This window comes from Dipodomys spectabilis, unplaced genomic scaffold, assembly GCF_019054845.1.
Source record: "Dipodomys spectabilis isolate Male_0828 unplaced genomic scaffold, ASM1905484v1 ptg000299l, whole genome shotgun sequence".
Classification (NCBI taxonomy): Eukaryota; Metazoa; Chordata; class Mammalia; order Rodentia; family Heteromyidae; genus Dipodomys; species Dipodomys spectabilis.
Window position 1 is genome coordinate 1,257,247 of NW_024870976.1, and position 505,254 is coordinate 1,762,500.

At 58.4% G+C, this 505,254-nt stretch overlaps 5 protein-coding genes and 1 non-coding gene across 8 annotated transcripts; 3 read left to right on the plus strand and 3 right to left on the minus strand.

The window, feature by feature from the left end:
* The first annotated feature begins 18,466 nt into the window (after positions 1–18,466).
* Positions 18,467–36,883, plus strand: Wrap73 (WD repeat containing, antisense to TP73). Its single transcript, XM_042701985.1, has 12 exons — positions 18,467–18,568; positions 20,467–20,619; positions 30,285–30,401; positions 30,768–30,840; positions 32,528–32,631; positions 33,209–33,295; positions 33,567–33,701; positions 33,788–33,865; positions 34,761–34,866; positions 35,805–35,930; positions 36,212–36,403; positions 36,559–36,883. Exons 1-12 carry the CDS (start codon positions 18,500–18,502, stop codon positions 36,699–36,701), a joined length of 1,383 nt encoding a protein of 460 aa, XP_042557919.1. The 5' UTR covers positions 18,467–18,499; the 3' UTR covers positions 36,702–36,883.
* A 537-nt stretch (positions 36,884–37,420) lies between these two features.
* Tprg1l (tumor protein p63 regulated 1 like) lies at positions 37,421–42,402 on the minus strand. The gene is made up of 5 exons (XM_042702027.1): positions 42,179–42,402; positions 41,614–41,705; positions 41,218–41,394; positions 39,567–39,720; positions 37,421–38,567 (listed from the first exon to the last, which is right to left on the minus strand). The coding sequence occupies exons 1-5, from the start codon at positions 42,368–42,370 to the stop codon at positions 38,373–38,375; spliced, it is 810 nt and encodes a 269-aa protein (XP_042557961.1). The 5' UTR covers positions 42,371–42,402; the 3' UTR covers positions 37,421–38,372.
* Positions 39,890–39,992, plus strand: LOC122127402. The gene has a single exon (XR_006151139.1). It is a non-coding gene; the product is annotated as a U6 spliceosomal RNA (small nuclear RNA).
* Positions 42,403–52,165: 9,763 nt separating the features above from the next.
* On the plus strand, positions 52,166–143,549 carry Megf6 (multiple EGF like domains 6). The gene is made up of 39 exons (XM_042701995.1): positions 52,166–52,284; positions 57,186–57,320; positions 60,933–61,042; positions 74,492–74,596; positions 95,191–95,313; positions 112,966–113,088; positions 120,478–120,603; positions 121,150–121,272; positions 122,906–123,028; positions 123,158–123,295; positions 123,574–123,693; positions 124,050–124,172; positions 124,418–124,585; positions 124,837–124,968; positions 126,180–126,308; positions 127,834–127,962; positions 128,570–128,704; positions 128,798–128,932; positions 134,144–134,269; positions 134,669–134,800; positions 134,891–135,019; positions 135,161–135,292; positions 135,632–135,760; positions 135,847–135,975; positions 136,185–136,313; positions 136,646–136,774; positions 136,914–137,042; positions 137,585–137,713; positions 137,826–137,954; positions 138,066–138,197; positions 138,368–138,496; positions 139,058–139,186; positions 140,133–140,261; positions 140,334–140,462; positions 140,698–140,826; positions 140,926–141,054; positions 141,822–141,950; positions 142,901–142,948; positions 143,183–143,549. The coding sequence occupies exons 1-39, from the start codon at positions 52,166–52,168 to the stop codon at positions 143,269–143,271; spliced, it is 4,890 nt and encodes a 1,629-aa protein (XP_042557929.1). The 3' UTR covers positions 143,272–143,549.
* A 6,186-nt stretch (positions 143,550–149,735) lies between these two features.
* On the minus strand, positions 149,736–170,571 carry Arhgef16 (Rho guanine nucleotide exchange factor 16). Of its 3 annotated transcripts, none has more exons than XM_042702020.1 (16): positions 170,542–170,571; positions 163,843–163,962; positions 161,439–162,041; positions 159,220–159,265; positions 158,284–158,453; positions 157,034–157,090; positions 156,508–156,668; positions 154,193–154,345; positions 153,956–154,085; positions 153,349–153,423; positions 153,055–153,147; positions 152,028–152,179; positions 151,569–151,757; positions 151,100–151,173; positions 150,609–150,710; positions 149,736–150,319 (listed from the first exon to the last, which is right to left on the minus strand). In XM_042702020.1, exons 3-16 carry the CDS (start codon positions 162,021–162,023, stop codon positions 150,180–150,182), a joined length of 2,127 nt encoding a protein of 708 aa, XP_042557954.1. In that variant the 5' UTR covers positions 162,024–162,041; positions 163,843–163,962; positions 170,542–170,571; the 3' UTR covers positions 149,736–150,179. The 3 variants fall into 3 exon arrangements, with proteins under 3 accessions (XP_042557954.1, XP_042557953.1, XP_042557955.1); XM_042702019.1 differs by lacking the exon at positions 170,542–170,571 and adding an exon at positions 169,590–169,666; XM_042702021.1 differs by lacking the exons at positions 163,843–163,962; positions 170,542–170,571 and adding an exon at positions 169,590–169,653.
* An 8,824-nt stretch (positions 170,572–179,395) lies between these two features.
* Prdm16 (PR/SET domain 16) lies at positions 179,396–481,614 on the minus strand. The gene is made up of 17 exons (XM_042701904.1): positions 481,254–481,614; positions 382,570–382,919; positions 330,258–330,305; positions 220,661–220,795; positions 210,780–210,882; positions 205,380–205,599; positions 203,655–203,802; positions 203,116–203,269; positions 199,360–200,776; positions 196,701–196,785; positions 194,215–194,384; positions 193,561–193,638; positions 187,688–187,857; positions 187,289–187,463; positions 184,032–184,268; positions 183,131–183,305; positions 179,396–181,855 (listed from the first exon to the last, which is right to left on the minus strand). The coding sequence occupies exons 1-17, from the start codon at positions 481,288–481,290 to the stop codon at positions 181,721–181,723; spliced, it is 3,837 nt and encodes a 1,278-aa protein (XP_042557838.1). The 5' UTR covers positions 481,291–481,614; the 3' UTR covers positions 179,396–181,720.
* Between the last annotated feature and the right edge of the window lie 23,640 nt (positions 481,615–505,254).

Below are 505,254 nucleotides of genomic sequence, written 5' to 3' on the forward strand. Positions count from 1 at the left end.
AGGGAAAACAGCCCCGTGTCCCCTCACCCTGCCACTCAGACACACCCAGGACAGCACCTGCCTTGGGCTACGCTAATGCATTTTTTTCTTTCTGGCCAGCTGGCTCAGGTCTCATGAAGCACTGCTTTGGCCAAACACATGTGCTCCTTTCACACCCGATGGAGCTTCCTTCAACCCGCCCTGGCCTAGGCTTCCTGAAAGCACGCGAGGGTGGCCCCAGAGAGCAGAGGCTCGGAGCACACAGGAGACCCCTGGCCACATCCCAAGTTCAAGCACAGCCAGCCCTGCTCCTTTGGTCAAGACCCTTCCTTACCCGGCCCTGAATAATCTGCGCAGCAAGGGATGTTTTATCAGCCCTTTTGGGTGGGTTATAAAATACAACTGAATACTGTGTTATTTTCTTATGTTTTATTTTTCAAATGGAATGGTAACCCCTCAGCTGGGCACATGGCTCACACCTGTAATCCTAGCTACTCAGGAGGCTGAGATCTGAGGATCGCAGTTTGAAGCCAGCCTGGAAAGGAAAGTGCATGAGACTCATCTCCAGTTAACCATCAGAAAACCAGAAATGGAGCTGTGGCTCAAAGTGGTAGAGTACTAGCTTTGAGCAAAAGAGCTCAGGGACAGGATCCAGATCCTAAGTTCAAGCCTGATGGCCCCCAAAAAAGGTAACCCTTCTGTATAACAACATCTTAATAATAATTATGAAATTATATTTTTAAAAAGAACCTGAGGGGGCTGGGAAGGTGGCTTGGTGGTAGAGTGCTTGCCTTGCATGCATGAGGCCCTGGGTTCGATTCCTCAGCACCACATAAGCAGAAAAAAAAAGCCGGAAGTGGCACTGTGGCTCAAGTGGTAGAGCGCTAGCCTTGAACTGAAGAGCTGAGGGACAGCGCCCAGGCCCAGAGTTCAGGCCCCACGATTGGACCAAAAATAAAAAAAATAAAAATAAAAAGAACCTGAGGATCAGTGCCTTACATCTATAAACCTAGCTACTCGGGAGGCTGAGATCTGAGGATCACAGTTCCAAGCTAGCCTGGGCTGGAAAGTCCATGAGAATCTCCAATGAACCACCAAAAAGCAGGAAGTAGAGCTGTGGTTCAAAGTGGTAGAGCACTAGAGCCTTGAGCAAAAATCTCAGGGACAGCACCCAAGCCCTGAGTTCAAGACCTAGGACCAGCACATGTACACACACACACACACACACACACACACACACACACACACTCAAGGTTGGATCTTGAGGACTGGAGTTAATATGGACTCTCAGGTAAGGTAGGACCAGGCAGGACACAATGTCTGCGAAGCCTCCTCCAATTCCCTCTGAGCCTTTGAGCCCCACAGAGACGCCAGGCAGAGAGGCAGTGGTGCAGTCCCCAGGACAGACCCATAACCTGGGTGAGGGAGGATGCTTCCCTCTATCTCAGGGAGCAGCAGACCTGGGGTGGGCTGGAGCCCACTTCTGCCGACTCTGAAGTCAGCCACTCACCCCAACTTTTCTCACATTCTGACACTGTGAGTTCCTGGGCACAAGCTTGGCCATTCAAAGAGTACAAAAGCAGCCAAGTGCTCACACCTGCAATCCCAGTTACTACTCAGGAAGCTAAGATGTGGAGAATCATGGTTGGAGGCCAGCCAGGAAAGAAAAGTTCATCAGACTCCATCTCCAAAAGGCAGGGCTGGAGGCACAGCTCAAGAGAGAGAGCACTGCTGGGCGCTGGTGGCTCACGCCTATAATCCGCAACTCAGAAGGCTGAGATCTGAGGATCGCAGTTCAAAGCCAGCCCAGGCAGGAAAGAACGTGAGACTCTTATCTCCAATTAACCACCAGAAAAACAGAAGTGGTGCTGTGGCTCAAGCAGTAGAGCATTCACCTTGAGCTGAAGAGCTGAGGGACAGCGCCCAGGCCAAGAGTTCAAGCCCCACGACCAACAAAAAGTAAAATAAAATAAAAATAAAAATAAGAGGGAGAACACTGTCCTAGTTGAGTGTGTGACACTGAGTTCAAACTCCAGTATGCAAAAACAAACAAACAAACAAACAACAAACAAAGTGAAGGCATCTAGACAGCGTGAAGCAAGTCTCCCACTACAGAGAGCTGGCTGAAATGTAGAACAGGGAATGAGTTCTCATTATGATTTAGGAAAGGAAGACAAGGTTGGTTCAAGTGAGACTTCTGGCATCTCTCAAAAGGACTCAAGGTTAGTGAAGAAACTTAAAGAATGAATTCTGAGAATTCAACCCCCCCCCCCTGCCCCTCAAGAGCATTTATTGGTTCAAAAGCGTTCTGTATGAGTAGCTGCTATTCTGATGTCAAGAGCAGACCCTCTCTGTGGTTCTAGTGCTTTCGAAAATCACACCAACCAGAGGAAGGCTGGAGATGGATAATGTTCTTGGAATTATATTGACCTCAATCTTCCAGTCGTCTGGCTCCCTATCTTTTTTAAAACCAGGATCCATCATTTTCACATTAATCCAATTAGCGTCCTGTTTACCCATGCCTCGTCTTTTTTAATTTGCAGCTTCATTCTGAAAGCTCGGGGACACTTTCTCAACTTTGTCTCTCCTCCCTCATTACTGCCAAATAATTAGTCAAACAGCCATCCCTGATCAAAAATTAAGGACCCAGCAGCAAGCCGGAGCATGCCTGACTCCAAAAGAAAGAAATGACAGGAGGCTGCTCTAATTACCAGGCTTGGTTGACAGTCCTTGTCCAAGGGAGGTGAAGGCTGAGCCAGAGGGAAGGAGGGCCGGGCCTGCAGATAGCAGCTCGCTCTGGAGTTGGCCAGCCTGGTTTCAAGATGCCTGCAGAGTCCTTCTTCTGTGGTCTTAGGAGCAGACTCACCTCAGCATGGCGTCACAGAGCTGGGAGCCTGGGGGAAGTGGGGTGAGCTCACCTTGCCTCTGTGGTCCACTCAGCAGGAACTGCTGAGCCCCCGGCCATGCTGCCACCCTGCAGATGCTACCAGCCCTCCCGTGTCCTCTCACAGAGAAGCAGGATCCACACTGGGCCCTGGGAGGCCCTGGTGAGCTCACTGCAGCCAGGCCCTCACAATGACCAGGCCGGTGGGTCTGCCAGTGTGCCAGACGGGCACCAGGGCTCTGCATAAGTGTAGCCCTCGCTCTGGCTGAGGGCAGGCATGGGGACCGCCAGGAGGCGTCTTCCAAAGCCCAGGAAGCGGCTCAGGAGAGGGAAAGGGACCGCCCTGCCGGCTTGAGGGAGGAGGTAAAAGGCAGAGGTCCCTCCTGGCAGGAGCCACCTGCCCAATTAGCAGGGCTACCCCAGATGCACCCACAGCCCGCTACCCAGAGCAGCAGGTGAGCAATTAGAGCCCAACCTGTCCTCTGGGGAGTGACCTGCCAGCTGCCACAGGCGGGGCCACGGGGCGGTGTCAGGCCCCTCCTAGACGCAGCACCCCAGGCAGGATGACAGCTTCTGCCCGGGCGGGGGCCCTGGCTGACAAGAGGTGGGGGGACACTAACTGCTTGTGCTCAGGTGTGGGAGGGGAGGGTCTGGAACAGCTTTCCTGGGCACCCGGTGCCCTGGGCTGTCCTCAGGGCCTCTCGGGTGGTACCCAGGGTGCTTCAGCATCAGCTCACAGGAGGGACACAGTCACAGCTCCCCAGGGGCCGGGTGCGGAGGCAGGTTGGCCAGCCTCCGGCCGCGGTAGCCCAACACACAGCATGGTGGCATTTGAGAAGGCAGAAGCAAGAAGCTCCCTCTCACCATCCCCTGACCCCTCTTCCTGAGACAAGCTATAAGATAACTATTGGACCAGGTACCAGTGGCTCACGCCTGTCATCCTAGCAGCTCAGGAGGCTGAAATCTGAGGATTGTGGTTTGAAGCCAGCCTGGGAAGACTCTTATCTCCAATTAACCACCAAAAAGCTGGAAGTGGAGCTGTGGCTCAAGTGGTAGAGCAGTAGCCTTGAAAACACACACACACACACAAAACAACAACAACAACAGCAAAACAGAAAATGCTAAGGTCATACAACCTGAGTTCAAGTCCCAGTACTAGAACAACAACACATTGTTAGGTCTACCTCTGAGTAGGGTAAGAGCCTCCTGTGCCCAGGAACAGGGCAGAGCCTGCGTCAGCAGGCTGTTCACGACCTGCAGTTTGTCCCATCCAACCAGACCCTCTGTCCCGCAGTGCGCTTCCGCAGGGAGCAGAGCTGACTCCGTGCGTGCCGCCGCCGGCACTGACCTGGACGAAGCAGCTCTGCCTGGCTGTAGTCCTCATTTCTGGAGGTCATGTAATGCCCACGCTCAGTCGGGCCAGGGCGTTCCCTTACTAGCCTGTCTTTCATCACAATGGCCTCTCTAGGGCTTGGCATGGGCCAGAGGCCCCGCAGCCTGCAGGGCAGACGCAGCTCTGCCTGCCTCTGGCCTCCGCCATTGAGCTCATCTTCTGGGCCTCTGTCTCCCTATCTTGAAATAGGGTGGGTTGTTAAAGAAACCCGCACAGGTGATGACAACACCAATGCCTAAGACACACTCAGAGTGGAGGAGGGTCCAGCGCAAGGATCCTGACCTACTTGTTACTCATTCATGTACCCAGTCCACAGACGGGTACGCAGAGGTAGATTTCCCTTCACACACAAGCATTCTGTCCCCACCCTCAGGTTCAGGCCTGTCCCAGGCCAGCTCTAGCTGTTTCCATCTCATGGGGGCTCTTTGGAGAAACTGAGTCTACCACCAGGGCCTACAGACCTATGTTGGGGTTTGAATCAGCTTACCCCAAAATGTGCCTGTGAGAGGCGGGAGTGGGCACATTGGTGTGGCACACTGAGTGTCTCTGTGTGTGTATGTGCTGGTCCTGAGGCTCGGAGGTAAGAAGCTCAGGGGCTCAGTTGGTGGAGCACCAGCAAATGAGTGAAACCATCAGGTACTGCATTCCAGCCCCGGTCTCAGGCCGGGAAGAGTCTCGTGGATTTTCTTGCCAGGGCTGGCTTTGAGTTGTGATCCCAGGACCTCAGCCTCCAGAGGAGCTAGGATTACAGGTGTGAGCCACAGGCGCCCAGAAACACTTTGGAGTATTTCTCGCTGGTTTGCAAGCCTGAAGACATATGGTGGATCTGAGCCACCCATCTGCGGGGCCAGTGACACTGGCAAAGGTCATGCTCATCTGTGCGGGGTCTACACCAGGAGGAGAGCACCCTGCTTGTGATGTGTCTATCCAGCCAGGCATCTGCTGCTCCCCCTTCGCTCCCCCTCCCCCTTCTACCTTAGTTTCTACCACCCCAGAGGCCCAGGCCCGCTCTGTCCCTCAGGACAGCCCTAGCTGCTGTCATCTGAGCCTCACCCTCCTGTGGGGCTCCTGTGTGTATGGACGCGCTCACCCTGGCAAGTTTAGGGTTCACATCAGCATGGTGACGGACCTTGCTGTGGCCCGGATGATGTTCTTGCCTTGTGTTATGTCCTAACCACCAAGTGCCATTGGATCAGCCATCGCTTTCTTAGGAGTTTATCTAAACACGAAGCCCAGGGCAGACATGGCCTTCTCCTCTTGACCCTGGCTGCCTGCTTGGTGCTGGCCACTCCCGCCCCACAGCACCTGCCTTGTGTCCATCATAGAGCGGCGGGCCCATGACCAACCCCACATCCCTGGTCACACAAGACAGTTTACACACACACACACACACTCAGACCCATCCCCACCAGCCTGGGGCGGGGACGCTGTCTCTCTCAGCCTGTTTCTGGGAGAGAAGTTGGGTGACGGTGGGGAGCTATGAATTCAGCAGCTGCACCCCACTCCTGAAGGTGTCTGTCACTGGTGTTGGTGTTGAGTACTAGCCAGATAGTTTGACAGAGAGGAGGAGAGAGGTCAAGCCATGTTTTCCCATCTCAGATACACTGCCAAACGTCATTTGTGTGAGAGCTCTATTTTTTTTCTTTTTTTAAAAATTATCCCTAGAAAGGTGATGTACAAAGGGATTACGGTTACATAAGTCAGGTAAAGAGTGCGTTTCTTTTTGGACAGTGTGGCCCCTTCCCTTGCTCTCTCCCAGTTTTTCCCTCCCAACCCCCCCACACGTTGTAATGTTCATTTTCAACACAGTGTCCAGTGAGCGCCACTGCTGCAGGTCTACCCTTTGTCCCTCCATTTCTGTGCCCCCCCTTCCCCTCCCAAAGACAAATACACAACAAAAAGGAACGAAACCAAAACAGCACAAAAGAAAAAGAAATTCCTCTTGTTTTCATTTCCTGGAGTTCATTGTGATAAATATTATTTTGTACGATCAGAGATGCACATAGGCACTGCTGAACGAGAAACAGGCACTTGTATAGATTAAACATTCCTAGAACTTCCAGGCAAATAGGAAAAGGACCCAAAATCTAGCCCCAGTTCATGTAAACTGGAATAACCTTTGGCACATAAACACTAGCTTAAGTTTGCTGGATTAATTTCAACCGGCACATCTTCCCAGTTTTCGGCATCCAATATAAACCCAGAAACACACTGGTGCTCTCCCTGAGTCTGCGGGTCCCAGGAGCTGCTGATCTCCTCTGGATGTCTAATACGTACACGGTGGTCCCCTGCCTGTCACCGCACACATAGACACGCAGTAAAGGGAACAGGAAATAAGTAAAAAAAAAACCTGCCAGGTCTCTGCTTTCCTGACCTTGCTGCAAACCGTCCCCCAGGGGAAGTAACTTCAGATCGTAACTAGCTCTGTTTAAAATCACGAAATGTGTATGAAATTTTCCTAAGTCACACACACATGATTGTTAAAAACAGGAGCACTAAACAGATGTTGGTAGAACAAAATTTGGCGAGCAAACTTCTCAACAACTGTGTTTTGCAATGTCTGCTTCAGAAATCATTTCCCATTCTGAATGGAACATAACGTATGCACGTCTAAAATAGCCCGGTGAAACCCCCGGGTACAATGAATACACCTAAAAAATGAATGTAAAACAGGCTCCCTTGGCAAAGGTTGACCAAGAGGATGAATGAGGATAAAGATAGTCCATGCAGTTGCTTTAGCATCTATAAAATTCCAACAATGAAGCCTGCTGAAATTGTTTGAAGAAGGGGTGTAGATTGGGGGGAGAGAGAGGGAAGACATGAGGTTCGTCAGGCTCCATTGTTCACATGTGTAGAACTCTCTCTCTCTCTACACACACACACACACACACACACACACACACACAAAACCTCTCCTATGTAACTGTGCTTGCATAAAATAAGTGTTTGTCACATTTCTTGGGTACTATGCACCTTTAAAGTTATATACTAAGTTAAATATCTATTCATTGCACATCTAGATCACTTGAAACGTTGTAAGTTGAAGTGTATCGAATTCTTTCCCTTTCCTTCCTTTGTTTTTCTTCTTTTCCTTTCCTTTCCCTTTCTCCCTTCCCCCCTCTCCCCTCTCCCTCCCTTTCTCCTCTCTCTTCCTTTCCCCTTTTCTCCTTTCATTTCCCTTTCTACCTTCTCCTCTTTTCCCTCTCTTCCCTTTTCTTCTTGTCCCTCCCCCTCCCTTCTCTTTTCCTCTCCCTTGCCTCCTCCTGTCTCCCTCCTACCCTCCCCAGCCCCCAGCAGAGCCTTTCCCTAAGTGCAGCACAGTTCCTCCCAAGTCTGGATCTTTTTGTCTTTTTGATGGGCTTGTGCAGGCTAAGCGAATCTCCTGTCACTCAGCTATGCTCCCAGTCTGACTTTTGGCTTATTACTAAAGCTAAGGTATTTGGGTTTGTTCATAAACACATCTGTTCCACAGTAAAAAACTGAACTACAGGGAGCCACGTGTTTGTAGGAATGGTGACGAGGCATATTTGAGGATGTGCCCGTCTATAGATAGAATGCTAGCGTCATAGCTTGCTGCTGTTTGCTTCCAAGTTTCCACCTACCTGGATATTAGACTTATGAAGAGTTATAAGTCAATATATGTAATTAAAACAGCCAAAACTATTAAGAATGCAAGAAAAATAAAGCATGGTTTTGGTAAGAAGAGCCACAGGAATGCTTTTTGTTGTTGTTGTTGTTCTGGAAAATGAACAGGTCATGCATATATAAAGGTTGCTTCAGAAATAGGAAGGAAGGGAAAAAGAAAACTAATGGTCATAGAAAGCTGGCAAGAGATGGAAGGGAGAGGAAAACCTTATGTGGTCAAGTTTCCTAAAACAGACTTCTGTTAGCAGGGTACTTGTGGCTCAGGCCTATAACCCTAGCTACTAAGGAGGCTGAGATCTGAGAACCACATATGAAGCCAGCCCAGGCAGGAAAGTCAATGAGACACTTATCTCCAAATTAACCAGTAAAAATCTGGAACTGGAAGCGTGCCTCAAGTGGTAGAGTACTAGCCTTGAGCAGAAAAAGCTGAGTTCAAACTCCAGTGCTAACAAAAATAAAGGGGGGAGGGGGAGACAGAAAAATGAGTATTAATATCACGAGTAAACTGATGTGGTCTGAGCTCAGTGGTAAAATGCCTGCACAGGACCCTGGGTTCCATCCCCAGCTCTGAAACAAATGACGATAAAAAGTAACTGGGGCTGGGAAGGTGGCTTAGTGGTAGAGTGCTCACCTAGCATGCATGAAGCCCTGGGTTCAATTCCTCAGTACCACATAAACAGAAAAGGCCGCAAGTGGTGCTGTGGCTCAAGTGGTAGAGTGCTAGGCTTGAGCAAAAGAAGCTCAGGGGCAGTGCCCAAGCCCTGAGTTCAAGCCCCAGAACTGGCAATAAAAAAAGAAAAAAGTAAATGGATGCAAAGCTAGACTTTCTACTTCTTCTTTTACAGTTTTCCTGCAGGATTGGCTTGATCTTTTTTTTTTTTTTTTTGGTCGGTCATAGGGCCTGAACTCTGGGACCTGGGCACTGTCCCTCTGCTCTTCAGCTCAAGGCTAGTGCTCTACCATTTGAGCCACAGCACCATTTCCGGCTTTTTCTGCTTATGTGGTGCTGCGGAATGGAACCCAGGGCCTCATGCATGCAAGGCAAGCACTCTACCACGGAACCACCTTCCCAGCCCCTTATTATTAATTTTTTAAAATATATTTTTATTATCTTCAAGTAGTTATACAAAGAAATTGCCATTCAACAAAGCAGTTAATGAATATAATGCATCTTGATCAATGTTACCCCTTACATCATTCACACTGGCTTGATCTTGATATGAGATTGTAAGAGAATTTTCTTCAACCTTTAAGACATCTGCCAAAAAAAAAACAAAAACACAACAACCACCAAGATTCTGTGTTATGAAAGTAGTTTCCTGAACTTAGGTTATCCTTAATACTTAAGAGAACTGACTTCTATTTAAAGTTCTATGGCTTTTTGAAAATTGTATAACCTTTCATACTTGTCTTTCAAATACTTAGCTATTGTCCTGATAAAATTACGTATTGTTATTTCAGAATGATCTGTGATCTTCTTTAACCAAGTGTAATACTTTTGCTATTTTGATAACTGTCCAAAAATCAGATTCCAAATTAAACCTTTTCTTGTCTCTAACACTGGAATTTTCAGATGCCCCTCTCCTTTAGAATATTTCAAAAGAACTCACTAATTTTCCCTCTAGAGGATAGTAAACTATTTACTTGCATGAGAAGGGTTATCAAATAAATGGGTAAATGCATTTCAAATCATAAAGCATTCCAAAACTCTATATATCCTGTATTGTTATAATTCAAATTATTTTCTTACAATGTGACAGAAATGACAAGATTTCCTGGCTGGATAATAAGCTCCCCTCTTGATTATCTGAAGTTAGTTGTATTCCGAGGCTTTCCTGAAAGCTCTTTCAAGCAAGTCTAATCCCGAGTGTCCATCTTCAAAGAGAACTGGGAGCAGGGCACTGCCTGGCACAGGTTTCTAATATGATTATGGTGACCGTATCAAACTGGGTATAAATCTCCACAATTCTAACCATAACTGACAGCAATCTGAAAACATTAAAATTTGTAGACAGAGCTGAAATTACTTGATTCTCCCAGAATGGGAAAACAGTTGGTATTCATATTTTCAAATCAATATTTACCTAAATTCAAAAAACATTACTTTAACTCGGTACCTGCCCTATAGGCTGAATAAGGACCCTCACTTTCAGGGAGGGCCAGGAAACCTAAGAATATGTGGGGGGCTGGCACACTGGAAGCTGACACCTATAACCCTCGCTGCTCAGGAGGCTGAGATCTGAAGATCAAAGCCAAATCAGGCAAAAAAAAAAAAATCTGTGAGATTCTTATCTGAAGTTAATAGTAAAAAATTGGAAGTAGAGCTGTGGCTAAAATGGTAGAGTGCCAGCCTTTAGTAGAAAAGAACAGAGTGTAGGTGAAACCCCAGGATGCACGCACGCACGCGCACACACACACACACACACATACACACACACACACACACACACACACACACACACACACACACACACACACACACTTTTTTCTTTGAGTACCTCTGAAAAGAAAGTTCCACTGGGCTACACGGGACTGCAGGTGGATGCTGGTGGGCAGTGGTGTTGGCCCGGCTTCCTGGCTTCCAGAGACTAAAAGTTTAATCTGAGATTCCTTATTAACAATGCCAGCAAAGCAGAGCTAAAGAGAACCTGTACGGTCACTGTCAGGATAACCATTAGAGTAAGTCTGCGTTTCTCTTCTGGAATGGAACCCATCCTGGGACTCTGCCCAGCCCTCCATAAATCAGGCCAAGTTCAAGGACATTTTGAAACTAACATCAGTCTACTGTGATTGATTTGGGTAGAAAGGGAAATGACTCTAGAGGAAAATGACATTTCTATAGAAAACTAGAGTGCACCTGTTATTAGTGTTTTCTTGTTGCGTTTAGGTGTCATTTTCGGTTTCCACAGAGGACTGACCCTGACTGAATTCTTCTAGCTGCCATCTTGGGGATGTCAGATGGGGGTCATAATTCACCCCATACCAGGACTGCAGGAACCTCGAATTCCACACGGGTAATTGCTGATAATGTTGAGTGGACTGCTTTGAGTGGCCCTTTAATAGAGACAGCTGTTCCAACACACACATCGCACCCCCCCCCCCGCCACGGCCCCAGCCTCCATCATCCATCTGACTCCCTATGGCACCTAGCCCTTCCTGCCACTCTGCATCATATACATTATATGCCTTGCTCATCTTGTTAATGTTTTAAGTCTCATATTTGTATCACTAAAATTATTTTTTTGGTTGGTCGTGGGGCTTCAACTCTGGCCTTGCTGTCCCTCAGCTCTTCAGCTCAAGGCGAGCACTCTACCGCTTGAGCCACAGCGCCACTTCCAGTTTTCTAGTGGTTCATTGGAGATAAGAGTCTCATCGACTTTCCTGCCCGGGCTGGCTTTGAACCACGATCCTCAGATCTCAGCCTCCTGAGTAGCTAGTATTACAGGCGTGAGCTAGGGGTGCCTGGCAATTGTTTGTCTTTCTAAGTTCCTTTTAGACAAGGTCTTGCTGTGTAACCCAGACTGGCCATGAACTTATGATGCTTCTGCTTCAGCCTCCAAAGTGATGGGATTATGCCATCATGCTCAGCTCTGAATTTGTTTTTCTCTTGTGGATCTGTGTCGTGCCAATTTATGTCACAGCCTAGCCAACAAACCAAGAAGGAGGGGCAGAAGGAAGCAAGGTGTTCTCCCCTACAGCTCATTCTTTGGAGAGCCCTCCCCTCCACAGGAATGTCTTAGCCAGTAGAAATCTGATCTAATTGCACCTACCCCCCTCCATGCACCCCTGCCCCAAGCTTCTCTACTGCCCCAAGACCTGACTTCAGAATCTTGCTCTGTCTCCAGCAGGGTACCTCCTGCAGCCTGGCCTCTTCAGGACTCAGTAGAGCTGCCCTGGGATCCAGCCTTTCCTTCCTTAAGCTCTTCTCCTGCCCGCTCTGCCTAGGACAGTATGCCCTCATTAACCTTTCCTGAGGGCCCTTAGTACCAACTGGGCTGTTTCTTGCTCCATGTGTGTCTGGAGACTACAGGAACCCTTCCTTGTGGGAGGAAGGTTGCAAATACCTAAAGCAAAACAATTACAATTACTGAACTGCAATCTGAACGGCAGTCTCCCCAAAAGAAACATCCGCCAGAACCTTCAAATGTGATCCTATTCAGAATTGGAGTCTTGGCAGATGTGATTAAGCCAAGGATCTCCTGAAGAGATCTCCTGGGTTCATCTGGTAGGTGTGGAGCTTTGATGACAAGTGGTTCGAGGAAATGTGGAGAAGAAGGGGGGGAGGGGAAGAAGGTGTGTGTGGCAGAGACAGAGGCAGCGGGCACATCAACAAGCCAGCAAACACAAGAATGGCTGGCAGTCCCTGGCGTAGAGAAAGGCTGTGAATGTCCTTTCCCTTTGAGCTCCCCAAAGGAAGCCACCTCTGCCACACCCTGAGCGCAGACTTCTTCTGTCCCACAGATGAACACCAGTGAATTTGTTTGTCCATTTCATATTTGAAGGGCTAATTTGCTGCAATTGTGGGTCAGCAACAGAGCACCTGCTACCAAGGGAAGCCCTTGAGTTCAAACCCCAACATTACCAAAAGAAAAAATTCTAAAGGCAATCATACCCTGTGGCCAGTGGCTCACACCTGTAATCCTAGCTGCGCAGGAGGCGGAGATCTGAGGGTAATGGTTCAAAACCAGCCTGGACAGCTAAAGTCCATGAGGCTTTTATCTCCCATTAGTCACACAAAAAAACTAGAAGTGGAGCTGTGGCCCAAATGATAGAGCACCAACTTTGAGCAAAAAAGCTAAGAGGGAGTGCCCAGGTCTTGAGTTCAAGCTTCAGGATAAGCGAGCGTGCGCGCGCACACACACACACACACACACACACACACGTTTTTGAAGTGCTGGTCCCAGGATGAATGGGCAGGCAGACAGCAAGCTGTGAGCATTTGTCTACATCACCTCCAAACAACCTGACTATGACTGAGGACAAGTAGCCGGCCCATGTGCTATGTATAATCAGCTCTACCAGAGTCAGACAGAAACAAGGCTGGTGTAAACAGGGACCTAGGAGTCACCCTCATGTAATTACTCATCAACGTTTCTTCTTTCTCTTTTACTGTTGAAGTAGAACCATGAGACAATACTGTGTCTTAAAGTAACTAACGGCTTTGTTTCCACCGTATTGTAAATGAGTCCGTTATAAAATGGTGGCCACACACAAAACACAATGATGTTTTAAACGATTTTTTTTGTTTTACTTTTTGCAAACTCAAGTTTCACCGTGTCTACGTTGTCATTTGTGGATATCTGTAGACAAGTCATCCCTGAATTAGGCGACAGAAAATCATCTCCCACTGAAACAAATGTACAAGTTACTTTTATGCACTGGTAAAAATGTGCTGTTTGAGGGGCTCAGGGCTAGTGAGCCCTGTGTGCAGCAGGGCTTCCCTGGCCCCACCCCCTGCAGCCCCCCTCTCCTCTTAACCCTGTCTCCTCTTTTCCTCTCAGAGACTGCCTGTGGTCAGCATTGTAGATCCATTCCTGGGCCTGGGTGGGGCCTGATCTATAAATAAACACAGATGCCACCCAGGTCGTGGGCAGATCTCTGCTGCACTGCCGTCTCCCTGCCCCCAGATCCCAGGCTACCAGAGAGCTGGCCCTCCCTGCGGCCACCCTGGCCCTCCCCACCCAGGAGCAGCACCTAGGACCAAGAGCCATCATGGTAGGGGTCACTTAGCGGGTGCCAGGTCCTTCCAAGCCCTTTGGATATGACAACTTGTTCACTGCTCTCCCAAACCTTTGAGGCAGACACTGTTATCACTCTACTTTGTAGGTGGGTAAACTGAGTCTCTGAGCTGTGAAAGTGGCTTGCCCACAGCCCAAGGGCAGAAAGAAGAACTTGGACTCCTGTGCTGTGACTTTCTGTCCGGAATGGCTTTGCGGTGGGGCTGCCAGCAGACTTAGCAGATGGACACCTGTTCTCCACAGCCTCAACCAGGAAGACCACAGGACAGACGAAGCCCATGGCTGCCCCATGGTCTGTCCAGGAGTGTGTGTGACACTTGCCCTCCCCCCAGGCCCAGCTGTAGCCCCAACTGATCAGTGCGCAACACCTTTGACGCTTTCCGTGCCTTTTAATATTATTTTTAAAATTACATCCATAAAATCTTGCATAGCAAATTTCTAAACACTTTCCTGTTCTTTTCAAAGCAACGCTTTAAAAAACAAAAACGGGACAAATCAAAGGCACAAATTTCGTAACCAGCCAAGGGGTAATTTATTTTGTTTCCATTCACTCAATTTCCTCTAAAGCGAATTACCAAGGTGAAACAAATAAACAACGACGATAGTAATGTTTTAAAAACTCAACAACAAAAAAGTCAGGTATTATGTTAATGAGACGCGGGTCCCAAGGGTCCATGGGGATACAGACTCCAGCCCAGCGGGGAGCCAAGGGGCTGGGTGGGAAGTCCGAGGTGCACTCTTTTCTGACCCCTAGCTGGCGGGCCTCCCGGCCGTCTGTGCCCCTAGACGCCTAGGTGTGTGCAGACTGGCTCCTTCCGAGCCACTGGGTAGGAAGGTAAGAAGACCAGCTTCCCCCATCCTGAGGGCGCTGGCGCTGGAGGAGGGCGAGGGCCGGGAGAGAACGACGAACCCGAGTTCCCTCTTCCGACCTGGAGCAGAGACTGGCAGGCAAAGTCATAGCCCCGGGAACCGCAGGGCACCCAGCCGCACCCGACGCGGGGCAGGGCCTCCCCACGTCCAGAGCCCCCGCGGGTTGCGCCCAGCGCCCCTGCGGGCTGCCTGCGCCCTCCCGTCCGGGCAAGGCCTTCCTGCTGGAGGCCGGGGGGCCGGGAAGCGGATTCCCGGGAACCGGCACTGCCTTCGGGTGCGGAGGAGGCGGGCGCCCCGGAGAGGAGCGTGCGGGATCCCGCACGCCTTCCAACTTCCACCGGCACCCGACCCGGAGACCGGGCCTCCTCCGCCCCTCGTCAACTGGATGGCCAAGGGGCGAGCGGGGGGGGGGGAGGGAATGCACCCCGGAAACCCCCGGGCTCCCCACCGGCAGATCCCGGCCCCCGCAGCTCCTGAACCCCTGGGAACGGCGTGTCCCCCGGTTCTCCCGCCCGCCCAATCTGCCCCTCACCTCTAACCCCCAGCTTCGAAGTGCTCGGCACCCCGGTTCCCCCCCCCCCACCTCGAAAGCAGAGCCCGGCGGGCCCCAAGCCTGCAGCGGGTTCCCGCGCGCTCCTACCTGCTGCGGCCCGAACCCCGGGCGTCGGCGTCCGGGCCCGGGCGGCCCCTCGGTGGGCGCGGGCGGCGGGCGCGCGGGCGGCCGGGCGCGGGCAGGGAGGCGGGGCGGGCGGCCGGGCCCGCGGCGGGTTATATGGGCGCGGGGAGGGGAGGTGCCGCGGGGAAGGGGGGTGGCCGCGGGCGTTAGCGCTCTTCGCGGCCCGGCGGCGGGAAGGCAGCGCGGGCACTGGGCCGTGGCAGGCGGAGAGCCCGGCGACGGGGCCGGGCCCGGCTCTCCTGCCCGCGCCCCGCCTCCCCAGCTGGCCCTCTCCGAGTCGGGGTCCAGGCCCGCTCCGCCCCGCGCGCTTCCCGCCGCCGTTTGGCGCGCGTCTCCCCCGCCGTTTGGGCCGCGTTCGCCGGAGCGAGCGGGGGCTGGACGCGGGCGGGACGCGATCGCAACCTTCCGCAGGTCCGAGGGCGGCAGCCGGGCTGGTCGGAACCCAGGGGGGCGCCCCGGAGCGCGCAGGAGCCCAGGGGGTGACCCCGGGGCCCGAGGGCTGACACCTGTGCGTGCAGAATCCCGGGGGGCGATCCAGATGGGCGCCCGAGCCCAGAGCGGCGACCCCGGGGCCCAAGGCTGACCCCGGTGCGCACAGGAACCCAGGGGGTCGACTCCGGTGTGCACTCCGCGTGCGACGCCCCTGCCCGCCCCGCGCTCTCTCTGGGGGCCCCAGGCGCCCCATCCTCAGGATGCCCAGGTCCTCCCGCGTCCCGCACTGCGGAGCCTTGGAGTCGGGGTCAGAGGGGCCCTCAGCTGGTCGCGTCCACGCTCGCTGTGGCCAACGGAGCGGACCAGGGTGAGGACGGCGGGGCGGGTCAGAGAGGACCAGCCGTTCCCGTGCTACCCACTCCGCTCTCCGCGGCGCCACGGCCCCCAGGAATCTAGGGGAAACCCCTCCCCCCCGCCAAGGTCTCCCTCTAGGCCCGAGAGAGTGAGTCTTGGTGCGGACCCCGCAGGACCGTGGCCCCATCCCGCTTCCTCCCCTGCAGTTTGCTCAAGGCCCCAGGGGTTCGGGTTCTCGGTTGAGGGGCCACACTGCACGCGTGAGCTGCGCACCGAGCAGCTTCGGGGAGGCGGGGACTGTTCTGACCCGACGCCGCTGTCCCCAGGCTCCCTCCAGGCGCCGGAGCTGGGGGCCTCTGGGGCCTCATCCTGGCAGGCCCGGCCTCCGCGGGACTGGGAGACCTGGTACAGCAAAAGCGAGACTTCAACGGGGGTCTTACAAAACCAGGGTCTGGTAGGCAGGTACACCTGGAGCAGTCGAGGCCAACGTCTTATCCTCCCAGCAGGGCTCCTCGGCTGCGCCCTGCGGGGTGTGCGATCCTTCCTCACCCTCGTGGGATAGTATTCCCACTCCCTGCAGGGCTTCGTTTCCCTTTCTTTACAATGATACTTAGTTGCCCGTTGTCCGCTGATCTCCCCCAGCCTTCTCTTTCCTGTGTGCCTGGGGACTTGGCGGGTGTCAGCAGGTCCTGGAGCGCGCAATCTCCTGGGCATTTCTCCTCTATGTCCAACGTTCTGCCTTAAAAACGGACCACAAGCACTTTTATTTCTTACAAGTACCTTGCAAGTAATTACGCAAGGACACGGAATTAATCCTGTTTTATTTTCTTGATTTTCAAAAGAAATGCTTTATAGGCAAACATTGGAGTCCCCGCGCTTCGCCGGGGCCCCTGACGTTCGGGAGACCCGTGGTCTGACTCTGCAGGCGGGGGTGGGGATGGAGGGATGGGGACCCTTGTCCACGGCGACCTGGAGGGGCGGCCACGGTCACATTACTGTGGCTGCCAGACGGCGCTGCGGGCAGGGCCGGCTGGTGAGACCCGCGCGGCGCCCCGCCTCGAACCCACCTCAGCCGGCTACCACCCCGCTCGCCGGCAGTATGTTTCAGAGACGCACACCACGCCGGAGTCTGGAGTGGGCTGGGGACGGAGAAAGGCTCATTGTACTGCCTGCGCGTGGCGCGCACAGACCCCACGTCTTTGGGGGTGTTGGTTACACCCCCGGGGAGCTTGGGGAGGGGGCAGGCGCTGGGAAGCACTCGACTGTCAGAACGCAGTGTCCAGGCTGCAAAGGCGCTGGCAGGGCCCGCGGATTCCACGAAGGGCGTCGTGCGCACACGAGTGGCAAGGCCCATCCCGCGAAGACCTGCTGTCTGGAATGCATTCGACATCCAAGAGGGAACCTGAAGTTCGAAAGCCAAGCCCCGCGCAGGTGCTCGGTCCCAGGTCCCGCAAGCGCCAAGATCCCAAGCGGGAATCCGGCCCCAGGCGCCGACCTGACTCCGTCCTACTTCAAGCACCTTGTAGTCCAGATTTGCTCGAGGAATGAACAGGCGGGAGCGGGTGATGCCCTGGTTCGCGGCGCAGGCTCAGCGTCAAATTCGTTCCATCCCTGTTCTGAGAAACTCTAGAGCAAGAGATTACCCCCCTCCCTCCAGGAATAAACAAAAGCTGAGTGTCCTGGCTCACACCTGTAATCCTAAATACGGAGGAGGCTCGGATCTTAGGGTCGTGGTTTCAAATCAGCCTAGGCAGGAAAGTGTACGAGACTATTATTTCCAAATAACTCCCAAGTAAAGACAGAAGTGGAGCTATGGCTCGAGTAGTAGATCACCAGCTTCGAAGAAAAAGCCAGAGGACAAGCCCAGGCCCTGGGTTCAAGCCCCAGCACACACACACACACACACACACACACACGCACACACACGCACACGCACACGCACGCGCGCACACAGAACCCAAGCAAAGCAAATGTTATGCATCACATATAACATGATACGTGTAGACACTATATTAAATATACGTGATGACATAAACATATACGTGCGCGTAAATATTTACACACGTGTGTGTGTATGCACACATAACCACGTTGATTACGCACACATAACCAAATTTAACCAGTTCCCTGTTTAATTTGAATTTCAGGTAAGCGAGACCTATTTCAGTCTCAGTTACGTCCCAGGTCACTAAAAGTAGTCACTGTTTATCTGAAATTCAAATTTGGCCGTCGCCTCCCGCATCCAGTCTGCCGCCCCAGCTGCGGGGGAGGCTGGGGGGGATTCCTAGGGACCCCACAGCCCCGCGGTCGGCCCGGGGCTCCGCGGGAGGCCGGGAGGCCGGCCCGTCCCGCCCGGGGCGGGGCTCAGGAATGCGACGCGGCCTCCAGCAACGCCCTAAGCGCGGCGCGGACTCCCGGCCCCACAATGCAGCGCGGCCGCCCTGCGCGCCCATTGGCTGCGGCTGGCTTCCGCCGCCTCACTTCCGGGGCCGCGGCCGGCGGCGGTCGGAGCCCGCGCGGCGGCAACCATGAACTTCTCCGAGGTGTTCAAGCTGTCCAGCCTGCTGTGCAGGTTCTCCCCGAACGGCAAGTACCTGGTGAGCGGCGGCGGCGGCCCCCGGCGCGGACCCGCGGCGCCGGGAGCCGGGCGGGCAGCTGAACGGAGGCGCCGGGCTGCAGAGCTCCGCGGAGCTCGGAGGGCGGGGAGGGCGGGCAGCGGGGCCCGGGGCCCGGGGCGGGCGGGCGGGCGGGCCGGCGGGGACCCCGGCGGGCGCGGGTGCCTGAGTCCGGGGCTGAGTCCCGGAGCAGGTGTCGGGGGCCGGAGCGGGACCTGGGCTTGCAGACCTGGGCAGATGCCCTTAGAAGGTGCAGACTCGGCCGGTCCCAGGGCCGGAGGGGGGCCCGAGCGGGACCTGGGCAGGGGTGAGACCCGGGCAAGGGCAGATCGCCTAGGCAGGCGTCAAGGGCCCCGGGGCCGGAGGGGAAGCCAGGCAGCGACCAACTTCCTTGCACAGGCGAGTGAGGTCAGAGCAGTCCAGGGGGATGAGGAGGTGCTGCTTGCTTGTAACTGGACGGTGTGAGCGTGCCAGCCCACTGTTACTTTGTCACAAAGGCACATGTATCATTTCCCTTGCTGCAGACTGATTCCCGGTGGGCTGCTTCCCTACCCTGTGTCCTCAGCACACCGGAATAAAGGATTAAATAACCAGCAAGGCGAAGAAGAGTTTGTCAAGACTATAGTTTTTTTTTTTAAGCTGCTCCTTCCAGGAGTGACAGGAAAGTGTTTAAATCACTGAGCAGTAACTCTTGTTTCAAGAAATACCAATGTGATCAATGGTGTCGTTTGCAGGGGAAGAAGGAAGGGGGTGGGTATGTGACCCTGGAAAGCCATTAATCAGAAGAAAAGCCTCACAAAAAGTATGCTTTGAAGCCAGGCGTTGGGGGGTAAGCCTATCTACTCAGGAGGCTGAGATCTGGGGATATTGGTTCAGAGCCAGCTTGGGTGGACAAATCTAGTTACCCAGCAAAAAGCTCAAAAGAGTTCAAGTCCCAATACCACAGGGGAAACGTGCTTTAGTTTATCTATCCACTGTTTTCTGTTAACCGGCCACAGCTTTTTTTTTTTTTTTCTTTTTTCCAGTTTGAGCTTTTGTTGTCATTCCTGTTACCTTTGCCCAGGTCTTTGAGATCTCAACTCTTAAGTTGCATGTTTACTTTCTTTATAGAAAGTTATTCTAAATGGCATACAATAGCATTCAGCTACAAAAGTAGAAAATTAACTTAAATGGCACCCTCAAGAATTACTATGTTTTTCAAGGTGCCCCTCCACAACTGTTTATAAAAGTTTCAGCAAATAAGAGGGTGTTTTTTTTTGTTTTGTTTTTTAACTTGTGTGTCTAATTTTAGTGCTTTGGGGCTTGTACTTCAACATTTTGGCACGCTGGTTATAATCTCTTACTGGAATTGTATGTGTGTGTCCACACATGCACGCTGGTCCTGAGGTTTAAACTCAGATCCTGGGCACTGTCCCTGAGTTTTTGTGCTCAGGGCTGGTACTCTACCACTGCCACAGCGCCACTTCTGGAATTTTTGGTGGTTAATTGGAGTTAAGAGTCTCTTAGACTTCCCTGCCTGCTGGCTTCAACCCACAATCCTCAGGTCTCAGTCTCCTGAATATCTAGGATTACAGGCATGAGCACCAGTACCAGGCTTATTTATTTTATGATGATTGTTTCACTTGTATAAATTTATAGAGTACATGTGATAATTGAATACATGTATGCGCGGCATGATGATCAAATCGGTGGTAGTCTAAAACCTAGTTTGCACTTTGTGCCACTTATCTTGTTTGGGGGAGTGTGTGGTGGTTGATAAACACAAAGCTAAGTAGACATTAAGTGTCTGAGACAGGGAAGGAGCTGGTCTCTGAGTACAGATCAGTGCTGGCATTCTGGGAGCTCCCCACAGATAGCCTTGCTTTCTTCTCTTCTCCTAGGCTTCCTGTGTCCAATACCGGTTAGTGGTCCGGGAGGTGAGCACTCTTCAGATCCTGCAGCTGTACACCTGCTTGGACCAGGTTCAGCACATAGAGTGGTCAGCAGACTCCCTCTTCATCTTGTGTGCCATGTACAAGCGTGGAGTCGTCCAGGTGCGTGTGCTGTGTGCAAGCAGGGCGTGGTCCAGGGGTGTGCCTTGTACATGTGGGGAATTAGCCACCTGTGTGCCATGTGCAAGTGGAGGGTTGTCCAGGTGTGTGTGTGCGTGTGTGTGTGTGTGTGTGTGTGTGTGTACTATGTACAAGTGAGGAATTATCCAGATGTGTGCTGTGTACAAGTGGGGAGTCATCTAGAAGTGTGCTGTGTACAAGGGGGGGTGTCATCCAGGTGTGCGCAAGTGTGGTGTCATGTACAGTAAGGTTCATGCATTTGTGTGTGCCATGTACAGTGGCCTCTTGCAGGTGTGTGTGCCATGTACAGTGGGCTCTTGCAGGTGTGTGTGCCATGTACAGTGGCCTCTTGCAGGTGTGTGTGTGCTGTGTACAGTGGGCTCTTGCAGGTGTGTGTGCTGTGTACAGTGGGGCTCATGCAGGTGTGTGTGCTGTGTACAGTGGGGCTCATGCAGGTGTGTGTGCCATGTACAGTGGCCTCTTGCAGGTGTGTGTGCCATGTACAGTGGCCTCTTGCAGGTGTGTGTGCCATGTACAGTGGCCTCTTGCAGGTGTGTGTGCTGTGTACAGTGGGCTCTTGCAGGTGTGTGTGCTGTGTACGGTGGGCTCTTGCAGGTGTGTGTGCTGTGCATAACGGGGTTCTTGCAGGTGTGTGTGCCCTGTACACTGGGCTCTTGCAGGTGTGTGTGCTGTGTATAATGGTGCTCATGCAGGTGTGTGTGCTGTGTACAGTGGGGCTCTTGCAGGTGTGTGTGCTGTGTACAGTGGGGCTCTTGCAGGTGTGTGTGTGCTGTGTACAGTGGGCTCATGCAGGTGTGTGTGCTGTGTACAGTGGGGCTCATGCAGGTGTGTGTGCTGTGTACAGTGGGGCTCATGCAGGTGTGTGTGCCATGTACAGTGGCCTCTTGCAGGTGTGTGTGCCATGTACAGTGGCCTCTTGCAGGTGTGTGTGCTGTGTACAGTGGGCTCATGCAGGTGTGTGTGTGCTGTGTACAGTGGGCTCTTGCAGGTGTGTGTGCTGTGTACGGTGGGCTCTTGCAGGTGTGTGTGCTGTGCATAACGGGGTTCTTGCAGGTGTGTGTGCCCTGTACACTGGGCTCTTGCAGGTGTGTGTGTGCTGTGTACAGTGGGCTCATGCAGGTGTGTGTGCTGTGTACAGTGTTGGTCTTGCAGGTGTGTGTGTGCTGTGTACAGTGGGCTCATGCAGGTGTGTGTGCTGTGTACAGTGGGGCTCTTGCAGGTGTGTGTGCTGTGTACAGTGGGGCTCTTGCAGGTGTGTGTGTGCTGTGTACAGTGGGCTCATGCAGGTGTGTGTGCTGTGTACAGTGGGCTCATGCAGGTGTGTGTGCTGTGTACAGTGTTGGTCATGCAGGTGTGTGTGCTGTGTACAGTGGGCTCTTGCAGGTGTGTGTGCTGTGTACAGTGGGCTCATGCAGGTGTGTGTGCTGTGTACAGTGGGCTCATGCAGGTGTGTGTGCTGTGTACAGTGGGCTCATGCAGGTGCGTGTGCTGTGTACAGTGGGCTCATGCAGGTGCGTGTGCTGTGTACAGTGGGCTCATGCAGGTGCGGGTGCTGTGTACAGTGGGCTCTTGCAGGTGTGTGTGCTGTGTACGGTGGGCTCTTGCAGGTGTGTGTGCTGTGCATAACGGGGTTCTTGCAGGTGTGTGTGCCCTGTACACTGGGCTCTTGCAGGTGTGTGTGTGCTGTGTACAGTGGGCTCATGCAGGTGTGTGTGCTGTGTACAGTGGGGCTCTTGCAGGTGTGTGTGCTGTGTACAGTGGGGCTCTTGCAGGTGTGTGTGTGCTGTGTACAGTGGGCTCATGTAGGTGTGTGTGCTGTGTACAGTGGGCTCATGCAGGTGTGTGTGCTGTGTACAGTGTTGGTCATGCAGGTGTGTGTGCTGTGTAAGGTGGGCTCTCGCAGGTGTGTGTGCTGTGTACAGTGGGCTCTTGCAGGTGTGTGTGCTGTGTACAGTGGGCTCATGCAGGTGTGTGTGCTGTGTACAGTGGGCTCTTGCAGGTGTGTGTGCTGTGTACAGTGGGCTCATGCAGGTGTGTGCTGTGTACAGTGAGCTCTTGCAGGTGTGTGTGCTGTGTACAGTGGGCTCATGCAGGTGTGTGTGTACTGTGTACAATGGGCTCTTACAGGTGTGTGTGCTGTGTACAGTGGGCTCTTGCAGGTGTGTGTGCTGTGCACAGTGGGCTCATGCAGGTGTGTGTGCTGTGTATAGTGTTGGTCATGCAGGTGTGTGTGCTGTGTACAGTGTTGGTCATGCAGGTGTGTGTGTGCTGTGTACAGTGGGCTCTTGCAGGTATGTGTGCTGTGTACAGTGGGCTCATGCAGGTGTGTGTGCTGTGTACAGTGTTGGTCATGCAGGTGTGTGTGCCGTGTACAGTGTTGGTCATGCAGGTGTGTGTGCTGTGTACAGTGGGCTCATGCAGGTGTGTGTGCTGTGTACAGTGGGCTCATGCAGGTGTGTGTGCTATGTATAATGGTGCTCATGCAGGTGTGTGTGCTGTGTACAGTGGGCTCATGCAGGTGTGTGTACTGTGTACAGTGGGCTCATGCAGGTGTGTGTGCTGTGTACAGTGTTGGTCATGCAGGTGTGTGTGCCGTGTACAGTGTTGGTCATGCAGGTGTGTGTGCTGTGTACAGTGGGCTCATGCAGGTGTGTGTGCTGTGTACAGTGGGCTCATGCAGGTGTTGTGCTGTGTATAATGGTGCTCATGCAGGTGTGTGTGCTGTGTACAGTGGGCTCTTGCAGGTGTGTGTGCTGTGTACAGTGCGCTCATGCAGGTGTGTGTGCTGTGTACAGTGTTGGTCATGAAGGTGTGTGTGCTATGTACAGTGGGCTCATGCAGGTGTGTGTGCTGTGTACAGTGGGCTCATGCAGGTGTGTGTGCTGTGTACAGTGTTGGTCATGCAGGTGTGTGTGCTGTGTACAGTGGGCTCATGCAGGTGCGTGTGCTGTGTATAGTGGGCTCTTGCAGGTGTGTGTGCTGTGTACAGTGCGCTCATGCAGGTGTGTGTGCTGTGTACGGTGGGCTCTCGCAGGTGTGTGTGCTGTGTACACTGGGCTCTTGCAGGTGTGTGTGCTGTGTACAGTGGGCTCATGCAGGTGTGTGTGCTGTGTACAGTGGGCTCATGCAGGTGTGTGTGCTGTGTACAATGGGCTCATGCAGGTGTGTGTGCCGTGTACAGTGTTGGTCTTGCAGGTGCGTGTGCTGTGTACAGTGGGCTCTTGCAGGTGTGTGTGCTGTGTAGAGTGGGCTCATGCAGGTGTGTGTGCTGTGTACAGTGGGCTCATGCAGGTGTGTGTGCCATGTACAGTGTTGGTCTTGCAGGTGCGTGTGCTGTGTATAGTGGGCTCTTGCAGGTGTGTGTGCTGTGTAGAGTGGGCTCATGCAGGTGTGTGTGCTGTGTACAGTGGGGCTCTTGCAGGTGTGTGTGCTGTGTACAGTGGGCTCTTGCAGGTGTGTGTGCCGTGTACAGTGTTGGTCATGCAGGTGTGTGTGCTGTGTACAGTGGGCTCATGCAGGTGTGTGTGCTGTGTACAGTGGGCTCATGCAGGTGTGTGTGCTGTGTACAGTGGGCTCATGCAGGTGTGTGTGCTGTGTACAGTGGGCTCATGCAGGTGTGTGTGCTGTGTACAGTGGGCTCATGCAGGTGTGTGTGCTGTGTACAGTGTTGGTCATGCAGGTGTGTGTGCTGTGTACAGTGGGCTCATGCAGGTGCGTGTGCTGTGTATAGTGGGCTCTTGCAGGTGTGTGTGCTGTGTACAGTGCGCTCATGCAGGTGTGTGTGCTGTGTACAGTGCGCTCATGCAGGTGTGTGTGCTGTGTAGAGTGGGCTCATGCAGGTGTGTGTGCTGTGTACGGTGGGCTCTCGCAGGTGTGTGTGCTGTGTACACTGGGCTCTTGCAGGTGTGTGTGCTGTGTACAGTGGGCTCATGCAGGTGTGTGTGCTGTGTACAGTGGGCTCATGCAGGTGTGTGTGCTGTGTACAATGGGCTCATGCAGGTGTGTGTGCCGTGTACAGTGTTGGTCTTGCAGGTGCGTGTGCTGTGTACAGTGGGCTCTTGCAGGTGTGTGTGCTGTGTAGAGTGGGCTCATGCAGGTGTGTGTGCTGTGTACAGTGGGCTCATGCAGGTGTGTGTGCCATGTACAGTGTTGGTCTTGCAGGTGCGTGTGCTGTGTATAGTGGGCTCTTGCAGGTGTGTGTGCTGTGTAGAGTGGGCTCATGCAGGTGTGTGTGCTGTGTACAGTGGGGCTCTTGCAGGTGTGTGTGCTGTGTACAGTGGGCTCTTGCAGGTGTGTGTGCTGTGTACAGTGTTGGTCATGAAGGTGTGTGTGCTGTGTACAGTGGGCTCATGCAGGTGTGTGTGCTGTGTACAGTGGGCTCATGCAGGTGTGTGTGCTGTGTACAGTGGGCTCATGCAGGTGTGTGTGCCGTGTACAGTGTTGGTCTTGCAGGTGCGTGTGCTGTGTACAGTGGGCTCTTGCAGGTGTGTGTGCTGTGTACAGTGGGCTCATGCAGGTGTGTGTGCTGTGTACAGTGGGCTCATGCAGGTGTGTGTGCTGTGCACAGTGGGCTCATGCAGGTGTGTGTGCTGTGTACAGTGGGCTCATGCAGGTGTGTGTGCTGTGCACAGTGGGCTCTTGCAGGTGTGTGTGCTGTGCATAACGGGGTTCTTGCAGGTGTGTGTGCCCTGTACACTGGGCTCTTGCAGGTGTGTGTGCTGTGTATAATGGTGCTCATGCAGGTGTGTGTGCTGTGTACAGTGGGCTCATGCAGGTGTGTGTGCTGTGTACAGTGGGCTCATGCAGGTGTGTGTGTGCTGTGTACAGTGGGCTCTTGCAGGTGTGTGTGTACTGTGTACAGTGGGCTCTTGCAGGTGTGTGCCGTGTACAGTGGGGCTCTTGCAGGTGTGTGCGCTGTGTACAGTGGGCTCATGCAGGTGTGTGTGCCGTGTACAGTGTTGGTCATGCAGGTGTGTGTGCTGTGTACAGTGGGCTCATGCAGGTGTGTGTGCTGTGTACAGTGGGCTCTTGCAGGTGTGTGTGCTGTGTACAGTGCGCTCATGCAGGTGTGTGTGCTGTGTACAGTGGGCTCATGCAAGTGTGTGTGCTGTGTACAGTGGGCTCATGCAGGTGTGTGTGCTGTGTACAGTGGGCTCTTGCAGGTGTGTGTACTGTGTACAGTGGGCTCATGCAGGTGTGTGTGCTGTGTACAGTGGGCTCATGCAGGTGTGTGTGCTGTGTACAGTGTTGGTCATGCAGCTGTGTGTGCTGTGTACAGTGGGCTCATGCAGGTGTGTGTGCTGTATACAGTGGGCTCATGCAGGTGTGTGTACTGTGTACAGTGGGCTCTTGCAGGTGCGTGTGCTGTGTACAGTGTTGGTCATGCAGGTGCGTGTGCTGTGTACAGTGGGCTCATGCAGGTGTGTGTGCCGTGTACAGTGGGCTCATGCAGGTGTGTGTGCTGTGTACAGTGGGCTCATGCAGGTGTGTGTGCTGTGTACAGTGGGCTCATGCAGGTGTGTGCCGTGTACAGTGGGTTCATGTAGGTGTTTGTGCCGTGTAGAGTGGGCTCATGCAGGTGTGTGTGCTGTGTACAGTGGGCTCTTGCAGGTGTGTGTGCTGTGTACAGTGTTGGTCTTGCAGGTGTGTGTGCTTTGTACAGTGGGCTCATGCAGGTGTGTGTGCTGTGTACAGTGGGCTCATGCAGGTGTGTGTGCCGTGTACAGTGTTGGTCTTGCAGGTGTGAGTGCTGTGTACAGTGTTGGTCTTGCAGGTGTGTGTGCTGTGTACAGTGGGCTCATGCAGGTGTGTGTGCTGTGTATAATGGTGCTCATGCAAGTGTGTGTGCTGTGTACAGTGGGCTCTTGCAGGTGTGTGTGCTGTGTACAGTGGGCTCTTGCAGGTGTGTGTGCTGTGTACAGTGTTGGTCTTGCAGGTGCGTGTGCTGTGTACAGTGGGCTCATGCAGGTGTGTGTGCTGTGTACAGTGGGCTCTTGCAGGTGTGTGTGCTGTGTACAGTGCGCTCATGCAGGTGTGTGTGCTGTGTACAGTGCGCTCATGCAGGTTTGTGTGCTGTGTACAGTGGGCTCATGCAGGTGTGTGTGCTGTGTACAGTGGGCTCATGCAGGTGTGTGTGTACTGTGTACAGTGGGCTCTTACAGGTGTGTGTGCTGTGTACAGTGGGCTCTTACAGGTGTGTGTGCTGTGTACAGTGGGCTCATGCAGGTGTGTGCCATGTACAGTGGGCTCATGCAGGTGCGTGTGCTGTGTACAGTGGGCTCATGCAGGTGTGTGTGTACTGTGTACAATGGGCTCTTACAGGTGTGTGTGCTATGTACAGTGGGCTCATGCAGGTGCGTGTGCTGTGTACAGTGGGCTCATGCAGGTGTGTGTGCTGTGTACAGTGGGCTCATGCAGGTGTGTGCCGTGTACAGTGGGGCTCTTGCAGGTGTGTGCGCTGTGTACAGTGGGCTCATGCAGGTGTGTGTGCCGTGTACAGTGTTGGTCATGCAGGTGTGTGTGCTGTGTACAGTGGGCTCATGCAGGTGTGTGTGCTGTGTGCAGTGGGCTCATGCAGGTGTGTGTGCTGTGTACAGTGGGCTCATGCAGGTGTGTGTGCTGTGTACAGTGGGCTCATGCAGGTGTGTGTGCTGTGTATAATGGTGCTCATGCAGGTGTGTGTGCTGTGTACAGTGGGCTCTTGCAGGTGTGTGTGCTGTGTACAGTGGGCTCTTGCAGGTGTGTGTGTGCTGTGTACAGTGCGCTCATGCAGGTGTGTGTGTGCTGTGTACAGTGCGCTCATGCAGGTGTGTGTGTGCTGTGTACAGTGGGCTCTTGCAGGTGTGTGTGTGCTGTGTACAGTGCGCTCATGCAGGTGTGTGTGTGCTGTGTACAGTGGGCTCTTGCACGTGTGTGTGCTGTGTACAGTGTTGGTCTTGCAGGTGTGTGTGCTGTGTACAGTGGGCTCATGCAGGTGTGTGTGCTGTGTACAGTGGGCTCTTGCAGGTGTGTGTGCTGTGTACAGTGTTGGTCATGCAGGTGTGTGTGCTGTGTACAGTGGGCTCTTGCAGGTGTGTGTGCTGTGTACAGTGGGCTCTTGCAGGTGTGTGTGCTGTGTACAGTGTTGGTCTTGCAGGTGTGTGTGCTGTGTACAGTGGGCTCATGCAGGTGTGTGTGCTGTGTACAGTGGGCTCTTGCAGGTGTGTGTGCTGTGTACAGTGGGCTCATGCAGGTGTGTGTGCTGTGTACAGTGGGCTCATGCAGGTGTGTGTGCTGTGTACAGTGTTGGTCATGCAGGTGTGTGTGCTGTGTACAGTGGGCTCATGCAGGTGTGTGTGCTGTATACAGTGGGCTCATGCAGGTGTGTGTACTGTGTACAGTGGGCTCTTGCAGGTGCGTGTGCTGTGTACAGTGTTGGTCATGCAGGTGCGTGTGCTGTGTACAGTGGGCTCATGCAGGTGTGTGTGCCGTGTACAGTGGGCTCATGCAGGTGTGTGTGCTGTGTACAGTGGGCTCATGCAGGTGTGTGTGTGCTGTGTACAGTGGGCTCTTGCAGGTGCGTGTGCTGTGTACAGTGTTGGTCATGCAGGTGCGTGTGCTGTGTACAGTGGGCTCATGCAGGTGTGTGTGCCGTGTACAGTGGGCTCATGCAGGTGTGTGTGCCGTGTACAGTGGGCTCATGCAGGTGTGTGTGCTGTGTACAGTGGGCTCATGCAGGTGTGTGCCGTGTACAGTGGGTTCATGCAGGTGTTTGTGCCGTGTAGAGTGGGCTCATGCAGGTGTGTGTGCTGTGTACAGTGGGCTCTTGCAGGTGTGTGTGCTGTGTACAGTGTTGGTCTTGCAGGTGTGTGTGCTTTGTACAGTGGGCTCATGCAGGTGTGTGTGCTGTGTACAGTGGGCTCATGCAGGTGTGTGTGCCGTGTACAGTGTTGGTCTTGCAGGTGTGTGTGCTGTGTACAGTATTGGTCTTGCAGGTGTGTGTGCTGTGTACAGTGGGCTCATGCAGGTGTGTGTGCTGTGTATAATGGTGCTCATGCAGGTGTGTGTGCTGTGTACAGTGGGCTCTTGCAGGTGTGTGTGCTGTGTACAGTGGGCTCTTGCAGGTGTGTGTGCTGTGTACAGTGTTGGTCTTGCAGGTGCGTGTGCTGTGTACAGTGGGCTCATGCAGGTGTGTGTGCTGTGTACAGTGGGCTCTTGCAGGTGTGTGTGCTGTGTACAGTGCGCTCATGCAGGTGTGTGTGCTGTGTACAGTGCGCTCATGCAGGTTTGTGTGCTGTGTACAGTGGGCTCATGCAGGTGTGTGTGCTGTGTACAGTGGGCTCATGCAGGTGTGTGTGTACTGTGTACAGTGGGCTCTTACAGGTGTGTGTGCTGTGTACAGTGGGCTCATGCAGGTGTGTGCCATGTACAGTGGGCTCATGCAGGTGCGTGTGCTGTGTACAGTGGGCTCATGCAGGTGTGTGTGTACTGTGTACAATGGGCTCTTACAGGTGTGTGTGCTGTGTACAGTGGGCTCATGCAGGTGTGTGCCATGTACAGTGGGCTCATGCAGGTGCGTGTGCTGTGTACAGTGGGCTCATGCAGGTGTGTGTGTACTGTGTACAGTGGGCTCATGCAGGTGTGTGTGCTGTGTACAGTGTTGGTCATGGATGTGTGTGTGTGCTGTGTACAATGGTCTCTTGCAGGTGTGTGTGCTGTGTACAGTGGGCTCTTGCAGGTGTGTGTGTGCTGTGTCAGTGGGCTCATGCATGTGTGTGTGCTGTGTACAGTGTTGGTCATGAACGTGTGTGTGTGCTGTGTACAATGGGCTCATGCAGTTGTGGCATGCACAGATAGAGACTCTGCAGGTATGTAATACAGTCCATATTTTCAGAGGCTCATACAGGTACTCTGGTGAGGATAGTGTTCATATTTAAGAAGGACTGATTTTCCTGTGTGCCATTTTGTTTTGGAAAAAATGTACTATTCAGTTCCAATTGGTGTCTTTTAAAGCTATAGTGTTCTAATAGTTGAGTTGAAATACTTGTAAAATGAGAAGTCTTAGTTTGCAAGCAAATGCAAACACAAGTGTTTACGAAACGCAGAGCTGCACCTTGGACTTGTATGTTTTAGGAAGTACTACCAAAGTACACCCAAAGCCTAATTGGCTGTGACCTGGGCTGGAGGCAGTACACTGCTCTGAAGGAAATTTCCACAGAAGGAAGCGGCCAAGCAGTGTTGCTGCTGCAGTGGATCTGGCCCCAGCCTTTCGGCTAGAACTTCACAGTAGTTCTCCTTTTACTGTTTGTTGTTGTTGTTGTTGTTGTTGTTTTGCTTTTGGTGTTTTTGCCTGTCCTGGGGCTTGAACTCAGGGCCTGGGCACTGTCCCTGAGCTGCTTCTACTCAGGGCTAATGCTCTACCACTTGAGCCACAGCGCCACTTCCAGCTTTTTCTGTTTATGTTGTGCTGAGGAATCCAACCCAGGGCTTCATGCATGCTAGGCAAGCACTCTACCACTGAGCCACATTCCCAGCCCCTCATTTGATCCTTTTTGAAGCTACCTTCCCCTTCCCCCCACTCACCCCCACAGAGCTGGGTGGAGTGAGGTGGTCAGTGTTCAACCATGCTTTACCTCTTGTGAATCTAGGTGTGGTCTCTGGAGCAGCCAGAATGGCACTGCAAAATTGATGAGGGCTCCGCAGGACTTGTGGCTTCCTGTTGGAGCCCAGACGGACGCCACATTCTGAATACAACTGAATTCCACGTGAGTGAGTCTCCACCCACCCACCTCACCCCCCACCCCTCCCTTTCCTCCCCCCTGGGTCCTGTTGGCATGCAGCATTTGGTGTGTGGCAGCCCTTTCCCGCCCTCAGCAGTGTTCTGAACCCCCATTCCCCGCAACAGCCCTTGTCCTGTTGGGAGCTGTCCTCAGTGGAGTGTGGCCTGGGGAGCACTGTCCTTCCAGTAGTTCACAGGAACTGATAGAGGTGACCAATATGTGTATTTAGGTTTTGTATATTTAGTTTTATGTATATTTAGCATACATATATTTAGTTTTTGTTTTTTGCCATATTGGATTTTGGCAAGATGCCAAGCGCATGCTCAATTCCTCATCTTCCTTCCCCGGCAGCTGCGGATCACGGTCTGGTCCCTGTGCACCAAGTCTGTGTCGTACATCAAGTACCCCAAAGCTTGTCAGCAGGGTGAGTCGTCCGAGCCCCTCAGATGCCCAGCTTTGCCGTGGTTCTGGGACCTTCCACCCTTTTGACATGGAGAGCTTCAAAGTAGCTCCAACAGCATGCCACACGTGCGTCCACAGCTCCTCAGCCCTGGGGGACCTCTCATGAGACTCCTGGACATGCTAAGTCTGTACCTGGCCTCTGAAAGACAAATCTGCCCCACATTCACCATGGAAGATGCTTGGCTCTTGCAGAGCTGGGGTCAGCTGTCGGATCAAACTCAAGCTCCTCGCAGAGGACTGGGTGATGGGGTCGCTGGGCCTGGGGCCTCTGGGAGGAAGGCTTGGCTGGCCAAACACACCTGGTGATATGCTGGAATGCACACCCCAGCCTAGCTGATGTGCTCAGATCCCAGAGGCTGCGGGGGACAGTGGTTTATTCTTCGGCTGTAGAGTTGGGCTGCTAGCATCTCTCAGAGGGGACAGGCATTTCCTTAGTGGAACTAGTAGTTATTTTTGAAGCATGGAACTTGGCCTGGGGCTTTTTAAGCTAATGCAGAAGTGGAAAAAAAAAATTAATGGTTTGGCCAAAGTTTTTTCTGAGTATTTATCTTTAATTTTTAGTTTTCCTTGGCTAGGTGCCAGTGGCTCAAGCCTATAACCCTAGCTACTCAGGAGGCTGAGATCTGAGGATCATGTTTCAAAGCCAGCCCAGGCAGGAAACTCCATGAGACTCTTATCTCCAGTCAACCACCAAAAAGCCAGAAGTGGCACTGTGGCTCCAGTGGTAGAATGCTAGCCTTGAGCACAAAAACTCAGGGACAGCACCCAGGCCCTGAGATTAAGCACTAGGGGTGGCACACACACACACACACACACACACACACACACACACACAATTAGTTCTCCCAAATAATAAAATGTGAAAGCAAAAATAATACAGTAAAAAGTTGACTTTTGTCTTTGAGACAAGGTCTCACTGGGTTGCCCAGCCTGGCCTTGAACCCAGAGCTCTCCTGCCTCAGGCTCCTGAGTGCCAGGTTTCAGGTGTGCCCACCATGCCCAGCTTACAAGCTGACTTCCTCTATCCGAAGATATCTTTGTGTTTCCTACAATTTTATTTTAAATAGAAGTTGGTAATTCACAAGGCGCTATATTCTTTCTGGAAGATTTCTGAGACTCATGAGGGATCAGCTCATTTGATATGATTCAGAACTCTGTGCGGTGTGTGTGTGTGTGTGTGTGCATGCACGTGTGCGTGCAATATAATTCAGAAACTGCGGTGTGTGTGCATGCACGTGTGCATGCGATATAATTCAGAAACTGCAGTGTGTGTGTGCGTGCACGTGTGTGTGCGATGATTCAGAACTCTGCAGTGTGTGTGTGTGCACGCACGTGTGCGTGCGATATAATTCAAACTGCGGTGTGTGCATGCACGTGCGTGCGATATAATTCAGAAACTGGTGTGTGCATGCACGTGTGCGTGTGATATAATTCAGAAACTGTGTGGTGTGTGTGTGTGCATGCACGTGTGTGTGCGCACCAGTCTCCTGCCCTTAGATGAGCCCTGTGGCCAGACGTTGTACTGCAGGCTGCATTCGTGGGTCTTCCTTTTCTTGACCTCTGCTTTGTTTTTCTCGTCCTTCCTTGGCAGTTACTGCTGTACTTTCTCTTGTTTGACACTTTTTGCTTCCTTTTTTTTTTTTTGGCAGGAATAAGTTTTACCAGGGATGGCCGGTATCTGGCGCTGGCCGAGCGGCGAGACTGCAGGGACTATGTGAGCGTGTTTGTATGCAGTGATTGGCAGCTCCTTCGGGTAAGGCTACAGGGGCGGGAGGCAGGGAGCAGGTGCCTCGGGACTCCCGTGCCCCCCCCCCACACACAGCCATCAGTGCACTGCATTCACAAATAGGCACCGCACCAGGAGGAACACGGTTGAGCTTCACCCCTACCGAAGCTTGGTCTCTACATGTTGGGGGCTGCAGCACAGACTACGCTGCCCTGCAAGTGCGTGTGTCTGCAGATGGCAGAACCTGAGCACGATGCAATAACTAGAGACACGTGGGGAGGGAGGGAGGGAGGGAGGCACCAGTGTCGGAACAGGGTTTAGGCAGCAGTGGTCTCTGAGGAGTGAGGCTCGCTGGGCAGGTGGGGATGCATGGGATGTGCAGGGACACACAGGGCACCTTGTCGGGTGGGCGCCAGGAGGCAGAGCCCAGGCTGGCCTTGCCAGTGATGCCTGCGCAGGGTGCAGGCCTGAGACACAGTTCCCGGGAAGGATGCAGACATTTCTGTGTGCGAAAATTAAATGTAGAACATTAGAAACGTCCGTTGTAACCTAACGCAGGGCAGGGTCGGAGTCCTCAAGGGGTCTCCCTGTCTTCCCTTGGCAGCACTTCGACACCGACACCCAGGATCTCGTGGGGATCGAATGGGCGCCGAACGGCTGTGTGCTGGCGGTGTGGGACTCCTGCCTGGAGGTATGCAGTGGGGTGTTCTCGCCCGAGAGCTTCCATCCGCGTTTACCTGACGCTCTTGACAGCAGCGGGAGGGCAGACACCGCCTCACTTCCGCGGTGACAGGGCGCTGCCTCCCTCCTCCCGGCTCGTTCCAGTCTGCACCTCTCCACACTGGAGGCCCAGCCCTGGTCCTCCACGTCACCCCGGCTGGCAGCGGGGTCTCGCTGCAGCCCTCAGCGGTGCCGTGCTCCAGGCACACGTGACGTGTCTGCATGTCTGCCCTCCCCTGCAGTACAAGATTCTGTTGTACTCCTTGGACGGCCGGCTCCTGTCTTCATACTGTGCCTACGAATGGTCCCTGGGCATCAAGTCTGTGGCCTGGAGCCCCAGCAGCCAATTCCTGGCAGTGGGCAGCTACGATGGGAAGGTGAGAGAGAGTGAGCGCAAGGCACAGACCACCTCGGGGGGGCCGGGTGGTGGCACAGGCAACAACGTCCGCGGTTCCTTCCCCAGGTGCGCCTCCTTAATCATGTCACGTGGAAGGTGCTCACTGAGCTTGCTCATCCTGCTGCCCTCAGCGACCCCAAGATAGTGAGTCTGCCCTGCGGGTCTCTGCTCAGGCGCGAGGGGTTGGGGCAGGCGCTGCCCCTTCATTTCGTGGGTGGCTGCCCCTGACATTTTCTGTCACCAGGCTCCCCGAGCCCCTACAGGCCTGTACTTTCCCTGCCTACCCCAGCCACATGTCTCCTTCTTGGTTTGCCCTGTTGCAGATCCCTGCTTTCTACAGCGGGGACCAGGGCCCTGCCAGAAAATTCTAGATACCTGTTGTGTCAGCCTCTACTCTGGGTCTTAGGCAGAAAAGAACAGACAGACTGCTGCCTCTGCAGAGTGGGGACAGAGGGACAGACAGGGAAGCAGGGCTGGAGGACTGCAGTGGGAGCAGCCTGGGGCCCGTGGCAGAGAGGAAGGCCCACCTGGTGTCTGTCCAGCAGTGTTAGCGCGCCCCACCTGCTGACGCTGGCCGGGTTTCTGGGAGACAAAGACAGATGCTGCCTCCCTCTCTGAGTCCACCTGTCCAGAGGTGCCCCAGACCAGGACGGTGAGCAGCGGGGGCTGCGGGCCAAGGTAGGAGCTGCCAGGACCTCCCCAGAGCTGCCCTTGAGCACCACATGGGAGGAGGAGGAGGCGCAGGGGGTGTGAAGTACCAGGAAGGCGGGTCTGAGGCAGCGTCTGGAGGAGCACAGCATGACTGTCTGAACACAGAGCATCGCCCATCTGTGTGCAGGGGCCCCGCTCGTTAAAGGGCCGACCCGACCTGGGGAGGTGCCGGGCCGAGCAGGGGCCACGTTGCTGCCCCTTCCTCCTAGTGAGGGTAGATCCTGCTGCCATGCCAGGCCTGGGTGCCCGGCACCCTCCGGCCAGCCCCCACATCCTCTGGCTTCTCAGTCCATTACAAACTGGTTGGTGGCCTCCTTGTGTCTCTCAGGTTGTGTATAAGGAAGCCAAGAAGAGCCCACAGCCGGGGCTGGACCACTTGGCCTTCCTGCCGCCCCTCCCAGTGGCCAGTCACCTCTCAGCTGCAGAGAGCAAGTGTGAGCAACCCACCCACGACTCTCCTCTTCCTGGGTGGGAGGAAATTTGCTTGTTTTCTGCATGTATATGTGGCATATATGGTTCCTCTTTCCAGGTGCATTTTAGATCTGTTGTTTTCTGTACTAGAGATTGAGCCCAGGACCTGGTTTGTTCTTGCTGGCAGGCGCTATACCCCTGAGCCGTGCCCAGCTGTTTTGTTTTTGAGGGTCCTGTAGCTTTTTCCAGTGTGGCCTGGCCCTGCTCTCCTCCCTCCGCTCTTGAGCAGCTGGGTGCTGGGTGTCTGGTGTTCAGCCTGTGCCGCCCCCCGCCCCCGTCCCATCTCCAGGGGCTCGAGGGGGATTCGCGCAGAACACCCAGACACTGCTTATTGACTGAAAGCCCTGGAAATCCATTCGGGACAGCTGGTTCTCTGAGGCCAACGTTTATATGGAAATTAACCCCCCGTGTCTGGAGGGTGACTGGGCAGGGGCTGGACACCGGTGCCTCAGCCAGCCTGGGGCCCATGCTTGAGCCCCTCTCTGCCTACACAGAGTGGGGTGGAGGAAGGGCTTTCTCATGGGCCTGTGGTAACCTGACCACCACCTGCCGCCGCCACTAAGCCCTTCCTATAGCTGGAAGCGGGAAAGCCAGGAGGCTGAGTGGGGCCCAGCTAGACCGTGAGCTGAGTGGCTGGGCGGGGTGGGGACATTCCCTCATCTGGGTAGCCAAGACCATGGCTGGGGCGGTGGACAGGGAGCTGCTGGCTGGCCACCGCTGTCCCATCTCTGCTGCAGGCCCTGTGTGTGGTGGCGCCCTTGCACCCCAGGGCACGTGGGCAGGCCTCCTACCAGCTGGGGCGCCTTCTGGTTGAGCCTGTCAGAGTTTGACTCCCTCTGACTAGAAATGGGAGCTGCATCCTCTCCTGCAGCCTCAGTCCTCCCTCCCTCCTGTGTTCCAGATGAGATTGCTTCGATGCCAGTGTCCTTGCAGACCCTTAAGCCCGTGGCCGACAGGGCCAACCCCAGGATGGGCATAGGGATGCTGGCTTTCAGCCCTGACAGCTGCTTCCTGGCGACGAGGAACGGTCAGTGTGTGCTCACAGCCTGTCCGCATCACCATAGAAACAGCCAGCAAGGATGAGGGCGCCGTGTGGGTCTGCTGACACAGCGAATGTCCTGCCTAGCAGCTCTGCTGTCAGTTCAGGGCCCGGCCGCCCTGCTCACTCCCATTGGCTCCTCCGGGAAGAGCCAGGGTCCAGGGTGGGGCTTACCCTGTGGGGCTGGCAGCCTTTGTTTGCTCTGCTCCACCCCATGCCCCAGTGCCTCCCCCACGCGTGACCCCATGCCGTTGCTTGCTCTCTTGCAGACAACATCCCCAACGCCGTCTGGGTGTGGGACATCCGGAAGCTGAGGCTGTTCGTGGTGCTGGAGCAGCTGTCCCCTGTGCGCGCCTTCCGGTGGGACCCGCAGCAGCCACGACTGGCCATCTGCACGGGGGGCAGCAAGGTGTACCTGTGGTCCCCTGCGGGCTGCCTGTCAGTGCAGGTGCCCGGGGAAGGTGAGCGTCTGGGGGTGGGGTGGGGACCGAGCCTCCCGCGCAGTCAGGCAGCAGGGAGCCCAGCTGCAGAAACCTGCTGCTGTGGACAGCTCACCCACAAGCTGCCCTCACCGAGATCCTGGCCTCTTGCTCTTCTAATCTGTGTCTCTCCCCAGGTGACTTTCCAGTGCTCTCCCTGTGCTGGCATTTAAGTGGGGACTCCTTGGCCCTCCTCAGTAAGGACCACTTCTGCCTGTGTTTCCTGGAGACCAAGGAGGGGGTCAGCCCAGCCCTAGGACAAAGGGATGGCCACGCATAGGACCTGGGCAGACCCCAGGCAGAGCCTGCACACAACCTCGCATGAGGGCAGGCTGTGGAGCCCTCCAGCCAGACTCCGGGCTGCTGATGTGATTCTATTTTTCTGTAGCAAGATTTCTGTAAATATGTATAGTATACCGCTGTAATTTTCATTATTTAAAATAAACACTTGTCAGTTCCTAAAACTACTGACCCTTGCTCCCTTCTCAGGCACGCTGTGGCTTAGACTCAGGCAGACCCCGCCTGCTGAGCTCCTCCCAGAGCTGGAGACAGCGCCCCTCTGCTATAGGTCCTCTTCCAGCCACTGAGTGCTCAGGACAGGGTGGCTGCTCCTTGCAGTGCAGTCTGCTCTGGAGTAGGGGCCCAACTCCCTGAGGCACACCCCCGAGGGGCAGCGGGTTGAGGCTGTCCTGGTCTGCAGGTCAGTTATGCAAGGAGTCCTGAGTTCCTGGATCTTGCTCTGCGAGGGACACCCCTGGCCTGTCCAGCCCAGCTCCGGGCAGCTCTATGAGGTGCCCACGAGGCAGCCAGGCCAGAGCTCCACACAGTGAATCAGGACTCACGACTGGACCTGTGCTCCCCACTTGCCTGCCTTTCCACAGAGGAGCGAGCAGGACAGGCTGCATCCCCGCCCCAGAGCAAGCGGACAGGCCTGCAGAGCTGCGTACATGCTGGTGTGCCATTTTAACAACAGCAACTTCAAAAAAGGAGCAACGTCTCTGTGGTTCTAAATGTCTTTACTACACAACCAAAGCACGGGCTGAGCCCATGTGCACCGTCTGCACGCCCCAGCCTGGCAGCCTGAGGCCCACAGCACTGGGAATGAGGACGCAGACAGCAGCAACTGAATTTACTAAGTGCCTCAGGTGATGGGGGACACTGCGGATGCAGCCTTGGACACCACAGGGAACGATGCAGAGGCTGCAGGAACAGGCTGTGTGGGGGGGGACATCCAGGAGGATCTCATGTGGCCTTTTATGAAAGTGCATCTTTAATAAGCAAACCTCCCAGCCCCCTTTAAACACGAATAGAACACAAACTTAGGATACATCTAGCTGTCAAAATTGTGTGCAAATAACGATCAATGGCGACTCCCTCAAGTTATAAGTTGTGTTAAGGACTAACCTTTTATGCCTCGACAAGGTAACAATTATTAACACAATCTGGATTGATTCTAGAAAGAGGATGACTTTAAGCCGAACTTATTTACAAGACCTGCTGTTCACTAGGAGCTAAGCAGGCCTAGGCTGCATCTTGCTCGTGACCAGTCTGCTGACTGCTTTCGTATTGAGCTTAAAAAGTGGACTGGATCTCAGATACAAAACTTGACGCCAAGTGTAAACATGTGCAGTCGTGCAGGCACTGAGACCAGGACCCTGCCACCGCACGGGTGGGGGCGGGGGTGGACGGCTACAAGCCACACTGGGCATGCTGGAGGGGCGGGGCTACCAAGAGCCTGGGGCACGTGGAGTCGGACTCAGGAACACCAGGGGCACGGCAGCTCATCTTTATACTTTTGTAAGCTCACATCAGCCGGCATCCGACATCTGACTAAATACATAGAATCCACTTGGCTATTCTAACTGTGCTCAGACCCCTACACGACACCCCACCCCTGTGGCCCACGCCCCAGCCCACCGCCAGCCTCGGGGTGTGCCCACCATGCTGACACTCAGAAGCCTATTTTGCCTCTGGTCATGGAGTAACCCAGTTTGGCCTCGTTGTTGATGAAGGACATCAGCCCCACATAGGTCTCAATGAAGAGTGGGCACTCCAGGACCAACACGCTGTTACCTTGTCCTGGCAAAGGACTTTCTTTCTGGGCTTTTTTGACAGCCTGGATTAACAAAGCCTTGAAGCTTTCCAGCTTTAAAGAGAGACAGAAAAAAAATTACAATATAGCTTTAACTTTTAGGCAAAACCAGAATCATCCATAACATGGAAAAAGTAGCATTTTGGGAATTTAAGCCCCTCTGAACTCCACAGTCACATGTGACATCATGACGGGGGGGGGGGGGGGGGGGGGGGGGGGGGAGGTCTAAGGAATGCATCACAGACAACCCATCCCCAGCACACACAAAGGATGGGCAGCAGAAGCAAGATGGCACAGGGTAACCACAGGGTGTGAAATCCGGGAGACAGACAGCGCCACCTGCCTAGTACCTCAGCTAGGCACTGAGCTGCTTCTGTTAAAAGGAGTATACTCTAATCTTAGAGTGTATAATAAACACATAAACCAGCATGATCATAGTGTTACCAGTATACCTCCTGTATGTAACCACTGCTATGAGGACCTTTTGTTTTTGTGCAGAGCTGGGGCTTGAACCTGGAGTCTTAACATTGTGCTGTACAAAATTTACAGTGAGGTTTGTTCGGCCAGCATTGTCACCAACAATCAAGGAATGTGTGGCCATGTGACCTGAGACAAGCCTGGCGTCACGAGGCGAGGGCCTCATGGTCTCTGCCCCTCCCTGTCCGCTGTGGCCTCCCTGCTCTGACCGCATTGGTGCTGACTGGAGTGGCCATGGGCATACTGCACTTCCTGAGGGAGCAGCCTCGGCCGCAGCCCAGGGACCCCCCGCTGCTGCAGTCTTCACCGCGGTGCTCAGCAGGATGAGAGCAGCACAAACTTGCAGAGCCCATACTAGCTCCTCATCCCCCACGATCAGAGGGCAGCCGCACCACCCAGGCTGCATACCGCCTGACCTCTTACAGCACAGCCCCTCATCAAAACGCAAGCCATGTTCTCCCTGTTAGCTGCACTTCATGCTCAGCAGCCGTGTGGCACCGCACTGGATGGTGCTGACTGGCAGCGCGGGTCACTGCGGAGGGAGGGGGCTGTGCGGCATCGCTGCCCTCTGCTTACCTGGCACAGAGACGCCGTCTTCTCATCCACCCCTGCCATCGGGTGCTCTATGAAAGTGGCATAGGGCACGCTGGTGGACCAGGGGTTCCACCTGCTCATGAAAGAAGGGCGGCTCTGCTTGTCCCACTGGATGCGGATCCCAAAGCCTTCTCGCCTGAGGGAGCAGAGACGGCCGTCAACAGTGCACACAGCACTGGGGCTGAGCGTGGGACAGCCAGAGCGGCTCCCCACAGAGAGCGGCTGATGTCAGCGGTCACTACATCTCCAGGAACAACTGCTCTAAGAACTCCTTAGGTGTGACTAATTTTGTTCTCTTGGATACACCAAACTTCACTTTTATATGCCTATGAAATTGGAACTATATGGAGATTGGCGTGGCCTCTGTGCAAGGATGACATGCAAATTCGTCAATCATTCCATAGTTTTTTAAAAAAAACTCACAGCCAGGCATGATGGGAAACACCTGTAATCCCACTTGGGAGGCCGAGACAGGAAGGAGGATCATGAGGTCAAGGACAGCCTGGACAGCACGGCAAGGCTTTGTATTCCCTCCTCCCGTAACTCCAAATGAACGGGAATATATTAATCTACCCAAGTGTTTTTGGTTTTTGTTGGTGGTGGTGGTGGTCATGGGGCTTGGGCACAATCCCTGAGCTTTTTTTCTCAAGGCTAACAACTCTACCACTTTGAACCACAGCACCACTGTTGGTTTTCTGTTGGGCAACTGGAGATAAGAATCTGCACTTCCGGGCTGGGAAGGTGGCTCAGTGGTAGAGCGCTTGCCTTGCATGCATGAGGCCCTGGGTTTGATTCCTCAGCACCACATAAGCAAAAAAAAAGCCAGAAATGGCGCTATGACTCAAGTGCTAGAGCACTAGCCTTGAGCTGAAGAGCTGAGGGACAGTGTCCAGGCCCAGAGTTCAGGCCCCATGACCGGCCAAAACAAACAAACAAACAAACAAAAAAAGAATCTGCACTTTCCTCCCCGGCTGGCTTCAAACCACGATCCTTAGTTCTCAGTCTCTGGATTACAGGTGTGAGTAAGCCACTGGTGCCCAGCCATCCCTGTAATGTCCTAATGAGTGTTGGCTAAAACTTTTCTAAAGGTAAAGTCTCCGTCTCCTGAATTCCCTGAATTCCAGATCTCTAAGTTTTATAGTTTGACGATGTGCTGATGTCTACACATTTCTCTTATTTTAGAAAACTCTCTTAAAGCATTGATCAGCTCCTAAAAATAAGTCATGAGATATTTTCAGATGTATCTAACTTTTGGCAATATCTATACATTAAAAAGTATCACCTTACTTTTTTTTTTTCTTTTGAAAAATCTACCAGTAAGGAATACAACATGGCCATGTAATTTTCTCCTGGCTGGAGATAGAATATGCTTATGTGGGAAAGTTCCAAGTTTGCTTTTAACATATCAGCTCTGCTTCCATCTATCAAAGACCACATAAACCAATTTTACTGCAGGCCTAAGAGCTGAGGCTGTTTGCTGCCAGCACCCCTTTCACAGAGGCATCTGCTGCCCTCAAGTCACTAACCTCTATTTTAAGGGCCTTTCCATTACTCCTTGAAGCTGAGGGCAGAGACACAAGAGCATGGAGGAGGCCCTGACACCCGGGGACCTGGGCCCTCTGCATGTACTTACTTGTTGAGCGACTTCGGGGGAAACTGGAATTCCCCGTAGGAGATGGTGTCCACGGCACCCAGCGCCACCCTGACCACCTGCTGGCACTGAAGGCTGATGAAGTCGTATTTACAGATGAGCAGCGACTGGTCGGTGACCAGCACCAGCCTTTCCTTCTCGTTATTCCAGTGGTCCACCCTGGAGGCCAAGACGAGTCAGTTGGGGGCTATCGCAACGGCCCCCACCCTTCAGGACCATGGTCAGGCCGACCGGGGCCCACGATTCAGGGCAGGACGTAGAGGCCTTCCTGGGGGACCCAGGAAGGTGCCCCGGCAGCGCTGCCAGGCCGGCCGCTCTGCCAGGTCGGCCGCTCTGCCAGGCCCGCCCCTCCACCCGAGCTCACGCCATCCCGCTTACTCGGTCAGCAGCCACACCCCCTGGATCTCGCCGTCCTCCACCGGCCGGACCACCGCACGGATCTCCTCCACCGCCTGCTCGATGGTGCCGGGCTGGGCAAGGCCGAGCCAGAAATTACTCCACGCGGCCCGCCCCGGCCTTCCTTCCCCGGGAGCCCCGGCCTCCGCCCCGGCCCGGCCTCCGCCCCGGCCCGGCCTCTGCCCCGGCCCGGCCCAGCTTCTCCCCGGGAGCCCCGGCCTCCGCCCCGGCCCGGCCCAGCTTCTTCCCCGGAGCCCCGGCCTCCGCCCCGGCCCGGCCTCGCCCCGGCCCGGCCTCCGCCCCGGCCCGGCCCAGCTTCTCCCCGCGAGCCCCGGCCTCCGCCCCGGCCCGGCCCAGCTTCTCCCCGGGAGCCCCGGCCTCCGCCCCGGCCCGGCCTCCGCCCCGGCCCGGCCCAGCTTCTCCCCGGGAGCCCCGGCCTCCGCCCCGGCCCGGCCTCCGCCCCGGCCCGGCCTCCGCGCCGGCCCGGCCCAGCTTCTCCCCGGGAGCCCCGGCCTCCGCCCCGGCCCGGCCTCGCCCCGGCGCTCACCCGGAACACGAAGTACTCCTTGACGCGGGCGCGGCGCGTGGGGTCGTGGACGCTGAGCGGCCAGAGCGTCTGGCGCAGAGGCGCGCCCGATCCCGGCCGGGCCCCGCCGCCCGCCGCCACCTCCTCGCCCGCCGCCAGCAGCGCCGTCGGGCTGGTGCCCGCCGAGTCCACCGAGTCCCGCAGCTGCAGCATCGCCGCGCCGGCCCCGCCTGACCCCGTCCTGGCCGCCGTCCGCCGCCGTCAGCCCGGCCGCGCCCCCGGCCACGCCTCGCTCGAGGCCCGCCGCGATTGGCTGCGTCCTGGCGGCCCCGCCCACGGCCGCGCTCCCCCGAGTGCCAGGATTGGCTCTGTCCCAGCCATCTTTCGCCATTGGCTCCGGCCCGCCGCGGTTCAGTCACTCCCCACCTTAGCATCGCCGGAAACGACGGCGCTCAAACTACTTCCTGTTTACGGATCTGGAGGGGGTGGGACCGAGGCCGGTTGCCGGGGAGATGCGGGAGGCAGGGCGGAAGGGGCGGAGCCCCGCGCGGACCCGGTTTCCCGGGGGGGGGGGGGGGGGGGCGGCCGGCCGGCACCGGCAGCGACGCCCCTGGGCCCTCCGCCGTGCAGGCTTGGATGTCTGCTGGGGGCCGGGGCCGTGCGGACGCCGGCGTCCATCGGGGCGCACGGCCGCCTTTGGAGGCAAAGAGAAGGGAGCCCCGGCGCAGGACGGATGCGGGCCGAGGGCGAGCAACGGCCGCTCGCATGCGCGGCCCGGCCTGGGTCCCGGCACAGCTCCTGCCCGGCCCTCGGCCCATCTCGGTGAAAGCAGGCGAGCGGGCCCGCGGTGCAGGCCTGCCAGCGGTTCGGAGCCAGCCCGCAGCCAAGGCCGTGAGACCCCCATCTCCAGAGAACCACAAAAGGCTGGAGCGGAGCCGTGTCCAGTGACCGAGCTAAGGGGACAGCTCGTAGGCACTGAGTTCACACCCCATTACTGAGGGGGGAGGGAGCGGGAGAGACAGAGACAGACAGACAGACAGCACGAAAGCTGCTGGTCCCAGTGCTGCCCTCCTTTGAGCTCTCCCTACTGCCTCCTGGGCCTGCATTGATGACAGTCTACTGTCGCTTCTGACTCCCTCTACCCCATCATGCCCCCTCTTATGCTTCTCCAGGCTTTCTAGAAACTTAGTCTCCCAGGAGACATCTTGCCATTCACCAGGGCTCACTAGATGCTATGTTCTCGGCTTTACCCAGTCGTCCTGTTCTGTTCTGTGTGCGCGCGGGAGTGTGTGCGTATGAAGGCACATGCAGAATATTTGCTGGAGGGCTGGAACTGGAGATCCTGTAGAGGGGAAGAGTGGAGACGTTCCGGGGGGTGGCAAACACGGAGGTGTGAGCCTGGGCCAATTCCAGGACGCTGACCTGAACGTCTGCGAGGCAGATTCCACGCGGGTGCCCGAGCCCTCTGGGCATACGGAATGACCTGAACACCCATAAATCAGAGCAGCAACAAAGCGGGGACAGGTGACTGAGTGGGTGAGACATGAACCCAGCATTCTGTGCGTGTCCTCAGCCACCCAGCAAAGCGCCCCACGCTCTCTGTTTAAAACAGAAACTTTCTCACACTTTCCAAGGCCCAAAGTTCAGAAGCAAGGGGTGGCCAGGGCCTCACAACCTCAGGAACTCTTGGGGATTTCTGGTGCTGGCCTGTGGCTGCCTCTCCTGTCTCCCTTAAGGCCCATCTTCAGGGGATCAGCCTTGAAGACTCTTTTTCCAAATCAAGTCACTGCAGCACTGGGGGAGTCAGAGCTTGAATGTACCGTCTTGGGAGGGGGACGCAACTCAGCCAGAACAAATGGGTCGTTGAAAAGTTTCGGGGACTGCGTCTCCCAGGGAATGAGTGGGGTTCCGGAGCCTCTCGTGGCTCTGTTTAGAGGCGGTTCCCACATTGGCCAGCAGGGGGCAGCATGCCCTCTGGGCCCACAGAGTGGGTTAAACCCTAGATGGATGGAGTGGTTATTTATCTTCCCCCAGAAGCCTGGAAACCTCCGCTGGGAAGAGTGGATTCTTAGTTTCCTGATGTTGTGACTAAGCAGTTCACAAGATCAATGGAAACCATGGGCCTCACCCATACCACGCCAGTACTCTCCCAACTGAGCCACGCTCCCCGCCCGAGTTCTAGCTTTGACGCCTGTCTGAGGGACACAGAGGGACCCAGGGTGCACTTCAGAGCTGCCAGCATCTCCTCTCGGAACCAGGCACCACGCTGCCCGTGCAGGGCTCTGTGACATGCTCCTGGAGGAGGTGCTGCACTTTGGACCTTGCTGTGGAGATGCTGTTTGACCTCTGCCCCCAGTGGGACCAGAGTTCAGCTGTGTGGCAGCCCTGAGCTCCTGATCTCTCGATGATGCAATGTGGATCCATGAGAGAAGCAGAAAAACAAATCTCCACCTGGGATGGAAGGTCTGAGGGCCAGGCAGACCAGTGCTCCCCACTCCCAGAGGCATCTCCTCTCTGGGCTGGACAGGTGCTGCCTGCCGCCTCTGTGGGGTATCAGCTTCCATCCACTGCTGTAACAGAGGCCCTCCATCTGATGACTGAGCCCAGAGGCATGCATCACGTAGGGCCCGCACAGAGCTGGCTCTTCCTCAGGCTGCCAGGCCTGTGGGCTCCAGTCTCTCCAGCTTGTGGCTCTCAGTCCTTCCTGGTGCAGTGGCCCTGGCTTCTCAGCCGCTTTTCCTCAGAGTCTGGCTCCACAGCTGCCTGCCTTCTCCCTTGTCATTGGACTTAGGGCCCACTGGGATGACCTGGCATGGCTTCATCCTGAAGTCCGCACATCCCTGAGACCCTTCTGTGTTTGTGAAAGTGAGGCCCTGGGGCTGTCCCTTCAATCTGGACAGGGCTGTCTCCTCAGTGCCCCGAGTGGGCGTTTTGCCCCCACTGGAGACACTCGCCCCTCCCAGACCCCCCTCCTCCCTCCCGCAGCTCCCAGGGTAAAGGAGGAGAACGGGGAGACGGGGAGGCTGTGTCAGAGCGCAGAGCGCGTCCATATGCTCAGACACCACATGGCCACTGGACGGTAGTGGGGCTCGGAGACGAAGCCCCGCAGGCCAGCTGTTCAAGCACTGAGCAGCGGTCAGCTTCGAGGCGGCCACACTACTTCTGTTTCACAAATGAGGACAGGAAGGACCAGGAATAGAGTGACGGGTCCAGGCGAGGAGTCCCAGGCTGCGCACCAGAATCCTGTGACTTGTCATCATGCTTGCCTGTGTACGTCAACACGTGTGTGTGTGTGTGTGTGTGTGTGTATGTGTGTGTGTGTGCTCCTGGGGCTTGAACTTGGGGCCTGGGCACTGTTCTTGAGTTTCATTTTTTTTATTTTTCTCAAGGCTAGCGCTCTACCACTTGAGCCACAGCTCCAGTTCTGGCTTTGGGGTGGTTGATAGGAGATAAGAGTCTCACAGGGGCTGGGAAGGTGGCTCAGTGGTAGAGCGCTTGCCTTGCATGCGTGAGGTCCTGGGTTCAATTCCTCAGCACCACATAAGCAAAAAGAAAAAAGCCGGAAGTGACGCTGTGGCTCAAGTGGTAGAGCACTAGCCTTGAGCTGAAGAGCTGAGGGACAGCGCCCAGGCCCAGAGTTCAGGCCCCACTACTGGACATCCCCCCCCCCCAAAAAAAAGAGTCTCACAGACTTTTCCCACTTGGACTAGCTTCGAATCACTGTCTTCAGATCTCAGCCTCCCGAGTAGGATTGCAGGTGTGAGCCACTGGCCCATTTTGGTTTTGCATCTGTAGTGGTTCAGAGGTCTAGAAATGAACTTGAAAGGGCAACAAGCATGGCTGACAGCAGAGTGCTTGCCCAGCAAGCGCAGAGGCCCTGAGTTCAAATCTTAGCACCACATCCTGAGGAAAAGAAGGAAAGAAACTCGGAAATCAACCAGCAAGCTTCTAGGGCAGAGCTTCAGACACGTGCCTCTCTAAAGAATATTCCAGATTTGTGTGTGTGCATGCCAATTCTGGAGCTTGAGCTCAGGGTCTGGGTGCTGTCTCTAAGCTTTTCCTGCTCAGGACTGTCACTCTACCTCTGGAGCCGTAGCTTCACTTCTGGCTTTTTGCTGGTTAGGTGGAGGTGAGAGTCTCATGTACTCTCCTGTCCAGGTTGGGTTTGAACCTGGATCCTCAGATGTCAGCCTCCCCCTGGCTCCCAGCTGTCCCCAGTTCTTGCTGGGATGATGTTGGGGTCCCGGTCATCACTGGCATGCGGAAAGTCCAGTGACCTTGAAGGCGCTGTGGACACCTGTGTCTGAGGGCCTGCAGATGCCAGTGGCGTCCATCACACTGTCTCCCAGCCATCAGGAGGAGTGCCTAGAACTGCTCAGACAGTGCAGTGCGCTGCTGGGGCCGGCAGACCCCTGGGACCTGGGCAGCTAGAAAGGAGGCTTCACCTTCCTCCTCGTGGGAGCCTCTCTCCGTTTTGGGCAGGCTTTGGGCAGGCTGCAGGATGGTGGCCCGCGGTGGCCCCTGGAGAGGACAGCAGCCATCTGCTTTGGAAATGAGCTCAGCGTTTGGGTCCCCTGCTCTCCCCTCTCCATGCGTGCTGTTTTTCTTCGGGCCAAAGATTATTTTTGTTATTTCCAACAGAGACTGAGACACAAACATTGCCAAGTGGTGTCTTTCAAAAGTGCTTTTCAGGAAGGCTACAATGATTGTTGGCCGCTTGTAAATATAGGATGCTGTCCACACCTCATGTCTGTCTGAGTCTCCAAACCAAACTGGGGTCCCAGGCCTGGAGAGTGGTGCCATCCACCAGACCTGAGGCGCGGCGGTGGGCCGGGGTGCAGAGGGAAGGCCGAGCCCCCGGTCGGGAGGCGGTATGCGGTCCGTGAGCTGCGGTACTCAGCGCCCACAGTCCTCTTCAGGATGCCACACGCTCAGGGACCAGACACCCCACAAGCACTTAGGAGTACCACAGACAAGTCTGTATCTTGTAAATGAATGGCACAAACAAATCCTAAGGAGGAGTCTGGACATCTGTCTCCAGTTTCAAGGAAGACCTTTGAATGCCAGGTGCCAGTACCTCACGCCTGCAATCCTAGCTACTCAGGAAGCTGAGATCTGAGGATCACGGTTCAAAGCCAGCCCAGGCAGGAAAGTCCATGAGACTCTTATCTCCAATAAACCACCTGAAAACCAGAAGTGGCACTGTAGCTCAAGTGGTAGAGCGCTCGCCTTGAGCTGAAGAGCTGAGACAGAGTTCAAACCCAACTGACAAAAGGAAGGCAGGCCGGCCAGCAGGCAGGCCTTTGTGAAAAGAACTTAGGGCAGAGTCCAGGTTTGAGGTGGCCCTCCCACATTGATCCGGGAGGCCAGCTGAGAACCAGTGGGCTTCAGCACCTCTAACTGCCACAGGGGGGCAGTGTCCTCACAGGGTCTGCACAGGCCTCCCCTTCTAGTTGAGACCTGCCTTCCCATAGTTCTGAAAGAATGTACCTATTTAAGGCGATCCAACTAAATTACAATCAAGCTAAAGAACAACGAACGAGAAACACCAAAATAATTCCGAGGGACTGGCGGGCCTTGTACAGCCAGACGCTGCCCAGGAGAATCCACCCCGGGACACAGGACAAATACGGCAGCGATTTGGGGCTGGGGGTGAGAGTGGGTTGAAACACCCAAAGCCTTTCTGCAGCTTGTCATTGGAGAAGCTGTTTCCTGACCTCGGCGGCCTCGGCACCTGGACCCCGGGTGAGCCGGTCATCTTCTCCCTTGCAGCAGACTCAGGGCAAAGTCTGCATGTGGTCACTGCGTGCCGTGTACTAGCTGGGGGCCTGGCTCGGCTCGGTGGAGCCCTGCCTAGCGAGTGCTGGGCCCTGAGTTCCCACTTCAGCAACGCCGCCCCCTTCCTCCAGAAAGAGATGCAAAGCACATGATCTGGGTCCTGTGCTGATTTTCAAGGCCAAAACTCGGACTTGCAGAGTTGGGTGACACCACTGGCAACTTCAAAGCCATCATTCCACTGGGGAAAACGGCAGTAAGGATTACGCCCCACAAAGTGTTGTTTTCTTATGAAAATGGACCAGTACAGAAAGCATTTCCTGTTCACCTTCATTGCTAGAAAACAAAACCTGTTTATAGCGCATTAAGTGTGTGTGTGTGACAGTGTATTAAACACCTATGGACAGGGTAAATTAGGTACCCTCTGTATTCGGTTGCCCTGTCAGGAAGAGGCAGTTTGATGCTCAGCTATGGCTCAATCCCTGCTGTGCCAGGCTGGGCAGGACTCTGGGGAGAGGGGAGACAGGGAAGGGCAGTCCCTGGGGTCTTCAGGCCCATCACCGCCTATCAGACAGACACCCTGCCAGACAGGGTGTGAGGCTCACCCGCGTTACCTGCGCTGGGGTTGAGAGCGCTGTCTGAGCATGGTGGTGGATTTCTTCTACCTTGAATAATGTGGGGGAAAGACGTGGCCTGAGCCCCGGGAAGGCGGTGTGGCAGGTGTCCTCACCACAGGGACTTCCCAGGACCACACCGGTCTGTGCCCCGACACCTGCCTGGGGCCTGGCGGCGGAACTTGGTGCCTGGTCAGAGGCAGAACCACAAGGAGGCCCAGAGAGCAAAGCTTTGCTCAGAGTCCTGGGAGGCCAGGGCACCCAGAAATGCATACGTGATTTGCTCATTTTTCAGCAAAGTAGCTTCTTTTTGTGTTGCTTTTCTTCAAGAGGACCCTTGAACGTTACGTTTCAGGGCACACCAAACCCGGGTCCTCCCTTGCCCAGAGATTCTATTTTATCTGTCAGCATTCTTTCCTTCATCCTCAGATAAGCTGGAAGAGTTTCTGAGACTGAGTCACCCTCCCATCCTCGCCCCAGAAGGGAACTCAGCCAAGGGGCACCTTCCACGCACTTCCACTAAAGTGCACTTCCACACCACGTACACACTTCCACACCACGTACACACTTCCACACCACGTACACACTTCCACACCATGTACACACTTCCACACCATGTATACACTTCCACACCTTCCACGTACACACTTCACACCATGTACACACTTCCACACCACGTACACACTTCACATCATGTACACACTTCCACACCACGTACACACTTCACACCATGTACACACTTCCACACCTTCCACGTACACACTTCACACCATGTACACACTTCCACACCTTCCACGTACACACTTCACACCATGTACACACTTCCACACCTTCCACGTACTTCCACTACAATGCACATCCACACCATGCACGCACTTCCACTACAGTGCACTTCCACACCATGCACGCACTTCCACACCTTCCACGCACTTCCACTACAGTGCACTTCCACACCATGCACGCACTTCCACACCATCCACGCACTTCCACACCTTCCATGCACTTCCACACCACGTACACACTTCCACACCTTCCACGCACTTCCACTACTGTACACACTTCCACACCTTCCACGCACTTCCACTACAGTGCACTTCCACACCATGTAACACTTCCACTACAATGCACTACCACACCATGTACACACTTCCACACCATGTACACACTTCCACTACAATGCACTTCCACACCATCCACGCGCTTCCACACCATGTACACACTTCCACACCATGTACACACTTCTACAGTGCACTTCCACACCATCCACGCACTTCCACACCTTCCACCCACTCCCACACCATGTACACACTTCCACTACAATGCACTTCCACACCATCCATGCGCTTCCACACTATGTACACACTTCCACACCATGTACACACTTCTACAGTGCACTTCCACACCATGCACGCACTTCCACACCATGCACGCACTTCCACACCTTCCACACACTTCCACACCTTCCACGCACTTCCACACCTTCCACCCACTTCCACACCATGTACACACTTCCACACCATCCACGCACTTCCACACCATGTACACACTTCCACTACAGTGCACTTCCACACCATCCACACACTTCCACAGCATGTACACACTTCTACACCATGTACACACTTCCACACCTTCCACGCACTTCCACACCATGTACACACTTCCACTACAGTGCACTACCACACCATGCACGCACTTCCACACCTTCCACACACTTCCACACCTTCCACACACTTCCACACCTTCCACGCACTTCCACACCATCCACGCACGTCCACACCATGTATGCACTTCCACACCATGTACACACTTCCACACCATCCACACACTTCCACACGATGTACACACTTCCACACCTTCCACGCACTTCCACTACAGTGCACTTCCACACCATGTACACACTTCCACACCATCCACGCACTTCCACACCTTCCACACACTTCTACACCTTCCACGCACTTCCATACCATGTACACACTTCCACACCTTCCACACACTTCCACACCATCCACACACTTCCACACCATCCACGTACTTCCACACCATCCACGCACTTCCACTACAATGCACTTCCACACCATTCACGTACTTCCACACCTTCCACACACTTCCACAGCATCCACACACTTCCACACACACACACGCTGACACACCAGCGGATGGTGCCCAGCTGACTCCAGGAGGAAGTGGTGAGCGGTAGTAGGTTGGGGAGATGCAAACTTGTATCTATACCTTCTGGGCGGGGCCCAGGGCTGAAGCCGGGCACTACGGGTATTTTCTTCAGACCCTCAGACAGACATGGGGGAAAACCAATCTCAAAGCCAGGTTTGGGGCAGCCTTTCTGTAAAGATGCCAGCGAGGAATAAGCAGAAGGTGAGGTTGAGGACAGTGCTGGACAGACTGGGGTCCTGTCCGTTTGGAGTGCTGCCCCGCGTTTGGGGTCGTCCTGAGCAGTGAACTCTCTGGAATAGTTCTGTGCCCTTCACTGTGTTTCTTTGACTTATGGAGCAGGGCAGGGGCTGCCCAAGGCCGGACCCCCGTGTTTAGCTCCTAGGTCTGCAGTCCACTGGCGCTGTTTCCTCTCCTGGCCCAGAGTACCCTGCCTCTATCGCAGAAGTAACAGCACCATGTTCCAGGCAGAGCCTGGTCCCCATGAACAGGACAGTGGGGGAAGGGGGGCACGGTTGTGGCTCCCTCTGCCTCTCAGTCCTCCATGGAGGAGATCAAGGGTTCTGGAGTCTTCAATCGAGATGAGGGAAGGACAGGGGAGATGGCCTGCCATCAAAGAGCACCTGGGGGGGGGGGAGGGAAGGGGGAGGGCTGGCTCAAGCCGGCATCCAGGCTGTACCTCCCAGCGCCTTCAAAAAGCGACCCCGGGGCCCAGTGACAAGACCCAGTGTCCAGCTCCGGGTCTGCCTGGCTCTCACCCCGAGGTGAGGTTTCAGGGGGGGAGGAGGGCTTGACTCCGGCCCCACAGCCACCCCAACACCCAGGCCGCCCTCTCAGAAATGGGGATGGAAAGGCCGGGAGAGGAAGCTGGGGCCAGGGAGGGGGGGAGTGCCAGGCCAGGGTGGGCGGAGTGTCCACGTGGTCCCATTGTCTCCCCACCTGCGACCTGGGAAGGCAGAGAGGCTGAAGTCTATGTTGAGGGTCCCGGGTCTGGAGGAGCGGCGAGGAGAGCCGTCGCCCCCTCCCCGGGCCGGGTCACTCATCGGGCCGGGATCCGGGGCTTGGGGTACGTGCACGCGCGCGGCCGGAGGTGGGGCCTGGAGCATGGAGGAGGGGCAGGTCTGGAATCGGACCCCGGGCTGGGGTGGGGGGTCTGGGCGGGGCCTGGGGCGGGCCGGGGCGGGGCGGGGCGGGCCGGGGGCGGGCCCGGCCTCTCCAGCGCCCTCTCTGCTCCCTGCCCACGGCGCCCGGGGAGTGTGGGGCGGGGAGGCCCAGGCGCGCGGGGCTCGGCGCGGCTCCTCCGGACACGAGCGGGAAGCTGGATCGCCCGCACCTGCAGCCACCCAGGGCGGGGGCCATCCGGGCTCCACCCCGCGCGCCCTCCTGGGCCATGGCACAGGTGGAGACAGCGGCTCGGGGCCGCCGGTGAGGCGCGGAGGGCCCGGCGCGCGCCATGCCGGTCCCGCGCCACGCGAGGTCGGCGGGGCGCGCGGTGGCCCTGGTGCTGCTGCTGCTCCCCGCGGTGCCGGCGGCCGTCCCGCCGCGGCCGCGGGTCCTGCTGCAGCCCAGCATGTGAGTTTCGGGGGCCAGAGGCTCGGCCGCGCTCCCGGGACTCGGGCCGGCGCTCGCGGCTTTGTCCCTGGGGTCCCAGGACCATGGTCTCGGCCTTAACGGGGGCGGGTGGTCACGACCCCAGGGTCTGTCGTGCGTGGGGTTCCCCGGTGCGTCCTCTGCCCCTGGGGTGTGGGGTCGGGCCGCCGCTGAACTTGCGGGACGAGGGCTCCGGGCCCCGCGGCGCAGGGTCAGCCGTGGGCCGGCTCGCCCCGTCGGAGAGGAAGCCGCCCGCTCCCACTTCCTCTCCGAGCGGCGTCCGGGTCTGGGGGCGCGGAGGGGGGGTGCGGTGTGTCTGGGGGCGCGGGGGCGGAGTGTCGGGGTCTAGGGGCGTGGAGTGCGGTGGGTCTAGGGGCACGCGGGGGAGGGGTGTCGTGGGTCTGGGGGCGCGGGGGCGGGGAGTCATGGATCTGAGGGCGCGGGGACGGTGCGTCCTGGGGTACGCGGGGGAGGGGTGCCTGGGTCTGGGGGTGCGCAGGGGCGGGGTGCCGTGGGTCTGGGGGCGTGGGTTTGCGGTGCGGGGGCGGGGACGGTGCGTCCTGGGGCGCGGGGGTGGGGTGCCTGGGTCTGGGGGCGCGCAGTGGCTGGGGGGGCGGGGAGCCATGGATCTGAGGGCGCGGGGATGGTGCGTCCTGGGGTACGCTGGGGTGGGGTGCGGTGGGTCTGGGGCGCGCAGGGGCGGGGTGCAGTGGGCCTGGGCCGCGGGAGCGGGGTGTCGTCGGTATGGGGGCACGGGAGCGGGGTGCGGTGGGTCTGGGGGCGCGGGGGTGGGGTGCGGTGGGTCTGGGGGCGCGGGGGCGGGTGTCTTCGATGTGGGGGCGCGGGGGCGGGATGTCGTCGGTCTGGGGGCGCGTAGGAGCGGGGCGCAGGGCCGGATTTGTGTTCCCCACGTGTGCTCCGGAGAGGAAAGCGCGGAACAAGCAGGGGCGGTGAGGGAGAGGGGAGGGGAGCCGCCGGGGAGGGGAGCCCCCGCGATGGATTCAATTTTGAAAAACGATTCCCCTATAGACCCTCAGCGGTCCTCCCCGACAGCAGAGCGTCCGGGATCGGGGTGGGCCCTCGACGGCGGCAGCGGGAGAGGGGAGCCGGCCGCGCCCGGGGCCTGCAGGCGGCGGGGAGGCGCCCGCCCCGCGGGCACACCAGGCCCCTCTCCGCGGGGCACCGGGCCGGCACGGGGCTGCACGCAGCGGGAGCAGGCGGCTCCGCCCCGGGCCCCTCCCCGAGTCCCCTCCCCGGGTCGCCTCCCTGCGTCTTGGTTTGCAAAGGGCCGGGGGCTTTCCACCCAGAGACCTGGGCCCCGTGCCGCCCCCGTGACTGGAGCGGACATTCCCCCGGGGAGCGGGGAGCGGGGAGCGCACCCGGGCCGGATTAGCGGGGGCTGGCGGCCGCTGTGGGCGCAGCCTCCTGGGGAAGCCAGGGCCAGGAGCCGATGGGTGTCTCTGCCCCATTGTGCTCCCGGTAACTGCGGCTCACCGCCCCTCCCGGCCCCCTCCCCGGCCCCCTCCCGGCCCCCTCCCGGCCCCCTCCCCGGCCCCCTCCCGGGCCCCCTCCCGGCCCCCTCCCCCGCCCCCTCCCCGGCCCCCTCCCCGGCCCCTTCCCCGGCCCCCTCCCCGGCCCCTCCAGCCATGGTCTCAGGTTTGAGTCCTGTGCCCGCCAGCTGACTCGGCCTCTGGGAGTCATCTGTGGGAGAGAGTCCTTCCCTCCCTCCTTCCTTCCCTTCCTCCTTCCTTCCTTCCTTCTCTCCTTCCTTCCTTCCCTCCCTTCCTCCCTCCTTCCTTCTGGTCCTGGAGTTTAAACTCAGGGCATGGTTCCTTAGCTTAGCTTTTTTTCACTCAAGGCTGGCACTCTACCATTTGAGCCGTGGCTCCACTTCCAGCTTTCTGGGGGTTAACTGGAGCTCAAGTATCTCATGGACTTTTCCTGCCCTGGCTGACTTCAAATCTCCAGCCTCAGATCTCCGCCTCCTGAGTAGCTAGGATTACAGGCGTGAGCCACCAGTACAGACTACAGGTTTTGAGAGGTGTCAGTTAGCCTTTGCTTTCCTCATCCCAGAGGAGTAGGGGAGGGGCTGGGGAGCACAAAGGGCTGTGGAGAGTGTTTTGTGCTCACTGCGGCCTCCCCTTCCTTTTGGAGGCAGGGGCTGGCGCGGGCAGCCACACCTCTCAGGCCGTTTTTTCCTGAACTGTTAGTTAGCTTCAGACTCTGGCCCCCAACAGCTACGCCTGGACACCATAGGTACCTGGGGCTCTGAGAGTTGCTGACGGTGCTATTCTAACTCCCACCCTGGACGCCCCGCCCCGTGGGCCCTAGTGAACCTGTTTGAGCCATGTGACGGTTCTCGACATGCTCAGATTCTCCAGCATCCCAGGACAGCGCAAAGTGATCTGCTGGCTTTTGCCTCTCCGTGACTGCTTCTCCCCTGGGGCTGGGAACAGCCACTGGCCAGGCCCGGGGAGGGGGCCGGGGGCTGGTGAAGATCCCTGCAGGCTTCCAGGCACGACATCCTGTGTGCCAAGACAGTTGCCTACACACTGAAGCTAAGGGCCAGGCCTGGCCCGACTAGCCAGGGGCAAGGGTTTTTCACTGAGCAGCAACTGTGCTTAGACTCAGCTCACCTTAACCCCTCCCACCTGGGGCAGGCTGGCCCCTCCAAGCTCAAGCCCTGCCCAGAGGAGGCCCCTACCCCGCCACTTCAGGATCTGCTTTGAGTGGCCAGATGTGCCCACAGGGGGATGCTGTACCTCTGAGAAGGGGGAGAAGGGGCTGGGCACCGTGCCGGGGGCTTGTCTCCTGCCTAGAGGAGGAACTGAGCGTTGTCAGGTCTGGGGGGAACTGGACTCCTCAATCCCAGAGCCTCACACTTCCCTGCATACCAGCTGCTCCCAGGCCGGCCTGGCATTGTCAGAGGTGAAGGAGGTGCTGTTGGGAGAGCCAGCTGCCCTCGGGAGTGGGTGAGGGGCAGCCTGTCTGCCTACCCCGTGCCTCTGACTCTGTGTACAGCTGCCCAGGGCACCTGCCCAGGCTCCCTGGGAGGTGTCCGTGGGTCGTCGAGTGAGTCCTGGAGCCCTCGGGCTGCTGTGGCTCTAAGTTCCTCTGCACGGATGTTCTGGGGTACATCATCTATAGAGGTGGGCTTCTTGGGCTCATAGCAGAGTGGAGGAAGAGAATGGCCTGCGGGTGGGAGGTGAGCCTCTCCAGCATTGGGGAGGTCAGGAGCTGGGCCAGGCCCAGCCCAGGGAAGGCTGAGGGGAAGCTTGCCCTGGTCTAGCCCCAGGCCCCTGGCCTGTCCTCTTAGGCTCAGCCTGGGGTTCTTAGCCTCTGACCGCCTTTGGGAAGCTGGGGGAGGGGAGTGTCCAGAACCCCCTCTTCAGCCATCTGAGGGGACAGAGTTCTAGCAGCTCCCGGGGAAGGCCGTAACTGTGGAGCCTGTTGCCCTGGCTCGATGTCACCTTAGGGACATTTGTTGATGAACTTTCCGGCCTAAGCACAGAGGAAGTGCTCCTGGACAGGTCCTGCATCCCGGGGGCAGGGCGGGGTGTCTGCAAGAAGCCTCACCTGGCCCAGGAAATCCCACAGCTGGTCACCCCCGTAGCCTGTGGGTCCCAGATGTTTACGGTGTCCCGAGGGTCCTCACCCTGTGGTCACCCTGGGCGAACTGGCCAGCCATGGCCCTGCGATGGGAAGTTTGGAGATGGTGGGGGCTAGGGCCCGGTGGGGGTCTGGGCTGGGGTGTGTTTTTGGCAGCCCCTTGGGCCTGGCTGGGCCTGGCTGCACTCGGCTGCGTTGTCCGTTGGTGATTGGCGGCTGGACGGGGTGACGGTGCCGTGGCCAGGCAGACACAGCTGGGTGCTCCTGCCATCTGTGGATGCTTTCATCCCCCAAGGGGTGGGCTTTCCACCCAGCAGAGCAAGAAAAGGAAGAAAAATAAAGTGTCAGGTTGCCAGAGCATCCGGCTGGGGGTGGCTGGCCGGGGGCCAGGGTCTCGGAGGCTGAGGCTGGGGTCCCAGCTCGTCCACTGGGGATGTGGACTGAGTCCAAGGATGCACTCCTGTCCCCGGGAGCCCCTGGGAGCGGGACTGGAGCTGGGGTAGGCAGGAGGGGGAGGGCCCCCCTGCTCTGCTGCCCCAGGGAAGTGGAGGAGACTCTGCACCAGGATTTGCCAGGCTCCCTGTGGTGCCCCATGGACTGGATGCACACTGGTCCCCTGCTGCTGGAGACAGCGCAGAGCCTGGCACTGCAGGCCCAGCCTCGTTCCCATCTCCCGCGGGCTGGTTTCCCTCCGTGGGTCACCTCCTGTGAAGCCTTGTTCTCTCTCCCCAAACTTTACATCTGGGGTCCTTTCCCCTCAGCGGGGCAGCTTGGGCGAGCCTGAGTTCTGGAAGGCCTGGAATGTTCCTCCTGCTGGCCTATCCTCCCAGGGACAGCAGCCTTTCCCCTCTGGGCCTGGGGGGGCTCTGGAAGGTCACTGTAGCCCCTACGGTGCTCTGGGTTCTGTGTCCTGAGCTGGGGGCTTCTTCAAGGAGAATCACACCGAGCTTGGAGCGGGGTGGGCTGCAGTTTCATTTTCCGGTTTCTCAGTCCCCCGTGTGGGCCCCGGGGTGAGAGGGAGAGCCTGAGCCCTGAACCGGTGGACTTGGCACACCCTGGGCATGGAAGGCCTGCAGAGCGCCAGGTTCTGGGTGGTTGGGTGACAGCTCAGGTGGTGTGTCGCCCACACTAACTCAGTTCCCTTGTTCTGGAAGGCAGGGTGGATGCCGGGCGGCACATGCATGGCATGGGTCTGGTCCCCGGGGGGGGGGGGGATGTGGGGGTGACCGGGGCTGTTGGTGGTGAGGTGCTGATGGTTCCTGTCCTCCATGCAGGCCCCACGTGTGTGCTGAGCAGGAGCTGACCCTGGCAGGCCACCGCCAGCCCTGTGTGCGGGCCTTCAGCCGCACGGTGCCCGTGTGGAAGCGGGGCTGTGGGCAGCAGGCGTGGTGCCTGGGCCAGGAGCGCAGGTATGTGGCAGGGACCCAGGACCAGAGGGGGTGGGGTCTGTGCTCGGCGGTGCCCGCCCCCTTCCCAGGGCCCAGGCCGCAGGTGTTGGGGCCCCGTCCTGGGCTCTGGGGGGGACCCAGCCTCTTCCACCCCCAGGAGTGAGCCGGCAGGGAGGCCACCCCACACGAGGCTCTGCTGCTCATCATCAGGCTTTTGTAGGGTGGGCAGGGAGAGGGCCTGGGGTAGGGGTTGTGCGGGGAAGGAGGGGCTTGCTGCCTGACCCTTAGGCCTGGTTCCCAAGCCTGCGTGGAACCTTTTATTGCTCAATATCGAATTTCAACATCAGTCTTGAGGAGTGCCTTTGCATACCTCTTCTCCGTTTATAGACTTGGGGTTGTAGAATCTGTCTGGCTATGGCGGGGGCTGGCTTCGGCCCCAGTTAGGTGGGAGATGTCTGCTCTGGGGGACTGGGGAGGGAAGGCAGGAATGTGTCCCAAGAGGGGTGTGGTGCTCTGCTTCTTTAGCCAGGACTCCAGCCTGTGAGGCTCTGGGGGGGGGGGGGGGGGCGTGTCAGCTCTCCCGCACAGGGCGCTGCAGGGATGGTGGCTGAAGGGCTGCGTCTGCACTGATGTCTGCTGCACAGGTCACCCCTGTTCACCTGGGGACGGTGGTCCCTGCCCCCAGGGTCCTGACCATGTCGGGAGACGTGCACGCAGAGGCGAGCTGTGTGTCTGGCTGATGCTGCTCAAGCCAGCAGCGCACAGCAGAGCCTCCTCCATCCCCAAGGAGCTCCCGGCCTCAGGCTTGGAGGGCCAGAGACAGGCGCTTCACAGTCTCCCAGCCTGCACACATGGGTAGCTGTCATGCATTTACAAAGCCGACCGGTGGTCCTGTATGCCTCGCGGTCCCTGCCATAGCTTGAGCAATGCTGCTGTTTCTGGAAGCATCCAGAAGCCACTGGGATCCATCGCTGGAGGTGTGGTGGGTGGCCGCCTGGGGAAGCCTTTGAGGCTGGCCGGGATGGTTGTGTCCGGCACTGGGTGTGGCAGGACCTCCACCTCCGGGCTGGGTGTCTGGAGACACCTGCTGACCCAGAAGACGCCACTTCCTGGGCTGTGAGCCAGCACCACAGGGTTTCCGACATGGTGTGCCTTTGGTTCTGTGTCAGGATTTCCTGGCTAGTGCGTGCGTGCGTGCGTGCGTGTGTGTGTGTGTGCGTGCGCGCGCGCGTGTGCATGCATGGATACATGCCTGTGCAGTGCACTGCCCGGCTCAAGATGTCTGGGCTCTGTTACCAGTCCTCCCTCCGCAGCCCGTGGTGGTTCAAGCTCAGTTCTGAGGGAACTGGTTGAGTTCCAGGCTCAGGACAATCCACGAACGGGCAGCTGTCTGCCGTCTAGTCTGGAGGGTGGCCAAGACCCACCTGTGCTGTGCACCTGCCCATGCCCTCTCCCCTTCCCCCTCCCCTTCCCCCCCCTCCGTCCTGCCCATGTCCCCTCCCTTCCTCCCCCACCCATCTGCACTCCTGGGTGCAGCTGGGTCTTCTCACTGCACTGGGGCCCTCAGGCTGCAGCCTCCTGCCTGGCTTGCAGGAGCTGGCCCCCAGTGGGCACCCAAGGCTCAGTCTGGCTCCTGGTGATCAGAGTTCCCTGGACGGCTCTGGCTCTTGCGTTCCTCTCCCTCTTGTTTCTTCCGAGTGGCTGAGGGCTGAGCCAGGCCGAGCAAGTGTCTCCCAAGCACTGTAGAGATAGACATCTGTCCAGCGGCTGCCCAGGACCTGGAGTGGTCAGGTGCTGGGACCTTCCGCCCATTCTTCCTGTGAGCCCTCCCCCTCTGCCCAGTCCAGTGGCCAGCCCTCCTGGACATTGCCTCTCTCCCACCAGCTGAATCATGGGCCCCAGGCCCCACCCAGTGTCCTGGGGCCTCATCTGTTTCCCTGACTTGTGAGCAGATGCCCATGTTCACCTCAGTGTGAACTCTTCCAGGAACAGGTTCTGGGCGGCACAGGGAGGTGGGCTCTGGGGAGATGCAGGGAAGGAGGGAGGGGAGGCTCGAAGCAGGGAGTTGTGACTCCTGCGTGATGTGCTGCGCGTCCACTGTGGGCAGCAGGGCTGGGACCTCCTGGTCACCTCCGCTCTCCAGGGTCTTCCTTCAGAGGCCACCGGGGGAGGAGCCAGGAGGAGCCGCGCGTAGCCGGCCCTAGCCACAGCCCAGGCAAGGGGAGAAATATTTATGCTGAACAGGCCCAAACCTGCTGCGGGCCGCAGATTGTTTGTGCCTTGGTCAGTTTCTGTCCAGGCAAGCGGTTTCATGTCCTGCCAAGGGGGGGTCTTGTATTTTGTATAAGGTGCTCCCAGCGTTTCCGTGCGGTGCGCATGCAGGAACACGCATGTCCAGGAAGCTGAGCCTGGTTTGTTTGTCCAGCAGGCCACAAGGCTTCCGGGCACTGGCCCCAACAAGCAGAGGCCAGTTGTTACCTGGAGACAGCTGTGCCACCGGCCACTCCCGGGGCTCTAGGGCCCTTGACCCTGTGGCTGTTGGCTGGGCCCCTGGCCACCTGAGCACAGCAATGGGACTGGAGGGAGGGGGCTGGGGTCACTGTCATCACCCCCCCCAACCCCGTCAGCTTTCTCTGTCTAGCCTCTGTCTCTGTCTCTGAGTCTGTCTCTGTCTCTCTTACCGTCTGCTCCTCTCTGTGTGTAGCTGTCTCTCCCTCCGGTCTTGTCTCTGTGGAGATCAAGGCCTCACAGCTTGGGGCCGGAGGATGCAGGTGTGTGGAGCGCTGAGCTCTGCATTTGTTTGCTGGACCTTGAGGCCAGAGTGCCCAGTCCAGCCTCGGCCAGGGCTGGCTCCTCCAGCTCCAGTGCCACCCACATTCTCCCGCCTTACAATGTGCCACCATCTCTGCCCGCCACCCCCTGCCTCCTGCCTTGTCCTCGTGTTCTTGGGAGGATGCCAGCTTCAGGGTTAGGCCCACCCTGACAAAGCGTGGCCTCAGCTAAGCACTGATTCAGCGGGCCTTAGATTAGTCAGGTGACTGGTGACCTTGGGGGAGAGATGAGCAGCAGAGTGGATGGGCGGATGGCCGTGTGTCTCATGGACTTGCTGGAGAGCAGGGCACAGCTGGGGACAGGAGTCACCCCAGGATGGAGGGCACCTTGGCCAGGCTGTGGGCAGTTGAGATTTGCTCTCTGATGAGGCGTGTGTGTGTGCGCATGCACGCACGCAGGTGCATGTGTGTGCATGCGTGTGCGTGTGTGGGACTCTGCCTTGCCTTCTGGATGGTCCAGAACTCTCATTTCCTTGGGAACCGAGATCCTTCACCAGGTCTGGAGGGCACCGCCCTGGCCCACTGCCCAGTGCTGGACCCCTCAGGCCATGATTCTTGTGAAAGTCCTTCCCTATTCTGGACTGGGCATGTGCACTCTGACCCCTGACCCTCCCGGACTGGCCTGTGCCGAGAGCCAGCTGAGAGCCAGGGTGTCTCCCACCCCAGCGTGGAGCTGAGCCTGCCACAGGGAGGTCAGGGGCCACACTCGGCCTCCTCTCGGGGAATGTGACAGCCCCGCGGTGCCGCGAGAGCCAAGGCTGGCCCTGTGTGGTCAGCATGTTCCTCTCCCTTCTTGTTCCAGAACCATCTACTACATGGGTTACAGGCAGGTGTACACCACAGAGACCCGCACTGTGTTCAGGTGCTGCCCGGGGTGGAGCCAGCAGCCCGGCCAGGAGGGCTGTCTCTCAGGTGAGTGTCCCCCTCCCTCCTTTTCTCCCTCCCTTTTCCACCTTCCTTTCCATGCAGTGGGACACCTCCTGGTCTCAGGCCTCTGGGGTGGCACTCTGCCCACCAGCAGCTGTTGGAGTGGATGGGTAGAAATGGGGCCTTGTGGAGTTCCAGCAGGGCCTGCTGCAGCCCGGGGAGGCAGAGCCTGGTTGTGCCTGCAGGGGTGGGAAGCCTGTGCTACATCACAGACGATCCCTGCTCAGAGAGAGGTGTGCTCACAAGTGTGGAACCTGGCTGCCCGGGCTGCTTAGGAAGGGGCCTGTGGACAGGGGGTGGGGGAAGAGGTGGGCTGACAAGTGTGGGGACGGGTGGGCTGACAGGTGTGAGGACAGGTGGGCTGACAGGTGTGGGGACGGGTGGGCTGACAGGTGTGAAGACAGGTGGGCTGACAGGTGTGAGGACAGGTGGGCTGACAGGTGAGGACAGGTGGGCTGACAGGTGTGAGGACAAGTGGGCTGACAAGTGTGGGGACGGGTGGGCTGACAGGTGTGAGGACAGGTGGGCTGACAGGTGTGAGGACAGGTGGGCTGACAGGTGTAGGTGAGGACAGGTGGGCTGACAGGTGTGGGTGAGGACAGGTGGGCTGACAGGTGAGGACAGGTGGGCTGACAGGTGTAGGTGAGGACAGGTAGGCTGACAGGTGTAGATGAGGACAGGTGGGCTGACAGGTGTAGGTGAGGACAGGTGGGCTGACAGGTGTAGGTGAGGACAGGTGGGCTGACAGGTGTAGGTGACGACAGGTGGGCTGACAGGTGAGGACAGGTGGGCTGACAGGTGTAGGTGAGGACAGGTGGGCTGACAGGTGTGAGGACAGGTAGGCTGACAGGTGTAGGTGAGGACAGGTGGGCTGACAGGTGTAGGTGAGGACAGGTGGGCTGACAGGTGTAGGTGAGGACAGGTGGGCTGACAGGTGAAGACAGGTGGGCTGACAGGTGAGGACAGGTGGGCTGACAGGTGAGGACAGGTGGGCTGACAGGTGTGGGGACAGGTGGGCTGACAGGTGAGGACAGGTGGGCTGACAGGTGTAGGTGAGGACAGGTGGGCTGACAGGTGAGGACAGGTGGGCTGACAGGTGTGGGGACAGGTGGGCTGACAGGTGTAGGTGAGGACAGGTGGGATGACAGGTGTAGGTGAGGACAGGTGGGCTGACAGGTGTGAGGACAGGTGGGCTGACAGGTGTAGGTGAGGACAGGTGGGCTGACAGGTGAGGACAGGTGGGCTGACAGGTGTAGGTGAGGACAGGTGGGCTGACAGGTGAGGACAGGTGGGCTGACAGGTGTAGGTGAGGACAGGTGGGCTGACAGGTGTGGGGACAGGTGGGCTGACAGGTGTAGGTGAGGACAGGTGGGCTGATAGGTGTGAGGACAGGTGGGCTGACAGGTGTAGGTGAGGACAGGTGGGCTGACAGGTGTGGGGACAGGTGGGCTGACAGGTGAGGACAGGTGGGCTGACAGGTGTGGGTGAGGACAGGTGGGCTGACAGGTGTGGGTGAGGACAGGTGGGCTGACAGGTGTAGGTGAGGACAGGTGGGCTGACAGGTGAGGACAGGTGGGCTGACAGGTGTGAGGACAGGTGGGCTGACAGGTGTAGGTGAGGACAGGTGGGCTGACAGGTGTGGGTGAGGACAGGTGGGCTGACAGGTGTGGGTGAGGACAGGTGGGCTGACAGGTGAGGACAGGTGGGCTGACAGGTGTGAGGACAGGTGGGCTGACAGGTGTAGGTGAGGACAGGTGGGCTGACAGGTGAGGACAGGTGGGCTGACAGGTGAGGACAGGTGGGCTGACAGGTGTAGGTGAGGACAGGTGGGCTGACAGGTGTGAGGACAGGTGGGCTGACAGGTGTGGGGACCGGTGGGCTGACAGGTGTAGGTGAGGACAGGGGAGCTGACAGGTGTTGCCTGAGTGAAGTAGGCAGTGCCCTTCCTCTAAGTGTTTAGCTCGGAGGTCACTGGTGGCCAGCAGTCCTGCGTCCCCACACTGAGGGTCCACAGTTCCTTGGTGTCCCTCCCTCTGGGGACAGGCGGTCGTCCTGAGGTGACCTGCAGCGGGAAAGGGAAGCGCGCAGGCCTGGTGGCAATGTTTGTCCAGGAGGGAAGTGAGTCATCTGGGCAGGAAGGGAGCAGAGGAAAGAGGGAGGAGGAGGCCAGGTCGGGGTAACACGGGCGAGGTTCTGGCCGGGCCCCTCCGGTGGGCTGTGCCCGCCCCCTCCGCCCCTGCCATCATACTGCCTCTCTCCCCACGCACCCAGGCGTCCCGAGTCTCAGCTGCTGGCGTCTGAGAGGAACAAAGGCGTCTGTCTGGATGGGGGGAGACATCAAAGCCGAGGTTCCCTGGCTTCCTCTTTGGGCTAGCTCTTACAGGGGACAAGACAAAAAGGGGGCCTGGGGCTGGGAGAGGAAGTGGGGCCGCCAGCCCGTCCCCCAGGACTGCAGGGGGAGGACAGGGTCATATGCAGACTGCAAGGGGAGGGGGCGGCCTGGGCTCCGTCCCAGGCAGAACGGAGAGATGAGCGGGGCTGGAAAGAGACGTGCAGGGCGGATTTAGGGCCTGGGCTGGGCTCTGGCAGCCCTCTCCTTCATCTGTGTCTGGGCGTAGCCATGCCAGGGCCAGGGTGGGCAGGCGGGCAGGGCTGGGACTGGACAGTCTGCAGCAGGCTGGCCCGTCCCCAAGGGAGGCAGGGTGTGAGGATGGGGCCGTGGGAGGCGGGGTGTGGGGATGGAGCCATGGCAGGCGGGGTGTGGGGATGGGACCGTGGCAGACGGGGTGTGGGGATGGGGCCGTGGCAGGCGGGGTGTGGGGATGGAGCCATGGCAGGCGGGGTGTGGGGATGGGACCGTGGCAGACGGGGTGTGGGGATGGGGCCGTGGAAGGCGGGGTGTGGGGATGGGGCCGTGGCAGGCGGGGTGTGGGGATGGGGCTGTGGCAGGCGGGGTGTGGGGATGGGACCGTGGCAGACGGGGTGTGAGGATGGGACCGTGGGAGGCAGGGTGTGGGGATGGAGCCATGGCAGGCGGGGTGTGAGGATGGGACCGTGGGAGGCGGGGTGTGGGGATGGGACCGTGGCAGACGTGTGGGGATGGGGCCGTGGCAGACGGGGTGTGGGGATGGGGCCGTGGCAGGCGGGGTGTGGGGATGGGACCGTGGCAGACGGGGTGTGAGGATGGGACCGTGGGAGGCGGGGTGTGGGGATGGAGCCATGGCAGGCGGGGTGTGGGGATGGGACCGTGGCAGACGGGGTGTGGGGATGGGGCCGTGGCAGACGGGGTGTGGGGATGGGGCCGTGGCAGGCGGGATGTGGGGATGGGGCTGTGGCAGGCGTGGGAATGCCAGTTTCTCTTCTGGCCTCGGCTCACGCCAAGCCTTTCCTGTCTGCACCAAGTTCTAGGCTGTCACCTGCGTGTGGGATCTGTGGATCTTAGGAGAAGCCCGTGACCCAGTGGTGGCCTGACCGACGTAGTAATGAGATGGCGGTGGTGTGGGGTCTTGGTCTGGGCCAGCCCTGGGGATGTCATGTCCCACAGGCTGAGGCTCATCAGGGCCCCCAGCTGCAGCTGGGTGCCCTTAGTTGCTTGCCTCTGGGATTTCATCTTCAGGGCGGGTTCTCTGATTGATGTACCTTGCTCTTGTGTGTTTTAATAATCCCAGCAGAGCGCACTGCTCGATCCTCTCAGTGTTCCTGCTGTTTAACTCAGAGGTGAGCGGCTGGGGCGGGTGGCGGCAGGGCCCCGGCCTTTCCTGGTGGCCTCAGCCTCCTTCCCCTGCCTGTCCACCCCAGCAGCCCCAAGGATGGGATGTGTGGGGACGCGGCAGGGGCAGCACTTGCCCACAGGAAAATGTGGTCTGGCCAGGAGGTGGACTATAAGACTTTGTGGGGTCACATAGCGGGGGAGGAGTGGGGAGGACAGCTGAGGAGGAGGAGGAGGACGTCCTGTGGGAGGACAGCTGAGGAGGAGGAGGGGGACGTCCTGTGGAGGACAGCTGAGGAGGAGGAGGAGGACGTCCTGTGGGAGCACAGCTGAGGAGGAGGAGGACGTCCTGTGGGAGGACAGCTGAGGAGGAGGAGGAGGACGTCCTGTGGAGCACAGCTGAGGAGGAGGAGGACGTCCTGTGGGAGCACAGCTGAGGAGGAGGAGGACGTCCTGTGGAGGACAGCTGAGGAGGAGGAGGACGTCCTGTGGAGGACAGCTGAGGAGGAGGAGGACGTCCTGTGGAGCACAGCTGAGGAGGAGGAGGACGTCCTGTGGAGCACAGCTGAGGAGGAGGAGGAGGAGGACGTCCTGTGGAGGACAGCTGAGGAGGAGGAGGATGTCCTGTGGAGGACAGCTGAGGAGGAGGAGGAGGACGTCCTGTGGAGGACAGCTGAGGAGGAGGAGGACGTCCTGTGGAGGACAGCTGAGGAGGAGGAGGAGGACGTCCTGTGGGAGCACAGCTGAGGAGGAGGAGGACGTCCTGTGGGAGGACAGCTGAGGAGGAGGAGGAGGACGTCCTGTGGAGCACAGCTGAGGAGGAGGAGGACGTCCTGTGGGAGCACAGCTGAGGAGGAGGAGGAGGACGTCCTGTGGAGGACAGCTGAGGAGGAGGAGGACGTCCTGTGGAGGACAGCTGAGGAGGAGGAGGAGGAGGACGTCCTGTGGAGGACAGCTGAGGAGGAGGAGGAGGACGTCCTGTGGGAGCACAGCTGAGGAGGAGGAGGACGTCCTGTGGGAGGACAGCTGAGGAGGAGGAGGACGTCCTGTGGGAGCACAGCTGAGGAGGAGGAGGACGTCCTGTGGGAGGACAGCTGAGGAGGAGGAGGAGGACGTCCTGTGGAGCACAGCTGAGGAGGAGGAGGACGTCCTGTGGAGCACAGCTGAGGAGGAGGAGGAGGACGTCCTGTGGAGGACAGCTGAGGAGGAGGAGGACGTCCTGTGGAGCACAGCTGAGGAGGAGGACGTCCTGTGGGAGGACAGCTGAGGAGGAGGAGGAGGACGTCCTGTGGAGGACAGCTGAGGAGGAGGAGGACGTCCTGTGGAGGACAGCTGAGGAGGAGGAGGACGTCCTGTGGAGGACAGCTGAGGAGGAGGAGGACGTCCTGTGGAGGACAGCTGAGGAGGAGGAGGACGTCCTGTGGAGGACAGCTGAGGAGGAGGAGGAGGACGTCCTGTGGAGGACAGCTGAGGAGGAGGAGGAGGACGTCCTGTGGGAGGACAGCTGAGGAGGAGGAGGAGGACGTCCTGTGGGAGGACAGCTGAGGAGGAGGAGGACGTCCTGTGGGAGGACAGCTGAGGAGGAGGAGGAGGACGTCCTGTGGGAGGACAGCTGAGGAGGAGGAGGAGGACGTCCTGTGGGAGCACAGCTGAGGAGGAGGAGGAGGACGTCCTGTGGAGGACAGCTGAGGAGGAGGAGGACGTCCTGTGGAGGACAGCTGAGGAGGAGGAGGAGGACGTCCTGTGGAGGACAGCTGAGGAGGAGGAGGACGTCCTGTGGGAGGACAGCTGAGGAGGAGGAGGAGGACGTCCTGTGGAGAACAGCTGAGGAGGAGGAGGACGTCCTGTGGAGCACAGCTGAGGAGGAGGAGGAGGACGTCCTGTGGGAGCACAGTTGAGGAGGAGGAGGACGTCCTGTGGAGGACAGCTGAGGAGGAGGAGGAGGACGTCCTGTGGAGGACAGCTGAGGAGGAGGAGGAGGACGTCCTGTGGAGGACAGCTGAGGAGGAGGAGGACGTCCTGTGGGAGGACAGCTGAGGAGGAGGAGGAGGACGTCCTGTGGAGCACAGCTGAGGAGGAGGAGGACGTCCTGTGGAGGACAGCTGAGGAGGAGGAGGACGTCCTGTGGAGGACAGCTGAGGAGGAGGAGGACGTCCTGTGGGAGGACAGCTGAGGAGGAGGAGGAGGACGTCCTGTGGAGGACAGCTGAGGAGGAGGAGGACGTCCTGTGGGAGGACAGCTGAGGAGGAGGAGGAGGACGTCCTGTGGGAGGACAGCTGAGGAGGAGGAGGAGGACGTCCTGTGGAGCACAGCTGAGGAGGAGGAGGACGTCCTGTGGAGCACAGCTGAGGAGGAGGAGGATGTCCTTTGGGGCACAGCTGAGGAGGAGGAGGACGTCCTGTGGAGGACAGCTGAGGAGGAGGAGGACGTCCTGTGGAGGACAGCTGAGGAGGAGGAGGACGTCCTGTGGAGGACAGCTGAGGAGGAGGAGGACGTCCTGTGGAGGACAGCTGAGGAGGAGGAGGACGTCCTGTGGGAGCACAGCTGAGGAGGAGGAGGAGGACGTCCTGTGGGAGCACAGCTGAGGAGGAGGAGGACGTCCTGTGGAGGACAGCTGAGGAGGAGGAGGAGGACGTCCTGTGGGAGCACAGTTGAGGAGGAGGAGGACGTCCTGTGGGAGGACAGCTGAGGAGGAGGAGGAGGACGTCCTGTGGGAGGACAGCTGAGGAGGAGGAGGAGGACATCCTGTGGAGCATAGCTGAGGAGGAGGAGGAGGACGTCCTGTGGAGGACAGCTGAGGAGGAGGAGGACGTCCTGTGGAGGACAGCTGAGGAGGAGGAGGACGTCCTGTGGAGGACAGCTGAGGAGGAGGAGGACGTCCTGTGGAGGACAGCTGAGGAGGAGGACGTCCTGTGGAGGACAGCTGAGGAGGAGGAGGAGGACGTCCTGTGGAGGACAGCTGAGGAGGAGGAGGACGTCCTGTGGAAGACAGCTGAGGAGGAGGAGGAGGACGTCCTGTGGAGGACAGCTGAGGAGGAGGAGGACGTCCTGTGGAGGACAGCTGAGGAGGAGGAGGAGGACGTCCTGTGGGAGCACAGCTGAGGAGGAGGAGGACGTCCTGTGGAGGACAGCTGAGGAGGAGGAGGAGGACGTCCTGTGGAGCACAGCTGAGGAGGAGGAGGAGGACGTCCTGTGGGAGCACAGCTGAGGAGGAGGAGGACGTCCTGTGGAGGACAGCTGAGGAGGAGGAGGAGGACGTCCTGTGGGAGGACAGCTGAGGAGGAGGAGGACGTCCTGTGGAGGACAGCTGAGGAGGAGGAGGACGTCCTGTGGAGGACAGCTGAGGAGGAGGAGGACGTCCTGTGGAGGACAGCTGAGGAGGAGGAGGAGGACGTCCTGTGGAGGACAGCTGAGGAGGAGGAGGAGGACGTCCTGTGGGAGCACAGCTGAGGAGGAGGAGGACGTCCTGTGGGAGCACAGCTGAGGAGGAGGAGGACGTCCTGTGGAGGACAGCTGAGGAGGAGGAGGACGTCCTGTGGGAGGACAGCTGAGGAGGAGGAGGAGGACGTCCTGTGGGAGGACAGCTGAGGAGGAGGACGTCCTGTGGAGGACAGCTGAGGAGGAGGACGTCCTGTGGAGGACGGCTGAGGAGGAGGAGGAGGACGTCCTGTGGAGGACAGCTGAGGAGGAGGAGGAGGACGTCCTGTGGAGCACAGCTGAGGAGGAGGACGTCCTGTGGAGGACGGCTGAGGAGGAGGAGGAGGACGTCCTGTGGAGGACAGCTGAGGAGGAGGAGGAGGACGTCCTGTGGAGGACAGCTGAGGAGGAGGAGGAGGACGTCCTGTGGAGGACAGCTGAGGAGGAGGAGGACGTCCTGTGGGAGGACAGCTGAGGAGGAGGAGGACGTCCTGTGGAGGACAGCTGAGGAGGAGGAGGAGGACGTCCTGTGGGAGGACAGCTGAGGAGGAGGACGTCCTGTGGAGGACAGCTGAGGAGGAGGACGTCCTGTGGAGGACAGCTGAGGAGGAGGAGGAGGACGTCCTGTGGAGGACACCTGAGGACGAGGAGGACGTCCTGTGGGAGGACAGCTGAGGAGGAGGAGGACGTCCTGTGGAGCACAGCTGAGGAGGAGGAGGAGGACGTCCTGTGGGAGGACAGCTGAGGAGGAGGAGGAGGAGGACATCCTGTGGAGCACAGCTGAGGAGGAGGAGGAGGACGTTCTTGGGAGCACAGCTGAGGAGGAGGACGTCCTGTGGAGGCCAGGTGAGGAGGAGGAGGAGGACGTCCTGTGGGAGGACAGCTGAGGAGGAGGAGGACGTCCTGTGGGAGCACAGCTGAGGAGGAGGAGGACGTCCTGTGGGAGCACAGCTGAGGAGGAGGAGGAGGACGTCCTGTGGGAGGACAGCTGAGGAGGAGGAGGACGTCCTGTGGAGGACAGCTGAGGAGGAGGAGGACGTCCTGTGGGAGGACAGCTGAGGAGGAGGAGGACGTCTTGTGGGAGGACAGCTGAGGAGGAGGAGGACGTCCTGTGGGAGGACAGCTGAGGACGAGGAGGAGGACGTCCTGTGGAGGACAGCTGAGGACGAGGAGGACGTCCTGTGGGAGGACAGCTGAGGAGGAGGAGGACGTCCTGTGGAGGACAGCTGAGGAGGAGGAGGACGTCCTGTGGGAGGACAGCTGAGGAGGAGGACGTCCTGTGGGAGCACAGCTGAGGAGGAGGAGGAGGACGTCCTGTGGAGGACAGCTGAGGAGGAGGAGGAGTTCTGTGGGAGGACAGTCAAGGAGGAGGTCCTGAAGGAGGATTGCAGGAGTGGCTGTTACCTGTGGCCTGGGCTTCCCCGGTCACGGGCCTCCTGTCTGACACCGTGATGCCACCGCTCTGCAGAGGATGAGCTCTTGGCCCTATGGCCTCTCAGGATCCTGGGTGAGATCTTGGGGCCAGGCCCGACCAGGGCACGGGTGGCAAGGCAGGCAGCAATGGCGCCGTCCTGACTCCATTTCCGGCTCTGGGGCCTGTGGTTTGTCAGCCCCCCGGGTTTCAGCCTGGGCTCCCTGTGCCCATGTTGAAGCCAGGAGACCTCGCAGAGGCTTTGGTATCTGAGGCGCTCAAGAAGTGCCCGCTGGTCTCCACTGCCCCAGGGACTCCTTCCGACCCAGGGGAGGGCATCACCCCGTCCGTGGGTGGTGACCCAGAGACTCTGGCAGCCGTGTCCCACCTCCTGGGGCCTCCACCACGCGCCCCCTCACAGCTGGGGCTGGTGCCTGGCTGAGGCAGGGGGCCTGGGCCTGGGAGCAGAGGGACAGGATGAGGGGCCTGCACGAGGGAATTGCCTGGTGTTGAGCAGTACCTTCTTCCCCTCCAGCTCCTGGCTCCTCCATCCTGTCTCTTCAGACAGGCCCGCCCCGCCCCAGCCGTTGGAAACCTTTCTAGCTTCCTGTGACCTGGCACCTTGGGAGGGGGTCGGGCACCATGGCAGTGAGGGCGGGCACTGAGCCCCACTGTTTGTGCAGGAATGACAGAGCAGAAAGCAAAGGCTCAGAGAATGGCAGGAAGCCGCTAATCGCATCCTGCTTTCTGTCCAGTTACGGCATTGTGGCTGGGAGGTGAACAGAGAGAAAATGTGCTGGGCGGGGGCCGGGGCTTCCTGAGAGCTGAGAGCTCGCAGGGCTGTGACCTGGAGATTTGGGGTTCATCCGCGCCTGGCTGGGTGCTCTCTGTGTTCTTTGGTGTGCCGGTACTGGTGATGGAACTCAGGCCCTGGACACTGCCCCTTAGCTTTGTCTCTCCAGGCTAGCACTTTACTGCTAGCCTCCCCTCCACTCCCAGCTTCATTTTTGGTAGTTAATTGGAAATAGAAGTCTCATGGACTTTCCTGCCTGGTTGGTTTTGATCGGTGACCTTCAGATCTCAGCCTCCTAAGTAGTTCAGGATTGCAGGTGAGAGCCACCAGCATCCGGCTGGGGTGTTTTCTGAATTCTATCCTCTCCCAGATCTGTCAGACAGCTCTGTATCAGTCATAGTCACCCCGAGTGTCCCCACTTGGACCCTTGTGTCCTGCCTGATGGGATGGACAAGCAGGGATGAGGCACCAGGGAGACTGCCTCTGCCCCCCTTTGTTTCTCCCGCCCCCCGGGCTCTGGGGTCAGCTCTGATGTGCGGGCTCCAGTGTGGGGTCGTGGGTGGAGCGGTGGAGGCTGAGGGGGTGTCAGGAGCACACGGCTTCTGGTCGGCTTTGATCCAGCCAGCGCTTCTCACAGCTGCGGGAAGCAGGTTTTGTTTCTGTAGGACATGGCAAAGCCTTTAACAGGCCAACAGGCCCTGTGGGCCCGGAGGCCGACCGAGCACAGTGTATTCCAAACTGAAAATCCAGGCAGCGCCTTCCCCAAGACAAAGCAGCGGCAGAGTTGAAGCAGTAGAAGCCAGCCCCTAGCACAGGTGCGGAGAAGCACCGATGCCTCCTGGACGGATGCCACAGCACAGGGCTTGGCGCTCTGGCCCAGGGCGAGGCCCAGCCCTGGGCCTGGGCACGGAGGGAGGCCAGAGGAGCTGGCTGAGATGGAGGTCGGGGGAAGGCTGTGGGTTCAGGGCTTTGGGGGCCTGAGGTGAGGGTCGGTAGGTGCCTGCCGGGCAGGGGGTCCTGGCAGGGGACAGAGGGTGCAGCGAGGTCAGCGGCAGAGCCTGGTAAGGGAGGAGGCCGCCGTGATGACCACAGCGGTCCTGCAGATCCACTCTGCCCTAGGCCCGATCCTGGTGCCCAGCAGCCGAGGCACCAGGTCTCGGGAGGACCTTACTGGGGTCTAGGACATCTGGCCTGGTGGCCACTACCTCCTCTGCCCCCAGAGCAGGCTGCCTAAGGCTTGGCGTTGGGGGTGGAGGGCTGCAGGAAAGCCGTGGACCAGGGCGCCCTCCTCCTTTCCTGCCTCTGCTGTCTGCGTTTCCTTTCCGTCTGGCCATATATCAGCCCCACTCCCCAGCGTGGGAATCGGCCAGCCCACATCCCAGGCCCGGAGCCTCCTTCCTCCTGGTGACCCGGGGCACGCAGGGGCCTGTTGTCCCTCTGTGACCCCCTCTCACTGTCACTGTCCCCCGCAGGCCTCCCATCCACGGAGCCAGGCTCAGGTGGGCCCCGGACCCAGGTACAATTTACACACATGCTGCCTTGCACAGATGTGCACACGCCCACGTGCAGCCATCCCCACCCATGCATACAAGCTCACTTAGGATGCTCATGGCCGTACACACCCGCTCAACACATCTGCTGGGCACAAGCTCACACGATGCATGCCTGCACACCCGTGTGCGCTCACACATTCGCCTCAGCCGCAGTGTGCTCACACCCAGAGTGACCCGCGCTCTCTCTCCTCCTCCAGCCTCCTCCTTGAGGGGGGGGTCTTGTGAATTTTCTGCCTAGGCTGGTCTTGAACCCCGATCCCCACAATCTGGGCCTCCCAAGTACCTAGGACATAGGTGTGCACCACTGCAAGCCTGGCCCGGCTTCTTTTATGATAGGACGGCGATGCTCACAGGCTCTGGCCCTCAGTGTTTGGAGATGGCTGTTTTCCATGTCACCCCTCAACCCTGGAGGACTTTCTGTTGCAGATCGGGGTGATGGTGGGTCTCCCTGGGCTCTGCTTTGCCCCTCGTCCCCAGGAGGCCCAACTGGGAGCACCCCCGTGCAGGGATTGGTCTGGAGGTAGAGGCTGAGTTTGCTCCGGGGTGATGGCTGCGGGGTCTGAGGGAGGCCCGTGGCGGTGGATAAGATTCTGGGAGGTCAGGAAGAAGCATCTGCGAAGAACCTGGGTCCCGTGCCCGCCCAGGGTGTCCTCCTGACCTCACACCGAAGTGGGACAGTGTTGGGCACCAGCCCGGGCGCTGGCCACCCTTGCTCTGTGACCCAGCGCTGCACACCCGGCCCAGCGCTCGGGCTGGAGGGCAGCTCCCTGGCTGGCCTGGGCATGGGGGAGTTGTGTACACAGCTGGCCACGTCCTCCTGGCCTCTGCCACTGGCCCCTGGGAACTCAGGGCTCCTTAGCTGACTGCCACGGCCCCCCTCCCACGGAGGCATCCCTCCCTGCTCCTGGCGGGAGTGCCACAGGGGCTGCAGGCTGGCCGAGCCCACAAGCCCCGCAGGCTCCAGGGTGGCCGGGGCAGCGGGGCACTGTTGAGAACCCCACCCAGTGAGTGAGCCCCACAGGATGGGCTGCCCTGCCCTGCCCTGCCCTGCCCTGCCCTACCCCGCCCCGCCCCGCCCCGCCCTCCGCATGTGTATGCTGGTCAGTCACGGGTGCTCCCGTCCCGGCCACCTGGTCTGGACACCCCGGCTTGAGGGGACACTGAGGCAGGGGCTGCCTGCCAGGCCCCAGGAACTGCAGTCTCCACTCTACCTCTGTGGCCTCGCTCATCAGCTCTCGGGAGCCTCAAGGCAGCAGGTGCAAACACAGCCCCAGGCCGGAGCCGTGAGAGAGGGCTGAGGCAGGGGTCAGCCACGGAGGGGGGAGGAAGAGCGCAGCCCTCCCGGCCCCTTCCCTCCACCTCCCTCACTTCACCCCTCCCGTCCAGGTCTGGGGGGAGCTACCTCTCTGGTTGGTTCAGCCATCTGGCTCTTGGGGGGAGCCTTAGCTGTCCCCCACTCCTCCTCCTCCTCCATGGGCTGACCTCTTTCCTTCCTTGCACCCCCACTCCCTGCTCTGCTCCCCCAGGAACTTCCTGGTGCTACACACCTTGTGGAAGTGAATTCAGGTTCTTATCCAGGGATTCCATTTAACCTGCTGGCTGAGGCTGTAGCTGCATCTAGGGCTGGGGGGGGGGGGTGTCTCTCAGACTGGTGTTGGGGACCAGCAGCCTAACTGAGCCCCCCAAACCAGGAGACAAGCCTGTATCTGGACAGGGACTCTGGGAGGGGTCTCCAGGGGCTGTGTCTGGACTGGGGACTCGTGGGAGGGGTCTCCAGGGCTGTGTCTGGACTGGGACTCTGGGAGGGGTCTCCAGGGGCTGTGTCTGGACTAGGACTCTGGGAGGGGTCTCCAGGGGCTGTGTCTGGACTGGGACTCTGGGAGGGGTCTCCAGGGGCTGTGTCTGGACTAGGACTCTGGGAGGGGTCTCCAGGGGCTGTGTCTGGACTGGGGACTCGTGGGAGGGGTCTCCAGGGGCTGTGTCTGGACTGGGGACTCTGGGAGGGGTCTCCAGGGGCTGTGTCTGGACTGGGGACTCTGTGGGAGGGGTCTCCAGGGCTGTGTCTGGACAGGGACTCTGGGAAGGGGTCTCCAGGGGCTGTGTCTGGACTGGGACTCTGGGAGGGGTCTCCAGGGCTGTGTCTGGACTGGGGACTCTGGGAGGGGTCTCCAGGGGCTGTGTCTGGACTGGGGACTCTGTGGGAGGGGTCTCCAGGGCTGTGTCTGGACTGGGACTCTGGGAGGGGTCTCCAGGGCTGTGTCTGGACTGGGACTCTGGGAGGGGTCTCCAGGGGCTGTGTCTGGACTGGGGACTCATAGGAGGGGTCTCCAGGGCTGTGTCTGGACTAGGACTCTGGGAGGGGTCTCCAGGGCTGTGTCTGGACTGGGACTCTGGGAGGGGTCTCCAGGGGCTGTGTCTGGACTGGGGACTCTGTGGAGGGGTCTCCAGGGACTGTGTCTGCACGGACTCTGGGAGGGGTCTCCAGGGGCTGCGTCCTGGAGGTGGTTAGCACTGGCCCATGTCTCCTCATGGTCTCTTCTTCTCTCCACAGCCGAATGCACTGCTGGCTTCTGTTTCAATGGTGGCCGCTGTGCGCCAGGCTCGGCTCAGCTGTGCCACTGTCCCAGAGGCTTCCAGGGGCCCCGCTGTCAGTACGGTGAGTGGAGGCCCTGGCTGGAGGCAGCCTGCCGGTGGAGGCTGGGCACCGGGGAGGCAGGCTTTCCTGTGCACAGCTGTATGATACTTCCCTCTGGATGGCCATCCTCCAGCCCCTCTACCAGCCCTGTGTGGCCCATCGGGGCTTGGTGGGAGGAAAAGGTGATCTCGAGAGGCCCTCTGTGGTGGGTGGCTCTGCACCCCACGGTCTCAGAGCCCACATGGTCCAAACACAACATTTGTGGATGGGGACATGGCGCCCAGAGACAGGGCAGTGAGTGGCGGGGTTCCAGGGGTCCCCAGGCCATACCGCGCCCCTGGCCAGAGCGCTCACTGTCCCTAATGTTGAGAGGTGGGGCTGTCCGAGGGCCTCCCAGGAAGGCCAGCCGCAGACCCGCCCCGCACAGACCTGGAGGTCGAGCTGCAGAGTGAGTGGGGAAATGTAGGCAGGGTGCGTGGAGCGTGCCTGGGGAGGACGGCACCTGCAGACCGAGAGAAAACTCAAAAAGAGCTTCTGACAGACTCCCCCTGCCAGCTGGGCGCCCTGGCTTACACCGGTAATCCTGCCTATTCAGGAGACTGAGGTCAGGGGATCAGGTTCGAAACCAGCCCGGGCAGGAAAGTTTGTGAGACTCTCAGCTGCAGTTAGCCAGCAAAAGGCTGGAAGTGGAGCTGTGGCTCAAGTGGTAGTGCCAGCACCCAGTGAAAAAGCTAAGCGACAGCGCCAGGCCCCGGATTCAAGCTCTAGTACTAGCATAAACAGCTGATGTCACCCTAATTGCTTTGAGGCATGGGAAATGAGGTGCTCCCAGGGTCCTGAGCCCTGGTCCACCACATGCAGTATCTCCCCCTTCCTGCGGGTGGGTGCGCGGGGCCTGTCCTACCCCGGCCTCCGCTGCCCCCTGCTGTCAAGAGACTGGACTCTGGGTTCTCTGAGCACTTGGCTAAGCTCGGTGGGTATTGGGGAGACGCCAGGGTCCCATGGTCGGGGGGCCTTAGGTGGCTGTACGGCAGGCCTGTCTCCACGGAGCCCGCCCAGGCTGCTTCCTGGGTGTGGGAGAGCTCTGCGTGCCGTTCCCGAGTTCCAGGTTCAAGGATGCCAGGCCTAACCGGGCCTCCTCCAAGACCCCCTGTGGCCACTCAGAGGTGGCCCCTCTGCCCCAGCGGAGTGCTGGGGGCCCTGGTCCCCCTCCCACTGCTGCCTGGCAGCTCCTTCTCTGCCGTTTCTCAGCTGCCCTACCCGGGACAGGGGGCCTTTGGCCGCCAGTAAGTACGGCAGGAACAAGCTGGAAGGGTTCACTTGGGGCTAGGCACCTGGAAGAATGGGGTGTTCCCTGGGGCTCGGCATCTAGTCGGGGGTATCCCGAGTCTCTTCACCAGGAAACTCTGTGCCTTTCGGGGGGGGTTCAGCCCCCCATGGGGGCCTGTCTGGGCTGGGCTGAGTGGCGTGGTGGGCTCAGGCTGCTGCTGTGGCTGGGGTGTGCTCACGGCTCCCGCGCCCCAGACTCTTGGCCCTGACTTGTGGGTCACAAACCCCACACCTGTGCCACAGGCTTAGCCCCACAGCAGCAGGCCCATTCTCCACAGGGAGAGGAGCAGAGGACCAGGAGCTGGTGCCTCCTCCACTCTTCACTTTGTCTGCATTGGGAGGAGGAAGGCCCCACGGCCGCTGGCCATGGCTGCGTGGGGCCAGCTGGACGCCAATAAACCCTTGGCACCTCTTGGAGCTGGGCCACGCCTGGCTCAGGGTGGGTCCTGCTGAGATCTGCTCTGGAAGTGGAGGTCCTGAATCAGGGCGGGGCCCCTGACCATGGCCGGTTTCTGATCGGCAAGAGCTGGGTGTGCAGAACTGGCTGAGCAGACAGGGATGTGCACAGGGCTGTGCAGGACTGGGCATTCAGTGCTAATTGTGCAGGGCTGGATGTGCAAACTGAAGTTACAGGGCTACAGGATGCAGAGTGAGGTATTCAGGGCTGGGCTGTTGGGCTGGGCTAGGGCTGGGTGTACAGGGTTGTGAGAATAGGGCTGGATGTGCCGGGCTGTGAGCGTAAGGGCTGGGTGTGCAGGCCTGTGCATGCATGTCTTTGTAGGGCTGAGTGTGCACAAGTAGGTGAATAGAGCTGGGTGTGTAGGGCTGGGTGTTCAGGTCTGTGCATGCATGTCGGTGTGCGTGGCTAGGTGTGCAGGGCTGGGTGTGCAGGTCTGGGTGTGTAGGATTTCATGGTATAGAACTGGGTGTGCAGGTCTGGGTGTGCAGGTTTCCCTGGTATAGAACTGGGTGTGCAGGTCTGGGTGTGCAGGGTTCCCTGGTATAGCACTGGGTGTGCAGGCCTGGGTGTGCAGGGTTCCCAGGTGCAGAGTGGGGAGTACAGGGCTGGGTGTGCAGAGCTGGGTGTGCAGGGGTAGGTGTGCAGGGCTGGGTGTGCAGGGCTGAGTGTGCAGGGGTAGGTGTGCAAGGCTGGGTGTGCAGGGCTGGGTGTGTAGGGCTGGGTGTGCAAGGGTAGGTGTGCAGGGCTGAGTGTGCAGCGGTAGGTGTGCAGGGCTGAGTGTGCAAGGCTGGGTATGTAGGGCTGGGTGTGCAGGGGTAGATGTGTAGGGCTGGGTGTGCAGGGCTGGGTGTGCAGGGCTGAGTGTGCAGGGGTAGGTGTGTAGGGCTGGGTGTGCAGGGCTGAGTGTTCAGGGGTAGGTGTGCTGGGCTGGGTGTGCAGGGCTGAGTGTGCAGGGGTAGGTGTGCAGGGGTAGGTGTGCTGGGCTGGATGTGCAGGGGTAGGTGTGCTGGGCTGGGTGTGCAGGGGTAGGTGTGCTGGGCTGGGTGTGCAGGGCTGAGTGCAGGGGTAGGTGTGCTGGGCTGAGTGTGCAGGGGTAGGTGTGCAGGGCTGTGCCTGCAGGGCTGTGCATGCAGGGGTAGGTGTGCAGGGCTGTGCCTGCAGGGCTGTGTGCGCAGGGCTGTGCATGCAGGGTCAGGTTCAGGCTAGGGCTGTCCTAGTGGAAATGTGCAGGGCCGGTGGCATGAGTCCAGGCTGCAGGCCGCCCGCAGGGACAGCCTGGCTCTGCCCGGCCGGGTGCTCTGTCTGTCCTGCTCACCATTGCCCGCCCTCGGAGCCCGACTTGGTACTGCAGCCCTGGCTCCTTTACTGGACCCCATGATAGTGGATTCCTGTTCTGAAAATAGACGCCCTTAGCCGGGCGCTGGTGGCTCACGCCTGTAATCCTAGCTACTCAGGAGGCTGAGATCTGAAGATCGCGGTTCAAAGCCAGCCCGGGCAGGAGAGACCGTGAGACTCCTATCTCCAATAAACCACCAGAAAACCGGAAGTGGCGCTGTAGCTCAAGTGGTAGAGCGCTCGCCTTGAGCTGAAGAGCTGAGGGACAGCGCCCAGGCCCAGAGTTCAAGCCCCACGACCGACAAAAAAAAAAATAGACGCCCTTGTTTTGGGCCCCCGACTTCTGTGGCTGTCATGTGTGGCGAGGGGCCCCAGGAGCCTGCCCTGCCGGGTCCACGCCTCCTCTCCTCCCTCCCGGCCCCGCCTCTACATCCGCAGTCAGGCTTAGCTGCCCTTCTCTCCCACGCTGCCCAGAAGCCTGTGTGGGGCTGTACAAAGCAGGCCTGTGTGCAGTGTGGGGCCTGGCATGTCCCGGGTGCAGCTGGCGGCCGAGTCCCCACACCCCAGGGGCAGATGGCAGGACAGCCCCGACCCCCCGCGTGCCGGGGGGAAGATGGCTCAGGGTCCTGGGCGGGTCCTGGGGCTGTTTCCCACCAGAGCACTGGTACCCTGGCTCCTTGTGCGGCAGGGACGGTGGTCCTGAGGACTGCCCACAGCAGGCGGCATGTGGGCATGCAGGCATGTGGGTATGCGGGCAGAGGGAAACCCTCCCTTCCAGGTGGGAGGAGCAGGGGTGTGGCGCGAGGAGCTGGGGGGGGGTCCTTGGGGGCTGTCTGGCCTGGCGGGTGCTTCTGCCCCCTCCCCAGTCTACCCAACAGGGCGTCTGCTGCCCTGTGCCCAGGCCCGCGCTGGGCCTTGCTGGGTCCCGGCACTTTAGGTACCCCATTTCCTGAACAGGCAGCTGGTGGAGCCCGGCTATGGTGCCAGGAAACAGCCCGGGGACCAGGCAGACCACTGTGGGAATGTGGGGTGGGGAGGTCAGTGCGGGTGAGGCTGTCCCCAGAGACATTCACCCAGTGTCCGCTCGAGGGCCCCCGGGGGGGCGGAGGGGAGCCAGTGCTGCCCGCTGGCCTCAGGGCTGCCCTGTGCTGCAGGGTGAGTCTGGCCGTCTCCCCAGGTCCAGACACTGCTCAGGGCTGCCGCTGTTGGCCGCCAGCCTCGGCCAGGCCTGGGGACTCTGGCTCTCCCGCAGTGGGAGTGGGGAGGGAGCAAGGGCTGGCCCAGGGAGGCGGGCCGGGCAGGGCTGTGTCTTTTCACTGCCCCTCCATGGCTCAGGCCAGGGGACCCTGCCCTACTGGACCCGAGGCTGCCCACCGCCAGCACCCCTGGATCTGCTGCAGCCACAGGGGCCCAGCCTGGACTGGTTTCTAGTGGCAACTCAGCTCCGTTCTGTGGGCGTGGGCTCGGGCTGACCGGCCAGGTCCTGGCTGGTTCTGTTCTGTGGGCGTGGGCTCAGGCTGACCGGCCAGGTCCTGGCTGGTTCTGTTCTGTGGGCGTGGGCTCGGGCTGACCGGCCTGGTCCTGGCTGGTTCTGTTCTGTGGGCGTGGGCTCGGGCTGACCGGCCTGGTCCCGGTTGGTTCTGTTCTGTGGGCGTGGGCTCGGGCTGACCGGCCTGGTCCTGGCTGGTTCTGTTCTGTGGGCGTGGGCTCGGGCTGACGGCGTGGGCTCGGGCTGACTGGCCTGGTCCTGGTTGGTTCTGGTTCCTCACACGGTTCTCGGGGTTCATCATCTCCAGGCTCTCGTGCAGTCAGATGTCCTGCTTAGGGCTAGAGCAGGCTCAAGGGGAGGCCCACCGGGCAGCTGGGTGTGCGGAAAGGTCCCAGCGCGCCTGGGAGGAGCCAGCATACATGGGGAGGACTGTGGCGTCCCCAGAGGCCTTACTGCTTCAGGGCTGGCTGGATTCAGCCTGCTGAGGATTCAGGCCCCTGAGAGCAGCCCAGGGTCTGTGCTGGCTGCTGGGGAGAGGACAGTGGGCTGGCACCTGCCTTCCTTCCCCAGGGCCCGCGCTCTGCTGTGGGGGCAGAGCTAGGGCACCTGTGGCATCTTTGACCCCTGCGAAGTTCAGGGGCCTCACATGGTGGCAGAGCCCCTGGGGAGCCTGCCAGCCAACACCTGCCGGTCAGGTGGCACCCTGGCTCGGCTGGGCCACGACTGTGGCCGGCAGCTGGAGAGACGGCCGGGGTTGCAACCCCTCACCGAGCCGGCTGTGGGAACGGCACGGTGCCGTGTCCTCCCCTAGAATCGCTTAATTACCGGCTTTGCCCCCCGCCACCCACAAAAGCGCCTCTGTCTCACTCTGGAGAGAGGGGTCCCCCAGCGGGCTCTGCGGTGCGCATGCAGGCGGTGCGGCCTCTCTCAGGGCCAGCTTCAGCGTGGGGTGGCGTTGTAATGACGTAATCACAGCAGAGACGCAGAAGCAGCTGCTCCCAGTGTGGAGGGACGGGGTGCCCGTGCCCTGGCGTCTACAGCACGGGATCTGCCCTCCTCGGGGCTCCAGGGTCCCGAGTAGCCGGCTCTGTTCAGAGCAGCAGGAGGCTTCCCGGCCCGGGGGGCCCTGCACCCACCCTGTTCTCTGGGTGGTCTGTCTAGACAGTTGTCCCCAAGCTGGCTGGTGAGAAGGTGCTGTGTCCTCCCCTGCCCTTCCTGACAGCATGGAGCCCAGAGGATGTCCAGACGCTGTGGACCACAGGGCAGTCCTGCTGCGTGCTGACCTCAGTGTGGACGGGTGCTGAGCCCATTCTACGCGGGGACCCTGAACCTCCACCAGTGCTTGGGATGCTGGGAATCTGTGGTGTCTGTTGTTTACCCCAGAGTGGGGCTGGAGGCCAGGGAGCCTGGACAGCAGAGGGGGGCGTGGGCGGCCAGCTGCGCTGTGTCGGGGCACTGACATTGGCCGTGCAGGCTGCAGGAGCTCCCGCCGGGAGGGTCTGGGGCTGAGGAGCCGCACGGGACCTCTGGCAGACCTTCTCTTGGCAACTGAAGCCAGGCCTCTGCCCATTTGCCAAGAAGCTGTGGTGCCTGGTATACGGCTCTCCTGGCCAGACCGAGGGCCAAGCGCTTTCTATTCTGGGCAGAGGAGCACCTGGGCCAAGCGGGACAGAGAAAATGGGTATGGAGCCCGCGGGCGGCAGCCCAGACATGATTTGAGATGTCCCCCACTCGGGCTGCCCTCCCCTGCCCCTGGCACTCAGGCCCCGTAGCCTCTGGGAGGCATGTGTGTTCACAGCCCCACGTGGTGTCGGGGATCCTGTCAGGAGGAGCTGAAGAACTGGTGGGTGGTGCCCCAGGCCCTTAGCATTTGGGCATCTGGACAGGGCAGGAGAGCAATTGTCTCCCTGGCCCCGCCTCTTGACTCTGAGGCCCTGCCCCTTGGCTCTGTGGCCACACCCTTGGCTCTGAGGCCCCGCCCATTGGCTCTGAGGTCACACCCTTGGCTCTGAGGCCCCGCCCCTTGGCTCTGAGGCTCCACCCCTTGGCCCCTCCTGCAGCTCAGGCCCTGCCAGCCAGGTGCTTCCGAGCCTCCCGAGGGACTCAGCCGGTGTTGCAGTGGAGTGTGGAGGCTGGACAGGACCCAGTTCCTCGGTGGGTCAGCCGGTCAAGGGCTGCCCTGTGAGGGCTGTTTATGATGCTGTCCATAGACAGGGGGGTCTGGCTGACCCTTCTAGCAAGAAGATGCCGGTTTTCTAGAAAATGCTGGGACTTCAGCGCGGCCTGGGAACTGCTCAGTGCCAGCCGAGGCTGAGGGGCTGGCCTGCGTCTCGTGTCCCTTCTGCCCGCATGATGGCCTCCCACAGCTGTAGCTGCACACGGAGGCAACTGCCGCAATCTCCCGACGGCTGGTCCTCAGGATTCCCGGGGTGTGGGCCTGTGCACCCCCTTCCTGACGGATGATTGATGAGCACCCCGCAGGTGCGGCCGCTGCCAGCCGCATCCCCAGCGCGTGCGCTCCCTTGGAATCTCGGCATTCCAGAGCCGGCCTGCCCGCTGCGCCCTGCTGCGGCCCGCTGCGCCGAGCCTGTGTGGCACCACCAGGTACCCAGGCAGCGATAACAGGCCAGGCGTGGGGGAGGAGGCGGCGGCGAGTGTGGGTAGTCTCGTAGAGGGTGCCCATCCAGTCCTGAGGCCTGTAGGGGCTCTCACTGGAAAGGGAATCGCAGGGCCCAGGAACCTCTGAGCGGCCATCCACGCGGTCCTCCAGCAGTCGGTTCCATGGGCGGAGGCTGGACTCTCAGCCAGCCTCACCCCACCGTGCTGGGGTCAGAGTGGACTAGGTGGCGTTTCCTGCATGGAGCAGGACGGGGCCCAGTGTCCTGTGTGCCCGGGCACAGTTCTGTTCTCTCAGTGGAGGTGGTCACCCCACTTGGAGGAGGCTCTGCCCTCCTCAGAAACCACTGTGCCAGACCCTCAAGGCCTGGGGATAGGCCGGTGGCCACTCAGTGTAACTGGGCCCTGCAGAAGGTTCTGGGACATGCGGGGTGGGGGAGCCGAGCCCCACGGTGAAGCTGTCTGGGGTGTGGTGTGCAGTGCTGGTGGTGAGACTTCTGCTGGGGGAAATGGGAGGGCGGCGTTTGGCAGCAAACTGAAGGTGACAGCGGTCCCCTTCCCGCTCAGTGCTCAAGGACACGTCCCATCCACGCTGGATTCTCACAGGCGAGGAGGAGGGGCGTCCCACATCTTGGGGTCCTGGGCTGCTTCCCTGGGCCCCTTGGTGGTGGCTGAGAGGTGCACCTTGGGCAGACAGGCTATTTCCGGTTGTGCCGACGGTTTCAGGAGGAACTGTCGCTGGCCAAGTAAGAGGGCCTGGTTTGGGCCAGTGTTCGGACCGAGCCACCGTCAGCCCTTCCCCCTTCCCCAGGAATCGGGTTCCACTTGGACGTTAGGGTGACTGCTGTACATCTGGTGACGGCTGGGTGTGTCTGGAGGAGAGGCAGGCGCAGGCAGGGGACGCACCAGCAGGGAGCCTGCTCCTTGTCTGCCGTCCATCCGGGCTTCAGATGTCCCTGAGCAGCGGGACATCCGAGAGGAACCTCCTGCAGCCAGGCTCCGGTCAGGGCAGGTCTAGGGGCTCACAGGCCTGGCTCCTGGAGTAGTGGGGCACTGGCACCCCCTGGTGGCAACAAAAGGCCTCTGCAGGTCCCCGGCTGCTTGGCATTTGAGTTTTAACAGATGAACTGCCCGAACCGAGTGGGTTGAGGGTCTGCTCCCTGCCAGCTCTGTTCCTGATTTTGTCAACTCCTGACATCGTATCCGCCAGTCTGATCATCTACTGTGTCCTCACTGCATGCTGGCCCTGCACCGGGACTGGTTGTGCATTCAGGCACAGGCCCTGAGCTCTGGGGCGGGGCCTGCGCCAAGCGGAGCTCAGGGGAGGAAGGCTGTGACCCTGGCGTGGGTGCTGGCAGCACATAAGTCAGGATGGCAGAAGGCACCCAGGGCCGAGGCAGAGGAGGGGTACACTCAGGCAGGTCCCAGGGGACGTGGCTGGGCAGGGTGGCCAGCATGGTGGGAGGGCCGCTTTCCAGTCTGGTGGCTGTGCCAGGGGTGGGGTAGTCCTGGGTCACTGGGAACTTTGGATTTGGGGTCAGGTCTGGGCAGGGTCTCTGCAGCTGCCCAGGGAGTGAGTGGTTAGTTCTGGGGCCGTGGCAGGGTAACGTGGTGGTTGGGGCAGGGAGATGGAGGGAGTCCCAGTCATGGGGGGGGGCATGCAGGTTCCCAGTGCTGCCCGGTCCTGGCCTGGGGGGGCGGGAGGGGCAGCTTTCCCAGGAGGAGGGGGCGGGAGCAGGCTGGTGGGTGTGACAGGGAGGGGCCTTCACAGTGCATGCTGACGGGCACTCACACACACATGCACACGCACACACGCACGCACGCACGCACACACGCACGCACACACGCACGTACATAGCGCAAAGCTATATGCTCTGTTTTCATAGGTGGACAGCACAGGGCCAGCGGCTCTCTAGCCCTGCCCCGTCCCAGGGCTCCTGTCTGCAGAATAGAACAGACGCACAGCCCCTCCAGGCCTCTTTAATTCAGACAGTGCATCAGTGGCCCCCTCTGAGGGGCACTGGGGGAGCTTAGATCTAAATCAAGATCTCACGTAAAGCATTCCCAATATCCTCTTCCCTCAAGTCTTTATTAGCCTTTCCTAACCCCGGCAGGGGGCGGGCAGGCCCTGGGTCCTGGCCCATTCTTCTGGACCTACAGCCACCAGGAAGCAGAGGGACAGGTGGGGGACACGTGCCAATCTGGGGCAGGCCTAGCCAGCAGGCCCGGGCTGGGCAGGTCAGCGGGCGGGGAGGGCTGCCTCAGGTGGGCAGGAGCAGTCTCTCCCCAGAGAGCTCCTCTGGCCTGTTGCCCAGGCCTCCTGACTCCCCCTGACCCGTGGATCCTCAGCTCTTGGGCTGAGCTCACACTTAGAGCCCAGAGGCTCCAACGCGTGTGCAGTCCTTGGTTTAAACCCAGAGACGTGAATGATCCGAGGGCCAAGCCTGGCTGAGGGCTTACACCCAGGGGGCTTCCGGTAAGGCCCAGCCCCGGTGCTGGCAGGACTCTGCGGTGAGCAGTAGGGAAGTGCTGGGTGCCTCTGGCGCTTCTGAATCTTGGCCCAGAAACAGAGACAAAGAGAGTGTGTCACATCCTGCCGTCAAAGTCTGCAGGGCGGGCACCTGGGCCGGGACCCTCCAGGCCTGCGCGAACTCCTGTGGGCTTGGAAATCCGTGTGCTTGGCCGAGAGACGGGAGAGGGAGGGAGTGCGGGGGGGGGGGGGATTGGGGGAGGGGGGCAGGCCCCCAGAGAGCCTGGCTTGGCCCACACCAGCCCCGTTAACTCTTGCTTGGCGCTGGGTTCCCTCTGCAGCCCGGCTGCTCCACCAGAGAACGGAGAGGTCCCAGGGCCTCAGGCGTGGTGGGGGAGTTGAAGACCTGGATATGTGGGGAGCTAAGGAATGTTCTTGGCTCCCTGTGGGTCTTCACATCTTGTCTTGTTTTCTGGGAAACAAATGGAAATACACACATAGCCCATTCCCACAGTTTTGGAGGCAGTCTGGACCTGATAGTGGAGAAGTGTGGCTCGTGTCATGGCTCTGTGGCTCCTCCCCAGGCTGGGGGCCACAGTGGGGGGAGCGGGGCTGTGCCCTGGGTACACGCAGGTGTGGACAGCAACAGGCATTCGGTCTGGTTCTCCCGGCTTGCAGTCCAGACGCAGCCGCAGCCGCCGAGAGCCCGGCCTCTTGTGTCTGGGAGGCTTCCGTCACCTCCTGCCACTGGTGCTGGGCGACTCTGGCTGTGATGGTGACCTCTCATGACAGGTGTGTGGGTGTTGGCGTGTGGGCTGGTGGCAGGAGGTGACAAGCCTCCAGTGCTGCTCGGGGCTTCACGTCTTGGCAGACCCAGCGATGCTCTCGGCCTCTGCGTCTGCATGGACGCCTCCCTTTCCCTCCGGCCGCCAGGCTGCCCACGTGGACAGTTGTCTGTGGTGGCATTTTGGGCCTCACCTCCTGGGCCCCAGTCCTGCTTCAGCCCCTCTTCCCACCCCCAAAGCTTGGCTTAAGGCCTGAACCCCATCTTCTAGCTGGAGCCAGCGGCACTTGGTCACACCAACTTCTAAACCCCATCTCTTTTCAGACACTAGTGGCTCACGCCGCTGCTACTCGGGAGGCTGAGATGTGAGGATCATAAGTCAAAGCTGGCCTCAGCAGGAAAGTCCCTAAGACTTTTCTCTCCAGTTAACCACCCCAAAAGTGGCACTGTGGCTAAAGTGGTAGCGTGTTAGCCTTGAGCACAAAAGCTCAGGGACAGTGAGAGGCCCTGAGTTGAAGGCTGAGTGTCCACACACACACACACACACACACACACACACACATTCTCTCTGTCCTGTTGTGTGGGTGGCCGTGTGCTGCGTGTGTCGTGGCTGTCTGAGTGGCCACGTGGTGAGGTCCGGACGTCATCCACGCACAGCTACGGAGTGCGTGGCATTCGGCTGCTGTTCCTGCGACAGGGCCCGTTATTCCTGTAGCTGGAGAGCCCGCCCGGGGGGAGGCAGTGGCTTCACGGGAGGACCCTGGGCTTCGCCTGGGGACGGGCCTGCCCACCTCCCGCCCTGTGCCCGGCACTGGCCCAGGCCCCTGTGGTCCGCCCTTTTTCAGCCACCCTCCCCAAGCGCTGGCCTAGCACACGAGGTGCCTCTCCCTCCGGAGGGTGGGGCGGCCTGCACTGGACCTGCCACTGGACCTAGATACGTGTGTCCCTCCCACAGGGCCTAGGGCCTAAAGGAAAGCGCCTGCCCTGGCAGCACAGACAGCGGACCTGGTCTCTAGGAGCTGACATAGCCCCTGGGAGCCAGTGCTACAGACAGCCCCCTGCCCCCCCAGGGTAGGCATGGCACCTTTAGACAAGGAAGCCATTGTTGAGGTCCCGCTCCCAACGGGCACCTCTGGGGTGGGTGTGGCCGTTACACCCCTTAGTGTTGGAGCAGCTTCCGACACCCCCCCCCCCCCCCCCCCGCACTTCTCCCAGGAAGCCTCCCTGATTTGTCCTTCTGTGCTCCACTGGAGCACTCACCGCTACACTGCCCTCACTCCGGGCTGGGCATCCAGTTGGCCCCCCGCAATGTGTCTGGGGGACCAGCAGGGTGAGGCACCTCCCCCCGCCCAGCTCTGGTCTGTGCTGGGGTGGGGGCGGGGCCTGACGTGTTCGGGCCGCCCCCGCTGGCAGGTCTTCTGAGCTCTTGGAGAGAGATAACCACCCAGCAAGGTGGGCACGTGGCCGAAGCCGGGCTTGTCTGGACGGCGGCCTCCCCCAGCCCTGCTGGGCACCGTGCCCTCCTGGCAGCCAGGGGCAAGCCAGGAGCGGTAGGGGAGCCCTTGTTTGTTTGCTCTTCCTTTCTCGAGGTGCTCCACGCCTGATGACTCCAGCGTTTCTTCTGCTACCATAACAAACCACCCACTGGATGACTGGCGGGGTGGAAGGAGCCTCTCTGGGTCTCCATCCTTGGCCGACTTCCGCCGAGGCCCCGGGAGAGTCTGTGTCCTTACCTCCTTTTTGTTTCCAGCTTCAAAGGTCTCTCACATGCCTTGGCTCCTGGCCTCTTCCTCAAAGCCACCCTCGCAGCGCCTCTCTGTGCTGCTTCCCCGGCTCCCCTGGCCTCTTCCCGGCTGCGTCTGCCTCCTCTCCTGCCTCCCCTCCTCGCCCCTCACAAGGACCCCCTGGTGGACTCAGGCAACTCCCCCTTGGCTGCTCACAGAGTTAGCACGTTCACGGGCTCGGGGATCGGGGAACGGGGAGCCTGGGGCCGGGCTCTGCCTGCAGCTGTAGCTAGACACTGGACAGCAGAACAAGAAAGAGGGCTAATTGCACCTCCTGTCTGGGTGCGTGTGAGTTCGCAGTGCGGCTTTGACGGGGCCTCCTGTGTGCCTGGTGGCCAGTTTCTGATCACTGCAGTGTCTCCTCCTTTCCTTGCCCTGTAAGGTGCTCTGTGCAGGCTGAAGACTGGCGTGGGGCCGGCAGGATCAGCGTTCGTTGTTCTGAGGTTTCTGTCCCTCACTTGGCCTCCGGCAGTTCCAGGGTGGAGGGGCCGTCCCTGCAGGGCCCCGGCTGCTGGACCGGCAGACAGAGGAGCGGCGCCGTCTGGAGGAGGAGGAGGCAGCGTGGCGTGCAGGAATTGCTCCCACCCTGCGTGTTCAGACTCCGGGAGCTCCAGGAGGCAACTGCGCTTAGTTCTACCCTGCAACACAATTCTGGAGGGGCCGGCCCTCATGTTGGCTTTCATGAAAGGAGGGGGCATTTTGTGCCCCAGAGAGTTGACAGACAGTTCTTGGGCCGAGATCGTGGGTTCTCAGTGACCCCGCGGGCCAGAGAGCTGGCGGGGCAGAAGAAGCGGAGCGGAGGGCTCATCCTTGTGCACACGCACTTGGGCCCAAAGGCTCCGTGCCCAGGTCACGAACCCGTGACGGTCCAGCCAGCCCAGCTCACAGTTGCCCTCCCGTCAGCCGGCTCGGGAGGGCCTCCGTTGGCCAGGGCGCTGTGCCAGCCCGCCCCAGGGCAGCTGGGACCGGCCAGTCCTGGGGAGGGTGGGCGTGGCCCATCCCGAGAGGTGCGTGGAGCACGTGGACCCTTACCCAGCGGGTAGCGGGATTTTACGAGCTGGGTTTGCTTTGGGAAGTTGTGCTCAGACAGATTCGAGCAGGAGCTGCCCGGATCCTCCCTGGTGGCTGTGTGCTCGTCTGGGGGAGAGGAGGGGGGGAGGGGGGAGGAGGGAGGGGGGCACGGGCGGGTTCCGACTTTGGCTCTGGTCCCCATCTCACCTGGCAGCCAGGAAGCTCAGCCTTGGCCTGAGACCCCAGGAAGAGCTCCCCATACGAGCCCAGGCAGGTGTCCGACGGGGACCCGCTGAGCCCTGTGGGGACCCGGCCCTTTCCTAGTGGATCTGGGCCCTGGGAAAGGAGCCCCATGGAGCAATGCACAGTGCCTTGGGCCTAAGTTGTGTATGTGTGTGTCTGTGTGTCTGTGTGTGTGTGTTTACTGGTATTGGGGCCTGAACTCAGGGCCTCATTCTCTCCCTTTGTTTTTTCACTCAAGGCTGGAGCTCTGCCACTTGAGCCACACCTCCACCTCCAGCTTTTTTTTTTGATCCGGTCGTGGGGCCTGAACTCTGGGCCTGGGCACTGTCCCTCAGCTCTTCAGCTCAAGGCTAGTGCTCTACTTGAGCCACAGCGCCACTTCCGGCTTTTTTCTTTTTGCTTATGTGGTGCTGAGGAATCGAACCCAGGGCCTCATGCATGCAAGGCAAGCGCTCTACCACTGAGCCACCTTCCCAGCCCTACTTCCAGCTTTTTGCTAGTTATTTTCGGATAAGAGTCTCTTGGATTTGTCTACCTGGGCTGGCTTCGGATGGCGATCCTCAGCTCTCAGCCTCCTGAGCAGCTAGGATGACAGGTGTGAGCCGCGGGTGCCTGGCTTGACTCGTGCTTGGATCTGATGGGGGAGAGGTTGTCGGGGAGGGAGAGCTGACGTGGAGAAGTGCTGTGGCCAGGGCTGAGGTTGGAGTAGCTACGGCAGTGGCTTGTGAGTGCGGCCTGGAGGACCTGCCCCGGAGTCTCTGTGCAGCCCCAGCCTCACCCCTTCCTGCCCAGGGCTTTGGCTTGGGGGCTCTGTACCCAGAGCCGTGAGAGACTAAGTTCCAGTTAGCAGCACTTTGTGACAACACAGGAACTAGTTACCATCACCCCGTTGCCTCTGGCCCAGCCTGGGTGTGTGTGGGAACCTGACTCCAGGGGAATTAGCGGCCGTGAGGCCTGGGTGGCGGCACCAGACCAGCTTCCAGCTCTGCCCGGCGCCGTTGGCCCTCAGGTCCCCCCTGCCTGGCCCGGGCTGGGTCCCTGCCCCTCCTTTGGGTGCGGCCCATGGCTCTGCCGCTCCACCTTCCCTGCAGGCTGCCTCGAGAGCCCTGCACTGGCTGACCCGCGAGGCTCCGGGCCCAGAGCTGCACAACAACCGTCACCAGCACTTCCTGGGTCCCCACTGCCTGGGCAGAGTCCTCCCGCCCTTGCCTGTTCCCTGGGGAGCAGTGCCTGCCCCCTGAATTTGGTAGGGTGCCCAGGAAGAGGAAATGGTTGTGAGTGCACCACCTGCAGGAGCCCCTGAGCCCATCCAGCCAGGGTGTGAGCTGCAGAGCAAGCCCGCACAGGGAGCCCCGCGTCCCGCAGCCCCTCGGCGCAGGAGGGGCCCACCCGCGCTCTGAGGCAGAACATTCCTGCGGAGGAACATTCCTGCGGAGGTAGGAGGGAGCAGGAAAGGAGGGGGAGGAGGAGGAGGAGGCCCCCCTTCCCACCATGCATCCACCCTCGTGGGAGCCCTGTCCTAGGGGAGCTCCTGGGTCCCCCCACCCAGTCACACTGTCTGCAGTTGGGCACCACAGGGTAGGAACTGCACACTCCTAGAAGAAGCCCTTGCTAGCCCCCTGCCCCCGGCTCAGGGCTCTCGGGAAGCTCCCGTATCTTCAGCCCCTGTCCTCTGCTCTCTGGAGCCCTAGGTGTCTGACTCCGGTCCAGCTGGTTTTCATCAACCCTCTGGCTGAGATTTAGGGAGCAGCCCTGGCCTGTCCAGGTGACACCTGGCAGCAAGAAAGAGGGGGGGGGGGTGGGGTGGGGGATGGCTCTTGGCCCCTCAGGCAGGCAAGGCCTGTACATCTGACAGGCAGCAGCCTGAGGCCTCTGGTGGTGGGGGGGGGGGGGCATGGTTAAGGCACCCACAGACCTCGGCTGAGACCAGGGCCCGGCGGCCCCTGTGGCTGCCCCAGGCTCTGCGGTGAGGACCGGCCTCCCCTCCCAGTCAGCTCTTTCTCAGGGTCGGGCTGTGGAGGGTTCCCCATTCTGCCTCTTCCAGAAGACTCTCAGGCAGTGTCTCCTACACTGAGGGTGCTGGGCTGTCTCAGTGTCACCATGTCACCTCCCGTGTCCTTGGACACCGCCACGTGGCTCCTGGATCTGTCTTGGGGGGGGGGGGCTTGCATGTGGGCCCAGAGGCCCGGCCGGGCACTGGCCCTCGGGCAGGGCCTGGGGTGTGGAGAGGACTTAGGCCTCTGCTCTGTCCACTGACTGGGCCTCAGCCCCTTCGTGGGGACCCTGCTGGGCCTGGTGTGCAAAGCAGCTATGCAGACCGGGCCGGGGGAGCCAGCAGTGGGGCAGGGGGTCACCTGTGTCCTGCGGACCACTCCCCACGCTGAGACCTCCCTGTCCAAGTTGAATGCCTGGGCTTCCTTTCCAGTTCTTCCACCCTTCCTGGGCTCCATCCTGGGCCTGAGCCCCACTGCCCTTCCAGAATGGCCCAACCCCAGGCACTGCGGGGCTTTCCGTGTGACTGCGTGTCTGTGTCCCGCTTGTTCCTAGAGCCTGAGCCGGGGAGGGGGTGGTGCGGGGGCAGGACAGGCACGAGACTGTGTTGCAGCCAGCTCTGTGCTGCGGCTGGGGGGGGGCTGGGAGGCCGTGCCATCGTCCTGTCCAGGGCAGGGGGTGTGCACGGAGACCACTGTGGGGCGACGTCCGCTCAGGGGGACGTCGGAGTGGGTGAAGCACCAGGACCACCACAGGGTGGTGTCCACGCGGGGGCACTGTGGCCACCATGGGATGCGTCCACGTGGGGGCACTGTGGCCACCATGAGATGATGTCCACGCAGGGGCACTGTGGCCACCATGGGATGCGTCCACGCGGGGGCACTGTGGCCACCATGGGATGCTGTCCACTCGGGGGCACTGTGGCCACCATGGGATGATGTCCACTTGGGGGCAAGGGGGCACTGTGGCCACCATGGGATGCTGTCCACTCAGGGGGCAGGGGGGCACTGTGGCCACCATGGGATGATGTCCACTTGGGGGCAAGGGGGCACTGTGGCCACCATGGGATGCTGTCCACTTGGGGGCAAGGGGGCACTGTGGCCACCATGGGATGATGTCCACTCAGGGGCACTGTGGCCACCATGGGATGCGTCCATGCGGGGGCAGGGGGGCACTGTGGCCACCATGGGATGCTGTCCACTCAGGGGGCAGGGGGCACTGTGGCCACCATGGGATGCTGTCCACACGGGGGGCACTGTGGCCACCATGGGATGCTGTCCACTCAGGGGGCAGGGGGGCACTGTGGCCACCATGGGATGCTGTCCACTCAGGGGCACTGTGGCCACCATGGGATGCGTCCATGCGGGGGCAGGGGGGCACTGTGGCCACCATGGGATGCTGTCCACTCAGGGGGCAGGGGGCACTGTGGCCACCATGGGATGCTGTCCACACGGGGGGCACTGTGGCCACCATGGGATGCTGTCCACTCAGGGGGCAGGGGGGCACTGTGGCCACCATGGGATGCTGTCCACTCAGGGGGCAGGGGGGCACTGTGGCCACCATGGGATGCTGTCCACTCAGGGGGCAGGGGGGCACTGTGGCCACCATGGGATGCGTCCACTCAGGGCCACTGTGGCCACCATGGGATGCTGTCCACTCGGGGACAGGGGGGCATTGTGGCCACCATGGGATGCTGTCCACTCGGGGACAGAGGGGCACTGTGGCCACCATGGGATGCTGTCCACTGAGGGGCACTGTGGCCACCATGGGATGCTGTCCACTCGGGGGCAGAGGGGCACTGTGGCCACCATGGGATGCTGTCCACTCAGGGGGCACTGTGGCCACCATGGGATGCTGTCCACTCAGGGGGCACTGTGGCCACCATGGGATGCTGTCCACTCGAGGGGCTGCAGACAGCACTTGGCTCTCCTGGTCCCACCTCCGGTGTGGGGTGGGTGAGGCCTGTTCACTGCCTGTGGCAGGTAGGTCTCCCGTGGCATGGGGTGGGGATGAGCCCCGTGGGCAGGGGCTGCAGCAGGTAGATCTCCCGTGCAGCAGGCTGTTGCTGCTAGGGATCCACGTCCCCTCCCCCAGTTTCTCCACCCCCATCCAGCCCTCTTGAGCAGCTCCGGACTCCTGCAGGATGGTAGGTCTGGAGGGCAGGGGTTCATGAGGAAGTGGGACCAGGTCTCCTGGCCTGGGCAGGCTGTGCTGCCGCCACTGCTGCTGCTGCTGCAGGTCATTTGGGGAGTGACAAGCGGGAACAAGCCTTGGGGACAGCATCAGTGAGGGAAGGTCCCCACGGCTGGCGGAGAGGCCCGTGGGTGACACTGCCACTCTGTTCCTGAGGGACGTGAACAGATGCAGGTGTACACGGGTGGCTGTGCGCCCTCCCTCTCCACACTTGGCTGGAGCTGCTCCTGGTGGAGGTCCGCCCCCCAGCAGCCCCTTTGGGGTCCTGTCACTACCCTCACTTCAGCCCACGTGATTCACGATGCTGAGCAGGCAAAGCATGCAGCCGCCCCGGGGCCCGTGCCGTGCTGGCCCACACTGGCTGCTTAGCCCTGGCTCTGTGCTTCTTGGAACCTGCTCTGTCACCTGCGTGGGCTCCCAGCCTTGTGTAAATGTAGAAGAGTCTGGTAGGCTGGGGTCAGGAGTGCCAGGAGGCTGGCACCGCTGGCTGGAGCTGCCCAGCTGAGTGTTGTGCTTTCCCGCCTGCTGGACCCCTCATGTCCCGGAGTGTTCTCAGCTCTGCCCGGTAGCATCCACGCCCAGCACCGACGGACGCTCACCACCCGCCTTCTCCCTTTCTGCACGCATCACGTGCCTGGAGCACCACCAGGGCTGCCTTCACTGTCCGCCTAATGCTGATCTGGAACCGCGTGTCACCGGGTGGGGGGTGACGGGAGCCGTGTGTCACCGGGTGGGGGGAGGGGGGCGCCAGGACAAAGGCAAAATGAGGAGGGCTGCTCAGGTTGTCTTCTTTTTTTCTTTTCCCCACAGCTGCAGAGAGTTTAGGTAGCAGAGAGGAAGTAGAGGCCCCGGGGGGAGGGGAGCACTGGGGCTGCCCTCCTCACGTTGTCCCAGCACCGTATCCCCCCCCCCCCCAGGCTCCCGGGCCATGCCAGCCGAGGCTGGACGGGCAGCTTCTGGGCCGACCTGCTCACACACATGTTTTCTGTGTGAGGTGGACGGGGTTTGGAGGAATGGGTCGTGACCGTTCTTGTTCCCAGGCAAATGTGCGTGCATGAGACGCGCTCCTTCAAAACCGCTGGCTTCTGTTGATTTCCCGGTTAGGGCTCCACTGGGAGCTGTAGTAGCTGGGTTGAAGACAGAAGCCTGCCCTCTGCAGCCCAGTGCTGTACGGGGGCCAGGCCAGGAGCAGGACGTGCCCCTGTAGGGGGGAGATGGATCTCAGGCGTGTGGGGGGGGGGGCACTTTAAACAGGCCCTTGGGCCCCACCCATCAGATGCCTGAGCTCTGACTGCCTTGCCCTGAAGTCCCAACCTCTTACCAGACAGCCACACACTCCCCTGTCCGGCCAGAGGGGGCCGCTGGCTCTCCCCTGCTCCCTGGTCCGGCCGAAGGCTGCCAGTGTCTGGGAGAGGCTTGGGCGGCAGTCCTGGCTTCTGTCCTAGAGGTGCTTGTGCACTGAGGATTTCCGTGGTCTCCAGACGGCTTCCGTCTAGCTATCTGGATGGTGGACCTTGGCCGGACATGGGCCTGGACCCCCAGTCTTAGTGAGGTGCAGTCCCAGCTCTGAGACACGTTACAAGGCTGAGGTACCCAGCCTGGGAGGGGGGATGTGGGGAGACAGACATAGCATGTAGGAACTAGGCCCAGGAGTAGGGGACTGTCCATATTGAGTGACCACCTGACTACCAGCCCCAGCCCCCAGCCTCCTGTGCCCTGCCAGCTCAGGGGCACACAGAAACCCTGGAGCTCTGGGCTGCAACGGCCTCTCCTGCTTGGTGTCCCCCGAGATGAGGCTCTGTGGGGTGGAGGCCCAGCGCCCATGGGGCGGGCAGGGGTCCGGGGGACCCAGGGCTGCCGGTGCCAGCATGAGAGACGTCTTGGTCTCTGGCACACCTGCATGGCCGCCTGCCTCCCCCACGGTAGTCTGAGCGCCAGAACAGGCCCAGGAGCTGTGCACACATCTCATACGCTGGCCTACCAAGCTGGCCTTGTGCTGTCCCCCCGAAGCCAGCAGACGGGACCCCAGGTCTGACCTCCCTGTGTGCCAGTGCCTGCTTCACCCTGCGTAACTCGCAGCGTTCCTGGAAAATCCCCACTGTTAACCCCTGGGGCTGGGCTGCCAGCTGCAGGCCAGCTGTCTAGAAGCAGCTGGCCTGTAGTTTGGGCCGTGGCTTTTCTTACGGGACAGTGGCCACACCGAAGGCTCTTAGCCAAGCTGATGCGGAGAAGTCCTGGGGCTTTGGGTTGGGGCTGGCCCGCCTTCCGGCGGTGGGAGGTGGGCAGGCACCTGGCCGTGTGTGCCTGTGGCAGGTCAACACCCTCGCTCACCCTGAGCCTGCTCGGTCTCACATTCACAGGGAGAGCCAGAGCTGTGGCTCACACTTCCTGTCCACCCACAAAGAGCCAGAGCTATGGCCTGCGGTCCTGAGAGTTGAGGGCAGGGACGCTTACTTGGCACCCCTTGGACCTCGGGAGGGGTAGTTCGGCAGGTGCGGTAGGTAGAGATGCCAGACCGGGGTGTCTGAGGGCAGCCTGGCCCTCCCTGCTGGAGCCCTCATCCCTCCAGTCCTGACTGGCTGGGTCAGTGCCAGCTGACCCCGGCAGACCAGTGAATAGGAGCTACAGAGTGGAGCGCCGGGCAGATCCCAGGCCGCTGTGAGGGTGATGGTGGTGGTGATGGCGTGGGGTGACCCTGCTCCCACAGTGGAGAGGCCTGGGTCTGTGCCATCCAGTGGACGGGGAACGGGGCTGGCCGGCCTTCCGGTGGGGAGGGGGCCGAGCTGCCCAGACGCTGGCTGGCAGCCCCCTGCAGCATGTCCTCAGGGTGCTCAGGAGGGACTCTGTCCTGCTGGCAGTGTCCCCCGTGGCCCGGGGAGCCGGGTGCTCACCCCCGCTTCTCTCCACAGACGTAGACGAGTGTGCCTTTGACAACGGGGGCTGTGAGGGCGTGTGCTGTAACACGGTGGGGGGTTTCCACTGCCGCTGTCCGCCCGGCGGCCACCTGGGGGGTGACGGCAAGACCTGCCGAGGTACGACTGTCCCGGGGTGCTTGTCCCGGGAGGAGGCAGGCGGGAGGGTGAGCAGCGGAGGCCTAAGCTAGCAGAGGGAGCCAGCCTGCCTCTCAGGGGCCTGAGGCTAGACACGCTCACCAGCCTGGCCCCCACAACTCTGCCCAACAGGGCACACAGCCCGAGGATGCCTGGAGACAGACGGGAACAGATGGGATGGGGGCCGGGAGGAGGCAGGAGGGCATCGGAGCCTGTGCTGCCCACACCTCCCTCGCTCCCTCCTTCGCCTCCTCTGGCCGCCCTGCCCCCTCCCCTCTGCCAGCAGACTGGGGCCTCTGCTCTGCTTCCCCTCAGACGGTCACTGACATCTGGCCGCCTAGGATATCTTTAGCACAGCTCAGCACTGTCTCTAGCCGTGCAGCGTCCAGCTGGGAGCTGTACTACAGGGTGGGAGGCTGGACTAATGGCCTGGGGGTTCAGAGGAGCAAGGGTCTGTCCTGTGGGAAACAGGGATGTCTGTGTGCTTCCTTCTGGCATGTTCTTGTGGCCTAGGAGGCCGGGGCAGAGGAGAAGGAGCTGCTTACACCCCAGGCTCTGGGGACCCCTTGGGTAAGGGGGAAACTCAGGGTTCTGGGCTCGGTGAGGAGCTGGCACCCCCTGTGTAGACTCTGTCAGGTCCTGGACCCCCCAGTTCAGCCTGGTCTTTGCCATGGTTTCTCCTGTGAAGTGGGCTTCACAGGAGTGACAGAGCCCCCCGAGGCCTGAGCCAGGACATGGTAAATGCAGAACGCAGGTGTGCAGGTGGTAGTGGGAAGGGGGTTATGCCCTCGGGTCCAAGTTGAGCGGCCCTTTGCTAGAACGTACCGGGCCATTGTGGCCAGTTGTGGGGCAGTCCCGGGCCAGTGCCCCTCCATGGCCAGTCAGGTCCGAGGAAGCCTCACGCCTCAGGCTGGAGGGTCAGTGCCCAGGGGGCTAGTGGCTGGTGGCTGGCGCAGGTCAGCCCCCTCCAGGGCTTCTTGCCAGCCAAGATTTGGGTCCTGGGTTGGCCAGAATGCCCCGCTGGACCTCCACCATGGAGATGGCTGCTCATTGATTTCACGTCTTCACGGGAGAGCGGCCGATCCTTCCAGCCTGGTGTCACCACGGTGTGTTTGGTCCCAAGAGCCCCAGTGGGCCCAGACTGGCCTGGATTATGACCAGCCATGGGACCCGGCCATGCTCCTTCACCTTCCCTCCTATGAGGAAGAGATTGATGTAAACTGGTGCATGGAATGACTGCGGGGCCCGAGCTCAGGCCTGGCCCTGGGCAGAATCCTCAGGAGCTGGGTCATCTCCTCCATGTTAGCCTGACCCAGCCAAGTACCACCTGCCCGCAGCACACCCTCCTAACTGGTGTGTGTGTGTGTGTGTGTGTGTGTGTGTGTGTGTGTAGCTGGACTTCCTGGCCCCATGCCCCTCCAGGCTGGGGCTGGCCCAGGGGACCTGATCCTGATCTGAAACTGCACTTCCTTGCTGGCACTCCTGCCGGGGCCTGGGGCCGCCTGGATGGAGTGTATGCCCTCTGCTGGTGTCTGCCTGTCCAGCTGCCCTTCTCCTGCTGGTCCACCCTGTATCTCGTGCTGCGGGGAAGCAGCTCTCCCCGCCCCGGAGGGGGGGAGGGGGAGGCCCTGCACTGAGGCCACGCTCGAAGTCACTGGTGCCCTGGAAGGGCGGTGGTGGGGGCAGACAGTGCTCCCTGTGACCCTGAGCCTGCTGCTCTGGGGAGGTGGGCGGGGCCAAGCCCAGGTTCGGCCTCCCCTGCTCTTCCGCCAGCCTGGGATGGGCGGTGTGGGCTCCATAGCGGCAGTCCTGGGCAGGTGGTGTCAGGACTCAGGACCGGGACAGGCTCCCTGCTGCAGGCTAACGGGGCTCCCGAGGGAGCTGCCCTCTTCCCAGCCTGCCTGCATGTCTCTGTCTGGTGTGTGTGCTGGGGGGAGAGGGGGGTCTTGTTTGGCTCCTGGACGCTGGGGAGGAAGGAGTGGGGTCCTGTGTTGGTGCCCCTTCACGCATGGCTGGGGTCTCTGCTGAGCGTCCCTTTGACACCTGGCGGAGTGGCTGGAGGCAGGGCGTGGGCCAGATTACTGGGGACCTGTGCACGGGGCTACACAGTGTCCCCACCAGGGACCAGCCTAGGTCCCCTCCCTGAAGCACAGCCTCCGGCCCCGCTCCCGGCCCAACCCTGGCCTCGGCCTCTGCAAATCCACAGCCCCAGCCCTGCGTGTTGGGGATGACTGGAGCTCTGAATAGTCATGTCAGGGGAGGGGCACTGCTGAGAGCCAGGAGCCTGTGTTTGCTCTGTCTCCGCCAGCCCGGCTGCCCCAGAATCGCGGCTGTGAAGGAGTGAAGGACAGTTGCTCTCGGGGCGTGGCCGAGGGCGCAGGCACGCACAGATCCCGGGGGGAAGGACGGCTTTGCTGGCTCACACGTAGGGTGTTGCGCGCCGGGTTGACGGTGGGGTGAGCCCAGAAACCGCTCCGGGTGATGAATCGGTGCTATAAAACAGCGCTGGCACGCGAGCCTGGCCTGAGCTACCTTGGCCTTGGCCCTGCTCTCAGGACCCTGTCCAGGCCGGCGTGTGTCATGCTCTGGGAGAGAGTCTTACAGCCAGAGCCTAGTCGGCTCCGCTGGGTTGGGCGGCTGTAGCCCCTCATCCCCGTGCTCTCCTGACCCTGGTCAGGTGGGCCCGAAACTTGTGTGTGGGAAGCCCAGTTTGGGACACAAATGCAGGCTTATTTCTGGGTACCATGCCCCAGGACCTCAGACTCGCCTTATTTTCCGTGTAAGTCTCTCTAAAGAGGTCCCTCTCGAGCCAGACTTCTGTGTCCGTGAGAGCCGGCTGGAGGAGCAAGGCTAGAACCCCCTCAGGTCCTGGCCGCGTGGCTTTGAGTGACTAGTCCAGTCTCCTCATCTAGAAAGTGGGACAAATACTGCTTTTGCCTTTCAAGGCCTCCTGGAGGATCCAGGGCCTTGTGGCAGAAATGCTGCAGGTGGCAGCGCCAAGGCTGGCATCAGAGGCGGACGGTGGTGGAGACAAGCAGTGCCACCTCCTTCATGTGGACCTGGGCGGCCTGGCCCGGGTCCCTGCCCCCCCTGGCTTCCCTTCCCCCAGGGTTTGGGGAGCAGAACTCTCCTCCAGGCCTGAGGCACATCTGTGTGAGGCTCCAAGCTTCCCTCACGTTGCTTTCTCCCCCACTGACCCTTGATTTAGAGTTCAGTCCCGAGTGAAAACACTCCCATCTATAGCATAGAGTTCAGAGACAGCCACACACCGGTGGCTCACGCCTGTAAGCCTAGCTGCTCAGGATGCTGAGATCTGAGAGTTGAGGTTCAAAACTAGCACAGGCAGGAAAAACCATGAGACTCTCATCTCCACTTAACCAGCAGCAAGCCAGAAGTGTAGCTGTGGCTCAAGTGGTAGAGCACCAGCCTTAACCAGAAAAAGCACAGCACCCAGGCCCTGAGTTCAAGTCCTAGTGTCAGCCTGAACCTACACAGGTCCTTCTGCCATCAGGAGTGTGCCAAGTGTGGGCATCCAAGGGCTGCCGGCTGCCGGGCCCGGGTGTCATCCAGCCAAATGCCTGGAGTCCTGGGTCGTGGGAGGCGGGAGGGGCTGGTCGGTCTACCTCGTGTCTGTCACTGAAGGCTGTTAGCTTCTCTCATTGGCCTCAAGTTTGACTACACACACATGCATACACACACACACACACGTGCACATACACACATGCATACACACACATGCATACACACATGCATACACACATACATACACACATGCACACACATGCATACACACATGCACACATGCATACACACATGCATACACACACGTGCACATGCACATGTATACACGCGCGTGCGCGCACACACACAGATTCAATGTTCACACTAAGCAAGTGCTGGCTGGGCCTGAAGGATGTAGTGTTGAGGAGAGTCGCTCTGCCCCATTCTGGGAAGTCAGCTGCCAGGCAGAAGAGCCAGGGATCTCCTTGGGAGAAGTATGAGGACCCAGAGGGTCTCAATGGCTGGGCTGGGGCTCCCGAAGGCCGGCTTCCCATGCGGGGGTGCGAGTCTGCCCCGAGACCGTCCTGCAGTTCCTGCTCCAGCTGACCATGCTTATGACGGGAGATAAGGAAGGAGCCTGGGAAAGGGGGAGGCTGGTGGGGACAGCGTGGGGACCAGCAGGGCTTCCTCCAGGGGAGGGGACAGCTGTTCCCTGGGGAGACGTGGCCTTCCGAGACAGGGCCGAGTGTCTGTGAGAGGCCTGTGTGGTCACCCCGGAGACCAGTCCCCCACCGTTCCCAGGAGCCCGGCCCGCCCGCCCTCAGCTGCCACTGTGGCTCCAGTCCCGTCTTTGTCACACTCCCTCATTGGCCTCCATGCTGGGGGAGCCGCCAGGTCCTGCTGTCTGTCCCCAGGGAGGGGAGGAACGTGGGAAGTGACTTACAGCCCTGGTTAGGAAGTCCGGCTTGACAGCTGGCTGACCCAAGCCAGCTGTGCTGGTGCACGGGGAGGGGGAAGTGGCACTCATCAGACCCCTGGCCTGGTGCCCGGGGCAGGTGCCTGGCACCGGAGGTGGCTGGGCGTGTGTGTGTGTGTGTGTGTGTGTGTGTGCGCGCGTGCGTGTGTGTCTGCACCTGAGGAGGGCCTTGGTGGAGCTTTCTCTCACCTTCCCCAGAGAACCCGTCCCCATGGGCTCTCAGGCGACTGGTGGCCTTCCTGGGGTAGCCTGCCCTCCACGGACCAGGGAGCGGTGGGTTGACTGTGATTTGTGTTGAAGGATCTTGTGTGGGGTGGTGCTGTGGCTCCCACTAGAAAGTGAGCTCGGGGCCCAGAGAGGGGCTGCGATGGCTGCAGAGGCCCAGCAGGGGTGGCTGGGGGAGCCCCGTGGCCAAGTCTGGAGGCTTGTGGGCCCCCCTTGCACGGGGCCCCCACCTGGTGTTGTGCCCAGCTGTGGTGTTTGGTCCTGGGCTCTGTCTGGTCCTGGTCCTGTCTCCCCGGGGCTCCTCATTCGCTCTCTTCCTTCTCTGGCCAGCTGTGCGAAGGCCGGTGATGAGGTCCTCTCAGGTCCTAGGTTCGAGTCCCCAGCCTGGTGAAACTGAGAGACAGGGCCTTTTGGGAAGTTGACTTGTCCTTATGCACGAGATGATAAGGACCGTGTTTGCTGCATTCCTGCCCTGCTGAGAACCTGGGCCGTCCAGGGCCAGTGTCCTCTGGATGTGGGCAGGGAAACCTGGCTGTGAACGTCCAGGCATCTGTGGCCAGAGGCCTCCTCCGTCAGAGGTGCTGAGAGTTGAAAGCTCTCGTTTCCCGGTGCTGGCTTGCGTTCTTTCCTCTAGCGAGTGAATTCTGGCAGGTGTAGCCTTGCTTGAGGCCAGGGCAAGAGACCAACAGCTGTCAGGCCAGCTGTCAGAGCCAGCCGAGTGACAGGACAAAAGGCCTGCCCGCCAGCCTGCCCTGTGCCCCGCAGGGGAGGACATGGGGAGATTCCCGGAGGGTGTGCGGGACAGGCTGCCTCTGTGCCTGCAGTTGGGACCCTCCTGACGGCAGAAGGGCCTGTGTAGGTCCTTCAGTGAGAAATAACGTGCAGAGGCTCAAAAGGCCTGGAAGTGACCCTGGGCCCGCCTGGGGCCGAGTGCCCCCACGGACAGGTGAGGCCTCCAGCGTCAGCCTCAGGAATGTGGAGCGGGAGGGAGGGGAGTGAGCACTTGTACAGTGAGCCCCAGGTCACCCTGGCCCCACGGGGCCAGCAGCCCCAAGGAGGACAGCTCTGGACTGTACAGGAAAGGTCTTTCCCTGGTTCTAGATGTTTCTGTGGCAGAACTGGGGCCTCCTGGATGGGGGAGAGGGCAGCCCAGACACCTGTCTTCCTGGGACCTTGGTGGTTCCGGGTCCCTGCGTGGTCCAGAGCTCCTCCTGAGGAGATGGGTGGTTGGTGGGGAGCTGGGGGACAATGGCTGACCACCTAGGGGACCCCTAGTGTGCCTCAAGAGGGCACACTGGTCCAGCACTTGTGTCTGGAGCAACATCTATCCCTAACAGGTCTTCTAGCCAGGGCCAAGGCACAGGGCCTGTCCCTCAGCCAGGTCCTGGACAGGGCAGGGCAGGGAGGCCAGGCAGGGCGGGGAGGCCAGGCAGGGCGGGGAGGCCAGGCAGGGCGGGGAGGCCAGGCAGGGCGGGGAGGCCTCTGCTCAGCCTGCCCCTCCCACCTTTCTCCCCCACTCGTTCTTCTCTGTTTCTGTCCTCTGTCCCCATGCATTTCTGCTTGTCCAGTCTAGCCTCTGTCCTGAGCTCTGGCCTCCTAGCCGGGTCCTCATGTCTGGGACCCATCTTGGCTGGGACTCATCTCTGCTGTGCTGAGAGAGGTGATGGCCGCACTTGCTGCCCACCAGCCCCGTGGCCCCCTCCTGCTGTGCTCTGCCTCTTCCCGAAGCTGGTGAGAAGTGGGCCCAGACCCCGGCCACCCCGCCAGGCTTTGCCGGAGTCTGGAGGAGGGGTGAGTGGGAAGGCCGAGCTTCCTCCTGGGAGGGGGCAGATGAAAGAGTGTGACCGGAAGCAGGGAGGGGGAGGGGGAGGACACAGGGGACCTGAGCATCATCCAGCAAGGAAGGTCTGAGGGCAGGGCGTGGGCACCCAAGGCAGGGGTGGGGTGCAGGGGTCCCCTCAGGCCCCTCGGCAACATGAAGGGTTCCCTTGGAGGCAGAGCGAACGTGGGCTGGAGCTGCCAGCTCATGGCAGGGAGAGGGCAGTGGAACGAGGGACCGGTGAGGCCCCTGGCACCTCTACCCAGCAACCTGCACCTGCCCTGGGCCCTCCCCAAGCCTGTCTCCTCATGGCCCTGAAGACGTCACCTCCAAAGGTGGCTCCGCCAGAAAGCCGCCCCGGCCTCTGCCCGGCCTGTCCTCCGGGTGAGAGCTGGGCCGCCAGGCGTGGCTGGTGCTCTCCGCCTCCTCCTTGGCAGCTCTTGTGTGCCCAGGAGGTGGCTGGCCTCCCGTGGGGTGGGAGGGCTACTTCCCTTGTTGGGGGGGAAAATGCATCTGCATTTGAGGCTCCTGGTCCTGAGCATGAACCGCCACAAGGGAGAGAAAGCAGGCAGCAGCTGCCCCGCAAGGCGGATCGCATGCACACACGTGTGCACACGTGTTCCGTGGCCCCCATGCAGTTCCAGGACTAGCCCACGGTGCCGCCTCCTGGACACAGCCCGGAGGCCGTGCTGGGGTTCAGCGCCCCTAGCGGCCTGGTTTCTGGAGGAGGCTGTGGGTCAGTGCTGGACGTCCAGGCTTGTCTCGTGGCTGCGGCTGAGGCTGTGAGGGGTGGGGGCTCCCTTCTTTCCGCCGGCCCCTGCCAGGAGCAGCTGCAGCTGCTGGAATGGCAGCTGGACCGGTGGGGACAGCCCTGGTTTCCATTTTCCTTCCTCGGCTTGGGTGAGGAGCAGAGACGGTAATGGGTTTACCAGGAGGCGGGCTCGGAGCCGCTCTGGGAGCTGAGCCGGCCCCGTGCACTGTGAGGCCAGGCCCGGGCCAGTGCTCTCCTCTCCCCAAATAAACCGCAGGCCTCCATTCAGCAGAGGTGGTTGGGAGGAAAGTTCGGGAGGCTGGGCTCTGTGGGGAAGTGAGCTGGGCTGTGTTTGACTTCACCCTGCAAACTCATGTCCCGCTCTGGAGGTCAAGGGTCAGAGGAGCCAGGCAGGTTCATGGCAAGCGGTTCATGGGCAGCAGGGCTCTTTGGCATAGAGGTCTTAGCTCCTCCTATTCGGGCAGGTTCCAGCATCTTCCTGGCCTCCTTTCCTGCAGCTGGGGCCCGGGCAGCCCCTCCCCCCTTCAGACCCACACTGCTTTTCTACCTGCAGCCCGACCTGTCAGCCCTCATCTGCCCACATGATTATGCCTGAGACCCACGGTCCAGGCAAAGTCCTGCTGGTATACCCAACTTCATTTTCTGGTACTGGAACTAGGGCTTAAACTCAGGACCTTGCACACTTGCTTGGGTTTTTTTTTTTCTCTCAAGGATGGTGCTCTACCACTTGAGCCACATCTTTACTTTTTTTTAATTGTGAAAATACTGTACAGAGGGGTTACAGTTACATGGGCAAGATAATGAGTACATTTCTTATCAAGCATTGTAACCTCCTCCTTTGTTTCCCCTTCCCATCGCTTCCCATCCTCCCCCCACCCCCACCCAATCCTCCCCACTCCCACCAAAGTTGTAAAGTTTGTTTTCCACATAACGACTTGTACATCTCGTTGTTTACTTTTTGTTGTTGTTGATTGTGGGGCTTGAACTTAGGACCTGGGTGCTGTGCCTGAGCTTTTTTTTGCTCAAGGCTAGCACTCTACTATCTTGAGCCACAGCGCCACTTCTGGTTTTCTGATGGTTCACTGGAGATGAGTCTCCTGGACGTTCCTTCCTCCAGGCTGGCTTTGAACAGCAATCCTCAGATCTCAGCCTCCTGAGTAGCTAGGATTATAGGCGTGAGCCACTGTCGCCTGGCCCACATTTCCACTTTTTCTGGTTAACTGAAAATAAGAATCTCATGGGCTTTCCTGCCCAGGCTGGCTTTGGACCATGATGGTCAGATCTCAGCCTCCTGAGTAGCTAGGGTTACAGGCGTGGGCCACCAGCTCCCAGCCAACCTCAACTTGGTCTAAGGTCACTTAGGCCCAGCCTGGCCCCACATGGCAGGCACCTGGGCACACCTCCCTGTGTGCCCGGGGCATGCACCAGGGGCACGTTAGCCCCTCAGGGATCTTGGCTGTTGCTCGCATACCTCCACCCGACAGTCTTCAGTGGACTTTGTTCTCACCAGGTGCCAGATGAGAGGTTCTGGTCAGGGCCTGGCCCTGTGGGGGCACCGTCAGGTGGGCCGCATGAGTGGTGTGGACAGGAGCCTCCTGGGTCCTCCGGCGGATTCCCCACCAGGCCCCTAGGCGCCTGAGAGGGGAGGTGTGAGACAGAAATGCACACGGGTCTCATGCGCTCCTCTGTAGCCACCCCATGCCCAGTGCTATTGTGTGTTCAGCCTGGGCAGCCTGGCACTGCTGGCCCTTTGAAGAGTCAGCAGCCCGTGTCCCGGTGCCTGTGGGCTGGGCTAGGAGTAGGGCTTCAGAGAGGGCTGCGTGGAGATGTTTGAGGGGGACACTGAGGGGCAGTCCTGCAGAGCAGCGGTCAGCTAGGCCTTGTTCCGCTCTCCCAGCGCCCACTGACTCCAGAAAAGGGCAGTTCCGCTCCGCAGTCCCGAGCCAGGGGCTCCGCAGGGGCGAGGCTAGCTCTGAGCCCCTGTACTAGCCCGCTGGCCGCCCGGGCCGGGTGGGGGGACGGCCCCTTCTGCTGACACAGACATTCCGGCGGGCAGAGGCGCCCAGCTGTGTCTCAGCATCAGGAAGGCATTTCCCCAACGGCGTCCAGACCCCACAGCCATGGGCCTGATGTCCAATAGGAGTGCACCACTAGGGAAAGACAGGACAAAGGGCTGGCCCGGCACGCAGGCCCCAGGAAGGCATGTGTGCACTACAGGGTGCTGCTGGGCCTGGCCGGGCTCTGGAGAGCAGGTGGGCAGGTGGATGATCAGGGCCTGGGTGAGGCTGCCTCTCTCTGCCCAAGTGTCAAGACTACACTGGCCATCAGAGGCGGCCCTCTGCCACATCTCCTGGTGAGCGGGCATCTGGGGGCAGGGTCTCTCTGGAGTTGCTGGAGCTAGGAGTTCTCTTGAGCCGTTGTCTTAAAGATAGTACCTGAAGATGTCTCAGACTCTGCATTCATACCTCCGAGATGGGGTCATGGCAAGAGGCCGGTGTGTCTTAGAGCCTGGCATCAGCATTCACTGGGCACTGGTCAGCTCTGGCTGTGGGTCTCATTCTCCACCATTCACCGGTGCCCGTTGGGTACCGTCCCACACTAGGTGGTATGTGACCTGGCAGCACAGGTCCATCCTCCTGGCCTGTGTGGCCGAAGTGGCCCCCTGTCACGTGCCCTCTGCCCACTGCCCTTCTAGAGTCTTACGAGGGGAGACAGCCTCCACTTTTCAGGGGACAGTGTGTGCTTCTGGGACATTGTTGTTGCTGCTTTTGGGGACACATGGTGGAAACTTCCCAGAACAGTTGTGGGCAGGCATTTGTCCCCTCCATGTCCCCTCCCTCCCAGTGGTCAGCCTAGTGCCCAGGGTGCCTTCAGCCAACACCAGGTTGGTCCCTGAGACAGATCGTTGCTGTGGGTTACCCTGCCCTCCGCCCGGCACCCCAGCTTTCTGGGCACCGCTCTCGTACCTTGTACGGCCTTGGGAAGAGGGAGGGAAGGTGGCGCCCCCCAGTGGAAGTGGAGGAGGGAGTTGAGAGGGGGTGGAGGTCTCAGGGGTCTCCTTCCCAAGCTGGAATCCTGCAAGCCAAGCTGCGATGGCTAAGTGTGGGCTTTCCCAGGGGCACAGCCCCTGCCCCCCCAAAGGCTGCTTTCCCTGTTGCCTGCCGTGAGATTGTATGGATTTGTGTGCTCCTATCTCTTGATCCATTGCTCTCCCCCATCTCTCCCAACACCAACCCTCCCTTCCAGTTCCCTGGTTCCATCTTTACACTTCTGCAGTGAATATCACGACTCCAATCACCTACCCTTCCTGAACTCTCCATTCCTCTGCCCCTCTTGGAACTCCCTCCCTCCCTCCCTCCCTCCCTCCCTCCCTCCCTCCCTCCCTCCCTCCCTCCCTCCCTCTCCAAAACACATTTCACCTTCCTGATATTCCCCTTGGTAAACACAGATTAGTTGTTGTTCAAAGGAATTGGGACTTCACAAACCTCCTCCGCACACACCATACTTTAGGTGTGCATGGAGATGTGTGTGTGACCGTATGCACGGTAGGCTGTGCCCTTGCCAAACCCCTGCAGCCCCGATCCTGCCTTGGCTGACAAGTCCTCCCTGCTCTCCAGCCCTGTCCGGCATGCTCTCAGGCGGCCTCTTGCAGAGGCCAGGTACAGCACAGGGTGGGTAGTGCCGGCAGGGGTGGGGGGGACCCAGGGCCTTCGGGCTTCCCACTCCGTGCTGTGGCCTCTCACATGCCAAGCTGCCCACGTCTTCCCCCAAGCCTCCCCTGCAGGGCCTCCCCGCCTGGCCAGGATAGCGTCTCTGCTTTGGTTTCTCTTCTGTGTTGGCGGGGGAGCTCGTGTTTGTGCATGTGTGTCAGTGCAGATGTTGCACGCGCCAGTGTGTCTGTGCGCGCCTCTGGCTGTGGGAGGCTGTGCATCTGTCTGCGCCCTGAGTGGGTGGTTGCACCCGTGGGTCTGTTTGTGCACACGTGTGTGTGTGTGTGTACGCGGGAGGGTTGCCTGGGCTTTTGAGTGGATCTCAGTCTGTCTGGATGGATCTGGGTCGGTGGTGAGCCTGTGCGCTGGAATGCGCGGGGCGGGGCTTTGGCGGACCAGCTCAGCCCCCTGGGGGCAGCGGGGCGGGGCCAGAGGCGGGGCGTCTGAGGATTTGGCCTTTACCTGCAGGGGGCGGAGGGAAAGCTGAGAACATAAAAGGGGCCCAGCGGCTCCGAGGGAGCTGAGCTGATCTTGTGGCTGGGCTGGGCTGGGAATACCAAGCTGAGCACTGGTGTCTGAGCTCCGTCTGCTGCAGCTGCCCCACGGATCTGCAGACCAGGCATGGAGGTGTCCTGGGGCCGCGGCTGGCTGGCTGCCCTCTGGTGGCTGGGGTTCCTGGGGAACCTGGTGAGCGTCGCGGGCACACACTACCGCTACCTGTGGAGAAACTGCTACCCGTGCCACCTGGGCCAGGCTGGCTACTCCGTGAGCACCGGTGACCAGAGGCCAGGTGGGCTCTGGGTGAGCAGGGGCGGGCGGGCCCCAGGGCGCTCCCTCCCCAACAGATTTCCCTTTGTTTCCTTTTTGCAAAGTTTGTGCCAGGCCGCTTGACAGCCAGGGACTGGAGGGAGCAGACTCTGCACAGCGCCAGGCACGCAGCCCCCAGCTCTGGGACAGAGCAGACATCGTCCCTCCGGGGCTGGCTGCAATGTGTTGATCTTAGGAAGGTTGTGTACGCCTGTGTGCGTGCATGTGCATACATGCATGTATGTATATGTGTGTGCATGTGCCTGTATCTTTCTGCTCCAGTCTCAGGGATGTCCCCTGTCTTCTGTGCCAGCAGCTTGGGGTCAGGTCACGGGTCAGGCTGGAGTTGGCCCAGGGGTTTCTGAAGCTGGAGCCCCTCTCCTGGGTCCCAAGAGGCTTGGCCCTTTGGGATCACGTGTGGGGGTGTGGCTGTCCTTCCTGCCTGCTCACCACCAGCCTCCATGGACCTGGCCACTGGGTTCCTGAGAGGCCCTGGACTCGGGGCTCCTGTAGCTTCGGGGTGCAGGGGCCTCCATTGTGTCCTGGGTCCACCCTGTCCCTCTGCTGCTGGCATCTGGTGCCAGCACTGGGCTAGCCCCCCTCCACGAGGCTGCCTGGAGCTGGGGACCCTCAGGAATGTGAGGAGGGGGTGGTGTCTTTGGTTCCCATTGAGTCACCCCTGAACCCCGGGGGGGGGGTCCCCTGAGCTGTCCCCAGGGGATAATATCCCTCATGCCTGGAGGATAGCTGCCTCTCCTGGTGTGGTCACTGCACCACCTGGACCCAGATCCCCTCCAACCCGGAACAGCCTTCTGCTGACACCAGGCTGGTATGGCACCGCATCAGGGGGGACACTGAAGGCTGTGCGCATGGAGGTCAGTGGGCTGGGCCGCCTTGTCCTGCCCGCCCAAGGCCTTCAGAAGGACCGGGAGGGGCGGGCCCTGGGAGGGAAGGGCCCTGGCGTGGTGTGGGGGCTTCCTGGGGTGGGGGGGGCAGGGCGGAGCCCACTAGGTGCCAGCAGAGCGGAGCTTGCTGGCCAGTGTCCAGGGGTCTCCGGATTTCCAGAACCTGGGCATTCTTCAAGGGGCCTTTGGGGTGGTTTCCGCAGCGGCAGCGTTGGCTGTGGGCCGGGCCCCCTGTCCGTCTGGCTGTACGTGCTGGCAGTGGGTGAGGGTGGAGGCGGCCCCAGCCTCCTGAGTGGCACCCACTTGGGAGATGCAGGGCTCCCGGAAGACCCGGCCAGGGTTGGCACAGGGCTGACAGGGCCAGCGTGTGCCGCTGCTGCTCCCGTCCTCCGCCTGCCGGTGGTCTCCAGGCGCAGCTGAGGGGAGATCGGGAGCCTGGGGCATCCCTGCAAATCCCTGGCCTGGCTGTTCCTTAAGACGGCCCTGCCAGCACTTTGCTCCCAGCCACACAGCCTCTCCCGGGTGCCCCAGGCTGTACCTGAGGGGCTAGGGCTGGAGTGGGTTTGCCCCCTACCAGGTGTTTACCCGGAAATGAAGACCAGCTCTTGGAAAGCAAAGAAGGGGTGGCCCTTATCCCTCACTCAGCCCGCCCTGGGGTGCCCGCTCGGCCTGGGGCTCAGGCCCCCTTGTGGCGGCGGGAGGGCATTGCCGCTGGAGTTGCCCATGCTTAGCCGGGTCAGCTCTGTGTGTGGGGAGGGCTCACTGCAGGTTTGGGGACAGTGGTCCTGGGAACGAACCCAGGGCAGGTGGACCTGGGAACCCAGCTTCCAGACGTGTTGGGAGGGGCGGGCAGCGGCTGTGGGCCTCCTGGTGGGCACAGGGGACTCTAAGCTGGGCCAGGAGCCCGGCTGGGAAGTGGGGGTCTGCTGTCCTATGGCCTGGGCCTTCAGGACTTGTAATTTGCTGAGTCCGGAGAAGACTCCAAGACAAACAGCCCTGTGGGCTGCATTTGTGTCTGGCTGCTGTTGCACACTGCCCTAAAGGCAGACTTATTACCCTGGACAGCCCTGGAGGTCAGGGTCTGCCCTCGGGAGGCTCCGGGGAGAAGCTTCCTGTGCCACTCCAGCATGGGAGGCCGCCTGCATTCCTGGGCTGTCTGCCTCCTCTTCCGTCCAAGCCGGCCTCTCCGCATCTTGCGGCTCCAACCTCTGCTTCATGCTCACGTCCCTGACTCTGACCCTGAGGAGGATCTTCTGTCTCCCCTTGCAAGGCACAGCTGGATAATCCAGGACAGTCCCCCAACTCAATCTTTTTTGTAAGGTCTCCTCTGCTAAGCAACGCTCTGGGAAGACGCACACAGACATCCTTGGGGTGCTTTTTGTCAGCCGCGCTGTCCCACGTCTCCTCGGGTCGCTGTCAAAGCCCTGGTTGCGTGCCCAGCCCTTCCAGGGTCCTTGGCGCTGCCGGGGCTCCCTGTGGGACGGGGCAGCCAGGGCTGCTCAGGTGCTTTCAAACACGTCTACAAAGGCTCTCGGGGCTGGAGGGACCCCAGCGGGAGGGCACCTGGCCAATAGACAGGACTGGGTTCTTGGGGTGAAGGGTTCAGCCTTGAACCCACCCAGTAGGTCTAGACACTTCCTCTGGCACACAGCAAATGGGGGTGGGTACTGAAAACCATGCCAGTGCTTCTGTTACCCCTGTGTGCATCCCATCGCAGATGCTACCATGCTGAGCAGGCACCCAACCTCTATACAGCAGTGTTGGGTGTAAGAAGTTGGGGTCCGCGTGTCAGTCCCCCCTGAGGGGCGACCAGGCCCTGGCTTGCTGGGAGGCGGTCTGCCAGGAGTCAGAGCTGCTGTGGCCCCTTTGCTCAAGGCACCTTGGCAGAGCATTGCGCATCTGCCTTCTGCTGGGTGCAACCCTCGGCTGCCTGCCCCAATCCTCTGGCCTGGGACAGTAGGCCTGGCTGATAAAGGTGGGCCTGCGTGCTGGGTGTGGACTCCGGTGCCCCGACGTGGCCCTCACCTCTGCCTATGCCCAAGTGGTGTCCTCCTCCCTGCCTGTCAGTGGCTCCTGGCCAGTCACTGGAGTTGCTCCACGTGCTCAGGGGCCCCCTGGTACTTCAGTGCCTTTGCCGTGCCTGAGCCCCAGGCCACAGAGGGGGCGGAGCTCTCCTGGGGGACGGGGTTCCCTGCGGTGTCTCACCGCCCTGCGGTGGGTGTCTGGTGCTGATAGAGGCTTCGCCTGGAGCCACACACAGGTGTCCATCCCTGCCCCGCAGCGTGGCAGACGTGGGCCTAGAGAGCAGGGAGAGGCCAAGGCACCCCGAGCCCCTGCACGTCTGACATTCCAGGGTGGGATCTGGGCGCAGGGCCCCGGGCAAGGCTCTTCCCGGGCCTCGGGTTTACACCCTGCCGCTTCCCCTGGGGCCTGGGCCCTGGTGCTGAGGGAAACTCCTGCAAGAGTCATGGCCTGGGGCTCCCCCTGGCCTCTGACTGCCTACCCAGCTGTGGGCAGAGAGTCTGCCCCCCCCCCCCCCCCAGGCCAGGAGGTCAGGGTCAACCCTTCCTCCTGCCCCTCCTTTCCTGCGCTTCCCTGGGTCTACAAGCCGTGTTTCAGACCTGCTTCCCCTCAGGCACTTGGCCAGAGGCAGGGTGGGAAGGCCAAGGGGTGCGAGGTCCAGAGCTCCTGTCCCAGAGAGGTGGCAGTGCCACCCTTCCTGTTTGGCACCCGGAGCCCTGGGAAGGGAGGGTCTCACTTGTCCTGGAGCTGCCCTGAGCAAACCACAGCAGATGGCTTAAACCAGCAGGGAAGTGTCCTCCCTTCCCTTCCCCTCCCTCCTTCCCTCTCTCCCTCTCTCCCTCCCTCCCTTCCTCCCTTCCTCCCTTCCTTTCTTCCTTCCTTTCTTCCCCTTTCTCCTTCCCTCCTGCACTTCCTCTCTTGTGCCCATACTGGGGCTTGAATTCAGGACCTCACACTCTTGCTTCGTTTTTTCACTCAAGGCTGGCAACCTACGACTTGAGCCACACCTCCACTTCTGAACAGGGAAGTTTCTCCCTTCCTCTTGGAGACCAGGATTCTGAGCTCAAGGTGTGCAGGCCTCTTCTCTGGAGCTTGCAGGGGAAGGCCTGTCCAGCGTCTCTCCTGGAGCCTGCCGGGGAAGGCCTGTCCAGCGCCTCTCCTGGAGCCTGCAGGGGAAGGCCTGACAGTGTCTCTCCTGGAGCCTGCAGAGGAAGGCCTGACAGTGTCTCTCCTGGAGCCTGCAGAGGAAGGCCTGTCCAGCGCCTCTCCTGGAGCCTGCCGGGGAAGGCCTGTCCAGCGTCTCTCCTGGAGCCTGCCGGGGAAGGCCTGACCAGCGTCTCTCCTGGAGCCTGCAGGGGAAGGCCTGTCCAGCGTCTCTCCTGGAGCCTGCAGGGGAAGGCCTGACCAGCGCCTCTCCTGGAGCCTGCCGGGGAAGGCCTGACCAGTGTCTCTCCTGGAGCCTGCAGGGGAAGGCCTGTCCAGCGCCTCTCCTGGAGCCTGCAGAGGAAGGCCTGACCAGCGCTCTCCTGGAGCCTGCAGGGGAAGGCCTGTCCAGCGCCTCTCCTGGAGGGAAGGCCTGACCAGTGTCTCTCCTGGAGCCTGCAGGGGAAGGCCTGTCCAGCGCCTCTCCTGGAGCCTGCAGAGGAAGGCCTGACCAGCGCTCTCCTGGAGCCTGCAGGGGAAGGCCTGTCCAGCGTCTCTCCTGGAGGGAAGGCCTGTCCAGCGCCTCTCCTGGAGCCTGCCGGGGAAGGCCTGACAGCGCCTCTCCTGGAGCCTGCAGGGGAAGGCCTGACAGCGCCTCTCCTGGAGCCTGCCGGGGAAGGCCTGTCCAGCGTCTCTCCTGGAGCCTGCCGGGGAAGGCCTGTCCAGCGCCTCTCCTGGAGGGAAGGCCTGACCAGTGTCTCTCCTGGAGCCTGCAGGGGAAGGCCTGTCCAGCGCCTCTCCTGGAGCCTGCAGAGGAAGGCCTGACCAGCGCCTCTCCTGGAGCCTGCCGGGGAAGGCCTGTCCAGCGTCTCTCCTGGAGGGAAGGCTGACAGCGCCTCTCCTGGAGCCTGCCGGGGAAGGCCTGACAGCGCCTCTCCTGGAGCCTGCCGGGGAAGGCCTGTCCAGCGTCTCTCCTGGAGGGAAGGCTGACAGCGCCTCTCCTGGAGCCTGCAGGGGAAGGCTGACAGCGCCTCTCCTGGAGCCTGCCGGGGAAGGCCTGTCCAGCGCCTCTCCTGGAGGGAAGGCTGACAGCCTCCCCTCAGCTGGCCCCCTCCATTCGTAGCTTGGGGACACCGCACTCCACTTTTGTTTCATTGGCACGCAGCCTTCTCCGCATAGGACCCTAGTCCTGGGATTTGGGGCTCACTGCTCACAGAATGATCTCATCTCCATCCTGGTTTACCCACAAAGGCCGTTTGCAGACAAAGTCACGTTCTGAGGTTCCAGTAGACATGAGTCTGAGGGAACACTGTTCAGGCCAGCAACCCCCCCCCCACCTCCCCCCATCTCGTTCTCTCCATTGCCTGGGCGTGTGTCATTTCAAGAGTCCCCATGTTTTCCTTCTGGGCTCAGAACCCCTGGACAGGGCGGCCAGTCCTGCCCCACAATGGCTTCCATAGGTGGCTCTGTTCCATGCTTGGCCTTGAGGTCCTGTGGGGGGGGGCCTCCTCGTGAGCCTGCTCCCACACTCTGACTGACACCTGGGTGGCAGATCTCCCCTGCCCCCCATGCCCTCTTAGGGAAGGCTGGGCCTGGCTGCCTCAGTCTACCCTGGCTCTGGGAGTGTGGGCTGGGGGTGGCAAGAGTTACAGGCCCGAGAAGAAGGAGGTCTTGGGCCTGAGCTCCTTCAGCTCAGTGAGACAGGGTCTGTGTCCGATGGCTGTTCCACTGGTAACCCCGCCCCCTCCCACCAGATGTGGACGAGTGTCGCTCGCACAACGGCGGTTGCCAGCACAGGTGTGTGAACACCCCCGGCTCCTACCTCTGTGAGTGCAAGCCTGGCTTCCGGCTCCACACCGATGGCAGGACCTGTCTGGGTGAGTCTCCTGGGCCCCAGTCCGGGTCTGTGGGCCTCTGCCGTGCCCCACACTCTAGGGCGCTGTGCCCAGTCTTGGCCCTCACGGGTGAGTCCTGACCAGGCTGGCATTGGGGCTGACTCAGGGGCCTCAGTGTTCATCATCAGGGCTCTAGCCTGGGCGTGGGAGGAGGGGGAGGGGAAGGAGGGGGAGGGGCTGCTGAGTCCCGGCTACACCCTGCCTCTGGGCATCCCACAGCCCACAGGTGGAGGCTGAGGCTCGGGCAGATGAGTAAGCAGGTCTCCAGGTGCTGAGTTAGCCGGGTCCCCGTGGTCTAGGTTGCAGCCACATGGAGTCTGGCTGGGCCTGGCCATCTGCAGGGATCATCGGTGTGAATCCCTGGTGGCTGTGCTGCCTCCAAGGCTCAAGGGGGACTCCGGCCACCCTTGGATGACAGGGGGGCCAGGCAGCAGAAGGCCATTCATGGCCCCTGCAGAGCTGGGCCTCGGGAGTCTGAGGATGCAGGCCGGGGCAGGTGGACCCTAGCCCTCAGATCCCCTGCTGGGTCTCTGCTGCGGGGGATGACCTCAGTGGAGACATGAGGACACGGCCTGCTTGGGAGGGTTAACAGGAGGTCCAGAGAGAAAGGCTGCAGCCAACGAGGGGTGAGCAGCTGGCTTCTGCCAGCTCTGGACCAAGACAGACTGACCCTTGCCTCTGGCCTCCGTGTGGTTCTCTTGGATACTGCGAGGATGTCGGCACCCCTTCTTTCCACTGTGGAGATCCAGAGAGAGCCCGAGCTGGCTCTGAGCGGCCTTCCTCCTTGGCTGCCATGTGGGTGGCAGCCTGCCGGCCTGGGCTGGGGGTCGGGGGAGGGAAGGGGGGGAGCACTCTGCACACACATGTCCAGGCCGCTGTTCCCAGGAGCCAGGCAGCTGCCCTGGGTGGGAAAGTCAAAGCAGATGCAGGAATGTGCTGCGTCTCAGGAGAGCTAAGGCCAGGCGGACCCCAGCTGGCTGGCTGCTGGGGCTTTTGGGAGCCTGTGGCCAGTGCCCCGGGAGAAGTGGACAGAGGCACATTCCCCCCCCCCCCCCCACCGCTCTCAGGGAGGGTGCTTTGTGGAGGAGGGTGACTTGGGGCTGGTAGGCAGAAGTCCCATTGCTGCCGGCTGGTTTTCTGCTGTCCCCAGGGCTGGGACACTCACTCCATTTTTGTCTCCACCACCTCTGCTAATGAGGGCCTTCAATGAGATGCCGGCCAAAGGATCAAAGACGAAGATTCAGGCGTGGATGGCTAGGATGTTCTTTAGGGCCAGCAGTACCCCCGTGGCCGGGCCGTCCCAGCCAGTGGTCCTGGGACGTTTGGTCCCTGCCTGGATGGCCAGGCGGTCTTTCTCTGTGCAGCCCATGTGTTAGGGCTGGAGGGACTAGTGGCGGCTGGCCTCAGGATACCCAGGTGGGTGCCCCTCCGCTGGGCCTCTGTTCTCTGCCCCTGCCGGAGCCGGAGATGCTAGGATTCTGTGCTCAGGGCTCAGACGTCTGTATCTGTGGCAGGAGTTCATTGTAAAGGGCATTTGCAGGTCAGGCATCAGGCCCCAGATGTGACCGGCACAGCGTGGCGGGGCCTGCAGGGGTGCCCAGCTCCCCCAGCAGGCCCTTCACACCAGGGACCCGTTTGGGAGGGCATCAGAGCTTCCCTCATGCTTGTGCCGACTTCCCGCCTCTCCTGTCCGAGGGCCCGGCTGGGACTCACTGGACTTTGGCTGGACACTGAGACCTTGGACTGTTTCTCTTGACTGCAACTCCCAGCAAGGAGTTATTATATGGAACCTTCTAGAACACATGACCCCCCACCTCCTCCCTGCCTGCCTCCCCTTCCCCCATGGCCTCTGGCTGAGTCTAGCTGGGAAACACCTTCCTTTCCTGGGAGCTCTGTTCTCCGGTGGGCTGGCCCGGCCTGGGCACCTTCCCAGCCCCCTTCCCACACCTCCCCAGAGGTTTGACCCCTGCAGACACCTCTTGGCTGTGTAGGCATCTGGCTGTCGGCGGTGGATTCTGTGTGTCTGGAATTCCTAGCCATGTCTGGGTGTGGTGTGTCACCTGTCTCCACTGGGTGCTGCTTTCCTGTGGGCCTCAGCAGCTCAGAGTGAGAATTACTGGGGGGATTACCCATACATGGCAGCACTGGCTGGCAGCTCTCGGTCTCTGGGTGCTGCCCCCCTGAGGGTCCTGGGAAGACCCCAGAGGCGGCGGCAGTGCCGGAAGACAGCCTGCAAACACACTTGACTTCACTTCCAAATGGGGGGATAGAGAGGGAGAACAGGAAATGGGCGCGCACCACGCGGCCTCCCTTCCCCACGGTCTTGTGGAAATAAAACCCAGAGCGGTTTCTGTTTCCATTCTTAAAAATGCAAATTCCTAAGAAGGACTTTGCCGTCTGGCCCCTCCCTGGCCGCTGCCCTAAGGGAAGTAGCTCCCCATGTGGGGTTCTCGGAGGAGGCATTGCTGGGGATCCCTGGGGGGAGGGTGCCCCTCCTCTTTCTGGGCTGGGAAGGGGGGCAGGGAGGCCTGACGGCTGGTCTACCTTCCTGCCCACAGGGGCAGGGGCCGGAGCCAGTTCCTTTTCCAACTATGGAAAGTGGGCCTGCTCCGAGCCGCGGTTTGGATGAGCGGCTAGGCATGTCAGTCCTACTTTTCTGTGACATCTTGCAGAGCAGCAGAGAACAAAACAGTCCCTGGGCCCCTTACTGCTTGGTGCATGGAGCCCTCCGTCTGCATGTGGGCACCTGCCTGCCTGGTGGTCCTCAGTCTGACCTGCGGACGCCGCACGCGGACGCGGCTCTTTCCCCAGGTCCCTGAGTAGCACACGTGGGGCCAACCTGAAGGGCCGAGGCCGTCCCTGGCTCGCCCTGCAGAGCCCCTCCAGGTGCAGAGCGCCGAGCAGGCTCTAGAACAGAGGTGGCTTTCTAGTCTCCTGGTCTCATTTCTACTGGCCTTGGGAGGGCTGTGCTCAGGGTGAGCTCTGCTGTCCACACCTGTGCCCTGCTCTCCACCTGGCTCTGCAGGGGTGTGCCTGTGGCAGCGTGTGGCCTTGGGCAGACTCGGGCCTGAATCGACTCATCGGGGCAGTGGGGGGCTGCCCAGGCCCCCGGCTTACCCCCTCGGTTCTTGTCAGAGAGGAGGCTGCTTGGGCCCTGCAGGCCGCTGCTGGCAGTGACTTGAGGCCCGGGCCAAAGCCACAGGCAGCTGAAATGTGCAGACTGCCAGTCTCATCCCTGAGCAGCCACAGATGTGGCTTCCCCAAGCCTCCCAGCCTCCGAACCCCCGTGAAATTGCACACAGGGTTTGCGCGCAGCCCGCAAGGCCCTGTCTGAGCTGAGCGCGGCGGGGAGAGGTGGGAAGAGGAGCGGCCGGCCCCATGGCCGTGAGCAGGCCAAGGCAGAGCGGGGAGGCTCTCACCCCAACCCAGGGAGGCCAAGGGCACAAACCACATACCCTGGGCTGGTAACGAAGCCCAGCCAGGAAGACCAGGGTGGCTGTTAGAGTCTGTTAGACTTTGCCAGAAAACCATGCAGACATCCAGGTACAAAGAACAAAGAAAAGGTTTATTGCCAGTAAAGGGAAGGGCAAGACCCCTTCTCACAAGGGAGAAGTGAGAGGAAGCCCCGGCTATTGTCTGGGGTGACCTATATAGCCTAGGAGGTCTAGGAGGGGCTGGAAGGGGCTAGGAGGCCGAGACCCTGGTGTGGATGTGCGGGTCAGGGGCCTCATCATGGCGGACTAGGATTGATGGCTGCTGTCCAAGTAGTAGATAAGGGGCCCTGCAGCTGCCCAGACCTGAAGGTCACTCTAAGGGGCTCTTGCTGCCTTAGATGGTGGTAGCTGCCCCAGAGGAGTGCCATCCCAAGGTAGAGGGGTTGGAAGTTGATTATTTACTGCCCTTACTACATGGGCCTAGTGTTGCCTAGGCAAGAGGCCTGCTAAGTTATAGAGAGGGAAGGAGCGTGTTAAGCTTTGGGAAGGGAGCTCATGGGACTGACAGTGGCTCTGCCAGGAGTGCAGGGAGATGGTGCGCCACGGGAGTTAGTTGAGGTGAGCTGGGGAAGGGTGTGCGGAGCTGCAGGAGGTTGCCTCACCTTGGGGCTGAAATAGCGTCTCTCACGGATGATGGACGGCACTGCTTAGGTAGTGGTCGTGCGGTCTAGGGGGATGGATTGTTTTCTCCACCCATTAAAGAAGTTAAAGGCGGGAGACGTGTTTAAGGTAAAAGAGTAAGTTTATTTGAAAGGAAAGGAAAGCCATGAAAGAAAGCAGCAAAACTCCCCCGCGAGGGGCCCAAAGAGTCCAGAGGCGTCCGCTCCCAGGGCCTTTCACCGTGGGAAGCTCCCGGCTTTGTGCTGATTGCTTGATGGCGTGTACAAGGGCTGTCCCAGCTCTTTCCATTGGTTGGCGGGCACCCGGAGCATTATGGGAAGAAGAGCATTTGGTCAGGACCCCGGAGCACTATGGGAATAGAAAGCACCATCATGGGCTGCATATTAACTGCTACCTGTTAGGTCTGTCCCCTAACAGTTCCACCGTCTCTCCCTCAGTGGGGGCCTACCACCCAGATGCTGCCTAACCTCTGGAACTCGGCATCTGACGGGCCTGACGGATGAACCATCTAAATGGCAAACCAGGAACACATACGTTCTCTAGAGAAACAAAAGCTAGTGATGCTCGCGTGGCCTCCACGGGCAGGGGCGTGTGAGGCAGGACAGGTTGGAGCTGTGGCTGGGTGAGGAGCGGTGTCCAGGCAGTAAGGGTGTTGGAGGTTGGCCTCATCTGTGCGGCCCCCTCACGGTGACTGGGGGCAGGGCCGCTGCTCTCCAGGCACCTGTGACCCCTTGGAGACTCACTGGGTCCCTCTTCACCACCCCCTCCTTGTCTACCTGTCACCTCGGCCATTCCACTTGAACCCCATCTCGTTGGGGGCTAGGGCTTCCACACACACGTTTTGGCGATATAAGCCTTTACACAGAGTGTCTGGTCGTGGGCAGGGACTGGAGCAGGCCCCTGGCAGAGAAGGCCCCTGGTCTTGGATGGAAGCTAGAGGCTCCAGCAGGATTGTGCTGAGGTTTCCTGCCCCGACCTCGGGCAGGGTTTTTCCTTTACGCGAATTCCATTTCAGTGTAATAGCAGTAAAAGCGGAGCCGGGCTCGTGGAGCCGATTTATGTATTTATTTTTGAGATCCCGTCTAGTCATGTAGCCCAAGCTGGCCTGAAACTCTCAGTCCTCAGCCTCCCCAGTGCCGGGATTACAGGCGTGAACCACCACACCCAACTGTGGAGCCAGCTGTGTGGGTATGTGCCGATTGCCGAGGGGGGCCGAGGGGTCTTCTCCCGCTCGGAGTCTGACCCTCACTTTCTGTCAGGCGCCCGAGCTTAACTCCGAGTTCTGATTTGCAGAACTAGAACCAGGTGTGAGGCTTTGGCTTGTGGCCTGGGCAGGGGTCTGTGGACTGAATCTCAGTGACGAGAGGAAGCGATCATCATCCCTGGGGCCCTGTCACACAGAGCCTGGCCCTTCCCAGAGCCGCACATCCCAGCACCGTGGAAAATCTGCCTCGCTCAGCTTTCCGGGAATCCACGCAGGATGTATGGAGTGGTGCTGGCCCGGCTCCCGGTGGTGCACAGCTTGGGAACATCTGGAGATCACAACTCTGTGGCCTGGAGGACAGGAGGATGGGCTCTGCGGGTGCCAGGCAGAGAGGGATCCTGGGCGCTGCTGTGGACGAGGGGCGCCTGACTCCTTCCTGCCCTGCCACGGTCTCCCGGGCCCTCGTCCTCATGAGGTGCCTGTCCAGCCTGCTTCCCTGCCCGGACTCTGTCCCCCGCGCTGTCTGCCTGGCTCTGCCAGAAAGGGCTTCTGGTTCCTATTACGCGTCCTGAGCAGGGATGCTGTTGGTGTGGTGAACACAAATAAACAGAGCCCCTAGGAACGCGAGGCCGGCGCAGGCTGCGCGCACCCCTTTCTTCTATGGAAGAAAGACCGGGGCCGAACCAGCTCAGGTGAAGCCAGCCGGGCCTGTGGGTAGCACAGCTCCTGCTCTCTGATCTGGGAGAGAATTGGACCCAGGGCGTGGCTCAGGGTGCTGCCGTTCTTCCCCCCACTTCAGTGTGCTGAAGCCCCACTGCCACCCCCAACTTCTGGCTTTGTTCTGAGGATGTGGGGTGGACCCTCGGCCGTGGCCCCCACCGGGACCCCCCTCCCCATGGGGAGAGGGCCGTTTTGTGAGGGCTGTGGTTTTTAAACCAGCTTGCTTTGAAGGAAGCCTTGCCTTTGGCTGACAGTGTGCCTGGCCTCCTCAGAGCTCCAAGGCAGCTCATGTGCCTTGTGCAGCCGCCGGCGCCGTGGCCCCGGAGCGCCTGCCTGTCTGTGGTGCCAGCCCCAAGCCCAACCCATGTGCAGCCCAAGTCCCACACCAAGCCAGTGCTCGGGAAGGTGGCATTGTGGGGAGAGCCCGCAGCCTGCTCCGGTGCCACGACTCAGGTCTGCTCCAGCCCACAATGGCTCAGGCCCGCGGGCCCGCGGCGGTGCTCTGCCCTGCCCGGCAGCAATACATTCTTGCGGCTTCCCTCCTGAGCTTGGAGCCAGCTTCCTCTAACCACAGAAGGGTTGCCAGATACCTGATTGCAACCAAATCCAGGCTGGCTGGAGGAGGAGCTGGCTGTGGCTGGCCTGGAGCCTGCCACCAGCGCCTTGCCCAGTCCCACTTCCAGCCCAGCCTCCCTGGCCAGCGCAGGGCATGGGCACAAGTCCACCCACAGGATATCCAGGCCCTCACCCATTCCCTTGCTCCCGTAGAGTCGTGCCCTGCCTGCAGGGCGCCAAACACTTGGGCTGGGGCGCTGGTTCCTGGCCTGCGGTCTCACGGAGTGCTGTCCTTTGGCCATTGGGAAGAGTGGGCATCCTGGGGTCAGGTGTGAAGCGTGGCGCCGGCCAGGCCACAGACGCCATCCACAGCATCTCCACGCCGTCTGCCTTGAGGACCAACCTGGAGGGAGGTCCCTGCCACCCTCTGCCGTCCTTCCAGGGGGCGGGGGCTTGTTCCTGGGGGGCCGAGGCTTCACCTTGCCTACCCAGTGGCCCTTGATGTGCTGCGGTGTGTGCCGCCTTGGCTCTGTGTCCAGATGTCAGGCGGGCTGGGACAGGAGGATACAGAAGATGGCCGCCATCCTGCAGACCCATCGGTGGCAGAGAGAGCAAAGTCAGGCTGTGGGCCCGACGGGCCACAGAGCAGTGCCTCCCCCTGAAGCCCCGCTCGGGGGCCAGGGGTGGATGGGCGTCTCTGAAGGCCCCTGCGGGCTGGGCCCTGCCTGTCCCCGCCGGCCCTCCCTCCTGGGCTGACCCGGCTCTCTGTGTCCCCAGCCATCAGCTCCTGTACCCTGGGCAATGGGGGCTGCCAGCACCAGTGTGTCCAGCTCACAGCCACGCGGCACCGCTGTCAGTGCCGGCCGGAGTTCCAGCTGCAGGAGGATGGCAGGCGCTGTGTCCGTGAGTGGATGCTGCAGACTCACAGGGCTGGGACCGTGGGCTGGGGGAGGAAGGGGGGACAGGGAGATGTCACAGAATTGGGGCTCATAGGGCTAGAAGTAGGTGCTCACAGAGGTGTGGGGTCACAACACTGCTGTTGGTTCTGGTATCCTGGCCCCCAGGAGAGGACTCTGGGGCGGCAGGCCCGGCCTGGCCGTGTCCCTCTGGAAGCCCTCAGCAGCTGGTCCTGTGGGGTCCTCTGAGCCCCTGACAGCCCTGAGCTGGGAGCAGGGGTAGCTCAGCAGCTGGCAGCTCCTCAGCAGAGCCCTGCTGTGGGGTCTTCCATCCAGAGGGTATCAGAAGCTTCCCACCTATGGGGAGACCAGCCCCTGCCCAGGCTGGAACAGGGGAGCTCAGAGCTGTGGGCATGCTCCCCGCTGCTCACCCCACATGGGGAGATGCATGGGAGACTGGGGGTTAGGCGGGCTCTGGGGACAGGAGTCTCAAGTTACTCGGTCCCCTTCCACCCTGCCCTGATCTCTTCCCATCCCTCTGTGTCTGCTGCAGGGAGAAGCCCGTGTGCAGACGGGAACGGCGGCTGCATGCACACGTGCCAGGCACGCCGGGGCCTTGCCCACTGCGGGTGCCATGCGGGCTACCAGCTCGCCTCAGACCGCAAGGCCTGCGAGGGTAGGATATCCTTCCATTCCTCCCAGCCCCCGGGTCTCCCCCCGCCGCTCTGTGGGTGTGGGGACAGAGGCACCTACCCAGCATGCCTGCGCGAGCTGGGATGGTCCTCAGTCTTCCCCTTCCTCGGGGGTAGTAGGGATCACTCTGTGAGCCACCTCCCCAATCGTGCTTCACCAGGAATAAGGGACACTGCTCAGTGTAGCATTTTATTTTAGTTTTTGGCAGTACTGGGGTTTGAACTCAGAGCTTCAGGCTTGCTAGGCAGGGGCTGCACTACTTGATCATGCCTCTAGCCCTTTTTGCTGCAGTTTTTTTTTTTTTTTTTTGAGGTAGGAACTCACTTTCCCCCATGTCTACTCCCTGGGTACTTGTAGGATGATAGGTGCGCAATGCCCGGCTGCCAGTTGAGATGGGCGTCTGGAGAATGTTTGGCTTGGATTGGCCTTGAACCACGATCCCCACCCCTCTACCTCCCGAGAAACTGGGAGTTATAGGCACTGGTACCCAGCCTATTTAATCTTTGTTTTGGTTTATTTGCTGGATTTGAACTCAGGGACTTGTTTTTTTTTTTTTTTTTTTTGTCAGTTGTAGGGCTTGAACTCTGGGCCTGGGCACTGTCCCTCAGCTCTTCAGCTCAAGGCTAGTGCTCTACCACTCGAGCCACAGTGCCACTTCCAGCATTTTCTGTTTATGTAGCACTGAGGAATCGAACCCAAGGCCTCATGAATGCTAGGCAAACACTCTACCACTAAGCCATATCTCCAGTCCACATGTTTTCTTTTCTTTCTTTTTTTTCTTTTTCTTTTGGTTGGTCGTGGGGCCTGGGCACTGTCCCTCAGCTCTTCAGCTCAAGGCTAGCGCCCTACCACTCGAGCCACAGCGCCACTTCCAGCCTTTTCTGTTTATGTGGTGCTAAGGAATCGAACCCAGGCCTCATGCATGCAAGGCAAGCGCTCTACCACTGACCCACCTTCCCAGCCCCGGGACTTGTGCTCTTGCTCAGTCTTTTTTTGCCCATGTCTGGTGCTCTACCACTTGATCCATGACTCCAGTTCCTTGGGCACAGTTTCCAGATGCCTTTCCATGTCCCGCTGGCTGTCATCATCAGAGTCGGTGACTTAATGTGCTTCGCTTTATGCCTGGGTGTCTGGGTGTCCCGGCTCTTCCTTGTATCTGTGGACCCCAGGATGGGCAGACTTGGGGGCACCTGACCTTGGGTCCAGTGACTTCCGAGGGAGTCTGACATGTTAACTGGCAGCCTGTGCAGCAGTGGTCAGCTCCCAAGGCACCCTGCGGGATGGCCAGCTGTCCACAGGGCAGGGATGGCCCCACACACTGTACCACCAGACCTCGTCTGGGTGTGACAGGCGAGCCTGTCACTCTGGGCACAGCTGGTTGCAGCTGGCTCAACATCACACACACAGGAAGATCCAGCACGCCCAGACGCCCAGGGACCAGTTTTCCCCTGGGGAACCCACGGGGCAGTGGTGGCAGGCAGGATCCGGTCCTGAGAGTGTGCGCCGCACGGCCACAGCCAGGAGGCTGATGCTCACGAGCTGGTGTCAGCAGCAGGTGCCGGTGCCACCGCGCTCCTCTGGGCCCCCTGAGCCTATCCCCTGTTCTCTTCCTTCAGATGTGGACGAATGTGCCACGGGGCTGGCCCAGTGTGCCCACGGCTGCCTCAACACTGAGGGATCCTTTAAGTGTGTGTGCCATGCGGGCTACGAGCTGGGCGCCGATGGACGGCAGTGCTACCGTGAGCAGACCATGGGCAGAGGGCTCCCAGAATGCCCCGGAGTGCCATCTTCACCTTCCTTCCCTGGTGATGGGGCCCCAGCTAACCCTGTGCCCTGTCCCCTGTCCCCGCCGTCTGGCTTTGTTGCAGGGATTGAGATGGAGATCGTGAACAGCTGTGAGGCTGGCAATGGTGGCTGCTCGCACGGCTGCAGCCACACCAGCACGGGGCCACTCTGCACCTGCCCCCGCGGATACGAGTTGGACGAGGACCAGAAGACCTGCATCGGTATGAACCAGTTCCTTCCCAGCTGCCCGCCCCACGCCAGCCCAGGGCTCACCCCGGGTCGGTATGAACCAGCTCCTTCCCGGCTGCCCGCCCCACGCCAGCCCAGGGCTCACCTCAGGTCAGGGACTGGTCTGATGCCACATTTGGAAGCCAATCCCACCCTGGCTGCCTGGGCCTGTTCTGTATAATCCTGGTGTGGTTGTGTGTGAGTGTGTGTGCAGGCTGTGCCCAGGAGATTGTGGATGGGGTGCACAGGTGGGCTCTGTGTGTGCCCGTAGATGTCGACGACTGTATGGATTCCCCGTGCTGCCAGCAGGCGTGTGCCAACACCCCTGGTGGGTATGAGTGCGGCTGCTACGCCGGCTACCGGCTCAGCACCGACGGCTGCAGCTGTGAGGGTGAGTCCCTGCCCTCGGTGGCACCTAGTGCCGGGGAAGGACGTCGGGTCCAGGCTGGCCCCCCAGCCTGCCAGTCCCTGTCCCCAAGCCCCATTGCTTGCTACAGAAGGGCAGTGCCAGCCTTCCTCCCTCTCTCTGGCCTGTGGTCACCGGCCGCTCTCACGGGGTGGGGTCCGCCCTCCTGGCTGCTCTTGAGCGGATCTCCGGTCCGGCCTCCTTCGGCGGGGGCTGGCGCCGCCTGAGACACCGCCGTTCTGTGGGTTGGCATTGCCAGAGTGCCTCAGCTCTGTCCAGGGGGCAGGGCCAGGGCGGGTAGGGCCCCCGTTCCCGACGCCAGGAGCCCTGTTTGCCTGCAGATGTGGACGAATGCGCCTCCAGCCGTGGAGGCTGTGAGCATCACTGCTCCAACCTGGCCGGCTCCTTCCAGTGCTTCTGCGAAGCCGGCTACCGGCTGGACGAGGACCGCCGAGGCTGCACCCGTGAGCATCCCGGCCACCCCTCCCTGCCCCCAGTCCTGCGTGCTGTCCGGCCATGCGCCGCCCCCGCTCCAGGCCAGCTCTTGCTAAGGTGGTAGGGCAGCAGGGCCGATGAGACAGCCCTTCCCAGACAAATGCCGGCCGGGGGTTCTGGGTGGCCCAGCTCCCCTGATCAGATGAGAGATGACCCACTCTCCTTGGGAGAGCGGTGGGTGGCAGGCATAAGGCGCCTGTGTGGTCCTCCCCAGCCCTGGAGGAGCCCACGGTGGACCTGGACGGCCAGCTGCCCTTCGTGCGGCCTCTGCCCCACATCGCGGTGCTGCGAGATGAACTACCTCAGCTCTTCCAGGATGACTACGGGCCGGAGGAGGAGGAGGCGGAGCTCCGGGGAGAGCACAGGCTCCTGGAGAAGTTTGGTGAGGGCTTGGGCCCGTGCTGCCCTCCTGCCCTCAGGGTCAGCAGGCCGCTGACCACGGTGTCCTGCAGTGACCTGCAGAGGGCGCAGGTCCACGTGGGGTTCAGGAGGCCCGCAGCTCCCAGGGAGGCTCTCCCTGGCCTCCACCTCTGGCTCCTTCGGGGGCCTCTGGGCTGGGCTGGCCCTCTAGTCCTCTTTCTTGGTCTGAGGCTGGTGTCCGGCTCTGAGACGCCTCTCCCTGTCTGTCTCCAGTCTGCCTGGGTGACTCCTTCGGCCATGACTGCAGCCTGACCTGCGCTGACTGCAGGAATGGAGGGACCTGCCTCCCGGGCCTGGATGGCTGCGACTGCCCGGACGGCTGGACCGGGCTCATCTGCAATGAGAGTGAGTCCCTGCAGGACAGTGCTGGGCGAGGGGGGGGGGGGGTGAGCCCCAGACAGGGCCAGTGGCACCACGGGCACCACTGGGGGGACAGCGGTGAGCACTGTGGGCATCACCAGGGGACAGTGGTGGGCACCTGTGGGCATCTCCAGGGGACAGTGGTGGGCACCGCGGGCATCACCAGGGGACAGCGGTGGGCATTGTGGGCATCACTGGGGGGACAGCAGTGGGTGCCTGTGGGCATCACCAGGGGACAGCGGTGGGTGTCTGTGGGCATCACCGGGGTGACAGCGGTGGGTGTCTGTGGGCATCACCGGGGTGACAGCGGTGGGTGTCTGTGGGCATCACCGGGGTGACAGCGGTGGGTGTCTGTGGGCATCACCGGGGTGACAGCGGTGGGTGTCTGTGGGCATCACCGGGGTGACAGCGGTGGGTGTCTGTGGGCATCACCGGGGTGACAGCGGTGGGTGTCTGTGGGCATCACCGGGGTGACAGCGGTGGGTGTCTGTGGGCATCACCGGGGTGACAGCGGTGGGTGTCTGTGGGCATCACCGGGGTGACAGCGGTGGGTGTCTGTGGGCATCACTGGGGTGACAGCGGTGGGTGTCTGTGGGCATCACTGGGGTGACAGCGGTGGGTGTCTGTGGGCATCACCGGGGTGACAGCGGTGGGTGTCTGTGGGCATCACCGGGGTGACAGCGGTGGGTGTCTGTGGGCATCACCGGGGTGACAGCGGTGGGTGTCTGTGGGCATCACCGGGGTGACAGTGGTGGGCATCGTGGGCATCACTGGGGGGACAGCAATAGGTGTCTGTGGGCATCACTGGGGGGACAGCAATAGGTGCCTGTGGGCACCACTGGGGACAGCGGTGGGCACCGTGGGCATCACCAGGGGACAGTGGTGGGCACCTGTGGGCATCACCAGGGACAGCGGTGGGCACCGTGGGCATCACCGGGACGGCACTGGGCAGCTGTGGGCATTGCCGGGCTGTGATGGCTGTGAGGTCCGGGGTGCGTGCGTGCGATCAGAGGGAGAGGGTGCGGGGTTGGATGGTGACGTCTCGTCCGCCCTGAGTGTGGCTGGGTCTGGGAGTCACAGTTGTGTGCTCCAGGCGGTGGCGTCTGAACCCGTGTGGGCCTTGGAACGTGTGTGGCGGGGACCCTGCTCAGAGCCCTACTGACCAGTGACCCTGGTGCTTCTCCTCACCCCCGTAGCTTGCCCCCCCGGCACCTTCGGGAAGAACTGCAGCTCGGCCTGCGGCTGTGAGAACGGCGGGACGTGTGGCCCTGTGACAGGGGCCTGCCGCTGCCCCCCGGGAGTCGGCGGAGCCCGCTGTGAGGATGGTGCGTGGGACCCCTCGGGAGCCTCTGCGGCTGCCCCTGGGGGGGGGGGGCCGGTCTCCTGCCCGGCCTCCTTGTGGGGAGGAGGGCCAGTAATGGGGGCTTTGCATGGGCTCCTGCCCACCGGCTTCCAGGGCTTCTGCGGGGCCCGGGACGGAGGAGGCCTTTAGAGGGACAGATGTCGAGTGTTCCTTGTTGCTAATTCCCTGGGGCTCAGCTGCGGCAGGTGGAGACTTGGGGGTCAGTGTGCTTGGACTGGGCTTCCTGGGGAGGAGGGGAGCCCCCTTCCTGTTCCCAGAAACATTCATGTACCACTGCGGGACTCACAGAAGCGAGCCCTGGTGTTGGTGACTGTGCGGGGTGACGCGGATGTCCTGTCTCACTGTAGTTACAACCTTCTGTGGGAGCTAGAGCCAGTGGCGTTTTCCCAGGGGGCATTGCTGCATTTTGAGGTCTGTGCCAAGGGCAGCCGTGCGGGACTTTCTGTCTCCTCTCGGTGGTCCGCTGTTCACATGGCCTGCTGTCCTCTGTCAGTCAGCCTGGCGAGTCTGTGGAGGCCCAGAGCCCCTGCCTGGCAGGGCTGGAGCGCCACAGGCTCTGGGGAGGACCGAGGGCACCTGGCAGACACCGGCCCGCCACTGCTTTGCCACATCCGTGTGGCTCCCTGGAGACTGGTCTGGGGTGTCCTGTGGGAGGGTTCCCAGACTCCCCAAAGGCCCAACAGACCTGGCCAGGCGAGTCCAGGAGGGTCTGGGCCCTGGCGGGACCCTGTGTGGGTTTCTCAGTCTCTGGGCACCTCAGCTCATGACTGCTTCGTTCTGGTCAGTGCCCGGTGACTTCCCCTCCTCTCAGATCCCTCAGCCTGTCCTTCGAGGACATTTGGGCCCACGTGGACAATGCAAAATGGCATCATCCTGGACTGATGATGCCACCCTGAACATGCTGTCATCTTGTTATGATGTGTCATCCTGGGGGGGATGGTGTCATCCTGAGGTGGTAATGTCATCCTGTTATGATGATGTCATACAGTTATGATGATGTCATCTGGGTGTGATGATGTCATCCTGGGGATGGTATCATTCTGGGGTGATAGTGTATCCTATTATGATGATGTCATCCTAGGGGATGATGTCATCCTGGGGTGGGCTGGGTCCACCTCCCATCCACTGCAACCCCTTTGGTAGGAAGAAGGACATGGGGCAGGGGAAGACATTCTGGAAAGCACAAAGCTAGCCTTGGAGCCTCTCGAGCCTGGGGCTGGGACCTGGCCAGTGGGCTCATGCGTCCGTGAGGCGGGGGAGTCAGGCTCAGTCCCACCGAGGAGCAGAGTCCAGGAGGCCGCAGGCTGGGGGGGAGGGACCGCTGGCCCTTAGGCGCACGCTGAGCGGCGTGCTCCGGCCCCCACCCTTGCCGCGGACCGTGGAGAGGCTGGCCAGACGGTCGGGAGGTGCATCGCTCCGCGCAGGGTGGGGCTTCTCCCGTCCCCTGTGCCGGGGGACTCTCCCTGAGGCCACCCCCATCTCCTCAGGCTGCCCCAAGGGCTTCTACGGGAAACATTGTCGCAAGAAGTGCCACTGTGCCAACCGGGGCCGGTGCCACCGCCTCTACGGGGCCTGCCTCTGCGACCCAGGGCTGTACGGCCGCTTCTGCCACCTTGGTAAGTCCTGCTGCCTGAAGTGTGTGAGCTGGCCCGGGGCCAGAGGGTCTGAGACTCTCCGGTGCTGGGAGCCCCGTGCAGTGTTCTGGGTTGGAGTTTGGGATCTGTGCTGCTCCGGGGGCATCCTTCCCACCCCCCGCCAGGGAGCCTCCTGGCCCTGGTCCCTGGAGGGGCTGGGCCGTAGACACCGGCTGGACGAGCCTCCCCAGGGAGCCTGGCAGGGGCCTAGGCACAGCTTGGGGTTTGGAGTGAGGCCTGGCAACGCGGTCTGGTCCTCAGCCCCCCCCAAAGGGTGAGCCCTGGGGTGCACAGGGAAGGAAGAGGCTGGTGGGGCGGCGGAGGGCAGACCTCCTTTGGGCATTTGTCAGAGAAGTGTTTGGAGAGGGGAATGTCAGGACTGAGTGGGAATGGTGTGGTCCAGGGCGAAACCTTAACTTCGCAGACCCTGGTTCTCAGTTATAAAATGGGCACAAGTGTGATGCTGAGACCCTCAGAAAGTTCTGGAAGGGGGCACAGCCTCAGGGGTCCGTCACTGTTGCCGTAGTAACCAGGGCTGGGAGGGGCGGGTGCTGCGGGCCGGCAGGCCCCTCACGGCTCTGTGGTGCAGCCTGTCCGCCCTGGGCCTTCGGGCCGGGCTGCTCGGAGGACTGCAGCTGCGAGCGGGCCCACACCCAGTCCTGTGACCCCAGGGACGGCGGATGCTCCTGCAAGGCCGGTTTCCGGGGCCGGCGGTGCCAGGAGGGTGAGCCAGGGCCGGGAAGGGGTCGCGGAGGGGTGGAGTGGGGCGGGGCGGGCAGTCCTGGGCTCCTCTCACCCTCGCCTTCTCACCCTGCAGAGTGTGAGCCAGGCTTCTTTGGGCCAGGCTGCCGGCAAAGGTGCACCTGCCCACCGGGAGTGGCCTGTGACCCTGTGGGTGGCGAGTGTCGGAGGCAGTGTCCGCCTGGCTACCTGGGGGAGGACTGTGGCCAAGGTGAGTGGCCACCTCTGGCGATCCGGTGTGTGGGTCACGTGGGTCGTGTGTATGTGTGTGGCTCAGACGGCCGCTCGGCTCGAGGCTGCTGACCGCAGTACCCGGGCCCCCGTGGAGCCTTTACCTGCTGTGCGTGGCAGCCGCTTGTGGTGTGCTTTAGAAACTGTCCAGGGCAGGAGCTGCCTCTGCCCGGGCCTGACCCAGAGAAGGGGTCAGTGCCTCTCCAAAACCACTCTCACTCCTTCACCCCACTGGTTGTTCTGAGAGCACTGTGCCTGGAGTCCAGGGGTGGGGGTAAGGTATGGGCTGCAGCTGCACAGGCAGAGATGGGGGCCCCCAGGCAGATCTCAGGACACAGAGCCCAGGTGGACCAGTGAGTTCAGTCCCAGCTGCCCTACGACCGGCCTGGAGCAAGGCATGCTGGGAACCCACACCCTGACGTGTTGGCAGTGGGAGGCAAAGGGAGCTGGACGGGAGGGTGGGGCACTGGGGCTTCCAGCAGCCTGCAGCCAAGCCCCCTGTGCCCCTCAGCCCATTTGGGCTGGGCAGGGATGACAGGCATCACGACCAGGAGCCCTGAGCGGCCGTGGGCCCATGAGGGAGGGAAGGCCTGGGTGTGTGCCCTGGGGCTGCGGCGGTGGCTGCTGTCGGGCCCGGGAAGGTTTCGGCCTCCCTTGGCAAGGTCCTGCTGTCCACTCCTGTTGGCCTGAAGAGCTGGTGGGAGCTGATGGGACCCATACACAGTACTGCCTCGAGGTGGCCGGGCCAGGGAGGGGTGGCAGAGCCGTGGCCGCTTCTCTTCCCTGCCCCCAGCTGGGGGTAAAGCACAGAGAGGCCCTGCCCCACCTAGCCTGCCCAGAGGCCACGGAGGAGCAGCGTTAGGAAGTCAGCACGCTCCGGCCAGCATCTCAGCCCACACTGGCCACGGCGACCAGAGCTGTGAGCACCTGGCCAGGCCCCAGCCTGCTCCCAGTGTCTGCACCCAGTGTCTGAACTCAGTGTCTGTCTGCACGCAGTGTCTGAACCCAGTGTCTGTCTGCACGCAGTGTCTGAACCCAGTGTCTGAACCCAGTGTCTGTCTGCACGCAGTGTCTGAACCCAGTGTCTGAACCCAGTGTCTGAACCCAGTGTCTGTCTGCACGCAGTGTCTGAACCCAGTGTCTGTCTGCACGCAGTGTCTGCACGCAGTGTCTGAACCCAGTGTCTGCACGCAGTGTCTGAACCCAGTGTCTGAACCCAGTGTCTGAACCCAGTGTCTGAACCCAGTGTCTGAACCCAGTGTCTGAACTCAGTGTCTGTCTGCACGCAGTGTCTGAACCCAGTGTCTGAACCCAGTGTCTGTCTGCACGCAGTGTCTGTCTGCACGCAGTGTCTGAACCCAGTGTCTGAACCCAGTGTCTGTCTGCACGCAGTGTCTGAACCCAGTGTCTGAACCCAGTGTCTGAACCCAGTGTCTGAACTCAGTGTCTGTCTGCACGCAGTGTCTGAACCCAGTGTCTGAACTCAGTGTCTGTCTGCACGCAGTGTCTGTCTGCACGCAGTGTCTGAACCCAGTGTCTGAACCCAGTGTCTGTCTGCACGCAGTGTCTGTCTGCACGCAGTGTCTGAACCCAGTGTCTGAACCCAGTGTCTGTCTGCACGCAGTGTCTGAACCCAGTGTCTGAACCCAGTGTCTGTCTGCACGCAGTGTCTGAACCCAGTGTCTGAACTCAGTGTCTGTCTGCACGCAGTGTCTGAACCCAGTGTCTGAACTCAGTGTCTGTCTGCACGCAGTGTCTGAACCCAGTGTCTGAACTCAGTGTCTGTCTGCACGCAGTGTCTGAACCCAGTGTCTGAACTCAGTGTCTGTCTGCACGCAGTGTCTGAATCCAGTGTCTGAACTCAGTGTCTGTCTGCACGCAGTGTCTGAACCCAGTGTCTGAACTCAGTGTCTGTCTGCACGCAGTGTCTGAACCCAGTGTCTGAACTCAGTGTCTGTCTGCACGCAGTGTCTGAACCCAGTGTCTGAACCCAGTGTCTGAACCCAGTGTCTGTCTGCACGCAGTGTCTGAACCCAGTGTCTCTGGCTGCACTTAGTATCTCTATCTGCACCTAGTGTCTGTATCCAGTGTCTCCACCCTGTGTCTATCTGCACCCGGTGTCTGTGTGGGTGCTTCGGCTGGGCCCGCTCTGGGATAATGCCAACTCGCGTTCTCACGTTCTGTTGGTGCAGGAGTGACATGGTATGGGTGGAATCCCACCCTGGACACACGGTATCTGGCCTCAGGTTGAGCTCAGTGGTTCCGAGTGTTTGCTTTCCCACTTGGGCAAGCATTGCGGGGCTTATAGAGATGTAGACAGTGCCCGGCCTTCTGACAGCTCCCACCTGATACACACACACACACACACACACACACACACACACACACACACACACACGTATGCACCCATGCAGACATGCAGTGTGCACAGTCTGCACGTGTGTGCATGGGCACACAGGTGCACACGCGCATACTTGCAGCGCAGCCACCCCCGGGCCTGGGACCTGCCTTCCAGGCCTCATGTGGAGCTCAGGAGGAGGCTTTGCCCAGCAGCCCTGGAGCCAGCCCAGGCGTCAGGAGGTAGAAGCCCCCTCCTCTTTTTGTTTTTCCTTGCCTGCTAGGCTAAGCCTCCCGTGCCTCAAGAATGAGCCACAGGAAATGACACACACACTTTTATAGACATTTCTGGGAACTATTACTGCCCTGCGCATGGGTCTGCAGCTAGTTAGTGGGGAGGCCGCTGCGGCCCAGACCGTGGCCGGTCTCCCTGCCCCGCCCCGCCCTGCGGACTCCTGAGCGTGCGTGGGGGCTGCATGTGCCCCGGCCTGCCCCTGCGTCCCGGGACGGTGGCTCTCACCTGCTGCACACCTGTGGGGCCTGCAGCGTTTCCCTGACATCCGGGCTAGCGGCAGGGCAGCCTCCCCACGCTGCGCTCTGCCAGGCCCAGGGAGTGGTCACTGCAGGTCACAGGGTCCTAGAGCCCGGCGCTTGGCACCGTGAACCTTCTGCGGCCCTGCTGTGGAACCCAGTGCCAGGCCACCACCGCCAAGGTGCTCTGAATCCCGGGCTGTTGGGCCCCTGTTTAGAACATTCTGGCCACCACTCCTTACCACCCCATTCCTGTGAGGACCACGGGGTGGAGGCAGATTCTCCCACAGTCCCTGGGGCTGAGTTGGAGGTGCGGTACGGTGGGGTACCATCTGGGTGGGGAGGAGAGGGGCTGGATGGGTGCACCCTGGTGGGCTGGAGTGGTAGGGGTTCTCTTGGGGACCCCAGTGGGGCTGGAAGGGGGACAAGGTTGCTGCCTGCTCCTGGGAGCTCTCCAGGGTCCTGGTGGCCGTGGCTCCTGCCTGACAGGCCGCTATGCCCTCTGTCTGCCCCTGCCCATCTCCGATGGTGCCCCGAGGCTAACCTTTCTCTGTCCCTGGCCTTCTCTGTGACCCACCCTGGTAGTGCTCCGCTGCTCCTGCTGGGGCTGGAGTTGGTGCCAGCACGGGGCAGTGCAGGGCAGCGCAGGACAGGGCAGCATGGGGCAGCACAGGGCAGCGCGGGGCAGGGCAGCGCGGGGCACGGCAGGGCAGTATGGGGCAGGACAGGGCAGTGAAGGGCAGTGCAATGCGGGGCAGCACGGGGCAGCGCGGGGCAGGGCAGGGCAGTGCGGGGCATGGGCAGGGCAGTGTGGGGCAGCATGGGGCAGGGCAGCGTGGGGCAGCACGGGGCAGGGCAGCACGGGGCAGCGCGGGGCAGGGCAGGGCAGTGCGGGGCATGGGCAGGGCAGTGTGGGGCAGCATGGGCAGGGCAGCGTGGGGCAGCGCGGGGCAGGGCAGGGCAGCGCAGGGCAGTGCAGTGTGGGCAGTGTGGGGCAGCATGGGGCAGGGCAGTGCGGGGCAGCACGGGGCAGGGCAGGGCAGCGCGGGGCAGCGCAGTGCGGGCAGTGCGGGGCAGCACGGGGCAGGGCAGTGCGGGGCAGCGCGGGCAGTGCGGGGCAGCACCGGGCAGGGCAGGCTCCCGGGCTGGGCAGCCCCACAAGGGCAGGGCAGGGCAGCGCGGGGCAGCACGGGGCAGGGCAGGGCAGCGCGGGGCAGCACAGTGCGGGCAGTGCGGGGCAGCACGGGGCAGGGCAGTGCAGGGCAGCGCGGGCAGTGCGGGGCAGCACCAGGCAGGGCAGGCTCCCGGGCTGGGCAGCCCCACAAAGGCAGGGCAGGGCAGTGCGGGGCAGCACGGGGCAGGGCAGGGCAGCGCGGGCAGTGTGGGGCAGCACGGGGCAGGGCAGGCTCCCAGGCTGGGCAGCCCCACAAGGGCAGGGCAGGGTAGGGCAGCACGGGGCAGGGCAGGGCAGCACGGGGCAGTGCGGGACAGCACGGGGCAGGGCAGCACAGTGCGGGCAGTGCAGGGCAGCGCGGGGCAGCACAGTGCGGGCAGTGCGGGGCAGCGTGGGGCAGTGCAGGGCAGCGCAGGGCAGGGCAGGGCAGTGCGGCGCAGTGCAGTGCGGGGCAGCGCGGGGCAGTGCAGGGCAGCGCGGGGCAGTGCAGGGCAGCGCAGGGCAGGGCAGTGCAGTGCGGGGCAGCGCGGGGCAGTGCGGGGCAGCGCGGGGCAGTGCAGGGCAGCGCGGGGCAGGGCAGTGCAGGGCAGTGCAGGGCAGCGCGGGGCAGTGCAGGGCAGCGCAGGGCAGGGCAGTGCAGTGTGGGCAGCGCGGGGCAGCGCGGGGCAGCGCGGGGCAGCGCGGGGCAGCGCGGGGCAGGGCAGTGCGGGGCAGTGTGGGGCAGCGCGGGGCAGCGCGGGGCAGCGCGGGGCAGGGCAGTGCGGGGCAGTGCGGGGCAGCGCGGGGCAGCGCAGGGCAGGGCAGTGCAGTGTGGGCAGTGCGGGGCAGCGCGGGGCAGCGCGGGGCAGCGCGGGGCAGTGCAGGGCAGCGCAGGGCAGGGCAGTGCAGTGTGGGCAGTGCGGGGCAGTGCGGGGCAGCGCGGGGCAGTGCGGGGCAGCGCGGGGCAGTGCGGGGCAGCACAGGGCAGGGCAGGGCAGGGCAGCGCGGGCAGTGCGGGGCAGGGCAGGGCAGGGCAGCGCGGGCAGTGGGGGGCAGCACTGGGCAGGGCAGGCTCCCGGGCTGGGCCCCACAAGGGCAGGGCAGGCAGGGACAGTGTGAAGTGGGCCTCCCATGCCCAGGGCTTAGTCCTCTCCTGCCCCCCTCCTACAGAGTGCCCAGAAGGGACATTCGGCGTGAACTGCTCCGGATCCTGCTCCTGTGTCGCAGCACCCTGTTACCGGGTCACCGGGCAGTGCCTGTGTCCACTGGGGAGGACGGGGGAGGACTGTGGGGCAGGTGAGTGGCCCCTCCTCTCTGGGGTACTGACTTTGGGTGCCTGGTCAGGGCTGGGCCAGAGGATGCAGCCCTGAAGACCCAAAGCCCCTGTGCAGCAGCTTCAAGCACTCACCCTGGACCGAGCCTGGGCATGGGAGGGTGCTGTGGCCCTCCTGGCCTGGGTGGCCGGTTCCCTGCACGGGGTCTCCTAGTCCCTCGCGCAGTTGTCCATGTTGCTTGATGAGCTGTCTGGGTGTGGGTCTGGGGGGGTGTGGGTGAGCATCCTGCAGTCCTGGGACTACCTAGGACTCTAATACTCCAGCCTGCCCCTAGAGGGGAGCAGTGGTTTCCTCCTGGGCCACGGCACAGAGGCCTTCAGTCGGGGCAGAAGGGGAGACTGACTAGTCCTGGGGACACCAGATTGTCCCGAGGGCCGCTGGGGGCTCGGCTGCCAGGAGATATGCCCTGCGTGTGAGCACGGCGCCAGCTGCGACCCCAGGACGGGAGCCTGCCTGTGCCTCCCGGGCTTCGTCGGCAGCCGCTGCCAGGATGGTGAGTGTGGCCCACACTGACCTCAGCCTCAGCCTGCCGCCCCAGCGAGGCTGCGCTGGGTGCCACGTTTGCCCTCTCTGCCGCCCACAGCTTGCCCTGCAGGCTGGTTCGGGCCCAGCTGCCAGAGGAGGTGTTCTTGTGCCAATGATGGGCACTGCCATCCAGTCACAGGGCGCTGCAGCTGTGCCCCCGGGTGGACTGGACTCAGCTGCCAGAGAGGTACCTGCCCCTCCCCCCGGCCTGCCCCTCATGCCGCCGCCTCTCCCTGCCCCGTCCCGGGCTGCTCAGGGCCTTGATCCGGCTGCGGTGGCTGAGAGACCTGGTGGGGTCTGCGCAGGATGACGCTGTACTCTCTTGCAGCCTGTGACAGCGAGCACTGGGGCCCGGACTGCGTCCACCCCTGTAACTGCAGCGCGGCCCATGGCCACTGTGACGCCGCCAGCGGCCTGTGCCTGTGTGAGGCTGGCTACGTGGGTCCCCGGTGTGAGCAGCGTGAGTCCTAGCCGGCCCCCAGCCACACCCCGCCCACCCCCGCTGCCCGGTGCACCGGGCATGCGCGTGCAAACACAAATCACACTGCTTGCACACCTGGGCACGTGCACTTGCACGCTTGTGCACAGAGGCACGTGTGCACCTGTCTTCCTGTCCCCATCTGGAGTTACCCCAGCGGGTAGGGAGAGGGTGGGCTCAGGCCAACTTGTCTTAGAAGTCGGTAAGATCCGAGACCTTCCAGAGCCTGCCTGGGACTCTAACGACCAGGTGCCCCCTCTGGTAGGGGAGGGGCCCTGTTGCTGGCTCTGGCCCCTGGCTGATGGGGCCGGGCTGTCTCAGGGTGCCCCCAGGGCTTCTTTGGGCCTGGCTGTGAGCAGCGGTGCCAGTGTGAGAATGAGGCGGCCTGTGACCATGTCAGTGGGGCGTGCACCTGCCCCCCCGGCTGGCGGGGCAGCTTCTGTGAGCGCAGTAAGTGGGCGCAGGCCAGGGAGGGCCCGGGGGGCTGCTGAGCATAGCAGGGGTCCCCGGTCACCGTTACCTCCGCCCGCCCGCAGCCTGCCCCGCCGGCTTCTTTGGGTTGGACTGCCTCAGCGCCTGCAACTGCTCCGCGGGGGCCGACTGTGACCCCGTGAATGGCTCCTGCATCTGCCCCGCCGGCCGCTGGGGCCCCCGCTGCTCCCAGGGTGCGTGAGGCCCGGCTCGGCCCGGGTACCGCGGGGAGAGGCTCCCGGGCTCTGGGGGAGGGGGCATCCTGGGTGTCCAGGGCTTTGCCCCTGAGAACCCCAGGGCCCGTCCCAGATGTGGCCACTCTGTGGAGGGGCGGCCCAGGCTGGGCTTGGGGGAAGCTGAACAGATGCCCCGCAGGTCCCTGATACCCCTTCTCCCCCTGCAGCCTGCCCAGCCCTCACCTACGGGCTGAACTGTAGCCAGGCCTGCAGCTGCTCCAACGGGGCCTCCTGTGACCCAGTCCACGGGCAGTGCCACTGTGCGCCTGGCTGGACGGGGCCCTCCTGCCTGCAGGGTAAGCCCTGCCAGGGGTCCGGGCTCCAGGCCTCGATTGTGGGCTCTTGCTGGGTCTGCATGGGACACTGGGCAGTGGGTGCTGGGGTGGACACGACTCAGCAGTAGCCAGGGCAGGGCTGGGCGTGGACTCCCTGGGTCCCTGACCCTGGGGAGTGGGGCACCCTTCGGTGCTGCAAAGCCAGGTTGGTGGGCTCCAGCATGGGGCTGGGGTGGGTCATCAGCCGTGGGTGAGCTCCCCACCCCACGCCCTGGGCTGTGGAGGGGTGCTGGGAGCCTGTGTTCCCCGAGGGACCATGCTGGTCAGAGGCTGTAGCTTGCTTTCTCTTCCAGCCTGCCCGGCTGGCCTCTACGGGAAGAACTGCCAACACTCCTGCTTTTGCCAGAACGGAGGGAGCTGCCACCCCGTCCTGGGCCACTGCACCTGCCCCGAGGGCTGGACCGGCCTGGCTTGCGAGCATGGTGGGCTGGGTCAGGCCGCGGACAGAGGGCTGGTGGGCCGAGACAGGCTTCTGGGCCAGAAGACAGGGTTCTGGGTGTGGCTGGGGCCGGGGCCTCCTGGGCTCCACACACGGAGCCTGTCCTCCCCCTCTCCCTGCAGAGTGCCTCCCTGGACACTCCGGAGCCGGCTGTCAGCCCAGCTGCGCCTGTCTCCACGGGGGTCTGTGCGACTGGCTCACCGGCCAGTGCCTCTGCCCGGCTGGCTGGACCGGGGACAAGTGCCAGAGCCGTGAGTGGGGTGAGGGGGGGCGGGAGGCCCAGGGCTGGTCCTCACAGAGCCACCAGCGGAGGGGCGGGGCAGGGGGGGCAGGAGGGGGCGCAGGGCAGGGCAGGGCAGGGTCTGGTGTCGGAGCTGCCCAGCCTGTGGGCCTAGAATGCCAGCCTCAGGGGGCTGGGGAGTGCTTGCCTCTACTGTGCTCTGAGGGGGATTGGTGGGGAGAGAGACTATCCGAACTGTGCGGACTGAAGCCTGCGGTGTGTAGGGCACCGTCTCGGCTGAAGCCCTCTGCTCAGGGAGCCTGGTTATCCATCCAGGCCCTCTGCTCAGGGAGCCTGGTTATCCATCCAGGCCCGGAGCCCCTTCAGAGCCTGGACGGGTGGGCATGGAGGTAGACCCAAGTCTACCCTGAGTATGTGGTGGTGGGCGCTGGGGCGGCCCCAGGCAGGCTGGTCCAGTGCTCTTCACGCTTTACTCCCGTGGCTGGGCCCTGCCTCCTCCGAGTCCCCGGGGTCCTGCGCCGCGGCCCAGCCCCTGCCTCCTTCCTCCTGCAGCGTGTGCGCAGGGCACCTTCGGGGCTCGCTGTGAGGAGCGCTGCGCCTGCCGGCGGGGGGCTACTTGTCACCATGTCACGGGGGCCTGCCTCTGTCCCCCTGGATGGCAGGGCTCACAGTGTGAGCATGGTGAGCTCCCCCCCCCCCCACCGTGCGGCACCTGGGCTGGGTCCTACACAGGCAGGGCCCTGGGCCCTGCCGCCTCCCTGGCCTTCCTGCCCCAGTCACGGCCTTCCTGCAGGCTGCCCGCACGGCTGGTTTGGAGACGCCTGTGCCCAGCATTGTCACTGCCCACCCGGGGCCTCCTGCCACCACATCACCGGAGAGTGCCACTGCCCGCCTGGCCTCACGGGGCCGGGCTGTGAGCAGGGTAGGTGACCCCTGGCTTCTGCTCCACCCACGGCGTCAGCCGGAGGGCCTCCTGGAAAGCTGCCCACTTGGGAGGCTGGGCCGGGCCTGACCCCTCTTTGCCTACATCCAGCCTGCCAGCCTGGCACCTTCGGAGAAGGCTGCGGCCGCCCGTGCCAGTGTCCCGGCGAGACCTGGGCCTGCCACCCCACCACGGGGACCTGCACCTGTGCTCCCGGCTACCACGGCCCTGGCTGTCAGCAGCGTGAGTGCTGCCTGTGCTCTGGGGCCGGGGTTCTTCTGGGCCCCATCCCGAGGGGCTCCGTGGAGAGGGGGAGGCGGGAGGTGGGGCGCAGGAGCTGTGTGCTATGCGATGGGGAGCTGCGGCCGGCCTCTGGCAGCCCAGCCCTGGCAGTCGGACCTCTCCCCTTCCAGGATGCCCTCCTGGGCGCTTTGGGCCAGGCTGTGCACATGCATGTGGCTGTCTCCACGGAGGCCTCTGCGATGCGGCCACCGGGGCCTGCGCCTGCCCCGCCGGCTTCCTGGGAGCCGACTGCAGCCAGGGTGAGCGCGGTCTGCAGGGCTGGGTGTCTCGTCATGCGTCTCCCCAGAGCAGGGTCCGGGCACGGATGGGAGGCGGTGCTGATGCCGCCCCTCCGACCGGGCGTGCGGCACTCCCAGCCTGAGTTGAGCTGGGGTGGTGGAAAGAGGGCATCCACGCCACCGTGGCCTGCTCTCCCCGCTCTCCGGCCAGCCTGACCGGTGTGGGCTGCCCTCCGCCCATTTGCCCCAGCCATGTCTGCCAGGGGCTAGAGCAGGGCTGGGCAGAGGCCAGGCTGGCTGCTAGCGGTGGCGCGGCTAGCTGCAGCGGAGTGTGCTAGCTTCCTGCCAGAGAGCCTTTCTCCTGAGTCATGGGGGACTTCCCTGTCTGGGGCCCAGACAGCTGGGGTGACTGTGAGTCAGGACAGCGCTGGCCCTGAGCGCACCCCCCCCCAGCCTGCGGTTGGATTGAGATGCTGGGGAGGGGGGTGGTTTGTGCAGATGTGGAGCCTTCCCGCCCCGGGCCCATCCTGTCCCGTCTCCCAGGTGTCTGTCAGGACCCACTCACCCGTCCCCTCCCCACAGCCTGTCCTCAGGGCTACTTCGGCCTCAACTGTGCCCAGGTGTGTGCGTGTGGGCAGGGGGCAGCCTGTGACCCCGTGACGGGCACCTGCCAGTGCCCCCCAGGGACTGCAGGAGCCCACTGTGAATCTGGTGAGTGTCTCCTGGGAGGGAGTAGGCACCTCTGAGCCACCGCAGAGGTCCCTGGGGTGGGTTTGTTCCTAGGAGACGGGGTTGGGTGGCGGGTAGGGGTCTCAGAGGTGGCACTGTCACTGTGCAGTCTGAGTAAACCATTCTTCTCCCCTCCCCCAGCCCTGCCTCTCCCAACCCGGCCCCTCACGCACAGGCTGAGCATGGGTTCTGACCAGGGCCCCTCCCGGCAAGGGGGTGGGGTGGCTGGAGCCGGATCATCTCCTCCCCCGGCCCTCTGTGCCGGTCCCAGGCAGAGGGGACACAGGAGCACAGGCGGAAGGGCAGGCTGGGACAGGGACGGCAGCTCCCAGCCAGGACGCCGCCCCTGGCCACACCCTAGTCCGGCAGCCCAGCCTCTCCCTGGTTCCTCATTGAGGGGCTGAATTACCGCCCCAGGTGCTCAGCCTGGGGCTTCCTGGAACCCGCGCGGCCAGGGGGCAGAAGCCCAGGTCCAGCCAGGATAAGGCCCAGCCCTGCCTCGCTTCCAGGCTGGGCTTCACTGTGGATCAGGTTATAAGTGAGGGTCACTGAGGGGCCAGGGGAGTGCCCGGGCAGCTGGTGCCTGTGCCCCTCACGCCCATTCCCAGGCGTCCATGCCCAGACAGCTCCCCAGCCTGTCCTGCTGGCTCCCACGGGTGGTTCTGCCGGAGTGGCAGGTGCTGGCAGCCCCCAGAGGGCCATCGTCCCCTTTGTCTCTGAGTGACCCTCGGCCCCGACCATAGGCGGCTGGAAGCGCCGGGTGAGCCGTGAGACCCGCACAGTGCCCCCTGGCCCGCGGGCCGGGCGGGCGAGGTCAGCACCGGACACTTCAGTGTTTGCTGAAGGAGCGTCAGCCCGTGCCTCGGCCATGCCCCCGGTGCGTGTCCAGCCCGGCCAGAGCTCTGAGCAGCACCGTCCCGCTCCCCAGGGTGTCCCCGGGGCCGGTTTGGCCAGGGCTGTGCACACGAGTGTGACTGCAAGAACGGCGGCTGGTGTCACGCGGGCAGTGGCCACTGCTCCTGCCCCCTGGGCTGGACAGGGCCTCACTGCGAGCAGGGTGAGTGGGGGGGGGGGCGGAAGGGCAGGAGGCCCGAGTCCTGCCAGTGCCTGAGGGACTGTCTGTGTCCAGCCTGCCCCGTGGGGCGCTACGGTGCGGCCTGCGGCCTGGAGTGCTCCTGCCGGAACGGGGCCACCTGCGAGCCCACCACGGGCACGTGTCACTGCAGCCCCGGCTTCTACGGACAGGCCTGCGAGCACCGTGAGTCCACGCCGCCCCTGCGCCGGCCCAGCCTCCGTCTGGCCTCGGCCTCTCAACAGCTACGTCTGTCACACGTTTGAGGCTGGGATGTGAGGGAGCTGGCCGGGGAGGGCGGGGGGGGGGGGACGCAGACACACAGCCCCCCCCCGGCCTGGTCCCGCTCCCCCTGGGAAATTGGGGGCTTCCCGCTGCTTCCTGCTCTTGGCGCCCACTCCCTGACCCACTGTGCCCTCAGCCTGTCCCGCTGGCTTCCACGGAGATGGCTGCCAAGGGGTGTGTGAGTGCCGGCAGGGGGCCCCGTGTGACCCGGTCAGCGGCCGGTGCCTCTGTCCTGCGGGCTTCCAGGGCCGGTTCTGTGAGCGGGGTGAGTCTCTGGTTCCCCCGCGGGCCCCCAGCTGCCCTCGCACCCCGGCTCTCAGCAGCCAGGCAGGGGCCGGGGACGCTGAGCCTGCTGTCCCCGCAGGGTGTGAGCCAGGCTTCTTCGGAGAGGGCTGCGGGCAGCGCTGTGGCTGCGACGGAGGGGGGCCCTGCCACCCCTCCACCGGCCTCTGCCTGTGCCTGCCAGGGCGCACGGGAGCCGCCTGTGAGCTGGGTGAGTGGGGGCTCCGTCCTGGGGCGGGGCCGTGGGGTCGGGAGCCGTCTGACGGGGGGATCTTGCCTGGGATGGGGTGTGGGCATGGGTCCTCTGTCAGCGCACATCCATCCTGTGGGGTACGTGCCCCTGTGGCCTGTGGTTCCCATGCTGGACCCAGGTGTTCCATGGAGAACCCGCTGGGCTTCAGCCCTGGCCGGACCAGGCTCTGCCCGCCAGCCGCCCACGGTCCCACCAGTGTCTGCTGCCACAGTGGTACCTCGGCCGTGGAGGAGACCTGGGTGAGATGGAAAGATGTCCTGGAACCGTCAGCCACTGGTGGGATTCCACATGGAGGAGACCGTGGTCCTTCCAGACCGGGAGGCCCACGGGAGGGGCAGGCCAACCTAAGGGGTGGAGCCACCGGAGGGGTGGGCCAACCTGAGGGGAGGGGCCACTGGAGGGGCGGGACCACTGGAAGGGGCGGGGTATCCTGCTGAGCTTTGCCCTCGGCCTTGTGACCACCTGGCCTCTCCAGCCCTGGGAGCCAGAGCGGCCATTGCCACCAGGCTTCCGTTTGCCCATCGAACCACTGGCAGGGACGCAGGGGACGATTCTGGGCATGCGCCGTTGCCTGTGCCCTCCCGTGCCTGAACGCAAGGACACAGATGTCTTTGAGGGAGGCAGGGCAGAGATGGCGGCAGGCCGCAGGGAGCGGAGGCCCCCGGCCCTCCTCCGCTCTCCGCCGTGGCCCGTCCAGCCCCGTCCCTCTCATCTGTGCCCCGCAGAGTGCAGAGCGGGCCGCTTCGGGCCGGGCTGTGCCCTGCGCTGTGACTGCGGAGGAGGCGCGGACTGCGACCCCATCCACGGGCAGTGCAGCTGTGTGGATGGCTACACGGGGCCCACGTGCCAGGAAGGTGAGCCGGGCCGGGGTGGCATGCGCCTGCCGCCGCCGCCATCCCGACGTTACCACATGACCCAAGCCAGGCCAGGAAAAGAGCCTCAGCCTTCCTGCCGGCCACCCGCGGTGCCCAGAGTCCCTCAACCACCCTAGCGCAGGGCCGGGTGGGCTACGCGGCCGGCCTGAACTGCCCTCAGTGCTGAGGGGGCTCACAGATCACAGATGGCCCCCAGTGCGTGGCCAGAGGCCGGAGGCACCTGCAGGCCTGTGTGTGTGTGTGTGTGTGTGTGTGTGTGTGTGTGTGTGCGCGCGCGCGCACCTTTGCAGGGGTACACCCGTGTAACTGAGGGTACCAGTGGGGATGTGTGCTCAGCTGCAGGCGGAGCCGGGGAGCTGACCCGTGCCAGCTCCCCAGCAGTGTGCTGCGGCGTTGGGGTCTGCAGAGGGAGGAGGTGGGTGGCTCCGTGTGGACCGTGTGAGGTGGGACGTGAGGACAGATGAGGACACAGCTGGGATTCCAGATCTGGGTCCCCGGCTTGGAGGCCGGGTGCTGTGTGTGTCTTTCTGAGTCTCAGGCTGTCCTAGATGCAAAGTCCAAACGCGGAGGGCCCCTTCCTGCGGAAGGGCATAATGCTGCCCACAGCGCCACCCAGTGGTCTGGGGTGGTAGTGCACCACGGGGCACCCCCTGAGCAAAGCCAGGGTTATTTAGTGGGTCTCCGGTGTGCCTGGGTGGGGACTTGCTGGTTGGGGGTCTGGGGCCCACCTCCTACCCTGCGGTGGGCTTGGCTTGGCTTTGAGGATGAGCCCTCCATAGTCAGCTCAGAGATCTGCTTTCACCCCGGGAACTGTCACTCTGGGGAGCCCCCAGGCCCCTTCCGCTTGCATGGAGTAAGGTGGAGGAGATGGACTGTGTGGGCCCTGGCTTCTCTGTGGCCGGGGCCTGAGCTGTGCCCTCCCCTTGCAGGCGGGCCCTCCCGGCTCCCCGAGAGCCCAGCCCCAGCCCGAGGCTCAGGTAAGGGGTGGCAGAGCGCATTGGCGGGCAGAGGCTGGAGGAGCCCCGCGGCAGAGGGCTTTCTCGATGCCCGAGCCCTTCAGAGCCGGGCCTTGGAGGTGGAGCCGGGCAGGGCTGAGCGGATCAGGCAGGCTGGGCAGCCGGGAAAGGAAGAAGAGATACCAGCCTGAAGGTTGGCCATTACAGAGGAACACCCCCCCCAAGCCTGACCCTCTCCTCTCCTCCCGTCCCCAGTGGCCACATGGTCAGCCTCCAACAGGACTGTGAAGCACCAGCCCAGTGGTCCATCTGCCCCAGAGCCACACCGCCCCGCTGCAGCCTGAGCCAGGCCTCTGGTGTCCACCGAGGAGACTCATGGACCCCGCATTCCTGGCCCGGCTCCTCGATGGCTGTGGATTTCTACAGTTGTGGATCTGCCCCAGCCCTGTGGCCTTGAGGAAGGAAGCCACGAGAGACCCCTTCATGTGGCCACGAGGGACTCAGAGGAGTGGATTGGTGCTCGGGCCACCTCATCTTCACCGGGAGCCCCGCAGGCTGTTTTGAGGAAGGCCTGGCCTGCCCTGGCCCTGGCTTGGGACGAGAGACCATTTGGGGCGGGGGGGGGGGGGGCTCCCTCCGAGCCGAGCAGATCCTTTTGGTGCTAGACCCTGGACTGCGGCAGCTGGCCATCTCCAGCCTGTATTTATGTAGATGATGATTTACGGGCAGCCCCACTGGCCACACAGCCCGAGGCCTGCACTCAGGTGGTGGAGCCGGGAGGGCCTCCGGGAGGCGGGCTCGACTCCTGTAAAGCCTGGCCAGTTAAAGGTGTCCTCTTGGCCCGAGTCTTTGTGTCTAGTCTTTCCCAGATCCGCCTGGATAAGAATCTCACCAAAGCCCCCCCACCCCACCCCAAGCATGAAGCTGCTCAGGCCGGTCCAGGCAGAAGCCGGTAGGCCTGCAAAACACCTGGTGCCCGGAGACCTCAGGTGTGGCTGGTGCAGCAGAGGTGGTGCCCCAGGAGAGGAGGGTGAGGCAGAATGGAGGCAGCCAGGGTGGAGGCTCCGGGGTGGAGGCTCTGCACACCTCTCCAGGCTTATTCCAGCCTATGCAGCAGTGCCAGTAGACAACAGGGCCAGAGCCAGAGGCTCCCTGGGTGAGACAGGCCAGCCCCCCACCCTCCATTGTACAAGGCTGGTGCTGGCCAGAGAGCAAGCGGTGCCCAGGGGCATGGAGTGGAGGGGGGGGGGACTACTCAGAAAGGCGGTGGTGAGCGGGCATCGGTGACTTACGGCTATAATCCTAGCTACTCAGGGGGCTGAGATCTGAGAATCGTGGTTCAAAGCCAGCCTAGGCAGGAAAGTCCGTGAGACTCTTATCTCCAATAAACCACCAAAGAACTGGAAGTAGTGCTGTGGCTCAAGTGCTAGAGAGCTCGCCTTGAGCTGAAGAGCATAGGTACAGCGCCCAGGCCTGGAGTTCAAGCCCCACTACTGAAAAAAAAAAAGCAAGCAGCCGGTGCCCAGGGGCATGGGGTGGGGCCGGGTGGGGCCGGCGAGGTAGCTTCTGGGCAGCAGGCTGGGGTGGACAGCGTGGAAGCACAGGGTAGCAGGACACTGCCTGAGGTCCCGCTCCCTGTCCCGCATGGCCAAGGCCCCCACATCTGGGATTCCCTCCCCCCACCCCGTTCATGCCAGCAAAGGCAGCTGGCAGCCCTGTGGCAGAGAAGGCCCCGGGCAAGGACGAGGGCTCCAGGACACTTCAGTAGGGGACACGGGGTCGGCCTGCAGCGCGGGAGCTCACCGGTGGGCTGCTGTGTGATCTCAGGTGACACGGGAGGGGTGGGGGAGGCGCCACCACCGCAGAGAGCGGAGCCAGGGCCTCCAGCACACTTGGAAACCAAGCGCCACTGACTGGGCGTGGCCTCCGGGGCAGCAGGGAAGAGCAAGGAGAGAACACTGCACGGAAAGCGTCCTGGAAGAGGTCGGGGGAAGCTCGAACTGCATCCTCTGCCGAGGTCCCGGAAGTGAAGCAGCAGTGGACAGGAAGTTCCCAGCGCAAAGGCGGACCGTCTCCAAGGACAGAGCAAGACAAGAGCACCATCATCCACGGAACTAAAGACCACGGGGACTGTAATCCCAGCACTCGGGAGGCCAGGGCCAGAGGACTGAGAGTTCAGGCCAGCCCAGGACACACAGCAACCTTCCATAGACTTGCAGATAGACGAGAAGAGGACATCAGGGTGAAGAGAAATTCTTGATGCCCAGGGGAAGGGGCAGGGGAAGTCAGGCAGAGGAGAGGAAACGCTGAAAGCCAGAAAATGGTGATCTGTGCCTTCAGAGGCTGAAGAGAGAATACGAGACCTGTGTTGGCTATTCGGCTGAGCTGGTGAGGCGCTGGCTGAGGCGGGGCAGCATGAAAGCCTGCTGCCCGCGGCCCTAGGAGGGTGGGGAGCCCACGAGGGTGGCAGGGCCTTTCCCGCGTGGGGGACAGCCAGGAGGGAGCAGCCTAACAAGTCCCCAGGCAAACGGCTGCACGGGACACGCCCAGCAGAGCTCCCAACTGCACTAGAACACTGAATGAGCCGTGTGGGACTCACACCTGTGATCCTACATCTCAGGACGCTGAGATCTGGAAGATCACTGTTCGGGGCCAGCCTGTGCAGAAAAGTCCACTAGATTCTGTGTCCAAAATAACCAGCACAAAGCAGGGTTGGAAGCATGGCTCAAGTGGTAGAGCTCCAGCTGAGTGTGCAAGCCAAGGGCCTGAGCTCCAAACCCTGCTATCACTACAAAAACAAAAGAGCCAATTACACCCAACTGAACCTTGACTGTAAGAGACCCAACTAAAGGGTAGAAAAGATAACCACACAATGAAAAGCTGGGAAGGCGTTTTATACTGCAGGGTGAAAAGCATTACCGATGTCTGAATACACACACAATGAGGCTCAACACTTCTTAGAGTAAGGACAGATAGAGAAATGGGTTAATTGGTGACTACAATGTGCTTTACAAAATCCAAGTTAAGCAAACAAAACAGCAATGATAAAATCTGGATAAACTTTAGCACACAGCTACATATTCATTTATAATATTTGCATGTTCTGTATATACACATTTATATTTAAACTTTACACAGCAAATGGAGAACTGTGTGTGTGTGTGTGTGTGTGTGTGTGTGTGTGTGTGTGGATCAACTCTGGGCCCTGGCACACACTAGGCAAATGCTCTACCACCGGGCTACAACACCATTCCTGGAACACTGAAATCCAATAAACATAGGTGATTTACACTTTTTAAGACCTGAAGTGCAGCTGGGTGCTGGTGGCTTACACATATAATCCCAGCTACTTAGAAAGTTGAGTCCTGGAGGATTGTGGTTTGAAGCTAGGCCAGGTGAGATTCCTTTAACCAGCAAACAGCCAACCTGGGGGCGTGGCTCAAGCCTCGAATAAACTAGCTGAACATTCAGGGTAAGCCCTGAGATTAAACATCAGTGGGGGCGGGGGGGGGGGGGGGGAGAGGGGTGGAGGGAAGGGATCTGAAAAGGGGAAAAAAGGGAGAATCAAATAGACAATACAGAGTAAGGTATTTTTAAAGGAGTATTATAAGGAACTTTATACTGATAGCTGACAAGGGAAAAAAACGGATAAATTCTTCCAAAACGCCACAGTTGGTGTAAGCAGAGATGGAGAAAGGGACGGAGCAATAAAGTAAACGCCAAGGCACGCACCCTCCCTCTGCCCAGCCTAGAGACACAGGGTGCAGGCGTGGGCTTTGGGGCCGCCTGACTTCGAGCGTCCGTGAACTTGCCACACTTCATGGGGCCAGTATTTTTTTGTCAGTCGTGGGGCTTGAACTCAGCTTGGGCGCTGTCCCTGTGCTCTTCAGCTCAAGGCAAGCGCTCTACCGCTTGAGCTACAATGCCACTTCTGGTTATCTAGTGATTTATTGGAGATAAGAGTCTCATGGACTTTCCTGCCCAGGCTGGCTTTGAACTGTGATCCTCAGATATCAGCCTCCTGAGTAGCTAGGATGACAGGCGTGAGCCACCGGCACCCAGCTATGGGGCCAGTATTAACTTTGTTCTAAAACCTGGTCTAGGTCAGGCTACGAGAGCTAACTGGAGACATCTCATAAGCATGCAAAAATCCCATACCTCCACCTGAGGCCTTCTGCACCACCCGGTGATGGCCACTAGAGGGCAGTCTCAGCGCCTTCCTTCTTCCAGCGGCAGCATTTGTTCTCAGGGCCTTGCGCCTCTCTGCATGGCGTCCCCCACGGGAGCTCACGGTCCCGCGGCAGAGACTCAGTTCCCAGACTGGACACCCTGGAAGTGGACCTGGGTCGAGATGCCTGCACTGTCCCTCATCTCAGCTCCCCACCCTGGCAGAGCTCCGAGGCCCGGACAAGTCTGCAGTATGAGGCTTACGGACAGGAGGAAGGTCTGCGTGGTTCCAGCAGACACGGATTCAGCGAGGTTGGGAAAGGAATAAAAACACACAAAATCACGTAGAACATACAAAATCTAAAAATGACCACCACCAGCCAAAAGCCAGCGGAAAACAATCTAACCATTCCCGGTGGGAGAAGTGCTGGGAATGCGCCGGGCAGGATTTCCTCTCTTTACGACTGCTTAAAATGGTAAAGACCTAAACAAAAGAAGCCCGAGGAAAACATAAATGGGAGGAGAGAAAGCACCTCCCAGTCCTCACATTTGTCAAGATTCCAGCGTGCCCAATGGAAGGCCAGAGACAGGTGATAGATTAGACTGAGATGCTAGGTTAGACGGGAAGGATGGTCCCGCAATCCGCAGTGTCCAACGCGGACTGGGTAGAGAGGGAAGCGTGGAGACCGAACGCGGCTGGACATGCCAAGGACGCTGGGAGAGGCAGTCTTGCTGCCAAGCCATGTGGAACCGCTGGTCAGTGTCTTTTGGGGGCCAGGAAGGTGCCAAGTGCTGATCTCAGCCCTGCTTGAGGGGCCAAGGTCCTGGCCGGAAGTGCTTCTGTTGGCCACCGGGGGCACTGGCGAGGCATGCCTGCACATGGCTGGCAGCAGAGGGAGCCTGGGGACCTGTGGGACAGTGGATGCGGTGGAAAGTTCCAGTGAAGCTGCACGCAGGTGGCCCTTGTCTGGCGCTGGTCCCCTGCGCTGCCGCACCCCTCCTGCTTCTGCCTCCCTGGGAAAAGTCAGGCCCTTCCCCTCCCCCCAGCCCCCCCAGTGCCCATGTGGAGGCTGGGCACTGAGGTCTGTCAGGATGAAGGCCTTTGTCCACAGCAGTCCCGGGCTGCCTTGGGAAAGCGCTCAGAGCGGCCCTCATTCCCCCCTGCCCTGCAGACCACTGGCTACTGAGCTGCCCCATGGCCAGCCAGGCTTGTGTGTGGGGTCTGGACACCAGGGACACTCCGGGCACAGCACAGGCCTCCGGAGAGTCTCTGGAATCACTGGGAACATCCATGGCCGCTGCCGGCTTCGACGCCAGCAGTGGGGAGAGGGCGTGGGCCTCGGTGTCCCTATCTGTAGGAGGTTCCATCCATGGCCCCGCTGAGGCCACCAGCTGACCAGGAAGAGGGCCGGAGCTAGATAGGTCTGCCCCTGGTGCCTGGCAGGTGACTGGTCCCCTCAGGCCCCTGCTGTGTGGACAGAAAGCCCCCGGGGCTCAACCCGGGCTGTCGGTCACCACTTACAGACTAAACCAAAGCAAGCAGAGCCACCTGCCCCGGGTGACACAAGCAAGGACAGGCTTCCGCCAGTCCCGGCCTGGTGGCATCATCTCAAACACGCGGTTCCAGTTACCATGCACTGGCAGGGGTCCATGGGTGGGCCAGCTGCTCCTCACGGACCCTGGGGGTCAGGAACAGAAAGCTACCTGCTAGCTCTTCTGCCAACTGGGGGGGGGGGGGTGTTATACATGCACACACACACACATCTTGTGCATGCACTTGCATGACCCTATGCATGTGTGCACACACCAGTGCACGTGCACACCCATGCACACAAGCCTATGCATGCACAGCTGTGCATGTGCACACCCATGCATGTGTACTCGCACCTCTGCATGGGCCCTCAGACCCGTGTGCACACATGCCACTTACACCCACCCATGCACACTCACACCTCCTCCTTACTGCCCAGCAGCTCCTGAAAAACCAGGACTTGCTCAGCATGGAGCTGGAGAAATGGAGGCTTGGGCTGCCCAGGGCCCCAGCTCCCAGGTCAACCCCAGGCTGTGGCTTTCCCGAATGCTGGCCCTGCCCTGTCCCACAAGGCAGCCGAGAAGTTAACTTCTGTCCAGGCTGGGCCTGCCCTGGCCCTACCAGCCACTGCCAAGGAGCCGCTGACCTCTGTGGCAGCCCCAGGGCGGGCGGGGGGGGGGGGCGTCTCTGGGAGTCTGTTTCTAGTCTGCACTGCCTGGGGGGGAGTGCACCCCAACTCTCACAGAATCTGGGGTGCGGTGGGATGACAGACTCCCCGGCACGTGCCGGGTGCCCACCCCACTCCAGCAGCAGCTCACCCACAGGCAGGCGCCTCCCACCCCACCGCCTGCTGAACGGAGGGAGGCGAGCTGCTGGGGGCAGGGTGGCCTCCAGCCCCAGGGCCGCCCCAGAGAGGGGCCTGCAGGCCTCCTCGGTCCCCGGCCAGACCTCATGGGCAGGCAACGGCCGGAGCACCCCCAGACGCCACAGCTGTCCCTGGCTGGGGCAGATGGGGCGTTGCCAGGGCCAGTCCCCCCCCCCCCCCACACAGACCCTGAGCTCTCGCTGCGACTCGTGGCTAGACTGCGGCCGCGTTCAGGGTTGCTGTGCACATCTCAATTTTAATGCCATCTGTCGTTTAAACCTCTGAAGCCCCAGCTTGCCTGCGGGCGCCTCCTCCCGCCGTCCGTCAGCACAGGGCGCCCGGCACGCTCTGGGCGCCAATCGGGCAAGAGGCCGTGGTGCCCACCCGAGACTGTGGTCCTCTGTCATGGCCAGCTAGGGCACAGCCGCCCCTCGGTGTCCAGCGAGGAGGGCGCACGGGGACCAGAAAGCTGGGCCCATCTGGAGCCGGCTGGGGCCGGCGCTGCAGGAGCCGTGCCCTGAGAACTGTCCTGGGTGCCCGCGGCCATCTTCCTTCCGCAGAGCGCACACAGCCTGCGCTTGGCCCCATGTCTGGGCGCACGGGGCCAGGGCAGCGCCCTGGGCACAAGGCCGCCGCGTGCGCGGGGCCGGGCGGAGCAGCGTCTCGGTCAAGGCTGGGTCTTGGGCCAGCTACACGTCCGTCTCCACCCGCAAGCGCTCCATCCGGCGGACATTGTCCTCCACGGCCACGCGGCTGGTGATGGTCTGGGCGAAGCCGTCGGGGAACCAACCCGTTTCTCCGTCCCGCAGCCTCTCTCCGTACAGCCACCCTGCAGAGCCGGGGCAGTGAGGGGCAGCGGGGGACGGCAGGCCCACGGGGCTCTCGGACGTGAGGTTTGCGTGTGGAGCTGCCCGCCCCTCCCAGCGTCACCCCAGTCCCGTGGGGGGAACCCTCCCGCTCAGGCAAGGCCCCGAGGAACTTGTTCTCGCTCATTCTGGTCATTTTCAAAGTTCTCGCGGGGTGGGGGACGGAGGAACACGCAGGTCCCCCCTGCTCGGCCACAGCGCTCAGCCTCCCCTCCCCCACCATTATCCCCCTCCCCCCAACCCCCCGCTCACCGTCCTCCTCCTGCAGGACCAGGACCACGTCCGCCTGCTGCAGCGTGATCTCATCCGCCTGCTTGGCGAAGTAGGCCTTGGTGATCTCCACCTGGGGCAGCTCTGGGGGGGGGGGGGGGGGGGGGCGCGGGAAGGCATCGTGACAAGCTTGGAACTGTTTGGGGGGGGGAGTCCTGCAGCCCCGCCCCCTGCAATACCTGCCCCTCCCCTGCCCATTGCAGCCCAGCAACCCCCCCCCCCCCCCCAAGACCCTGCTCTGGAGGCCAAAGGCCCCAGCAGTGGCAGAGTATGGCCGCCCTGAGCCTCCTCTACTCTGTGGCCTCCGCTTCCCCAGCTGTAGGTCCGGTGAATCTGCCCTTAGAGCCCAACAAAAAGGTAGAGTCTGGACCTAGGAGAGCTCTCTGAGGGAGGCCCAGTGCCTGGGGCCGGCAGGGGTGAGGCCCGGGGCTGGAAGCTGCCCCCTCTCTGGCCAGGCCCCGCCCCACACCCACCTCCTTTGCTGTCCAGGCCCTGCCACTGCCTCTCCTTGTGAGTGAGCGCTGTGATCCAACGGGCGCGATCGCTCCTGGGGGCGGACGGGAACGTGAGCCAGGCCCTCCCTCTCCCCCTCCATGCTGGGGCTGCCATTCTAACCTGCCTGCGTTCTGACCCCTGCTCCACCTTGCATTGTGGCTCCTGGGCGAGGTGTCCTACCTCGGGGCCTTTGCATGGCTGTGCCCTGGAGAGCACTGCCTATGTCTGCTGCCTGGCTCTCCCCTCCTCTGAGCTTCCACGTCACCCGATAATGACGAGGTTTCCTTCCCACACTCCATCCTTGCCTCGCCCTCCCGGGGTCTGAACAGCTCCGTGGTTCCTGCCCTGCATGCCCGGGCCCCAGCACACACGTGCCCGGAGGCAGGCTGTGGGCGAGGTGCTTGGAGCAGCGCCCGCCCCCCCACCGGGAGCTGCCACCCGTCTTACGCGGAGTCCGAGGACAGCAGGATCTGCTCCTGGCGACCCTCACTGTTCCGCAGCAGGGTCACCTGGAAGGGGTGGGGCACAGAGGAGCTGCGGCTGCCGCCCGCCGGCAGAGAGGGCTCCGCCGGCTCCAGCTTCCGCACCTGCACGTGCTCCAGCTGGGCGTAGTCCTGGACCAGGTAGCTCTCCTCGCTGTGGGGACGTGGGGAGGGGGTGTCGGTGGAGCCCCCTTCACAGGGACTGCCCAGACAGGCCCCAGGCCCGGGGGCAGAGGCCCGGGGCCCACAGAAGCCCTATGCTGCAGGAGCAACCTGGCCGGCCTGTATGGCACAGGGCTGAGTGCCAAGGTCAGCGGGCCTCGGGACACTTCTCTGCCCCCTGGCCTCTGTCTGCCCCGTCGCTGGGCCCCTGGCCTGGTATGTTCCCCTCCCCCCGTCCCTGGGCCCACGGGCCGGCGCCCACCTTTTCTTCTTGGTGATGATCAATACGTCACTGAACAGGAATAGGTAACACGTCGGCCGGCTGGCGATTTTCCTAAAAAGCCCAGTTTCCTCCACCAGGACCAGCTCCCCCCGCTTCAGCAGCCAGCGGGAGGCGGAGATCAGAGGAAGGGACTGGGAACAGACAAGTCAGGTGGGCAGCTGGCCAGCACCACAACCCCTGGACCCCTAAATGGGGTGCCCGGCTGGCTGCCAGACAGAGGGCCCACGAAGTGTGCAGGGGCTTTACACAAAGCTCGTGCAACTGGCTGACATGCCCTGGATGCCCAGCGGCCTGGACAGCTCTGTCCAGCCTCCAGCCAGGCCACAGGTTTGCTGGGCAGCTGCTCAACATCCCCGCGGGGCTGGGGTGAAGGCCAGGTTCAGAGGCCTGTCCTGAAACCAGCTGCCCCCTTCAAACAGGAGAGGAGCCGAGCACAGGTGCACATGTGCGGGGGGGGGAGGGGGGGGAGAGGGGGGAGGGGCAAATGCTCGACACCCTCACACCCCGTCCACCAAGCCCCCCTGGAGGCTGCCTGCCCTCTCCAGCTCTCACAGGCTCCACCGCAAGGCCGCCCTGGGCGCTGGGACTCAACGCACAATGCAGGACATCTCTGGGTTGACAGAGTGGCCAAGGCCCCAGACAGGAGGCCCGGGCAGGACCACACTGGTGGCTCGTTGAGGGCTCTGTGGCAAATGAGGCCTGAGCCCTTCTGACGGGAGGGGCCGCGGGCTGCCCAGGCCAGGCTAAGTACCTTGGCTCTTCCACAGGACCTGAGCCTCACTAAGCCTGGGCTGGTCCTCAGATCAGCGTCCTTGGGGACGGCCAGAATGCAATCCTGGGTGGGCAACGCCAGGGGCCTGGGCAGGGGGCTGCGGGGAGACGCTCAGGCCAGGCACTCCCCAGAGGCCCCTCTTTGCCCTCAGTGGCCCCTGACCGCAGAGGGAGGACTGCAGGGAGCGGGGGGGGGGGGGGGGGCTGGCAGGGGCCTGGCCCCGAGGACACCCACCTTGACCTTGCCGAAGTCCAGCTGCGTGTGCAGCGTGTACATCTGCTCCGTGCGCTCCATCCTGTGGGCTCCCTCATTGCACTCCTTCACCAGCTGCAGGCGTAGACATGAGTGAGCCGGGCCGGGCCGGCCCTGGCCTCGGCTTCTCCGCCTGCAGCGTGATCCCCGAGCCTCCCCAGCCTCGCACGGTGCTACCAGGCTGGTGGGGGGGAGGAGGACTGGGGGAGCAGAGGTGGCGTGGAAACGGGGGGGTAGTTCAGGCAGGGCGGGGCGCCCCACCACCTGACTCCTCACCTTGCTGATGGCCTTCAGTGCCCGGCTGGCGGCCTTGTACCTTTCAGGATGACCCTGAGTCTTGATGCAGAGTGTCTGGGAAAGACGCAGCAGTGAGAAGGGGCTCCCCACCAATCCCAGACCCTGTTGGACAAGCAGTGGCCCCCAGAAGACTCCTGCTGGGTGTCACCAGAGGCCCGCACGTCAGGCTTCACCATATCAAGCCAGATCGAGGGGAGCAGGCGTGGCACCCCACACCCCTGCTGCCCATCTGGGCCGTCTTCTCCCGCTGGAGGGAAGCGAGGGTGGAGGTGGCGGCCCCACCGCCAGGGCTCTAGGGGCTGAGGTTCCTCGCCAGACTGTGGGCAGCCAGCTGGGCTTGTACCACATGTACGCCTGGGTGTACAGGTACACGCGTGTGGACGCCTGGGTGTGCAGGTACACGCGTGTGGACACGGGCGCACTCGTGCATGTGTGCACTCGGCAGGCCACAGCAATCATTTCCAATCACTCCGACAGAGCCAGGGTGGAGGGGGCAGTGGGAGGGGCAGTGCCTGGCTGGGGGAGGGGGGCCTCCAGGGTGGGCCCCCACCGCGGGGCGTAGACGGGGGTCCATCGGGGGACTCACGTCGGTGAGGAGGGGCAGCCGGGTGACTCTCTGCATGGGGAGAATGAGGAAGGAGATCATGGGGAGGCCTCCGCACGCAGGCCGCTTCTCGATCTCCCTCAGGACCTCGCGGAAGGTGGCGTTGCTGGTCCTGCAACGGAAGGCAGGGCCGTCCCTTCAGCTGGGGGCGGGAGCCCTGGGGGCGGCCCACGCAGAGGTGGGGGGGCGGGGAGGGCCCCACACGAGGGCCGCACTCACGAGAGCTTCTGCAGAGTGCGCTGCTGGTAGACCTCGTTGGCGCAGTAGGCCACGTAGGGGTGGAAGTGCCGCTCGGCGTGCTCCTCCAGGATGTCGCTGATGTCCTCCACGCACACCTGCTGCTTGTGCCGCTGCTCCAGGGCCTCGAAGAACCTGCGGCGTGCAGGGGGGGGGGGGGTGAGGGCCTGTCCTGGAGGCCCGTGCACATGTGTGTGACGCAGACAGGCACGCACAAATGTGCGCCCACACAGGCACGTGAGTGTACACACACACATTCACATGAGAGGATCCACGCTCCTGGAGGCAGCATAAAGCAGGCGTGCGGCGGGCCAGATCTCAAGCTGAACGAGAGCGCGGGGGGCCGGCGCGCCGCAGTCCCACCGTGTGCTGGGAGCCAGGGCCCCTCCAAGACAGCCACCACCCGTGCAGCATCAGACGCACGCGTGGCCTGGACACGAGCTCAAGAGCAGAGGGAAGTTCCCAGCCTCCTAGGCCCCAAGGGGCCTTGCGGGGCTCCGAAGGACGAGGGAGGGGGCCTTCTCCAGGGACACAGGCCTTGCATGCTCTGCCAGGCGAGCTCAGGCCATGCTCCAGGGCGTTCTGAGGGGCGGCCCACGCAGGCCGTGAGGGCCCGGCTGGCAGACCTAAAGGGAAGGAAGCCCTCCGCTCCTCTCTGAGCCAGGCCTTGGACCGGGGTGGCGAGGACAGTGAGCTGATCCCAGCAGAGCTTGGCTCGGGGCTCTGCTAGTCTTGGCTGGACCAACAATGGCTGCCCGGGGGGTGGAGCCTTCTGTCTATCCTGCAGTCACTAGAAGGGCCAGACTCTGAGACCCGACTACCCCTCGAGGCCTGGGTGGGCCTGCCCTGCCCACTGCTGGACTTCTGTCTGTCTGAGAAGCCTCTTCACTGGCTGGGACATGACCGAGTCCCTAGGGGCCCTGCCGTGCCCTCCCTGCAACCAGGGACACTCTGAAGGCCTCTGCCCTTGGGAAGCCCTAGACTACGAGATGCTAGATCAGGACATCCTGTGGACGAGGTCAGAGAAAGCAGAGGCCCAGCTGCCTTCAGGCCGGGCCAGTCAGCTGACACACATGACTCTGGGATTTCCAAGAGTGGACCACCAGCCACTGGCCCAAAATAGCACTGGTCCCCAGGGGAGGCCATTGTAGAAGGCCAGAGGAGGCAGCCAAAGTCCCACCGGACACAGGGATGACTGGCCCGAAGCCTGTGGAGTCCGGAGGCAAACAGCCTGCTCCACAAAGGGGACCCCACCAGGGAGGCCAGATGGGGGCAGCTCCGAGTCAGAGGTGGGGAGCTTCTGACACCACAGCTCTAGAGGAAGCCCCCCCACCCCCCCCCGAGGGAGGACAGTCCCGGCCCCGCAGCTCCCGGCGTTGAGGGTGGACGCGCCCACAGGCAGCAGATGTGGTGGACTTGGGAGAGGCGAGGCTGATTCCAGCCATGTTCCCAGAGCTCAGCCTCGAAGCCTGAGCGCCATGACCCACCCACCTCAGGCCCACCTGGGCTGCGTCCTCAAGGAATTAGATGGACACAAGCACACACACACACACACACACACACACACACACGTGCACACGCGATCAGACATGTTCACACAGACACGTGTGTACGCACACCATGCACTGGCATGAGCACACACACGAGACAGCCACACACACACACATACACGCACGTAAGGCATGTATATAATGCTCTCGTGTAATGAATACACATGCCCATCAGCATAATGCTCATACAAGCCCACACACGTGTATAATACATGGACGCATGGGACACAATGTATACAAACTGCAGAAATGCACATGCGTGCAAGGCACATACGTGGGTACGCATGCATATGCACACGTGCACACACACCCCTCTGCAGGCCTACGGCTGCATATTTGGCCCATCCTCCACCTCTGGGTCCTGCAACCAGAGCACAGCTCAGCCACCAGACACTACTGCGCAGAACATGACCTGGGCTGAAACTTGAGGGTGCTCCTTGGCCTGGGGAGCGCCCTGTAGGCACAGCCTCCTTGTTAGGCGCGCCCATGGCAACGCCTGGCCAGGCGGCCATCCGCAGCCAGCACTGCGGAGCAGGCTGCCCTGTGGAAATCACCCACCTCTCCCGAGTACTCAGCCTGTCACCCAGGCTGGCTCCTGGAGGCTGCTCCTAACAGTCCTGTCCCCAGATGCAGCCCCTCTCCCCAGAGCCGGCTGATGCCTCCATGCTGACTGATGGGGGGGGGTGCTTCCCAGACGTCCTGCCTTTGAGAGGGGGTCTACATGGGGGCTGGGAGAGAGAGACTCACTTCTGGCTGGCGGCCAGCACGTCCAGGATGTTGGAGAAGAGGTGGTGGTACTCCATCTGCGTCATGGCTGCCCGCAGTTCTTGGGACTGCAGGAACTCGGCCACCAGGATGCTCAGGCTGTGCAGGTAGGAGTACTCAGACGTGAGAATCTCAAACATGGCCTGTGGCAAGAGCAGAATGGTGAGCAGCTCTGCCCCCGTGAACGTATGCTCAGGGCAGAGGAGCTGAGGGGGAGGAGGTGCTCTGGGCGGCAGGTGGTGGGGTGGGGGAGGACCAGGGATCCTGGGACAGCCCGCCTAGCTCTCCAGCTGAGCGGACCCTCCCTAGCTCCGCACTCTGGCTCAGCCGAGCCCCCATCCTGGCTGGCTGAGGCTTTGTGAAAAGACTCAGAGAATGGCTGGGCTGAAGCAAAGGCCACAACACTCAGCCAGCATGATGGACTCCAACTGGACGAGGACATCACTCTGCCCCCTAAGCAGGTGCTGTGTGGCTTCCATGGTCAGGACGCCCCCGCCGGCACCCTTACCTCCTGCCTCTTGCGCTCCTCCGGGGACAGCGTGTCTAAGATGCCTGACTCCACCACCTGAGGAGGGCAGAGGGCTGGGAGTTACAGATTGCACATCCTGGAATCGAGCCCAAGCCCCCCTGGGGACCAGAGCTGACGTGAGGCCGGAGCAGCCCGGAGGAGGCCAGGCAAAGCCAGCCCTGCCCAGAACCCCTGCAGCTGCCCGTGATTGGCTCAGAGCTGGCTGGTCCTCTCTCTCGAACCCCCAGGGAGAGCCGGGCCAGCCCAGGAGGAGTGACAGGTGTCTAAGGCAACACTCCAGGTGGGAGGATCTTGTTCCCAAAAATCTGCCCTAGTGGGAAGGCCGGAAGCCCACCCAGGGAGAAGAGTGCCGGGCAGGGACACAGGCAAACAGCACCCAGCAGGTGTGTGCATCAGGGTTCGGGGGCAGGACAGTGACATGGAGCCAGCCTGGTGGCACTGCCAGCGCTCTCCGCCCTTGGGGCCTGTGGCCCACAGGCAGCCTTGGTTAGAGCATAGTTCCTACAAGCTGTGGCATGCCTTGTCCCTGCAGAGCGGGCCTGGCCATGCTGGATCCGGGACCATCATGACTGCTCTTCCCCTCTCGACTAGACAGTTTGGCCACGGTGCCCAGGCTTCTTACCCAGCCAGGGTCTGATATCGAGCACCGTTTTGGGAGCGCAGTGTTCTGGGCCCCGCCCAGGCTGAGGGGCGGGAATGCACACGGATCCACACCCCGCAGACATAACACTCGTGTGCCCATACTCCCCTCTCCACCGGGCTCTGCCCTGCTGCGTGTGCCATAGCAGCGGCCCAGAGCATGGAGACAGCCAGGGAGGGGCGCCACAGTCCTGAGACAGAGGGCAAGCCAGTCAGCCTCCCTGCACAGCCACGGCCCTTCTGCTTTCCATCCACAGCAGTGCCCTGGGCTCCCACAGCCGGACAGGCTCCCTTTCCAGACATGAGAAGGAAAGCGGCTTGCCCTGGCATGTGGCTCACTGTGGAAGCCAAAGCGTGGCACTGGCTCCAAGCCCCGAGTCCCCCTGCTCGGCTAAATACCCCTCCTCCTCCAGATCCTCTGAACCTGTCCTCAGCTGAGGGCCCAAGGGGCCCGCACCACGTACCCTGCACGTCTGTCTGAGCAGGGGTGATGACAGAGGACCAAGCAGGTCCCTGACTGCCCTCCCTTCCAGTGACTGCAGGGGGCTTGTTGTGGCCTCCACCTGGCTGGCCTCTGCCATGGGCCCTACCTCCGGGAGCTGGCTCCAGGTGACCTGAGCGGGCCGGTAGCTCTTGACGACGATGGTGGTGTCCACTCTCCGGGCCCCCTCAGGGCTCGGGGGCTCATCCAGCACATCATCGTCGGACTCGTGGCTGGTGTTCAGGCCCCGCTCCCGGATCTCCTGGTAGAACCGGGGGTCTGAGGGAAGAGCAGAGTCACCGTAGGGGACAGAGCAGAAGGCTTTCTATGCTCCCCACTCCCTGACAGCACGGGACACTGCAGGGGCCCCAGGGTAGCTCCCCGCTGGCTCCTGTGGCCCTGTGGGGTCACCAGGAAGTCAGCTGGTAGCCCAGTGATGAATAGGCTGAGCTGACCAATGGGAGCCATGCAGGGACAGGTTATGCCTGGCCTGGGAGGGGAGGGGCCAAGGGGCCTCTGAAGGCCGGGCTTGGGGGGTGCTGGGTGCCACCTGGTGGCTCCGTCCCTGCAGCAGCCGGGAAGCTGGCCGTGAGCCCTGGAGAACTGCTCGGGCCTTGCTGAGATGGTCGAGGAAGACTTGGTCCTCGCTCCTGGCTGTGGGCATCCTGCCAGGACCACGGCATCATGGCACACCTCTGAGGTTGGGTGGGGGCACCCGAGCCCCCAATCCTTCCCAGGCCTCACGGCCTCCACCTAGCCAAGCGACTGCAGTCTTTAGCAGGTGCACAGTGGCCATCCCTGCTCCCCCGCCCCCCAGCCCCCAGAGTGGGCCTGGAAGATGCGCGCAGAGTGCACCCCACGATCTGGCCTCGGTTCCACTGGGTGCTCACGGGCGACCCTCCTCCCGCGTGGGTTGCACGGGAAGGAGGAGATCTGGTAGTGATAGTCACGTTGCCCCCGGAAGGACTCTCAAGCTCCCCGGCATCATCCAGACCAGCTTCCCCTGACAAAGGGCAAGGCCTCGGCGGCCGCAGGAGCTACCTACCGTCCTTGAAGGAGCCCTTTTGTGCACGCTTCCGCCCCAGGGTCTTCTGCAGACACAGAGACACAGACCATCAGTCGGGGTGGGGGACACGGGGATCCCACGATGGGAAAGAGCTTGGCTGAGCACACAGAGGGGGTCCAGCTTCACCGGGGCCTCTGGACTGCCAGGCAGAGGCCAGGACCAGTGGGAAGGGTGGAAAGGGCTGGAGCAGGCAGAAATGGGGACCGAGGCCGGGCAGATCCAGGCAGGCCTCCTGGTGGAGGGGGGACCCATGAGATTACAGGAAGGCTTGGATGGAAGCCGGGACAGGCAGAGGGCCAAGGTGGGGCCGTGGGGTAGAACCTGGGGTGGTAGTAAGAACAGGCCAGCTGGTTACTGCCTGATCTCTGGCACTGGTCAGGTAGTGCACAAACTAAAGGAGCCCAGCAGAAGGGACCAGGGGGCCCAGCCTCGGGGGCCTCACCCCAAGCTGCCCACCGAAATTGCAGGCCAGCAGAGGGGACAAGGAGGCTGAGCCCCAGGGGTCTCACCCTGAGCTGCCCACTCAGAGCCCACTACTTGGCCAGGACACCAGGCTTCGGAAGGTCCGGTTCCAGGAAGGCAGAGGCCGGTTTCTGGTTTCTCAGAACCAGTTGGGGCCTGAAAACTCCCCTTGCTGGTTGGGGAAGGGAGGCGCTCCCAGCCACACCTGGCCCGGCTCCCTCAGCACCTGGGGCCGCCTGGCCACCTCCTCCCAGCCCTCTCCTGGTCCCCCGGCCTCCCTGCTTCAGCCTCCTGCCCAGCCTGGGCCTGAGCAGTGAGGAGCCGCTTCTTCTGCGCTCCCTGCTGGACCTCGGCACCCCCACTGCGTCCCCTCCGTCCTGGGGCTCCCCAATGATGGGGCCTGTACCCCAGAGCAGGGCATGCCCTGCAGCTCAAGAAATGAGCGAAGGTGGGGTCATCAGGGAGCGAATGATGGAGAGGTTGCAGGCCTGGCCCCGGGAGGCAGACGGTGCTACCCTTGCAGCTGGGACGTAGGGGCCCACTGTGGACATTCCACTAGTGTTGGGGTCTGGTCATCTCAGGTGGGCAGAGAAGGGCGCTGGGGTCACAGGCCCCACCTTGGCCTCCGGCGAAAGCCCAGGGCCTGTCCAGGTGGCCCTGCCTGGCAGCTGCCACCTTCACACACAGTCTCGGCTCCTTCCAGGGTCCAGCCAGGGCCCAGGGCCAGGAGAAGTGGACCCTGGGCCCAAACTCTGTGCCCCCTGCTCCTGGAGTGCACCGCAGGACAGTTGTCAGACAACCCCCTCACCCACGGGAACCGGGGGGGCACCCGGGCGGGCTGAGGGAGGCACTGTGGAGGTGCCCAGGCAGGCTCTCCTGTCCTGTGCTCCATGGGAGCCTGAGCCACCCAGGCCCTGCTGCACCCCGCCCAATAGGACCATGCAGGATAGGCGGGGCCCTAAAACCCTACAGCCCTATTCTGGAGATAAGACACTGTGCCCAGGGGCCAGACAACTCTCTCTCAACACGGCCTTCCTGCTAGGGCCTGGCCCTCAGCTACAGAAAGCAGGTAACTCAAAGGGTTCTTGAGGCATGGGGTAGAGCCCCGAAAGTCCCCTCCTTCCCCCCCCCCCCACACACACCCGGGCTGCAGTAACTACTCCAGGGGGGATGAAGGCAGAGCCTTCCCAGCTTCAGGGCCTGATAGGGAAGTCTGGGAAATGGACAGAATGGTATAGGGGTAGACTCCTCCAAGGCTAGAGATTAGGGCTCTGCCCACCTCCCTTCTCAGTCGGTCAGGAGCCCCCTGGGCAGGGCAGGCCGGGACTGGTCCTGGCATTGGACAGGGTGGGTCCAGCTCAGACTCAGAGAGTCGCCAGGGCCCTGCTGTCCACTCTGGATGTGGGTGGGGATGTGATCTGCAGGCAGCCAGATTCTTGACCCCGCTGAGCCTCTGCAAACCCGTAGGACAGGGTGCTGGCCCTCACTGCTGGCCTCTGGGCTCAGCCAGAACAATCTGGTCAGCAGCCTGAACTCAGTAGGGCTCATTCACAACAGCCACCAAGATGAGGGAGGAGGAGAGCCAGCTGGGCACCACCCTGCCCCTCAAGCCCCCGGGCTGAGCCAGCTGGGCACCACCCTGCCACTCAAGCCCCCGGGCTGAGCCAGCTGGGCACCACCCTGCCCCTCAAGCCCTGGGCACCACCCTGCCCCTCAAGCCCCCGGGCTACCCTTACCTTGTTTTTGGCTGGACAGCGGGCTGACGGCTGGCTGGACTCCTCGGCTAGAGCCTGGAGCTTGGAGCTGAGCTGGACGGCGTCCCCCTTACCGCCTGGTGGCCCCAGGCCCTTCATTGCCGCCCGGTAGGACTGATTCCTCAGGTTGCGCTTCAGCATTCCCCTGGGGCCTGCGTCCATGTCCATGTCATCCAGGGAGAAGCTGGGTGCCGGGAGGAGCTGCGGGTCCCTCCGGGCCGCCTCCTTGCTGAGCATGGCTGCCCCAAAGCTCTGGTGTCGTGCTGGGGTCTTGGCTTTGCTGGCCACGGCCAGGCTCCTGGGGATGAGCTGCTGGGTGCCCATCTTGAGGGCCGCGGGGCTCTGCGTGCTCAAGATAATAGGCCGCGACTCCTTGTCCTCTGTGGACGATGCCGGTGGCACTGAGGCCTCGGGCTCGAAGGCAGCATTGGTCCTTGCCCTAAGGGAGCCCCGGACCATGGGGAGACCAGATGCGGGGTTCCCATTGGCATCGAGCTGCAGCTCGGAGTGGAAACGGTATTCCAGGAGCTTGTCCTCCAAAGAGCTGTCCGAGTGCCGCTGTGACATGCTGGGCGGCTGCGGGGCCTGGGGGACAGAGGTGAGGGGGTGAGGGGGGCCTCCCCCCATGGTTCTCTGGGACGCCCATCCTTAGCACCTGCCCTGTGCACAGCCCCCAGGACACAGCAGGCTGGGGATATAAGCAAGCGTGGAGCTGGCCGTCAGATCAGCCTGTCCCTGGGCGCGTCCCTGGGAGACGCCACAGCCCACCGGAGCTGCACAGGGAGCCAGGGACGGCTCACCCCAGCTCCTGCCCACAGCTCATCAGAGGACGGAGGCCGAGCCCCTCCTGGGGTTGTGGTAGCCACTGGCTCTGTGCTGAGGGGCGGGGGGGAGGGGGTAAGACTGTGGTGGAGCTCAACCTCATTCCATGCCCGTAGCACACATCAAGTCCTGGGCAAGGACAGGAAGAGACAGTTGAGTCCTGCAGACCAGGACTAGAAAGAATTCTGGCCAGTTCCCGATGCCACCTGGTGGGCACAGGTCTTCTAAAACCACTTTATCAGAGCCCAGGTGAAGACGATCCTATTTCCCTGATCAGATGACCGACGGTGACCCCAGCCCTGCCTTCCTGGTGGTCCCCGAGGAAAGCTGGCTGGCTGGCAGCCCCGGGACACAGCAACCTAAGCCTGGCTGCTTCTCCCTTCCATGGCTGGGGCACACCATCCACACCACCACGACTGGCGATCAACCCCCTGCCTCTCCATGGTGGCCACATGCCCGCACTGGAACCCGTGAGCTCGGGGTGGGACTGACAAGCCGTCTCAGGAGCCATGGTGGGCCCGGTGGCGGGGACCGGGGTGGGTGTGGAGCCAGCCGGGGACTGAGGTGTTTACAGGGTTCTGGGACCGGAGCCACAGCCAGCGCGGCTGGGCAGGAGCCTTACAGCCGCCCCTGCAGCATGCAGTGCCCCTGTGGGCCACCAATTCTCACCCATGGACACGCCGGCCAGTCCCACCGGGCAGCTGTGTCCCCGAAGCCCAAGCCCACCCCTTTGTCTTCTCCACTGCCACTGACGGGTCGCTGTGCTCCTGGCCTGCAGGGTGCTTGGCCCCAGCCCTCCCCCAGCCCCCTTTGACACAGAGCAAGGTGGGAGCAGAGCAGGCACAGGACTGGGTTTTGTCAACGAGGAGAAGGTGGTTAAAAGGAACATGTGTCCTGTTTATTTTGGTCGGTCGTGGGGCTTGAACTCTGGGCCTGGGCGCTGTCCCTCAGCCCTTCAGCTCAAGGCGAGCGCTCTACCACTTGAGTCACAGCGCCACTTCTGGTTTTCTGGTGGTTCACTGGAGATAAGAGTCTCATGGACTTTCCTGTCCTGGCTGGCTTTGAACCGAGATTCTCAGATCTCAGCCTCCTGAGTAGCTAGGATGACAGGCAGGATGCGCTGGCACCGGGCCGGAGGCAGAACCTTAAAGCTGGGTGTGAGACTCACCACCATGCCAACCCCTCCATCCTCCCGCATCCGCTCTCCGCAGCACCCCTCCCTTCTGGCTCAGGAACAGAAACCCAACGTCCTCAACGATCAAGGAACACCACCGCTCCACCCAGGCCCTAGTGTGTAACACGGACACACTGAGGACACAGCTACCTCCTGAAGGCGTCCAAAAGGGGCCACACCAGCAAGTATCAGGGCCAGGCTGAATCCAAACTGCCTTCCTCGTCAGACCAACTTCTGGTCCTCAGGCTGCATTGACGGCAGAGATACCTGGGCACTGGGGACCTCGGCAGGATCCAAACCCCCCAAACTCACTGAGGTTACCCCACCCCACCCCGCGCTCCTTTTTAAAAATAGCAACGGGGAGTGTAGATGTTAAGATGTGAGTCTCACCAGGTCTGATGCTGGTGTCCGGTCTCAGATGGGGTGACGGGCAGAGTCGGGGGTCCACATCAGTGGGGAGGCTGTGGGCTGAGTGCCAAGCCACCACAGCCTTGCTATTTCCTGGTGGACCTAGAAAGGAAGGTTCCCCAGGGCTACTGGCACCTCTTCGAGCCCAGGGGTGACCGCGGCTTTCGACCTGCAGTGTCTGGAATTGAGGGCTCAGCAGCTCCCAGCCCTAGCCTACCTTCTCCCCCGCCCCCCTCCCCAGCCTAGGAATCTCTCCCTGCAGGGTGGGGCTGGCCCTACAGCTGAGGCAGCTGTGGGCCACCCAGGAAGCTGGCTGGCGGTCCCTGCCCAGCTCCTAAAGCCACCAAGCTCTCCCACTGCACAGGACATGGTGCCCTGCTAAAGCTAAAAAAATCCGGTCCCAGGAAGGCACACACGCTGGCTGAGGCCGGGCGGGGGAGGGGCTGGAGCCCTGGCTGTCTCTGAGGGCGCATTCCTGAGGACATTCCAAGTCACAGGCTGAGGACAACAGAAGCCACACCAGGCCTTCCTCCCCTGGGAACTCCAGTCTGGGATGAGGTGCTGCCAGCCGCGGGGGCTGGGCTGCACCCTCACAGGGCAAGCGCGACAAACCAGTTGAGTTCCGACTTCTACCATCTGAAGACGCCGAACTGCCGGGCTCAGAGGGCAGCCGTTTAGCGGGGGCACACCAGGTCGTCAGAAAGCACAGGGGCCCAGCTGCTCAGGTACCTCATCTCCTACCAAATAAACATCTATCGGCTTTCTCTGAGCCGGTGCCCAAGGCCCAGTGGGAGGCAGCCCCACCCAGCAGAGGGCAAAGTCTGCTCCGGGGCCCAAAGGTGCCCAGACGGGAACCTGTCAGGTGAGCCAGGGACGAGGCGTGACCTCCAGTCCCCGCAAGGCACCACACCCACGGGCCTGGGGCTCCACCTGCCCATGTCCCCCCTGGGATGTGGGCACCTGCCCCTCCCCCAGGAGCCAGGAGCCCACTGGGTGCTCAGCTGTGAAGCTTTCAACGACATTAACGAACTGCGTGCACAGATTGCTCACAGAGCACAGAAGGTCATTTTACGGGTTGGGTGGTCGGCTGACCTCCCTGCCCCCTCCCAGGGCTGCCCTGTCTGCAGACGCCATCACTGCCGGCTGGCACTCCAGCTCTTCCTGGCTGTCTCTGAACACGGCCTGGGCCACACAGCCCTTGGTGACGGGAGCCTGAGGCCTGGCCTGCCTGTTAATGATTTCCCTCAGTTCCACAGCCCATTCTCCTCTGTTAACTTCCCCCAGTGTTCCGGTTTCTCATGCACACATTCCATGCGCTTAGGAAGCACTTTCTGCTTCCGGGCAATGCCCTGGGCACAGGCCTGGTCCTCGGGCCATCCAGGTCTCCCCCTTTGTGTCTTTCTACGCTGGAGCCTGGGCCTCGGGCCTCATCCCTCTCCATGAGAAGCACTCCTGGGCACTGACCTCAGGAAGGAGGAGGACAGATCTGAGTGTCTGAGAATGTCTTCCTTCTTCGCACCGCCTGGTAACTATGGCGAGTCTAAAGTTCCTGCTGAAGATTACTTTCTTCTAGAATCAGGAAGCATTTTCCATGTCTTCAGTGGTACTAAACAGGCCTCCCGAGTCCTTCCAGGCTCTGGGGAGATTCGGGCCCCTCCGTGTTCTTCACTGGCTCAGCGAGGTGTCACACTCACACACACACACACACACACACACACACACACACACACACACACACACACACACACACACACACACACACACACACACACACACACACACACACACACACACACACCGGCTCTGGGGAGATTCGGGCCCCTCTGTGTTCACTGGCTCAGCGAGGTGTCTGGTGGGATTCTTGATCTGCTGGCTCCGATGGTCTGGGCTGTGCTGTGTGAGGCTTCGTATCATTTCTTGGGTAATTTCTCTCAACTCTGTTTTCTCCTTCCAACCTCTGAATTTTCTCCCAGTTTCTTACCTTGTGGTCTTCATGCTCTACAGAGGCCTCTCACGCCCTCCCGTTGTTTTTCGGTCACTGCATCCTGTTCTTGCCTTATGGATGCACAGCTTCTATTAACCGAGGGGAAAAGAATTGCTCTTTCTTGTGCATGTTTCCTCTGTTGGCTGGCCACGGGGGCTTGGCTCTTTGCATGCATGCGTGTGCATGCACACACGTGTACACACACACTCACTCTCCTGTCAGCCTCTGTCTCAGGCTCAAGGCTCTCCTCAAACACCTGCTGGGGACAGTTAGCAGTCTGCTTCTGTTTTCTGCAAGAGGGAGGATGTGTGCTCAGCCACACACTGGGAGCACAGCTTCTGTCCTGTAGGAGATCTGTCCTGCAGAGTATCCGTCCTTCAGGCCCTCCGGTCTCCCATTCCATCGTGCGTGTCTGGCATCTTTCCTCCAAGCTGACTGGCGTCTGAAGAGCATTCCGTCCGTTCTCACTGGGACACCGGCAGAGCCAGGCCAAGAGCGGTGTCTCCCTCCATTGTCCCCTGCAACAGGACCTACTACAGTGCAGCCGGCGCCCCACGAAGTCCCCAGGCCACAGAAGCAGAGGATACTCTCAGAGGGGGCGGCCCGGGTTCTCCCAGGTGGAAGCTCCTCCAAAGAGACACACAGTCGTGAGGGCTCGGCACGCATCCCTCTCTCCCCACAAGTCTGGGAGCCCTGGGGGGCAGGGCGATTTCCTGTTCATGTCCCCACTAACAGGGGGGCAACTCCTGAGCTGAGGGGCTGATGTGTGACACTGGCGCTGGCTCTGCCCTGGTCTCTGCACCCTGGCTCTGTGTCTCGAGGAAGAAGCCCGGCACTCTGTGAGAACTGACCCGCGTGAAGTCTTGGCGTAACATAAGCAGACGCAGGCCAGGGTGGCTCCACAGAGGCTTACAGGCCCGTGCGGGGGCATCTGGGGGCTGTCTTCCTGCTGCTTCAGTTCAGGGGGTGGGCTGGAAAGTCCCCTTCCCCAGGATGGGTGCCTTGGAACCCACGCTATTGTCCCGTGGGGCAGGGAACAGAAGGTGGGGTCGGGCGGGGTCTGCCTCTGGATGCCTCAAGGCCCCCCCCCCCCCCCCCCCCCCCCCCCGTGAGCCTGCCAGTGTTGAGCGGCCTGTGCCTTGTATGTCTGGCTATATGTTGGATCCGGCCTGAGGTAGGCAGGCTGCTCTGAGCCCAGCTCTCTAGTGATTCTTCCCAGCAGATCAGCTTCCCAAGCCCCGGCGGGTACTCACACCAGCCCTTCCGCTCCCCTAGGAGCCTGATTTCCCTGCCTGAGCTATCACTCCTTAAAGCTGCTCATCTCAACCCAAATTACCCTGAGTGGGGTACATGGGCCCCTCCGGGAGCCTCCCTCTCCAGGTCAGGGCAGCCCCGCCCTGGGCATTTCTGCCCTAGCTACCCTATCTGGGGGAGTTCAGCCTCTCCAGCCCCAACCTACAATGGCGCCCTTGTACTCGGGTAATTCTGCCTGGGCGAACCACATCAACTGGGGGCAGGATTTGGCTTTGTAAAGCACAACACACACCAACCAGCACCACTGGCAAGATGGCCAGGGGCTCAGCCTCAGTGACTCTCACCCTGGATCGGCTTTGCTGGGCAGGGGACAGGGTGACACTGGCGGTGGTCACCAGTCCTGGCATCCTGTGACGTGGCCATCTTAGACATCCACAGTGCACAGGATAGCCCTACAGCAAAAAAGGCAGCCAGAACAAAGGTCTGTGGCCACTAACCTGAGTCTCTTCCAGTGGTGGTGGGGGAACTCAGCGGGCCTACCCAGCCCTGGACACACACACCCAGCCTGTGGCACCACTCACGGCTCCCAGTCCATTCCAGGTCCATCCCACGGACCTGGGCCCCATTGCAGGCCGGGCTGGCATGGCCGTGCCCACACCTGGACAGGAGGCAGGCTCTGCACAGCCGTGTCTGTCCGTGGTAAACCAGTGTCCTTCAGTGCTGTCCCACCCACTGTCTTTGACCCTCTCCAAGCTTCTGGAAACGCTTCCTTCTCTGACAGGTGAGGAAAGTGACCTGCTGGGTCAGAACGCTGGCCAATGAGAACCAGGTAAGGTGCCAGGTCCCGCTCTGACCTAGATGACTGTCCCCAAGCCAGGTACCCCCGGCAAGCAGATTCCAGACCTGTCCACCACGATGGGGACACACAGTCACCTGAGCACTGAAGTGCCCCCGGCCGCACGGAGCCGGACACTGACCAGATCCACTGACCAGATCCAGAAACCGAAACCAACACTGCCGCTCTCCCCCCCCCCCCCCAAACGGGCAGCCCTGCCCCACCCAAATGCCAAAGCCAACTCCCTTCCGCAGGCACAAGCTGTGGGGACCCTGGCCGTTCACCACTGTGCCGTTGGCAGCTGCCCCGTGGGGTGCTCCTGTGGAGCTAACGCCTGAGCACCCCTCTCAGCAAGGGTCCCGCCCTACAGACATGAGGGGGAGGTGTGGAGCGCTGGGAGTGGCTCAGGCCACCCCACGCCCAGCTCCTGTGACTTAGGCGCTGAAGCCACCCAGGACCTCTCCCCTCCCACCACGGCTGGGTCCCCGGCTCTGGGCAGTGCTCCCGAGTAAAACCTCCAGTTCTCTCCTTGGACCCCGAGCAGGGGCAGGGATGGTCTGGCTTGTGTCCCCCGAATGGAAGGTGCTCAGTAGCTGACCCGGCCCCTTCAAGAGGCGCTCGCATTACCTCTATTTACGGATGAGCACACCAAGGCGGGAGGCTTAAGTGACTCCTACTGAGCACCATCCGAACCCCAGGTCACATACGGAGGCCCTTGGCCAGGGTGGCCTCAGGGAAGAGAGCCACCAGCAGCCTCTGAGACCCTCCCACCAGTCCAGCAAATGCTAGGCAGGACCTGGCCCCGATGGCTCCATGAGGACCTCCACACCCCCATTTAGTCGGCAAACAGGCGGAGCAAAGCAAGGAAAGGGACCCTTGTGCCCCTTACTAGGGAGGCTGGCTGGGGCCGTCCCTACCCCCTCCCATTTCACACGGGTGGAAACTAAGGTTCAGAGGCGGGGCCGGTGTCCAGGCTGGTAAGTAAGGGACCCACCCACGGCTGTGGAAGCAAACCCTGCCCCTCCGGGCGCCCGAGGAAGCCGCGCCCCTCCCCCTGCGCCAGGGTCCGGGGAAGGGAGGGCGCGGGGAGCCTCGCGTGCCCCCTTCCCCTCTTCAGCGCTCAGGCGAAGCAAATACCCCGCAAAACGCGGGGGTCGCTCCCGCCTGACCTGGGGATTTCCAAGCGTCCTAGCGCCCGCCGAGGGCCTCGCACCCCGCGCCGGGGGAGATCTCCCTGCGCTGTGAGGCTCCCGCCAAGGGCCCCGCGCCGGGGGAGATCCCCGTGCGCTCCGAGGTTCCCGCGCCCGCCAAGGGCCCCGCGCCGGGGGAGATCCCCGTGCGCTCCGAGATTCCCGCGCCCGCCGAGGGCCCCGCGCCGAGGTTCCCGCGCCCGCCAAGGGCCTCGCGCCGGGGAGATCCCCGTGCGCTCCGAGGTTCCCGCGCCCGCCGAGGGCCCCGCGCCGAGGTTCCTGCGCCCGCCGAGGGCCCCGCGCGCCGCCGCAGTTCCCAGGGCCGGCGAGGGCGGCGCTCTGGGCGCAGGGGCGGCGGCTGGACGCCTGCGGCGGACCCCGGGCCGCGCAGGGTGGTCCTGGGCCCCGGGCGGCGCCGGGGTCCCCGCCGGCCCCCGAGGCGGCCGCCCCCCCGTCCCCGGCTCACCTGTCCTCCAGGTCCGCCGGCGCCGCGGGGCGGAGCAGCAGCAACGCGCCGGGCAGCCAGGCGCGCGGTCCGGCCGGCGGCTCGTGCCCGCCCTCCCCGCCCTCCCCACTTCCTGTGCGGCCCGGGGCGGGGCGGGGCGGGGCGGCCCGGGGCGGGGCGGGCCCAGCCCGGCAGGTGGACTCCCGCGGGGCGGGGCGTCGCCCGGGCACCTGCGGGGCCTCGCCTGCTGGCCACGCCTCCCGCGTCGCCCCTCCCGAGCGGGCCCGCGCCCACGGGGCCGCGCGCCGCGGGGTTGGGGGCCGGACGGCCTCGGCTGCCCCCGGCTGCCCTGCGCCGCGCCGGCCACCCTGCCCCGCTCCCTGCCCTGGGCTCCCCCGCCGGCCTCCTCCTCCAGGAAGCCCGGCCTTCCGCATTCTGTGAAGCGGGGCTGCGGGCTCACCACCGCCCCGAGGGGCCAGGCCGACGCCCCCACACCCCGCTTCACCGAGGAGGGCCTGAGGCCGGGAAAGCAAGACGCTAGCCAGCGGCACAGCCTCCCCGGAGCCCTGCGGGCGCTTGTGCCTGGCCTGGCCTGGCTCTCGGTCCACCGCTCCCGGTGCTGGGGAAGGGACTGGGTGCTGCGCAGGCCTGGGCCACACGCGCACAGCAGTTACCTGGGGCAGAGGGACAGAGACGCTGCTGCCATGCATGGTCGCGGCTCGCACGGGGGTGTGAGCGAGCCTGGCTGGGGCTGTGGAGAGCTGGAAGCCCCCGGGCTGTGCCGCCAGGAGCAGGGGCAGGAGCAGGGCTGAAGGAGCCTCTCAAGGCCGTGGCTGCTCGGATGTGGCCAGTGTGCTCTGATGGGTGCCCCCTGCCCCTAGGAGAGGGGAGGGTGCAGCCAGCGCGGGGCAGGTGCCCGCTCCAGGAAGCTGACGCCATCCTGCCTGGACGGCTTTGAGCTGGGGCTACTCACCTCCCGGGTCGGCGGTTTCCTGTTACAAGTCGCGGTGTACCTGTTCCTCGGCCCTGCTGTGTCATCCTTGGCCATTCTTGATAGGACTCTGAACACAGGTGGTTCATGGACTGCACAATGACGCTCCCAAGAGCGTCAGAGCGGACCCAGCGCGCACCCTCTCCTCTGTCACCACAGCTCCTCCTGCGTGTCCAGCTCACAGCAGGAGCCTGGTGCCTGGGGACTCATGGCTGTGGCCCGGGGTCCCAGAACTCTGCCGGGAGCTGTTGTGCGTGCCAGTCCGCTTTCTGACCTTTCAGGAAGGGGCTGTGGCCAGGTGAGAACAACACCCACAGTGAGCTAGTACCTGGGTCCCTGGCCGACCCTGACCTCGGCACGGTGGTCAGGGCGCTGTCCAACTAGGAAGCAGAGCCTCCCCTTACCAGCACTGGCTCTCTGGGCCCAGAGGATGTTTGGGGATCTTTGCATTTTCTTGGGGGCTGGTGTGTGTGTGTGCGGGAGAGAGAGCATGAGGAGGGGCTGTCGGACACTCTTCTCCTAAGCCCTCCACGTGTTACCTGAAGCCCAGTTGTCTGGAGGTGTGTGGTGCCCACCCCGGGGTGCAGGTGGACACTACCTCATGCCACAGGCTAGCCACCATCTTACTGATAGTTCACCGGGCACCCTCAGTCACCTAGGGTGGCTCTTTTGCTTCCAGCAGCTCCCGAGAAAAAGTGGCTCACTGCTGCCTCTCTGAGGCCATTGCGGGCACTGCACCACCACCGGTGGAGAAACTGGGGTCTGGAGTTAGGGCTCCAGACCTACACTTCCTGCTCTCCTGTCCAGCCCTCGAGTAGAACCTGACCTGGTCACTCAGGCCTGCAGGTACTGCTCTGCCTCCACACTGCGTGCTCGGGGGACTTGTCTCAGAAGCCCGCACCAGGCATGGAGGCTTCGGGCCACTCATCCTGGTGGCCTGGGCCCTGGTGCCAGGCATTGGGCTGGAGCGCACGAGTCACTGTTGCCTTCCGAAGCTAAGCTGCCTGTAGTCTGCGCTGGGGAACTTTCTCCTAGGGCCCCTTGGCACGGAAGTGGAGGTGAGTGCCCGTCACTGGCAGCAGCTGCCCCTGTCTGTCACCTGAGCCCTGTGCAACCATCCATGGAGCTTGCTTGGCATCTTTCCGACTTCTTCTCAGGCTTTGGGGCCTTGAGTAGCAGTGTCCTGGGCCAGGAGCTGAGGACCACAGCCAGAAGGAGTGGGCAGGGGCCCTGCCTGCCTTGCTACCTCCGTCGGTGGTGCAAAGGATGTGTGGCCAGCGGGAGGCGCACAGTGGGCGACTTTCCTTTTCAGGACCTCAGCCTTGGGCCTGCTCATGCATGGCAGGGCTCCCACAGGTGGCCCTGCCCAGCCAGAGGGCAGTGGGCAAAGGCTCCTGCTGGCCTGGGATGACTCAGCGGCCGGGAGAGGCCTGGGCCAGGCTCCCGTGTGTTAGTGGAGGTGGGGCTGTGTGGAACTAGGCTGCTGTGGCCCAGCACAGTGACCTTGCTGAGCGGGAGCTGGGCCTCAGAGAGCCAGTGTCCCTCCTTGCGCTATAAACACAGATAGTCACAGAACAGAGAAGCCAGAAACAACACCAAATGGTCATTTCCTCCTCTCACATGCCTGCCAGTGCCAGGCTTCACAGTAGGAACTTCACGTGCATTATCTGATTCTTTTTTAAAAAAATTTTTAAATTTATTTACTTGTTTATATCTGTTTGTTTACTCAACTTTGTGCTGTTTCTGGGGCTTGAACTCAGGCTTGAACTCCCGTTTTCACTGAAGGCAGTTGGGTGGTTTTGTTTTCCTTGTATGAAACTAAATACTCTCTCAGCGGATCCAGTGATTCCAACGCTTGGCATTTATCCAAAGGAGTTGTCCACACAGAAACCTGCACACAGACGTTCACAGAAGCTTTGTTTATAATTGCCAACACTTAGAAGCTTACCTGGGGGGTTGAGTAGCTGAGATCTCAGGATCGTGGTTCAAAGCCAGCCTGGGCAGGAAAGTCCGTGAGATACTTGTGGCCAATTAACTAGCAAAATGCCAGACATGGAGCTGGGGCTTAACTGGTCCCACACCAGCCTTGAGAGACAGAGCTAAGGGACAGTGAGAGGCCCTGAGTTGAAGCCCCAGGATTGGCACAAGGTAAAAGGAAGAAACAACTTAGAAGCAACAGAGCTGTCCTCTGTCAGATGAGTGAGCAGGTGGACAGTGATATGCCCAGCGCTGGAAATTTACCTAGTGCTAGAAAGCAATGAGCTCCTGAGCCACAGGAAGACAAAGAGACAGCATACTGGGGGAAAGCGGGATTCTTTCACTAAGCGAAAGAAGTCAGCTAAGTTGATTGTGTGCTATAGGATTCTAGCTATAACTGTCTGGAAAAGGTAAACCTGTGGGGATGAGGAAAAGGCCAGGGGTTGCCCAAGGCTATGGGAGGGAGGGAGGGAAGGCAGCACACTGAGGAATCTTAGGGCAGAAGGACTAGTCCGAAGACACTTGGCTGTGTATACAAGGCTTACGTGTGTCAGAATCCACGGCCTGTACGTGGGAACAGAGCTGGCGATGACATACCGCTGCCAGTTCAGCCATAACCAACACGTCACTGGCAGGAGAACCCGGGAAGCATATGGCGGAGCCCTTCAACTTAGGAGCGGTTTTCCTGTGGACCTAAATTAGCTGTAGAAAAGCAGGGACAAAAACTCTCAAGCACTGGCGACCTACAACAGCCAGCCAGGGAACTGAACAAGAGCCCCTGTGGCCCAAACAAGGACCCCAAATGCCCAGAACCCAACTCAATAGTGAGAACGTCCTGATTCCTGCCCTGCTTCCAACTCATGCTTAAGCCAGATACACAACCCATCCACAGGATGCCTGCCTCCACTGATGGGCCTCCTGCTAGCTGCCTCCAGTGCCCCCAGCTGACAGCAGCCCGCCCTACAGCTCCTACAGCCGCCCTTCCCCACCTCTGCATCTCTATCTACCACGCCCCTCTGAGCTCGGCCTCTGAGTGTGCATTCCTACACCGCACGTGCTGTGAGCTCGGCCCTGGGTATTCATTCTTTTCCACACTGTGTGCTCCAAGCTGGGGCTGGGCTCCCAGTTCTTACCAGTTGGGCCATGGTGATTATAGCTATATGCACATTACCGCATCTGACTTTGGTGGAGGCAGATTTGCAGCTTGCTGCAAATTTTTGTACCAAGGGGCTCCCATGGGGTTTGAGAGGTGATCACTGAAGTGTGTGTGTGTGTGTGTGTGTGTGTGTGTGTGTGTGTGTGTGTGTGTGTGTGTGTGTCTATTTATACTGGTACTAGGGCTTGAACTTTAAGGCCTGCGTACTGTCCCTTAAGCTTTTTGACTGAAAGTTGGTTCTCTACCACTTAAACCACAGCTTCATTTCTGGCCTCTTGGTGGTTAGTTGGAGATAAGAATCTCATGGACTTTTGTGCCTGGGCTGGATTCAAACCACAATTCTCAGATCTCATTCTTCTGAGTAGTTAGGTGTGAGTCCCAGGAGTCTGACTCACACTAAATTTTAAAGGCTGCTCTGCCTGGCCTTTCTGGCTTCTAGGCTTCCTGGTTGGTCAAGGATTCTACCTGGGGTAGAAGATGGGCCAGTTCCTCCTCTGGGGTCTTGGTTGGGTCCTAGCCTGTCTGTGGGGCCACTGTCACCCCTCAAAAGCTGTGTGGGCTGGTCCCATCTTGTAACCACAGAGTCCTATTCTGTGACACCCTGGACCGCAGGACGGAGCTCAGTCCAGCTTTTCCTGCCTGAATTAGATGATGGGGTGGGAAGGATGCTCTCTGGCCTTTCTCCCAGCCAGGCTGGTGCTTGGGGGCTGGGGACCCTGTAAATAAACTCCATTGCAAATCCCCTCGCTCTGGGTCTCTCTGACTAGATACACAAGCCTCCCTGGCCACGTAAGGACCCATCTTGGTTTTCAGAAAACTTGCTGCTGTGAGAAATAAGCTTGAAGGGTCTCTAAAGAGACCCAAATACGATTTAAAAAATAACCACTAACTCGCTTGGCCCAGAGCAAAGCTGAAGGGAAATGAAGAATACGTCTTTACTCAGGAAACAGATTCTTCTTTGACACATTTCCCCCCCCCCCCCATTGATTTTTTTTCATCCTGTGTCCAAAATGGGGCCTTTCTCCTCCATCTTTTATGTGGGGCCATAACCACAGAGACAAAGTCCACTTGTCAGCCGGGCTCTGCCAGCCGCTGCTGTCCTTTCCTCCAGGGTCCCCCAACAATAGACCCATTATCGGTACTCTGCGAGCCCACGCATTTCCCTCTCCCTTGTGGGGCTCATGGGCAGTCAGGCTGCCAGGCCAGAGGAAATGGGGACAATTTCCACTTGCTGGAGCCCCAACGTGGCAAACTCCGGGAAGGGCTGTTATGGGGTGTGTTGGACACCGTCCGCTGGGACTTTGGGGAGCACGGGCGTCCACCAGTATTGTCACTCACGCCATCTGTCCTCCAAGAACAGAAACTTATTCCCAAAGAGAGGCCTTTCAAGAGGTCCCGGGCCTTGAGCTCTGCTGAAATTCTCACCTGATATAGTCATCACCAGCCCCCCTCCCACACACACCAGCCCTGCACGGCAGAGAAAATAACAGGGTTCAGCACCCCATGTTGGGTCTGGAGCCTTGAACCAAGAGTAAGGTCTACTCTTCCCCCTTGGTGTAGCTGCCAGGAGCTCACGGTGACCTCCGTCAGAGCCTGTTTGGCCCCTTGGTGAATCCCAGAGGCTCTGGTCATTCCAGAATTCGTGTTGAGTGACTCTCAGGGAAAACCATTCACCAGCACCTGTGCATTCACACATGCCTCCGTCCAGGGGCTCAGCCTGGCCCGGGCTCAGAGAGCAGCATCCAAGCCCATGACACTGTTGTAGTTGGTGAGCAGAGATGGAGTGGGGTGCAGTGTCCCTCCCTATCCCGGGGCCTTGCCACCCCAAACCCTTCTAAACTCAGGAAGAAGTTGGGCTATTTTGCTGCATGTAAATGCGATAACTGTATCATCCTAATACCCAGAAGGACCGGGGGCCCTATGGGGTCGGTGAGGCTCGGGCAGCTGGCTGAGCCCCTGCTGCTGTGAGTCCCGTTGGTGGCTGTCCTGGCTGAGGGTGGGGGCAGGGGCAAGGGGCAGGGGGCAAAGAGCAGGTGAGGCGTTCCGAAGGGTGTGGGCAGGTAGGGCCCATGTGGCTGGAGTGAGCAGGAACCCCCAGAGTCCAGTGTATTGGCCTCAGCCATTTCCAACAGGACTTGGAGACTCTGGGAGTCAGGCCATAGTCTTTGGTTCATTCCTTCACTTCAGCTGGGCTGAGGATGGGAGCCTGGAGTTCTACCCAGAGGAAGGGGAGGAGGAGAGGCGCCATCTCTGTGGGGATGTGGGGACATCTCTGTGGGCACCCACAGGAGGCCCAGCTCAGGACAGCTGGGCTGGCACTCACTGTCTGAGGTTTGCTCGCTGTGGGCCTCTCTGTCAGACCCCAGGAAGGAGTCCCCGGCAGGTCTCCAGGAGAGAGACCCCCCCCCCCAGGGGAAACTCTGTCTGCTCCCCAGCAGCCCCCGGGGCTTTGGCTCATCCCTAATCCACTGTCAGGGAGGATCCAGGCCTAGCTGGGAGAGTGGCAGGTGTGGGAAGTGCTGCCTCCATTGGGAGGCTGGCAGAGGCCCACTCTCCCAGAGGACAGCTCCCGGAATGCTGAGCCCGATGCCACGGGGCTCACGGGTGGACTGCTGGGGTCAGCACTCCTGGAGCGAGGCCGGAACCCTGGAGGTAGCCCAGCGGGAGCACTGCCTGACACACGTAGGAGTGCACACGCTGGTGTCTGTTGCACCCACGTGGAGAGGTTCAGGGCAGGTGGTGGCCTGTGTGAGCGCTGCTTCCCCAGCAAATGGAACAGCTGCCGGGCGCCGGTGGCTCACACCCGTCATCCTAGCTACGCGGGAGGCTGAAATCTGAGGATCACAGTTCAAAGCCAGCCCGGGCAGGAAAGTCCATGAGACTCTTATCTCTAATTAAGCACCAGAAAACTAGAAGTGGCGCTGCGGCTCAAGTGGTAGAGCATTAGCCTTGAGCTGAAGAGCTGAGGGACAGTGCCCAGGCCCAGAGTTCAAGTCCATGACCGACACACGCACAAGTAATAAATAAATAAATATTTTTAAAAAGTAAGAAAATGGAACATCCAGGTGCCTGTATCAGTGGAGATATGGGGGGTGGAGGGGATGTGTGCCCTGAAGCCTCCCTGGGCACCACTGCCAAGGTTAGTGAGTTCGACCTTGACCAAGCCCCCTCCCCCAGCCCTCCCTGCCATCCTCCTCCCAATGACGCTTGAGGGACAGCAGCTTAGAAAAGCACACAGATTTATTGCATATCAATTTCATGTATAAATTCATTGTAACATCAGAAAGATTACATTTGGTGTACGGTCCTATTCTACAATATTACCTCAAAATCAGCACCTCCTAGGCTTTATCCGGAAGAAATTTCTCTACACAAGTACATCTGTCTTGATCACAAGCATCAAAATGAAATTTGCAAAATCGCTCTTTTGATTAAGTTCCTACACGTCCCGTCTCCTTGTCTCTTTATTCTCGCACAGCGATTTCCATATCCAATAGGAGCTGTGCCCCCCGTTTGTAAGAGGAGGGGGTCAGCTCAGGATTCCCGGTCTCCGCCTAGACCCTACTCACATGTCTGTATTCAGGAAGTGCATCTATGGAACCGTCCTTGTAATAAAAACTCACAAACAGACACGGTAATGACCGCTACACACTTGTCATGCATAACTCACTTACAGAAACACAACAGAAGCAATTTACAGGGAAGCTGGGTGAGATCGAGCACCAGCCTCCTTCTCCGTGGTTTTCCTCTTGTGTTTTCAACGTTCTATGAAAACTGGACATTTACATTTAATTTCCTCTTCAACACTATACAGCTCCAAAAAAGAAAACAAACAGAAACAGAAACAGAAACAGAAATGGAACCGAATCTGAATGTAACAATGACAGCGGACACACAGGCTTGGGTCTTGCCTGAAGAAGCAAGGGCATATGTACTTTCACTTACCAAGTATCTATGCATTTATATGCGGACTTTAAATTACACATTGGGACACTCCCCTTAGGTGAAGAGAGCCAAGGGGCATAAGAGGCCCGGAAGGAAACTCCAAGGTCGCCTTGGTTCACAAGTGAATTGCACGTTTGGAAACGCAAGCTGCCTTTATTCATTGTATCTTTTTTTTTTCTTTTCTTTTCCAAAAGTGGTAATAAGAAATCAGTGAGAGAAAGGAATCACACACACACACACACACACACACACACACACACACACACACGGAATGGAAGGAGAAAGGAACTCTTCTGAGAATCACGCAAGAATGTCTTTGTCACAGTATTCAAAGCTGCAGAGACACAGTTTCATGGCTTTTGATACCCGGCTGACCGCCGCTGACCAAGAGCAGCTGTGTCCCATCACCCGCAGCCGGGAAGTAGTGCCATCTTGTCCCGGCTCCCTGTCCCCCGCCCCAGCGCCAGTGCCAGTGCCAGGCCCTCCCCCGGCCCTCAATCCCGGAGACAGCGCGGTGAACACGCTCAGCAGGCTTCAGCCATCGGGGCAGGGGATGGGGGGATGAGACCACAATCCAGTGCTTCGAGGCTTCACGTCTAGACACGTGATATGTATGTAGCAAGTGCTTTCTTTGCGAATGCTCACTGGGGAAGCAGTTGAGGTGAGGAGGCCCCAGGGCCCAGCGCTGGGGAGCCGAGGCGCTGGGCCAGCCAGGGCTGGCTGGACCAGCTGCACGCCTGGCCTTTGAAGAAGGGCCTCTGGGGCTGGGGGGGGGGTGTCTTTCAGACCATGCAGTGCCCACCCTGTCCCCTGGTTTGCATAGGGACACTCTTGCGGGATCTGCCAGGATGGGGGAGCTCCCTGCTTTCCACCTGATGGTCCTGAGGTTACAGCAGCCGTGGTGCTGGCAGAAAATGGCCAGGCGCCAGAGTCTGGGGCCACCAGAGGGAGGGGGCTCAAGGAGCCGTCCTTTCGAATCTCCACGAAATTCAAAGGACAGTAGTCCTGGCCAGACAGAAGGCTCCTGGCCCTGCACAAATCTGGCCCCATAGGACCTCTGGCTGCAAGGCCTGATGGTGGCCATCCAGCCAGCCACCTTGTTCCATCTCTGTTCACGCTACATTGCAAGCCTCAGGGTCCTGCTAGCGCTTGGTGCTGCAGAAGCCTGGATCTCAGCATTCCTAGGCCCAGACCCAGTTCCCTGGTCCCCAGCGGATCTCTGGGCACCAAGGGCACTGGGCCTGAGTGAGCAGAGCATGGAGGGGTCTGGTGCTGCCGAGGAAGAGGGAGGCAGGGAGGATCGGGCTCCCTGGTCTAGGGCTGAGTTGATTCAGTGTATAAGGATGCGCCAGCACAGGGAATAAGTGCTCTTTTCTTTTCTTTCTTTCTTTTTTGGTCAGGGAGTCCAAGGACGGAGTCCCCAAATATCAAGTGCCGGGGCCCGAGGGGCTGAATGTTCCGGATAATCTGGGTTCATTATCATCCTTACTAGGGGGCAAAAATATTCAGCTTAAAATATGCAGCCCAGGCTCTTGGCAGAAGGAGAGGAAAAGAATAAAAGAAGAAAGACTATTCAGGAAGTTTGGCCCCGAATGGCAGAATGGGCCCGAGAGGCCTCTACAGCCAAGCGGGACGCCCCCCCCCTCCTGGCTCCCCCCACTCCCCGTCTGCTCTACCGATGCCAGAAAGATTCGCCAGCCAGCCAAACATGTCCACCTTGGAGAAAGAGAGTCACCGCAAAAAGAAGCACACACCTTACTTGTTCGCAGCAGAAAGTGTATAATTGGGGTTTACAGAAACGGGCATTTGCATCTGAGGTTGACGTTGTACAAGGATCCCGCGTAGATCAGGAGGAAGGAAAAATTCTGTGCGTGGATCTGGCCTGCCTGTGCGGCTGAGGGGCTGCCCGGGCTTGGCAGAGCAAGGTGAATGGTTGGGTTTGCAAAATCTGACAAGGGGGCCAGCACCAGCTCTTCTGCACAGTGCTTCCTCTGCTCTGCCGTGAGCATCCTTCCGGTCTGTGCTCCTGGGGGGCACGGCTTCAGCACCAGCAGGGAGGGTGGGGGGTGCGGGGGGGAACCTTTGTCTTGCCCCAGCTTTGGGATTTCTCTGTGATCTGTGGGTTTGTGGTGTGTGCAGGGACTTCCCTCCTGGCCAGTCCCCAGTGCAAGCCAGGACTGCCGGACACTGCCAGAGACCGCTGGCTCTCGCCGGAAGTGGCCAGGCCGTGTGTGGGACACGCCTACTCGGACACTTCCTGTTGCTTCTGGGGAAAATGGGGGAGGAGATGTCTGTGGGGACAACAACCCAGCGCGGCTTTCGTTTGTTTGTTTTTAAGGGCAACTCAGGCAATTTCTTTTCTCCTTGGGACACTTGCTAGTTGTTTTTTTCTTCCAAACAATAAAAGAAATAAATAGAACACTTGTCTTAAATGCAAATGAAACTCAGATTTAACAAAAACAAATGATTGTCTGGTAAGAGGGCAGCACTGTAGCAGGGTTTGTTGGGGGGATGCAAGGGTTTTTGGCACATTTCAAAGCCTCCCCACTCCTTGGTTACCGGTCAAACAACACACAACCTTATCACATGGTTTTGGTCCTTCACCAGATACTTATATTAACATTATTTCTTCACAATAAGATGTCTAATGCCAAAAATACTGTTAAGGAAGAAATAAAATAAGAAAAGAAACGAATTAGAAAAAAAATTACAAGTTATATACAGATTAAGGTAAATTCCATTAGGGAAAAATATTATCTGAAATTGGCCCCTATGGGAATAATTTAAAGCCCATTCAAATGGAAAAGCGGATACCACCCGAGAGAGTGAGGCATCTGGGCCCTGGGCGGGCCCAGGCTGCGGCCTGCGCTCCTTGAAGTGGGTTTCCTGGGTTCATCTCTCCAGGAACGAAGAGCCCAAGCGGCAGCTGGGTGGTGGATCCGGAGTCTTAGGCACAGGTAGCGCTTGGCGTCCTGAAGTGTGGCCGGTATGCAGAGGTCACGGGAAGGACACTGAGCATCCGGGGGGAAGGGGGGGGTTCGGGGTGGTGTGAGTCTCGAGGCCCAGAGGCCCTGTCTTCAGAAGAACAGCAGCTGGAGCCAGCGTGGGAACAGCAGAGACGTGGACCGAGCGGAGGGGGACCACCAGGTGCTTGGAGGACCCGAGCCACAGGCTCCTGACTTCTCATACAATTGGGGGTGCTTGGGCGGGGTTCAGGGCGGGAGCGGGAGGCTGTGGAATCCTCTGTAGGCCACACGAGTGGACAGAAGCCTGACAGTCCAGCCTTGAGCCAGCCTGAAGCCAGGCCCACTCAGAACTCCACCCCCAACCCCCACAGAGTCCGCGTGGCACTCAAAAGAGTGGTCTGTGCCCCTCAGCCTGTCTTGGGAGCTCTGCGGTCACCTTGGCTGGTACAAATAGGGTCAGAGAGAGAAAACTCTCCAGTTTCTACAGTATAAAGGACGCACCCAAGCACGGGGCCAGGTGCCAGGCAGGCGTGGGTTCGCAAAGAAGCTGAAATCTCAAAGCAATGCAAAATTACTTTTAAAAAACAATTTTTGCAAGTCTCTCTCTCTCTCTCTTTTTTGATTTTTAAAAAATACTATTTTTAAAACCCACATGCTTAAATAGACTCTGTAAGTCATTAAGGGTTAACCAAAAGGGTTACTCTCGTAATTTTCATTATAAAAATTGTCGGCGCGATCTCTCTCCTTGGCGCATACCTGTGTCTTTGCATTTCCCTCCTTGATGCCACGCAGGTGCCCGCGAGCGGTGGGCAGGGTCCACCAGGCTGGAGAGCCCGTGGTGGCCTCGGGCAGCTCCTACGGTGGCAGGCGGACAGCGTGTGCTGGACCGGTGCAGAACAGTGTCCTCAAGACCAGGTCTGACAGTTGGCCAAGACCGATGACCGCTCCTGGGACTTTCAGGTGTGAGTTTTTCATCGGAAAGTGAGACTTGAACTACAGAGGGGCTGGGTGCTGAGTGACCGAACACAGGTGTCAGAGGCTCTCCCTGGCGTCGCCTCCATTCCCCCAAAAGCTGCTGCCCTGGCTTCCAACTCTGGCCCCGGGGCCTCCAGGCCTCTCAGAGGTGATTGATGGAGCTGAAGGCCCCGGACTCCGACGTGGCTCCTGGGATGTTCAACCAAGTGTCCAGCGAGCTCTGGGCGGGGACGTGGGGAGGCGCGTCTTCAGAGAGGGACAGCATCATTGCATATGCCTGGCGGGAGAGGACAGCACATGCACAAGTGAGCCCTGTCCCTGTGGGCAGGGCTGTGCCTCACCCGCTGCCCCAGCCCACTCAGCCTCACCCCATCCAGATGGCCTGGGAAAACACAGGTGCCAGAGAGGCCCTGCTGCCTCCTGGCCTGGGAGAGGGAGATGAGCCTGGCGGGCGCAGGGTCAGGAGAGGGCCACACCTCCTCACCAAAGTGAGTTCAAGACCTCCCTGCCCCGCCCTGTCTGGGACCTCCTTTGGTCTCTGCCATCCTCCAGTGGTCTCTCCATTCTCCCTGTTTTCTCTCCCTGGTGATCAGCAAAACACCCACTGGCAGATGTCTGGTCCGGGCGGGATCTTTGGACTCAGTAGAGGTTATTGCTAAGACCCATACTAAGTAGATTCCTGCCCTGCCTTGTGGGCATTGGACCCGAGGGTGCATGCCTGTGCTTGAGACTGCGGCGACACCACAGAGCCAACCCCAAGGTCAGATGCGCCACATTCGGGAGCTGGCGGAGTTATAATGGGATTGGAGGTGTCTGCTGGCCTTGGCCTGTCACAGGGCATGCTCCTGCTGGGGCCACCGGGTAGGAAGTGAGGTCTGGGGGCTGTGAGGAAGATCTTGAAGGTTGAGTACTGGGGAAGCCCAGTTCCAGTCTCTCCCCCCCCCCCCCGGCCCCCCGCCCTTACCCTAGCAAACACTGTGGACAGAATTAGTAATAGACAAAGACAGACATGCAGACGGCTTTTGCTGAGACTCAAGGGGTGGGGTTGTGCCCTCTGGGAGGCTGCGGGAGGGTGGGGGCAGGGGGAGACCCAGGCCTCTTAGAGGAGCAGAGGCCGGGTTCTGTGGTCCCCGCCTGGAAGGCAAGAACACAATCCTGGCTGACAGGTACCTGTGGGGAACAATGAGCCCTGGATGAGGAGCCTCTTCCAGGAAGAGTCCCGGCTGCCATTTGCCTGGCTCAGATCAGAATAGGGAAGACCCAGAGGCTGGGTGGGCTGGACTCTGCTCATGGATGCTCCCCGCTGGGGGTGGGGGGAGCGGAGGGAGACCCCCAGTCACACCTGTCTGCCTGTGGCAGGGCAGCACCACTGGGACATCTCTCTAGCCGGAGCAGGGGCGTGGGAGGAGGGGCACCCTGAGCTTCTCCCAGGCCTGAGCCAGCCGCAGCAGGAGGCCAGTGCTCGGGCTGTCCCTGGGTGAGCACCATGGTGGCCGCCTGCCCTCGGAGCCACGTGGAGATACACAGGGCGCAGGGCTCTGTGGGTACCTACCTGGTTCTTAGCCTGCCTGTACAGGGTCTGTTTTAAAGTCTCAGAATCTAAGGTGGAATTAAGCACATCTTTAACTTCAAATGCTTCCTCAGCTGCTCTGCGGAGGTCCAGCCCCTTCCCAAAGGTCGCCGTCGGCTCCAAAGCTAACAGACTGCCTCCTCGCTCCTCAACACACCTGCACCAAGGACCGGGAGAAGGGCCTGGGGTCAGCTGACTGGCCACTGGCCGCCTCTCTAGTGCCGCGCGGCCAGCCCTTGGCCCGCACGCACGCCGCAGGTCTCTACCAGCCGCATGCGCAGACAAGGAGACAGACACAGGGACACGCAGACAGACGTCTAGACGTGAAGCCACACGGAGGCGGAGGCAGATGCAGGGGGCGGGGAGGGGACCGAGGGCAGGGGCGAGGAGGGCATGCACCAGGCTCCCAGGCAGCAGGCAGGTGATTCAGTCTTAGGGACCCAGGGTTGGGAGCAGGCCTGGATTCTGAGACTTCAGGCAGTTTGGGAGGGGCTGTCTCCCCTCCCAGGACACAGAGGCCGGGGAGGTCATACGTGAGGTCATGTGTCTCGGGATGACCTCTCCTGGGAGCATCTCAGGCCGGCAGGGGAAGTGCCTCTGTCCTGTACCACCTCTGCCACCCTGGGTCCCCTGCCCTGCACCCACAGCCCTGCCAGAGGCTGAACCCCACTGCCCCGGGTGGAGAGGGCAGGGCATGGCTGTGTCCTGCTCAGCGGAGAAAACGTGTCTTCCCTTCTTCCCTCTGCTTCCAACCTCTAGATGCCCAAGGACGCTGACTCTGTCACCTGGCTCCGGCCTCCGGGCAGCAGTGGCTGCGGGGCCAGGGTGAGGCCAGGCTGGAGGAGGCAGGACACCCTGGTCACATCCCAGTTCCCACGCCCACCTTCGGGTGTGCTGGAAGCCCAGGGCCAGGGAGGCGGGCGGCTCTTCATCCTCCTCATCCTCGTAGACTCCCTGGGGCTCGGGGGTGGGGGACACCATGTCGTCCTGCGACTTCCCGGCCAGACTGTCATCATCCTCTTCCTCCAGCTCCTCCTCTTCCTCCTCTTCCACATCCTCTGGCTTCTCGCTGGCCAAGCCTGGACACTGCGGGTTGTCATCTAGATCCTGGGCCTCGGGCCTGAAATGACAGGGGAGGAGGGACGTGGTCAGGACAGGCTACAGTAGAGAGGCCACAGGTCCAGGCCTGCCCAAGGCCTATCATGAGGACCCCAGGAGAGTCATGGACACAGGGCTCCTGACAGCAAGGGCGGGGCTTGAGCTGCCTATCATCAGGCCTGCACCACCAGGAAGGGGCGGGCTTCCCAAGCCCAGGCCTGCCTACCTCAGGGGCCAGGATTCAGCAGCCTGGATTCAGCTTTTCTGCCTGGTTTGGGTTCCACTTTGTCAGTAAGGAGCAGCTGGGTGAGGGGTGTGGCTCTCATTTCCCTCAGTCATTGGAGGAGAGGGTTGGGGAGGGGGCTTGGAACTGGGCCCTGCACCCCTGCAGCCCCCCGGCGGGCGTCTGCTCAAGCACAGGACATGGAGAAGGGCTCCACGCTCACGGAGCCAGCCCCTGCGCCTCAGCCTTCCTCCGGGCTGACCCTGGTGGCACTGAGGCACTGTGGTCTCGGGGGAGCGGGGCGACATGAAGCCTGGCTCATGGCAGTGAAGAGACTCTGCTGGTGGGCCGTGCATTTGGAGGTTGCCTGTGCCCAAAGGGCTGAGCTGGGCAGAAGCCACTGCGGCACGGCTTGTGGATACCCGGGTGCCACTTGCTTGTCTTTCCACGTGGGAGCACTGGAGATGCAGGCGGCTGACTTGGTAGGCCTCGGGTCGGGGCATGCCCTGGTCCTCGGTCACCTGTGGAGGTGGTGGGCTCACAGCAGGAGCCTCTGGTGTGCATGCCCATCTCCCTGGGCTGGGCGGGGGGCTTGGAGCTGGCTGCGATGGGTCTCTCCCTCCCTGAGCGGGGGTGGGGGGCTTGAGGGCGTAGGAACTCAGCCCTCACAGTCTGCTCCGAAGGCAGGTTGGGACCGGGCGGGTAGACAGCCCGGCCCGGGGCTTGATCACGCCCACCAGCTGCCAGGTGTGGACAAGTCATGCCTGCTGGGCAGTCCTGAGCAGATATAGATAGAGTCTAGTTGGGAGCAGGCCACATTCTGGGCTTTGCTGTCTGGTCCCTCTGCACAGACGTGGTGCCCAGGGTGTGTGGCAGGAATAGTCCCTGTGGGCTGGAGTCCACTTTGCATAGGACAGCCACGCCAGAGGGAACACGCCAGTGTCCAGCTTCTCACAGGACAACTGCCCTGGCGGGAACATGCCAGCCTCCTGCACGGCTTGCAGTGGTAGGAACTGGTGCTCAAGCCAGCGAAGGCAGCCTGAGGTCAGAGGCTGGCAGGCCTGGCTCTGGGTGGCATAGAGGAAGCGTCTCCAGCTCCCGGTGTCCCCCAAAGCCCTCCGGGCTCCTTGCTACATGCACACGTGCCACCTCCGCTTCACCTGTGTGCACACGTGTGCACAGGCTTCTGTCCATCTCCATCTCTCCCATTTTTTTGGATGGCCCCTGATCATGCTAGAACCTTGTCACAACCTGGTGGCCCCTTTGGAGACCCTGTTCTCTAACGGTTGCAATCTGAGGCCTGGGGGGAGGGCTTACCAGGGGGCTTTAGGGTACACTTCATCCGGGGACTTGTGGGTGTGGGGCCAGGAGTCCTGGCAGACCTCACTGCCAAGGAAAGGACCCAGGACTGAAGATCAGATGATGTTGGCACTGCCACCCATGGGCTGCCAGGGTCATCCATGTTCTCGCTTACGACAGTGCCTGGGGCCCTCTGGGGCCATTCCCAGTGTGGGCCAGGGCCGGGAAGGTGGCTTAGTGGTAGAGTGCTCGCCTAGCATGCATGAAGCCTTGGGTTGTAGTCCTCAGTACCACATACACAGAAAAAGCCAGAAGTGGTGCTGGGGCTCAAGTGGTAGAGCGCTAGCCTTGAGCACAGAGAGGCTCAGGGACAGAGCCCAGGCCCTGAGTAGAGTAGCGAGGGGCCGCAGGAGAGAGCACTTAGTCAGGGCCACAGATTGAGGACTAGGAGGCAGAGACAGCGAAATGCTTTGTCATGATTGCTTGCATAGATCTTCCTAGATGCACACTGAACATATGACGTTTATGCACACACAAGCACCCCCACACATCTGCACACTAAGAGCCACGTTGTACACATGTTGTATACATGGATGTGCTTATGCACGCATGTAGGCACACATTACACACACATAGGCACCTGAGTCCACACACATGCTATACAATGCACACATGAAAACACATGAAGTTACACACATGTATGCACATGTGTACACGGATGCACGTGGCTAGGTACACATGTATGTGTGCAAAGGCGGTCTCTGACACAGTAATTCTATTCAGGATTTTCTCGACTTGATGGCGATGTGAAAGCAACACACCTTTGGGAGGAGCTGCACTTGGCTTTTAGATTTTCCTCTTTCCCAGGTACAGGCAGAAGCAGGGAGTCAAAGCTCTTTGCCACCCTTACCCCGTACCCCCAATTCCAAAGAGGAGACAGCCACCCTCCACAGAGGGTGTTGTCAGATTCCTGGAGAATTACAGGAGATAGTCATCACCGTGCTATAAAGCAGGCTTTGTGGAGATGCTGTGTCTGGCTTGGGTGAGGCGTGCTCTGAGCATGTCCAGGGCTAGGTGCTCTGAACATGTCCAGGGCAGCCTCTGCGGTGATGGAGGTGGCTGTGTTAGGTGTGAAGAACGCAGGTTTGGGCAGCATTTTCCCCTGCTGATGAGTTTGTTGGGACCTGCTCCATGTTGGGGTTCAGGGCCAGGCTGGGCTGGTGCAGGAGCCCACAGTTGTCTGTGTCTGTGTGCACGTCTGGAGGTGTGGGCCTGTCCAGCCTAGGCCTCAGTCTATGTGTCACCGAAGTAGGACACCCAAGGCTCCGTGCGTCCCCTGGCTGCAGAGGGCTGGCAAGAACCACCCTCTCTAGCTGGAGAAACTGAGGCGGGCAGGGGGAGCAGGGGGCCTGGTCTGCCATGGGGCCTGGTGTCCGTCAGGGTGCCTGTGTGCCCGTCTGGCCCCGCGGGCGGCCCAGTCGAGCGCTGCCCGCCCAGCCTGCACCGTGGTCTGCTCTCACCTTTTGTCCGTACGCGTCGAGGCCTGGCTCATCTCACTGTTGGCGATAAAGTTCCTGATCTCAGAGAAATAAGAGTCTTCCTTCTCGTCTAAAAGTGCGTGGTTGTCGGACTCAGAGGTGGGGGACGAGGCGCTGGTGCCCAGGTGGTTCGTGAGGACGCCCGCGTGCTGGCTCACTGTGGGCAGGGTGGGGGTCAGGAGAACTCAGGGGAGCCCCGACCCCAGGCCCGGCCTGCACTTGGCCTGCTCTCCGAGAGCCACTTCTTAGGGAGAACCAAGAGTGGTTTGAGGGGCGAATCTGCCCACAGTCCTCTGGCCGCCTAACTCCCTCTCCTCCTCCCAGCCCTGCAGGCTCCCTCCATCCCTCCCCCTGCTCCCCGCCCCTCCCCACCCCACCCACCTGGCGTGCCCTCGTGCTCATGCTTCTTCAGGTGTCTGTCCAGGTTGGTCTGCTGGCCGAAGCAGCGGTTGCACAGGTGGCACTTGAAGGGCTTCTCCTTGTTGTGAATGTTGCGCACGTGCCGCTGCAGGTTGGAGGAGATGCTGAAGGAGCGGTCGCAGTACTTGCACCTGGAACACAGGCATGCCTCACCTCAGAGAAGCCCAGGGTGGGAGGAAGGCCCAGCCTCCATCCCCAGCGGCCTCGGAACCATGACCCGAGGGCCTAGAAGCGTGCTGGGGAAGCCGCCCCCTGGAGATAATCAACCTGAAGAAGCAGGGCCTGGCCACCTGCGCCCCGGATCTGGCGGAGAGACCCCCACCCCCTGGATTCTCACTTTTGTCTGGGCCTGGGCCTGGCTGGTAGGTGCACCGTCCAAGGTGCCATGCTCCTGGCGGCCTCAAGAGGGCGCCATCGCACCATAGAGAGATGCTGAGATGACAGGTCCTTTACTGCGATAGGCCGGTACCGGGAAGCCCTGGCCCGTCCCCAGCCCACAGCATAGTGGGGCTACAGGAAGGCCCTGTCTCACTTGGGAGCCCAACATGACAATCCTGTAACATTCTCCACGGCCCTGCGGGTGAGGTGGAGGCTCCTGAGCCTCACTGCCTCTTTCAGGCACGGTCAGCTCCAGGGAGCCAGGGTTCCAGTCCTGTCGCCTCTGTGTAGACAGGACCTCACCGGCCAGGACAGGATGCCAGTCCTGCGCCTCCCAAACTCGTCAGCAGAAGGCGCTTCACTGCTGGAACTGCAGAGGGCCCAGCCGCGTGAATGGTCTGCCCCATCCATGCACAGACCCTTGCGCCACTTCCGGCTTTTTGCTAGTTCATGGAGATAAGAGTCTCACAGACTTTCCTGCCTGGGCTGCCTTTGAACTGTGATCCTCAGATCTCAGCCTCCTGAGCAGCGAGGATTTCAGGCGTGAGCCACTGGTGCCCGGCTGGACTGCCTGTGTGTTTGTGTTTGGAACATGATCTCTGCTACACCCATAGCTCAACACTTAGGAGACCCAAGGTTCAGGTCACGTCTTTTGAGAACTAGGGTCTATGCTGAGAGCCCCCGTGGGGCAAGGAAGTGTGTGTGTGTGAGTGTGTGTGTGTGCGTGTGTGTGTGTGCGCGTGTGTGTGTGTGTGCGTGTGTGTGCATGTGTGCGTGTGTGCGTGTGTGTGTGTGTGCGCGTGTGTGCGTGCGTGTGTGTGCACGTGTGTGCGTGTGCGTGTATGCGTGTGTGCGCGTGTGTGCGTGTGTGTGTGCACGCGTGTGTGCGCGTGTGTGTGCGTGTGTGTGTGCGTGTGTGTGTGTGTGCGTGTGCGTGTGTGTGCGTGCGTGTGTGTGCGTGCGTGTGTGCGTGTGTGTGTGTGTGCGTGCGTGTGTGTGTGTGTGCGCGTGCGTGTGTGTGCGTGCGTGTGTGTGTGTGTGTGTGTGTGTGTGTGTGTGTGATGGCTCATGCCTACCCCGAGTGGGCGCTGCTGCTCTAAATACAGCAGCCTCACATCCCACAGGGCAAGGCCTCCCCCAACCCTGAATTGGAGCTGGAGATGCCAGCAAGGAGACTGGTCACGAGTGTTTGTCACATGGTGGGGACGGCCCGAGGACACTCGGGGCACAGAGTAGAGGGCGGTGAGGAGTGGCTTTCACAGCTCTGTGTGTCCCAGAAACTGACAGTGGAGGCCAGAGGCCGGCGCAGTCACCGCCCGGGCCGCTGCGGGACATGCCACCCCTCCCCTGCCAGGACCGTGGGGTTCCCAGGCTAAGCCTTGGGCTCTCAGCGCCCGCAAGTCCCCTGTCTGCAAGCTGCGCTGCCTCGCAGCTCCTGCGGCACTTTCCAGGCTCGTTCCGGAAGTCCTGCAGCCTCCAGACAAAGGCCCCTAGGGAGGGAGCTTCCCCTCAAGTCCCAGGCAGTTCTAGGCTCAAGAGTGTCCCCAGAGCATCAGGCTCTGTTACAGCCTTTCCACCGGCAGCCCCGGGATCTTCCTGTCCCCAGGTACCATTGGGAGGCCCTCCCTGGAGGCAGGTGTGTGTGTGTGAGTGTGTGTGTGTGTGTGTGCGCGCGCGTGTGCGCATGTGCATGCTGGTTCTCTCAACCTGAGCCATCGCAGTTAGACACATGCAGGTGGTGGCTTGCGCTGCTCAGCGCTGGCCTGAGATGCTTGGCTCCCAGGGTTTCTACACACCAGCCCCAGAGGAGGAAGGCCACACCCCACAGGGCCCTCTGCCCTCAGTGTCCTCACAGATACAGACACCCCAGCAGTGCCAGGCTCCCTGCATCCTGCTCTTTGGGGGTGATCACTCAGGAAGGAAAAGTTGATTTGCACCCGCAGAGAAAGCCAGGTCTGGACGCTCACTGGACCAGCTCGGGGCTGACCCTGGGCACGGGAGAGCCTCTTGGGACTGCCTGCGGCGGGCTTGGGAGACAGGAAGGAGGAGCCCGGGACGGTGTGGATGCTGGTGTGGGCCATGGGCCTGTGCGCAGCCCTGGGGTGGGGTGCTGGTGTGGGCTGTGTGTCTGTGCGCAGCCCTGGGCGGGAGGGGCTGTGAGTCCTGCCTGGCTGCAGAGTCCGGACTGTGGCCTCTCCTGGTTCTAATCCAAATAACGGCCCAGGCAGACGTCCACTTGAAATATAGGGGAGCAGCGAGCTTAGGGCTGTGAGGGGCCAGAGTTGGCCCAGCAGCTGGGCTCTGCGCCGTGGAGAGGTGGACAGGCAGCTGGGGAAATTTATAGCCACACAGCATAGAGTAACACGCCACAGAGCTCACAGGAGTGGGAAGGAAAGGCCGGGCACACTGGGAGCCAGGACGTACGGGACCGGGGAGGAGGAGCCGGGCACCTGCTGGGGCCCAGAGCGGCACGGCCACCATCAGGGAAGAACTGAAAGTGAAGGAGGAAACAGAGCAAGGAGGCCAGGCGCTGCGGCTCACGCCTGTAATGCTAAGCTACACAGGAGGCGGAGACCCGGAAGGTCACAGTTCCAAAGCCAGCCCAGGCAGAGAAGCCTGCAAGATTCCATCTGCACAATGATTAAAAAGCAAGGTTAGAGGCATGGTTCAAGTCGTAGCATGCCAGTGGAGCAAGTCCTGCTCCACCCCCAGTAAAGCACAAGGCCCAGAGTTCAAATCTTGGTACTAGGGGCAGAGGGGGAAGGGAGAGAGAGAGAGAGAGAGAGAGGGAGAGAGAGAGAGAGAGAGAGAGAGAGAGAGAGAGAGAGAGAGAGAGAGAGGGAGGGAGAGAGAGGAAGAGAGAGGGAGAGAGAGGGAGAGAGAGGGAGAGAGAGAGAGAGAGGGAGAGAGAGGGAGAGAGAGGGAGAGGGAGAGGGAGAGAGAGGGAGAGAGAGAGAGAGAGGGAGGGAAGGAGAGGGAGAGGGACATCCATGGCTCATGCCTTTGTTCCTAGCTATTCAAGAGACTGAGATCTGAGGATCATGGTGTAAAGCCACCCCAGAAAAGGAAAGTAAGTCTGTGAGACTCTTATCCCCAATTAACCAGAAAAAAAAAGAAGAAGAAGCAGCTGGAAGGAGAGAGAGGAGAGAGGGTGGGGAGAGAGAGACTTTTAAAACTTAGCATTGAAAATAAAGACAGAAGACACGTAGGGATGCCTTGTAACCCTACTAAGGGGATAAGGGAAATTGTCTTTCCTGGCAGATTGCAGGACAAGAGTCTGGGAGGAGATGGAGGACACGCTGAGGTGGGCCCCTCAGACGTGGGTGCCCACGAGGTGCCCAGGCCGGCCATAAGGGCTCCCATCCAGGCAAGACACAGGTGCCCCTTGGCCGCAGTCAGGGTGATCTCAGCATGGCCGGGAGGAAGAACGTTGGGACACAGCCCCTGTGCGCCCAACGCCATCTTGACAGCTCTCTGAGCCAAAGCCCAGCAAGCCTACTTGCTGGAGTTTCAGGAAATAAGACGATGACACCATCGACACCTTTGCTCAGACTCCGGGTTGGGGGAAAGCTGGGAGCTATAAGACTGCTTCCTGGCTGGAACAGACGGGAAGGTGGCCTTTCCTCTGGGAATGACGCCCCCATCCCCATGCTGGCACTGTTAGGGTACTGAAACACATTCTGAATGATTTAGATAAGAAGGCAAGGGTTTAAAGGGAAGAACCTTCCAGCGCCCTCAGGTTTGATGAGCTGATGGTTCAAGGATCGTTTTTTTCCTGGGGGCCTGGACTCTACAGGGTGCACACCTACACGGAGGTGCACATGTGCACACACAGAGTGGGCGTCCGTGTGGACGCTGGCACCAGGCAGTGCTCACACTGGGCAGGGTGGGGCCAAGTGTGTCTTGGTGGGCCTGTCTTGTGCGGGGGGTTCCAGGATGGACTTGGTATTTTCTTCTTCCAACTTGAAATCTTCTATGATCAAAGCAAGCCCAGAAACCACCAGCAGTACCAGCGAGAAACAGCATGCTCCCACCCCTCCGCCTTGAGCCAGATAAAGTCAGGATTTGCAACACAAACTTGCAAAGCAATTATTGTTACCAAAGTCGAAACTCACAGATTGGAGAGAGCAAAAGAAATCAATGATAATTAAATTCTTCTATAAACACGGCTGGCCCCTCTGGGGGCTCTTCGCATGCCACACTGTCCGGAAGTCGGCTCTCATTACAGAAAAAACACACGGCTTGTTTTCTGGGAGGGGACCAGACCAAATAAATCTTTGTGTTGCTAGCCTTTGTTAAGTTGTAAGTCACTATTTTTGGAAGGCGGGCAAGGGGGTGGGGGCTGTGTGTGGAACGGGAAGGCTGGGAGCCGGAGGATCTGTCACTGTCGCGGCCCTTTGCGGTGGTGTATGTGCTGTTTACCTGAATGGGGTTTGGGGACCGCCTCCCTCCCCGGGGACGGTCACAGATGGAATTTCCAGGGCCTGTATCCTCATGCGGTCATTCCCTAGCGATGCCAGCTCTGCACGGACACAGTACAGAAATCTAATTTCAACGTGAAATCAAGCCAAACCCTGTCTCCAAAGCCTCGGAAGATCAGGCACACCCCAGAAGGTGTTACTAAACTGGTCCTGGCAGAGACACGGTCGCTCCCTGCTGCATTGGGGCGACAATCGCCTGAGCTATTTGAAAAGCTCACTCCCTGGGTGGGTGCCTGGCAGCCTCGGGAAGTCAGGCCCTCACCGGTGGCCCTCTCCTGTCCCGTAGAGAACCCGGACACAAATCGGACAGGGACCCGGGCTGGGCTGCAGGGGAAGGGGGCAGTGACGCACGGGAATCTCTGAGCTCAGGAGCCTCATCTTTGGGGTGGAGATGTCCAGACTCACTGGAAGGCTACTGGGAACCCCAAGTTCAATGGCACACACATGCTGAGATGCTATGCAGCTCCTCTGAGAAAGGAGTATGGTGGTAACAGATGCTTGGCTCCCCCTGGCGCCCTGAGCAAACTCCCCATGACTTGCTAAGGCAGGGATGGAAACCCACAGCTGCTGATCATTCCTGCGCCCATCCACGGTCCCTGTGAGGAGAGCCACGTCAGGCGGGGGCTGGAGAGGTGGAGGCTCTCCAGAGCGCTCCAGCTCCCTTTGGGGCCTGCCTTCAGGTAGAACCTGCCTCTGATGACACCTGGTGGCAGGGGGAAAGTTGCTCCCCTCCTCTTCTGTGAGCATTTTAGGAGCCTTCTAGAAGCTTCCAAGACAGTGCTTCTACAACATTCCAGAAGGTAGGCAGTGGTGGGATCAGGAGGGAGAGGTCCCGAGTCCCTCCAGGAGAGCACTGACTCCTTTCACTGACCCTCTGGGGGCCACAGTCCGTGGGGTGTCAGAATCAGAGTGTGAAGCTGAATCCCAGCCCCGGCTGAAGCCTGGCAACCCCGCCCCCAGCCAGGCTGGCCGTACCTGTATGGCTGCTCCCCGGTGTGCGTCCGCAGGTGCCTTGTGAGATTTGCTGATCGGGGGAAGATCTTGCCACAGTACCTAGCAAGGAGGGAGTTTTTAGGGTTTAGGTGACCCACAGTCCTCTCCCAGTGTGCTCCCCGGCCAGCACCCCACGCAGAGACTCGTCCTGGGGAAGGACTCACCCCAGCGTGTGGGTTGTCAGTGTGTCAGTGTCTCTTGGCCCTGATCCCAGCCCCAGACTTCGAGAGAGGCTCAGCGGGGGGTGGGGGGGTGGGGGGAGGGGAAGGAACCTTGTAGATGGTCCAGGCCTGCGCTAGGGGCATCAGAGCTGCAGTCCCGGGGCAGGCTGGGACCAGCTCAGACAGGACAGGAAGTGTCCTCTTAGCACCATGGCCAATGGCAGAAGCTATGGGGTTGGGTTCATAGTCTCCTGAAGAAATACGGTAAGCACTGACCCAAAGCCCAGCTGGATTCCGGGCTGGGCTGAGGCTGCGTCTAGGGCTCATTTGAACCCAGCTAGGTGGGGGGTTCAGGGGCATAGCCCGGGGGACCTCAGACCGGTGCTGAGGTCACGGCCAGGAAGCTTTCGGAAGCCTAACTCCGAAGCGCTGCGGGCCCTCCCGGCCAACACCCCAGGGGCGTGCAGGTCCTCACCTGCACGTGTACCGCTCCTTGCCCTTCCTGAGGATGGGGTCTGAGAGCGTCGGGGGTGGGGACCGGAAGTTGAAGGCGTGGTGGGGCAGGGGCTGCAGGGAGCTGCCCGAGTCGGCTTTCATGGCGGCGAAGCTCTCGAGCTTTTCCGTCATGGTTTCGATGGCTGACATCTAGCACGAGAGAGGGCGGGGGTCAAAGGTCAGAGGGCGATTCTGTCTTCAGGGCGTGGACAGCTACCCTCGGGGCCATCTCCATTCTTTACGGCGGAGAGTGTCCACCTGTGGCCCTCTGGTGGCCCTTGGAGCCCAGGGCTCTGGGAGTGATTAGTACCAGCCCTCACACCAGGAGCTTGTTAATTCATGGTGGAACATGGGCTCCGGCTGCCCACAGGTGGAAAAAGCCACAGGGTCCCAGCTAGCCAGCCCTAGCCACGGAGGCCTCGGCCTTTCTCAGAGTGCACAGTACGTCCATCTGGGACTGACTTAGGACATGGCTGTCTAAGGGACGCTGCTGGCAGGGGATGGGGCTTTGCTCTAATGGCAAATATATTTGTTATTTGGAGACAACGGGGTGCAATGAAAACACCTGAAAGCATTTGCTGAGCCCAAGTTGTACTTAGGCACCATGGCAAAGCCCCTCCCCCGGCCCGCCCCAAACCCTGGCTGCTGCCCCTCCCCTGCCCAGCTCAGGCTGGTGGGATCTGGGTTCCACCCCACCAGTGCGGCCCCATGGCACACAGGCGCTAACCATCCCCGCTGGCAGACCAACGGAAGCCACTTGCTCTCTTGGCCACTGTCCAGCCCAGATGGGCTCCCAGTGTGGAACTGGGGCTCCAGGCTCAGAGACTGACTGCGGCTCACCTGCCTGTGGGCCTGTGCACTAGCCTAGAACACGAGATTCCCCTGGCCCCCGGGATTAATGAGGTCTGGGCCCTGGCAGACCTCTGGCCTGCCCCATCCTGCACCCAGAGGACCGCACGCCTGCATGTGAGGCTCAAGGGCCGAAGGGTCAGAGGATGGGCACCCGCTGGCCCAGGCCCAGGCCTCTTCACAGTACAGTAGTGACCTCTGGGCTTTCGAGAGCCCCGTAGTCATCAGGAGCATTCTGCCCGAGTACAAGCCCAACCCTGGACCGTTGAATTTGGTGACCTATTAGTCATGGCTCCCCTGCCCCTTCCTCCTGGCCCTCAGCCACAGGGGCAGCCATAGGGGTGGCAGGACCATGGGAGGAGTAGGCAGGAGAGACAATGGGCAGCCGGCCCCCCACCGGCCAAGCCTCTCTTCCTCGGCCTGGGTGGGTCCGGCCTGGCTGGCCTGCTCTGCCCGATCAGATATTCCTGCGGCCTCCCCACACAAACACAAACACAGGATGCGCCTGGCGGGCCTGGCGGCTTTTTCCAGCCCATCCAAGGAAAATCAGGGGAAGTTATTAACCAAACTTGAGGCCCAGCGGGACAATGGGAGGCACTAAGTTTAGCTGTGAACTCAGCCAGGGCCCAGGTTTCACGGACCAGGGTTCGTGGAGCCGGGAAGCGTCCAGGAGAACAATGGGTGGTGTGGGCTGGTGGGTGGGTGAGGGGGACGCAGGGCCAGAAGCTGGCGGCTCTGTGGAGAGCTGGGCATAGCACACAGGACACCTGTCAGACTGCCCTGCCCTGTGCCCAGCCCCCAGAGCACGCAGCCCGGGCAATAGGCTGGGGTCGCTGTCAGCTGGCCAGGTCTGGAACCCACACCTAGGAGGGGACCTTTCCCGTTCCACCAAGCTCCCTTTGAGTGGCCTAGCCTTCCTTTTTACCCCTGCCTATCCTGCCCCTACCCCTGCCTTCTCCATGTTGGCTCATCCTCTCTCTCTCTCTCTCTCTCTCTCGCTCTCGCTCACTCGCTTTGGTTGGTCATGGGGCTTGAATTCTGGACCTGGGTGCTGTCCCTTAGCTCTTCAGCTCAAGGCGAGTGCTCTACCACTTGAGCCACAGCGCCACTTCTGGTTTTCTGGTGGTTCATTGGTGATAAGAATCTCATGGACTTTGCCGCCTGGGCTGGCTTTGAACCGTGATCCTCAGATCTCAGCCTCCTGAGTAGCTAGGATGACAGGTGTGAGCCACCAGCGCTCAGCATCTTCTTTCTCTTGATTTAAACATTCTCAAGGGCTACACACCCAGGAAGACCAGTTGCGAACTGGTGTTGTCTTGGTTGGGTGGGGTCTGTTCCCAGTGTTCAAGATTCTGGGCTCCACCCCAGCTCTGCCTGCCCGTGGCTGAGTGGAGGCCATTCCCTCTTGGGCCCTAGAGCGCATATACCCCCTTGGGCATGGTGCCCAGCCCAGGAGGCCCCTGGAGGGGAATCCCGCGGGGATTCCTCCTTCCCCGGCCTCTCTGGCCTTGTAGCGAGGTGTGGAGTCCCACCGGGAAGGGTGACAGACGCCGAGGCCGGGAGACGGCCCGGTGGGGCCCCCAGACACAGGCTGCCCGGCGCACGCCTGGTTCTTACCTGCGGGTGGAAAAGAAGCGGCGAGGGCCGCAGGTACTTCTCCTTGAGCACTCCCATGGGGTCCGCCACCTTCCGCTTTTCTACCCTGCTGGACGGCAACACAGAGGGTTACGTACCTGCCGAACCTCCCGGCCACCCGTCCGTCCAGGGCAGGCCCCTGGCCAGCTCAGGGGCGCCCACGGCTGCCCTGCCTCCTGCCGCCCGAGTCCTCGCGGGCCGTGGGGCTGGCCTGGGCTGCCAGCCCCACCCCCGCTCCACTCCCTCACTGCACACATTCAAGGCCCCCCCCCCCCCCCGTGCCCCTGCAACAGTTGTCAGCCCCCATGCCTGTCACAAAATGCTCAGGGCTAGAATCTAGAACATTCTCTGAAGATCCCATGGGCAGCAACTTCGTGGGCTGGTCAGCCTTGGGGGGGCGGGATGAGGTGGGGGGAGAGCCTGTGGGGTCCCTGGCTTATCCACAGGCTCTGTGTGGAACATTCTGGATGCTTAATGACTATATCCCGACTTTCCTGTCTCACCTTGTCCTGGTCTTGGGGATCTCTGCCTGCCTCTGTGTGTGTGTGTGTGTGTGTGTGTGTGTGTGTGTGTGTGTGTGTGTGTGTGTGTGTGTGTTTTCCCGTCAGTCCTGGGGCTTGAACTCTGGGCCTGGGCGCTGTCTCTTGGCACTTCAGCTCAAGGCTGAAGCCACTGCACCACTTCCGGTTTTCTGGTGGTTCCTTGGCGATAAGAGTCCTGCCTGCACTGGCTTTGAACCTCGATCCTCAGATCTCAGCCTCCTGAGTAGCTAGGATGACAGGTGTGAGCCACGGGTGCCTGGCTCGTCTTTGTTGATAAATGTGAATGATTGGTGTGCTTCACGAGGGACCCCCTGTAGCAGTCAGGGGGTCTCTTCCTCCATGCCACCAGAAATTGCACTTCAAGAATCTTCCCGGAGGACCAGGGACAACTTCATGAGATGAACTTTGCCGGTGAGTGGAGGTAGAGGAGAGGCATTGCCCACCGACCCTCCTCTGCTTCACCCTCTGCCTCCGCCTCAGGCCCTGGGGTGGGCGGATGCAGGGGGCGGGGCTGAATCCCTGAGCCCCCGTCCTGCCACCTCCCTGCAGATACTCAGAACAAGCCGCATCTCGAGTGCTCACTGGAGTCCTACGTGTGTCCGCTCACCCACCCCAGCTCGGACGCCGCTTTTCCCAGGCCTCCAGGGCAGAGCAGGCCAGGCCAGGGAGGGGGCAGCAGGGAGACCCAGCAACCCCCACAGGATGACATCCCACCCCAGCTCCAGCTCGGCTTCGCTGCCTGCCTCTCCCTAACCTTGTGCCCCCCCTCCGACCAAGGCCAGTGCCCCCCACTGACTGCAGTGGACGTGCGCTTTGTACCCTGGTTCCTACTTGGTCACCAGAGGCCTGCATCCTGACGGGTGCAGAAGGACCCGCGGGAAAGGGGGGGGGCGCGGGGTCCACGCCATCCAGGGTGTCTTGGCATTGGGCGGCAGCTAGCGGCCTGCCCTGCTCCACCAGCATTTCCTCTCCTCTTTATCTTCTGCCATCCTAAGGCACAGCAGCTGAGTGAGTCCTCTTTGCCCCTCAGAGATGGGGCCCGGCCCCTGGGGGCTTTCCAGAGCCTGCTCCAGGCATAGTGAGGCAGGTACACATAGCTGGGTGCACGCAGGCCCTCACACCCCGAGAAGGGTGGATGCTGAACACAGCCCTCTGTCCTCCCCGGAGAGGCTGCCTCCCACGGACACGGCCCTGCGCGCTCAGCCCCCTGCCTCTCGGGGGGCTCAATGCCTTGCTATAAATCTGGAGCGGGATTCAGTCCATCCACCAAGGTCCTGATGTTTCACACATCCTCCCTACCTCTCACTCCTCCTCCTCCTCCTCCTTCTCTTCTTCCTCTATCCTCCTCTCCAGGGACCCACAACCCCTCTCTGATTTCTCCTAGTCCACCCATGCCAATGTAGCTCCTGGGGTAGGGGTGGGGCCACAGAAAGATGGGAGAAAGCTAGGCCCCGGTGGCTCACTTCTGTAATCCTAGCTATTCAGGAGGCTGAGGTCTGAGGATCGCAGTTCAAGGCCAGACTGGGGAAAAAGGTCTGTAATACTCTTAGCTCCAATAAAAGTATTACAGAAAATGAGAAGTAGCGCTGTGCTCACGTGGTAGAGGGCTCGCCTTGAGCTGAGGAGCTGAGGGACAGCGCCCAGGCCCAGAGTTCAGGCCCCACGACCGACTTAAAAAGAAAAAAAAAGAAAGGTGGAAGAAGGGCTCAGAGGCAGATGAGGACCCTGGCGTTTGTGGGAGGTGGAGATTTGGTCCAGAAAACAGCTAGACACCAGGAGGGGTGTGAAGGGAGGATCTCAGGAGGAGCCGAGGCAGGGTGGAGGGTCTAAGCTGCGGTCTCGGCAGCTCAGCTGTCCAGAAGACCCCCTCCTTCCCTCCGCTGAAACCACCATGCCAGATGTCCCCCACCTTCGGGAATCTAGCAAGGATGGAGGGAAGGGCCTTGACGTTAACAGAGAGACAGACAGACAGATGGACAGATGGATGGACAGACAGATAGGTCCTCCTTTCCACCAGGCCCGCACCGCCCCCGCCCAGCTCACAGCACGGTGGGCCCAGCGGCCGGGCGGGAGCCGGTGAGGGCGGGACATGAGAATACCTGTAGATGGGGTCCATGAAGAAGGGCGAGGGCTTGGCGTAGTGCAGGGAGGGCTGCTGGGGCAGCTGTGCCGGGCACACCTTGGGGAGCCCCTCGCCGGGCCCCAGCTTCCGCTCGCCGTAGATGTGGTTCTTCCGGGGCTCCCGGCTGCCTCCGTTCAGGCTGGCCCGCGCCCGGCTGCCGATGCTCAGGTCCAGCGGCTGCTCCTCCCCGGACGTGGGCACGGAGGGCGCCTTGGGCCCTGGCAGGACGGGCTTCGCCTCTTTTGGTTTGGTGGTGAGGTCGAAAGGGCACTCGGTGCTGGGGCCGCCCAACTTGAGGGCGTCCCGGGGCGACTTTGGCTCGGCCTTGACCAGCAGGCTGTGGGTGAGGGCTCGGTCCGTGAAGGGGTACAGGGAGTGGGGGAAGTTGGGCAGGAACTGGAAGGGGAACACAGAGTGGTAGGGCAGCGAGCCCATCTTCTTCTCCTGCATGCCCATGAAGCCGGGCCCGAAGTACTTCTCGGCGATGGATGCGATGGCTTTGATGGAGTCGCCCGCGGCGCCCGAGGCGGTCAGCAGCTGCTCCTCGGGCGGGGGGAAGAAAGAGTGCTGGGAGTAGAAGACGGGCACCTCTGCCACGCTGTTCACGGCCCCCGGGGGCGCCGAGCCGCCCCCAAACTCAGCCTTGCCCTGGGCCGGCTTGCCCTTGTCTTTGACCTTGTCGCGGTCACTGTCGGCGTCGCTGTCCAGGTCGGAGCCGGTGCCGGTGGTGGTGTCTAGGTCGGTTCCCGTCGTGGTGTTGATGTCCTCGAAGTCGCTGCCGTCGGACATGTCCGGGCTCCTGGCCTTCGCCTTCTCCACGTACCCGTCCTCCAGGCGGCCCTCAAACTTCTCCTCTGAGCCCGCGGTGGCCGCCAGGCCCTGGCTGCCGTTGTTGACGGCCGAGACGAGGGGCAGCACCGGGTTCCCCAGGGGGCTGGGGAGCTTGGCGTCCTGGGTGTGGCTCAGGGGGCTCTTGAGCAGCGGCGTGGGAGGTAGCAGAGGCGGCCGGGGGTACAAGGACGGCGGGAAGATGCCCGGGAAGCCGGGGGTGAGCGTGGGGAAGGCCGGAGGGGCCGCCGAGAAGGGCAGGCTCCCCGGGTGCGGCCTGGACGGGAAGAACTCGGTGAAGCCCAGGCCCCCGTGGTTGAGATTGGGGGAGGGCTTTGCCTTGTCCATCACCGGGCTGGGTGTCAGGGGCAGGCCCGGGGCGAAGATGCCCCCCGGCGTGTAATGGTTTTTACCCTCGCAGAAGCGCCGGTGCTTGTTGAGGGAGGAGGTAGTGCTGAACATCTGCCCGCAGTCCTTGCACTTGATCTGCGTGCGGCAGTCGGCGTGCATCCGCTTGTGCCGGCACAGGTTGGAGAACTGCGTGTAGGACTTGTGGCAGACCTCACCTAAAGCATCAGCAGAAAGCAAAGACAAACACGGTATGAAATTACCGGGAAAGCCTGGGCCTTGAGGGGCCTGGGGTCCAGGTGGGCGCCTGCGTGGGGGGGTGCGCTGCACACGCGTGTGTACACAGCACCCAGCCACCCCTGTGTCCGTGTATGTCTGTGCACTCTGCAGAGTAGATTGGAGGCACACACATGTATGCACATGAGGATGCGTGCATACACAAATGTGTGCTTGTGTGTGTACAGGTACCCCACCAGTGAACGGCCTGAAGTGGCAAAGCCTCCGCCAGGCCCTTTCCCAGGCTCCCCAGGGCAGGAGAATCGTCCATCTGCACCTCAGCACTCTGAAGTGTGAATTGAGGGGAGCAATGCCAGACCCCCACTCTTCAGAAACCACTGGGAATGCGAGCCTGCTCTCCGGGCCGGACCAGGGCTGAGCGAGGATGCACTGTGTCTCTGCCATCCGCTGCTCAGAAGCACTGGGCTCAATACCTCCGCCCAGCCTCCCTCAGCACTGCCGTGGAAGGAAGACGCCGGCTGTGGAATCGGGCCCGGCTTCGGGGCTTGGAGGTGGTTCGGCCTGCTCCTGGGGTTTTAGGAGCTCCAGAGCCGGGTCTAGGTTGGGGAGCATGGCTCCTGGCAGCGTGTGGCCGTTTGGGGTGGCAGAGGCTTGGCTCGGGAGGCGAGTCTGAGACAGTATGGGCGGGGCGGGAGGGCAGTGGCTGCTCTGGCTGGTCAACACCACCACACTGGCTGATGACCCCAAGCGGGTCAGATGCAGACAGAGCCCAGCCTGGCTCCACATGCTCAGGGACCCCAGCTGGCCATTTTCCTGAGGCGGGAGGACTGGAGAGTTTGCCCTCTTTTCTCTTGCTTTTTTTTTCACCAAGAAATGTGTTCAAGCACACCCAGAGTGTGTCTCTCTGCAGGACGAATTGCCCCTACATACAACCCTGGTAGAAACGACAAATAAATGCACGCGAGCGTCTTGCTCTCCACAGATCCTTGGCTGCCTGCTTCTGTGCACCTCTTTTTCTCTGAGACGGCTACATTCTTTGATCGTGGTATCTAGTTAGATTGACTGTGCTGCCTGTCTGGTGGTGTGGCCTGGCAGGGTGTTTTTCTGGCTGAAGGAGATGAACTTTGTCTCATGTAATCAACTCTTCCCTTTGGGGAGACTCCTCAGAGAGAGGAGAGGCCTCACCCCACAGATCCTCTATAAATACGCCCTCACCCAGCCAGCCTGTAGGGTAAGTGGGCTGGCCCGCCCCTGGGGTCACTCAAGCCACACCAGTGATGTTCCTTCCTGCCCTCAGGCCTTAGGAGGAAGCTAGGCCATCGGATCTACTCTTGAAGGTGATCTGGGGGCTCAGGGCTCTTTCCCCCACCCCTCTGCTCCCTGAGCAGCCTCTTCTGCACAAGGCCCTGCCTCATCGCAGGACCACGCGACCACTGACTGAAACTGCGCAGAAACGAACCTTGCCTCTTGCGGGCGTTTATCCCAGGCAGGTGGTGACAGGATGGAGAGTGGACCAGGCTGCTCCGCAGGAGGCCTGTGCCAGACTCCGCACAGGGTGTGCGTGAAGCCATCCTGCAGCACACGCTCAGCACCCGGGAGCCCGCAGGGTCCTCGGAACTCACCAAGACCCAGGTGGCCCACAAGCCCTGCGACCCGTGCCAGGTGACCTGTCCACTTTCCTTTGGTCCCCATCCTGGGCCTCCTCTGTAGGCTCTGTGGGTGCAGCCCAGATGCTCATCACCGGATCAGGAGCGCTACCCACCTGCACTGCTGGCCCTGGGCGGAGGTCCGCCCTCCCCTCCACCCTAAGAAGCTGCTTCCCGCCCGTTCCTGTGTGCACATCACCAGGAGGGGACCGCTTCATCCAGGAGAGCACTGACCACAGACTGGGCTCCCTAGGGGGCCCTGTGGCCAGGCCAGCTGGGATTGCCACAGAGTTCCTGCTAGAGCTCATCCGGGTGGGCATGAGCCCAGGGGATACGAAGGGGACGGAAGGAGGGGGGCACTGTGCTGGCCTTTGCCCACCGCCGTCCTCCAGCCCCTGCGAGGACATGGGAAGTGGGCCAGAACAGGACCGAGGGCAGAGCGGGCAAGGGACAGCGCCACGGGCCCAGAGGACGCCATGGGCGGCGAAGCGACACGGGGGTCTGGAGTGCCGGAGGACCCAGGGTCACATGGCTGTGCCTTCCTAGGAACGGCGGTGAGGGCTTCTGGACGGACAGCGGTCCCCTGCATGCGGGCCTGGCCATCTGGACATCCGGGGCTGCCCCGCGGCCCCCTGGCGCGGTGACGGGTGCGGACGGGCGGGCAGGGAACTCACATATGAAAGGCTTCACCGTGCTGTGGATGTGCTTGTGCTGCTTGAGGCCCGAGGACGTGGCGAAGGTCTTGCCGCAGTCGGGGCAGGCGTGCGCCCGGGCGCCCACGTGCTGGGAGCGGATGTGCCGCTGCAGGTTGCTGGGGTCCGTGAACACCTGGGGAGACGGGCACCGTGGGCGCACGCCCTGCCTGGACTCCCCACCGGCCCCCGGGACACCGTGGCCCGGCCTGGCCCCTCTCCCTCACCGCCCTCCCTGAGCCGGGACAGTGGAGCACCAACCATGGCGGCCGAGCCCCGGGGCTGCGACACTGTTTCTCAAAGGGTTCGGCTCCGGGGTCTTGCCCCTGCCCGCCTCTGCCATCCGTGCCAGAGGGCAGCGACTGCCCTGGGGCGGGCCCAGGTTCTTTCTGAGACTTCCTGTCCTCCCGGTCACTCGGATGGACCGTGGCCACACCCACCTGCATTTGCTCAGTGGGGTGGAGGGACGGAGCGGTCTGCAGGCAGGGATGGGTCTTTGCTCTGCGGCCCGTGCACAGTACCTTCACGCAGTTTTCACATTCAAAGCGCTTGCCGCTGTCGTGGGACATCTGGTGGCGGATGAGGTTGGACTTCCAGTTGAAGGCCTTGGGACACTGGTCACACTTGTACTCTCGCTCTTCTGTGTGGACAATCATGTGCTGCTCCAAGCTGTACGCAGGGGACAGGGGTCACTCAGGGCCTGTCCAACGGGGACGCTGTCCCACCCCACACGACTCTTCTCTTTTTGGGCCCTAGGAGGCCCCCCTTCCTCCAGCACATGGTCTGCGGCTCAGAGCCTGCTCAGGTGGCATCTGGACATCTCCTTTCCGGGTGGGCCACAGAGATAAGGCGCAGGGACAGACTCTCTGTGTCAGATGCAGGGGCTGGTGCCGGACCACGCTCAGTCTTTCACCCAAGACCAGCCAAAGGCAGGGCAGGCCCGTGTCCTGGCTGCCGCCTTATACCATCCCAATTTTGAGGCTAAGCCTGGGCCCAGAAAGAAGGAGTCTAGCAGGATCCACATTGCCATAGATCCAGGAGTTGGGGTGAGGCTAGGAGCCCCAGGAGCCCATTCTCTGGGTGGTCTTTGGGTGCCCTCCAGGCAGCCTGGCACACCCAGGGTGGTGGCCAAGAGTAGAGGCCAGGGTGTCCAGATGGTGGGCAGAGCAGCTGCTTGGAGGGGCCGCTCCTCCTGGCTGGCCAGGCATCCTCTAATCCCTTCCCCTTGGGGACCCCTGCCTCTCCTCCGGTCCCCAGGATGACCGTTAATCTTCATGAGCGAAGCAGTAATATATCACAGCCCGTTAATTACGGGGCCCAGCCATCCATTTAGATCAGAAACGCCTGCTTTTCCAGCGTGGAGAGATTGTATCTTTTCCCTGTTGTTAATTGTGATTTATGTGTTTATGTAAAGAAAACACGGGCGCTCTTTAGCCACACTCAGTTCAATGGGCCCAGTCGGGATTGGGCCACTTACTCCCCCAGTCATCTGTTTAGAGTGGCGGGCCTGCAGTCCCCAGGGAGCCTGGTCTGGATTGCAGTAAATCCCGAGTAATCACATAGTTAGCAAGTGGCCGGATGGGGTCTCTTCTCCGGCTACGCAAGGCAATCCAGGGGAAGCGCACCAGCGCAGGGAGGGCCGCCCAAGCTAGAAGGTTTCCTGGCTCCCAGAGCACTGGGGCTGGAGGTCCTGGCTTTCCTCACACATCCCAGCTTGCCTAGCTTGTCCAGGGGTTGCTGTGGGTCCTCAAGACACCCACCCACCCCTGGGGCCCCGGTCTCTGGGTCCTGGTTCCTGTCTGGCCTTCAGGGAAAGGGAGAGCCAGCTGGGCCTACTTGAGTTGTTACAGTGCCTAGTTGTCACTCTGCCAGCCTGGTGGCCTCTGTGCACATGGTGGGGGCGGGGGGGGGGGCTTCATGGGATGCCCAGAGGAGCTGCACATGCCTCCTGAAGGGGAAGCCACCTGCAAGTCCCCCTGTGGTGGGCGCTGCGGCCCTTGACCTCTTGGCCTGGTAGCAGAGACGCAGGCTCTCAGGGTTTAAGGGCGAGTGGAGCTGGTGGTCTGACCAGGCATGGGCCTGCCTTCCTGGGGATAGGCCATTGAAGGCCTCTGACCCTCTGGCACTGGCCACGCAGCTGCTGGGCCTCCAGGGTTGAGCGAGTGGACTGGGGTGTGTTTCCGCACGGGCCCGCTCACAGTCCAGGCCTGATGGGTGGTGGGCCGGAGCAGGGGCAGGGGCGGCACCTGTACTTGTTGGGGAACATCCGCTCGCAGTCCTTGCATTCATGCACTTGTCCGTCGCCGCCGCCGCCGCCCGCGCCGAGGCCATCCGGCTTGAGCTCCTCCCCCAAGCCCTCGTAGAGCGCGGCCCCCGCTGCCCCGCATGCGTACTTCTTGTGGCGCCGCAGGTCTAGCTTGCACTGGAAGAGCTCATCACACTCCTCGCAGCGGAACGTGGGCTCCTCTGCGGGACAGGAAGAGAGAGGCACATGAACAGGGTACTGCCTGTGTTCCCACGGAGGCCCTGGGAGCACTGCCCATCGGCCCCGCCCCGGGCCCACCTGCCTCCCTCCAGCCTCCATCCTGAACCTAGGGATGCCTGCCCAGAGCCACAAGGGCACAGGCAGGGACTGCAGGCAGTGCCGGGGACTCTGATCGCTGTACCCGAGGAAACACTGGCAGCGCCAGGGCCGCCTTGCATCTTAGGTGGCCAGGGGGGGTGGGGAGCTGAAGGAAGGCCTGCCTCTCCAGTGCAGAAGAAAACCAGGCCAACTGCTTTGTTTATGAATTAGGAAGAAAAAAAAAACCAGGACAGAGCTCCAACCATATAATAAATTATTGTCGTCAAGGTCAAACAAATTAAAAGGGGGGCAAGCTATTATTAAGTTTATGAGGCAGCATCCTGACCACAGTGCCAAGCCAAACAATCAGCCGGGAGCTGTAGCTCTCAGCAGGGGGGTGTGAGGGGTGTGGGAGTATGGGGGTGTATGTGGGTATGTGTGGGGTTTGGCTCATTCCTACCTCCCTTGCTGCAGCTGCCTCAAAAGCAGCCTCCGCCTGCAGGGGGCGCCCTCCACCCCAGGATGACCCATCGCCCCCCACCCCCCCACAGAGAAAAAACACTTGCACATGCGTATAGATGTGAGTGTATGTGTGCATCTAGTGCACAAGTGTCTAGCCACGCATGGTTGTGTGTGCAATGCAGTTGGGTTTGTGTGAGCGTGCATATTCCAGCAACCCGCACCCATGTCTGCAAACCCTTGTGTGGATGTGTGTGCATGCCTGTGCATTTGCACCCAGGTTTGTGCGTACAGATCTACTCACGTGTGCACACGTACAAACGGGCACGTGTGTTATATACATGATTACATGTGATATTTGTACACTTGCACAGATATGTTGTTTGTGTGTGCATTGTGTAAGTGTGTTGGCCTGTGTGAAGGTATATGTATTCATTCCTGTACATCTTTGTGTGTTCATGCCTGTAGTTTTCATGTACTTCCGTGTGCTATGCAGGCATCTGTATATGCTCTTTACGAGTGTTTATGTGCATAGGCAATGCTGATGTGTTTTGAGTGTTGCATGCATGAATGTGGGCACACAGATTTGTGCTGTGTGTGTCCATGTAGGCATCTGTGACATTGCATGTGCACTTGCACATGAGTGGATATGTATGCCCATGTTTGTATGTGTTAAGGAGTTATATTTGCTTGCTAATGTGCCAGCTGTGAATGTGTGTGCATGTGAACATACATGGATGTGTGTGTGTGCATGTGTGTATGCTCATGCATGCACAGGGCTCCATCTGCACTGAGCAGAGCTTTAATAAACTAGGCCTGACCACTGGCTGAGCCTAAGAGGCAGGAGGGTGTGAGGGCGGTGGGGGGAAGAAGGGGCCACTTTCTGCCTTCCACGTGGGGAGATTGAATGACCACGTGCCACTTCAGAGTCCCCGGGAGAGAGCCGCTCTGCAGCCGGACAGCGTGTGGTTACTGGGGGTGCTGCGGGGGCTCTGCCTCTGCGTTTTCACTGGCCAGCTGGGGCTGGGGAACCCCGGTCGCTGGCCTGAGGGAGGGGAGGAGCCCTGGGGCTGGAGCCCTCCCGCTGTGTGGGGAACCCCGCTTCCACAGGGCCCTGTGAGAGTTTGGGGGCACCCACCGCCCCCTCTCTCAACCTTCCCCATCTACAGATTTTCATCAGGGACGGAGCTGTGGGTCTGAATGCCAAGCACATGCCAGCACGGCCCCACCCTGGCCCCAGAGAGCTTCCCCTGTGTGCTGGACGGGGCTGAGGGCCTTAGAACACCACTTCCATGGTGCTAGTCTGGCTCATCAAAGAACAATCCTAGAAGCTGAGATCTGACAACAAATACTGTCTATAAGAAGAAATCTCAACCCTGCTCATCTGTACCACTGACCAAGTAAGGTGGACTTTGGATCTAAAATTAAAATTGGGGGGCTTACGATGAAAATCCAGCCCTCTGAGGGTCCCTGGGCAATGGGACCCACCCTGGTGACAAGTGCTGCCCTCCTCCCCTGCACCCTTCCCTCCTAGCCTCATCTGCCCCTGCGAGGGGCAGAGCTAGGGGCAGGACAGGCCTCAGACTTCCAGGCCCGTGGGAGTCTCATGGATGGACTCCTGGCCCGAGTCCACACCTGGGCCACTGCAGGCCATTTGTTTTTATCCCATCATGCAAAGTTCATTTTAAAGAAGTTTAAAGAATTGCCAGGTGCTGGTGTCTCAGACCTGTAATCCTAGCCACTCAGGAGACTGAGACCTGAGGACTAGGGTTCAAAGGCATCCTGGGGTAGACAAATATAAGACTCTTATCTGCAATAATACAGAGAAAAGCTGGAAGGGGAAGCGTGGCTCAAGTGGTAAAGTGCCAACCCTGAACAAAAAAAAGCCAAGCAAAAGTGCAAGGCCCCAAATTTAAGTCTCAGTACTAGCTTAAGAAAACAAAGGAATTTTAAAGAATTTCTAAAAGGGTAAGTTATACCCTGATATTTTTTTCTATCATACCCCTTCATGTTCTCTCTCTCTCTCTCTCATAAACACTATACAATACATTGTGTCATCTTGACTTCTTTAGAAGGGGAAGTAAATTATTATGAGCTTTTCAGAAAAGCATATTTGAATGCAAATGACTTCTTATTTTCTCCCAAAAGCAATAAATTCTCATGAAAGCGACTTCTCCCCCATCCCCAACACAAGAGTTAAAAGAAAGCAATTCCCTAGTCACCTGAGGAATCTGAGCGTGGCTGGCTACCTGTGTGGGCATTGGGCTGGCATTTCCTCACAGAGCTCAGCTCCAGTGCAGGCCTAAAGCCCCAGAGCCTGCCCAGGGGCAGTGTCACACCCTCCCCCACCTCCCCGTGGCCACGCCCCTCACCACTTGCCACCTGCACATCTGCACAGGGTCCCCAGCCAAACCCCTTACCCTCCATAAACGTACACACCTTCAAAAAGAGCAGCTGGAAATAAAAGTCTTCATCTAAATGAGGAGAGGGCTGTAGACTGGGGTAGAGGTCTGCCCCCCACCCAAACCGCCACGTACCAGCGCAGCGGCAGCCTCTGTGTGGCCTGTCAAAACCCGCACCTCACCCATCTAGCTTAAGTTCTATGAGCAACTTCTACGGCCAGGCAGAAAAATAAATCAGTGCCTAATGGCTTTGAGACCGAGGGGTTCACAATTATGCACCATCCACATGCTAATCTACAACTCGAGCCTCAAAAGCGTTCAAGAGCCTACTTCAAATTCCTGCAGCGATATGGGCCCGCTGCATTTAGCCCGGGCTAGGATAAAAGATTTTTTTTTAAAATGATAATTATCTTAGTGAGGAACTTTTTTCTTTTTTTTTTTGCATTTTCTTTCTGTATGATTCTGAGTTTAACTGGGGGGGGGGGGGGTGGCTGTGAAGGGGGAAAAGAAATGAGTTTGACAGCAGATGCTAGAAAAAGTCAAATATTTGGTGTCAGACTATTATGTGTGGAAAGCAATTAGCCCAGGAACGTGTGATCAATTATTAGGAAAATGTAGACCAGGGTTATTTAATATCAGGGGAGGGAGGTGGATGGAGAACAGGAATCAACTTAAAAAAATTCTTTTGGGAGAAAGAATTCCACTCTACAAGTGGAATTCCAGAGTAGAGTGTTCTCCTTAAGGGAAGGGGATTTATCTTCTGGGCTCTCACGTGTTCTGTGAGATTCACAGGTCTTTCCAACAATTATTTTAAGGAAAGTGAGACCTTCCTTAGAGATGGTGGGGATTTATTTTTCTTCTGGCAATGGCCTAATTTAAACCAAACTTCAGAGGACTAAACAGAAGGGACCTGGCTGGTGAAATTATTCCTTCCTGACAGCTCAGGGACACGAACTGCTGTGGTCTTATTAGGCGAGACTTTGATTGCAGGGCTATTTCTGGGGCTGAAAGGGTAAACCGAGGCAGAGTTCTCTGGGTCTGGTCTTGGAACTTTCACGCCAAATCCAGCGCCCTGCTCTCTGGCTGGAACGGACCACTCCTTCTTGTAGGAATGAAGTGCCCCTCTGAGAAACTTCCGGGTAATCATTAAGCTGTGGGGTGTCTGCAGGGGAAGGGAAACCCAATCCTCTCCCATCCCTGGAGTTTTAGAAACTGCTAGAAGGGAAGAACGCTTTTCTGCTCATGGTGGGGCCGAACCTGGAGCTACGCAGGCAGGAAGGCCATCATAGGCCACCAGACCCATGCTCCACGGTCAACATGGTGCTCTCCAGACCCACTGCTCCGGGGCGGCAGGTGGACAGATGCTGCTTCACCTGGGTGGGAGACGAGTCTGACCTGTGGGCTGTGGGAGGCTGGCTTTCTCTCAAGCATCACCTCTGAGATACTTGGGTGTGGAGGGATATGTGTGGAAACTTCCTGTCCCTCCTGATGGCCGGTGCTCTCCGACAACCCACAGCCCTGTTAGGAAAGGCCTAAGGACTTCCCTCCCGTCCGTGAGGACCTCTCCAAGCCCGGCTCTGCCCTCCCACTGGAAAAGATGCTCTCACATTTCCTTGGGTGTGAAGCCTCTGATGGGCATGGTTCCTAAAGGCAACAATGCCTTCCTCTCTGTCACACGAGACTGAAGCGTCTCATCATGGAGCGGTCCCTGGGGCTGTCCATGTCTCCATGGCACCAAAATGATTTTAGCTTTAAAACTAAAAAAAAAAATATTAAAAATATACTGGGTAGGGCTGGGAAGGTGGCTCAGTGGTACAGCACTCGCCTAGCACACATGAAGCCCTGGGGTCAATTCCTCAGTACCACATGTACAGAAAAAGCTGGAAGTGGTGCTGTGGTTCAAGTGGTAGAGTGCTAGCCTTGAGCAAAAAGAAGCTCAGGGACAGCACGCCAGGCCCTGAGTTCAAGCCCCAGGACTAGCAAAAAAAATTATTGGCTAAAGCTGATAATGAAAATAACAGTACAAAGGTATAATTCAGCACAATACCAACTTGCCCAACTTGTGTGATGCCACTCGTTCACAGGAGAGAGGGGCCTCCAGGCTGGAGAGCTGAGCGGGTGCTGTGTTGGAGGCCTGGGGATTCCTGGCCTGGTCACACGAGATGCCCTGGGCCCCCTCCTCCTGTGGGGTGGGCTCCCGGACGGTCTTAGTGGGGTCTTACCATCCAGGCTGGGTGGCACTGCACCCAGAGAGTAGGCCCCCTCCTTTATGTGGACCAACAGCTCCTCTCCGGGCTCGATGTCCTTAGTGACTTTATAATAAATCTGGAATGGAGAGACCAGAGAGAAGGGGTCAGTGCGGCTGCCGTGTCTTCTGCACAGAGCCACTGTGCGGACACTGCCCGGCACGTGCCCCGCGCGGCTCATCGGGAAGGCCATCCACAGGCCACTTGAGCGGGCTTATAATTGCTGTGAAGAGGGTCCCCTCAGGAGCGTTCACAGCATCTGCTCGGAAGGAATCAAGTCCCTTTTAATTTGTTCCACCCTGTTCTGTATCAGTAGACAGGGCACAAAATTAAAGAGGTGAATGCCAGCGTCCAAGTTCCAGTGACTGGGGAATGTCCTGGGAAATACCCCGGACATGAGTGATTTTCCATCTGGAGTGGGGCTTGAGTCTGTTCTCGAGACTCCTTTGTTAACGTGGGCGTAAGTGAGACACACTGGCGGGGCTGAGGCTTCAAATGCATTGGCTTGTTTATGAAGGTGGTTGTGGCCACAGGCTCACGGGGTCGGGAACAGGGGGCTGTGATCTCCCCAGGGGCCTGGCAGCTGTGGTGCAGGGAGGCTGGGGGCTGGGAGGAGTGCGCGTCCACCGGAGCTTGGCCTCCAGCAAGCGCAGGGTGGGCTCCACAGCCCGGAGGGAGCCTTGGAGCACAGGGGACTCCACTTGGGATGGCCAGAGCAGCAGCGGCACGGGTCTGAATCACATCAGGCTGAGCCTGCCAGCGTCACAGTGATTCGTGAACGGTGGTGTGGAAGTGGGGAGCCAGGTGGAGAAGGAAAGGGGTGCCAGATGGTCAAGGCACTGCAGGCCCAGGCTGACTTTGGCGGGCGCCGGGGAGTTGGGTCTCCTATGACCTCACTGGACCCTGTCTTGCAGAAACACTGGAGACACCTGGAAACACAGGTCCTCCTCCGTGTTGGCTCCCAGAACCCCACAGGCCTCCCCACAAGCACAGCCAACGCAGGAAAGCACACATCGTCAGTCTTCCTACAGCACACGGGTGTTTGGAACTCTAATCTGCCAATAAGGAGCTGTAACCTGGAGAGAGGCCCAGCACCTGGAGGCCCAGGGCTGAGGTGTCTCCTCCTGCTTGAGGCTAGCCCACTGCACTGCTCCCATGGCGGAGAGGAAGCAAAGATGACCGGGGACCAGGAAAGGAAAGAATGCTCTCAGAGGAGACACGGGCAGGAAGGGGTTTCCAGACATGGAGGGGAGGTGGATGTCCAGTGTGGGGACATTTCTGTCTCACTCACAGGTCCCCGACTGGGGTCGCTGGCCCTGCAGAGACTAAGCACAACCAGGCCCCAGCAGACAGCTGGCCTCCCAGGCCGAGCTGGCTCTCCCCGGAGTCCCGGGCAGCTACCTCCAGGAGGATACCATGAGCCCCAAAGGACACAGACGGTGCTGGTCCCCGGGGCCTGGGGCTGTCGTTTCCGGGACAGCAGACACAGGAACTGCACACGGTAGAAAGCCCACAGGTGCACACATATCTTATCGGTGTGTGAAGTTACTTCATGGTGCGGTCATTAGTAGTTATTTTATTTGGCAGTCTTTCCCAGGTAGGTTGATAAAACAATGAGATTTTAAAATGGAGAACAGAAAGCAAACCAAATCAACTTCTCGAAGGAAATCAATTGTCATTGTAATCCCAGTTTTGTATCACTTGATCTAAAGAAAAAAAATCAAAGTGGTTGAATAATTTCTAAAAAGAAAAAAGAAAAAAAGAGAAAAGAACAGCCACCACCAAACCAGACCCGAGCCACTGTTTTGGAGAACTGAGTGTCACAGGGCAGAATTTAAGAAGCAAAGAATGGAGGCACGCTGGGACCCAGGGGCCACAGGGCGGTGTTAGTAAACAGGAGCGATTTTTCTTCCAGCCCACAAGCCCACGCGCGCACAGCAGGGGCCTGCTTAGGGCTGGGTCTCAGTGCTTGGTGTGGCCCAGGTCGATGCAGGGGTGAGGAGAGCCGAGGCTCTGAGCCAGGCAGCCCCTCGCTGCCCTGGTTAAGCGTCAGGGAAGACTGCCACCGCCTTCCTCCGCAGGCCATCGCTGCCCACTTGCCCAGCCTGGCACCAAGCACGGGCTCGGCAGTGGCCTGCTGCACTGCGCTCCCTTCGAGACCCCTGGGACTCCACCCCCAATCAGCTTCCCTGTCCCAGCCTCACCCCACGCCTCCAGGAGCCCACCGGCTGGCCCCTAACCCTGGGAGCTACCTAGCCCGGCCCCTATCCCAGGCCCGCAGGAATCCAGGGGACCCCACCCCAACCTCTGCTCCTCAGCTTGCTGGGCCTGCTGGGACCCCTACTGTGGCTCTGAGGGACACAGGGCCGAGGGGTGACAGGACTTTGAGCCTGGGATGGAATTAATAACTATTAGCACTAATCGCTGGACTCAGGGCGTGGCTTGGGGTGCCCCGGACCTGCCTGCACCTGGGGGGGGCAGGTTCGGAGGGAAATGGGAGAGGGGAAGACCTTGGGGGAGTCTGGGGTACTGCCCTTGCAGAGCGTGGAGGTGGCACCAGCACGCTCCGGGGATCGTAACTACCTGCTCCGAAGGGGGGGTCTGGGGCCCTGGGGGGCCAGTGGCTTCCTGGGACAAACCTGGGACAAAGGCCGGTGTCAGAGGGATCTGGGGGTCTGGCTGCCTCTGTGCTCCTAGGGTGGGTGTTACAAATTACCATTTACGGTCCCGTGCCAGGCCCCTTCCGTGTGGGGCCCGTCATAAATTATAATTGCAACCCCTTAAAAATTCCTGCAGCGGGTTTATTGTGCGGCCCTTGCTAGGTCCGTGGAAGTTAGCAACATGGATAGGTGGTGGCTGGGACTTTTCATGCATGCGAAGAGGGGGAAAAAAAAAAGGGCCCACGGGAGTCTGATACTCATTACCCCTCCCCCCCCCCCCCCCCCAGGTCCCAAGGGCCCAAGGGAGTGGCTACAGGAAAGTCACCAGAAAGTCCTTGTTACATTTTCTAGACCTGCATGGCCCCACAGGCTAAGTCCTTGGGTCCTGGGGCAGCAGGCCTGGCATCTTCTCCCCGTTTAAGGGTTGAGGGTGCGGCCCCTCTTACCAACAGCTGAGATTACGAGCCTAATAAATGTCTGCTCTAAACGGCTCTAAAAAATAATGATGGCTAGCAGACAGGGCCAGGAACTGAGCCTCTGTTTCCTCCCCTTGGCTTCTTTCTGCCGACAACAGTTTTTATTGAACTTGGGTGAACGGCACTGAACACAGGTCCTCAGAATTATAAGTGTACTTAGCATGACCCAAGCTATTTTCTCCCTCTTTTATCACTTTTCAGACACAAAGGGGCAGCTCCTTGTAGGTACACAGAGCTCTGGTAGAAGTCCCTGGCGGCCTTCTCACCCAGAGACAGAGAATTGCCTGTGGAAAGCTGGATTTAGGGCAGGCGAAGTTCATGGCGACAGAGCCTTTTATGAAAATGAGCTTTACTTCCCCTGGGAATGTTCTGGAAGACAAAGAAATATTTTTGTAATGGCTGTGAGCTTTTAGATTCTTTCTCCCCTAGAGTCCCCAAACCATACTGAAGATACTATGTTCAGATAGGAGGGTATAAGAGATACTCTTTTTAATTCCTACTTAATCCTGGAATTTTAGCATTTATATAAACGAAAACCTCGGTCCAGAATGCACAGGATAGAAACAAGCTGACAACAGGTTCTAGGTCAGCGGCTTGAATATGGGCAGCATCTCCTCTCTCCTTCCTGAAATGAATGGCTGCTTGAATCAAGCAAGTGAAAGCCCAAGCCATTCTATTTTCCTTCTTCTCTGGCCAGTATAAGAAATTTTAAAGAAATGTTGGAATAAAGTGGGTGAAAATTTCTTTCCATGTGAATATCTTGGAAAGAAAAAGAGAGAGAGAGAAAGAGAGAAAAGGAGGCACAAGAAAGGAAGGAAAAGAAAGGAAGAAAGGCAGGAAGAGAAAGAATGAATGAAAGTATGAATGGATGAATGGAAGAAAGGAAGAAAGAAAGAATGAGAGAAAGGAAGGAAGGAAGAATGAAAGTAAAAGAAATAATGAGAGAAAGGAAGAAAGGAGGGAAGGACGAAGGAAGGAAGGAAGGAGGGAAGGAGGGAAGGAAGGAGGAAAGGAAGGAAGAAAGGAAAGAAGGAAGGAAGGAAGGAGGGAAGGAAGGAAGGAAGGAAGGAAGGAAGGAAGGAAGGAAGGAAGGCACGCCAATTTCTCACTATCTCAGACTTCCAAATTCCTTGACTTAAGTTGGTAAAGGTCTTGGAGTGGTTCCCTCAGAAAGGCATGTACATTACAAATGGAAATTAAATTGCCTTAAAAATCACTACTAAAGAACAAATTCACTCAGTGACCGGGTTTGTCCACTGAGAGAGAATCTTGGTCCCGAGGCCATCACTGGGCATATGTGTGTGTGTGTGTTTGTGTGTGTGTGCGCGCGTGCGCGCATGTGCACATCGCTCAGAACCTCTGAAGACCTTCGTCAGGTCCCAGCCTTGGCTCTGGGGATTTGGGCAATCTCACTGTGTGTGCTGCATGCTTTCCCCAAACTCTGAGCCACGTTCCTCTGGGGAAGAGCTGCAGTCACCCAGACCCTTGGGCCATCTGAGGGTTGAGCAATTGGTGGTTAAAAACCAAATTTCAAAGATGGTCTGTGACCCAAGAGCTGCTCCTCCACGGCTGCTCACCCTGTGGACATGAAGTTTGATTTCTCCTGTTCCCGGTGGTTTTCCTCTGGCCTGTTTTGGTTGCCTACTCTCTCAAAGCTGTGCAGAAGCTAGGGGCTAGAGCAGGGCTGGGCGCACTGGGCAGACTGCAGGAACATGCAGACAATGCCTTCCTTCCCTTCCTAGAGAGGAAAGGACTCAGTGACATCCCTGTGAGATGCCACGTTCCCTTCTTCCCAGGCACTGCCGAAGCAGTTTTATTTGTGCCTAAATCTTTATTGCTTTGCCATTATATATTCTGCCACTTTCTTCTCAGCTCACACATTGAATAGAAAAACAATGTTATTCCTACGTATACTCCTTTCTTAGTTTACAATGTGGATCAGAATTTTGAACATGGGAGTTCTTCGTTTATTGTTAAACCATCCACATTTTGAAATTGCCTTGGCTAGTAAAATACTGTATTTAATTAAGAGAAGATACATGTAGACAAAGGGTTACTGGGACACAGCACAGATGACCTTCAACCTTGTGGCTCTTCAGAGAGAAAGATAGTCCAGTGGCATGTGACAGCATTTCTGAATCCAAACAGACTTAAAGGTGTTCTGTAAACTGTCTAAGAAATGCTACCGCTTGCCTGCTTGCCTTCCGAGGGAAACTGATGTCTACTATTTGAACCGACTCAGTTAAGATTTTACGATTTTTAATTTAAAAAAATGGTGTAGCGTAAGAGCAAAGGAGTCAAGCAATGTCAGGGGGTCAGCACAAGACGCCCTGTTTAAAATTCCAGCCCCAGCAGATCACACACCCTGGCGAGGGAAAGGGGGGGGGGGTCTAGGTCGGGGCCAAAGAAACGAAGGCAAAAGAGAGCAGCCCTCGGCCACCAGGCTGCACCGGGGTCGAGCCACACCCGGTTTTCATTAAGAGCAAGGATTGGCTGTGCATCCACTGTCAGTCTTCTGCTCAGACGGCTTCATTTAGCAATTCTTGGGGAGGGGGTGCCCCATCTGCCCGACTGTAGGGAAACTGCCGCTGTGCTCAGCATCCTGAGCCCAGGGCAGCACCTGGGCCCTCTGTTCCCAGGTGTCCCCGGGGGCTGTCCAGCCAGGGCAGGCCAGGCTGCTCTCCTACGGTCAGGTGATCACAGAGCAGAGGGGGGCCCTCTGGCCTCTGGCTTCTCTGAGTTGTGTTGGGAAGCGGGGCCTCTGTTGTTTTCCCATCCGCAGCCTGCTGGCTGGTGGAAGTCCCCCCACCAACATCCTTGCCGTATGGAGACGATGTGAGAAAAAGAAAAAGAGCATCTGCCCATCCGTCCGCCCGCCGTGCCCAAGCGACTGCCCGCTCCCTCGGCCACGGCTTCCTCCTGCACACCTGCCCTTCATGTCCAAGTCCTTGCTTTCTTTCTTACCCTTAAAGGAAATCCAGGAACAGACACTGTCTGTGTCTCCTTAACATTTCAAACCAATTCATTTGCTCGGAATCGCAGGAGAAAGAACCACCCACGTGTGACCTGCATGTCTGGCATTTTCTAAACAGAAAGACGGGCCTGGCGATGGAGCTGGGGTGAGACAGGACCTGGGGCTGGGTGAACCGAGATTGCGCCAGGCTGGCGACATCAGCCAGAGCTCGCGGGTGCCTTGCTCACTGACTATCCAGCAAAGCTACCGGGCTGCAACCCAATCAGCCCCTAAATCCTGGAGGAAGCGCTGAACCCCCACTGACTTCTACCAGGTGGGTCACCTGGAAGCCTTTGTTCCGGGGAGTGGGAGAGCCATTGGCCCCAGAAGGCTGTGATGTGCCCTTGGCCGTGGGCCAGGTAGACATCACAAGACACCTTTTGGGGCCCAGGCTCAGGCCCAGGAGGAAGCCGAAGGGACATGGCGGCCTCTGCCGCGGTGTGCTGTAAGGAAAGGGCCGGGGGGCCTGTGGGAGTGGGTGAGCCCCTTCTCATGAGGTCACGTGGCTTCTCAGGAGACACTCGGTCGCAGAGGTTAGGAGGGGACATGGCCCGTTAGGTGGGGATCATGGAGAGTAGTCCCTCTGGGGTAACAAAAGCCCAGGGAGGTGGAGGAACCCAAGCTGCCCCAGGGGCACAGACCCCGGCCAGCCCTGCCTGGGAAGGGGGAGAGGGGACCCAGTGAGCTGCTCTTCCGGGCGGAGGCAGGCCCAGTCCAGGTGAGATCTGGGTGAGCACGTGTGGATCCTGGTTAGTCGGGAGCTGCCCAGAGCCGGGGGGGGGGTGTCAGAGGAGAGTCGCTGTTAGTTCCAGGGCCTGTGTGAATCACAGCACCACGCAGCTAGAACCCTCACCAGGTCAGAGAGACAAGACTCCCTCCCATGGCGTTGATGTTCAGGTCTCTTCCAGGACATCAGCAGGCCTGGCTTTTGAGTTTACCCAAGTCCTGACCATCACCAGGAGCTTCCCAGGGGGACCAGAGCCCAGGTCTCTAGTCCACCTGCTGACCTGAGTCTTCAGTTCAGCCACCACTCTCCTCTGGGGATTGTGGCTTCCAGAAGTTTCTCTTAAGATGCTGAGACCCTCTGCTGCTTTTTTCTTTCCTCTGACAACAGTGACTGAGGTCATGTGTCTGGAACTTTGAAATGAAGTTGATGCCTTTCTGACTTATTCGCTGTGGTAAATACCACTCACAGACCCAACACTGACGATTTTGTGCAGTGCAGACGTGCAGGTACGGATATCTTGCCTTCAGTGTGGAGGAGTGTGTATGTATCTCATGGAGTTTCCTGCCCGGGCTGGCTTTGAACCTTGATCCTCAGATCTCAGCCTCCTGAGTAGCTAGGATGACAGGTGTGAGCCACCAGTGCCCAGCTACAGTTGGCTTTTGCACTCTCAGGTATGTGCGTGTGCGTATGTGTGGATGTGTGTGGTGCTCATAACTTCTCAGACATTCTGGTAAAACCCCCTTGGGATGGTGGAAATCTGAGGAACTCCATTAATACTGTAATGTTTCCTCTTCAAGGAGAAGCCTGTCTTCAAAACCTTTTTTTTTTTTGTTATTACTATTTCTGGCCAGGTTTAATGTCCGCCCCAGAGCAGGGCAAGGCGGGCTGCTGCGAATGACTGGTCAGGACCTGGGTAGCAGGGCTTTCAGTGGGGGCTGCAGCTGTCCAGAGAATCAGCATTTGGCTTTTGAGAATCTATTGAACAACTGGTTTGAAATCTACTATCTCTTCCTCAAAGTCACATCATTTAACCAGGAAATATTTACTGAGACTACACTGGTTTTTCATATAGTGAGTTTAAACGTTATTATCCAAAGACTTTGAATACATCCTCATCAATGGCTCGTTTTCCTCAGATGACCAAAATTCAAAGGCGAGATCTGGGGTTCAGAAGGAAAGGCCTGATGGCTTCTAGCAGTTTCTGACCCATGCCTGATGGCGATCTGCAGCCACGGCCCTGGCACCCAGCTGACCACCACCAGGGGGCACACTGGTGTCCCAAGGACAAGCAGCGCTGGGGGGAATCCTATGTGGCTTGGCCAGAATCTTAAGTGTCCCACAGCGCTGGGGTCCGGGTAAGGGCCTGTCTTCTCTCAGGGGAAGGGAGGGAGGGGACAGGAGGAATTTCTGCCTTTGGCTCTTTAAGGTGGCATGTGGCAAAGCTTCAATTTCCTATTGAATGTGTAAGTGTTATTCTGCCCATGGGCCTGAACTGGGAAGAACTCATCCCACAAGGCCAAGGTAGAGGGAAGCGCAGAGGTGCACAGAGGCTGAAGGCACCCAACATGACACCAGCTCAAGGGAGCTCCCAAGGTGAGCACAGAGCTCAGAGCAGGCCGGGGGTGGGGGGGCAAGTTGGGAATGAACTGGATGGACACAGCAAGGAGCACAGAGCATTCCCACCCTGGTCCAGACGATGGAGCTGGACCCAGACGCTTGCATTTGGCTCACCCATGGAGCTCTAACAAAGCCTCTGAAATGTGCATTTGTAAAACAAAGATCTTTGAAGACAAACTTCTCTTTGAAAAGGTTATTAATCTGCGTGGTTTCCACAAGGCTTGCTGCACAGAGGAGCCTGCTTTCCTGCTTCCGTGTGGGCCGGTTCTGATGAACATTTGTTTTCTAAACCATTAAACGTGCATCCTTCGCTGCTCTCCACGCTTGCATTCGCCGAAGCCCTTCCACTTCCCAGCCCAGGGCCCCGGCTCGCAGTAGACCTGAACACAGGTCTGCTCCACAGGGCAAAATTTTGGAAGTCAGCATGGCCTAAATCTAATTCTTCATACAAATTTCATTTTCATCTGGAGGCAGAAAAAGGTGTTTTTTTTTTGAGTTCTGTTTTAATGTTTAGGGTGCGTCTCTTGCTTTGATTCTGCATTATTATTATTATTTACAATCAGGAAGTTTCTCTTTCTTCCAGTTTTGGGACTCTGAGAGCCACTGAGGTCCTGGCCGCAGAGGCAGATCCACAGCCCTGCCTGGAGACAGACGGGGTCCTGTGTCCAAAGGTGTCACTGCCTGGTCCAGGATGAGCCCCAAAGGGAGGAGACTCAGCCCCTGAGAAGGTAGTACCGGCAGCCCTCGGAGGCCAGAGGGCCTCCCCTCGGGTTAACTCATTGCAATTTTAAATGCAGAGTATTTCTCTAGTCAAGAGCCTGAACCACTTTTAATAGCTTGCCTGGACTATGAGAGAATGTGGCCTTTGTAACGTGGGCTCCATGAATGGTTTGAAAGCACCGGGACTCCCCCCGCCCCCTGCCCCATGAAACTTCACACACAGGCCCAAAGATACAGGCAAGAACAAACTCTGCTGCTGGGGGTTAGGGCCCCCAGCACCCCAGAAGAACCCAGTGCTCTGAGCACACAGCACAGAGAGTCTTCAGCAACCCCTACATGCTTGAAGATAAAGAAAGAGTCAAAGCAGCAGGGTACACTTTGCCTCCTGGGGTTGGTAGAACGCACACCGCTCTCCGGTCAGCTGTGGGTCTGGGGACCTGCCCAGCCGTGTTGGCTGCAAGCCACAGAGCTCCAGGTGCTGACAGGTTTTCATCACAGCCACACAGCCACCCCTGCAGCACGACAGGGCTGGACAGAAGACCCTGGCCAGGGCTCAGGCTGTCTCTCTCCTCAGTGCCCCCATCCACCTTGATGCAGCATCCCCAAGGACAGCCCTGGGGGACAGAATGCCTAACCAGACCTACCTGCTCGTTGACCTGACACATGGTGAGGTTCTGGTCATTACAGGAACATGCCACACGGATGTACTTGAGCCAACTGCCGGTCCCTGCCTGGTGAGTGTCCACACAGAACTTCTCACTGCCCAGGTCTTCAGACATCTGTCAGAGGGGAAATAAAGCAAACCACGGTGAGAGGCAACCCAAATGCTACAGCTGCACGCTGCCCAGGTCCCGAAGACCCAGAGTGAGGTGAGAAGTCACATGTGACTTCACCCCCGCACCCCACGGAGCGTGAGGCCCTCACCACGCAGCCTACCTGTGCCCCGGCGCCTTTGGGAGAGAGGTAGGGGATGGCCCTTTCTGCTCTCACCTAGCAGATCATTATCCTGGTCAGCAATAGCACGAGTCTTTAGCCTTGTGGGAAAACTCCCCAGCAAAAAACGGTCCCAAGTGTGAGAAAGGCAGAGGCTGCTGGGCTGAGAACAAAGCCCTGTGCCAAGGACACAAGCCTGTGCTGGGCTAGAAGAGAGTGCTTCTGAAATGAAAGGTGTTCCTGGGTGTGCAGCTGCATCAGAGCCTGTGCACGCATGTGCGTCAAGGTGTGCACGCTCACCCCTGCAGGTGCAGGCTCACACCAGCTTGCACATCACCCTGCGAGAAAGCAAGCCATTTCGCGTCCTTGAAGCCGGGAAGTTTCTGTTTGACACCTGTGGCCTGCACATGCCTAGCTTTCCTGCGCTTCCCTTCCTCCCCTGGCTCCCCCCCCCCCCCAGCTTGGCTTTGCCTTGCTCTTGTGCGCTGAGCTCTACTTGACAGCAGGGCAGGATGGCTCAGGCTTGCTCTCTGATCTCACCCTGCCACAGAGAGTTTCTGCAGAAGCTGCTGGCCTCACAGGCCTTGCTTCAGAATCTGAAGGTGGCACACAACAGCACCAAGCAGGCAGTCAGGAGGCTGGCCGCCACCTGCTACCATATCCTGTGGTCTGGCAGGCTAGGTTTTCTTGTAGATTGGGAGGGAGGTTGGTGGGCAGGATCTGAGGCCGCTACCACACTGAGTCCTAGAACGTAGAGCGTGTGAGTCCTGCCGTGCAGGTGTGTCCCGGGAACAGCGTGCACGTGTAGCCGGACATTTTCCTGTATATAGGTCCCCAGGTGTAACCCGGTGTGCAGATTAGACAGGCAGGTGCATCCTAGGGCAGATGCGTCTGGTGCACAGGTGTGTGTCTAGGTGCACAGGTGTGTCCTGTGGGTGGGTGCATCCAGGTATGACCACCTGTGTCAAACATGCAGCGGTGGCAGGTGAACAGGTATGCCTCTATGTAAACAGGTATTTCCAGGTGGGCAGGGGTGACTGGAGAATGAGTCCAAAGGACCTGGTGAAGGCTGGGCAAGGAGGCAGGCAGCGCCTCACAGAGTGGGAGACGGCTCTAGGCACTGTGGGCCTCCTGTCCCTCCTGTCCCCTGGGGTCCTTCGGAGTGCTCTGCTGTGAACAGCAGGACCCGGGGGAGGCACTGTCTCCCACCTCCAGGTCTGGGAGTCAGGTGCTCTGGGAAGAAGTCAAGGAACCTCAGACCATCCCTGAGTGGCCAGGGCTCTCCTGGCTTGGGACTCAAGGGCAGTGGCCCTCAGCAGGCCCAGGAGCCGCTGCTGAGCCCGGCTTTGTCTCCACCCAGCTGGAGCCTGTGGGCTCCACGGTGGCAGCTCCTCCTCAGCCACAAGCTTCTGGATGTTCAGGCCCAGCTTTGCGAAGATGCCTGCAGGCTGACCTGGAGCGGGACTGCGGGCCCTCTGTGCTGACAACCCTTGACCTTTCGTAGACTTAAGTGTGGTGCCAGACGGCATGGGGCAAACAAGGAGAACTCGCTCTGTCCCTGCCTGTCAGCCCCGGGAGGCTGCTGAGGAGCGCACCATGGCTGCTGAGCCTGCAGCCCCGTGCGGGCAGGCCCCACTTGGCCACAAGGCCCTCTGCCCTTCTGCTTGGGTTTTCCCGGGTAACAGACCCACTGGGGTCAGTCAGTTCAAAGCAGTGAGGAAGCACCTGGCCTGAATGCCCTGCCTCTGCATCCCTGTCTCTTCCCGAGCCTTGGGCAGAAGGCCAGGCACCTACACCACACAGGTAGCTGAGGGTCTTCGGTCTCTTCCCTGCTGACACTAGCCATGGGCGACTGACTGAATTACTGACAAAGCCTGGGCAGAAAGGGGTGGGCAGGAGGGACTTGGATATAGGAAGACCTTCCAAGGCAGAGGGGCGCCCCTGTGTGCCTGCCACACGCTGCTGGCTTGCTCCCAGGGCCTCTGCAGCTTCTTCTGGGGGCAGCCAGCAGGTTCTCAGCAGCTCCTCTTACTGAGGAAGTGGCAGGGAACGGAGATCATGCAGCCATTTCTGGGCTGGGCAGCTGCTTCTCTGTGACTTGGGTCAAATGACTGAGCCCCTCCAGCCCCTCGTCCCCATCTTCTGCTTTGCCCAGGGTCAGTCCGCAGGCCTGACCGCTCTATGCTGGCTATGGACAGGCCCACAAAGCACCTGCATGTATGTCAGAGGCTGTGTGTGTGCAGTGGGTGGAGAGAGAAGAGGACACAGAGTACTAACAGGCCTGGCCCTGCACAGAACGCCAAGCCCTCCCACTCACGATCCTGACTTCCCCTCAACATGGGACTACCAGCTGTGTTGACACAGTGGGCACATGCTGTCCCTCTCTGAGCCCAGGAACCTGGCAAGGGCTAGGCCACCTTCCCAGGGGTGCCAGGTCGCAGTGGTGCACCTGCCCTTCCCCCGGCCCGCAGCCTCTTCCCAGCCCCTGACCCTGAGTCTGTCACAGAGTGGCGTCACTTCCTGCTGGCCAGGACACCAACGCCCATGAGCACTTGAGCTCTAGCTCCTGGGCAGTGAGGAGGAGCCTTCTGGGGTCCACACGTGTCCTGTGACAGGAACCCGCTGGGCTCTGGGTGCTTCTAGAAAGAAGAACTGGGGATGGCCGAGCCAGGGTGTGCCCTGTGCAGCAGGGCACAGGCTCAGACAGCCAGGGCCGGGGACCTGACGGAGGCCAGGGCAGGGTGTCAGCCCCCTTTCTGATGTGATGAACGCCACATCCAGCCACATCTGGGAGGCGGCCACTGCATGGGCTTGAGCTTTGACATGAAGCCACACAGCTGTGAGCTTCATCTGGGAGCCACACAGGAGGCTGACGGTTAGTTGGGAGACCAGAGACACGCATGGGGAGGAGAGTGGGCCCAGCGAAGGAGGCGGCCCAGCCTGTGACGTCCTCTTGGCCTGTTTTGTCAGGCACGTGGCTCAGAGGGCGTGGTGGCTTTGGGCCTGCACCTCCATCTAGACCCACAGTTCAGCTCCCGGCCTGGTCTCCACCCCAAAGCCTGCTTCTGTTGGGGCCAGGCCTCGGGAAGCCCAGACCCTCTGATGAATCTGCTTACCCCCAACTTGGCCTTTCAGACCCCCCATGTCCCCTGCCAGTGTTCCCAACTCATAAATCAACCCTGGCAGAGGCTGAGCTTCGACGCAAAGGGATGGAGAGACTGTCTGAACCTTGACAATTTTTGTTGCACATCATTTGAGGTTTCCGGCACTTCTACATCATGGCTCTCCGCTGGGCTGGTTCTTTCATGTTTCGCGGGCATGGGCAGTGCCGACCCCGTCCAGGGTGAGCACGCAGGCAGGAATGGCCCTGCATCTGTCATCAGCTCCCCTAATGGGCTCTGAGCAGGCGGGAGGGAGCAGGGCCTGGGAGTGGCCCTCTGGGCCCACATCCTACAACAGCAGCGTGGCTCCCCACACCCCACACGTCTGCACACGGCTCTGGCTGACACCCACAGCTCTCTCCAGTGAGGCGGAGCCTTCTTGCCCGTCCCCTTCTTTAAGGATCCACAATTGATTCCGAGCGACTGGCCTGGCTGCAGAGTCTTGTGGGTCACTTTTTTATGATTAGGTGCACGTGTGTATGCATGCACACACACACACACACACACACACACACACACACACACACAGGGGCACATGTACCCACACTAGCATAGACACACAGGCACATGCAAAATGGCTACACATGCACACACACACACACACACACACATACACACGACAACGGTTAGGATTTACGGCATTCACAAGTAGCTGAACAGAAAGTCCATTCTTGTGACGGGAGAAGGGAAGGCGTTCTGGAAAACTCGCCAGTGCGGGGTGGACATGGAGCCTGGATGAGCTCATAAATCCCCATCCTGACGCTCGTTATAGCCCGGTGCTGACATGGCCAAGCGCTGAGGAGAAACGTGTCAGCGCGATGGAGTTGCACGGCTGCCAGCAGACAGGAGCGGGGCAGTCCGGTGAGCGGGCCTGGGGCCCACCTGCTCAGGCTGCGGCGGGGCGGGGGCTGGAAGGGCAGGTGGGAAGGGGGGAAGGGATCAGGGAGGAAGGAGGGATGGAGGGAGGAAAGGAAGGGGAGAGCCAGCGAGTGAGCGAGCGCTCTTCTTCTGAGGCTGGCTTCTAGAAGAAGCTAGCTGGGTCTCCCTGACTTGCCCTGGGTGGCACTGGGCGGTGGTATGGCTGGAGTCGGGAAGGGTCAGGGTCTCAGAGACCTCGGAGCACGGCCCAGGATCTGGAAGGCTCTGTCGTCTGACCAGATGAGAGGGCCCGATGACAGGGATGGTGCTGTGATACCTGAACTCTACTCCGGGGATACCCGGCTGTGTGTGGGTCTCAGGCAGATTATCTTGGCTCAGGGTCAGGCTGAGCAGCAAGTTAGAGGTCCCCGGATCATGGCGCTCCTGGGGTGCACACACATCTTCTCAGGGTAGAGTTCCTCTCTCATACCAAGGCCACGCATAGGCCTCCGAGATGTTGGGCAAGGACTTCAGGATTCACAGATGGTCTCCCCAAGATACAACCTGGAACCACAGATCTCTTGGGGTGCAGGCCTTGTGTACTCAGCCAGACACCCAGACACCAGGCCCTGCTCAGCATGCAGCTAGTTCTTCTCGGTTCTCTCTCTCTGGCTGCTCCTTTGTGTCCTTGGTCCCTTCCACACTGTTCGATCGACGTCTTCCCTCTCCCTCTCCCTCTCCTCTGTGGGCTGAGACTCCACCTGGGAGGGTGTCTTACACACTTGGGTCTCCGGCAAATATCAGAGGGGGTGGAGAGGAGGGGCCAGGCAGACCTGGGGTGCAAGGGCTGGTTCTCACTGTCTCTGCAGTGGCTGGTCACTGGCCCTTCCTGTGACTTAGATACAAACACACTTCAGGGTGAACTCACCCAGGCCTGCCACTGTCCCCCTGTGGCCTGTTGCTCAGGGGCGGGACTTCCTTTCCAATCATTGACTGGTCCCCCTTGGCATGGGTGGTTTGTCTTGTCAGTTATGGACTAGAGCTCTGACCCATACCTGCTTTCCCTATCTAAAGCGAAATAAGGAATGAAACGCAGACTGGCACATGCAGCGGCCACCTGGCGTGAGCAGCCGGGGTCACAGGCGAGCCATCTGACACTGGCTGCTCATGGGGTGCTGAGGACCCTGGAGGAATAATGAGCCGGCCCTGCGGGCTCACTGTTGTCAACTGCTCCTGCCTCGAGGTCCTGCCTCGGTTTCCCTTTTCCGCACGAGACACAAACTCCAAGTAACAGTTGTCGGTGACTTGCCAACAGGAGCCATCAGCCCGGGCCCGGACCCTGCTCACGTCTACTTGCCACAGATGGTCTCCAGCAAGGCATCGTGGGGTCGGCCTTGTCCCCAAGGGGTCACGAAGACCCTAGTCATGGGCTCCTGGCTCTTTCCTGCTTGAAATCTCCCCTACCTTCCTCTCCGGGGCCCAGGCCTCCATTCCTGGCGTGCTGAACCTTCCTCGCTCCCAGGCCTGCTGAGTGGAGGCTACCTGGGGCGGTGGAGCCCCTTCCACTGCGCCCCCTTGCTGGGCATTGCTGGCCGCTTTGATGACAATGCAAAGCCAGGATGTGGGGGCTGAGGCTGAATCTGCTGGGAAGTGAGCCAGCAAGACCCTATGGAGCCTCTCACGTCGAGAACTCCAGAAACAGTGGGAGTCGCCATGCTCACGGGCCCAGATGTCAGTTCCTGCAGAGGCTCCTGGCCCAAGGCGGTGTGGATCTCTGAGTCACAGTAATCCAGGCACTCTTGGGAGATGCTGGGCAAAAAGGCCCTGCTCACCTGTGTGTACCCCGGCCTTGTGACGGGAGGACCAAGACTGAGGATGGCCTAGGGCTGCTCCCAGCATGCACCAGCCCGGGGTAGCGGGTCTTGCACCTGTGGCTGTCCCTCCAGGCCACACCACTGGCAGAGCTGTGTCGTTAGCAAAGGCTGGCGGTCCAAAGTCCTCCAAGCTCCCCTGGTGCGGGTCCACAGCAGGGCCTCTCCTTCCCCACCTCCCCTGAGGGTCTCAGGCCATCTCCGATCTTGGCTGAGGCCAGAGCCTTGACCCAAGTCTCCGGAGGGAGGAGGAAGGGTCACGGGGCAGTTGCATGGCCACTGTTGCTTCTTCTGTCCATCTGGAACAGTGCTGACCCAGTTCCAATGTGACCAGCTCCAACAGTTTTTCAGACCTAAACTTGCCTGAAGCTGTGCGAGGAAGCAGTAGAATTCTAGAGCCTGGACGCTGCTTGTTGGCAAAGCTTCGCCTGACCTTCTGAAACAAGCTGCCTTTGCTTTGGTCTGGGTTTTGATCATAAAAGAGCTTAAGAAAAACCCTTTACAACCCCAAACCAAATGCCTGTGGCTGCACCCCTACCCGGGTGAGCGGGCCGGGTCTGCCTCAGGAAGCCCCTCCTCCGCATGGAGGCCAGGCCGGGAGGTGTCAGCTACTTTCTCTGGCTCTGAGATGGTGACAAAGTACAGAGCTTGTGGGCGCGGCAGCCCCTGCCAATGCATGCGGGAGAGCTCCCCACAGACAGCAAGCCGTGGCACGGTGGTGTGTGTGTATGTGTGTGTGTGATGGGGGTTCAAAAATAGCAGGCACGTGGTTTCCAAGGCCCTGTGGGAGCAAGACCTTTGGGTGTTTTTTGGGTTTTTTGTTGTTAGACAAAGGCTCCCAGAGTAGACACCCAATGCCCCGCCATGGCAGGCTCTCTTCTTGTTGGGAGATGCTCCTGCCTGATGCCCAGTGAGTCATCTGCACCTTAGCACACAGCTTCAGAACGGGGTTGCTCAGGACCCAGGGCCTCCTAATCCTTAGATCCTCTCCCACGGCATGGCTGTCCACCACAGCCATCATGTGCGGCACCGGGACAACTAGAAGATGGGTCCCAAGAGCACTGATGCCTCCCAGCAGAAAGGGTGATCAAGCCTTCCCACCCCGAGCTCCCAGCACAGGGCTCCCAGCTACGCCCTGAGCTCCTCTGATCTCACCCTTGGCCAGCCCCCCACCCCCACCAAGGCTGTGATCACCTCTGCTTCCGTCAGTGGTGGCTGCTGATCTTGGTGACCCCAGTCATTGGGTCCCACATCTCCCCCAGGGACAGCCACCTTGGAACCACATTTGACGATGGGGAAACCAAGGGACAAAGGAATCCAATAATTGGCTGGAGATGGCAGAGCTGAAAAGGGGCAGATGGACTGGGCAGCGGGCACTGGCTGCTCTTGTCAGTATTTACTGTGCATCTTGTCTCGTCCTGACTCACTTCTCCTTTACTGGGGGATGGAGGCTCAGCACAAAGGGTGCTTCTCCAGAGCCTCCTCCAGAACAGGTGTTCAGTTGGGACTCACTGAATATCTCCAGGAATGGGCAGGCGGGCGGGCGGGTGGGTAGATATGTGAGTTGGTAGACAGGTGATGGGTGGGATGAATAGGTGGACAGATGCGTGTGATAGGTGTGTATTTGGGTGGATGGATTTTGAACAGGTGGGCTGATGGACAAATAGGCGTATGTAGGCTATATGGACGGAGAAATGAACCGATGGGTTGATGAGTGTGGATTTGTGGGTTGTAGCTGGCTGGATAAGGGAATGGATGGCTAGGGGCTAGATGGACATTGGGTGGGTGGGTAGAGAGACGAGGGCACTGGGGAGACAGAGGGTTTGAGGAAGGGGAAGAGTTGTCCCACGACCTGCCCAGCCCACAATGGCTTCCTCAGCTGCCACAATAAAACAGAAGAGCTGTAGTTTGGAAGAACAAAGGGCACCTCTCCTGGGAGGCTTCCTTGGCCCCTCAACCCAGGGTGGGCTCACTCCAAGAGGCCTGCCCAGCCCCCACCCCTCCCGGGGGAGGCCCTGCAGTGACCAATCCTTCTCCACCTCACGTCCTTCTCCTCCCACAATAGCAGCGGCCACAAAGGTTTCCTATGTCTGAGTCCCAGAGCCAGGCAGCCCCGATAGGGTCAGTGCGTGCTTAGGAAATACGAGACTGTGTTGGGGGGCTTCAAGTCAGCTGAGAACGCCCAGGAGTGCCCCCTGTGCTTGCTTTTGCGTGCTGGTCTCTTTTCTCCTCTGCGCTCTCTAATCTGGCCCTTTTCCTTCCCTCTCCACCTTGGGTTCTGTGAAGGCCCTGCCAGTCCTTCCAGTGGCCTTCCCTTTGGTCACCAGAGCCGTAATTTGTCTCAGATCAGTTACAGAATCGTTGTGCTGAGTAATGTTCCTCACAGCACAGTGCAACGGAGACCTAGCTCCCCAGAGCCACGGCTGTGGCTAGTCCGTGGGAGCTGGCACACAGTAGGGGCCTAGCCAGAGTCCGCACACGGCAGAGTTATATCTGGTGCCTTCCACGGCCCTGACGCAGTGCCTGAGAGCCCGTCCCTCTTCCTCCTCCCAGGGGCTCGTGGGTAACAGAGCAGCCAGTGACTCACCGCCTTTCGTGTCAGCCTGATGTTTTGAGGTCAGCTCTGGGAAATAGCTCAAATCTCAACAGGCCAAGTTCAAGCAAACACCTTGCCAACCCCTACAAAAGCACAGTCCTTGCTGCTCTTTGACATACAAAAATGGTCATTGGCAAAGAGCTTGGTGCAGCCCATGTTGTCTTTGGAAGTACTAGAAATAGCCAACTCTAGTCTCTCGCCGGAGTGGGCCCAGGTATCTGTGCAAGGAAAGATGCGGGCCAGGCCCCGGCCTTTGTTTTGGCTTTACTGAGTGACGAGCATGCTTTTCCTCTGGGTGATTTATCGTGGGTCTGCTTCCCACATTGTTTTTCTGCCTGGAACTCAGCCACACCAGCTGGGTGAGCCGAGAGGGGCCCAGGATCCACCGTCTATGATACGCTTAGCCGACCCGCTTCATGTAGCCAACAATCCCAGAGTCCGATGTGGAGCCTCTAAGACACAGGAGATGGTGACGCGGAGTTGGCTGCGAACCAGGGATCCTGGTTAAAGCTATACATGGAGCCCATCCTCGGCCGTGAGCTCAGCCTGAGACATCTCCCTGGGGATCCAAGGTAGCTTCCTTCCCACACCGGGTGGTGGGTCAGATGGGCAAGTCTGGATGACTCCTAGACAGGGGTGTGGTCAAGCAGCCTTGAAAAAACAGATGGAACCAACTGACCCCACAGCGCTCCTCTTTCCCTGTGTTCTAGCCTGCGGAGGTGGATGACAGTTACCAAAGGAATGAAATGTTTTTTAAGTCTTCGCCAGTCACGTCCAATGTCTATTGGAACCCAGGAAATGGGATGGAAGAGGGGTATTACAAGCCTAGTCACAAGAAGCCAAAATGATCTGAGCACATCTTCCAGCCTTGTGGGACGCAATGGACCCAGTTAGTTACCCAGCATGTGAATGGGGGTGTCTGGGAGCCATAGGACATTTCATCCGGGTCTTTCTATGTAGATTCTGCTAGGATATCCCCACCCCACCACACACACCAGAAAAGACAGATGGAGAGGTTACATTGCTTTTTCTCCCTCAAGGAGGCCTGGAGATCAACTTGTTCTGCAGATCTGTGTTTACCAATGGTCTCAGGATGTGAAGGGAAGTCCACAGAAAAAGGAGACAGCACATGGAGCTAGAGCACCCCCTGGCTGGTGGTGAGTGTCCCTCAGTCCTCACTGTCCTGGGCTGGGGCATTCTCCCAGGATGGCCAGACTGATGCTTCTCTGGAGGAGGACCCTCTCCCCTGCCTCTCAGGGTAGGTGCGGGGTGGGGGGGGCAGGGAGGGAGGAGGGAGGCGAGGATGCCGTGCCTGGGGACTCTGGCGGGCTCTGGATCCGGTGGGGGACACCCAGGGTGCCTGTCCTAGTGGACGACACCCCCAGACTTCCCTCCAGAGACCTGCTTTCTTTGGCTGTGGCTCCCGAATGGGAAATTCGATCTCAGAGTCCATGGGTCAGGGCTGACCTAGGCAGTGACCTGTGGTTGGTCCATCTCAGCAGTGGCTTGGGGTAGGCCTGGAAGGACAACAGGTCTTTATTTATTCCTGGCTGGTTAGGAGTGTTCACTAAGCCAGGTTCCACGTTGCACACACCTCCTCCCCTCTGGCGGGCTGTTTCCTAGAAGGTTTTCTGCAGGTATCTGAGAAGGTTCAGCCCTTTGCTGTGCAGAGACCTAAACCACAGAGCAGCCTCTGCTCAACCTCTTTCTCACAACACATGCCACTTTCATTTTAAATCACCTTTGTTGGGTTTTCCTCTCTAGACAGTGAGTACTATTGTGCTTGGGGCTTTGTGCCTGGGAAGCTGGTGGTCTACTGTCGAGCCATGCCTCCAGCCTTGTTTTGAGGCTGGCTATTTTGTAGATCATTTTGGAGTCTCATGAATTTTTCTGCCCAGGCTGGCCTCAAATTTTGATCCTCCACATCTCAGCCTCTCATTCAATGCCTGTGCCGCCAGAACCCAGCATAAAATAATTAAAAAAACAGAAGCAAACACTTTGATTATTATTCTATCACTTCTTCCCCAAGGGTGTGGAGGTGTGGAAGATAAGCTTCTTTTAATATGATATCCTACTTTACTTTCTAAAAGCTTAATGAAAAATGTAGCAGAACCCTCACATTTAAAATAACTGCCTTTCCCACCTACTCTAGCAAGTCACTGAAGTCTCAGAAGCACGCACAATAAACTTGGGAGTATAATTACCTTAAAACACACGACTTCCGCCGGCCATAGTTTACACTTGCATATACAGTCAGCCTTCATTATGCCTCAGCTCCCACGGCTGTGGGTTCAACCGACCATGGGGAAAAATACCCCACTCACCCCAAAGTGTGCCTGTACTGAGCCTGTACCGGTATTTCCCTCGCTCTCATTTCCTAAACAGTACAGCGTCACGGCTGTTGGCATAGCCATGGCTCATCAGGTCCTCTAAGGGTGATTGGTCCATGGAGGGATGTTTCTATGGCAGTTTCTAGAACCAATTCCCCTTATTTGCAGAGAGATGACTCTTTGCTCCAGTGGAAACAGACATTCTCTCAAGAGAACAAGAACCACCTGCCTGCATGCACGTCTCTGAGCAGCAAGTAGAGACCTGGAGGAAGAGTCGGGCAAACCACTCCTCCCCATCCCAGGCTGGCTTAGGTTGTCGGTGTGCTGGGCTTGGGGTCAGTGGAAAGGTCCCTTCTAGGGGGGTCCCAGACCTGCTCAGCCACAGCGCGGGGCTCGTGGTCAACTTTTCTCTTTCCACCCACGCCAGGTCTGGGGGAAGCCACGCCCACACACCCAGCTTCCTCTGCCTCGTGGGCCGTGGGGACCCCTCCCTGCCACACCGGGAGGGCTCAGCGGCGGCGGCCACCTCTGCTGGTCAGAGCACAAACACTGGAAGACGCTCACACCTTCTCCAACCGGCCGCCAACATCTCAAAAACAAAGCCGAGCAAAATAAAGCCCACGTGCAGCCCACTCCCTACGCCTCCCCCTCCCGCCATGCCACAAAGTCTCCTTTGTCCACGGCAGACCCAGGCAGACTGACTGTAGTGTGGCAGACACAGCCACAGCCTGGTCTTATGCAATAGGATGTTAACCACACATTCTAATAAAAAATAAAATAAATAATAATAAACACTGGAGCGAGAGTACAGATCTTTCACGAGACGCCCTAATCATTTTTCTGCTCCAACCTCAGTTTTCTCTGGAGCGGCTCCAGGGAGCCCAGGGTGGTAGGACCGCCGTCCTCTCATGGGGGAACAAAAGGGCTTTTTCAGTCTTCGGGGCTGTCAAGTTTATCCAAATATTCTCAGCTTACTACTAGCCCCTTTCTGAATTGATATTTGCAATAAAAGGACACTTTGTATCTGGAAGTCACACTGGGCCCCGGGCGAGGATGGCAGACCAGGAAACCTGCCGCGCAGCCCCGTCTGCGCTTCCCCGCTCGGGGTGCCCAGCGCGGTCTCCGGCACCAAGAGGCCCAGGGCGGTCAAGGGTGTTCCTGTGGGCAGGAGGAAATGGACGCGGAGGATACCCGCCCTCCCACCGGGCAGCAGCCCTGGCCCCAGTTCTAATTTGGGCCAAGCCTGTGCAGTCTGCCAGCAGCCGCCAAATGTATTAAGTCATGCTCTTGGTCCGGCAGTGGGAGAGAATTCATTCCAGCCGCGCGGAGCTGTGCGAGGCCTGTGTTCTCCGGCTGTCGGCAGGCTGGGCTGGGACAGCCAGCGAGCGGCCTGATTAGAGCCCTCCTGGCCCAGGACAGGGCTATTTTTTATCTGTTCCTCCTCCCTATCAGTCCAGACCCACTCCCGCTGGCAGGCCATTCCTGGGGACGCATGCGAGGTCACGCACATACATGTGTGCTTGTGTGCACAGGCATGTGTGTACACATGTGCAAGGCATGTTGCGTGCATGTGTGCCCCATGCATGCAGACACATGCCACTGGCGCCCTTTAAAGTGATCTCCGTGGCCCCACAAAGGGCATTTCCTTTTACCCCAGCCTCCTCCGAACGGCTCTGATTAGGGCTCATGATAATTCTCATTAATCACCTTGGGCTCCTGCAGAATGGAAAGGAGGCTGCGGTTAAGTGACAGGAGCCACTTAGGCAGTATTTATGTGTGCAGCGGCATCGCGGGCCTGGCCACCCCTGGCCTGTGGCTAACATCTGGCGCTGCCAGCTGCCCAGCATGGATCCCCACGTGTCTCCCCCCCTTATCTGACTTGGGGCATGCCAGGAGCACTTGGGACCCTCACTACCTACGGCTTAGGAGAGGGGTAGCTCTTTAAGGCTTAGGGGCTATGCTATACAGCCCCAAACATGAGGAGGGAGAATGGGGGTTCAGATCTTATGTCAGCCAGGAAGTCTCCCTCCTCATGGCCTCTCCTTCCTTCCCAAACACAGCCTCACACCTCCTCTCCTCTTCCTGACCCTCGGGGCGGGGGGTAGGGGGGGAGAGACCAGCCCTGAGAGGTGGGGTAGCACTTGGCCACCTGTGAGGGCTTGGGAGAGGTCAGGGCCCCACAGCTGAGCATGAAAAACAGAATGTGCCTGCCTGAGTAGCCACCCCAGGTCCCCCCGGGGAAGTGTGGCATTCCAGATGACCATTCCCTGCGGCTCTTATTTTCCTGAATGGAGGCACAGTGAACACACAGCTCTGCCCAGGCCTACTAGCCAAGTGGCTTCTGGCTTGGAGGAATGAATCTAGGTTTTTGTGCTGTGTGTATTTTCTTGGGGGAATCCCTTTCCTTCTTGTGTTTTGCCCGTGTGTGTGTGTGTGTGTGTGTGTGTGTGTGTGTGGAGGGAGAGTGGCAGGATGGAAATTGCAGTGACCCAGCCTGGGATGAGCCTTCTCTGTGCTGGAAGGGGGCAGAGAGGGGCCACACAGGCGTGGGCAGCTGGGCTCACACACAAGCAGCCAGCCCAATGCAGGCTGCTTTCTTGTGCAATAAACATGTCCTGCTCGGGGTTTGGGGACAAGTACCAGGCTTCTGGTCACCTTGGTGGCCATGGTCATTAAAGTTGCGTCTGGCTCTGGCTTCAATAAAACCCACCTGTCCCCTCCCCCGCCCCCCGCAGCTTGAGCGGTGAGGAAGTGGCTGCTAGTCAGCACAAAGTCACACTGCCGTCCAGCCTGCTTTAATTTTGCCCTTACGCCAGGGGTCGCATGCAAGGAGTTCTGGGTCATTTCTAGGCTGTTGCTGGAGTGGGTGAGGGGTGAAAACTGCAGACGTGTGTGCATCCAGGGCCGGCCCTGGACTTGGAGAGTCCTTAGCTCGGTCTCAGACCTTAGGATTCAGGTATCAAGGTCAAAAAGAGGCTGGTGTGTGTGGCGGCAGTTGGAGTCCTCTTCACGGGAACACAAGGAATCCCCCCCCCCCCCCCCCCCCGTCATTAAACCACCCACAGCCCAGGCCTTAGTGAATGTGGCAGCTCTTCTGACCAGCTTTCTGTTTTTTGTTTTTGTTTTGCTGGTGGTGGGGCCTGAACTCTGGGCCTGGGCGCTGCCCCTCAGCTCTTCAGCTCAAGGCTAGCGCTCTAGTGCTTGAGCCACAGCGCCACTTCTGGCTTCTTCTGCTTATGTGGTGCTGAGGAATCGAACCCAGGGCATGCGAGGCAAGTGCTCTACCATGGAGCCACCTTCCCAGCCCCCTGACCAGTTTTCTTTAGCACAGGCTATTAACAAGCTTGCAGCGGCAGTGTGGGAGAAGGTGGCCTGAACTCTTTGCTTCCAGAAATCCATGTGAATCTCAGGGAATGCTGGCTGCCTGCATCTCAGGGTGCATCCATCCCCAGGCCCGAGGCCCGGCAGCAAGGGGGCACTATGGAGGGAGAGCCTACTCGCCCAAGGAAAGATGGAGTTTGCACACGTGTCCAGCGACCCTCGGGGGTGACTTAGTGCAGGGGCTGCTTGTGGCTGTGGACATCTAAGCCAAGTGGGAGATTTGGATCTGTGCTGTTTGAAGTGGTATCTTCCTTTTTCTCTTCTTCCTTCCTCCTCCTTCCTGACCTCTGGGCAGATGTGGCCCTGCCTCAAGGTGGGTTCTGGGCTGTGCACCTGCTCGGGGGCCGCCTGGCACTTGTTTGGAAGGGATGGAGAGATGCATTTCGTGCTGGTGAAATCAAGGCTGGATCTGAGTCTCAGAAATGAAGACATCTATGAGCGAGTGACATCTGGGGGACGTGTGGCCAGGACGGCCAGCCTTCCTGCACTGGACTCGCAGCTCCTCTGGGCTGGCCTTGAACCCGCTGGCCCTGTGCACTCCAGGGACTGTCAGCCGGTGACCCCCTCCACGGGGTGTGTGTGTGCGGAATTCCCCAGAGATGAACACCTTCTTGTGGAATGTTTAATTAAGGCTGATGCAGCAGTCGGTCTCCCAGGGGTGTTGCTGTGTTAAACCAGTTGTCAGTGGGCAATCAAGTCATTCATTAAAGGGACACTTTTCCTGGGGTGCTGGGATAGAAAACTGTGGCCTTGCACCCTGGCCTGAGGTAGAAGTCTCCGGTTTCTGTCTTGGCATTGACCCAGCCAAGGAGCAGTGGCCTCAGGCTGGAGGTCATCTCTGCACAGACTTAGACTTGTCCTCCAACCAGAGAGAGAGCAGGTGAAGCAGCAGCCACCCTCTGGGAACGCTAAGAGCCACGAGGCTGGGGAGCCCCAGCTTTCGTGAAGGGCTTGGTGTGGGCTTCACCCTTAGTGCTGTTCCCTCCTGCAATCTTTGGCACCTACTTGCTTGCCCTTAGAAAGGGATATGTGGGTCAGGTGCTGGTGGCTCAAGCCTGTATTCGGAGCTACTCAGGAGGCTGAGAGCTGAGGATCAAAGCCCGTCTGGGCAGGAAAGTCCATGAGACTCTTATCTCCAATTAACCAACAAGAGGCTGGAAGTGGAGTTGTGGCTAAAGTGGCAGAGTGCCAGCCTTGAGTACAAGAGCAAAGGGACAGCACCCAGATCCTGGGTTCAAGCTCCAGCACTGACACCACATCGATCACAAACTGTGTGTGGCTTCCATAATCCATGATGAAGTTGTTTCTCCCCCTGCTTTTCAGGGAGTGTGGCCGCCACCACATCCACCATTTCTACAAAACCCGCCCCAGCCAGCCATCCTGGAGTCTCTCTGGGCCTGTCTCTACTTGCCTTCCAAGGAGCCTCCTCAGCCTCTCGGTGTGGAAAGGCCTCCATCTTAACTTCTTACCTCTTCTTGCCTTGCATGGCTGAGCCTATAATCTTTTTTAACCTTCTTCTTTAACTTCCCTGAGCCAGGGGCAGAAGCATCTGGGGGCAACGCCTAGGAGCAGGCAGACAGGCCTCATGTCTCCACACCTCTGCCCAGTCCAGGGTCTTCAATCAAGTCTGTTGGTCATACCTTCAAGAACAGGGCTGGGTCCCTAGAGCCAGCATGAGGACCCGGGCCAGGCTGGGATGTCCCTTAGAGGAGTCTGCCCAGGGGACGGGAAACTGCATCTACCTCCAGATGGCTCAGAGACTGGCTGCCACCCATGCCCCTCTGTGGCAGTACCTGTGGTCAGTTATTGCTGCTGCCAGCAGCTGCTGGGCCTCAAATCTGTTCTTTGCTGTCTACTTGGCACCTCTCCCACAGCTGGAGGACGCTCCCTTCGCGTCCCCACACCCCGTTGGGATGGGGAGGGTTTGGTGCTCCCAAATGTGCTCCAGCCTTCATGAATAAGAGCGGACTGCCCTCTAGACACAGAAGATGCCTGTGCTCAACAAATCTTCTTCGCTTTGAGCCCACACGTGCGGGGGGCTTCTCTGCATGGGTGGTGGGTGGGAACAGGGCAGGGCGTCCTGACTGCCAGACAGAGCCCGCCGCCTCCAGCCCCGCTAGAGGAGCAGAGGCGGCACGGGGGCTGGAGCAGGCCCAGGGACCCGGGACAGAGCCCGCGGGCTGCAGGGGGACAGCAGAGGCGTGGTTCAAAGGCGGGCCGGAGCCTCTCCGGGAGCATCTGAGGCTTCTCACAGCGAAACCGTGGGGTGAGGAATGTTGTCTCCTCAAACCGTCCCCCACTTCAAAAAGGCTTTCAAGCCGTTCAATGGCGCACTGTTCGCAGACACTGTGCGATTGTTCCGCGCACGTCTTCACTCAATCACCCACAAGTGGCTCTGTTGAAGAAATGAAAGTGTCCGCAGCCCCCACCCCTGCCTGGAGCCCCCCCCTTCCCGCCATGCAGCGGCACCGCCACAGCTGGCTTGGTGTTGGTGACTTTCCAGGGAGGATCCGCTCTGAGAAAACGAGGTGGCCCAGGCTGCACAGAGCCGGGGAGAGTCGTGCGTGGAGCAGGACAGGCAGCTCCGCGGAGGCTCCCACCCTCACCCTGGGCGCCACGGTGAAGCCCTCTACTCATCCTTTGAGTTCTGCTCAGAAGCCACCTGGCTTTCCTCCCGTCTCCTCCAAGAACCCAGGGGGAGCATCAGAATGGCGGCTGGCTCAGGGCATGGCCTCCTTCTCCTCCGGGAGTGAGGGTCTCTCAGGGTGTAGGACCAGGGCCTCTCTCTGGTCCTTGCGGGCAGGACTGGCAGCCCAAGGTGCAGGTCCAGCCCTGGTCACCCAAGATGGAGACACGCCCAAGCCACCCCTGTGATTTTGGGCTCGGTTTCCGGCTGAGGACCTATGTCTTCACGGAGGGTGAACAGCTCCCAGAGCTGAGGTGGCCTCTGGGGCAGGATCTGGGGGAGTGAAATGTCCGGGGGGACTTGCTCCACTTGGGCCAACGTCTCTTGCATACTGGGCCGCAGAAGAAGAAAAGTCTGCCTGTCCAGAAGTCACTGCACACATATGGCCGGTGTTAAAGCTGCACGTCCAGGAAGGCAAACAAAAGAAGTGCTCGATTCATTCACCCGATCTCATGTGACGATTAGGGACAGGGACTGTGGCCTGCTGATAGCTCGCATGGAGTTTCGATCGTGCCTACCCGTTTGTCCCCAGCCATGCGTGGCCTAGCTGGGGGCAGGGGACACCACCCCAACAGGCAGGCTGCCAGCCTTCTGTGAGGCGCTCGGGTCCTGAGTCAGGCGCCCAGCCCAGACGCAAGTCCACTCAGGAGGCCCCGCTGTCTGAGGGGCCACACGCGGGCCACACGTGGGAAGCCCTTGTCTGATGCCGGCTTCTCCATAAACATCACTTTGGGGCGAGCGCGTTGTGTCTGACGGGCTGGTGCCTGATGCCCCCGTGCCGGGGCTGCTGCCGACAGACAGGCTCCACGTGCTCAGCCCGGCCGCCCGGGGACGGGGCGACCCCACCCCCGCCCTGGGAGGAGAGGAGTGAAGATTGCCAACGGTTTTCTAAAGAACTTCACGAGACGGCCCAAAGAGACGGAGCTGTGACTGCGCATGAGGATAAACAACGGTGACAGGTGGAGGCTGAAACCCGAACTGCAAAGTAACTGCAGACGGAGATTCGTTACAGATGGCGCGGACAGGCCTCTCCTCGGGAGACGGCCCCGCGTGGCTTCTGACTGGGGCCTCAAATCCTGCCGGGGGTGCCTCTTCCTGAAAGCCCGGCTGCAGCCCTGGGCCCAGGGGACACCCTCGCCAGTCTGAAATGGTAGCTTCTGTGAACTCTTGACACTCGGGGCCGAGGGGGGGGGTGACGGGCCTGTGTGGGGAGGCTCGGATTTAATTCGTGTTCCTAGTTCTTTGTACTTGGAAAAACAATTCTGCATTTAAATGAAGCATATCACTACCTACGAACCTTACTTACCTATTATCTATATCTATTTATATCTACCTATCTACCTACAATCTATCACCTATTTACCTATTATCTGTCTCTCTATCTACCTATTTATTTACCTGTAATCTATCACCTTTTTACCTATTATCTGTCTGTCTACTGGCCTAATTACCCATCTGAAGACTCCACTTTGCAACAGAGACTGAAGCCAACCAGCTGCAGAAGGACCCGGGGTGACCGCACGAGAGGTAGCAGTAATAGCATTCTCCCCTGGGTTGTTCACAGGGGAGTCGGCCCTGGGTGCTGTCCATCCCTCAGATCGGGCCTGGAGTAGCCTGCTGTCCTCCCTTGGAGTGACTCGTCCTGCACAGAGACTGTGTAGACGAATAAGAGTGAGCCCGGAATCACAGAGACTGAGAGTGAGCCGGGAATCACAGAGAATCTCACGCCCTTAGAGCACAGCACCACTATACAAAGGCAGCAAACGTCTGTTTGCGGGGAGCCCGCCTGGCTGGCCAGGTCTGTAGATTTTGTTGTTACTCTGTAGAGATGTCCCAGGTTGATGAGCAGGGACTGAGGGAAGGGAGGGGCTGGAAGGGTCCAGGGCTCTGGGAACAGGGAAGGAAAAGGCCAGGCGTCGAGCAAGGCAGGTATCCAACCATCATACCAGTGGACACTGTCTGGGAAATTCTCGATGCCTCCCAGGCCTTTGGTCCTGTCTGGTGGCCATCAGTGCCCGGCTCTCTACCTCCAGACCTTCAGAGGGTCCAGAGAAAGCCCCTGCCAGGGTCTGCTTGGTAGGTAGGATGAGCCTGCAAGGCAGAATTGGGTGTTTTGGGGTGACTTTTGTGTGCACAGGGTGAGGGACAAGTTGCCCTCCAAGGCCAAAAAAAAATAGCCAGTGTCTATGATGTCCTGTGGCTTGGGTGTCACGGCTGTAAGAGTGGCAGTGTGGGATGGGAGCCACACCACAGGCCCATCTGCCCATCTTCCTCAATGGCTCATTCCTATGCTAGCCACAAGCCCCACCAGAAGAGCCTGGCAGGGCTGACCTGCCTCAGGGCCTCCTGGTCCAGTTGTGGGCACACGTCAGAGGTCTTGTGATATTGAGACCATGGTCAGCGCAGGCAGGGCCTCTCCACCTCTCCTGCTGCGAATGTTTGGGATGGAGCGTCTGCGTCACCTGCCATGAGCACTGGGTTCGGGGCCTTGTCTCCTGTGGGTTGCTATGCTGGGAAAAGTAGCATGGCCAGCAGGGGCCGTGGATTCTTACTCCAGACCTTGTGTCCCCCGCCCAGGGAGTGGCCCAGGGAGGCTGGAGCAGCCTCCTGTGTGTGGGCACTGTGCAGGAGGCTTCCCGCCCTCACGCTAGACTTGGGAGTGGACACGAGCAGCTGGCGAGCGTTCCTCCTGCGAGGGGGACTGAGCACCGTCTGTGTACTGACCACAGCCCCCAGGGGAAAATGCTGCTTCCTGGGTCCAGGGAGCTGAGGAGGAGAGGGTGTCCAGGGGCCTGGAAGACTGGCATGGGGCATAGGAGCTATTTCTCAGGCTTTCCCCTGGTCCCTTGGTGGGACGTCCCAGCCCATTTCCTGTGGCCAGGGGGGCACCTGGGATCTCCGATCTGTGATCAGGCAAGGGCTCAGCATGGGTGAGAAGACGGCTTTACTCCAGGTGTGTCCAGCTGCCCCCAGACCTCCTCCTAGAGTGTTCCATGCAGCAGCACAGGGGTGGGTGGCCTGCCTGGGCCTGGGGAGGCATTTCCCTTCACCGTCCAGCTGGGAACACAGGGACCCCGCAGTGTGTAGAGGGACAGCGTCTGCCTGCTAGGTGGCGGGTCACTCGGCGGCCAGGGCCAGCCCCAGACACCAGCCGAGCCAGGCACCTGGCCTTCTTCCTCAGCTTGGCTGCAGAGAGGTTGGCCATCCCATATCTCTCCGAGGACCAGGGCTGAGCGGGTGCTAGGGCTCAGGCTCGGAGACACTGCTGACAGGCCGGCTTTGCATCTAGACAGAGTGTAGGCTGGCGTGTTTGTTCCAAGTCCACTGACTCAAAAGCTAGACTGTGCCAGGCGCCGGTGGTTCACGCCTGCAATCCTAGCTACTCAGGAGGCTGAGATGTGAGGACCATGGTTTGAAGTCATCCTGTGCAGGAGAGCCTGTAGATTCCAGTAAAATGCTGGAAGTGTAGCTGTGGCTCAAGTGCAGGACACCAACCTTGAGCAAGAGAGCTAAGGGAGAGGGCACAGGTCTTGAGTTCAACACCCAGTCCAGCACAGAATAACACACACACACACACACACACACACACACACACACACACACAACCCATAAAAGTAACAAGTAAAAGCGGGCCACTGTGAAAAGACTGTTTTCCGACTCTGTGGGAGCAGGAGGCATCTTGATTCTGAGTGTCTTCTCGGCTTGCTGGTCTAACGTGGGTCTACAACTTACAGCAGTGCCACCTTCGTGGGCCTGCTGAGCCCAGACACAAACCACACTGGTGATCAGAAATGGCAGACACCCAAGGCCCGGAGCGGCAGCTGCTACTCGTACTTTTAAATGCTCTGTGATCAGACTGGAAAATCCAAGACCATGGGGCACTTCCTGTGTTGCTCCCTGGCTGCAGAGGGAGGAGTTCGAATGCTCTCTCCCCCATCCTGTCCTGTGGGTGTCAGGTCTGCCTTGGGCTGATCAGAGGGTAGCCACACATCATGAAGGAGACCGCTGCCGGAGCCAGGGGCTCTCCCAGTGAGCTTGAGGGTTACCGTGAGGAGCAGAGGGGTGGGCCTTGGATCAATTCCACCAATAGCAGACTGGGGCCTTGGGAGCCAGGGCTGTGACTCTCCATGCTACAAACTGGTGTGAGCCAGGACGGTGTTTGCTTAAGATTATGGAGGGTTTGCTAACGCTGTTGAGTGGGTCATGGGAAACGCAAACGGCACTGTTTCTAGAACCTGCAGCAGTGTGGGGCCCTCGGCGGTGCCAGCTCCGGGGTGCCCTGCCGTGGGAGGCACCCACGGAGCCTTTGCCTGGGCGTGGCCAGCAGCGCACCGAGGGGGAGGCGCTGGGATTCCCGGGGCCCTGGACCCCCGGAGGTGCTCCAGTGCCACTCTGCAGGCGCACGGCGGTCAGGCCTCCCCTCGGGGAATGGCTGAGTGTCACTTCACTCCACACTGAGTGCTGGGGGTCCCCCCAGGCGGTGGTCTGAGGCTCACACTGAGGCGGTGTGGGCTCAGCGGGGTGTCAGGTGACAGCTCACGGGCCAGGGTGCTACCTGTAGCCCCAGGGGTCTCCACTCACACAGGGATCACTTTCCCAACTCAGGTCCCCCAGTGGTCCGGAGCCTCTAGCAACCAAGGGAACACAGATCTGACACCCCCTCTCCTGGGTCTGGTTCCGTCTCACCCCTTCTGCATGCCTCACACGGGGTGAGGGAGATACCGTGTGCAGGCTGCCGGCCTGCCCCTCAGAAAGCTCGGCGGGCTGCCAACCCGGGCCTCAACCCCACAGTGGGCCCATCAGTCACTCCCCGAGCCACTGAGGAAAGGGAAGGGAGAAGAGACGCAGGGGTGAGCCGGGGCTGAGCACCTGGGAAGCGCGACAGACGGGAGGACTCTGGGCTCATCTCCTTCTGGCCCCGCCTCAGCCCTGGCCCCGCAGGCATCTCAGAGCGGGAGCTCCGTGTGCCTCTCGCACACTTGCAGGTCTAGGTGTTCAGTGGCCTAGGTTCCGTTCCCCCTTGGCCGGCCTCTCCTGTGAGACTTTTGCTTTTGGTGCCAGTACTCAGGCTTGAACTCGGGGCCCAGGCGCTGTCCCTTAGCTTTTTTTACTCAAGGCTGGCACTCTACCACTTGAGCCACAGTTCTCCTTCTGACATTTTGCTGGCTAATTGGAAATAACTTTCACGCTTTTCCGCTTGGGCTGCCTTTGATTGGCAATCCTCAGATCTCAGCCTCCTGAGTAGTTGGGATTACCGGCGTGAGCCACTGGCCAAAGCCTTGGAAGCCTTTTGTAGGCTGGTCTCAGTATTTGCCTTGCTGGTCGGCCCCAGGATGATGCTCAACCTCAGACCCCGCATGATTTCCCGCTGCAGGTCGCACTCCAGTCTGTCCCGAACTCTGGAACAAGCGTACACAGAGAGGCCAGCCTAGCCCTGGCCATGAAGCCCGGCCAGACCTTCCTCCACCCAGCACAGTCAGCCTTCACACAGCCATGCCTCTTCTCAGATGACAGGAACAGCACCACCGAGCTGTCGGTGGGCTTCGGTGCCACCCTAGCCGCCACGCGCTGGGAGGTGGGCAGCACGGCTACAGATACTGGCCCACAAACTTGGCCCTTCCATGTGGGGTCGGAGAGAGAAGGAAACGGCTCTCTTTGCCCATGCAGGCAACAGCTGCCCTGTGCTCGCACGCCATTACCTCCTTCCCCCAACACTACATTCCCCAGACCTAGGGATCTGGGCCCAGAGGTCCCATTGTCATCGGTGGTCCGGGGACCAGGACAATCTAAAGGACCCAGCAACAGGCAGTGGCTCTTTATTAGCCAGTCCCTGGGAAATGGTGTCATTGGTGGCACCTTGCAGTTAATTTTTAATAGAAATCTTTAGTTTGAAATTCATGGTATTTCTCTTAGAGGTTACAAGAGGAGGAGTTCCCTGACCAGGCCAGTCCCACTGGGTGGGACACAGCTGGGAGGTGGTAAGCGAGGAACGGGCTATATTCTCTGTGCTGTGTTCTCAGGCCTGGGGAGGGGAGAGGCCAGAGGAGGGAGGAGCTTCTGCCACAGGGCTAGCCTATTACCCCTGGGAATTAGGGCCCTGGGCCTGTGATAGCCCAACCTTCACACAGGAGACAGGTGCTTCTGGAAGCCAGCACTCAGATTCCTTAACAAGTACAAACGCCAGCTGCCCTGGACAGCTTCCCGGGTAGGTGTTCAGGGCCAGGTTCACCTGTGAGGTGGGACAAGAAACACTCCCTGCTCTGAGCCGGCAAAGGAGGCTTAGCCAGGCAGGACAGGTTAGGAGCAGGCCTGGCAGGCAGATGCCCTCCTCCCTCCCTCTCCTCTCCCTCCCCCCCCCCCCCCCCCAGGCAGTGGGTATTTCACACCTGGTTAACTTTTATAAGGCGCTGGGCCTGCAGGGAAGCCGTCCAAGGAGGAGCATACAAATCCCAGCTACCAGAGGCCAGCCTGGGCCTGGGGAGCCTGGGCCCCAGCCAGTTTTGTAGCCTTTGGGGCTCGGGCCTCTTATTGGTCTCCTTCCCTGACCCTGCCCAGGCCTGGTGACTCAGTCGCCCCTCCGGCCCCTCTCCTCTCCTTGGGGGCACTGCCTGGAAACTGCCTCAGCCGGCCAAGGAGTCCTCTGCAATCGGTGTGGGCACAAATCCCCTGGGACAGGCACCCCGAGTCCCGCCTTGTGCGGGCACCAGCCGGTCTGCAGAGACGAGCCCCCTGCCCACCTCCCAGTCACCCCTGCACTCCACACGGAACTTCCATGCATACCAAACGCAGTCCGACCTCCACCCCGGGTTATCTATTGTTCATTAAGCTGGGCAGAGGCCTTGTGCTTGGGGGAGGGGGGCAGGCTGGGGGGGGGGGAGGGGGCAGGCTAATGTCTGTTTTCAAGACGTGACCAATCCCAGTCCTTTTTTTTTTTCTGTTTAGTATAATTTTATACTGGGTGGATGTATTTAGGCCTGAATGGCCTAACAGTGGTGATTAATATTGTGCATTAGGAGATTCCAGCGCAAGTAGTCGGGAGCACGCTGTGCAGCTCGGTTCTCATCAGATGGTCAGGCCCGCAGGCCTGTTAGAACCAGCAGGAGACCTCGAGGCTTAATCACAGAGGCTGGGCCCGTGGAGGGAGAAGAAAAGGGAAAAGCGAAAGAGAACAAATAAAATGATAGAGCAGAGAGGCGGAAATGCTACCAGAACCCCTGACCCTCCCCCAGCCCCTGCTACAGCAAGGGGGGACGGGCTGGAGGGGAGCGGCCACGGCATTTATGGGGGGGAGGTGAGAAAACAATTAAAAACGGCAGCAGGCTGCCGGGGACCACAACTCTGTGGTGGGAAGTCTTGCAAAGGTGGGCGTTGCCGGGGTGGGGGGGGCGGGAGAAGCAGAAATAAGTCAGCCGGTGGGCAGGGGCGGAGCGGGGGGGGGGGGGGGCAAAGGGGAGCTGGAGCCCTGGGGCCCAGGCAGAGCTGCGGGAACAAAGAGGAGGTGACCGGAAGGGGGAGCAAGTGCTTTGAAGTGTGGGAGATGGCGGTCAGCCGCCGTGGCATGTGCTGATCCCGAATCCCGGAAGGATGGCCGCAAGTCCGCTTTGCCCAAGGCCCCAGGCCCCTCCTGGGAGTGACCTTCTAGATGAGGAGTAGGTGGCCATTTTGCTCTTGGGACATGCTCAGAGTCCAAGGAAAGGGGATCCACTCAGAGATGACCCCCTGGCCACCTACCACGTTTCACCCTGGCCACCCCATCGTCATCTGCCCTTCCCCGCCTGTAACTGTCCCCAGCTCGGGACCAAGTCCCAGGCACGGGGAGGGGGGAGGGGAAGGGGTGCTCCTGGCTCCAGGGGGAGCGAGTGCGTGTGATCTCACAGGGTGTCTGTCTTAGGAGCCCATCCCATGACTGGAGAGTGAGGAGCAGGAGGGAGCCGAGGCACAGGACGGGTGCTGTTCAAACAGGAGCTTTTGGTATCAAGTAGGCTGCCGGCCCTTGGCCCCCACCGTGCCGGGACGGGCTGGAGGCGGCCCTCCTGGCACCCTGGACTGCCAGCAGCCGCATTCTTTTCCATGGCAGGCCGTCCGTCCGTGCACAGGAACCAATGGCTCCCCCCCCCCCCCGGAGGTTGGAGAGAGGCTTAATTTTGTGGGAAAGTTCTCAGCGACTCTCTGTTCTGGAAGGAGGCAGTGAAGAAGGTTTGGACCCAGACAGGCCTCTGTCACATGCCGTGTGGCTCCGAGCAGACTCCCCTCCTCCTCCTCCTCACTCTGGTGGGGGGGGGGGGCGTAGTGAGAGGACCCAGCCCTCCCAGGCTCAATTACAGCTGTGAGCTTAAGTAGGGAAACACTGATCAAAGCTAAGTTCTTTGCTCTGGGTTTCTGTAGCATGCCTCCCCGGCTGATCTGAACAGACAACAAAGTGTTTGGCCTGTGGCACCTGTGCCAGCCCTGTGGTCACCGCTGGGCTGGGTCTGTGCTACCCAGAAAGGCCAGGATGGTCCTCTGTGCCCAGGCCTGCAGGTCGCTCCGCTCTGACTGGGCAGGCCGCAGGTGTTTCTTCTGGGGCTCAGAGACCTCCCTCTCCCTGAGCTGGAGAATGTGCCCCAGACCCCAGTCCAGCCATTCAACGGCCATTCTCAGGACCCAAGGCGTACATGGCCAGCCCGAGCCTCACCGGGAGGCTGCCAGTCATCCCTGTGACAGACGGCCCCCGCGCTCTGCTGGCTATTTTTGGATATGGCTTTTGGATTTGTTTTTTCTCCCAGGCTCCATTAAAAAAAAAAAAAAAAGGAGCAATAGCAGAGCTGGGTACGGCTTTCGGAAGGTACAAGGCTTGAGGGTCGTGAACCCCCAAAATATCAACATGGCTTGAGCCCTACCCATGCGGGCCCCTAAAAGAGGCTGCACAGGGCCTCCAGTTCTAAGGAGCCTGTGTTGCTGGCTCCCAGGAGACCCGTCAGTCTCAGGGCATTTTATCTTAACACATTGCATCTGGGCCCCGGCATCAGCAGACTGGGCCCTGGCTGAGGTTCCTGGACTCCCAGACAGGAGGACACAGTGCACGGGAAGCAAGGGCAGCTGCTCCCAGGGGAGCTGGTGTGGCATGGCAGAGCCAGGCCCTGCTCCTCCCGCCTTCCGGGCTTTTCTGTCCCCTCCTCTTTCCCCCTCAACAGGCACACTGCTGGGTCAGGCGCAGACCTCTGACAGCGACCCCTCCAGGGCTGAGGGTACAGCGGGGCGAGGAAGCAGTGGTCACGGCAGCTGAGTGTTCAGTAGAGGGAGTAAGCCGGACCAGAGCTGCAAGGCCGCCGGCACCAGTGCCAAGTTCCACACGAGGATCAGCGGAGCCCTGCCTCTGCGCATGCTCAGAAAAGCGAGGGTCCCAAAGACAGCTAATCCTCAGCTTGCTTGCTCGCTCCGTCCACCAACACGTAGCTCCGGGCCCCCCTCAGTGGTCCCAGGACAAGGACCCCCCCCCAGGCCTTAGGGTGGCAGCCCTGATATAAGCTCTGGGCCCAGTCGCAGTGGGTGCTTGTGTAGTGGGGCACGGGCGGGCAGTGGCAGATGGCCCCGCTCCCGCCGCTGCCGCTCTGGGAGCCTGACCCCAGGTTATCGGGGCAGCAGCTTCTGTGACGACCTCATTAAGTACGGTGGCCATGTCAGCACCTTTCCAAAGCCCCTTTTATCACTCACAGCGTGCTGGTGCGGCCCCGTCCACACCTCCTCCCCAACACGGCTCTATCTTATCTCCCTCGGGGTGGGACCCTAGCTGGGAGCCAGAGAACACATCCAGGAATGCTGAATCCAGACAGCCCAACCATCGGCTCCCGCGGGGGCAGGGGGAGGCCGGAGAGCGGCTGTGGTGGTTCCTTGCTGACAAAATTATACAGAAACACATCGACTTCTGGCTCCTGAAATCCAATAATCATTATGGCGATTATGTGTGAGCAGCCCGGGCCTCTCCTGTCCACACTGTGCCCCACCCAGGGTAGGACCAAAGAGCCCCAGTCCATTGGGATCTTCCCAGCCTGCTGGTTCCCAGCCGGCCCCTTGTTCCTTTTGGCTGGCCTGGATGGAAAAGAGCCTGCTGCTTGCTGACAGGGAGCAAGCGCTGAGCTCTGAGCTGTGTGTGTGTGTGTAGTGGGGGGGGGGGGAGGAAAGGAGGGGGAGACACAGCGTCCCAGCGAAGAAAGGGATGCCTGGTGTCAGGATGGGGCTCAGCGGCACCTGACACTCAAGGTCACCTCCCAAGAGCGGCTTCTTGAGTTCAAAGGCCCGGGAAGCCCGTCCCCTCTGCGGTTGGCTGCCGAGGAGGGAGCCTTTGAGTAGCCTGTGCGTGCCTCTCCCCACCGTCTCCGCACACTCAAGCTGCCTTTGTGAGTGGCAGAAACCATGCCACTGCCCACTCCCGGGAATGAAGACGGCTCTTTGTCCCAATGTCCTTGGCTGCAGGTTTGGGGATGGTTCTCAATAGCTGCTCCTGCCCTGCCCCCTCTCTCTCCACTCTGCTCATCCCGAGGGATCACACATGCATACTAAAGAGTGTCCCGTCCGGAGGCCAGGCAGTGGCTGGAGGCTGGAGTGCGGGAGGCAGAAAGCTCAGGGTGCAGGGCCCAGCGCCCAGGGTAGTAAGGACCAGAAATACCACGAGATTTGCTGGATCCGTGCAGCTGAAATGCAAACAGAAGCACCGGGGGCCCCTGAGAACCTGAGGCTCGATCTGGGACCAATGTGACCCAGCCCACACTGTACTCCTGGCGAAGCCTTGCTGCCCGCCCGCCCTGGGTTCCCGCCACCCCTGGGTCTTGTCAGAGGCCGGAACAGCTGACTGGCAGCTGGGTTCTGGCCTTGGCAGGACCTAGTATCTCTGTCTGTCTGTCTGTCTAATCCATCTATAGTCCAGCTTCCAGCCACTCCCAGGGACCCTGATCCTGGTGCTGGCCCGAGAGGCACTCAGCAGCGGTACTGGGTTCTAGTGGTCACTAGGGTGGATCCAGGATGGCCTCCTTGCAAAATGACCAGGAGCTGGCCTGCCCAGCCCAGCCCCTCGGGGAATGGAAGTGGAGATGGGACGGGGCGCATGCTGGGTGCTGAGCTCTGTTTCTTGCCTGGGGCTGCTGTCCACACTGAACATCCCTACAAGTCTCAATTCTACCAGAATGAGATTGGGCTGCACTGGGCCAGCCCACGACTCAGTTTACCTTGCTTGGGGCCAGGGCAGCCCTTCCAGGAGCAGGTGGACCACTCCAGTCCAGTCGCCTGGGTCAGGAGCAAGGGGCCTGCTTGGCGGCTCCCGGGGCCGATCCCAGGGGCACAGAGCCCCCAACACTGCTCTTTCCTTAGGCCAGGCCTCCCCACCGGCAATGTGGGGAGGCCCTATCGGCCTCTGGGTTTTCTCTGGGCTGGGCTGCACCCTCCTGTGTGTGCCCCTCCAACATGGAGCCCAAGGAGAAAGCACAACCCAGGAGCAGAGGTGCAGTCCCCTATCCCTCCGCCAACCCCTGCTCTCAGGGCTGTCCTGACATGTACCTCCCTCCCTCCTTCCCTCCCTCCCCGGGAGCCGGTCTCCTGAGCACTGTCTGAGGAGAAGGCCCCACTGTGAGACGCTTCCCGGTGTCCCTGAGGCCAGTGCAGAGGATCAAGTTGAGAAGAACAGGCTGCAGGGTGAATGCTGGGATTCGGTCTCACCCGAGACAGATAAAACACGGGTGAGGTCCAAACCACCAGTCAACTGGCCAGCCCGCGGGGCCGTGCAGCAGACGCTGGCCGCCTGGGGCGCATGGGGCATGGACCTCCCGGGAGAGGGCCAGTTGCCTGCCCCGCAGAGCCACCACGGTGCCAGAAGCGACCGCGGCCGGGGCGTCGCTGGTGAGAAGAGGCGCCTACTGTGTGTCCAGAGGGGCCGGCTGCCCGCCAGGAGTGGGTAGGAGGGAAAAGTGGGGGCCTGGGGCAGACGCAGGGGCAGAAGAGGACAGAGGGCAACACAGGTGGTTGTCCCAGCCTCTGGCGTTGGCACGGTGTACGTGTGGAGGGGACGCCCCCAGCCCAGAGCTCCAGCTCTCCCCGCAGATCTCGTGGTATTTCTGGCCCTTACTACCCTTGGCACTGGGCCCTGCACCCTAAGCTTTCTACCGCCCGCACTCCATGACAGTTGCGGGCGGCCCTGGGGTCCTCCACCGGAGGCCAAGGCCTCTCTCTGCCCCTTTGAGCAGAGCCGCTTGGCGGTGCCCTGCGGAGGGCGACACCGCGCTCCACGGTGGGGCAAAGCCAGGGGCAGAAGCAGAAAAAGCAAGCTGATAAACAGTTTCCATCTCCAACATTTTCCACATTCAATTATTTTTAAATTAAATAATCTCTCCCTAGGAGAAAAAGGGAGCGTTCCCATTCCGCTCAGCCCTGTCAGGTCTCACAAAGCCCACATTGTGGGGTGTGCTGGAGAACGAGGCTCCTCGGAGCCCGCCCCTCAATGCCCCCTTTTGTACTCGGGTTTGCAGGCAGCCCCTCAGATAGCCCTGTGTGGTGGAGACCCTGGCCCCCAGCCACGTGGCCTCTTTGGGGCTCTTGCTGGCTCCCAAGAGCCTAGGGTGGGGGGACTAAGCAGCTCTGGGTGGAGTGAGAAGGCTGCCAAGGAAAACTCGGGGCTCAGAAGCAGCAAGGTAGGGCCTGGGGGGGTAGCAGGCAGGGAGGGGTATCGCTACGCCCATATTTGGATGTGGCGGCTGGAAGAATGTGTGCTTTACACCAGCACATCAGGACAGAGGCTCATGCCTTGTTACCGGGTGGGTGTCTAGGTGAGGTCCTTGAGCAGCGTGGACCTTTGTCACTGCTGGCTGCCATGTGGGATGCTCCTGTCTTGGACGGTGCCGAGGAGGATGGAAGGAGACCACAGAGCTCACCAGAGGCCTGTGTGCTGCATGGCTCTGAGCGGGCATCCGGGCAGCCCGATGCCCACGGGGGCTCTGGGGTTCCCACCCACTCATGACAGAGGCGCTCGTACTGGGCCTGCCCCCTGCCCTCTGCTTGCAGATCACAGTTACACACTTTGGGGAAAACACATTTTAAAAATAAAAAAAAAAAACTACTCGGAGATACTCGAGAATGACAAAAGCAGAGAGACAGATGGGACTCAGGCCTTAGAGGTGGAACAGCACTGGTGAAGTCAGCATGGACCTGGCTTATCCCTCAAGGCCACTGCCCACTCCTGGCGAGGGGCAGCTGGAGCTGACCAGACGCCTGTGGGGTTGAGAGGTGAGATGTGAGGTGGGTCTCTGGACCATCACAACGCTGAGGATGGGCTGGAAACTCGCAACTTGAGTCCTGTCCACTTACAGCAGCGTGGCGCACAGCTCTGCTTTTCCTTTCAAACACAGAAGGGCAAAGACTCCAGCCTGGGACTAAGGGACAAATGACCACAGACCCATTAGAGCCAAGTGTATTCTCGCACACCTGCAGACTCAAGGCGAATGCCTGCCGGAACAGAAATATCACTCCTTAGGGGAATGCCGCAGAAGCCCGAATCTACAATGTCTCAGCCACAGGATGCAATGAAACAGTGACTAAATGAGTGGAGAAATAGGAAATGCGACCCCCAACCAAGACAAAAGTTAAGTCAATGCAAATCAGCTCTACTTTGACCCAAATGCTGGAATTAGCTCATTTCAAAAACAAAACAAAAAACAGCTCTTATAAATTCATTCAAAGACTTAAAGGAAAAGGTGATCGTAGGTATGAAGAGAGGGGACAAACCAGCAGAGAGCAGACGATGATCAAGAATCAAATACAAATCCTAAGGCTGAAGAGTACATGAAACAAACACATCTCTCAGGCAGGCTCCACACAGCAAGGCAGAGATAGAAGAGGAAATGGCAGGTGAACATGAAAAGGAGTCCAGAGAAGTGGCCCACGTGAAATAACAGGAAAATACTGAAAGCAGACGAACCACGCTTCAGTGTCCTGCAGGACAATATTGGTTGCATGTCCCACTGGAGTCCCCAGAGTAGGAAATGGAGCAGGAAAAAAGCATGGAGAGAAATAATGGCTGAAAATAAAACACTAAAGAAAGAAAAACGAAAAACATCCACTAATGAAGACACAATCAAGAAAATAAAAAGGGAAAACCACGTCCCAGGGAGAAAGTACTTATACTATACATACATGACTAAAGATGTGTATCTATAGCATATAAAGATCAGAAATCAAAAAGCAATCCCTTAACAACACGGACCACAGACTTGAGCAAATACTTCACAAAGGTAATCACCAAAGCTAAAAAAAAGTGTACGAATATGTCACTAGTCACCAGAGAACTGCACCCCAAGCTCACAGTGAGAGACCATTTCATCCTCCCTCCCACAAGTCGCTTTTAAAACATTGAGGACACTTGTAGTCACTCACAGCAGAAGCAACCAGAACGCTCCTGGGGTCAGGAGAGAACACATGTCCCTGGAAGAATGCTCCCCCAGTGTCCTCTAAATTCAGACACGTGAGTGAATTACCCTACAAGCCAACAGCGTTATCCCTTGGTGGTTTGCATAAGGGAAATGAAGGCTTTGGTCCACAAAAGGCGTGAAAGCAAATGATGCTCCCAGCAACTTTATGAGTATTAACCCCAGTCTGGAAACAAGCTGTGATGTATTCACACCTGGATTCTATACTACTCTCGACAGTGAAGAACAAACTACTCCTGAATGAGACATGGCCGGCATTCAACAGCAATACACCCAGCAAAAGCAGCGAGATACTCAACAGAATGGACGAATGAGCTCAGGTGATGTCCACATGCCCATCGGGGGCTATGGACCCGGAGTGGCCGGAGCCTTGCAGCTCTTGTCCATCTAGATTCTGCCAGTAGCTACCTCTGTCAGCAACGTCCACGCGTACACTCAGGGTGTGAGTGTTTTTATCACAGAGCCCATTTCACTCTACCCGCTTGGGGACTCTGAGTCTAGGTGTCCTGGCTCTGTCCCTCACCATTCTTCACAGCCAGTGGCCGGTCCAACACCAGCACTTTGCCCTGTCTGCAGGCAGATAATGATGTGGCAGGAAGCAAAGGTAACAGTGGGGGGCTGGCTGCCCCCCATCTGCCCTGGGGGCTTCCTGAGGTGTCAGGAAGTTCTTCTCACAAAGAACTTGGCACTTCTGGGAGTTCAGGAGATTTGGGTTGGAGCTATTCGTGCTCTTTTTCAAGCCCCCGCTGTGCACGCCCCGTGGATTTTGAGGTGCGCTGGGGGATTCAGTGGTAAGGCCATTAGCGGCCACAGGAGCAAGGACTTCCCCAGCTGCCTCAGCCACACCGAACAAGACGCCGCCGTCATCCTGTGACGCCAGCCACAGTTTCCAATCTTCCATCTGGAAGTTTCCTGCTATATGGCCTCTCCATTTTGCCTGTTCCCCATTGGAAGATCCTTAGAGCAGGCTGGCTCCATCGCGGGTCCTGACTGCTGTTTGGGGCTGTGTCCTGAGCTGTGTAGCTTGCACCTTCCTCTCTGGACTGAGGGTTGAGCTTTGCCACCCAGCCTATGGCCTGGCCCTGCTATCATCTGTGTGTGAGTGTGTGTGCACGCGCACGCACGTGCATACCAGTACTGTACTGGGGCTGGAACACAAGGCCTGGGTATTGTCCATTCACTTTTCTGCTTGAGGCTGGGGCTCCACCGTTTGAGCCACTGCCTACTTTCAGCTTTTTGGTGGATACGAGTCCCATGGACTTTCTGGCCTGGACTGGCTTCAAACCATGGTCCTCAGATCTCAGACTTCTGAGTGGCTAGGACTACAGGTGTGAACTACTGGTGCTTGGCTTATTGCTGCTATTTCCAAGATGCCCTTGGATAACTGGGCCAGAAACCCAGGGCAGAGAGTTGACCTCTGTCACGGTGCCCAGCGCCTAAGCCAATGCGGCTTTTCGGGTCCTTGCTACCTCAAGGTGTGGCTGTGTGTTTACCCCATCTCGGCCAAGGAGGAGGACAGACAGGCAGCTGACAGGAGTGTGTGTCCCGACCCGTCCCACTGACCAGCCGGGAGCCTTTGGCCCCCACGCTGCCCCCAAGGTCCGGACTCACAACAGCCCTCTCCACTCTGTGCAGGGACTGGGCTTTGCTCACCCCCATCTGGGGGCCACAGGGGCCTCCATGGGCCACCCTTGACTTGTGCCTCCCATCCCACCCATCCCTCCAGCCGGTGATCTCATAAAGAGGCTGCTGTTCATCTCCCTGCTCCCCAGTGAGTGGAAACATTTAGTTAATAATTTAACACTGTGCTGTCTTCTGCATTTCCAGGCCCCCAAAGGAGATCAATGGAGGTAACAATCAGCTTATTGAGTTTGCTGGCTGTATTTCCTGAAGATACAGGCAGGCAAGTGCAGAGAGACAGACTTGGAATGGGGGGCTGAGGGGGGAGAGGCCGCGCAGGGCGCTGGAGATGGTATTGATGTGAGTTGTCAAAAATAATTGTTTTATTTTCCCGGTGAGTGTTCAGATAGCCTGGATGCGCTGATCCGTGACTCAGGCCCTCCGGGCTTGGGACGGGACACACAGGGTCTATGCAGAGATTTGGGGGTGCAGCCCGGGCAGGATCCCAGTAATAACCTAGCTGGCGTTGCAGGGACCTGAAGGGCCACACTGAGGGGGGGCACAGGGAGAAAAGGGGGTCATCGTTCTGGCACTGGGACTACTCAACAGCAGATTCCAGTCTCACCCCGGCGTCAAGTCACCCTGGTGAGCAGTGACACACGCCCCAGACACACAGCCTTCACAAGGCCCCAGAGACAGAGGAATGCAGGTGTCCGAGACCCCAACCTGCCTGTCCAATGGCACTCCACCTCAAGCCCTGCACAGGACTGCCGCTCCCTGGGGACTGAGACCAAGTGAGCTGATTCCTTCTTCCCTGGGTCATGAAGAACTTGGGGTGCGGGGGAGAGGCAAAGGGGGCAGGCGAGGGGAGTGAGCCCCCCCCCACAGCTCTGAGGAGGACAGGCAGATCCCACCACCTTCTCCCCTCTGCAGACTGGAGTCATCCAGGGTGATAGTGTCACCTGTCCAGGCAGGGGGTGTGTTAGGTTCCATGAGATCAAGATGGTCTCCACACCACCCACCCCTCCATCTGGCCTCCCTGCCTGAGTCCTGTGGCTGGGACAAAGTTGCCTGCTTTTCTGGTGCTCACTGGAGCGTGCTTCCTCCAGGAAGCCCCCGAGGATTTGCTAGGCAGAGCCCACATCCCTGTCCTTCCCAGCCAGCCTGGAGCACTTCCCAGGGCTTCTGAGCATCAGCACTGTGAGCCAACATGGGTCTATCCGCTCACTGACCATCTGGGCGAGGAGGCCAAGGCCAGTACAGCTCTGTCTTTCCTTGACGGCCAGTTCGGTGGTCAGTTTCCATTGAGGCTGGAAAAGCAGGAGGGAAGGGTGGAGCAGGGTGGGTGACTTGAAACCGCAGGTCTTCCAGAGACAGGCTTCTCTAGCTGGGTGGGGCTGCCTAATCACCCTCAGAATGGGGCCATCCTGTACTCCAGGCTTTGAGGAGCCTGCACAGGGCCACAAGAGGGGAGGAGCACACCTTCTCCTCCACCGCTGCCCAAGGACAGCGCCACGTCACCGGAGCTGTGTGCTCACTGGCCAGAGAGGGCCCTGCTCTGTCCACGCAGAGGCCTCCCGGCTGCTTGCACTGGGCCTGGAGAGTGTGGTGGTCCTCACCCCTGGGCTTCCCTGGTGTCAGCAGAGGCGAGGCCTGAGGCCAGGCTGACTGCAGGCCAAGCCCTGAGGATGCTCACCAACGGCCACCCTGGCACCCAGACAGACCCAAGCCCCCTCCCTCCACTTTGAAAGGGGTCTCTGAAGTCAGAAAGCCAGGCCCTTGATTCTCGGTGGGTGAGTCAATCAGGTAACTGGGGTGAGTGGAGCTCCCTGCTCAACCATGCGTTTGTGACCAGCCTACAGGATGACGCCCAAGCAGTCTTGGCTGGGCCTCTCCTCCCCCCACCCCTGCCCAAGGGAGCCACTGGTTTCTGGTGGGCTCATGTCTGATCTGAGGTGAGGGGCGAGGGGTCCTCTGGGTCTCATGTCTGGGCGAGGGGTCCTCTGGGTCTCATGTCTGGGCGAGGGGTCCTCTGGGTCTCATGTCTGGGGACAGGGGTTTCTCTGGTAGCATATGGGCGCCCTCACATCTGGCTCGGCAGGACGCATTCTCTTTTCCTTCTCTCTGGCAGCTTCCCACCCCTTCTCCAAAGAGCCCCTCACTCAGCCCCAGGGGAAGTCTGGTCTGCTGTTTCCCTGCAAGCATGGGACTGACAGCTGAGGCTCAATCCTCACAAAGTCTATGTTTTGTGCATGCATGTCTCCATGTGCATGTGTGTGCATGCCAATGTATATGTGTGTGTGTGTGTGTCTGTCTGAGTGTGTGCAATCTGTACATACAAGTCTGCATGAACACATGTACATAGGTGTGCATTCCTCTGTGTGTATGCCAGTGTGAGCATGTTGAGTGGTTGTATTACATGGGTTCACATGTGTGTGCAGGTCTGCATGCACATGCACATTGGTGCAAGCATGTACACACACATGCATATCTACATGGATGCAGGTCTCCGTATAGGCACATGCCCCCCAACGTGAGCATGCCCATGTTTGCATGTGCACACCTATATTTATACATGCATATATCTGGGTACATACATGTACACAACTGCATGGGTACCTGTATCTACACGTGTGCCTGGCTGTACACAGAGGACAATGTGTATGCACACATCTGTGTGTAAATGCATGTGCATGTCACTGCATGTCTATATGTGTGTCTGAGTGTGCACACACATATCTCTGGGTACACATATCTCTGTATAGCTATGACTACATACACACATACCTCTGTTCACCCACGTACATGTCTGTATACAAAGATACATTGGTACATATGTGATGCGCATGGCAGCACATACATGTATTCACATTTACTGTGATGTGTGCATGCCTACATGTCTACATGCACATGTGGATGTCTATGCACACATGTGTCCTGCACATGTGACTACATACACACACATCTCTATATGCAAATGGATATCCGTACACATGCATGAGACAATCTGTGTATGGATACGTGTGTGTGTGAACACACATGTACATTCACATGTGCATGCATTCACATGAATGCACACTCATGCCTTCCTGTGCTTTCATTGTATACATCTGTGTCTCTCTGTGTTCATGTGTGTGTGTGTGCATATGGGGCTGGGTTTGTGTTTCTTCTTTTTCTGCCTCTCTTTCCAGCACCGTTCGCAGGTGTTAGGCTCTAGGTGGCCTGTGACATGGGAAAAGCAAATCAGTAAAAAAGGATCTCCATCGCTGAGCTCCTTGGGCATCCCCAAGCAGAGAGAACACAAATGGAAACTGCTGCAGGCATGCAAAGTGAGATCAGCCAGGCGGAGCTGAGGTGTCTGCGTGCTGCCTGCTCAGGCCCCGGCCCAGGGTTGGCTGGTGTGGAGCCCAGCCAAGCAGCCTGGCGGGCCCTGCTGGCACTGCTCCCTCAGCAGGTAGCTCTGCTGTGCAGGCCTCAGGCAAAGAGGCTCCTGAACTCAGAAGCAATGATCCTGAAGTCCTACGTAGGGCCACTGGGAAGAGAAAGAAAGACAGGAAGGAAGAAGGAAGGAAGGAAGGAGGAAGGAAGGAAGGAAGGAAGGGAAGGAAAGGAAGGAAGGCCAACCAGGTTGGAAATGAGAAACTCATTCTATCTCTGTTTGTAGGTGGCATGATCTCATGTGTGGAAAAGATGTCACAAAAATTCAAACCATTAGAAGTGGTAAATTCATTTATGTAAGTTGCATGATACAAAATCAATATATAAAAATCAGTAGTATTCCTAAGAATAATAGTAAACTAGCTGAAAACAAAACCAAGAAAGCAATCCATACATTCCATACAAATAAACCTAACTATCTAGAAACAGATTTAACCAAAGGAAATAAAAGATCCTTACAATGAAAACTATAAAACACTGATGAAGGAGATGAATGACACAGAAAAGTGAAAAGACATTTATGTTCAGTTTGGAATAATTAGTATCATTAAAATGTCCACACTACCCAAAGCAGACTTAGTGAAATTTCTACCCAAGCACCAATGGTATTCTTCACAGAACATTTCCAAGATTCTTTATTTGGAATTATTTTGTGGTGATACCAAGGATGGAACCCACAACTCATGCATGCTGGGCAAATGGTCTATCTCTTGAGTCACATCTCAACCTCTTTGACTACAGTTTGTTTCTGAGTTTGAGTCTCATTAACTTTGCCCACGCTCTCCCCAAGCTTAGAATTCTGTCTCTGTCTGACCAGTTGGGATTACAGGTATAAGTCACCATGCCCAGAATGCTCCTGAAATTCTTATATAACCACAAAAGATCCCCAGATAGCCAAAATAATCCTGAACAAAAGGAACAAAGCTGGAGGCGCTACAAAATGTGGTTGTAAAACACACTTCAAAGCTATAAAACCCACACAGCACAGTATAGCCACTACTATCAACACACAGATCCAAGGACCAAAAGAGGATAGAAAACCCAGAAATAAGCTCCTGTATTTATGGTCAGCCGACTCTTAACAAAGGCAGCAAGAATACACATTGGAGAAAGGAATGTCGTGGAGAAAACCAGGCACTCATATGTCGAAGAAAGACACTAGGTCTCTACCCTTACCAGTTATAAAATCAACTCAAAATGGATCAATGACCTAACGGTAAGACCAGAAGGTACAAAACTACCAGAATAAAAGTCAAGGGGATGGGACATTGGAATGGGCAAGGAATATATATATATATATATATATATATATATATATATATATATATATATTTTGAGATGAGCCCCCAAAACACAGGGGAAATCCCAATAGCTGACATATGGGGTTGCATCAGATTAAAAGCTTCCACCCAGGAACAAAGAGCAGAGAGAAGAGAACTTAGAGCACTAGGGGATTGTGTCTGTGAACGCTTCTTCCAACAAGGGATTCCTAATATCCAGAATACACAAGGAACTGAAAAAAAAATCCAACAGAAAAAAAATACTCAAATCCAATTTATGGGGTTGGAGGTGTGGCTCAGTTGATAGAGCACCAGCCGGTGAGCAATGCATCAAGGTACCAAGTTTGAGTCTCAGTCTCATAACGACAACAAAGAATCCATTATAAAAGGAAGCAAGGGGCTGGGAAGGTGGCTCAGTGGTAGAGTGCTTGCCTTGCATGCATAAGGCCCTGGGTTCGATTCCTCAGCACCACATAAGCAAAAAGAAAAAAGCTGGAAGTGGCGCTGTGGCTCAAGTGGTAGAGCACTAGCCTTGAGCTGAATTGCTGAGGGACAGTGCCCAGGTCCAGAGTTCAGGCCCCACAACCGGACCCCCCCCCCAAAAAAAATAAAAGGAAGCAAATGCAGAAGTGGAGCTGTGGCTCCTGTGGTAGAATGCCAACCTAGAGGGAAAAATCCAAGTTAGAGCGTGAGGCATGAGTTCAAGCTCCAGTATAAACACACACAAAAGGGAAAATATCCTAAACAAACATTTTGCCAAAGAGGATTGACAAATGGCCCAAAGCTCAACATAATTGATCATCAAGGAAATGTAAATCAATCTACCATGAAATATCACCTCAATCCATTTAGAAGAATTACTATTTCTTGTTAAAAAGAAAAAAGAAAAACAATAGGAAATGCTGGTGAGGATGTGGACAAAGGAGAACTCACACATGCTGGTGGGAATGGAATGGCACATACATACAGTCATTATGGAAGAGAGTATGGCTGTTGTAAGGGAACTCAGTCTTGAGAAACGGAGAGGCCACATCTGGAGAGGTCTAATGGGGAGTCTTTATTGGAAAGCCGGTGACTGCAGGAGGACTCCTTTTCTCCAAGACCTGCAGCTCCTAGACTACAATGTCAGAAAACTGAGCCATGAGAGAAAGAGCAGAAAAACAAGACCAACAAACCAACCAACTCCAATGGAGAACTGAAGTGGGACACCATTGTGACCCGAGGAGAACCAGGAGACCAGAGACACAGACACAAGGCATGACATCATGGTGTCTGAGCTGGTCTGGGCCAAAACAGGATCAGGTCAGGGGACAGGGTCACAGAGAGCTTCAGAGTTCCTAACCCAAGATTGGCAGGTCCAGTAACTTATTGTTCAAGTCCCTACCCTTGCCTCGATGAAGTCGGGCATGCCTTCCACAATCAGGACAATATGGAGCCAGTTAAACCCAATTCCCTATTCACCACGTGGTCAAGATGGCACCTGTTAGACCCAGCCTTCCCATTACATGCCTATGTACCAACATACTAAAAACCCAACTATTGTATGAATCAGAGGTCCCGCTGCTGGGTACACACCCTTAGGAATTGAGATCTGTTTGTCAAAGAGTTACTTCAGGGCTGGGAATGTGGCTCAAGTGGTAGATTGCTAGCTTTGAGAAAAGGAAGCTCAGGGACAGTGCCCAGGCCCTGAGTTCAAGCCCCAGGACTGGCAAAAAAAAAGAGAGATATACCTCAACTTCCCTACCTATAGCAATTCTACTCACAAGAGCCAAGTAGAGAATTAACCTAAGATCCCCCGTACTCCTCAACAGATGAGTGGATAAAGAAGGTCAGGTTGGTATCTACAATGGAATGTTACTCATCCTTCAAAAAAGAACAAAATCCTGTTAATTTTCAGCTGCCTGGATGAGCCTAGAGAACATTATATTAAGTAAAGGAAATCATGCACCAAAGACAGACACCACAGTTCTTACCTAAGTGGAGCCTAACAGGCTGTTTCTTTCTATTCACAAAGGTAGAGTAGCCGAGTGGATTCAGACAGGGGTGGGGCATGGGAGAGAGAGGAGGGCGATGGACACGGGTACAGTTGGATGTGAGGCGTTCTTTCTGTGCTCTGTGACAGAGTAGAGTGTGGCTAACCAGTTCATTTTGCATCTCAAAACAGGCAGGAGAGGTGCTGAGAACTCCCGACCCAAGGTGCGGTTGTGCTTGTGGAGACCTTTGAGACAACTGCCAGATCTGATCACTACCTGATCACGTGGCCCGTACACACGCGCACTGAAATGTCACATCGCAGACTATCAACGTGTGCAATTGCTGTGTGTCAATCAACAGAATTCCAAGGTGTGTAGCACAGTCGAAGAGGGCTTGACTGGCACTGGGTCTGACCTCAGTATTGCAAACCCCAAACTAATGAACCAACCAACCAACAGACCAACCACCCAGCAAGCAGAACTGTCCCACGGGAAGCTTTGGTGTCCCATCAACCAGGGCTCCTGCCCCCCTCCAAGACCACAGCTCCAGAACCCAGGTTCCTCCAGGAAGCCACGCGAGGCTGGACCACATGGCCAAGCCGTATGGCCAAGCCGTGTGGATGACCCTCCCCAGGACAGGGCGTCCGCAGCCTGGGAGGTAGCGTGTGGAAGGCCGCTTTCTGTGTGTGAGCCACTGGGAGGCTCCAAGGTGGTGGGGAGAGAGAAGAACACACCACACCAGGGGCTTCCCTCCCCTTACACCTGCGGAGATGTTCACAGGGGCGCACACACGCACACACACCACACACCTGTACACAGTGCGAATGTGTGTGCCCATACATGCCCACATACATGCATGGGCAGCACAAAAATCCCACTCAGGCACACAGATACAACCATACCAACACATTCATCCTGCACTCCACACATGTACAGGCGTCAGGCAGACCCTGGGCACACACACATGCACACTCATGTACACTAACACCTGCTCCGGGATCATGGTATGTCTTGAGCCCATGAAGGAGTGCAGCCTGCAGGTGACCCTTGCTGGGGCTCTGGTTCACCGCCCCAGCACCCCTGCAGCCGGTCCCCCGAGGAGGGGGGGCAGTGACTCCCCCAGGTGTGTGGGGACAAAGAGGCCACAGCCTGTCTAGCAGCTGTCTCGCAGGACCTAGAACTCCGGGCCCCCAACTGACTGACTGTGGGGACGTTGGTTCTAAGAGGGAGGGCTGGACAGGGGGAGCCCTGAGGCCTGGCTCCTGTGGCTTCCACTTCCCCTTGGCTCGTGTGCCCGCTGTGGCCTGTGAACATGGGTGAAGAGTCAGCAGGCGGCCTCTGGCTGGCCTGCCTGCCCGCGCTGGGGGCCTTCTGGGGTACAAGACGGGCTCCCCTCCGGCAGGGGGACCGCACGTGGGCCCGGAGCAGCTCTGAGAGGAGCAGACACTTCCATTCGGAAAGTTTATTTGCAGAATGACGACCAAGGGTGTGTTGTTTTAAACCTCAGCCAAAGGTTAGCTTTCAGATCTCCTCTGCCTGACTCTGCCTGCTTGAAGCCCTGTTTGTTTGTTTGGATTGGCCAGTCAGATGTTAAAGTAAACATGCTCTGCTCCTTTTAGGATCTGGCTCAGCGCGCTTCGGGTGCATGGCCTGCTGACTGCAGTGAACTAAGAAGGAGCCTTTTGTGGGTGCCCCGTGGGGCGGGACAGGCCCTCCCCGTACCCTTCCAGGACTCCGGTCCCGCGGTCTCCACGCTGCCCTGCCCTCTGTCCATCACCTTCCTTCCTTCCCTTTCCACAGGCCAGGGGCCACGAAGGCTCCCAGGGATGTCCTCTCAAGCCAGGCCAGCTGCCCCCGGCCCCCTGAAGCCTGGTCTCTCTCAGGCTGGAGAGGTGAAGGCTTGGGCAAGTGGCTGGACATACACGCTGACTTCGTCCTCTGGGTTGGGCCAGAGGGGCTGCGGCGAGTTTGGGATCACGGTGCCCCGCCCCTCCGGCTGGGCCCTGCCACAGCCCAGAGAATCACGTGTTGTGTCTGCAGGTGCTCTCAGAGAGCCGGCCAGGCAGCCCCCGCAAACCCCAGCTCCATCATCTCTGGGGCTTGAATTCTTTCGGATGGACACCCAGAGCCCCGGGCACAGGTACAGGAAGCTCAGCACTCTATCTCCATAGCCTCCAGAAGGTTCTCTGGTGTCAGAGCAAACCCTCTGTCCTCCGTTGGGGCTGCTTTGGGAACCTGTCTCCCTTTGTCAGGATAAGAAATAGATGCCCGTGGTACTGTGGAGTCTGACTAGGTAGAAATAGATGCCCGGGGTACTGAGGAGCCCAACTAGGCTCTCCCTGCACACACGGCCTATGACTGTGACCACCATGACTTTTAGGCAAAGAGAAGCTTCCAGAAATCTTAAGAGGGAAATGGTCACACCTGGCAGGAGGGTTTCTGTGTGCCCAGCACCACGACTGTGTCTTCTCTGGTCCCGTGGCTCTGGTCCTCCTGGGCCAGGCCCCTGCCCAGCCAAAGGTCCCTGCTGCCCCTTCCACGATGCCCACGACCCCTTGAACAGAGAGGCCCCCCTGGCCCCCCAGCCCTTCTCCCTGCCCCTGTTGCTATACACCGCTCAGGTGGTCACTACAAGCCGACAGACCACGTGACCTGCTATCTCACTCTGAGCTCTGTGCCCCCAAGGGTGTGGACCGCGTGCCCCTGCAGGAACTCAGTGCCGGTGGCCACGGCAGCACAGGTCCCAGTCACTGGGGGGAGGGGGGAAGGGGGGGAAGAGGTGCCCCTTGGAGGTTGGGCAGAGGAACAGCCACCCCATCCAGCCTCAGGGTGCAATGTGAGCGTGGGAGAATCTCCAGACGGGATGCTGAAGTTCTGCTGTCTAGGTGACCACCAGCCTGGAGCTCAAAGGCTAAGGGGCAGCACCCAGGGCCCCAATTCAAGTCCAGGACCAGCGTGTACGCGTGCACACACACATTTATGAATGATCCATGGTAGTTTCATATGCATTTTGTCACAAATTTAAAGAGAAAGCAACAAAAAACACGACACAGAAACAACAAATACTCAACCAGACTCCACAAAAGCTTCAGGACCCACATCTTCGCAGCCTGCTCTCCCCAGCATGTCTTTAGCTGGTCCTCACCTGGCCAGGTTGGCCCAACTGACAAGCTCCCCCCCTCCCCCGCCCCGGCCCCCTCTCCCCCCAGTGCCTGCTTTCCTGGGATAAAGCCTCCCTCTCGGCTGACACAGGAATCCTGCGGGGTAGCACAGGGGCTGGTCCACGTGGGGTGGGGGTGGGGTGGGAGGTTCTGGTCTGGCTTTGCCTCCCCCACCCCAGCCCCCCCCAGCCCCAGCAGTCTGCCCCTCCTCACATCCCCGCCCTTCGATTAGAGGCTTGGGGACGCTGCTCTAATACAGCTCCTGCTGAAACAACAGGGTCTCTAATTGAAACGTATGAGAAACAATTAAGAGTAATTGGAATCAATTAATAGATGATTTTCTCAGAACGCGTACACAATGTGAGCAGGATCTCATTATGGTCCTCCCCACACGGTTTTGCCTTGGGAGAGAGTGCTGGAAGATTCTGGAGAGCATAGGAACGGGGAGGGGCTGGTAGGAGTGAGCCAAGAGGATCAGGGAGATGGGGGGGATGGAGCGGCCCCTCACGCCTGCTACCTGCCCAGCCTGTGCACCTGCTCCCAAGGCCAGCGCTGTTGCCTGTTTGTTACCTGTTGTTGAGGCCTGGGCGTGAACCAGCCCTCCCTGTCCTTTGTCCTTTGAGAGCTGCCCACATCTGCATCCGTCCACAGAGGTGAGCAGGGTTCAGGCTGTGCGCAGAGCCGGCTGTGACCAGACACAAGTGCTCTACCCCAGTCCAGATCAGAGACCGGTGCCCTGGGTGGGGATCCCCGGCTCCCCCTGGAGGGGCAGCGCTCCCCTCTGGCCTCAGCCAGGGGGAAGGTTGTTCTCTGCCCTGTCCCACCAAAGCAGCCCTCCATGGTCCGGAGGAGAGGGTTCTAGGCCGTCCATCGGGGTTTGGACAGGCTTGGTTTTCTCCAGGATTTGCCTGGCTTTCTTGAAAGGCAAGAGGCCACCCCCTCCCCCCCCCCCCCCCAGCCTCCTCTCCCCAACCCTCTGCCTGTTGTATCACTTCTCCACAGTTATCTGTCTAGGGATAAATTCTGGAATGTTCCATTTGTTCTCTCCTGTATTCATTCAACAACTAGGTGGCCATTCCCATGCCAGACCTGGGCCTGGAATCTGGGGGTTTCTGCACCGGCCGCGTCCAGGCCTATCAATCACAGAGGCCTTGGGATGTCAGGGCTGTCAGGCCAGCCCCCCAAGTCTCCTCCTGTGCCCCCAGGAGAAGCAGCAGGGTGCCTGGGGCTCTGTGGTGTGTAGGGAGGGCCTGCCTGGTTCCTCTGAGCCCCTGGAAAGGAAGGGGTTCTCTCCCCAGGGGCCAGACCCTTACCGATGGCCCCAGGCTAGGGGTGAGCAGGCCGAGCAGGCTGGTGGCCCTCCTGTGCGGTGGGCCAGCTCCAGCCTTATCAGATGGAGCTGAAGGGTTTCTCTTCATTCAGCTCACTTCCTGTGAGCTCAGAGCCAGGCTTAAGACACAAAGGGCTGGCCCTTATCTCTTCACCCCTCACCCGCAGTCACACCCCGGAGAGCTCTGATTTCAGCAGGTGAGAGTCGCTGGCTGCAGGGGGAGGAGGGGTCCAAAGGGCTGTGGGGAGAGCAGAAGGGGTGTGTGAGTGAAGACCTCCCAGCCTTCCCACCAGACGCAGCCTGAAGGGCAAGGAAGAGGCTCTCTAAAGGCCTGCCCCCGTGGGCTGTTTGCTTTTGCCAGAGGAAAGCTCCTGCTCCATAGCTAAGACACCTCTACTGCGGAGGCTGGAAAAGGGGGTGCTGACTTTAGAGCTGAAGCAGAGATCAGGGCTTGGTTCAGGGCAGGGAGCAGGGGCAGGGGCAGGGGCCTAGACAGGAAGTTCACAGCAACCAAGAGCACACACTCAGCTAAAAGGGAAGCGGTAGCTGGGCACCGATGGCTCAGGCCTTTAATCCTAGCTACCCAGGAGGCTGAGATCTGAGGATCATGGCTTGAAACCAGCCCAGACAGGAAAGTCTGTAAGACTCTTAACCACCAGAAGGCCAAAAGTAGAGCCATGGCTCAAGTGGTAACTAGCCTTGAGCAAAAGAGGTCAGGGACAGCACCTAGGCCCTGAGTTCAAGCCTCAAGAGGGCATGTGCGCACAAGTGTGCGTGTGCACACAAGTGTGTGTGTGCACACACACACACACACACACACCACTTGGAAAGCTGTATCCCAGGGAGTTGGACCCAGAGAAGAGGCAAAGAAGACCCAGGACACTGCTCTGGGCTCCTGGCCCTTTCACAGATGTCAGGAGTTGTCCTGACCACCTGCAGCGTGGCTGCTCCACTCTGGCCAGGCAAGAGTTAAGGGCCTGTGTTTGACTGGACAAGTCCGGGGTGAAGTGGGTGGTAGAAGTCTCAAAGTCATCCTTAGCCCCTCTTGGCTGAGAAACCACACACACACACACACACACACACACACACACACACACACACACACACACACACACACACACACACACACCCCTCTGGACAGGCTCCACCCACAGCCCCGAGCTCTTAAAGGGTCAGGGCAGGGTGGGGGCACTGGTGGATGTCCGTCCCCCTTTGGCCCTGCCCCAGGAAGCCCTGCTGCCCTCGGTGAAGCCTGGGCTGGGGGCCTGGGTGTGGGCACCTTCCTTGGGCTAGCAGTGCCATCTCCTCAGGAGTCCCGGCCCCTCCCCTGTCTAGGTTTTCCTTTACAGTGAAGCCAGGCTGACATTTGAGCGAGTCCACAGCCTCTGTCCCACTGACCTGCTGAGTGTGGATGGCAGCCTGGACAAGACCATCAGAGCCTGGGATTTGAATTGTGAGGATTTGAATTCCATCCTCACAAAACTGGATCCTAAATCTAGAGAGCAGGGTTCGGTGTGGAGAGCAGGGGCCCGGCCTGGCTGCCGACTTAGCCTGCCTTCTGAGAGCCCACCCTGGGGCCAAGCCCAGGTCACTCTGCCTGCTGTGACCCCGGCCCCCTTCCTTCCTCAGACCCACCCCCACCCAGCTGAGGTCCAGGCCCTTGGCCCGGGGAGCTGCCGGCAATGCCATGAGGCTGTGAGGTACCGAATGCCGGTGTTGCCGAACAGCCAAGGGGGGTCCTCACATGGTCCAGCGTGAGCGCTGAGCGTCCAGGGAGCATGCTCGGGTCCCAGAGGAAAACCCCACATCTGCCTGGGCCCTGCAGGGCTTGGGGTCCCCAAGTCCCTGGCTGGTTTGCTACAGGCCTGCCTTGCACATACCAAGTCTTGGTGCTCAGGCAAGAGTTGGGAGGCCAGAGAGGAGAGGCGGCTGCTGGAGGACCACGGAGGGGCTGCGAGCGCACCTTACTCATATCACACAGGCCCAGGGAGTGTCTCTATCAACCCTGTGGAGGAAAGGTCGTGCCCGCCCCCTCCCGCTAGGTTGGGGTGAGCCCTAAATGCCCCCAGTGCTCCTGTGGAGGAAGTCAAAAGAGGCTGCTCCCCTGGCCTTGGGGATTCTCTCTGATGTCCAAGCCTGGTGCTCAGGGTTGGTGGGATAAATGCCAGGCACAGACGCACGTCTGCGGGACGGGGGAGCAGTGCTGTCACCCTGAAGATCTGGGTCACTGAGTTAGTTCTCGACCGGATCCCAGGCCTGCAGGGACCGGGCCCCGAACCCTTTGAACCAAGAGGGTCTTCGTTGGTCTGTGTGCGGCCCCACGAGGTTCCCCGCAGGTTGGGCTCCTACCTGGTCGTGTAGAGTCTAGCTGCTGGGAGCGCTGAAGAGCTAGACACAGGCTGGACCCCCACACCCCAAAAGGCTGGGCTGCTAACCCAGCCACAGCCCTCATGCAGAAGTGACTGCTTCCCTTGCCCCTGCTGCTACTTAGCCCAGGGACATTTCCCCAAGACGCAATTTGACCCCCAAATAGCAGTGGTTTTGAGAGGCCTGACCAGGAAGCACTTGAGTCTCTGGACCCATGACGGCTGAGGACTAGGGCAGTGTTTGGGAAGTCTCAGACATTGTCCCGTCTGGCCATTTCCCCCTGTGGCCAGGGGACAGCCTTGCTGCTGGACTCGAGCCCAGCAAGCCCAGCTTCCCACATGTGAGACAGGGATCCAGAAGTGGCTTGGAGACCCCCCCCCCCGTGCCCTCTGAACCCCTCAGGCCAGGCAGGCACCGGGAGGGGCAGGTGCCGGGGCCTTCGTGCCACCCAGCAGCGTGTCCACGTTCTGTGTCCCTCCCTGCTACCACCACCCCAACTTCAGAAAGGCTCAGCTTCCTTTCCAGGCGTCTGTGGGAGGCCCAGGTGCACGGCGGTCACCGGCGCTCACCAGATCGGCTGTGGAATCAGGCTAACGTGGCCTCTGTGGGGGTGACCATCTCCACCTGGGACCCTTGGCATTGTTGGTCCTGGTCCCCTAGGGCGGACATGGAAAGATGACGCCACGGAAGGCGGCTGGGGAGATGGGGTGGAGGGGTCAGAAGGGACACTGCGTGGAGAGAGGGGAATGGGGGGGCAGAGGGGCCTCAGCCTCAGTCCGCGCCACGGAACCCCAAGGTTCTTGTGGGGAACAGCCTGCCAGTCAGCCCCTGGCCTCTCCTCCTCTCGGGCGCGCACACGTGGACTTGGACTGTTTTCCCCTGGAGTCTTACAGGGTTATGGGGCCAGGCTTTGAGGGGAATCCTGCAGAGCGACAATTCAGTAAGAAGAAAAAAAATCACAAGGATGTAGGCCCCCCCAAAAATATTTCAAAATTTGGTCCCCACGGGAGTGTAGAGGCCTCCATGCCTGCTGGACTCCGCTAGGGCTTGGGGTCCAAGGTCACGCAGCATCCCCCCAGCCTGTCCACAGGCTCGTCCCCCCCCCCCCCCCCCCGCCGCCCCAGGTCATTGGTGGAGCCCAGCCGGGGGTGAGGGGTGGGGCTGAAAGCTGATTCCTGCCAGGAGCAGAGGATTCTCTGTCCAAGACAGAGGGGTCCTTGTGCAGGGCCAGCGGGCGGGGCATGGTCTGGGGTGGGGGTGGGGAGGAGCTACCTTTCCTGTCCTCACCCCTGACACAGAGCAGCCTCCCTCTGCCACCTGGCCTCCTGGAGAGACGATTGTCAGAGGCCTGGCTGGTGGCCACCACTGCCTCCAGATCTCTTTCACTGGGGCTCTGCTCCCGAGACCAGGCTGCACGCATGCCCAGCGGTCAGCGGCAGAAAGCAGCGCGATGGTGCTCTCCCCCCACATTCACACTCACGGGAGCATCTGACAGGTCCTCATCCAAGAACCAGGCTTTTGTAGATGCAGTGGGTGAAGACCAGAGCACATGAGGTTAGGCCAGGCTCTCATCCAACCACTGGTGTCCTGACCAGAAGATGGACGGGTGGAGATGGTCAGGGAGAGGCCACAGGAAGCTGGAGGAGGAGCTCAGAGAGCAGGTCAAAAAGCCACAAGCACCAACACCGCCAGAGTCGCCCGGGCCAGATCCTCGGCACGGCTCAAGGGAGCCAGCCGGGCCTTCGCTTGGTTTTGGACTTCCAGGGCCCCATCACGTTTTAAGCTCCCGGGATGGGGGGCTTGTTAGGGTGGCTCCAGGACCCTCGCGCCGCCCCTTGGCTGTCCCTGGGGTCCTGTTCCTGGGGTGTGGCCTCTGGCTGGGTGTGCACTTGGGGCATGGAGGGGTTTGGAGGCAGGGCTGGGGTGTTCTTTTCCTCTCTGGGCATGGCTGGGGGCGGGGCTCTACCATCCCTTCAAGACCCCTCCCTACTCCAAGGAAGGATGTCCCCACTTTGTGTCCGAGGGGAGCACGGGGTCCAGCTGCTCATGCTGACGGTGGGCATCCTTCCTCCCTACAAAGGAGAGCACCGCACAGGAAAGACCCCCCCCTTTCTTTGTGCCAGTACTGGGTACTGGGGTTTAAGCTCAGGGCTGGGCTGCTGTCCTTTAGGTTTTTTACTCAAGACTGCCACCCTACCACTTGAGCTACAGTTCCAGGCTCTTCTCATGCCTGGGCTGTCTTTGAACCATGATCCTCAGATCTTGGCCTCTGGAGCAGCTAGGATTACAGGTGTGAGCCACCGGTGCCCTTTTCTATCTCAGAAAGTCACGAGTTGGGCCTGGATGCGAGATCAGGGCTGCCCCACTTCAGAACTGGCCGGGGAGCTCAGGGGCCATGCGGAGCTGGGGCAAGGAGGGGGGGGGGGGAGGGGATTGACTGGTTTACCCAGCGAGGAAGCAAGCATCCAGAAAAGGAGGGGGCTGTGGCCATGGGGAGGCTGTTGGACTTCAGTCCTGAGCACTGCGGCCCAAGAGAGGAGAAGCAAGTGAAGCAAGATGACCCCCCTTCTCCGAGCTGCCCCCAGAGTGCCTGCCTGGGGCCCCGCCAGCCTGCTCCTCTCCTCCCCTCTCCTCCCTGCACCCCTCTGAGCCTCCCGCGAGGTGGGGGGGGTCATGGAACACGGGGCGGGGGGCACAGAGAACTCCCTGAACTGCAAAGGTCCCTTTGACATCATTACACAAGCTATCACGTCGTTACATGCTGCAGCCAGCAGTTGTAAATACCGGGGGGCAGGGGAGCTCGGGTGGATGAGGTTCTGGGATGCGAGGCCTGTAGTTTTTACTGCTTGGGATTAAGGGTAATCAGGCCTGCCGGAAAGTACCACCACTCCTGCCGGCCCTTGATGGAGCTTTTTATGACGAAGCTCATGGCTACCCAGACCCCCATGAAAGCCCAGCGCTGAGAAGATGACAGTAGTATTTTGCTCCCTCATCAAACGAGCAGGAGACTGCGGTAAACGGCACGTGCCAACCTAGATGGTGCCCACAGATGCCAGGATGCTGCCACCACCCAGAGACCAGCCGAACACAGCCAAAGGCAGCGGAAGGTTCTGAGAGCAGGGGCCGGGTGTGGCGGCTCGGGGTGGGAGGGTGTGCCCACAGTGCCACGCCCACCGTCCAAAGCTGCGGAAAGCAAGCACAGGCTGTGTGTGGTAGAAGAGACAGAATTCAGGGAGACCCACCTAGCCACATCCTAGCCACACTCCTAAGGAACAAAGTGCAAATGTCCTTCCTCCTTCCATAGCTGTAGCAAGTGGGAGGTTGGGAGGGATGGCAGGACCAGCAGTCCAGGGACCCGCACTACAGCAGGAAAGGCAGAGGGAAGATGGAGGCCTGGCCGCCACTTCCCCTCCCTGGGCAGCGGGGCTGGGCTCCTGGCGCAGCACAGCCGGCACTCCCAGCACAGCCGGCCTGTGCGCACCTGGAGGACACCGTCCTGTCCCAGGGCCAGCCGTTCCCCGCTACCAGCTTAGAGTGGGGATGCCCAGAGGACTGCGGGGGACCAGCCTCGGAGCACGCGCTGGGCCTGGGCACCCAGGGGCACACACAGGGCAGCCCAGGAGGCTCCACTGTCTTTAAATTCCGTTTTTACAAGGAGTGTGAGATTTATAGACTCTGGAGGAGAAGGAAACGGTGTAACGGAGCCAGCGGGCACCTATGTTTCGGGTTGTTCCTCTCTCGGAGCCTGCTCATGCTCACAGTCTTGCACACCTGCACACCTCTAAATGTACACACTGTACCCAGCACACACACACACACACGACCTCACAAAACACCCAGACACGTGGGTGCCTACACACACACACACACACACATATTCACATACCTACACATCAATTCACATCATGACACATACCAACACACATGCACCCACGTGGAAATGCACACACATGTGCACAGAAATACACACACACACACACAAGTGTGCTTTCATCATCCTCAACCCCAGACACACGCACACGAGTACTCAGACACACGCACACCTGCACCCCAAACCCTCCCCAGGCATGAACACGCTCTTACACGTGTATTCACACTCTCACACCCCTGCACGAGTACTCAGACACACTCACACCTGCACCCCAAACCCTCCCCAGGCATGAACACGCTCTTACACGTGTATTCACACTCTCACACCCCTGCACGAGTACTCAGACACACGCACACCTGCACCCCAAACCCTCCCCAGGCATGAACACGCTCTTACACGTGTATTCACACTCTCACACCCCTGCACCCGTGGCATCAAGCCCACTGGCTGCTATGTGTGGCCACTTCCACAGCCAACCACACTCTACCCTCTCCCCATCCCCTGCTCTCCCTCCTGATAGCCCCATGGATGTACTCATAGTCCTCAGATGCTCATGTGTGTGTGTGTGTGTGTGTGTGTGAGAGAGAGAGAGCGAGAGCGAGAGAGAGAGAGAGATGAGGACAGGCCCTGGTCCAGCCTGGGTCCCTCTTGGGGCTGGGGCTGTGCACAAGAGTCCGAGCAAGGAAGGCATCTTCCTTGGGTCCCCGACTAGACCACACTGCTGGCTGAGGGGTGGCGGGCCGCTGTGGCTTGCTCTCCTGGCATGGGACCCAGGCTCCTCTCCGGGCTGGGCGGGAACTGTGATATGCAGGTGTGGCTTGGCAGGTGTCAGCCACTGGGTGTGGCTGCTGAGCCACCTGGGCCTGGGGATGGATGGCGGCCAAAGGACTTTGTCTTATCTCCAGAGGACCTTCGTGCAGCACCAGAAGCGGCTATGGCAGGAAGGCCCTCCGTGTTCTAACAGTCCTGGAGTTTTCTTTAAACGGGTAGGTCAGCATTATCGATTCTTCCTCTCTTTCCTGATCTGGGCCAGGGGCAAATGAGGTAGACTTTGTGCCCTGAGATAATATAGCTCTGACTTGGCTCACAGGATAAACAAGGCTGCTCCCCAAGGCAGCAAGCCAGACAGCCCATGGGCTCCCGTGCCCCCCCTGCCCCCCCTGCGGTGGCCCATGGCATGGGGCCTTGCAGGGGTCAAGTTCACACTCAGGCTCCCCATTACACTCACCCACACTCTAGGTGCACAGGCATGCACACGCAGAATGCCACCAGTGAGCCTCCGCATAGTCTCCATCCCCAGGGATTCCTAGGGTCCGGTCCTCAAGGGACACAAATTGTGTGTGTGTGTGTGTGTGTGTGTGTGTGTGTGTGTGTGTGTGTGTGTGTGTGTGTGTGTGTGTGTGTGTGTGTGTGTGTGTGTGTGTGTGTGTGTGAATAGGGCTGTATTACTGCCAACTAACAGTAGAGGGTGCTGTGCTGGGAAAGGAAGCAGCAGTCTCAGGAGGCCATACCCAGGAGGTGTAGGTAGCTACCAGCCTCCGCCTCCCCACCCCCACCTTCTTAGGGGATGGCTTTGCTGGCCTCTCTTCTCATAGTCACCAATGTCTTACTCACTGGGGTGCAACTGATGTCCCAGGGAACCTCAGGGGTGCTACCTATGGCTCAAAGGCCATTAATCTAATCTGACTGCTCACAGCTTGTCCTCTGCAAATGTGTGGACATATTTGCAGACAGACAGCTCTGTGGAGACACTGGGGAGAGCCCCGGGAGGAGCAGGAGCTTGCTGTGGACAGTGGCTTCCCAGGCCAGGCAGGTGGGCTGGGGTAATGGAGAAGAAAGACCTCAGACTTGGAGCCAGCAGACCCAGCCTGAGCAGCAGCTCCGTCCCGTGACACGATGAAATGAGAAGCAGCCCTGGGCTTCAGTTTTCCCGCTACCATGAAGTAAGCTGGATGAGGACCTCAGTGCCTCCCCATTCTCTTTCCAACCCTGAACCAGGGGTCAGCCAGTAAGATGCTGGTCCCCTCTCCCTGGGTGGGGGTCTCTCCCCTTTCTACTCCAGAGGCTCCCTCAGGATGGCTGATGACTTCAGCCTTCTCCTTCGGCCTCGGTCCTTGCAAATTAGAGAAGGTCAGACTTCTTGGCACCAATTCCCAAGAATGCCAAAGGAAGACAATGACCCTCCTGCCTTGCAAGCAAGCATCCAACTTCGTTGCCAGTGATCTCTCTCTCCCGTAGGAGTGGGACATGGTGCTCAGGTCCCTGCTCCCGGGACCCCTTCTGCAGGCAGGATACAGCGGCAGTGGTCTTTCCTGACAGCGGGACCCTGGCCGTCAGCGGGGCTCACGGGACAGGAATCCCTGGTGTCTCAGAAGTCACCTGTGCCCTGTCTGGCCATGTCTGTGACCATTTGCAGCACTGAAGATATAAATGAGTGAATCACGGATCTCAGGGTCTTTATTTCTCACCTGGAACTGCATCTTTCCTGAGAAAGTAGAGCAAGGCCGACAGCGAGTTCAACTTCCTTGGCTTTTTTTTTTTTTAAGTAGCTTCTTATTGTTACCTATTTCTCAATAAATTGGTGGGGAGGGACCTTTTCATTTTGGCATACTCTAAATGTCCAGATGATGTTCCACGTTTATAAATACATATTTTTGTCATTTGTAATTTTGGAGATGGGGGCACCTTGTGGGGGAATTCAAACACCATGGGCAGTGGGGGGGGGGGTGATGGGCTTGTGTGGAAAGGATGCTGGCAAGGAATGGCCCCAAACTGGGAAATAAATTTTATGTTTGTGATGTGCCCTATCTTCTTTGCCTACATCTTCTGGTTTAAATTGTGAAAGAATAAGAAGAAAAGGACACGGGGGAACAAAACGAATTTTCTTAAAAACTAGCCAATCAACAAGAGCTCAAGAGCAGAGCAGAGCCAGGGCTAAGAAAGCTGTAGGTTAGCAACCTGATGAGATGGCTCAGGAAACAGCTCCAAGGACACTCTTAATACAGTTATTAAAATCCGGTACGTGTCTTCCCTTATAATTGAGTTTCACCGCATAATTTAAGAAAAGCCACACACACAAAAAAAAAAAACCCTTGCAGTAAAAAAAAAAAAATCTGGGGTATAATTTTCTTCAATCAAGCCTGGCTCATGACTGCAATTACCCCGAACCCTTTGTGAGATGTCTGCGATGCTCCGGCCCGCTCCGGCCGCTGTGGGTGGCGAACTTTCATGTGCCCCTCAAACTGGTCTTTATTGTAAGGTTTCAAATTAGCGCTAGCAGCAATGAGCAAATTTGATAATTCGATCTCAAATTAGTTAATGTAATGTGCCAGTAACCACTAACTAGTGCGTTACAAAGAGGAAAATGTATCTTTTTGGAGTTGGGATATAAAGTTAACCAGCCTGTCATTTTGCCTCTGGAAAGTTTTTTGGGTCTTTATTAAAGGAAATAATCCCATTAGCCATGTCACCCTGGAGGCGCTGTGGTGTCCGGGGGAAGAGAGGAAGAGGAAGAGGGGAAGGAAGAGGAGAGGAGCTGGCATGGCGCTCGTGGGCGGCGGCCAGGGTGACCGACCGTCCTGGCCCAGCCAGCTGTCCTCTGACGGCTTCCCGGAGCAGCTGTGTCTGCGGCTGGGTGGTCAGAGGCTGGGCAGATGGGTCTGGTCCACAGGGACCGGAGGACATCAGGGCCCCAGAGGAAGTTGGCTCCTGATGCAAATGGGAAGCTTCTGGAAGGTCAAGTGACACCCAGACCCAGAGCATTCTAGGGCCTTAGGACTGGATGCTGAGACCCTGGGGGCCATGCCCACCCTTTGCCCAACAACAAACAGATGGACCGAAAGCGGGAGTCCAGGGAGGATGAGCACCCCTTTCGCCCCTCCTTGTCAGCTGGGGTCCCCTGGGGTCCTCATCCCCACCTCCTCCCTGTCTCATCTCCCATGGGAAAGCCAGCCACACCTGTGGGTGACTCATGCGGCTGTCCCTTGAGCGCAGATCACCGAAGGTGCGTACTGGGGACAGAGGCGTGTTGCGGAGGACGTGGGCCCGGCTGGCCCTCACTCACACTCGCTGCCTCCTGGCTCCGCCGTCGGCTCCTGGTCCCACCTTCCTCTCCGCACTAAGCACAGACTGTTGACATTCTTCCCTCAAGTGCACGTGACCCATTCCCTGGCTGGTCCCGCGGCAGCTCTTTCGAGCTAAACCCCACCCTCCAGACAGGCTGGCTGAGCCCCACACTGGCAGTATGGGGTGCACCGGGGCATGGAGGGGGGAGGGCTGGACCACCGGGGAGGCTCCACAGAGGCCCTGGCCTTTCAACTTGAGTCCCAGATGAAAGGCATCTCCGGCCCCGCCCGCCCCATCACCGTTCCCACGCGGTCCTGTGGAGGAGAAGGCCGCTCTGCCTTTACCTGTGTGGCCTGAGCTCTTCCCTCCAGGAGGAAGGCCTGGCCCGTCCCACTGAAGGCGGCCGCTCTTCTCTCATCTGATGGATGAAAGGAATCTGGAAGCCTGATACTGTCCCTTGAGATGTCATTCAAACCCTCAGGTACCTCTGCGGGCCGGGCCACCGCCATGGGCCAGGGCATCCGTGCCCCCACCCCCACCCCATTCATCCCGGACCTCACCTCTGCAGCCCGGCTCTAATCAATAGAAAGCAGAGTGTCCTGGGGGAGTCACAATTGGTAGGCCGGGAGAGTAAGAATGTGATTAGAAATGAAGTCGCTAGGGATGCTATAAATTGGAGCCCTTTGAAAGCAGCCAGGGCAGATCAGCTTTCCCTCATGGAGGGGTGGGCGGGGGGGTGGGGGGATCTTGTCAGTTTTCATGTAAAGCAAAGAGATGAAAAATGCAAAAGACAAAAGCTTCCAGGCCCCTTTTCTCTCCAGGCGCCCAGGGACAGAGACCATGTTCTCTTGGCTCATTAAAAAAAAGTATAACAAAGAATAACAACTTGCTAACTGCTCCCTAGGACAAAGAACAAAGGGGAAGTGTCCCGGGCCATGTCCGCCATGCACCGGATGCCAGTTCCTGGGGTTTGCTCCCCACCTTCCAGCCACCCCCTCCTCCAAATCAAGCAAACTTCAAAACCTATCCGTGTGGCATTCCTGCCATGATGGATCTGCCCCTCTTCCCGAAATCCACGTATAAATCCCAGCCCTGCGCAAAGCGGCCGCCACAGCCTGATTTATTTGGGCAGCTGAGGAATTGTCCTGTGGACTTTCAAAGACTTAGGAAAGAAGGGAATGCAGGGGGAGAGGCGCGGGATAGCCGAGAGAGTACAGGGCTCCCTGGCAAGTGTCCTGGCTCTCGCAGCCGGGGGTCCTGCCCCTCTGGCCTTCCAGGACGGAGGGTGCTGTTCTGAACAGCCACCCCTCAGCCGATCCATCTTCCCCCGGATATGGCTAATCGGCGCACTCCTCTTTTTCTGTGATGTTACCATCGCTCTATCATAAACGGGCTATGAAGACATTTGGAGTTGCTACTGTTGTAATCTATCCAAGATGAATAGGGGCGAAGGCTGAAATAAACTCCGGGCTTCCTGTCCCATCTGTCTGCCAGACTGTGGCTGCAGGTCGGACCATCCTCCCTCCAGGCTGGTAATTGCCAAAAATGAAGCAACTGAACCTGAACCAAAAGATCAAAGAACTCAGGAGGAGAGGGGGAGGGGGAGGAGCCGTTCCGAGAACAAGCTGGCTACGGGCGGGCAATAAAGATGGGGACACAACCCAAGCCCCCATAGGCCTTCAGTAGTGGGGGAAGAGGAGAGAGAAACAGAGAGAGAAGAGAGAAACAGAGAGAGAGAAAGAGAGAGGAGCCATAAGAAAAACAGAGAAACAGTGAGACAAACAGAAACACGCGTGTGTATGTGTGTGTGTGTGTGTGTGTGTGTGTGTGTGTGTGTGTGTGTGTGTACGTGTGTGTGTGTGTGTGTGTGTGTATAGAGAGAAACAGAGACAGAGACACACACAGAGGCAGGGAAGGCAGAGATAGGACAGAGACAGAGACAGATAGGTAACATAAAGGCAGAGAGAAATACAGAGACAGACACAGAGACAGCGAAAAGAGAAATAGAGACAGAAAGAGACAGAGAGACAGGAAGAGGCAGAGACAGAGAGAGACAGAGATAAGAGAAACCGAGACAGAGAGATAGAGACACACAGGCAGAGAAAATGGCAGAGAGACAGCGTATGAGCTGGGGGAAAGAAGTTGGCTCCTAGATGGAGCAGGACCAGAGGGCGAGGCCATGAGTAGGATTGTGGGAGGGGTCCTGGGTTTTCTTGGCCCTAGTCCTGACCATCCTCGAACCTGTGGCTCCCCCATTACCTGCTTGTCTGATCAGTCAGGTGAAGCAGATCTTCCAGCCTGTACTGAGACACAGTCTCTCTTTCTGACTCTCCATGTTTATCCATCTCTGTCTCTCCTTCTGCTTTCAGGGACAATGACATAAATAGTCTTGGGCAGCAGGGTGTTGAGAAAACCTAGTGAAAGTGATCTTGTGAGGGTCCTGCCCCCAGAGGTCTGCATCACTATCCTCGGAGGTTTCCCTGCCCCCCTGCCCCCCCCCCCGGCTGCTCCAGGCCCGGGCTTCTTCCCTCAGGCTTCGGTGACAGGCTGGGGTCTGCTTCACACCCCATGGGGACAGACCGTGGTCCAGGGACCTCACTTCCTGTACTGACAGTGGGTGACTCATTAATTACATTTTATTTTCAGATGGCCGAGCTCTGCAACCGGCCCAGGGTTCCCCCATAATCGGCGATAAATCGTGGCCGAGTGCTAACAGTGTGCACATTTTCCCCCCATTAATACTTCCTGTTTCTGGACGCTGGGCAAGAGCCAGCCGTGCGGAGCTACGCCGCACCGCGCCGGGCTTTCCCGGACGCTGGGCCGCGGGCGGCGTTCCAGGCCTGGCTGGCAGCTAATACCCTCACACATTCACAAATCCCACGCTTGGCTACGGGCAGGAGCGGTGCCGGGCTTACCCCCCCCCCCTCCTGCCAGGTCCTGTCCTGCCACACCGGCCTCCGAGTAGGGACCCCAGGGCATGAGCCACACAGCCTCCCCAGCTGGGCACGGCGGACCCCCACGGGCAATTTCTATCAGCTGGATCTATCTATTGCCTGGATGCCCAGTGGGAGTGGAAGAACACCAGGACATGGCCGTATGGATCTCAGAGCCTTCCCCTCTCCCTCCCCTGCGATACCAGCATCCCCTCACTGGGGTGCGGGGTGAATCTGGCTGGCAGGGCTCTGCGTGGCCTCACGCTGACTTGGTCCATCACAGGCGCATGCAGCTCAGCTCCAGAGGTGAGCAGAGTCCCCAAGGGTGCCTCACCGCCAGCCAGCTGCTCAGTTCCTCCCCGCCATTGCTCCCATTGCTTCACGCTCTGGAGGCAGGACCAGGGATAAGACAGCCAACACCACACCCCTGATCATCAGCTGGCCAGGGTGGGTGTTCACAATAGTGGGCAAGAGCCCCGATGCTTCCTGGCATGCCCTGGCATGGAACGTGGCCCGAGTCCACATGTGTGCTGTCACATGCGTGTGCCATTGCCTGCAAATGTGGCCCCTTGGAGGAAAACCCAGGCCCTTCCGAAGGGTGTGCCCTGGGTACTAATGTCTGAATGTATGTGACGTGCGCAAACATGCACACTCACACATGCACATGCACATGGTGCACCCCGGGGGTGCAGGCGTGTCTCGCAAAACCCCTTTCCCACAGGTTAGGATCACACGTGTTCAAAATCCAGGCACACTTTTCAGAAGTTATTTCTGGAAAAATGTTGAATCTCCTAACAGCAATAAAAGGAAAACACTGGCTCGGCCAACATAAATGCCTCTCTGGAACCTGCCCCAAATGCGGCGGAGTATTTGTGTGAGTTTGAAATTCCAGCCTTCGGAGAGCAGAGCAGCTTGGCCGTGGTGCGGTTTTCGTGGAGCAGGAAGGAGGGTCCCTTCCTGGAGGCCCCTTGCTGTTGCGGCCTCTTTGGTGAGCCTCCACCATGGCCCTGGGCTCCCTCTGGCCTCCCCAGGCCTCCCCAAAGGAACAGATGAAGCCAGACACTGCAGGCCTCCAGGAGGGAGAGGGACCTGAGGGCGCAGCGGGAGGGCAGTCTGCCTGCAACACAGGCCTAGGCAGAGGGGGAGCATGGGCCTCCGGCCCCCAGCTCTTTCTTCCCAGGCCTCAGTCCTGCATCCACCTGCCATCTTGCCCTTGAACCACCCGACTGGCTAAGGGATGCTCCTCTCTCCAGGGCCAGGCCACAGGTTCCTCCTCCTCCCTCCTCCCTGGGTCGCTGAACTGGCCGCAGGCTCTGGCAGGTGCTGGGCATGAGAAGGAGCCCCACAGGGGCCCAGGGGCTGCTGGCATTGCAGACCCGGCTGGAGGCACGGGGTAAGCCGGGCTGTGCTCTCAGATAAGTGCTACCTCGCCGGAGGCGTGTCACACGGCAGGGGCCCACGGGCCTGCCTGTTCACACCCCGCATTCTGCCATTGGGACAGGCCGAGCTCCTGAACCTCATCTTCCTGGACCTTCCTAAGCTGCTTTCTTGGGGCTCCTGAAGCGTGTGGCCGGCCAGTGCCCTGGGGGCTTACCTGTAAGCCCGGCTCAGGGTAGGAGACTGGGGTTGGGGGTGGGAATCCTGCCTTTTGGATCTGGGAGGAATGCGGTGGATCTGCATCTCGGGTCCTGTGTGGCCCCAGAGCAAACCCCCACCGTTCTATGGCACAGAGAGCAGCTGTAGGGACCCGTTCATACCCCAACAGACCCAGAGATGCCACACCTCCCTGGCGATGCCATCCGAGGGCAGCTCGGCCTCCCTGCGCCTCCGTTTCTTCATTGGCTAGCCGGTCAGGGTGGGGGAAATGAATGAAGGCAATGCCGATTGAAGCCTGGCTTCGTCCTGGGCGGGAAATGGAGTCTTGAGCATTGCTTTCCTTTCTGTCTTCCTCTGAGCATCTCCAAGACATTGCCAACGGGCCCCGTGGCTCTGTAGCCAGGAAGCTAACCCAGGAGTCAGGCACAGGCCTGGTGTGGCGACGGCAGGGGAGAGCGAGGCCAGCTTCCGCGGGACAAGCGCTGCAGAGTCAAGTTCTACCCAAGAATCTGTCTCTGTCTGTCTCTGTCCCTCTGTGTCCTTGGCTCCTCTCATGCATCTCCTGAGGTGAAAGAGAGCAAAGGAGTCGTCTAGACATGGAGCACGCACGCGTTCTGGGCACGGCACGGCAGCAAAGCTGGGTCCCTTAGAGCAGGGGTAACACTGCGCAATTGTTGCAGGACGCTCTGGTTCTCATTAGCGGGAAGGGATGTCTCCATCTCAGGACAGGACTCAGCTCTAGCCCTGGGGAGTTAACTCCTTCCCCGCCATCCCCCTCAACACCCACAGCCACAGCCCAAATCTTCAAACAGGGGTGTCTGACTGCCCAACGTTGCTCCACATCTCACACACATGCGTGAACAAAGACACACAGGCTGACACATACATATGCACATGCGTGCATACTCTTACACACGCACTTCTCACACCCACATTTATGCTTATCCCCGTACACACACCTTCCCGTGCATGCATGTGCACATACACACTCAGACATAGTGACAAGAGTGACAGCAGTAGCACTGTGTATAAAGCTTTTGCTTCAGAAAGGTGCCTGTGGTTCATACCCGTAACCCTAGCTCCTCAGGAGATCTGAGGATCCAGGTTCAAAGCCAGTCCGGGTAGGAAAATTTGTGAGACCTTTATCTCCAATTAACCACTAAAAAGCCGGAAGTAGAGCTGTGGCTCAAGTGGTAGAGAGCCAGCCATAAGAGAAAGAGCTAAGGGACAGTGTTCAGGCTCTGAGTTCCAAGCCTCAGTACTGACATGGACAAAAAAAGGGTAAAGGTCACAGCATGTGAATTATGTCTCAATAAAGCCTCTATGTGCATTTTTACATGCATTTCTACTTATAAAACCCATGTTCCTGATTGGCTTATTTTCTAATGCATGCATGTGAATTTAATGACTTGCTAGCCTTTGTAGGTTACCCCCGAACCTACACTCAGTGTGTCCTCAAGGCCAGTCCTGGCCCACAGAGCAGTGACAGTGACAAGCTTGTTCCTGCCTGGTTTAGTACACGTGGCCAAAGGCTTACTCTCTTTCTTCTAAGACGATGTTTTAATACCCCAGACCTGCAGCTGACAACTAGTAGAACAGACAGTACAGTCAGGACAAGTCTGTACAACCTGCACTGTCATTCAATCAATGTGCTCCCCAAATTCAGCCAGCACTGACTCCGTCGGTCTCCAGTGTCCCAGCGTATGCCGAGCACACACCCACCAGAGAAGCACGATGGGAAGAAGCTGGCAGGCATATCTGCAGGCTCTAGCAGCCTGGTGTGTCTCCACTGGGTAGTAGAACACGGCTCAGGTATGAACTGTGCACCTGGGGATGTCTGGGGCATCTCAGCCAGCTTGGAACAGTAGCTTTGCTAAGTAATTACTCAGTAATAGCCCAAACGACAGATAGACCCAGAGCTCAGACACATGGCCAGATTCCCGTGGATCTTTTTGATTGCAAACACGCCTTGTCTGACCACTCTGCCTTTCCAAGCCCTGGATGATGGCCCATAGCTGATGCTTAGAGAGATACTACTGTGAGCTGGACTGAGCTGGGGACAGCCCAGCAGAGGGCCACCAAAACTCCAAAGACACTCCAGGTGCTCGACATGCAGGGAACCACCGAAATATCAAACCCAACCTCTGTCCCCAGCGCTTCGATCTCCAGCTACAAACACCATGATGCTTTTTTTCTTAGCATTTGTGCAGTCTGTGTTTTCTGAGCCTTGCTCTGTGTCGGGTGAGGTCGGAGATGGCCGCGGGAAGCCCCGGGCAAGCTTGCCGGGTGGAAGGGAGTCAAGGAAAATGAGGTTGTGGTTGTGGGTGATAAGTGCTGAAAGTAAACAGATAACGGCAGCCAGCAGAGTTCACCATGCTCCCAGGTGCAAAGTCCACCTCTGTAGCACTGAAGGAATGAGGAAAGTCCAGGCTTTAAGACTGAAACTCTCCATGGATGGATAGAGTCGTTAGTTACCCTGACACACGTAAACAGGGGTGGGCGCAAGCGGGGAAAGGCTGTAGGAAGAGAGGAAGCTAGGGGAGATGGCAATAAACCACGCATGGATGTTGCATGAGACGTGGACAAATTTCATACAATAGAGTTGCCCTTTAAATAAACATAAAGCTAAGTAAAAAGAATTCTCTAGTGTTGAGTTGTACTGGCTCTGCCCACCAAGTGGCCCATGGTTCCTGTAGAAGACAGGGCAGTTCTAGAAGGTTCCCAGCATCACAGACAGTTCTTGCTGTGCAGTTTGTGCCTCTGAGGAGACAGGACCAGGATGCTGATGGCTCAGTGCTGAGTAGGGAGAAAAGAGGGCGCAGGAATCAGACTCAAGGGGGCGGCTCGGGGTCCGAGCGATAGCTGTAGTGTTTGTGTGTGAAGGTTCTTGTGTGTGGAAGGCTCGGTTCTCTGGTGGGTGCTTGGATCACAAGGGCAGGCTGCCATCGGTGAGTTAAGTCACCAATGAGCTCAAACCGAATGGGCTGGTAGGCGGTGGGGCCGGGCCGGCAGCCGCGGAAGGTATGACCTGAAAGGCACATCATTCCTGGCCCTTTCTGGAGTCTGTCCCTGCTTCCTAGCCACTAGGAGTCAAGCAGCCTTGCTCGCCCCCTGCCCCCCTGCATGATGCTGCTTACCTACGAGCCCACATCAATGACATCAATGGAGCTGAAGCCTCTGAGACTGCGAAGCCCTTCCTCTTGAATTTTGTGTGTGCCAGTACTGGACTTGAACTCAGGGCCCGGCCTCTGTCCCTTAGCTTTTTCTCTCCAGGGCTCTGCCACTTGAGTCATATCTCCACGTCTGGCTTTCTGTGCTAGCTAATTAGAGGTAAGAGTCTCGTGGATTTTCCTTTCCCTGGCTGGTTTTGGACCTCGGTCCTCAGGTCTCAGCCTCCTGGGCAGCTAGGGGTGAGACACCAAGGCTGGCTCTCCCTCCCTCTTAGGAGTCAGTGTGTTGGGCGTCTTGTCACAGCAACGTGAGAGGTTCATGCTGGAATCTGCTGATTGAAACCACAGTCACATGCTCCCAGGTCTCTGAGGTGTGGCTCTTTCAAACCACCCCAGATGTCGGACCTGCTCCTGCATCTTCCACCTGCTCACCGTTCCCTAAACCTCTAGCTTTCTCCCTGGGGGTTCGGTGGTCCCTGGAGGCACCTGGGTGGGCAGCTCCCCCGAGGCTTCTTTGCTTTGCTCTCCTGGAGTGCCAGACCCTGGATCCTAGTCCTTCTCTTGCTCCCTCGGCCATGCTTATTCTTTCTTGCCTCTGAGCTGCCCTTCCAGATGGTAGCTGGCTTTGATTGGCTACTGAGGGTTTTGTTGCCTTCTCTGATCCTTTCTGCCACCGGTCTCCCCTGCCAGCTTTTATGCTACCTCTGGTCCTCAAAATCCTCACATCAGATGCAGATGGGGGTCGCTGGGCCCCCGGCACTAAGCCAGGTGCCAGGAGAGAGATAAAGAGCAGAGAACCCAGCACTCACTGACACAGATAAGGCCAGCAGTGCTGTGAGACTGACCGCAGGCCCTGAGAGAGGTGGCCGCTGGGCAGGGAGTGGGTGGAGTGACACACCACGCACACGGCCTGCCCCCTAGTCCCCTCACTGACACGGAGTCACACATCATCTAATGGGGCCGACATGTGCTACAAAGCTCACAGCTGGGTGACCTTGTCAGGGTTCATGAGTCACAGACACCATGGCCTGGATGGTGCAGGTCCATCACTGGATGAGCAGGTCCATCACTGGATGGTGTGGGTCCATCACTGGATGAGCGGGTCCATCACTGGATGGTGTGGGTCCATCACTGGATGAGCGGGTCCATCACTGGATGGTGTGGGTCCATCACTGGATGAACAGGTGCATCACTGAATGGTGTGGGTCCATCATTGGATGAGCGGGTCCATCACTGGATGAGCAGGTCCATCACTGGATGGTGCGGGTCCATCACTGGATGAGCGGGTCCATCACTGGATGGTGTGGGTCCATCGCTGGATGAACAGGTGCATCACTGAATGGTGTGGGTCCATCATTGGATGAGCGGGTCCATCACTGGATGAGCAGGTCCATCACTGGATGAGCAGGTCTATCACTAGATGAGTGGGTCCATCACTGGATGGTGCGGGTCCATCACTGGATGAGCAGGTCCATCACTGGATGAACAGGTGCATCACTGAATGGTATGGGTCCATCACTGGATGAGCAGGTGCATCACTGGATGAGCAGGTGCATCACTGGATGAGCAGGTCCATCACTGGATGAGTGGGTCCATCACTGGATGGTGTGGGTCCATCACTGGATGAGCAGGTCCATCACTGGATGAGTGGGTCCATCACTGGATGAACAGGTCCATTACTGGATGGCATGGGTCCATCACTGGATAAGCAGGTCCATCACTGGATGAGCGGGTCCATCACTGGATAGTGTGGGTTCATCACTGGATGAGCAGGTCCATCACTGGATGAGTGGGTCCATCACTGGATGAACAGGTCCATTACTGGATGGTATGGGTCCATCACTGGATAAGCAGGTCCATCACTGGATGAGCGGGTCCATCACTGGATAGTGTGGGTCCATCACTGGATGAGCAGGTCCATCACTGGATGAGTGGGACCATCACTGGATGAACAGGTCCATTACTGGATGGTATGGGTCCATCACTGGATGAGCAGGTCCATCACTGGATGAGTGGGTCCATCACTGGATGAACAGGTCCATTACTGGATGGTATGGGTCCATCACTGGATGAGCAGGTCCATCACTGGATGAGCGGGTCCATCACTGGATAGTGTGGGTTCATCACTGGATGAGCAGGTCGGTCACTGAATGAGCAGGTCCATCACTGGATGAGCGGGTCCATCACTGGATGGTATAGGTCCATCACCGGATAGTGTGGGTTCATCACTGGATGAGCAGGTCGGTCACTGAATGAGCAGGTCCATCACGGGATGGTGTGGTCCATCACGGGATGGTGTGGTCCATCACTGGATGAGCAGACCAGTAACCAGGAGGCATTTGAGGCTCCCACAGAGTGCTTGATAAGTGGGAGCAGGCTAAGTACTGATGAACAAAGCCCGATGGCTGATTACACACCCCTGTCACGCTCAAGTGTGACACGGCAATATGTCACACTTACTCTCAAAGGCGGCATGTTTAAGGACTGGCAGAGCAGCAGGTTTGCTCATGCCAACACCACCACTGGGTGTGAGGGACAGAGCGCTATGACACTGCGATGCCCACCCCATCACCAAGTGACCCACATTCTCAGCTTTGTTACAACCCAACGGGACCACACCCTCTGTTACAGATGTACTTCAAATGAGGACAGGAGCAATATGCAAAACAACTGCCCTTGGCATTTGCTCTGGGCCCCTGACCCTGCCGCCAAGGTACACACAGCCCTCTGCCAGCCTAGCCACGCTGAGCCTCCCAGCTGCCCCGCTGCAGCCTGGGGCGGGCTGGCCCTGCTCAGAGCCATACCCACTGCCTCACCGGAGGACTGGGTGGCACAGGAGCATGGGGCCAATCACCGCACCTGCTCACATGCTCTCCACTCCTGCAGATACCCCGAAGCAAGGCTGGCGCCTCAACTTCTCTCCAACCCCTGCCCAAGCTCAGGGTTCTGCACAAAGTGAAAGACCAGTGTTTCTTAGTGAACATGAGATGCATCTGTCTCTCCTCTTTCTGGAGCTGTGCTGGGTTGCAGAGCTGACCATCCAGAGCTCCTGCTTCCTGAAGGTTTCTCAGCCACTTCCCAAACTCTTGACTATAAGCGTGTGTGTGTGTGTGTGTGTGTGTGTGTGTGTGTCCAGATTGGAGCTTGAACTCAGGGCCTGGGCTATCCTGGATTTTTCTGCCTGGGCTGGCTTCAAACCAAGATCCTCCTATCTCAGCCTCCTGAGTAGCTAGGATTATAGGTTTGGGCCACCAGTGCCTGGCTCTGAGCACATCTTTTCTACAAGAGAAATAGGGCTCTTTGTCCCTGCAGATGGAAAGGGGCAGAACAGTAATTCCCTGAGGGCCAAAAAGCCACTCAACCAAGCTGAGAGCTGGTCCCCCAGGGACCCTGCCTGGAAGGTCAGCCAGCCAGAGTGCCGGCTGGGGTTTGAGGGGCCGTTCAGTGAAGATGGACGTGGCTCCCTCGGCCCTTCCCGAGAAGACCCAGTGCAACGCCCTCCACCACCAGCATTCCCGGTTCAGTCACAGAGGGCGACCGGTCCCTGCTGCCTTCCTGTAGGGGTGGGGTCTCAGCCCCAGGGAGCCCTGATTCAGCCGGGCAGAGCTCCATCCTTTCTCCACTGAGGGCAGTAATGTGCTCCCTTCCGAAGTGGTGTCCTCAGCCTGCACGAGTCTGGAAGGATTCAGAGAAAATAAAGACCCAGGAGCCCTGTCCACGGAGGTTCTCCCAGACTAAACAAAGCTGGCGGTGGGCGAGCCATGGCGGCCAAGCCTCGGGGCATCTGCCACTGCCTGGGGGAGAGCGGAGGCCGCGCAGGTCCCCGACACCGGCGCCAGGGGAGGTGGCTGTGAGGGCTCTCTGTCCACTGTGCTGCCTGTGTGGCTCCCTGTAATGGGCCGGTGGGCTGCACGCGGGCACTGGAGGGCGTGTCTCCTTGTGTCCAAGTGCTGAGGGTCCCGGGGCTCAGGAGGGAGCAGAGACAGGTTTCACGTCCAGGAGCTCACGTCAACCTTCAGCACTGTCCCACATGGCTCCACCTGACCTCAGATGCATCCCTTTCTCAACTGGAGGGGGGAGCCCCAAGCTCCGAAGCCCATGGCTTGCCCACCTCTGAGGTCTTCCCTGGATGCCATCCTGTCCCTGTCCAGCGGGGGACCTGCTGCTAACTCCATCCGTCAGCTGAAAGACCCGCCCCTGCCTCACAAGCAGAGTCACCTAGCAGGAAGCCCAGGTCTCAGGCAGAAGGGCTGAGCAGGGGCGGGGGTGGAGGAGTGGGGGGGTGAGGCAGCGAGCAGGGGAGGGAGCAAGATGGCTGGGCAGATGGAAATCCTGTGCTTTGCCCATTTTTTGTTTGTTTTGTTGGTCGTGGGGCTTGAACTCTGGGCCTGGGCGCTGTCCCTCAGCTCTTCAACTCAAGGCAAGTGCTCTACCACTTGAGCCACAGTTGCCACTTCTGGTTTTCTAGTGGTTTATTGGAGATAAGAGTCTCACGGACTTTCCTGCCCAGGCTGGCTTTGAACCACGATCCTCAGATCTCAGCCTCCTGAGGAGCTAGGATTACAGATGTGAGCCACCGGTGCCCGGCTGCCCATTCTCAAAGGTGGGACTGGTTCTGGTACTTTCCTCTCCAGATAGACATAGGAAGGTGGGATGCTCTGCCACCAGGTCTGGATCCCCAGCCCTGCTTCCTCCCTGCAGACGCCTTGAGCTCAAGGGCTTCTCTCCAACCTCAGTCTGGAGCTCGTGTGCGGATTAAAGCGGGCGACAAATACTTCCTGACGAAACGAGTGTGACTTCACATTTTTCTTTTAACAGAGGAAAAAAAAAAAAGGAAGCAAAACGCCTGGCCCGGCCTTGGCTTGTGCTGCGCACTGCTAGCCTGGGCTCCGGTTCCTTTGTGGCTACTTTTTTTGAGAAGACCCGTCAATCCCACCCTCCAAAGGGGGGGCTGGGGTCAAGAGCAGCGGCTCAGGTGGTGGGGGGCAGCGGAGACTTCCTTCCCTCCAGACTCGCTGTTGGGGTGAGGTAAGAGGGGAGTACTAGGCCCCTAGGTGTCAGAGAGCTGGGTGCCAGCCACAGCAAAGACTTCAGAATGGTTTGACCACTTGGGTATGATACCTTAGGCTTTTTTTTGGGGGGGGGGTGTCTCCTCCACTCAGATTCCACAGTCAAACTGCAGAATCAATTGGGGTGGGAATGGTGGGAATGCTTCTGAAATCCCGGCCGGTCAGCGGTCAGGAGAAGAGTCCTTATCGTCACCCGCTTCTCCAGCACAGAAGACCCAGAGAAGGACAGGGGACTCAGGGCCCATCATCCCCTACCCCTCCACACACACACACATGCATGGCCATGCGTGTACACATACACGCATGCACATGCACACACACACACATTTTGAGCACTAGCTTGGAAGTTGTACTGGCTCTCTGGGTAGTGCCTTTCAGGTATTCCTCTCCCTGCAGGGGCTGGGCCTGGCCACCATACTCCCAACGGGGCAGACCCAGCCAGGAGAGGCAGAGAAACCCACTGGAGCCGGAGCAGCACCGCCGCTGGCTTCGACCTCCCGGCGACCGCGGCAGCATCGGGTACAAACAGCACACTAGATCCTCCCATAAATCCCGTTCAACAAGCTCTTAACAATGAAATACCCTGCTATTAGCTGAGACAACCACTTACTCAAAACAAATACTATTCACGAGTTGCACCGAGACGCGTTTCCCCTATGAACATCAGTTCCTGGCCAGGGCACCTCAATCTCTCTATTTATGAAACAATAATGGAATTCTATTTAACGGCACAGCACCGACTTCGCCGCCGCTCATAAGTTTGCATGGTAACTTTGCCCCTGGCGATCTGCTCCCTCCTATTACGGCCTTGTCCCGGTTCACGGGCGGATGAATCATGGCCTGGAGAACAACACAACCTTTACCCACACACTATTATCCAAACCAGTGTCCGTGGCAGTTTCAACGCCTTCATCCAACACGGCGGGCAGATGTGTTTTCTCGGGCTGGGATGCAAATATCAGGCCCCATTACCATGATGCTACCCCCAGGAGCCCTGGGGAGGCTCACTGCTTCTCTGGTGAAGAGGGACTTGCCTGGCCATCCCGGGTTTCCTGCCTGGGGAAAGCTCTCTAGCAGCGCCTTGGTCCTGGCAGCTCCCTCTCCCCGGCGGAGCCTTTGAGCTCGGGCTGTGTGATGGACAGGTGGATTTGGGGGGTCCAGTAGGGTTTTCTCCATCCTCACAGATGAATGTTCCTAGCCAGGACTGTGCCTTGATGGGCTGATTGACCTTGGGGTTAGCTATAGAAAGATGGAAGTCCTAGGTCTCAGGCCAGGCTCCTGAGCTTGAGGCCTTTGTGTGTGGCCATCTGACGAAGACGAGGAGGAGCAGGGCAGGGCGGGGCCTCCGCTCCTCGTGCTGGACGGCACCGGGACCGCACCCAGGCTGAGCTGAGGCTGCTGCACGCGCACATTCCCCATGGTTTGATAGTGGGGTCGCATTCCCGGCACCCCAACCCAGGCATTAGTTAAGCCGGGGCTCCCTTCCTGACCTTGGTATTGATTCCACGACCACTCATCTCCCAGGGACAGCCCACGGGACAATCCCCTTCTGTCAGATCCAGGCAGACTGTCTGTCCATCCCTCCTCCCTTCTGGAAGCCCCCAGCCCTTATCTGCCCCACACAGGCAGGTCAAGGTGAAGGTGATTCGTGCTGCCCGCTGAGAGGACGCCTTTCAGCACTCGGGGCTCACCGTGGCCCCAGACAGGCAGCCAGGGGCCAGCGCGGCACTCAAGTGTGTTTATCTCTTGTGCTCTTTGCTTTCCCTGGGCTAGAGACATGGGGGCAGAGGATCAAAGGCTGCCGGACGGAGCCAGCCGGACACTGCTTTGATTCCCAGGGGCTAAAAATGAACGGGTTTGGACAGGCTGCGCACCCTCCCTGCGGCTTTATCGCCTCCGCCGGCCTCACAGCGTAATAACGCGAATGTTGAGTAATGCGAGCGCTGAGGACAGAGGCGGGCCTGGCAGATTCCGTCCAGCCTTGCCATTGGACAGCGCAGCTCGACATGCTTCTCCTCAATAAATCTGTCATGTGCGGAAGGTCGTTAGCACGACCTTGAAAGGAGCACATCCTGCCAAGGCCTCTTCGGTCCACAGAGTTCAGTTTCCAAACCAACCTCTTCTAGAAGTGCTCGAGCACCTTCACGCAAGGCTTCTTCTACCCTGTCCAGCTCAGGCTGGACAGAAAGGCACCTTGAAGAGGCCAGGCACTGGGCAGGCCCCGGGGAGTCTCTCCGGGAGGGGACAGGTCCACAAGGCAACCGGGGGACCCCCAGGATGGTCCCAAACAGTGGGGTGCTCGGTCACTTTTCTTTTTCTTTTTCAGTCACGGGTCTTGAACTATGGGCCTGGGGGCTGTCCCCTCAGCTCAAGGCGAGCGCTCTACCTCAATCTTGGGCCACAGTGCCACTTCCATCAGTCACTTTTCTATAGAGGACTGGAGACAAGACTGGACAGGAGTCTGTCCTTCACACCCTACCCAGTAGGTCTCAGACTGGACCCAGGGCCCCCTGTGGGCATGAACAGAAAGCTCAGGGGCTTTCCTTAGCTGCCAACAACCCACGGTAGCTGTCAGAACTCCTGTGTACAGATGGAGAAACTGAGGCTCAGGGTGGAACCCTCCCCAGGGGTGGACTCCCCAGGGAAGCAGAATCTGCATTTCTATCCACCATTCTCTGATGCAGGCTGCTGCTGTCCCCCAAGAAGGATCTGCGGGTGAACCCTGAATGTGCACTCAGGACAGACCTGCCCTGCCCTGGGACCTGACTGTCACATGCTGCATTCTCTGCTCCAACCCTGCCAAGGCAGGCAGTCCCTGGGCTTCCCCGCACCTCCCCTAGGAGGGAATTCGAGGATGGCCTCTCTCTCCCAGGCCCCTGAAGTCAGGAGGCCAGGTTGCTCCGACTGCATGGAAAGACAGTTAATAAGGCTTCCGATGAATGATGAGTGTGGGTTTCTGCACCATTAATTTCCGTAACTATCACTCTTTGAAAGACAGCTCGGGTCCCGGCTGCTCCCACCCTTCCCAAACAGAGCAGTATTATGTGGCCAAGTTCAGATAGGTGTATCCCATTTCAGGGACCTAATAAGGCCTGCCTCAGGAAATTTTGCGATATTTTGTCATTCACGGACCCATCTTAGATTTCTTTCTCTCTGTGTCTCCCTCTGGAGTCCGGCTCTGTCTGGGCAGTGGGTAGAGTTCCTTGCAGCCAAGCTCACAAGCCCCAGTGAAATCTGGGGAGTGGCTATCTTGAGAAGAGGGGCAGCATGGAAGTCAGGGCCACCATATTTTAGGGTGCTTGATACATGAGACCCTTTCTGGAATGCTGGGCTCTCAGAGCTGTGGAAACCCAGTGGGTCTCTGTGTCCTTATACCTCTGTTTCCTCATCTGCAACCTTGAGCCACTGTGAGGATAAAGGGCTCCAACGGTGCAGGGGACACTCCTGACCCTTTACTCATCCTCTCCATTTCCTACTTCCAAATGCCCCCAGTAGGCCTCAGGCAGGTGCTCTGGGCAGAAGCTGGGAGGCAGGGAGTATCAGCCGCCATGCTGATACACCGAGGCATGACATGGGAGTCATGGGAGAAAATAAAAGGCCTCTGCTAACAAGCAACAAACCTTTTAAAGCCAGAAAGGTTCTGTTGGAGACAAGAGCACCAGGTACAGCACCTGAGTGCATGCACGCACGTGTGCACATGCGCGTGCACACACACACACACACACACACACACACACACACAGAGGGCATCAAGGCCCCAAGGTCCTGCCTGCCCTTCATCCTGGAACTAGATAAATACCTAAACCCGGGGAGCTGCCAGCAGTTCCAGAGCTCTCCGGACCAGTCCCTAGTCTTTGCTGGTACTTCAGCACCCTGCTTCTCTTGCTGGCCTTCAGGCATGGGGGAGCCTAGCCTTGCCTTGGCCCAGGGGACACTGGAGCACTGCTTGTGGAGAGTTCCTCGCCATCAGAGCTGGCCTCAGACTGGGGGGGGGGTGCGCAGGGGCGCAGGGAGTAGAGTTATCTTGCAGGTGCCCTAGCTGGCCCCGCCCAGACCGAGCACCCAGGCTCAGACTGGGTAACGCACACCTCCGGGGCCTGGACAGAGGCCCCGAGGCCCGCTCCTGTGGCCCTGCTTCCCAGCGTCTTCCTGGTGGTTGCCACACCGGTGGTTCCTCCCACCCCAGCTGGGAGCTTTCCCACCCTGGCCTACAGCAAGAGCCAGATGGCCAGCCGCTGAGCAAGAGGGTACTGGCCATAGTGGGTCCCAGAGCAGCACAAACCGCGTCTTGGGGTCTTGTTCCAGGGACCAGCTGAGTTCCAACCTCAGGGACCTGCAGTGAGCCCCGGGGACACTGTGTCCTCTTCTTTAGTGGGATGTCCAGGGCATGGCCCCACAGGGGGACACCCAGAAGGGCCGTCCACCCCCGGGGTCATTCCACAGGGGCAGCCTGGACAGTGACCCTGACCCATCCTAGCTCGGCTCTTCTTTCTCCCCCTTCCCCCCCCCCCCCCCCCCCCCGCAAGGGCCAGCTGCCCTCCTGGCTCCAGGCCTGGCATCTCTCTCCCACAACGGTTTCAGAAACCCCAGTCCCAGCGCTGCGTGGCCATGGCTGCGGTGGTCTTACCACGGCCACTAGAGCAGGGGGCAGTCACAGCACCCTGCCAGGCAGGGCCGCTCCCACCCCTGGCTCCGTGCTTGGGACCTCTCACCCACTTTCTCGTGATGAGCCTGGGCTTGAGGAGCAGCAGGCCAGTGACCCTCACAGTGTGTGGGCTTTCCTGACGCTGGGAGAGCAGACCGCGGGTGATTTCATGCACGGAAGGACAGGGGAGCCCTGCTCAGGAAGGGACCCTGATGCCAGGCCCGCTTCTGAGCCTCCCCCCCCCCCAACATCCAGGGATCTGCTCAGCCCGCCCTGCCCAAGCACTGGGTCTGGGGTCAAAGGTTAGAGGTGGCCTCTCTTGAGGACAAAGACCCCAAGTGCTAGAAGGTTTGCCCAGTTCCCTTTTTCTTGGGACCAGTGCTATCATAGGCTGGTGTGTGACACCCAGGTAGCTGGCTTGGCTTTGTATTTATTTTTCTTTCTTTGTCAGTACCAAGGGTTGAACTCACAAACTCATGCTTGCTCAGCGGATATCCTAACACTTGAGCCTGGCTTTTTGCTGGTTATTTGGAGGTGAAGTCGTATAGACTTGTCTAAAGGCTGGCTTTGAACTGTGATCTTCCAGGACCTCAGTCTTCCGAGTCCCTGGTGCCTGGCCAGCCTGGTATGGAAGGTTTTGTCCCTTGATCAGTCCAGGGACCCAGCACTGGCCTCTGCCAGCCTGAGCCCCTCTCTGGGGAACACGTGTATGTTGACACACCTGTCTCTGTACCTAGCAACATGGGAGGCACCAAGCTTCCTGCAGGGCCAGCTCAGACAGCTAAGCAGTAACTAGCACCACCACAGACCCAGGGGCCAGAAATGCCAGCAGGCCTGGGGAGTGAGCTGTGTCCTGAAGCCCTGGTAAGTTGAGGCATCCTGAAATGGCCATGGCGTCAAAGGTCAGAGGTCCTGACCCCTATCCAGGACGCTGACCCCGTCGTGGCAGTCCTCTTACTGACCCCCAGGCCCCCCAAGACTCCACAGCTCAAGCTGCAGACAGGAAAAGGGGCTCGGGGGTGGGGTCAAGGCCCAGCCGTCAGGGACGGGCACAGGTGCCCCAATCTCACTCGGCCTCTCTGCTCGCCGGTGGGTGAGCCGGGGCCGGGGAGCCCCTCACCCTCGGTGCCTCGGTGTCTCCGAGTCACGAGGACTGCAAGCCTCGCACGAGTTAAGCCCCCAGCACGCGAAAGCACACTGGAACAGAAGGAGTGAGTGGAGTCTCTCCCACAATCCAGTGCGGGACCCAACCCGGAAACACAAACGTGGGGGTGCTGAATGCTCAGTCCCCGGTGGCGCCACTCTGGAGCAGAGCCTTGGGCTGGGCCCAGACCGGGAGCCGGGGGGGGGGGGGACCTCAAAGCCGGAGGGAGAATGACCCTTTGGCTGTTGTCACAACACTCCGGTTCAGAACCTTCTAGAAGGTGCGTTCAGGAGGGGCAGGGCCCCGGCTGAGCCTGGTGGTGCCCTGTGAAGGGTTAACCTCAGCCTTGGCCGCCGCCCACACGCTGCCGGCTTTATCAACATGTGCATGTGCCTCCCATTACCCACACGACGTACAGTATTTTTGGTGTCTCTATCAAGTTGATTCAATTACTGGGACCACTGTGCGAGAATATCCCCTCCAGGCCGGCGAACGCTCCAGTGCCCCGGACAGGGCGGGGCGGGAATGCTGACTCCAGCCTGAGCAAACTCCTGTAATTGACTTTTAAAAACTGGCATTAGCATTTAAATGGCCCCGTCGTTACGGGGTGAGGGTTCAGGAATATGATCAATTTATTGAGCTCTTCAAATGTTCTTTGATATTTATTTTCCTGTGCCTCCCTCCGCTGCTGCAGGGCTTTCTGGTTTTGCTGTCAGCAGCAAGCCGGCCTTTGATTAGGCTCCAGAATGGACACCGAGGCACGGAGTCCACCTGCCTCAGGTGTGGAGACCCAGCTTGCCACAGACCTCGCCAGCCCGTGCGTGGAGGGGTGGCACCCCTTTCCTGATGGGGAGGTGGCTGGGTGTCCGGTGTGCAGAGGTGTGTGAGGGGGGTGGGGGGTGTCCTTTATCCTATGGCCCATGGTCACAAAGGTGGAGGCTACACAGACAGAGCAGACAGTCTGGCCTCAAGCTTGCTGGAGTGCTTGAGTGCTAACCTGCCTTCTCGAGCAGCATGCCGGGCCACGCGTTGGGCACGGTGCTGGTAGAGGCCTTGGCACCCTGTGCCTCCCAAGCCCAGCTCTATGCAGGGGCGCGTCACTGGAGCCTGCAGCTGGCCGGGAAGGGCCTGGTGAGGCGGGTGACACATGCCACCCAGTGTACCAAGCCTGCAAGTTTCCCACGGTGACACCAACCCAGACCCCCTTCCCCAGAGCTCCAGCCGGATGGCCTTCCGTTTGACCTTGTCCTAGGCAGGACACTGCTGCGTGCTGGGCCCCACACATTTACACCGAATCCCCTGCCAGAGACAGGTCTACGGTCCTGTGGTCCCCTCCAGCTGTCAGAAGTACATCAAGAATCCATATGCCCTGCCCGGATAGCCTCAGGCCTGCAGTTCCCAGCTTGGGCTCTTTTGGAACCCAGGCCAGAGGACAGCAGGGTTCCTTCCCAAAGCCATAGACACCCCGTGACAAACCTCAGGTGGAGGTCCAGTCAGGGCAGGGCAAGGAGACAGTATAAAGCTACCTATTCATACGCACTCTGGGAGGTGAAGCGAGGCACACATACTGGGGTGACTTCCGTCCCCCCTAAACAAATCCCTGAGCACAGAACCCACAACACCTGAGCCAGGCCGTGGGTCCCCATGTGATTTGGGGTGACTCCAGCGCTGTCACACACCCTCAGGCTGGGATGTGGAGAGACGCTGTTTTCTTGGCTTTCAGCCTCTTTCGGATGCAGCCAGGCCTTGCTGGGACCTATGTGGCGTGGCTTGGTTTTGTGTGTTGGAGGTGCTGGGGGTCAAACCCAGGGCCTTGTGCATGATAAGTGAGGGCCACAAAGCACTGTGTGGACTCTTGTTTGTTGTTGTTGTTTTGGTTTGGTTTTGGTGCTGGGGTGTGAACTTAGAAGAACCTGGGTGCTGTCCCTTAGCTTTTTGCTCAGTTCTCTACCATTTGAGCCACAGCTTCAGTCCAGCTTTTGGGTGGTTAATTGGAACTAAGAGTCTCACAGATTTTTCCTGCCCTGGCTGGCTTCAAATGGTGATCCTCAGCTGCCAGAGTCGCTGGGATTAGAGGTGTGAACCACCAGTGCCCAATCACTTGATAGGTTTTTAAAATGAGAGTCTGGCCACGCAGAGGCAACTCCAAATGCGAGAAGTGTGGCAGATCTGTGGGACCGGCCCTCCTCAGCCCTGAACACCCGCCTCCCGGTCCCTCTGTCTCCCGGGCGCCCAGCTCAGAGCTTCCAGGAGAGGTCTGCTATTGTCCAAAGTCTCAGGTTGGTTAGTTCAGTTTCCCTGTCCCCGGCCATGTTCACACCAGTCTCTCCCACGCCGCCAGCCGACAGGGCCTCAGGTGCTGCCCACCCCTCAAGCTGAGTCAGCTACAGGGGTGAAGAAGGCCCGTCCTGTACACCCTCGGGGCCCAGTGCCGGCCATGCGGATGTCTGCCTGGTAAGCCTTCCACATTTCCAGTTGGGAAACACAGACCCATGAAAGAGCACGTGATACCAGAGCCTCCCTCAGTGAGCTACTAGAATGACAAACATATTGTCAAGAAAGGAATACAAACACCCAGGTAGAAAACTGACATTTTGGTACCAAGTAACTCTCTCTCTAAGGGCTCTGTGGCAATGCCAGCAGCCATGTTTGCAGCAGCCTGGCCAGCTCTGCTTTTGGGCTCTGAGGAGAGACTCCAGAGGCTCTCAGCAACACAGAGGCAGTGACACCGACAGAAAGGGAAACCAAGTCCAAGTGTCTCAAAGAAGGTCCTGGTCTTCAATGCCCTAGCGATGGATGCTGACGTGTGGCTGAGGGCGTGGGGCGCTGTCATCAGAGCAGCAGCCAAGGCCCCAGGCTCTGCTGCTCCGGCCGCTCACCGCAGTAACCCTGGGTGCCGCGCCCTACCCTAGCGTGGGCTGCTGGAGGGGCTGGCTACGGTGCCCAGGAGCTCCAGGCCCTCCCTCTGCCGGGGAAAAGCCCCTTTTCCGGGCGCCCTCTCCCCTCCCCCGGTTTCCAGCCTGCTTTTGCTCTTGTCGGCACCCTTGCACTTCTGGCCCCGTCTTCGATTTCTTTTCTATGAAACTTGGAGAACGTCGGTTGACTCTGCGCTGCGTAAGCGCTTTAAGAAGTACTTAAACCCCCGCGACCACACGGTTTACATTAGAAGTCAGACAGGAGCTGGAAACGCTCCGCTCTTTAGTTTAAAGGTTCCCAAAAGGCAGATAACGTCTGGGGAAACCCGGACATTTTAATGTTGCTTTGCAAAGTTGGAGGAGAGATGTCCTCGCTCAGGCAACAGAGGGCGCCTGTACCCCAGCTTCTTGGTGCGGTGGGCGGCAGCCCCTGCCCCAGCCAGGCTGGGGAACTCAGTGGCTCCTCCACTCTCTGGGCTGCTGGGACCAACAATCTGACAAAGGTGGCATGGCTTGGCCAGCAGCCCCTGGCCGGACACAGAGAACTTCAGCCCCAGATGTTTCTGCATCTTCCAGACACAGCTGTGGCGTTCCCAGCCCCAGCCTTCACCAAGTGGACTATGGGTGGCTTCCCTCCTCTGCCAGATTTTGGCTCCTGCCGGGGACTGTAGCTCCTAGCTCTGCCGGGGTGGTGCCCGGAGGCCAGAGCAGCTGGTGGCTGGAAGCTAGCTTTGCAACGGCCCCCTCTGAGGTATCTCCCTCCCAGACTCCAGAGCTCCCTGGCATCGGCAGGGAGTGGGGCTGGCTTTGTGTGGGGCAGCACCGGGGCCACCTTGAGCTCTCTTTAGCCAGGGTCTAGTAAAGGAGGGAGGGACAGGGATTAGAAAATGACCTGGAAGGGCCCAGAGAGCACAGGAGTCCTCTTGTCGGCTGAGGCCGCTGGCCAGCACTGCACACCACTAGACGGTGAGGAAGTTGACATCTCTGAGCAATTGTGGTGAGTGGCATCAGAGAAATGACAGGGGCCAGAGCCCCCAGCTCCTACGCACACTCTAGGACCTGGCCAGATACCTCCCAAAATAGGAATGGGAGGGACGGAGACGAAGCCACACCCCCTCCGGCTGGGCTCCCTGCTGTCACTTGCAAATCCACAGGGGACCTTGTGAAGGTTGTCCATGTCCGCTGTGAGAGCGCTTGCCACCAGAGGCTCCGCACAGGGGGCGTCCGGCCTCACGCAGCCGCCCCGGGGGTCCCCGTCTTCTGGGGAAACGCTCACTGCTCCATTGGCCTCGGGAGCTGCCCTGTCAGTGTAGCAGCCTGGCACCTTGGTGCCCTCCCCAGGGGGACGGCCTGTTCCCCAGCACCCTCTGAAGACCTCCTCGTGTGTGCGGAGGAAGGGTGTGTCCTCACGGGGCGGGAGTGGATCTGCTCCACTCAGGATCGCACACCAGCCGCAAGGAACTCACGCCGCTAGGTTCCAATCTTTTAGAAGAGTTCGGGAGACAGGCACAAACCACCATGCTTTTTCCGCAAGACTTTGCAGACAGAGTTCACAGAGCCCCCGACGGCCCCGGAGATGGAGGCTCATTGACACGGGGACACTCCGTCCAGAGACATTTTAAGATGCACGCGTGGACGGTGGTGCCACTCAGAGCAGGGAGCAGCCCCAGGAAGGGACTTCGCACACGGAACCCGGGCGGGGCTGGCGTGGAGTTCAAAGCCCCTGGCCAGTCAAAAGCACGTCTGGAGCTCCAGAGCTAGGGACCAGGTTTCTGTGCCAGGGACATGGGGGCCACGCCAAGAGCCCCACGGCCCCACCCTACACGCAGACGGCCCAACGCTTCCCCGTTGGCAGGGTCAGCCTTCATTTCCAGGGCAGGCGCCAGTACCTGGCACTTCCTGGCCTCTCTGTGGAAATGTTTGCATGCTAACTCTTGGCTACCCCAGCCTACAGCACATTCCTCTTCTAGAACATTCTCAGAACTCGCGGCTCAGGTCTGTTTATAGGTTGGAGAGCAGAGTCAAATTGGATACCGGACCTGCTTTTCATTTGTGAGCCCAAAGGGCTTCCTTGGTGGAGGAGAGATGGCAGCTCCTACCCTCCCAGACACTGGACCAAAACCTGGGCCAAAAGCACCCGGAGAGCCACATGCGTTGTCTGCTAGAAGGTGGACCTCCGTACTTAACAGGGCCCCGGGGTGGTCTCTAGGGAGTGGCCCAGAAGGCCAGGTGTGTGGACCCCAGGCTGACTCGGGTCTGTTTCCAGAGAGCCTTGGGACCTGCAGGGAATACTGCCCCAGCGTCACCTTTCTAGGCATTCGAAACCCCTGATCCCAGCCCCATGCATCCTTTCAGAACTGTAACACTGCCTTGCTGCTCCAGGGACCGAGGCTGGGAAGTCAGCCCCAAGACAGACAGAGCCACGCCCAGGATCATCAGTTCTCAGGGACCCCCACCCCTGTCACACATTCAGCCAAAGTGTTCATGGCTGACTGAGCCCGAGTGAGGCCCTACCCCACCCTTGCCAGGGCTCCTCCCAGGATGCCACCCAGGACCTCGGGGGCCGAAACCCGTTCCACACCAGCCCTGGCAAAGCAGGGTGGAGGGGAGAGTCCTTCCTGCTCTTCCCATCCCTGACTCCTCTTTCTGAAAACACAGCTCATCAACGTGACCAGAGCTCACCAATCAACCCAATCACGGCTCATCAATCCAATCAAGGCTCCTCAATAAATCACAGCTTCCTTTTTAACCCTGGAGCCAGTCTCCCTCAAGAGACGTTTCTCAGCATTCCTTGTGCTCAGAGCTACACGGCATGTGTAGACCGTGGTTCTCAGCCCAAGCCAGGACGAGAGAGGCTGGTCTCTCCCGGCTCCCTGACAGAGGAGATCTGTCTGGATGGCTGGCATTGTTGAAATCGACTCCTCTCTACCCGCCAAGCCTGGCTTCTTCTGAGGAGCCATTCCCCTGCTGTGGGGCTGAGCACGGACAGAGTAGAGGGACTGATGGAAGAGAGGGAACTTCACATCTGCCCAGAACCACCTGCCCCAGAATTATATGACAAGTCTATGGCCACCCCTCACATACTGATATACACACACATATTCTGCGTGTGTACACACCCACACCCACACATGCACACACAACTCTGAAGACCTCTGACACTGCCTGTGGGCACAGAGGGCATCCACGCTGCCCTAGCACCATGTGTCTGCCTCCAATTGTAACTCTACGTGTAGCAGAGGAACCCCGGGTACAGTTGAGTTTCTTATTTAAACATGCTTATTCCCTTCCCCTTCCCCAAGGATTGTTTTACAGAGAATATCTGCCATCATCATGATTGGGAAAAAAGAATGGATATTTCTAAGAAAGGTCTGAGATTCCGTTAAGTTTTGGTCCCTGGGGACAGCTCACAGAGGTGAGGGTCCCCGCGGTGCAGCTGCTGGGGCCGGCGGGAGACAGGACTTCCCGCCTGCCGACCACACGCCACTTCCTTGCCACCTTCCTCCATGGCCTGAGTGAGTCCCCTCTGTGGGGACTGGGCAGCCAGGGCATCTGCGCAGCCCTGACCTGCTTTGCAGCAGACTAACCCTCTCTGGCGGCTGACCAGTCCTGACCTCATGACGCGGCTGCCGAGAGATGGACAGGAGGTCTCCTCGGTGCCTCTTGCTTGTGTCTGCCCCATGCCCAGGGGTCAGAGAGAGCCCCAGCCCAGGGGCAGCAATCAGGGTAGCCCAGCGGGCTGCTGCCCCGGGGTGCAGAATGCAAGGAGAAGCCTCTTCAGAGGTTTCTGGATGGGCCTCGGCTGGCCTGTGTCTAACTTGGTCACTTTCCTCCTCGATAGCCAAGGGTTGTCCAGCTCAGGGGGACTCGAAGGCATTGTGCGGTCTGCTGGTCCTTCCTTCTCTGAGGTCTGGAATGAGTATGTGCACCCCAGGTCCCGCCAGGGCTCGGGCCCGGCCGTGGGCTGCGTGGGCAAGGCCGTGGGCCCCCTCGCACCAGTCCCGCCTGCCTCAGTCCCCCTCCTCCGACGGGCAGACCACAGGTCTCTTTGGGAAAGGGGAGAAGCGCTCCACAGCCCCAGACTCAGGGTCCACGCTGCTCTGGGGGTCACTGGCCGCAGCTTCACGTCGACTTCCTGGACAAAGTGGATGAGAGAAACTGGAGCCGTCCGGGGCCCCGCCCCAAAGGTAGCCAGGCTGATGCTGACAGACAGAAAGCACACGCGAGCTGCAGGCCCCGCAGGATGCGGCCCGGCTCCGCTCCAGGAAATACCAGGGCCTGGGAAGGCAGCGGGGCTGGGGGCCGGGCGTGGGGAGGGCTTTGAATAATCACCTGCCCACTTCTGGGGAGGAAGGGAACGGCTGGACACTCGGACACTGTCCTTGTTAGGGCTCTGCCGTGACTCTCAACTTCCCTGCCTTCCAGTCCAGTCCAGGCTTCTCCAGTTGGACACAAATCCCAGAGATGTGACAACTGTCATTTGGTCAGCACAAACGCACGAGCTCCTGGGTGGTTAGTTTCTGAGGGCTGGTGAGGCAGACCACAACTGTGAGCTTCAGCTTAAATAATGCCCCTGGCAAAGCCCAGCCACAAGCTCTGGCAAGGACAGACGGGTGGCAACGGGGCTCCCAGACGTATAGCACTACAAGGGGAGCCCAGAGATGTCCCCGCCATGCGTCCATCTTCAGAGGGGCTGGGCAAGGGGCTTCCAAACCCCAGCTGGGCCAGTGCTGTCATCAACGCCCTGCTGCGGGAGGTCCTATTTAGAAGTGGAGTCTGCAGGGCCCCCCACGCTGCAGGCTGCGGTGGGGTCCAGCCTGCGGCAGGGGTGGATTCAGCCCATTCTCACTAGTAGAGCCCGAGGCTTCGGGTGCTTCTCAGGCTGCGGTCACCCAGTCCCTGGGACACAGCCTGAGAGACCCAGGGAGGCCTGGGGGGGTTCTCAGCAGCAAGAGGCCCAGTGACAACAGGGTTTCAGGGTCCTGACGGGGGCTGGGGAGTGGACATGGGGAGAAAGGGGAATCCTCACAGAGTCCGCAGACACACGGCCCACCCTCCACACCCCTTCCCTTTTGGATATAAGGATCCAAGGCCTGTGAGTGGTCACTGCTTATCTGTAGCCTCCGGAAATGTACAATGCATACACGTGCTTATGTGTGCCTTATCTGTAGGGGTATGGCACGTGTCTCTGTGCATGGGTGGACACGTGCCTCTGTGCACAGGTGGACACGTGCCTCTGTGCACGGGTGGGCACGCGCCTCTGTGCACGGGTGGACACGCGCATCTGTCCACGGGTGGGCACGCGCCTCTGTGCACGGGTGGGCGCGCGCCTCTGTGCACGGGTGGATGCGCGCCTCTGTGCACGGGTGGACGCGCGCCTCTGTGCACGGGTGGACGCGCGCCTCTGTGCACGGGTGGACGCGTGCATCTGTGCACGGGTGGACACGCGTATCTGTGCACGGGTGGACATAAGCATCTGTGCACGGGTGGACACATGCATCTGTGCATGGGTGGACACGTGCATCTGTGCACGGGTGGACATAAGCATCTGTGCACGGGTGGACATAAGCATCTGTGCACGGGTGGACACGCGCATCTGTGCACGGGTGGACACACGCATCTGTGCACGGGTGGACATGTGCATCTGTTCACGGGTGGACACGTGCATCTGTGCACGGGTGGACATAAGCATCTGTGCACGGGTGGACACATGTATCTGTGCATGGGTGGACACGCGCATCTGTGCATGGGTGGACACGCGTCTCTGTGCACGGGTGGACATGGACACGTGCATCTGTGCACGGGTGGACACGCGCATCTGTGCACGGGTGGACACGCGCATCTGTGCACGGGTGGACACGCGCATCTGTGCACGGGTGGACACGTGCATCTGTGCACGGGTGGACACAAGCATCTGTGCATGGGTGGGCACGTGCATCTGTGCACGGGTGGACACGCGCATCTGTGCACGGGTGGACATGTGTCTCTGTGCACGGGTGGACATGGACACGTGCATCTGTGCACGGGTGGACACGTGCATCTGTGCATGGGTGGACACAAGCATCTGTGCACGGGTGGGCATGTGCATCTGTGCATGGGTGGACACAAGCATCTGTGCACGGGTGGGCACGTGCATCTGTGCACGGGTGGACACGCGCATCTGTGCACGGGTGGACATGTGTATCTGTCCACGGGTGGGCACGCGCATCTGTGCACGGGTGGACACATGCATCTGTGCACGGGTGGACACGCGCATCTGTGCACAGGTGGACACGTGCATCTGTGCACGGGTGGACACGCGCATCTGTGCACGGGTGGACATGTGCATCTGTGCACGGGTGGACACGTGCATCTGTGCATGGGTGGACATGTGCATCTGTGCACGGGTGGACACGTGCATCTGTGCATGGGTGGACATGTGCATCTGTGCACGGGTGGACACGCGCATCTGTGCACGGGTGGACACGCGCATCTGTGCACGGGTGGCAGGACCGTTGTGTGTCCATGTGTGCCCACATGTCTCTGTGCACATCGTTACACACATATGCCTCCATGCATACATGAGCAATCTGAGCATTATGGGCTGTCTCTGTATTTGTGTACATGTGTGTGTTACTTGTGTTTCTGTGCATGAGTATGATGGACATGCTCATGCTGTGTGTGTGTGTGTTCTTATGGGTGCTGTGTCTGTTAAATGAGTGTGTGCCATGTGTTCCTGTCATGTGTGCTGCTTGTCTCTTGGTGTGTGCGTTTGTGATGCTGTGCAGGTCATGCATGTCTCTGTCTCTGTGCGTACATGCAATCTTTTCACGCACCTGTGCTTGCTGTGCCTACCTGTCACAGGCAGCATACATACTATCTCTCTGCATGTGCGTGTACAGTGCTTGGTGTGTGTACCTGTCATGTATGTCCTGTGCATCTCCATGTCCATGTGCAACATGTGAATGTGTGTATCCGTGTCCGTGTGCATGTTGCCTCTGTGTGTGTACGTGTGTGGGCTGTATGTGTGTCTCCAAGTGTGGAGGAATGTGGCAATGGTTGGAGCTCCTTCTTCGGGAGCCCTGTGGTGCCCAGGCAGGCCTGGGGCTCCTGGCCCAGAGGCTGGACCTGTCCAGCCTGACTTCCAGAGGCCTGAGCAGCTTCTCAGATCACCCCTGCCGTGGCCACCCCTCCCGTGCCTCCTCCCAGCCTGGTTCTTGTCTGTCTGCTGGCCATTGTGCACAGTGACCACAGGCAGCAGGTGACGAATGGCTGGTGTCAAGTCCTGTCATACCAATGCAGTCCTGAGGGAAATGCAAGGGGCTCTGAAAACAGCTTTATTACCAACCTGTGGCCACAGAGATGATCAATCAAGCTGATCAGCGATGGCAAAGGCGTGAGAGACAAGAGGCAGATGCTGGCCTCCGTGCAGGGTGGGGAGGTGGCGGGCTCCCTGTGCACTTGACCCAAGCCCAGCCCCCTTTGCACACGCTCCTTCCATGGCTGGGTGGCCGGGACACCGGCTGGGGCAGCCTAGCTGATGTGAAAGGCTGAGCAACAGACAAGGCGACTGTTGGGCCCAACCCAGAGCTGCTGTCCAGAGGGGGAGAGTGAGTCAGAAGACAGGGCCTTTCTTGGCCATGTCTTTGCTCACAGCCCCCTGGACAGGTGCATGCCGGGAACTGCCCACGGTGACGGGGTCTGAGGCCTTCCTGGAACGCAGGCCCTGAGCTCCCATGGGTGGTGAGCTGGTGGCCCCGGGGGGACAGATATAGAAAGAACAGGAGTCTGAGGATCCTTCTACCTAGGCGAATCCACAGCACTGGCTGCACTGTGCTTGGCACCAGCAGCCAGGGGCCAGGTCGGCTCCGGTGGCAGAGGCAGCTCAGGGCCAGGTCGCGTCCACTCTGCAGGGCAGACCCTCGGGCGCTGTCTCCTTCCTGGCTCCCCAGGCTTCCTGTCAAATCACTGATGGAAATCACCGCCTTGGATGCAGGTCTGCCGGTTTGGGCCAGGCTGTAGGAAGACCCTGGCAGGACCCCCGAGCTGGAAGGGGCTGTCCAGGGCAGGATGAATCAGTCCTTTCTTGGGACGTGACCCCGCACAAGGTCGTTTTCGTCAGATGTAATTGCAAGGAAAAATAAACCTGCCTTAACAGAAAACAGCCTTCCCGTTCTGTTCTCTCCACGAAGCTTTTCCAACCCCGGGTTTTGGCAAGTCCTGGCTGTGGGTAATTATCAACACAACGCAGGTCCAGAGACCGATGCCAGCTGAGTGGAAATGGCGCCCGCGGTGTGAGAGGGGCCTGGAGACTCCGGCGGCAGGGGATGGAATGGCCAGGGGGCACCATGGGCTGGCCTGGCCCGTACCCTCTGAGACGGAGGGAAAATGGGTCCTACAGCTCTGGAGGGCGTCTCGGGGCCGACCTCCGTGTGAGGACCGTGTGACTGGCTGCAGCTGTGTGGGCCGTGGCTCTCCCCAAACGTGGGCTCTGCCCCTCCATTCTGTCACCCTTCGCAGTCACCCGAAGTCCCAGCGAAGCCCTGCAGTCTCCTTCCTCGTGGGAGCCGGAAGCCAGCCTTGGCATTCGCTCCATCTGCTGTGCTGAAGGAAGACTGTTCCTGAGGGGTGTGGGCAAGGGTTGGGTGAGCCCAGCCGTGACCCCTGCCCTGCGGACAGACCCCTGGGGATGTTTCTTCCCCTGGCTCTTTGTTTGGGGTGTGAGGAGGATAAGCGGGTGGACAGAGGGGCCCGCGGGTGGACAGAGGGGCCCGTGGGTGGACAGAGGGGCCCGTGGGTGGACAGAGGGGCCCGCGGAGACAGCACAAACAAGGGCCAGGCCTGCCAGTGCCAGACGATGGCGCCCAGCTCTCCCTCCGCCCTGACATCCGCTGTTCGTTTCCAGGACCTGTCCCAAGCTCAGGCCTGACAAGCGGATGCCACTCCACTTGGCTGGATTCTGGAACACTCAGGCTCATTTGCCACGCAAAATTAACGAGAAAAGAAAGGCCTGAACGAGATAGTCATTCATGACTTCTGCCGGGCCAGTCTGCCCGTTCCTGAGCAGAACAGTACAATAAAAAAAAACAAAACCCCAAACCAACAAAACACAAAGCAACCCTCCACCGGGCACAGGTGGGAATGGCGACCTAAAAGCTTAGCGACCTGCGGCCTGTCCAGAGCAGCCTGAGGATGAAGCACGCGAGCTCCTCCCCGGGGGCTAGGTGGGGCCAGCTCTGGACCTCTGTCCAAATCTCAGGTCCCAGGCTGTCCCTTCTCGGCTTCCTCCCCATCGCTGCCCGGCAGCTGGCTGACCCAGGACCCCCACCCCCTGTGCCTGTTCTCTGTGCAGTGCCCTCGCCGCCATCACCGCCCCCTCCCCCAAAATATACAAAGGAGAAGAATGTAATGGAAAAGCTAGTAATGCAGCAGCAGCAGCAACAGCAGCAAAATAACCCTCTGCTAATGGCTACCAAACTTGCTGCGTGTCAGTTCTAGTGACTTTGTGCAGAGAGAGTGTGTAATGATCACGCAGCTCCGAGACAAGGCCTCTCTCCGGCAGGAGCCGACATGACAGGGCCTGGAAGGCAGGTGCTACTGTAATTAGCTATTGTTTGACTATCAAAAGTCAGGGCTGATTAAAGCCACTAAGCACAAGTGCGCTATTTTATTTCAAAGAATATTATGAACTGCACGCTGGGGCCCTTTCAGAATGGACCTTCCTTCGGCAGCTAGCGAAGAGCCCATGCCAGCAGTAATCAAACGCAAAATCTGCATAAACCTTCAGGGTTTAATTCAAGCAGAGACCTCTCATTAGAAATATGTTACTTTATGAAATCTGGTCGCCAGCAAGGGGAGAAAAATGTGACTTCTTAAGAAAAATGAATGGCACCTCTTTAGTGATTAACCCAGGATTAATGGAGGCCCCCACTGCTCGGCCTAAGTCCATTTTATTGCTAATTCATTTAGGTACCATTTCAGATACGCCTGATGAAAGTTACCTGCTAGGGCGCCAGGTTTTGGCAAGCGAGGATAGCCATTATGGTCAAATCCCAAATACACTTTTTATTAGAGAAGCTTTGAAAAGTGTCTTGTGCTAGTCTTTCCCCCTCCTCCCTTCCTTTCTTTTTTTAAGGGACTTTCTATTTAATGTACTCAATTAGTTAAAAACTTGGATCCTGGTTCATTAATCAGAGATGGATGTGACTGTTTGACTTTGAGCTCTTTGCCTGTTTCCCCAGGGTGAGGGAACGCCCCCCCCTCCCCGACACACATACAGGTGCACACGCACACGTAACGTACCCATGCATTTCACAACCCTTTCACATGCCCCCTACCCCTACAAGTATGCTCATATCCCATGATCACATGCCCTCACACACACGTCCATGTCCACACATACACACACTTACGTGTCCACACGTACCCACGTACTCATGTAACCACAAGTGCATCCTGTGCACCCACCCCTCCACACCCACATGCACGCACACCGCCCCTCCCAGCTATGCTCACACATACTGGCACATCCACCCCTACTTGCTTGCACTCCGTATGTACACACGATCAGGCACCAAGGGCACAGGCTCCAGCTCTCCCCCATGCCCGCGTCCCTGACAGCACCCCTAGAAGTAGGCAGTGTTTGTTTTTCTGGATACTGAGGTAATGCCCCGAGGTGGGGGTTCCCTGGGAGGCTGCGCCTATCTGCCACCAGCATTAGGAGTGGGCAGGAGCCAGAGAAGACCCTGCCAGGCCACAGAGTCCAGCCCAATCCACCCTGCTCCCACCTGGCCCCCCAACGCCTCCCTGCTCCTGGGTGCCATCTGCAGATTCCAGCACCTCCCCTCCCGTCAGACCCGGCGGCCCTGGCCACCAACCAGGCTCCGTGGAGGCCCAGCCTCTCCTTTGTCAGAGGGACATTCTGGGCTGAACGGCCAGGTGGGATGGGCAGGGTGGTCTCCCCTCCCGAGTCCCTACCTCAAATCAGCTTGGCATCGCCTTGGTTTACTTCGAAGGATGGAAAAAGCCCGGAAAGGAATGTGAAGCCAAACGACGGAACACGGTGGCGGGCAGTGGTTGACACTGCACACAATGCGCCTCCAGCTTTCTCGGCAAGGAACAGGGCCTCCACGTAGGGCCGGCACTCCCCCTGGGGGCTCTGAGTGGAGGGCCTGAGCTCCTGCCCCTGTCACCTGGCCAGGACTCACAGGAGGGGTGGCGGTCACTGACCTTGGCTGGTGGCCTCAGACTCACTGCCCCAGGGTGGGCCACAGCGGGTCCAGGGGTGCCACCGGCCCCTCTGACCACAGCAACCAAGATCCTCTCTGGGGAAAGACAGAGATGGCTCCCATATATAGAGCACTCGACCCAGACTTGACCTCAGGGCAAGCTCATGACCCTGGCCAGAGTGACCCCTGGAGAGTGAGTGACCCTGGGGCCCAGGCCCACCTACCCTTCTCTACCCTTCTTTGGCGCAAGAGTGGAAGAGGCCAGCCCACCCTGGGGAGGCCCAGGCAGTACCAAGGAGAGCCCAAGGCATTGTCTACTTTGTTCAGGGCCTGGACTGCCTTGCAGCCCCCAGCAGGGAAGGACTGCAGCCCAGCACCTTGTAAAGATGGGGCGTGTCTGGGGAGCCTTCAAACCTTTCTCAAGCCCTGTAGAACTAGGCTAATGTGGCCCCTGTGAATGTGAACTTCACAGGCCACCTCTGCAAGGCCTGGGAATAGAGCCCAGAGGTCAGCGGGTTCTACAGGCCTGGCACAGAGCAGCACAGACCCAGAACAGAGCCCAGCTCCAAAGGCCAGTCTCTGTGCACAGGGAAGGGCCTGGAGCTTGCCTGGACAGTGGGTTTTGAGTGCTCCATGTCCTGAAAGCTACAAAGGAAAAATGCATTCACACGCACCATGTCTCTGGCCTGTGTGGACTGCACACAGGGCACCGTGGGACCTGGCCAGGAACTTACAGGCCCACAAATCTGCTCTGGACAAACCTGAGCCAGGCCTTCCCTGGGTTGGAGTGCTTCCTGGTCACTGGCCACCTCTGGACACCTCTGGAAATGATGGAAACCTCCTGCCAGCCCCAAGGGCTCTGTGCGCCAACCTGTGCGGTCCCCAAACAAATAGCGGGCAGGGGACATGCGGTCAGGGAGAATTTGTCTCTTACACGAGACCCATGCGCCATTGTAAAGGCAACTTGCAGTCAGGTGTAGCCAAGCCCGGCTGGTGAGGTCAGGTCTGCGTGAGCTGGTGAGCTGGTGAGCACCAGTGCTAGCGGGGAGGCCCATGAGGGCTGTGGGCACTGCCAGAAGCCACCTGCCTGGCCGGCCTCTGTCTCCAGCTCATCCATAGGGCTCTGCTTTGTTTTCTGAGCACATCTTCCTATTCTGCTGGGGCTCTGGAGGCAGGGACAGCCTCTGCTGGCCTGAGTCCCGGATAGTGACTGATTGGGGGCAAATGGCCTGGGGGCACCGGGCACTTGTGCGGAAGCACCTGCTCTGAGACAAGAACAAGACCTGGTCCTTCCAAGAAGGACCAGCTGGCCATCTGGGGTCTCCTCAGAGCAACTCCAGGGTCCCTCCAGACCTGCAGCTGGCACTCTGGCTGTGGACTCTGTGCTGTGGACTCTGTGCTGTGGTCTCTGTGCTATGGACTCTGTGCTGTGGACTCTACGCTGTGGTCTCTGTGCTGTGGACTCTACACTGTGGACTCTGTGCTGTGGTCTCTGTGCTGTGGACTCTGTGCTGTGGACTCTGGCTGTGGTCTCTACGCTGTGGTCTCTGTGCTGTGGTCTCTGTGCTGTGGACTCTGTGCTGTGGTCTCTGTGCTGTGGTCTCTGTGCTGTGGACTCTGTGCTGTGGACTCTGTGCTGTGGTCTCTGTGCTGTGGACTCTGTGCTGTGGACTCTGTGCTGTGGTCTCTGTGCTGTGGACTCTGCGCTGTGGACTCTGTGCTGTGGACTCTATGCTGTGGACTCTGTGCTGTGGACTCTGTGCTATGGACTCTGTGCTGTGGTCTCTGTGCTGTGGACTCTGTACTGTGGACTCTGTGCTGTGGACTCTGGCTGTGGTCTCTGTGCTGTGGACTCTGTGCTGTGGACTCTGTGCTGTGGACTCTGTGCTGTGGACTCTGGCTGTGGTCTCTACGCTGTGGTCTCTGTGCTGTGGTCTCTGTGCTGTGGACTCTGTGCTGTGGACTCTGTGCTGTGGTCTCCGTGCTGTGGACTCTGTACTGTGGTCTCTGTGCTGTGGACTCTGTGCTGTGGTCTCTGTGCTGTGGACTCTGTGCTGTGGACTCTGGCTGTGGACTCTGGCTGTGGACTCTGTGCTGTGGACTCTGTGCTGTGGACTCTGGCTGTGGATTCTGTGCTGTGGACTCTGTGCTGTGGGCTCTACACTGTGGACTCTGTGCTATGGACTCTACACTGTGGACTCTGTGCTGTGGACTCTGTGCTGTGGACTCTGTACTGTGGACTCTACACTGTGGACTCTGTGCTGTGGACTTTGTGCTGTGATCTCTGTGTTGTGGACTCTGTGCTGTGGTCTCTGTGCTGTGGACTCTGTGCTGTGGACTCTGTGCTGTGGTCTCTGTGCTGTGGACTCTGTGCTGTGGTCTCTGTGCTGTGGTCTCTGTGCTGTGGACTCTGTGCTGTGGACTCTGGCTGTGGTCTCTACGCTGTGGTCTCTGTGCTGTGGTCTCTGTGCTGTGGATTCTGTGCTGCGGTCTCTGTGCTGCGGTCTCTGTGCTGTGGACTCTGTGCTGTGGACTCTGGCTGTGGTCTCTACGCTGTGGTCTCTGTGCTGTGGACTCTGTGCTGTGGACTCTGTGCTGTGGTCTCTGTGCTGTGATCTCTGTGCTGTGGACTCTGTGCTGTGATCTCTGTGCTGTGGACTCTACGCTGTGGACTCTGTGCTGTGGACTCTGTGCTGTAGTCTCTGTGCTGTGGACTCTGTACTGTGGACTCTGTACTGTGGACTCTGTGCTGTGGACTCTGTGCTGTGGACTCTGTACTGTGGACTCTGTGCTGTGGACTCTACGCTGTGGACTCTGTGCTGTGGTCTCTGTGCTGTGGACTCTGGCTGTGGACTCTGTGCTGTGGACTCTGTGTTGTGGACTCTGTGCTGTGGACTCTGGCTGTGGTCTCTGTGCTGTGGACTCTGTGTTGTGGACTCTGTGCTGTGGACTCTGGCTGTGGTCTCTGTGCTGTGGACTCTGTACTGTGGACTCTGGCTGTGGACTCTGTGCTGTGGACTCTGGCTGTGGACTCTGTGCTGTGGACTCTGTGTTGTGGACTCTGTGCTGTGGACTCTGGCTGTGGTCTCTGTGCTGTGGACTCTACACTGTGGACTCTGTGCTGTGGACTCTGTGCTGTGGACTCTACACTGTGGACTCTGTGCTGTGGTCTCTGTGCTGTGGACTCTGTGCTGTGGTCTCTGTGCTGTGGACTCTGTGCTGTGGACTCTGTGCTGTGGACTCTGTGCTGTGGACTCTGTGCTGCGGTCTCTGTGCTGTGGACTCTGTGCTGTGGACTCTACGCTGTGGACTCTACACTGTGGTCTCTGTGCTGTGGTCTCTGTGCTGTGGACTCTGTGCTGTGGTCTCTGTGCTGTGGACTCTGTGCTGTGGACTCTACGCTGTGGACTCTGTGCTGTGGACTCTGTGCTGTGGACTCTGTGCTGTGGACTCTGTGCTGTGGTCTCTGTGCTGTGGACTCTGTGCTGCGGTCTCTGTGCTGTGGACTCTGTGCTGTGGACTCTGTGCTGTGGACTCTACACTGTGGACTCTGTGCTGTGGACTCTGTGCTGTGGACTCTGTGCTGTGGTCTCTGTGCTGTGGACTCCGTGCTGTGGACTCTGTGCTGTGGTCTCTGTGCTGTGGACTCTGTGCTGTGGACTCTGGCTGTGGACTCTGTGCTGTGGACTCTGGCTGTGGTCTCTGTGCTGTGGACTCTACACTGTGGACTCTGTGCTGTGGACTCTGGCTGCTGTGGACTCTGGCTGTGGACTCTACACTGTGGACTCTACGCTGTGGACTCTGTGCTGTGGACTCTGTGATGTGGTCTCTGTGCTGTGGTCTCTGTGCTGTGGACTCTGTGCTGTGGACTCTACGCTGTGGACTCTGTGCTGTGGACTCTGTGCTGTGGACTCTGTGCTGTGGACTCTACGCTGTGGACTCTGTGCTGTGGACTCTGTGCTGTGGACTCTGTGCTGTGGACTCTACGCTGTGGACTCTGTGCTGTGGTCTCTGTGCTGTGGACTCTGTGCTGTGGACTCTGTGCTGTGGACTCTGTGCTGTGGACTCTACGCTGTGGACTCTGTACTGTGGACTCTGTGCTGTGGACTCTGTGTTGTGGACTCTGTGCTGTGGTCTCTGTACTGTGGTCTCTGTGCTGTGGACTCTACGCTGTGGACTCTGTGCTGTGGACTCTGTGCTGTGGACTCTGTGTTGTGGACTCTGTGCTGTGGACTCTGGCTGTGGACTCTGTGCTGTGGTCTCTGTGCTGTGGACTCTGTGCTGTGGACTCTGTGATGTGGTCTCTGTGCTGTGGACTCTGTGCTGTGGACTCTGTACTGTGGTCTCTATGCTGTGGACCTTGGCTGTGCGATGCAGCCTTTTGGTCTGGGGAAGGTCTGGTGTCTGTGCTGGAGGTATATTTGGCACAAGCGTGTTGGGGTCTATACTCTGACACTGAGAACCAGAGAATCTCCAATAGGCCCAGGAAATGGCTTGTCTCCACCGGTACATTCGCAGCCCTGCCTCCCTGCCGCACTTCCGTGTCCCATCCAGTACTGTCGGGCTGTGCTCAGACACCCTTCGATGCAGCTCCAACTTGAGAATGCAGTTTCTGACTGCAGCCACTCTGTCTGGAACCTTCTTCTGAAGTCAGCCATCGCCTGTGCCTGCCCTGTCTTCCGCGCTACAGAGCAGGAAGCAGGCCCGGGGGGCTGCCTTCACAGTCTCCATACAGCACCTGGGGGTCTGCAAAGGCTGGCCAGGGGTGCAGACGTTTGGAGACACCTCCCCCACTTACAGGGGGCTCTCTGTGTCTTATAGCTGGTGCCCAGCCTCAGGGGCTCCTGTGGAACTGGCCATGAAGCACAGAGTTATCTTTAACTCTGGAGGGAGGAAGCTGGCACGGGTGCCTGGGGCCCATGCTGGGAGGACAGAGGCCCACCGACCACGCAAAGGCTCCTGGCCTTTCACCTCGAAGGGCCTAGAATCTTAGAATGTTCTGGGGACCACTGTAGGCTGGGGCAGGGGGAGGAAGCCGGTCTTGGGGAGGCCTCCATTGAGGACTGAGGCAGATGGCTGGGCAGGCAGGAGGTGCAGGAGCGGTGCGAGGAAGCTGGGGCTCCTGCAATGGGTGATGGGTATTCTACAGCAGACTCTGGAAATGGGGCCAGGGGTGGGTCTGCCATCCCAGGGCTGTGGCCTGGGCCTCTGGAGTCCTCAGTAGGAGTGTGTTCACCCTTCTCAGCCATCCGACCCCCGCCAGGCCGTCCTGTCCTCTCACACCCTCACCCAGCCGTTCTCCTCCACATGCACGTGTTAATTATCTTGCCACTGCTGTAATTTCTCCCCGTAGTCCATTAATTAAGAGGTCACAATCCCAGAGCATGTTTACCCAATAAGCTTTCTTTTTTAATTATCCTAATTGCTTGGAGCCTGACAAAGACCCTGCCCTTCTCGTTCCCAGTAGATTAGCAGATGATAAACGCACTGCCTTGTGCGTGTAGCCTCGCCGCGCACGCGCTCGCTGAGTGCCGGCCTGCATCCCTGCAGGGTGGTGCCTCGTGCCTCGCCCGGGGCCTGCATGCGTGTGCTCACACGCATGTGCAAACACAAGCCACAGGGTAGCTGGCCTGAGGGCTGCCCGGGTCCACATCGATTCTGCTCATGGGCACAGGCACGGACGTACCACAGGCAGAGCCTCACTGCTGGCTGGAGCGGAGGCCCCGGGACGGCCCGCACTTCCTTCTGGATTTGTGCCTCTGCCGAGGTGATGGGAACATGCCACAGTCCCTTGCCCTGCGCGGCATGAGGCTCCTGCCGCCGGGCTGGGCCTGTCTCAGCGGTGGACACTCACTGGTCCTGTGAATGGAGAATCTGCTCACCGAGGGAAGGGCCGGCACCCCACTCTGCCCCAATTTACAGGAAGAGAAAAGGAAGCTCACCAGAGACAAGGCCCCTCCTAGCACCTTCTCATTTTGAGCAACAGAGCTCCAAGAACACAGTCCCTGGGTGTGGTTCCCAAGTCACACAACCCTCACACACCCGGCAGGTACCCACGCATTGTGTCCATTCCAAGAGAGCCACAGGCCTGCTCAGTTTCCGGCACACATGCACTCAAGCAGCACTAATGGCAGCTGAGATGGGAACAGAACCCGTGTCCACCAGTGAATGTACACACAGTGGCCTGGACTGCCACCGACCAAGCAAGGGAAAGGAACGGAGCAGGGGCATGCGTGCGGCAGGAACAGAAGACCCTGAACACACAGAACACCGCGGGAAGATTCTGGCGCAGGCCACACCACACCCTGCACAATTTCTTTTCTCTAAAAGGTAAATCCCAACATAGCCTGCAGACGTGGGGTTGTCGGGGCCAGAGGAATGGGGCCAAGACGGTAACTAGCAGTTCACAGAGGTGCAACCTGACAAGACAGATGGGCTGGAAACTTTCAAATGCCAGGCCAGAGCCAGACACGGGTGGCTCACGCCTGTCATCCCAGCTACTCAAGAGGCTGAGAACTGAGGATTGCAGGTCAAAGCCAAACCAAGCAGGAACGCTTGTGAGACTCTGATCTTCAATTCACTACTCACAAAACCATAAGTGGTGCTGTGGCTCAAGGTGGTCGAGCACCAGCCTGGAGCTAAAAACCATAGAGACAGCGCCCGGGCCCCAAGCTCAAGCTCCATGACCCACCAAAAGAAACAAGAAAAAAAGGAGATGTGCAGCAAATGGTACACCCTGTCGCAGCGGGGGTGGGTATGTGGGGAAGCGTCTAGTGGCCGGGCCAGCCAGCCTGGTGGACCCTCCTTGCCTTGGGGGAAGGCAGCCTGGAGAACCAGGATGTTTCCTGCACTGGGCCTAGCATCCCCTGGCAAAGCCTCGTGGCAGTACCCAACTCAGCTCAGCGATGAACTTCATTCCAGTGTGAGCTGTGCCAGGCTCTGGACTCTTGGGGCAGGCAATCAATCCACGTCTGCAGAGACAAGCACCAGTGATGTCAGGGGAGAGGAGACTCCAGCCCACCCTGCTCTCCAGAGAATTACGGGTACCGCAGCCATCCTTGGCTACCTCAGCCAGCTTGCTGGCGTCTAGCTGTGCCGGGCAGGCCCACGAGTTCCGTGGAAGTTTACGTCTCTTTAATAAAGATTAAGATGTCAGACAGGCAGTGTTGCACAAAATCCTACTTTTATTAAGTTCTCATTACCAGCCGGAGAACAAGGCCAATTGCTGAACTTCTGAAGCGGCACGGTTTCCCGAGAAGAAAATGGTTATTAAATATGCATTTATGATGACGGGGGCTTTGCAGTTCTTGCTGAGTAAGCGAATGGGCATCTTGCCGCCTTGGCTGCACCCAGAACAATGGAGACTTAATGAAAAGTGACCGGCTGCGTGGCCTCTCGCAGGCTGGGGGGGCACCCTCGGGGAGGAGGGGCCTGGCCTGGCCCCCGGGCTTCCCAGAGCCCAGCTGGGGATGGCAAAGGTCTCACAAAGATGCCCCTGAACAAGAGCCGGGGTCTCCACAGGCACTGACCACTTCAACACTGTGCTGACCACACTGTCTGTCCACCTGAGATTCACCCCCTCCTTCCCACGGACCGCCGCAGGCTCCCACCTTCCTGCTGGAGCCCCAGGATCCCGCAGGCCCACACGGGGCCTGTGCACTCAGCGTCTCCCCCTTTCTTAGGTCCCTTGTCCTCTTCCCGGGCACCTGAGGCTGGTCCTCTGAGTCACCTGGCTCCACATGGAGAAAATCACGCAGGTGACCTCCCCTCCCATCACGGGATCCTCCCTCTCTCTAGCCACGCATCCTTCCCCTGGGACCCAGATGGGGACCCCCCCTACCTCGCCCCGGTCCCCTGACATCAGGTCATCCAGTCAGCCACACTCAACAGCAAGTCCCGCGGCCCGCTCTCACCCCCTCCGCGCTCTCCTCCCATCCCCAGGAGAGATGGCCTGGTGAAGACCAGCCACCTCAGTCCAGGAGCTAAGGGACCCCATATTCTGCCGGTGTTGCTCATGTGGAGCCTTGGCCGTCGGCACCTCCCACACACTCCCTGGGGCCACCTCCCTGCCCCCGCCCCCCATGGACCCATCAGCGCACTGCCCTACCTGTGTGCCTTACCCTAGAACTGGGGGGTCTGCCCTGGAGGGGCATCCCGTCCTTCCCAGTAATGCTCACTTCCTACCAGCCTCAGGGGGCTCCTTGGAGGCCCATTCAGAGATACTGCACACCCTCCACCTGTAAGTTGACTGCTTTCTATGTCTCCTTCCAAGGGGTGGGTGGGAGCCCAGGGGAGAGCTCGATGTCTTACTGATGGTGCAGAGCCTCGGCCAGGGCCATGCTCCTGCTCAGTGTGTGTAGAGCACCCTGCATTCCCTCAGGAAAGCCAAGGACGAGGCTGGCTTCTGCTTGTCTATTCTTCTTCCTTTCCTCTTTTCCCTTCCTTTCCTCTTTTCCCTTCCTTCCCTCCCGCCCCCCCCCCTCTTCCTTCCTTCCTTCCTTCCTTTTGAGGTACTTGGTTTGAACTTGGGACCTTGTGCTTTCTACCACCTAAGCCATGCCTCCAGTCCTTTTTGTGCTTTGGGATAGGATCTCCCATTTATGCCCAGGTTGGCGTGGACTGCAATCCTCCTATTTATGTATCCCACAGAGCTGGGATGACAAGTGTAACTCTGCTCTCTGAGGAGCCCCTCTCTCTCGCTCTCTGTCCACAGACACCTGGACAAGAAATGGTGTTTCCTGGACTCTGGTGCAGGTCTTATCTGTTCCTGAGTCCAGGCTGGTTTGTGCAGCGTGCGGCCGGGTGGCCGTGGTGAGCGCGGGGTATCTGCCCGCCGGCCCCCAGGGTTCAGAAGCCTCTGCTCCCAGGCCTGTTTGCCAGAGAGGGTAAAAGGGACTCTCACTGCTGTGTAAACAGACTTTGCAAAGGCTCCTGCGTTCTCACCCCTCTCCCCAGCTCTCCAAACGCGCCCTGAATCGGCCGGCTTATCGGCAGGGCCGTCTGGTGGTTAAAAGATGTTTCCCTGAATTGTGAGGGTGCATAGAAACCGAGGCATGTCAGCCCCAGGACAAAGGAACTCAAGTGTTTGAGATGCAAAAATATTTTGACCTGGCTACATCATTTTTCAAAGGAAAAAAAAAAGTCGTTCGCGGCTCACAATTCATTTGCTATCTCTCAGGAAGTCCTGTATTTCTTATTAACTCCCCCGGGCCTGTTTCTCTGCGTGAGAGGTCGTCTGGGAGGGCCGGGTGTGAGTGTCGTTTATGAGTTCTCCTGCTGCCCCTTCCTGTTATTTTTTTTCTTTTAATACCTCGTCTTAGGGTGCCCTTTCCGTCGCAGTGCTGCTCCGTGCCTCACCTCCAGGATGCTGGAGGTCTCAGAGTTCCAGCGTGCTTGGACACAAAACCCCAAGAAGCCGAGTGGCTGGATCCCCGTCACGCTGTGGTGAGGGGGAGCCGGGGCTGACGCTCCTTGGTCCTCTCCTCCCTCATCTGCCCATGGAACGAGTCCATCTGGATTGGGTCTCCAGGGCTCATGACCACCATGGTCATCATCGACAATAATGTCATCACTACCATCACCACCACCACCACCATCATCACCACCACCTCTCCATTGCTCCAAACTCCACCTCGCTTTACTGCATCTACAGGTGCAGTGCGTGAGATCGTTCATGCACTTACAATCACAACTCCAGGCAGTACCAGTCTTAGCTCAATTTTTACAGATCATGAGGTTACAGGGCAAGTAGTGGAGTTCTCTCAGGGAGCTTTTGGCCCGCTCGACATTCCTCTCGCCACGGAGTCCTGCATGCCCAGAAAGGCCCCTCCCAGTGGGATTTCAGGAGCAGCTCAGTGAGGTTGCTGTGGGGTTGGAGCCGAGCAAGCAAAGCACCTGAACACCTCTGACGCTGTGTTTCAGATCTGGTGTCTACAGCCACAGGAACCAACCTGTCCGTGGGGTGCTGGGCAGGAGCCCCTGCCGGAGTTCCCCCAGACCTTGGCGTGACTTGTGTGAAGAACAGCCCCTTCCTTTTGGAAGGGTTCGTCAGGTGTCAGGAGGGAAGCTGAGCTGATGACATTATCGGGCTTGCAGGACAGGCCCCCAAAGAGGGAAGAGGGCCTTGCGCGGAATTACAGTGCACACCAGGGCCCACGGGGGAGGCAAAATCCTGGGTGCTTTAAGAGGAAGCAGAGTTGGGGAACTGCATTTTTTTAGACCAACCGTGCCAGGAAGACAGGGTCATAGGACAATGATCCCCAAAACCAGTGAGGAAAGGAAAGAGAAGCATCCTGGGGCCTCGGGGCAGAGCTTTCCTAGGGCCCCTTGCTTAGGGGTGGGTCCTGGAATCACACACTTCTACTGAGACGCAGGACTCCGGGGAACCACGGGGGAGAGCTGCCCACTGCTGGGCAGCTGCCAGCTCAGTCCCTCTGGGCACAGTGGGGCCCCGAGGGGGGAAGGAGTGGTTGTCCTGCAGGCCTGCTGCAAGAGCTCAGAGTTCCCCAGTGCGGCCTGGGATTGTCACCCTGCGGCCACGCAGCCCATCTTCCGCACCCCAGCCTGACTTTGGAAGAAGAAAGACACAGCCGTTGTGCACGAGGCTTGGTACGTGTCCGCCCTGTCCCCCTCCGCAGCTCCTGCTTTGGGCCGCCTCCTGGGCTGGTGAGGATGGACAGAGGCCGCCCAGGGGAGAGCCACGAAGTGGAGATGCGCCCCGTCCCCAGCTCTCCTCTAACCCCAGGAAGCCGCCAATTGCAACCGCCCTGAGGTCTAATTTGATGTTTTTCTCCACCTTGCCAGTTCCCTTTCATTGCTGCTTCTGTACTGCTTGTCCAAAACAGAAATACAAAGGGAGGAAATCTATTCAAAATTCCTCCTCCTCATTTTATTTTTGCAGCTCTCTGGGGTACCCACGCTTCAGATTCTCTTCCGATAATTCTCTGCCCTTTCGGGGCCTTGGTAACCCAGAGCCCCAGGCTTGCAGAGCGAGAAGGAAGCCTGGCCTGGCCGAGGCAGGCCGGGTGTTGCCAGCGGACTCACGGACCTGCGAGCTGGCCTCGGTTTTGTAAAGCAGGCTTCCCCCCATTTGATCCACGATGAACGCCCCACCACACTCCTTCTGCGTGATAATTTTCTGTCCCCAACAACACACACATGTCTGAGGCCAATGCTGCAAGCCTCGGCCATTGCTCAGACATAACAGAGGCAAAGCTCCAACATGAAATAATGCATCCTGCTTTTTATTACTTCATTTATCAACGGCCTACTAGAGCAACATCTTGCTAACTGGGTGAGGGAAAAAAAAAACAACCATTCACCAGTACAGCCCAGCTGATGGACGTGGTGTCAGGTGGAAGAATGGACCCTGTTAGCATGCTGAGACAGGGAATCATTCAAAGAAGGAAATATTATTAAATAAGAAAACAGTACACTCATGCTGAATCTGTTAAATTAAGAATCCCACCCTCTCTGGCCAAAATCAATTTGTTATCTTTCACATTTCCCCCTCCCTCTGGGTAATGGGAGGGGGGGAGGGGGAGGAGGAGCTACCCAGGGAAGTGCCTCCTGGCATCTCCCCCACTCAGGCCCAGCTGAGCCCACCTGCCTGATGGGAAATACACGCCCAAATGCAAAGCGAAGAGCTCAGGGGGTTCTTGGAAGGATACCCCTAAGATTGGAGCCTATCTCCAGGAGGAACGGCACATCTCGGGGTCTCCAGGGAATTGAGGATACAAAGAACCAATGCCGGGCCTGGGGCTCAGGCCTCAGGAATTCTAACTCCAGGACTGCAGAGATTTGCACAACCCAACCTTACATCTCCAGCACCTGGGACAGCTCCTAAGCCCACAGTAGGTGCTTAGTAAATATTTGGTCAGCAGGGGAGTGGGAGGGAGAGGGAAGGAAGGGAGGGAGGGAGGGAGGAGGGAAGAATGGGAGGGAAGGAAGTTGGTTTTGAGACAGGTTAGTTTTGAGGATCTGAGGAACTACAAGGAGATACAAAGAATTCTCAGTCAGAATGAGCATGGCCAAGTCACAATAACAAGTAAGACACCAAAAATCCCACAGACCTAACAAAATGCCAGAAAGTTTGATTTTCCTGTCAGCCCAGTGTGACTCTCTGGGGTGCTTCTGCTACCATTTCTGGATCTCTCTAGAACTTTCTGATTGTAGAGTTGGGGGCAGAAAGCCCTGTAGGGTGTCACAATGTGACCAGCAGCTCAGCCTAGGAGCAGTAAGTACAGTATAGCACACATCCCTCTGCTCATGACTGGATGGCTCCACCCAACCTCAGCTGGCCCAAAGCCGGCCCAGGTTCAGGCTAGAGCAGCCAAACGCCCTGCCTGACGGCAAGACCAGAAGCCTAGTCAGCAAGACTTTGAATCCAAAGAAGCTGAAGCTGCTCACCACCAGCACGGAACCCTTTACCACCTGCCCCATTGCTGTGGCCTGAGGCCCAACGCCCCCCACGGAGGCCGGCACACGGAGAACCCCACCCCCCGTGGAGGTGCATGTCAGGCCAACCTTCACCCTTCACCACCAAGAAGTGACCTTTCTAGCTCTATCACACATGCGTGTCTGTGTGTGCGCGTTTTATATGTGCACGTGTGTGGCATATCGCTTCTTGAAGAACTTCTTCTTTGAACCAAGAATATTTTTGGAGCCATTTCAGGTGTGGAGGAAAAGAGAAGAAAAGTACAGCCCCCCCCACTCCTATTCCCCCTCCTCTCCCCTGCCCCAGTCTCCTCTGTAGCTAACATACTGCAGTGTATTCAGGGTCACAATTCTCACACTCGAGTGACACCGAAATGTTCACACAAAGTCCACGGCTGGCGTCGGGGTTCACATTCTGAGTGCTGTGTTCGAGGGCCTTGTACCCATCACCACTGCCCCGAACACGCCCCGAGGCTCTGCTTATTCACACCTGGCCTTTTTAGGTTTTGTCTGTTCGCCATAGTTTTGCTTTTCCAGAACACCACGCCTTCGGAATCCTGCAGTGTGTGTAGTCTTTATGTGGGCTTTTCTCACTTCAGAGTCCTGCATGCTTTCCTTTCTCTTTTCGTGGCCTGGCATGAAGATTCTTTCTGGGCCCCAGGCACCGTGCGGAGTTGGTTTATTCTCTCCTCTGCTAGTTAAGCCCACTACCCATCAGTCACTGCCAACAAGCCAGAGCCTCGGGGCTGTTCTTCCCTTGCTGTCCCGGTATGATTCCTCCCAGAAGAGGCCCTGGGACACCTGAGCCAGCCTGGCATGGACTTTCGCCCCACAGCTCTGAACCCAAGTCCAGGGCCTCTTCCTGAGGAAGGCTGCCATCCTCAGGGCTAGGCCACGCCGGCAGAGGCCAGGGCAGGCTGGACAGCTAGCCTGTCCTTGGGCTTTATTCTTAAACGACACTCCCTAAATCATACTCGGTACTTTGGCTTGTGACCCAAGAGCTGGCCGGATGTCGGGTCAGATGCCATCTTCTCTAGGAAGCCTGCTGTGCCCCACCCAGGTGCTTAGCTTCATGGCCACGGCCTCCCACGAGAGGTGGAGTTCTCTTTCCAGCCTTCCGTGGGCTATGGCTTTGGCTGGGGTGAGCCGAGAGGAGGTCAAGCCCGTGAATCTGCTCCCATCCTGCCCCAGAGATCCCACTGGTCCAAGCCGAACAACAGGACGTCGGGCCTAGCCCAATCCAGCCATTGGTGGAGAATCAAGTCCGGCTGAGCCGGCGAGGCTGGCTGAGTTTGGTGGAGCCGTTTCAAGTTGCCACACCTGCGGATGCTTTGTCATCCAGCCTCGTTGTGGCCACATCTGATGGCCAAGTTACCCCTGGTGGGCCCGTCCCGTCCTGGCTCACGTCTCCTTGTCCTGAACTTGTCCGAGCGTGACTGTTGAAAGCCAGTGTCTGCCCGGCCTGAGGCTGGCAGAGTAAAAGCAGAGCGGCCTCAGGCCCTGACCCACAGCTCTGAGCTCCATTTTCCTCTGCAGTGAAGCAGGAATGATGAGGGGTGCGGGCGGTGATGGGTCAGAGGGGTGTGGCGTGACCATGGCCGCAGCAAGCATGGCTGTGGCCCTCGGGGCCCCCCTGGATCAGAGGAGGCAGCCACCCTCTCTTCCATGACCCACGCGCGTGCCCTCTCTCCTCTCCCTTTCACAGCCCCTTCCTGGCCTGCACTGGGACCCAGGCCCCAGGAGGCAGAGTCTGTAGCTTGCTGTGGCCACCGGGAGCAGCTGCCAGCTACTCAGAACCACTCCTGGGACACCACACGTCTCTGCAGTGTCCACAGTGGACGTGGAAAGTGGGTACATGAGTGGGGACCCCCCGGGGAGGGTCTGCTCCATCCCCCAGGCCCAGGCCGCCTGCACCCGCTGCCCATCCTCCCTGGACCTAGCGCAGACACCCTCTCTAACAGCAGCTGGCTTTTTAGCTGGGGAGCTCGCACACAGCCCCGGCTCCCCACAGCAGGCCGGAGCCCTGCACAGCCCACGGAGGACGGGGCCCTCACTGCCTCCTCCCTGCTCCCTGCAAAGAGAAAGGCCTTCTCTACTCCACTGGTCAATTCGCCCCTCCCCATACCCAGCAGTGGCCCAGGGCCCAGGGCCCAAGCATCTCCAGCTGGTCTCATGGGAAATCACCTCCCCGGTCCTCAGAGCGGTCCCGGCCTGAGGTGCTCAGCCAGCAGGAGGGCCCAGGCTGGCTCCATTTGGAGAAGAGCTTCTAGGGACATGGGGCTGGATGGGTTGGGGGCGCGGCCAGACACTGCTGCAGGCAAGTGACTGGGGATGCGGAAGGCCCCAGGGAGGTGGCACCATGCCCTGATGGGCTGTGGTCTTCACCCTGCCGCTCTGTCCACACCCAGCCAGAGCGGGCCCCGCATCCCCTAGGACAATGACCTTGACGAGGAGAGGTGGCCGGGGCTGGGAAGGGTGAGCCGCCCCCGGCCTCCTTTGAAAGGCACGGCTGTGTTAGAGACCTTCCCTGCTCAGGCCCCGGCTGCTGACTTTGCTGAGGTGTGCGTTTGTGAGCTTCAAGCAGAAGAGGCTCAGCAGAACTCAGAGCTGATATATATTTCTCCCCTAATAGTGCAGGACAATTTAATTAACTCAATATCGCACCCACCTGAAGATTACGGACCGAGTTTATTGACGCCTCCATCTGGCTCCTATAAAACCAGTAATGCAGCCAATAAATCCTGCCCCAGAACAGGGTGCCATCCGCCGCCCTCCTGCCGGGGCTGCTTGGGGGACGGGGCTCGAGAGACCCCATCAGGGCTACCTGGAAACCCCCAGACCGCGGGTCTATGTGACGATGGGCCTGGCTGGTCCCGGGCAGGCACCTGTGAGCCCTGACCCTCTGTGGGGGCAGGCGCCCCGCAAGAGGCCCGCCGCGGACCGCTCACACCTCCGAGGCCCCCGGGCAGGAGGGGTGCCCCATGTTCAGGCCCCGCAGGCCATGGCACAGCACCGCCAGTCCATCCCACGCAGCCCAGGCACGGGGCCAAGCCTGTCGCTCCCTGCGCTGACTTGCTCCTCCCCAGTGTTCAGAGAAGGAAAGCTTAGGCAGAGCTTCAGAGTTCAAAGCCAAGGGCCCCAGAGGGCAGGACTGGGCTCTCGGATGGGTGGGGGCAGGCAGGGAGGGCAGTGCCCCCTCACTGGCTGAGAGGAGCCCCCTCAGCGGGCCTCGGGGTCACGTGCACAGGTGGTCACATGCACAGGTGGTGTGAGCTACACCTGGTGTGAATGGGGAGGTTTGGCTCAGTTCCTGAGGACAGCAGCAGTGTCACTCCCTGCAGGGGCCCTGGGAGAGGGACTGCAGGCCTGGCCCTGGTCTTCCCTCCCCCTCCTCCAGGACCTCGACCTCAGGCTGGCACCCAGGGCCTGTCCAGGTGCACCCCTGGGGATGCTTCAGGGGCACAAATCCAAGCTCATCAATTTTTCACAGAAAGAGAGACATAAACAATGCTACCTCGCCCCATCCCACGCCCCTCCCAGCCCCCCCCCCCCCCCCCCCCCGCCATCCCCGAGCCCCTTACACCTCCAGGCTGGTCCAGCAGAGTCCCCGATTAACTCTTACACACAGGGCCCTGGAGATAAACCAGCTGTAGCAGGTAATAAATTACTGCACAGGAAATTAATTAGCCGCACCTCTCCTGGTCTAATCTGATGGTTAAGCTGATTTAAAGTGGGGGTGGGGGCGGTGGAATCAACTTAATTTAGAAGATGGGAGGCTGTGAGGTTACATTTCTACAGTCTTCATGTAGCCCAAAACTCACCTGCGCCTGGCTAAGGGACCATTAGTCACCCTCCCTTATCAGCAAGTAAAGGGGGCCTGCCCCAGCAGCCCAGTTCAGATGCTGCCGGGAGGTCAGAGTCCGCTGGGGGCCCTGGGCATCTATAGAGCTGACCCCCACCCCGCTTCCCCTGAGACCCTTCAAGGCCCATTTTCTTCCGGCAGGGCGGCCTTTCAAGGCACATGTCAACAGTTGGGAAAACCTGAAGCCCCCATCCTCTGGGGATGGGAAGCAGCTGCAGGGGACGGGGGGGGGGGGGGGATGCACAGGGGAGGGTGGAAGGGGGAAGAGGAGAAGGAGTCAGATACTAGGCTGGTCCCTAAGGGCCGCCGAGGGTCCCCAGGGCCATGGGCCCCGCGTGGTTGCCAGGAGGGGACTCTTGGGGGTGGTGCCTCCCGACTTTCTGCTGTCTTGGCCGATTTACACCTCTCCGCGTTGCAGTCTTTGATTCAGCAAAATCAAGGATGCAAACTTCTTAGGAGTACTTAGTTTCCATGGCAACCGGAGCTGACCTCAACATCATTGTTCTCAAGAGGGGACTGACTTTACTATATGTTCATTCACTGAATTAATGGACTCCCGGTTCTTTTATCAGCAACCCCTGAACAATGGAATGAGAGACATGTCGTCAAAGGGCTTTCAGCCACTGTCCAGCCTTTTGTCCCCGGCTTACGGCAAGCAGGCCAGTCTATTCAGCCCAAGATTATCAAAATCAACTCGGGGCTGTCTCCGGGGCAGCTAAACACACTTTGATTTCATAAAGACATAACTGATCCCACATGCAAATTAATCAGTTTGATCGTGCATTCTTAAAGTTAGGAAGGGGCTCTGCTGTGATTTTTTTTTTCTTTTTTGGTAATAAAGTGTGTCTGTAGGGAAACTAAAATTTTGTTACAATGCTTTGGTGGGTGTGAGTGTGGCTGCTGATAACGGGTAAACAAGGAAAGCATATCTAAAACTTACCTCTATGGTACAATATACCCTCAACCCAGCCACAATCAGCCAAGCTGAGAGCAGTGTAGAGCCTTCCAGGTCTAACAGATACCACAGCCAAGCAAAGGAGGGCAAGTCTTCAGCATCTCCCCATGGCAACCCCATCCCTTGCCCTCTGTCTCCTCTCTCTTCCCTCCTGACTCTCCAGGCACAGGGGAAATGCCTCTGGTTTCCCCGGAGGACGTCATAGAAGCAGTGTAAACCAGAAGATGAAGGATGGAGCACACACCCATGGTCATGTCCAGAGATAAAACAGCCGGGCAACCCCCAGCCCCAGCCACTGCTCGGTCGCGGCCCTGTTTAGACCCCCAGGGTGTGTGGCCTCCAAGTCATTGACACACAAAAGCCACTCGGCAGTGGTCCGTCTCTGCTCCATCCTTCCTGGACGGACTGAGCTCACATCCCTGGCCCCAGTCATCTTTCACGAGCCCAAGGTGTCCACGGATGGGCACAGGAAGCCTCAGGGTTTTTCCACTGCCACAGGCATCTCGCCGGGGCCACGCGATAGGAAATGCCCGTACAACAGCCCAGTGGGACAGATGCCGCTCCTAACATCCAAATAATCATTTCACAAATTATCATAATCATCAATCAATCAAACTGTTTGGACAATGGGAAGGCTGGGCGATCAGATGGCTTTTATGACCTGTAGCGTTTTGTACATAATAATAACAGAGAGATTGATGAACCTATCACGGGTCCCTCTTGCTTCGGTGGGGCTGTCGTTAGCTCAATTTATTTTTGACTTTCTTCCCATATCTCCAGCCATGGCCCCAGAGGACTGGCTATAGAAAAGGCCCCCCAGTCTGAGTCTGGAAGATGTAAACTTCCATTTGTTTATCTGTGGTGTGAGTATATGTGGGGGGGGGAGTAGAAAATAAAAATACAAGAGGAAAAGGTCACTTCCCTTTGTTTGTGGTTTCTCCCCAGCTGTGCAGTATTAACACGTCCTTCCTTTTCAAGATGGTGAAAGAAAACAAGATAAAGTGGACAAAAGGAAAGGCCGTGGGGGCCTGCGTTTCCCCTTTTCCTATCACCGAAGAGATTGAATCAAAATTCTTTCGGCTGATACCATCTCCCTGGGTGGACTACACTCTTGTTAAGGGATAAATTCAAGCCCTCCAGAAAGTCAAAGAATAAATTTAAGCCTTTTGCCAAATGTCTATCCTATTGGATTTTGATAAGACGGCCATTGAGCCTTAATAATGTCTTCCATCCATTTTCCGTGAGCCCTTAACACGGCTCTTTATTCGTCCCCAAAGCCTCTTCGCCCGGCCTTTTTATTACCGGCCCCCGCACGCTCTCCAGGGAGCCGCGCGACCAAGTGATGGATGGACAACTTGCTAGATTATCTCCCGCAGATGTTTGCTCTCCAGGAGCCGCGGGCTTCCCCTCTAAGTAAACAGAGACTAAATAGAGTCACCGGCAGAGGGGCCGTCCCAGAGGTCCGGGCACTGCCGTACTGCACCAGGCAGGCGGCTAGAAGAGGAGACAGGGCCTAAGTGACTTTTCAGAAAGTGCAGGTCACACGCCGTGGGCGCACACCACCATGTGGGGCCGGCAAAGGCATGGAGGCTTGGGAACTGGACGCGGGGCTCAGGACCTTGTACTGGAGCTGAAGCTGGGCTGCGGGCATCATGGTATGGGGTCAGTGATGGGGGGGGTGGAGGGGGACACAAGGGATGAGCCAGAAGGGGACCATACAGGAACACTTAGGACCAGAGGGGACAGAGAACGCAGACCTAGTAGACTAGAGAGAAGGGGGGAGGTGGGGTGGGGAGAGGGGAGGCTAGAGAAGATGTCCAGACACAGGGCACAAAGGGCCTAGAAGTGAAGGGATGGGATTGGTGGGGGGGGGGGGAGGGGGGGGGAGGGGGAGCCCCGCCCCTTTGGGGGCGTGGTTTTACCAAGTGTAGCAGTTCCAGGGCTACAAGCAGCTTCCGCATTGCCACCCTGAGGGACCTAGGCTCCATCACCTTTAAACTTGGAATAGATGATCTTGGCACTTAGACTCTATAGCAGTGACCGCCCTCCCCCGCCCCCGGAAAACGTGGCTTTTCTGCCTGGCAGACCCTAGTAGAATGAATGAAGTCTGTTACATTTCATCCCTAAGAGGGACTAAACCAAGCTCAGAGACTTGCTGAAACAGCCCAGGGGGTTAACCAGCCCCCGGCCCCTGCCCACTCTGCCCATCTCATTTGTATTGCAAGTAGTATGTACGTGTTAGGATGACCCAAACTGTAAAACCAGTGAATTGGGAAGCCACTGAATTCATCTCTTAGATGGCACTCTTGTGCAAGAAGTTACATCAGCTATAAACAATGCGATATTCCCACATGTTCCCATGACCCCAGGCAGCATTTCTGTTTGCCAGGTGGGACCTTCCATCTGGAAAGAACTGGATGAGGCGGTGTCCCCTGCCTTGGGTCCCACTGTGTGACAACCCCTCCCCCACCCGCTCTGGCTTCTCCGATCATCCCAACAGTGTGATGCTGGGCAACCTCGAATCTCCTCAGTGCTACCAACGCCCAGGTTCAGCTGGGGCTGAGAAACTGTGTGCTGCAGTGGGCAGAGAAGCAAAGTCGACGATGCGGACGGCGATGGGGGGTGAGGAAGCCCGCCCCCAGCCCCACAACGACCCCCGTGGGGCAGTGAGCAGCTCACAGCTGGTCGCCTGCCGGCATCCCATCAGTGCCAATATGCTCGGGCTGCTTGGGGGTCCCGGTGACCCTCGGGGGCTTCACAAGGGCATGAAGCTGAGTGAATGCCATCTCCCCGGCCCCACGGCCACCCCACCTCACCCGGGAGTGGTCCTCGGCGGCCCCCCACCTGCTCAGCCACGAGCAGCCTCTAGATAACCCAGGGCCACATCAGACACGGCCACGGCCCCTCAGGCGGAGCTCACGCAGTGCCACCGGAGGAGCCCCACAGGGAGGGCAGCCACGTTGATCCTCATCCAGCCAGAAACATCCAGACCTCACCTCTCCACCATCCCTGAGGTTTAAACTCGACTTCTGACCTCCGGCCTTGACCCTAGTTCTCATGGCCCACGCGGCATGCACTTACGCATCTTCCCCGCCCCTCCCACCCGCTCTCACACCACATCTGAGAGACACATCAAGTAAACAAGGTTGTCTGGCCAAGTGTCCCACAGCCTGGCTCGGGGCGTGTGCGTGTGTGTGTGTGTGTGTCTCTGTGTGTGTGTGTGTGTGTGTGTGAGCACCACTCCAGAGGGGAAGGAGATTGGAGTTGAATACAGGTTGTTTGTTTGTTTGTTTCCAGGAAATGAAAGCAACTGCAGTGATTTGAAACACAGAAGCGCTGCTTCGTGTCTCTTGCTTTCCTATGTCCTTTGAGAAAATATAAACTCATTCAAAGAGGCAGGAAGGGAGAAAGAGGGGAAGAGCCATGATATGATCAGATGAAGGAAGGAAGGAAGGAAAGAAGGAAGGAAGGAAGGAAGGAAGGAAGGAAGGAAGGAAGGAAGGAAGGAAGGAGGGAGGGAGGGAGGGAGGGAAGGAAGGAGGGAGGGAAGGAGGGAGGGAAGGAAGGCCTGCCTCAAGCGTCCCTTGGCAGTGGGGATTGAGAACAGACACCTATCTCCCTACACAAGAATTCTAGAGATTGCACGGGGACAGGGACAGGGACTACGGGTCAGAGGTCCTACAAGAGGCCACTGCAGAGCCAAAACATGCTGCTATCCCCATGTCCTCCCAAACCCACACCCGGGGCTGGACCCGGGAGAAGGGACAGGCCCCACCCCTTTGCAGCAAGCTCGGCCAACACACTGGCCTGGCCTAGAATGTTCGGCACAGATCAGAAGCTCAGGCCACGTCTCACATGAAGTCAGCAGGGTACCTCCACCCACAGGAAGTACCAGGTAAGGGGTAAGAAGAGTCAGGTGGCAGCTGAGCCACCCACTGGGGATCCAGCCTCCCAGCAGCTTGGTTTACACAGTGACTGGGACCTGCTGTCTTTTGATTTGGAGACACACTGCCCAGAAAGAGGACATTACTTATTTGACTGGAAAATCCTAAACACGAGATCAACTGTATTTGTGAGTGTGTGCATCTGTCCCTGTGTATTTGCATGTGTCTGCACACACACAGGAAGCCCAGGGCTCTGCCCGGTGAGCGGGTGCAATGCTTTGGAACTGATTTGGGAGCAAGCCCTTCTCCCTGCTGTCTGGGCTGCAGTGTGTGTGTGTGTGTGTGTGTGTGTGTGTGTGTGTGTGTGTGTGTGTGTGTGTGTGTGTGTGTGTGTGTGTGTGTGTGTGTGTGTGTGTGTGTGTGTGTGTGTGTGTGTGTGTGTGTGTGTGTGTGTGTGTGTGTCTCCGTGGGTATCCTCCTTCAGGGACATGTGTATTTTCTCTTTGCATAGATCTCTCTCAGCGTCTTTGGGGGCTTGTGTTTGTCGACTAGCTATTATCCATCATCAACCAGCAAGCAAAGTAGCAGCTAATGCCCAGCTGACATTCTTTCTTTCACCTAATGGTTTGCTTATTTAAAGCGATGCTTGAACCCTCTTTGCAAGCTCTGAGTACAGCAAAGGCTTTGTTGACTCTCAGACAATTGTGTCCACCCCCATATTCTTTTCACGTGAGTATCTAGAGACGCTAGCTAAATCAACATCACCTGCCTTGATGTAGTTTCTATGTGTCTGCGTGGCCTGAAGCATTCCCACGGGCCCAGAGTTCTCAAGAATTGGGATGGCACCACCTCACCTGCTTCTCAAAATCACAAGCGCCCCGCCCGTCACCCCTGAACCGCAGTCTAGTGCAGCGACCGGCGGGCCCTGCATTGCTCGGGGCCTCGGAGCGCAACAAAATCCACACCTCTGGCAGCCTAGGGGCACCTAGAATCTCACAGGTGCCCCAGCAGGTGTCTGAAAAGGCGCAGGGGAGAAGACAGAGGACCAGCGGGCCTACCTTTTTGATGCAGCCCTCCTGGGACGAGACCTCTGTGTCAGCCAGCATCTGTTGCAAAACAAGTTTGAAAAGGGGCCAGTCAGTAAGGACAACATGCCAGCCCGGAGCGCAGTGGGCTGCCCACCGTAGGGACAGGTCAGAATGTCCTCTGCCAGGAGACCTTGCTGCTCCATGCTACAAAACCAGGAGCTCTGTTGATGAGCAGCTCCTTTATTGTAGCAGAGTGCTCCTGACCCCGCCCCCCGCCCCCCCGCCATTTGCTGAGGACTGGAAGTGTCCTCCAGGGCTGTCTCCTAACACTGCCCCAAGCCCCGTTTCGCAGATGGAGCCACCCTGCCTAGCTCTTCAGAAGCTGTGTGGGGACCCGCATGTGGGTCTCTACAGGCGTGCTGTATGTGTGCTGCCAAATAACTCCACAGCACTCGGGGAGACTCAGAAGCGGGGGACAGACTGGCCAGCAAATGTGCTTGGCCTGTGTTTGTGCAGCCCGGGGCAGGTGGGGGGGAGGCGGGGATGGTTGGGAGTCCGCCCTCCCTCTGGGACTTCCAGTCTGGCTTGGGAGGCAGAGTTCAGGGGAGTCACAGGTGTGTCCCAGGAGAGTGGACCAGGTGGCAGGAGGAAGGCAGGGGGCACCACAGCATTCTGACATTCTGTCTCTGGGAAGAGGTTCTAGAAGGACCGTCTCTCTCCCTGGCACTCAGGTGAAAGCAGAGGCTGTGGTGGGCATCACAGGAGTGCGCTGGCACCGGTGAGCCGTCCACCCAGCTCTGGACAGCACAGGACCCGCTCCTCCTTCTGCAGAGGATGAGGCTGACAGTGAGGAGAGCGTGTGGCGAGCCGGGCCTTCCTCCCTCCCCGGAGCGCCTTCCACGAGCTTTCCTTGGCTCCATTCTGGACGGTTGTGGCATTTCGCCCGGCATCTCCTCTTAAAAACCACCAAGCTCCACTCCAGAGGGTGGCAGGTCAGCGACCAGCCCAGAGTGCTAAAGCTAAGCAAACTGACAAATTAGCTGCAGAAATTGGACTTTTCCCTTCTGGGTTGGAAGTGTGGCACATAGACTCACATACATAAATTGTAATGTCGCTTTCAGAAGAACAGAAACCAAGATTGAAACTAATACTTGAAAAAAAATAAAATGAGAAGTCATGGCGAATCCAAGAGTTTTCCCTTCCCCTTCAAATTATGCCATGATGGACCGCAGTGGCTACAGCAGGTGGACGAGGAGACCTGAATGTGGCCCTCCGGACGTGGCTCCCCAAATGTGGCCCTCCCGACGTGGCTTATTTGCCTAGCTTAGCTGTAATATCAGGAAGTCAGCCCTCCAAATGGTGCGAATACTAACCGACTGGAGAGTTTACATTTCTTTTCATTAATACCAAACCTGTGGTCTGGAAAGGAGCTATAAGCAAAAGAGGAGAAAGAGCCGGGCGCCGGTGGCTCACACCTGTCATCCTAGCTACTCAGAACAAGGTCTGAGGATCACAGTTCAAAGCCATCCTGGGCAGGAAAGTCATGAGACTCTTAACTCCAGTAAACCATCAAAAAGCCAGAAGTAGAGCTGTGGCTCAAGTGGTAGAACACTAACCTTGAGCTAAAAAGCTCAGGGACAGTGCCCTGGCCCTGAGTTCAAGCCCCAGGACTGGCACAGGAAGAGGAGGAGGAGGAAGAGGAGGAGGAGGAGGAGGAGGAAGAAGAAGAAGGTGGAGGAGGAGGAGGAAGAGGAGGAAGAAGAAGAAGGAAGAGGAGGAGGAGGAGGAAAAGGGGGAGGAGGAGGAAAGGAAGGAAGGAAGGTAGGAAGGAAGGAAGGAAGGAAGGAAGGAAGGAAGGAAGGAAGGAAGGAAGGAAGGAAGGAAAAGGAAAGAAAAGGAAAATAAGGAGAGAGAAGAAGATGAGGAGGAGGAGACCGAAGGGGAAGAGGAAGAGGAGAGGGAGGGAAAGGAGGAGGAGGAGCAGGAGGAACAAGAGGAGGAAGTGGACAGAGATGGCTGCGTGGAGATGGAGGCTGAGCCAGGAGCCACACAGTCACAAACCAGAGGCCCTGGCACCAGCACCTAGAGGGGGTAGGACAGGAGGGTTCTTCCCTAGAGCGCTTATGGAGCTGTGCCTGGCTGTACTTGGACTTCAGACGTGTGCTGCTGTGCTGGGTACATCACTGAAGGTGACGAGCCTTGGCTGGAGCCCCAGCCAGGCCTAGGGCTTCGGTGCCTGCACAGGCTCCTTCAGCACACAGACACCTGCTCTTTGGCAGGGCTGCCACGCGCCTGCTGGCACACGTGTACTGTCCTGGATCCCTGCTGGCACACATGTACCGTCCTGGAGCCCCGGGTGCTGGGTGTTGGCCAGGAGAAAGCACTCGGTGGCCTCTGGTTGGATGTTTACAGTGTGGCTCCTTCCAATCAGAGTTGGACAGGTGGGACCCGCAGTGCTGCAGGCCCACAGCCGTAGGGTCCATGGTCAGAACCCTTGGGGTGTCCACGAGGCCACCCGCGGCCTCTGTGCTGGCCTCTGGGCCCTGGCTTCCTTGGGATTGGGTTGCTCAGCTGGGTTTCGGGATGTGGGTTGTCAGGCAGGGGAGTGAACCACAGAGGGACGGGGAGGAGTATGGTCCGGCTTCCTCCATCAAATGACGCTGGGCAGGAGGGGACACGGGGTCCACCGGCCACTCTGGGGAGGCTGAGCCTGGACTGTGCAGAGGGAAGCAGCCTCCGGCAAGGGCAGGTTGCAGCCCTGTTCTGGAGCTGCCCACCCCTGCTTAATGGCTGCCTTGGCAGGTATGAATACCATTAACTCGGCCTCCTCACCGGCGGCTGACCTCGGGTGGAGAAACCGCCGGGCGCTCCCTCGGCCTCTGGGCCTTGGCTTCCTCCCCAGCCCAGCCGCTGCTTTACTGAAAACCCTCTTTCTTCCGCAGCCTGGCCTCGGCACATGCAGCTGGCCCGTTCACTGCTGGCGGCGAGGGCCGCACTTGCGGCTCCGTCTCCGCACCCCGGCAGAAGTATTAGGTGTGTTTTGATTGAGCATTTTAGCCAAAAAAGCGAGGTTGACCTCCAGCATTTAGCTTCTCTGTGGAGTACCAGTGCCAGGGGTTAGCTGAGTGGGGTTGGTCAAAACATCTTTTTCAACTCTTAAAATAAATACGCTGTTCTCCAAGGAGTCAGTGAAGAGCAGACATACACTCTTACACAGAGACACATGCACGTGCAGACACATACACACCATCCACAAACACACCCATGTACACACATGCATGCACGCAAATACACACAAGTGTACACAGACACACGCATAAGAAACACCCATGCATACACATCAGCATACACATGTGCACACACATGCATGTGTGCACACACGGGCTCATATTCTCATAGCTCTGTGACTCTGGCCCCCTCCGCCCCGGGGGCGGGGGCGGGGGGGGGGCTGGATTTCTGTTTCATGTCACGAATAGATTGCAAAAGGATTCCTCTCTTCACAAAAATCTCAGTAAAGATTTGAGAGCAGCCCTACTGGAGGAAACACAGACTAGTTCTGGTCATGAGCCAGGAAAACCAGAGAGATGTGGACAGAGGCCAGTGTGTGTGTCTGCCCAGGATGGCCTGTGGTAGACATGTCTACCATGCTGTCCTGTCCCATGGGGTTCCCAGAGCTCTGATGTATCCACCTTTCGTTCCTGGCCTTTGGGCTTAACTCTGTAACCTATATATCTTCTGTGCCCATTTCTGAAAGTTTCTTTGCATCCAAAGTCACATATGTGAGCTTAGAACCTGTGGGAAGCTGATTCCAAGGCCTTCTCTGTGGGCAGGTGCTGAGGGCCGCTGTAAGAGGCAGGGTTGATGGAGCCCCCTCACCACGCAGCCTGTGCTGGTCTGAGCATCACTTGCTGACCCATGGCAAGCTCAGCAGGAGAAGGCAGCCAACCTAGGGCAGCGCAGGTGACCCGCCCCTGGTCAGTGGGATTGGCTTCCATGTGGTCTGCCCTTCCATGAGGATTTTACACCCAGCGGGCAGAGCCCTGGCTGCAGGATGACTGAACCTCACGTTTCAAATTCAGCCCCCCAGGCTGCCAGTGCCCCTCCTCTTTGGGAAGATGGAATGAGTAAGGAGTAGCTCTCATCCTTAAATGTCCTTATCTGTCGACGTCCTAAATTGTTGCCAATTTGCCTGGGGTCAATATTGCATGAGAATCTTAGCACCGGGGTGAACTGGGGCTTCAGCCAAAGGTCATCTTGGGGTGGGGGCTGGAGGTTCTGTCATGGGCATCTGGGATGCCAGCTCTCATTTCTCATACCAGCCCTGCCTGGGGCAGGGGCCAGCAGCACCCCCTATTCCAGACAGGAAACAGAAGCCAGGGCAGTTGATGGCACAGGGTAAAGGTCAGGCTGCTGCTAAGCACGGGACCACGTTCAAGTCTGGGCCTCCAGCTCTGCACTTGGGCTCTGGAGGGTCACAGGCCGCTGGACGGAGGCATGGACAGAAAGTAGCCTCGTCCCTCTTATCTGAAGGCTGACCATACCTGGCCCTGGCCAGGCCTGCCCCAGGAGAAGGGCGCTGCCCACGGTGGGCAGGAGTGCCGGCTGGAGCTCGGCAGGGCTGGGCTGGGTGGCCGTCCACCCGCAGCCCCAGCAGGAACCTCGCGAGGCACCGAGTCCCCTGACCAGAGCTGGCTCCCGGAGCAAAGGCTCCAGCGGTGTTGACACAAACTCTTGAGCTCTCAACTGGGAGCCGGGTCATATTTATTTATTTTCTGCATTTAAAAAAAAAATCAGCTTGGCTATGTTTGAGCTTCAGAAATGATTTTTTTTTAAAAGAGCGGTGGACACCGTTTTTTAGCTTTTTATACCTAAACAGATACTTCTCAGTTCTTTCAAGTGTGAGCTGCCCAATGAACGGGGCTCTCTGCTCTCCTAAGAAAAATATTTACACAGCAGAGTCGGTGCAGCCAGGGACCAGCTCTGCAGCGGCTCCCAGCTGTTTACACGCTCAGCCCCTCCCCTCCCCCACCCTGCCCACCTCAGACTCCAGAGCCGGGGGTCCTCCACGGAGAACCCCATGAGACGGAGGACCAGCCCCGGGTGAATGCATTCATTCACCCATTTTACCTTCTAAAGCCTCTTTGTTTGGCTGACCAGAGACCCCAGGCAGCGCGGCCTCCAGGACCTGGAGAACAGCTGTAGGTGCGGCCTGCTTTCCCCAGATGCCACCCGTGGCACCAGGCGCCCCATGGAAGTGTGTGGGCGTCACCTCTCCTGGCCAGTCTGAGCTGCGCCAGGGCCTCTGCCCGACTCTCGTGGCAAGGGCTCACTCACGAAAGGCTGGCAGACTTCAGTCCCATGCCCAAAGGCTTCTCCTCAGAACTGGGCTTGCCCTGCCCTGCCTGGCCAGCATGGCCACGCAGACCCAGAGCTGGGCATGGCTTCCCTGACTTCTGTGTTCCAAGAACACCGTGTCCACGGGTGGCTCTCCACCTAGGAGTGCCGTCCTCTGCCAGATCCACTGCCCAGAGCCTGCAGCCACTGCCTGCAGGATGGATGGATGGATGGATGGATGGATGGATGGATGGATGCACACATGCATCTCCAGGCTGCAGTCTCTATTCTGGGTGCACACCCCTTCCCATCCTCGTATCACTGAGCACCTTGCCGTCTACCCTGCCTCATAGACAGCGCCCCGAAGACATTGAAGGAACACCAAGACGGCACACACCAGCCTTTATAGGGTGGGGGCAGAAACAATAGCGTCACATAACATAAAGGGAGGGGAAGTAGTGGGGAGGGAGCAGGACGCCTCCCCCCCCCCCCGCAGGGCTGTATGGGGGTGAGGGGGGTTACAGGGAGCCAACAAGGCTGGAGCAGAGACCAAGTAGCCTCCCCGAAACACAGAGAGTGCTTTTGAACAACACTGAGGTGCAGCCGGGGCCTGACGCTGGGCCTGACGGGTAGATGGCCGAGGCGTGGGGCAGAGAGGACCTGGGAGGACCGGTGGCTTGGAGAACTCTCTGGTCCCTGGGTGGTTCCGGCTGGCAGGTTTGCTAGAGGAGTGGGTGTGTGTGTGGGCCCTGACCAGCCCTGCCAGGGGTCACCGCTCCCTGTATTCAGAACCTGTCTGGCTTTCCCAGCAGCGGAGGGAGAGGCTGCCAGGTGTGCGAGGGGGCCACAGGCAGGGCACGCCGCACACTGGTGAGAACATGGCTCCCGTCTATGTATAAGGCTCAGAACGCGTACCGGAAGGAGAGCTGTGTTAGATCCTCTCTACAGAGAAGGAAGATGCTCAGAGAGGTGAAGACACCTTTACTACATCTGCACAGAAGTCTAGGTGGACCTGGGGCTCAGGCTGAAATGGTGGGTCCTCCAAACAACCAAGGTGGGGAGCAAGCCTGAACAGCCACTTCGTGGGGGGTGAGGCCCAGCCTTGGCCTCTGACCCCAGGCCACCCAGCATCTCCCAGAGCAACCCTGCACCTCTCTGATAAAGGACCCAGACAAAGAAAAAGACTGTGGCTCTAGGTGTACTAGCCTTGCTCCTGACTCAGCACCACCCCATTGGCCAGACACACACCCAGCCTGGGAGGTTGGCACGGTCATCATCCCTGCCCCAGAAGTCAGTGAGACCCCTGGAGAAGGGTACTGCTGTGTGTCTCTGCCGTACTGCTCCCTTCCTGACCACCCAGCCTCTCCTGGGCTTCCCCCTCTGCTCCCAGGGGTGTGGGAAATCTGCGGAGGAGGTAACCTTGTCCTGACCTTGACTGGGCCCTCCAGTGTGGCAGAATGGGGACTGCAGCTAGGCTCACCTGCTCTTAGGATCTGAGAGGGCATTGCAAGGATTCCTGCTGTCTCTAGATGCCCCAACCCCAGGCTGCACCTGAGACAGAGGAGCACCTGCAGGCCTGCTAGCTAGCTCCGCCCAGCTCCGCCCATCCCTCAGCCCTGTGGCCCCGCCCACCCGAGGCAGAATTCAGTTCCAAACCAGAGAGTGTGGCTCAGCCTGGGGGGAAAGGGGGCACCCCATCCTGCCACCCAGTGCATTCTGGGTCTCAACTCCTCCAGTTGCTGGTCAGATCTTGCAAGACAGGAATCTAGTATCAGCTCGGCTCAGGCATTGCTCGGAAGATCAGGCTTCCAGAGCCCCCAGCCCCTGTCATCTTGGCTTCACAGAGCCTTTTTCTCAGAGATGGGGGAGCACCACCGAGTGCCGGCCAGTGCAGTGGCCCTGGAAGGGGCAGCTGGCAGGAGTAAATGCCCTGATAGGGGCTGGGACAGGCGTCAGGGGCCCCGCGGGCTTCTTATTGCAGGCGGGGGTGTCGAGGGTCCCGCTAGGCCCTCAGCAGACCTCCTCCTCCTCCTCCTGAAGACTGATGTCCCCGAGGAAGCGCATGCTAATCATAAGAGCAGATGAACACGTGACCCTCTGGATCAATGGCTCCTGACAGGCCGTCACTCTCAGTATCAGAGGAAGTGCTCATGAGTCTGACAGCCTCCCCCAGACAGTGCTGGGGAGGGGGAGCTCTGCAGAGGGCTTGGCTCTGGGTCAGGATGCAGTGCGTCCTGTGAAGGAACCGGGCTCTGGAGGGAGCTGCCCAGAACGGGGAATAACCAAGGGGCCTCTGCAGGCACCAGGCCCCACCACCTGGCTCAGCGGCCACAGGACAGACGAACCACTCCTGTTATCGAGTGAGAGGCTGAATGAGTGGAAGGCAGCCTTGACCCTTGACCCCACTGACTCCCTACTCCTCCCTCCCCTTCCTGCCTTTCTCTACCTGCTCTTACCAACCCTGACATAGGAGAATCAAGGCAGGAGAGCACAGGAATCCTCTTGGCTGGGTTGCCGTCTGAGGGGAGGGAGGCAGACCCCCAAAGGTAGAGAGGGAGCAGACCCCGGAGGCTCCGTTCCCACAACAGGCACTGCCCTGAGCACCAATCAGATCTCCAGGATGCCAGGATAAATTCGGCTGTAAGCAGTGGAGACAGGTCCAGCCCAGCACCAGCCTTGGCTGGGGGCTGCAGCCGTGCGGGACCTGCGGATGGGTCTGGACTCCGGCGGCCACCCTGCGGGGCCCCGGGCAGCTCTGCAGTGCCATGCCATGTTCCAGCCATGTCACCAAGGGACCACTGATGGCAGAAAGCTCTGGGAACTCCCTGCAGATGAAGTGAGGAATGTGGACACAGTGCACCCAGGGAACCATCCCCACAGATGCTCATAATCTCCAAAGCTTCATCAGCCCGGTTTTGGGCTCAGGACACTTAAAGATGGCCTGTCCTCTCGTGGGGTGTTAGCCATTCCCTACAGAAACCTCGTGAGGGCGAGGTGCGGTGGCCTGACCTGCCCAGGACAAATGCGGTCTTACGCTGTTCACAGCTAGTGTCTAAAACAGTAAGCAGTTCGGGGGTGGTAGAATGTTCTTACCAGTTCTAAGAGGTCAGCATTTATAAAAACGGACACGGATACTTTTTGTGGCCTAGAACAAATAGACAAATATTCCCTTCTTCCCTTCCTATTTTCCTCCTTCCTTCTCTTAAATTTCCTCCCTCCCTCTTTCTCTCTCCTTTTCCCCTTCCTTCCCTCTCTCCCTTCTTTCCTCTTCCTCCTTCCTCTTTTCCCCCTCCGTGCTCTCCCAATGAGGCTGGGCTCAGGCTCTCATCCATGCCGGACACACCACTCAGAACAGAACAAGCCTTCTTTGTGTCAGTCACACACAAGTCCCCCAGTTGCTTGACCCAGCCCCGAGCTCCGTCCATTGCAAACCCAGATTCACATCTGAAATGTGCCCTTGCAGCCCCCGCGTGGCTTCTGAAAGCTCCAGTGTACCTCCCTCTCCCACTCACGGCCACTGAGCAGCCACCTGCCATCCCTGCTCAGGAAGGGGCACCCTGGGCGTCCTCCATGGCAGCCCAGCAGGACCACCACAGCCCCGTGAACCCTGAACCCCACTGCTTCCCAGGGGGGCCTTTCTGTCCGTGTGGGGAAGGTAAATCACTGTGTCGATGATTGGCTCTATAGGAACATTTGTCTTTCATTCCCAACCCTTTTTAGTTATAGAAATAACCTTGCTATCGATAGGATTATATTAATGTGCTTCAGCCTGACCCCGTTTATTGATAACTTGTTTGTTAGGGTGATCTTTAATAAACATAAGTGGATAAAAAGGGGACATAGATCTCCTGGTGACAGCATCTTTGTCACACACAAATTTGACAGCGTCTTTGTCACACACATTTGAGAGTCCTGAGACATGAGGTCTCAACTCCCAGGATTTGGCTCTTCTGGGGTGCTATGAGAGATAAACCCTCTTATTGGGGTTTGGAGCACCTCCTCACATTCCAAACAGGAAGGAGTTTTACACCCCTTAAATACAGCAGGTGGCAGCTTCTGGGGACAAGGAGCCGGCATCTGGATGTGGGCAGCCCGGCTGCACAGTCCCCTCCTGTCCTGCACCACAGGGCCCTTTACCACCGCGCCCCCTCCTCACACAGCAACACTCGGAACCACTTTGCTTTTGCGCGCTGCAACACCGTGAGCGAGCCAAAACGACGAATGTGTCTACTCCTGGATGTAGCAGAGTAACAGTGTAGCCAAGCCGCCATGACGTCACTCTCCTCAACGCCCTCCGCAAACCCACAGCATCCTTCCCCGGCCCCAGACAATGCTGACGCTCAGAGACACGGAGCCATTTGTCCAACACGGCACAGCCCACTCTGCGAGGCATGTGCTGAGCCAATGTATTTGGCCTCTGCAAAACCAGTTAAATCAGAAGAAGCAGGAGGGTGGGTGGGGGGGGGGGGGACAAAAGAAGCTGGGCTTTCTCTCTCACAAATGATCTGCTAGAAGGAGACAAGGCAGCAGAGTAAGCCCCGAAGGGGCTGGGGTTTGGCCACAGCTGTGGTGCTAACTTGAGACTCCTGTGCACGCGGGGGGGGGGGGCGGGGGGGGGGTGGGGGGAGGCAGAGAGCCGACAAACAAGACCGCACACTTTCCTAAAGGGATGGACCCGTAGAACAGCTGTGCCGAGGAATTACACGGTGATCTGAGACTGTTGGAGAATTCCAGAAGGCCCACCCCCAATCCAAGAGGGGGGATGAGAGGGGCGGTGGGCAGCACGACCTCAGGACCACTCTACCTCTGTTTCCTAAGCAGACCCACGCATCCCACTTCTGCCGTTGTAGGTACGAGTTCAGCAGCAGGTGGCAAGTTCAGGGCTCAGCATGCTGGACACGCTGCAGAGCTCCGCAGGGCAGCCTGGCCTGGCCTGGCCTGGCTCCAACTTCATGGCCATCTGCCCTCAAGGATGCTTGGGGTTTCCAGAGCAATGCCATGATCTAGTCAGCCTCTGCTCAGCGGGCCTCTCGGAGCTTGCAGAGGCTGCACGGTAGGGCAAGGAACTCTGGCTGAAGGTCTTCCCACCCCGAAGCTGGACACATCTCCACATCTGGACAGTGCTGGCCAGCCCAGCAGTCGCAAGCTCTTGCCTTGGGATGGGATGAGAAGCGTTGGCACGTGACTATGCTGATGAAGACGATGAAAGTGAAGCAAACGGCAGCCAGGCCCTACCCGTCAGTCCTGTTTTGAAACTTGGAAGAATGTCTCCAAAGATAGGCCTACTGTTCCTGGGACTGCCAGGGCCCGCAGACCAGCAGCCCCTGCGGGCTTTAACCTACACCCCCAGATCCAGCCCAGCAGACAACCTGGTGCCTCAACTCCTGGTAGAGGTCAGGAGCTCTACTGCCCCATGGCCTAACCCATGCCACAGCTGGTTTGGGTATGGGTTGTGGCTTTTACCTTTTTGTTGTTGTTGTAGGGCTTAAACTCAAGGCTGAGGTGCCTATCCCTTCGTTTTGATGCTCCACCGCTTAAACCACCCCTCTACTTTGGGCCTTTTGCTTGTTAGTTGAGGATAAGCATCTCATGGACTTTCCTGTCCAGGCTGACTTCCAGCCACTGCGCACACACTGTTGTCCACGCACCACAGTCCACGTACACCACCATCTACACACCACCATTCACGTACCACGATCCACACACCATCTACACACCTCCATCCACACACCACCATCCACACACCTCCATCCACACACCACCATCCACACACCACCATCCACACACCACCATCTACACACCTCCATCCACACACCATCCACACACCATCTACACACCTCCATCCACACACCACCTCCACACACCACCATCTACACACCATCATCCACACACCTCCATCCACACACCACCATCCACATACCATCCACACACCACCATCCACACACCATCCACACACCACCATCCACATACCATCCACACACCATCCACACACCATCTACACAGCTCCATCCACACACCACCATCCACACACCTCCATCCACACACCACCATCCACACACCACCATCTACACACCACCATTCACGTACCACCATCCACACACCATCTACACACCTCCATCCACACACCACCATCCACACACCTCCATCCACACACCTCCATCCACACACCATCCACACACCATCATCTACACACCATCCACACACCATCCACACACCATATACACACCTCCATCCACACACCACCATCCACACACCACCATTCACGTACCACCATCCACACACCATCTACACACCTCCATCCACACACCACCATCCACACACCTCCATCCACACACCACCATCCAGACACCATCCACACACCACCATCTACACACCATCCACACACCATCCACACGCCTCCATCCACACACCACCATCCACACACCATCCACACACCATCCACACACCACCATCTACACACCACCTCCACACACCTCCATCTACACACCACCATTCACATACCACCATCCACACACCATATACACACCTCCATCCACACACCACCATCCACACACCTCCATCCAAACGACTCCATCCACACGCCACCATCCACACACCATCCACCCACCACCATCCACATACCATCCACACACCACCATCCACACACCACCATCCACACACCATCCACACACCACCATCCACACACCATCCACACACCACCATCTACACACAACCATCTACACACCATCCCCACACCACCATCCACACACCATCCACACACCACCATCCACACACCACCATCCACACACCATCCACACACCACCATCCACACACCATCCCCACACCACCATCCACATACCATCCACACACCACCATCCACACACCATCCACACACCACCATCCACACACCACCATCCAATCACCACCATCCACACACCATCCACATACCACCATCCACACACCACCATCCACACACCTCCATCTACACACCACCATCCACACACCATCCACATACCACCATCTACCACCATCCATCCACCACCATCCACACACCACCATCTACACACCATCCACACACCACCATCCACACACCATCCACATACCACCATCCATCCACCACCATCTATCCACCACCATCCACACACCACCATCCACACACCACCATCCATCTACTACTGTCCAAACACCGCCATCCATACACCGCCATCCACACTCCACCGTTTCAGGCATGCACCACCAGTACCTGGATGGTCTTTACTTTTTTAAAGGTCTTTAAAAAAATAAGCAAAGAAGAGCATGGCCTTTGATAGTGATGTGCGGACAGCAGCTCATGGTGGGCGGTGCATGGACAGCGGTATGTGGGCAGCGGTGCATGGATGGCGGTATGTGAGAGTGGTGCATGGACAGCGGTATGTGGGCAGTGGTGTGTGGACAGCGGTATGTGGGCAGAGGTGTGTGGATGGTGGTATGTGGGCAGCGGTGCATGGATGGTGGTATGTGGGCAGTGGTGTGTGGATGGTGGTGTGTGGATGGTGGTGTGTAGATGGTGGTATGTAGATGGTGGTGCATGGATGGTGGTGCATAGATGGCAGTATGTAGATGGTGGTGTGTGGATGGTGGTATGTGTAGATGGTGGTGTGTGGATGGTGTGTGGACGGTGGTATGTGGATGGTGTGTAGATGGTGGTGTGTGGATGGTGGTGTGTGGATGGTGGTGTGTGGATGGTGTGTCGATGGTGGTGTGTGGATGGTGGTGCATGGATGGTGGTAGATGGTGGTATGTGGATGGTGTGTGGATGGTGGTGTGTAGATGGAGGTGTGTGGATGGTGGTGGATGGATGGTGGTATGTGGATGGTGTGTGGATGGTGGTGTGTGGATGGATGGTGTGTGGATGGTGGTGTGTGGATGATGGTGTGTGGATGGTGTGTGGATGGATGGTGTGTGGAGGTGTGTGAACGGTGGTGTGTGGAGGTGGTTGTGAACAGTAATGTGTGGACAGCAATGTGTGGACAGCTGTGTGTGGACAGGGCCCACAGCAGATGCACCATTACTCAAAGGAGAGAAGAGATGGAATTACTCAGGTCAGTTCAGCTGCGATGTGAAATCAGCCCGGGCTTCCCTGGCTGGTCTACGGGAACGTGGCGGCTCCTCTCCCGGGGCCCATTGTCCACAGTGCTACCAATGCTAAGTGGCAAAGGCAAAACTCCCAGCATGTGTAACACCAAGTGCCGGGGCAGGGGGTAGAGGGAAGCAGGCGGGGCAGTAGCGGCAGGCAGGCAGGGCTGCCGGACACGGGCGGTACCGCTCTGCCCATCTGGAACCTGTGAGGCCCATTCTCAGCCTCGGCCTCCAGCAAGGAGGCAACGGCAGGAAACTGGAAGCAGTTGACACAGCTCTCCGCTTCCTGTAGTTCCTTCCTTTTTTTCCCAACAAGAGGAAGCAAAACACTGGTCCAAGACAAGTGTCTCAGAGCCCTGTGGCTCCTCTGGGAAGGGCAGAGCCCCTCCCTCCCCAGGCAGCTCTGGCGTCTGAGAGGCAGGAGCTCAGTGGGCTTCTGGCCTAGGCGGTCAGATTCAGGAGGCTGCCGTATGCAGGCTGCAGGGAAGACATGGTGGCACTTGAGAATCTGGAACGTTCTTGCCGCTCTCACGTGGAGAACGACGTGGGATGTCAGGGGTAGCAGGTGTTATGGTGTAGATCTGTCCCTTCGAGACCCCAGCTGCAGAGCTCACTGGGGGTCCTGACATGGTCTCCGGGGATTCCAATCATGTGAGGGGTCCAGGGACAGCCGCAGGGGCCACGCATCCTGCCCAGGCCACAGCAAGGGCATCTAGACAAACCAGACGCCACAGCCCTTGCACGGCGTCCTCGCGGATGTGCGGACTGGGGCTTCCTCTCAGTGTCACCTTTCCCTGCTTCCTGATGTGTGGCTCCCTACTCTGAGGAACATTCTGGAAGCCCAGGTGGCTGCACCTCCTCCCTCCAGGCTGTTCACTGCCCACTGCCTCAGGGACACGGACACACACACATGTGCACGCGCGTGTGCACTTATGCTGGCTGACTTCCCTTTTTCTCGTTCTGAGACTCCCCCCACTCCCCGCTTTCCTCTCTCTTCTCCCCTCTCCCCTGCTTTGTCGGCAGCTGCCAGAGTCTTGGGACGAGTGGCTCCATTCCAAGACCTTGATGCGGGCGAGGTGGCTGGGTGGGACTGTGCTCCAGCCTGCGGGGAGAAGCCTGAGAGGAGAGGCAGGGGACCCGACACTCACGTCCTGCAGCTGTTGGCCAACAGGGCAAGATCCCCATCCAGGGGAAGAGACAGAGCATGTGTCCCTGGCCATGGGGGACACCAGCAGTGTGCATGCCCCATGCCCAACTCCCAGGCTCTGAGACTTCATCTGCACTGAACACATCTGCGGGGGGGGGGGGGGGAGGAGGTGGGAGGGGAGGGGAGAGGAAAGGAAGGAAGGAGAGGGGGAGGAGGGGAGGGGAGGGAAAGGGAGAGGAGAGGAGAGGCTCAATCCTGGAGAGCCAGGTTTGGAGTGAAGGTAGAAGAGCAAAGAGAATGCCAGTGGCTAAGACACAGAAGTTGCTTCTAGGCTAGACTGTTGGGTGAGGGTCTGGAGGTTGCCGGGCAATATGGACCCTTGGGGCCTGAGGTGGTCCCCGCTGGCCAGCCTCCCCTCCCGTCCTCAGGATGCAGGACGGGAGTGATCATCGCCTTTGGCTCCCGCTGGGGTCTACCTGGGACTTGTCTCTCAGTCGACGTCCCTCCTCCCAGGGGCTGGCCTAGAGACCCTTTTGGCCCCAGGGTGCTCCTCAGATTGGTACAACACAGCCTGTCCTCCTCACGACCTCCATCTTCTGTCTGCTTGGATTTAATGGTGGCCATTACAGGCACTCCTTGACTGACGCCCCCATCGACCGCGAGCTGACCCACTGTCCACCACAACCCAGCAGCCCAGCGAGCTGCAGGGGTCGGCTGCTTCCCAGTGACCGTGAGACCATGTGGCTTTCTGGGGGCCGTGGTTACCTCACACTGTAAGAGAGGATCACAGTGCAGACCTCCAGCCCAGGGGAAGACCAAGCCCAGATTCCAAGTCCAGCCTCTCCTGAATGCACATTGCTTTTGCATCTGTGTAAAGGCAGAATTTTGAAGCCAAACCGCCACTATGTTGGGCAACTATCTGTGCTTAACAGAGTGGCATCCTTAGGCGCTGCCCGGGGAAGCGGAAGCAGAGCCTGGGGGTGCTCTCCCCTCCCTGCCTCACACCTGAGCATTCTTTGATTAACATTGACCTTCCCTACATCCCTTGCCGCTGCCTGCCAGCTTCTCTCCCCAGAAGACACTCCGTGCTTTCCCAGGGCTTCCCCCTGAGGGACGGAGACTTGTATCTGGCCAGATCTTCCCTGGTGACTGTTGAGACCCTGCAAAGTACGTCTGAGGTTCCCGTTGACCCAAGCAGCCTGGAGACTGACGAGCGATTCTTACCGTCCTGAAGACCTTCCCCACCGAAAAGTGACAATCAGACAAGACAGTGACAGCTGGGCAAGGAGCGCACAGCTGGAAACAGAAACCAAGAGGAGGAACGAACCTGGGGCTCAGGTGCAGCCCCAGCCGGTTCCTGGGGGTCCTAGCTGGTTAGTGACTCTCGGGAGGAGACCAGAGCTGCATGGCTCACACCCACCCCACTGGAACTCTAGCTCAGGAGCAAGTTCTGCCTAGGAAAACCGGGTGCTGAAGACCATTTTTGCAGTGGGGTTTGCCATCATTTAGAATCATGGAAAGTGTTTTGGGGGAGGGTGTAGACCTGGGGAGGGGGGGGGCGGGGGGAGTACAGAAGTGGCTGGAGACTTTGGTTTTTCCCTTTCACCAACCACTGGATCCCAGACCCCCAAGTCCTTTAGGCACTGGGCACTTGAGAGGAAGGCAGAGTCCCCACCCTGGGCACCGCCTGTCCCTGGGGCTGCGCAATTCTGCCGCCACGCAGCATCTCCGGTCAGGGTAGACATCACAATCTTTTTACCCAATTTTCCAGCTGAGTTGGCTGAGGTCTGTGAAGGTCAAGGAACTTGCCCGGGGTCACTGAGTAAAACAGCTAAGCCTGGGGCCTCAGGACAAGGAGGCCGGGCTCTGGTCCCCGTCCCTAATCATCCAGCCAAAGGCTCTTTCATAAATAATAGAAATAACAGGGCTTCATTTTTCCTGGGAGGATCAGCTCCCCGAGCGGCCACCAGGCCGCAGGCCGGCGTGTGCTCCGACGCTCGCAGGCCAGGGCAAGGTGAGACAGAAGTGGTAGGAGACAAGGGGCTTGGCACACCAGTTTTGGCTCCCACGAAGGCATTAATTTGTAACAGACATGCAAAGAGCTGGAAAGAGTGCAGGCGCTCCCCACACAGGACAAGGGCTGATTACTCGTTGCTGACAGTTATTAGCCTGTTATTAAATGTATGAATTGCCCCTTTCATACCACATTGCCGATCCTTAAAGAGCTTTATGAACTAACATTAACCAATCCAATTAGCAAAAGACACTGTATTTGTGTAATTAGTAATTTGAGGCTTTGTTCTGTCTTGGTCTTAAAGAGAACAGGCATTGGATGTTGATTAACGCGTAACACTGTACAATTAGGAGAAGTGGTCGGAGATTAGCCGGAATGTTCTCGCTCCCTAGGGTCTCCCGTGAAGGGACCCGGGTCTTGCTAGGATGTGCAGGGGTTTATGCTTGTGGCATTTAAGCAGATCCGATTGCTTCCTCTTGCCTCTGCAGTTGGCACAGCCTTCCACATCAGAATGGGAAATATTTATTTTCATTATAAATTTAGAGGCTGAGTAGAGTGAGGAACCTTGTTATTAAGTGCTCCAAGCCCAATTCTGCAGAAAATCTCAAAATCCAACTTTGAGTATTGATTGCAAGTTTTTTCTTTCTAATCAGTTGCCAAAAGGAACATGGTGGGGGAAAGACATCTCAGAGTAGCCTTGCCAAACGGCATTTCTGTTTGTCTCTGAGCGAGCAGTTACATCTCAGAGACGCAGAGCCGGCCACGGTGGGCCCAGATGCTGCAGATAAGAGCAGCCCGCGGGCTGCTGCCGGGAACACAGGGATGCCAGGCGTATTTTGTAGCCAGTCCCCAGTGGAGGCCCACACGAAGCACAGTGCTGAAATCTCACCTGCATGATCTGCTCCAGGTGGCATACCCCCATGACAGAGAGGACCCCGCTTTCCCCTTGGGGAAACTGCAGAGCAAGCTCCGTGGGTCTGAATGGCTTCCTTAGCACTTCCAGGCATTTCTGAGTTCCGGGCAGTCCCTGGTCCGTGTTCAAGCCACGGCTCCCAGTCTTACCTTACCTATGGGTACCTGAGCAACTAGCACGATGGGGGGGGGGGTTGGTTTCAGGTACTGGTACTGGTACTGGGGCTTGAACTCGGGGTCTGGGTGCTGTCCCTCAGCCTTTTTGATCAGGGCCAGTAGTCTACATTGGAGCCACACCTCTACTTCTAGGAGCCTTTGGCTGATTCATTAGAGATGAGAATCTTTCAGATGTATCTGCCTGGACTGGCAGATCTTCAGATCTCAGCCCTGTAAGCAGCTGAGATTACAGGCCAGCCACTGGAGCCCTGTAATGATGGGTGTAGAGTGGTTGCCCCCCTCCCCCATGGGCCTGCAGAGACCCAGGTTCTGGGTTCACTTGACCACCTGAAGCGCAGACGCAGGCAAGTCAGTCAGATCTGTTCCCACAGGGGTAGACAAGTTAACAGTTGCACCCTGTGATCAGACACACCTGGGGCAGAGCTCTAGCCCTGCGTGGAGCCCAGATGTTGGGCCATCCAGTCAGGTACCACGGACTTCACCCCAGGGAGCAATGCGGGCAGAGCCCTGTTTTTGTTCCGAGCAGGTTTCCCATGTGTATTTGTGCGTGAGTCTCCGTTCTACACCAAAATTGAAGTTGCGAAGCCTGATTCCTTATCTGCGATGTTTTTCATTTCTCTCTGGGCCCACGCCCACCCACGCGGGCCTGCGTAGGCATCACGTTGGGTTTGTCTGTAGAAACAGGATGCATGCCCGAGAGGCAGTGGGCAGCCCTCCCCGCACCAGCCCTGCCCTCCCGAGGCCGCTAGAGATCCAACCACACAGGCACGCTCCAGAGGCAGGGCCGACAGAGACCCGGCCGGGTGCAAAGAGCTCAGAAACCTCTCCAAAATATTTGGGTTTGTCAAAATCCCAAACCACCCCTCGCCAGGCAGTTTTCCTGCTAGTGTTTGAGCCCGCGGATATTTTAAAGGAAATGAAATCCGTGTGTTTCTGATTTATTTATACTTAACTCATCAAAATGCTGTTTTAAAGAGCTATTTTGTATCCAAAATGCCCTTTCTGCTTTTTTTTTCCCCCTTTCCAAACTAAAAGCCCTATTCTGCCAAGCAAACATGACCTTAAACTCCAATGTTCTCAAGGTTCTTTTGAAAATCAAGTTCATGATGTCCAAACGGACTTGAACTGAGACCAGAGGTGCCGCTTAGCCGCCACCCCTGGAGAGACACAATGACTGGGGTGACACACGTGACCTCTTTGTCTCTGTCCCAAGTGTGTGTGTGTGGGGGGGGAGGGGGGTACTGCCACCCATCAGAGTCCCCGGATATTGTATCCAAATGACAACAACTTCTGAAGAATCCCAGAGACAAGACCTTCCAGGATCTCCCTGTGCTCCTGCCCGAACCAAGTTCAGGGTCACCTGGAGACCAGACAGAGATCAGACAGGGGCCTGTGAGCATTCCCTTTCTGGTCCCGTGAGGCCCACAGCATCTGATTTATACCTGGACCATGTCCCGATTCTTTTACGTCACTCTCCTCCCTCAAGATGTCCCAACATGGGCGTCCAGGTGTATACACACAATTCTAGTAAAAAGCCAATTCAGGATAGACACAGGAAGCTTCTGCCACCACCCAGAGTATGTATGAGAGAAGGAATCGGCTCGGCTGAAAGCTGGGGCACAGCAGGCCGCCAGAGGCAAAACAAATGGGTACTGGCAACACTGTCATCTGACCTATAACACCAGGGCTCACGTTATATTCTTTTGGGTGTGATATTTATTTCTGGCTGATTTCATGCCATGGAGTTCAATTATGAACTTGATTGCTTTTTTTTTGGTGCACGATATAAAATCCTTTATTCTTGCAGCATTTAATTGTGTTCCTTGGCAGATTTGGTATTCATCACAGCCCCGCTGTCCTCAGCCACAGAGATAAACCATCCAACGGGCAATAAATGTCCACTCTGATTATAGATGCTTTCAGGGAAATTGATTATCTATTTGAGGGGCGGAGCAGACTGATATATTGCGGCCTCTTTACCTGACACAATAGCTTCTCTGGAAGAGAAATTTCTCAATCGCGGCGATGGATTTTCTATTATCCTTAACATCCTCAAAAGTGACACCCGTTTATCTTCATATTTGAAAATAGAGAAAAAGACTGAGACGGAGTGAGGAAACTGGCCTGCTCTCTCACCCATTCACAGTATTTCAAGTTAGAAAAAAAATAAAGCAGGAGCTAGGTGCCAGTGGCTCACGCCTGTAATCCTACCTATTCAGGAGGCTGAGATCGGAGGAGGATCGAGGTTCAAAGCCAGCCTGGGCAGGAAAGTTTGTGAGACTTCCCCTCCTCCCCAAAGAGCTAGAAGTGGAGCTATGGTTCAAGTGATAGGGAGCTACCAGTTGGTACAAAAAAAAGCTCAGGGACAGTGTCCAGACCCTGAGTTCAAACCTCAGGAGTGGCACAAAAATAAATAAAATACAGCAAGGAGAAAAAACACTGAAAGCCAGGAAGTAGTATGCTTCCCTGCCCAAGCTTTTCTTTACTCTGCCTTTACATTGCTCAGCTGGGCTCCCAGCCCTGCTCCCAGCTCCGGTACCGCTGTGGCATCTTGTACCAGGTCTGTGATCCACTAATAGATTTGTTCCTAAGGTTGTGATATTCATATGCCAGCCAAATACTCAAACACATGACACATTTCCTGCAGCCCATGGCAGGAAAACCAATCTTTTAGATAGGTCTAATTTGACCCAATGGGGGAAAAAATCCAGGCAAGTTTCTTTTAAATCTTTGGCTCTAGTTGGATGGCCCAAAATACCCTTCTTCCTTTTGTCACAGGGGTGAGAACAATGTGTGTTTGCACCAGGGCACCTGGGCAGGGTGCACTGGGCTCCACCAGCCCAGGAACTTCCAGGACAGAAGGTGAACTTCGGCTCACCAGAGCCGCTTCTATTAGTCAAGAGATAACAGGCATTATAAACTAAATAAAATAAAATAAAATAGGAGTTTGCTCACCGCAAAAATCGATAGCAACTGTAATCAACACCGCGATTAGCTGTGCCCTCGCTGTGTAGGTCCAGGCTGTGTTCACTTGATAATTCCTAACAGTGGAAGAAGGCCTTTCTTCTGGCTCTGGCCGAGGCAGGGCCACCCACAGGTGCACCGGTGGGCAGGTGGTTCCCTCATCTAATGCAGCCTGGCATCCGTACCCTCCAGAGCTGCAAACTGGTCTCTGCCTCCGCCAAGAGCCAAGGGAACTGTGCCCTAATGAGCTCCTTTAGGTCAAAGTGCTCAAGCTTTGGGGTTTGAAGACCATGAGCCGGGCAATTACAGGCACAGGAAGGAAGGGCTCAGAATCAGGTTCAGTGTCAGCCAAAGCACCGGGGCCAGCAGCCCTGGTACACTAGGGCACTGCCAGAGCTCCGCCAAGTAGCGTGGCCTGGCCGATCCCTAGACTCCATGCCCTCGGTGTCAGCCAAGCCCAGGCACCGGCAGTTCTGGAGTGCAGCCAGGACACAACACAGACCTTGCCCTGCATGGTAGCTGGTGAGCCAGGCCTGGAGGTGAGCTCTGCCGCCTGAAGAGGTCACAGGTGACACTTCCTCCCGGGGGCCAGGGTGGGATGGCTGGGGATGGTTGTGGAGCCTCCCCCCGCAGAAGGGAAGGAGAGGCCTTCCCTGAGGAAGAGAGGCTGCCCGTGACACTCTGCTGTAACCGGCCCTTCCCCTGGGAAGGCCAGGCCTGGGTGTCTTCTGCTCTCAGGTTAGTTATTTGCTTTGGGTGAGTGATGGGCGGGAGGGAACCTGCGCTCAAGGTCGCAGCACCTGCTCTGAAGGCAGGCCCCTCCTTCCCTGCCTTCTGAGTCTCACGTCAGGAACAGGAACACGGTGGGGATCCTCAGAGGCCCCGAGATCTCGGGAGCGGCTGAGTGACAGACGACCTCATGAGCTCTTCCACCCCATGTGCGATCCCCCGCAGCTTTGCTCTGCACAGGGTCCTCTGTGCCAGCAGCTCCCAGATGACTTCCAGGCTCTAGGGTTCCAGGTGAGGGCAAATTCTCCACATCCAGGGAGGTGTGGGTGGGAATGTGCCCACGCGGCGTCTGCTTGCCCGGGAGCACATGTGTTTAGTGTGCACACGTTTGCACGCATGTACATCCATACTGACATGCCTGTCTGTGCGTCCCACGCCCCCAGCCTCCAGACAGCTCAGGGCCAGGCAGGAAGAGGCTGAAGAAAATACCATGTACTGAAGACCATTTCCATAGACTGAGTCCACTCCGGACAAGGGGTTCCCCAACAGTGTGGGCTGCTGACTTTCTCCCCTTCGTTGCACTAAGACAACATACCCAGGCCACTCTTCGCATGTTTGGGGAAGGAAAAGCCCTACACACCTTGTCGGATTCGATTGTCTCTGTTACTCTGTAAACCAGAAGCTGGCAGAGGTTAAGTAACAGCGGGACGCTGTGCCCTGGTGAAGCCATGCCCGGCTGATGGGGACTCCAGCCCTCGGCTCTCTTGGTAGAGTTGCTGTTACACCAGAGACCAGAGCCAGGTAGAGGCAGTGGGCCCTGCCGGGACCTTCGCCCAGCATTAGAGTGTTCTCCAAGGTCACATTCGATTCCAGAGTTGCACGTGGCTGGTCTAAACCAGATCTTCACAGTGGCCTAGGCACCAGATCCATAACTGTCCCCACTTCTGGCCTCCCCCTGGACTGTGGGAGTGACTCATGCTCCTTAGACAGGGTCTCCTGGGCGTGGGCCGGACCCTGCTTCAGTCCCTGTGCACTGAGCGGATGGCAGACGCTTGCTTGGCTGCTCCCTGCACTAGGCGGGGCTGGTGTCCTTTCCTCCCTGAGGACAAGACAGTGGGACAGGGTGGAGCACCATCCTCCGAGGAGGTGAGCAGGCTGCCCGAAGCCGCACCCTTAGCTGGCTGCCATGTTTGGGCTACTCTTTACTGCGTGACCCTCAACCACCAATGGCATCTGAGACCATCCACCCTGCCCTGGTCCCCGACACGGAGAGGAGGTTGAGGGGTCTTGACCTGCCCAGGCACCTCTAGGCGATCCCAAAGGCTCACTTTGCTTTTTGCAGAGGAGAATGCAAGTGGCCCAGGTGGGCAGCAGGATGTAAGGAGGTGATTTTCTGGCTTTGTTTAGTACCTGTGAGCCCAGTGCTGCTCCCTGTCCTGTTCTGAAGCCTTCCTGATCTGGTCAGAGGCCCACCAAGCTGATGGGATGGGGAAGAGCCTGGTCAGTGGGGGGCGGGGGGGAAGGGGTCAGGCATCTCCCGCTGTGCCCTGGGGTCACTCTGGGAGGTCTGACACCAGCTCCTGGTCACCCCACCGGTGACAATGCTGGGAAGCCACAGCCCAGGGCAGCTCTGTGGGAAGGGCTGTCTGGAGGAAGCGGCTTCAGGTCCACGGAGGCGCGTGGAGGGGCAGACAGCGTGGGCTCCGTGGGGGGAGAGAACGGGGTGCTTTTATCCCCGCCCGTGTGGGCGCATAATGGATGTCTGCTCCAACGAGGGTCTGTCTGGAGAGGTGGGCAAAGCCGCCTGGGTCTCGCGGGAGTCCCCCGGAGGCTCCGCCGTCTGAGGTTGCGTGGTCAATGGTTTTCAGGGGAGGCTCATTATTATCGAGCACGAGACATCTGTGGCCCGCACAGTGGTGTCACATTTCCCCTGGGAGACCCCGGCAGTTCCAGGTCCCTCTCCCTCTCTAGCTCAGTGGATCTCGATGGCTTCGCGCCCACAGGAATCTGCTATGTTGAGAAACCCACTGGAGGCTCCTCCAGGCAGAGAGCCCTGCCCTGGACCCCTAAAGGGGTGAAGCGGGGAGCCATTTGCTGGGGCTTGAAATGCCCGTTGGAAATGCAGCCAACTCGTGATTTAACCATTAAGTCCAGGAGAACATTATCTGCACCAAATCTCCTGGGTGCAGAGCCACACCAGGCTGGGGAGAGGAGCTCATCGCCCTGCAGACAGGCCAAGAGAATCATTAACCCAGCTTCCGCTTGGCTCCTTCCTGAAGATGCTTCCCAACCCCCCCCCCCACACACACACACACAGGCCCACCAGCCCCGGCCCTCCCCTCCCACGCCGGACGCTCCCCCCGCCCAGCCCGGCACAGCTTCTCGGAGAGGGGAAAGAATGAGAAGGCAGGTCCTCGGGGAGCTGGCACTGCAGACAATGTGTGTCTTGTGTGAGTGATTCAGCGCTGTGGCCAGTCAATCTGGTTTCTGGGCCTGCTGCCCTGACCCTCTTTAGAGCTGCTGGCTCTCGTCGGCACAGTGTGAAGCATTTTCTTTCACGGCACTGACACTCCGCAGATTGAGACGTCAGCCTGGTCCAACTGCAGCAAATTAGCAATTTTTCTTTTGCTAATTGGAAATAAAAATGTTTGCTGAGGGAGCCGTTTGTCGGCATGCGGTTTTCGGTTTCTGTGCACCGGGAGGCTGCGTTAAGAACGCATCCCGAGGGGCTGCCGGGGGGGGGGGGGGAAGGGGGCTCACCGTAAATGCTAAGGGGTCTCCTGGAGGTAGCGCGAGGCACCACCCTGACAGCGCCTGCTCCGAGGGCCCTGGCCGCCCCCATGTCCCCACATCCCCTCCTCTGGGGAGCAGGCCAAGGGCCATTGTGTACTTTCATGCAGCCATTAGCTGGGGCAGGTGGCAAAGCCGTGAGTTTGTGAGGAAGCCCGTTAGGGAAGAGCAGAGACAGACCCAGGAGGGCTCCCACACAAGTTTCCACCTTCTCAGCTCAGAACGTACTCCCCACCCCCACCCCCACCCCAAAAAAAAAGCCCAGTGGAAGAATAAGACTTTCAAAGCCACACGCTTGGGATCCAGCAGCTACTCCACCCCACTCCATTCTACAGTGGGGAAGACCTAGCATCTGGGCAAGGAAAGGGGAGGCGCATGCCAGGCGAGGCTCACACCCCCCGGGCTCTGAGCGCAACCCCATAAACCAGACGCAAGGCTGTCTGAACGCAAGGCAGCACAGTGGTGATCTACCAGTACACTGGCCCAGCCACGCCCACCTGGGAGTGCGCACACACGTGTGCATGGCTGAGCGGTAGCCTGTCCCCTCGATGGCCTCAGCCCTCAGCCAGCATGTTGAAGGGTACTCAGGAATCCAGGGCTTCAGGCCAGCACACAAAGGGTTATGGAACCCCCCTCCTGCTCTCTGATAAAGCATTTGACAGCCATGCCTAACAATTCTTTCTGCTAGGATCTTTTCTTGATGTCTTTATGTGAATATGAAGCTGGAATGAAAGGCCGTGGGGGACCCCCACGAGAGAGGAAAAGTATGAACCAAGGGCGAGGAAGGAAGAGGGCTGGGGGTTCCCCTGTGGAGGGCCAGGGCCTCCCCTGGCACCCGCACTGGGCTCCAGGAGCCCTTTGTGAGTGGGACGGAGTCCTCTTCCTCGCTGTGACAGCAGCGTTTTGTTGGCGAGGGACGAAGCAGGGGAGTGGGCAGTGAGGGCGCGGCCCTGGGCTGTACATTTGGGCCAGGGGTGATTAATGGCTCCGTACCCCACTGCACTTGGCCGTCTTCCCAGACCCCAACGCCAGGGACAGAGGAGCGAAAACTACTGGGAGCGACCTCCAAAGGATCTCCTTTGCAGGAGACCAGTGAGGAGCAGGCTAGCACCCCGAGGACTTCCAGGCCGAGGGCAAAAGGCCCGGCCAGTCCAGAGGGAAACCTGCAGAGAACTGGAGCCCGCCACCACACTTCTGAAGGGCTCCCCCACACGTAGGGGGACCTGCTAGACCCCGAGATGTGGGGGTCACCCTCCCGGCCAAGGAGGAGCCCCTCGAACCCACAACCCGAGCCTGTCGACGGCAACCAGGTCCTTGCCAAGTTCTGAACACGCTGATGTGCCTCCTGGCACTCCCAAGGTTCATGGCATCCAGAACGGGGAGTGGAAAGGAACGCTTTTCCTCCCTGGGCCTGACCTGGCCAGAGCCAGGAGGGGCCATAAATCCAGCAGGAGAGTGGTTCCCACGGGATCCCGTTCCCATTCCAGACCAAATAAGTCTGAAGAGGCCGAGGCAGGGGCCCAAAACCTCCATGCAGTCTCCTGAACTGAGAGCGACTCTCTGAGCCGCCTGCTGCAGCACCCCACATCACGAGCGCAAACCCTCTGTGGCCAGCGGCCAGCAGCTCTGCAGCTGAGATGATCCTAGGTTGATTCCTGCACAGAGCCATCGCTGCCGAAAAACTCACTCAGAGCCAGCTTTCCCGGAAAATGGGAGGAGTGTGTGTGTGTTTCATGGATGCAGCATGTGCAGATGTATGTGCATGCGCACATGTACACATGTGTGCATGTGTGCATGTCTGTGTGCGTTCATGTGCATGTGTGTAGATGTTACGTGCATGTGCGTGTATATACATGTGTGCATGTGTGAGCATGTCTGTGTGTGTTCAGGTGCATATGTGTGTAGATATTACGTGCATGTGCGTGTATCTACATGTGTCATGTGTGAATGCATGTGTGTGCATGTCTCTGTGTGTTCAGGTGCATATGTGTGTAGATATTACGTGCATGTGCGTGTATCTACATGTGTCATGTGTGAATGCATGTGTGTGCATGTCTCTGTGTGTTCGTGTGCATGCGTGTGCAGATATTGCGTGCATGTGTGTATCTACATGTGTGCATGTGTGTGAATGCATGTATGTGTGCATGCGTGTATGAACAAGTAGGAGGGCATGACACATGCTTTCTTAGTCCCCGTTTGGAACAAGCTTCAAAATGACCATCTGTCTGACCGACCCAAGCTTCCAGGAGGGAAGACGTGGGGAAATGATACCTCTGGCCGGGCGCAGCGCCTCCCCTCTGCCCTTCAGCATTCCAACAAGGGACGGAGCTAGACACTGCGATCCATCAGACCCTTGCAGGAACCTGGCCAGCCCGTGGCTTCCTCAGAGGCCGAGGGGAAGGGCCGGGCCCAGTGTCCTGGAGGAATCTGCCCATCCTGGTTCTCTGCTGCCGGCCAAGAGTCACAGCCCCACTCTGTAACCTCAGGAGGCGCTTAACCGTCTGTGGCCTCCGGTTTAGGCTTGACTTCAGGTCGTTTCGTGAGGCCACACAGAGCAAAAGGTCAGGGTGTCTCATAGCTCTTCCTCCGCTGGGTTGGGGAGGTTTGGAGCCGACGGTCAGAACCTCCTAGGTCACCTGCCCCGGGGTGCAGTACCTACAGCACCGTGCCAACCAGCCTGGCTCAGGCTCACAACCACTCACATCCTCCCAGTAGCCCCAGTCCAGGGTCGGAGGCTGGACGGATGAATAGAGAGCGCCCCTGCCAGGCGGGCCGTCGGGGGAGGGCCTTGGGGCGCGCATGCTCCCTGGGCCTGCTCTGCAGCCGCTCCTCCCGCTCCCCAGCCCTGAGGCGTGGATGTCACCAGCGTGACAACAACGTGAGAACCGGTCTGCGCTTTTTGTTGATCGGACACTATTTGGACATGGCTCGTCCAGCGTCTCGAAGGCTTGGCAACGGCCACATCAGCGCGAATTTCTCCCCCAACTCTTCACGGGGATATGTGGACACATTTTTCCCATGGAAAGAGAGCGTGGCCTTTGTGAGGGGGGGCACGGCCAGCCCAAGTTACAGTAAAGATTAATCCCAAACAAGAGACAAGAGACAGACAAAGAGCATCATACACTTCGGCTTTCAATGGATGTTTTCATAAATGTATGAATAATTTAAATTATCATTGCCGAGTATTTATTCGAGTGTTTCAGGGGGAAAAATGCCTCCTCTTTTTTCTGCCTCGATTCTTTTCATTTTTGTCTCATCTCTTTTATGTGCTGCACAGGCTGTTTTCTTGCCATCTGAATCGGCCGGAACAATGGGATGTAAGAGACTGCGGGGCCGACGAAGAAAGCCGCCCTTGTTGCCGACGCCGCGCTTGACGTTGATTAATGAGGGTGCGGACACGGGCAGAATTTGTGAGAGCCGAGGGGAATCGGGACCTGAGGGCACCCGAGGAGGAGGGCAGGGGCTGGCAGGGAGAGAGCCAGCGCCGTTCCTCCATGCCCAGTGGGAAAGGGCAGAGGGGATGCACGACCCCCCCCCCCCCCCCCCCAGCACCCAGCACAGAGCAGGTGACTTGACAGGGCCTGAGGGAACGGGGCCTGGGCCGGGGGCTCTGGCCTGATGCCTGTCTCCCCGTGGGCCGGGGGCTCTGGCCTGATGCCTGTCTCCCCGTCAGGTGTCCGCTCAGCAGGGAGGCTGCAGGCCCTACACTGGGATGCTGAGTGGAGGAACCCTTGGCCGTTGGCCATACTGACCCCTTCGTACCTTCTCAGATGTGTTCCTTCCGGCCTGCGGGGCTGAGCCCAGTGGGCCTGGTCCTGTGCCTGGGCCCTGGCCAGATCTGCATTTGGCAGACTCGCCTTCCTGCCCCAAAGCCACCTGCCCACCTAGAAGAGTTTGGGTTGGGTTGGGGTTTCTTTATCCTGCCCTCTCTCATCCATCCCATCCTATTTATCGTTGGGTTCCTCTCTGACACTCCTGGAACTCAGGACTGACAGCTGGAGTAATGGCAGGGACGGGTCAGCAAATGAGCAACACAGGCCAGCCAAGCAGCCATACCATGATTGGCGGCTGTGCCCCTTCCCCCCCCTCCACAGCCCATCTCAGGGCTCCACGCCGAGTGGAAGCCTGGGGGCCGTGCCACCACATGCCACCAGGATCTCAAGACCTGCCCTGTCTAAAGGCCTGCGGCCACCAGAAAAGCCCCTCCCCACCCCCCATGACCAGGGTCAAGGCCATCCCACACGTCTCCGGTCTGGGTGGGAAGCGCTAGCTCGGAGTTTGCCATGCTGCATGGGATGAGGGAGGAGAGTCGCAGCCGTGGCTCATTCGTCGGCAAAGCCATGCCGGCCTCTGCTGAGTGCTGTTAAGACAGCTCCCGGAGGGCTGAGGAGTCGCACGAGGGCTGCCAACTCTGAACATCAGCTCCGGGTCCCTCAGTATGGCCCAGACAGAGAGGGCACTTCGCTCAGAAGGAGAGAGGTGGTGCTAACACACTTATCTTGGTCTAGAAGTTTCTGGGCTGTGTCCAGCAGGAGAATGAAATGCAAAGATGGTGGTAGGGATAGAAAGCTTTCCTTTTTGGTATCATGGTTCTCCCTTGGTAAACATGTCTCAGGGAAATAAAGTTTTTCTGGTCCAGTCCTGCCTCCTCTTGGCAGGATGGGGGCTTGGACGGGGGTTGGAGCTGTGAGCTCTGGACTCGTTTGACCGAGGGACCAGGAAAGATTCAGACTCATGTCTGGTGCGGCTCAATGGGCCCAGCCGCTGGTTTGCACCGCACCCTCGCTGCGTGCTTGAGTTAATGTCCCAGGCCACGCAGACTGGATAAGATCTGGAGCTGCAGGATTAATGGGGGATGGCCAGGCCTCCCAGGAGGGGACCAGCTTGGCCTCCAGAGTCCCCGTAGGCAGCCTGTCTGTGAGCTGTTTGTGGCTGAACCCTACTCTCTCGCTGCACAACACAGTCCTTGGGGGGCTGTCTCCCGACAAGGCACTTAGGGCGTTCCTCAGGAGCATCCATCCAGATGCTCAGATTTTGGCTACACAGGTCACTCCTCGGGGAAAGGGTGACTTCAAGACTCCGGAACCCCAGGGGATCCCCAGGGACTCTCCGGTGAAACCAAACAGCAGCACTCTCAAACCCCCAGTGTTGAGATAAGCTCACCCCCCCTCCCTTTACAGCACGTGGGACTTCCCAGCAGTGACAAGGCTGAGTGGCAAATTACAGTCATCGCAACTTTATAATTACAACAGCTGAGCAAAGACAACTGGGGACCCGTCACCCCTCCCCCGTAACACCCCGCCCCCCAACAAAATGGCTAGAGTTGTGTCAGCAAATCAAGCAAAAATGGTGTATCTATGACTTGACGGGCTTGCCATGTGTAATCATCAAGATCTGGGAAGGTGGTTTGTTTTTCCCTCCCTCCTTATCGATGAATGGGCGGTGTTGATTGGCTAATTTGGGGATCTGAAATTACGGTTGCTGCTGGGGGTGACGGTTCCTTTCTGGCAAACGGGGTCTGCTGGGGGCCCCTGCCATGGGCACGGCCCTCAAGGAAGTGGGCGTCACGCGGGCCTGGGGACGCCCCATGTGCTCCCCACATGACGTGGCTGGAAAGGAAAGTGCTGGGGGCGAGGGGGGGGGGCAGGAGGGAATGGCTCAGCACTCAGTTCCAGGAAAGGGCGGAAGGTCCCTTAACAGGAGGGACGGACACTTGACAACTCGGATCTCCAGAGGCCAAACTTGAAGACCTAGGCGGGAAAACCGGGCTGGGAGAGAGGGATGGGGGGCTGTGCTGGAAAGCGGGCACTGGGTAGGAGCCATTAGGACCCCATCTCACCACTTGTAATGCGTGCTAAGCCCATACACGGTGGCAGGTAAGACAGTGCAGGGTGGGGCATGGCAGGTGGCGGGCAGCGGGGGACAACAGAACACTCCTGCGCGTCAGGCCCCGTCCCCTCCAGTGGGGACCTTGGGGACCTGGGCAGGATACACACAAGCTTGTGAGGAGAGGGGCTTCAGTGGCCTCACTTGGTTGGGACACCCGGGATTCTTGGGGTGCGGCTCTCTGATGCCCTGCTTCTCCCCATCAGGCTGGGCTGGGGCATCAGCATCACCTGAAAAGGTGACCAGAGAGTGACCCAAGTCCTGATGCCAACAGGCAGGATGTGAGGAGCTTAGCTAGCTCCAGGCTGCCCGAAAGGAGAAGGGCAGGAAGGGACCAGAGCTCGTCCAACGTGCTCCTCTGGGCACTGCCCACCCGGGCCCCTCCTGAGGCCTATTGCTGTCCCGGTGAAGGGGGTCAAGCACCGCCCAGCCACCCAGCCCTGATGGGTCTTCTCCAGTGGTGAACGGAGTGTGGATCAGCAAGAGTTCTCAGGAGGCTTGTTACTCCCACCAAAGGCAACGACATGACGCTCCATCAATTCAAAGAGGGCATCCATTATCAAAGCAAGGGAGGGGACGCATCGTCCCCTCTTCCCTGTTCCTCCATTTTGCCTGCTGTCACAAGGCGGATGGGCAGAAGGGAGCAGTGGGGCCGGCTCTCTGCTGTCCACAGGCACAGGCCCACACGCACGCCTGCATGCACGCACGCTCCGAGCACCATCGGCTTCCTGGATTTACTGCTTACAGAGAGCTGAGGTCCATCCCTGGAGTGCCAAGACAGAGGCAGTGTGGGGCACTGCCCAGCTACAACGCCAGGGCCTGAGGACCAAGTTCTAGTCACCAAGCCCAAACTGCCAGCACCGATTTGTTTCCAACACACAAATCCTCCAGGGCCCCAGTGACACCCAAAAGACTCCATTCTAGCCAAGCCAGTGGTCAGGACCTCACCAACAGCTCCATTTCTGACTAATCAAGTCCATGGCTTTTACACCAAAAAGCTTAGTACTTTATAGAGACGCTCGGATGATACATTGTGGGTCTCACGGTACTTCCAGAAAGATAAGCCTACTTCAAAATGGAAAAGTAGCTTTGACAGTTGGACTCAGACACAGATCTGTGACCATCAGAGCAGATGGCTGGCTCTAAACAAGTGTATATTTGACACAGACACAAGAATGTGACTGGTGAACAAATAGATGTGAGTAATCACCAAATACATACCTAATGAGGGGCTTGGTAAACAAATCTCTAACGAGCACATAAATTAATGAATGAATGAAGAAACGTCTAATGAGCCAAGCAATATAGCTAATTAATACATAAATGTCCAGTGAATGAATAAACATATATCTAACACAAGTAAATATGTAGCAAACTGATAAATGAATGTCTAAAGAGTGTCATTCAATGTACATTAACAAACACATACCTAATAAGTGAATACATAAATGTCTATGTATATGAAAATATTTAAAGAGTAAATGAATAAACAAATAATAAATAAGACAGTGTCTGTGGCTCATGGCTGTAATCCTAGCTACTTAGGAGGCTGAGATCTAAGAATCAAGGTACAAAGCCAGCCTGGGCAGAAAAAGCACATGAGGCTCCAATCTCTAATTAACCAGCAAAAAGCCAGGAGTGGAGTTGTAGCTCTAGTAGTAGAGTGCCAGCTTTGAGTGAAAAAGTTAAGGGATAACACCTAGGCCCTGAGTTCAAGCCCTAGTACACACACACACACACACACACACACACACACACACACACAAATTAATGAATACACAAACAAGTATCTAAAGGGTGAATGAACAAATAAATAACGACAGATGAACAAATCAATATCTAATAAATGAATAATGCATAACAAATAAATATCTTATGAATTAGTGGATATGTATCTAATGAATGCTAGGTGCATATATGTCTAAGGAATCAATAGATAAATGTGCAGTGGGTGAATACACAAATAAACAATAAGCATAAGTATCTAGAGAGTGGGACAGTACCCAAGCGCCCATCTGCAGGGGCCCAGCCCTGGGACCCACAGTGTGCATCCAAAGGCAAAGCCTCCTGAATCCCGGTCCCTCAACGTGCAGCAGGGTCTGCTCTTGGGGGCTTGGCTTGAACACATCTTATTAGGCTTTGTGTGCAGCTTACAGAGCTCAAACTGGAACTGAAAGTCAGACACCTTCCCTTCTCCGATGCCCACGCTCCGCGGCCATGTTGTGACTGTGGCCTCGGTCTGACCGGGCAGCCTGGATGTAAGCCTGCCATGGCCTTCACCAAGCCATAATGGGCTCAGCCTTCCTGGACCACCGTTTTCCCACCTGCCGCGCTGATGTTCCTCGTCTTGTCAGCTCAACGCAGGACGGATCGAGTGGGAGATGGCCCTGGACAAGCTGTGCAAACCTCTCAGAGCTACAGAAAATTCAGCCATCCAAGAGTGCCGTCCACACTCCCCACGCACCCACAACGATCAAACTGAACTACGAGAATCAACGCAGCTCAGAGAGAACTATGTTCTGGCAGTATAATTTTAAATACAGGTATTTATTCAAAATGTTCATGTTCTAGGAACATTCGCACACCTAGCAGATCGTGAAAGGAAGATTATATTAATAATCACGATTGTCAAGGTGTCTTTCTGCCATAGGCTCTGGAAGGGTAGTGTGGTATTTTCTAGGTTCAATGAGAAATCTTCCAAAGAGCTGACATGAAAGTACAGATTGGAGCTCTCCATTTAGCTTGGGAGGTTAATGGAGCCAGACATATTTCTAGATGCTTCCCCTCTATGCATTCTCTTATCCTGCTGGTTTGGGAATGCGAGTGAACTGTAGTGAGCTGTAGTGTTGCTCCCCCTCAAACCATGGGGCAGAAGGCCCCTGGGCTCCTCTGCTGACTCAGCTCTCCAAAATAGCAGGGAGCCTTTGCTAGAGGGTTCTAGAACAGTCCACAGAGATGTTCTGTTTCTATATGCACCTGCACCTACAGAAATGTGTGACAAGGGAATCCAGGCTGTCTGGGAGGCCTGGCCCACGCCTTCTTTTTGCCTCTTGTCTGGCAGTTCTAGGGAGCACACGAGAGGGCATGACCTTTAGAAAGTCCCCAGGAAAAAAGGGAGAGCAGCTGGGCCTGTTCTGCCCAAGGTGACCTTGAGGCCTTGTGAGGACGGCTCTCTGGTGTCAAAGCAGGGCCATTTCTGTACTCGGGCTGTTTCAAGCTCCACTGTGCTTAGCAAATCCCAATCTAAGGTGTAGTTCATGGCCTTATCTTCCAGTTCCCTTTCCACCCAAGCGTGAGATCCTGCCAGATAAATGATTGATTTTTTCCCCTCTTTTTCTCATACTTTCTGACTCCATATGAGAGGAGGCCTGAGGTCTGCCTGCCAGACAGGACAGCACACACCGTTCTCTGCCGAGTCCTTTGGAATTCCCACTGGCTGGCTCTCTGAGATGTCCTTCTTGCTACAGACACCTGGGGGGGGGGGCGCTATGGTCCCGCCCCTCCCTCCACAGGACAGTCGGAACATGCCACGCCTGGCCGGGAGAAGTCTCACCCTGAATCCCAGCAGAGTAGTCAGACCAGAGGTCTGAAGACGTGGGGCTGGCAGGTTCCCTGCGGGGAAATGGAGGCTGGCTCCTACCCCGGGCCCAGCAGGTCTCCATCAGGGTGGTCTGCTGCCCAGAAAGACGGCTGACAACGTCTGACAGGCCGTGGCCACGGCGGGGGTGGGCAGGGAGCGTGGTGCAAGGCCACCGAGCACCTGCCGTAGCAGGAATGGAGAATTACCGGGGCACGTCGGCACATCGGCGGAGCTGGGTGAAAACCTCTTTGAGCCAGGGAAGGAAGATTCCAGAATGAGAGAGGTCTGGGTGAGGATGGCTGCACCCGTCTCTGAGGCTTGGGGGAGGTGCCCTGCTGGACCAGCAGAAGCCCTGGGCTGGAGCTGGGCAAGGCAATCTCCTACAGGTTCTAAGGTTCTCACTGTGGCCCAGGAGGCCAGGGCCACCCTGCAGAGGGGCACACAGAGGGATGAGGCGGTCACCATGGCAACAGATGACAGCACTACCAAGCAAATCCAGGGCTGTCCTGCCCCCGTGTACCCCTAGGACGCTTGATAAAGAGCCAGAGGGTGGGTTTTGTCCCAGGACTAGGGGCTTCCTACATTTCCACTTGCCCAGAATTGGGGTCTCACACAGAATTGGAGGCCGCACACCAGTCCACCAGGGAAGCCTGCAGGCACAGCCTCAGCCACACATAACACAACTACCTGGAAGCCTCTGCCCCACGGCCGCTCCTACCAGTCCCCGACGGAGGCCACGGCCAGCCCTCCCCACACAGCGCTGGACCGTCCAAAGGGGCTCATCTGAGGAGCACCGTCCACCAGGAATCTCTCAAGTGACTGACAGGCGTCCGAGGGAGTGAGGGAAGGGGCAGGAGGCCGGGGAACTGGGCCAAGGGTCTGCTGTTGCTCCCTGCCGTGCAGACGGTAAATGACTCGATCCAGTGGCTCCGTCCTGGGGCAGTGTCCTCTCTTTCAGCAGAGCTAGACCGGATGACCCTAATTAAAGCCCTTTCTGCCCCTTTACAATGATCACGCAAGCACCCTGGGCTCTGGAGGAGCAGCCCTTCTGTCCCAGACTTCACGGGCACCGGCACTGCCACGCCTGGGAAGCTGTCCTCGGGAGGAAGGCGGGGTGGGACACAGCAGGTCTGGTTCTGCAGGGTGGTGGGAGTCACGGGGCCACGCGTGTTGGGTAGTCAGGAATTTCTTTCCAAGTCATAACTGGCGTGAGCGGCTGGCGCAAAGCTCCTGCATGCGCTTCCTTTGGAGGCTGAAGGCAGGAGGGCTGGCACCCTGTGCCCTTGGTGCGTCCTCTAGGGTCTCCTCCACACAGCCTCCATCCTATCCAGCTCTAGCCTCAACCCACTTCCTGACTCCTGTATTCTTCCTTCTTGAAGTGCCCTTCCTCCAGAGCACTTGTTTGCAGGCTGCATGCTTGGGCTCTGTACCCCATTCGGGGCTGGGCCCGACTTCCCAGCCTCTGAGGCTCCTATGGTTCTTGTCTGTGATCCCTGTTCCAGAAGCGTCCTCAGACAATCCAGTCCTCCTGGGTGCGTGGGCTGCCCACCCACCTTACGTCCCCAGCATTGGCCTCCATTCCCCAACACCCACATCCCAGCCCTGGGGTCAGGTATTGCCACAAAACAGCTCTCAATCCCGGCCGATAGCAGACTGCTGGATCCTAGTAGAGCCCCAGCCAGACGCCCGGTCAAGAAGTGTGTGTGTGTGTGTGTGTGTGTGTGTGTGTGTGTGTGGATGTATGCGTGCAATTGCGTATTTGTGAGAGGCTGTGTGTGTGTTGCAATGGGTAGTGACATATGAGATGCGATGTCTGGGCTGTGTGGCTGGGTATATGTGTCAAACTGTGTATGACTGACGGTATGAGTGTGCATGAGGCTGTGTGTAGGTGTGAGTGTGATGTATGTGGGCATGAGGCTGTGTGGAGATATGATTGGGTGCTTGTAGGAGTGTTGTGTGAGTGTGCTGTAAGGTTGTGCAAGGCTGTGTGCATGCTTGTGTGGTCATGTACGTGTGTGAGGCTGTGGTTACGTGTGTGGTGTGGAAATGGGCTTGGTTGAATGTGAGGGTGTGTTATAAGGCTGTGTGTGTGATTACACAAGAATGTGCACAGTTGTGTGTGTGTGTGTGTGTGTGTGTGTGTGTGTGTGTGTGTGTCTTGGGATCTTGGTGCATCTCAGGCCCCAGAACCTCGCCCTCCCTGAAATCATGTCCTCCTCACTTCTCAGGGAGGTGAACGGCCCGCCTGCTATCTGGCCACCCAGCTGCTGGGTCTCCAGGTATGGGAAGGGCTTCAGAGACTCCGCCCTCTGGGATGGCCCCGGTCCTCTGTGCCAGCCATGATATCTGGGTGCTCTGCAAACGCACATGCTCACGCACCTCCGGGACACAGGTCCAGCCCTGCTGAGCAGCCCTGCAGGCCACGCTCAGGCCCACAGGTTGTCCACAGAGGTTTGGGGCCATCATCCCCAGGCTGGTGTGGGGCACGGATCCACGTTTAGTAGGCACTTAACCCCCGCCATGCTCAGGGCTCCGGAGGGTAGCAGGAGGGTAGAGGAGGGCTCCTCCCGGGGCTGGAACTCAAATAGCAAATGAGCCAGCTCCTCGGGCAATTATGACGGACTGCGGGGGGGGGGGGGGACGGGGAGGGGAGCATGGCCTCATCTCCCCCCAGGAGCGTCCAGCCCCAAACATTCATATCCACCAAGACGCCCTAATCACCGATTCCCATTCTAGCCTAATCCTTATTTTCTTTAAAAAATGGATTAGGCAAATCTCATCTGGAAAATTAATTAATGTATGAATTCAACAAATATTTACTGAGCATAGCACTTTGTAAAGTGCTTATTTTTTCATGTAATCTCCTCTCTGCCTCCCCCTTCCCTCCCTCAGGCCCTCTCCCCCCAGTTGCCCATTTTTCTCTCTTTCCCCCCCTTTTTTTAGGCTTGGGGCTGGTCTACTTCTGTATTTTAGGGTTTTGTAGCTGCTTCTAATGGCACGTTTTTCTAACACAACTTTCGAGATCGGTTGCTTTCCAACGCATGGTCTCACGAGTCCATGTTAAATGTCAAGATTTTGTGTGATATAGACAGACTGGGGGGGGGGGGGTAGGGGAAGCAGGTCTCCTGGGCCTGCAAGCTCCTGTCACCCCTGGGGGACGCAGGGAGCTCAGGGGAGTTGGTTCCCACTGCTGTCCCTGGGATTATTTTTCCGGGTAGGTAAATTTGTCCTCCAAGGCGCCCCGCCCCCAGCCAAACAAAAGTGAGCTCGCTTGTCGCTTCCCCCAGGAGAAAGGGAGCGCGGGGCCTTTTCATGAGGAGTGAATGGGGACCCTCATTTAGGCAGCATTATACCCGGACCTTCATTTCCCCTTCCCCTCTCTACCTCATTCAGGGGGCTTCTGACTTCAACTAATTCAATCACAATCCCACCGGGCCTTCCCAGCCCCCGTTCCGGAGCACATTGTCCCGGCAAGGCCGCCCCCACACACAGGGGTTCCACTCTCCAATTAGCCAACCGCTGGGGCCCTGTCCCTCTCCACTCCTTTCCTGCCTGCCCGCCCATTTTTTTTTAAACCATTTCCTTTTTGAATGAGACGCCCAAGGGCCTTCAAGGACCAGTGTCTCAGGCTGTGGGTCGCGGCCTGGAGCCCAGCAGGACCTAGGTGACCATGTTCAAGCTGGTGGGCTCAGATGCAAGTCCGCACCCGGGTCAAAGGCGACTTTAAGGATTTCAACAAGTGTCAGGTGCCCGTGGCTCATGCCTATAATCCCAGCCACTCAGGAGGCTGAGATCTAAAGACCACAGTTCAAAGCCAACCCATGTAGGAAAGTCTGTAAAAGGCTTTTATCTCCAATTACCTAGCAAAAAGCCAGAAGTGGAGCTGTGGCTCAAGTGGTCAAGTTTCAAGTGGTGGATAAGAGCTAAGGGTCCATAACCCTGAGTTCAAGCCCTAGTACTAGCATCAAAAAGAAAAAGGAACTCTCTCAAGCAAATAGACACACACACACACACACACACACACACACACACGCACGCACGCACCTCTGATGGGTCCTAGGCCTTACCATGGGCAGTGTGAGCCCACCTGGCCGACTCCACCTGGGTCTGGGCTGGGCTCTGACGGCCAGGAGGTCTTACAGGGCACGCATTCCTACCGAGCCGCTGCCTCCAAACCAGAGGACTGCGGCCAGGCTCTTTATCTGATCTATGTCAAGTCTTCCTGTTGCACCACTGAACACCTACACTAACCTTTCCTGCCTAAGTGAGAGGATTTCAAAGCCACGCAGTGGGGTTCCGCGGGAAGCCCCGTCGCGCTCGGACGTTGCCCCTGCCAGACTTCCCCTGCCACGCGGCCCAGGGGACACGGATGGCCGGGTGTGTCTGAGAAGAACCACGCCGATGCCCGTGGCCTTTGCACTGTGGTTGTCACCAATGTCTCAAAATGCTAACCTTGAAAAAAATATCTCTTACTGTCAGTAAGAGACAGTGGGCGGCACCATGGCCAGTGTGTTATTTGTTCACGGTTCACACGCTCCTGCGCATCGCTGTGCATCCTAACCAGGCCTGGTGGCCCTCACGTCCATTCCATCCCAGCCTGGTGCCGGATCCTAGGAATCAACATCGATACGTGCATTGTCTTGGACACCTATAATACTTGGGGATGAATCAGCCCAGATTCTTGATCTCTTAGGGGTCTATTACAGGCTGAGTTCTGTCCTCCTGTTCCCCTCCCCACACCTCAAGTTGTATGTTGAAGCCCTGCATCCGGCATGTGGAATGTGGGAAAGTCTTTGCCGAGCACATTCATTTGAGTGGAGAAAAGTAGAGTGGCCTTAATTCAAGGAGTGTCCTTTTAAGAATGGGTCATTTGGGGACAGGCGCACACAGGAGAGAGGTCACATGAGCATGAAGCCCAAAGATGTTCCCCCAAACCGCCAAAAGTCTACTGAGAGAGGCCTGGAAGGGAGCAGAGCTCCCTGAGCTGGGAGGAGCCTCCCTGAGCTGGGAGGAGCCTCCCTGAGCTGGGAGGAGCCGCAGCACCGCCAAGCCAGAGCCACGCAAGGGTAAGTGGTAAGCCCAGCACCTGGCACTTGGTGACAGCAGCCCAGGGGCTGCCAGGTCAAGTGGCAGCAGTGGCCATCTGCCTTAGCCACATGCGTTGGCTTCACTATCCAGTCAGCTGATTTCCCCTCGAGTGCGTCTACTGGAAGCCAGCATAGCCAGAATAGGAACGAACGCACAAACAGCATTGGCAGTAACGTAATTCTTCTTCCAAACGCATCCTTCACCAAATCTCTCTGATGCATCAGAGAGACCACTGGAGAGGTCCCTGGTGAGCTTTCCAGGCTGCAGACTCCTGGAGACACTCAGCTGGTCCATGGGGGGGGGGGGGTTCCTTTAAGAAGTAGGCAAGGGTCACGGTCCTCCAGCTCCTCCCCTCCCCCTTCCCTTCCTCCCCTTCTTCCTTCTCCTCCCTCCCTCTTTCTCTTCTTTCTCCTCTTCCACCCCTTCATCCTCTTCTTTCTCCTTCCTCCTCTTCCATTTCTTCTTCCTTTGCTTTCTCTTCTCTGCCTTCTATAGCTTCTCTTTTCCTCTTCTTCTTCATATTCTTCCTCTTCCTTTTCTCCCCTCCTCTTCCTCTTTTCCATCTCTTAATGCCCTTTCCTTTCCTCTTCTTTCTCTTCATCCTCTTCTTCTTTTCTTCTTGTCTTCCTCCTTCCTCTTATTTCTTCTGTTTCCTCCTCCTTCTCTTCTTGTTCTTCTTATTCCTCCTCTTCCTTCTTCTCCCCTCTTCTTCCTTTTCCCAATATCTTCATGCTCTTTTCCTTCTTCCTCCTCAGTTTCTTCCTCTTCATCCTCTTTGTCCTCCTTTCTTTCTTCCTTCTCTTCCTTTTTCTGCCCCTCCTATTTTTCTTCCTCTTTTCTTTCTTCTCTTCCTCCTCCTCTTCTTTCCTCTCTTCCTTCCCCTCTTCTCTTTTTCATTCCTTCCACCTCCTCCTCCTTTTCTTCTTCCTCTCATTCCTTCCCTAATTCACCATCCATGCTTTCCCTCCACACTCTTGGCTAGGGTGGAAGATCTGGCCCAAGTCTGCAGGTGGCTTTTCCTGGGAGGATATCTGGGTCAAGGAAAAGCATGAAGACCTGAGGTGCTCAGACGTTTCTCCTCAGGTTCCCCCCGCCACCCCCACCCCCAGCCAGGCTGCTGAGAGTTAAACAAGGTTTCAACTCCTGATGCATGTTCTGGAGAGCCATGTACTGTTAGGGACACCCGAGTTATTCTTTAATCCCACGAAGACTCTGAAATCTTTGAAAACGTGCACCTTTTATATGGTGACTGAGGGCCTTGGAGCCAGTGCCTTTCTCGGTATGCAGGCTGGTCAAGAAGCCATGGCTGCTCCCATCTTCTTCCCTCTGACCTCCACTTCTTCTCCCTAGGCCTTGGCCATTGGCATGGTGAGGCCTCAACTTGAAGGACAGATGGAGACCTCTGCCTCCACAGGGAGTGAGAAACGGAGCCCATGAAATGGAGCCCGTGTGCCCCTCCATCCCCAGCGTCTCCCCTAGTCAGACCGGGGAGGGGAGGGGATTGCTGGCTGTCTTAGGTGTGGACAGAGGGGCTCTGCTTGGCTGTCCTTTAGAGGGACGTGCGTGGCGTCACCCCTGAAGGTCAGACACGGCCTCTGCAGCAGTGCGGGAGCACACAGGAGGAGCAGAGCTGCTGCGGATGCTCAGGCCAGGCTCTGTGGATTCAGGGTGGCGGCGGCGTGGAGGGCACTGGGGTTTGAGTCCAGCCAATATCTCTGCCCATGGGGCTCAGGAGTTTCTCAGACACGTTGATAGTTCTTCGTGCTCATGAAGCTCGTGGCATGTCGGCTCCAGACAGCAGGAACTCTCGAGGAGGCCCGGGCTCTCTGGGGTGCAACAAGCCATCCTAACCAGGGCAGTCGGAACTTTCTAGAAATGTGAACATGGCTAGTCTGGGAGCCTGAGCAGCTTCTCCCCACTTCTTTCTGTGGAGGGACTCTGTGCATTGGACAAGAAGGACAGAGCTGGCCAGTCTCCTCCAGAAGCTGGATACCCGAGCCATGATCACCAAGCTCTGTAGAGACCCGGTGGTAAGGGGACCGCAGGAGCCGGCTCAGCACTGCTGGGTGCTCACTGCATTCTCCTTCGGGTGTAACTCAGTACTGAAGCAGGAGCCAGGGGAGGGCCGGGCCACCTCTCCCCCCTCTCTGCCACGCACCTGGCTCCCTGCGCCTGCCCGCGGGAACTCTTCTCCCGCGCTCTTGGCAGGCTGATGGCTCTGGAGGTGCCTGTTGAGAACCAGGAGCCAGCCAAGCATCCTAATCCCCCGAGCCCCCACCCCACTCTGTGCAGCGCTCGCTCGGGCCTCTGCTGAGAGCCGGGCTGAAACGAAGGCTGATAAATTAGTCTAGAGGGAAACAAGGCGGCTTCTACTTGTAAAAGGTCATTTCGACTTTGTTCTGGGTGAGGGTTTATCTCAGCTGCCGCAGGGACAGACAATGCCCGGGGCCTAAATGGCAGAAATCTTAGCTCTGCTCGTGAAATTACGGTGCTGATAAGCCCGAATGGACTTTAGAGAGATCTAAATGGGAAAGGAGTGGATGCAGGTATTTTTGAACGTGATTGAACAGGGATACACAATGGGATGTACAATTAAACTGGGCATTAACCCAGAAGGAGAAACTCGGCCTGAAAGCCAGGCAAAGCGTGGTTCCCAAGGCCCTGCTTGGGACTGGGAATCCCTGCCTCTGCCCTGCGCTGGCTGGACAAGGGACACAGCTGGGGAGAGAGGATGAGGACCCGCCAGCACTCCCCGTGGGCAGCACGAGGCCGCGGGCCTGGCCCCCTTCAGGCAGCGGGAGTGGCACCGCCAGCAGCTGACAAGCGCGGGACGCTGCACGGATGGCCCCTGGCTGCTGCCATCCTAGCCCTGCAAGGAAGTGAACCAGGACCGGCCGGGGAATCGCGGCAAGGCATCCTGGGGGCACTCCAAACTGCCAGCCCATTCTCGTATTGATAGAAGATGCTGCTGCTGTTGTTTTATGCCAGTACTTGGGCTTGAACTTTTTGCTTAAAGCTGGTGCTCTACCACTCGAGCCACACCTCCACTTCCCACACCATGACTGAGCTGAGTCTCGTGGACTTTTCTGTCCTGACTGGCTTCAGACCCGAGTCTCCTGGGGAGCTGGGATAACAGGCCCACGCCACGGATGCCTGTGGGAGAAGCGCCGCGCATTACGCCAGGGGACCAGGCTCCTGGCCTTTCCCTGAGGAGCCCTGCACAGTGGCTGCCTTTGTCAAGGGCAAGCCTACGGGCAGCTCAGCACAGATAGCTCCCACGGGGCCCTCCAACCCAGCCCTGAGCAAGCTCTTCCCACGTGCAGAGAGAGGCGGCCCAGGTGGACAGTCCGGTCCGCGGTGGCCTGTGAATAGTAGCAGCAACCCTATCTCTGGCTGAGCCCGAGACACACAAGATGCATTCCTACCCAGGAGATGGCAGCTGCAGGAATCCCTGCTATGGAGAAAGCTCTGCTACGCAGGCCAACCCCGGAGGGTCTGGTGAGAGGCCAGTTCCCCACCAGAGAGGGACCCCGGGGCTGCGGCTGCAGCCCTGCCCAAGACCTTTTATGGCCTGGAAAGCCCGGGGCTCTTGTCTGACCTGACCAGGGGGTGGGGAGCGCTGAGAGGGGTTCCCTGGGGAGCTGCCTGGGCAGCAACGGCTCCACCCCCTGGAGCGAGCGTGGAGCATGTGCCATCCGAGGCCTCGTGAAACCTGCCACCAGGAAATGACTCAAGATTGGAGTCTTTCAAGTGCCCGGGGCTGGCACCGCTGGGTCTCTGCTCGGCAACTCTGTGTGCCTTCCGGCGTAAGCCCAGTGTGTGTGGCAGCACAAGGCCATCTCGGGCCCAGCCCGGGGTGTGCGTGGATGAGACTCGCGTCGGGGCGTGTCACTCCCTGCCTGCCCCCCAGGCCCCGTGGCCACGCCCACCACCCACCACACACAGGGGACCTTCTCTGCTCACATCCAGTGCTCGTGACACAGAAAGGACACAACAGGAAAGCACACTGGCGAGGAAGGACCCCGGGCTGGGCAGGCCCGTCTCCGCCATGCCTGTGGGGTGGCCGCCTCCATGTGGCCACGTCTCCATGGCTGTCGGTTTGCCATTTTCCACACCCCAGCCCGGGAATCTAGCGTGGTAGGTGGAAAGGAGACCAGGCTCGGCATTTGGGCCCTGACCTGGCGGATCCCAGCGTAATCCTTCCACACTGCTGCCCTGGGACCTGGAGGTCTGGACGCCGTTCCTTACAGACTGACCGCCGGAGCCAGGGACTTACTGTCCCTGTGAGACACTGCCCCTGGGTGTCCCTGATTTCCATCGTGGGGACATCTGCTGGCATTCCCTGGGGGTCTGAAGAATTGCTCCCACATCATCATCATCATCCCCACGGTGAGCGCCAACTGGCTGCCCTGGGCACCGCAGCGGGCCAGGGAACAGAGCTCAGGACCCTCTGTAGAGCCACCACCGCATTCACTTGCCTTTGCCTGCCACTGGCTCCCCCCAACCCCTGCTCCCCCTACCAGGGCTCAGGGAGGAGGGCAAAGGCTGGAGAGAAGGGGGGAGAGCCATCCCTGTCTTGTGTCCCTCCTGTGACTCCTACCTACCTGAGCTTCTCCCTCCATAGACTCAGAGGTGGGGCTTCTGCTTCTGCAGCCTCAGTTTCCCCTTGATCGAGTGAGGATGGCTGGATGTTAATCTTACCACTGCTAAGGAGGAAGAGTCTCATGTGGACCTTGGCAGGTGTCCAGCAGGTGCCCGAGCAGGGCTGAGCCTTTTCTGTTGCCTGGTGGTCCTTGGCAAAGCTCAGTCCCTTTCGGAGAATACCCTGGTGTCTAGTCTTATTCTCCTTAAGGAAACAAGAAGGGAGGGAGAAAAGAGGGAAAAGGAAAAGGGCCGAGGGAGACCCCACTCCACAGACAGCCAGACTGGGGGCAGGCCGAGCAATCCCTAGGGTAAGGCTGGGCAGAGGCCAAGCTCCCTCCCTCCTTCCTCACAGACAGCCTAGACACTAGTTCACATCTGGGTTCATGAGCCCCCTTCTGAGTAGGGATGGGCTCTGGCTATCACTGAGGTGTGTGTGTGTGTGTGTGTGTGTGTGTGTGTGTGTGTGTGTGTGTGATGAGAGAGAGAGAAAGAGAGAGAGACGGATGGCAAAATACCACTTAAGAAGTTGGCATTCGTGGATGTCTCTCCAATATGAAAAGAAAACATTTATTTCCTTTTTTCGCCTGTGAATCAGAACACTCTATTTAAAGCAAGTGCCCTCTGCCGGGTTGTGGCTGAGCTATTACCCCTTAAGGAAGTAACGGAGAACCACCGGGAGGTATTCTTAGTCATTCTCTCTCCTTTTTTCTAAAATTCCTTATATACCCGGGCCTCCAAGCTGGGCCTAAGATAGTGCAGGATTCTGTGGCATTCTTGGGCTAAAAATGTCTGGGCTGATGTCAGGGTGCTTGGGAGAAATGGGACAGGGTTTGCGATCAGGCGCTCCTTGAGAACCAGGCCGTGTGCACCGTCTCCCCTCGGGGGTCTTAAACTCAGCCCCATTCCCACACTGCTGGGTTCTCCCAAGCCCACGTCTCTAGCTGATGGCCGGGAAGGGGGCTTGGCTTAGTACATCCAGGCATTGTCTGGTATTGATTCCAGAATCAATCTCCCCTCAAAGCCTGGGAGAGATAGGCTCCCTGGTTTGGGATACTCTGTCCGGAACATTCTGCCTTCACAAACACATTCGGATGTCGCCGGGGGAGAAACACCCACCAGGCTTCTTTGCCTAAACAACACTTCTCTGGGACCCGACAGAGACCTGGCCACCAATGTCAAGGCCACCGAGCTGCTCAGGGAGAGGCGGGCAATACGTCTCAGAGCCTGGCCGCAGCCACGCTGCTGCCCAGGACAGCTTTCCAGGGTGGCGCAGTGAACGGCCAAGGCCACGGGGAACACGTGGGAGCAGCAAACAAGGCGGAGGGATACGAGGTACCTGGTGGGCACGCGTGGCGACCCGGGGGCGGATCGGCATTGGCCGGCCCCTCTCCCAGATCGGACAGGACAAAGCCCGAGACGCGGTCTGTACCCACGCACCCCCGCAGCGCAGCGTGAGGGACGGCTGCAAGAGCCTCTCCTCCCGGCACAGGCCCCAGCTGTGCCGGCGGGTGTGAAAGGAGGCCCTGGTCTGGGCCGGAGCGTACTCCAGGACCCAGAGGGGATGTGTGCATCTGTGAGTGTGAGCCTGTGTGGATGCCCGGGGTGTGATGAAGCAGAATGCTGGTATGAAGACCCCTGGCCGCCCCTGAGACCAGCCTCCTCTGCAGATCCTCCTCTCCTCCACTGCCTCCCAGAGCCCAGCCGGACCAGCCTCCCAAAGCCCAGCCAGACCAGCCTCCACTGCAGATCCTCCTCTCCTCCACTGCCTCCCAGAGCAGAGCCGGATCAGCCTCCACTGCAGATCCTCCACTCCTCACAACACCTCCCAGAGCCCAGACAGATCAGCCTCCTCTGCAGATCCTCCTCTCCTCCACTACCTCCAAGAGCAGAGCTGGACCAGGCTCCCAGAGCCCAGCCAGACCAGCCTCCTCTGCAGATCCTCCGCTCCTCACACCACCTCCCAGAGCCTGGCCAGACAGAACTGCCAGACTTGGGTTTCCTTTGAATACCCTTGACCTCACCCTCACCACACGACCTTCTGAAACCTGGCTCTCTGCTGTGAGGCAGGAAACATGGACAGCTCTTCCTCTCTTCCCAGGAGGATTGCTCTAGACCCTGACCATTGGCCAGAATCTCCTGGGAGCTGTCACAGACCCCAGCAGGAATTACCTGGATCCTAAATCTAGAGGCTCCTGGTAAACAAAGGTCTCCGGCCCGGCCTGGGCTCTGGTGTTAGTGCTGTCCGGGTGACACCAGTGTCCCTACTCCTCGGCCCTCCGTCAGACACTCGGGTCTGGAAAACACCCCTGACCCTCAACCACACGCAGACACACAGACATGCAATGTTCACACCTTCCTTTGCAAACTCAGCAGGCACTGGGCTGGGAGCTCACGGTGCCCAGTCACCTGCCCTCGTACCGGGGACCACCGGGTCCAGTTGCCCTGCCCGCACAGCGCAGGGCCTTGGGCAGGTCCTCCAGTGGGGGATGACCCTGAGAGCCCAGACTCTGGGCAGCCCCAGCCTGCTGACCAGCTGGCCCTAGACACACAGGCTCTGCTTCCATATGGGGCAGCCTGGAGAGTCCTGGGAATGGCTGGCTCTGCTGAGATGCGCACGGCCCCTCCTCTTGGGGGCCACACGGGATTCCAGAGCCTTGGGAGGTCAGCACTGGAGGCCCAGGGCCAGGAGGGTCCACTGCTGCTCCAGAGCAGCCGCGTGCCCCAGCTAACTCTTCCCTGCCTCTTCCCCACTGTCCACTGGGCATTTCCATCCAGCCTGTCCACCCTAGGTTACTGGATCACAAAAATCTTCTCTACACACATGGTGACTCAGTGGAACCATGAGGGCCAACTCCAGACTTGTTTTCCTTTTTGTCAGCCGAGGGGCTTGAACTCTGGGCCTGGGCGCTGTCCCTCAGCTCTTCAGCTCAAGGCAAGCGCTCTACTACTTGAGCCACAGTGCCACTTCCGGTTTTCTGGGGGTTTACTGAAGAGTCTCATGGACTTTCCTGCCAGGGCTGGCTTTGAGCCGCAATCCTCAGATCTCAGCCTCCTGAGTAGCTAGGATGACAGGCGTGAGCCACGGGCGCCCGGCTAACTCCAGACTTCTAACAAGCCGGCAGGGAGGCAAGGCCCCAGGCGGATGGGCAGAACGTGACCACCGGGGCGTGGAAGCGCGGCGCGCGCCAAACTCCAGTCTCTGGATGGTATTTTGGACTAGAAAGAGGTGGAATTGCAGACACGGAGCGAAGGCTGCTGGTGACATGGGCCTCTCGCACCTCTGCCCAAGCTGAGACCTACGGCCAAGCCCTCGGCCCTGCCCGTACCCAGGGGTCTGCTCCAGCCCCTGCCCCCACACCAACGCACACCTGAGAGGACTGAGGAGGGGGCCCAGGGGGCCTCGCGATCACCCCTCCCACACCCCTCCCACCCACAGGACCAGGCCCTTCTTGTGGAGAAGCCTCCTCTCTGAAGGGGAGGCCACCCTAGTAACTGGACAGGGAGACACAGGTCTGGAGCTGGGGGGGAGGGCTGGCTCTTTGGGGTCCTCCTAACTCCTCAAGCTCAGGGGTTAATCTAGGGCTGGGAAGGGTCTCTTGGGGATCCTGTAGCTCTGGATTCTGGGCAGAATTCACTAGAGAATGGCTCCTGCCGCCACCCTGGGACCCACAATGCACCCAGCCCGCGCCCCAAAGCCACCAAGGCCAGGTAAGGTAGAGACACAGCTGTCCCCTGTCCTGGTAGCAGATGTGGCCACGCCAGGGGCGCAGCCTCATCTGTGCTTGTGGACCTGAGTCCTCTGGAAGAACGTGCAAAGGATCCAAAGGATCCAGGTGCTGGGGATACTACGTAAGGGTCAGAGTAAGGAGAGAGGGAGGAGGCCTACTGACCCCGGACACCACCACTGACACCGAGACCCCCAACGGGAGCCCCTGAGTGCAGCCTCCCTCCCCGGCCCCCCCCCCCGCCCCCCCCCCCGCCCCGGCAGGTCTGACCACGCCCAGGGAACTGGCAGGGAATCCACCCATCCATCTCCCCTGCCACCGGCCTCAGCCTTTCACCAGAGACGCCTTCCCGCGGCCTTCCTGACATCGGGGCTCTTCTCTTCCCAGGAAGAGCGAAACCTGGCGTTTCCGGAACACGCGTAGGTGGCGGCTGTGTGCACACACGTTATGTTCTCTATAGCTCCAGCCTTCCTTCCAGGTTTGTGTTTTGGATAATGAGCTCCTATTAAAGTTGCAGAATTTTTCTCCAAATCTGAACCGGCGGAGCTGGAGTCGCTTTTGCTCACCTGTCCCCCAGTCCTGACTTATCTGGCCATCAGGGAGTCCTGAGTCCCCAGGGGTGGACAAGGGGGCTTGACCCTCTCCCAAACCCCGTGGGCCCCAGGGCCGCTTGGAGGAGGCAGCGTGGGGACTCACAGCACAGAAGAATCCAGGCAGCCTCAAGATTCCAGGTTGCTTACTCTCACAACTCCAGAGCTTCCCACAGGCTCTGGCCCAGGCCTGGCCCGTTTGTTGATTGAATAAATGAACAGATCCATCAACATTCACTCACTCGGGCCAGGGGGTGAGGCTGTCCACTTGAGCAAAGTTCTTCAGCTGATTGAAACCCTATCGGCGCACGGTAACGTTTTCCTCCGGCTTCTTAAACACAAGCATATGCATTTATTCAGCAGATGATGGCTGAGTGCCGATTACAGGCTGGGCACCACCAAGCTGCTGAGAGCGGCTTTCTGGGGGACAGCCTCAACAAGAGTCCACCAGACCGGGGAGGACACCGTGCGAGTGTGAAGCCTGCTCCCGTCGCCTGCCTTCCTTGGGGTCCGGCCCTGCCTGCCCACAACCCCCCGCAGGCTGTGGGGCCCACCGCTGCAGACCCCGCCCAGGGCAGGTGGCTTTCTGAGCAGCCCATCCACAGCCGGCTCCCTCTGGGCTGTCACTGCAGCCATCTCTTAATTAGCAAAATAAACAGCATGATGACAAATGTCATGATTTACTCAACAAATGATCAAAATCATTGTCTTCACAGCCCCCAGGGCAATGAAATGCAATCACAGGGTGATTTATCCCAGGCAGGGTGAGCGGAGGGCTGCCGTCTCTGAGCAAGGCGTGGGGGGGGGGGGTTATATCTACTGCTGCAGCAGATGCAGAGGGGGAGGTTGGGGATTGAAGTACCCTCTAAACGAGCCAGTCTCCTGAGCCTAACGGGTCATGTCCAGCTGTCCAGCGCCGAGCCTACAGCGCTCACAGACATGCCAGTCAGGCCCTGAGTGGACGAGGCACCAGACATGGACGTATTTTCTTCCAACATGACAAGGAGGTGAGTCCTGATGGGGTCCCAAAGTGCGTGGGAGAGGGGGACTTGGGGTCACTGACCGTTCCCGGTTCACACAGGAGCGGGGGAAGGGGAGAGCCTCTGAAGGGCTCTGGATGTGGGGGAGGGCTTAGGAGCTCAAGCAAACATCAGGAGGTGCGGGCTTGGCTCCCCCCTCCGCACCCCTCCCGGCTTTGCTCAAGGAGTGTCCACACCGAGTGAGAATGAGCACGGACAGTCCACGCGTCTCCTTAGCCCCTCTTGGGGGACAGAAGAGCTGTAGCCTGGGCCTCCCAACCCAAAACCTAGTGTTGACTGAGAAAAGGAAATCATCCTTCCCTGTTACTTCAGCAGAATGATCCAGAACAAGAACTGTTCTCAGAGTGGACAGAAAAGTGGTTTCCGTGGTGTCCCCCAGCGGGGCACCTGCCACAGGGACAGCTTTGGTGTGACCCCTAGCCCCTCAGGAGAAGCTGAGCCCCTGAGCTTTGAACTGGCCAGAGCTGAGCTCCCAGCCACCCCTGCTGAGGGCGAACAACATGGTCCTCCCTGGACGCCATTTGTCATCTTTGCTAAAACGTCAATTACTTGCTCTTTTTCAGTGAACGAAGGCTGTGTTCATGATAGTGAAATTCAATTATTCCAATCCATAAAACATAATTACTAGGCCGAGAGTGGGAATCGGGCATCACATTTGGGATCATCTTGAACTGATAACCGTGCATGCCCGGGACTTCCACTCGGCCTGGCCAGGGACATCCTTACACACAGATGCCTTCTAGTAGCTTCTCCCACCCCAGACCTGCAGACGCACAGCCTGGAGCAGGGGCAGATCAGGGCTGCCTGGGGTGAGTGGCTGGAGATGGTTAACAAGAGGCCTGGAACCACGGAGAGGCCTCCAGACCTGGTCCCAGCTTTCACCCACTCTCCACCCATTTATGTGATCAGGAGATAAGGCACACAGGCTGCAAGTCAAGGAAAGCTAGGAAGGGCGTGGACACCTGCCAGTCCCTCCTGAGCTGCCTTCAGACCTCCAGGGAGCAAAGAAATAAAGGGATAGTCAACTACTTTTCAGGATACCAATGGAAAATTCCACCACGGCTGCTTAGCAGAAGAGAGGTCTAAAGCCTTTTCCTACTCCGGCGGCCCCAGCTCAGGTCTGTGGAGGTAGAAAGAGATCACTTCCACCTGAGTCATGGGCTTCCAGCAAAGGTGGATTGAATCAGTGTCTTCAGAAGCCTCTACCTCCTCCCCCCCCTTCCTCTCCCTCCTCCTCCCAGCTTCCCTGGGGAACATGGTGGCTTCCAGTCCAATTCCACCACTGTCTCTAATCACCAACAACACAGACCACTGTGCAGCTGAGCTATGTGGTAAAAGGGTAGAGAGCCAGAGACAGATGACAAAGCCAGGTAATCGGTGCTTGAACTTGCAAATAAAACAAGGTCAGAGGAGATAATGTGCGTCTGGAGTAGTATTTGACGACGTTGGGGAGAGGGCGAATATTTCTAAGCCCTGGCATGAAAGGAAACTGTCGGGTCAGGACCTCGGGACAAAGCGCTCGGCGGAGAGAAGGGGAAGGCGGTGGCGGGAGGCGGCTGCCTCACGTCCTAGGAGAATAAATACCATCGCAAAGTCAACAAGCGCAGGCTGGTGATAGTGACAGGCTCTACCAGGCCCGGCACTATAGGAACCATGATATGGGGCATTGCTTTAACAGAAAAAGAAAAAGAAAAAAGCAAACAGAAACTTACATTACAGCAGACAAGAAGAAAAATCACCTCAAGGTCATACAAATCTACCTGTAGAATTTGCTTTCCAACATCTACAAGGCACCTACTAATTAAATTATCTAGACCTTTGTAAAGTACATCAAACACTCTAAATCCTCTCTCGGGCACACCTGGCCGGGAGGGACAGGAAAGGATCCCCCGTGGAGGTCAGAGCCAAGTCACACCCCCCAATCACCCACCGGGCATGCTGTTTACACAATGCTTTTGCTGGACCCGGGAGGGCATCTTTCCCGCCACAACTGAGCCATGTATGTGTCCACTGGAGGGCTGTGATTCGAACTTCCCCCGTCCTGCCTGACCTTGCTCTCTGGGTCCTGGCCAGTGAGTCCTGAAGGTGACTTCCACCTTCAGGCCCACAAGCTGTGCCCCGCTGCGGCCTCTAGACAGCCCCCGGACGCAGGGCTGAGCTGCGATTCCACCCCGTTCCACTTTGTTGGATTCCTGGGAAGCTCAATCTGCCTTTTCCTTAGACTGCCTGGTTCCTCTGAAGAATGAGGGGCCCAGGCCCACACTCAAAGCCCCATGTCCATGACAGAGGCCCTGCGCCCCGGAACCTGCCTGCTTCGGTGTCGTCTGTGTGACCTGGAGCCTCCACAGACAGGTGCCTTCACACCCCAGGCTTCCTGGACATCCTGACGGGAAGGGCCTGGGAGAGAAGCAGGGCTGGGGGCCTCTCATGAGCCCCCTAATGGGGAGAAGGGCCCCATGCATGAGGGGACTCTGTGGAGCCGTGCAGAGTCACAAACCAGAATCCTTCCCTCATTCAATTACAGAAAATGAAGATGTAGATCATTCTGGAAAAGTCTCCAAGGCCCCTGAGGCTAGGGAATGTACTAAGATGGAACAGGAGGCCTGGGTCCCACCTGGTGTGCTCCCCAGCCCGGCTGTTGTAGGACCATGGCCATTCCGTTCCCAGCATTCCCCCCTCCCCGCCCCCGCCCCGCCCCGTGGTTATCTTCCTTCCCGACTCCGGGCACTGACCAAGGAGCAGGTGCTACGGGAGGCCATGAAGTGTCGGGGAAAATCTGGACCTGCGTTCCCATTTCCCACCAAGCAGGGCCCCAGATCTAGCCACGGGGGCATGGTTGAAGGCATGAGTGCCATTGTGGCATGCATGGCTCCCCAGAGGCCACGTGGAGATCCCCCCTCCCCCAAAACCAGGGCCAGGCACCCTCCAACACCTGCTCAGAACACTTCTGGACACCTCTGGACACTTCTGAGCCTGCGGGGACATCGGCACCTCATGTGATACGACCTTCTCCGTCCTTGCTGATCTGCCCATGCAGGCCAAGCTCACACAAGCACCAGTGCCACTGAGGCTGGCAGAGACATAGGCGGAAAGGTTCATCAGCAAGACAGCCATCTGGCAGGATGAGGCGTGTACCCGCACAGCTGAGAAGTGGGGCCCCTGAGGGGTTGGGCAGGAGCCCTGACAGTGCGTCCCCAGGGTGTCTGAGGGCAGCAGACTCGGTGGCATTTAGAGCTGCCGCAGCCCCCTGGGGTTAGAACGCAGCCCCGGCTAGAGGACCGCCATCTCTTCTGGGACTTCCCCCTGGCTCCTCGGCCAGGGCAGGCTACACCTATCATCCCTCGGGAGGCGTGGCGTGCTTCAAGACATGAGCTCATGAAAGACACATTTCCGGGAAGAGCGCGCCGCGGCCGTGGGGGCCGGCAGCGGCCACAGGACCCCAATGTTTTCTGAGTCACGTCATGCAAGCTTCAGGATAAAATAACCCTGGGAAATGTGACATTCGAACGCTCTCTCCGACCCACCGAGCCTCCCGCCTCGGGCCGTGGCTGCTCACCCGGCTTTATAAATAGATTGAACACAAGACAAATGACCGCGATCAATCATGCTCAGACTCAGTGCTCACCTCCCATGCAAAGTCCGCCTCCTTCAGCGCGGCCCGGGGCGCCACCATGCAGGGCCCAAACCGCTCCCCGACTTCCATCTTCCTCTTGGCCCAGATCCCCAGGCCGGCTCCAGGGATGGAGGACTCTCTCAGCTCGAAGTCGGGTGGGATGGGAATGTCTTCGGGAATGTAGACCGGAGCCTCGTAGGGCGAGCCCTCCTTGGGAGTGAAGTCCTCGCTGGTGGGGAAGGGGGACGGTGGTCCCATGGGGATGGGGGACAGGATGCTGTCTTCTGTCTCTTCTTCGGCACTCTGGCCGGCCAGCAGGTCCGGGTCGGGCTCATACATATTATTTACAATGTCACCGTCACCTAAAGGAAATCACACAGTCAACCTCTGTGGTAAAGGGACTCCCCAGGGACATGACCCTTCTAGGACCCAAGGGTCAGAGAAGTCCGGCCACCCTGGCCACTGCCCTCTGAGCGCCAGGCACCATCTCTGTACCATCCTGAACCAAGCAGGCGGTGTGCAACGCCAGAGACTCTCCGAAGATTTTTTTTCCACCCGGCTCCTTCAGGGACCAACCTGCGAAGTGCAGGCAGCCCTGTCCCGCCAGCCGCTCCAGGACACGCGGTCCAGCCCTGACGCAGGGGGAACAGGCCAGGCCGCACTGGGCCTCTCGGGACTGAGGACACATAAAGCCATCACTGATGGGGAAAATCTGGCCCCAGAACCATGCTGGCTCTCCTCTGTGGCCTTGGAGATTGAGGGCAGAGATGAGTCTTGGAAGGATTCAGGACCCCAGTGCATTGCCAGGCCCTGGTGACGCCAGGGCAGGAGGGGGCTAGGCGTGCCAAGGTCACGGGCACAAGGCTTGCAGGGTGGCAGATCACAGGACACGTTGACACTGGGGAGGGAAGGACCAGGAGGGGAGGAGTTGAAAATAACTCCAGTCCTGGCATTTAGCATTTGCCCTGCCTCCCCCCCGCCCCCCCCCCCCCCCGCTCCCGCCACACACACCCAGCCCAGGTGAGTATTCACAGTAGCCAGAGGTAGGAACAGCCCAAAAGTCGGTTTGAGATGGAATGGCCGGATGAAGCTGCGGCGGTGCACTGACCAGCCCATCTGCCCTTAGGAAAGCACAAAGCACTAACTTGCTGCTGTAAGGCACGAACACTAGGCAGCCATTCTGGAACATCCTCACTCCCCCCCCCCCCCCCCCGTCCTCCTGCTACACTGCACGCAGAACCCGAACTCGCGCCTGCCATCTCACAAAGACTTTGGCCCATGGACCAACCACCCCGACTCTCCATCACGAGGCCACCTGCTGAGCACCCTGACCGGACCCTGCCCCCCAAGGCACGGCCCTGAGCATACAGCCAGACATCACCTTCTAGCCTATAAATCCATACACTCATTATCTGCCCATTAAACATGTTCAAAATGCATCATGCAACAAGAAAGAAGCCAGACACAAAAGGTCAAACACCGTATGATCGATCCCATTTCTATGCAGAATCCAGACCAGGCAAACTGGCTGAGGTTGTCTGGCACTGGGCTGTGGCTGCTAATGGGTCCCAGGACTCCTCTGGGTGGAGAGAATGTTCCAGAACTAGATAGAGGTGAAGTTGATTTGTACAATGTGGTAAGTGTTCAATTCACCAGGGGAACTGCTTGCTTCAGAATGGTTCCCTTTCCTGTTACCCCAGTGGACCGTCGGGAAAGTGAAGAGAAGGAACGGGGAGGGGAGCACCAGCCTCAGCACCTGCTGGCCAGATCCAGAACTTTCCACCAGGCCCTCTCCAGGTGCTGGAACCTGTGGAAATGACTGGGCCTTGTCCCTGGACCCCTCCCCGGCCCCTCCTTGCTCCCTGACGCCGGAAGTCTCCAGAGAGATAAGAACTTTGAAGCACCAGAAAAATAATTTCAGATTCCTCATGCTGGTTACAAACAAATCTGCTCAGAAGTAACAAAATGTTTTCTTTCAAAAGAAACCAAAGTCTTAGGGGGAAAAAAATCATGCGGATAACACTTATTTAATTTAGCAGCATTCACAGAAGTAATGATTATGTTTCAAGTGGCCAACGGTTCCTTTTTAATTGGCTGGTAGGATCCTTCCAGAAAGGGAGCAGCAGAGCCGCTGAGGCTACCCCGAAGCTGATGCGTTGTTTAGTTTGAAAGCACACCCCCGTACGCCTCCCGTCGACCGTGTGCAGCATAAAGGTAAATTAGAAGGGGGGGTAATTAACATGCCACCTTATTATTTGGAACTGGTAACCACACACAGCTCCCAAACACGATGGCACTGGAAACCCACGTCCTCTACCACAGGCTCCTTGACTCCCTGGGGGTGAGCGTGCCGGGGTACACGTCTCTACCTACCTCCCAGCTCAGCCAGGGAGCCAAGCTGGTTCCTCTGGGAGTTCTGGGGGGGGGTGGCCCAAAGTAGAAAACATGTCATCGGGCACAGCTACTGCCAGACTCTTTTACACACACACACATACACACACACACTTCCCTCACCTACGAGAAGAAAATCAATGCTTCAAGAGCATGCTCAGTTCACTGGCCAAGCCAACAGCATGGGGAAGGAGGGTTGAGTTTCCTGCTGATTAAAGGCAGGCCTGAGCTTTCGCACGGGCCTCGGGGCTCCAGTGGTCACAGGGGTTAAGTGACAGACTCCAGCCTCCAGGAGAAACCCAAGTGTTCATTCCTCCACTCCAGAGGAAGCAGAAAGCCAGCACCGAGCCTCCAGAGCCCTCCAAGAGCCTGGCAGAAATCACTCCTCTCTTGGGGGTGAGGGGGAGTGGGAGGCGGTGTCCCTGGGACTCAAAGATCACAAGCTCCAGTCAGGACACCCACTGAGGCAGCCAGGCCAGGCCAGGCCAGGAGCCAGCTGGTCCTTCTGCTCCTGGACAGGCTTGTTCCCAGAGCAGCCATCTTTGTACCGCTGCCTCAGCCCCACCCCCACCCCAGGCCCTCCTGCCCCAGCCCCCCACCCTGCCCCAGGCCCCCCACCGCAGGACCCTCTGCCCCAGACCCCCTGGCCTGCCCCAGGTCCCCCCACCCCTGCCCCAATCCTTGGCGATGACGGTGTCATCCTCTTCAGCCGGCTCTGTCCCAGGTGAGCAAGTAGAGGCAAGATGCTGAGCTCTTTGAGGCTCTGTGTGCTTATCAACTTGTTAGGAGCTGAGCTCTTTATTTGGGGTTACAGCAGTCTTGCACTAGGGCCTCATTCCTAAACTTTCCTTTGGGAAATGAGGAAGGTTGCTGAGGGAGGGGCGTCAGCCCAGCCTGGGCCATCTTGGGAAAGTTCCTGCCCAGAGCCCTGTTCTCGGCCCAGTCTGCTTCAGTGGACCCCGAGCCGAGACCCCAGATGTCATTTGTAAAATGGTCCAAGAAGTCTCGAAACTTAAATGTTCTCCAGGGCCACAGGGCTTCCAGCCCACTGTGTGCTGGGCTGCCTCCCGCCTCATTTCACTCCCAGCCCAGGGATCAAGGCTTCAATCCACCTTTCCGGGAACAGAGCCACCGCCACCGCCACCGCCGCCGCCGCCGCCGCCGCCGCCGGGAGCAGGGGAAGGGGCTGTGGGGAAGTGCGTGGGCTCCACACTGCTGGCACTGGCCCTCCGTGGCTCCCGGGCTGACCCGGCCTCCGGTGCGGCGGGGTTCCTCTGCTGGCTGGCTGGTTCCGGTCACTGCTGGATTAGCACAGTGATCCTAAGTTGATCCTAAGCTTATGGCCATTGTAGGTCTGCTTTTGCAGTTGGGGTCTCTGGGGATACGGTGATGGATTCAGGAAGCATTTGCCACCACCTTGCTGAGAGGGAACAGGAAACTCCCAGCATGTGGTTTCTTTAGGGGTGAGAAAGGCAGGGCCCTGCTGAGTGCCCAGCGGAGACGTGAGGGGTCAAAGGGAGCCAGGTTTGTGCTCCGGGCTGAACTGCGGTGAGGCCTGGCCCGGGCCAGCGTGCTCAGGAGTCAATAGCACACCCAAAATGCCATTAGAACAAAACACCAGACTGGGCGGCACGGGCTATGGGACAAGCCGTGTGCCCAGGGGCCCACAACAGGGGTAGAGGAGCCCCCGACCCAGAGAAGGACCTGTGGAGCCCACACCCATGGGCCACAGAGCTCCACACGGAACAAGACGTCTGTTCTGACTGGCCGGGCTGTCACTAGGATGAGAGCACAGGTCACCTCTGTGAGAATCCTGCAGGTCCGTGGGAAGAGCGAGGGATGGGGTCAAAACCCGGAGGGATACAACGGTGCTAGCGTGGCCGGGGCTGCTCTAGATGTGCCTTTCGGGGGCAGCATGGGTCCATGGTTGGGGCTGGCTCCTGGGAGGTGCAGCAGGTGACCCGAGGCCGCCCAGACGTGAGAGCTGGGAAGGTGAGACAAGCCATGGGGGGTGAGGCGTTGCCGGCAAGGTGTCCCAGCTGTGTCCGGAATTCTATGGACTGTTTATTCCCCCGTCAGGCAAGAGTCTCAGAGCCGGGTCTCAGGACCAGCATCACCACACCCCTAAGGGCCATGGGCTTCACTCTGAACCTGCTGACCTTGACTTGCAGGGGTCGGGGGGCACCTGCATCATAGGTCCCTTGAGTTGGGAACCACTGCTGTGGCTGAGGTCATGGGGGTGGGGTGGAGGGAGAGAAGGGGAGAAGGCAGGAAGTGTATATCCAGGGATCCTAGAAGACCTAAAACACCTCCAAATCACCCTGAAAACACGGGCTGACACCGGCTAGAGGCCTAGGCATTTCAAGTAAGTAAACAAACCTGCCGTTCAGCTGGGGAACTGATCGCTAAGGGAAAACACGAACGGGGCCCCCAGCTGAGTTTCCCCCTTAGGACATGTGCCTGAGTCGGAGAGACATCACGGTCCCCTCTCCGCAGAGCTCAGAGCTCACCCTGGCCCAGTCTCCATTGCAAACCAGCTGAGGCGGGCTGGGACAAGGGTGCCCTGGGCCACAGGAGAAACACGCAGGGGCATGTCCACTCTCCCTTCTCTGGCTGCGTAGACGGGGCCCCCACAGGCTCTGTGTCTAAACTGCATAAGCTGCTCTCTGCCATTAAGCGCTTTGCGGGGTGAGAGGTACCCCTTGGGTGAGCGCCGGTCCCTAACATGGCTGGCAGGCCTACATACCCCCTCCACAAAATGGGGGAGGGTTCTAGGAAAACCCAGGCCTGGCTGAATCTCTTGAGATGATGTTTAAGTTAGGGAAGCTTCCTGTACAGAGACAGTCTGATGCCATGAATAGTCTAGAAGAATCCCTGCCTTGGCAGTCTGCAATGGTCTATATCGTCCATCACGGCAACCCCAGGACAAGGTCTATCCTGCGGAGCAGTGTGACCGGTGAGCAGGGGCCCCCTTCCTACCCCAAAAGCAACCCAAGGTGGCCTTCAAACTCATCCACCTGTTCTATGCAATGTTTAAAACCCACTGGCCAATTCAGGCAAAGGCATGGGACAGAGCTTGAACATCCCGGTAACGGTGAGATTGTAGGGAATGGGGAGGGGGGGGGGGAAGGGATGTCCTGGTCCCTGACTGGCCGTGGGACGTTCAGTTCTAGGACTCTGGAAGTGACCTATAAAAGAAGAGTCTGATCAAGACACGGCTTATCCTTGGCTCTGAGTCTGCACATGATGTGAACACGGCCTGTTAGCCGTGGTTTGAGCTCACTCTTTAGGGGACTTGCTATTTCCAGTGCACTGATTGGGCCTCCGGAGCACACAGCCCACTGCACTTGATTTGGTTCTCCCATAAGGCAGGGCTGTGACTTCACCCTCTTCGTAAATCAAGGGCATGAAGCCTAGAGACTGAACAACTTGCCCCATAGCTAGTTGGGCCTAGCTAGAGAGTGCCTAGACAGACTTCATTCTCAAACAGCATCCTGACAGCCCCCCGCAGAAAACATCTGCAAGGGTGACCTGATACTAAATGGATCGAAGATCTTAATGTAAGACTGGGAACTCTGAAGGTGCTAAAGGAAAACCCTCAAAAACAGAGACATAGGGAATGAGTTTCTAAATAGAAAACAAACATACGTGAAAAATGGGATTGCATCAAATTAAAAAACTTCTGCACAGCAAATGAAAAAAAAACACACTCCAGATTCAAATGAAAACTTATAGGGTAGGAAAAAATCTTTGCCAGTTACCCAACAGATAAAATATTAAGCTCCAAAAAGTATACAACAAAGCATAAGTGATCTAATTAATTAATGGGCAAACAAACTGCATAGATACATCTCAAAAGAAATACAAATGGCCAATAAATACATGAAAAAGTGTTCCAGAGTCTTAGCCATAAAAAGGAAATGCAAATCAAATGATCATTGAGGTTCCATCTCACCCCACATAGAATGCCATCATCAAGAAAACAAACAACAAATGCTGATGAAGATATGGGAGGAAATGGCTTAACACTGGGGGTGGGAATGTAAGTCCATGTAGCCACTAGAGAAGGCAGTATGGAGTTCCTTTAAGAAAGTAAAGGTAGAACTACCATACCCTACTTTACCACTTCTGTGCATGCAAGATCAGAAGGAATAAGTCAACATTCAGGTTTATAGCAGTGCTGCTCTCAAGAGCCAAAATATGGAATCAGGCTAGGTGCCTTCTCTCTGATGAATGGACAAACAAAGGTGGTAAATGTACACAAAGGAAAACACAATTCTGGCATTTGCAGAGAAATGGATGGAACTAGAAATTGTGTCAAGTAGAATAAGACTGAGAGAATCAAATAGCTCATGTCACTTCTCATATGCAGAATCTAGACGTAAAAATTAATGGCAAAAGTATAAAACAGGTTCTGTATACAATATATAGGAATGGGGAAGGAGAGAGTATGGGGAAAGTGCGAATATACTTGAAATGGTCTATAAACAAGTATGAAAACAGAACAACAAAACCTGTTGAAATTGTTCAAAGATGTGGAGAGAGGGAGTGAAAAAGAAAGGCTTAGCATGTACTGATACCTTGCTTGTGTCCAGCAGAAGAGATACGGAATGTAGATGGATAAATAAATGTGTGAATAAATAGATGGATAGGTGGGTGGGAGCATGGATGGATGACAGAGTGGATGGATAGATGAATGGATGGATGGATGAGTGGGTGGATGGATGGATGGGTAGATGGATGGGTGGATGGATGGATGAGTGTGTGGATGGATGGATGAGTGGATGGATGGATGAGTGGGTGGATGGATGAGTGGGTGGATGGATGGATGAGTGGATTGGTGGGTGTTTGGTGAATGGATGAGTGGGTGAGTGATGGATGGATGAGTGAGTAGATGGATAGGTGTATGGATGAATAGGTGAAGAGATGGAAGAATGGATGGGTGGAAGAATAGGTGGAGAGATAGATGTGCAGACAAATGAACATGTGGATAGATGGACAGATGAATGAGGACGGATAGACAGGTATATGGATGGATGAATGAATTGGTGGATGGGTGGATGGATGGCGAATAAATCTATGGGTAGATGGCTGGACAAATAGGTGGATGGATGAATAGTTGAATACATGGATGAGTAGACAGATATGTTATGGAGGAAATTTCTCTTATTTTTATTTGTCTAGGTGGTACTGGTTTTTTTTTTTTAACTCAGGGCCTTAGGATCCCTTGATTTTCTTGTTCTATTGGTGTTCTAATACTTGAGCCATGACTCCAGCCTTGCTTTTATCTGATTACCTTGGAGATGGAGATTCACAGACCTTTCTGCCCAGGTTGGCTTTGAATCATGATCCTTCTGGTCTCAGCCTCTTGAGTAGCTGGATTAAAAGGTGTGACCCATGGGCACTTGGAAGATTTTTTCCAGTATACTATGTGGTCCAGACTGACCTCTAACTCACAATTCTCCTCCTGCCTCTGGCTCTCGGGCGCTAAGATTGTCTGTGTGTGTCACCAACATCTGATTGCTGATAGCAATTCTTATGTATTTCTTGTGCTAGTACTAGGACTTGAACTCAGGGCCTGGGCACTGTCCCTTAGCTTTCTCATCTAAGCTGTACTTCTAGCTTTTGGTGGTTAGTTGGAGATAAGAGTTTCACAGACTTTCCTACCTAAGCTGGATTCAAACCACAATCCTTAGATCTTAGCTTCCTGAGTAGCTAGAATTACAGGTGCCAGGCTTCTTTTTTTTTATTGTGAAAATACCATAGAGAGGGGTTACAATTACATGGGCAAGATAATGAGTACATTTCTTATCAAGCACTGTTGCCTCGTTTGCTTCCCCTTCCCATCCCTTCCCTTCCCCCCCACCCCCGTCCCTCCATCCGATCCTCTCCCCCCCCCCCACCAAAGTTGTAAAGTCCGTTTGTCCATATAACTTGTTGCAATGGGTCCACCTCTATCCCTATTTAAACAATTTGTTTTTCCCTTCCCCTCCACAAATTATACCAACATCAAATACAGTGAAAGCAGGAGTTATACCATGGGGGAGGGACATACAAAGCAACAAAGAAATCATCTTATAAATATGTTAGAAACAATCGCATGAAAGAAAAAAAAATTTGAATACTTATCTTGGGGTTCATTTCCCTAACATCAACTTATCTGACCTTTTCTACTTGACTCAGACATATACTAGTTATTGCAAATAAAGGAAACCATGGGACCTATGTTTCTTTGGGCCTGGCTTACTTCACTTATATGGAACCAACCCAGATGCCCCTCAGTAGATGAATGGATCAAGAACATGTGGTATATATACACAATGAAATTCTATGTCTCCATCAGAAAGAATGACATTGCCCCATTTGTTAGGAAATGGAAAGACTTGGAAAAAATTATATTAAGTGGCTTCTTTCTTAATGGAAAAGCTGGAAGTCAAGACGTGCATCCCTCCCTAACTCTTTCCCTAAAGATAGAGCCTGTTAAGATGACTCTGGCTCGCCTCCCCTCTTGACTCCGAATGGTTACATTAGAAAGGATATTGGGCGTTCTCTCTCTCTCTGAAGCAGGGAAGGTTTCTCCCCTCCCCTTGAGAGCCAGCTCTTTTCCACCCTCCTTCCCAGTGGGTGGGGCAGCGGGTTGGCACTCCGGGCATGTGACCGCCATGTCTGTGACTTTTGGGGTCCAGCCAAAGGCCTGCCTGGGTCTCTGGGTCTCAAGGGAGCTCATCTCACTTGAGCTTTTTTTGGACACACACACACACACAAGATCCTAGTTTTCTATCTTCTGGGCTCTTCTTTTCCTTTTCAGACCCAAGTAGGGAAGAAGATGATATACAGATTATCTCCCTCAGAGACACCCAACGAAGTTCCCCTACCCAAGTGCCTATAAATTCACGTGAGCTGAGAATGTCCCTTCACCCTGGGATGGGGAAAGGGGGAGGGGGAGGAGTGGAGGGGGGGCAGTTGGGGGAGATCCAGGCCACTGGGCCTACAGAGCTGTTTGGAGGGAGCAGGTGCAGAGGCGATTCCTAGAGAAAAACAAGCCGTTCTTGTTTCCAGCAGGGGAAACTACAATTCTGTAGAGGGACAGCACCCCGGTGCAGCTACCTCAGAGGAAGGGTTCGGACGAGCTGCCTAGAGCTCACGGACCAAACCCATAGGCTAGCTTGGGGAGTGACTGACTCCATCTTGCTTCTGTCCTTCTGCCTTTGAAACGTCCCTGTATCCACAGTGATTCTCCCCAGCCCTGAGTCTGGGCCTTGACAGGAACCACGCCGCCCTGGTTTCAGTAGATATTGGTGGGAGGGACGGCCAGCCCTACCCCCGTCCTGCCGGGCAGCCCGGGACTCTGACTGCCCTCAGCCCCCAGGCTCCCTGGAACTCACCTCACCCAGTCCCAGACCCAGAGCCCCGAACGCATTGTGCCTGTTACTAACACAGCAGATGAACAGCACCGAAAGGAAAGTTCTGCAAACATGCCAAATATTAATAGTAGTTGATCACCTGTATATTCCCAAACCCCCACCAGGGACCTCATCCAGAATAATGGGCCCCAGCGACTGGCAGAACTGGACTTCCATGAGAGCCGGGGGACGCCTGAGAGGGTGGGGGAGTCTGGGTGCAAGCCTCTCTGAGACGCCCCAAACTTGCCTGATGTGTGGAAGCATCCCCATTCACCCCTTGACTGGGCCCCTTCCCATGGGCACCCATACTCCTCACAAACACTTCCCCCAGCGTGGCCCTTCTTGGCCAATGAAGGGTTGGGGTCAGAGGAAAACAACAGGGCCTCCAGCTCTGGCAAAATCTCCTTGCAGTCTCTTGCTTCCTGTGTTAATGCCTGGAACAGCCCGCGTTCTGACTCAGTACCTGAGAGGGATGTTGTGCGTGTATCGAGTTGTAAGAGACGCGTCGAGGAGGGTGGCCGTCTGAAGACCGAAGCCAAGATGCAAGTGAGATGGCCTCAAATCAGGGAATCTGTGGGGCTCCCTGGGAGCTAGGAGAAGCAGGAAGGGTTCACCCCAGAGCCTTCCTGAGGGAACACAGCCCTGCTGGCATCTCCACCATAGAGGTCTGGCTTCCAGAAGTGTCAGAGAGTATGTTTCTATCATTTTAGGCCACCCAGCAGCCCCAGATCACTGTGAGAAAAATCCACAGCTGGTGGGGCTGACAGGAGGGGCAAACACCTAACCCCCCGCCACGACTGTCCACAGCACTCCAAAGCAAGTGACAGCCAACCCATTTTGCAGCTGAAGAAGCTGATACTTCAAGGAGATGAAGAATCAAAGGAGCCCCTGGTTAAGGGGAGCCCCTGGGAACCCGGGGCATCCTGCGGCCGTCTGTCCCTGGTCTCCTCAAGCTCCTCACTGCCTGTGGCCACGCTTTGGTCTACCTCAAGGCCAGTTCGCCTTCCCGGGCACCAGCCTTGGGCTCAGAGAGAACAGTGTCTATCCAGATGTGAGAGCAAGGCTGCCCTCCTAGCTCCTTCCACTTGTGGGCAGCCCAAGCCACAGGGCATCCCGGGTCATCCAGGAGCCCACAGCCAGCAAAGCCCCTCCTCATCCCACAGGTACACCTCACCAGCAACCTGAAGGGGGCCCTTCACCAGAGCTATGAGGGACTCTGTCCAGCTCAGGCCACCTGGCCCTACTTAAAGCTGATGCATTATTCTAAGGCGATTATTTGTCCTGCAAGGCTCTAGGGACAGCGAGCCCTTCTGCTGCCTGCATCTTCCATTTCCTGGCCGCCTCCACCGCCCCGGGCAGGCACTGAATGACTTGCAATGCCTCCGTAATTTTTATCAAGCCTTGTTCCTGGTAAAAAGCCTCTTTGTTTCAGAGAGATGTGATTTGGCCTTTTTCTTCCTCTCTTTTATTCCTTGGTTAATATACCACTTCCCCGAGCCCCGGGGGCAGCGAGGTAGCCTCGGATTGCTCAAATCTCACTGTTTTTCTTCTAAATCACAGCAAGGCTCCCCGGACCTGCTAAGCACTATCTGAGCTGGCAGGCTGAGTGGGGTGCCCTCCTGAACCCTCTGCCTCCCGAAACTGTCCACGCTCAGCCCCTCCAATTTCAGGAGGGAGGGTGGCTCCCGCACCAGCTCCCTGAGCCACCACGCATCAACAACGCAACAAACAAGGACAAGCAAAAGGAAAGAAAGTGAGCCTGGTGCGTCTCTCATAGCAGAGTGCTGGCCCAGGCCTGTGCCATGCCCGGAGTCCACACCGAGCAGAGAAAAATAAAAGTGTGGCAAATTGCATGTAACGTGGAATCTCTACCATCTCAACCTGTGTGTGTGTGCACGCATGCGCGTGTGCACGTGTGTGCCCAAAATGGGGCTTGAACTCAGAACATGGGTGATGTCCCTTCGCTTTCTCACTCCAGGCTAGCACTCTACCCATTGAGCCGCAGCTCCACGTCTGCCTTTTTGGAGTCTCATGGACTTTCCTGTCCAGTCTGACTTCCAATCCTGATCCTAGCTAGGATTACAGGTATGCGCCACCTGCTCTGTCATCTTCACCATTTTTATTTTTTTTTTGTCGGTCGTGGGGCTGGGCACGGTCCCTCAGCTCTTCAGCTCAAGGCTAGCGTGCTACCACTTGAGCCACAGCGCTACTTCTGGCTTTTTTTTTTGCTTATGTTATGCTGAGGAATCGAACCCAGGGCCTCATGCATGCAAGGCAAGTATTCTACCATTAAGCCACCTTCCCAGCCCCTAGTCACCATTTTTAACCGGACAATTCAGTAGCATTAAGCACATTTAAATTACAGTGCACCTCACCCTGTCCCGAACGCCTCCATCTCTATTACTCTGTCCGAGTTGAACGTTCATCTTCATTCCCTGCCTCCCCTACCATTCCAGTCTCTGTCCTTACCACGTTGACGGCTCTAGGGACCTGATAGGAGGGGCATCATGGGACTTGTCCCGTGACTGCTTTATCTCACAGCACGTCTGGTTCTCGAGGAGCCCACGCGCAGTAGCGTGTGTCAGAACCGCCCTCCTTTTCAAGGCCCAGTGATATTCCATGGCACAGACGGACCACCGCTTTCTCTACCACAGCCGCTTCCAGCTTTAAAATACTGTGAACAGCGCCGCAAGGGTCAGGGTGCGCCCACATTTCTCTGAACTCATGGGGTGCTGTAATACCTACAAACCCGTGGGGATGAGGGCTCTGGTAGGCTCACTCACCAAAGTACCTCATCCTGCCAGCAGCCCGAGGTTGGTGCCCTACCGCTTGAGTCACAGCTCTACCTCTGGCTTTTTTGGTTAATTGGAGGTAAGAATTTGATAGACTATCCTGCCCTGGGTGCGAAATCCTCAGATCTCAGCCTGCTGAGGAGCGAGGTGACAGGTGTGAGCCCCCAGCGCCCTGCTTCTCGCTCCTGGAACCCCTTCTGGACATTCATCCAGGTTTGCTTTGGGCTTCAAGTCCTAGAGTCCTTCTGGTAATGGGAGGCAGGGCCCATGGAGTCCACCAGAGCCAGAAGGGACCTGAGAAGGTAGGACAGAAGGTGGGACGGAGCTGGGGGCGGGGACCCTCTCCAGCACACACACCGCTTTCTGAAAATTCAGGTTTGGTGGGATACAGGTGAGAAAGTTCCCCGAGCTCCTGCCAGAGGCCACATCTGCCCACTGCGGGGCCCACGGGAGACCCGGCTGCCCTGGGAGGCGGTACCCTACAGGGTGCGTTCAGAAGAGAGGCGAGGCGCCGTGAGGGTGGGCGGCACCACGCCCCACAACCTGCCTCCGCCCGGGTGGGCGGCGCGGTGGAGGAGCAAGGGGTTAAACGCTGAGCAAACGTGGTGACGAATGCCACCAAACTATTTATAGACACGTTTATCTCCGAAGTCCCCACCAGCCCGGCCCAGGCCGGAGCGAGCCAGGCTGAGGGTAAACAAACGCTGCCTGACATAAAGATGGCTGCAGAAGGACGTGGAGTCCCTACCCTCTGCCTGGAGCCCACTTTCCCAGGGAGGGGCCCGAGGGGCTCCAGGGCCTGGGGGGAAGAGGCGGGGATCCTGCTGGGGCTAGGGGGGGGGGGTGAGGAGTGGTAGGGCTTGATTGACACAGCGAGACCAAGCACAGAGAGGCAACCATGGCCTCTGGCCTCTGAGCTTCTTCCTCTGCTACAGACAGATGTTCACTACAGACAGTGCTAGGCCTTGCGCTCCCAACAGCCCTGGCTGCTTGGAGAGTGCGGGGAGGGCAGGGGGAAGGGAGGGGGGAGGCACCTAAGGGGGCAGAAGAGGGGGTGGCCAGCCTGGCGGGAAGGAGCAGCTGTGCTGCTGGTGGTGGGCTGGGGCCTTCACCTCCTCCTGCCCCTCCCAGGCACAGCCTCTTCCAGGCTCACCACTGGCCGCCCTGCCCGAGTGGGGCAGGGGACTGCAGAAGCTGAGCCCCCTTGAGATACAACACCCACGCCCCTCTGCAGCCAGAGCGGAGGGTGGGGAGCACCAAGATGTCCCCCTGGGGCCTGGTGCTGCCCGGTGGGGGGGTGCCCAGGGGCACCTCCTTCCAATAGGCTCTGTTCTCCTGCCCAATGCTGCCCAGGGGTGGAGGGGGGCCCCAGGAGATGAGAGGTCATCTGGGAGCAGCCCACAAGCCAGGGATGCTCCCCGGGATCTGCGTGCATTCAGGACAGGGTGCACCCTCTGCCCAGCACCCCAGAGCAGCCTCGGGAGCTCGGCCACTCCGCCCGAAAGGGCTGCAGGTGATCGGCCACCCCCAGACCTCTGGCCAATTCGGCCCTAATAAAGACGTTTACAGTCTTAACCATCAAATAAAGTGCTTCACTCCATGGAGCTCCTCTGCCCTGCTCAGCCGCTCCGCAGCTTCATTTAGCAAGCCAGTGGTGAGGGGTAAAAAAAAGAAAGAAAGAAAGAAAAAAATTCATTAATTTTTATTAACAGGGAGAGCCATTTGTTCCCTGTGACAATATTTGACTTGTCGAAATGATTTTCACCTCTGCCACGAGGTGGGCGCTGGTCCCATACATCACCCGATTACTCGGAGCACGCCGGCCGCAGTCATTAGGCAGTGAATTAACGACAGTCCCCACCACTATTAATCACCCTGACAAAGGCGTTAGCTCGCCGCTGACCCGAGCACGGTCCACGGACACAGCAGCCAGGGGAGAGGGCTTCCCACCGGGGGAGGCACCCGGGGCCTGCTGGGCACCTGGTCCGTGCCAGCCTGCCTGTCTCCCCTCCACGATCTTGACAGGATGAGCAGAGCCCAGAGGCGGCAGCACGGAGCCCAGGCCCTGCTCGGCCAGGGTCATGGGAGCTCTGATTTTCTTCGTTGATCGACCATTTGTTTTTCCCCCATGGCCACAACTATCTCTAATATACACAATCCTCCCTCCCCCTCCCCCCCGCCCCCCCCCCCCCACCGTCCTTACTGCCCAGCCCAGGAGCCAGGCCTGTTATGATTCTATTTTATAGGTCAGGAAACTGAGGCACGGAGAAGTCAGAACCTTCCCAAAATCCTAAACAGGTCTGGGGTGCTACTGGGGTTCAAATCCTGGCCTGGTGAGCCCCATGGCCCCCCGGCTCGGCACTTACGTCTCCTGTGCGGGGCCCAAAAGCCTGGCACAGGAGTGGGAGCTGGGCCCACTAAGTAAACCCGAGGTTCCCGGAACGTTCGATGGCGCTGAGTTGTCTGAATGGCAGGACCTTAGGGATCAAATCTTCATGAAGTTCGGTTCCTCCTGAGGCCCCCCCAGATCATGGGTTTTGATAAAAAGGAAGAGCTTCCTCACACAACAGCCCCGGGCTTCCCCATCCAGCGCTGGTGCCAAGGCTCAGAGAGCACAGTGACAGGGAGAGCGTTCTGGGCGGGCCCGTCACTCACCAAAGAAAGCTCCGAGCACCATGAACCCCCGGGGCAGGCCTCACAGCGATGAGAAGTCACCCTCTCCAGGGTCACAGCTGCATGGCTGCGGCCAGAGCCCCCCTCGCTGGCCAGGCACCGTGCCCCTGGCGTGGCCAGGTGCCCTCTGCCGATGGGAGGACATGGCAGAACCGCCCGGCTCTGGGATTCAGCTGGGAAGGACAGTGCCAGCCAGGTCCGATTGTCAGGGGACTTGTCACAGGACATGAGCAGAGCACTTCCCACGCGAGGACACTTCCCAGGCACACTTGCCGTAGGAGAGCAGAGGCAGGCGACCCCACCCCCCTCATTCCCTGACAGAGTTCCACCATTCTTTCAGTGTGACTCCCATTAATCACCTCTACCTTTTAAACCAGTGTCTTTGACTTAACCCAGTCCTCAGATCCGGTCTCCCTGAGTTGACGGGGTGAGGCTGGTGGAGGTTTGGAGGTGGGGGGGGGGAGGGGGCGGAGTCGAGGAGGACCCTCCCCGTCCATTTGCCTTCTTTCTCTGGATTCTCATTTTCTATGCTTCAGCAAATTTCCTAATTTTCCTCATTAGCAACTAATTTACAAGTCTCAGCCATCTTTCCACCTGTTCCTTTCACCGAGGATGTCGTAAGACAGGAAATAACCACTTGCTCACTTGTGTGAGGGATACCTTACCCAGCTTCCCAGAAAGCAGGGGCCCGGCTGGTCCCGGGAGAGGGGGGAAGAAGGCGGTGAGAAAGGGGGTTCTCCATGGGAGACCACTTGCCGAACCACCTCGGTGCATTTAAATGACCCCTGTGAGCAGCACCCCAACTTCCGCTTTGGGGCCTGGGCCACACATTCACATTCCAGAATGGCCAGAGAACTGAGGGCAGCTCCAGCTCCCCCTCCCCCGGCCAATTCCAAGGTTGGCCTTAGGTGGGGTGTTTTTTGAGAAATTCCTCTCACAGATGGGCAACCGTGGGCCTGGTGCATAGGCTGAGGTCACCCCAGAAATCCCTTTCCCCTTGTTTTTCTCTCCACAGCACTGCTGGGAATGTCTCTTTGTCAAAAGAGCTCACTGACAGTGGTGTCAGTAAAGAAGAGAAGATATAGGCCCAGTCGAGTCTGTCCTGGGCTGGCTGACTCTGTCTCCTTAGGGTTCATTCTGGGGAGGGTGGGGCAGAACTGGGGGGGCAATTTAAGGCATGCCTCCCCCCACCCCAGCACCTGATGCGGTAAGCTGGGATGTGGGTCTGGAGGTCTCTGGGTGTTGCATCCATCAGTAAACAGCAATGGCTTCTGACTGTGCTGGGCACAGAGCCAGCAGCACCTAGGGCTGGTTGTTCACTTTGGATGGGCAGAAAAGTCTCAGGGCCTCGTGCTTGGTAAGTAGGTGCTATACCACTTAAACCATGCTCCCAGACTGGGCTTTAATGGTGAAGACCTTGGGCTCACTCAAAACAGCAACAGCCACCTACCCTTCTTCCATGCAGCTGGCACATGCCAGGCGACCCCACCCTGTGGTGTGGGAAGGCTGGGCCAGGGCTGGCCAGAACTAGCCCATGAAATGGAGGTGTTCAGGGAATGTCCACCTCATGATCCCTTTCCTTTCTTTTTTCCTTTCTTTTATTTGTGTATTTGTTTTGTCAATCATAGGGCTTGAACTCAGGGCCTGGGTGCTGTCCCTGAGCTCTTTTGCTCAAGGCTAGTGCTCTACCACTTTGAGCCACAGCACCACTTCCGGTTTTCTGGTGGTTCCTTGGAGATAAGAGTCTCACAGACTTTCCTGCCCGGGCTGGCTTTGAACTGTGATCCTCAGATCCCAGCCTCCTGAATAGCTAGTATTACAGGCTTGGCCACAGATGCCAGCTTTGATTCCCTTCTTTTGAGACCATCAATGAAGCCTTGTCCCGGGGAACAGGGCACCTCAAGAAGGTGCCCGAAGAAAGCAAGGGTCTACAACAGCAGCTCTTCTCCAGAAAGACATCTAAGCCCCCAGGGGACGTGGGGCTCATTCCCTTTCTAGAATTGTCCACACGTACTCTACAGGACCTCCAAGCAGTGCTCCACAGCCAGACGCCTGGCTCCCTACGGCTGGCAGGGCCTCACGGTGTCTGTTGCGTGGCATGGTGAAGGCCACATCCAGGTGAGGACCCCGGAACAGTGAGGCTCTCCGCATGGTGAGGACCAGAGCCTGTTCCCAAGTGGCCCTCTTCCGGGCTGGTCTCGTTACCGCCTGCATCCCTGGCTTGGTTTTCTCTGCTAAGTGGAGGCTCTGGGAAAAGCTATGTTTGGAGACCTGGGATTTCCTGGCCACAGATGAACTTCAGCCAAGTGGAGGCTGGGGCCTAGAAGGGACCAGAGGCTTGGAAGGGCTCCGCTGCCGCCGTCCGCCTCTCTGCGCCAGCAGGGCCCTCTCTGGGGCACTGCTCAGCTTGCATTTCGCTGAGAGTTCCACCGCACAAGCAGTGTGGTGGTGTGGAAAGGATGTGGAGCACCAACCCAGAGGCCGCCCAATGCTCATGCTGGAGAAGTGGCCCTGCGAAGCTCTGCTCCGAGGACCCTGGCCCTCCCGTCGCAGCCACAGAGCCATGTCCACGTGTCCTCAGTGCTGGGCCTCCGGGCACAGATGGGGGAGGATGGAAACACGGGCGTTGGCAGCAGGCAGGGCAGCGGAGACCAAGCCTTGTCCTCTGGGAACAGACACATGGCCCGGCATGGGGGGCGGGGAGGGGGGAGGGCGTGGCCCATTGGCTCCCAGAAAAGACCACTGACTAGGAGTTAGGGTCAGCGCATGCCTGCATCCTCATACCCCACCGGGGCCAGGTACTTTTCTGAGAGAGGCATATGTGGGCTCAGTAAGCAGAACCCCACAGCCGCCTCATTTCCCAGTCACCTACCCACGGCAGCCCCCTGCCCCGGAGCTGCTCCCGCAAGCACGGCAGCACCGCGACCTCATTCCCTCACGGGTCACCTCACTTGACCGTGCCTCCTGTGAGCCACTCGCCTGCCGCCGGCACTTAGCTAGCAATCTCTCACGCAGCCAAGCCGCCCTCCGAACCCGCATCCACCCCAGAGCTTTCTGTCCGGTCAGCAGTGCCTTCCCATTGCAACGCAACTGAGCCTAACTGGAGGTCGGAGGCACAGCTTTCCAGCCCGGGCCTTCTCACTCAGCCAAGCACCAGCTCTCGGTGCCCAGCCAGCCACTGCCAACCCTGAGAAACGCGTTCTGGAGGCGTCAGTCCAGCCTTGCAGGCTGCCGTCAACTATGCTTTCAAAAAGTGGGGATTCGGATGTGAAAAGCTTTCCGTCGACAGAACTGTGTCTTCTCAAATAGCCCATTACGCCACTGGCCAACTGCAGACAACCTAACATTATTTTAAAATCATTTTTTGAACCTTAGAAAACCACAAGAGCAGAACAGCACCTCTGTTTATCATGTTTTGCCTGCGCTGCTGGCCGGACATCTGAGTTGTACAAAAGCCACACGGCAGAGGCTCTGGAAGCCTGGCAGCCACAGGCCCTGCTCAGGGCTGAACTGTGGTGCCTTGGAGTCCTAGGGTGGGGTTTTGACCCCCAGCACTTCAGACTGTGACCACCTTCCTAGGATCAGGGTCCTGGAGACGGTGGGAGTCGGCATCCTATGAGGTCATCTTATGATTGTAGTACGGGCCCTACACTCGCATGGCTGTCTGCATGAGAAAAGACAAATTCAGACCCAGCCCCACACCGAGGCACAACCCAAGACCCTGATAGAGTAGTGGGGGGGGGGTGCTTCCATAAGACAAGGATTGCCAGAGACTGCCAGCAAACCGCCACACCCCCAGGCAGGAAACTGAGTCACACTGAGCAACACATCAGAGGACACAGCAAGGTTTTCCATTCGTGTCCCATTTCCCCAAGCCTTCTAGAAATGCTGGGGCCCCCAAACACTCCTGACACAGCTCTGCTTCAACCCTTGACCCTTGAACATCCAGCTTCTGGCATTTCTTTTACGGTAAAACAGGGATGGCCGGGTCCCAGCTGTGCAAGAAAACTCAGGCGAAGACACGGACTGGAGCCGCAAGCCCCACGCTCCGCCCGCGCGGGTCCTCCTGGGTAGTTGGCTCGCTGCTGTCAATCCTAAATTATTCACTTCCCGGGAGCAGGGTCATTTTCCGAACCAAATCTCTTACAAAGCTGAAGAAAGGGACGTTTAATAAACGCATAATGATGGTGATGCGGGGTCCGTGACCTTGACCAGGGGGAAGAGACGTGAGCGGGCCGGCCGCTGGGAGGCTGCTAGCCACAGACTCTCGGAGGAGCTTCGAGGGGGCTTGCTTCCCCACGCTAAGCTTACATCTTAACACACAAGCCCCCAGATCCATCAGGACCGGAAGCAGGAAGGAGGCTGCTGGCCAGGCAGGTCGGGGTTCCTGTCTGCAGGGTACCGAAGCATTTCCGGGGGGGGGGGGTGAAGAGGTTCTGGGGGTACAGAATACCAGGCAACCTCAGAGCCGCCAGGCTGCACGGGACCGACTCCGGCGTACATATTCTACCGCAATTCAAACCAGAACAAGCCCTTCTTGGGGCTGGGATTTCGCACCCAGCCCTTCTTTTAAAATCACCCCCCTTCCCCTCCCCACCTGGGTCAGATGGCTCCCCAGCCTCTCTTCCCCAAGGCCCCGTCCTGGGCAGGGCACTCCCTGCGTGGGCTGGGGTCCCCAGGCCTTGGGGGCACAGGAAGGGAGCGGCTGGCAGAGATCCCACGTGCTCCAGCAGCTCGTGACAAAGTACCTCCCGAGAGGGGCCCGGTCATGTCACTGGAACACAAAGGGCACTGCCAAGGAAGCGATTTTCAACCTAATTGTTCCCGTTCCTTTTGTTAACCGTCTTCAGGGGCGCCGGGGAGATCTGCTCGGCTCACAGAGCGAAAATCCACTCTAAGATGATGCACGGCCCAAGACGGGGCCACTGGCACCTCACCTAAACAGGAGCCCTCGTGGGCGGCGTGCACGTCTTTGTAAGTTAAGTTAAAAACAAATCCCTGCACAGTCTGATATTTCCAGAGAAAACATGGCATGCTCCTTCCCCGCCCGGGGCGTGCTGGGGTTGGGGCCATCTTTGCTGACCGGCTTCTCGAACAGCCAGGCGGGTATGGGGACACTTAATTGTGGAGCCCGTTTGCTGGCAGGAAGCCCTACCTCGTCCAGCGGGCAGCCAGCATGATAATGAGACAGTTTCTATGGAAATGAGCTTATAACTATTCATTTTCTCCCCATTGCCGACCCATCCACAAAGAGGTTTTTCCAAAATGACCCCCGTTTTCCTGCCCCCCAGCATCTCCTCACGCCACTGCCCGGCCCGCTAATCAGCTCGAGGAGAAAAGGAAAGAGGAAATGCCGTCCTTTGACGAGATGTGGGAAACCACCTCGAGTTGTGCTCCGTGTGGTTGTGACCAGAAAACAAAGAACCCGGGCCTGCTCTGGGGCCAAGCTCCGAGGAAACTTTTCCCGAGCACTTGCGAGCGTGGCCTTGGGTTTTCTGGTAAGATCGAGCGCCGCTTTGCTAGCTTGGGTGAGACTCTGAATGTGATCTGTTCTGCTGACACCTACCCCGCTGGCCTCCCTCCTGCTGCCCGCCCTCACCCGTCAGCTGCTCCCTCGAACTCCTGTGTCCTGGAAACAGCAAAGAACCAGGGCAGGGCTCAGTTTCGGTCACCCCCAAGTCCACTCCTGGCCCTACTTCCAGGCTTGTGAATGTTGGAGAAAGACACGCGTAACCGTGGCGTTGCCACTTTCTCTGCGTTCTCTGTACCTTCACGCTCTCCGAACGGCTCGGCAGTGTAGTCATGGATAGAGGAACCTAGGAGGAAATCCTCAGGCCAGTGGGCACGCTTCCTCGCGCTCACCCCCCCCCCCCCCGCTCCATCTTTCACTGGCTGTGTGGCCTTGGACAAGGTGGCTAACATCTCTGAGCCTCAGCAACACCTGCTGGGAGAGGCAGGAAAGGGCGCCCTGCCAATTGCAGAGGGCAGAGGTGGCACCCGGTGGTGGCTGCAGAGGGTACATGGAGCAAAGGCCTCTGGGGTGGGGTCACTACCACAACCCGGGGACTGTGGCTGTCAGCCAGGGTGCAGCTCTGGGAGGCCACAGGACCCCCGATCCAGGCCCTGTCCAGCTGGAGCCCAGAGGCACTAAGCCCTGTCCATTCTTCAGTCCTGGGGCTCTCTGTCCTCATCCCCAAGGTCATTGCCCCCCAATAGTGTGATGCAGCTGCTGGGCATGAGGGAGGCACTCCGGGGACGCTTTGTGAGTCTGTGAGGGGCAGGTGACAGAACGCGGCGTCTTGGGCCGATGCCATCAGAGCGGCTGTGCCCTGGGACCGAGAGCGCCGCTGCGTGAGGTCTGCGGTGGCTGGCGGCTGGGCGAAGGCTCTAGCTCTGGCCGTCCTGCCTCCTCGCCCAGATGGTACAAGGACAAGGACCCCCGTCTCAAAAGGAGGTCCCCGGGGGCCGCTCCCTGAGGGTCACGGGCCAGCCTTTTGGAGCAGAGCTGGGGGCTGGGTACCCCCAGCACCGGCTTGGGGCCGGGTCAGGCAAAGAAGAGGCAGGGGACGCATGGTTAGCTCTGAGCCCCTGATATACAGCAGGTGGTCGCTCGGAGTACATGTGTTCAAGTGGGCCTGGGGCCCGACACACCCCAGGACTCCCTGTTTCATCCGGCAGCGTGAGTTTGGATGGCCACCTCTGACTCTGACCGGGAGCCCTCGGGCACCCTGGCCAGCATCTGACCTTGGCAAAACTGCTCCCTGGACGGCGATCAGGTAGAGGCCCTGGATGTCCAGTGAGGTTCCTCCTTCCAGGCCGACAGGCCTGTCCAGGTTCCTATGTTGAACCCTGACCCCAGCTCCTCACAAGTCTTTAAAGAGGTCGTCGTGGGAGAACGAAGTCATAGATGGGCCCAATGGGTCTTGTATCCTTGTGAGGGGAGGGATGGCCATGGGACAACCACCTACAAGCCTCAGAGCAGGGCCTCAGGAGGAGCTGGTGCCGTGAGGCTTTGGTCTTGGGCCCCTGGCCTCCGGAACTTGTGGAAAAGAGACTCACATTGCTTACGATGCTCAGTTTGTGGCACTTGGTCACGGTAGGCTGAGCAGATGACACGGCGCGCCTCCCAGGAGCAGCCTGGCCCAGAATGAATGCACAGCCAGAGACAACAGGAACTGGAGGTTGGGGCTGTGGCTCTCAGCTCCTTTGGGTCCAGCCTCCTGTCTGCCGTAGGTACCCCAGTCCACAATCTCTGGTCATGCCTAGGGGATACTTCAGGCGCTCTATCCAGTTTAAAGAAGTCAACAAAGGCTTAGCTCAGTCTTCATAAAGCCGGCTCACCTTGGTATGATCAAATTGTAAAACCATCACTTGCGCTAGTCCTGAGAGCCAGAGGTACCTGCTCAGCACTTATTGAAAATAGCACTTTTAAAATTCCAACAATTCATCAAAAATAGAGAAATAACCATGATTTAGGTATAGGTGGGGGAAAGACACTATTTTGAATAAAATTTAATTGTCTCTTTAAATAATCACAACATAAATGAAGAGAGGAAGGGAGAAGGATACAGTCATAATATCTCATGCATATCCTACAAAACTAGGAAAATTGAGGTGAGGGATTGGGTTGGGAGGGATAAGAAAGAATGATCAAGACGTATTTTATTTATAAGCTGATTTGTAATCCCATTATACTACTATTTTTAAAGATAATAAAAGCTAGTTAAAAATAATAATTATCACACACATTCAGCTGAAGACAAGTTCTAAAATTCAAATTAGATCTGAGTCTCCCTGAGGAAAAAAAATCACTTCTTATGAAAAGTCTGCCCAGTGTTCTCTCTAAGACGGTGGGATGTGAGATCTTCATTTTCAGAGCCTGTGTCTGTATTCTTTACGATAGGCATCCATCCACTGTCTCTCTTATGCACACCTTTAAACATTTTGCAATGTGTAGGTTGCAGAAGTAAAGCCTTGGGCTGGGGCAAAAGAAGAGCTCGCTATCTCTCCAGAAATGAGCAGGGCTGCTGTTCCCAGAGCCGGGCAGGTCAGGTTCCTCCCACCCTGGTGTCTCTGAGGCCAGCTGAGTGGCCAACTGGCTCTAGACCCAGCAGCTCAACCTTCTGGAGTGTCCCCTCACAGATGACCCTGCCCAACAGGGTTCTTCAGGAGTCAGGTCACAAGCCATGATATTCCAGCCACAAGTAACCTGTACTCCCACACTTTTCTAGAATATACCACCATGTCGTCTGCAAATGGATCCTTTCTCATCTGTAATCCCTTTCCTGCCCAGGACCTTATCCTACAAATAACTGGGTCCAGCCAGCCTCAGTCTGCTTCCAAGGAGAAATCAACCCTGGGAGAGGTTGGAGGGTTCGACTGCCAGATAAAATGCCATAAATGTAATGCATACAATTGAATAAGTGCAATAAATACAGTAACATGCAGGCCGTGTTTGCGACATACTTATACTAAAAGATGATGGGCTGTTTATCTGAAATTCAAATTTGACTGGTTGCCCGGGTTTTCATCTGCTGAGCCGGGTCTCCTTCCCTGAGGGTTTGAGCCTTTGCCTCCGTGTACTCGTGGCTGGGTGGGATTCCTTCTCTCTCCATGCCAGGCTCTGTGAACAGGCTCAGCCAGACAGGGGCCCAGGCCCCAATTCTGGGGGACCGAGTCATTATAGCAGGCTCCAGGCTCCCTGCTCACCCCAACCCCAGGCTCTGTCTACTCATGGAGCCTCACCAGGGGGTCGTGTGCAAACCCCACACTCAGCACTTCCAGTGTCCTTGGGTCCCTGCTGCTAACACTGTGGGAACCCAGAGTGGCGTGGGACACCACCCCGGCTACACAGCTGGTGAAGAGACCCAGACAGAAGCTGACCACTGCTTCCCTCCCAGCTAAAAGCAAGCCTGAGGCGTGACCATGGTGGTGCCAGAAGCAAGTCCCTGAACAGGCTGTGAGGTGCTGTCCTGCCAATCAGGAGCCTCATGGGGAGCCCTGCCCAGAGCTGAGAGGGCAAGCTGCCTTCCAACAGGCCATGAGAAAAAGGTGTCTTTCCAGAGGGAGAGAGAGAGGGAGGGAGGGAGGGAGGGAGGGAGAGAGACAGACAGAGACAGAGAGACAGGAGGGAGGGAGGGAGGGAGGGAGGGAGGGAGGGAAAGAGAGTTTGAAAAGCACAACCGTTGCCTTCAGGAGAGGTACAAAACCCTTCTAACCTAGAAAAAGCATTTGCTCCTCCTTTGGGGGGCTATTGGCGTGGGTTCGGTCTGTGTGTCTTTTGGATGCTAGCTACGGACTGCTATAAAATCCAGCCAGGAAAGCAGAAAACAGAGGGGTTGTGATAGAAAAATAGCTTTGATCACCCTCTCACAGAACCATCTTCCTAAAAGTCAAAGCGATCACAATGAAAATTCAAGAGTCCATAGCCCAAACATATACTCAGCCCCGCCGCCTGGGAGCTTACAGCCAGCTCCATCTGTTGCTCGGGGCAGCCCGGACCCTCATTCTATCACAGCTCAAAGTAGGTTATCTGAATAAATGGAGAGGAAATCAACGAGATATATTAGCACAGTGGGATATTTGTCATCCTCTCTGTCCTTCCTCTCCCAAGAATATCGGTGATGAATTTGCAAATGGTCCTGGATTATGACAGAGCTGTTTTCTTTCTTCATTATTTATCCCTTCTCTGCCCACCTCGATTAGAGGCCACAGTGACAAATGCACAAATAAAAGGCAAAGACAATATTTTAGCAATGTGTTGTAAATCTCCTTCTACGCATTATTAATTTAAAAAAAAAAGTCCATTACATCCAACAGCTTCTGAAGAGGAAGACAAGGGTAAGCGTAAGAATGGCTTCTGCCCATGAGGGTCAGAGAAAGGAAAAACAAAATCAGTTCCGTCCCTGAGCGGAGGTCGGCTGGTCTTTTCAACCAAATCCTGAAGCCTTTCAGCCACCTCGCTTTCATTTAAATAAAAGACCAACACTTGCTTCCCCCAAACGCAAGCCGGGTTTCTGCAAAGTAGAAGACGGCGCCGTTTGAAATTATCTCATTTTTCAGGAACTGCAAAGGCAGGTGAGGCCCGGATGGCGCTGGGGCGCTGGGTCCCTCCTTCACCCTCCCGGGGGCTCCTGTCAGGAAGAAGGGGAGAGGAAGACGGGCGGAAGGTGCTGGCCCCGCAGCCGTGGTGCAAAGGGCCAGGCCCCTTTCTTCTCCCAAAGAGATCTCGGAAACACAGGCTGGGCTGCATCAGCTCAGACGGAGGGCGTTCAATGGGGGTCCCGGGGCAGACGATGCAGAGCAGAGCTGGTACATGCAGCCTGGGCTTTCTTTCCCTCTGTTTTCTTTTCTTTCGAAACCTCCAATAAAGGAGGGCAGACTCCTAAGTTCCAACAGCAGCCTTAGCTGGCCCTGGAGCTGTCAGCCAGGATCCTACCAGCTCTGGGCACCTCTGGGGAGGAATTCCTTCCAGAAGCTTCCTTGGGAGCTCAGGAGGGGCAGGTAGTAGCTGCCAATCTAACCCTAGGGAAGAGCTAGAGCCCCTGGTGGGTGGGGGGCGGCAGGTCCACTCCAGCCCCAGGCCAGCCGGGAGCCCACCTGCCCGCAGCGTTTAGCATGGGACTCCTGGAGATCTGGGTTTGCTTCTCCCAGGGCTGAGGGAATGCGCGCACGAGAAGCCTCTGGAAGACCTGGTTTTGGGGTTTTGCTTAGGTTTTTATCGCTGTTTGGATTTTGTTGTTGCTGTTTTTTTTTTTTTTAAGACAAATTTTGAGTTTCTTTTCCTGTTGCCGAAACTGAGGTCTTCTCTGTGTGAGCAAAGCAGTTTTACTGGCAGCTTCTGGAAATGCGGCCCCTGCCCTGCTGGGCACCCCAGACCCACGCATGCCCCGAGAACCCCTCCTCACCTGGCCTCCCCTGAGTACCAAGGTCTTCTTGACCAGGTGAGGGACAACCAGTAGCCTAGCAGAGACTGGAATGGGGCCCGTGCTGGTGGGGGGTGGGGGGTCAAGAACACTGGGGAGCCCACAGGGGGCCTTGGGTACAGAGGTGGGGAAGGCAGGAGGAAGAGCAAGCTCCTTCAAGCCAGACTCAGCCATGGCCATGAGACCACGGGACACGGGAAGACAGGACCCGGAGCCCCACTCCTGCAGCCCTCAGGGCTGCCCTCAGCCCCCACCTCCAGTCTGGACAAAGCTCCCACCAGCATCCTTCACCCTCAGGTTCCAGGCCATTCCCATAGCGTGCCAGAGACCACCACGCATCAGATGGCTCTGTCCCTCCTGGAACCACTCACTCTGTTGGTATGAGCGCTGCCCCCTCCCACCCCGCCCCAAAGTGTCCATCTCCCCGCCCCCCCCCTCCCGGGAGAGTGTGCCAGCCTGCAGTGACAGCCCTGTCAGTCCATTTAGTGACTCAGTGGTGGATTGCTCGGCAGATCCTAATGACTCACCACGGACCTGGGCCTGGCAGGTCCCGGTGACAGCCCAGCAGCACACACAGACAAACTGGCAGAGCCCAGTGGGACCGTGGCTTTAAAATCAGCAACTCACAGACAAAGGGCTGGAGGCCGGATGGGAACGGGAGTGAAATCCCTGCCTGGGTGGATTCGACTGTACTTTCTGTTCATCAGCCTAATTGCTTCGGGAGTTGTGGCTTTTTTTTTAAAAGCCGGGCATGCAAAGGAAGCCCTTCTTCCCCCCCCCCCCCCCGCTCCCCCAATCTCCCAAGAACGTGTTAAGTCGAAAGTGGCCGAGTCTGGATCCCAACGTCAATATGCACATATTCATTTGAATTTTGTAAGACAAGTACTGTGTCTTATTAATATAATTGCCAGCTACTGAAACAGTGTATTGACTGTATTTTCTGTGCCACTTTGGGCTTCTCAATGGTGCGGCAGTGGTGTTCAGCTGGTGTTTCCCGGGCGCAGGACCGTGAGGCAGTGTAGATTAAATGTGTACTTGAAACCCCCACTTAAAGCCCTGCTAATTATTTTTTGATCCAAACAGAACTGCCTTTTCCGGAAGGGTAGATTGGGGTTCTTTGAGACCAAATGGTAGCTCACAAACTGTTGGCAGTGTCGAGAATCAACCTCCAAAAAGGTTCTCGGCAATCTTCCTTGTTTTGTTTTCCACGTAGTGAGCAATGGGCCATGCCACATGAGTCCTGCTCCTGTCCAGCCCGGGGTCACCCCTATAATGAGGCCCTGCCAAGGGTATGTGCAGCTTTTTTCTTTTTTTTTCTTTTTGGCGGGTCATAGGGCTTGGACTCTGGGCCTGGGCGCTGTTCCTCAGCTCTTCAGCTCAAGGCGAGCGCTCTACCACTTGAGCCACAGCGCCACTTCTGTTTTTTTTTGATGCCTCATTGGAGATGTCTCTCACAGACTTTCCTGCCCGGGCTGGCTTTGAACTGTGATCCTCAGATCTCAACCCTCTGAGTTGCTAGGGTTACAGGCGTGAGCCGCCAGCACCCAACCCTATGTACAGCTTTTACGCCAGGCCCATCAACTCCCCACCCCACAAGGTGTGGCGGGGCCAAGGGTCCCCTCCCAATGTCTGCTCCTAGTATCTGGACTGAGCACAACACAGACTCCACACGCAGGCATTCCACGTGCTCTCGTGCTCAAGCACAGACAAGCACACATGAACACACTCGAACACACCTAGATGAAGACTAGGGGCCAACCAGGTCTCCTCACAGACAACCCTTGTAGACCCCCTCTTGCCCCAGCCCACCTGGTGTTCCGTGGGCTGGGACAGAGTGAAGCAGAGGGGAGGAGAAAGCCTGCAGATCCTGCCCCTTCTCCCACTCAAAGGGGAAGAGGAGGCCGCTTGAACACGCCTGGGAGGCTGGCTCTGGCCTGCTGGCCATTGACCTCAGACCTGCTGTTAGCTTCCTGGACACCGCACTGATCGGGGTCCTTGAGGAATGGCCTCTCCTGGTGGTGCCCGGAGCCTGTCTTCCAGTCTGGGAGGGCAGGGGGGGCCCGGAAGAGCAGTGGCTGGGCAGGGCCGAGCCTCCGGGACCCCTCCCTGCAGCCCGATGACCAAGACCACTCGGGATTCAGGGCATGACCCCTGCATCTCAGATGCCGCTTCTGAGTCAGGCAGGGCTGCAGGGTCCCAGCCCCACCACGGGGCAGGCACGAGGTAGACAGCCTCATAGCACTGTCCTCCAGCACCAGTGACCTCTGCTCTTAGAGAGCCCTGGGGAAGTGTAACTCCTGAGAGAAATCTACTTGGGGCTGGAAGGGGCAGCACAGCAGCTGAGAGGCCATTACTCTTCTAAGCTTCTCTTTTTCCTGAGATGAGGATCTAGCAAACAGCACCTGCTCCGAGGATGAGGAAGCCAGAGAATAGATGGTAAGTAAGCAGGCTAAGGTACTCAGCACGTCTCTGTGGATGGGTGAGTGGTAGGTGGGTGAGTAGATGGATAGATGAACTGATTATAAAGAAAGGCAGACAGACAGATTTATTGATTGATTGATAGGTTGGTTGGTTGGTAGGTAGATGGGAGGATGGATGGGTGGATGGGTTGGTGGGTGGAAGGATAGATGGATAAAGATAGACTGATTGATTGATAGGTGGGTTGATAGGTGGATGGATGGATGATGGATGGATATAAGGATGGATGGATGGATGGATCAATGAATAGATGGATGGGTGGATGAGTGGATGGATAGATGATAGATGGATGCATGATGGAAAGATGGATGATGAATGAATGATGGATGGATGGATGAGTGGATGGAAGGATGGATGGATGGATGGATGGTTAAATAAGCTCTGCCTCCCAGATCAATAGCTTTGCTTGCTGGGTTCCAAATAAACCAACAGAACATTGCCCCAGGTCTGCAAGGATCCGTCGCCCACCCCCTCCCATACCAGTACAGGAAGCTCCAAGCCAGAAAGAGGACTCAACACAAAATCCATGCACAGCCAAGGTATGATTCTTGGATGGATCTCACTGAGCATGAAGCCATTAGAAGAGCTGGGGTCAGAAGGCAATCAGTGCAGAAAACAGGAGAGGAGCCCCACCTACCTAGACCCTCTCTGGGGTGGCTTACATTTCCATGTCTAAGATTTAAAACCCACTACTCCATGTGGAAGGTTCTCCAGAGACTGTGGAAGAGGGCGGGCCTGACGTGACACTGGCTCTGCCGGACGGGGATGGAAGGTGAGAGGAGGGTTTCTGTCCTAGACACATTTGCCTGGATGGAGTCCACCAGCCAGCACAGCTGGGCTGTGTCTTCTGCAGGAATGAAGACTGCGAGTGACCTCTGGAGAAACACTGCTGGTCTAATGCATTCCTGGTGGCTCAAACAAGCTGGCCGGAGCACGGGCTGTGGTCACCCCAGGACAGGGGCTGCGGGGCAGTTAGCCAGCCTCATCAGCACTGGTCTCTGCTAGGTCCTGGCTGAGCAGCCTCCAGGCTGCACTGGACACAGAACTGTTTCCTCCAGCCTCTGTGGACCCCTTCAGCAGCAGAAGAAGAAACAGGCGCATGCAAGGGGTTAGAATGTTAAAGCTTGGCTCTGTAGCTAGCCAAGGGCTGTGCCCAGATCCCTAGCCTTTATTTACAGTGGAGTAAATAAATCCTGGTGGTTTCTGTGCCTCTCCCAAAGCTACTCCCCTAGCGAACAGCTGCTACGGGCTTGCAGGGATTCGTATCGGCACTGGTTCTCACAGGTTCAGGAGGGTTCCCCTGCCCCGTCCTTCATGGCTGGCAGAGTTCACTGGCCTCATCTGCCTTCCTGAGGAAGAAGATGTGGGTTCGAGGCTTTGGCTCTCACCTAAGTTCTGTGTCCCGGGCAAAGCTGCCCCCTGTGGCTGGACCACAGGCGGAGGCTGGCAGCATCTGTCCACCTTGCCCACGGCTGCCCTCCCCCTCCATACACCCCATCCCATCTTCTGAGGCTCTCTCAATGAGGAACCACAGACTAGAGGATTTGAGTCTCTCTCTCTGTTTCTCTCTCTCTGTTTCTCTTTCTCTCTCTGTTTCTCTCACTCTCTCTCTCTCTCTCTCTCTCTCTCTCTCTCTCTCTCTCTCTCACACACACACACACACACACACACACCAATATAAGAAGAGCTCCAGGAAAGTCCTGGCCCTTCATCCAACACGTTTCCTACACTAGTGAGCCACTTTGCCAGAATTATGACTTCCACTGTCCAAAGAAATACAGTAACGGATGCCTTGACCCCGTGCAAGGATTTTAGTAAGGCTGAGTGAGTGAGAGGACTTGAGGGGGCCTGTGGACCCTGTCACCCAGGGACACAGTGGGGAGTGAGGGTCTCCCCGCACATGTGCTCATGACAGGATGGGCCCCAGCAGGACCGCCATTTCTGCTGTGTGCTGGAAAGAAGCTGACAGTACCGTCTCTCCACCCCAGGTACTGGGGTGTACTGACATGCAGGGCACCAGGTTAGCCCACACTTCAGCCCTCAGGATCAATGCCAGACAATGCTCTGCCCCTTGCAGGCCGGCTCAGCTCCTGGGGGGAAAGACCCTGATTGGCCGCTGGCCTGTCCAGGTGTATGTCCACAAGTCCTCAGATGAACCAGCTCTAGCCAGTGTCTCCTCTATGGCTCCCAAATCCAAGGAATGAATTGGGCACCCCCCCTCCCCTCTTCCCCCCCCCCCCCGCTCAAGCCAGGCTAGCAGCCTCCCTCCTTGCTCAGCCACAAACAGAATCAGCAAGGCTGTGAAGAAGAAATAAAGGAGCTTTAAACACCTCTTGGTGGTTCAGCCCCACTGAACATGTACCCCTGGGAGGGGCTAGAATGGAGAAAGCCGGGGAGCCTTGTCCACCCTCAGCAGGGCTGGATGCTTTCGGGCAGGGGCGTGGCGGGCACCTTCCGGGGAGCAGGACAGGTGGCTGTGGACTCACAGGTAGATAGAATGCTCTGGTAAATCTGGGGAGCATGCTTTCCCCGCCGCCGCACACATGCCATTTTAGAGAACTATTGAGGGGGTGAGTGAGACTAAAACCGTCCCTGAAGAAGACGCCTATTCCCATCTCCCTGGTTCGTGGTGCTGCGGAAGGCACCATTCGATCTGTCACAGATCTGAACGCTGACCTCTGGCACAGAGGTCAGGTCTGAGAAACCCAGGCCCAGCGCATACGTGGGGTAGCCCCGTGCAGGTGCAGCCGCGGAGCCAGGCCCTGCCAGGAGCTGGCACCAGCCGGGACGGCCATCCGCACCCTCCCGGTGGACACGCGTTGGCACTGGTCACCCCGTGGGAACACCCGGGCGGAACTTCCTCCTCTCCCGAATACACCCAGCAAGCAAGACAGGCACACAGGCCATACCACAACGAAACCACCTCCGTTGCACCTCTGCGCCTCACCAACAGCCAAATCCAACACGTGGCACAGGTACACCAGCCCTGCCCCGTCCATCTTTCAAACGGCCCTGTCCAGAGACAGAAACTGACCCTGATGGGCTCTTCAGACCAAGGCCCGGGGCTCCCCATACATGACCCTGAACACAGGGGCCACAGGACTGAGTGACAGCCATGGCGGGGGTCACACAGGAGACCCTAGAGGTGTCAAAGGACAAGCCCCAAGTGCACCTCGAGATCCCTCACACAGGTCCTGGGTCCACCCCATCCACAACATCCTGGCACACAGCAGCTTGTGCCCCAGCCTCTCTTGCCTGACTCTTTGACCAGCTCCCTGGTGACCGGCTCCCTGGGCAGCCCTGGCTGTGGTAGCCCTGAGCTGGGCCTGGAAAGGTAGAGCTGGTCTTCCCTAGTGTCCTTGCGCTGGCCTGACCCATCAGCTTTTGCATCCAACCACCTTCCACGCGGGCCAGTGGCTCTGCTACACATCAGACTTCCACAGGGACTGTGTGGTAAGAGCCCCGGGGCTGGGCCAGCAGATCACAGCAGGGCTGCCCTGATCCTCAAGGCTCAGGAAGGAGCCTGCTGCTTTGACTGGAGCAGGTAGGGCACGGCCAACCACTCGGCCTCCCGGGTGAATTCACCCACACAGACCATCAACAGCTCTTGTTCCTGACCTAGGGCCTAGGTCGCAGGTATAAACCATGGAGCCTGGGCAGGGGAGTTGACAGCCCTGGGCCTCAGAGGACACTGATGGCCTGCAGGATGAGGAGCCCAGCAGAGTCTCTCCCTTTACAAGACAACACAGGGCAACGAGGACCCCTTCCAGGCACTGAGACCCCACCCCCCAAACAGGAGACAGACTGCTAACCTCGTAGAGGTGTAGCAGGCACACAGGTGCATGGCCGCACGTGTGCACCGGAGCCAGGGTCGTCTGGCCCAGGGCCTCCGGTGCACGGCCTGGTTCTGTCTGGGAACAATCTGCCGAAGAACTGGGTCATAGCAGGAATCAGAATACTCACACTACACACAAGAAGCAGGACCCAAACCCTCAGCCCCTCGTGCTGCACACACGCATGCACTCACGTGTCCGTGTGCACCATCCCAGACCACAGACTGCAGCATGGTGCACCACGCAGCACAGTGCACACAGGTCGGGTCGTGGATCTCTTCTAGTGGACAGTTGGGTAGTGCATTCAATTATCCTCCAGACAGTAGCAAGAGGCCCTTGAACTCCATGTGAAGGCATACTCACGGGTTAGCAGAACTTCCACCCCAGCCTCACCAGAGGAGTGAGTGAGAACAGGAGAACTTCAAGCCTAACATTTTCATGTCAGTGCTATGTTGGGTGAGATCTAAGTATCTCCCGGCTGAGCTCACTCTCGTGTAGAAAGCCGTGTGCTGCTGCACTGGGGCTCAGGAGGCTCAGGCCTGGGGGAGGGGGAGGCCTGTGAGCCCCCCCCCCCACGCAGGTGCTTTCACACCTTGATGATTTGTGGGGGGGGGGGGGTGCCTGGGGACCACCTGACCCCTGGGTGATGAGCTGCCCACGCACCGAGGAGATAGGGAGCCGGGGTTCGCTCAGACAAATTAGATAATTAAATGGAACTCAGTTAGATAAATTGCACTTTGTTAATGAGGTCCTCGGGAGCCTCGGTGGGCAGCAATGACCTCACTGTCTGCAGAGCTGCAGCCGACCCTGCCAGGGTCAGTCCTCATTGTGGAGATGGCCTGGAGACCCGGGACGTGCCACACGCTCCCACTGATAAGATCGGGATTTCTGCACGTGGAGGCGGGAGATAGGGAGAGGGGAGGGACACCCCGGGGCCAGGGGTCCTGACTCTGTCCTGATCAAGGACACTCAGCCAGGAGAGGCCACAGGCCCCGCTTGACTGAGAGGAAAGCCTAAGGATTTTTCTGCAGATCCCAGGCCAGGACACTGCCCCAGAGCCCTGTTCCAACGTCCAGGGCCCTGGAGGTCAGGCCAGACAGAGGTATCCACAGACTGCAGTGCGTCCACCCTGCCTGGGATGGTCAGGGGCCACCGGCTGGTGGGTTATGGCTACAACTCACTTCTGTACCTCTTAAATGACCTTCCGTAGAAACGAGCTGGCTCCATCTTTGCTTGGAGGATCTGCGGGCACAGGTACGCAGGGAGTCTCCACGGGGGCTCCCCGCAAAGTGGCCGCAGGTCCAGCCCCAACCTGGCAGAAGGGCTCCCTCCTTCCCAGTCCAAGGGTCTGAAGGCAGAGGCTCCGACCCTGCGCCCTCCGCGATGGAGCGGGGCGTGCCCCACAGCTCCTCGTCCCTCACACAAGGATTCGCATTTCTCCAGGTGGGACCCTGATAGCACATGGTGGGAGAGAGAGGGGTTTATCTGTCACCAGCCCTGCCTTCACTTGTCCAGAGCGGAAGGGACCCTGGCTGCAAGGTGACACAGACACATCCTTGGCCCTCATCCCAGGTAGTTCTTGAGGCCTAGAGAGTTGGGGCACAGAAAGTCATCTCCATCCACTCGGTCACAGTCCCTCGCAGTGTGGGGCTTGCGTGTACCACTCTGCCCACAGCCCAGCCAGGCCGGGATGGGACCGAACATTTTAGGTGATCACCTGAGATGCACGAAGCAGGGCTAGAGGTGCCACTCTAGGGGCAAGGAAGCTCGGGCCTGGGCGGCGTTTCCCCTAGCGCCCTCGGGGCAGGGTCGGGGCTGTGTGTCCAAGCCAGAGGCTGTCTAAGTCTGCCTCCCAGAGGACCAGGGCCTGTCTCCCTGGGGGGACTCAGGCCAACCTCCGTCTTGAGCTGGGTCGCTGAGAGGTGATGAGTCCTGGGAGGGAGCCACAGATCCAAGGAGGACAGAAGAAGACATGAACTGAAGGGGAGAGGGTGGGTGAGCTGCTGTCTTCAAATTCGGCAGTGGGGGGGAGAGGGAGCCTCGTGAGCCCAGGGACGTGCAGACCCTCCAGCCCCATTAGAGAATCCTCCTGGGAGGCCTCCTCCTCCTCGTCCTCCTCCCCCTCCTCCTCCACTTCTTCCCCCTCCTTCTCCTCCTCCTCCTCCACTTCTTCCCCCTCCTCCTTCTCCTCCTCCTCCTCCTTCTCCTCCTCCTCCTCCTCCTCTTCTCCCTCCTCCTCCTCCTCCTCTTCCCCCTCCTCCTCCTCCTCCTCACGCATCCAGACATTCTGCTGCATGTTGGCCCAGACACACATGACACAGCCCTTTTCCTGAACCTCCTGGTTCAAAAGAGAATATGAAAGTGTGTCAAGCTTGGTTACCTTTCTCTTTTCCTCTGGTAAAATGGAAAGAAGCAAAGAGAGTGGTTACAGAAAAGTCCAGTAACGTCTACAGCCCTGGCTCCTTGGGTCAGCACCTGGGCCCCTCCCCACACACCCAGGGGGTACAGTGCTGGTGCCGCTGAGTCAGGGTGCCCTGACAGACCAACGGGGCAGTTCCTTTGTCCTGAGCCCAGACCCTCATCCACAGCCCATGTGCTCAAGAGGCCAACCGGAGAGGACAGGTGCCTGGGCCGGACAGCTGGTACCGACCAGAGCCCACAACGTCCGGGCCTCTTCGGCAGTGCCGCTTAGATCCATCCAAAAAGAGGCCGCGCACCAGCGCCAGCTCCCCGGCAAACGCGCTCTCCCCGCTTGTTTTTATTTGAAATGACAGGCCACCGAAAAGACAGAATTCAAGCTTCCGTGCGCACGCACGCTCTCACTCAGCAGCAGCCCCGGCGATTTAATGAGAAACACAGCCTGTATCTGGGAAAATATTTAGGATTCTCTGAAGGAAAAGTCCCTGAGGAGGATCTGCAGTCGGCCTTGGGTGCGGCTGAGGGGGCCCCGCTGGGGGAGCACGGGGCAGCATGCGCGATCCACCCCGGGTCCCTGGGCCCTGAGCTACCCTTCTCCCAACATGTAATATCTAGGACCTGGCCCAGCCGGTAAAGCAATTTCTTCTGCTCAGAGCCCTTTGCCCCTTCGGAAGCTGCCTGCGTGCCTGTGTGCGCGGCTCACTGGTAGGTATGATCGTATGAACTTCCCGGGCTGCCGGGTGGATACGATGCACATGCTGGGGTGCATGTGCATGTGCTCATGTCAGAGATGCCCCCAATAGAAGCTGCACATCCTTGAAATTTTACCCTTGGGTGTCTGCCTCGGATAAGAAGCACCCCATTACTAAGTACACCCCCCAAACCAGCATCCATCCTGAGTTCTGGAGCCGGTTTTCAAGTGGGGATAGAGACTCTGCTGGGGCAGGATGACACAGGCTAGGAGGCCACCCTGCCAGGCTCTGAGGGCCTGAGGAGCCAGGAAGGCCAAGCTGTCGCCCCAGTCCCCAGACACAGCTCCCCACATCCAGCATGGAGAAGGCAATCGTCTACCGCCCAGATGTTTCCACTCGATTTCTGCAAATCTGCTCCAGGCCTAATACATCGCTGTTTGTTCTAGAAATCAAAAGGTCTTGCCTGGCTGTGAAAGATGCTTGACCGCCACCCGCCCTGAGCACCCCCCCCCACTCCCCGCTTCCTGCAGGACCAGCCCCCTCCCCCCTCCACGAAGGACGGGAGGAGGGAGGGTTGCGTGCTGAGGTGGCTTTCCGTTTCCCAGGCACTCAGCTCAGCTTTGCAGGGCGCATAAGCAGCCCGGAGGTTAGTGCTCACTCAGGCTGCAGTGTGTGCACCACGGGGAGTGGTTCACAGTGGGACCCCAAGTTTAAAAAAACACTGGCATAATGCATACTCTTATCACTGGACCTAAAGACTACTGATTCCCAAGAGCCAGAAAAAAATTATATACATAAATACACACATACAATCATATAAGTGTGTGTGTGCATATATATACATTGATAGATAGATAGATACACATATCTATACATACACATACAAACATATAAGTGTGTATGTACATATATATATACATAGATAGATAGATACACATACCTATATATACATATATATACACATATACAAACATATAAGTGTGTATGTGCATATACATATACATCAATAGATACACATATCTATATATACATATATATATACACATATACAAACATATAAGTATGTATGTGCATATATATACATCGATAGATAGATACATATATCTATATAGATATTATCTTCCCCATGGGGGTACACTTCTGTGCATGGGGCAACTGAAGGACTATGGTCAACCCCAAGCTAAGAGGACAGGGATGATCCCAGTGTTTATGCATTTGTCCCACCTTCCCTCTCTTTCCATCTACTTCTTGCCACTATTTTCTTTCTCTCTCTCTCTCTCTCAAAAAAAAAAAAAACAAACCAAGCCTGGCAAAGCACACGGAATAAGGCCATCTATTTCCACAAAATTTATCATCTCCTTAACGGGTCACTTTGGCCGGGGTGTTATTTACACAGCATCTGGACCGCCAGATTCGGCTGCTCCTGGCTCTCGTTCCCGCAGCCCCGAGGCTGAGGAGGGTCTAGGCAGAGGCCAGGCCGCCTTTGATATCTTACTGATAACGTATTGTACAATTAGATCAATTTGACAATTTCCATTATGGCTGATAAAATATTTATCGAGCCTTGGAGATGATGTCTGATCTCTGTGCCATTTGTTCTGCTAATGGGGGGAGACTGACGAGGCTGCAGACAGCGCTCCGAGCCTGCTCCTCTAGCCTCCTCCCCATTAGGTTTGCAAATTGCCGGCACCAGTCATAAATTACCGCCCAGCCCAGCGAGATTGATGCCGAGCTGACAGGGCAGGTGGGTGAGTTGTGATGACATTGTTTCATGGAAGCATTAATCACTGCAGAAAGAGAAAATACCCTCAAATTGGCCCATAAGTCTAAATATTAAGGAATGAGAAGCAGGCAGCCAGAGGATGGTTTTAGCAAGAGCTGGGAATTGGGAAATGAAAAACATTTTCTATTATTTAACAAATCATCTTAATAATTTCCAGTGTTTTTCCTCGGAGTTCCGGGGAGCCCAGACAGCCAGGGCCGATCTTACTGCCCCTCTGCCATCACAGGTGTTTAATAAAACATGCCCGTGACAGCCGCCCAGGCTGCCCGGTCGCCGGCTGGGAAAAGGAAGAAATGCGGAGGGCAAAGCTGGTCTGTGTTCCTGCCCGGAAGTTTCCTTCCGGCAGGGATGGGAGTGGAGCTGGGTTTTGCCGAGGAGGAGGAAAGCCCCCTGGCCACGGGATGTGCATGCTAGAAACTGAGGCGAAGACCCGATGGCACGTGGGTTCCGCCGGTCCCAGTCACACACCAGGGCTGTGCCGGCACCAGACCTGCCTCCCACATGCCGCGTGGGAGCTGCCGCACATCCGCACTGCCCCTTTCCTCCGAGCCCTGCGCTGGGCTGTGGATAAAATGGTGCTGCGAAAGATAAACGGCCTTAATGAATTGCCCCGAGTTACACAGCCAACGCCGTTTTAATGGCGAATGAAAAATAAACACATCAATACACAAGTAGAAACTGCGGTCCAGAGATGGGCTCTCGGCAGAGAGCAGTGGGGGTCAGGGAGGTCGGGGTTCTGATCCCAGGCCCCTCGCCTGCCTCTGCCTTCCCCCTCGAGGGCTCACGCCTCTCCTCAGCCCCGGGGAGGCCTCTGGGTCCATCCTGGATTTGGGGCCCTGTGTGAGACCCCAGTAGCCACATCTCAGCTCAGAAGGCTGCAGTGCAGAGTAATTAAATTAAATTCATGCTGTCCTTGTTTGGAGGCCACCCTTGATTTAAGGCCAGAAAAGGAAGCAATTAAATTTAATAAAAACCAGGTTCCTAAACAAAGATACATGGCAAATGTGGCCATCCGGAGACTGCATCCGCTGGGGAGAGAGGGAAAGGGAGAGGGGAGAAGGAGAGGGGGAGGGGGGAATGGGGGGAGACAGAGGGGACTTCGGGTGCTGCTGATGTCCGGTTTGAAAGAAAAGAACTAATCCTCTCCCAGAACATCCCCACCACGCCGCTGGAAAACGCCTGCGTCACGGAGGACTTTGTCTAGCCGGAGTCCACGGGCCCGCTCTCAGAGAGAGATTCATGGCCGGGGCCACGCCCACAGCAGTAACCTGAAGCTGACCTGTCTGACCAGATGTGATTAGAAGGGCTCAAGGTCAGGGTGCACAGACATATGACTGGGCAGGGAGTAGGGGCAGCTTTGAGAGCGGGGATGAGGAATGAGAGGGAGTTTTGAGCCATCCTCCATCTCTCCCGCCCAGCCAGGAGCTCTGCTGTCGGGGTGGGAGGGGCTCCCAGACGTGGGACAGTGACACACACCCACAATGGCCAGCAGAATCCAGCTCCGTAGAAGTTATTCTACACACGGCCACAAGGACAAACCACCCAGCCCGGCCAACACACGCTATCCTCCAGGAAACCCCGGGTAACAGCACTGGCTACCAGTCGCCGTGGAGTCCATAACAACATCAAGCCAGTGACACACAAGTGCTCCCTCCCGCCCAAGACGCGGCCCTGCCGACTGAGCCCTGGAGGGCTACAGGGGTCTGGAGCCCCAGCTGGCCCCAAGCCCTCCTGGCTGGACCATGCAGCTGGCTCTCCTGGCTGGGTGATCAGCATTCACAAAAGCAAGACGCTGCCATCAATCTACTGCCCGCTTTGGGCAAAGTGGCATGTGATTCATTATTTAAACATGGGTCTCGCACCCAGGTCACAGTGAGTGGCCTTGCTCCCTGCACTGGCCATCACGCAAGTGCTGAGCAATCCCGGAGGGGGGCGGGGGATTAGGCCCAGCTCTGCAGCGGGCTGGAAGCCTGCTGTCGCTGCAGCTCTGACATGCTCAGTCTCAGGGCAAGACAGCACGCTGGGAAGCAGTAACCACCATTGGGCCAGGACATCAATCCATGGCCTACGCAGCCATCTCCCTATCCCCCAAAATGAGAACACAAAAATCTGCAATGGCTTCTGCACTTGAGTTTATCTATGAGAAAAAGTCTCAGAGAACAAAACTCTAAAGCCAGCTCCTAAGCCTCAACTCCACCAACAGAAGCCCCATTATCTGATCCCAAAGGGCGAAGTTGAACACCCACAGCCTAGAAGAAAACTGCCCGAGAGGGAGGTTGAGAGAGCAGTGCAAGGAATGGTCCCCATTTTTCCCTCTCCTCCTCCTCCCTTTTCCCTCCTCCTCCTCCTTTTCCTCCTCCTCCTCCTCCTTTTCCTCCATCATCCCTGAAAACCAGCAGCAGAGATATATTGTAAATCTGCCAACCCAAGCCCAGCCAGAGACGATGTACCCTTCCTGATCTGTGCAGCCACCTCCTAGCAACCACAAGGCCGGGTGCCCCATCCCCCATTACTGTTGGCAGCCGACCTGGGCCTTGGCATCCACTGGGCAGGGACAGAAAGGCCTTCTAGAACTTTCCAGAACCGTATCTCTCCTATTCCCTACAATGCTTGAGCTTTACTCTGAAAGGACAGGCAAGTTCAGCTCCGACGATGGTGTTCCCCAGGCAGCGTCTCTAAGTACTAGAGACGAGTATGGGTGTGCTAGCCTGCAGGGCGAGGAGAGGTGGGAATGCCAAAAGCTTCATTCATTAACACAGGGGGTAAAACGTCAGGAAGTAGGCACTGATCCCCCTCCCCACCCCGCTGTCTCTGGGAGCCTCATAGGCCTGAGTGCCCCAGAGCTGGCAGTACCCTGGGATGGTCCCAGACACACCTTAACATCTGCACACCCCGCACACCTGCCCCTTTAAGACCAGGACCCAGCTTTGTATCTCATTGGTGGGTTTGCTTTCAACTCACTCAGAGATGGATGCAAAAAAAAAAAAAGCCTGAGCCTCAGGACTTGGACTTGGAGCCAGTCCTTTCATTTCCATACAGACCGATGGCCTGTGGTTCCATTGGGTTGGATGTGGCCTTGCATTTTCTCCCACCCCAAGATTGCAGAGGATGGGGGGGCAGCAGCGAGAAATGACAAGAGGGGCAGAACGTTATTGGACAAGAGGGCTGGGCTCTGGCTAACCCCTAGAACAACACATTGTTATTGTGAACAACGGAGAGAAAGCCAATCCGCCAGGCAGCGGCCCTTCTCCCAGAGCCCCGCGTCTGGGCATGCTCCTGCTGCCCCAGCCAGATCTGTAGATCTCTGTCCCACCCCTCCCCACCCCCAACACACACACACTTGGGCTGAAGGAGTCCTGAGACACTCAGCCCAGGCCAGACAGGCCTGGAAGCACAGGGCTCTGAGGAAGGGCGGGGCTTCTCACTCTCAGCTCCAGGGGTAACACTGAAACATCGCAACTGGAGCGTTACTCACAGGAAGACAGGGAGAGGGGAGCTCCGAGAAGCAGAGTTCTGTGCAGGGGTATTCCCGTGAGCCTGTGGGGTGGGTGGGACTCTGTCCCCTGGGACATCTGGGCGGGGAAAAGGCAGCTTGGGGACAGTCAGAGTCACCCTGCCCCTGCACACGAGCGCAGCCTGGGGGCTGGACTTCTGCATCCCATACTGGGACTCTCTGGCTCAGTTTCCCCATCTGTACAAGGGGATGAGACTCCTTCCACCAGCCCTCCTTGTCCACTCCCTCTGTCTGAGGAACAGCTGGGGTGAGCTCCACAGGGCTCTGCTGTCCATATGCACCACCCCCAAGCAGGAGTGCCCGAGGACAGGGCAGAGTTCAGGCTTACAGAGTCTAGAACTCCTGAAGGCACTTGGGCTGCTGGTAGCCATGGCCAGGTTGGCTCCCAGCACCCTGGACCAGACTGCCCAGGCCCGGGGTGAGAGATGGACACCCTGCTGTGCTGTCAGGGTGGAAAGGAGGTCTTGGCCATCTGCAGAGAGAGGCTGGACTTGCTGGGAGCCTGGACCGTGCAGGGCAGGGCTGCAAACCCCTCCTTGGTCCGTACCGGCAGCCAGCACCAAGGACAGGAAAAGCTGCTTTTTGTGACTCTGGAGATAAAGGGGAGTCCTGAGAGCTGCTCACTCACACGGACGCTGGGACCGGCAGGGACGTCATCACACCCCTGATCGAAGGCTACTCTCGCCCTGCAATCAGAGAAACTGAAACTCCAGAGTGGCACAGTGACCAGCCAGGTCTCCGGAGGTGACCAGGCCTGGGTTCAAACCCCAGCTTAGTGACTTCCAAGACAATGTGGCCCCCTCCGTGGGCCTTTACTTTCTGTAAAATGGATGGAAGTACAGAGCTGCCCGTAGGCCGGTCACCGTGGCCCTGGATGCTGCAAGAAGGCCTGAAGTGGGTGGTCCATAGCCAAGGGTCCCTTTCCTTAGCGGGGTGGCAGCTCCCAGGCCCTGCCGTCCTGCCCGGTGTCCCGTGGCTCTGGGACAATGCCCGCAAACAACATCCTGCACCTGGACTGTCTATTTCAGCTGCTGGAAAGAAACAGGAGTCAGCCCAGCAGTCCAGCCGCCCGGGGGTACTCAGCCTGCTCCCAAGGGCCCCTGCTGTGGGACAGGGCCACAGGGGGAGACTAAGGTGGGGGTCTCAGGGTGAGCATGGGGAGACCCAGCCCAGAGACCACAGGGCTAAGAGAAGGGAGGGTTCAGTGGAAGTTTGGTGTGAACAATACAAATACCTGTTTCTGGGGGTAACTCGACCCTATAATTATGCCTAAGCCCCAGAGGGTGTGCTGGGCCCACAATGCCCGCGCTCCGGAGGAGGCCCGGCAAGGAGACCCTCTAATTGTCATCTCCACGCCAGGGCGCATTGAGTCAGGCAGGCTCGGGTTACCCAGGCTCACAGCTGGTGTGTCACCTGCCCTAGTTGCAGGGGGGGGGGGAGGACTATGCTGCAGCCCCCAGACACCCCAAACCAAACGCACAGTCAGGCAGGATCAGGGCTGACCTTGGCAGCAGCTTGGGGAGCCCCCGGCACGTTGGATCTGCTCTGAAACCCTGCCCCAGAACAGCACAGTCTCATTGTTAGCCCTAGGATAAGAAATGTGGCCTCATGTGTTTTCTTTCCTTGAGAAAATGTCGGGCCAGTGGGTGAGGTCTGCCAGGCAGAAAGAGGGGGTAGGAGAGATGGCCTTCCTCCACCTGCCCTTCCCACCCACCCTAAAGCTTCAGGGCTCTCCTGGTCCCACAGGATCCACTGCACATTCCCCAGAGAGGACTGGAGCAGACCCCTTGGGCCTTGCTCCCTGGAGTCGAGTGTGGGGTTTCCATAGCCCCCCCCAAATAGGTGAGGCCCGAAGGGGCATAAGGAAGGTCTCCTCCTAGCCACCCCTGACCCCACTGTTGGCCAGTGGGCTGGCGCCGGGCTCCTAGGCCCCAGCCTGTGGGTGGCCAGAGGCTCCGGGCTGCGCCAGCAGCTTGGCCATCTAATCCTCAGCTAAGTCCCAGTGATTCCCTCTCCTGGCTCTTGGGGAGGTGGGTCCCCAGTCCCCCACGCAGGCTGGGGTGGTCAGGCCCCTTGGTCAAACAAAAGGCAGCCTGTTCCCGCCTCTGCCTCATCTCGGCTTAAGGACATTTTTGTCATTTTTGACCAGCTAATGTCTTGAAAAAGAAAAGTAAGTTGTCTAATCGCGTTAAATTTAATCTTCACTTCTTCAGCCACTCTAGGTGCCGAGGCTGACTTTGCTGGACCAATTAGGTCAAGTTCTTTCAGGGCCTCACAGCAACTCGAGGGGGGTTGGGGGGAGGCATGTTTCACGGTTCTTTTTCCTGTTTCCTGGCCCAGGGAGGCCAGCCCCACAGGCCTTTGGAGTTGGTCCCAGTGGATCTGACTTCCCCAGTTCAGATGGGGAAGTGGCTGGGGAAGTGGGAAGTAGCTCTGTCCCTCTGTCCTCCCTTGGGCAGTCTGCCCAGCCTGGTGCTCCCCTGGCCTCTGAGCCCATGCTCCCGTGGGACCCGCTACCTGGCATCCCCGCTGGCATCTGGGCAACCCTTCATCTTCTAAGACCAAGATGGCGCCTTATCCCTTGACCCTTCAGGACTCCCCATCTCTTCCCTGGCCCTGCGCCCCTCTGGCCTCTCCCCCGGATTCTTGTCTCCTGGGAATGTTCTGAGTGCAGCTTCCTTCCCACACAACCTCAGCTGGAGGGAGCCAGGGTGGGTGCCTTGACCTCTGTGACTGCAGACCTCGGACTCCCAGTGGAACATAATGCGCGGCCCCCGCCCTCCACCGAGAGCTTGGCAGGGGGGAGGGACGCCAACAGACAATCTGGTGTTTGTTTTCAATAAGGGAAGGCCCAGTTTCCAGGGGGAAGAGAGGACCCCCTCCCCCAGGAGACAGCCCCAAAGAAGATGTCCCTCACTGCCCTTGAGGGTACCGGGGAGGCCCGTGGGGCTGGGCTGGTTGGCTTTGCCACACCAGGCCACGTCACTTAGGAAGGAAGGCACTGGTTCCCTGGAGGGCTGAGGGAATACCGAATCTCCAGGGAAGTACTCTGCAGAGTGGGATGGGACCTCACAGCCGAACCACCCAGGGCTTGTTGCTGGCAGGTACTGCGGGACTCCATACCTCTCCCCGTACCACTCTGGCAATGGGAGAAGCAAGCCCAGTCTCCTGCGATCAGAACCTCAGAAGAAGCCCCTGGCTGAGCCTCCAGCGCCCTGCACCAGGACCCAGGCCAGGGCTCCTGCAAGTGACCCCTCCGGAGAGCGCCGCCATGACTGGGTGCGTCTGGAGGGGTCAGGCCGGAGTGACCAGTGTACTGGGCTGGTGTGTGCCCCTGGCTAGGCACCCCGGTGTGCTCTGCAGACCATCCGGAACCTGAGGAGAGCTTACCAACTCAGCCCCCAGAGCTGACCTTGTCAGCACCTGCTGCAGAGTTGCAGGCTTACTCCAAACCAGCTGCGGTGTAGAGTTAGCACAGCGTGGTTTCACCCACAGGCCCATTTCCCACACGTTTCGGAACCGTCAGTGATTGCAAGGGGCTGCCGTCCAGGGTATTATGGCCCTGGACCTGGCCAGAGTACACCGCCACGCCGAACGCCGCTCCAGAACGCCTAACAGGATGTGCTCAAGGCAGGCCAGACCAAAGAAGGGTCCCTTTGCCTCAAACATGACTTGTTTTAAGCAAATCATCTTAGGAACTACAGAGCACAGTGTGGACAGAATGGCTCTAGAAGATTCTGGGCCTCACAGAGCTACTGAAGAAATAGGGAAAAAAGAAATAAGGATAGAGGGGTGGTGAAGATGTTTGAAGCAGCTCAAACAGCTCCGGCCATGTTTGCCAAATCTCCAGGGTCAGTGGTGGCGAACTACCTGTGGTGATACTGTTCCCAGAAGCTCAACCACCTGCTGGGACATACATAGCCCTGTGAAAGGTTCTAGAATGTTCCAGAAAAGTCGGGAAAGTTCTGTAAGTCTCTGTGGCTGGCTACTAAAGGGGGCAGAGGAAGGTATTGCTTGAATCTGACTCTCATCTCTTTCTACCTCCATCCAGCTGCCTCCTCTCCTCTGCCCCAGACATCGTGGAAATCAGACCCTGTAATGACCACATTTTCTGCTTTGCTGTGCAGCCACATTACCCTTCATCCTGGTTCCAAATTCCGCCCTCCACGTCCTGACATCCTGGCTGCCCACACTGCAGAGACCAGAACACAGACTCCAGACCCCAAACCCAGATAAATAAGTTTAAACCTTTAAAAAGTACCCTTAATGCCCCATTGTGCCCTTGATTGCTCATTTCCCAACTATATAATTAGCACATAAAGAACTCTCTCCTCCAAATTAAATGGCAGTAATTGGGTTTTTAAAAAACTAATTTAAATCCTAAACGCTTTGAAAAAAATTGTCATTGTTTATATATTAAACGGACTAACATTTTAAGTATTATGGGGCTAATTTAACAGCTTTTCTAGGACATAGGCTAGGAGGGAGGGAGGGAAGGAGGGAAGGGAAAGGAGAGCAGAGGCGCTCGGAAGAGGAAGGGTCTCCGGAAAGCACCCGGGGGGCCCAGCTGGCCACTCACTCGGGACAAAGCCCGCTGCGGTCTCGCAAGTGAGTGTGGCAGAGTCGGGAGACCAGGTTGAGCCCCAGGCCCCCGGTGAGCCCGGGGCCTTCGGAAGAGGCCTGAGCGGATAATAAAAGCAGAGCAGATCAGGGCAGGCAGGGACCTCACGGTGCCAGTGAGGCGGAAATATTTGCTTGTTGTTTCGAGATTTGTCTCATTAAAAATGTCCCCGTACATTGAACGCATTCAGATGGAAGGCTATCAGTCTGAATTATTTCTACTTAAACATTTTGTTATTTTACTTTCCTAAAATAATAATAATAATAATCCTTCAGAGTAAAATTCATTGAGAAATGTGTTGAGCCTAGGGATGAAGCTACCAATTTTTAGTTAAAAAGTGTTTCTTTTAAACTATGTGTGTGTGTGTATATATACATATATATACACACATACACACATACATCTTGAATGACTAGAAAAACAAATCCCATTCCTCCATAGTAAGAACTGAAAATTGTAAGGCTTCCGATTTCTTTATTATTAATGTAGAAATGGAAGAATATTACAAAATAAACCTTCCCCTGGCCTTAAACTTTAAAAAAAAAAGTTTTGGTCAAATGAGAGGAAAATATAAAGCTGGACAATGGCAAGAAATATTTAAAATGCAAAAGGGTTAACTTCCTTTTCAGGAAGTTAAATGTCTGACACAGAGTACAACCAATGTTAGCAAGAATGTGTGTGTGCACATGCACACAGGCGCGCACACACACACATACACACACACACTCACACTCAGACTAAATTGTGAGGGGCGGTATGGTCACGAGCAGCCCAGTCACACAGGGTCACATGTCCAGAAGGTGAGGGAAGTGAGGCCTGGTTGGTCTCCATCACCACAGGTGCCCGGCAGGCTCTGAACAGCCGCTGTCTCCCTCCGGTCACAAACCCTTCCCACGCCATGACGCATGGATGCAGGCCCAGGAAGGGCCTGAGTGAGCCTCATACAAATGCCTTGCGGAGTCTACAGAGAAAGGGCCAGGGTCTGCCCATCCCCAAATCAGAAGCAGGACACAGCCGCCTAGCAATCTAGTTGTCCCACGGGGTAGAAAGGCAAATGGAGGAACCAAGGTGAAATCTGTCTCTAATGAGCTCTTGAAAAATTAAGCAACTAAAGACAAAGGCCTCCCACGCCACGGCTGGGCACCTCGGCCAGGCAGAGAGGTGGAGGGTAAAGGGAGTCCCCCTCCTCCTAAGAATCCCCGAAGGTCCCCAGACCTTGAGGACGGCAGCCCTATGCTGCGGGCTTAGCGTGGCTGTCAGGGTCAGTTCAGCCCCTGACTTTGCCTTCCCACAGGTGAGCCATGGTCCTGTCCTGGCAGCAATGCTGGGGACACTCAGGTGGGAGACACCCTCGTGACTTGGGACTGGCCCTTGCTAGCCTCCAAGTAGAGCCTCCTATTGTCTCTGGACTGACAACGCCCCACTGAGTGTTGAGACCCCAGGGCCCAGGTGTCATATCACTACCCCTGAGGACAGCCTGGCGTAGGAAGGGACAGGGGAGTCTGACAGAGACCCACCGCCCAAGACATGGCCGCTGGCACAGGCCAGGATAAGCAGCAGCCCCTCAGGGCCTCGTGCGGTAATCTTCCTCCAGACAATTGCACAGAAACTTCCGGGCCACACCAGTGCTTTCCTCTCCCTCCTGGATGCTCAGGAGGCTGCTCGCTCTCACAACCAAGAGCCCCAGCCCTGCCGGCTGAGACCAGCCACGGTCCGGGGAACTGGTGGCCTGGCAGACACAATGGGCATGACCCTCCCATCCCTGGACTAAGTCCCTGTGCGACAAGGTGGGGACTTCCTTCCCCCCAGAATTTATTTCCACGGAGAATAGGAATCCATCATCTCATAAAGATAAAGCCACCAACTATAACAAAACCCCGTGCCAAGAGACACTGTCACCACCCAGAAAATACCGACTATAAGGCATGGCGTCCAGTAGCAAGGTGGGGAAACAGGACGGTCCATGAGGCCAGCATGGCCATGGGGACCCTCACGCCCAGGACTGGCCAGCATAGGCTGCCCGCCAGCCACCAGCCCAGCCTCAACCCTGCACTCAGGCTGCCAGCCCACCGCCATGCCACGTGAGTCTGGTGGTGGGAGGGACCCCCCGGGTCCCTGAGCTGAGCAGAGGTGGTCGGGAGGAGCAGCAGGGGCTGGGGGCCGGCTGGGAACACCAGCTCCCTGTGTCGAAGCCAGGCATGAAGCGGGCCGGCCACACAGAGGTGGGGTTACAGGCATGACTGAATGCTAGGCCTTCTGGCACTCTGAGATGCCCACCGTGCCCCACCCACACGTCTGCTGGGGCACCGGCCCACACCCCCGCAGGACACACAAAATGGCAGCCTGACCACTCCTGAGATTTAATCCTCCCTCTCACCGACACTGCAGTGACCTGCCGGCTCCCCCAACCTTTCGGTTTCGGAGCTAGAGTCCCTCCAGCCTCACTCTGGGCTGGCCAGCCCCGGCAGTGACAAGGGCATGCCACCAAGACGGAGGTCCCCAGAGACCTGGGTCTGGATTCCGTGAATGCTCTCCCACGGCGGCTTTGCAAGGAGCCCCAAGGTCAGAACACAGGTGCGGAAGTAACATTTCAAATTTACACGGGACACGGTGAGAAATCAGAGCCCCTTTCCCCTGCCCGAACCTCCAGGACAGGCGCTCAGTGTTGCAAACTGGTCCTTCGCTGGCCCAGCCAAATTCCTGCTCTTTTGTTTTCCTGTCCCCGAAGTGCATGTTGTCCACTGCAACGTGACATGTGTGTGCAGACGACCCGGCCTTCCTTCCAGCTTCCTTCAAGGGCCCTGAAAGCACAGGATGGTATAGGAGGCGGCCCCTTTCTCAGGAATTAGCCATTCGGGAGTGGACTCCAGAAAATGTCCTCAGACACCAGAAGTACCCAGACAAGGGCCAATCCTGGGGCCTGACCAGAGCTCAGAAGCCCCCCTCCCCCCCCGTGTGGGGTCACACCACCCAGCTTTCTGTTCAAGCCAAACGGGGCCCTCAACGGGCAGCCAAGGCCCCAGGGCTCCCTGGCCAGACACCATAGCTAATCCCGGACCTTCTGTTCTCCGCCCCTAGGAGATGCTCGGTCTCCACAGGAACCTTCCATTTTCCTACCCATAAAGGCACCCTGGCCTTCCACTAGAGATGCGGCCGTGACCTCTGCACGGGCCACGGGCACAGCCAAGACCAGCCTGACGACCCCCGGCCTACTGTCCCAGCACCGAGGGAGCTGGGGGGCCGGGAGCATCTGGAGGCTTTCACGGGCCGAAGGGATCTGCTCAGCAGCCACTCGTCCAAAATGAAACCAGAAACCAGGTTTAATCACTTGAACTCGATAAAGATTCCCCAAGTGCCCGGGGAAGCTGGGCCGGGCCGCGCGGGGAACCGGTTTCCTTTCTCCCCAGACACACGACTCATGCAAGCAACAAAATGAAATACGCTGGCTGCACCCATGGAGTTGAGGGGTGGGGGCCCTATCTCACAGGGGCATCGTCTGGGTAAGATGATATCAGATGTAGCAAACAAGAAACGCAAAGTTCAAGAACCAACATATATCAGCTTTTGGCAAAGTGCACGCACCCCTGTTATGCATTTGAAATAACTCCATGCCAAGTCGTAGCAGGCTGGGCCTGCCAGGAGCCGTGAGGTCAAGCGAGGATTGCAGAAAGTGCAAAGATTTGTCTTTAAAAAGCACAGTGCTGAAATCTATTTTGAGTTTTGCAAAACAAGAGACCGTCTGGGGTGCTCTCTCTCTCTCTCTCTCTCTCTGGCCTTTCCCTTTTCATTTTAAAACTAGTGTCTAAACCAAGTTCCCACCACTGGCACCCCACGTCTACGCCGAGCCTGGTGCCACCCGCCCTGCTTCCGGTCACACGACTTCTCCAGGCAGCCCCCGGGGCTGGGGACTTGGGGCTAAGTCTGGTAAGGCAGGACCCTAAACCCACAGAGTTTTTAGGACACACAAGAAGGCAGCCAGTACTGACACGCACAGAACACATGTGCCCACCTCACCCCAGACGTACTCCCAAGGCCCAGCCTTTCTGGAATGGTCCTTGCATCCCCTGTCTCTATGCCCTGGCACAGATACTTTGCCCACCGAAGAACCCCCTGGGCTACAACCCTGGGCTCCGTCTGTCATTCTAGGCCTGGCCCCTGCCTCCTGTCCATCTTCCCACAAGGAAGTCCTCATGAGCACCCATCAACACCTCTGTCCCCCACCCTCGACCCCGGCACAGGCCTGGGAGAATGGTCCATACTCAGTGGCTTCCCACGCCCACCCAGGGCCATGACAGCCACACCGGGCGCTGTGCCAACTCGTTTCTGAAGGAGGCACGGATAGACTCCAGGACGCCCTTCTCAAGGTCACAGGCACCTCAATATCACCCACACGTGGCCTGGGCAGCCACTGGTCACGCAGCTCCCGTGGACCCTCCCCACACCCATTTGTGCAGTGGGTCTGCCCCAGCTGGCCCCCGGGGCCCAGGTTGGACTGAGCCACTGAGGCAGGGATGAGGCCTGGGGAGGAGGGCGCCACTGGCCGGCAGACATTTTCCCAGGCGCGTCGGGTTGGATGGGCGGCGTGGGGACCCGCTGTGCTTCTGCAAGCCAGAGGACCCGGTCCGGGAAGGGAGGCTGGGCCCACAATGGCTCCTTTCTCCCCTCGTTTATTGAGACAGTTCAGTTTGGAATATTTAAACAGTTGTATATTCACAGATTGCAAGACGAGAGACGATTACCTAAGGACGAGGTTAGCCCTGTGATCAATGCATAATCAGATAACTGCCCGCGCTCTGCCAGCCCTTGCGGGAAGATCAGCCACTCACACTCTAATTCCTCCTGCTAATTAAGCAGCCTGTTAATTGCTCCCGGGCCTCTAATGCCCCCGTCATTATGCCTGTAACAGCCGCCTGACAGCAATGGGGCCGGACGGGGCCCACAAAGGAACTCAGCCCTTAATGAATCGGGCAGCGTGGGGACCTGGTCTCATTGGCCCCACGCCTGGCCTGCGCTGCGCTCCGCTCCAAGGAGCCAGGCTCAGCGGGGTCAGCGCCCCTTGAGAGCGGACGCAGCAAGTTACAAATGCCCAACCTGCCAGGATGGACAGCAAGCAGCCCAGCTGGGGTGGGCGGGGGGGGGGGGGGGAGGGCCTGTCTTTCATCCCCGAGGGACCATGAATGTGCCCTAAATTCACAGCTCCTCTGGATCCTCAGCCAGCAGCAGCTACGGGCAATGTGGCCCGAACTTGCCCGCATTTTCAGAGCGTTCATCTGGCTGATCAGCGATGATGTCCTTGCGAGGCTCGGAGCAGCAGCTGAACAGCTTGCAGCGAGTTTCCCTGTGGTGTGCCTCAGTTTCCCTGTGTGATTGATGACAACGTGTCCTCTTCCTCCATCCACAGCCGTGGTTACCAGGCCTGCCCATTCCAGCTCCAGACTCAGGGCTAAGCTGTGCAGGAAGGGAATGAACTAGGCAGTGACTTGAGGACAGCGGAGGGGGCCGGCCAGGGGAGGTCCAGCTCCCTCGTGAGCGCAGCTGCCCACCACACGCATCCCTGGAGGGTGTTACTCTTGGCGCTGACCAGCCCGAGCAAGGCAGAAATGTCAAAGCATTAAGGCAAAGAGAGGCTCGGCAGAGGTATATTTGGTTTGGTGGGTCTGGTGGGTTTTTCCAGAACATAAGAGCCAGAGAATACAAGGGCCCAGGGCCAGGGAGGTCCATGCCCGCGTGAGCCAAGCGCCGGGAGCCACCTACCCCTGGCCATCCAAGAAAACCACAGCTGCCTCTTGCCAGCACTGGAAGTCAGAGCTCTTCCCCGTCCTTCCTCCCGATGGGTCTGTCCCGCTGGGGAGGACCAGCCTTGATGGCACTTCTGGGTATTGCGTTGAACCTGTCCTTCACTGACGCCTCACACCGGCCTCAGGGACAGTAAGCTCATCCCCAACTGTCAGCACCCCAATCTAGAGGGGCGACTCTGGGCTAGCCTGTGGGTGGACAAGACACATGGACCTAGGTCTGCCAGCCTTAAGCCCTCACTCTTCTTGCCCTGTCCCCTAGGGCCTGACAAGATGGCCAGAGTGGCCTAAAATATGGTGGTCAGCTGTTGTACTGTCAGTTATTAGACAGTGGGTCACATCTAGAAGTCACAAGGGCAAGAGTGGAAGTCACTGACCATGATAATGGGTGCAGGGCAAGGCTGGTGGGGCAGGGCTCAGAAGGAATCCCACTTTGTCCAGGGCCACGGCACCCAGCCCTGCTCAGGTTGGCTGTTCCCTCCCGAGCCTCCACATTCAGGAGCATTGTGGAGAGCTAGGGGCCAGAGGCACTTCACACTGGGGATTTCTCCCTGGTCCTGATGCCACGGGCATCTCGTAGACAAAGGGGCCTAATGGGCAGCCTGGGGAAGGGTCAGTGATCAGAACTGCCGCTGGCACCCAGGAGAGGAGGTGCCTTGAGGTATGAAGAGCCCACAGACCCCGCCTGTTAATCCCATCTCGCCCCCAGATGAAGAGAAGCTGAGGTCCCACAGCTTGCACCTTCAGAGCTGGGATGTAAAACCCAGGATCTAGCCACCACCTGCGTGCATGCCCAACCCCATCACGCACCACATGAGAGGCAACCAGGAAGTGGGAAATCAGGAGCCTCGGCCTTCCCGCCTCACCCCACATGGGCTACAGTAGAGCCCCTGAGAACAGGCACAGAATAAGCCAGCTCCCCACACCTGTCTCTCCTGAGAGCAGAGGGCTGAAATCTGCCCTGGAAGGGCCTATAGGACCCAGGAGGAACATGCAGGTTATAGACGGCGGAGGCTGTGACAGGCAGCCGTACTCCACGGGGCAGCCATGCTCTGCCCTACGCTCCCCCCCCCCGCCAGGCCCCTGCCCCCCCATGCCCACACACACAGGAACCGCATCAGGAAGTCAGAAATCGGCAGGCGCCCACGGGGGCGCTGCTCTCCTCTCTCCACTGGGACAGCCTCCTATTGGCACCAGTTCCAAGGGGCCTCTGAAGAGGAGATGCCTGTTGCTGGGAACCCAGTCTGGAACACACACCAGCAGCCTCTGGTTACCTGCGCAAAGGGCCCCAGAAGCCCTCCGACAGCCAGGCCCAAAGGGGAGGGAAGCCGACGGCGGGTGGCAGAGAAGATGGGACGTGCAGTGGGCCTCAGCTGTGCATGCGGCCTCCACACACAACCTCCGTGTCCCCAAACGCCCATGCCCGCTTCCACTCCAAACAGCCTGCTTGGAGAAGGGCTGCCGACAGAGGAGCGGTCTCTCCTCCCTCCTGTCCCCATCCTCTGGGCCCCACTGCCCGGAGCAGCAGGTCCACCACCCCTCTGTCCTCCTCCAGACCTTGGGCTCCCTATCTCGGGCTGGAGTCCTGGTTTGAATTTGCACGAGGCCAGGGCTGGTTTTCATTCCCTGGCAGCTGCCTTCCTAGGGCCCTACAGGAAGATTCAACCTGTTCAAAGTAGAAATAAAATAAAATAAAATACAACGGCATCTCTCTGCCCCTTATTAAATTAAAAATTCTGGCCAGTAAGGGAAACCCTAAATTTGATTTCCTTTCCTGGGCTGTTTTCACTGCGAGGTGGGGTGAGGGCACTGGGCTTAGAGGAAGGGCAGTGCCCTGGTATTTGTTGAGTCAAGACAGCTCACTTTTTTTCACTTATATAATGGTCCTTTCTTTCCCTGCAGGCACTTGAGTTCTGTTTATTCTGCCCAAACCCTAAACTCCTCCACGAGGCTGCTCAGAACTGCCAAAGGAGCCCCTCGGCTGGGCCTGACACCCTCAAGTGCCCATGGGCCTCTTGGCCAGAGCTTAATGAAAAGACATCAAAACGGGCTTGGAAAAATCTTGAAGGCCTAAGAGAGGATGGCTCCTCAGACTGACAGCTGACCGGCTGGGAAAACCGACAGAGCCTGGGCTGGGGTGGAATGTCCCCCAAGCCCAGGGACTGTGCTGGATTGCTTGAGGGTGGAGGTGGGGGGCAGGCCCCTGAAGAAAGTGGGCAAAAAGGATGATTTGCACAGAGAGAGAGAGAGAGAGAGAGAGCCAGAGCCAGAGCCAGAGCCAGAGCCAGAGCCAAGGTATCTTGGGAAGGGACTAGAAACCATTAGAGGATGTGTTTTGTTTTTCCCAAAACTGAATGGAGAGGCTGAGTGGGGACAGGCAGGTAGCAGGCAGAAGCTTCCATCAGGCACTGGGGTGGCGTACTGGGGGGCAGCCTGGGCCTGGGCCGCGGTGGGGATGCAGCCCTTCCCCGCCTGACCTCCCCAGTCACCGCGTTCAGGAAAGGGGCTGATGGTGCCGCATGGTCCCCTAATAAGATCCATACACCGCCGGGTGTGCGTTTAATATAAAAGATCTGGTGATACCCAGTGCCCTCGCAGGAGCCCCTCCCGTCCCACTGAAAGGCCTTTGTGTGGGGAGATTAGATGGGATGATGCTCACTCACTCTATCACGGGGGCACTGACAGGGCCGCAGCCCTCTCCCTCCCCCACATTCCAGGGGCTCAGCCTCCTCCAGAGGGGGTGCCAGCCAAGGATGGACAGTGGAGCTGGGAGCAGAGCTGGCCAGGGCCATGGCCCTCGAGGCTGTGACGCCGCAGCCCCCAGGGTCCCCGAGCTGGCTCCCTGGCCTGCCCCGCTCAGATCCACCTCTGTTTCTGTGCCTTTGGAAACCTGTGTTGCCCCTTGTCCCAGGCTTCCCGGTTCGGACCTCGTGCTGGGACACCAGGCGCTTCCTCCTGGAGTCCTCTGCTCACTTAATCTTCTTCAGGAATCGATCTGTTCTCTGCCTTGCCTGAACACAGAAGTCCAGGGCCTTCCTCCAGGGCAGACAGCTCTTAAAAGAAAAGCTGGCCCTGCCCACGGGCGGATGTCTGGAGCTACTGAGTCCTGGCCTCACACAGGTGGGATCCTGGGCAGTGGTCCCACTCAGGCGGGATACGGGGGCATCTACTCCGTCCTGGCTAGCTGACCCCATGGGGCTGGACATCCCAGATACTCTGGGGCCAGTGGGCTTCATGGGGGCCAGGCTGTCCTTGGCTTCCAGCCTCCCCTGCCCCCCCCCAGCCCTGCCTCAAGAGCTGGGCACTAATTGCAGCATTTTCCTGCACAACAAAAAGAAAAGAGGAGAAACACCCACTTATGTTGTCCCAACACAAGATTCTGACATGTTAACAAGTTTATTATATCCTGTTTCTAATCTAAACACAGAAGGAGTTCTGTGCAGAAGTGGGAAGTCAGCCTCTAACGGCTCTCCAGGCCCACAGCCTCCCTCCTTCTGGCCGCCCGTGGCCAGAGCCCCGCCTGGCCAGGGTTACTCCTGAGGTCCCGGCTGCCCTCCCCAGGACACAACGCCTTTCGACACAATCCTCGTGACACTTGAGAGCCCGCGAGGCCCGCAGGAGCCAGGCCAGAGCTGAGGTCTGGCGAGGGGGCTTCCCTTCCTCAGGCCTCGAGGGAGTGGTGGCACACCCTCTGGGTCTATGTTCACACACACACACACACACACACACACACACACACACACACACACAGTGGTCTTTTCCACGAGGGACAATCCCCCAGGTTCATGAGAGAAAACCCTTCCTCTCTTCCCTGCTACCCTGTAGCTCCATTTTGTACCCGGTCTTACAAACAAACCCCTGATGGGCAGTGGGGTGCTCTTCACGCACAGGGGTTTGACATCTTGATGGAGTGTCCACTTTGTGGCCACTGTAGGCCATTGTGAGCCAGACGGCAGAAGGTCACCAGCCCATCTCTGGAGCACTCCGGTGCGTGAGGCGGGGTGGCTGTCAGATCAGGGCGGCAGACATCTTGCAGAGTCGATTCATCCCCTTTAATCACTTGGATTCCATGCTGTGGACCGACAGCAGCCTGGGGGCCGGGCCATCGTCCCTCTCCTGTCCCCTGGAGCCAGGGGACTGGCTTCTCCCACCTGTCCCTGGGCTGGGAGGCCCAGAGCCCTGGGCTCGCCTGAGTCTCACTGGCTTGTGGAGGGACCTGTCAACACTTGCTGTCCCAGACTCCTGGCCAGAGGGCAGAGCTGCCCCGCCTGAGAAGGTGCCCTGTGCCTTGACCTTCCCTAGAAATGGCCTCTGAGTGGGGCCTGAGCAGAAAGCTGAAGGGCCTCGCTTCCTCTCCCTCCCCATACTCCACAGATGGACTGTGTCAGCCGCTGAGCCGGGCAATCCCGCACGGCTGGGGCAGGCCCTTCTCTGCTTCTGCTGCAGCTCCCAGGCTCTACTCCTGGCTTACATAAAAGGAGAAGATCAGTCATAGAAATCTCATTCTGCAGAAACACCGCCTCCCAAAGTTCCTCAGACCTCGGGCCTTGGTTTCCTATCGGCCTGAGACAGGAATCTAGATCTCTTTCCCTGCATGGCTGCTCAGCCCAGTGCCTCCCACCCGACCCCAGGGTCAGTGAGAAAGCACGTGGCACTATCACCCCTTCCCTGGATGCCTGCCCACCCCAAAGACAGCGTTCCAAAGTCCCTCACCTCCCGGGCCACGCTGTGGGCTGAGGAGACTGTGTGGGGAACTCTCAGCTCCTACGCCCTGCTGGGGCAAGCTGCTGGGGAGGCCTGGGTTGTGAAAACCCACGCTCCCGCCCCCGCCATAGCCTTTCAGGGAAATGACTTTCCGAGCTGGGGCCTGGAGATTGGTAATTAACGGACCCCAGAGGCCCAGGCCTGCGGGTGGGTCACCTGCCTGGCCATACAAAGAGCCTCCATTGTGCTGGGCCAGGCCACAGCGCTCAGACACAACCCTCGAGCTGGTAACCCTCTCCTCTCCACCAGTGTCCAGCAAGGAAACCCTATGGTGGCTAAGAGGTGGTGAAAGGTGGGCTGCTCCTAAAAGCAAACAAGGAGGCCGGCCAGGCAGGGGGTTCTCCACACAGCCCTGGGGTCGATAAGATGTCCAGGCAGAAGTCGAAAGGCTGGTGAGCTCAGCCACAAAGACCCACTGCATGGAGGCCACCAGAGACAGCCATGCTGCCCTCACTCTCCCGGGCCTCCTCCCATGGCCACACAGTCCCCCACTGGCCACCTTAAGGTCAAGCAAGTAACTGAGATGTACCCCATCCCCTCAGCCAGTGCCCATCCTGGCAAAGGTGGGGTAGGGACTGCAGTTCTTTCTGTCCCAGGCAACTCTGGTGCCTCAGACACCCACCTGTTAATACATACATGTGCACATAGTTACACACATACATATGTGTTTGCATGCATGTACATGTGTTTACCCCTGCCCAGCACACTGTCAAAGTCCTTGTGGGATCCATGATATCCCCAGACTGAGATCCAGCCAGCCTGGGTCCCTGACCTTACTCCTCCATCAGCCCCAGCCTCATGTTCACAAGGAAGATACCTCTCAGGTGGCCCTGAGCCAGAACTGTGCCACGCCTCCACCCAGCCCTCCATCTTGGCAGGTGCCCGTGTCACGTGACGTGGTGCAGGCGCTGTCTCCCTGTGAAAGGCTCCTGGCCACACAACCTTGCATCTGACCTCCTCCGGTTTCCCAATCGGAGCCAGCTCAGCCTGAGCAGGAGGCCCGGCCACATCCACCGAGCCCTGGCCAGGCCACTTGCTGCTCTCAGGGGACTGGACAGGGGCGGAAGCGTGACTTGGCATTGGGACCACCAAGATTTTCACTTTCCTTCTGGACAACTCTTGGTTTTCTGTACTTTGAACAGGCCTGACCCATTCTTCCAGGATTGCTTCTTTTCCTGGGGTTTGGGAGATGGCTGGGTATGTGCATGTACACATACATGTGCACATGTACGCGCGCGTGAGCACACACATGCACGCACACACACACAGCTTTTCAAAATGAGACTTGGGAGGGTCTGAGGGTCTCTGTGGGACAGGCTGGACCCCTTTGCATTTGTAGGAAGCTGTATAGATGTTCTCATGAATGGGGTCTGTGGAACCCAGGACAATGTGACCCCATGGTGAGGCTCACCTCTGCTGATTGGCATTGGTGAACCTCAGCTCATCCCTGGACTTCATTGGGAACTCTGCTCCTGTCACTGGGGATGGACAAGGGTCATTCTCTGGTCTGAATGACTCCAAGAATCATGCAAAAATAGAAGCCTTGAAGGCAGGCCAGCGGGTGGCTAGACCATGTGGGCACCTGCCCACCTAGGACTCGGACCCCTTCCACACTCATCAGCAATCTGAGGGTGAGGGAAACACAGAGCAGGAAGCAGGGGTTACCCCTGCCTGTCCCAGTAGCCGCCTCCCGGCCTCCTCCACACAGACCCTGGAACCCTGGTTTCAATTGGCCCATGCATGCATGGTCTAATCCGATTTCCTACTGCTAAAGAGGACTGCAGCCATGACCACCGGAATGCTGGCCTGATATTCCTGGCCCCTGCTTGCCATATTTGTATTTAAAGTGCCCTTGAACCTGGGCCAGCCTGGGGCAACTCTCAAAGGCGGGTGGAGACAAAAAAAATCAGGAATGAATTATTCCAGAAGATGTTAGCCTAAAAAGCCATAGCTAAAAAACTTAGAGCAGAGAAGCATAAAGAGGGGACTCACCCCCTAGCTCCTGATAGGAGCCCCAAAACTAGTCCTTCCTAAGAGTGCCCAACTGTCATATCACACACACACACACACACACACACACACACACACACACACACACACACACTGGGACAGGTGTTTGCTGGTGCCTGAGTCCTTGTCTGGCAGTCCACACATTCAGGATGAACTTGGACCTGAGACTCCTAATTTCCCTAGGGGTGTGAGTGTCATGCTTTCCTAAAGGGGGTGTCAGGCCTGGGGGACCTTTTCCCAGACTCCAACGCAGGATTCCTGAGGGCCACAGCCTTCTATAAGCAGTCACCAAGGTAGATCACAGGACAGAAGCGGACCTGGGTGGAGAGGTCAATGGTTAAGCAGCCTCACGGCCAGAGAGCCCCTGGCCATTGTCTGCCCAGAGCCTGGACACAGGCATGAGGTGGACAGGCCATGCTGTCTGCATTTAGAGCCAGGGTGAGGACATGGCAAGGCTATATCTGTCAGAAACAGAGTCCTTGCTCTGAGTAAGCATGCTCAGGGCTCAAGTTTCCATGCCAAGGGACCAGGGCAATGGAGTCCTTGGAGTGTTTTCTGAAACACCTGAGTGTGTGTGTATGTGAGTGTGCATGTGCGCACGCACGCATGCACATGCACTTGCACCTGCACCCATACTGGCGCTTGAACTTAGGGCCTAGCACTGTTCCTGAGCTTTTTCTGTTCCACGTCTGGTTTCTTGTTGGACAATTGAATATAAGACTCTTGTGGATTTATCTGCCTGGGTTGAATTTGAACCTTGATCCTCAGATCTCAGCCTTCTGAGTAGCTGGGATTACAGGTGTGAGCCACCAGCGCCCAGCTGGTTTTGAGGTTTTATACATCAAGAAGTTGGCACTCAAGAAGGATAGATGCTCAGAGCACGTGGCCAGCAGATGGGTGGATTCAGGCTGACGTTTACCTCATCCCCGCGGCGCACCCCCCAAAGGCCTGGGTTCCCTGGGGCCTGGGGCTGTTCCCTCCCTGCCTGCTGTGCCCACGGAGGCAGGGCTCAGCCATCATCCACCACTCTCCTGGATGAGCCCTTCCTGCTGGCAATCAGCGAGGCCAGATCTGGCCCCAATCTCCCTGACCCCCAAGGGCTTTGCCAGGTAAAGGGCCACACATCTGTCTGGCTTTAGTGCCTACGTGAACCCCTGAGTTTAGGGGTGTGGAGGGGCAGTGCCGGAACCTTCCAGGAGGGCTGTGCCAGGCTACACAGCCATTACAGGTGTCAGGTGCAGACAGGAGGCCACAGTGCCACAGCACCTCATGATGTGCAAGAACCGGTAGCCCACGCTTCTAAGAAGACGGGAGAAGCGGGAAGAGGCAGGTGGACAGCTAGCGCAGAGTAGGGCACAACCTGGAACCTTCTCAGCTCCCCCTCCACGTCTCCCTCCACAAGAGGACGTGCAGCCGTGTGAGAAGAGCATCCGTGGGCAGATCTCGGGACAAGGGCTGAGCGCCACCACCGGGCGCGACCCGGTCCCCATCACCTAGGGAATGCTGGGCCCCACACCCTGCAGCCCCAACCCCACCACGCAGCTCCACCGAACTCACAGGAAAAGCCGGCGCCGTGGGCAGAGTGTACACAGCCTATCGCCGGATCTCCCCTTTGTCCATCTAAACGCCATTCACAAGGCCCGGCGCTCTCTGCCTGATGGAATATTGATCCTCGGAGTGCAAAGTCCGGCGTGCCGTTAGTCCAATCTGCTCAGAGCTGACACAATCCCGTCATCTGTCATCCTCCCTGTCCTGCTGGGTTTGCTCAGGAGCTGGGCTGTTTGCTTTACCTGCCACTTGCTAAGCCTCCCACATTCCTCCCTGATGGGCATCCGTGGGGCCGCCGGGTTCTCACAGTCCTCTGCGCCCCAGCCCACTGGGCCCCAAGGCCTTGCAGGAGGGTCTGGGCAGCATCTGCCTGTTGGGGCCCGGAGCGGCTGCGTGTTGGCTAAGCAGCAACCCCGCGAGCACCCAACCAAGTGCTCACCTGTGGCTTGCACCAGGAGCAGGAAGTTGTGTCAACCTGCCTGGGGTCACACGGCTATGTCAAAGCCAAGGGTAAACAGCTCGGAAGCAAGTTCAGGCTGAAAAGGAAATGTATCCAACCACAAGGGCCGTATCCTGAGATGCCAGGATGCCTCCATGCCAGGCTGGGGTGAGCACAGGCCTGAGCAGGTCAACACAGGGATGAGGCTGGATGTAAAGGAGGAAGGTCCCAGTCCAGTCCTGCCTCTCAGCAGCCACTATTGTGTGTGCACCTCTGTGTACATGCATGCACCTGCGTGTACATGTGTACCCCTGAGTGTATAGCCATCCACCTGTGTGTACATCATGTGTGTACACGTGTGTGCCTGGGTGCATCTGTGTGTCCGTGTGTACATCCATGCACATGTGTGCATGTATGTACAACCTTGTGCCTGTGTGTACATCCATGTGTGCACACATGTGTTCTCTGTGTGCACATGTGTCCGTGTATAGATGTGTGCACACATGTGTGCGTGCATGTCTATATGTGGAACATGTGCTTTGTGTAGTACACTGCGTGCTTTGTATGTACATGTGCGTGCCTGTGTGTACATGTGTGCATACTTCTGTGTACGTGTGTACAAAAATGCTGACCTCCTAATGCAGCAGCACAGTATTAAAAATGAACATCTAAATGCAAACCTGAATTTTAAAACTCAGCCCCTCTAGCTCTGGAACACACACACACACACACACACACACACACACACACACACACACACACACACGAAGTGGTCCACCTCCCCGGCAGCCACACACCTACTCTAGCCTCTGCATCTGCCCCCAGCAGAACCATGAGGCCCACTGCCTGTGCCAACGGAGGACACTGAGGCACAGAGCATCCTCCCCGGCCGCCTCCTGGGGGTGTCCTGCCTCTTCTGACATCTCAAACCCGGGGGAGTCACGGGTCTGGGTCACATGCCCCCCTCATGGCCAGCTCCCTCACAGCGAGCACACCCCTTCCCCACGTCAGTGGGCACACAGGATGCCAAGCGACCAAGGCTGGCACTTTGGAGACTTAAAGATACCCTGATGTTCGTACCCATTTGCAGGACCCTTTTCCCGCGTGACTCAGGAAGGCTGAGCTTCTGAGCCCATTCCACAGGAGAGTGCTGCAGGCTGGGACCCGTGGGTCTGCTCCACCGCCCATCCCTGGCCTCCCTGGCCTCCCTGGTCTAGCAACTCCAGCTAGACCTGCAGCTCTGAAAGTGTCATTCTTTCCCACGTTGGCTAGTAGAGGCCTGGCCAGAGAGCAGCTGGCCGGATGCAGGGGGTCTCCTTCCTCTAGGAACATGTGTGGGGGGTACAGCCCGTGGCTGTTGGGAGCCAGAACCACAGACAGACACACACCATCTAGGAATGACTTCCCTCCAAGCTGTCAGTAGCGAAATAGACAAATAAATGCATGCCCGGGGCCAGGCTGCTGGGCCGGGCTTGTAACTGGAAGTAGCCAGTTTGTGTCTCAGAAGCGTGGCTTGCCTGCCCTCCTGCATTTATGGGAAAGTTGCAAACACCTCCATGCACGGGTGGGAGGGATGTTGGCCACACTGTATTTGAGGGAAACTTTTAAAGCTACAGCGAAGTCACATTGGTGAGCAGAGGCAAAGGCAGAGGCAGGCTGCCCCGCGCCGCGTGGATGCCCGCTCAGGGTTTTCAACGTGTCTTACGCCAGAGAACTCGGACAAAGACAAACGGTGCCTGATTCGGTTCCTCTGCCCTTTGTCACCAGGGGAAGAGACACAGCCGCCCCCAGCCTGCCTAATCCTTTTCTGGTGGTAGCAATCCAGCTTCTCCTTTAACTACGACATTTTTGGTATTCCCTTCCAAATTCAACCCTCCCCGCCAACCCAAAAAAAAAAAAATACAGGGGAAATGAGTTGGTAAGCCTGGATAGGGCAGGAGTTTTATTCAAGTCTTTCTACTTACTTCCCACCTAGATAAGATCTTAATCACAGCCCCCAAATTATCCGCGCTGACATTTATCAACGCCCGTCATCCACGCCGCCCTCACCGGGCCATCAGCCTTTCTTCCTGTCCTCCTCTCAATGGAAGTTAATTTCGAGTACATGATTTATCTTGCCGGGGAGCAGCTCCGAGGCGGCCCACCTTTTCAAAGGGCGGGCTGGGAGTGAATTATAGCCGGGCTGTCCAGTGATTGGGTTCCGTGGGGAGGCAGAATAGGCAGCAGTATGTTGCCTGACGTGATGCTGGGCCTTTTCAGCCCGCGAAGAAAAAAGATTAGGCCTCTGACGGCGGGGCTGACAGGCGAGCTCTGGGCAGCAGACAAAAGGCCGCACCTGAAAGCCGGACAGAGCTCCTGCCCGAAGGGGGTGTCGGAGCCGCCCTGCCCCCCCAGCTGTGGCCGCGTGTACCCCACCCAGGGGCACCCCACCTTGCCTGCCCCACCTTGCTCCGTCCGCCAGCCCACTGACTCCCTCTCCCCTCCTCTCTTCTCCCCCACCTCTCTTCCTCCTCCCCGTTCCGTTCCTCCTCCTCCATCTTTCTCTTACTCCTCCTCCTCCTTTTCATCCTCTCCTCCTCCTGCCTTCCCTCTCCTCCTCTTCTTCCCTCCTCTCTCCTTCCTTCCCCTCCCTCTACTTCCATCTTCTCTCCTCTCCCTCCTCCTCTTCTCTTCCTTTTCCTCCTATCTGTATTCCTCCTCTCTCTTCCTCCCCTCCCCTCGTCCCCTCTTCCCATCCTCCTCCCCTTCCTCCTCCTTCTTTCCTCCTCCCCTTCCTCCTCTCTCTCTAGCCTTTCTTCCTAAACTCCTCCCCTGCTCCCCCTCTCCCCCCCACCTCCCTGCACAGCAGTTCTTGCTCCTAATTCTCTCCCAAGTGCTGGCCTGGCTCTCAGCCCTTCTACAAGAATCCCTCCTCTGTGTGTGGATCCCTTCCCTCAGAGGGCGAATCTCATCGGTCTCCCCCACATCAACTCCAAGGGAACACACAGAGGCCTGTGCGCATCTGCCCCCACCCGGGGGCGGGGGGGAGGCAAAGGGCAAAGCCTTTCCCTCCTCCCTGCCTCTCTTTCCCCGTCATGGGGGACTTGGCAGGATGAGGAGGAGCGTGGGCTGAGGGTCCGGCTGAGGCCACCCAGGACCCGGACACAGGACCAGGTGCTTTCCCTGGAATGTCCAGACCCCTGAAAGTTCCCTACTGCCCATGCACAGCCCAGGCCAGGGACCTCCCACACCAGCCCAGCGCTGCCCCAGCCCTGCTCAGACGTGGTCAGTCTCCTGCTCCGTGTGCCCCAGGCTCAGGATAGCTGCCCTCAAGCCCACGCGCTGCTTCCACGGCCCCTCTGTGCCCCATCTCAGTGCCCCAAGGCTCTGGGGCTGCCCTGTCCGGGACCACAGGGAAGCTCTGACCCGGAGACACAGACCGAGAAGGAATGTCACACCCAGCCAGTCTTGACCCCCCCTAGAAATGTTGATCTCGGTGTTGACTTGCACCCATTTCTGAGAAAAGATATACTTTGACTTCAATGACTAAACTGTGCTCAATTAATATCTTTCCACATCTGGGACGAGGAAGTGGCATGCAGAGCCAGGAGCAGGAGGAGGCCAGGGACTGGGCACTAGCACGTGAAGGTTCCCTGCACAGCCCAGATGTGTGCTGCAGCTGCCATCCCTGCACGGCCTCCCCGTGCCCGCACCCCTCCCTGCCCCTCCCCAGCCTGTGGAGGACCTGGCGCTCAGCATTCTCAAAAAGCAGGAGTTCTGAAGATCACAGCCCACTGAGCCAGCCGTCCTTGTCACCTGATGCAAGAGCCAGACACCAAGGAAATAGATCATGCTCCCCAAGGCAGAATGAAGCCCTCTGGAGGTACATGCAGGATGCAGATATCTGCAGACCACAGCTCACTCACTGCCCCCTCCCAGAGGCTCTTAGTGCATGGGGAGAGAGTCTGATGGCTGGAAGAGTGGGGCCCTTGAATGCCAGGGGCATGTCTGCAGATGCCAGCCTGCCCTGCGTGGCCATGCACACTCTGTGGTCACAGAGATGTCCTCTGCACCTGAAAACAGGGGTGTGCGTGTGTGTGTGTGTGTGTGTGTGTGTGTGTGTGTGTGTGTGTGTGTGTGTGATGAGTAAATAAATAAAACACTACAGGACAGGCCCCTAGCACAAGATACAAGATCACGCATTGTGACTATGTGGTTCTGACTGCTTCATAAAGGATGAAGGAGGCTCCCAGGGCAGCCTCAGAGCGCACGCTGACTCTAGCAATCTGGGTTTCATCCTTGATCACACTCAGACAGCAATGGAAATTCTCCCCCCACTCCACTATTCACTGACAACCATCGTGTCTTGCCCAAATGTGAGGCTGTTCCCTGAGGGCTGCTCAATTAATTCTTGGCTTCCGCCCCTGGTCTAATGGCTCCTGATGCTTCACTAAGGCCTCCTGGGAACACTAAGTATTAGACAGTTATTAAAAGACAGTTGACTTCTGGGAGCAACGTGGAGAGGAATCATTTAGCATCTGTTAGGGAATCGCATTGAACTGCACACTGAGGAGAGCCACCGCCCGCCGCCCACCGCCCACAGCCCTGGGGGCTTGTCAGCGCGTCTCTCTAGAGCAGACACCATCCATCCCTTGGCCAACGGTAAAACAACACCAGATACCAGTATGCATCCACAGCATCTGGGCCAGTTGGAGTAGCTACCTGCAAAGCACCAAGGAGGAAATATAATCCTAAGAACAATCCTAAAACAAGCAAAATCTGCAGCACTAGAATCAAGGCAAAAATCCACGCCCCACCCCACCGTGGCCACAGTCATTTTGGAGATCATGGAGCACATTCCTATTATTGGATCTAATTTTGTTTTGTTACATTTTTTTTTTTTTGCCAACACCTTTTGGAAGGATGCATCTTGGAGCAGCAAAGGATCTTTAATTCCTCAAGCTATGATGTTTAAGCAGAAAACTGGCCTCTTGTACCCTCTCCCCAACCCCATGAGAACTGTGGCCTTCTCTGAAGGGTCTTGGCCTATATAGCTCCCTGAGAGACTTGCTGGCTGTAGATCGATGGGCACAGGGTGAAGCTGTGTGTTTTGCAGTGGGTTCAAGTTTTGAGCTATATCACAGCATCTCCATACCTTGGTCCCCTCTACCCAGTTCCAACATGGGTATTGGAACTTGGCACAGTGGGGATATTTACGACAGGCCTGCCGCTAATGTGGTGATGACTGTACCCGTTGTGGCAGACCCTGCACTGGCCCTGGCATGCATGACCAGCAGGAAGGCACAGGAAACCCACAGGGACACGCCCACAAGGACACACCCACAGGCACTTTGACAGCCCAGAGGCTGGTGACATTTCAACTCAAAAGGGAGAGCCCTTCCTCCTGGTAAATCAGGCTGGGGACACAGCTGCCTATACCATGCAGGAGGTAAAGCGAGATCCTCCCTCGTACCAAATGCACGGATTCACAATAGAAGGATTAAGGTTTTAAGTGTGGACCTCTAAACCTCAGAACTTGTACTGAGGCTATGCTTTGGGGGGCAGAGCACCCAAGGTATAGGTATAAGGCTCCAGGTTCAATCGCCAGCATTGCAAAGTAATCATTGTAGCTACTCAGGAAGATGAGACCTGGAGGACGTAATTCCAAGCCAGCTTGAGTAGAAATGCCATGAGATATTAACTCCAAAATAGCCAGCAACGGCCAGGGCTTGAGGCATTGTGGCTGGAGTGGTAGAGTGCCAGCTGAACAAGCATGCTGAGTGAAGTACGAGGCGCTGAGTTCAAACCTCAGTGCTGCCAGAGAGGAAGGAAGAGAAGATGAGAAGGGGGGATGGGGAGGAGGAAAAGGAAGAGAAGAGGAGGAGGAGGGAAGGAGAAGGAAGAAAGGCTGAAGAGGATGGGGAGGAAGAGGGGAAAAGGAAAAGAGGAGGAGGAAAAGAGGAAGAGGGGAAGGAAGAGAAGAAGAAAAGGAAGAGGAGGTAGAAAAGGAGAAGGTAGAAGAAGAGGAGGAGGGGCAGAAGAGAAGGAGAAAAAAGCGGAGGAATGGAAGGGGAAGAATGAAGAGTTAGAAGAGAAATATGGGATAATGCGATAAAATAAGATATAAAAACACTAAGAACATGTGAAGAGACAGACCGCTTCTGGCTGTATAAAATCACTTTTGAGAGCCCCCGACACACACACACACAGGTGCACACACGTGTTGTGTGTGTGTGTGTGTGTATAGCAAGGAACAAGTATGTGTCTCATCCTTCACACCAGCAACACTGCAACAGCTCCCTGACAACCTGACATCGCCCCCCCCCTCCCTGGAGAGGCCAGTCCCAGGCTGGACATAAGGTGACCATTGGTACAGGAGCTTGGCAGATGACCGACTGAGCAAGGTCAAGGCCTGGGCTCAAGGACAGACGTTTTGAGGAGGGGAGGAGGAGGAGGCCAGCTTAGCCAAAGGAGTTCTCAGGGATCGAGTGTCTCTTTAACAAGGGAAGGTGGTTCCAAGGTGTTAGTCCAGCCGGGAGGACAAAAGGGGACAAGAACCTACCCAGGACGCTTTCCATAATTACTGAGATATCCTCGCCAGGCTGGCCACAGACACCGGCCACGGGGAAGTGGGCTGAGGCCAGGAGAGGTAAGCAGCAGGTGTGCGGAGAAGAGGCTGCTGTTCCGGGAGATCTATGGGCTCCCTGTCGCGCATTAAATGATATATACTTAAGGGATTGCTCTGTTTACATTAGAATTAGCTGTGTAGACTGACACCAAGGAACTGCTGGCTTCCAAATCCTGAGCCGTGTAATCCATCCCTAAGCCCCACACACCGAGCCACCTGGGCGCAGGACTGAACGTCCAAGTTCCTGGGGCCCAGCCATGGCGCCTGGACCGGCAGCCCCCACAGCGTGGATGCTGGCAAAGCTCTCAGGAACCCCCCAGATTGGTCCCTAAGACCAGCAGCATAGAGACATGGGCAGGGGCGAGGTGGACGGAGAATTCTGTGGCCCCTCCTGAGGCCACCTCCTCTGTGATCCAGACAAACCGGCAGCCCTGTGTCCCTATGACCTGGTCCTTACAAGGCGTCAGCGCTGCAGAACAGACCAAACTGGTGTGGCATCAGTGTGCCAACTTTGTTGGTGTGTGAGCAGGCCTTGGAGGGTACTGGGAAAAGCAGTCATGGAACCAAAGCTGCCCAGAGCTGTGCCCCCTGCCCAGCCTGTCTGGTCATAGCTAACCGAACCGGTCACGTCCTGTTCCCTCAGTGCTGGCCTAGCTCTGGCAGGGCTACCTCCCTGGTGCCCTCTGGACCCTATGGCAGTCCAGCTGAGCATCTGCTCCCCCCCCCCCCCGTGTTGGTGTAAGACAGTGACCTGGGTGTTCCTCACTGCCTCCTCCTCATGCACTCTATCAACCTCACCTCCCAAATGTGCCCATCCTGCCATCTTCCAGCCCCTGCCTCCCCCCCCCACGACCCAGGCCCTGGCAGGAGCCCCTGCTTGCCTCCTCTTGGGCATCTCCAGAGGGTCTTCTCTGTCCTACAGCCCAGTAAGCTGGCAGGTAGGGCCAGCTCACACTACGACCTCTCCGAAGGCCCCCAGGGTCCCCCTCACACCTGGAGCCCAGCCCAACCACCTTGCTCAGGTGACAGTTCTCATGCAACCCTTGCCCTCTGCCCCCTCCTCCCAGATACACGCTCTCAGCAGCCTTGGAGCCAAGCTTCCAGGCCCTCTGCCTGGCCAGCACCTGCCTCTCCTAGGCCTCTGCCCCTACTGCAGGTTCCCCACAAGACATCTCCCCCACCTGTCCCAAGGGCCTAGCTGTCTTCTAAATGGACTATGTCCCCCCTCTGGCATGGAAACACCCACCTGCTGACCTGACCCCCTGGCCCCCTCTCCTAGCACCCTCATCCACGCCGCAGGCTGCGATGAGGGGCACTGGTGGGTGGTGAGATCTCTCTCAGCCCTTTCTTGGCCCCAGGTGCCATACCCAGGGTCCTCATCGTCCTCAGGAAACCAGGACAGCGACTCCTAGAGGCAGCAGCTGGGCACACCGAGGGAACCTGCCCCGCCCTCGCCCACCGAAAGCAGGGCCAAGGTGCACTCTGGGGCCCGTGGGGATGACCCCTCGGCTGTCGCCCAGAAGCCGCCCTGCGATGTGCCGGGCCCTCCTGCCTGGGCAGGCCCTGGTGTCCTGTCCCATCCTGTCTGAGGAAGAGGAGGGAGGGGCTGTAAACAGAAGTGGCCTCCTCTGGCCCCTTTCTCAGGGAGGGACCAAAGCCAGGCTCCTGAGCGGCTAATTAGCATGCTGTTTGGGGCCGCGTTAGGAATGTAATTACTGCTGGAGGCAGAGCCCGCCCAAGGAATGCATTCTGAAGGTTACCATAGGAATCCCGAGGCCTATTCATCCCGGCAATACTAATCACAGTCATAAGGAAGGGATTGGGGACAGGCTGTGGGTTAACATCTGATGAGCTGCCCGCGAACAAAGCCCCCCCCCCCCACTTGCTCCTTAACCCTTTGGCGCCCAGAATGGCAACTGTCTAAGAAGCCCATTCCTCCCAGTCAGGTTCACCACTGTGCTTCCGGAAGAGCCTACTGACCAGCCTGGGGGGGGGGGGGGGTGGAGGGTGGTGGTCCTGACCCTTGATGATGGGGTCTGCACAAGAAAAAGGAGACACTGTGCAGCTGAGAGGTGAACAGGCAAACCCATGCTTAGGGACAGGGCCTAGGGGACACGGTCCAGCTGCCATGACCCAACCAGGCAAACAGACCAGACCCAGCCCTTGACCTTGAGGCCCAGGGAAACTGACAGGTGGGAAGGAAGCTGGGAAGGGCAGCAAAGGCCCCGGCTCCGCTCAGCCCTCACTCTGCTGGGAGAGCTGGTCCTCCGGAGAGGCCTTGCCTACCCAGACACACTTGAGCCAACCTCTCTGGGCACCATGCCCTGGGACAGCCTATCCTGACTGAAGGACACAAGCACAAGGGACCTGGCCTTCCGTCCTGGTGGTCTCTCATCTCTCATCCCAATGCTGCTGCGAGCTGGGAGGACAGGAAACCCATCCTGACCCCAAGGGTCACGGTCCCAAGGTGGAGTGACCATGACCTGGGAATGGCCTGCAACAGGCAGGGTGGGAAAGAGGCCTGTGGGCCCCTCAGGAAGGCTCCACCGTGGGGGGGGGCTCAGGAAGGCTCCACCGTGGGGGGGGGGGGGCTCAGGAAGGCTCCACCGTGGGGGGGGGGGGCTCAGGAAGGCTCCACCGTGGGGGGGGGCTCAGGAAGGCTCCACCGTGGGGGGGGGCTCAGGAAGGCTCCACCGTGGGGGGGGGGAGCCCCAAGAGGCCTCTGCCAGGAAGAGAAAGAGCCACAGCCCAGAATGGGAGAATCAGGGAGGAGTCTGAGGAGAGAGCCACCCCTGGAAGAGCCCCAAATAGCAAAAGGGCTCAAGTGCAGCGACCTGGGACCTTGGGGGTGGTCCCTCGGCCCCTCTCACCAGGCTGGGGGTTGCTGGTTTCTCTTCCCAGATGTGCTGAGCATTTTGTAAGGACCCGCTCGGGCGTCCACCCTCCAGGATGCTATGCCTGCTGGAGATGCCCCAAGTATCCCAGCATCCTAGTCCTTCCGGACTGTCTGCCCAGAGAAGGCACACACCTGAGCAAACAGAGCACAAGTGTCTCCACACATCACCACCCCCCCCCCGCCCCAGCCACAGATAGGCCTGCCCTCCAGCCGTGTCCAGCAGGGACAGCAGCTCCTCGGTGGCCTCCGCACAGCCCCTTCCCTCTGGGGCTGCCTCCTGGGTCCCACAATGCCACTTGTTAGCAGAAGTTCTGAAGGGCGGAAGGGGTGAGCGGAGAGCGTGCACTTATGTCCTGAGCCACGCTGTTCTCCACAGACCTGGGGGACCCCGTCTCGGTGGGAATCGCCATTCAGTGGTGGCCCAAGTCACTGTGTGCTATCAACACGCCTTTACCCAAGCCCAGGAGCCAGGACTTCAGGGAGGAAAGCAATTTGTTTGTGAATTTTACCCTTTGTTATGGAAAGCTGTTGGGTTTTAAGAAATTGTAAAGGTTTGAACTGTTAACTCCCAGGGTAGTCCCGCCCTATGGATGGGGAAGTTTGTGGATGTGTTTATTTCTTTAAAAAAAAATACATATACAGAATTGATGTTAAGTAGCCGTATGCAAATTTCCTGGGGCCTGTTGATTTTATTCTTTTGAAATCTTATTGAAAAGGCTCAAACCCCACAAAAATGGGGAAAATTGTACACTCCAGAGCAGCTCTGATTTCTATGGATGCTTCTAGGCACAAGCCTGTGGATCTTTCTAAGAGGGCACAGGGGCCAGCTGCAGCTCTCTGGTCCCTCCCGACCTGCACGTAGCCTCTGGGGATGTCCAGCAGCCCTGGCTGCATTCGGGTCTGCTCCGGACCCCACAAGCAGGGCTGTTTCTGCCTCAGCCCTTGAAGACGTGGGCATTTGTGGGGACCTTTTGCAGCCTGATTTGTGGAGAGGCAGAAGATGACCGCATGCAGAAGGGTATTCAGGAAGTCAAATGAGTCAACACTGAATCTCAGCAAGGGCCACTGTCATGGCTGAATGAACTGGGTCTCCTAAATGCTTATGAGCAATCCCTGGCCCTCAGCACTGCAGAAGATGGCTGCACTCAGAGGTAGGGTCTTTAAAGAAATAAGTTCACTGAGATCATCAGACTGGCATCCTTATGAAAAGAGGACACTGGGACACACACAGGAACGGCCATGTGGCCACATGGGAAGAAGATGCCATCTCCTAGCTGAGGAGAGAGGCCTCTGGAGGAGCCGGTCCCATGACATCTTGATCTTGAACATCCAGCCTCCAGGACCAGGAGACAATGAACTGCAATGGTCTAAGCCACCCTGCCTGCCATGCTTGGGGTCAGCCGCCCAAACTGGCCCACACACATGACAAGGGTGAGAAGAACTGCCCATCTTCCCACCCACCAGGGCAGGGTCAGGAAGAGTCAGGGAAGAACATGCAAATCTACTCACACCCTGCAGTGGATTCATGCGAATTCACTGGTGTCCAGTTCCTCCTGGAGGAGACCACGTCTCCAAACGCATCTGGATCACTACTATGTAACCACGAGGCCGAAGCCCAGGGCTGCCAGCCTGAGCATTACCTGGGAGGAGGGCAGGGGGGAGGGGGAGGGGGTGCTGGACAGAGCAGAGCGCTACAGAGGTGCAGACTCCACCCACACACCACACACTTTCTGCTCTGTGTGCCCACCCATCCAGGTGTGTTGCATCGCCCAGTTCACAGCTGGGGTCTTCCCGAGGGGAAAGGGGAGGACTTCCCACAGACCAGACATTTCTACAGCAGCATATCGGGCTCCCTCACCAAGAGAACAAAATGCACATCCAAGACAGGAAACCCCAGTGAGCATTTCTCCAAATGCCCAGAGGCCAAAATGGGGAATGTTTTGCATTCAAAGTCCAGTCTATGGCAGAGGTACCCTGCCTGCCAGACAGACCTAGGGACGGGCTGGGGCCGGGGGGGAGGGCTCAGCGGGGAAGGGGAGGTCACAGCTAAATCTTACAAACCAGATCCACCACTGCTCACCAGAGGACATGACCACATCAGCCTGGCCAGCAGAGTCTGATGGAGCATTTGTGCATCCTGGCCACGACCCTGGGCGGGGCTGGACTGCTCCTCCCAAGGGAACAGAGAGGCCAGAATCCCGCAACTCCATGCAGCTAGGGAGGCCTGGACAACTTCACCTCTCTGCACCCCGATATTTTGGTGGCCTAGACTTCCTGTTTTGGGTTCTTTACCTGTGAAATGTGTGCTGGGAATGTGGACAAACTGCCCGAAAAACTGCCACCGCTGGGGTCCTCCCAACTCTGCCTTTGTCTGCTTCTTAACCTAGGTTTGGATGGGAAAATAAAAAGTCTGGGAGGGAGTTGTCGGCTCATCCTAGCTACTTGGACGGTAGAGACCAGAAGGCTCACAGTTTTAGGCCAGCCTGGACAGAATTTGCTCCGTAAGACACCCCCATCTCTTGACACCAAAGAATGGGTGTGGTAGCATGCCATCGACATGCCATTGACAAGCAGGAAACGTGATATAATAACCAGGGTCCAGGCTAACCTTCAAAAACAAAAACCAAAACCCTATCTCAAAACTAACTGGAGCAAAAAGGGACGGAAGTGTGAGTCAAGCAGTGGAGAGCACAAGGCCCCGAGTTCAAAACCTTGTACCTTTCCATCTCTGCCAGGACTGCCGCTGCCCGTCCAGGTTCACTGTCTCCCAGCCCGTCCCGAAGATGCCGGGAGGACCAATGGCTCCGGCTTGTTGAAGCGGCCCATTCAGCACAGATAAGCCCCTTTAGAAACTAGGGGGAATTTAATTCAGCCCCTGAGTGACAGCACGAAGATTTATCCCCTGGCCAGACAATGCAGCGCTGGGGCTCTAATCTCCCCCCAGACAATGTGCTGCCTCTCGGCCTGCGTCTCAGGCTTTCCCACGATGGCTGGTGATTAGCTGAGGTGCGTTGGATGGAAGCCACTATCTCTCAAGGAAGAGTGTCTGCTCCTCCACCCAGCCGCGGGCGGAGAAGGGAAAGCTGAGCCTACAATCTCTATTCACCAAACCAGCGGGCAGGGCGAAGAGGCTCCGCGCAGCCTACGGCACTGGCCTCATCTCCGCTCACATCGCCCACCCGGGAGCAGCCCCTCCCTGTCCTCCTCGGGACAACCCCGACCATCCCTCGGCCCCTCAGCTGACACCGGCCCTGGGGTGAAGCCAGAACTGTTGGCCACGTGATCTGAATGAAGCAAGCGCCTCCCCTTCCGGCCATCTGGCCGCCCAGCCTTGGCCTTCCCTCTCGGAGAGATGTCTGGCACAGTCACCTTCCCCTCCATGGGGACCATGTTGGTCCTTCCTTCCCCAGTCTGGAGATCTCAGGGGAGCTCCTGGCAGGGTCTCTGGTGCTTCAGAGCCCACCAAAGTCTTCTTGTCTCCCAGCATGGCTGGAGAGACCATCCGGCCCTGCAGAGACAGGTCATCTCTCCATTGTGGGTGCTTTATAAGGGACACCACTCCCTAGGGAACAGAGTGGATGCAGGGAGTTGAGGGAAGGGGGTGGAGACTGGTGGAAACTTGGAGAAGCACCAGCTCTGGGGTCCCTGTGAGGGCCTGGCCAGGGAGGGAGGGAACCGAGCGTGCTCAGGAGTGTCTGGATCTCCCAGTCAGGTGGCCCTGACTGTCACCTTTTGTCGAAGTGACCAGTGCCGGGGTTCCTAGCCAACACACCAGGAGAGGACAGAGCAGAGGACTCTCACTAATCGCCACTGCGGGGTGACCCTGTCTCCACGCCAAGCTGGGAACACCTGTCACTTCCTCCTCACCTGACCCCTTCAGCTGGCCCTGGACGCTGCATTCTGTGGTCCCAGACCACAGCCTGGCTCCACAGGAGCTTCTCCCTGCCACGTGGCCACCATGTTCCCCGAGGGCCGGGGGTGGGGGGTGTCTCTCAAGACTGTCCCATGTTCCCCCTGGAGCCTGCTCCACCAGACACTGCCCCTCAGACCCCACCATTCAATTCTGCTCCCACTGACTCCACACAGAGCTGCCCCAGCCCCAGAGAAGCCACACTCCTAGAGTCGGCCAGCCTGGGGGGACCAGCACACAGGTGGACCCAGCAGAGAACGAGACAATGCTAATGAAAGGAGCTGACAGACAACCGGTGGATGCAGTGATCACAGGCGACTCCCAGTGACGTCAGCAAGGAAGCCCCCTTCCCCAGGCAGGCAGGACACCCAAGACAGAGACGATTCCACTAGCCAGGCAGGCCCTGCCATGCCCCCTCCCCTCCTCCAACTTTGTCTCTGTGCAGATGCGAGCTCTGCGGTCATCTTGGTGACCCACCCCTGACACACGCAGGCGCAGCTCTGCAGACTACCTCTGGGAACAAGTTCAAGGATTCATACTTCTTTGAGTCCAAATCACATCCAACTCAAGGACCTGTGTCTACACCCCGTTCCCACCCTGGAAGGGAGAGAGGCCCAATGGAATGGCTTCCATTCTGCAGTTCTATGTGTCCACATGCAGGGGAGGAGGAGAGGTGTTTCCGGTTGAAAACTAAACCTACAAAATAGAGTTGGAGGCACGGCTCAGTGATAGGGCACCTGCCTAGCAAGTGCTAGGCTCTGAGTTCAAATCCAAATTCAAATAAAGCACAAAACAGAGCCAGGTTTGGCGGTACACACTTGTAATCCCAGCTACTCAGAGAGCAGATACAAGAAAATTGAGATTGAGGCCGGCCTAGGTGATATTAACAAGACTCTGTCTCAAAAACTAAACACAAAGAGAAGGGTTGAGAGGTGGCTCAAATGGTAGAGCATTTCCCTGGCATACCAGAGGACTTGGGTTCATCTCAGGTAGCACTACTAACACACACACACACACACACACACACACACACGCGCGTGTACACACACACATGCATGCACTCATGCATACCATGAAACAGTTGAAATGTGAAAGCTTATGTTTGGTGAGTAAATTTCAGAGGAAATGGCCCTTCTTCTCTGCAGTTGTAAACTGAAGAAACGAGTCCAGAAAACAGTGATTGCTACTAGTTGATCCCTGGTTTGAACCAAACCTGGTTTTGGCGTGAGGAGGAAGGTATGCCAGACACGCTGGTCTGCTGCGGCCTGTGGCTTCTGGCCTCTGCCTGTCAGCTCTGCAGGTCTGCACGGGCATCGACACCCTGACCCAACACCACTGCAGCTCACCTCCGCTCCACTAGGGCAGCTGGGCACACTCCACACTGCTCGGTCCCCGAGGTGCAAGTGTCTGGTGTCTGGCTCAGGTCACTGGCCTGGACTCCTGCCCAGCACACAGCAACTGCCCACAACCTCTGACAGCCATTTTCCATGTGGCTAATCCCACAGTACAGCGACACGGAGGCCAGGAACCCCCCACAGATACCCAGGATCCCTGGCCCCTTTGGTTACCCCAGACCTGTCTCTCAGCCCTCAATGTAGGGGCACAGGGCTAGGAAAGCACCTTCAGGGTCCTGTGTGGGTGTGTCCATCTGGAACAGCTCCCTCCCTGGCGAGGCCAAGGCCCACTTCTTCACACCCACCGCCTGCCCCGAGGCGGTCCTAGGATGGGTGTCCTTGCCTGCATTCTACAGGGTGTTCTCAGAGCTCTGGACTGTGGGAGGCGGCCGGGCCTGGCTGGGTCCACCATGCCATGCAGAACGGCTGTGTACACTGTGCCCCGGCCCAGCCCTCCCCAGACCAGGAAGGAAACCTGGGGAAACCGCGTTCGCAGCTGCATCTCACGTCTCTGCCGTCCACTGGGGCTTGTCGGGATGGGGAAGGGGCTGCAGACCTCCACCCTCCCCCAGGCACCGCGAGGCACCAGTGGGAAGGTGGTAGCTTCACCACGGAGGGGCCACGGCCCCGCCAGGGCCCCCGGGCAGCAGAAGGAAGACCCAGGAAGACCAGGGCTAACGCAGCCCACATCGCCATGCCCAGCAGGTCCACAGCGTCCAGGAGCATACACAAGAGGCCAGCTTGCTGAACAGGGCAGGAAGGGGCCAAAGGCCTCCGCCTCTCTGTGACCAATAAGTCCCTGTGTCTCTTAGATCAGAGGTGCCACTAGGTGGTTTTATCCATTGAGAATCAGACACACTTTTATGAGGCAGAATGCTGACATAGAGCTCCCCTTTGGGCAGGAACCTCCCTTCTGGGATCTCTACAGGGTCCAGTAGCTCCAAGAAGCCCAGTACAGAGACCCACGTCTCCCTTTCTTTAACACCCTCCAGGGCTAGGAGCAGCAGCAGCGCCAGCTCCCTGGGGTTTGGGGTGGGAACTCCGGGGCTATACGGAGTGTGAGGTGCCCACAGCCCAGCTCCCTGGGGTCGCTTCCCTTGTGTAGGTGGCGGGCGCTGGCTCTGGGCTTGACACAAGGCCTAGATCTGGACTGCTCCCTGCCATGTCACCTGCAGGGCCCCATGCCAGTGCGCAGACACACTGTCTGGTCACTGTGGCCGTTATTTACAGAGCCTGAGCGTGCCGGTGCCCGAGCCCTCTGCACACGTGGCCTCGGCAGCCCACCTTGCTGGTAGTGTCTCCCCACTCATCCTATAGGTCAGGAAACACACACCACGAGCTAAGGAAATCTGCCCCAGATCAATACCAACGAAGGGCCCAACGCCCCCAAGTTTTCCTACATGAATCCCTGCTCTGCTCCACACTGGGGGGGGGGGTCCACCTTCCACATTTTGTGGCCTTGGCAAGCCACACAAGGATTTTCTATGTGAGTTCCCTACCAGGGAAGCGACCCGGCTCTCTCCCCAGCCCCGGCCTGGGTCTGGCCCCACCTGCATGCATGGCACTGTCCTTGGAAGAACTCAGAGCCCGCAGACACCCCCGTGGGAAAGCATGGGAACACGCCGTGGAGGGGCAGATGGCCTTGGCACACTGAAATGAGGCACGCGTATGGGCGGTTATCTAACACGGTGGTGACAGCCTCCATGAACCACAGAATAAGGAACCCAGAGAAAGCTCATCCTGGGAAACCGAGGCAGCCCCTAGCCAAAGCATAACCACCGGCTCCTGCCGGGAGACACGGCCACTCACCACCTGTCAGGCTCTAGATGCTTCCAGGGGCCACTAGGCCTGGTGTGCAGAGCTGAGATGGCGCACAAGTTGCCCACGATGCTTCTAGAGAACACAGCCAAGTGGCCGAGGGAGCTGGGTGAGCGCCGGGGCCTGGGGGGGGGGCTAGGTTGGGGGGGAGGCACCCGTGCATGGCAGAAGAGGAAGAGGCTGGGCTGGGGAAGCACGGGGCCCTGAAAGTCACTTTCAGCCCAGCTAAGAGGCGTGGGCTCTAAAACCATGCTCTGGCCTCACACGCCTGACCTCATTCACTCCCTGGTGGTCCCAACCGGCCAGGGAGAGGCAAGGCGGACACGGGCTCGGGGCGGGGGGGGCAGAGGTGGGGGGGGCTGGAGGGGGCAGACAGAGGAACCAGCAATGGAAGGACCTTGAGGCCGGACAATGTAGGAGAGAAAAGGAGGTGGGCAGCTCTAGGGAGAGGGAGGTGTTGGCGGGGAGGGCGGCCATTCCACACACCAGATGGACAGGCAGGCCGAGGTGCAGCTATGTCACCCCGTCTGGCCAAGTGGTAGGGTAGGTCCAAAGTGAGTGGCAGCAAAGGGAAGGGAGATGGAGCCCTGCCCACTCTGGCCCCTCTCCCAGCCCGTGGGAAGGATAGACACCTGGTACAGAGTGTAGACTGTCCCCACAGCAAGCCACGGCCTGTGTGGGGCCTGAGCAGACCCCAGGGCACCCCGAAGCAGCAGGCATGCCCTACAGTCACCCCAGCCCGCAGTTACCATGCAGCCTTTCTAGTGGCCCCTGTCGCCTCCCAAGGACTGGGATCTTCCCTCTCCCTAGAGCTGCCCCCCTCCAGCTCCTGTCTGCCTCTCACATCCACCGCCTTGGGCTCTCCCTGCAGGGTGGACTAGCCGGCTCCACTCCCACCTAGCCTCCACTCTGCTCAGGATTCTCTACCACAGGCATACCGTACTCCCCCCTCCCCAATTCTACAGTGTAGGTATGGCCATCCCTACATTTGCCTAGAAGAAACTGCGGCAAGGAGTAGGGGCTGAGCCCAGACCACATGCGGCCCTGGCTCTACAACACCCATTCAGCCTTGAACTACCATGAGTATGTGTGATTCTGTTTTTGTTTTTGTTTTTGGTAAGCTGTGAGGCTTGAACTCTGGGCCTGGGTGCTGTCCCTCAGCTCTTCGGCTCAAGGCAAGCACTCTACCACTTGAGCCACAGCGCCACTTGCGGTTTTCTGGTGGTTTATTGGTGATAAGAGTCTCACAGACTTTCCTGCCCAGGCTGGCTTTGAACTGCGATCCTCAGATCTCGGTCTCATGAGTAGCTAGGATGACAGGCGTGAGCCACCGGCACCCAGCTAGTACATGTGATTCTTAAATATTTCGTTTGCTCCACAGACCCCAGATCGAGCCCAGGCCTCTTCAGAGTTGCCTCCCTTGATAGCGCTGGGCAGTGGGAAGGGAGAAACATTCAGTCACCTTGAGCCAGGTGAGCGCCGCTGGACAGACACGGCCAGTGAGTAAGGTGCTAGTCACTGTGGGCTGGGTATCCGGGAGGGCTAGGCTCAGCTCTGCCCTTCCTGTCCTCAGCGGGAGAAGATTCTCCACCTCCGCCAGCGCATTGGATAGTCAGCTCCCCCAGCGCCCCAGCCGGTACCCACCTAGGACACGGCCCTGACCCCAAGGTCATCATGTCCCTCTGGCCGAGGAGTAGGAGGATGGCAGGTGTGGGCTGCTCGTTCTGTGTGCTGATGGTAGAAGGGCTGTGGAGAGGGGCCTGGAGGGGCCATGGGGACGCAGCTGCCCCACCTGCCTGGCCTTCGTGTGGGCCGGGCATTGCCTGTGCTGTCACTGACTGACAGGATCTCCAGACTGTGGGCACTGGTCTCTGCAGCCCCCGCCCATCGGCTGGAGTCCCCACCACACAAGCAACAAGGTCCTCTAGAAAGTTCAGGGAACATGAAAGCTTGCTCGCTCCTTTGGGGGGATGGCCCACGTTTTCCAACCAGCGAGTCTGTCTGCACCAATAAGCCCAACGCTTTCCTGGTCAGCACCATGAAAGTCACCTCCACAGCACAGCTCAGCAGGGCCCCCTGGGAGCCACCAACACGCATCTCAGTGTCGCCAGGCCCAGCCATGAGTTCCAAGGGACTGAGATCGTCCCCTTCCCAAACATACCTGCTCTTAAACCCTGGAACCAGGCTCTGACTGGCCTGGTCTGACCCCAGGTCGACAGGTGCCAGGTTCTCTGCACTGAGCACTGAGCTAAGTCCGCTCTGCAGGGCTGTGCGGCTGGGCTGACCTGGGATCTATGTTCGGCGTCATGCAGGAGATGCTCAGGAGGAAGGGCTGCAAGGGCAGGCAGGGGCATCACGGGCACGCTCCCCCTCCCCAGTGCTCCTGCCCCCCGACCTGCTGGCCCCCACCTGGCGAGAGTTCCCCTTTCATGCGGCCGGCCGGCCCTGCTCCGTGTGGCCCCGGCCTGCCCAGGTGCTCATTTCTGGGTCACCGGCAGCCACAGACCACACTGGCTACTACACCACTTTCCTCAGATCAAGGTGACCAGCCAAAGTCACCACTTCTGCTTAGCACTTCCTAAAACACGGCCCCGACCACAGAATCGCAGGAGTCCAAGCTCCCGTGGCTCCCGTGGTGACTTTCAAAACATCCTCGGAGCTACGGGAAAGTGTGCCAGGAACGCCTCTGCTGCCTGGCCTGCCCGCCATGGCGGCACGCTGCTGTGCAGGGACGCGGCTCCTCAAAATGCCCTGCCGGCCCCCAGAGCTCCCCTGCACCTTAGCCATCCACCCCAGCCGCTGCTATGGTCAGGTGAACGCTGGCATCTGCCAAGCTTCCATCATGAATGGAACGCCGCCCTTCCCAGCTGCGGGCCTCTGGGCCTTCCTGGTGCCAGCTGCTCTTCCCTGCCTGGTTGTGCCCCTTCCCAAGGGCGCTCGCCGCAGGGTGCCCAGGGTCCCTGCGTTGGAGACTGGCTGGGGGAGGCAGCTGAATGCCCCACCCCCTCCTTGCTGGAGCCCCCCCTGGGCCCCTGCTGCCATATTCCCTGCAGGATGGGCGCCCAAAGCTCTGCTTCCAGCTCACCCGGAACCTTGGAGCTGAGGGCCTGGCGTCCACACCAGCACTGGAATCTGCAGACGCTTCCAGAAGCCTAAAAAAGTGTCCGCTTTCCGCACAGAAGACCCCAAGAAAAGACCCTGCCCCTTCGTGTGTGCTCAGGAGGCCGCACAAGAAGCTTTAAGGCCCTGTCAGGAGCAGGTGTTGGCATGGGCATGAGGAGTGGCCAGGCTGGGACTGGGGTCTCCAAAGGCCACCTGAGACCACATCCCAGAGGGGAGAGTCAGGCTGAGCAACTCCCAGGGCGGGCACACGGTGTGTTCCTGGAGGGGACAGGCACCTGAGACTGGCTTAGGGGTTGAGGGACAATGCTACATCATGTCAGAGAAGTCTCCACATACCAGAGCTGCCCCAGAGGAGCCGGGGGGCCCGGCTGGCGGAGACCCACAGCCTCCATGGGCCTGCACCCCACTTCCTGGCCAGGGTTGAGTCCCTGCTGCTCCCTGGGGAGGACCATCCCCCATGATGACACTGGCTACATCCTAGAAACCAGGATCTTGCAGGAGTTCTCCGCTCCCACCCACCCCATTTGACAAGTAAGGGGACTAAGTAAACAGGGCAGAGTCGCCAAAGAAAAGTCCCATTTGAACCCAGACCCAGTGGTACAAAGTCTGTCTGCCAAACACTGGGATCCTGAATCCCAGGGTTATCTGGCTTCTAAGTGGCTGCTGGATTAGGGGAGCTTCAATCTCCTTTACCCTACTAGATGGTCAATGCACAGAATATGGGGACAGAGCTTCTTGCTGGAACGTTTACGGAGGCCACATGGGGTGGTCCATCCTCAGCCACGGAACAAAGCCATGAATAAATGAACAGAGGAATGAATGGATGAATGAATGGATGAATGAATGAATGGATGGATGGATGGATGGATGGAGTAATGTTGAGTGCTGGATCACAGGCGTATGAGGAGCCTGCTCTGCGTGACCGGTCAGCCTCGAGGATGGAGCAAGCCCACTCTGCTCCATGTCTGTGACTAAACTGAGATGTGTGGGAGGGGTGCCACCTGGGGCTCAGAAGTGTTCTGGGTCTGGGGCGGCGGCAGCCAAGGAGAAAGGGAATTCACAAAGGCCCCTGGAATGTTCTCAGCAAGGATACCTGCCCCAAGCCCAGCCACCGGGGAGTCCCATGCCTGACAGGGACATTTCTGCTTAAGTTGGGGGACTTTCTTATAAAAAAAAAAAAAGGTCGATCAAACAACGGGTATTTTGTGGCCTGGAGACACGTTGGTTTATTTTCTCAAGAAGGAGCATGGACAGACCACCAGGCCGAGGGATGCCCCCCTCCTGACGTGCAGCTGTGGCACATAGCCCACGGCAGGGTGGAGGAGTCCCAGGCCCTACCCCTTCCAGAAATCAGTGCTTGGCCTGGCTTGGCTCCCAACACATTGAGTGCAAAGGGATCCACACCTCCCTCCTCTAGACAGAGGGCAGTGCTGGAGCAGGCACACCTCTGTCCCTTCAGGGCAGGAGTGGGTAGGTGACCAATGTGTAAATGGACAACTCTCAGAGATACCCACATACCCTGGAGAGGCTCAGCCAGACGTCTCTGCCCAACCACAACCAAGGGCATCTCATCTCCCAGACGCCCTTGTGCAGCTGCTCTGGGGTTCTGAACTAGAGTTAGACCCCACATTGATGGGGAGAAGGCAGGAGGAGAGGGTGGCAGTGGAGAACCAGCCATCGCCTCCTGTCCTGCCCATCAGGCAAGACTGGGAAGGCAGTGGACAGGTGCTGCTGGCCACAGCCTCCTCTTCTTCCATCTCCCTGGCCTTTCCCACCGGGAGGAAGGGCTGCCCTCGGGGGATTGTGGGAGGGAAGGCTTCAGAGCACATTTCACTTTCGCTGCTCCTGACCACCTCAACAGAGGGTCCAGCTGAGGCTGAGTCAAACACACAGAGTGCACAAGGGGGAAAAGCCTGTTGGGGAGTTTCTTTACTGTGTTCTGGGCCGCTCTCTGATTCAAGCCCTCCCATCTCTGGGTCTCTGATTAAATGCAACAAAAGGGCAAGTTAGTGAGGTTTTGTCACTGGGCTTGAGGATGGAGGCGGTGACTCCCCCTGTGAATGGGAGCACGCCTCGGGAGCCCTGCCTTCCCCTCCTCAAAGATCCCGCAGCCAAAACCAAACTCCAGCACGGACATACTGAGCCCAGAGCCGTGGCCAAAGCCAAGCCACAGGAGCAGCAGGGAGAACATATAAAACAGACGATCCTGTTAGAAGCTTAGCCCTCATAAATCTCTACCGCGCTGCGGGCTGGCTTTGGAAGGTGAGGAAACAGCATCAGGAAGCGGAGCGAGGAGAGCAGAGAGAATGTGGCAGGAAGGCCAAGGAGCTGGGACGTCACGGAGCCGGGGAGATGAGGAAACATGGCTCACAGAGAAGTTCCGTCTAATCCTTGCTCAACCCCAAACGGGAGGCTACGCCCAGAGCCCCTGAAGCAAGGCATCTGTCTCCCTGGAAAATTGATTTGGCAATAACCACGGACTTGTTGTCCAAAGACGTATCAAGGTTACTCAAAAAGAAAGAAAGAAAACACAAGAAAAAAAGAGTAAAAGATGAAAGCATTCAACGGTGGCGTACCCAATGAAGACATGGCCCTGTCCTGGCTGACGACAGATTTATAATGTCCAAGAAAACTGGGCTCTCGAGCAGGCCATGGCTGACGAAAAATGTGCCTATAGATTTAGGCCAAAGTTGCTGTTGCCCTAAATCTTCTCTCATGATCGAAACACTCCCCACCCCCTTCCATAAACCAGAAATGTTAATTTCCTCATTTGGGGTCGGGTCACCTAACCTGACCCTAATGTGGGAATCTGTTTCCTGCCAGGTCCGGACCAAACCAGGAGCATTCCACATCCACCTCCTAAGCCGGCTTCCAGAGCCCTCAATTCAGGGTGGGGCCAGGCCCTGGTCAAAGGGCTCCTCTCCACCCAAAACCCAAGAAGTCTCAGTTCCCCCTACCTCCCACTGCCAGTCCTGCCTGCCCTCTGTACCTTCCCAGGCCGCCAGCTCTGGTCCCCTGGGCGGGACTCAATAAGGTACCTGTGTGCCAGTCCACCCTAACTGAAGAAGCAGCAAATGCAGAATCTTCAAGGCCAGTCTCTACTTAAGCCACAAATATGTTGGTGTTAGCATTGAGAACTATAGATCTTTAGACTTCAGCTTTTCTCCTCTTTTTCCCTTTCTTTTTTTAAAATTTTTGTTAGCGATAAATGATACCATGTTCAGATCGCTTAATTGCCTCACTACTGGAAAACTCAAGCAAGTTCTCTCTCTCTCTCTCCTCTCTCTCTCTCTCTCTCTCTCTCTCTCTCTCTCTCTCTCTCTCTCTCTCATCTAGTCCTGAGCAACTTTTGCACATCTTTTGCCAAATTTACATAATACTTCATTTTGTAAAACAATACAAGAAGTACTAACAGATTAAAGGAAAAGTCATTCCCTTTGCTCCAAAAAGAAACCACTGAAAAGGAAGAATTGGTAAGTCTCCACCCAAAGGATGAGAGGTGGGGGACATAGATGCTGGCCCTGAGGTCACCCTGGTGCCCCCTCCCACCCCCGTGTGCAAGGCACAGCCTGGAGAGCCCCCAGGTCCGATCAGCACTGCTGTGGCTCAGCAAGCCAAGTCCAGGAAGTGTCTAGAAGAGAAAGCAGTGCCAGGAGGCCAGAGCACAGCATGCCTGCTGGAGTTCCCAGGCACTGGCTCAGGATAGGCAGGCAAAGCCCCACGCTGTCTTCCTGACTCCTGGGAGAGTCCGGGAGGGACCTAGGCCTTCAGTGGTAACTGCAGGGGAAAAGACACCAAGCAGGGTCAGCTGTGAGAGGTCCTCACTCACTCACTGCGTGAGCATCGTAGAGATCACAGAGACAGTCAAAAAAGCATCTCCTCAAGAAGGCGTCAGCTTCTGTCCCAAGGGGAGAGGCCCAGCAAGACACCTCTGTCCAACCCCCCAAGCCACACGGCCCTCTAAAGGAGTCCAACTACTGGTGTCTGCAGACATGTTTGGAAGCCCTTCTGAATTATGCTAAGGGTGGTCAGGGCCGGAGCCTGGAGCAGGACGGTGATCAGTACAGACAGACAGCCCCAGGTCTCCAGAGGAGCCACTGTGGCCGTCAGTCAACAAGACACCTGCTTATGGAATCCCAAAGCACGGTGCCCACATGCTGCTGGCTGCAGCAGTGCCAGTCCAACAAGGCCTGGGCCTGGGGCGGGGCTCCAGCCGCCTCCTACCCTGGGATCCCAAAGGTCAACCTGGACACCTGGAAGACTTGCCCTACATGGCCAATGGTAGGACCACCCTGCCATGACCCCCAGGAGAGTGAGCAGGTGAGCAAGACACTGACACCCTTGGAGAACACACCAGCCCATTCTTGACTTAGCCACAGTCACTCTGTCTGACAGAGAGCGGTTTCAAGAGGCACACAGCTAGCGAGGGCAGGTGCCAGTACTCTGTCTGTCTGTCCCGGTCTATCTGAGCCTGAAGCCTGCGGTGCCCAGCAGCAGGTCAATGGGAAAGGCAAGTGCTCCACCTCCCAGGACCGGGTATGCAGGGGCCTCCCTCCGCCCTGGGTCACTTCCAGAGTGGTTTGTAACAATTCAGAGAGGGAACACTTGACACCGTTGGGATGTCTCCAGGCTCTGCAGGTGATGGGACAAAGCCTGGCTCTTGGCTGCAGAATGAGTGTGACGCTGTGAGACAGGAGGCCCTGAGATCTCCAGAGACTGTGAGTGGTCTCAGTGACGGGTCTGTCAGCGCCGCAGCGGCCCCTGTCCACCGTCTACAGGGACGTACATTCTAAACGTGAGTCCTGGGGACCAGTCCTCAGGCTGGATGTACCTTCGAGGCCATGCTCTGACAGAGATGGATCCAATTTGGAAACAATGATGGGACAGGAAGAAGAGTTTGAGTGCTTGGTTGAATCTGTCTGCTGCTGGGTCAAATCCAAAGCATGGAACAGCTGGATCAGCCCTTGAAGCGTGGCATGCACGAACCAACCAGCCTGCTCTCTACCTGACAGGCTCCGCCCAGGACCCACACAGGCTGCCCAACCCAGCTTGCCAATAGGCCCAGAGCTAGCTGCCCACTCACTCACCCCGACCCCATCCTCTGCATCCAGGAGCCCAGAATGTGTGCTCCACCAGACAGCTGGGGGAGGGGGGGAGCAGTGTGCGATGCGGGTAGAGGCCTGTGCGGCCTCCAAACAAATTCTCAAGGGCAAGTGCAGAGTGGCAGTGCCTCTCTGGCTCAAATGTCCTGGGACACCGGTCCCCATTCTGGGGCTGCACCTCAAGTTTCAGTGACAGAGTAGACACAGAGCTGCCTGCTTTATCGGCAGCCTGCGGGGAGCACTATATGGCTGTGGCCCCTCACCCCCCTGGCATTCCGGGCCTCCCAGGGGGGGCAGATAATCCTACAAAGGGCCTCGTGCCAGAGTCTGGACACTAGAAAGTGCTTTCTCCAGCTACCGAGTGCTTTGGGGTTTGCTGGAATCTTCGGACTGGGCCCCAGAGTTCAGATTGAATGTCCCTTTGAAAGGGCCAGAGGCGGCCCCTGCACCCCACTCTGAATGTGTCTGACACCAGATGGGGGGGCTCCATCCTGCTCTACCCTAACAGAACAGGGCCCCTAGGGCTGTAGTCTGATGAGGAGAGAAGGGAAAGGCTCAGATTAAGCCCCAACAGACGACAAGGCCTTCTCTCTCCCCAACAGCGTCTGCATTTGGCTGTGCCCAGCCACCCTCTCCTCTCATTTTCTCCACAAGCCAAGGGACTGCAGAGCTCCAGGGGCCGAGGCTTCCTGAATGCCCATCCTGTTCACCTGGCTAAATGGTCCCCTCTCTGAAATCCACGCGCAAGTCTCCGCAACAGCCCAGACCAAGTTAGAGTCTGATTCTGGCCATCATGTCTGTGCAAATGGACTTCTTTGCATACACACACTCACACACACACACACACACAGGCACAAGTACACAAACATATATGCAAGCCCATGTGCGTGACCCCATTGATAACAGCAGAGACACAGGCTTTCTCAGGTAGGAAAGAGGCATTTGGCACTGGCCGCGGGCCTCTCTGTCCTGACCAGCAGAGGCAGAGAGGGCACAACCCAACCCGGAAGGCTGAGGATCCCACAACCACAGCCAGCACTTCCCCCAGCTCAGCTCCGGGGTTGGAGGGTGCTTCCTGGAGGGCCCCCCATCTCTCAATATGAGCCCAGTCTCCCCAGGGCCTCCTTAGAAATGGAAGACGGCAGCCAGTTGTACCCGGTTCCCAGCAGGATGATGGCATTCCTGCCCAGAGTCTACAACCATCAAGGGTGGGCCACGACCCTGTGTCACTGGTCAAGCTGGCCTGGACGCTCTTGCCAGAGCTCCGAGAGCACCTGTCAAGTCTTGAATGTCACAAGAAACAGAACATCTCCCCTAGGACCACCCTGACCACACGGGAACTAGGCCCGTGGGGCCTCGGGCCTGCCAGCCACACGGGGACCCAGAGGCCAGACTTCTGCTCATCTAGTTCCTGTGTTTTGGTCCCACCAAGGTGCTGGAGCCCCATTTGGAGCGTGGACGTGAAAGCCAGGGTCCGCCTGTGAGCTAGAGGCTGGCAGGTTCCACATGGAGTTGTCATGGCATTGAAGGTGGCTGCCCACACTGGGAGTGACACTCACAGGGGTCTTTGCCACCACCACCAGCAGGTGCCGAGGCTTGGCTACACTCCCTAGTCCTGTCTGCTGGCCCTCGCGGCCTGGCCCAGCAGCACTGGAGAGGGTGCCTAGCGTTCAGATGGGAAGCTGGCGCAGACCTGGCTCTGGGCCACAAGGTACCCTTTCCCTGAGTCCAGGCCAGGCTCTACCCATTCCCAGGGATGGGAACCAGCTGCAGAATCAGGGTGCTGGAGGCCCAGCTGGCTGCCAATCCAGCAGGCAGGCCTGCTGGGATTGTCCCCAGCCACAGGGCCTCCATGGAGAACCCTGCTTCCCCTCCATGCCCTGCACGGTGATGCAGCCCTGCATACATCATCATCCAGGGCTTGGTGAAGACAGAGCTGGAGCTGCATTCCACCCACCTCATCCTCTTCCTGACACTGCTGTGCTAACTCTGGTGGCCCAGGGAGGAGGGCTCCAGGGCCTGGGGGCTGGGCTGAGTCAGGCATGGCCTCTCACAGACTCCCTCCCCACTCCCCCTACCCCTGCTCCTCTTTGTCAGGATCCGAGCAACCTAACACCCCAGGCAAAGGGAGAACTTGGGCAGGAGCAAAGAAGGATTTCTTATGGAGCCTGCCAGTCCCAGGAACCCAGGTGCAGGAGAAGGCCCTAGAACCCTGCCCGGCAATTAGCAGATGAGATTCAATAACAGGAGCAGCTTTCAGTGGCTTTATCTAACCTTTAGAGGGTAAGATTAACACCTTCGATGGAGAGAAAGTTAAAACTTGGGGCCCTCTGCTTTGCAATTCTGATTCCCAGCCAGGAAACCAGAGAGTGCCCCCTGGGGCGCGCCATCTACCCCCAGGCCCCCCCCACACCCCGCTCTCTTGCTCTCTTACTTTCTAGGCTTTTCGTTGATGAAGATTTGTTTGGGCTTTTTCTTTTTAACAATTCAACAAAACGTTCAGCTGCCCCCAAGGCTGCACACTTGTGCACACGTGAGCCCCGATGGGGCCCTGGAGTTAGGGACAGGGACTCCTGGTCTCACACAGGCTTGTGGTCGGAGACGTCAAGGTTCTGAAGGGATATTAAAAAATCTCCATCATCCAGACTTACTGGTCCCTGCTCAGATTTCACTTGCCTGGAAGAAGCCGTCCAGCAGGCTCATCTGCACCCAATCTCGGCTAAGTCCACCACCGGTCAGCAAGCAGGATGGCCTCGAAAGTTCGTGTGCCCACAGGCCGCAGGTGTGGGAGTGGGGCCCTGGGGTTTTTTGTTTGTTTGTTTGTTTGGGGTTTTTGTTTTTTAAAAAATGGATTGGCAGCAGCACTGATGAGATGAACTTTAAGAATTTTAGGACAACGTCCGGCATAGCCAAGAAGGTCTTATTTTTTAAAGTCATGTCAAATCACTTCCAGGGGAAAAAAAAAATCGATCTGTCTTTGATAGCTTTTCTTCCGGCTAATGTGATAAATAAATAATTAGCTGCATCGTCAGGCTGTTTCATTAAATAAAAGGATGGCTAGGTAGACTGAGATAGACTGACCAAGAAGCACTGGGCCGGTTGTACCCCCCACCCCCCCTGTGCCTCATGGCACCATTTGTATTCTGTCAGTCACTAGCTTATGTTCGGCCGAGCTGGGAACTGAATACCCTATTCAGAGAGGTGCTCGCACGGCGTGTTATTGAAATTTAATATTTTCACACACAGACACATCATTATCTCGCAACTCGACACTGGCAGCATAATTCTGTAATTTTTCAAGAGGCCTAATTTTTCTCAACATGAACCCCAGGGCCCAGGATTGTCTAAACAGCCTGTCTCCTCTTTGTTTCTTCTTGGGGTGACAGGCTGCAGAAAAGTGCTCACCGATGGCTGTGGCCTCTCCACCTCAGAACTTCTCTGGCCTCTTTTCCCACCACCTCCAGCTGCAAAACCGCTTGAGGGCTGTGCCTGGCACAGGCCAGTGAGGGCAGCTCTCTCCAGCACCAAGCAGGGCTAAGGGCACAGGGTCCCATGGGACTCAGTGGCACTTTCAAAAGCACAAGCAGGCAGGGCAGTGTGTGATGTCGCTGATAAATGAAAAAGAGAATGTCCCAGAGGGACGGTGAATGCCAGTTCCATCTTCTCACACAGGTGCACGCACATACGTGTGCAGGCATGCGGCTCACGTGTGCACAGGTGGACATATCTGCATGCTCAGGGAGATGGTTTCGCTGTGTCAGCAAGATGAAGGGTCCACAGGAGGGGCTGTTTCTCTCTCCAGCAGGGTCAGCTAGAGCCAACAAAGTACCCTCTGGTTTTCAAGTAGTTCAGGAATGTGTGGGCTCTTCCAGGGATAAGGGCCTATGAGTGATTTACAAGGAAGGCCAGAAATTTCCCAGGAAGCCATCCTCTCCTATGAGCAGGTGGCAGAGGGGAAGGTGGCAGAGCCCCTGAGCCAGCCCCCAAGCCTGGCTGCTGCCTGAAGCTTCAATATTCTACTGAGTCCCTAGATAGCCTCTGGAATGGGACTTCCCTCCAGATGGGACCCCGCGATCTCGGGGTACACCGACACTCTGGAGACCTTGTTCCTGTGATCCAACCCAGTGTGCTTGCCTTGGAGCTGGATCGGTACAAGAGTACATATTGATCAAGGAAGTCCCCTCTGAAGGCTGTCTGGAGCCTTCTCAGGCCCGCACAAGCCAAAGATATCCATCTTCAGCACAACACACAGTGAGCTTTTCTCCTCCTCCTCCTCCTCCTCCTCCTCTTCCTCCTCCTCCTCCTCCTCCTCCTCCTCCTCCTCCTCCTCCTCCTCCTTCTCCTCCTCTTCCTCCTCTTCCTCCTCCTTCTTTTCTCTCAGGGCTTCAATGGAGACTCCAGATGGAACTTCTCCAGAGAGAGAGGGAGAAGGCGGCGTGGTAGGGGATGAGGGTTAATGCACAGCGCTTCCTGAGTCAGGTCTTCCTCTCTGCCCAGGGACTGCGGAGGCCTTCCTGTGGTCACCGGTGAGCATAAATTTCAGTATTTGTTTAAATGTTTTATGGACTGGTGTGGCCGGGCCCCTCTGAGGAAGCTGTTCCAGCCCACTGGGCAGATACAAACGTCTGATGGTTTTCAAACACATGGCCCCTCTCCTCAGAGACTCTCAATCGGAATCTATTATGTAAATCCATATCTTGGTGTAATATTGGCTGCCGGCTTCTGAATGTAGTTAAACTGCAGCCCAGGAAAGAGCTCAGTCATGTTTCTCATGTGCCAACCCCATCGTTTTATCCCTCTGCCCAAATGCCAGGGGGCCCCGCCTGCCACAGGCAGCTGGGGAAACCGATTCCATGTGAAGTCAAGAGGGACTCTCGGGAGTGCTCCAGCCAGCCATTCTCCTCTTGGCCTTGGCCTTCTCCATACGGAACTCGGCCCGGGTCTCCCACCCCCTCCACCAGCCGTGGCCAGGCGATGGCAAGCAAGGGATGTCAGGTAGGGTGTTAGTCTGACTCTGGCTTCCTCCGCCTCTGAGCAGACTGGACACAGAGGCCCGGGGCCCACAGCAGGGATGCAGAATCCGGTAGGTATCCGCTAAGCCCTGACTCACTACTCAGCAGTAAGCAGCACACAGCACATGGCATGGCTGGGAACAGCCAGGCTCCCCCAGAGCTCAGGGACCATGCTTTGCTCTGGGTGGGCCCCAGAGGCATCCTGTAGTGGTGGGGTGGAGGCCTCTGCCCCTAGATGAGCACAGCTGAGAGCCCAGCACCCAGCAGACCCACAGAGAACGGAGAACATTCTGAGCGCCTGGGAAGAGGAGCAGAGGCATGGGAATGGAGCTACCCAAACCAGCCGGAGAGCTCAGCCCCTGCAGGGGTGGGAGGCCTCGGGCAAGAAGAGAGCTGGCAGATGTCAACAGCTGTTTTGGCCCCGGAGACCAGTGTAAGGCTGAAGTACACCCAGGGGCTGCAGGGGTGTGGCTGCCTTTGATCACAGTGAGCCCCTGTTGCACACACAGGGCCACAGAGGTCCCGGCACCTGTACCTCCAATTATAAAAATAAAGAATCAGCTAGGGGCTGTGGGCGTGCTTCATTTCGGGACAGAGTTGGATAGCGGGAATCAAAATCAGTCCATTGCCAGAGCAGAAGGAGCCCCCAGAGGTATAGTTTTAGGGTATGGTTTGGATCTCATCTAAATCTGCACTGCGTTGCTAGGGTCCATGCACCCCGCCCAACTTCAAAGTCCTCCCCCATGACCCCTACGAAGGGTTGGGAGGCAGGAGACTCACAAAGCCATTTTCTAAACAGGCCAAGGAGATAAAAAGAAAACTCGATCTGATTTCCAGTCTGATCTGAGTGAGATTCTAGCACACCCAAACCTGTCTCCAGGACGGCCATCTTCCACACAGCAGCACCCCATGATGACCTGCTGCACTTCCCCGCGACCTGGTGCAGTCCTTCCTGCTCCAGGCGTGGGGAGGGGGGTGGGGACACACGTGCACAGATTCACACCTAGACACATACTCAATATTTTGACCAAGTTAATACCCACTTTTATTCTCTAAAACATCCTCACCCTTACAAGGCACAAGGTAAGTGCTGGCCTGCTGACAAAGCCAAGCCAAGTTGGAGCTGAGGGGGCAGGAAGAGAAGGACGGAACACAGGGACACAGGGACACACACACACACACACACACACACACACACACACCATGGTCCCGGAGCCTGAGCCATGATGGAGCAGGACGGGGGAGGGAAGAGGGGGAAAGCAGGGTCCTCAGGAGCCCTTGAGGGCACCCTCCAGGGACTTCTGCAGGCCAGGACTTGAAATGTGCACTAGGCATTTGGCTTTGTTATTCTTTCTAAAGTAGGAAAGTAGACAAAGCCACTTATTTCTCAACTCGACAGTGTTCCAAATAGAAACTAAACTGCAGGCACACGGCGGTCACTTTGGTGGGGTCTGCCACAAGTCAGCTCTGGAGAGACCCGGGCCAGACAAAGCCCAGGCCTGCACACGGGGCCAACGGACCCAAAGACATCTGGGCATATCTGGATTGCCTCTAAAACACCCCATTATCACCCAGGGTTGAAATTCATGCAGCATATAAATTCTGTGTCGAAAGGAGAAAAACAAATCTGCTTAAATCCATGCAGGTAAGTCAAGAGGCCAAAAGAAGGGAATCAAAACTGTCCTTAATAGGGCCAGGAAAAGCCTGCACGGCTTTCTGGGAATTATTCAAGAACCCCTGGTAAGGCCTACGAAGCCCTCACATCCCACAGCCAGCAGCCCTGCTTCTTGGAGGCCCTGGGTCCTTCATGGTGTGGGGAAGCCAAGGCTCCCCCCACTTCTGCCCAGGGGTATGGAGAAGCAGTTCACTTTCCATACAGAGGTGTACTTCCTGAACCACAACCACGCTGGGAAGAGCCGGCAGCCACTCAACAGGGCGCCCCCAAGCCCAACTCAGATCTCCTTAGAGCACACTGCTGTAGAGATAAGAAGGAAAAATCCAAAGATCCCTGACTTGCCTAGCACCTGCTCCCACAGGGCTGTCTGATGGCGGTTCACACACATCTGTGATAGCCAGAGGCCAGTATGCTCCATCCCTCAGCCACTGCAAAGGCAGCTCAGACTCAGCCAGGACTTCCATTAGCAACCCCCCCCCACTCTACACGCGTGCATGAGCGCGCACGCGTGTGCGTGCGCGCACACACACACACACACACACACACACACACACACACACACACACACGCCTGTGCTCAGGGAGCACAGACGGGAGGTGAACATGGTTCTTGCACACACAATGCCCACTGTGAACAGTGAGCATGAGTCTGGTGACCCTCCTAACCCAGTGCATTCAGAAAACTGATGCGCTCCAGAAAGCTCACTTCCCCAAGCCAGGCTTCTGTGGAGCTGAGCTAAAGCGGCTGGCTAGCCACCCAAGTTTGAGCAAGGAGATGGGGGGAAAGGGGAGGTTTTGCTTCCCTGCCGTGAAGCCATGCTGATGTGTATCATCCCCCTCCCACCTGAGCTGGGGAGCTGGCCTCGGGCTGGTCACCTCCGGCCCTCAGTAGGTTTCAGGTAACTCCCTGGCTGTTCCCCCACAGTCTTAAGTATGGGGCCCAGGCTGATTGAAAACGAGACCTCCATCCTCCTCAGGTTCATTCAAACATAGTCTCTGCTGCTTTGGTCTTGAGGGCTGAGCGTGGCGGGTTAGAATCCGCACAAGGCCGGGTGTGTGAAATGTGTTTGGGATAATGCAGGTCCGTATTTAGAGGAGATGAAATATTCACCAGGACTGAGCCATGTTTTAAAATGATTATAAATTATTTTAACAGTGCATTTGCAAAGGGTTATAAAAACAGCCATAATATATTTTTTTCCTTAGATTCTAGAATTACCAGTGTGACAGCTAATGCAATAATGATTTGTTTCAAATGCCAGTGTTTAAGCTGTATAAAGCTGATTTTATACATTTTTCCAGTAGGCCGCATTGTAGTTAATGAAATTAAACACACCAATCGCATTTGTCCCCAGGGGACGAGGAACTGAACACACCACTGGTTTATTTTTTTATTAAAATAAATTGCAGCCGGCAAGATGGACTAATTGCATACAGAATTGAAAAAGAAACATTCCATTGATATAATTAAGCCAATTTTCATGGACAGAAATGGTTATAGTGGATATAAAATAAGCAAAGCCCTCACCAGAATCCAACTTCTCCCCTTTTTTGCACAAAATGTGAAGTATTAAACAAATATGTATCTCCAGGGCGGTACTGCCATCTTCCCGTTCCATATTGTTCCTGAGTCTCCGGAGAGGCTGCCGGTGGCAAGGACCAGCCTGGGGACCTCCACCCAGTGAGGATCTCAGGGTGAAACCCTCAGATTAGAAAGTGATCAGAGCAGAAAGCTTGGCTCCGGAATCCGCTAGAGCTGGGGTCACTCCAGGCCTTAGAAGGATGGCCACTGTGGACCTGGCCCAGTCTCGAGGAACAATGGCCGATTCCAGGATAGATCAGCAACCTCATGCAGCCCCCTGACGCACAGCCGACTGATGGGGGGTTGGGCAGGCGTTGGAGCAGGCAGGTTCCACACACCTCAGGTCAGAGCCTGCTGCACTTGCTCTTGGCCAAATGCAGTGTTGGGAGTGGGCAAACAAAAACCATCCCTGACCTGCACCCTGGCATCTGTGCACCCACCCTTAGAGAGGACACCCACAGCCCTGGCCACTCTTCCTTGCGGCCCAGAGACCAGCCCTGAGCAGATGAGGAATGCATTGTGCATGTGACCCAGGCACCCATTCGGGGCTGCATTCACCGGCGCTAAGCACATGGATGTCTGCTTGTCTTTTAAGGACAAACCTGATCCAAAAAGTTCAGCATTGGCCTTGTGAAAACGACTTTAGCTTGGACACATTCAAAAATAAAAAAGAACTGAGTGTGATGCACCCGGCAGGGAGGGCAGCTCGGTGGGGGGAGGGGGAACCTCAAGGTCTTTATCAGACTCACCACATTCCCTCAAACCCCGAACCCCACCCCCACCCCTACCCCGTAAACCTAGGGAGGCACTTTCTCCGTGCCAGGAGTTTGTTCCCCTTAGGAAAGCAGCCCTACTCCATGCCTCACCACCCTCCCAGGAGGGGCAAAGCTATCAAGTCTATAGGGGGGACCGGCCACTCTCTCTGGGAACCCAGACTGGCTGCCCACAGGCTGTCCTGCACAGGGGCAGCCCACATACAAGGGTCTGTCCACTGCCTGCCAGGTTGGTGTCCAAGAAAGAGGAGATGGAACCTAGACTATTCTCTGCCCCCATCCCCACACACAACGCTCTCCCCAACCCCCACTGCAGACTCAGACCCCATGCTGGGTGCGCTCCTGGGAACTCCAGGCACTGAGCAGCCAAGGACAGTGGAGGGAGCTCAGGAGAGGGGCTGGAGCCCAAGGTGTGTGGGGTGGGGTTGAGGGTTTAGAAGTTCAGCCCCAGAAGCAAGGACCCTTGGGCCTGACCCAGCCACAAAGAGAAAGGCACTGCTGGACGCGGGGCCCGCAGCGTGCCCACCGCTCCAGCTGCAAGGTAGAGATGCAGCCGGCACCACAGCAGAGCACGTGGTGGCTGGCTGTGACTGGGTGCTGCAGGCGACTGCCGCCGCCACCACCACTGCCACCAGCACAGCCCGGAGTTCCCGGGCCCTGAGTGCTCAGCAGCACCCCCCCATCCAGCCTCCGGGTCTGCTGCACTTCAGCCAGGCTCCGGCAGCCTCCCTCCACCTCTGGAAGTTTCTTTCGGCTCCGGAGAAGGCACAGAGGCCACTCCTTGAACTACAACTTCCAAGACTCGGGTTTGATTCAAAACCTAATACATTTATTTAACACTTCCAATTTTTAAACGAAATTATTCGAAAGATTTTTAATCCTAAATAATTTTTCTTAAAACTCTAATTATATATCACTTTAATTACCAGCCCCAGCCCCAAAGGACTCCTAATTGCCTCCTAATTGAATAAAGCGGGAGGTAATCGCACCCACGGAAGCAGGCGTAGCACTTGCTGGATATGCCTAACCCAGGGGCCCCAGAAGGAGCTCTAGCTGCCTTCACACCCCCCACTCCGTTCTGGACAAAAATTCAGGGACATCGTAATCCCTTACCCCCCCCCATCACTGCCTAGAAGGACTATGCAGGGTGGCAACAAGGGGCACCTGCTCCTCAAGGACTACCTGACCAGAGAGGCAGGCCGGCGCAGGCCAGGAGGTGGTGGGAGACCCCAGGGCACTGCTCATGCTGGCCAAGAGCTTATCTACAGCCCCTCACCCACAGACTTGTCTTGGCAAGCCCCCCCCCCCAGCACACAGCAGAGACAGGACCACTGGCACACAGCACAACGCCACAGGGCACTGGCAGCCAGCCCCGCACCCGCCCCTCTCTATTTCGCCCAAAGCGGGCAAGACAATCATTCCTTAACAACTCAACAACCAGCTCCCTGTACCTACCGCTGCCCTAGCTAGTATCCAGGGAAAAGGAGGACAGGCTGTCAGAAGGACCTGAGGGAAGCGCTGACTGGGGGCAGCCTGCAGGGAAGGTGGCCGGGGAGTGACCTGGCAGCAAGAGCCGGGCCTATCTCATCGGCAAGAAGAAGGCTACAAGCTGGGCCTCCAGCGGACTCACCCCACCTGCTTTGCACACATCACCACAAGCATGTGCAACACACTCACACACAAAGACCCACGCCTAGTAAGGCAGTGGTTGTGGAGAGGTCACGGGCCCAGCCTGTGGTGTCCCGGCCCATCAGGTGTGAAGCGGCCTCAGAGGACAGCTATGGTGAGGGCCCTGACAGTGGAGTCTCTGGGGCACACACCTCCACAGAGGCCCCCTGGCTGTGTTGTAAGCAGGGTGTTGCGCTAAGCCCCCCCACTGCCCACCTGTCTCACAGCAGTGACAGAAACAACAAACTATTGTTAGGAATTTCGTTTTCAAATGTAGGGCCAGCTCGGCCCCAGGTCCCTACTGGCCAGCCGAGGCAGAGCCTAAGGAGGAAACCCTGGCCCTGGGCTCAGATTTCCCCCCAGCAGAGCACAGCCCTAGCCTAGAAGCCCCTTAACCTCTTGCCCCATCACGGCCCCCCAAATGCTACCACATAGCAGGCCACCCAGATTGGGTCATGGATTTAGAGTCATGGAGAAATACAAACGAAATTACAGCCCCAGATGCACCCTGAAGGGCGGGCCCCCCCAGCTCTGGGTCATGAGATCATATCCACTGGCTTGGTAGCCTTTCTGTCCTCAGTACACAGATGGAGACACAACCCAGGGCCTGAGTACAAGTGCACTGCCCTGCCATGAAGAGCCATGGCCTTGCTCCCTCCCTCGCCGTCCACCCTGGTCTGGGCACGGCAGGGTCTGTTGTTTTGGCCGCCGAGCTCTCCAGGTAATGGCGTCAGGTTCCCAGGGATGTTCACGTCTGCTTAAAATAGTGTCCAGTGAAATTAAATTCCTCTGCGGACCCCTGGCTGCTGACAGCTGGCAGCACCTTCCTTGGCCACCCCGGGCAGTGGTCTCAGCTGTGGATGGAGCTTGGGGCTGGGTCCCAGAGCGTACCCAAGGGAGAGTTCTAGGCCCTTGGGCCAAGCTTCCGTAGGCAGATCCTGGCTAAGGGAACTGGGGACGAGGAGCGTCCGTGCCCTCAGAGCTCCAGCGCGCAGCCGTCGGGACCGTCGGTCCTCAGGCCTCCAGGCCAGGCCGCAGATCCACAGCTGGCGGACACCGGGCTCCGGCACGGCAGACCTGGGCGCAGGTGGGGCGCTTGGCTGGCTGGGCGAGGGCGGCGTCCCGCCCAGGGTGGGCCTCCGAAGGCCCGGCTGCTCGCCCCGCTCGGGGAGCGCGGAGCCGGCCTCTCGCTTACAGCGAAGGCCGGAGGAGCGCAGCCGAGTGGCTGCCGTCCCGCCCCGGCCTTGGGCCCTCGCACCCGGAGACCCTGACCAGGAGATCGACGCCCCAAGCAGGCTGGCGGCCGCACGCGCTCCGCGCCGCGCGCAACGCAAGTTCCACGCGCCGCGGAGAGACTCGCGGGGCGCACACGGCGCCCTGGCCCCCGCCGCGAACCGTCTAGCCCCCATTCGTACCAAGGGGGCCCGGGGTCGCGGGAGGCCGGGGAGGCCCGGAGCCCCGCGGGACCGGGCACCCCGCCTAGGGCCGACGGCGGGAGGAGGCCGGGGGGTCTGCGGGAGGCGGGGGCTGCTTTTCCCTGCAGGCCGGGCGCGCAGCCTCCGGGGCGGGGGGCGCGGGGACGGGGCCGGCGGGTCCGAGACGAAGGAGAAGCTTCCCTGGAAAGCCGCGGGGACCAGGCCCGCGGGGTTCACGCTCAAGGGCTCGGCTCCCGGCCGGGCAGAACCGGGCCCAGGCTCGCGGACCGAATGGCCCGGAGGCCTAGTGGGGAGCCGGGGCCGAGTGGGCCCGGACGCCCCTTCCGCGGGCGAGCGGGCGAGCGAAAGGGAGGGGGCGGCCGGGGCCGGCCGGGGCGGCGGGCAACACCCGCTCCGCTCCGCGCGGCTCCCGCCGCTTCGCTGGAGCCGGACCGCGGCTGGGCTGCAGGAGCCGCGCTCGCCGGGCCGCGGCGCCGCCCGGCCCCACCTGCCCGCCGCGACGGCCGCCAGGGCCGAAGCCCCCAGCCCGCCGTCCCCGGAGCGGATGGCGCCGGCGCCCGGGCGCGGGGGCCGCGGGAGCGGCTCGGAGGCAGGGCGGCAGCGGCGTCCGGGGCGCGGAGCCCGCAGTGAGGACCGGTCGGCCGCGGGCTGCGCGCGGAGCCCGGGGCTCCGCCCGAGGCGGAGCGAAAGAGAAAGTAAGACCCGGGCCCCAGGCCGTCCCGGCGGGGCAGTGCGGGTCCCCGGGGCCCGGCGGGCGTGTGCGCTGCGCTCCGAGCGGGGCCCGCGGCGGCGGCGGCGGGTCGGAGCGCGAGCGGCGGGACCGGCATGCCGGGGGCCGCGGCGCCGGGGCGGCCGGCGCGAGCCGCCAGAGTCGCGGAGCAGCGCCCGCCGCCGCGCCGGGCACCGCTGGGGAATAAACTTCGCCGCCGCGGGTCCACGCGCTGGGAAAGTCTCCATTTTGCTCCCCAAGAGGCTGCGGCCGCCGCGCCCGCGCCGCCCCGGCCCCGGCTCCCAGGGAGCCGGGTGGGCGCCGGCCCGCGCCCCTCCTCCGCCCCCTCCCCGGCTCGGGGTCTCCCTCCTCTGCGCCCGGCTGGCGGACGCCAAAGGCGGTGCTCTAGCGCCCACTATTTCAAAAGCCCGGAATATGATTTGACCAGGACTGAGAGCCACTCGGGGAGAGGGAGCGAGGGAGCGCGGGAGCGCGAGCGGGAGGAAAAGTTCTCTTCCTCTCAACTTTTCGCTAACTTTCGCTTTTCGCCCCCTCCACCCCCAGCCCGCCCCCCGCCCCCCTCCCGGCCCCCACCGCGCGCCTCGGGTTCCCGGGCCCGGGCGCCTGCCACGGTGGGGGGGGGAGGGGGCTCGGCGGGGAGGGGGCCGGCGCCCTCGGGGAGCGGCGCGCGCGGCCCGGGCGCCCCGAGCCTCCGCGCCGGGCCCGGGCGCCCCGGAGCGCGGGAGGCGGAGCAGCCCCCCGGGGCCCCGCGGCCGAGTCCGGGCGAGTGGGGTGGGGGCGGTCAGGCGGCAGGCGCGACGACCGCGCCCCGACGCGCACCCCTGGCCCGGGTACCCCGGGCCCCGGCGGCCCGGGCCCGGCGGCGCGGCACGGCCGAGCGCGGGAGACTTACTTTTGGCTAGCTTCCTCGCCCTCGCCTTGGATCGCATGGTGTCGGCTCGCGGAATCTCTCTCCTCCTCCTCGAGCCCAGAAGCAGCTACACACTATCTTCATCTCCCCAGCATTGTCAGTTTGGACACCTTCGCACATGCGCACAGAGCACTCAATCTGACACCCCTCGCCGGGGCCAAAAAAACTTTGCCATGTATTCATCATCCTCATCGTCGCGCCGCCGCCGCCGCCGCCGCCTCGGCGCGGGATTGGGGGGCTCTCCGCGGCCTTCCCGGCCTTCGCCTCCCCGCTCCCCCCGCACCCCCCCCCCCCCGCCGGCGCGGCGCGGAACGGGAGCTGGCCCTTTAAGAACACACTCTGCGCCCGCCGCTCCCGCCCGGGGCCCGCACCCCGGACACTTTAAAAGGACCCAGGTGGCCCCGGCGGCGAGGTGGCCGTGCCCCCGCCCTGCCCCCGCGCCGCGCCGCGGCCCCCGCCCCGGCCCGCCGGGTCCCCGCCAGCCCAGCGCGCCGAGCTCGGACGCGGGTCCGCGCGGGCCGGGCGGCGCTGGGTCGCGTGTAGTCCTGATTAAAACGCTTTCGTTCCCGGTCCCCCCGGCCCGCTCCTCTCCCCAACTCTGCCCTCGGCCCACGCCCCGCCCCGGGGCCGCGAAGCGCGTGCCGGGGCCCGCGCGCCAGATCCCGGCTCCTCCGAAGCCCCCGCCGCCGCGCCGCCCGCCCCGGGGGCCGCCGCCCGCCGCCCCCTCCCCGCCGTCCCGCCCCGCGGCGGCCCCCCGGGGGGCTGCGCCCGGACCCGCCGTCCCCGGCCGAGCCCGGATGCCCGGAGCGGCGGAGGGCGGCGCGCCCCGCGGCGGGAGGGGGCGGGGGGGGCGGCCGTCCCGACGGCGGGGGGCTCGCACCCCGGGGCGCCCCGCACTCCCCCGCCCCGGGGCGGGCCCGTGCGCCCCCGGCCTCCGAGCCCGGCTCGGCCACCGCCACGGCGCCAGGTGAGTACCCGGCGCGCGGGCGTCCGGCCGGGCTCCGCGCGGGGCTCCGGGCGCTCCGGACCCTCCCCGCGCGGGGCGCGGGCGCGCGCGACCCGGACGGCGGGCGGCGCAGGTGGACGAGGGCGGATGGGGGCCGGCCCGCGGCGGCTCTGCACCCCGCAGCCCCCCGACTCCGAGGCCGGCGGCGGAGGGGCCGGCCGCGCTGGGGCTGGGTGCGGGCGGGGCGAGGCTGAGGCCCCGCTCCGGAGCCGCTGGGATCCGAGAACGAATCGGAGGCCCACGGAGATGGAGCCCCGGCCGGGTCGCCGTCCCCGCGCCGTGCGGACGCCGGGGCCCCGCCGGGCCGGGAGCGGCCACGGCGTCACCAGGCCCCGAGGCTGGGGTGGCCGGAGAGTCTGGGTCTCTCCGCCACCCCCGATAGGGCCTCGGGCCACGGCCACCCCCTCTTTGTTGTGCAATAAACCCCGTGTCGGCTGGCGGAGACCGACTCGTGGAACCCAAGCCGAGGCCTGGGTCCTGGCGGGGAGTGCTGGAAGGGGCGCGCGGGCGCGGGGCGCAGGACACCCCCAGGGAGGCCCACGGGAGCCGGCGCTGGCTGGAGGACGCCGGGCCTTCCGCCCGAGCCTGCGCTCCCCGCCAGCTTCCCGAGGCATTCCAGCCCCTTCCAGGTTCCCACGGGTTGGGGTGCCCCGTCTTGCACCCCACTCCCAGGTCAGAGGAAGTGTCACCGGTTGCAGCCTCTGCCTGCTCTGCCCTTGGGTGAGTGTGGGGCTCGGGCCCAGCTCCCCAGTCCCAGCTGTCCCATTAGGCGCCCTCTCTACACCGATTCTCTGTCCCCTCGGGCTTACAGGACTCCGGAGGTCTGGGGGGACCGGAGGAGGTGGGAATGGAGGTCCCTGACAGACAAGGCTGGCAGTTTCTGTCCTGCGTGGAGGACTTGGAGCCAGCTCACTCCTGGGAGTCGCTGGAACCCAGGACCACAGGTCCTGTCCTGCCTAGCCTTTCCCGACTGCGGTCCTGACGCTGGCGGGGACTGCCGGCCAGGGATGGCTCAAGGTCACCTAAAGCCTGCGGGGCGCTCCTTGATTAGCTCACAGCCTCCTAAGAGATTTGGCAAGAGGCCTGGGAAGATACAATGGCGCCTGTTTAGGAGTCTCACCTGGAGAAGGGTCCCTGCCCTTCCCCCAGCCCAACAGGGCCACCGGCTTGGCCTCTTTTCCCCAGGCCGTGGTGGAGGCCCCAAGGTCAGAAAGGCCTGGCCTCCGTCCAAGGCGCCCCGTTCTCAGGCCCTCTTCCCACTCCCTCCCTCCGCTCAGGAGGGGATTCTCGGAAGTCCCGGCAGCTTGAAGCAGGGCAGTGAGCCGATGGGCAAGGCCACCTTTGCCAGTGGAGGTATGGCAAGGAGGAAAGGCTGTCATGTCTTTCCTGCCTCGGCCAGAGCCCTGGAACCCACAGTTCAGCCTAGCCGGCCTGGGGAGGACCCGGGAAACCAAAGCTAGCCAAGGATGGGGCTAGCCGCAGAAGGAGCTACCAGAGCTCCTCCAGGGCAGCATCGGCCACGGCCCCGTCTGCTGGAAGGGCCGCCGTGCTCCATCCCCAAGGCCATGGCCCTAACCCCGGCTGGGCCCGGCCTGGCCAGGCCCTGCCCCCGCGTGGCCAGACTTAGAAGCAAGAGAGCGGGGCAGGCATTGAAATATGCCTCCGAGAAGGAGAGGGTAAAGCCGGGAAAATCGGATGTAGATGGGAATGGGCAGGCTTGTGTCCCTGAGAGGTAGTCTGCAGGGAGGGGGGAGGTGTCTTAGAGGAACAAGTATAGGTAGAAGGGGACCCTGTGAGGAAAAAGTCATTACTAGAATGTTGAAGGGAAGTTTTCAAACTGAGCCAAACCCTGGGGAGTTTCGGTGCCGACAGGAAATCTGGAGCACCCGCTGGGGACCGGAGGTGCTCCTGTGCGTCCGGAGCGTCTTCCCAGTAGGAGGGTGAGGTGTGGTCTTTGGGAAGGCAACTCTAAGCTAGAGGACTGCAGGCTGCATTCAAGTTCCAGAACCAACCTGGCCGCTGGGTGCAGGGAAGGGGGGGGGGGGCTCAGAGGACACCTCTCTCCCCACTTGTGCTGTGCACGGAGCAGAGGAGGGGGCCCCAGATCCCAGCCTTTCCTAGCTAGTTGGAAGTGAGGCTGCAGCCCAGAATGAGCAGATCGGCTCCTCCAGAACAAGGGTGGGTTGAGGGGAGCGCGAAGCTGATCCTCAAGGGGTGAGTAAGCTCCTCTGTTCAGGGGTCCCCGAAGCAGCCCCACACTTGGAGAGATCACGCTCACTGTGGGTTAGTCCCTGAGGAGGCCTCTGCAGAGGAGGCTGCCCAGAGGACCCACCTTCCCCTTCCAGATGACCCCATTGCCCATGCCGGGGAGCTGGACTGCAGACGGGTACGGAGGACTGGGGCTGCACCAGACGTATTGACCTCTCGCAGGTCCGGGCTGCTTCTCCGCCCCTCCTCTGTGCTGTATGAATTTGGCCACAGTCAGGACTCTATGGGGATCCTGGTCAAGTGTTTTCTCATCCCCCCCCTCCCGTTTCCGGATAGCAATGTGAGTGGAGGCACGTTTGCAGTCTGTCCATGGGCTTTCCTGGAAGATCCGCAGCGGCGGCAGAAGGGTTCCTCTAACCAGACCCCTGCCTCACCCCAACACAGATGGAAGAGAGGAAGGTGACCTACCCCACCTTTGGTGGAAACGCACCCCAGATTTAAACAACAGGAGGCCGTGGAGGGGGGGGGGCTTGGGAGTTGGCTGATTTGGTTCCCCTTCACGGAGAGGAAATGGACGTGGTCAGCTGCGACACCCCCCTCCCACGTGTGCGGAGGGTGTCTCGGTGCCTTCCAGCCCCGTCCGAGCCGCTCCGCCCAGGGGTGTTTGGTTGGTGGGAAATGGTTGCGGTGTAGGGCACAAAGAACACAACACAAAGGGAGCCCCGTCCCCACCACGCCTCAGCGCGGCATTCCCTCACTCCGGGGGCAGTATTCCAGGCTCCCCTCTCCCCGACGCCCCCCTCAAGACCGGCGGGAACTCGGCTGGAGGACTCGGTGGATCAGAAACACGCCCCAGTTTCACCCCTGGCGGTTTCCAATGCCGGGCTTGGACCTCTAGTCATTGAACCCCGTTCTGGGTCCCAAGATTTCCCAGGAATGTGAGCCATGTAGGGGATTTCGAACAAAACCCAGATGTTCGCACACTTCCCAGGGACCCAGGGCAGCGTGGCGTGTGTCCCTTGCACACAGGCAGCCTCCAGGGATGGGGGGTGCTGACGCCACCCACCCCGGTGGCCCCAAAGAATTTATCTTCCCCGTTTTGCGTTGAGTTCCTGCCCCTGGTGACAGGCTCTGAGGGACAGATGTGTGCAGAACCCACGGGCGGACTTGGCCCTGCACACTGCGAGGATCCCACAAGTAGTTGTTTTGTTCAGCTTTGTTTTCAGGGAGAGGGACCGAGGGCCTGAATCCTCCCCCCCAGCCCGGCCTGCCTCCGCCGTCCTCTCCCTGTTGGGGCCTAGGAGAGAGTTTGCGCTCCTACCCCCCCCCCCCAATGGTGTCTTTAGAAGCTTCTGGAAGTCCCCGATGACTCCTTCCCGTCTGGTGAGCACACAGGTTGGTCCCAGGCACGGAGGAGCCTCGGGCTCGCGCACCTCCGCAGAAGCGCAATAAACGGAATCGGTTTCCCACGCTTTTCCTCTCCACCCCAGAACCTTTGAAATTCCGCCAACAAATCCTGTGGTCCCTCCGGTGCTGCGCCTGTTCCTAAGCCAGGTGCTCACTCCAAGCTAGGGGAGAAGAGCCTCTCCCGACACGGGTACTGCAGGGCGCCAGGAGCTACTGCGTTCCGCAGCGCCCTGGCCTTCGGGTACCCTCGGAGATGCCCGTGGCCTTGTGGTCCAGGGACCACACCCCAAGGTGGCCCACGTGGAAACGGCCGTCGCCCGTGCTCCGAAGTCCCACCCTGTTAGCAACGAAATTGGAGAGCCACACTGCTCCTGGGGCCAGGCAGCCAAGACCCAGGAGGCACTGGGTGAGAGTTCACCATCCAGAGGCCCAGAGTGAGTGCAGAGGTCTGGTGGGGGCTTCTCTGTGGTAGCCCGGCCTCTCCTTTTGCAGTCTTAGCTTTCGGATGGATCCTTTCAGTTACAGCCAGGCTCTCTTGCTACCAACCCTTTGGATCTGAAAACCAAATTTTGTCTTTGGCTCTGTGGACTCAGTACCCCTCCGGTAGAGCCGTGGAGGAGGTGTGTGAGATTCCTATTCCACCTCAGTTTCCCCTTGCGGATCACAGGCAGACACCTGATCTCAGGTTTATTGTGCCATTGGCAGGAGAGAAGCCATGGCCAGGAAATAGCAGCCGTAGGCTGAGTCCGGAGCCCAGCCCAGCCCAGCCCAGCCCAGCACAGTCTGGCCTCTGGGCCACGCTTGCTCCTAGAGGTCGGTGCCCCACCAGGAGTGGACTGACCTGCTCCCTTCCTGTGGTCTTCCCGTCTTCCCCGCTCCCTCCTCCTTGCTACCCCAATTGGGGGAGGGGCGGTCTCCTACGGTGCGGAGCCCAGGTCTCCTCTCCCACCAGTGTAGGTGGATTTTGCTTTTGGGGCTTTTCTCTCTGGTTCCCTGGGGTAAGGGGCACCGCTGTTGGAGGCACCGACCTAGAATGCAAAACCCAGAAGAGAAGGGATGGGCGCTGGCACGGGGGGGGGGGGGGGGGGGAGGGGGGAGAGGGGAGAGGGGAGCCCCAGGCCTGGTTCAGACTAAGCCAGTCAGTGGGAGGACACACACCTGCCCTCCTCTTGGCTCTGGGTCTTAGGTCTTCAAGGTGCTAGTTAAGGTTCTCCTGGCTGAGTTCAAAGGAACCCTGGGACCAAACATAAATATGTATATATCTATATCTAGATATCTGTATAAACTCAGGATCCGGGGCTGGGGTTGCTGCACAGCTACCCCTCTGGACCAAGGAGGGGTGGGCGTGGAGGAGCTGAGGGAGGGACTCAACTAGAGTGAGATTCCCAGCCCCACCCCCTCTGAGAGGGCCCCTAGTGACCGAGCAAACTGGCTCCCCCTTCCGCCCTCTCCTAAACCAATCATCACAGGGCAGCGGTGGAGGCTCAGCTCAGGGAGCCAGCAAGGGAAGGCAGAGGAAAAAATGGCCAGTTCTATGGCGTGACCCGAAGGTGACCAAATCCACAGCACCCATGGACCGGGCCTCTGGGGAAAGCATCCATGCCTGAAGACTGTCAAACACCAGCAGGAAACTGGCCGCTCAGCGGGTCCAACGCCTTCCTGGGTTTTGCACCCAGCACCTGTGGCACCCACATCCGGCAGTCCTGTATGCTGGAACCCAAGGCTAGCCCATGCCATGTGTCCAGGCTGCCCCACACCAGGAGAGAATGTGGTGAGGACGCCGTGTTCCCCAGTCCCCAGAGATCACATCCCTGAGGACCCACTGTGGGCCAGGCCTCGGTGAAGACAGCAGGACCCACCCAGAGCAAAGCAGTCCTTCACCCACAGCAAGATGCTCCTCTGGAGACATTTGGAAAGTCCTCAGGCGGTGCAAAGGGGAGGGCATCTGCCGTGAAGGGACAGGGTGGTGTCCTCCTCCCTCCCTCCCCATCAGAACTGTGGCAGTCAGACAGCCAGGGGCAGGGTGATTAGAAGAACTTCAGATCTGAGGGACCCCAGGTCCCTCTAGCTCCCCTGGTACCCCTATTGTCTCCTAAAGCGGGGTGGGCATATGTATCAGTATGGGGGAGTGTGTGGGTGAAAGCTGGCACCTCCTGGCTCTGGGAGCAAGGACGTCACTGGTACACCCCCCCTCCCCTCTCTGACATTCTCTGTGCCAAGGGGCCCTCCACAGAGACCCAACTAAGCCTGTAGAACAGCAGACCCTGGCAAGACCAGAGAAGGCAAGTCTGGTAGGGCCTAGCAGGACCAAGCTTGAGGATCTGGGTTGCTGCAGAATGTAGGTTCCACTTATATGTGAAAGTCTTGGCAGTTTCCTGGTCCTTGGGCTCCCAGCCCCCCCCCCCCAACTCTGGACTGCCCTAAGCTGCTCTCCAGCTAACTGGTATCCTGGCAACTGCAATCAGGGCTTCTCACAAGTCTGGTCTCGGGCCTCAGACCCAGCATTTGCTCGCTCACTCACACAGTCCTGGAACTTAGAGTCTGGTGGTGCCAGCAGAGCCGAGGGCATCTTGCCACCCCCAAAGCCCAGACACCTGAGCCGTCATTGGTTGGGGCAGTGCTTGATGCTCAGTGAATGAGTTCCAGGTGAGTGTTTGTAAATCACCCAAGGCTGGTGTCAGCTGGAGGAGCCAAGGGCCACACGTGTGCTCCGGGCTGAGCCAGGGGTCTATGCCAGTCACTCCGTCCCTGCATTGGGCACACTGCTGCCGGCACCATGCGAATGAGCAAGCCCCAGGGGCCCTTTCTGAACCGCACATACATGTGGAACAAAGCCGGCCTGCCCGGGAGCTGGCCACGGGAAGAGCATTCTCCAGAATGCACTTGGCCTCTGCACAGGGTGTCCTTCCCGAAGTCCTCAGGCTGAACCAGGAATCCTCCGTCAGGCTACTGTCCCAGGTGTTGTCCACACAGGGACATCCAAGAATGGGCCCATGGGGCAGGTGCTGTGATCATCCCCACCTGGAGGGTGGTCTGAAGGATGCAGGCAAGTACCTGTCCTTAGAGGCAGACAGACTAGGCTCGGGGGAAGAAAGCCTAAAAGCGACAGGCAACGGCCGCAAAGACCTGGTTTCAGGATGTGAGACGTTTACTAGGGCCATCTCCCAAAATCCCCTGCCTCACTTGGAGACAAATGTGAGGTTCAGAGGGGGCTCTGGCCTCATAGGCACTGGTCTGGGTACAGAAAGTCCTGGCCACGTGAGGCCTAGGCTCTGGACGCCCCCTCCCCCCTCCCCGTTCTGTTCCGGACCGCAGTCAGGACTGGGCTGTGGCTACATGGGAGCTGTAGGGGGCGTGAAATTAGTGCCGACACAATGAGAAGGTCGTGGGCAGCTTCTTGCAAGGTATTTGCAGCCCTCACATTATTTTTCTAGACACGAAAACTGTTATCTGTTAAGTGTGTACAAAGCCTGGGCCGCATGGGACAGGGCTGTTGTAATACATATGAATAAGGCAGTTTTCACATTAGAGAAATAACAGTTCCTTGTCGAAATGTGGCACTTTTAAAAGAGGTTAATTAATAAACAGCAGGTAATTGTTCGTGGCACATCGTGGCAGAGGGTAATTTTCATTTTCGGGGATAGAAGGGCCAAGTGCCCCTCCCCACACAGCATTTTTCTGTAATAATCACCTTGGCTTCTCCTCTGCCTTTAATTTTTACAGCTGGAGCTGTTTATCATCGCTCCAACTTTCACTTTAAAAAAAAAAGCAAAACTATCACTTAAACAAAGCCATTGAAAACTCGGCATCGTATGTAGATTTTTTAAACATAAATAAATCATACCAACCGAGATTTATGTTCACAGTGATGTCATTCATTGAAGACTGCCTTCCCACTCAAATCAGCAACATTTCTGCGTGCATGCATGCATGTGTGCGTGTGTGTGTGCAGTGTGCAGTGTGTGCATGCACGCGCTCACTAGCATCCAGGCTATCCTTTTGTTTTTCCTAGCACGTTAGAAAGGTCTCACCCTGAGTCAGCCCAGCTGAGCCAAACCTCAACAGTGAGAAGTGGCTGCTTCAGATGCCTTGGCTTTTGAAGGTCAGCCTGAGGCTGAAGTCTCCCAGCAAGAGTCTGTGGTCCCCTCCCCCACCCCAGGTGCCTGGAGCACCAGCTGTAGAGGTTTTGAAGAAGTTAATCACTTTGAGAAACAAGTGAGGAGCATTCCTATCCAGAGGGTCAAGAAAAGGAATTGGTAGCTGGGCACCAGTGGCTCACACCTGTCATCCTAGCCACTCAGGAGGCTGGGATCTGAGGATCATGGTTTAAAGCCAGCCCGGACAGGAAAGTCCGTGAGACTATTATCTTCAATGAGAAAACCGGAAGTGGTGCTGTGGCTCAAGTGGTAGAGCGCTCACCTTGAGCTGAAGAGCTCAGAGCCAGCACCCAGGCCCAGAGTTCAAGCCCCACAACCAACAAAGAAAAAAAAAAGGAATGGGTGCTCCCAAATGCTACAACACAGATGGACCTGGGAAAATCCTTTGTCTAGTGAGGAAAACTAGTTATAAAATTCTTATGGGCCGGGCACTGGCAGCTCAATCCTGTAAACATAGCTACTCAGGAGGCTGAGATTGTGGTTTGAAGCCAGCCCAGGCAGAAAAGTCCCAGTGAGGCTCTTATCTACAATTAACCAGTCAACAGCCAGAAGTGATGCTGTGGCTCAAGTGGTAGAGCGCTAGCCTTGAGCACAAAGAGGCTTCAGGGACAGCGTCCAGGCCCTGAGTTCAAGCTCCACAACCACCACCAACAACAAAAAATTCTCATGGATAATGGTTTACATGCAATGTGCAGAATAGGCAAATCTACAGAGATAGAAAGTAGATGATGGACGGCCAGGCGCACGGGGTGGGGGTGTGGGGTCAGGGGGTCTTTGTTGGGAAAACGTTCTGGCAGTAGGCAGGTGACCGTGGCACTCATTATGAATGGGCTGAATGCCCTGGTCTTGTTCACATGGATAGAAGGATGAAACTGCAATATGTGAATTATTCCCCAACATGGCTGTTCCCTAAAAAACACCACTTAGCATTCACATTCAAAAGCCAAGGCGTTGGCCGCTCCTGCCTGTAATCCCTGCTACTCAGGAGGGTGAAATCTGGATGAGGATGGTTTGAAGCTAACTCTGGGCAGAAACGTCCCCAAGATTCCATCTCCAATTAACCATCAAAACGCTGGGGCTGAAGGTGTGGCTTAAGTGGAACAGCACCAGCTGTGAGCAATCAGGAGAGAGGTCCTGAGCTCAAGCCCTGCGATACTGGCCCATTTTTTTTTTTTAAAGAAGTCTTAAAGCTTTTAACTTTTGGACTGGACATGCCAATAAAGGCTGGCATACCCCACGGTCAGCGGGCACCAGTGCTCACGGAGGTGCAGGATGAACCCTCTGTGTCTCTGCACGACTCCCCTCCTCTCATCCCATGCCCCTCCCTCCTGCCAGCCTGGAGCTCACCATCCCCATTCATTTCTGTCTTGGTGCTTCACACCACCCATGGAGGGCAGCTGCAGCAGCTTCTTGAAGCAGAAGCACACGTGAATGGGGAGCATTACCATCACCTCTGATGGCTGAAGGAAATGTGGCCCATCCACACACTGGAATATTACTCTGCCATGAAGGGAATGATCTCTGACCCATGCTGTGAGGTGGATGAACCTTGAAAATACCATGTGGCTGAGCTAGAAGCTGGTAGCTTCTGGCTGTAATCCTAGCTGCCCTGCAATGCTGGCTCCTCCGAAGGCTGAGAGCCAGGGGAGCCTGGACAGAAAAGATGAGATTCCATCTCCAACATACCCAGCAAAAAGCAGGGCTTGCAGCATGGTTTGAGTGGTAGAGTTCCAGCTAAGTGAGTAAGCCAAGTGAGCAGGAGTTTCTCAGTTCAAACCCCAGTACCACCAAAAAAAATAAATAAAAAGTAAAAGAAACAAAGACCACAGGGAGACAGACAAAAGGCCACATAGTGTGTGATTCCAGTTATTTGAATTGCCCAGAACAGGCAAAGTCATTGTAGGAGTTAGATTCTTTCCTGTCAAAGTGGTTGCTTGACATGGCACTGCCATTTTAAGGGTGACCGCCATCTTACACAGGGCTATTTTAGTTCAGCTACATTCTGTTACAAAAACTGTTTTTCTGTGATCCAGTGATACCACTCATGGGCATCTACCCAGAATATAAAGACACTTGCACCTCCATGGTGCCAAGTTATAGAAACAGCCCAGATGCCCTAGGATGGATGAGTACATCAATGAGTTTTTACTCATCTATTAAAAAAGAATAATATTATGTCATTTGCCAAGAAATGGATGGACCTTGGAAAAATTATGTTGAGTGGAGTAAGTCAGTAAGTGGAAGCTAGATCTAAAATATAAACATAGCAAGAAAGAGAGTGGATGAGTGGATAGATGGATGAAGGGACGGACGGATGGATGGAGGATGAATGGATAGATGGTGGGTGGATAAAGGGATAGTTGGATGGATAGAAGAGGAAGGGCTAAATATTAGATTCATAGATAATAGCCAGATAGATGATGATAGATAGACGATAGATAGATAGCTAGATGGCGGGTGAGTGGGTGGAGGGATAGATATGTGGACAGATGGGTGCTTGGTGGAACCCCACTCAAAGTACAGATGGTGAAACCGAAGCCCAGTGGTTCAGGTCATGTGCACAGGTGCCTGGGACTCGGCTCTCTGTCTTGTTACCAGCTGCCTGCAGCAGGTCTTGTGCACATCTGCCACTGACCAAGATTGGAGCTCTTGGGGTAGGGACCTGCTCCTGTAGGGACCCCCGGCCTGTTGCTGGCTGGTGTTTGACACTGGGCACAGGCTTAGCAGAGGGACGGAGATGCCCACCTACAGTCATGGATGCACAGAGCACAGGAGGTGGCGGGTCCAGATTCTTGGAACTGGCTTCCGAGAGCAGACCCCTTTCCGGGACCCTCACTTCCCAGCAGCGGGGTCTCTCCAGCTCCTTCATGCGTACAGGACTCAAGTCAAGATGCTCCTACAGGACGATGGAAGGGCAGGACACGCAGGGATACAGGAGACCTGGAGGAGGAAGGGAACCCTGGGAGGTGCTGGGGTCCTGGGGAGGAAGGAGATCTGGGGGGGCCTGGAAGGAGGCCCTGGTTGCTCTGCAGTGCACCACTGAATGAATATGCAACCACATGTTCCATGTGGCCTGTGGCACAGCTGGAGCCCCGCTCTCTCCAGCCCCCCATGGCACATTCTTGCCTGGCTGCATCCCTGAGATTCACCCAGCATGGCCTGGCTGGGAGTGGTCTTCTCTGATCCAGCTCCTGACTAGGGGACTGTGCCTCAGGGTGGCCTCTCCCGGGCTGTGTCTTTGGCTCAACAAATGGTTCGAGGACCCACCGGGGTCGGCTGCAGGGTGGTGCTGGCCTCCCTGCAAATGAACCACGGCAGGAACGGCTGCCCCAGGCTTCGGGTTTTTTATGGGTTTGCCTTAAAGATTTTATTCCAGAAAAAACCAAAAGCAATTAATCCAAATTACAGAGTAGTCATTTACAATAATATTTGCTTTAAATATATGTATTTTTAAAACCCCCTTAGCCGTGTGCCTTGAGTGAGTTCGAGGTGAAGGACACCTTGAAATAATTATATTTTTTTTTGCTCATTTTATGTTGTGAAAATGGCTTAGTCGATTTGGGGGAAGAATGTAAAAGCGTTCGGCTGCCTCCTTTATGGAGGCAGTGTTGTTTTTTCTCTCATTCCTGCCAGCGTGACCACACCGTGGTCCTTGGCCCTTTTGCCCCACTTTCAGGATGAGTTTCTTGTTCCAGCTCAGCCCAGGCCTGGGCACCAGCAGGAGGGAGCCAGGCCTCCAGAGACCCAGCTTGGGCGGGGGGGAGGTGTATCAGAAGATCAGGGGTAGCCGCCAGGCAGGCCAGCACGTCCCTGGGCAGGTAGAAGGGAGCAGGGTGCAGCTGTGCCCTCTGTCCCAGGAATGACTTGGGTTTCTGAGCTTAGCCCGGGAAGGGTCCAGTGAGGACACTGGGCTGGTAGGAGGTTTAGGACTTGGAGGATGGAAACTCATTAAGAGACTAAGTTGCACTTAGTATGGCAACAGAATGCTGGGGCGGTGGCAGGGGAGGGGGGGAGACGGTGAGGCAGGGGAGGGAGGGGGTGGGATATGCTATGAGGCCTTATCTGGAAAAGAAGTAAAACACCAAAGGGCTGTGACTCCGCAGTGGAGCATCTGTCTACCAAGCATGAGGCCTGGAGTGCACACCGGACGGAGTACCACCACCACATGCTAACACACACACACACACACACACACACACACACACACACACACACACAGATTCAGAGCCTAATGGGTCTGGTAGAGAGAACTTTGCTCTGAAAGTGAGCCCCCAGCTACCATGGAGTGCTTATTGATCATGAGCTTCCTGCCGTGATGTCCTGCTCACCACAGGTCCAGAGGCTGCAGAATGACCCAGTCACCACGCACTGAGTTCTCAGAGACTATGAGTCAAAATAAACCTTTCCTCTCTCTAAGTTGTCTCCAGTATTTGTCACAGCAATGGAACGCTAACACCACGGCCTTGACAATCATGTCAAAAGTCAACTCGGCTGGGGTTGGTGGCTCACACATGTATCCTAGCCACTTAGGATGCTGAGATATGAGGATCTGAGGATCACAGTTCGAAGCCAACCCAGGCAGAAAAGTCCCTGTGAGACTCTTATCTACAATTAACCACTCAAAATACAGACGTGGAGCTGTAGTTCAGTGGTAGAACACTAGCCTTGAGCAGGAGAGCTTAGGGACAGTGCCCAGGTGCTGAGTTCAAGCCCCAGGACAGACAAAAGAAAAAGAAAAAAGTGAACTCTGTGTGTGCATGTGTGTGTGTGTTCCACTATTGATCTACATGCCTAGACTTTTACTAGTACACCATTGCTTTGTAATAATCTTTCAAGTACAGTATGCATTCCAACTTTTGTTCTTTTTCTTTTTCAAAAAAATAGGCTATTTTAAATCCATTTCATTTCCATGTGAACATGAAAAAAGTCCATTTCTATGAGACAGCGATTTGGGGTCTATACCGCTCTTGCCTTGAACCTGCACATTGGTTCACTCTAATGGTGCGGAACTCCCTTCCAGTCCTTGAACATAATATACAATCTCTTCTAGTTTGCCTCGCTGCCGGTCACTCACTGCAGGGCATCAGAGATGACCCTGGGCTCTTTCACCCAAGGAGAACTAATATCCAGCTGAGCTTGTGCGGTCCTGAGATGGTATCTGCAGTGCTATCCCCAGAATTCCAGGGACCCAGCCCGGCTCCAGGAAAAAACAGGGAACTCAGACAGGTGAAAGGCGGGACCCAGAGGGTTTGCTCTACCGAAAAGTCCATATGCTCGTACCATTTACAGACAAGCGCTCTCCAGAGACAGAACATAGCAAAAGAAGAGAGCCTTCTGTTTTCCTTTTAAAGGCTCATGTTGATGGCCCAAATCAGGCTCATGTTGATGGCCCAAATCTGCTAGTGCCTTGAACCTGGAGTCCTCAGACTCCAGAAGGAAGAGAAGTAAATTTCTCTTATCTATACTAGGCTTGATTCTTTCCTTCTTTCTACTATTTTCTTACTCTTCTCTCTCCTGCCCTGTCCTTTCCTCTCCTCTTTTTCTCTTCTCCTCTTCCCCACCTTCACCTCCCCCTCCTGCTCTTTCTTCCCTTCCCCCCCTCCTTCTCTTCCTCTTCTCCTTTTTCTTCTTTCTTCTTTTTCTCTCTCTCAAAAAAACCCCAAGACAAACCAGTAGATGAATATACAGTAAGGTACGTTTAGTAAATTGTTAGTGCAAATGATAAACAAGGTCAGTAAATTTTATGATGATGATATCAGTCTAAGTGGGAAGCATATGTTCAGATACTCGTATATGTGCTTACAGTAAAATTTTCTCAACTTATTGGAAAATTATCCTAGGAAAGTGTTGGGTAAAGATACATCACGTTCAAACGTGGTTCATTCCAGGCATGCAAAGATGGTTTTAACTCAGAAAATTGGTAAATTCACATCAGGAGATATAGGGGAACACATCAGTGAGTGCAGAAAGTAATTCACTGCAGGAAGTGGCGCTGTAGCTCAAGTGGTAGAGCGCTAGCCTTGAGCTGAAGAGCTGAGGGACAGCGCCCAGGCCCAGAGTTCAAGACCCACGACCGACAAAAAAAAAAAAAAAGAAACATCTTAAGAAAGTAATTCACTGCAGCTCAGCACTGGCTGCACTCCTGTTTTCCAAAGCCCAGGACTAACAGCAGGTTTCTCAATGACTGAAGTCAGAAGCGTGGTTGTGGAGATTAGCAACAAGACCAGGTGCTCCTGCTGCCAAGCCATGGGCGGGCACAGCGGCCAGATGGAGCCAAGCCGGCTCCACGTGACACCCCTGTCACGTGCAGACGAGAAAGCAGAGTGCCCAGGGCTCAAACGAAGGAATGACCTCTCATGATTTGCACCTGGAGTGTTATTCCTCTAGTCAAAAATCCTAAGTAATACACAAGAAACAATACCACCACCACCACCACCACCATCATCATCATGAGTTCAGGATGATTGTAGATGAAAAGTCAACTCAGAAAAACAAAAACAAACAAACAGACAGACAAAACATGAGCACTCTCCTCTGGGCAGGAAATCAGCTAACAAAATCTAAGATGTTCTTGGTGTCTCCGAAATGTGTGCTCAGGAAGAATTCACTTCCCAAGAATGTGTCCAGCTCTATTGTAAAGAACAAAACCAAGCTGAGGAGAAAGAGAGGCACATTTTAAAGATGGTAGCCCTTCTCGCCACCCCATCCATTCAATCCTCATAAAAATGTCCTCAGTAGTTTCAAACCTCCCAATTAACTTCTGACATTTACACACACGAAGTCAGCAGAGAGCTAAGAAGAGCCCAGGCAAGCTCTCCCCTGCTGAGCTCTAGACTCCAGCAAGGAACCCAGCAGAATGGGCACAGAGGAGCCCACAGAGCAGACGCCCAGCTCACCCAGAGGTCCTCCACTGGGAGAGCATAGGCAGCTGGTGGCAGTTTGAGAGATGGACTGGCACTGCAGAAAAAAAAAAAAAATCAATCCTCTGCACAGGTGAACTTTGGATGGATAAAGTCCCAGGTGTGAAAGATAAAACCACAAGGGTTCCATTAAGAAGAGAGGCTGGGAACGCGCCTGGTGCTCCTGGGGGGAGGGGCGATCCTCAGCTCCTGAGTAGCTGGAGGAGGGCAGAGCTGGCAGAGTCACCAAGACCCCTCAGAGTCATAAAAGGACCCCCTGCCAGGGGAGCCCAGGGGACAGACATCCCCTGGGGAGTTCAAGCCCACAGGGATTAAAGTCATGCAGATTTCAGACAGGATTTTCCCTTATTTTCCCCACCTCAGCCCAACCAATTTGCAAACATTTGAAAGGCAAATAATGTCAAGTGCTGGAGAGCCTTGTGCTGGGAGCTGGGTCCCTCCTGCTCCTCCTCCTCTCCTGAGCTTCAGCCCGCCTAGAAGGCTCACTGGAGTGGCCCTGCTGTTGGCTCTGGCACAGGGTAGGGGCTCCGGGCTCCAGGCTCAGGCCCATCTGTGCAGGTGGAACGTGGGAGCCCCAGGAACAGCCCGTCACAGAGGAAGCAGTCTGGAGAGCAGGGGGGCCAGCCTGGAGTAAATCTCACACACACACAGAGTGCCCGGGCACACATCTGCGCAACACACATGCGGAATACATAAATGCACGACCTGTGCACACAGGCACAGCAGCATGCACACACACACACAACTCATAACCTATGTATACAACCAATGACATTGACACATGCATGCAGAACACATGTAAGCACTACACAGCCACACACACTCTCTCTACCCCTAACAACAGCAAATCCCTCTCCTCTCCATCTCCCTCTTCCCCTCCCCATCTTTTCTGAATTGTAGGACCAAGGAATGAGATACATTTACACACCAGCATGGCTGTGGAAGGGACAGGGAGGGAGGAGGGGCAAGACTAGGGTTAGGGTAAACTATAACAAAACAAATAAGCAAAGGCACTGTGCCAACAATTGGCTCCCGTGTGTGAGCCAGCCGTGTGATTAGCAGGACTTCCTGTTCCCCGTGGGGGGAGAGGAAGTGGCAGGGACTCCCAACTCTGTGTCTGGCCCTGAAGGTGCTCTGAGCCCTCCAGGGTGCAAGGCCACTGCCCTGGGTAGGTTTTGGGCCACCCTGCCCCTGTGGGCACCTGTCTCTGCCGGCCGCAGGGCAGGAAGGACAGGAAGGAGGTCTCTCCCTGCGGGGGGTGGGCCTGGGGGGGATGGTGGGTGGTCTGCAAGCTCCCCCTCCCCCCAGTGACGCCCTCCTCCTGGTATGGCTGTGGGCTGGGCATCCAGCTGGGTAGAGGAGAGCCCCACTGGGCAAGCCGCCCCCTAGCATGTCACTCTGGCTCTGGGAGCTGGAAGGGCCAGTAGACACCACGGTGGGTGGGACGCCCCCCCCCTTTCAGAGGGTTTAGCAGCAGCAGGTGGGCTGCCAGAAGGACCAGCTGGCCCCAGCTGCCTGTCAGCAGGACAGCTCGGGACAGGACAGAGACCGTGAGAAGAGGCTTTCCCTTGGCTCCTGACGTCTAGCCCACGGCAGGCTGCGGGCCCCTCCTGGTGGAAATGAGGCTTAGCCTTCCCAAGGCAGTTCCCACAGGTAGACAGGGAGCAGCGGGGCGGGGGAGGGGGGGGGAGGGAGAGCAGGGGGAGCAAGAAGCTACAAAGCAGTCCAGGTAGCACAGAGCCAGCGCCTGGCTTCCTTTCCCATGTCCCCAGCCCAGCACTGAGTCACTGCCTAGGCTAGCTCCCTCCACGCTAAGCATTTTATATATATATATATATATATATATATATATATATATATATATATATATATATATATATATATGATAGATGAGGAAACTGAGTCACAGAGTGACCTTACCCAGGTCACAGAGCTGAGCTTTGGGCCCAAAGCCAGCTGGCTGCCTGTAGACATGATTCTCAGATGCTGTTCTTGGCTCCCTGGGACAGGCAAAGAAAGGCTTTGAGGCATGAGGACGGGGGGATACTCCAGATCTCAGGAGCAAGGTCACCTGAAGGACATTGACGTGTACACATGGCTGGGCTTCACAGTTGGTTTGTGTCTCCAGGCCTCAGGCCCTTTGCATGTGTCCTCAGCTCTGCTTTTTTCCCCTCTTCTGCGATGTGGGCTCAATTGTCATAGCTGTGGGGAAGGCTCTGATTGATCTCATTAAAGAAGTTAAAGTAAACTCCTTGTGTGTGCCAGTATGGAGCTTGAACTCAGAGCCTGGGCACTGTCCCTTAACTTTTTGCACTCTTATCATTTGAGCCACAGCTCTGCTTCCTGCTTTCTTGGTGGTTAATTGGAGATAAGAGTCTCATGGACTTTCCTGGACTGGCTTTGAACTGTGATCCTCAGGTCTCAGACTTCTGAGTAATCACAGGCATGAGCCATCAGTGCCTGGCTAAAGTAAAATCGTTTAAAGGGGTAGTTTGGAGACTTTTTTTTTCAAAGTGAGCTAACAATCTTATTTAGCTCATCAATTTATGGGGGAGTGGAATGATAGGAAATGGCTGATTTACAAGGGACCAGCAAGACGTGAAAAACATACTCAGAAAACAATCTGGAGTCGGGACACAGGTGGGCAGTAACATGGATGGGTCTGCCGCAGATGCCCAGGCCACCCAGGATGAGTGGGCTGCACCTCTGCCTGCAGCGCCTGCCTCTCCAGGGAGACAGAAACCCTGTGTGTCTCTATCCATCTTCCATAACTCTCAGGCTCCGAGCAGCTGGACACCAGGGAAGGCCCATAATTCAGATAAGCCAGGGAGGGTCTGCCAAACCTCTGTCTCCAAAAGTCCATCCAGAAAGCACTGGAGAGGAAGGAGCTGAGGTCTGAGCTCAGACTGCCGGCATCAGACCTGCCCTGGGGCTGGAGAGAGGCCCCACGTGGCCTCAGGTGCATTTGAACCGAAGGCCAGGTCTCCAGGGAGCCTGCTCCCTCCAGGATCCTGGGAGGCTCTACCCTGTGCTGGGCTTGGCCGGGAGGCTCAGTCTGGGCCACGGAGTTTATGTATTTGCCTCCCTGGGAAGGCACACAGCAGTCTTCCTTGAAGAATTCCAGCGCTTGCATTGCGCAGCTGGGGCGTCCATAGCCAGGGAGGAGGTGGCCACGTCAGCACGGGCTGCCGTTGGTTAACCACACGCTGCATCTGTGAGTGCAGGCATGTGAATGCATGGGTGCCTGTATGCACACATGTGTGAGTCCCCGTGTGTGTGCATGCCTCTGTGTGTGTGTACATGATGTGTGTGGGTATCTGCGAATGTGCGTGCATGTCCCTGTACATGTGTGCATGCGATGCATACATGAACGCACAGGTATGTGTGGGTACCAGCATACATACATCTGCACGCATGCATGCAGGTGCCCATGTACATGCATGCGTGTGGGTGCATGTGGAGCACCTCACGTCTGGTGATGAGTAGGTCTGCACCGTCACACGCGCTGCACCCCTGTACCTCCAGAGCATCACCAAGATGCAGATGGCTGACCCAGGAGGAGGACTGTAATCAGGGTGGGGAGCTCCCCTGGGGAAGGCCCGGCATGGGGAGGCCAAAGGAGTCTCTGGGGCCTTGACTGGCTGTTCAGGGCACATAGCAAGTCCTGCGGCCAGGCCTTCCGTAACATTGAAGCGATCGATTTTTTGCTACACATGGGCTTTGCTGTACTTTTGTTGCAGGGATTTAATATGCCATTGGTATTCAGAAGCTTGCTTCTGCCTTCCACCCTTCAGAAAAGCAGGGGCTGGTTTCTAGCAAACAGAACCCATAGGATATGTGCTATGATCTGTATACATGCAAGCAGTGCACACACACATGCACACATGCAGATGCACATAGGAGCACTTATTTTAAATAAATGAGTCCTATGACCGAGGGCCTGGCAATGGAGGGAGAGTGGAGAGAGCAGGCTGGAGTCTGGATGCAGAAGCCTCCCCTCTGGGAGGGGCCTTTCTCTTTTCCTTTAAGGCATCATGGCTTGGCTGAAGCCCACCCACAGAAGACAGGAGCGTGTGCTGTAGTCAGAGTCCATGGCCTGCAATGTCCAGAGTCTGACCAACAATCTGGGCACCATGGCCCAGAAAGATGATACATGGAAGTAACCACCCAGCATTCCCTACAGACCACCTCACCACAAGAGGACCACAGACCCCACCACGAGATTCCCTACAGACCACCACGCCACGAGAGAGACCACAGAACCCCACCACGAGATTCCCACAGACCACCTCACCACAAGAGGACCACAGACCCCACCACGAGATTCCCTACAGACCACCACGCCACGAGAGAGACCACAGACCCCACCACGAGATTCCCTACAGACCACCACGCCATGAGAGAGACCACAGAACCCCACCACGAGATTCCCTACAGACCACCACGCCACAAGAGAGACCAGACCCCCACCACGAGATTCCCTACAGACCACCACGCCACGAGAGAGACCAGACCCCCACCACGAGATTCCCTACAGACCACCATGCTACGAGAGAAACCACAGAACCCCACCACGAGATTCCCTACAGACCACCATGCTACGAGAGAAACCACAGAACCCCACCACGAGATTCCCTACAGACCACCACGCCACAAGAGAGACCAGACCCCCACCACGAGATTCCCTACAGACCACCACGCCACGAGAGAGACCAGACCCCCACCACGAGATTCCCTACAGACCACCACGCCACGAGAGAGACCAGACCCCCACCACGAGAGGGAGATCCACCAGGTCCCCACACCAGGAGAGAACAGTCCACGGAATTCCCAGGTAAGCCTCAGGTCCACTCTGGGCCTTCCAGAGTGAGACTGTGGAAGCCAGGCGACTTTCCTGGCTCACTGAAGGGTGCCTGAGCCGCGTGACTCTAGTTCAGCTCCTCTCGGAAGGAATCAGCCTCCTGCCTGGACCAGGACCGGGACCCAGCCAGGACCTTTGGCCTGGAGCCCTGTCAGCTGACGGGGCTCTGCCTGGCTCTGCCCCTACCCCCTCCTCCCCCTCCCGGCAGTCAGTCCAGGATTCTGCAAATAGGAACCTCAGTGGCCAAATCTCAGCGCCTGCGCCTGGCTCCGGGAAGGAGCGGAGCCTGGATTGGCAGGGTGGGCAGGAGGAGGCCGCTGCAGCTCCGCTCGCCTGGAAACGGGCCTGCCCGGCACACAGGCTTTTCCGCTTACGGCCCTTTACCTCCCGCAAGCACAGACCAAAGCCAGTATTTTCAGGTCTTTATTGAGTCCTACACTTCCTCTTCTGTGATTTATGTTCCCGGGGATGAGTTTTATGTGAAACATTCTCCGAGCTCCCTGTGAGATAAAAGACAGCCCCTGCTCTGGCGCGGCGGAGCCTGCGTCTGGCTCTCATAGATCTTCATCGCTCTCTGCTTCTGGGCTCCGGCCTCCCACACAGGCCCCAGAAGCCAGCCCGCCTCATCCTGCCGGGCGCCGCCTGAGCCTGGCGTGTGTGCCAGGAATCCCAGCCCCTCTTTGGGCCCTGAGGGTCTCCTCTCACAAGCGGGGTCCCCCCTTGCTCTCCCTTTCCTGCCCACCGCTCACCCTACAGCCTGAGCCGCAGTGACCTTAGCACACCCTCAGCTCCGGTGACCCCAGTCCCCCTTCTCCAGGGCTGTGTCCCCTTTGCTCCAGCTCACAAGAGTCCCGACTGCACGTGGTGCATTTCCAGTGACCGCCAGGCTCCTGGGGTCGCAGCCCCACTCTTGTGGGAATCTCCAGGGCCGCCCCCCCCCCAACACACATACTCATACTTGGCACGGAGTGTGTCAGCTTGCTGGTGAACGTCCCTGTGTCCACAGAGCAATGAAAGAGAGCAAAAGTAGCTCCAGCCGCTCTCCCCCCACCATGCACGCTTTGTGTGTGAAATGTCCCAGTCTAACTGGGGGAAAGAGGAGAAGGCTCTGAAAGCGTCCTCCCGTCTTCCCTGGGGTGCTGGGGCAGCCGTGGGGGCCGAGCCAGCCACACAGAGCAGGCCAGGCCTTCCGTGCTCGCTCACTCGCTGGCTCTTCCCGGGCCGGCTGCAGTCCGTGTCCAGCCCCGCCCTGCCTCCCCAGGCTCCCTGTAATTGGCCTGAGGATTTCACACTCTGGAGCCGGGCTGGTGCTTGTTTTGGCTGGCTGGGTGCACGCAGCCCATCCTCGCCGGCCGGGGTTGCATAACTGTGAGGTATCCACTTACAGCAAGGCCCGGGCAGCCAGCAGCCGTGGAAAAGCTTCCCTGCAAGGCACCGCTCCGCCAGGCCTGGGTGGGGTCTCTCCTGCCTCCTGGGCCTTGGGCAGTACCTCTGCCACCAGGAGCCCCGGGCTCCCGGAGCCAGGAGTGGCCACCTCTGGTCAGAGTTGGCCCGCTTGGTCGTGGCCCTCCACCCACTGATCACCCCCAACCCCAAGGTCCCAGTCACCACCAGCACTGCCAGAGCACTGTGGGCCTCGGGTCAACAAACAACTATGGGGGGCTGGGGGAGCAAATCCAGGAAATGGCCTGCTGGACACGCCTGCCGCCCGCCCGGCCCTGGATGCCCACTCCCCCCCAACATAGCCCGGCTTCCTAGCCCTTTTGGCCCCTTGGACGTGGCTCATCTGGCTTAGGTGTGAAGATGTCCCAAAGCCCTGGGCCCACGCTGGCTGCAGCCAGAAGGTGGGGTGAGGGAAACGAGAGATTTGAATAATGGGAGAAAGTTATTATGTCTTCGTGTGAGCTGGAGCCCGGCCGCCGTCCCCCATGGGTGTGATAACTAGGGACGTCTTACGTTTCCCTGCTCGGAGCCAGGGAGTGCTGACAATACCCTCATTGTTCCTCGGCTGGGCATTGTCATCGGATGACGGCCCCTAAGACACAGCCACTGAGCCCGGGATTAGCTCGCACCGCAGCACCGTGGACATTCACAGGAAAGACAAAAGCCGAGGCTGGATTAGAAAGTGAACTCGGAGGAGGGAAATGGCCACTTGCGACGGATGGTTTTGCACAAATGTCTGGTGACAGCTCCACCCACAGCTGGATAGAGCTGGGCTGGGGAGCCTGGGTCCCAGAAGCTTGGAGGCTGCCACAGACTGGAGTTTCTTTGCCTGGGGCAGGTAGAAGGCTGGTTCCTAGGGCGGCACTGTGCTGGGCACACCTCCAGAGGGTACCTCCCGGGTAAGAGCATGCGTGGGACCCAGGCCCTGCCCTAAAAGCCAGGCACCCTTCTAAGAGATCTGCCCCTGCCTTGGAGTTAGTGAGTAGCTACCTGGAGGGGGGTTCCTCAAGTCAGCTGGGCATGAAGAGGTCAGCTGGTCCCAGTGCATCCTGGGATTCCCTTGTAGAAGGTGAGGCCTCTGCAAAGAACTGTCTTGGTGAGGGATGGAAGATGCTGTCCACAGATGCCCAGAACCTTGTGTTCCACTGCTAGGCAGCCCCCCCATCCCGTGCCTCTGAAGGGATGGAGGCCACCTCTGAGTCAGAGAGGGGTGGGCAAAGGGCCCAGGACTGGCCTCCTGGGGAAGGATCCTGGGCTTGCCTGCCGAGCACGGGGCTGCCCCGTGTGGGCTGGTTTCTGCTACAGCCCCATGCTCTTCTCTCCTGTGTTGCTCACCAGCACCGGCCTGCATTCGCACGCACGTCCCTCTCTACAGAAGCAGATGAGCTCTGTTATACTTGAACTTGGGGCTCAGCCCTGCCTTACTGCCCTGGAGCGCAAGATGGGAAATCCCGAGCCACCTTGTGTCCCGCCACGTTTGGAGGAGGAGGCATGGAGGGGCTGCAGGTTCGAATTCAGGAGAGATTTCCCCTGGTCAGGCGCCTCGCTGCTCAGGGCGGGGCAGCTCTGGAACATGCCAGGCAATTCCAGGTTTGTCCACGGACTTGGGCTGAGCCCAGAGCCGCCTCCTGTGGCCCCCTGGAGTCCTCGTGGACTTGCGGCTGTACTTGGCTCCTCTTCAGGGCCCAGGGATGGACTCCTGCGACCTTGCCTGACCTTGATCAAATGAAGTAACTCTAGGGTCTGCAGCTGGCTTCTTCCTTGGACAGTGTGACTGCTGAGGCAGGCACGGCCAACCTTTCTCCTTCCTCCCCCATGAACTCCTCCAGTCCGGTAGGAGCCTGTCCTCAACACCCCGGCCATTCTCACCCTGTTCCTGGCTCCCAGGGGGTCCCTGCTGTGTTGTATGGGTGGAGAAATGGAGTCCAGCAACCGCTGGAGCCCGCCAACAAGGTCTGGACAGTTCAAGGTCAGACAGAAG

Bases quoted from the DNA above. Each gene is read 5' to 3' on its own strand.
- Wrap73 (XM_042701985.1), top strand. From the start codon at position 18,500: ATGAACTTCTCCGAGGTGTTCAAGCTGTCCAGCCTGCTGTGCAGGTTC. The intron at 30,402-30,767 runs GTGAGTGAGTCT...CTTCCCCGGCAG, and splicing joins TGAATACAACTGAATTCCAC to CTGCGGATCACGGTCTGGTC. The intron at 34,867-35,804 runs GTGAGCAACCCA...CCTGTGTTCCAG, and splicing joins CTCAGCTGCAGAGAGCAAGT to ATGAGATTGCTTCGATGCCA.
- Tprg1l (XM_042702027.1), bottom strand. From the start codon at position 42,370: ATGCTGCAGCTGCGGGACTCGGTGGACTCGGCGGGCACCAGCCCGACG. The intron at 41,706-42,178 runs GTGAGCGCCGGG...GGCCTTGCCCAG, and splicing joins AGGAGTACTTCGTGTTCCGG to CCCGGCACCATCGAGCAGGC. The intron at 38,568-39,566 runs GTAAGCAGAGGG...CTCTCTTTAAAG, and splicing joins AGACGGCGTCTCTGTGCCAG to CTGGAAAGCTTCAAGGCTTT.
- Arhgef16 (XM_042702020.1), bottom strand. From the start codon at position 162,023: ATGTCACAGCGGCACTCGGACAGCTCTTTGGAGGACAAGCTCCTGGAA. The intron at 159,266-161,438 runs GTAAGGGTAGCC...CTGTGTCTGCAG, and splicing joins GCTGTCCAGCCAAAAACAAG to AAGACCCTGGGGCGGAAGCG. The intron at 153,148-153,348 runs GTGAGGAGTCAG...CTACGCCTGCAG, and splicing joins CACTGAAGGCCATCAGCAAG to CTGGTGAAGGAGTGCAATGA.
- Prdm16 (XM_042701904.1), bottom strand. From the start codon at position 481,290: ATGCGATCCAAGGCGAGGGCGAGGAAGCTAGCCAAAA. The intron at 196,786-199,359 runs GTATTCTCATGT...GCCGTCCAGCAG, and splicing joins TTCATGGACCCCATCTACAG to GGTAGAAAAGCGGAAGGTGG. The intron at 194,385-196,700 runs GTAAGAACCAGG...CTCTCGTGCTAG, and splicing joins CGCTTCTTTTCCACCCGCAG to ATGTCAGCCATCGAAACCAT.
- Megf6 (XM_042701995.1), top strand. From the start codon at position 52,166: ATGCCGGTCCCGCGCCACGCGAGGTCGGCGGGGCGCGCGGTGGCCCTG. The intron at 57,321-60,932 runs GTATGTGGCAGG...TTCTTGTTCCAG, and splicing joins TGCCTGGGCCAGGAGCGCAG to AACCATCTACTACATGGGTT. The intron at 140,262-140,333 runs GTGAGTGGGGGG...GTCTGTGTCCAG, and splicing joins AGGGCCTCACTGCGAGCAGG to CCTGCCCCGTGGGGCGCTAC.